The sequence below is a fragment of the Clupea harengus genome, chromosome 8 (assembly GCF_900700415.2).
Source record: "Clupea harengus chromosome 8, Ch_v2.0.2, whole genome shotgun sequence".
Classification (NCBI taxonomy): Eukaryota; Metazoa; Chordata; class Actinopteri; order Clupeiformes; family Clupeidae; genus Clupea; species Clupea harengus.
In genome coordinates this window covers 2,750,595-3,323,711 of record NC_045159.1, presented here as the reverse complement: position 1 = coordinate 3,323,711, position 573,117 = coordinate 2,750,595, and the positions used below count along the sequence as shown (strand labels likewise).

The 573,117-nt window shown below is 42.3% G+C and overlaps 30 protein-coding genes, 2 long non-coding RNA genes and 2 other non-coding genes across 53 annotated transcripts in view; 18 read left to right on the top strand and 16 right to left on the bottom strand.

The window, feature by feature from the left end:
* Positions 1-68,828, top strand: part of tmem132e (transmembrane protein 132E) — a 165,074-nt gene extending 96,246 nt beyond the window's left edge. The window contains exons 1-9 of one of the 2 annotated variants that reach the window (XM_012821931.3): positions 22,036-22,960; positions 23,651-24,593; positions 43,973-44,113; positions 48,687-48,879; positions 52,424-52,567; positions 56,016-56,221; positions 58,191-58,467; positions 61,604-61,798; positions 64,914-68,828. In XM_012821931.3, the coding sequence (XP_012677385.1) occupies positions 22,882-22,960; positions 23,651-24,593; positions 43,973-44,113; positions 48,687-48,879; positions 52,424-52,567; positions 56,016-56,221; positions 58,191-58,467; positions 61,604-61,798; positions 64,914-65,987 (3,252 nt within the window). In that variant the 5' untranslated portion in view covers positions 22,036-22,881 and the 3' untranslated portion in view covers positions 65,988-68,828. Of the gene's footprint in view, positions 1-22,035; positions 22,961-23,650; positions 24,594-43,972; positions 44,114-48,686; positions 48,880-52,423; positions 52,568-56,015; positions 56,222-58,190; positions 58,468-61,603; positions 61,799-64,913 lie in introns of those variants that run through there. The other variant, XM_031571523.2, reaches the window with a different exon arrangement.
* A 55,146-nt stretch (positions 68,829-123,974) lies between these two features.
* Positions 123,975-134,309, top strand: lig3 (ligase III, DNA, ATP-dependent). Its single transcript, XM_012822020.3, has 21 exons — positions 123,975-124,098; positions 124,749-125,319; positions 125,579-125,707; positions 125,945-126,154; positions 126,331-126,482; positions 126,691-126,857; positions 127,027-127,104; positions 127,557-127,725; positions 127,988-128,143; positions 128,340-128,471; positions 129,885-129,964; positions 130,590-130,677; positions 130,843-130,920; positions 131,154-131,277; positions 131,886-132,028; positions 132,135-132,209; positions 132,342-132,488; positions 132,611-132,764; positions 132,944-133,038; positions 133,168-133,287; positions 133,540-134,309. The coding sequence occupies exons 2-21, from the start codon at positions 124,779-124,781 to the stop codon at positions 133,771-133,773; spliced, it is 3,072 nt and encodes a 1,023-aa protein (XP_012677474.2). The 5' UTR covers positions 123,975-124,098; positions 124,749-124,778; the 3' UTR covers positions 133,774-134,309.
* A 1,896-nt stretch (positions 134,310-136,205) lies between these two features.
* rad51d (RAD51 paralog D) lies at positions 136,206-140,281 on the bottom strand. 2 transcript variants are annotated; one of them, XM_012821962.2, is made up of 11 exons: positions 140,202-140,281; positions 139,842-139,928; positions 139,676-139,737; positions 139,405-139,523; positions 139,049-139,130; positions 138,365-138,499; positions 138,141-138,236; positions 137,933-138,020; positions 137,034-137,104; positions 136,762-136,923; positions 136,206-136,556 (listed from the first exon to the last, which is right to left on the bottom strand). In XM_012821962.2, exons 2-11 carry the CDS (start codon positions 139,921-139,923, stop codon positions 136,443-136,445), a joined length of 1,011 nt encoding a protein of 336 aa, XP_012677416.1. In that variant the 5' UTR covers positions 139,924-139,928; positions 140,202-140,281; the 3' UTR covers positions 136,206-136,442. The 2 variants fall into 2 exon arrangements, with proteins under 2 accessions (XP_012677416.1, XP_031427382.1); XM_031571522.1 differs by having other exon boundaries at positions 139,842-139,946; positions 140,202-140,248.
* An 82-nt stretch (positions 140,282-140,363) lies between these two features.
* Positions 140,364-150,288, top strand: tmem248 (transmembrane protein 248). Of its 2 annotated transcripts, XM_012821947.3 has the most exons (8): positions 140,364-140,712; positions 143,125-143,283; positions 143,492-143,777; positions 145,515-145,665; positions 145,838-146,021; positions 147,694-147,837; positions 148,041-148,145; positions 150,240-150,288. In XM_012821947.3, exons 1-8 carry the CDS (start codon positions 140,710-140,712, stop codon positions 150,258-150,260), a joined length of 1,053 nt encoding a protein of 350 aa, XP_012677401.1. In that variant the 5' UTR covers positions 140,364-140,709; the 3' UTR covers positions 150,261-150,288. The 2 variants fall into 2 exon arrangements, with proteins under 2 accessions (XP_012677401.1, XP_012677402.1); XM_012821948.3 differs by lacking the exon at positions 148,041-148,145 and having other exon boundaries at positions 140,365-140,712.
* A 4,967-nt stretch (positions 150,289-155,255) lies between these two features.
* On the top strand, positions 155,256-305,331 carry doc2b (double C2-like domains, beta). 3 transcript variants are annotated; one of them, XM_031571520.2, is made up of 18 exons: positions 155,256-155,460; positions 161,525-161,624; positions 161,752-161,895; positions 164,864-164,993; positions 167,718-167,804; positions 187,617-187,782; positions 197,178-197,276; positions 197,665-197,820; positions 240,826-241,029; positions 267,599-267,678; positions 276,749-276,772; positions 282,870-282,944; positions 284,694-284,803; positions 295,813-295,939; positions 299,298-299,455; positions 300,981-301,062; positions 301,677-301,773; positions 302,651-305,331. In XM_031571520.2, the coding sequence occupies exons 1-18, from the start codon at positions 155,283-155,285 to the stop codon at positions 302,785-302,787; spliced, it is 2,154 nt and encodes a 717-aa protein (XP_031427380.1). In that variant the 5' UTR covers positions 155,256-155,282; the 3' UTR covers positions 302,788-305,331. The 3 variants fall into 3 exon arrangements, with proteins under 3 accessions (XP_031427380.1, XP_012677411.2, XP_031427381.1); XM_031571521.2 differs by lacking the exon at positions 155,256-155,460 and adding an exon at positions 157,129-157,255; XM_012821957.3 differs by lacking the exon at positions 276,749-276,772.
* On the top strand, positions 241,046-248,776 carry LOC122133074. The gene is made up of 2 exons (XR_006152524.1): positions 241,046-245,452; positions 245,685-248,776. It is a non-coding gene; the product is annotated as an uncharacterized LOC122133074 (long non-coding RNA).
* Positions 305,332-305,439: 108 nt separating the features above from the next.
* si:ch211-209a2.2 (L-asparaginase) lies at positions 305,440-308,145 on the bottom strand. Of its 2 annotated transcripts, XR_006152523.1 has the most exons (6): positions 307,824-308,145; positions 307,196-307,291; positions 306,756-306,919; positions 306,373-306,456; positions 305,928-306,183; positions 305,440-305,841 (listed from the first exon to the last, which is right to left on the bottom strand). XR_006152523.1 is itself a non-coding variant. In XM_042708419.1 (5 exons), exons 1-5 carry the CDS (start codon positions 307,941-307,943, stop codon positions 305,991-305,993), a joined length of 657 nt encoding a protein of 218 aa, XP_042564353.1. In that variant the 5' UTR covers positions 307,944-308,145; the 3' UTR covers positions 305,440-305,990. The 2 variants fall into 2 exon arrangements, 1 of the variants encoding a protein (XP_042564353.1); XM_042708419.1 differs by having other exon boundaries at positions 305,440-306,183.
* A 3,051-nt stretch (positions 308,146-311,196) lies between these two features.
* LOC105895336 lies at positions 311,197-315,652 on the top strand. Its single transcript, XR_001162173.3, has 9 exons — positions 311,197-311,304; positions 311,957-312,200; positions 312,444-312,501; positions 312,686-312,717; positions 313,067-313,090; positions 313,454-313,496; positions 313,765-313,812; positions 314,513-314,565; positions 314,811-315,652. It is a non-coding gene; the product is annotated as an uncharacterized LOC105895336 (long non-coding RNA).
* LOC116221642 lies at positions 312,814-312,947 on the top strand. The gene has a single exon (XR_004164238.1). It is a non-coding gene; the product is annotated as a small nucleolar RNA SNORA18 (small nucleolar RNA).
* LOC116221641 lies at positions 313,250-313,383 on the top strand. The gene has a single exon (XR_004164237.1). It is a non-coding gene; the product is annotated as a small nucleolar RNA SNORA18 (small nucleolar RNA).
* Positions 315,653-317,690: 2,038 nt separating the features above from the next.
* On the top strand, positions 317,691-326,714 carry castor2 (cytosolic arginine sensor for mTORC1 subunit 2). The gene is made up of 9 exons (XM_012821995.3): positions 317,691-318,113; positions 320,944-321,014; positions 322,218-322,411; positions 323,970-324,102; positions 325,062-325,185; positions 325,425-325,535; positions 325,704-325,786; positions 325,987-326,081; positions 326,365-326,714. The coding sequence occupies exons 1-9, from the start codon at positions 318,001-318,003 to the stop codon at positions 326,428-326,430; spliced, it is 990 nt and encodes a 329-aa protein (XP_012677449.1). The 5' UTR covers positions 317,691-318,000; the 3' UTR covers positions 326,431-326,714.
* Positions 326,715-328,385: 1,671 nt separating this feature from the next.
* Positions 328,386-333,114, bottom strand: rcc1l (RCC1 like). Of its 2 annotated transcripts, none has more exons than XM_012821994.3 (12): positions 332,858-333,114; positions 332,182-332,475; positions 331,937-332,066; positions 331,700-331,828; positions 331,455-331,521; positions 331,036-331,087; positions 330,821-330,905; positions 330,483-330,664; positions 330,298-330,385; positions 329,869-330,042; positions 329,680-329,765; positions 328,386-329,393 (listed from the first exon to the last, which is right to left on the bottom strand). In XM_012821994.3, exons 2-12 carry the CDS (start codon positions 332,461-332,463, stop codon positions 329,316-329,318), a joined length of 1,353 nt encoding a protein of 450 aa, XP_012677448.1. In that variant the 5' UTR covers positions 332,464-332,475; positions 332,858-333,114; the 3' UTR covers positions 328,386-329,315. The 2 variants fall into 2 exon arrangements, with proteins under 2 accessions (XP_012677448.1, XP_031427379.1); XM_031571519.2 differs by lacking the exon at positions 332,858-333,114 and adding an exon at positions 332,585-332,815.
* Positions 333,115-333,244: 130 nt separating this feature from the next.
* Positions 333,245-336,903, bottom strand: ncf1 (neutrophil cytosolic factor 1). Its single transcript, XM_012821997.3, has 11 exons — positions 336,784-336,903; positions 336,545-336,625; positions 336,314-336,389; positions 335,321-335,486; positions 335,152-335,210; positions 334,869-334,991; positions 334,590-334,697; positions 334,367-334,484; positions 334,140-334,253; positions 333,785-333,960; positions 333,245-333,687 (listed from the first exon to the last, which is right to left on the bottom strand). Exons 1-11 carry the CDS (start codon positions 336,853-336,855, stop codon positions 333,545-333,547), a joined length of 1,236 nt encoding a protein of 411 aa, XP_012677451.2. The 5' UTR covers positions 336,856-336,903; the 3' UTR covers positions 333,245-333,544.
* A 1,918-nt stretch (positions 336,904-338,821) lies between these two features.
* alkbh4 (alkB homolog 4, lysine demthylase) lies at positions 338,822-340,216 on the top strand. 2 transcript variants are annotated; one of them, XM_012821996.2, is made up of 3 exons: positions 338,822-339,023; positions 339,145-339,336; positions 339,484-340,216. In XM_012821996.2, exons 1-3 carry the CDS (start codon positions 338,907-338,909, stop codon positions 340,000-340,002), a joined length of 828 nt encoding a protein of 275 aa, XP_012677450.1. In that variant the 5' UTR covers positions 338,822-338,906; the 3' UTR covers positions 340,003-340,216. The 2 variants fall into 2 exon arrangements, with proteins under 2 accessions (XP_012677450.1, XP_031427378.1); XM_031571518.2 differs by having other exon boundaries at positions 338,883-339,023; positions 339,179-339,336.
* A 125-nt stretch (positions 340,217-340,341) lies between these two features.
* On the top strand, positions 340,342-348,338 carry lrwd1 (leucine-rich repeats and WD repeat domain containing 1). 5 transcript variants are annotated; one of them, XM_031571516.2, is made up of 17 exons: positions 340,953-341,003; positions 341,466-341,564; positions 341,699-341,795; positions 341,937-342,171; positions 342,289-342,408; positions 342,511-342,657; positions 342,779-342,874; positions 342,976-343,326; positions 343,547-343,664; positions 343,823-343,929; positions 344,059-344,266; positions 344,585-344,657; positions 344,799-344,939; positions 345,169-345,272; positions 345,550-345,705; positions 346,628-346,737; positions 346,953-348,338. In XM_031571516.2, exons 3-17 carry the CDS (start codon positions 341,716-341,718, stop codon positions 347,100-347,102), a joined length of 2,196 nt encoding a protein of 731 aa, XP_031427376.1. In that variant the 5' UTR covers positions 340,953-341,003; positions 341,466-341,564; positions 341,699-341,715; the 3' UTR covers positions 347,103-348,338. The 5 variants fall into 5 exon arrangements, with proteins under 5 accessions (XP_031427375.1, XP_031427374.1, XP_031427376.1 ...); XM_031571515.2 differs by lacking the exons at positions 340,953-341,003; positions 341,466-341,564 and adding an exon at positions 340,342-340,917; XM_031571514.2 differs by having other exon boundaries at positions 340,931-341,564.
* Positions 348,280-362,848, top strand: bckdk (branched chain ketoacid dehydrogenase kinase). The gene is made up of 11 exons (XM_012821972.3): positions 348,280-348,598; positions 349,291-349,359; positions 349,842-349,952; positions 353,316-353,363; positions 353,718-353,837; positions 353,941-354,039; positions 355,872-355,945; positions 357,662-357,790; positions 359,507-359,596; positions 360,812-360,967; positions 361,136-362,848. The coding sequence occupies exons 1-11, from the start codon at positions 348,344-348,346 to the stop codon at positions 361,278-361,280; spliced, it is 1,296 nt and encodes a 431-aa protein (XP_012677426.1). The 5' UTR covers positions 348,280-348,343; the 3' UTR covers positions 361,281-362,848.
* A 1,019-nt stretch (positions 362,849-363,867) lies between these two features.
* orai2 (ORAI calcium release-activated calcium modulator 2) lies at positions 363,868-368,000 on the top strand. Of its 3 annotated transcripts, none has more exons than XM_012821976.3 (4): positions 363,868-364,015; positions 364,768-364,811; positions 364,976-365,211; positions 365,445-368,000. In XM_012821976.3, the coding sequence occupies exons 2-4, from the start codon at positions 364,775-364,777 to the stop codon at positions 366,000-366,002; spliced, it is 831 nt and encodes a 276-aa protein (XP_012677430.1). In that variant the 5' UTR covers positions 363,868-364,015; positions 364,768-364,774; the 3' UTR covers positions 366,003-368,000. The 3 variants fall into 3 exon arrangements, with proteins under 3 accessions (XP_012677430.1, XP_031427372.1, XP_031427373.1); XM_031571512.2 differs by lacking the exon at positions 363,868-364,015 and adding an exon at positions 364,053-364,164; XM_031571513.2 differs by lacking the exon at positions 363,868-364,015 and adding an exon at positions 364,215-364,529.
* Positions 368,001-369,377: 1,377 nt separating this feature from the next.
* pex12 (peroxisomal biogenesis factor 12) lies at positions 369,378-371,512 on the bottom strand. The gene is made up of 3 exons (XM_012821973.3): positions 371,068-371,512; positions 370,308-370,843; positions 369,378-370,188 (listed from the first exon to the last, which is right to left on the bottom strand). Exons 1-3 carry the CDS (start codon positions 371,188-371,190, stop codon positions 369,798-369,800), a joined length of 1,050 nt encoding a protein of 349 aa, XP_012677427.1. The 5' UTR covers positions 371,191-371,512; the 3' UTR covers positions 369,378-369,797.
* Positions 371,513-398,963, top strand: ap2b1 (adaptor related protein complex 2 subunit beta 1). Its single transcript, XM_012821971.3, has 22 exons — positions 371,513-371,665; positions 372,608-372,662; positions 372,769-372,874; positions 373,306-373,441; positions 373,765-374,010; positions 374,335-374,525; positions 374,851-375,072; positions 375,451-375,571; positions 376,009-376,104; positions 376,351-376,466; positions 376,589-376,754; positions 377,372-377,470; positions 377,678-377,937; positions 378,430-378,628; positions 385,137-385,178; positions 386,476-386,622; positions 387,844-387,989; positions 388,187-388,316; positions 390,464-390,548; positions 390,672-390,758; positions 393,780-393,934; positions 396,938-398,963. The coding sequence occupies exons 2-22, from the start codon at positions 372,626-372,628 to the stop codon at positions 397,010-397,012; spliced, it is 2,862 nt and encodes a 953-aa protein (XP_012677425.1). The 5' UTR covers positions 371,513-371,665; positions 372,608-372,625; the 3' UTR covers positions 397,013-398,963.
* Positions 398,964-400,405: 1,442 nt separating this feature from the next.
* On the top strand, positions 400,406-407,021 carry LOC105895355 (ras-like protein family member 10B). The gene is made up of 4 exons (XM_012821977.2): positions 400,406-400,809; positions 401,702-402,088; positions 403,274-403,398; positions 405,145-407,021. The coding sequence occupies exons 2-4, from the start codon at positions 401,801-401,803 to the stop codon at positions 405,413-405,415; spliced, it is 684 nt and encodes a 227-aa protein (XP_012677431.2). The 5' UTR covers positions 400,406-400,809; positions 401,702-401,800; the 3' UTR covers positions 405,416-407,021.
* A 747-nt stretch (positions 407,022-407,768) lies between these two features.
* On the bottom strand, positions 407,769-416,056 carry LOC105895305 (GAS2-like protein 2A). The gene is made up of 6 exons (XM_031571280.2): positions 414,790-416,056; positions 414,231-414,469; positions 413,667-413,774; positions 413,168-413,306; positions 412,182-412,431; positions 407,769-410,226 (listed from the first exon to the last, which is right to left on the bottom strand). Exons 1-6 carry the CDS (start codon positions 415,142-415,144, stop codon positions 408,462-408,464), a joined length of 2,856 nt encoding a protein of 951 aa, XP_031427140.1. The 5' UTR covers positions 415,145-416,056; the 3' UTR covers positions 407,769-408,461.
* A 94-nt stretch (positions 416,057-416,150) lies between these two features.
* On the bottom strand, positions 416,151-419,126 carry im:7138535 (uncharacterized protein LOC797998 homolog). The gene is made up of 8 exons (XM_012821963.3): positions 418,825-419,126; positions 418,400-418,506; positions 418,175-418,297; positions 417,797-418,062; positions 417,248-417,328; positions 417,006-417,122; positions 416,657-416,803; positions 416,151-416,551 (listed from the first exon to the last, which is right to left on the bottom strand). The coding sequence occupies exons 1-8, from the start codon at positions 418,866-418,868 to the stop codon at positions 416,414-416,416; spliced, it is 1,023 nt and encodes a 340-aa protein (XP_012677417.2). The 5' UTR covers positions 418,869-419,126; the 3' UTR covers positions 416,151-416,413.
* A 3,336-nt stretch (positions 419,127-422,462) lies between these two features.
* On the top strand, positions 422,463-433,510 carry hnrnpul1l (heterogeneous nuclear ribonucleoprotein U-like 1 like). Its single transcript, XM_012821998.2, has 16 exons — positions 422,463-422,569; positions 423,037-423,301; positions 423,592-424,062; positions 424,199-424,466; positions 424,561-424,634; positions 426,399-426,538; positions 426,649-426,748; positions 426,948-427,060; positions 427,187-427,456; positions 427,875-427,997; positions 428,111-428,239; positions 429,542-429,710; positions 430,516-430,803; positions 431,819-431,997; positions 432,095-432,343; positions 432,464-433,510. Exons 2-16 carry the CDS (start codon positions 423,082-423,084, stop codon positions 432,593-432,595), a joined length of 2,925 nt encoding a protein of 974 aa, XP_012677452.2. The 5' UTR covers positions 422,463-422,569; positions 423,037-423,081; the 3' UTR covers positions 432,596-433,510.
* A 2,327-nt stretch (positions 433,511-435,837) lies between these two features.
* On the top strand, positions 435,838-437,959 carry tlcd5b (TLC domain containing 5b). Its single transcript, XM_012821970.2, has 3 exons — positions 435,838-436,145; positions 436,425-436,627; positions 437,070-437,959. Exons 2-3 carry the CDS (start codon positions 436,426-436,428, stop codon positions 437,597-437,599), a joined length of 732 nt encoding a protein of 243 aa, XP_012677424.1. The 5' UTR covers positions 435,838-436,145; position 436,425; the 3' UTR covers positions 437,600-437,959.
* A 716-nt stretch (positions 437,960-438,675) lies between these two features.
* arhgef12b (Rho guanine nucleotide exchange factor (GEF) 12b) lies at positions 438,676-483,684 on the top strand. 4 transcript variants are annotated; one of them, XM_031571510.2, is made up of 41 exons: positions 438,676-440,295; positions 458,814-458,834; positions 459,005-459,099; positions 460,511-460,594; positions 463,268-463,366; positions 463,477-463,526; positions 464,166-464,223; positions 464,318-464,505; positions 464,656-464,733; positions 465,082-465,201; positions 466,225-466,356; positions 466,478-466,612; positions 467,213-467,305; positions 467,490-467,600; positions 468,102-468,200; positions 468,302-468,344; positions 468,596-468,701; positions 468,901-469,038; positions 469,287-469,319; positions 470,145-470,259; positions 470,393-470,501; positions 471,310-471,552; positions 472,165-472,300; positions 473,019-473,054; positions 473,485-473,642; positions 473,937-474,083; positions 474,578-474,663; positions 474,870-474,995; positions 476,075-476,189; positions 476,351-476,451; positions 476,910-476,987; positions 477,097-477,172; positions 477,716-477,883; positions 478,228-478,315; positions 478,474-478,551; positions 478,849-478,946; positions 479,148-479,414; positions 479,897-480,121; positions 480,573-480,772; positions 480,920-480,992; positions 481,137-483,684. In XM_031571510.2, exons 1-41 carry the CDS (start codon positions 440,264-440,266, stop codon positions 481,145-481,147), a joined length of 4,449 nt encoding a protein of 1,482 aa, XP_031427370.1. In that variant the 5' UTR covers positions 438,676-440,263; the 3' UTR covers positions 481,148-483,684. The 4 variants fall into 4 exon arrangements, with proteins under 4 accessions (XP_031427370.1, XP_031427369.1, XP_031427368.1 ...); XM_031571509.2 differs by having other exon boundaries at positions 470,142-470,259; positions 480,576-480,772; XM_031571508.2 differs by having other exon boundaries at positions 470,142-470,259.
* cenatac (centrosomal AT-AC splicing factor) lies at positions 483,352-487,213 on the bottom strand. Its single transcript, XM_012822012.3, has 11 exons — positions 486,915-487,213; positions 486,470-486,636; positions 486,237-486,335; positions 486,069-486,135; positions 485,904-485,966; positions 485,609-485,670; positions 485,346-485,460; positions 485,222-485,252; positions 484,683-484,769; positions 484,415-484,547; positions 483,352-484,331 (listed from the first exon to the last, which is right to left on the bottom strand). Exons 1-11 carry the CDS (start codon positions 487,029-487,031, stop codon positions 484,217-484,219), a joined length of 1,056 nt encoding a protein of 351 aa, XP_012677466.2. The 5' UTR covers positions 487,032-487,213; the 3' UTR covers positions 483,352-484,216.
* A 629-nt stretch (positions 487,214-487,842) lies between these two features.
* On the bottom strand, positions 487,843-488,961 carry zgc:194948 (uncharacterized protein LOC796981 homolog). Its single transcript, XM_012821924.3, has 5 exons — positions 488,910-488,961; positions 488,480-488,620; positions 488,237-488,366; positions 488,091-488,149; positions 487,843-487,985 (listed from the first exon to the last, which is right to left on the bottom strand). Exons 1-5 carry the CDS (start codon positions 488,959-488,961, stop codon positions 487,843-487,845), a joined length of 525 nt encoding a protein of 174 aa, XP_012677378.2.
* Positions 488,962-489,422: 461 nt separating this feature from the next.
* pou2f3 (POU class 2 homeobox 3) lies at positions 489,423-497,179 on the bottom strand. Its single transcript, XM_031572795.2, has 13 exons — positions 496,948-497,179; positions 496,541-496,597; positions 494,706-494,740; positions 493,855-493,956; positions 493,605-493,710; positions 493,191-493,279; positions 492,402-492,578; positions 491,746-491,887; positions 491,369-491,502; positions 491,115-491,279; positions 490,982-491,018; positions 490,690-490,810; positions 489,423-490,563 (listed from the first exon to the last, which is right to left on the bottom strand). Exons 2-13 carry the CDS (start codon positions 496,587-496,589, stop codon positions 490,521-490,523), a joined length of 1,200 nt encoding a protein of 399 aa, XP_031428655.1. The 5' UTR covers positions 496,590-496,597; positions 496,948-497,179; the 3' UTR covers positions 489,423-490,520.
* A 6,231-nt stretch (positions 497,180-503,410) lies between these two features.
* On the bottom strand, positions 503,411-509,558 carry oafb (OAF homolog b (Drosophila)). Of its 2 annotated transcripts, none has more exons than XM_031571506.2 (4): positions 508,461-509,558; positions 506,145-506,279; positions 505,853-506,030; positions 503,411-505,336 (listed from the first exon to the last, which is right to left on the bottom strand). In XM_031571506.2, the coding sequence occupies exons 1-4, from the start codon at positions 508,716-508,718 to the stop codon at positions 505,074-505,076; spliced, it is 834 nt and encodes a 277-aa protein (XP_031427366.1). In that variant the 5' UTR covers positions 508,719-509,558; the 3' UTR covers positions 503,411-505,073. The 2 variants fall into 2 exon arrangements, with proteins under 2 accessions (XP_031427366.1, XP_031427367.1); XM_031571507.1 differs by lacking the exon at positions 508,461-509,558 and adding an exon at positions 507,521-508,360.
* A 2,022-nt stretch (positions 509,559-511,580) lies between these two features.
* On the bottom strand, positions 511,581-518,864 carry pde9ab (phosphodiesterase 9ab). 2 transcript variants are annotated; one of them, XM_031571504.1, is made up of 20 exons: positions 518,758-518,864; positions 518,272-518,401; positions 517,934-518,004; positions 516,446-516,523; positions 516,304-516,347; positions 516,074-516,128; positions 515,850-515,920; positions 515,652-515,739; positions 515,282-515,363; positions 515,117-515,191; positions 514,816-514,902; positions 514,498-514,602; positions 514,304-514,386; positions 513,972-514,128; positions 513,739-513,852; positions 513,528-513,632; positions 513,272-513,400; positions 513,075-513,173; positions 512,915-512,987; positions 511,581-512,227 (listed from the first exon to the last, which is right to left on the bottom strand). In XM_031571504.1, the coding sequence occupies exons 2-19, from the start codon at positions 518,338-518,340 to the stop codon at positions 512,937-512,939; spliced, it is 1,563 nt and encodes a 520-aa protein (XP_031427364.1). In that variant the 5' UTR covers positions 518,341-518,401; positions 518,758-518,864; the 3' UTR covers positions 511,581-512,227; positions 512,915-512,936. The 2 variants fall into 2 exon arrangements, with proteins under 2 accessions (XP_031427364.1, XP_031427365.1); XM_031571505.1 differs by having other exon boundaries at positions 515,850-515,911.
* A 1,526-nt stretch (positions 518,865-520,390) lies between these two features.
* On the bottom strand, positions 520,391-532,021 carry slc37a2 (solute carrier family 37 member 2). Its single transcript, XM_012822030.3, has 18 exons — positions 531,336-532,021; positions 530,709-530,790; positions 530,510-530,600; positions 530,279-530,357; positions 530,052-530,187; positions 529,065-529,141; positions 528,465-528,631; positions 528,172-528,209; positions 527,901-528,050; positions 527,525-527,615; positions 527,329-527,391; positions 526,958-527,043; positions 526,084-526,132; positions 525,794-525,867; positions 525,571-525,649; positions 523,336-523,433; positions 523,059-523,123; positions 520,391-520,879 (listed from the first exon to the last, which is right to left on the bottom strand). Exons 1-18 carry the CDS (start codon positions 531,392-531,394, stop codon positions 520,864-520,866), a joined length of 1,500 nt encoding a protein of 499 aa, XP_012677484.1. The 5' UTR covers positions 531,395-532,021; the 3' UTR covers positions 520,391-520,863.
* Positions 532,022-533,292: 1,271 nt separating this feature from the next.
* On the bottom strand, positions 533,293-538,353 carry ccdc15 (coiled-coil domain containing 15). The gene is made up of 10 exons (XM_012821960.3): positions 537,750-538,353; positions 537,368-537,517; positions 536,935-537,111; positions 536,710-536,826; positions 536,421-536,615; positions 536,152-536,271; positions 535,737-535,840; positions 535,381-535,575; positions 535,024-535,172; positions 533,293-534,508 (listed from the first exon to the last, which is right to left on the bottom strand). Exons 1-10 carry the CDS (start codon positions 537,942-537,944, stop codon positions 534,390-534,392), a joined length of 1,521 nt encoding a protein of 506 aa, XP_012677414.1. The 5' UTR covers positions 537,945-538,353; the 3' UTR covers positions 533,293-534,389.
* A 2,138-nt stretch (positions 538,354-540,491) lies between these two features.
* On the bottom strand, positions 540,492-545,873 carry hepacamb (hepatic and glial cell adhesion molecule b). Its single transcript, XM_012821919.3, has 7 exons — positions 545,617-545,873; positions 542,758-543,099; positions 542,176-542,460; positions 541,878-541,971; positions 541,700-541,785; positions 541,523-541,593; positions 540,492-540,827 (listed from the first exon to the last, which is right to left on the bottom strand). Exons 1-7 carry the CDS (start codon positions 545,702-545,704, stop codon positions 540,492-540,494), a joined length of 1,302 nt encoding a protein of 433 aa, XP_012677373.2. The 5' UTR covers positions 545,705-545,873.
* A 3,073-nt stretch (positions 545,874-548,946) lies between these two features.
* On the bottom strand, positions 548,947-554,942 carry nrgna (neurogranin (protein kinase C substrate, RC3) a). Its single transcript, XM_012821969.3, has 3 exons — positions 554,719-554,942; positions 551,242-551,388; positions 548,947-549,779 (listed from the first exon to the last, which is right to left on the bottom strand). Exons 1-3 carry the CDS (start codon positions 554,731-554,733, stop codon positions 549,759-549,761), a joined length of 183 nt encoding a protein of 60 aa, XP_012677423.1. The 5' UTR covers positions 554,734-554,942; the 3' UTR covers positions 548,947-549,758.
* Between the last annotated feature and the right edge of the window lie 18,175 nt (positions 554,943-573,117).

The following is a 573,117-nucleotide window of genomic DNA, read 5'->3' as shown; positions in this document are numbered from 1 at the left end:
TCTCCAAGTCAGCTCGTCTGAAATTGGACGCGCATGAGAGACCAGTGAATGAAAACCTTCCTGGGATTTAGCCGAGACTGCTGAATAAAACATGAAGTCAGATAAACGCCACAAACTTTTTAAGTTGCACAAATATCGGAAAATGAGTCGTTGTGAGAGACATTATTTGTAATGGGAGCCCACTGTTTTTTTTAATTGCTGACATCCATGGTACTACGTATTCGCTGTCATGTTCAATTGTGTCGTAATAACCCCCTTTTGTTGGGTTATGCAAGTAAAAGATATAAGAAAACTACAACATGATGTCCAAAAATGTGAAAGCTATTAGGCATACAGACACCAGGATTTAAAGCACTTCTCTTTTGAGGTATGTCACTCATCTTCTTGATTGATGACAGTGACCATTTGTAAGCCCCAAGGGTTGTCATGACAGAAGCTCTTACAGAAGCCTTTTCCTGACAGCTGTATAAGTGTCTCCCAAGCACATCACTATTGATCAGTCCTGTAGTCAAAAAGGGAGGGGTGCTCAGGAAATGGGATATTAATATTACTTAATAGGAAGTTCTCTTACTACAGTCTCCCATAAGTGATTAATAATACTATGTATGCATGTCTCATGTAAACACACCCAACACACATTACCAACTCTAAACCCAAACGTAACACCATTCCCTTGTGGTGACATGCTTTGTAGGAGGTATATTGTATCCATTAATTAAGTATCAAGAACACGGTACCAAGTATCAAGAACACGATAACAAGTATCAAGAACACGGTGCCATGTATCGAGAACACGATTACAAGTATCAAGAACACGATAACAAATATCAAGAACACGGTACCAAGTATCAAGAACACGGTACCAAGTATCAAGAGCACTTGATGTCATGTGGGGCCAGATGTTCTCCCTGTGCTCCGCTCACGAGGCTCCTCACGTCAAGAGCCGAGAGAAATCTCCATGGAGTGCGGCTGCTGAGCAGGGTGGCAATTAGACCTCAGACTGTGGCCCTGTGAGCTTTTAGAGAGGAAGGTGATGAAAAAGCTTTGTCTTCATAAAAGGGACTTTTATTCCAGCCTCGCAGGTTTTCGGTAGATTGAACAATGTAGAAAATGATGAGGGCTGCTGGGTGGAGAAAACCCTTCACTGGAATATCGGGGGGGGGGGGGGGGGGGGGGTTCTTCCCTTCTCTTGATGGTTGCAGCCATTAGTCTGAAAACATTTTAAGCCTTTGAACTGCAACCTGAATTTCAGATGGAGTTTTTGCATGTTTATATTTACTATTAAAAATGTTATTTTTGTTTGCAAAACATTTACTTAAAATGTCTCAATACAAATAAAAGACTTTGAATGGGTATAATTAATGAAATTAGGTTCTGACTAAGGTGGGTCTGATTAGGGTGTTTTGACTCCAAAGAAAATCTGCAATAATGAAAGGTAGACTTATATGCGTTTTATCTGGTTTGTTTTGTTGTTGTCTTTTTCCTTTGATCTTGAGTAGCCCCCTCTCTCGCCCTCTAAGGTGCAGGTGTTTTCATGGGCTGTAGACTCTTACCCAGACAGGTTGTGTTATTCTGTCTCCGGCCAGTCTGTGCTCCTGGTTCTCTCTGATGTTTCGAGGCCTGTGGGGGGGGGCGTGGCCATGTGTATGTGTTCACCCGGGTGTCACTTGTGTGTTGTTGTTTCGGAGGGGGACACTGGGGTGGCAGTGGCAGGTGACATGGCCTGACATTAAGCCAACGATTGTCCCCCCGCACTAATCCGTCCTTTGTGAGCGATTAGCAATATCCTGGTCACTCCACTCAGGGGAGCGGGGAGCGGAGCCACAGTGAGGGGAGAACAATGGCCTGCCACTAACCACGCTGTCTAATTTCATTACTTTCACATGCTTTGAGTGTGTGTGTGTGGGGGGCGGGGGGGAGGGTGACAGAGAGCGAGAGACAGCTGCAGCTCAGACAGTGATGTGCCATAAGGGGAGACTGCGGCAGGACTTTTTTTTTTTGCTGAACCAAAATAACGTGATTTAGGTGCTTTGATCTGATTTGCAACACTGTTGTTAGATAATATTATGCAATTCTGCACACAGTGTAGGCACATGTGTGTGTGGAGTTAGGGGGAGGGCAAGAGGTTGTTTTTGTTGGAGAACAAGCCTTGGTCTCCACTGTGGATGTTGATTTTGCAGGGAAATGTGATACGTATTGGTGGGGTAATTAGCGTGCGTTATCATCATAAACATTGACTTTCCCCCTCAGTACCTCCTTGTACTCTTTTGTGCAACTTGTAATTCTTCAGGTAAAGTGACTGTGTTGATTTGTTTTTAGTTTTGCGAGTGAGTTTTCTAGGCCAACTTTTTCCCCTTTGTTTGTCGCTTCAGGGCTAATGGCTGAAAGCTTCCGGGAGCTCTTACTAGTGTGCTTTGACTTGATGTGTTTTGTCCAGAGAGGACATTGCTGAATATGTAACAGTCAGTAATGCTTCACACCCCCTCTCCTCCCCTCTGTCAGCTCAAGATTTACATCCTGACAGTAAATAACATTCGTAGGTGCATATGAAGCATATGAATTATTCATCAAAACCACGTATAAATCATCCTGTTATATGCCTCTCTTCCCCCCTTATAATGAAATATTAATTGTTGATTTTTCTCTTCTTTTTTTGAGGAGGGGAGGGGGGTTTGGTGGGGCTTCGCTCTACTTTTCACTCACCTGGCAGGATTCCCATTACAATGGCCTCTGTGTAGAGTTTTTTGGTTCTTGTGTTCCATCAATATAAAATTTGCTTTGAAGGTTGAACTTCCTCTTTTCACTTCCTGTTCACTTACAGGTTTGTTTTTGATCTGCTGTTTATATCCTAAGGCTGTTTATCCAAGTAAAATATTTGTATGCCTTAGTTCATGATTTAATAAGAGGTATATGTTTTGCAGTGTCTCACACATTTCTCATTATATTTTTGTAGCTGGTGAGTGCCAACTTGGTACCCACTTTAATAAGGTATAGGTGTTCACACTCAGTTGTGGTTCAAATTAATGTAAGTGTATGTTTGTTGGGGTGAGGATTGGGATCTGTGTGTCTGTGTGTGTGTGTGTGTGTGGCAGTACATGGTTCTGTGTTGCAGTGCTTTAAGTCCTTGTACACTTTGCTGTCAGCATGCATGTGTAGTCCTCCGTGTGATTTGTTTGATCAGGGGGCCCGGTGGAGAGTAATAAGATTATGGAGCTCTGATTGATTTGCTTTAGGTTGAGGCAGGTGTCAGACAGAGGTTGATTGAGGCATGAATGATGACTGGACTGATCACATTTATGACTCGCACGGCTGCTCCCTGCGGCGTAATTAGCACATCTAATGGCGCGCCAATTAATGGAATCGTCAAAACACGTATAACCTCAACAGCCAGGACCAGCTTATTCAGAGACATTAAACGACTTTTTACAATCTTACCCCCGAGTTTCAGACCTGTAGGTCATACATATATACAGTATATCGTTCAAACGTGATGCCGTGTTCAGCAGATTTGAGTGCAGTGGTGTTACCGCTGTGCTTGGTGACTCCATAGTGCTGAGTCAGGGTTGGCAGGGTCCTACTGAAGCTAAGCATGACCGAGCAGAAAACAGACACCATTCCCTCACACTCGCCTTGAGAACCAGTCTTTTTAAGGAAGTGCTTTTATAAATAATACAACTGTTTGCAAACAGTGACCATCTGTTGGCTTGCGAGGAGAACGGCCATGTTTAACAGGTAATCGTGCCAGAAGGGTCTTATCTCTCCCCCGCTTACGAACGCTCAGTCACAGCTGCATGTCATCGCCAGCGTGTGATGGCACTGCTTTGAGACTCGGACCGCCGCATCCATGTCCAGGTGTCTGCGAGGAGAATGCGGATGTGTGCGAGTCCGTGCTGCATCAGAGATCAGCAGCAGACCACTCCCTAAGCTCCCTGGCCCAACAGGGGTCCAGGGCTCTGGCTTATCATGTGTCCCTCGCGTGTGTGTGTGTGTGTGTGTGTGTGTGTGTGTGTGTGTGTGTGTGTGTGTGTGTGTGTGTGTGTGTGTGTGTGCTTGTGAATCTGCCTTTAACAACACAGGGGTTATGTGTGGCCTCCCCAACCCAGGGAGATTAAATCTCCCCGGCTGCACTGGCCGTGTTTATGGACCACTTCCTGCTGAGGGGCCAAGGCCAAGGCTCACAGCACCCTGGACTCCCGCTGCACGATCAGGCAGTTTCGTGCCAGATGGGGCTGACTCGCCTGACGCCAGAGGCAGAGGCTTACTGGGGCTTGAGCCACGCTTTAGATTTACTCTCTATCCTCTTGTTCAAAGACCAAAATATCTAGGCTACCCACCACACAATTTTTTTTTTCTGGTAAATGTAAGAAACAGCAGCTGAAGTTGTCTCCATGAAACGAACAAAATGCAGCCTGGAGATTTTTCTTACCCTGGGAAAAAAGAGACTTTGATGACAGAGGTAGATGTTAGACTAATCTGGAATTCAGATCCCATGGACAGGCTCACTTTCTCTTTGAGTTTCCAATTTTTTTTATTCATTCTAGTACTTTATTACATGAGAAATCGATAAAAATGCAAATGTATTTTAATGGAAAATGTGCATAATGCCTTACCAAGGAGACTCCACAGGTGGATAAGATGACAAGCCATGTTCTTGTTTCACTACCAATGAAACGGGCATAATTTTCCTCGTGGCTTGGTGGGATGTGGATATATTCGGATCGTCTCCCATCTCAGCCAGATCTCTTGGCAGATATATCACGGGGACTTCATTACAGGCCTGCCACTCCGGGGACGATGGCATCAGCGCTCTGTCAGACAAAACCACCCCCCCCAACCCCCCACCCCCGTGGCCATTAACATGACGTCCTTGGCTTTTTGGAGGTATTAGCCATGTATCAGTCCGAGTGTTCGGCCACCATTACAGCCCTGACAGTGAGGACTGCAGCGCTCGAGCGACGGACACGTGCTGCACTCCAATCAGGAGCCGTCGTCCTTGGCGCCTCAGCCTCAGAAGTCTCACGTCAGGCAGGCTGAGAGGAGGGAGCGGATGAGGAGGAGGAGGAGTGAGAGGAGGAAGGGCAAGGAGGTTACTGTGTGCCATCTTACAGTGACTTGCAACGTAAACAGATTCCGACTGTAGGGCTTTAGTATTTTTGTGTTTGAGAGAGAGAGAGAGTGTGAATGAATGAATGCTCTGACACAATTCTAATTTCATGTCCTGTACCATTATGGCCATGTTTTTATCAGTGGGCCAGGAAGGAGCATTTAACAATATACACCACTGCAGGAACCAGCATTGGAAACCAATTCATAATTACTGAATTTGAGAACTTTCATTTCAAAACAATCATCAGACAAACATGGTTGGTTGTGGATATATGAAGAACTCAGCTGTTCAGACTTTGGTGTGCATATGGCTGTAAGCTCATCCTTGCCTAAAGCAGTTTTCAAACAAACACAGAGATAAAACATATGATCAAATGTACATGGTAGACTATTAATGAACCACCACCTCAACAACAGTATTCTTTTTAATAGTGTTTCATGATGTATCATATTCTGTTGAGGGTAAATTAAGGAAGTCATAAAGAATTGATTCAGTAGCAGTACTTCTACTTTAATGCCTAATAGACTATTATATAGAACTGAAAGATTGCTGATATTTGATCTCAAAACCAATACACCCCTCCCTTCAGTATTCCTGAAGACTGGCTGGGACAGTGTATTGCTCGCTCAGAGCCACTTTGTTTCCCATTTACAAAGCCAGGACTGCTTATGAGCAGCAGAGTTTTTCTCTCTTATTGATCACCATTGTTATCGTTAAAAGTGACCACTCAGCTGACTCTGACATGAATTACCACTAGGAGGCAAAGAAAACGGCACACAGCAGGCTTTGTTAATGCCGTATTACCCTTTACCTTTTCTTGTGATGTTTTGAATGTACTTTCTAAACATTTTCATTAAACAGCAGATGCCTGAATGTCCTTAAAGGATATCCGTAGTTTTGAACACACCCGTATGTGTTCTCAGCATGTTCACACATATTGACATAGCTGCAGTATTTTTTCACAGAATTGTCAATCATTTGGGTTGCGGTTGGAATAGCGGCGGCCCGGGGCTCAACATCACCCCCCTATCCCCAGAGAGGAACAGAGATCGTGTCAGTTCTGTTGGGCTTGCAGCCTACAAGCCTGACTAGAAAGAGCCAAAAAAAATGGAGGTCTGGAGGTGTCATCCCATCCCAGCAGCCACTGACTTGAGATTAGCCTGCGACCTGATCAGATCCACATCCAGAGTCAGTTGAGATTAGCCTGCGACCTGATCAGATCCACATCCAGAGTCAGTTGAGATTAGCCTCGGACCTGATCAGATCCACATCCAGAGTCAGTTGAGATTAGCCTCGGACCTGATCAGATCCACATCCAGAGTCAGTTGAGATTAGCCTCGGACCTGATCAGATCCACATCCAGAGTCAGTTGAGATTAGCCTCGGACCTGATCAGATCCACATCCAGAGTCAGTTGAGATTAGCCTCGGACCTGATCAGATCCACATCCAGAGTCAGTTGAGATTAGCCTCGGACCTGATCAGATCCACATCCAGAGTCAGTTGAGATTAGCCTCGGACCTGATCAGATCCACATCCAGAGTCAGTTGAGATTAGCCTCGGACCTGATCAGATCCACATCCAGAGTCAGTTGAGATTAGCCTGCGACCTGATCAGATCCACATCCAGAGTCAGTTGAGATTAGCCTGCGACCTGATCAGATCCACATCCAGAGTCAGTTGAGATTAGCCTGCGACCTGTTCAGATCCACATCCAGAGTCAGTTGAGATTAGCCTGCGACCTGATCAGATCCACATCCAGAGTCAGTTGAGATTAGCCTGCGACCTGATCAGATCCACATCCAGTGTCAGTTGCTCCTAATTGACATTTCTGTCTTTTTTTTATTATCTTATAATCGCCACTGGGTGAAATAAAAAAATATATGTTGTTTAGGATGCCGGAGTAGGCAGACGGTCCTGTATGTCTAGAAATGGGAATAATTGTACACACCAAGGTTATCTTAGCGTAAATAGCTCTGACACATGTCATGTTACATTTGGCATGAACCAGCAGAAAGCTGCTCCAATATTTCCCTCTGCATCTGTGCAGTAGTGTGCACTGCGCTCTCCGCGCAAACATCTTACACCTGGTCAGCCCAATGCCTTCCTCGGTGTGCCTGTGCGCCATCCTATCCCCATGGCTGTGGGCTCTCTGTCTGCCCGGGTGACCTGACAAACAGCAGCTGTGGCACGCCAGTGCCGGGGCTGTCAGAGCTGCTGACTGATGGCAGGACAGGAGAGGAGAGGAGAGGGGAGGGGGGGAGGAGAGGAGAGGAGAGGGGGGGGAAGGCATGGGGGTTGAGGAGTGCCGTCACCGAGAGGCAGTCAGACAGAGCAGAAGCTGGCGTCTCAGGCTCAGGCGGCAGACGCATCCTGTCTCGAAAGGCAAACTGTACGCATAATGAGATGATTCTGATCTCACCGAAGCGGTGCCAGTGTCACAGCGTGTAGCAGTGAATCACTCCAGGTCCCGGTCACACGCAGGCAGCACGCGGGGGGTGACGACTAAGTAGCGGGGTGTCTGCCCTGCTTCCAACTGAGGAACTGGATCTTGCCGCTTTGGTTGTTTATTTTTTTTTGCCTAATGGCCACATGCCAAACTAAATTGCAACACTGTCAAACAAGACTACCAACCTGAATTACTTTGTATAGCTAAGGGTGTAATGAAATATCTGCTTTGTAATTACTACAAGGACAGGCTTATTACATCCGTTTATAACATATCTCTTCACTCATGCTTCTCTCACTGCTGGGAGCAAACACAATGGTGGACATTTCAATGGGTGACTATAGTTTAAAAGGTTATCAAAAGAAATCCGTCCCTACACACTGACCTTCATCTTTTCCGCCAAAACAGCTGTTTAGGTCTGTCAGACACAGGCACACACACACACACACACACACACACACACACACACACACACACACACACCAGCAAGTGTAATAAAAAAAAAAAAAGTCACTACAATCAACCAGAGCACCTATCCTGAGACATCCATGCACTTGTAATTCATTAAACTGACAATGTACTTACATTCTGATCCACGGGTCCATCAATTTTGCATTAAATGCCTTTGCATTGTAATCACAGATGGCAGTGTTTCATCTTCCTCTTTTTTTTTTGTCTTTCTTTCTTTTTTTTGTGCCGTGTTCGGTGCTGAAGGGCCATTCCTCTGAGACCCATCCCGCACAGTTGCTTTTATTAGCTCTGGAGTAATCAAAAATGCATCTCCAGCTCCAGCCAGGCTTGAACAACAGCACATCCCTGAAAACATACCCAATTTGGGTTTATTTTATTTATTTAGCGCCTTTGCAAGCACTTCCTACCAAATGTATGGGCCCCGAGCTATAGGAAGGAAAAGAAAAGGGGGGAAAAGAAGGCCTGAAAAGAAATATTCCTTTTTCAAGCACTGGATGTTGGATCTCAGCCTTTCCTTTACAGGCAAAAGGGTTGTATTTATATGCATCACAGACACTAGGATAACGGTTAAAGGTTATAGGGTAGTTTTTATCATTTGTCTTTTATCATATTTCATGCTGAAGCTCAGAGAAAATGCCCATGTTTAAATATGGACTGCGGGCAGTCTGCTCTTTCATGCTAACCTTGCCATGCAGCAACTAGTCAGATGCCTATAAACTGCAGTGAGTCACCCACTAGCATTTGAAATTAGACTCTGTTTTCTCGTTATTCCTCAATTCAGAATTAAGGCGGATTACCAAAAAAGAAAAAAAAAAATAGGTCAAGTCCTCCTAAATTACTTGGGAACAGCTGCTGAGGTTAATGTAGTTCAAGGGTTTAATCCAATACATTTCTAGGTTGTCTGTTAAGGGCCAAATAATATCAGTGCAAGATGCCGTACGTGTTGAATAGCATTTTGCACATACCGTAAGCTATTTCTGTGTCTCAAATCAGTTTTCTGGACAAAATTACTCCCCGAGAGACCACGGAATGCAAATAATGAATTATAACATACATTGCCCTAGGTCATATTTGGAGTTGAGCTATATAGCACTTAATGCCATTAATGATTTCAGCAACTGAGCAGATGTTGCGTTCAGAAACCAGAGGGTCAGTCATTTTTATAATCTCTTGAAAACATTCAAAATCATCATCCCTGTATTCCTCTTTGCCAGATGTTCCCATATAAGTAAGAGAGGTGTTGGTGCAGTCACTGCTTAAGGGGAAGAAAAATCCGTAACAAGAAAAACTATCTCTCAACAGCAATGGATCAGGGAGTTGGCAAGTACACCCCCCACCCCACCTCTGCTGTACAGACTTCATTAAACAATAAACCGACGTATCGCGCTCAAGATCTTTCACTGCCGTACATATTTGACTCAGGTATGCCTGGAATCGGCTTCTCATCTGTCTTCTGTTTCAATGGGAGACGAGAGCCGCGATGACGGGCCTCAAAGCCCTTAGTGTGAAGGTGCCAAGAGGATGGCTGAAGGGATTTAGACGCAACAGAGCAGATTAATTAGCCCAGATCGCTGTGGCTTAGAGCATGTGCTAGACCTGCCACAGTCAGAGGAACAGTGATACAGCTGTCAGTAACTCTTAATGAGTGGAACGCGACGCGAAAGCTCAGCTCAGCATAGCAAAGTCAAAGTGAAGTCAAAGTCGAGCGGCCTTCATTAGAACTACCCCGCCAATCAAACCTACTGTGAGCCTGTGTGTGTGTGTGTGTGTGTGTGTGTGTGTCTGTCTGTCTGTCTGTTTGTGTGTCTGTGATTGTCTGTGCCCGCACCTGTTTCTTTGTGTCTTTTTATGTGGGTGTGTGACCTCAGAAAGGGCCATGTTTCCTCTCTGAAGGTTTCTCACTGTTCTCCATGAAACACACCTGCATCTGAGTCGTGCTTAATTCATTTCATCAGCTCCTCTCAGTCACTCATTCATTGTGGCTTCCCCATGCCCACCACACTAATCCACCCTTCTATCCATCCCAGATGGATGACTCATCCTCATAATAGTTCACACCTGTCGTGATTCCTAGTGCACATTCATTTTGATACTGAAACATAGACTAACTAACCATTACCAGTGCTGCGCATCCTGTTGGAGCAAACGATTGAGCTACATGAGACTACGACAAGCACCTGGAGTATTTCATTTGATTTAATTTGTTTGGGCTGAAGTTAGTTTCTGTCTCTATGGATATTGTTTATTTGTTTAAACAAGCAGCATCTGTGTGTGGGAGAGTTATTACTCTTCCACTTTTATTGTTATATTTTTTATTTTGGTGTGTGTGTGTGTGTGTGTGTGTGTGTGTGAGTGAATATTCTGAAAGATGCGCATTCATCAGATGCAAGACTCCTCTGATAACATTACCTTGAGCTCAGATGCTTTATTTCACCAGTAATGGCATTCCGCAGGGGTTTCTATGTCGGCAGGACCCAGCACAGCAGTAAGACCATGTTGTGGAAATACGTCTACTGAGGTGCATTTCAAGGCTATGGTAGATGGCTGCATCTGGACACATTTTTTGCAAAGTTGCCTGCATTTGGGCCTGCAAACTGTGTGTTCTTGTGTCAGAATGCTCCGACAGCAAAAGCTATGAGTTTGATTTCCTCACCTCTTGAACACTCCTTGTCAGTGTTCACCATCTCTGGGAGAGATTACAGCAGTTCCTGAGTGGGGGGTTGCTTGTCCATTTTGAAAAATCATTAGGTCTCTTAGTCATTCACTGGATATATGTTCACCTTGGTTTTCGATCTACGTTTATAAATGAATAACTTTATTGGCCATTATACGCTGTTTCCTTCCCCATATCTCAGGACCACACCATTTTATAGAGCTTTTCTGTATCTGGCTGCAAGGACATTATTGTGGTTCTTCCACTGTTGGTGGAAAGCAAATGAGTGTGCACTCATTTCTGGAGATTTTCATTGCATGTCATTCTGTATGTGCCTCTCTAATTCTAATTCATGGCAGTCTAGCTTGCTCATAACCACGTTATGAATCAATTCGCTTAGTTTTTTTGCAAACTCTCCATCAGAATACAGCCCGTGGAGTGGAGTCCTCAGATTATCATTTTATTTGTACATGCCGTGATGCCCTGTCAAGTTTCTGTAAGCAGCAACACATTGTCTTGTGTGTTTAAAACAATTCAATCTAGCATTGGGAATGGTAGTGACAGTCATGCAGTTCTATGCCATGCTTATCAAACACAGTAGGCTACTGTTTGTAATTTCACACTGCCAAGCTTCTTCAAAGAGATTCGATCAAGAAATACAGCACCATGAAATGTGGTCCCAGTCATCGCTACTACGCATCTTTCAGGTGCCTTCTCCAGTTAGGCACTGCTCACAAAGAAGGAAAAAAAAAGAACAGAAAAAAAAAGCTACACATGCATTTCAAATGTTCTTCAAACGCACTGCTGAAGAGTCAGGATGTGCAGGTACCTCAACCCTTTCGGAGTACAGAAAAAAAACTTTCCTGAGTCCTTTTGATGCGGTTCACATGAATAATTAAGGCACCCTCCTGCATCTTGGGACCTCATCAGTGGAACTTAACTGTAATTGCAACAAGCAGCCCTCCTTTTGTTCCAGGCTGTTGCAGGAGGCTTGAAATGTTAGGACCTTTATGCCGACAGTCTGTCATGCGGGGGAGAGTGGATCTGACACAAACAGATGTATATCAGCTTGTTCTGCCTGGTAAATCATGAGCACACCAGTCATCCACCATGTTAATATTAATTGAAGTCACTGGGTTGTGACAGGAAAACTTCCCTGTCAGTGTGATTCAGATGTCTGAGGCAGACAGGCAGTGGAGGAACACTGTCCTTTCACAGTGACATAGTACTGCGATGTGTACTGCTAAAGCTATTCGTTATTGTTGACAAACCATGCATCTGCAAGTCATGCATGTTTGGTAACCATGGTTTCAGTTATCCACAATTTAAGTGGAGAATTCCTAAACTAAACGGTTCATAAGTTTCAAATTCTGCGCCACTCTGAGTGGCCTTTCCGCACCGTCGTGCATAATACCTGACTCATGTCTTAAAGCACATCTCATCTCTCTATCTATGTCTGTGCTTGATTCCTCATTGCATTCCATCCTCATTTCCCTCACATTTTTATCAAGTCAGGGCCTAGGATGTAATGGAAGGAAGGAAGGAAGGAAGGGAAAAGGGAAAAATGTGTACAAGAGATTTTTCATCGGTCCATCGTCCGTCGAAGGTTGAGCAGAAACCTCAGAATCCCGTTCATTAGAGAGCGTGAGAATTGTTTTATTTAATTTTTATTGCTGTTTATGTCTTGTTGTGTGTAATTTATCAATTAAACTTTGTCATAGATATGTATGTACACAAAATAAGAAGTTATATATGGTGTGCACTACTATCCGCGGTTTCAACTATATGTCTTGGAACATATCCCCCGCAGATACAGGGCCACTGCTGTATTTGGAAATTATTCCAAAAGAGTCCTTCAGGCCTTTCGTCTGAAAGCCCCATTAGATAGGACTAAATGGGTGAAGTGTAAAGTGTTCATGCTGTCAATAAAATGCCTCGCTAGTGCAGATACTAGACTCGACTCTGCTGCAAGATAGCCCGTTGTGTTCCCTGGATTTCCTTGCGGGGATCTTGGTTGGGCTGTAGCATTGCACTCCCTGGAGTCACTCACTCGAGGGGATTTGTGGCAGTTGACAGTTGACGTGTTTCCCAAGGTTTTAGCCCTCCTTTCTTCTAAGCTTTCTGAAAAGGGCAGAGCCAAGGTAAAGCTGTCACAGCTCGCACCGTTAATCTCCCATTCACACCTCTTCACCATGACAGGGAAGGAGATGTGATAGACTGCCTCACAAACAAGCAGGGAAATCCTTTTGACAAAACTGCAAGCACTGTTTATCTAGCGCCTGGCTCTCCTCAATGAGACTATCTCTGAGCGAGGTTGGAACACGGAGCTGCACGATGGTAGACAGCTCTGGCAAACCCAGCAGTGTATGATTTAAGTAAACTAGTTGCTTTTGTGAGTAAAACATGCACATGTTTAGCTCATGCCTGCTGAGTTCATAAAGCAGCTTCTGCCTTTCTTTCTCTCCAGTCCCAGCAGTAGTGCTTGGACATGTGCTTTGATGTAATGACCTCACTGCTGTGACATTTCAGACAAACAGAAAACTGATCAGCGCAGTCAGACAGTGCAGTGTTGTTCAGTTTGGTAAATGACCATGTAAACAGCCCATGCATAGTCATTACCTAAGCCTGTGTCAAATGCCCGGTTACGGTTGGATGTGACACCGTGAAGCCCACTTTGTCAAAACACCCAGCACAGGATGGGTTGCTCAGTTTGCCATGGACACGGCCTGATCCACCGTTCCTGGCCTTTGTTTTAAAAATCCTGCCTGTAGCGCTTGCAGCCTGTTGTTGCTTTTGTCTCAGCTGTAGGTGCTCCTATGGGCTTGTCAAAGCGTAATGGACTAAAAAAAATAGTGTGTGGCTCCTTCCCTTCTGTGGGCCATTAAAGATCAAAGCTCAGCATAGCATAAAACACCCATTTTATAAAGCGCTCATGTCAGTGAGATCCTCAACATCAGGTATTCCCAGTTCACCTACTTCTTGATTCAGAAAACAAAGTGTGCTGTCTCAGCTTTTACCTCCGGTTTTTAACTCTCTCCATTTTCCCCCTTAAAATATCTCCTCCGCTATAATATCTCCCCTGATGGTCCATTGTAAGCGAACGCTGACCTAGACACGCATGTAAGTGGGGTTGCTCATGCACTCTATTAGCCCCAGGAGTAAACTGTTAACCTGAGGCTTCGTCGAGAAGAGAGGAAATAGCTTGAGTGATCTTCATGGCACTCATATGTCCGGCACGTAAAAGTTCCCCTCGCTCACTGGGGCTCTTAAAAAGTTGAAGCTCTGGCCTCTATTGTTCCCATTGGCCAATCAATAAAACATTTGCTTGGCTTGTAAGAGTTTCTTGAATATTTAATCCTCCCCCTCTTGTTTCCTTTTATCTACTGCCGCCATAAAGATAGATCAAGAAATCTTCCCCGACCATTGACTTTGAATAGCTCCCTCTTATCCAGTCCATTTGAAACTGAACCGCTAACCTGAAAGCACAGGGGAGTCAGGTTAACACATTCATGTTCAATATCCGAGCCAATGTTTTGCTTTTGAAACAAAGCCCACACGTGGGTTAGATACCTTCAGGTGAAAGTATTACCCATTCGCTTGTAGATTTTGTGAGACCAACAATAGTCTGACTGAGACTGGTTTGGATATTCATTTGAATTGCATAGCTGTGTAACAGGCAAAGTCGGTATTATACATTTGCAATGAAAAGCCGCCATCGTCAGTAACCTCCTACAGTTTCATCCGCACATGCATTTGCACTACTGCAGGACGTCTTGCCGTGTAAACAGACAGGCAGCCCACAGTAAGATAATCTCAAAGGGAAGCCCAGAGCGATATGAGATGGGTCTCTGCCGAGGGAAGGCAACAGGTAACGGATGGCTGGTTCTGGTCCCTACTGAGAGGGCTTCACGGGCTCCGAAATGTCCCTGTTTTATGTGTTGGTCTAAGGCAGGAACACTTTTTTTGCTCACATGGCGCTCTGAAATAGAAAAAGGAGCATGACCGATTATGTCCCGGGGAGACGGAGAAGCCAGGAAGCCTCACAGCCTGAGCTCCGCTCCCTGACACGAAGGGAAGGTTTCCATATCACCTGTGGCTCGGTCTCGTACTGTGTTCTCGCCTCTGCGGTATCACTGCTTCCCTCTCGTTTAAAGATGACAGGTGCTAATTCACTTACAGAAACACCTTTCAAAGGATTAAACATCACCTAAGGATCAGAGGCTGCCGATCTCCTTAGAGTCCATGTCCGTGACTATGGTCACACCATGCTTGGTCAGGTGTCGTTGTCGAATGTTTGAGTTTGGGTTCGTATGTGAAACGTGCTGTCAAAAAGCCTGAAATAGAAAATAGACAATTCAGTGCTTTCGAATCAGACAATTATTATGTTCACTGAAGTTTCAATTCCAACTGCAGTTTGGAATTTCATGGAGTTCATGTTTACCCAGTTATGCCAAAAACTCACTTCAAGATATTTAAGATATAAGAGAGGTTATATGCTGTAGCACTGATTACATTTGTCATGTTAAAAGGAAAGTTTCAGATTCTCCATTTTATGCATACAGGTTATGGCTTTAGAAAATCATGGAACGGCCATATAGCAGGGAAGTATGTATTTATGTATGTATGTGTGTGTTTTTTTTTGTTTTTTTTTTAAACCTAGAGAGAACACATCAGTAAAAAATGGGCAGATTGACATGTATTTTTAGACATTTTTCACAATAATAATGAAAAGAAGTAGATGGCATCTTATCCTTTGGAAATGGCTCCCCTATCAGTTTAATGTTGTGTTTGGGAATACACTTAAATGATCAAATATGGTGTCAACTGCAGAGTGGCTATTTAGATTCAAATTATTCGTAGATGTGTGGGGCAGTTTCACAATTCCCTATTTGACAAACCAGGGTAGAATCAAGGGGTGGCCTGTCTGAACAAAGAAATAAGCTCAGGGCGTGGTGGTAGCAAGGCTTGACCTGCAAATATAGCCATACCTTCCCTATATAGGCAACGGACGTGGTAACCATGACAATATGCAACAATGTCACAAAAGGATGGCGTTGAGTGTTAAGTCGGATTAGACTGCAGGCTTTTCCCACTGGCCTGGTTGATTTCAGTACTTAAGAGCAACATTGTCTTGCTTTATTTATCCCATAGGTTGCAGGGTTCTTGGAAAAGTGATTCTTGGAAAAGAATCTGACTGATTATTTTCTTTCTCTAGTAGTTGCACAAAGTTATGTGTGGTGTTGCCTTGAAGGTATAGTCAGCCATTTTCACAGAAGTAAGTGGTGATGAAACTGAGCACTGGCCATACCTTTAATTGGTACAAAGACTACTTCAGAACAGTGGCTTGATTACTGCTTTATTATTTGTTTACTTGTTTGGTTTGCATTATACATGGACCTCCAATTAAAGGGGAAGACAGGTGTAAAATGTATTTGCCAGTTTGATATGGCTTAATGGCTGCTAATTAATCCTGTTTTTTTTCAGCCTTACACATTAAGCTAAATATTAGTCACATAACCCCATCAGGAGCACATGTACACAGAAGTGTAAAGGATCTCTTTGCAGTCTTATTTAAATCTTAGTGGATAATGGGAGATAGGGCTGTTTATGCAGGTTCATTTTTACAATGGAGCTGATAAGAGATGCTGAGAAGGTGTTGCCATTTGGTTCATTATTCAGGCTGGCATCAGAAATCCCATGTCATTTTTCAGGAAGTCTACAAATGTTGTTTTGGTGATTTGGGTACTGTGGGTGTTGACTATATGGGGGGTATGTCACCAGAGTGTCTCTTTGTGCACTCTTGTACAGCGTTGCCTCAGCTTTTTGTTAGATCCCAAGAAACAGATCCCCAATTAAACATGATAACAGAAGCTTCATTGATATCACCCGATCAGTCTGACTAGATTTTTTTGGGTGCGTCTTTGATCAGAGCCACAGTAGATGTTCAAAAGACATGTCAGGAAGTTGTTCATGGTTTCATGGTAACAAGAATTCCCTTGACATCTGCAGATCTTAGTCAGATTTCGTCCTGTCAGCAAAAAGATAATGTGACTCAGAAGACAGTGGGGTAAATGTATTTGGACATTTCTATGGTGACGTCAACGTGAATGTGCAGCAAAGTGCTATTCTCCTCAGGTTTCAAAAATTAGGCTGTAGGGAGTATTTTGGTGATAAACACTAACTGACTGAATGTTGCCAACAATGTTTCAAGTTCCCTTGAATTGTCAGAAGTGGGTAACGGTGCACCTCTGCCAACTACACTGTCTTAATAGGCAACATCTGAAACAAATACCAAATGTTTGTGCGTGATCCAAAACTTTGAAACCCTTGTGCACGGTAGACCCAGGTGGTAGTCATAGACCTGTGCCCTCAGAGCTAGAATAGGGAATACACTCTTTTCTCTCAGCCCCGCTTGTTCTCTGGCAAGTACTGTGCTGTGCTGGTACTTCTTTTGAGCTGGTTGTTATGGTGATTTGGCGGAGAGTTTTAGGGCTGTCACCATGGGAACTGATGAAATAAAAGCAGTGTGTGAGACCCAAGTCATGTAAGACAAAGATACCTCTTTCCTTCATGCCACGATCTCCCGCTCCAACAATGTACATGACATAGTGATATACTGTGTGAGCATTCCTCACATTACAGTGGATCTTTGCATGGTATGTTTCCAGAGACTGCACTGCTTAAATTGAAAGAAAGAAAGAAAGTAAAATCGTGAAAGTGAGCTTGCGGTGGACGGAGGTCACAATTAGTCTCCAGCGTCGGTATATTGGAGATTCCACAGATTGTGTACCTTATGAAGGTGAAAGCAATAGGTTCTACTTGGAATCGTTTATCAAACGAAGCGGACACCTTTTCAGTCAATGGACTCATTACAGTTCCCAAGGGGTGGAGTCTATCCATATTGCTTTATTTTCCCATGGTCATTAATACATCTTCAAAGTGAAATCAATCCTGCTTTGTGTGCGAGGCTCTCTCTCTCTCTCTCGCTCCCTCTCTCTCTCTCCCCCTCTCTCTCTCCCCCCCCCCCCCCCTCCCTGAGTTTCTCTTTGTCTCTCAAATATTCAAAGATTTTATACAAAATATAAAGCAAAGCAATATGTGTCAAACAGTGATCCTACGTAAAATTATTCTCATGTTCTTCTTAACTGGAGCAATGAAGGGGTTGGTGTTGTTGCCAGTACATCTTCCGTCACGTATCACATTAAACATGCGAATGAACATTCGTATATTTTTAGTGTAAAGTCAGCTTGATCTATCCTTTGGTTCTGGCGTCTGTTTAGCATTTTCAGAGGGCATCATGTGCTCTCTCTTCTGTTTCCTTGCTACTGAATGTCTGCGTGACAACATAGGGATGATGCACTATTTTTATCACCCTCCCCAGCACTGCTTATCAGAAATAATTTGGGCAAAACACTGCTTTTTCTTTAATATTGCTTTTGCCATGTAATGCTGGCCATTTGATTTTTAGGTCTAAGTGTGCCTTTTACCCTCCAAATAATAGTGCTATGTTCAAGAGGGTCAGCTGTATAAAGGAACCCTCCCCAGATGGATCATTTTCTTTGAGACGGCTCAGACTGAAGTGTGTCTGCTAGCACTCTCCAATTATGTAGCCATCACTTTGATCCTGCAGAGCCACTGCCTTCATAAAATTTAACTACAGTATACCTTACTCTGTTTTTTTCTGTCAATAGAAACACATTGTACCTATCAGGTCAAAAGTGTACAAATTTGCTCACTATATCTATTTACAAACTACAATTAGTTTTTCTCTTGCCATAATAACTTATTTCCAATTTTAAGGTACCATGAAATAGTGTGTCGTATGACTTTCATTTGACCTTCACATAAACTTTTTTATGCCTGATTTTCCAAATCTGCGTATGCTCCTTGGTTTTGACTCTTCGGGGGAATCTATTTTTTGTCTTTTTGATGTTTTTTGCTCAAGATTGGTCTTCAGTACAAAGAGTTTCTTTGCACTTTCAAAAGAGAACATAAAAGAGCATTGGGGAAAACATTTGGTGTCTGAGAGAATAACTTGACAAATGAATGTTTTTCCTACTCAGGACTCTCAAAGCAAGATACTAGTCTACTACTACTGCACCCTAGTCACAACAGTCAGGCTGTAGTAAAGGGAGACAGACACCCAAAACTTCAATAAAAACTGTCACACTGTATAGTGCACTATTCCAGTTAGTATGTAATGGCCTACTAGCTAACCCTGTATTTCATTGGGTTTTATTTTTATTTTGTTTTGTTTTTCTATGCAAAAGTCAATGTACTTATACCTTTGTAAGTAGTTGTATTGACCGATTAACCTGTCTAAGCAGTTTGTCACAAACAAATGGGAGAATGGGTATGGGAGAAACGGATGTTATAAATAATATTAAGCCATTCTGTGAATAATATGCAGACAGAGTTTGATCTAAACAGTAAGCGTAATGTGATCACAATTGAAATGGTAGGCCAATGCATTAGATTGCATAACTTCTTCAAAGAGGAATGTTGGCCCAGTGTCACGTTATTGTCAGAATATTGCTGACACCCACATCAGGGACCCTGAGTAGCTGCAACCTTCTGCCCTGGTGATGTCAGCCCTTACTTCAGCGTGACTATTGCCAAAAGAGGGGCCTCCTTCTTATGGAGCAGGCTTCACCACAGACAGCTAATGCATAGTCAGTGCTTGCGCAGTACATGAATCATTTTACTGGAGAAATAACTGTGGACAAGGCTGATATTCTTATAGTGTACCCTTTCCAGCAACACTATGCAACAATTTGCCACTTTTTGAGTTGCTTTGTTTGTATAAGCAACTGCTTTTGATATCTTTGAAATCATCTAAATAGTATGTCATGTGAGGGAAAGATGAATATACTTGCCTTTCTCACTAGCCGTGCAGGCTGTGCCCTTCTACGGTCCGGGACGGAACACCCTGCCAACTTTTTGGCAACAAAATTGCCAAAAGGCTCCATTTGGTGTGTTGGCAGGCTATAATCAATGCCAACTGGGCTGTTGGTGGTGTTTGTACAGGTTTTACATACCTTTTATTTAGCTCGCTAGTTTTAGACCAAAACTCTTTTAAGAGGTGCAAAATTGAACACAATATGTCAGGACTAAAGGTGTCACTCTCACAGTTAATTGGTCAGATGAACTACAGGCATTGAAGTGAGCAAAACAAGTGTGCTATTCATACTACAGCACATTTTATATAATACGGTAGGCTAATTTCCTTCCGCCGAGAAGCCCTTCATTCCCTTTGATTAATCTCACTATGGTCCATATTTTATAATGAAGTTCTTGATGTATTCATTAGCCTTATTAGAATGTGTTAGTCCGTCTTTTTTAACTAGGGTTTGGGTTAGTTCCTTTAAAAGCTGCAATTCTTTCATTCTACCCATTTTATCTGTTGGGGTAGGTTTTCCTTTAGTCGTGAAATATATCTGTTTTTCAACTCCTCTATACTGTGTCTCTGCAGCCCGTTACTCATACTTATAGCGGCAGCATGAGAGGAGCCATTTGCATGAAAGGGAATCTGAAGGGCTGTTGTTAATGACAAGAGGCTAGTAGCCGAAAGGAGAGGTATAAAGGAGTGGAATGGATAAACAACAGGGCACCATGGTGATAAGCCAGCACCGAGATTGTTGGAGCACACTCTACAAACTCTACTCAACCCAACCCAGTACACAAGCCCCGGTGACAAATATTCCATTATCCCATTGCTTAAAAGCATCTCCCCCCTTTTCAGTCTACTCGGATGAATAACTGCTGCAGGCGAGAGGGATGTGAAGGAGTAGCTCATTCACTGTATCTCCACAGATCACTTTGCAGGCCGCTGGAGACGTTGCCAGTGTTTCCATTGTCATGCTACAGTCCTTGATTCAGACTTGCATTGTAAGGTTTTTTATTTCCCTAACTGGCAGGAAAGGTGCAGGGCCCTGACGTTCTTTCTGGGCTCTCGTGAGCCAAGGCTTGTTTCTCATGCTAATCACCTCATTTGCAACTGTTGTTTGTCATGCTAAACTCAAATCCAACTTATTCAGAGGAGTCTGAATCAGAGCACCTCAGATACTCGTTAGCATAGTGTGGGCAAAAGGTTTGTTCTCTTCTGTTAATCTGTCTAATTTCACAGATAGGCCTGAATCTCCCCTTCACATAGGATGAGATCATTATGAAACTATGGCCATAACTATAGCTTTTGGTCATTTGCTATTATACTAATGATAATTTCAGTGGTTTCATGCATTAATTGTAACACTTGAGAGGTCTGTAAATGCATTTCCAGATTTTATAAATATACTATATTTTTCGAAGTATGTAATTTCAGTTAGTCCATGTTGAAATAATTATGTTTTTAATAGTCTCTATCATGTTTGCTAGTTTTCTTTCTTTGCAGTGTGAAATGAGTAGCAGATTGATACAGGGGAGGAACCAAGTAGTTTACACGTAAACAGTGCGATTAGACCGGTTTGTCTGTTTATAAATAATCCAAATGGACCAAACCCAGGCACAATCCAACAACAAACTTTTGAAACCAAGTGAACTTTTTGGCGTGAGGCTTTTGTTTAACCCACCGCCGAAATTAAATGGCACAACCTCTGAGATGTTTTCATTATTTGACATAAGGCCATACGGCCAATAGATGGAAAAAGCCCTCAGGAGCTGCCAGAGTCCCATTCAAACCCCCAACAGATGTGTCTCATGTAACTGAGTGCAGAACAGACACTCCATTTCACCCAGAGGTCTAATAGGAAGCTGAACGAAGGCTAAGGTTTCGTGTCGTAATGCAATCCCATTTGCACCCCCACCTTTTGCAGCTGAACAATACTTCGGGGTGGGGGGGTGGGGTGTTAAATCAGGCCTCCGTTTCATAAGAATTGCCCAGAGGCTGGCATATGGGAGGTTATGCACAGGCAATTGAATGTGTACATTACCTTCGGTAGGCCGGGCATGTCAAATAGTGAAGGGAATGCTCAGCTCGCTTGTGTGTCTGTACTGTAACAGCGCTGAAAGGCACCCAAAGGTGTGTTGCCACTCCAAAGGGTCTGCTGTTTCTGCCTGCTTCCACTCTCCCCATACCGCCAAAAATGTCCCGAGCAAGGATTCAGAGCCTCCCGCATCACATTCAGCCTCGAGGAGATGAGATTCGGAAGAGTCTCCGGCAAGCCAAGTGAAGGGGTTTTGCCAAGAATTTAAAATGCGAAGATCATTATTGTTGTTTTTATTTATATAGAGGACAATACATTGGAGTATTAGTTCGATTCATTATGGAGCATAATGGGCTCTGTCGTTCATTGTGCTGCGCTCCCCGAGTGTTGTTGTTTGGAGGCACATCTGAAGGCTTCCCTTTTTTCCTGTAGAATTCCCTGTAAGCAGGGTGACTGGGGAGATCGTGAAGGGGGGGAAAAAACACCTTCCTTCCCCACCTCCACCCTCATTCAGATGTATTTCTCAGGGGCCCCTGGAAGAGGAAGGAGGAGAGGGAAGCTAATTCGTCAATGATCTTTCTCTAATCCCCCTCTCTCCCGCTCTCTTTGCCTGAAGGCACTCAAGTAATACATCCCTCCCCCATTCCACCTCTCACACACACACACACACACAAGCACACACACACTCACACACACCATATTCACGCTGAGTCTGCCTCAACACGTCCAGTGGGAGAAGATAAATGGAGAGGGATACTTCTTAGTGCCGAGGTGTTTGTGTCCTGCGAGGCCCGTGTTTCTCGGGCGCAGACTGGGCGGTAAAATGGTGACTATAGTCCTCGCGAGCTAGGTGTGGCGAGACAGGGGCGGTGTCGAGGCTTTGTCTGGAGCCGAGGAGGACCGAAGCAACAAGCGGAGGCTCTACAAGGAGGAGTCTGTTTGAATGGAAACCAAAGAGAGACAGGGATCGTAGCCCAGGGACCGGAGCCGTTGTGCTCAGAAAACAGATTACAAACATGTTTCAAAGGACTTCGGTACAACAGTGAACCTTTTGGGGGTTTTGAAACTCCAGTTCTGGATTTTAAGAGATTTTTTACATATGCTGGGAAAATAGAGGATATTTTGATATGCATGTCTCCAGTTTTGAGTGAACTGGAGTAAACTTTTTAAAGCAAACCAATGCTCATTTGGAGGGATTGTGATCTTTGAGTCAAATGGATACACTTTTGTACACGCTGGAAGTTTAGATCATTTGGGACTTAATGTGAAACATTTTGGGACTATGGGACTTCCTATCTCTGAGGTGGACTGGAGAGACAGACTATGGCACCTTTTCACTCCGTATTTAATAATCTTGATAAGTATGTTATATTTTAATATTACTAACAATGATCGAATTCTGTCTTGCTAAAATCTTCATGACCTGTTATAGGGGGCACAGTGTGCTTTTTTTTCTTCTGTTTGTTTTTGTATTTTTGTTTTTACCTTTTTATGTATTGATTTTTTCATATAACTCTTTGTCAGCTATTGCAAGTTTTTTTTATTTCCCTTTGGGTGGTGTCTTAATGTTTGGGTCAATTTTGTCAATTTGGAATCATCTCTTTCAAGTGCTGGGAAATAGTGATCATGGTGTTGGACATGCAGACCTATCGATTTAGCATGCAGTGTCAGGTAGTTTATCTTGCGAACTTGTTAGACGGAGATCAATGTGGTCTGTGTGCATAATAGGTTATTGGACACACAGCAGCCATGCAATTGACATTTTAATTGATTATGAACTGCCAAACAATAAGGATCTTTATGAGTTCTATCTATGGTGTGTGTGTGGACATTATTATTGTACTGGACATACTGTATGTGTATGTAGTATATATGGAGAGTACATTATGCTTCTTACATTATGCCTCTTGTAATGCAAGCCTCAGGTGAATATTTAGTATGGACATTTTAACCTCTGATTTATGCGAGGTTATGCATAATTAATTTAACAAGTAATTCATAATTTCTCTCCCTTCCTCCGTCCCTCTCTCCCTTTTCTCCTCTCTGCACAGTTGCGGGTAAAGTGTCCCCCACCAGCTCAGAGGCCCTCCCCAGTGTGCCCTCTGCCAGTGCCACCCTCAATCCCCCAGAGGTGTACCTCCCTGCCAACTTCAAGCTCTCCAATGCCCAGCTGGCCTTCTTCCTGCAGGAGGCCGGCTCCTCATCCTCGGGCAGGCAGGGCGGCCACCCACTGCAGAGGTCCGAGAGTTTCGTGGTCTTCCAGACCAAGGAGCTGCCGGCAGTCAACATCAGCCTGGGGCCGTTCGCACACGACCAGGTGCTGTCTAAAGAGCTGCTGCAGCCTTCCAGCTCACTGGACATCCCTGGCAAGCTGACGGTCAACTGGAAAGTGCGGGCATTCATCGTCCAGTCCCGAGTGTATGCCAGCAACCCTGTGGTCCAGGTGCTCTTCTACATCGCGGGGCGAGACTGGGATGACTTCAAGGTGCAGGACAGTCTGCCCTGTGTGCGGCTTCATGCCTTCAGGGATGTCCGAGAGATCAAGACATCCTGCCGGCTGCAAGGGAACCTGGCCCAGTGCTTGGCGCAGCTCGAGCTTCCCGTCACTTGGTTTAACGCCAACGTCGCTCCCATGGGGCGTCGGAAAGGGTCGACTGCGGACAGCCTGGAGCTAAGTGGCGAGTCCTTCCAGGTGGAGCTCTACTACACCTTACACGATTCGGACGGCACTGGGGAGTGTAGCGAGAGCTTCCCACGCCGGGGAGGAGGAGGCGGTGGCGGCGGCGGCAGAGGGGAGGCCTCGTCCCAGCAGCCCCTCCTCCGCATCGGAAGCATCAGCCTGTACCAGCCCAGCCAGGAAGTGCTGGTGGTGGACAAGCAGCTGGACAGGAACATCTTCCTTCGTCTGCCAGAGAAGCCCCTCAAGCCAGGCGAGACCCTGACCATCAGCCTCTTCCTGGTCCCCAACTCCACCGTCGAGCAGTTTTCTCTCAAGTGAGTGTATATTTGAAACAGTATAATGATCATGCTATTACCTAACCTTTGTATTTCTGAGTGACACTTCACAGTACACTGGAATGCCTAACACCAATGCAGGCGCATATTTTGTGACATCTTTTGAGTTTCTGTTGTATTACCCACCTTCAGAACTGGGGACGGGTACTTAGCCACTCGGAGTAAATCCATAATTGGTATTAATTGACATCTGTTCAAATTAAATCCCTCATGAGCTGACCCATTTCTTGTTGAATTATAGCTTTGAGAATATGAAGCATGGCTTCACTCACTTACCCTATGTATTTCGAATTTATTCCTCGTCGTCAACATAATGGGAGGGTTAGAGTTCCCGAGAAAGAAAATGATTATTTAAATCGTTGAAAGCCAGAAGAAAATTAGCTTTTCCCCAGATGAGAGCAGAGGAGGGGGGAGGGGGAGATATTAGCTGGGTTTTCAGGCATGTCAGCGCAACGCTTGGTAAACAGTCACCCAAAACGTAATGGAAATTCTCAAACTTCAATTTAGGAATTTACCGTGAATTAATTAAGCTTCGATAACTCATTAAGCATAGGGGTAGAAGCCACCACTATGATTTATTCAGGCAGGGATAGTTCATTAGTATTATCTGACGAAATGTGTCTGCATGCATATTAGTGTGCATCTTTATGTTTGTGTGTGTGTGGTGAGCGGGGGGGGGGGGGGGGGGAGTAAAATGTTTGCAATATCTCACCAAAATGCCAAAAGTATAAACATTAGCTGATGCGATTTTATCCATATTCAATGTTTTAACAAGTCCCATTTGCTAACATGGACACCTGCATAAGCAACTGCTGGTGCTGTTTGTAGACATGAAAATCAGTGGCCAAACACTTTGTCATACTGCAGAGAACTCTCTAAAGTCTGTAGGTGATGAAACAGAACTCCCCTGGTACCATTTCACCGGGGTTAAAGGTCAGTTAGTTTAAGGCGTGCCCTGTTTCTGAAGCACAGTTGAAAAATGCATTGGTTTCATTCTCTATAAGCCCTCATACTTCAGTCAATCTGGGTGTAGGGTCCAATATTGTGACTTCACTCCTCAGAGAAAAGCTCAGTAATAAACTCCCATCAGAACAGAAGGATAAAAAAAAAGACATCTCCGACTCGACAGACTTCACGGAATGGGAATTCACAATGCCAGCAGCCAACGTTTGAGGGTTACCCACAGAAAGTCTATTAAAGATGTAATAAAGAAAGTCTTTAAATATGAATTAAGCATTGCCAGAAGTCCTCTTCCTCCTTTCCATCCCACAATCCCCCTTTCTCTGTCTATTTCACTGCCTTTGGAGGGCTTGTCTTTTTTTATCCGTTTTTGCAGGGGATCACGTATAACTCTGTGAGGTAATACCCACGAAACTATTCACCACAGAGCAAGAGCTACACGAAACATATGAACAGAAGTGTGTGTGTGTGTGTGTGTGTGTCTGTGTGTGTGTGTGTGTGTATGACAGTGAGCTTGTGCATGTGGGTGTATTACATATATCGGGACGTATGCAGAATGTGCCTCTTGTTGCTGAGATTTCCGTTGCCATGGAAATGTGGTAATGTAGTATTAATCATTTGTTTCAGCTTGTCATTGTCATCCTTTACTTCAGCTTTAATAGAAACCATAAATTATATCCCGTCAGAATGTTGCATACATTTGTTCTGATTGAAATGTTTGCAGTCATTCAGAACATGATCACAAATCCTCAGAAACTGCGGTTGGCTTTGAAATAGTACAGAATTACCCTCATGCCTTGATCTCATCATTTGTGCATTTGACATAGAAATATCTTTTTCTGGCATCTTTGTAAATTAAGAGAGGGAGATGCAGCACACAGCCCTATAAAAGTCTCTGTTTGTGTCCTGAGGGCAGGAAAGGGATTATTTAGACTAAAGTGGAGGGTTCGTTAAAGGCGAAGGGTGCAGTCGTGACACACATTCTGTGCCCTGGAGGTGATTGCCATATCTAGGAACACACGCGGATTTCGGCCGACGGGGTCTATTTCTGGGCACCTAGTGGCCTGAGGTCGCGCGACGGTTCTGTGCCTTTGCTCGCCCTGGCCGGGGCCCCCTCTCCCTTCCGTCTTGGTGGGCTTTGATGTTGTGATTCAAGGCCGCTATCCTGTCAAACTCTACCTCTACCTCTCTATCTCTCTCTCTCTCTCCCTCTCCCCCCCTCTCTCCATCTCGAGATGTCGGAGCACCATCAACGCAGTGCTCCAGATTTCCACTTCATGTCTCCAGACGGGCCCTTGGCCTGTGGCTCCGATTGGACGGTTATCTGCTGCCTCCTCTCCTTCGTTGTGTATCAGTTGGGCTTCATTGAGCATGCCACCTGCAAAGTGTTCCTCTCGCTCTCACCAATGTGCTATTTATGAAGGAGAAAGTTGCCAGACGAGCCATTTAGCTTTCAGCAACAGGGTGTGAAGCTCTGCCAGCTCTGGAGGTCTTAAACATGTAGTGCTTGTCCAGGGAAGAGATGGGGAATGGAACCTTCTGTTTTCTCATAGGTTCTATTTGGCCATTACAAATTCTATTACTATAGTTAAATCAAATGGTTTTTTCCTCCATTTCAGGCTCATAACTGCTTCAGGCTAAAATGGTATGGATACGACTCCTCTGTGTTATATGATTTTATTATTCTTTTATTTATACATACATAGCTGAATGAATGAATTGCACATATATAACACATTTTCCCAGTATACTTCTGATTCTGATTCATTTTTCCAAAATGTTCCCGACTCAAAATGCTTTGTATACACCATTTGATGGATTCATCACAACACAAACAATGTGATGCGTCTGCCTGGATTAAGCAACAGAGGCTATTATGTGTCGGAAGGCTCACCACATCATTAGATTGGGATTCTCCCTACGCCACAGCTTCTCCTGTAGCAACCTGAAGTTTTCCAGGAAGTCTCTAATTCAGCCGCTGCCAGGCCCAAACTTGCTTAAGTGCATTCCCATTTTTTAGGTCTGTTATGGATAGTTGATAAACTGTAGTAAATACTTCACTTTCAGCATAGCTGATCATGATGACTGAGCACCTCTCAACAGGCCACTAACTCTTGCGCTAACCTGACCTTCACCCTAAACACAAACCTAAGGCTGTTTTTATGACTCATTATCAAAGTGCCTATTGGCGGTTTATGGTGGGACATCAAAAAAATAAATTGTGGTCAGAAGAAAAATGTTTGCCTAGTTTAATAATGATGCAAAATTGTGTCAGTATTTTATTATTGTAGGTTTTGAATTTGCACCAGTTTATGGGTAGTTTCAAATAATAGCTCTCATTTCTCTTTTACACCCCAGTGATCTAAGGCAGTATGTAACAATGAAGCTTTTTTAATGTAATATGAGACTGTAAATGCTTTGCAGTACTGTACCCTCAAATGTAACAATACTGGCCAGTGCACATATGCACTTAAGGATACTGAGGATACTGACAAGTAGACTCTCGATAAGGTCTATTAAAGAACAGCCACTACCAAGATAAAGTGCCGTCACTTGAGAAAGCCATATAATTGTATTTGTTACTGTAATATTGGCAGAACAATATGGTTACTTTAACAGGTCCATTTGTTCATAAAAGACAGGGCGAGACATCCTTCCCTGCAAGGGGAATATCATTACTCCAAATTAGTCTTGGAGTATAATTTAGTCTGTCCATCTCTGTCCTATTGTATTACATCTTCACCGGCTCTCCACAGGTTCTGTTAGAGGTGCCCAAGACTAGGGCCCAATCCGTGATCATTAGGATCACTCTTTGGATGCACACCCATCTGTCTTGCAAGGATTCTCTTCATGAAGTAATTCTGTTACCTGATACTGGATCAAAGCCACAGCCACAGGGCAGGAGTGCCTTCTCTGATACCTTTGATTGTAGTAATGTACCTGTACATAACATCTCTCTCCTCTCCTCTCCTCTCCTCTCCTCTCCTCTCCTCTCCTCTCCTCTCTCTCTCTTCTCTCCTCTCTCATTTACTCTTCTCTCCTCTCTTTCTCTCTCTCTCTCTACTCTCCTCTCTCTCTCCCCTCTCTCTTCTCTCTCTCTCTCCTTTACTCTTCTCTCTCTTCTCCTCTCTCTCTCTCTTCCTCTCTCTCTCTCCTCTTATCTCCTCTCTCTCTCTCCATCTTTCTCTCTTTTGCCCTCTCTCTCTCTCGCCCTCTCATATGCAAACACACATACATAGGACAGAAAGTGTCGATGTAACATTTCTTATGAAATGTTACGTGTGCAGATGTTAAGACAACTTATTAAAATACAAAATGTACATTTACAGCAAAACACAAATTACAAATTATAATCAATCGTCTCTTTTTCCTCTTAAGACAGACATCTTGTTCTGTCGACTATGATGGGAGTGATCTCATTGCATGTTTCATGAAGCTAAATTTAGTCAGTGTAATGGATATCAGCTCTTAAGGCTCATTGTAGTTGAAGCCTTGGGTCAATTTCTCACTGTTGAATGGCCATGGGTGAGCTGCATTAGTAGAGCCCTTATTTCTTGTCTGTACTGATTACATTTAATTTAATATCTTTGTAATTGTTTACACGCACTCCTGGCAGTCGCCAAACAACATGGCAGTTCATAGCGAGGCTTCACTGCCTGACACCAGTTTGTTGACATAAACAGTAGCATAGAATAGCTTGGTCAGGAGGCGAAGCTGCAGTCGTGTCGAGTATGCCATGCAGATCTGTGCCAGGGAGGATTGCCCATTGGCTGGGCCTCCACCGCACACTCAGGAGGCATGCAGAGAAACGAATTCCATAAATACACCAGCACATATGAATGGTAAATTGAATTGCATGGAAGAAACTGAGGCAATATCCGTAATTTGAGGAGCCGTGTGTGTTATTTGACTGTGCATATGTGTGTTTGTGTTTATGCTCGTGTGTGTGTATGTGTGTCTGTGTATGTGTTTATTCATATCTACTCCAGATGGCTGAAGGGGGTTTTCATAATGATTATAAATGCACAAATTGCATTTTTCACCCCATTCTAGCAGGAGAAACAAAAGCATGGAGCCCATCCCATCATTCTGTTACCTACAGGACATTGCTATTGCCCCCCTGCATATTGTCTGGTGGTGTATCAGAATATTTTGTGGTACTATTAAACGCATCAGAATGCCTCCCTTGTTGCATTCATCAAGGCCCCCGGCTATAGAGACCAGCGATTCATCTGTATTCCAGTGACACATTCCTGGTGAAGGACGGACAGCCTGCTGAATGAAAAGAATAATACTAATTGTGATTCCGTGACCTCAAGGCTGGCGCTTCTGGCGTGTGTGTTTTTTGGGTGCATGTCTGCGGCTTGGTTCAGTTTTGTGAGTGCAGTGTGTGCTTAAAGTTGTCTGAACTTTGGAGCACGCACAAGGCCAGCATAAAGAGTCATTGTTGCGCATTACAGTAATTACCTTGACAACAACGGAAAAACCGAAACACGAACCGGTTGGGCACTACCCTGCCAACCCCGCACCCCTTACACACACACACACACACACACACACACACACACACACACACACACACACACACACACACAACACCCCCCCCCCGCCAAACACACACACACACACACACACACACACAACTTCTGCGGTACACACAATCTCCCCAGGGGTGCCCGCCTGGGGCCCGCCGATAAGGCAGCCTCATCCCCAGCTGCACCAGCAGAGGACTGAGTCTGTATGCCCAGCTTTAGGACATTGCAGTTTATCCCTGCATACACGTCCAGTGCACGCACACACACACACACACACACACACACACTCTTGCGCTTACACACACACACTTTGGCTCGCACACACACACACGCGCGCACACGTGTGTGCACCTGCACTCATGTGCTCACACACACACTCATGCATGCACACACACTCATGTCGATGGCAGATGTGCACCCAGTGAAATTTAATTCACAGATGCATGCGCGTGTGAAGCTGCACATTAATCAGAGTCTTGTGAGTCCAAGGCCCACACAGGCTCCTAGACGGTCAGCACGTGCAGGCCTCAGAATGCGTGCTTTACACTCCGAGTGGAGCCGCCCCCATCCCCCAACCCCTCCTCTGTGTGTAATGGTCATATCTCTTTGGATGTGTTGGCACTGAAGCCCTGCGTGCTACCACCCCCCCCCACCCCCGCAGCAACGAGACTGCAGCTCACGCTTCAACATCACAGACACTTGTCAGATCACTCAACACTGCAAAATTCCCCCCTTTTTAAATATATATATATATATATATATATTTAAAAGAAAAGTTTTTTTTCTTCTTTTTTTGAGAGCAGCCAAAGGGCATTCAGCCAGTGACTTGTCAGTTGTGCTTCTGTCGCTTCAACCTAATTACTTTTTACAGCGGAGGGCCTGCTAAGACGCATTACGGCGATATCATTCTCCTCGCCGCTTTGGAAGAGTGATCAATGTATTTCGGGGGGCTGTTCCTGCAGAGGTATGATTCTTTTAAAGGAGCCCAACTTTGTATATTTTATCTCCTGGCCTCAAGACACAGAGAGTCACGCCATACTCAGCCCTGGACTGAGCCGCCCCTTCATTTTTCATCACTTGCTCATCAAAGCTCAGCTTTTTGCTCTCCACCGTTACACAACGTTGTAAGGAGCAACCGAGAACAAGGCTGACTCTCTTCAAAGACTGGTAATGTGAACGCGTGTTGAATGAGCCGTCTACATGATGTGCAGTATGGGCACATACATTCAATTTTCTTTTTCGCATTGAAAGACAGTCGGACCGCATTGAATCACTGCCACAGTAAGTGTGCACTCAGCCTATACTCAAATCAGTACCAGTACAAAGGTCACAAAAGTGGATAATGACTGTCTGGCATTCTCCATATATGTCTATTCAGAACTGTGTCTTGATTATAACGAGTTTTATTTCCATACATGGGAAGGCTATGTAAAAAATATTATTTTGTTCAAGTTTGGTTAAGTGCTGAGGCCAGTTGTTAGCTGTGAGCATCCTTGAAGCTGTCGTATACAATTCTGGCAGAAGGTAGCACAGGTTAGAAACAAATGGCCTCTAGCTCATCCTCTTATCCTCAACTTTTGTCCAAAGGTAGGCACTTATTATATACTTCTCAGTTCCTGCTGAAATGATCTGATTCAGTGTCTTATTACAGAGCCTTGAATGGTCACAGGGATTCTCCCGCCCCCCCCCTTAGAGCTTCTTATTGATTGACAGCTGCCAAAATATAAAGAGTTGTGTATTTTCAGATGGTCTAGAAATCAAAACGACTAAGGGATTATGTATAGTCTGGCGGTCATTATCGAAAAATAAATCCCGACGGCACGAACTGGACCCCAACGTGCATCGGAGGGGTCTTGTTTCTTCCTGAAGGAAGATAATGGCCGCCGGACTATACATTATCCCGCATATTATATGGTTATTTGCCAAAACGATAGAATGCATTCCTCCAAAAACCTCTTTTTAATGATTTTGTTGCCATTTCGTGATTTCCGCTAAGAAAAAATAGTTCTTCATACAAATTGAACTTTAAGTTTCAGGTGTTGCAGAGCAACCCATAACTTGCTGACTTCAACTTACAATTACTTTCCGTTACGTTAAATGACCGGACTACTTGCAGAATGATATGAAAGATGTGAATTAGAAGCACAAAACCCGTTGCCAATGACAGTGGTCATTATTTTTTCGCAGCGGTGAATGTAAAGAAATTACAGATCTGCGAACGTTGGGGTGGCCCGTTCAAATCAACGGAACTTTTTGGAACATTCTGAAGAGCCGTATAATAAAGCATGTTATCACTGAGCTTCTGCACTGAGCACAAGCAAGCAGAACGCTTTAAATAGACTTAATAGAATAGTGTGTCGTCACAGGCTCACAGGTTCTATAACACATGTGTTGTAATTGTAACCACATCAGTTTAACAGTTTACAGCATCACTATACTTACAGTGTTGTGGCACAATAATACAGTCTTGTACAACAATACATTTTTGTGTACTTGTATGTTTCACAGGGTATTATGATTTGACAAACCCCGAGTCCTATAAAGCCCCAAACTTTTCCATGAATGTGACGGCGCTTTCATAAATCTACACGGATGCGATCTCTTGTCGGAATACCAGCTGCGGTTATGCAAGAAAAGTTTTCCTCCTCCCCGGGCTCGCCTCAGCCACGCTCATGAGGGAAGAGTGTTAGGAGATGCAGCTGCAGTGGTTTGACGAGTGCCTCAGCTGACAAGGCCTCAGTGTTTTTCGCTCTCTCCCTTTTTTCCCCATTGTTTTGTTTGGTTTGGTTTTGTTCCTAATATTTTCCCTCCTCTGTCGGAGACGATTCAGCCAACCTCTCGGCAGAAAAAAAAAAAAAAAGAGAGAAGACCCGGAACAGCTCAGACTGCCACGCACGCGTGTGAAACATTTATGTCCCCGGAGCCGCAGGAGGCCATATCGTGAGGGTGATTTAAATGAGGGGGTAAATGTGAACACGTCCTTATTGGTGCCCCGCAGCTAACTGGGCCAGATTTGTGCTGGCGATTTCCATTGCCCTCTGCTGCTCTGTAATGGCTGCTTAGTCCAGCCGCCTCTTTGCACCCTGAGTGATTCGTGACCCCTTTTTCCTTTTTTTTTTAATGGGCATTATTAAAGTGCAGTAGACGAGCAGGAGACCTCAAGCGGAAACTGCAGTTCATTTCTCAGCTGCTTTCTAACCAAAAGTGAAAATGTGTCATTCGTCCTGTGGAAGTATTGTCTCTGGGTAAGGTAGTCATGCTGTGCTTTTGTGTGAGAGTGCGTCAGCTTATGCACCATATTAACCTACATTCCCCACGAAGGCGAAGGCTCGTTTAAATTTACATGGTTCCTGAAAATTCACCCCTGCACCCTCTTCAGGGATTTTGTGCTCAGGTGCTGCTTCGAGTGCACTGTCGACATCCGAGGGCATTTTTTCATTATTAGGTTATGTCCATACGCCGCCACCAGCAACCTCCAGAGAGGGTGAGAGCAGTACAATGCCACAACCTCTCAGTGGGAATAAAGCACAAACCGGGGGTGCCAGCATTTTGCGCGGGCCATTTGGAAGCCGAGGCTGTCCTTTCCTATCAGTCCCTGTGAGAGTAGGCTCCCGGTTTTATCACCTGACCCCGGACACCCACCTCATCCTCTCCTCCACCTCCTGCTCCTCTGCCGCCCCAGACCTACGCTGGGTGTGGAGCAGTCAGCTGATAGGAAGAGACAGCCCCTGCCCCAGCAGACTTGGCCCACCTCGGGCTCTCTGCTTATCGTCTGGACGGGTCCCTCCGGGCCCAAGCTCATGTGGTGTCGAGAGAGAGAGCCGTCGCGGGCTGAGCCGTGTGGAGACTCACGTGGGTCTGAGATGAGAAAAGTGCACAGCAGCAGAAGGTATTCAACAACAAAAAAGGAAAGAGAACAGAAACAGAAAAGAAGTGATGTATACTCTCTCTTTCTCGCTCCCTCTCTCTGCGTCTATGGTTTCCTTATCCACACACAGCAGCCAACTACTGCTTGTGACAAGCCTTGCTACTGGATGTGGATGTTACACATCTTGAGTGGTGACTTGTGCCTGTTTATTGATGTGGTGTCATCGACTGTCAAAGTAACCCCTCTTCTACGTTGCCTTCAAACATCGAAAGGCGTGCTGTCACAATTCTTCCAGCCTGAATGGGTGTTTGAGATGTGGAACATACACATACACCACAGTGCTTTCTAAATCTATTTCATTATACTGCAGTCGTAGAAAACACAGCGTTTGGCCAAAGATGCTTTATCATGTGTTCGGAGAAGGAACCTAAAATGTCCTCTAAATTAAGGCATTATGTACAAATAGAAACTTATACATAAAATAGAAATATCTTTGCTTGTAGTGATTACCATCTTTTGTGAATGCCAGAAAGCATGAAATATTTTCTATTTTGCAGTATTTATTCAAATTATTAATTCAGTTAGTCTGTATCAGTATGCAACAATTCCTCTGCAAGCCCCTGTAACTGCAAAAACAAATACACTGAAATAAATGAATTCTGTGTCTCTTGATACCCAGTGTAGATGCTTAAATAGTTTGGCTATCCATTAGAGTCATTTGTAAAACCTAAATTGTGTGTCAATAAAGCCAAAGGAACTCAAGCAAGTACACAGGCATCCCCTCGGCATTTAGCAGTTAGTCTGAGAATTTATAGTCTCTTAATACTTTTGCCATTGTATTAAGAGACATTGTAAAATACGTAAAAGAACTAATTTCCCTACAAAGTGGTACACATTATTAAATAATTTGCTGGGAGCATTGCATCATTTATCTCCATGGTTACCAGAGGTAGGCCCATTTCCCCTGGTGAAAATGAGTGATTTTATGCTCATTTATTATAATGTGGAATTGATTGAGCATCCAATTCACTCCGGTTCATTTTGAGTTATCCCCATTTGGTGGTTATGCTCCAAGAATAAGCACGCTTGGAAGAGAAATTGTTTCATCTGACAGTTTGCTCACATTCCTTGACATTTCGGTTCAGATCCCTTCCCATGCCAGAGACAGACATAGCACTGTTATTGTCTAGTAGTCAGACGTTGGGATTAAAATACAACTTTGTCTTTGATACAGCTCATGAGAAGACATTTAAGCAGTTGCTGCAAAGACGTCCACAAACCAAAATGGACTTTCAGTCTCCAGCATTTGAAAGTGCCCCTCTCGCCACTCTCCTACTCCAACTCCTCCTCTGAAAAGTAAAAATCCGCTCATTACACAACGGAAGAGTGCTTTGTTACGTTTGAGCAAACTTGGGAGTAGAGAGCAGACAGCTCCCGGAGCGTGTGAAAAGTAAATGTTGCCTCATCAGCCCGTGATGCGGCGTAATCTGGTCTGAGCCCTTGATGCAACATAGAATTCAGCCTGTCACGCCGGCAACGCCAGCTCAGGGGGCACTCTTCCGTCCCATTGGCCCGGCTCCTCTCCTGCTTTTTTATTATTGTCGTCGCCGTTGTCGTCCGTGTTGTTTTTGGCACAGCTCCGCGCACAAACACACATAATGAAAAGAGTCATAAAGCAGACGAACAGCACGGGTGAGTGGGGGAGCGTGGCTGGGTGCTAAAAAGGGCCTCGCGTCCTAGATGAATGGCCTTTATTAAAACACAGCCAAGGTCACCGTCCCTCGCTCTGACTGTAATAGGCAGAGGCCCTGACGTGATTCCGCTGACTTTCATAATCCACTTGCTTTTTTTTTTTTATTAGCTTTGGCGGGAAGTTGATATGTTACAGAGGATGGTCAGCAATCGTTATCTTCATCGAGGTCCATTGCAATTACAATCACCAACAACGCATGTGGGATCTTCCCCATTTACCATGGAATCTCCTACTCCTCACTCTGGCCATTTGCAGCTCATGTTCTAATGAGATGTCAAGTCTTTGAGTTATAACAGAATGGATCTCCGGTTGAAGTCTCGGCTCTACATGGACCATAAAGAACATAACTGTAGTTACCACTGTATTGGGTGTAACAGCACACACCACAGGAGACGGGTATAGATTGGTTTTGTGAAATGGCTTTTTAATGAGTGCCTTCTCCTCAGTCGGACAGACTTTGATCGCCACTACGTTTCTGTCTGGGTACAGGCACCTATAAGCCCTGTCTACCCACGCTAATAGGGACCACTGTGAGCTGGTCGAAAGCCATTGAAAGAGAGGGAAAAAAGTTCAAATGAATTGAAGAGAGAAAGACAGAGGGACGCTAAAAGAGAGAGTGACCGAGAGAGAGGGAGGGGAGGAGGGAGCGAAGGGAGCTGGAGCGGAGCGACTTAAAAGGAGCCTTGGGAAGTAGATTAGGGAAAGGTTGCCATGAGGACAAGTCTGAGTATATTAAACAGCGGCACACGGCCACATGAAGGTGAAGCCGAGGTCGCCACGAGTAATAGTTCCAGGTCTCCTCTGCGGGCATGGGTTAATTTACTCTCCTCGATAGCTTGGTTTTGGACAGAAATAGCCTGGTTCCTGCTTTTGGCTTTTCTTTCTTTTCTTTTTTTCCTCCTTTGGTCCAAAATTGTGCCTCCTCAACAAAACCCAACAAAAACATCCTTGAAGTGAAGACTAAAATCTCTTCTTCTTAAAACCTATTCACTTCAATCATGCCTAGAGATGACGAAGACCAGTTTTATTTTTTGGTCCTCGAGGATAAGTGTACTATGCTGAAGTTTTACACTGCAGTGCCAGCATGTTTTTGCAGAGACCTGGGTGTGGGGATGCCATAGCCAATATAAGCAGAGCTAATAGAGAGAGAGAGAGAGCATCCATCATCAGTGACAGGTTGGATATGGACTTCTGTGCTAGTGGGCCTCCTTGTGGTCTGCTCACATCATTACATACTTTGGAGTCTCCCATCTCATCTCCCACAATAGCCACTGAACGTGACAGCAGGCACCAGAAATTAGGTTAAAGTGAGACTACATGGCTGAGCATTTGAGCGATCACCATTGGCCTGGGGGCTAGTTTCCCTTCTGAGGGTGAGAGTGGGGAGGAAATGGGACATTTTGGAACAATGGGACAAGTGCAGCGTTCGTCATCAAGTACCTCTGATGCTGACCTATTTGTTAGTGAAAAGGCACCAGCAGATTGGCAAACAAGAATGCGGAATTCCTGCATTCAGCATGAAATCTGATTAGCCAAACAAGCCACCGGGCAAAGCCTGGTGAAAGTGCCATGCAGCAGCTGTGCTGTTGGAAGTGATTTATTTAAGAGGCTAGGCACCAGATCCGAGAGGAGGGAATGGAACTGAAGCAGAGTTGGGGTGTGTGCGTGCTAACAGGGCTTGACTGTAATAAGTGCTGGTGTTTGTTAATAATGGATGTAAACCTCGCTCTCAAGTGCATTTGTCCCTTGTGGTGGTGTGCTGCTTAATTGTTTTAGAAGATATAGGTTAACATTAGGAGGCACAGCCAACCTCCGTTTCTTTCTGCATTTACTTGTGCGGTGGTTTGATCAATTTGAGCAAGACTAAGCAGAATGAATGAGTGTGGGCTACACAAAAAACCGCCTCCACATCTGTGGATTACATTTCTCCTTTTTTTTTTACATTTCTTTTCTTTTCATTTTCTTTCCCTCCTCCACCTCCGCCCCCTACCCCTCTATCCTCTTGTTCTGTTGGTCATTATTATCTCCTTTGACATTCATTCGGCTCGGGAAAAGATTCTGATATTTGGTTGATCTTCAGAAGTGCTTGAGATGACATTTATCTTTCCATCAAATTAATGTATGGCGTCAGTCTTTCGGTGCTCCACCGAGACCATCTCTGGGTGCCAGAGTAAGAGTGCATGAACGCTGATGGAAAATCACTCTAAGCCCCCCTGTGCAATAATAGGAATCTCTCAAGCACCAAATCCCTTACTTCATCCTCGAGTGATTCCCTGTGCTGTGAAATTATTATACCTAAATATGCTAATTCCCGATAGGGCCTTGGGGCCCTTTTCACCAATCACGCCGTCCCTCAGCTCCATCAGTATTCAGGTTAAGTCTAGGTTCTCCTGTCTGTGCCGTTGCCACGACACACTCTCATCTTCCCCCAACAACGCATCTGTAGTTAGTTGGTAATCTGTATTAATGGTGTGGCCCTCATCTCTCCCTCTCCCTGACGAGATATACTCAGTCACCGATGCTCCTGGATGGCCCCCCCCCCCCCTCGCGCACTGAGCGGCTTTTCACTGGAGCCGGAATAAAAATATTATTCCAGCCCGGCATACACTGACGTGGCCAATGAAATGTCAGCGCCTCCGTTTGAGAGAGGGTGATTTCCTTGTTCTTCGCCGCTGCTGGCAGGCCTGAGCTCCGCTCGCCTTATCAAATAAATTGGAGAGCGGCTTTTTTCCCCCGATTGCCTGCGCAGAAAAGGTTTTGGCTCACCCGAGGGTCTTCCGCTCCTGGCTTCAGCTGATGGGAAAACTACTTAGAATAATTGTGTTGGGGGAGGGCGGATTGCAAGCCGCGGCGGTCCGCTCTGCGTGGCTCTGCGTTCAGGCGTCCCGCATCAGTACAATCTGGAGCCGGAGCCGGATGGAGAAACACATCACCTTACCAGCACTTAACCTCATAGACAGGAGTCTCCTTGCTTCCTCCTATTCTGGCTTTGCTGCTTGCCAGGCCTTGTTTACATCCCATAATTGCCTTTTTGCTGTAGGTTGGGAGCTATCTCCACAGCAGTGGCTCGAGCCATTGAAGGCAGCAGCAGTAATGCCTTGCACTGTTGCTGTTCATTTGGAAAACTTGATATTGGTTTGTTTGGGGGGGAGGATCAGAGAGGGCCACATTTATGCCCTTTATGCCTGCATGGGATTAAGCCGATTCAAAAGTTTGGGGGATTTAATTTGCAGAAAGGATTTCCATAATGGCGCAATTGAAAACTGAGCTTCAAGTCCTCGCATGCCCTTTTATTTCATGTTGTTTGTTTTTAGAGTTGTTCAAAGCGGAGTAGTCTCTCTCTGCCAACTGGATATCACAGTCAGAATATCTCACTGTCAAATTGAATTCCATCCTTTGAGAAAGAATAAATGGGATCATGCTGGTTTGTCATCATAACCAGTTTTGTTGTGATTTAAAGTAGATAATCTGTGTTGATAGATGAGCGGGCTTTGCAGCGGATGCCATGTTGCTTCTCTGCTATCTCCTCTGCTAATTTATCAGATTTGGGTAAATCCTATCTGTCTGGTCGCTCCCTACTGTTCTCTGCTGCTTTTGTCATTTTTTTCTCGTTCTTTATTTTTTGCTTACAGCTTATTTGTCGTGACAGGAGTTCTCTCTGTGTGTGTCCTGCCAGACTTGTGTGTGGCATCTCTTGAAGCAGCTGCATTTGTGGCCTTGTACCCAGTGCTGGGATGGGCATTGTTCACTTTGTACGTGTGTGTGTGTGTGTGTGTGTGTGTGTGTGTGTGTGTGTGTGTGTGTGTGTGTGTGTGTGTGTGTGTGTGTGTGTGTGCACGTTTTTTTTCTTCCTGTGGCTCGCAAGCATCTGTCTTCATAGCAGCGGCAATTATACCAAAGTCTACAAATTCCTACGAAGTGCGGCAGACTAGTAAGACACGGGTGCGTATCGATGTCTCTCTCATATTCCTGAGTAATGAGCAGACAGCTGCAGCACTACTCAATCTGCTCCGAGCCAAACGCACTCTGCTTAAATGGACCCTGTCGGAGAGAGGCAGCAACATACATCACCCGATCTGGTCTTGTTGCCATTGTTGCTGTTGTTCTTGTTATCATTTTTTTTTTTCGCAGAGAAGAAGGAAATTCTTCATTGGATCGCTGCTGTCCAAATAAAAGGGCAAATTGAAAAGTGAAGTGTGATGGCACGGGGAAACTCTCTGAGCCATACGCTAATGTTACATAATGGTTTGCCCAGGCTTGCATGAACACGCTCGCGTTTTCACACGTTAAAGATGCTTAAATATTAGAACAACGTACTCAATTTGGACGTCTTAGAAAACACACAACATCAAGTGCCATGGCACAAGAACAGATTGATGGCTAAATAATATATTGCTTCTTTTTATTTTTTGAATGGATGTGTTGTGACTGCAGGACTGGAACAGTGAAGTTGTCTGCAAAGTGCCCTTCCAAAGAAACTAATGGAACCTCTGCCTGCAGATGGGGTGGAAAAAGGCTTGGTTGGCCGGATTTAGATGTGGAGAGGAGGGACTGTTTTTGCAGCAATGCAAAAGGGAGTGCGGCTAATGCCTCTGAGACGCGCTACTGCTGACATTTCGCTTCTTGCTTGTTTACTGTGGTGTGTGTGTTTTTTTTTTTTCTTGCTTATATTTGTGCTGCTAGGTCTACTGAGGATGCAGACGTGCAGGCTGTAGTTATCCGTATCAGTGCTTTGCTTCCCGTCTGGGAACTATCTGTTGTTTTTCATCGCATCCGTGATTAGCTGAATGTTGATTTAAATCGGCACCCTAGTCTCGCAGGCTAGACCAAGCTAGGCAGGGCTGATGCAGCGGAGTTGTCTTGTCCTCTCCACATGAACACGTTGGGTTGGTACCGATCCATGCTGTCAGAATAATTTCATGCTGAAATAATAACAAAAAGAAATATCTAGGACGAGATATAAATATCTAAAAAAATGTTTAAAAGTGGATTTGAAGTTGGATCGTTGGTGGTGGTGGTCATGGTGAAAGAGGCCTGTTCATCATGCTCACATCATCGTTTGCAAATGTTTGGGCTCACGCGTTTGACGGCTCGTATACGTCTCATGGCTGATCAGATGCATAATTTAACTCCATGTGATTCCTTTCAGATGCAAATGTGTTAAATCTTCTGGCTAGTCATTTGCATGCCTCCACAATAATAAATAGGTTGATTTATTAAATTATTTCTTTATTTTTATCTTTAAAAAAAATGTGAAATGGTATTCATGGAGAAAAAAAAACCCTCATCCTAACATTCTGCCAAAAAAACTAAAGGGCATGTTCACAGAGACACAGAGATGGCACTCAGGGCGCACTCAACAGTGCCGGACACGAGACCCAGTAGTCAAAACCTTTTGTCTTTGCTTCGGGCCAAACAAAGCTTATTACATGCAAAACATAACATGGGGACATCTGGTTGGCCAAGAATCCCCCTTGAAGGAATTCATGCATTGAGGAGGGCTTGAGAGGGTTCTGGCCTCCCCATCTGATATTTGACACTTCCAGCCTCAGAGCATGGTCCACCATCAGTCATTGTTACCCTTCGATGCAGACACACTGAATGTATTATGAGTCCAAATAGGAACCTCTTTTCACCTGGGTGTGCAGTGGCTTGTGTTTGGTCATGGTCCACTCCTCAAAGCAGAGCTGCGTTTTTATCAGGTAAGTGCATTTGGACCAGCAGTTCAAAGGCAGAAGAGTCTGGCTTTTTTCTAAACCCTGTTGGAAGTTAATGCAGCAGAAAGATTCCCTTTCGCACTAAATCTTTCTTCACCCCATTTAGGGGTTCAGTCAGCCCTTCAGTTTGGTGACTCGTGGTGCGCAAGATGTGGCGTCGGTCTTGACTGCGTCTCCCCAGAGCTTTTCAGAGTCCTCCCTCTACTTTCCCTTATTCTAATATTTGTCCGAAAAACCCAGAGTTAGTATTAGGATGATCGCTTTTCAGTGACAGAAGCCCATAACAGCAGGCGATTATCATTTAACACTAATGAGTGAATATTACCTGAAATATTTCCACAGGCCAGGCCACATATCAGTCTGCTGATATTTTTCAGCTCTGACGTCTGTGCAGATGATGTTAACTAATTTGCCATCTGATGTCAGCGTCAGCAGCTGCAGTTTCATCTGCCCGATATCTCCTTGGCTTCCTTGTTCCTGATTTCCCTCTGTATCCTATTAAAGCCTTCCTGGCAGGTTTGCTCGCCTTCCGGCACTGCAGCTGCGTGGCACTTTGGTGCCATGGAATCTCAAAGCTGTTTACTTGCTTGATACACAAGATAGTCATCAAAGTGCAAAAAGGATGACGGTTCAGATCGCTGGCACTGATCCAAAGGCAAAGCATGCGCATCATTTAAAAATGCCATTCTAGTCACCGGCGGCATCGAATGCCATTCGGAGACAACTGTCTGCTGGGACTCCACAGTAAACTGATGCAGACCGGGAAAAAAACATGAATGCGACAGAACAGCCTGCTACAATCAAAAGAGGAGTTGTGTTCTTTGAAGGTGACGTGTCGTAGCCTAATCAAGCTCCGTAGTAAATTGAACTTGAAACCTGAAGTGCGTCGCTGTGTGCGTGTGTGTGTGTGTGTGTGTGTGTGTGTGTGTGTGTGTGTGTGTGTGTGTGCCCTTGCATTTGCATGGGAAATTCTGTTACACATCTGGACTCCCTATGTTTCCCTGTAATGAACTGCCGGCTGAAGGACTGGATGTTCTGTGTGAGTAACTATTGCAGCACAGTTGTCTGCCACTTAGGCACAATCCTTGAGAGAGCCTGACTCGACAGAAGGCATCTGTGACATGAATAAACTATTGTTGCATCCTTGTTCAGGATTTTTTGCTGTCCCTAGCTCTGGTGTTATCAGGGAAACAAGGAGTCAAACTGACTGACTTGTTTTTTTCTCTGCTCCTGTCGCTGCCCTTTAGTATGAAGTTCTCGTGATGTAATTTGTTCACTAAGGTCTTATGCAGAACAAATACAAATACTCCTCCTGTCCGAATGGTGCATATTGACTGAGCAATCCATACAATATACCGTAAATCCTCAAATAGTGGCCGGGGCTTTTATTTACTTAGGCTGCACAGGCTTGTATTAGGGGCAGGCCTTTATTTCTTACTTATTAGAGCTACGGCTCTTCAGAATGTTCCAAAAAGTTCTGTTGATTTGAATGGGGCACCCCAACGTTAGCAGGTCTGTAATTTCTTGATATTCACCACTACGAAAAGTTATTGACTGCTGTCATTGGCAACGGGTTTTGTGCTTCTAATTCACATCTTTCATATAATTTCGCAAGAAGTCCGGTCATTTAACGTAGCGGAAAGTCATTGTAACTTGAAGTCAGCAAATAATGGGTTGCTATGCAACACCTGGAACGGTAAAGTTATATTAGCCTGAAGAAAAAAAAAATCACGCAAAAATCACGAAACGGCAACAAAATCATTAAAAATAGGTATTTTGGAGGAATGTCTTCTATCGTTTAGGCAAGTAACTGTATAATAATATATTCGCCTTGTAGGCTGAAACATTTCTTTTTTTATTGCAAACAGCCATGAAATTAGCCAACAACATTAAACATGAGGCATGCATTCAATTCAATTGTGATGTCTGCTTTGTGCTGATGGACTGATGCTGGTAGGCTACAGTAAAATAGGCTACCGGTACCGTTTTTTTTATCCCCGGCTTGTATTCGGGGCCCGGCCTTTATTTGTCCGTATCGACCACGCCCTGAAGCCCGGCCTCTAATTGAATCCCGGTCTTTATTTGAGGATTTACGGTAGCTATTTATCTATCTATATATCGGTCTGTCTATCGGTCTTTCTATCGGTCTGTCTATCAGTCTGTCCGTCCGTCCATCCATCCATCCACCTCATTTGTAGATCTTACAATCTTTTTTTTGGGATGCACTATTTCTCAGTTTTGGGCAAACTGTGGATATCTGTGTGCCGGCCGATTTTGATTTATCTTTGTCTTTCCTTTGAGTGTGTAACTCCCCTTTCACTTATGATTAATTGAAATAGTAGCCAGCCAGCACTATACACCGCACCATGCGGCTCTGAGATGGTCAGTAGTAGCCAGCCAGCACTATACACCGCACCATGCGGCTCTGAGATGGTCAGTAGTAGCCAGCCAGCACTATACACCACACCATGGGGCTCTAAGATGGTCAGGATGTCTTATTAATGTTCTGCTGACTGTGTTTCTAGGGTCAAGGCAAAGAAGGGGGTGAACCTTCTGAGCACGGAGCCCAAGAGCCCTCTGTGGAGGGTGGACTGGGAGCGGCAATCTGGAGCCAAGCACTCCATCGCCACGGTGACTGTCAGCAAAAACAAAGATGAACAGCCTGGGTAAGTCTATTCTCATATATCCTCCTCATACATATGCACCTCTAGATGTGCCACTGGTCTTCAGACTTCAGCTTTCAGCTTGGTGGTCTTGGAATGAAAACCTTAAATAATTGAATAGTTGCCAACCCTAGACGTGTCGTGGGAACAAATTAAGGGTATATGCCATGTTGAGGAGAACTATATATTTTTTGTGAGAAATGCATATATACACGTGACATCTTATAGCATCAACATATCTCTCATAGCATTACTGTTTTTGTGGAAATGTTTCATTCAACCTATTCTGTTTAGAGGAAACATTACATTATTTCAAAACGAATAAAATAATATTTTTGATAAGCACATCTAAACAAACCCTTAACTTTTTTTAACACTTTTAAACATCAAAGATATAGCTCCATGTTATCAAACAAACGACAGCCTTTGAAGTAGTCAGATAAAAACTCAAAATGGTGACTGATCAGGACTGAATCAGGCTACACTCAAAGGGAAACAGATAGGTAAGAACTCCATAGTGACAATAAAAGCATTCAAATATCATTACAACAGACACTAAAGAAACTAAATAATGTTTGACTACCTCGTACAGTAGTGTTTCATACCAGTTTGCCAACTTGAAAGGTCGGTTCAGTTTTTTTATTCAAAAATCCCATCATTTACAGTAGTTCTCTCACACAACTATGTCAACAACTGTATTACTGGGAAAGATAAGGCGCCATGCCTCCTCAGTACAGTTGAGTTCTTTCCAGGGGCATGCCTGTCTACTGCGGCAGTTTCCTGCGTTTCAAAGAGTTTCTGGGACTGAGCTCACCCCACAGAGAAGCTAGCTTGATGCATCATCTTCCCCTGTGCTTAGCGCCATCAGCACAGTTCAAGTTCAAGTACAGTGGGAAATGTAGTCAATTTTTTATGGACAATGATACAAAATAAATACTGAAAAAAACAACATCCCTGGTTTGCGTGTTTAAAGTTAAATATGAGAACAGTTTCCCAACGCCAAATAGTGCAAATAGTTGGTGTCATATTGTTTCATCAGCACCCACAATCAGATCTCTCTCTCTCTCTCTCTCTCTCTCTCTCTCTCTCTCCCTTCAATATTTAGCCGACCCTGTCAAATTGTTTTTTCCATCCTGTCACCATGCTGAAAGCACCTTTCGGTGGGGTGCCAAGCATGATAGAAGACACTTTGTAACTTACCTGTACATAGGCTTTATTTATTCAACTGGAGGGTCAAGTCATTCAGGAATGTGCTCTTCAAGAACAATGGGCTATCCCCTCTTGAATTTTGAACAATTTCAAGTATTGAATATAACAACTCTCAAAAGCTTTGAATACCTCGAAGCACTGTAACCCAACTGAAGTAGGTATTGTAAAGGTATCTTTTTTTATCAGATTTTTTTGCTCAGGGTGTAACAAGGGGGACAAATAATTAGAATAGTGGTCATCCTGGAATACAGATCTGAAATAAATTTGAATTTGAATGCAATAGAAATGCAATAAAGGCAACCGAATCCGAATGCTGTTTTGAGCCGTTTGGCTTCATTCTGCTCATTGCAGTCCCAACAGTAAGACACCATTTGTGAAGGCACTCTGGGCACTGAAGTACTTTTTGATAGACATAGTGTATGTAGGATAATTTGCCAGAGTGGGCCAATTTGCCTGTAGAAGTGTTTCTCAGCTATGTAGAAGATGAAAAGGGCCGAATCCTTACATTATGTATAAAGACTGCTTGTGAAACAGGCCTTGGTTCTTCACGTATGATATCTGGTGTGATTCTGCTGGGTGTTGATAACTGTAGCTATGTGTATGGGACTGTCTAGACAATGAATGCAGATCAAAGCAGAGTTGGCTGCAGTTAGTTTCCCCCCAAGGCACAAGCAACAGACTGCTGTGCAGACAGATGTGAGCGCAAACATGGCTATCAGAGTTGTCATATACTTCTCTCAACTTCTGAAGATGAGCAGCGCTCTCCGGAAAAAAGCCACCGTAGCACAAGTAACAGCTACTGCATTTTGAGATGGCTAACAATTCATTATCGCTAGTTAACCTGATGGATGATGTCTACCAAGGATGCCAGTAGAAGCCTTGTTTAAAAGAAGAAGAAAACAACAACAAAAAATAAAAAGAAGTTGACTATTCCTATCATCGCACTTGAAACAGACTTGGCACTGTATCAGAAAGAACACAAAATAGAGCTATTGCCCTGGAGAGTAATACTAAGCTTGGACTGAGATTCAGTTTTTTAATTGAACTAAAGTTGATATCCCTTTCACTTTTACCCTTGGTCATCAGTTCCCAGTCTGTTAAAATGCAGCCCTTTACGTCTCATTATGGCATAATCCCTCCGGCGGTGAGATTATTTTAGAAGGGAAAGGAGGAAATAATAGCCCCAAACACACTAAAGCTTTAACAGGCAATGTTTTGGCACACCGGCTCAAATGCAGTGCTTAATGACTAACTGTTGACAAAACTCCCGACCCCCCCAACCCAATGTGCATTGTGGTGTGAGGCTATTGATTTTTGGCAATGGCTCACTAATTATGGCAGCATTAACTTTTTAAGTGTTACATCCTATAGAGAGACCACAGGAAGTTTTATAAAAATGGATTTGCTGTTGAAACGTTTTCCTTTCAAAACCTTTTTATTTTTTTTATTTCAATGTGGAAAGCAATGGGTGAAATAAAAAACACCCCATATCCCAGATCTTCAACGAGTTTTAACAGACACATTGAGGACCGGCAGTAGGTTAATGTGACCCTTTTGCAAATGCCAACAAGATCGGCTTTTCATATTAGCAATTTCAACAAAGCTTCCATTGATGTTTTTCTCCTTACTGATTGACTGTTTAGAAATGGTTTTAAATGTAGAGCTCCAAAATATTCTTCCCGTACAGCTTATACTCAGTGCACCTTCCTAGGGATCTTATGGAGAGCTATTGATTGACATGGCTTGTGCCCAAAGCAGACTCTGTCTTTGTCTTCTATCATTTCTCTTCATTAAATATACATGCTGGTTTAGATTGGACTGAAGTGGTCAACATACTTTTCTCTGCTGGTAGTGGAAGATGCACCGCAGCCCTCCAACAGGCAATCGTAAGAAATGAATCACGATAATCCCCCAAAATAATTAAAGCTTTTAATTAAGGACATTACAATCACGCTTCAGTTGAGCGCGATGGATAGCTGATTCATTTCCAATTCATTTTTAAGTGTGGCACTCGGCAGGAGTCCCCCTGCATCCCGACAGGCACTCAGTGCGGAGGCTCCGCCTGTGATCCTCCAGCCCTGTCGAGTGGACAGCCGTTGAAAAGGGCTTGCGTCATTTAGACAAGGACCTGTCGCACCTGTTGAAATCCTCTACGGGACTCGTAGTGTTTTGAGCTAAAAGATGAAAGCGAAACAGTGGGGCGACAAAAACACCCTGGCGATCATCACGTGCACATGTGAGAAGTCTCCTGGGCGTTGTCACGTGCACATGTGAGAAGTCTCCTGGGCGTTGTCACGTGCACATGTGAGAAGTCTCCTGGGCGTTGTCACGTGCACATGTGAGAAGTCTCTCCAGGCGTTGTCTCTTATCCACCAACATCTCGGTCATTTGGCATATCAAAGTCCTAGTCAATATTTGATGGGGACTTGATGTTCTTGTTTGTCCCAATTCCACATAAAAGAATAACATTGTGGGCCGCTGCTTTTTCGGCACAGTTGTCATCTATCATTTGCGAAGCTACCTGTGCAATGCGAGTCACGGCAAAGGCTATGATATTCCTTGAATGAGCATGAAGCAAACAGACAGGACTCATTTAGCCTGTCATATTACATTACTCTATGCTAGGAGAGGCCCTTGGAAAGATGTCTGAAAACAGTACCATCTTGCCCTACCTGTGCGTGTGTGTGTGTGTGTGTCTCTCTTGTCTGTATAAAATCCATTATTGATTCTGAAAGGAACAGAGACCGTTTCATCAGTTGTTTCGTTCCAGAATGCACATTTTGAGGTACACTTCTGTTTGCAGTCATAATTCATAGTTGCAGTCGTTTGACATTTTCCGCCTCCTTCCACTTCTAATATGACTGTTTAGCCGCTCTGCGGTCCATAGATGATAATTGTTGAGTGCCTGTTCTGGTAAAATGTGCGCACAGAAGCCCTGCTGAAACAGACTCGGTAATGCTTATTTTAACTTCTGTACACTTGCGGGTACACAGGTACACGTAAATAAACTTCACTGCCGTGCTCATGTTTGATTGCCTGCAAAATTCAAGCAAACAGTTGCACGCTACCATCAATAATCCATTCCAAAACAACAGATGGGGCCTGTGCGGCTCCCTAATTGTTTCATTTGCTGATTGTTTCGATATATAATGCCTAATACATGACAGAACAGCTGTTTGTGCTGATGGCCAGCACATTACGGCATTTAATGATCAAACACTTGCCTGACCCTAATTAGTTGCTTCTAAATGAACATAATGGTGGAATTTGGTCATGAGCCTCCCCATATTTTTTTGTTAAACAGCCATGGATGTAATGGATCATATTCTCACGCGCTGTTTTCCCCCAAAACGATTTTGTCCTCCAGGGAGATTATGGGTAACACTGAAATCATGCAGCTGGATTTCGAGATGGAAAACTTCACTAGCCAGTCCGTGACCAGAAGGATCAACTGGAACATCGACTATCAGGGCCAGAATCCGCCGCCTGACTCCGAGAAGGTGGTGACTGAGCTCACAGTCGTGCAGAGGGATATCCAAGCCATAATCCCTCTCTCTATGGTAAGTAGACATCAGGCTATAGTAATAACAATAAATACCAGAAGAAATGGAGAAAAGACTGAATGAGTGAAATAATGAAAGAAGACATGAAAGCGAAGGCTCCGTACTCCTGAGCCACGCGTTAAATCCTGTCACAATTTAGATATGGCTTCAACATGGAGCGCTCTTTAAAGACACACCACTTCTATGTTCCTTTGTTCCACAAGCTAATTGTACCACTCTCCCTTATCTCGTGAAAGGGGCTGTAAAGCGTGGAGCGTAATGAGAGACATTTATCAGCTAATAGGTCTGCAGTGGCGAGCCCTTAAAGGTCAGGGTGTCTGCCACACGGTCGGCCATCTGCCGTCCGCTGCAGGAGCAGCTCCTGAAGTGCGACGCTCCATTACAGCACCATTAAAATTCAACTGGTTGGTGGGATGGTCAAAACTGTTGCTCTGCTCTGCTCAAAGCCAGCCCTCTTGCCCCCCACTTCCATTTTCATATATATTTAAAAGCCCCTGTGTGGCTAGTACAAGACTACCCCAGGTGCTGGAGTCGCCGTGCAGCGGTATGGCAGCACGGCAATTAATGAGCGATCATGCCGTGACCTCTCTGTATTCATGACACCTGCCAGTGTGTTTCACCCCCCTGTACGCGAGACAGCCAGACAGGAGATCAGAGTCTCGGCGACTCGATCAACGCACGCAGGGACACTTGCATCCGAAAGATATTCAAATTACACAAGGGGTAGAAGCCAGTCTGAAGCCGTGAGAGCTGTGCTGCGGTTTTTAGACTCCAGAGCACACACACACATCAACAGCCACAGTCCATGATTTACAGGTACTGAATCACTGTAATGGACAGACACATTATCCCAGGTCCATTCATGGTAGAATTACAGTGATTGTATGGTGTTGTTGAGCAGAGATCTGCAGGGTTATTTTTTACTTCATGTCTTCCCTTCCTCAGAAGAAGGAGAAGTGCAAAATAAACCAAGGAATTGCCGCCACAATGCTTAGAAGCATAATAAAGATGGACTAAGTCATTACATTCCAAGGCCTCAAATTAATTCCTCTCTAATTCACTTGGTGAGCAGAGATGGGTTCATCACTTAAACACACACACACACATATACAGTTCCCCCTGCATACTCACCCCCTCAGATATATTCGCTCATATGCATACACACACCAAACTCACGTTCTCTGACACACACACACACACACACACACACACACAAACATACAAATTCTTTCATCTCTACAAACGCACACACAATTTTCTTCATCTATGTGCGCGCACACAAACACACACACACACAAACACACACACACACACACACACAGACTCAGTCCCAGGACAGAACAGCTTTGGTAAGCAGATTGTCCTGCAGCCGTGGGTGGAGAGGCTGGGCTGCTGTGGCTGTAGAGGCCGGGCTGCCACCTCCTAGAGGAGCGTTTCCCGTGTGGGGGAGCATCTTGCAGGAGGCCAGAGTTAGATCAGCAAGGGTTAGCATTTCACTCCCTCAACCGCTGCCAGGCTCCCCTGGCAGCCGCAGTCTGGGCACAATTAGCGCCCGCCATCCCCAACCATCTCCCAGGCTACTTATTAACGAGGGCAGTGGTGTGCAGGGCTGTGTGTCAGTGTGTGTGATTACCTCTCTGTGTGCGCGTTTGTATGTGTGTACGCCTAAATCCATATTTGTGTGTGTGTGAGAGAGTGCAGGGTTGGGGGGTTGGTGGAGGGAGGGAGGGAGGGAGGGGAGGGGTGGACAGGGCGGCTTCACTTCTTCCTCCCTCCTCAGCAGCAGCAGCAGCATCATAAATAAAACATGGCACACGCTCCTCACCAAGGGCCGGTGGCACGCCTCCCCTGGCTGGAGCATCGTCCCCTGTCTGGCGAAACACAGAGCTCAATCACCGTCAGCGCTGCTTGATGGGCTCGTTTCATAGCGCGTATATCCTACACAACCAATAAACCCTATGCACAACAATCCCAACTGCTCCTGACAACAACAACAACAACAACAACAACAGCAGCAGCAAAATTAGAACCATCAGTTATATGATTCTGAAAAGGCTTTATCAAAAGTATTCAGGGGTGGAGGATGCAGTCTCTCAGCTATCAACTTGTAAATCAAGCTGGGATGCGGATGGGGCGTCCACTGGCACAGCAGCATGTGCTTGATGGATGCATCCTTTCTGCACGCCTCAATATGGGTGGTAGAAATAGTTAACCTTGTCCAAACTTGATCTAGCGTGTTTAATGGCTTCCATGCTCGTGTTGATAGCCCCCCCTGCCCCTTTAATACATCCGGAGTCCTGGCTCATTATTAATCCGCGGCGAGCAGGTACCACTTACTGCCACAGTAAATTTCATCTGCTTATTTACGTTTCACATACTGAAGGGGAGCAGGACGTCGTCTGACATCTGCGTTATTCATGCACTCAACTCCATAAAAGGCTGGATAAGCCGAGGCGTTTTGCTTGTGCCGTTTTGTTTTATTATTTTAATTTTTTTAACAATGCTTTCGTGCTATGTTTGCGTCGCTTTTTACTTCGAGGGCGTGTTTTTTTGCTAGAGTAGGTATATGGTAATTATATAGAAATTTGCATATCTGTCAGACGATCTGCTGGCAGGTATGCATCCTATTGCTTTGTCACCACACGTTAAAGTGGAAGTGGAATTAAGAAAAAGGAAGTCTCCCCACTCGCTCCCCATGGAAACTTCATTATGTGCCTTTTATGTGTGTTGGTGAAAAGAAAGGCAGGAAGTAGTGAATGAATTCAGTGTTTTCCCATAGCTCTAGCCCCAAGATAAATAAAGAGTGGCCATACAGTTTCTTCAAATGTGCCATTTTGATTGAAACATAGGGGAAATTTGCATAATGTTTATGTAATGTTTCCCCCAGAGGGCCACGAGGGAAATAAATTACAGTCAAAAGAGTTATGTCTTTCCAGTATGGTTTCTTCCAAAGTAATGAATTCATTCAAACTGCAAACAATAAAAGTACCCTGTGTGCTTTTTAATTGGATGGACTTCATTTATTAAAATTTTCACCTTGTTTGCCAAGTGGTCAGTTAATAGTAAAGAGTAGTTATTTTAGCAGTTGCTAGGTAACCAACAGTTGGAAAAGGCTGTTGTCAGTTGGTTCATTTTCCCTTCATTTTCCCTCAGAGTGAAGTGGCCACCATATTGTTGTATAAGCATTTTGTGCATAGGTGCTGAGAAAAAGTAGATCACTTTTGAAAGACACCACAAATTGATAGCAAACGCTGCCTTATAAATAATTGATTCAAACAACTTGGCTGAAAGGTGAAACCAGTAATTTGTCAAAATCCATTCTCAGTTAGTTTTTTCTCAGTTAGTTTTTGTAGCAATATTTAAACTGGTAAAATAAGGGCCCTGGCAGCCTATGCCATCCTGTGTCATGTCCACTACCTAGCACACCTGATAAGGTTGCTGTTGTTAAATAGGGCTATGTTTTGGCATGTAATGGGTACCTGTGCCAACTGCTGGGCTGTGTGTGAATGTGTTTTAATGAGTTTCCTGTTCTTTCCTCTAGGACACTGAGATCATCAACACAGCTGTTCTGACCGGGCGAACTGTGGCTATTCCCGTGAAGGTGGTTTCCATAGAAATGAGCGGGACTGTCACGGATGTGTCGAACGCTGTCCAGTGCAAGTCCTCTAATGAAGATATAGTCAAGGTACGGCACAGAGGAGCCCTAAGGGAGCGCTCACCCTTCACTCACCTCGCTCATGGAAAGAATGGGATGATGCCGCACTTAAGTGGCCATCGAGTGGGCATCAAAACATCATTAAAGAGTCACATGTGTGCTCTTGGCTCGATGGCCTCGGATCTCCAGGGACAGTCATTGTGGGCTAGTTCTTTCTAAATCAGAAACCTACGCCATGGACTTAATATAGATTTTTAAGAGTCTGTAATTTCTGACTAGGGATGGCACAGTCCCCAGAAGATTGTCTCTTATTTATTACATCTAAAAGGCGCACACTGAGAAATATTTTGTCCTTAAAAATGATTTAATGTGTTATTTCTATTACTTTGTTATGTGTTGCATTTTCAAAGTGAAGGCAGGTATAAAGAATTAGAACGTCCTGGGATCCTCCCTAAACGTGGCCCGCAGGGAACACTGGACTTAAAATACTGCCTCCTCATCTCGTAGATAAAATAATCAGCCCAATGTAGCCTCTAAGCCCATTGTCTGTTCGTCTGTTGACTAATCCTTTGCTGCCAGTTCTTTTTTCCTCAAGCGGATATGGTTTGTAGTACCTAGAAAGAGAATTCCCTCGTCTATTTGTTTTCTTTGTTGTTCTTTTATAAAGTGTGAAGACTGTAGTGCAACTATAAACCTATTTTCAATTATACATTATTGCTTTATTTTATAACGTCCCCAATAATCTCTATATGGTAATTCAGTTTGTTTCAATGTAATAGCTTGGAATTGGTTCAAGGTAGTGCTCTGCGCAAACCTTAAATGCATGCAAAACAATTTCAGAATGAACAGCGCTAATTGGATTTTGACATAAACACACTGTGTTTGTTGAGAAGAAAAGGGCCATAAAGTCACACCCGTATGGGGGAAGAAAATTTTTCCTTTTAATCCTTTCAAGATTGAGAGTTCTCATTGAATCTTACCACGCCATGGTAGGTATCTGGTCTGTGTTATCTCATGGGCCCACTTGCCTGGTCATTGAACTGGAAGCTCTGAATGAGCCCCTCAATTTAAGATGTACATAAGTCCTGAGAGTCCAATAAAACACTCCCCAGAGTATAAAAAGGTTCACACAACAGACAGGAAAGGCTCTGGCCTAGTACATTTTCCCTGATAACATTCAGACTGTAGCCATGCATAGTATATTAGTAAATTCATGAATTTATGGGATTATATTACTTTCAGTTTATGTGGACTTGCAAATTGATGTGGTAATTGGTTGAGCCTATATAGGAGCACTATATGTGTTCATTTCATAAGCTGGCCTTTATGAACTATATCTTTGGTATGGTTTCCCTGTTTTATGAATAGTGCATGGCAAATGAATAGCCTGGCCCCATTTGAATATAAAGGATGGCGGATTTATCTGGGCAATATTTCTTAAGACATGCGTGCAGACTGTTGAGTTTAAGGAAAGTGTTGGTGAGAGTGAGTCTGGATGGATGATGTGTGTGTGTGTGTGTGTGTGTGTGGGGGGGGTGGGGGAGTGGGTATGTGAGGGGTTGGGGGGGGGGGGTACCCTGTGGGGCTTTGACACCGAGCAGGAAGCACTGAGTGCCACTCTCCCAGCTGATCCTTCCTCCCTGGGCGCTGTGAGTCACGCTGGCCGTGTGAGGACACGCAGCTCCACAATCCGCTGGTCATCCACCGCTCTCATGGGGCTCGCCACCGCCCCAATCATCACCCACCAACATGACACGTCTACTTCTCATCCCCGAACCTGACAGAAGGAGTCATGTTGGCAGGCTGGGTTGACCTTTGCTGATGGTAAAAGGGGATGTAATGTAAAAAGATGGCTGATCGCCCTAGTCCCTTTTTACTTGTTTCAGTTGCCATGGAAAGGTGGCGAAAGTATTGCTTCATCATACTGTGCACTTGTTTTTATACCAGTCACTTGATGAGTGCCTCCATGAGAGATGCTAGAGGAACGCAGCCCCCAGTGCGTGCTGAATGGTGGCACCAGTGTGCTTACCGTGCACTGTACATGCAGCGCCTGTCTCACCGATGTCGGCTTGCGAAGCGAGTTCTCCTCCCTCCCGCCTCTCACTTTGGGCCTAAGTGGGGTAGGGACGCTCGGGGGCACGCCAGTCCTCGTGCCACTTTGCCCTGACCCCTCCCCGGCACTTGATTGGCACCATGGAAGGTGCCACAACAGAGTAGTGGCCCCATGCCACGCTGCTGCTGGCCACGCGCATGATCGCACTGCCAACATGCCCTCCAGAGCCCCCAATGCCCGTAGTCCATGACAACTTTTGACTCGCAATTAGCCGATCGAGTTTATTGAGGGTCGCAGGAGCCGTTTCAGCACAGCCATGCGATGCTCCGCCAGGCCTAAACTGAGGGGTGATTTGCCTCTATATCAATATGCATATATTTTATCTTGGCACTGATGAAATGTATGATGGTGTAATTGTCCACCTAACCAGTGTGGTGAGAAGCTGACAGACCTGGATAATGGTTTTTAAATAGCTGTGTGATTGGCCTCTTTGATTTAAAAAAAAAAAAAGACATTTTTCGTTCGTTTTAACAGGGTTGTGCCATAAACAGCTACGTGTTGATAAATATGCTTTTGTTGTCTGTTAAGCGCAGCATAGTAAATTCTAGCAGAGGGCTGGGGAAAACAGCGAAAGACATGTGATTCCTGCTACCTGCTGGTGTCTGCAGTCTCTGCTGTGTGTGGGCACACTGTGTGGTTTTCAGCCACATGTTGAGAGACAGTGAGGAAAGACCTCCAGATCAATCCTCCCTATTGATAGGATGGATTATCGCACGGGGAGTCTGGGAAGGCGCAGTATTTTATTACACTGATATCCCACACTATGATGAATCCCTAGCCCTGAAAAGACGGCAGATCTCGACCTCCATTTGCAGGAGATTAGCTTCTCTGATTACAGTGTCAGCTGCCCGAGACCCTCCGATAAATCATAGATGGTATCCCAAAGCAAAGCCAGCTATCTATTACAGTAAATAATTTATTAATAAACGATGCTGAATTTATGAGAATCTGGTTGCTGACTTTTGAGATGGAGGCAAATACTTGTCTCACTGCCACGAGTTTTCTTACTCCATAATTGATCCAAGGAGTGCATATTATATGGTATCCGAGGTCTATTTAGAGCTTAAATTTAAATGCACCATGTGTGTAATTGCAAGTGTGTGTGTGTGTGAGTGTGTTGAAATGTGTATGCGTATGCTTAGAGAGCGTTTGACTGAATACAGTATTTATCTTTTCTCATTAATTTCCCCTTTAATAATTACCCACATACCTTCACAGCAATTTTCCAACGCAGCCTTTTCTGACAGATGGCTGTTGAACAGCAACAGGGTTCTGCTTCACATTATTTTAGCCTTGTAAAGGCATGACACTTTTCTTTCATCTTTGAATCTAAATTGACACTGTTTCAAAACGGTCATTGTCCAGGTCTCCATGAGCTGCGACTACGTGTACGTAAACGGAAAGGAGACGCGCGGCTCCATGAACGCCCGGGTGATGTTCACCTACGAGCACCTGAGCGCCCCGCTGGAGCTGACCGTCTGGGTGCCCAAGCTGCCCTTGAGCGTGCAGCTGTCTGACAGCCAGCTGAGCTTCATCAAGGGCTGGAGAGTCCCCATTCTACCAGACAGAAGGTAAGCAGCCTTAATTCATTCACCCCCCTTTATGTGTGTGTGTCACTGTGTGTCACAGTTTGTGTGTGTGTGTGTGTGTGTGTGTGTGTGTGTGTGTGTGTGTGTGTGTGTGTGTGTGTGTGTGTGTGTGTGTGTGTGTGTGTGTGTGTGTGTGTGTGTGTGTGTGTGTGTGTGTCACTGTGTGTCACTGTGTGTCACAGTTTGTGTGTGTGTGTGTGGGTGGGTGTGGGTGGGTGGGTGGGTGAGTGAGTGGGGGTGTGTGGATGGGAGTGTGTGGGTGGGTGGGTGGGTGAATGAGTGGGGGTGTGTGGATGGGTGTGTGGGGGGGGGGTGTGATTGTGTGGGTGGGTGTGTGTGTGTGTGGGTGGGTGTGTGTGTGTGTGTGTGTGTGTGTGTGGGTGGGTGTGTGTGTGGGGGTGGGTGGGTGAGTGAGTGGGGGTGTGTGGATGGGTGTGTGGGGGTGGCGGGGGGTGTGATTGTGTGGGTGGGTGTGTGTGTGTGGGTGGGTGGGTGGGTGTGTGTTCTCTCTCAGGTCTGTCTGGTTTTATTGGATTGAAGCCTAATCCTGGCATTCGAGTGTTAGCCCCGTTGGTTGTGATGAGATCAAATTCCTGTGTGTGGAAATCTCTTGAATCTCCATATTTTAAGGTGTACTGTGTAACACGATTAGCAGTGGTTTTGCTGTAATATCAGATTGTTTTTATGCAGATGTGTCGGTTTTCACTTTTGATAAAATGCCTCCTTTTAATTGAATGCCTTTTAAATGGACCATTAAGATGGAAATGCAATCTCGTTTTGCTGATTCTAATCCCATTCAGGCTTGAGGTAAATCCATATGAAGCTACCCAGATCCTTAGCACAGTTCCCTTCTTGAGTTAACTAGGGAAATACACTACTGTGCACGTAAACCTGTGTACACTCACAAAGCGTAGGAGGTTCCTGCGCTTTAATAATTAAAACTGTCATTACAGAGTCTCTTAGAAGAGTGAAAACTTGAACATGGTGTGTTTTCACCTTGCTTGTTGAACGACTGACACTCATAGGCTGAGCCGTTAATTATGCAGACGTCTCATTAATTTTAGCTTGCCCTCATTCGGATCATTTGCGCAAACCGTTCCCAGTCTCGGTCGACTCGAAAGCCGATGGAAGAATGGTTCACTGGCTCTTTCGTGGGTGGTTGTTTAAAGAAGAAGTGAAAATAAGTACCATTGCAAAGGGAGCCAACTGGGCATTGGCGCACCAGTTTGTGGAGGATCCTAATGAGAAGAGACAAAGTTCTGCTCAAGATTCCGCCCATGTCCAGGTATGTCCTCCCTTGAGGTAAACTCCCAGTGACCCAATGGAAAAGATAACAGCAGGAGAGCACCTCTCTCCCTTCCCTAAAGAAAGAGAGAGGACTTGTCTGTTAGCTTCACTGCCTCCTTAACTGACGAGGCTTGCCTCCCCCAAGGCCACTGTTTACCCCACGCTCAGGCAGACGAAGCCCAAACCAAATAAGCTCTCTCTCTCTCCGTCCCTCAGAGCTGCATGTCCAGCTCACAACACATGTTCTGCTGATGTTTATGCTCTCCGGCTGCCTGCATGGGACTGCTCTACATTCTCCACAGCTTTGGAAATCAATGTGATGGATATGCTTTGTCAGTCCATGACAGACAACCTGCACTTGTACCTCTCAAGGTGTCTGAGGATACGTCAAAGAGGAGATTAATTAGCTCGGCTGGCGCAGCTGGGGAGGGAGGGAGGGTTTGCCCTATTACGAGGTTTCACTGCACAGGAGACGGCCTCTTTAAAACACACAGCCTCCTGGCTAGCTACAGGCTCCTCCATTGCATTAGAATGCAAAAGCGCTTTGCAATGCAAAAGTCAGTTTCAACCTTGTATTATGGCAATATATTTTTGTGGCTGTGTAATCACAGCTGTCATTGATTCGTATTAAATTGTTTTAAACCCATCCACCATTTTCTCTCAGAACCGCCCGAGACAGCGATGATGACGACGACGACGACCGCAAGGTGAGCCGCGGCTGCGCCCTGCAGTACCAGCGCGCCCAGGTGAAGGTGCTGACCCAGTTCCACACCACCTCCACCGAGGGCACCAACCAGGTCATCACCATGCTGGGCCCCGACTGGCAGGTGGACGTCACCGACCTGGTGCAGGACTCACTCAAAGTGGCGGACGCACGGGTGGCGGAGCTGGTGGACCGCACGGTGCTGGTGGGCCTGGAGCTCGGCTCCTCCACGCTGAAGGTCAGTCAGCTCCGAACGCTATAACCACACAGAATATGAAGTACCATTTGTTTACAGATTCTGCCACTTCTAAAAGAGCCATTTTGAATGCAGACATACATTTAGCATCTCTTTCCTCGAATGCCAATAAACCTCTAAGCGGAATCCTAAAGAGTTACTGTCAGTGCTTACTGAAATTGAAGGACATAAATGCAATTTAGTCTAAACAGCCTGAACATTTGGCCACTTAAACAAGCAACTGTTATTTGAAGCGCAGATCAGCCCATCCCTTCAGATTCATGGTTCAGGTGCTGTAATGCCCATTGCAGAGGGTTTCAGACTATGATAGATGATCTCTCTCAGCTGCTTCAATCCTGCTCATCTGCCACAGCATCTGCTGTGAATACAGGGTCACTCCAAAGGGGTTATAATGTTGTTCCCACACGCAAGATGAGCCATTTATAACTGACAATAGAGGGATGCTGGAAAGTTCTCGAACCGATTAGAAGAATGCAACTTTCTCCCCTTGTCCTTCTGCTCCTATCTCTAAAATGAGTTTTTAGCAGGCTATTGAAGAGTTCAATATTGAAGGAGAAAATGAGGAATCTTTCCTTTGAGTTTGCAATGAAAGTGTTTTTTTTTTTTTCATGAGACTAAAGAAAATTGTGTAAGAAAATTACACAAAAGAAGTAATGGCATAGTCCAGACAATCAATTAGACTTGATAATTGGCAAAGTTTAATCCTACCATCTCCATTTCCAGCTGTTAATGGTTGGAATCTAAAATTTTGTCATCCTAAATGTTCTCATCAGTAAGGATGAAAACGGTTACTAGTAAACTTAATTTCCAAAGTCATTAGTAATTAAAGGACAGTGCAAGTACTTTTGCATATTCCCCAGTGCCAGTTGGAAATTGGAAGGAAGCTAAGTGAAGCCCCACAAAAATATAGCATTTCTTTTTACTAGTGCTGTCAATCGATTAATCGCTTTTTTTCTTCTTAACAGTGAAGCCTGTAAATGGCAATTTAAATGTGAAATCGCAGCATTCATGTAGAATTAACACAAAGGAAGTATGTTTAAATTCAAATACTATTGCTTAATCTTTTTAACTTTGAAGTCAGACTCTCTCCTGTGAACTACAGATCTCCAATAAAACCATCTAAATTGACTGAGAGCTTCAAGTCATATGTGTAGCATGTCAAGTGTGACAGGACTTTTATTTTAAAATGGGATTGAGACGACGTGGAGAAGCACAGAAGAAGAGAGACAGCCTTTTGGGGAGGGAGCTAGCAATTAGGTCAGCCGTGAATAGTTAGAACATGATTAGGTTAGTTGTAAATTGAAGTGCTTAATAAACTTGCAAGCTTCTGAATTCATCTAAGCTTCGTTTCAGGTTTACGTTAGATGCCCCCAGATATTTTAACCATTACATATGCACTATCAGACATAATAACAAAACCCAGGCAGCTGTGTTAATTGCATACATTTTTTAACGCTTCAAATATTTAAAATTAATCGCAAAAGGGTGTTAATGTTGACAGCATTACATTTTGCACAAAAGACATTGACATAAAAGTCCTCAGTCTCACACTCTTTCTCTCTCTGTTCTGCATGCAGTCACGTTCACACACTCTCTCCCCCAGATCATGATTTGGTTGCGATACCTCTTACTAAACAGTTCCACTGTTTTAGGAAAGTTTTTCTAAGAAGTGCAACAATGAGAATTGCCCGGGCAGGCTTCCTTCAGGGAAAATTAGTCTAATGGACCATATACTGAGAAAAACAGGGGACAACCAAGTCCAGCCGACTAGTGATTAGCCTGTGGTCATAATTACCTTTGCACTGTTGTTATAAATGGAAGGCACAGATGCACAAATTACTCCCATTAACTTTCAGAAAATGGCTGCGTGTGGGCCTTTTCCTGGAGGTTCACCTAGCCCTCCAAGTTCATTCCGAAAGGACCATTTCCACTGAAATTGCAACTCTTTCTGTCTATTCAAAGAGTCGATCGAAAGAGATTTTCATAGACTTTGTGGGTGGATCGACAGAAAATAGTTTGAAGCCACGTGCACGTATATATGACTGCAGCCCCCTCCACCCCCAAAACATACTAAACATGCGACAGTGGTACAGGAGGTAAAGAAGTCGTTTAGTAATCAGAAGGTTGATTTGATTCCCTGTCGAAGCGTCCTTGAGCAAGACACTGAACCCCTAATTGCTCCTGATGTGCAGTGTGCCATCAGTGTAAATGTAAAATTGGTATACATTGTAAGTCGCACATATGTAAGTCACTTTGGATAAAAGCGTCTGCTAAATGACTAAATGTAAATGTAAATGTGTAGGCGAGTGGGTATATATATAGCTGAATGGTCAATGAGTTATGAATTTTATTCCAGTACATTAGTCGGTCATTGACAATGAACATCTGCGACTTTGATAGAAGATAGAAGAGGCCATGTTAGCTAAAGTCATGTCTTTTGTACTGTGACTGTTAAAAGAGAAAGTCATGTACAAAGTAAAGATCAGTAGTTTAGATCATGTCTTTTGAATTTCGTCGACATCAGCGATGAATGTCTCCACCACAGGCATAGACTAATAGACTAAAAGCAACAGAACATCTAGCCATGACAGAGAAATTAAATAGAAATAGACAATTCAGTATTTTTCCAGCCCTGATACCATGAAATTTCCTTGAAAGTAATTTATTTGTTTATGGGTAATTGTTTCTCACTACTTCATTACTACCTTTGGAACCTCACCATTATATCTCACCATAACTACATTTAAAAGGTAATTCCATATTGACTACAAGATATTACCATTTTGTTACAGATTTGTTATGACAGTAAATGGGGTGGATTATTGTTATAAACAAGTTGAAAACAACGAAGAAACTTTTGTGGGAGTACAGCCAGTCTATTCTTGTAGAGGGGCTATCTTGAGAACAATATGACTTTTGTTTTCTCTAATCTATCATGAGTATCTGCATCCAGTATAAATTACACTTCAACGTTTAGAACTGGTGTAGCACAATATAAAACGTTGCAAAAATACATAAATAAATAAATCAATCTGACAGTCAGGTTCAGCTTCTTTGGTTTTTTTTTTTTTACTCCTGCCTACTTCATGTTATTTAAGGGCTGTCCATGTCTTCATAGGTGGAATCCCCTCTTACTGTGGAGGCAGTGCTGGGAGAGGCTGCTTTCTCTGTCACAGACGAGAAGGTCTCTATCCTGGAGCTGCGAGCTCATGCCATCTCTGGATTAACACTGTCACTGCAGCCGAGTCCTGGCAACAGCCATACAATGGTCGCTAAGGCAACTGGTCTGCAGACTCTCACCACCCCCAAGCAGGTATGTTGACTCTAGGTTATTCGTGATACTCATGATAATTACACTCCACAAAATAATTGTCAGACAGATCAGGAATGGGTCTGTAAGGCAGTTAATGACATGGCTTCCCAAACATTTGCCCCTTAATGCTCCTTGATGAACTGCTTCATGTGAGTCCAGTGTTCTGAATTTTCATGTTGGAGTGACTGCCTCTTGAGTGGATTTCAAACCCTTGCAAATACAGAGGTACTGCAAGTAAGCACTGGACATGATGTCATTTAGAGTTCTCTGCATGCTAGTAATTGGCTTATTCTACTCAGCAGTGTTTTCTGTGTGCTGGATTTCACTTGCAGGGTTCTGAATTTCACATCCAAGTGTCATGGCAACTATACCCTATGTGTGCAGTAAAAATAGTTGCTTCATTACCTCGATGACCTGCGAATATGTGAGGTAAAAACTTGCAGGCAACACAGGTGTGAGACTGCAGCTCTATTCACAGCACCAGGGAAAGTTACAAGCAAAGGGTCAAGCAACAAGTCCAAGGCTCTGTGGGGCAAGGCCACTTATTATTACAAACTTAACTCATGTCAAATGTCATATACAGTCCCATTATTTCAGTGAAAGACACGTGGATACAGGCATATGGCCAAACTAGTTTTGGCTGGTTTCTATCAAGACTAGGAAAAAGTGATGACTCGAGGGGGATTTTACAATACTCTATATCCATCCTACTGTCTTCCTATTGTTGTCATCAAATGCTCCATCCCATGGTGTCAATTATGCACGTCAGCAGCCCGTCCTGCTCATGTCTGCCCAAGGGAGGTCCCCATGGTCCTGCTAATATGTTCCACATGTTCCTCGTTAGAATAAGGAATTTGTGTATGCACCAAAATGCATGTTGCAGTCATAAGACCTCAGGGACAGAAAGGAAGAGTATATCTTTGAAACTTACACACAGTAAAAATATTTTATATCTCAACTAACCACTCATAAAGTGTATAACACAAAAATGAACCAACATATGCCAGATTCTGTGGTCTTTGAGCATTATAATTAACCTCACCACAAGAATCCTGTTGGATCATTTAGTTTGACTTGATAATAAGTGTGTTTGTTAAACATATTCAAATTGAACCAGACTTAAATACCAGGACAGAAAATGCACCTTGATATCCAAAAGCACAGTAACGTGGACCACAGTGGGCCTTGATTACTCTGCCATTCGCACCAAGCCAAATACATCTTGTCAGTCTGTTTGATATTCAGGTTTATTAAATCCTGCCAAGGAACTCGGCTCACAGTGTGAGAATGTCTTGTTTAATAAGAGGCCAAAAACATGCCGCCACCTCAGCTCCCCCCACTCTCAGCCAGTACCTGGGGGCTGTTGTTCCGTCGCTTTCTAATCCTCCCAAAGTCATAATTGGACATGCGAGCACACACACACACACACTCCCATTTTGATAGAGGCTTGGCCTCCTCCCCCCAAAGCAGAGGGAGCAGGGGCTTGCTCTCCGAGCCCCTGTGCCAGTGGCCAAATCCAACATCAGACAAGTAGGGTCTTCATCCGGCTCTGCATTAAAAGCCCATTTCTCTGGCCTCTCCCTTGCTTGAGCACCTTTATATTTAATTAGCGTAATGTCTTGTCCTAAGTGCTCTCTGAGGCCAGAACCATAAATGCAAGTGTTTTTCCTGCCCCGGGACCTGATCCTCAGAGGACTTCTCAGGGCTATTTCATGCAGCCACACAGCTAATCTGCTCTGCTGGCCGCTCCCCTCTGTGACGGACAACCTGCCACAAGGCCAAACACTGTGCTGCGGCTGTGTTTCTATTTCCGAATGCTCAGCTCGCACATTACACATTTTTCTGCCGAGGCCTGTCTTTGCTCCGCTGCCTCTGCATAGGCGGGCGCCGCTGACCCTCCTAATGATTAACATAATGTCCATCCACCGGAAAGACTTTGCCCAAAGTGGTGAATGGAAGTTCATAAAAACCTGTCGTTTTAGAGGCACATCTTCTCGCATGCGCTTCTCTAGCCAAATGTCTTCGGTCAGTTAAACTCTCCCCTGTTTGGCTTTGTGATGATGTATCCTCATAATAAAACGGGTTCAGGGGTGATGCACCAAGGCACATAATGCACGCCTGCGGCGAATAGTTGGGAGTGCAAATTTGATCCCATATTTAGGTCTGCACCTCTAATGTGGCAGAAATGTGCCAGGTTCACGAGGAGAGACGTCATGTTTGCTGTATTATTCAAATGATCCATTTCAAAGATCTCCTTCATCTTGACAAGTGCAGCTGACGGGAACAGGGCCCCCGAAAGGGAATGGCAGCAGAAACCTTGAAGTCACTGCGTGACAGAGGAGCTTGTCAGCACCCCGGCCCTCCTGTGTCCTGTTCACGACAAGTACATTTCAGTGGATTCTTGTCTTCTGATTTAAAAAGAACAAAGCTGCTGGTTGCTAAAAGGTCTCTGACGGAGAGAAGCTGTTGTTTTTCTCCGGTTACAGTACAGCAGAGAGTTCTTTCTTCAGAAACGAACTTGTATTGCCGGGGCGTGAGCTCAAGCAGAGCATTATTTCTATTGTTCCACTGGCCCATACACTGTCTGTCAGATAAGGCATGTGCAGTCAGGCAGATCTGTCTGTTGCAGCCCTCTGGACAATGGCCAGCATCTGTCCTGGGATGCTCCCTAGCACTCCCTCCTCTCTCACTGTGACAGAAAGCATCTGAACTGCCCCTGCCTCTCGGCTGCAGAGTCACCTTTGCTGCCCAGTGCTGCCATACAGAGAGCTCAACAGCTCAAAATGTATGACAGACACGCAGGCTAGCCTTGCCTTTCCAACAAGGTGAGGTATTGAAGTGCCCCTTTTGGTTAAAAAAGGAAGTTGTGAGAAAGTTATCTTTGACACATTGCCAATGTCACTGTATATGTTATGGCCTAAGTAAGAATCTATATGGTGGAAACGCGCGAGTTGAATTCAAAATGATCCTTTTGTTTTTGAAAGCGGTTTGGATGCATTCAGATGTATGTGAAAATGAAGATCCTGATGAAAGTCCCATCAGCTGTTGTAACTCACTCCATGTTTCTCTCTCTCTCTCTCTTGCTGTTTGTTTTGATGCCATCTGCCTCCTGTAGGAAGCCAGCTTGTCTGTGTGGATGTACTACAGCGACAACACAGCAACCCCCCTGAGTCTCTACGATCCCAAAGACTACAACCTGAACGCCTCCACCTTTGACGACAAGGTGGCCAGCGTGACTCAGCAGTTTCAGCGGTGGCCTGTCATCACGGCCGAGGGAGAGGGGTCCGGAGACGTCGTGCGCGTGGAGATGACCATATGTGAGGCTTGCCAGAAAACCAAACGCAAGAGCATCATTAGCTCTTCGTCGGTGTACGTCAAGGTTCGCTTCGGGCCGGAGGAAGACTCGGAGGAGGAGGTCGAGAGTGAGACTGAGACCAGGGAGTCCTTGAATACGAGGCGACCAGTTATCGACCCCAACGTTGGAGGTGCAGGCTATGTGCCATCCAATGAGCAGCCTGCCAGCGTTCCCATTGATTACACCAACTTCCCAACCACCAGTAACCAGGAACCTCCAACGGAGGAGGATGAGGAAGAGGATGACGATGATGATTATCCTCCCTTGCCTCGCAGCATGACCGATCTGGAAATTGGCATGTATGCCCTTCTCGGCGTCTTCTGTCTGGCCATCCTGGTGTTTCTCATCAACTGCATTGTCTTCGTCCTCAAGTACCGGCACAAGCGTATCCCTCCGGAGGGCCAGGCCAACATGGACCACTCGCATCACTGGGTGTTCCTGGGCAACGGGCAGCCCCTCCGCGCCCAGAGCGACCTGTCCCCCCAGCAGGTGGAGAGTCCAAGCAACCCGCTGGAGGGTGTGCAGACCTGCTGCCACGGGGACCACCACAGCAGCGGTAGCTCCCAGACCAGTGTGCAGAGCCAGGTCCACGGCCGGGGCGACGGAAGCTCCGGAGGCTCCACCAAGGAGCACGCCGAGAATGACAGCTCCCCCACATCCAAACGCAAGCGGGTCAAGTTCACCACCTTCACCACACTGCCCACCGAAGACATGCCCTACAACTCCATCCCCATCGCCGACGAGGAGGACATTCAGTGGGTCTGCCAAGACATGGGCTTTCAAGACCCCGAAGAGCTGCGTGACTACATGCGCAGGATAAAGGACATAGCTTAGTGTGTTGATGCCCTGTAGGGCTTTCTAGAGCTTTCTAAAGACTTTCCTTTATATTTTTTGCTTTTCTTCACTTTAATGGAGGTATTTTTTCAAACTTACAAAGGCCAACTACAATGGTTTTTTTTTTTTTGTTGGGTTTTTCTTTGCACAGTGCTGTTACCCGTACACATTCACACTTTAACTGGCAAAAGAAACAACAACAACAACAACAACAAATGGATCAATGGAAAGCCAAAGACAGGACTAGAGGTTCTCAATCACTAGCAAAATGGCTTCGTGTGTCAGATCTCTCCCCAGGGATAGCGGAGGAAAGTCTCAAAGGGAAACAAATGTTCCTGAGATGAGCTCGTTCAGCAGAATGGAACTTCTAAGTGCTCCGCCACTCCCAGCTCGGTTGAGCGCTCACTAACACGAGGACATGATCAATATAAGTGGAATGCATTAAGTCTTGGCTCAGTTTTCGTAAGTTTGTCAAAAACCCAACTATTTTCTCCAACTAAGAGGCCTTTGATGTGCAGAAGAGAGGGGCTTGAGGTGGACTGATTTGCGTCATCTCAACTGACTCTAAAGTAGAGTTGTTGTCATAGATATGTAATGGATCTTATTTTTATTTGATTTTATTTGTTTTTTCCAGTGTGGGAAATAACTGGATTTATAACTCTTCTTATTAATTCTTGTTACAACACATGCTTTGTTTGAAATTAGTTTCTTATGTTTGCTTTATTTCATGAATATCATAGCTGGTTTATTCACCCTCTTAGTTCAGTCAGATGCCTTATTAAACAGATTTCGCCAGTCACTAACAACTTAAGTGACACACTGTTTTTTTCCACATTGGTCACAGCCAATGCTGGAAGCAATTACCAATTACCAATTCAAACAAAATGCCATGAGTTGCAACATTTGGGGAAAGATAAGAGCTTGTACATTGTGACATTAAATAATTCTCTCCGACATTCTTTGCATGAAAGGAGGCACAATCAGCAATTTTTTCCAAATTTGTAAATGTTTGTATTGTAGTAATTATCTAACCATACATAAACAATATTAAAGGACATTCTGTATGTTATCATGCATTACATGCATGCAGTGCCGGGTCTGCCCTCCAGCCTTCCCCATGTGTAGATACCATGGCCAGCTGAAGAACCTACGCTGGAGCGGAACATTCAGTGATGCGGGGAGCCCCGACAGCATGGGACCGCAGCTGGGGAGCAGCGAGGATGTTCTGTCTCAACGCTTTAATATTTGGTATTTTTACAGTTTTATTTTTGCCACTCCCACTAATTGTACAGTTTAAAACCCAGTTTTAAAGAGCAAAAAAAAGTGACTACTTAGCGAAAGTGAACATCAAAGGGTCCGTGATCTAAACCTCCGTTTACTTAGCCCTCACTGATAAGGGATCATGCCACTCCCCGTTGGCGCTCGCCAAATCACGCATTGGTTTTGTGTTGCGTTATACACTCATCCCATTACCTCTGTCTGGCAAATGTTCAATGCAGTGTTATGTGACAGGCACGTAGATCCAGTAATGTTTTAGTGCACTGCTGTTGTTAGCCCCATTTTTCACACTAGTAAATGCCAGTGTGATTGGCTGGTGGCAGTGGCACGTTAACGCGTTAACTTACAAGTAGTCTCCGAGGACTCTAGCAGGACTAAGTTAGTTGTAGATCTTTCTAAACTTGTAGAACTAGGAGCTCACACTAAGATTGGTCCACTGAAGGACGCGATGACATTTACTGGTGTAGAAATGTTGAAGGTCACAATCTGAAAGCATTGAGTTAGTTATGTAGTGGCCATGGAGGAAATGCAGTTCCTTTCCTGAGCCCCAGACTTCTGTTAATGGGTGTCCATACTAATGAGGGTTGTTTTCCATTTTAACAGTAAGAGTAATATTTTGTCACACTTAATTTGTTTTGCAAAGTCACACGTAGAGTGTTTCTCCTTCATCACATATATAATCAGGAAGAGGTTCTGCCATTGCCTTGATGCACTGTCCTGAACCTCAAGCACGATTAAAGTACCTCTTGCACCTCAACCCTGTTGACATTTTGTCCCTTGGCACTCCTAACACCCAATACTGAGTCCTATGCCTTATTTAATTTCCAACACCTCTCCTGTGTGTGTCCAAGGGCTTGTCTGCATAGTGGCCCAGCTGTGGCCATGTGAACGTTTTTATCATCAGCTTATGTCGAGGTGTTTTCGTGATTGGATTCGCGACAAAAGGCAAGCCCTTTGTAATTTTTAGTTTGGATATGACAAAGTAAATTAAGAGTTGCTAAATAAAAAAAAAAGACATTTATTTTAGACCCAAAGTTCTCACATTTTCAGTGCTGGTGTCTCAGGATGAATGTATAACTCTCAACTGTACTTTGACCATCAGATGAATATTTTGATCATGTGTGTTTCTGTGGTAAGTTTCTACTAGCAGCTCTTCACCCTCCCCCACCCCCTTGATTTCCCCCAGAAAATATACTGTAACACATAATGTTACCACAATTTTTACATTTATGATTGTTTTATATTTTTCCTCCATGTATATATGTATATGCAAAACCATTTTGTAATGTGTGACTTTGGTGAAAATGTGCATCACATGCATTTAATATTTTATTTTTGTTTTAGTTATTCCGAGCTGCTACTAGGGACTTGACCTGGCCAGATTCTATGGTTGAATTCTTTGAGCTGTACCCTTCGGGGCCTGCGTCTGCGCGGTAGAAGCAGCTTCCTGCTGTCACATTGGTCATGTACAGAGCACTGTTAAACTTATTGTATTCTCCTCAAAAAATCAACCCTTGTATTTCCCCTTCTATGTAATTACTAAAGAAAAATACAATGCATAAACTTTGTATTTTGTCGCCTTTCATTGTACAGTGCACTATAATATACAGGTCACATCCCAAGAGGCTAATGCTACATTTAGCAGTAGCTAATCTGCAATAAATAATCACACACTCAGAATAGGCCTTGGTCATGGTGTCATGGGCATAGCAATCCATAAAAAGATTTCATCTACATCTTTCATAGTTCTTAGTTAATAAATAAATAACTTATTTATAATGTTCTCATCTTAGACATTGATTTGAAATTAAAATGTATGTTCATTAATTAATTAAATTAAAAGTCAAAATCATGTGAAACAATGTAAACATTCATAAAACATATGGACTGGGCTTATTGACCTCCAGTGACAAAACTACATATCAATATACCAAACGACGTGTTGCAGTTGACCGTTTTGTACGTTTTTGTTCAGCAAAACTCCTGGTGTGTGTCCGGGAAAAAGTGCTTTGCCACAAGAAAACGTAAAGTGAGATTGAGTGCCATTTCACGAGAAGCAGCAGTTTACAAGGTGGCCTGTTCTAAATGTGAAACCGTCTTCCAGCACCTGAATGACATAAACAGATGTGTCACTCCCAGCATGATAAATGAGAGGGAGCCAAATGTGCGAGCCAACTTCTTTACAATGCTTCCTGCTAGATGTGGACATCATCCAGGCCCAATGGAGTAAGAGCACCAAGCTGTTCAGCAAACACACACACACACACACACACACACACACACACACATACAAAAGAAAAAAAAAGCTGAATATGAAACAAGAAACCCACACTCAGGAATTGGTTGGTCTTCAAAGCATTGTGTTTTTTCGTTACAGATATTGTTTTTGGGACTTTCTTGAACTTAAGTCTTTATTCCCAATATAATATACATACTTAATTCCTTAATTAAGAGTTGTAACACAATATACTTTTCATGTAAGTACACATTATGATATCACTAACCCAAATTCTGATAACAAGTGCAGGTATACAAAGTATATAGTATTCATAAATGATTCAAATATAATACAGTATCTGTATTTACTTGTCAGTATTAGCAAGGAGTATTTCCTCATTAAAATGATGTGAACAATCATTAGCATCAGGTCTCACCCTGTCATACCCTTCCTGCCTACATGCCTGCGTTAGTGTCTGTGTTTTGCGTTATGGGTGCCATCTTCACCTCCACGCTGAACACTGAGCGCTAATTCCTCACTGTGCCACGTCTCCCAGGGAGCCCAGGAGAGTGCAGATGTTAAGTGAAGGCCCTGCCTACGCCGTGGCACACAGTGAGCCAGCCAGCCAGCCTCCCTCCCTCCCTCCCCGCACACGGACAGATTTAGCCATCTGTCATGGAGGCAGAAACATGGCCAGGTGTAAATCACGGCGTTCTTGTGGGTTTGGAGAAATGGAGCAGTTCAGACCCACTGCAGTGCCAGTCACACTCACATTCACACCTTCCTCCTCGGGTGAGCCTGTGAGTCAGCAGAGTTATTTGGACGTCAGTAACTTTAAAGGACAATGTCTGAAATAGCCTCGGGGTTGGCACACTGGAAATGTTATACTACTACTGCACATCCAGGAGCTCTGTAATAATGTTCTCATTTAATTTGTGGCCAACATGACCAAATCATTGACTACAGAGTTACCAAACAAGTTAAATACAGTGATGTTGATCATTTTTGTTAATGTTTAGTTCAAGTAATGACTTTGATAAATGGTTTTACTGGTTTAATGGTTTTTACACCCAACATTTACTGGTTGAGAGAGATTTGGTAGATTAAATTTAATGACGACCTATTATGCTCATTTTCAATGTTCACACTTCTAATTCTGTGGTCTACTAGAATAGATTAACATGCTTCAATTTTCCAAAAACATAATTTTTCTAATACTGTACATCTCTCTTCACCCTGTCTGAAACGCTCGGTTAGAGCTCCTGTCTGTAAGGCCCCACCCCCACCCCCATCCCAATCAGCTCAGTGTGATCTGATTGGTCAGCTAGGCGGGCAATAAGGAAAGTGTTAAGAGATTATGTCATGTTGTAACAAAGGAAAATGGCTGGAATTCCAATGAGGCATTTCAGGCAGCTGAGAAAAGTGTTTTTTTATGGTAGAGAGTTACTCCCTCTGGAGTGTACTTTGGGATTTCATAACTTTAGCAGACCGTTTACACAAAAAGCTATATAACGCACTAAAGGAAAGGGAAAAATCTGAAAAGTATAATAGGTCCTCTTAAAGATGGTAATAAGGTTCCCAAATCATAACCAAATGGATAACTGCCATCACCTGTATGTAGCCATTTTAAATGTATTCCTAATCTATGTGAAATGGTAATCTAACAGGAAGCATTCCAGACAGTGAATTCATAAAAGGAATGAAACCTGAGAAGGGACATTGGAAACTAATAGCCTGCAGAGACCTCCATCTGTCTGTTGAATTGTAATTATATTTGTAGTATTCTAAGGAAAGGGGGTCTATTACGGTCTAAATAGCTAACATTATGGACAGGCTCATTCTTCATCAGCAGTAATGACCTCTTTGACAACCCATCATCATTTCATTAAAAGGACCTTAGCACGAGGGGGGTTTCTGAGGAGAAATCAGTGAGAGATTCTTTACCAACCATACCAACAAGAGAGATTCTAGGCCATACCATAATGGTGTGTCTACAATACTGTAAGTCTGCTGGAACTATATTAAGAAGTTAAAGTTGTCAAGAAGACAAGTTTTGAGACACTAAAAGGTTCTTAAGATTACCTTGATATACCCTTTTTATTTTAGTCCTCCTATTGTCCCTGGGTCATAGTGGCCCGGAACTATTTTTCCAACATTGCAAAATGACTGTCCATCTAGTTTCCTAAAATGACCCCAAAAAATGATATTTATTAAAATAAAAAAGATCACTTTCAGTGTACCTATAAAAAAAAGGAGCATCACAACATTTGACACTTCCCCAGGTTCAAATTTGGTGCCATTTCCCTAAAATGGGTGTTTGTTATTTCCCCATAAATTCCCCCAATTGTGGATTATTCCTTACATAATCTACTTTTTCTGGTGTAAATGTGCATATAACTCCAAAATGCCCTAGTTGGTCAAGAACACCCCCCACCCCCTTTCTCAAATCCCTTGTACAAACTTTATTTCTGTATAATCCCAATCCTTCAATCAGCCATCACTCTACCCTGCTTATCCATATTTAAGTGGATGTTACAGAACCAGGACCATATGTTCATGGATGGATCAAATATGTTCATTAGTGTTCAAAAGAGGTTTTAACTTTTTATGCTGTAACCCATTTTAAACATAGAAATGTTAGAATTGGTTCAGTCAAAAGGTGGCACTGTAGATTGGATTTATGACAAGATGGTATCATTTCATAAATACAGTATCATCTGAACTGACTAAAATCAATATTATTTTGGGGTACTTAATCATAGTATCACCTATGTTCACAACATGTTCTACACATTTGCAATGGTTGCGGCCTTCTGGGGTTGATGGAGAGAGACAAAATCAGATGACTTTGCAAGCACCTCTTTGGTTGAATTCTACTCAAGTAATTGAAAAACTGTGCCAAATTGTAAAGCTGTACTTAAATATTAAAGTGGGTAATAAGATGAAATAAATCCCAGGTCATAATGACCCAAAAGTAACAGGTATTACATTTTCTAAGGACAATAGGAAGGTTCATTTACATAACCTACATTTTCACACATTATTCATGCAATCATAATTCAAATGAATGAACAAAGTGTCCAGATTATATCAAAGTGTCCAAGTTGCATATATCATTGTCTGTAAAACTGCCATTTGCCACTTTTGTTAGCAAAAGTTAAAATGCTTCCAGACCAATAATAAGGATGAACAGTAAAAAAGATAATGTTCCTCAGCATTGCTTTAGTTCCTTTGGGAGTTTTAGAGCATTTCTTTACATTTTCAGGGCCTGCAATATGAAGATAAATGCTATAAAAAGCCCAAGGCGAACCGACACAAGCATTGGTAAACTGTTGGCCATTTAATCTCCTCTTCAGAGTGTCTTCATTTTAGGTCTAAATGCTGAGGGGGTGGGGGCACACTTTTTTAGTGTTATACCGTAGACATTTAGTATTTGTGTTTTTCAGCTTTTGCATAGTTTGCTCAAGCACTTTCCAAACAATACAGTGTGCAGACCTTCATTAGCACTTCAGCCTCTTAGTCCTGGGTTGCACTGTAGCCAAGATCACACATTTACATGTCCAGTGGTGGAGTCGTGACTGCAGAGCCACTTTCATTAAGATTATGCAACGTCTCAAAAGATGCATTGTCACACTAACCCCTATCCTTGGGAAAAGACGTGATGGAGTTTTAGATTTGTGATTATAACACATTAAATGACGTCATGATGTGTCTCATGCAGGGAGAAATGTAATTATGGTGGAAAAGGAACCTAAAGATGCTGTAAAGAGACACACAGCACACCCCAGTGCGTCTGACAAGGAGAGTGAAGGGGTTGGTGGTAAGTTAGATCCAGACTGGTCCTGCATTTTAGTGTCAAATCCTTTTAAAGTTCTTGGGGATTTACTTCACATCTAATGTTCTTGGGGATTTACTTCACATCTAAACTTAAAAGTAACATTTAAAGAAAGAAAGCAGAACTTTTGTTGGACGTGAGCTCAGTTCTTCGACAATTCGTAAGCCACCAGTGTGGACTGGTATTACCAGTGTTAACAGTAGTTTCGGGTTTCGCACTCTGTCATTCACAGACATCTAAATGTAGTGTGTGGGCAAATTTCATGGTAAGGTTTCAACATGATGTGTGATTCACTTGTGATTTTTTTACTAGGTTAATGTTTCTATCCTCAGTGTGTTTTGTGTGTGTGTGTGTGTGTCTGCAAAAGGCTATTAGATACAACAATCGGTTTGATGAGCGGAATCGGCCATCTTTGATTCAGAGGGTGAGCAGGTTTGGCCTTCTTCCCTCCCAGCGGCTCACGAGGAGCACAGCCTGATAAAGACCCGAGAGGACAGCGGCGCGGTCCCCTCTGCTCCTCCTCCGCCGAGGCGCCATCATTAAACCGATTTCGGCTGACTCATGGGGCCCTGCAGGGCACAAACGTCCACACACCGCTACGCCGCTACACTGCTACACCACCACACCACACCACCACCACACCGCCAGAGCCAAAGTGTGGCCCAAGTCCCCCGTGCATTCCAATGATTCAGCATGTGCTTAGCAACCAAGAGAGATGTGTATCCGTATGCCAGTACTCCCCTGACAATAGCACCTGTTCTCACTCTTTCAGCCCCTAATTTCACTAATTCAGCTGCATTTCTGTGTTAGTACTTTGTTCAACATTTTGTGTGTAAACATAACAATATAGATAACAATAAAAATAACAATAACAGACATAATAATACAGACAAAATTATGCCTTAAATTGTAATTTTCTCGTGTGTAGTTCCTTCATAGCCCAACTGCTTCCATGTCCAATACACAGAGAATGTCTGTGTTGTGTATTTAATTTAAATACAAAGTACAAGTGTTTACCAGTATGACTATAACCAAACCACTAAGCATAGCACACCACACCAATTATCAAGGTGCAACAACGCTTTCATACTCTGTACTTTCATAACCCCAACCCTGGTATGTTTACAACCATAACAAGGCCAATGTCATATGAAGTGTTGCAGAATCTTCTGCTGCAATGCTTAGACTAGTACTCAACAGCAATGTTTGTATTCTTCAGACAATTTTCGGTCTATCTCTCGCCCCCTAACCCACACACACACACACTCTCTCTCTGTCTCTCTCTCTTATATCTTGTTGTTACACACTCTCTCTGTCTCTCTCTTTCCTTCTCTTATATCTTGTTGTTGCACACTCTCTCTCTCTCTTCTCTTCTGTCCATCTCCCGCCTACATCTTATCCTCACCTCCTTCTCTTTTCCTCCCCTTCCTTGGGGATCACTTCGCAACGCTTCTTTCCCCGCTAACTAAACCACTAATCCTAATGCTCCACCTCCGCAGCGCTCTGCGCTCTCTCTCATCCTCCAGCGGCCGGGAGAAAACTCCCCTCCACGCACAGCTGACTGACACCACAAAGGCAGAGAAACAGACTTTATGTGGTCCAGGGAGACGCCATTGCAAGATCTAAAAAAAAAAAAAAAAAGCATTTTTGTGGTCCGCTAATGACCATAACTCTGAAGCTAACTTCTAACATGATGCCGCTAGTGCAGTTCCATTCCAGGCAAGCCTTTCATCACTTTTCTCTGAACCGTTGTCTTTGCCCTTATTCTGGTGGCCGCTGACTTTGCCAGCCCCCGTCAAGGTGAAGCTAACAGGTTTTCCTGATAGCAATTCGCAATTCACTCAGTGAATTGATCCCATCAGATTATGTGTTTTTATACTACACACTAAGTGTAGCATATAACACCACACACCACACACCACTTGGCTTCTGCTATTGTGGTGTCTGTGGCTTTCAGTGGTGTCTGTGGCTTTCAGTGGTGTCTGTGGCTTTCAGTGGTGTCTGTGGCTTCAGCTTTCAGAAGTAATTTGCAACCCCTGATGCTTAGCTCTGAATAAGCAGAATTGTTTCAGTATTGTGAATAAAACCAGGTGGTAACAGACTAAAACACATCAGTAAATTACAGAGTGAAAATCAACCCACCTGGAACAGGGAAAAGCAAGAAAATGGAACTGTCTTAGTGTATCTCAAATTTGCTCTCCAGCTTGTGTTTGCACATTGTTAGACCAACCAAAGTGTCTGTATTCATACATGACAGTATGACAGCTGATTTATGGTGAAGTTTTCCTCTCCTGCCTCTGTATGCTAGTCAAGCCCTTCTCCTCCAAATAAAGCCTCCGACTTGACTTCCATCTGTCATCAGTGTTTCACTCAACGTGTGAACATTCAAATAGCCTAGTGTGACGTCTCACCTTAAAAACAAAGTACTGTTCTTCCATTTACACCAGTACATGCTGACCAATCCTCTCTCCTCTCTGCTATCTTTGCCTCCTTTCTGGCTTCTCTTGTTCTTACTTTCCTTTAGTCTCCACTGCAACACTTCATCATGCCGTACTTAGCCGATGATCTCTAGATCTCGCCCGGAACAATCTTCCCCACTTCAACCAGTCTGCCTTCAAGACGGGTCCCGGCTGCATTCAGATGGCTCCTGTTCCAGGGATGGATGGTTTCCAATCTGCGACAGCCACTCAAGTGTCATCAATCATAATTTTTTAGCAGACCGGTATGTAGCATTTAACAGAGAGCTGTCACATGCCATCGGCTCCCTCTCACATGCCTTGGCGGTGTGCTACCAGGGGGACTCCTTCCAGGTGTCACAGGGAGGTCAGGTGTCTGAAGTAGAGCGGATCTCAGCACAGGCATCTCCGGGGTGTTTGGCTAACACTGCTCTGGGTCTGTCATTAGCTCACATGGGTTTCCCTGTCACTTCTAGGCTGACAGCTGCACCTGATTTTAATTGAAGATAGCAATGTCTGCCTGGATGGCTGGCCAGTGTGTTGCCATCAGTCTGTCCAATGCTGAGAGCCTTGTCACTCACCTGTCTGGTGAAACCTCAGACCTACTCCATATCTTTCCCAAGCCTGAGATTTAGATTGTAAACAAAGGCTAACCCTGCATGCCCAGGCCATTCAGTCGCCATTTAGAAGTCTTTCACTTTTATCTTCTAGATTGCGTTTTCTCATGTCAATACATTTCTCACAAAGGCACTGTATATTCCACTTCATTATTACAGAGAGGGTATTGAAAAAAACTACATGAAATAAACAGAGCTTTATAATCGACCATCTTTAAGAGGTACAATTTTTATTAAGGGATTAAAGAAGAAGTACTTTTTTATTTTATAAGACGATCTCCCTCTCAGCAATGTGACAAACCATTGCATTTCTTTTTTTTCCTAGATTCTTTATGTCTGATCTCGCCAACGTGTCTGCCGTCTCACTGTACTGAAGAGTGACATCCATAAATAACTGCACAGAGCCCAAGGCATTCCTTGAAAATGAAAGAATCAAAGCAACATATGGAATATCACAAAACGTGCCCCTCTGACGCAAGTCTCGGGCACGTTGTCCCCCCTACCTTTAGTCCTGCTGAATTAGCCCTCTCATAAGTAAGGCTGAGGCAGCCATGCACGTTGCCTATTAAGAGGCTGACAATAGCTGCGGAATCTCATTGCGGGTCACTGAGTGGCAGCCTCTCCTCTTCAACCTTAATGCTGTATACGTATACACAGACATTCCTATTTTGATTATTGGGGCCTTGGGCGCTCAAAGCACATGAATATTGATGGGAACGGTACATAAAAGTCCCCCACCCCTCTCTCTCTCTCTTTCTGTCTTTCTCTGTCCTATATAAAAAGAGAAAAAGGTGCAGCACAGTTCAATGAACTGAATAGCCATGGGGTGAGGAATCTAATTGGTGGATGGAGTGGCAGAGACACTCTAGTGAGAAAAAGTTCTGGAAGGGTGACTTTCAATCGGAACCATTTCTCTACTCTCTCCGTGGCCTTAGATGTATATTCAACCCCTCATCTTAAGGTCAGGTCCGGCGTCTTCATTTGTATATGTGAATGCAAGCCCTCGAGCAAGCAAGGAGATGTTTGCGATGCTGTTCCACATGACTGTGGATGCATTTTTAAAGTGACGACACATATTGTTTCATCTCCAGTGCAGAAGGACTAAAGCTTACATCTCGTCACATTTGAGAATTTGTTCATCTGTGCATATTGGACGCGTGACTGTAAAAAAAGCAACATTACAGAGCGTCACTCTCAAATTCATCGCCATCAATTTTCAGGAGAGGGCAATGAACTCAACAATATTTTAAGATATGCACATCACACTCTGCACGTGGAAGAATATGTAGTGTACTTTCCTAACAATTCCTTGTTCAATTCGATCTTCTTTATTTATGTAGCGCCAATAACAACTGAAATTCTCTCAAGGCGCTTTACAGAGCCCAGAGCCTGAACCCTCTACGAGCAAGCACTAAGGCGACAGTAGCAAGGAAAAACTCCCTTTTAACTGAAAGAACCTTGAGCAGAGCTCAGCTCATAAGGGGGGACCCATCTGCTGGAGGCCGGGCGGGTATAAGATATAAAGGGGATAAAGGGGGGCGAGGCAGATCAAACCTATTAGCATATATGCCGCATATATGCACTCAAGGATACATAAACTGACAGTGGACAAAAATGGAGAGCGTATTGGTTGTAGAACAGCTTAATGGGTATACGCTATGCTCAGAAGGTTACATTATATGGAGAGCAGAACTATGAAGCAGAAAACTACGTCAATGATGACATTAGTTTATATTATGGGTAAATAGGCAGACATAGACCAGAAAAGATTCTCCAAATGCACTGTGCACTGCCTAATTATCTAAACATAAATCTCGTTATACTATAGCATGCCACAGGCTAACCTTGATGCATTATTCCTAACTATTGGATGCACTAAATAGGAATGTTTTTAGGAATTACAATAAGACCTGTGCTCTGGGAACGCAGGGGCCTTGGTGGGCAGTAGGGGACAATTAATTGAGTGAGAGAATTTGGAGCTAGGCCATTTAGAGCTTTCTATGTTATAAGGAGTACTTTAAAGTCAATTCTACTTTTACAGGGAGCCAAAGTAGATAGACAAGTACAGGTGAAATATGTTTGACATTTTTAGTTCTAATAAGTGTGTAAGCAGCAGTGTTTTGTGTCAGTGTCTCTTTAGTGAGTTGCTGGATGGAGAGCACTGCAGTAGTCCAGTTGCAAAGTAATACATGTGTGGATTTTTTTTCTGCATCTGGAAAGGGATAGGACTTTTCTGAATTTAGCAATATTGTGTAGATGAAAAAAAAAAGTTTTATGTATGAGCCGAATGAGAGGTCTTGGTCAGTAGTTATCTTTGACACTTGTGTTGGATTTAAGTAAGGTGCCATCAAGTGTGAGTAAATTGCTGGATAGTGTAATTCTCAAATGTTTAGGACCTACAATCATAACCTCAGTTTGATCTGTGTTAAGAAGCAGGAAATTGTTAGTCATCTATTCTTTGATATCTTAAAGACTCCGTCCATATTTCAAACAGCTTCCAGTAGAGGGAACAGACAGGTAGGTAGTTGCAGGGCTTTTGACGGGAAACAGAACAAAGTGACCTGGATTTGTTATCAAGGGTCTGGTAATATCTGACAATTCCCTCAGAGCCTCTTGTCCCGTTTCACCTACTGAAGTACAAATATGTTCTGAAGAGGGGAGGTTTCGGTCAAGTGTGAAATGGATTGAGTCACGTCACGTCACATTAGATCACACAGGGTCCGTCACATGCAGTCCATTCTCTCTCAGGCCAAAAGGTTGACATCACTGTATGTTTTTTTGAGCAACCTGTAATAATAATTATGAAGTTAATCATAAATTGATTGGACTGTACAATTTGTTTGAAAAAATACTTGTAATTCAACTGAATGATACAAATGAAAGTTTAATCCACTGTTAAAAAATGACCCCTTTTTCTCAGTTTATTTATTTTAGAATCCAGTTGTAGTCAAACTGGTGGAAACTCTGCTACTACAAAGAGCCAGGTACAGGGGTCTAAATGTCCAAGCAAACAGCACAGGGACAACACAGAACAAAGCGCCCAACTCTGAGCGCCCAAAAACATTAACAGCATGGTCAACAAATTATGTCTCTTATATTATGCTCAAGCTTGGGGTTTTCATCCCGTAGCACTCTTAGTCTTACACAGGTGCCTCTCTCTTGTGTGGTACAAACAGAGCCTGAGAGACTTTTTTTTCTTACTTCGTGGGTACTACTTTGTTTAGGATTAGGATATACTCATGGTGTTTAAAAACAGTTCAAGAGCTCAATTTAAGTGATTTTGTGCATGTTTCACTTTCTAAGACCATGCTTTATTACTTCGAGAGCACAATAAAGGAAACTGTACACACACATACATATATATATATTCAGTATATGAAATGAAATATATATAACAGCTACAAACTATTTCACTCACAGTGGCTCCTCCCAGGTTCCGAAGTAGAGTAAGCATTTTTTGCGTTACTATTTAAGCTGTTGCATTTGTTAAGCACTAGGTAGCAGGATAAGTGCCATCTAAGCTTAAAAAAGAAAGCAATACTTAAGCGAGAGAACAGAGCGAGATGAAATGTGTAATTCTATGCTGTTACGGAATAAACTAAGAAAGAAGATCAATACACTTGTTTAGGACATCATTTTATCAAAGTGTGCAACACCTGCTTCATAGCTCATAAAAGCATGAGTTACTCAAGTTGAAACAAGAATGTCAGTCATAAAAGCAAAGCAATTTGTATCCTACTGTGCGTGTGCTGAACTCCCTGTGAATTCAAATATAAAGATTGATAAATCCAATTTGAATCAGCTTACCCAATTTCAGAACTGTGGTATTTTATCCAAAGTTATTTCATTGTATGCCCCTTAATAACTGGATTTCATGAAAGGAAGCCATTTTCAGTCACACAAGAAAACCAGCAGTGATAAAATATGGATGGTTTGGTACTTTGCTTGCACTGAGATAACATCAGCACCAGGACAAAGAGAGAACATAAAATGTCTCAATCTTCCATCTCCAGTTACAAGAGGGTCCCATAAACAATTTCCTGTCTGGAGATCAGGCATGGACGGGGCGAAACCCTTAACTGCATTCACAAGGAAGTGCTGATTATATCACAGTCGCCTGTGGGCAGGGTCAGCCATGTGCCCATGACGGCGTTTCTATTTTAGCATACCTAATGGAATGGCCCTCACAAAGGAAGAGCTCTAATGGAGAGAGCGTCTCAGACAGGTCAAGTGCATTTATTCAGACCTTGGCCAGCACTCCGCCATTCCTGAGTGGCCTTATCAAGCCTTTTCTCTGAGGACCGAAGGGAATTAGCCTCGGCCTCTTGGGTGAAGGTGAGGTTCATTTTCAAGGCTACTAAAGCAAAAATCTAAATAAAATAATACAGAAAAAATGAGAAGAGTTACAACAGGGATGCAGCAAATATATCCTTTTTTTGTAATGCTTTTCCCCACCGACTTTTCCTCTGCTAGCAAATCACCTTGTTTCATCTGCAGCAATCCATAAAAAGAGAAAAAAGAGCATTGCTGAACCAAAATTATCCTGATGTGAAAATGAGTTGACAGAACACCACATCAGCATGGACTGTCATTTAGTTTCCACAATCAAATGTTTATGCTCTAAAATGTCGGACTCCACTGGGAGCATTGTTTTTGTAGGGAACAAGATTTACAGTATATTTTAGTAGGTCTAGCACATCCAACAAACTGTCACATCATCAGATGCAGTTAACAGTCCTGTCACCAGGCCATGGTCCCTTCCACACCCTATTTTATATCCTTCCTGGATGCTTGTCTGCCTAGAGACACAGAGATAATGAGGCGTCCAAGCAGCGAAGCTGTTGGATTCCCAGTGTATTGTTCTGATTCTTCTTTTTCCCTGCAAAAACCGTAGGTCTCTCACACACAAATCCTGGCCAAATTTTTGCATCTTCTCCCACAATACAATTACTGGGTTTTACCTGTAGGGGCGCTACACACCGGTCTTGGACCCCGATGATCGCCACTTGCAGCTTTATTTTAATAATATTGTTGATAAAACTGTTTCGTATATATAGAGAATTGTAGCATTCCATGGATCTTTGGTGGAAAACATTTTGTCATGTTACATTTGTACATTTTCATAATGATTTCTAATTCTTAAAAACCTCTTTAATTAGGATTTATCAACTATCATAGATTATTGGTCTTCTGATCGAACACAACCTCTGTTTACTTTACATCTTCTAAATGTACTAATGAGGTTTCCTGCCATTCCAAACAAATCTGCTCTTCTCAGTACATGTTTTATGCCCTCACAATGTTGTACATTTTTTTATCCAAATCTGGAGTCATGTGGTTGGAAGGTTTTACCATTTAGGTTTCTACCTTGCATGTGTTCAGACAAGTATTCATGAGACTGATACTTGAAAGAGCAAATGTCAATTGTATGCTCCTTGCATTTTTCTTTTGTTTTGCAGATCAATATTTGATTTCCATCCTCATCCACAGGGTTGTGCTTTATTCTAGCACAGCATTTTTGTTAACCTCTGGGACCTAACATTCAGAATCCTTTGTCATTTTTTGAAATAATCTTCTGCAGCAACTGGTTGAAAAGAGGACCGTTTTCTTATCGTGTAGCATGATAGCTGAATCACTGTGCCTTCCCAGATATCAATGACACTGGATCCATGCCTGCATACTGATTCATAAATAACTACTGGTTCAGGTAACTTTCTTTATGTTGTTGCATTCATGCCATAGTCAAATACAATTTTGCAGTGTCATGTGGAACGCTGTAGCCTAACAGAATGTTTTTTTCACATGTAGAGTTGTGTTGGAGTTGTCATTCCATGACAATTTAGCTTGCATGAGCAGTACTTGTTTCTCTGTTGCATAGCAACAAGTCAATACTGTTTACAGAAAGAGATTACCAAAATTAAAAACATATGTCATTCGTAAACATATCTATATTAGCTTCCCTTTTTGCACATTCCCTTTCTATTCCCTTACCAATAATCTTTGTGAAATACTTTTGCTTGTGTTTCACTCCAATAGAACTTTAAAATGTAGTCATAGATAAACTGACTAAAAGAGCTGAGGCACAAGGATGTTAATGGTAAAATGTCTTATCAGGACAGTCACAATGATGTCTAAATGTGGACTAATGAGCAAGTCATGAAAGCTTTATGGCCTGATTTTAGAAGAACAAGTGAAATTTATCGAACATAAAGACTGTAGCCTGCTGTTTTGCAGCAAAAGAACACTGGTGGGTATGAAAGCTCACTTAAATGCCAAATCAGAATAAAATAATTATCATGATGAAATAATAATTTACATTTTGTGCTCAAATCCCTAAGCAATCTCTGACTAAATCCAAACTGTGCTGATTAATCTAGTCAAACTGCAGCCTGTTCCTTTACTTGTTTTACAAATCTAAAATTCATCACATCAGTGTAAAATTGAGAACAAATGAAGTATACATTAAACATGCATTAAACTCATTTACCCTTATAGAGGCACACTCAGTTAGTTTTCCAACATGATATTATGTTCGTCTGTACTCGCGCGCCCCTGTATCACTCTGTGCGACTTCATGGTCATGTTTTGTTACGCTTTGCTAGAGAGGCAATTCCCTCGGGCCTCCTTAGCAGCCTTCAGACAAGGAAGAGTGTGAGCCACCCACAATGCTCTGCGCTCCGACACCAGCACACCTGCTGTTCTGCTGCCATGCATTACCATCATCTCCACTGCACAGCACTGCATCCAGCACCTGAGTCCGTCTCCACCTGACTGACACTCAGAGCAGCAGCTGAGTTAATGTAGTGTGGAAGGCTCAGCGTGAGAGAGAGAGAGAGAGAGAGAGAGAGAGAGAGAGAGAGAGAGAGAGAGAGATGAGAGTCATTTTTACAGCCTACATCAATGCCTTCTAGGCTCTGGCCTCGAGACACCCATTCATGTTTCAAAAGGGGAACGGTTCCCAGATCGATTTGATCTGCATGTGTGTTGTTCAACAGGAAATGATCTGCACCATTCACTCGAGACGGGTTTGATGAAGCAAACGTGTGCCTGAGCATGCCCATGAACTCATGTTGATGGGCCAGTGTCAATGACAGCCAGACTGCTCAACACTGTAGGGGCTTTGCTTGTTTTCACTGAGGTTAAATCATGTACACAGAGGCGTTTAAAGTCAGGAGCTCAGTGGAAATGTCCAGGTCATTCTGGGGGAACAAAGAGTCCATTGCTGTCAATAGAACAGCCTCGAAAATCCTTTTGTAGTGCCTTTTAAGTTTGCAAGAAGGAGAGAGCAGAGAAAAAAAAACGGGTCCCCTTCATCCAATGGCACAGCTGTAAGGAAAGGGTTTGGAATAGCTCTTACACACTTGGACAGCCCAAGTGTCTAGTGGCTATCTCTTTCACACACAGGATGACTTTTTGTTCCATTTGGAAGTAACGGTAGAAGGCACCGCCAGTCCCCTCCCAGCACTATCACACAAACTCACACAGACCATCACTGGGCTGTAGCCCGGTCCCCCCCCCCCGGTGCTTTGCAGTGGATAAAACACTGCATGGGTTCTCCAGCGCCTGCCTGAGATGCTCAGAACACAAGCAGGCAGAGCAGACTTGATGTCCATCTTTAAGGTTCATGATATACTGATCCTGATCCTGATTTTGTTCTTAACGAAGAACAAAACACACCGCGAGACCACCATAGCCAACTGGCCTGGGAAGTGATGCTAGGATGAGTGCATGAACCAGCACTATGACAAACCAATGACACAGGGCCACACTATGCCATGGCCTGGATGGACCAAAGCCTTTGGTGTATTTCACACTAATTACTAGGATGGGCTGGATACCCAATGGAAGCGTGATTGGTACTTCAAGTTGGCTAACAATCAGTGCTATCAAATTGCTGGGTCATGTTAATCCAAAACATCCTTGGATTAGCATATAATCATAGTAGGGAGCTGCTGACAGTACCCTCGTCCCTGTGGAGCCTCTCCAATCCTGTATTCAGAGTTCATCCCCTTGTCAAATCAGTTGAGAGAAGACAAAATAGACTGTCACAACAGATGCCACCATTGGTCTATGTATGCTGTAGTTCTGACATTGAAGGGCAGTTATGGGAAGACAACACAAAACACAATTGTAAGCTGTGCAAAGGTAATATAACTCCAATGTCACCATCAAAGACACATTGAAAAAGTTACCCTTTACAAACCCTTTGCTGTTAGCAGACATGTATTCAGTGAAACGTGCATGTCTCTGAAGGCTTCTAGGTTTGGTTTACTAAAGCCAGTTGGTATTCTTACACATACAAACAGAGGACCGTTAGATGTCTAGTGTTCATCCTCTAAAAGTGGACATGGACTGTTGGCATTCATGGTAGTAGGCCTTTTTTGGAAAGCAGTCAAATACCAGCATTGAATTGAAAGGCTCAGCCATTTATTGCTATTTTCAAAGTGGCCAATTTTCCAGGTGCAGAATGCAGCTTTTGTTGTAAAAAAATTGAAATGATTTCAGATCTGCAAAATGATATAATTTAAAAGGCATAATTTTTTTTCTTGATATTGCTGTATCAAAAAGCCATGAAATGACAAAGATGAAATGTGTTTTTTATGCTTTTTGCACTGTACCTTAAAAATTCTATCACTGCTGTAGTTGGAAAAGCATTTTTATACAAGCATGAAAAATACCAGGCATTTCGATGACAAGTACGATTAGCCACATGAAGTAACCCAAAACCATAATGGTGAAGCGGTCCCTGCTCTTCAGTCATGCCAAGACACTAGCCCCTGTGAAGTGCCCACTTCACTCAATATCAAGCCGGGCAGATAAGAAAAAGAAAGGTTTGTATGGGTTTGCAAAGGCCCCTTATCTCATCTAAAAAATCAGCGATGCCGCCCTCATAAGGAGCCTGGGCTGTTAGCAGCCTGCCCAGGACAGAATCTGATCAGTGGTGCTAGGCATGTACAGCACCCGCTTGAGGTCAGGGCCACAGCAGAGGTCACTTGTTTCTGTAGAAGCCAGGAGCCGGTGAGGTGAGCACAGGGAGAGGAGCTACTCCATCATTAGCACAGGGTGATTGGAGAGGGAGGTATTGTGATGGTGGAATAGCGAGAGGATTACTGAGCGAGGGATGTGGAGCGTGCACTTGTGTTTGTTGGGGAGAAGAGCTCATCCGTGTCACATGATAATTACTGAGGCTGTGACGAATGGGAAGATGTCTGGTCCAGCTCCATTTTCATGGGCCATCAGAGACAATCAACAAACCGTATGTTCACACAAACACACACAATCACTCACACACACACACACACACACACACACTGCTGGATGTAAAAGGAACACATACACATTGGCTGGTTAGGGTCAGGGTGAGTTGACAGTTAACATACAGTTGATGGTTACACTGAGAACACAAATATATTAAGTTACTGTGAAGTTTGTTGAACATTTGTTACACTGCTTCAAATAGTTTCATAATGGACTGTTAAGATCATTAAGCATGTACCTACATGTGACTGTTATAGTATCCAATATCATGAGCGCTGCCATGACGATCATTATGATGTGTGAAAGAACCAAGTAAGCCAATCAGTAAAACAGCACATTCATTAGCAATAGGGAATGGTGATAGAATTCAATTTCAGCCATATACCTGCTTATCAAAACCTACATACCCGTTTCATTACATTTCTTCCTAATTGCACTGACCATTAATCTCTCACCACCTTGTTGCATTTCGACTAAAAATACTGCTGGCTATGTGGGCACAACGTAATTTTCTCTTTAAAAGAGTGTCATCTCTTTCTTCACAAAATTGCTGCCTATTTATCCAAAGTGACAAACCCATTCCATCAAAGTAAAAAATATGCAACCAAGAGTAAACGAAATTGCTGGGCAATTACTGGGCGCAGGAACATTACAAAGTTAAACTTGACTTATTTGAAGAACCCTAAAAAAAAAACAAGTTAGTCATCGTCTTACACATGTGGCTTCCTTCCTCTCCGCTCTAATTCCTCAGCCCGGTTGGCAAGGCCTTCTGTTTCTGTTTGTAAACACGCTTGCTTCCAATTCCTGTCAGCGCGGGCTTCTCTTGTCCTCATTCCTTTGTTTTTCCTCCAGAGTAAACAGCACTTGATGGGGGTTTGTCCCTCAAGAAGCGAAGCCAGACTATTTACAAAACACAGGAATTCCTTTGAGTGCCGTGGTCTGGGACTGACACCCATCATAATGCTTCCGTCAAGTCGTAAACATCCTGAATTCTCGGAGGGATACATACGGTAGTTTCTTTATTGTTTTTTGTTTTTGTTTTTAAAGGGTACATCATGAATTTGCATATCTGAGTTTTTTTTTTCTCTGTAGCACATGCTTCCTTGAACCCCACTTGGAGTGTTTCTTTTTAAATTGAGTGGAAGAAATTGTTTCACAAATGTGTATTCTAAAATGTCTGCACAAAGGTTTGTCGTGAGACACAACATTTTCAGCAAGTTATTGAGTGTTTCCTCTTTAACAGAGGCATTCTCTGTAGGCTAAGGAAGATGATACAGGCCGAATGGGAGCAGTAATGACCTCCAAGTAACCCAGTAAATGGTTACTGCAACCATCATACAACACCATTTAAATGATGGCCGTAGAAGAGATAATGGAAGTTGGTCCATAAATCAAAAGAGATATTTTTCCGAGATAACGATAAGCGTATAAATTGTGATTTGTTTGGAGGGAATATGTGTTCCATTTGTTTGACACCACCTCTGACATTGCACTCAATGAAGGCTTATTGTTCATTACGAGCTCTCAATACATGATAAATTACTATCATAGATAGTACAGTCAAGGACAATTCCATAGGCAGTGGTTCTGATGTATCCTGGCAGCTTTACTCAATTTAGCTAAAGTGCCCTATTTCTTTATACGCAGACTGACATTATGAATTTGTAGGGAAAATAGGTCTTGCTTTGTATCCTTGATTTGTTTAAATTCATTGAGCTCCTGTTTCATACGGAATTATGTTGTAATTCCTGAAATAAAGAGATTTTAACACACACTGCGTTCATAAAAATATTCATACCCAGATATCTTGTTTATCACATGTTGGAAAGGCGCATGAATATGAATGGCGAACCAAATGGCCAAAGCAAGCAGCAAATCAACCAAAAAGGAAATTGTGCTCTTATCCAGTGCAATTTGTCATCTGGCATTAATAACAAAAGAACATAGTTGGAATAGCAGTGTGTGGCAGTGGTTATAAATGGCTATAAATGCACTGGGGTCAGAAAACCGCACAAAATCATCCTCGTCAGCAGCAGTGGGGGTTAGCAGCCTCGTCTTGTAACCATGGTGTCTTGATGGCCAGTTGAATAATGTCAAAATCATGAGTGGATCCAGGCTACCTTGCCACCATATTAGTCAGTAGCATTCCTGCATCACAGATAATTTGCACGTTAATGGTATGAGAATGCTTTCTATTAACAAAGTCAAATTCTAACTTCAGACGACATCTTTTTGTGTGTGCAGTAAATCACTCCGGTTACAATGGGGAAGACGCCTCTTGCTGCAACTTCCACTTTAATGCTAGTCTGGTCAATATCACATTGGAACTTTATACGCCTGGCTGACGCACAGATGATCCTGTTCCATCCTGACCAGTCTCCCAGTCCCCCCTGGAATGCCCCTGTTGTCAAGAGGCCCCATGTGGTAGGGACTTGTAAGGGAATGGGAAAATGTGGGACTCAACTCGCAAATTCGCACTCTAAAGCCGGACCCATTAATTTCACTCGTGATCATCCGACCATGAGCATGAAAGACAATCAACAAACCATATGTCCACACACACACACACACACACAAATGTTTTTGTGCGTACGCAACATTTGTACAAGAGGCTCCTGGTTCTCAGGAGATAACAGTCATAAAGAAAAGAGCCTGACTTTTCTCTGCTCAGATTACTGTTCCCATGGTCCAAGTGCACCTTTGAGAAAAAATGCTATTGAAAATCCAGAGTCAAATAACCACCATTCTATGAAATTTCATTTCATGTTATTTTATTTTATTTCATATTATTTTAATAACTGACACTCAAATTTGTGGACATGTCAAATAGTCATTCATCTGTGTCTCCATCATAACCGATTGATTTAAATACTGACTTTACTCCCCGCCTGGTATATATATGCTATGCCTTTTTGACTGTCAGGCAGTCACTTCTTGATCCTACTTCAAGAGGTGGCTCCCCTGCAGGCTTTAAGCTGAAATAAAACTTCACATCCTTGACTTCGTCTCCCTAGTCCTTCTTCAAGTGTTGGCATTTGCATCCGAATCCATCAACACCTACACACTCTGTACGCTTTTTTTGTGGACAGTAAAATTTGTAGTATAAGGTGATATGTCAAAGGAAGATGATATGTATCCTGAATCTTTCATTGAATACGTTTCCACAACACGCTGGGCTGTTGAGCAGTGGTTGTGGTGTGTGGGCTTTGAATACGCTTCCACAACACGCTGGGCTGTTGAGCAGTGGTTGTGGTGTGTGGGCTTTGAATACGCTTCCACAACACGCTGGGCTGTTGAGCAGTGGATGTGGTGTGGGGGCTTTGGTCATTTGTGAATGGCCAGAGGCAGGTGTATGAAGCAGCATCTACTAAGAGACAAGACAGCGGAGCTGGCCCACACAGCTCATGGTGGGGGCATTAAGGCGCAGTACACAAATGCCATCATTAAAACAAACACATTTTGGAGGATGGCCACATGATTCATTCCCTCTCTCCCTATATATATTTGACATATATATGGTCTCGTCTTAACATGAGAGTTTGCAGTCAGAAAAATGATAATGTTTCAGTAAAGTGGATCACAATTTAGTCTTTAGTTTAGGTATGTATTATTATGGCAGATGGAAATTATCTGCTGTTTGTGTATGTGTCTATATTTTCACAGAGTGCCTTGTCACTTTTTCCGCTTACAGAGGTCTGATATGCTGAGGTCAAATGACTGATTTGCAGTTTCATGTAACTGTAGCCTAAACTTTGTGTATGGGGATGCTGTTATATGACACTCAAACACACTGCTGTGTCCAGTTACCAGTTGACACGTGTTGGAGATTCTTTCCACTATTTTTAAAGTTTTTACATCTGTATGGAAGTTATTTAATAAATTCTTCTTTGCAATTATGTACAACCCTGATAGTTTATTTGTAAAACAAAGGGGAACACGACTAAATAATAAAAAACACATACACAGTTTAAACTGTAGGCCCAGTTTAATAGAGTGTTGAAATTTACAATTCAGGTGACCAAGAATTAAGAAACGAGCCGACAGCAACATACAGCCTACTCTGTCAAACAGGAAATTACGCAATATGCTCACAGCAGCCAAGTCCCAAGTTCAATGCAAACCAGATGACCAGAATATATGTGATGTATTCTGGGGCTGACAGTGCAGTTTGTTGTTACACCTACTTGGCATTGCTCTGGTGTGTTTCCACTCTTGGCTAGGAGCCAGCTGCAGGATCATCAGTCAGGAACCATACGTTTAATACTCTGCCCCTTAAGTCTCAGGACATCTGCTGGTGGTGTGCCAGTGGACAGGGATGTGTCTGTGCCACCACCTTCAGCTGGGCACAAGAAGTCAAAAACAACCATAAACCCTTAGCTCCATAGGTATGTGTAAAATCTTATCAGTTGCTTATTTCTTAATAGGTATGTGAAAGAGCTTATCAGTAATGATATAATAAGTAGTAAAGGAAGCATAACTCACTTCAGGGAAATGAATTAGGAGATAATCTATACATCTATAATGGAATTTATTATCCATGTTGTGCACTTGGGATTTTAACCTACCTGTCTGCGAAGGAGTTTCTGCCTAATCAGGATAGGACTGACTAAAAAACGTTAGGGTTCAAACCATTACTGTCTGTACTTTCTTTGCAATCTTTGAACCGCAGTAGTGAAATCATATTCTTGTAATATTCTTTTCACTTTTGTTTCAATTCATTTGTCACAGTCCATTGTAAGGTGCCACAGCCATTAACCATTTCCTGGGCCAACTGATCTGATCTCTGTTATCTGGCTAGGACAACAAAAACGTTAACTGTCTGATGTGTATCAAGACAGGCCATGTACTATGTACCGTGCGTCAAAGACAAAATGAACACTATACCGCCAAAAGATATTCAGTATGACAACTAATCTGCTTGTCTACAAATGTCAGAGATTACGGTTTCAATAAACATAGGGAAATCAAAGACTCGTTTGTAGCACCCCTTTCCCCCTTCTGCACAATGGGCTTTTGTCAGATAAAGAAGTAGGGCTTTGCTGCTATTAATGGAGTGGTTTGATGTGCAGTGAAATATGATTGACACATTTGCCAGTCCTTTAACAGTTGCCACAGATACCAGAGCATGAACATTGAGACTGTATGTTAACATCTTATGTGCACTGTGTTCTCATTTACGTCACTTACACTGATTCACCCTATTTGACTGAGAACAGTAGCATTATAAGAGGTTATCAGAGATCAGTTTTTTAAAACAATACAACAACAACTACTAGTATCATAGTACTATAATAGTAATAAGGAGAAGAAGAAGAATACATTGTGTATTCCTTTTTACAATAATAATAAATGGTTCTTAGTGCCATTACTTGCAACAGCTGTGTCACATCATGCCCCTAGCAACAGTGGTTGGTTCCTAAAGTATGTGACAACTTGTGGTCTTTAATTATTAAGGCCATTCTTAAATGAATAAAAAATAAATTGCCAACCTGCACAGCTGGTTGGCGAGATTTGAGATTTTCATTTTACTTCCATAAATTATGCAGCCAGGTCAGCACAAACCTGCATTTTGAATATTTCATATGAGACCCGTAAATTCCAACTGAAAATAAGCCAATTAACTGAGCCAAGATCGTTATCTCTCGCGCCCTCACACAGTGGCAGAGGACAAAGCCAGGCCACCAAGTCACATGCTTTATCTTCCGCCACTTCCTGCACACATTTGCAGTCATCTCACAAACCTTATAACAGTGTTTTTTTTTTACCTAATGGTGGTTCAAATTACACATGATGAAAAAATCTCTCCAACAATAGCTTTAATTGTGTGTTCCATCAACATTATTATTGTGAGACCAGCCATACGATTTCTTTGCCTTGATGATATGACATAATTTAACAGAGTTCTCCTGCCCTTGTGAGAGAACAGTGCACTTAAAATTTGGCACCTGCAGGCTCACATTATCTGTGACATCAATCTTGAAAGTTTCCCGTGTTATATAGAGGCTGCAGTACAGTGCGCCAGTACAGTAGCACGCCAGTAGCAACACAATGGTATGTGAGGCATTCAGAGTGTCTTACATTTTTATGCATTAGTATGCGTGTGTATTCTGTGTGCTAATATTCTTGTGGCTGCCGGTGTTCCTCTCTGCATTCCGTCTGTGTTTACACCCCAACACGAGACCCCGGAGAGGCCAGCAGCAGAGGAGGAGAGGTGCTGATGGGGCTTATTTTTGCTCCGATGTCCTGATGAATTATAAATGGCGGTGGTGAAGTCCTGAACGGCAACAGATGAGCTCTGGGCTGACCAGAGTAGCTCCGGTGGGAGAAATAATGATAACGGCACTAGACACTAGTTTCAAGCTGCTGAGCTCCGAGTGGATGGATGGATGAGAGTGAAACTGGTCACTGCACGGGCATTTGTGATTCACATGGAACAAAATGGCAGAAGCTCCTCTTTTGTTTGTTTGTGTTTCGGGTGGTTTTGTTTTGTTTGGCAATTTCTGAGGAACGAAAAAAAACCTCTCTGCCAATCTGCCAAGCCACTCACTCTTTTTTAAAGATACTCACTAATGAAGGAAACTGATTTAACGGCCCTTGCCAGAAAAAGGGCTCTGTTGACATCTCATTTGTCATTTTATGCACTAATAAGGACATCAAGTAAAAAAAGAAAATAGAAATTGGATCCTATATAGATGTTCAGTTTCTCAGTATGCTGTTTTTGTTCAACATTATACCCTATTGCTAATTATACCCTTTGCTAATTGAATTGAAAGCTAAACATGCAAGGTTTCTTAGGAAGCACTCTCACTCATTAGCGTCGTACAATATTACTTTCAAAGCCAACTGTGTTGTTAGAACTCTGGCAACATTACTAGCAAGTGCGTTAAGTCCTTAACATGGCAGGCCTACTCTCTTTGCATGATGTATACAGTACCAGCATAGCATGCTTAACAGCCTCCACATCCTTGTCATCTCTTTGTGTCTTTACTCGCCACTGTCAATGCAAGACAGCTGATACTAAAAAAAGAATTCCATCAGCAAGTTGGTCGCACTCAGGCTTTGACAACTTGTTGCTGGTGCCTCTTAAAGCTGCTTCTTCCTGTAAGCCACTGATCTCTCACTAATAGCAAATGACAGGGGCCTGGCCTGCACTACAGGCTGACACAAGTCAGAGGCCTGGATGGATCAGGCTGTTCTCATCCATCACCTTCGCAACACCAACATAATTGTATCATGACCTCAATTTGGAGTGGGAGTCTGGGTGAGTGGAGGATAGATAGGTGGAGATGAGAACATCTTTTCAGTCACATTCAATACAGAAGGAAAGGTAATAATAACAGTAATAATTCACTACCGGAGGATCCGAGTTTGTTTGGTTTGTTAGTTTATTATGCAAAGTGTACGCAGGTAAAAATGTACCTATCTTGTTAGGTATCTGTGTGTGTAGTTACATGTATGGCAGTCTTGGTGAGTATTAGCATATAATCAGTTATGGACATTGTTTTGAGCGTTCAGTGATCTTTCTACAGTATAGCACTTGTTGAGTTTTTTTAATGGAGAGCATGTCATTTCTGTCAGAAGACGACCAATCAGTCAAACCTTACTCGTTATCTTCATTAACCTTTTCTGCTAGTGCTCTGACTGCTGTGGCTTTCTATTTCAGAGCACATGTTTTTATCTGTAATTCTCCCCTTCTTCCATTCGCTTTGTCCTTCTCTCAGCTATGATAAATCCACAGGACTTGAGATTCTGAGTCTAAGCCAAAACTAATCTAGTTACATAACTGTACCTGTGACTGTTGCATCAAAAAACACCATATGACCGCCAGACAGTGGTTGAACCTTGAGACGTTCCACCACGTACGCCATGCTTTTGTTACGAACACATGCTCAGAAAGTTTCAACCGCGGCTTTGTCTGGGTACTCCTTCCACTCCCATAGAAACATTCATTGTTGCAGTCCTGGCTAATGCTGTTTGGTGCTTCCTGACTGTTGGTCCAGCCTAAACATGACTGGAGGTTGGGCCATGGAAGGGCATTTTCAGCGTATCGCCAACTAAGAAATAACAAGTGCACTTTTGAAAAAACTAAAAATGCGTTTGAACGTCCAGAACCAAATAACCACCATTCTGTGAAATTTGTTTACATATTATTTTATTTTATGTTCTTTTTGTAAATAATATAATATAGGCCGCAATGTGAAGCACGAAAAGTCCTTTAGAAAATGAATCCCGCTCCACAGGCGTGCATCTACACCATATTTAGTTCATAAAAAAGAAAGAGTCGTGCTTAGCTACCAAAAAAAAGTTTGTCGCTGACTTTCCAGTCAATTTTTGGTGCGTCTATGTTTTATGCCGAACTAGTTTCTTCAGAGCGTAATAGGATCTTGGTCGCGAGTGGTGGCACTTTTTGACACGTGATCATGCTACACCAATAAGGTAGCTGCTTTTTGTCAACAGAGTTGCAAGATGGCGTCCACCATGCCTTCATCGAGCAGTACGGAAGACGAAGAAAATACACCGGAATGTCTTAATAAATCAAAAAACAAACATTGTTTTATGCATATTACTTCAGTCAAGCACGAGGAGGTACATTATTTCACCACTACACGATGGAATACATACAGGACAAGCCTACAAACGTGGCTCGGGTTGGAGGGTGAGTCTAGGGACATGGCTGAGAACTTCAAACACTGTGTTGATGTGGCGTTTGAAAATATTCCCGAGCATGCTGGCTTCCATCACACATGCTACCGTAGATTTACGGACAAAAAATCCATTGCAAAGGTGGGAAGACGTCTCGCACGTGAGAGACAAGAAGCGACGGAAGACCACGAGGCCATTCCATCGCAGGCTCTGGCCCCGTTCTTCCTGCCCTGTACATAATTTGCCAAAAAAAGGAGAAGTTCATCAACCGAGCAGGCAAACGACAAAGGGATCCTCTGTCAAAGGCTGAAACATTAACAGCAGGTAAACACACACACACACACACTGTGGTTGAGTGACTGAAAGGTACAATTATGTGTGAGATATGTCAACAAACTCATTGAGTTATCCTTTTTGTTTTGTTAAGGCCAATTGCAGAAAGCTGCAGAGTTGAAGGATGACCAAAGTATTCTTTTGCATATAAAAGACAAAGACTGTGTGGCTCTGGAGGTGCAGTACCACAAAGGCTGTTATAATCAGTACACCAGGTTTTTGACGAGGCCTGAAAAACCAGAGAAAGAACAGTAAGTTATTTATTATATTGCATTTCAAGGAGCTACTAACTTAACATTATATAAGTAAACATTCAATCTGCATTCTGTTGTATGTGCACACAATCACAACACTTATTCATTTCTTTCCTTCTCTATTCTTTCTCCCTTCTCTATATGTGTTCTAGTAATGAGCCCACGTTTGATGTCAGCTATAAGATATTCTGTGAGAGGATCATTCGCCAAAGGCTGCTTGTCAACCAAGAGGTGCTGAGAATGGGCCAGCTGAGGAATGCCTTCATTGAACTGGTGAAAGCAAATGAAGGTCTTGATGCTTCAAACTACAGGTAACTAGAATGCATTTTTCTCTCAAGTCTTATTATTTGTCATGTGCAAGTCCAGCTTTACACAACATGTGTGTGACAGGCCTAAGAAACTGTTTTTAAGTCTTACTGTTTGCACAGACATGTACCAGTTGGCAACAAGGAGAACAGCTGATGTGTGTGTGTGTGTGTGTGTGTGTGTGTGTGTGTGCGCGTGTGGTGTGGTTTGTGATGTTGTGTGCCTTTCTTGGGCATCTTTGGTGTTAAATGTGCTGTATGGCAGATAGGTTCTAGCCTGTAATGTCTTGTACCACCTCCACCACTCTCTGCTTTTCATGATACTCCTGTGACTCCCCAACCCCAACCCAATGGAAAAAGTTTCTCTCAGAAGGAACAAATAAGGAAGCACTTGCCGAATTCCTGTATGTTGTATGCTCGCATGCCCCCCCCCCCCCCACAAAAAAATTTAAAACAAAAAAGTTTTTTTTTTTTTTTTCAATTTGAATTACATGGGATGCACACTATGTCCTTATTGTCTTGTCTGTGTTTCCAGAGTTGATATAGAAATAAAGAAAAATATATTTAATTGTGCTTTCTTCGTTAGGTAGCCTAGTGAAGTGACGACATAGGTCAGAAGGTCACAGACCGGCGCGCCCACCGCAAATAGGGAGCTTGAGTTTTAGATATCTTGCCTATATGTGGGGGGGGGGCTCTCGTGTTTCCGTTACGGTACTGGTTACTACCCCACTCGTTTTGAACGTGTTCTCCCTATGTGTATGTGATTTGTGTATGTTGTGTCTGGATGCTACTGGATGGCCTAAAATTTCCCTCAGGATTAATAAAGTATCCATCCATCCATCCAAGATCAAGTTACTGCTTACTGCTCATTAATCTTATGAGTTACTAACAGGTATAACTGGCAAAAGGGAGCCTTATTGCATGCGAGCCCCCCCCCCCATGCGAGGCCCCCCCCCCACGGTGCGGGGGTAATCTTTACGTGCTGGTAGTACTAGTATAGCCAGTTAAGGGATAGACAGTGGGTTGCCAAAATGGGGATCTTACCAAATAGTGAGCCGGCATCGATGTTTTAAGAACTGTGTTATAACTCATTTATAATGGCTTATTAATGACTTACAAAGGGTTTACAACCTAATTAATAACCTATTTATAAACCATTTATAAACCTTTATAAAGGGAACCTTATTGTAAAGTGGTACCGATTGTTTTTATGGTTCATCAGTGTTGTTTTCATTTGTGAATGAATGAATGAATGAATGAATGAACGAAAGAACAAATGGTCATTGGTATAAGTACAATTACTGCCTTTTATTGATACAAGGAAGGAGGTTTATTTGTCACATACATAGAAATACTTACGTAAAGCATGTAGTGAAATTTCGTTTGGTGTTAAGCTTTTTCTGTGCGAGTGTGAAGAAAGAAAGATCAAGAAATATTTTTCATAAATAGCAAGAGGGAGTATAAAGTGCAGTGTGTGTACAGTCCATGTGCAAGTGTGAAAAAAAGTGTAATTGCTGTTTATATAGTCATTGTGTGTGTTCAGGATACGGATACCTTGAGGAAAGAAGCTCCTTCTCAGTCTCTCTGTTCTGGTCTTGTAGCAGCAGAGACGTTTGCCTGACCTCAGTGTTTAGAAAAGTCCATGGTCAGGATGTTAGGAGTCTTTTACAATACTTTGGGCCCTGGTACGTAGTCTTCTCTTGTAGGTCTGTAGGGAGAGGTGCTCTGATGATGCGGTACTGCTGTCACAGGCTGTACAGTTCCCATACCAAGTGATGATGCTGTCAGGACACACAGCTGATGGGTGCTGATGCTCTGAACTTCCTCAGCTGACGTAGGAAGTACAGTCTTTGCCTTGATTTCTTCAGTGTGTGCTGGGTGTTCACAGTCCATGTTAGATCGTCAGTAAGGTGTATTCCCAGGTATGTCAAACTTGATGACTTAACATAAGCATAACATTATCGTATATTTGCCTCATTGTTCTTCTTGGACGCGGCTATGTATACAGCACTATTTAGAATCCATTTAGCCCACTTTTGAGGATGTTCGGGTGTTTTCCTCTTGATCGGTAACGTTGAATCTAACCACGGGAGCCGTCATCTTGCCATTCTGTTGACAAAAAGCAGCTACCTCATTGGTGTAGAACGATCACGTGTCGAACCGTGCCACCACTTGCGACTTGCTCTGGTGAAAGTAATTCTGCATAAAACATAGACGCATCAAGAATCAACTGGAAATTCAGCGACAAACTTTTTTTTGGTAGGTTAGCACAACTCGTTCTTTTTTATGAGCTAAAGATTGTGTAGATGCGCGACTGTGGAGCGGGTTGAAACGAAAACAGTGTTCACATTACGGCCTAATATTCACATATTATTTTGCAACAAATCATATCATTTTATATTATCTGGCGAAAAAAAAATCTAATTTGTGAACATAGATCAGATAGATAGAGTTCTCAGTTGACAATATTGCTGATCCACTCCTGGTAGAGCATCCAGTCTCATCAAAGGATGTGTGATCTAACTGGCAGTAGTCAGCTGATGTTTTAACAGAAGGGAGATAGAGTCAGAGGTCCAACCCAGTGCACTATATGCCAGTGCAATACAGGTACAGTTCCCTTATAATTATGAGAGAAATGTGGCACAACATACAGTGCAGTGTAGTGCACAATGATAAGCAGTTCCCAAAGAAGGACTGCACACAAGGAGAATCGCTACAATTTCTTAGTGTAACACATACAACAAAGAATTAGTTTATATGTCTTCTGATTACTGGAAAGCAGATTGATGGAGATAATTTCCAAACACTGTTAATGACTTAAGAATATAATAATCAAGTGCCTTGTATTATTAATGACCTTATATGAATCATGTACTTATGTAAGCAGGAACATGGCTTTTCTGTGTTTCTGCGTGTGTGTAACTTAGAATATTAGGTGCCACTTAGTCTGCATATGTACAAGAGCATGTTTAGACCAGAAGTGATAAGAAGGGACGAACTGTGCTTCTTCCAATCTTGTGCAAAACTTCCATCCTTGCCTCGAGCATCAGAAATCCACCACGTGGCTATCCGTGCTGAACGCTCAACTTCTGTCTATATAAACCTTGTGCGATGTGTTTATCATTGCTTCACTTTCAGCCTTGTGCTGGGAGTGAGCCCGATTGCAATTGTTTGTCTAATAAATATACTTATATGCAGCTCCGGAGTCCTGAGGTAACTAGGGTGAATTTTCACCTATCACAGATAATACGGGGTCTTCATCCACAATGGCATAATATACACGTAAAAAGGATACTTTTCATGTGCAGCTTTTAGCAATATACAAATGATGTGTGATTTGGGGAAAGGCGGCAGGAAACAAGTAAATAAAAGAGCTTTTATTTGGGGGTCACCAGGTTTTAAAGTGCAGTAGAGACAGTAAATGCTCTTTTTGTAAAAGCTTGCGGGAAGGTCACTTTTCCAGTAAAAAAAGAAAAGAAACATTGTGTTCTTCCTTGCTCAAGTTTGCTTGCATTGTATCAGCTCTCTCTCCCTCAGTCTCCTCAATGAGTCAATAGACTCGCACAGAAGGTCCAAACTCATCTTAAAAGATTTACTGCTCGGCACCCCAAGGTTTTTCATCATTGGCTGTGCAGCCTCCGTACGAGTAATTATCTCCATCTGTAAACAGCACTCCCCCGGGCCCCTCCGCCGCTCCTCCTATTGAACTCCTTCCAAAGCGGAGGAGTAAATACAGGCAAGCAGTGGGCTGTCCGGTCACTTCATTAAAAACGTCTGACCCCGAAATCTGGTCATTATTCCAAGAAACTGAAGTTTGTTCTCAGTATGGGTTGTTTCAGAGATTGTGGACACTTTCTGTTGCCACTAGTCAAGACAGCTGTTTTGTTGCTGTTGGTATTGTTTTTGGCTATTATGTCTGGGCTTGGGATAGAAGAGTAGTTTCTCGTCAGATATGGCAAAACTGGCTGAGTATGTACCTGACGGATTGTAAAATAATGGTTTTGCTTAGGTTTTGCTTTTTTTGGCGATACAGCAAGGCAGATCTCTGGACTCTCAGACTCTGTGGTACGACAGAGCTGTGAGTAACAAGCTGTGAAATTAAAAGTTTGGGTTTCACACGCTTGCATTGTTCTCTACATGCTGAGACATAATAAATGAATTGCCACTAATGTTAGTTACTCTGATTTGATTTAACCATGTTTGACTTTTATCTAATTAACCACCATGGTGTCATGAGCTCATGTCATTTTCATAAACTGTTCACGCCATGAAACTTCCCTTCCACAATTTAGTGCCCTGTCGCTGTGGTGCAGATAGTGTCTAGCTTCCTCTGAATGTGACAGTGTATTCAGATTAACATGTTTACATAACCTTGAATCTCTAATTAAGATTCCTTAGGAGGATAGATAAGGGGTTCGAGGGGTTCTTTTTTGTGTCAATAATGAAAGTTCTTTTACACATTGCTGAAACGGCCATATGGCACTTAGGCAATGTGTCTCTCACATGTAGATCACTTGATGTCACCATAACAACTGTGTTACATATTGTATGCTAAGCCTCATGGCACTGTCTGACATTAAAGCGCTCATAAGTGGGCTCCCCTTGCACAGAGGCAGATGGGAGATGTTGCAAATGCAGATGATAAAACACCATGTCATTTATCCCCAATGTTTCTAAGCACTGAAAACTGAGAACACATTAGCCGGTTCAGCAATACCTAAAATGTAGCCTAAACATGTCCCCCTATTGTATTGCAAATGGTTTGGTCTTAAGGGTAGCTGTCCCTCAACTCATCCAGGGGGGGGGGGGGGGTACACTCCTGTGAATGATGAGTCCTGATCAGCAAATAAAAATGAGACTCACACTAATGGGCGGGGGCTGGGGAGGGGGGATGCCCATTTCATGACTTAGATAAGTCCCAAACAGTTGACTCTCCATCAGCTTCAGGATGATTTTGAACATAGATGGCGTGTTGAGCCATTTTCAATCCATAAAATGCAGATTTTTTAATAAAAATGCAAATTGTGTCAATGCTATCAACAGCAATGATGTTTTCCATCACAGTACAGTCATATAATTTAGTTTACCACTCAAAAAGCACATTTCAGGGTGCTGTTACCCTTTACAGTAAGATGACACTAACGAGATCTACTATGTCTACTAAAACAGATTGTTTAGATGGTTTTACACTGCTTTCAATAGAGAGCTAGCTGACGCAGAATCTGGACTTTAAAGTAACACTATGCAACAATTTGACACTTTTTGAGATATATAGGCAACTAGTTAATATAAATAATATATAATATATTATAGGGAACTAGTTTTAGTACCATCCTCAAATTTATTTTGATGGCATACGGTCATGTGAAGGACCGAAACTAAACCCCACTAGCCATCAAGGATATGCCTAATGTAGTTCTGTGTAACGGGCTGGTACACCCTGAAAAAATGGAAGAAAAGCTTTCACATGCATGTCATTGCCAACTAAACTGCCAAAAGACACCAGTCAGTGTGTTGGCAAGCTTCTATCAGTATCAGCTGGGCTGTTGGTGGTGGTTGTAAGGTTTTTGCATGTCTTTTAGGAAGTTAGCTTAGTTGTTTTGGAACAGAACTCCGTATTGCTGCTTTAAGGACCTAAAACAGACTTTGCTACCAAAAGGATGCAGAGGATGGCAGCATAAGGGCTTAAATTCACAGTGATCTGAGGGGCTGATGATGTGTTTTACTTTTTACATTCACTCATTACATTCATTGTCAGCGGATCATGTCTTACATAACGCTACCTTTAGATTTGAAAGCTGATTGTCAACAACTCATCATGTTGACATGTGCCAACTTTAAGTTTGGAAGTGATTATTATCTTAATAGGAGTTAATGAGGCTACTCAGGCTAGGCAACTATTGTGATATGATTTCATACAAGCCTGTATTTTGAACTTTTTTGGGATAAGAGTCAAGCTGACGTAACATGGCGTATTCCAAGCCTGCTGTCAAGCGTATTTTCACTTTAATTGGAGCAGGGGCCTGTTGAAATAATATTGTCCCGGGCCCAGGCATCATGCACGGATTCATGTTTTGGGGTAATTTTACAGCGATATTCAGTGTTACACAGCCCCACTTTACTGTATTGTTGGAAACTTCCTCAGCATTAACAGCTGTGCTAAACTCTCCCAGGAAATGAACTAGTGCATTCTGACAACAACAAAGCTATTTACATCCCAACCCACGGGCTACATACAACAATCATGAAATACATCTTCTAACGGGATCCGCAAGGTCCTGATTAACTCACTATTCCACCTGACAGGGGATCCACCCTTATACCTATATTAGAATGTAAAACTGAATGAAGATGATTCAAAGAATAATAACTTAATTGGAAGAGAGTGTGTTATTTTACATGTTACACAAACCTGTTTTTCTGGATTCTGAAACACTAAATATGCCAAATGCAAGGCTGAATCTATTCATCCAAAATAACCCTTTTAAAATCAGGGTCTCTTTATCAAAATCCTTTCAACTTCCCGTAAGTATATGCACAACTATCTGAAAAACTAGGTTACCTTACCTTACCAGCTGTATTTTCTGCCTATGATCATCATCATCAGAGGGGAAGTATCAAACCCTACTGTGAGGGATCGTGTGATCGTTATTTGGGCTCCACTTGAGGTCGGCGATGGAAGGGTGGGGGGATGGCAAAGATGATCATCACCAAAACCCTTCACCGCACCACTGGCCCGAGAAAACAGCTAAGGCAACTCAGTGTTGCCTACGACGGGCCTCTCACAGCAGAGTCGGTCACAACACATCCATATCAACTCCTCCTCAATTAAAATTGCTTCATTTTAACAGGTTTTTGCAGCTTGTAACAAGAGTCATGCAGAGGCTTTGACCTCCGTGTGGCTTTTGCACGGTAATTCTGTAACATCTGCTCTTGTCAGCTCTGGACCCTCTCCCTGCTGTCACTACACCTCTAAGCTCACAGCACCAAATGATGTGTTGCAATGCATTAGAAACAGTTTGTTGACATTGGTAATCAGTATAAATCTCAGCAACGTACGTCAGTTATGACAACGCATTTAGTGCGCAAGATAAAGGATGTCTTACTTATCACGTAACGCACACAGATCTGCGGAGAGGCCTTCTTGGGCGCACAAGACAAATCTTCTGCTCCAAAGCCAGAGAGGGGAGACATAGCCACTGAAGCGGAGCCAAGATTCACCTGAGCCAATGAATCAATGAGAGCTGATTGGAGAGGAAGGTTAATGATTTCCTTTGTCTACTTGTGAAGCACAATATGTTAGAGAGCTAGGAGATGGATCTGTTGATTACGGGCTAGGTTACACCGCCAATGATGTTCGGCCATCCGAGGAAGAGGAATAATCTCATGAGTCAGATTTAAAGAGTTCACTACTTCATCTGCTTTAAATCAGCTCTCATGCTCATAAACACATGCAAATGATATTCACAATATCATTCTTGTGAATCATTTTGAATACTACATCATTACACATATTATTTATAATTCTATTCAATGCAAACAACTAAATATTTTTTCAAAAGAAGCTAACCATAGTGGGGATGCTATTTATCCTCCTTGCTAATGTGCAAATGAAATTCTCAACTGCATAAATTGCATTTGACAGGGAAAAGAAAGGCCAGATATTTCTTGCACCCAGGTATCCAAAGCTTCTGTTAAATTGCCTGTATCTCCCATGTATCTTTCATCAGCTTTGGATAAAGAGGGCTTCAAGATTGCTTTGTGTGCATGAGCCATAGAATTTCCACAGAGGCACATAAAACACAGGAGGTCGTCAAACATGACATCAGCCAATCGGTGTCAGACACAATAAACCCCCAAATCGCAAGGTCTATGCAAAGGGTAGTAACTGCGCCGTACCCTAGCAGCACAACATTAAAGTGTGAGGGAGGGGACGGCTGTAAGATAGCGCTCTCGCTCTCTCCCATCGTGAAGCACCATCCTGGGAATGTGAATCCTTGTCCCACACACTCAGGTCAGTCGGATAACAAGGAGAGTGTGTTTACGACAGCGCCCCCCCCCCCCCCCCCCCCCCCCCCCCCCCCCACTGCCCTCTCACTCAGAGATTTACAGCACGGCACACGTCCCTCAGGCGGGGCACGGACGAGTCGAGTGCTATCTTGTTTGTTGTTGACACGGAGGACATCAGTTCTCTTGGCAAGGCGGCTCCTCTCTGTTTGGGAAACACTATCACCTCCCACGTGTCATTCTCCCTGCACACCAATGCACAGAGGGCGGCGGGATTCGATTAAGCAAGGCAAATAAGTAAATACTTGGCCCCAAACTGGTTTCATTATACAAACCTTTGTTCCTTTGCTACCCAAATAAAAGCCTGCTATTGTGAATAAGGGCCATGTCTTGCTTGTTGTCTGAAGTCTCAGGCACTGCGTTCCAAGTCCAAGTCAAAAGTCCTGTCAAAGCCACTTCTGTTCATAGTCAGAGCAGGGCAGCTTGAAATACTCACCTTCAAATCTGCTCTTCCACCTCTGTGCATCCACCTCCGAGGCCTTGTCATATGCCGGAAGGGGGCAATTACACAATTATACGCTGACAACTATGACAACATCTTAACAATTCATCACTATTAGCCAGTGATACAGGTGCCTTCACAGTGCCATGTTTGGAGGAAGAGATTCCCATAACTCTCTTTACAGTACAATGATTGTACAGCATTATTAAGCATATTTTCTTTTTCCTCTTTACTTCCTGTATTTTTTATAGGAAGTAAATCAAAGATGACTAATGACTGTAACTGTACGACAGCATTTGTGATTAACCACTTGTCCATGAATGCATCTACAGCCAAGCTTTTAATACAGGGCAATGAGGTAAAATCCTCTGAAGGCATTCAGTAGGAGGTTTTAGAATTTATAAATGCAGGAGACTGTATGCCAATAAGCCCACGGATTTTGAATAAATGAATTACTGGGACCAACTGTTTCATGAGGGTATAAAAATATCTCAAGAGCATTTCTGAGAGCATATTCTATAGGAGCATAATGGCTCATCAGCACACAGACAAGCGTTCTGGGCAGGGTAAGTGAAGGTTAATTTATATTTATGTACTGAGAGCCGAAGCACTGTGTGTGTGTGTGTGTGTGTGTGTGTGTGTGTGTGTGTTTATGGGGGGGGGGGGGGTTGTTGGTGCTTGTCTGTTGGACTGTATGTGCAGAGGAGGGAGGGCGTGTCATATAATGTTTTCAACTGAATGTCAACCAATTGGCATTTCATCCGACCAATAACCTTCAAAATCACCTTTTCGGCAAACAAATTATCAACGGCGCACGCCCACTCATCGGCAATATTAATTTTAAACAGCTGGTGTAACAGTTGATGTGGCTGAAGGTCATAGGTCACATTGTGTACAGGAGGGGTGGTCGTCATCGAAAGGGGCTAAGCAGTTGTTTTGGTAGTCAGGCACGGAAGCTGCCTCAGCCTTCGTCAGCATTATCTCCGGGGAGGCACCCGTGAAAGAGGGAGTGCAGGAGCGTTGGGTGTTTGCTGGGTTCCAAGCTCCTCCTGCCCTGCTCAGAGTGATTTCATGGCAGCTGAAGTGAGTCTGGAGTGGCAGGCAGGTGCTCAGAATCCTGCGCTGCCAGACGCGCCTGTGTCTTCTCAGGAAGCCCCCTCCTCCATGCCTGCCTGCGTGCCCGGTGCCAGTTCCCTGTTATGGCATGAGGAGTCTGACAGGAAGTAATTGCTGTCCTTGACGCTTCGACTTCTGGACCGGAGGCTGCCTGCTGGGGAGCCAGAGACGGCGGCGGGGGTGAAGAGCCGGTGGTCCGAGCCTGTGAAAACATCATTACGAAACGAGGGGTTGTCACACAGAAAGGAAGGGGGGGAAAAAAACTTCAAAAGGGAGGTAAATAATGACGGTGCACTCTACCATTGAAACACAATTTTTGGAGCTCACGTGGCGCACTTTTCCCCCCTTTTATGCATGGTCGCTCTTCTGCCTGCGAACCGCGGCGCAGCGTTTGGGCAAGCGCACATTGCAGCATGGCACACTGCCTGTGTGACTAGTGTCTGCCAACCGTGCTCTCGCTCAGCACCATGGACACTAAGCTCATATTCCTCCCAAGCATTCAGTCATGAAATTTAAACCCTTGAAGCCCCAAATCTGCAAAGAATTTTTTCCATGCTAGAAATGCAAATGACAAATTACACAGTACATGCATGCTAATCTGTGCCTTTATTTCTAGTAATGAGCAATGCTTATCTCCAATGATATATATTTTGGCCTGATTTAGAGCAAATTACTTCAATTAACTCTCCAAGTTGAGAGTGATTCATGTAACACTATAATGACTGTATCCTTTCTGCAAGAGACAGAAACATGATAACAAAGGAAGTGAGCACAGAGAACAGCTTAAGAACACCAAGCAAACATTGGACTAGATGTAATTAAATGATAGTAGAGTGGTGTCCAAGGCCTTAAATTGCTGCTCTCTCACGTCTAAAACAGATTGCTATCACTGTCTGAAAAGAGGAACAGTGCTAAAGGAGATGTAGATTGATGGTATTATTTTTCGTCACCATTTTTGAACAGATTTCACTTTGAATAAAATCACGAAATTTTGAATATAAAATGACCCTAGCCCTATGCAAATCCCAGTCACGCCATACTTACGCTTTGGACCAAGCCACTGTTCATGCCTTGGTTCATTTACAGGACCAAATGACCCAAGACAAATTGGTCTGAGTCAAATCTTTGCATTGAACCATTGTTAATAGTCACATAGTGCTGCTTTATCTGCAAACTACATGCTCAGTCACTCACACAAATATGCATACATATCAAGCACAGAATACATTGTGATGGCATAACTCCACGCCATGTAGCATTGTGGCGCAGAAATGTCCCTGTTTTGAAGACAGGATCATATTGCCACCGATACAACTCGCCTGTGGCTTGTTTTCATCTGGGCGAGAAAATAAGGTTGCTCTATGGCTACCATGTACATTAAGAAGTCACATGGAGTCCACTGGCAGCGGTGACCCCGTTGAAATGATTGCGCCGCATTGCAATTTCCATTTTCTAAAATGCCTACGCTAATGCTGAAGCCTTAATTAAAACAACTAGATTTATCTTGTGTGGCGTTTAATGCTTGTGTGGTGGTGTACCCCCGCATGATTAGAATCGGGGAGCATGGGTAGTCAGGCCTGAGTCACTGATATACACACTCTAGTGGAATGCTATTTTATTGAACCTAACGACAGTGCCATATGGTAATGGTTCACTCATGACACCTACCTACCTACTGGTGCCATGGTGTCAGGTAGGTCACAAGACAAAAATACAAAACACATTTAGATCTCATAATAAAGAAAGAACATGTGTACAAGTAAACAAACATGGATCATTTGATATTTAGCCCACTTTTCTTGTGTCTTTTGTTTTGTCTTTTAACTAACAAAACAACATGTAGTATGTTTTATAAAATAGGTGCTGTAGTCATTATGCTTAAAACAGCTAGTATTAAACATAAACTCATGCATGACCTCACAAGAACATAAACTAGAGAGTAAGCAAAACACAGCAGTGGATTATACTATAGGGGGTGTGACTCAAACGAGTTTAGACAAGAATAAAGAAATTATAAAACAGAGCATTGGTGTTTTAGATCAGGTACCATTTGAAACAAATTCATGGTGAAAAGCCTTTTGTAAGTAGATGACTACAAACTTCAGAATCGCTTTGGTGTTTTGTTTCAATTCTAATAGAATGCTTACTTCTCTAATCTAACACAATTAACATCATTTAACAATAGATTGCTTAGAAACCAGTCCACACGGCACAATCAGCAGAACAAATAAAAGTTCAATGAATTTAAATGTGCACATTCATTGTGAGAATATGTAGAGTAGAATATTCCATCTAATATTCCATCCAAAAAAAAAGACAGTCAAGTAACCCGGGGCTCTACAGAAAAGGAATCATTCCTCTGACAAATAGCTGATATCAATATTACAGACTCCATGAAATACATTCAATTTCTTGAGAATGTTTACACACAAATGAATTCTGTGAAAGTATTTCTGTGACTCGTTGGCAAGCGTCATTCGAGACGTCTACAAGCCAAAAAGGATTTGGAAGGCCTCCATGGTTTGCTATGCAAATACTTGCATGCTACCGGCGTTGGCCACGTGCTGATTATAGTAATGGTTCACACTTGACACACTACAGCCAAAGTTTCAGGCACTCTGTGGTGGGACAAACTGCAGTTATAGTGTTGTGTTAGAAAGCCTGCAAGTCCACAGTATTTGACAACTGTCACCCATGAGTGTGGAAGAACCATGGCTTTTTTTGTTGCTGCCTCAGGCTTACAGAATAGCTAGACAAACACCACAGACATGAACTCTCCTGGATGGATGGATCCAAGATGGCGCAGCGCTAGTGGCAGCCTGTGGCAGCTACACCAAATTATATCTGGCATTTCTTTTTTTATGTCTTTCTTTTCTGTCGCATTTTTATCTGCCTAGCCCAGTGACTGTTTCTATGTACGTTATATGTGTTTTGTGTAAATTATGTTGGTTTTGTGATTTATGTGAATTGCTGCTGCAACACTGCAATTTCTATTTGGGGATCAATAAAGTAATACATCAATAATCTGTCTATCTATCAATCTATCTATCTATCTATCTATCTATCTATCTATCTATCTATATAATGTAGGTAAAACAAATGTAGGAGGAAATGATAGACTGGTTGCCGTCACGACCAACAGGATATGGGATCAAAGGCATGTTTATTTTTAACATAATTTGCAAAACTCCCTCAGACTTTTTGTGTCCTAATGTTTTTTTTTCTTTGCTGTACATTTTCCATAGAAAAAGCCAGAGGCTTCAGATAGAGATCAGATTCGTCCTAGTTGCACACTCCCTCATATCTTAACACATTATGATTCGTCCTAGTTGCACACGCCCTCATATCTTAACACATTATGCGCATAATTGAACCAGATTTGAAATTTTAAATATTTAAGAATCTAAAATACTGTACACTCAAAATTCATAGGTATATTTCATGCTAAAGGCAGATGATTTCTGTATTTACTATTGAGGAGTTGTATCACAACATACCCAATGGTACACAGGCATAGAATGGAACAAACAATGAGGTGCTCGATACACCAATGATCCTTATTTTAACACAGCCGTAAACGATTTCTAGAGATAAGCATTAATCATTAATGTTACCATATATTTACATTCAGTTTTACTGTACATTGATTTTACAGTATATAATAAACAAGATATAAACCAGTTGAATTGTCAAAGTGTTAGTTTGTTCTGTTCTGATGAGAGTAAATTCTAATACACAGTGGAAGAACTGTGTGGGTTAATTATTGGCTTTGAAAATAGAGGAAATATTTTCCTCAGCTATGATCCCCCTGAGGATGAAATAGCAGTCTAGGATAGAGGAAATATCACAGTTAGGTTTGCACTTGTTTAGTGCTCAGATAGTTCATGCACATTTGTCCATGGAGAATACTGTATGGAAACTCACTATTATAGAAATACCTATGTTGAGGGCTGCACAGTGATCTAAAAACATCACTTACGATGCCATTTACTCTCATTAACTCGTTTCTTTCTAACACGTTTTCCATGACCTTACTATCAGGGTCTGTACAACACGTTACCATTACCATACCATTACATTACACCACTTTACTGTGAATAAAGAAATGAAAGGTTTCATAAATCTTTTGATAAAACATGCACTTGATCTGAAAACGCCCCATTAGAGTGTGGCAGTGACTACTCAGTGTTAGCTGCCATTATCGTTGCAGCTGCTGCCAGAATGGATCATGCTTATAATATCCGGTCAAGATCAAGGCTAGCAGTGGCTCAAAACCACCCATCCAAGGTAGGTTCCCGTCAGTCGTCTAATTACTATTCACATTTTCCTCGTCTACCACTTAAACATCATCTCACCTCAGACCTAAACGAGCATACCACGTTTTTAATGAGATGGGGTAACTGAGAGAGACATAGCTACGGTAGTGGATGACTGAAAGGTCCATTTGCCATCTAATGAACCACAGTGGCTATGCAGAATGAGAAGGGAGGATTCCTGGACAATGTGGTGCTTGAACTTTGCATAAATCCAGCCACTGCAAATTCTAACTGCAAAGAAATGATAGGGCTGGGTGATATAAGCATACTTAGGAGATTTAGCAGTCTAGTTTGAAATACATATACTTGGGTCATGTGGTGCAACTATATTGTTTGAGTTATTCTGTGCATTCTTGAATTCATATCTTTGCTATTGTACATGGTCATTTGTGCATTTTTACAAATGAGTTGTCCCAACTGAAATCATGTATTACTGTATTATTTAAGATTTTGTATGTTTAACATGTTCAAAAAACTTACACATGCTTTACTTTCTTCTACTACTTCTCTCTCCCTCCCCCTCTCTCTTTCTCTCTCTCTCTCTCTCTTTCTCTCTCTCTCTCACACACACACACACACACACACACACACACACACACACACAAACACTGCTACTGCTGTGTGGCTTTCTCAAGGATTTGCGGTATGCGACTTGCAAGGTCTAGCTGTGTGGACTGTTAGGCCTCCCTCCCATCTTGCCTGCATCCTTGCTGTCTGTGGTCACGTGACGCTGTGCTTTCATTGTGCTGAGACCAAATCTCACGGGGGATGGTTTCCCAGAACAAGGGACTCAGGGCATAATACTTTTGAGACTGCACGACTGCACGACTGCACTCTTCACCATACCCACTAAATATACTTATCGGACTATTACGCCTTACAGTGCACTCTGTATTAGTTTTCATTCATCCACACTAAACATCTGTTTTGTGTTTCAGTTGCTGTGGCATCACTATGCTAAGACCATACCAAGAAAAGGACATAGGTACACCCGCTCTCTCATCTAAATAATGGCATTTCTGCTGTCATTCTCCTGGGAAAATGGACCCACTTGCTAACCAGTGATTATATGATGCATGCTTAGATTGAGAGACATTTTTATCACGCTAGAACACAGTTGTGAACAGTTGTTATGTGTCAGTGTTTTGGCATCCATCAGTAGACTATTGTTCTCAACAGCCTCTTGTGATTCTGGTGAGAAGCTTTTTTTCTTGTGTGTTTATGTATAAATACACCCCCAGCTTATGAAGTAGTCTGCTCACAAACCTTGAGAGGATTGCAGGTGGCACATCTAACCATCTCGGAATATATTACAAAGATTCCCTCGATCCTCACTGGCCATCTGTAGTGTACTATTCCGTTATTCAGAGACTCATAAAGTCTGAATATAAATACAAGATCTTTCATAATGAATTGCTCCTTTTAATCTTGTGCAGAACATATGATGAACCAATAATGATGCTTACAGTCTCTTTATGCAGGGAACTTTGGGAACCAGGGTTTCGGTACCACGCTGGGAGGCAGGAACTGAAAACACAGGCGTAGCTGCAGAAAGGAAAAAAAGGCCCAGATGACAAAATATGCTGCCAGGTGTAAAGGAAGTGAAAAGGAAGAAAGCTGAGGCAAAAATGAAACAAAAAGAAAAGACACACAAGTCACGTCCACCGCATAATCAAACGATACTGTGCTGAGAACCAATTTAATGGGTGGATGGTTTTCAGCTCCAGATATATATATATATATATATATATATATATATATATAAGGGGAGAGATGGAAATGGCTTCATGGGTGGTGGGGGGTGTCTCAATGATTCGTATGGGACTAAAACAGATAGCACTCAACTCAAAGATATACCTGCACTCCATTCTGTTGTTTATATGCAGCTTAGAGTGGAGCTCCGCTTGTCTACCCTTGCGGGATTGGTGAGGCAGGGCCAGAATGGCTCAGTTGGCTCATGTGCTGCTGAGGCTATTGAACTCCCACCAAAGACACGGCTGAAAAAAAAAGCACCCAAATCATCTTTGTGGAATTCACTTTTACTGTATTTCACTCCCCGCTCAAACTAGGCAACTGGTCGCCTCTTCACAACTTTTAACGGCTCAAGAAAAGAATCGCTTTGGGAAATGCCAACAAAATGGTTCTTTGAGGAACTGCAGAAAAGGCTCCTCACCTTCTGCCCTCACTGATGTGTTGGCTAATCATTCAGCGCTAGACTACAAGGACTAGAAGTAACGGTTCTGTTTTATGATTGATTCTTGCTTGGGCACACATTCTTTTTTCTCATTATGTTACACATTGTGTGCCCTGGTGATTAATGCGGGATAGTTAATTCAGGGTGTGGTGGTCGATGTGCCTGTCTCTAGGAAGAATTATTTGGATATGGCTGGTTGATATTAAAAAATGTAAATTAAATTCAAGACACCAAAACAAACAACACAGTCTTTGATTCACTGGAGTGTAAGACTTGGATTTGGAAACACCTAATGCATCCAAAGCATTCTTTCTTTTTCAGCATATTGGCTTTCAATACCTTTTCCAGGATATAATTATTCTTTCAAAGAGCCTCAGAAAAATGTATGTTAGCTATACCTTCCAGAAGGGAAAACAAACGTCAGAAATCTCCCCATTTATCATTTCATGGGAGAACAAACAAGGACCTCTCATTTGCATTCTGTGAGAGTTGAGTGCTCTCTTGTGGCAGAAAAAAGGACAAGGTGTCTACAACACATGAAGCATATCACAAGACTCAGGACTGTCTACTTTATTAACAAATAGTGAAAACAAACAAACAAACAAAAAAACAAGAATATCTCTGTCAAAAAGAAAAAAAAACAGCATGGATGCTGCATAAGTAAACAAAGAAGAACTATCAACAGGAATGAACAAAACCAATTCCACTGGATGCCAATCAATACTTCTCCCTCTTCTCTTTCAATTCTTCAGCTGTCCATCCTGCTCCCGGTACCTGGGGAGCTGGAGGCTTTTTCTATCACCGCTTCTCCCTTAGCCCCCAGCACAGCTATTCCACGACATAAACAATAATCACCTGCTCCTTTCTCTGTTGTGTGTTTTTAGTCCATGAGGCATTTTTCTTTGTTCCATCTGTCACACTGAAACACACCTTTCCTTTGGATTTCGCTCTCCTATCTTCACCTAGCTCTTATCTCTCTTACCCCCCCCCCCCCCCCCAATATCTACCCTTATCTCTTTTTCCCTATTACCTGTCTCTGTAGAACTCCCTAGAAGTCCTTTATTTGTTATCTTGCTGTTGATATAAGTGCGTCACACGTCTGGTTTTGTTATCACTGAGGGGGCATTCACCGTCTCCTTCAGTTTCTTTTCCTTCTCTTTAGCGCTCAATGCACAACATTCTCATTCAACTGAGTTCTTCTTGTCTCTCTGATCTTTATTACTAAATACAAGCATTTCATGTTTTCTTTCCCATTTTCATGAATCTTCCCATCATATAATGTTGTGCACTGTATTTTGGTCCAAATGAGAACATCCTTGGACATTGGAGCTGGACACTGAGCACACTGCATTGTATTTGTCCTGGGGATCATATAATGCAGGCTACAGATGGAGAGATATGCTTGTTTGAAATCTTCAGAAGGTTGAGAGTGCAGCAGCAGATGATCTGCTGCTCAAGGGATGGGCTGTATCACTCTGAGGACCATAGAAACACCATGTTCATTTGGCACAGTTAACATCATTTGCTCTTCTAAAGGCTGTTTGCGTTTCAGTGCTTCTGCAAAAGAGAAGTTTCCGGCCTCTGAAGTACTAGACCATTTCTAAATACACTGCCTACAGTACACTTTGAACACTTTACACACTTCAATAAATGGTTAAGTAATCAAGAATGATTTTGGTTATAATTTTATGCATTTTCCATGTACATTCTATGTCCATGTATTTAGCAGGTGCTTTCCTCTAAAGTAAACGCTGTAACAGTTACACGTAGCGACAGCTTTAATCTGAGCTACATATTTCATAATGTCTCCCCTTTCATGAGCACTGCTAGCCAATGATTAAAGAAACGGCCATTAACAATGACAGAATCATCTCAATCTTTCATTATTAATATGATGATCTCTCTAAGTAAGCACAACCATAATGTAATACTATAAACATAAAAAATGTACATTTCATTTATTTAGAGAAAGCTATTCAGTCTGCTTATTGGTAGAAGGCACACTTCACTCAAAAGGTCACACCCTGTTGAACATGTGGGGACAGTCGGAAGAGCGCCCTCTGCTGGTACTTGTGTACTTGTGTCCTGGCCATGTGTCCAGTGTGATGTTTCTTTCCCAATCACCCCTCTCCATCTCCTTGAGTTTTTTGGGATCATGAAAGTAAGGTCATTTTAGACTGATTACTGGTATAAAGCCCAAATAAGACAAAAAAAAGTCTTAATCCATTGAGAACTGCTTTTACTTTATCATTTATCATTTATCATCAGAGTACTTACATTTTACGTCATCATATTTCTCAAACAATCTTACTTTGTAAATTAATTTGTGCCATTACTAAGTCATGAAAAGTATGTAGGCCTAAGTTTAGTTCTCTTTAAAAACATTCTAAAAGATTTCCGCTGGGGTTGCGATCTCAGGCCGGAGGCAGAGCCAGTCTGTTCTGCTGTGCTCAACATCCCTGATGTCTTAAAAGTTTGGTGGAAGCGCATTCATTTCCCAGTAGGATAATAATCCTAAACATGCATCAAAGATTTTCCAGGTCAATTTGTAGTCTAAGCAAGAGCAGGGAGTGCAACGTGAAAGACTTCCCCTCTGTGGTTATCACCCGGGGATACGGCAGACCACACTGTGACATCCCCAGCCACCATATGAAAGACTCTGACAGAGTGCTGGGATAATGTGGATTCACTGCAGAAACGTGTGGAATCAATGCAAGGCAGAGTTCATGGCGTGGTTAAGGAAAATACAGGGCATACCAAAATCTCACTAAATGCTAAGAGGTCTTTTGTCTTATACCACTGACTAATGCTAACAAAAACATAGAAGAAATGTAATTCTGCTTGCTTTGTCATAAAACAGTGCTTGGGCTGGGCTCCAGGGTAACAGAATCTGGGCACAGCAGATGTAAAATTACCCATCTTCATCCTTCATCCAAGGCAAGCAGTCATCTTTTTTTGTTTAGAGAATTGCCTCAAGAGAAATCTTGCGTTCAAATGTGTTCCGAACTCCATACTTATTATTGTATTATATAATATGAAAAGAAAGTAAAATATCCAGTATGGGTTTTAAAGACTGTCTGAAACAAGACTGAACCTGACTGAACTGGCTAATTATTGCAGCGTGTATTTTCAAATATAGTTTTGACCGGACGGTTTGTAGATTCTAAATTGCAATCTGATTCAAGGATTCTGATTGGCTGGCTGAATCTTCAAGCTATCAGACGACCATAATCCAGAAAATCTCTTGTGTCTTTATCACTATTGATGTGAAGTTACCAGAAAATCTCCAATCCAATAGTTTATATCAATGTATGTATTACTAATCTTTATTAATAATTATTATTCATTTCACACATTGTTATTTATTTTACATCTTTCTTGTGGCAGAGACAAAGTATTTTAGAGCAAAATAGCAGAAGAAGAGCACAAGCAAGAGAAGCAGAGGCTAAGTGAAGCTATCAAACTTAGCATCTCTTGTCTCATTTATAGGACTAAGCGTGAACATTACCTCATTATGGCATGATCTCTTACTCTACCAGTCAGAATAACATACGGACATACAGCACATCATCTCACAGAAATAACTGCAGAAAAATCAACATGAACTGAACTCCTGACCAAACCTGAACTGTCTCCTGACATTACAGGGGCCAGACTGATGTTTGAGTTGAACTTAAATGACCTGTTACTGTGATAGAAGACAGTCATCACAACATACTGAAACACTGTCATTCAGGGGTCTAAAAGACTGTCTAATCAACAATCATCAGTACGAAATATTGTATTAACTTAATACATTTGGAAATAGACATGTTAAATAAATACACCATGAACTAAACATACTGGTTACACCACAAAAGACTGTTCATAGTTCACCACCATTCAGTCATAGCCATTTTGACCTAAACAAAGAACAGGTTTACTTGAGGACAGAAGCCTCAAAGGACATGTCCAATCATCTTAATCATTAACTCACATGTCTTTCTCATTTGAAATTGTAGCCTTAGTAAAGCCATATATTCACATCACTATCTGTCGTTTCGTCATAGGTTCTTGAAAGGCCTCGGAGTTAATTACTATAGCCTCTATGAATGATCAGGGGGATGGGGAAACCAGGTTTTGTCTGACGTCGGGAGCCTTACAGGGTTGGACGACATGTGTTTCACTAATGGGCCTAATCATACCAAGAAGTATAATATGCCGGATCAGACTATGTAATGACTGCTTTCCCCTTGTTGGTCACCTAGACCTTTGATGATGGGTTGCTTTGCCCGGCCACCATTGCAACTCCCTGACTATTTGTTCTATACGATTATGAAGGCCCTGTCTGTGATTCATATTAGTCTAAATGATTTACCTCATGCAGGTGTCATGTGCTCGTCTCCTTATCGCCTAACACGGACACAAACCTTGCTGACTTTCTTTGTGGTGTTACCCATTAGTCCCACTTGGCACCCTAACAAAGTTGGGAGCCATTTCATCCACCCAACACTACCTTGCTCAGCATCCACCATACTTTCAGACAATTGTTATTTCATACACTTTTACAATGCTACAAATTTATTTTATCTAATTTAATTCCTCTATTTTTTTTACTTTCACACACAAAGCATTTGCTGTATTTAATTTAAAGTTTGGAAAAGGTAAGCAATCCTTTTGCAAGGAATGAACTCTTTTAAAACAATGAATTGTGTTCCTCAATGCTTCAACAAAACTTTTTGCTTGCATGGGAGCATTGTATTTCCTTTGGGAAATATCTAGTTGGCACAGAAGGAATATGCAGAAAAAGTGATTGACTAAATTTCCACCTTCAGCTTTCCATATGTCTGCACTTCACCTGTTATGTAAGTGAACTCAGCAGTGCTCACAATGTTTTCTGCTGATGTCTAGCACTTGCGTCATTGGCAATTCATCTATTTCAGCACCTCCTGTTACTTTTCACCGTGGCTAAGTTATCTGGTTTAAAGCTGTGTTAATTATACTGCCCTTCGTCTGTCCACTGGTAGGCACTTGTATCCTTCTAATTTCCCTCTAAGGAAATTAACAGAAGGTTCCCATCTCATCCCCTGTGAAAAAAGGCAGGAACATTCATTAGGAAATACTTTTAGCTTTTTCTCTTACTCTGCATTTGTTTTAATCTTAGAGGAGATTTGAAATTTAACATAAAAATATACCTCTTTAAAATGGACACCTTAGGTCAGGGCTCTTCAATTAGTTTGGAGCTGGGGCCGGTTCTTTAAACTGAGGCAAAGTCAGGGGCCGGAGGATATGAGTAATCACTGTAACAAATAAAGAAATTACAACAACCTACTGAAGGAGTCTTTCCCTCTGTGTTGTTACCTTGCCGTGGTGGGGAGGCTTGTGTACTTCCATGACCCTGGAGGCTATACCGGCGGGGGTTATACCCCTGACAGGTCTTACCAAGCCGGGCAGGTTTTAGGGTAGAGGTCCGACTAAAGGCAACACCTGGTCCTCCAGGTTGGGGGTTGGGCGTGGGGCTAACAACCCCACCCCATAAAACAATACCTGTTACAGATACGCAAACAAGAGTAAACCAAGATATCCCGCCCCGGAGAGAAGATGGACCTTCGTCAGAAGGATTTATGACGCAGGGTGGTGAAAGCCAGAAGCACCTGGAAGCCCCTCTGCCGAAAATCATCCTTTCAACCGGTGTTACAACCACCATCGGTACATGGAACGTAAGGACCATGTTCGAAGCTGGAAAGACCGCACAAGTTGCCACCGAGATGAAGAAGTACAACCTTGCCATACTCGGAATTAGTGAATCAAGATGGACGGGTTCTGGACAGAAGAGGCTTGTCACAGGAGAGCTGCTGCTGTACTCAGGCCATGAGGAGGACAACGCACACCACACCCAGGGAGTCGCTTTGATGCTGTCCAAGGCTGCTCAGAGAGCACTCATGGGATGGGAGGCACATGGCTCGAGAGCAATAGCAGCAACATTCAAAACAAAGAAGGAAAGAATAAACATGAACATCATTCAGTGCTATGCCCCAACCAACGATAGTGACGAAGAGAGCAAGGATGAATTCTATAGCAGAATACAGACCATCATCCAGAGATACTCAGGAAGAGACATTACCATCTTAATGGGAGACATCAATGCAAAAATTGGAAGTAACAACAGAGGCTATGAGAGGATAATGGGGCAGCATGGTCTAGGAGAGATGAACGAAAATGGAGAGAGATTCGCAGAACTATGTGCAAATAACAACCTTGTCATCGGAGGAAGTGTCTTCCCTCACAGGCGAGTACACAAAGCCACATGGGTATCACCAGACCTCTCCACCGAGAACCAAATAGACCATATATGTGTCACAAAGAAGTTTAGGAGGTCCCTCCTAGATGTACGAGCCAGAAGAGGAGCTGACGTAGCATCAGACCACCATCTTCTCGTTGCCAAAGTCCAATTGAAGTTGAGGAGAAACTGGACAGGTGAGAAGAACCAGAGAAAGAAATTCAATACAGCACTATTAAGAGATCCAGCAGCAGCAGAGAAATTCAAGATCGAACTAAAGAACAAGTTCCATGCCCTGCAAGAGCTAGATGAAGAAGGTGAGGAAAGAAACATAGATGGGATGTGGAAGGTAGTAAAGGAAGCTGTAATCACAACCTGCAATGTAGCACTGGGACCACAGAAAGATAACCACAAGGCTTGGATATCAGCAGAGTCAATAAAGAAGGTGAAGGAGAGGAAAGAAAAGAAGGCAGCTCTAAACAGCAGTCGTACAAGAGCAGAGAAAGTGAAGGCACAAACAGAGTACAGGGAAGCAAATAAGAACGTGAAAAAAAGCTTGAAGACAGACAAGAGGAACTACATAGAGGCCCTTGCATTAGAAGCAGAAGAAGCAGCTAGACATGGGAATCTGAAAGACCTGTATGACACCACCAAAAAGCTGGCAGGAAAGACCAGTAAACCTCAAAGACCGGTAAAGGACAAAGAGGGAAAGCCAATAATTGGGGAGGAAGGACAGAAGAAAAGATGGATGGAACATTTCGAGGAACTACTTAACAGACCAGCCCCACAAGACCCACCACACATCCAACAAGCAGACAGGGACCTGCCAATAGACCTCAGTGCACCAAGAAGGGAGGAGATCAGGAAAGCAATTAAAAAGCTTAGAAACGGCAAGGCCACAGGACCAGATAGCATTCCAGCTGAGGCTCTGAAGACGGACGCAGAGACCATGGGAGAGATGCTCCACCCTCTCTTCAAGAAGATGTGGGAAGAGGAAAACATCCCATGCGAATGGAAGGAGGGCTATCTTGTTAAGATGCCAAAGAAAGGGGACCTGAGCAACTGTGGAAACTATAGGGGGATCATGCTACTCTCCATCCCAGGAAAGGTCTTCTACAGGATCTTACTGGACAGGATGAAGGATGTGATTGACCCCCAGCTTAGAGACCAGCAAGCTGGCTTCCGCAAAGACAGATCGTGTATAGACCAGATTGCTACGCTGCGCATCATCCTGGAACAGTCACTAGAGTGGAATTCACCGCTATTCATAAACTTCATCGACTACGAGAAGGCTTTCGATAGTGTGGACAGGGAGACCCTCTGGAAGCTTCTCAGGCACTACGGAGTGCCAGAGAAATTAACCAACATTATCAGAAACACCTATGAGGGAATGACCTGCAGAGTGATCCACGAGGGACAACCTACCGGTGCTTTCTGTGTACAAACAGGAGTGAGGCAGGGGTGCTTACTATCGCCATTCTTGTTCCTGCTAGCAATGGATTGGGTAACAAAGCAATCCACAGCAGAAAGAAAAAATGGCATACAGTGGACAATGTGGGCGCAGCTCGATGACCTGGACTTTGCAGATGACTTGGCCCTTCTCTCTCATACCCAGCAACAGATGCAGGAAAAGACCAGCACCATCGCAACCAACTCTGCTCGCCTCGGTCTTAACATCCACAGAGGGAAGAGCAAAGTCATGAGAGTCAACTCTGCCAACACTGCACCCATCATGCTGGAAGGCGAAGCTCTGGAGGAGGTTGAGGAGTTCACCTACCTTGGCAGCATTGTCAACAAGCAGGGTGGAACAGATGCAGATGTGAGAGTCAGGATTGGCAAGGCCAGAGTTGCATACCTCCAACTAAAAAACATCTGGAGCGCAAAAGACCTAGCCATCACAACAAAGATCAAGATCTTTAACAGCAATGTGAAGTCAGTCCTACTCTACGGAGCTGAGACATGGAGGACTACAGTGAATACGACAAACAAAATCCAGTCATTCATCAATACCTGTCTGCGACGAATCCTCCAGATCCACTGGCCTAACACCATCAGTAACAAAGAACTGTGGGAACGTACCAGCCAAAAGCCAGCAGACGAAGAGATCCTCCAACGACGTTGGAGATGGATAGGCCATACTCTCCGTAAATCAGCCACAAACACCACAAGACAGTCCCTCAAGTGGAATCCCCAAGGGAAAAGAAAGAGAGGTCGGCCGCGAAACACCTGGCGTAGAGACTGGGAGGCAGACGCCAAGAAAATGGGCTACACTTGGGGACAGCTTGAGATGTTAGCTCAGGACCGAGATGCTTGGAGAACTCTTGTTTGCGGCCTAAGCCCCAGAAGGGGTAGTAGGCGATGATGACTGAAGGAGTGAATATATCATATTTGGTAAGTGCTTAGCAACATATGCCCAAGAGGGCGTATAGGCCCAAGGATTCAAAAATCAAACCAGGTGAGCAATAACCAAGCCATATTAACAGACAATTGGAGAAATGCAATTAACTAACAAAAACATGCACTTCATTGTACATAGCTGTACCAACACAACTTTACTGGTCATTATCCTCAATATTTAAGATTAAACTGATTTGAGTAACAGGCAGAATCAAATGTATCTCCACCAACAAAGTGCATTGCATGGAACTGAATAGAATTGTAACAACTTAAAAATGCTTGGTATTCTATCAAGGAAATGGGTTTCAAATTTCATCACTCAGTTCAGGTGAACTGTATCAGCTGTTTAGAATTTCATTCATTTAACTGGCAAACAACTTCCAAGTGCACCAATTGTTTGTTTTACTATTCTGCTCCCGCTTCTGTGTGTGTGGCATGGTCACTCTAGCCTGCTACATTGGCTCGGCAGATAGATAACAGTTTCCCCAAGAAAAAGTCTGAAGCTTGAAGTTATTTTCAAACCTTCACTTAGGAAGCACTGTAAAACTGAGCAGACTTACAGAATACATCTTAGTCATCTCATCTCGTAACATTCGTTTATAAAAACAATCACTTAGCATTGCATGTTTAAACTATGTTAGCTTAATGCTAACTTATAGGGGACATTCCATAGAGACCGCGCTAGCAATTCGAACAAACTTCGGTTCATTACGTGGTTCATTAAGTGGTTTCCACATGAAGTAATGTTTCTAAGTAACAACTGATCAACTGTTTAAGAAAATACTTACAGGCAAACGTTTTCTGGCCATATATATCAGAGTAGGAAAAAATATACCGCCACATATACGGGTGCATACCGCCACATACTGCACGTGAGAGTGTACAATTAGCCATAGTCACAAACTGAATGATGCTACCGGAGCATACTCCGGGGGCCAGTCTAAAGCAGCTCGAAGGCCGGATCCGGCCCCAGGGCCGCCTATTGAAGAGCCCTGCCTTAGGTTATCATTGAAAATGGGCTGATATTGCTGCTGTTGCTATTATGATGTCATGCAAATCAAATGCACATGTGACTTGTTAGTGTATACAATCATAATTCAAGGATGCTTATGACACAAGAACATATTTTTGCCTTAAAAAAGAAAGACAAAAAGCATTTTCTGAGCATCAACTGAGCCAACACTTTTCATTTGGTCACCCATGTAATTATGTTCATATCCCACAGGTATACGCTAAGCATGCCTGTCAGGAGGTGTCATCAGGTGTGTCAGCTGAGTGAATGCACTACTGTTCAGGCCACAACCCACGCCATACAAACTCAGCAGAAATAGAACAACAACCACCCACAGTTGTGGAACAGGTCCAGTGTGGGAGAAAATCTTTATCAGACCCCACCTCAAGACTGACAACTGCCTATCAGTTATGACAAAACATTATGCCGCCTATAAGTCATAATTATTTTCAGTGAATCATGTAGGACTCTAAAGATAATTCTCAACACAGATTGATACCAATTTCAGCCAACATAAGATTGATTTGTTTTGATGTTTTGTCAAGTCTATTCAAATACATTCATTCACACAGACAAATATTAACTAGAATATGCATTTCCTGAAGGAAATACCAGTGCATGAAATGCAAAAGTTAAGAAAGGAAGAAGAAACGAAAGAAGAGTGAAGAAGAGTGAAAGAAGAAAGGAAAGAAGAGTGAACAAGAGTGGCTATGGATAGACAGTAAAGAAGGAATGAAGAGGGGAAATACTGAAAGAAGGAGAGAAAATGGAGTGAATCAGACAGATGGAGTGTGAGAAAGAGGAGTTGGAGAGGGATAGAAAAAAAACAAGTGGATGGAGGTTCTACAGAGAGAGGGAATGAGTGAAAATAGGAAAGAGAATGGACATAGGGGAGGAAGGAGATGTTATAATGATCGATGGACAGAGTGGAAGATATAGACATGGCATGGAGGAAGTAAAGGAAATGGAAGGGAGGATAGAGGACGGTAAAGTCAAAGAAGGCTTGAAAACGGGTTGAAAAAAGTAGGTATTGATGGACAGAGTAATTGAAAGAAGAAAAGAAAGAAGAGTGATTCGGAGTGGCTATGGATAATGAGATAAAGAGAGAGTGAAGAGGGAAAATATTGAAAGAAGGAGAGAAGCAGAGAGATGGAGTGTGAGAAAAAGTAGACTGAGAGGGATAGAGATGGAGAGATAGAATAGAATATATAGAATAGAGAGAAAAAATAGAATGTGCATTTCCTGAAGGAAATACCAGTGCATGAAATGCAAAAGTTAAGAAAAAAGAAAAAAGAGAGAACCAAGAGAGAGTGAAGAGGGAAAATAATGAAAGAAGGTGAGAAAATGGAGTGAAGCAGAGAGATGGAGTGTGAGGGAGGATAGAGGACTGTAAAGTCAAAAAGTTTAAAAAAAGAGAAGGAATTGATAGACAGAGTAATTGAAAGAAGAAAGGAAATAATAATAATAATTAAGACCTTTGTCAGGTTTTTAATGGCACACACACACACACTGGAACACACACGTGCATACAGTTTATGGAGGCGACACAGGACACACACACACACGCCTGTGGTCGCGGTGAATTTATTTTCTGCTTTTTCCCATCCTGGACCGTCCTTCCTCAAGGACCCCCCAGGAGCAGTGGGCAGCTTGTAGCGCCCGGGGACCAAGTGAAGTGAACTGTCCATCTTTGGTCAGGGATGGACATGTGTTCTGTTATTTTGCATGTTTTTTCTGTTGGGGTCCTTAGTGGAGGAAACCCCTTGTGAACACGGGGAGAACATGCAAACTCCACACAGAAAGGCCCGGGAGATAGCCCACCTGAGCATTGTGCACTCTGGGGAGGACCTACCCCCCAGAGCCAACAGCGCCCCATGCGGGAATCGAACCCATGACCTTCTTGCTGTGAGGCGGAAGTGCAAGCAGTGCAAGCAACTGAGCCACCGTGCGTGAAGTTTGAACAGGAGTAGCTATGGATAATGAGAGAGTGAAGAGGGAAAATATTAAATATGGCAATTGAAGTGGTTGCTATGCTGGTTGCTATGGTGGTTGCTAGGTTGTCATTTTAGTAGTGGTTGCTAGGTTGTTGCTAGGGTAATTGAGGTGGTTACTAGGGCGTTGCTAGGGTAGTCATGGTGGTTGCCATGGTAATTGAAGGGGTTGCTATGCTGGTTGCTAGGGAGGTCTTGTTGGTTGAAGGTAAGTCAAAGAAAGTTGAAAAAAGGGTGGGAAAGGACAGAGTGATCATAAGAAGAAAGGAAAGAAGAGTGAACAAGAGTGGCTATGGATAATGACATAAGGAGAGAGTGAAGAGGGAAAATATTGAAAGAAGGAGAGAAATTGGAATTAAGCAGAGAGATGGAGTGTGAGAGAAAGTAGACTGAGAGGGATAGATAGGAAAATGAGAGATGGAGAAAAAAATAGGATAGTATGGAAGGTGTGTCTTAATATCCCTAGTTATACAGTTAAATTGAGAGGGACAGAGAGAAGCGGTGCTTTGGAATTGGCGCAGGCGTCAGAAGCACATGTGCAAGCCAGTTTAATGCCCCTATTATGATGTCACAATAGCCCAATGTAAGTCAATGGGAGAAATTGTATTCGTTTTTCTTTAATATCTTAAAAAGTATAAAGTTTAGAAAAATGAAAAATACATAGCTGAAGTGTCCTTTACAAGACCTAAGCGACACAGTTTGAACGACGTTTAATAGGCTACGTTATGCGGTTGAGCTGAACTAATCGCAGAAATCGGTACAAAGAATAAGAAGCCACCGAATAACAATACAGGGCATTTCATGCACTGTAATACAAAAATCAAGGACAACTTTTAACTGTATGGATAAAATGATGACCATCACTAGACTGCCGTACCACTACTATGGGTGAAATTATATCTGTCGGCGTACAGTATCATTTTCGGTCCTGCACATGCGCAGAGCACAGGAAGCTCTTCTGAACAAAGAGGAAATGCGTGTGTTATTTAAAGGGAATTGGTCTGTGTGTACATTGTGCATACTGCGGACTACAGTGGAGCACATATTCTGTACAGCTAACATATAAAGCTGTAGGTTTCGAATAACTTACTTCGTGCATCAACTCACACTCAGGAGCCAGGTAAATAGACAAGTAACGCTACCAGTGATAAACCCATCACATTCCTTAGAAACCTTTAGTCTGAAACGTTTAGTCTTGAAAACAGCCAGCGTGTTAGCCTTAAAGAGCAAGGCTAGGACTGCTAGCCTAATGGCAAACCATTCAACAATGAGTTAGCTACTCCATACATCGACTAACCTTGCAGTTTTTAAAACAGTCGACATTACAATTGTCACCATCAAACTAGTGACTCGTTTCCAGATCTAATCACTTAGGTGTTGATATTGGTATTGCATTGCAGTAACTCGCCAGTGAATAGCCTCCTTTCCATGGTTTCCTCGGTGTAATGTCACCTATGATCTGTTTGATTTGTCATGTTGTTTTTGATTGTTCATCTAGACCTGATTATGAAGTCATTTCGACAATTTGCTACCTAGTCATCCTAGCTAGCTAACTTAGAAGTTTGCTGAAAGTGTTGGCCCTGAGAATTGCTCCACTTTGGCGAGCTTAGGTTACCATTTTGTATTTTGAACAATTCATTATGTAAATTGCACTAAGTCCATTAGATCTCAATCGATTGTTTTATTCAAGTTATTGTATTTATGTGGTATTTGTCTTTGTTTCTCTATGAATCCTTTCATAACATGTGTGCCTGTTATATCTCATTATAGGCATCAAGGCTTTAGGACTTTTTTGACTGGATGCAGAACATTTGCCTTCGCAAGGCATTACACACCGCCAGGAATCCGACTGTCACCTTGCTGAGAGCGCAAATTATCTGGCGATTTGGCAGCACACATTTCACTCAGTGCACCCAACCACTGACTCCTCATTGTGGCAGGCGTCCCACTCATTCTCACTGCTGCGATTTTACCCCGCTCTCTCGAAAGTTCGGTACAAGCTCTAGGTTTTATATTCATCTTTCGTGGCCCGAGAGCCTCTCAGAAAGGCCAACAATGGCAGAGCAGAGGTTCTGTGTAGAATATGCCAAACGTGGCACTGCGGGCTGCAAGAAGTGCAAGGACAAGATCATGAAGGGAATTGTCCGCATCGGCAAGATCGTGCCCAACCCCTTCAGCGAGTCTGCTGGAGAGATGAAAGAATGGTACCACGGGAAGTGCATCTTCGAGAAACTGGAGCGTGCCAGGGCCACCACCAAGAAAATCGAGGACATCACTGACCTGGAGGGCTGGGAGGAACTTGAGGATGACGACAAAGAACTCATTAATAAACTTGTCTCAGGTATAGCAAGCATTTCAAGTTTGCCTTCTGCTTTTTCTGAGGATAAGCATGTAGGCCTACTACTCAGAATATGCGGAGGTAATTTAAACATTGCAGGACAGCTTGCAGTGTTGTGATTAGCCAGCTCTAGAGCCATTGTGGCGTTATCTGACTCCCAAAGTGAGATGGTGAAATGATGATGGTTTTTGTGAACTTTTGTAACGATTTTCGTTAAAGGTAGTCTATTTTCTCCTTTGTACCTTTCTTTGCCTTACCACAGATCTTGCTGCCAAAACCAATGCGACCCCAAAGAAAAAAGTACAGGCAAAGTTAAACACCAGCGGACCGCTGTCTGCACCACCTGCTGATCCGTCACTTAATGCCCCTCGAAAGTTCTCTGGCTTCACAGGTAAGAGCAGTATTTTGCTTTTTTTATGCCAAAGGTTGTAGGTTTCTTGCAGTACACATTTCATCAGTCTTCATCAGCTTTTTAAACTGACAAATTCTTCATTACCTTTTTGTCCATTCATCATTCTCATAAAGAATGTACAGCATTTTATTTCCCTCTGCAGGTAAATGTTGCCTACTGATTTGTTAAAAAAAAAAAATATGCATAATAGTATGTTTTGATTTTTTACCTAAATAGCTACCAAGGCTGGTACCTCTGCCAGTCCAGGGCAGTCTGCACTGAAAGCAGGCCAGGGCAGTGCCCTCTCCGCTCAGCTGTGTGACCCCAACCACAAGGACTGCCTGTTGCGCGAGTTCCGCAAGCTCTGTGCCATGGTGGCAGAGATCTCCAGCTACAACTCTAAGACTCAGATCATTCAGGACTTCTTGAAGAAAGGGAGTGGTGGAGGTACTTACAAAAAAAACCCTCATTAACCTTTATGGTTTGTTTGTCAGAACTGTGTGAAAACTGCCACACCTGGTGTCGAATGTGACATCTGGTGTTTTTGGCATGAGTGTGACAGTTGGCAGTTGTTTGTTTTTGTTGTTTACTGTTTTTGGTCTGCTCTTTGCTGTCCTAATCAGATAAGTTCAGAGGAGACTTGTTCCTCACTGTGAAGCTGCTTCTACCAGGAGTGGTGAAGAATGTCTACAATCTGAATGACAAACAGATTGTGAAGTTATTCAGTCGTATATTGAACTGCAACCAAGATGGGATGCTGCGCGACCTAGAACAGGTCAGTCTCCTGTCTTAATTTTCATACTTGGATGGCAAAACTTGTGCGGTCCAAGGTTCCAAGTCCTTTCTAAAACAGCAGTGGTTGTAGTGGAACTGAAAAAGTACGGTGGAGCATTCAGCACTCATCCAGGCATTGCCTATGTTATTTAAAACTAATTCTGGAATCAGCTGTGTCGACTAAAATGAGTTTGTGTTCTCTACTCAAGGGGGATGTGTCAGAAACCGTGCGGCTATATTTTGATGACAGTAAGTCCTTCCCACCAGCAACCAAGAGTCTCCTCACCCTGCAAGAGGTCGAAGCCTCACTGAACCGTCTGGCTCAACTCACCAAGGAAGACGACCAGCAGAAAGAGCTCCAGGACATTGCCAAAAAGTGAGCCAACCCCACTCGGCATGTTTCTCTTTCTCTTTTTTTTTTTTTTTTTGAAACACAAGCTTTAGTTCAAAATGCTTTCTCAGTGAATACAGATCTCTTCTACAGTTGATGTATGCCTCTGTGTAGCTTATGTAGACCGACACTGTTCTCTTTTGCCCCTTTCCAGATGCACAGGAAATGACCTCAAGTGCATCATCAGACTTGTGAAGCATGATTTGAAAATAAACTCAGGAGCTAAGCATGTGTAAGTGACCTCAAAACCACTAATCTCACACCAGCCACAACATTTAAAGAGATTGTGTGGTTTTGACCCAAGCTAATTATTACAGATTAATTTGACAAATGCCACGTTACTGCACCTGTATTTTAGGGTCATTGATTTAGCATTTTGAGACAGACGTGTAGTTATACCCATTCAAACTACTCTGTTTTACACCATTAAAACCAATGAAATAATAGTAATAATACAAATGATAATTATAACAAGTGTTCTTGTTGTTAGTTCAGGACAAAACAGTACAGCTAGATATATACAGTATGTATAATGGAGATCAGAATTTTACCACTGGAATCGGTGTCATTTCAGTTATTATGTAAGGTTTTATATGTTGGAGCATGATGGATATTTTTGTATTTCCATTTATCTCATTTTTGATGATGTTGGTTAATGAGTTCTTGGCTTGTGTCCTGTCGTAGGCTGGACGCCGTGGACCCCAATGCTTACGACGCCTTTAAAGCCTCGCGGAACTTGGGCGATGTCATTGAGCGAGTGCTGCGGAACCAGCAGGATGCGTCCAATGGCAGTGGGCCCCGCAAGAGCCTGAAAATAGAGGCCTCCCTCATGACCCCTGTGCAGCCCATGCTGGTGAGAGCTACGTGGGCTTTTCATCATCAAGTGAATGGTGTAGTCAAATTCTTGAGGAGGTGCTCTCTGGCAGTAGTTATATTCACGGTGGTGTGTGAAGTGTTTTAAACATGTTGTAGAATGCCACTGTTATGTGTCCTTCACTGTTGTAGGACCCTCTAAAACTACCTAGCATACCTCCCTACCAGACTACTTAATAACTAAAATGTTTAGGGCGGAGGGTTTCTCTTTAAAGTAACAGAGGCTGTTTGTGCTTGCTCAGGCAGAGGCCTGTAAATCTGTGGAGTACGCCATGAAGAAGTGCCCCAACGGGATGTACTCCGAGATCAAATATGATGGCGAGCGTGTGCAGGTCCACAAAAATGGAGATCACTTCAGCTATTTCAGCCGCAGTCTCAAGCCAGTGCTCCCACACAAGGTCGGTGAAGAGTTCTTGCCATGCTAAAATAATGTAGCTCAGGACAGGCATTTGCAGACTTTGAATGCTTCTGCTTACTATTGATAAAAAAGTTTACCTTTCACTTTAGCTCTATAACTATATAGATAAAATATGAAGGGCTAAATGTTTTTGAAGTATGCAGGGACTTATTACAGGGATCATTGTTCTTTTTCAGGTGGCACATTTCAAAGAATACATACCTCAAGCTTTTGTTGGTGGCGACAGTATGATTTTGGATGCTGAGGTCCTTCTCATCGACACCAACACCAGCAAACCCCTCCCCTTTGGAACACTGGGAGTGCACAAGGTAGCACAATTGAGAACTACAGCAATGCTATACAGTGGCTTGCAAAAGTATTCAACCCCTCTGAAAGTTTTACAAAACATATCTATTTACACATATTTTCACAATTAGTATTGTCATTGTAAACATTTATACTGTAATCTACTTCTAAATGCTAATTTAGTTATTTGTCTACTAAAACAAAAAATAAATATATATATAAAAACTAAAATATTGTATTCAACCCCCATACATTAGTACTTAGTATAGAACTCTTATTCTGCAATAACAGCCTAAGTCTTCTGCAGTGAAGACAGTCAGTACCAGCTTTGCACATTGCTCTAATGTGTGTTCCCTCATTCTTTTTGGTAGAATTTATGTAGAACACAGATAATGTGGTGCCATAGATTCTCAGAAGGATTTTGATCAGGGCTTTGACAGAGCCATTCTAGAACGTTCACTTTGTTGTTTTTGAGCCACTCCAGTGATGCTTTAACCTTGTGCCATGGTACTACTGGTAGGTAATCCCTCTCCCAAGCCTTAGCTTTACAACAGACTGCAACAGGTTTTCCTGTGTGTGTTAGATTTTTATGCCACAAATAGCACTTTGAGGATTTGCCAAAAAGCTCTGTTTTGGTCTCATCTGACCATAAAAACATTTCCCCATATCTTAGGCAACCTCCAAAAATGCTTTAATATGGATCTTTTGAAACAATGTTTTTTGCCACCTTACAATAGAGTCTTTGTACAATATAGCTCTTAAGATCGTGTACTCCTACACCTGCACCCCAGTTCGAGCCACTGAACATTGTAGATTGTTCAGGGTGTAGATTGACAGTGGTGGCACCAGGTAATATCTTCCTCGGGTGCTTGGTTTGGGGGACTTTTGTACAAAGCATCTGGGTGGTGTGATGCAACTTCTGCTTTATTCATACAGATTCAGTGGCGCTCAATTAGATATCAAAACATTAGAGTCTTTTCTTCACTTTAGAACTAAAAGTCAACTTGTCTTTTTAGTTTTCATTTCCTTTGTTCTTTCACAACTTGCCTGATGACCCTTGACAAATATTTATATCCAGAAGGAGGTCGCTACTTTTAGCAGTCATTAGTGCCTAATTATAAGTCATATGATCAAATAAGTGGCACCTCTGCATTATTTGTAAACGGTTTGTCATCTGCCTTTATCTGGAACTCAAAATCACAAGTTTTTCATTTTTTTTTTTTAACGTTAGCAGACAAATCACTAATTTTGCCTTAAAAAATATAATACAGTATAAATGTTTACAATACAAATACTGATTAGGAAATGATGTGTAAGTATCTTTTGTAATTGTGGAAATGGTGATTTTTCAGGGGGGGTCAAACACCTTTGCAAGCCACTGTACTTCTAACTGTCCAGTGCACAGAAAAGCATTAATTGTCCATATTCTGTTGCAGAAAGCTGCCTTCCAAGATGCCAAAGTGTGTCTGTTCGTCTTCGACTGCATTTACTTCAATGGTGTAAGCCTGATGGATAAGTAAGTAGGCAGTTATTCGATTTGAAGTTACTCTGCATGCTGTGTTACTCTGCTTGCTACTGAAATTGCATTAGGCCATTTATGCTGTAGGAAAACTCAGTTAAGATGTGCGGGTGAGCTGGAATCTCACTGAGTGAAGTCTTCAGTGGGTTCGCTGTTGCCAACAAATCGTTTTTCGCCTGTTTCTATAAATTGGTATCCTCAGTGTAGTCTATTATACTATTTATAGCGGATATCCTTCTCTTACTTCCAGCAAAAAGAGCTTTTAGTCCCCCTGTCTAGTGTGAAGTGTATAGTATTCTCATAATTTTTGCCTGACTGTAAAAGGGGAAGGTGTGTCTCCCCCTTTTGTGGAGGGGGTCATTTATTCCATTGTTTGTGTGTTGGATTGTTCATGTATCTGATTACTGGAAAGCTTATAAATATTAGGGGGGGGGGGGGGGGGGGGGGAGAGAGAATCACATAATAACATCTCCAACACATGTAGACAATAGGGTGCACATCAACCCAGGAAGGACATTTGACCTTGGTATTGATGATCACAGTGAGTCATATGTGTGCATTCCTTTTTTGGGTCACAGTGCGATGAGATGACATACTCTTTCCTACTCTCATTTCTTTTAAGGGCTCTTTATGAACGAAGGAAGTTTCTCAATGACAACATGGTTGAAGTTCCAAACAGGATATTGTTTTCAGAAATGAAACATGTCACTGTAAGTGTTCTACACACCTGCAACCTCTTCCCCTCATTCCTGCTTGCAGACTGATACTGTCACCCTAATTGTGAATTGGCTTGCCTGATGGTGGTGTTGTGAATTGGCTTGCCTGATGGTGGTGTTGTGAATTGGCTTGCCTGACGGTGGTGTTGTTTCTCACAGAGAGCATCTGATCTGGCAGAGATGATCACCCGCGTCATTCGAGAGGGGCTGGAGGGCCTGGTGCTGAAGGACGTCAAGGTCAGTCACACTGTTCTGCACTATGACCCTTAGTTTGTATACTTACCCTCTAAGTTATGAGTCACACTGATCTGGAGTTGTAAATAACTTTCTTCATGAAGAAGGTCTCCATCATTTGAAATAATGAAATACATTGGCCAAGGAATGAACAGGACTATGATGTGCAGTCACCACGAACACTTGCTACTGTAAACATAATTCTGTACAAGATCTAAAAATGATGCCTGTCACAGGGCCTATACGAGCCTGGGAAGCGTCACTGGTTGAAGGTGAAGAAGGACTACCTGAATGAGGGCGCCATGGCAGACACGGCTGACCTGGTGGTGTTAGGAGCTTTCTACGGCAAAGGCTCAAATGGTTTGTTTTTTGTCTTTTTTGATCACTTTGTGGACCATGGACTGGTAAAGCACCATTCCATTTGTGTGAAATCATTTAATCAACTTACATTTTGAACGTCACCTGATCTTCACACGGCCATATAATAACTAGTTTGTGTTTTGTACCATTCTAGAGGTGCGTATTACCTACAGCACTTCTTTGGACAGAATCGGTCACTGTAAATTACTTCACAAGCTGTATACTTCACAAGCTTCATATCCTTTGGCATGTAGGCATTGATGACAGCTGCAGATTAATTCATTTGTTCTGCTTCTTGCAAAGGAGATCTTTTTTTCTGTCAGAATGTGTTGTATTAGTTCAACCTTTTTGTGACCCAAGGGTTTTTTTTCTTTTTTTCCCTCGTTTATTTTGGCCGATTGTAATGGATTACCTTTTTTTATCATGATTGCATTACCTCTTGACATGACGTTATGAAACTATGCCGTTTCATTAAATCCGTATGAAATATTATTATATTATTATAAAATAGTGCCCTGTGGAGCAATGAATGGTGAATTACTCTCAGTTTGGATTTCCAGACCAGGTGTGTGTTGTCTGTTCTCACTCCAGAACGTGTCTCTCCACAGGAGGAATAATGTCCAGCTTCTTGATGGGCTGCTATGACCCCGCATCTAAGAAGTGGTGCACAGTGACCAAGTGCTCTGGAGGCTATGATGACGCCACTCTGGCCAGACTGCAGAAGGAGCTGGATGTGATTAAAATCAGCAAGGTAGAGGAACCAAGAATCTAGAGCTGCTCTGTGCATTACCCTTCATTATTACAGCCTACAAAAACATGAGCAATGAACATTTACTGCATCATTTTCTTGTTGTCAGGAACCAAGCAAAATCCCTGGCTGGTTAAAGATTGTTAAAAACTATTACCCAGATTTCCTTATCCGCGATCCGGAGGTGAGCATCAAATTAACTCAGCAAGAAGAAGTCTGAAAGATAATAATTTGGTGTGCTTCCAAGATGCTTTGATATTTCAACATTTCTTAAGGTAATTATCACTCATGACATTTTTGAATATTTCATAAACAGCAAGCACCAGTGTGGGAGATCACAGGAGCGGAGTTTTCCAAGTCAGAGATGCACACAGCCGATGGAATCTCCATCCGTTTCCCGCGCATGACGCGTATCCGTGACGACAAGGACTGGAAGACTGCCACCAACCTGCCTCGGCTGAAGGTGCAGTTTGAGACGCCTACACCAACACCATCACTCCAGACATGTAGCTGAAAGCAGTGCATACATTGATGGGATGGAGGGGTCTGTAAAGGGGTTTAATCAGTACGTCTCTTCTTGTGCAGGAACTCTATCGCATATCGAAGGAGCGCTCTGACTTTGAGTTGACCACGGGCCAGTCCAAAGATGATAAGGATGATGAGAACTCCTCTGGTGGAGCCAGTGGAGGCAGCTCTCCACCCTCCACATCACACAAGACCCCTACCACCAGCAAAGCCCGTGAGTAGCATCCTAGCATGTCATGGTGAAAAGTGCAAGCAGGAATACTTCTTTGTATGACATTAGGTAACATTGTTCATTTTGCAATTGAAATTTAGGACTGAAACTGATGATATGTAGTCATTAAGCAATGCTTTGGATTATTTCAATTTTCATCCGTTTTTTACAATGCTACCCAGGGAACAGTGCTGCTCCACGGCTGAAGCAGGTGAAATCAGAACCCATTTCCCCAGCCAAGAGGAAGATGCCTGCGGAGAACCACAGCAGCAAGAAGGTACAGCTCTCCCATAAAAACTCATCCAGCTCCAGTTACACTGGAGATTTCACAGTCCAAATGCCTCAAATGTCTTCTTTCAAAGCTGATTTGTACCTAAATATTGGTTTATTTGTGCTTATGTTTCAGATTAAGACTGAAGTTCAGATTAAAACTGAAGCTCAGATTAAGACTGAAGTTGCCCATAGCAATGGGAAAAGCAAAGTGAAGAGCGCCTCCACCAAGGTGATAGAAGCAGGTCCTGAGAAGGCAAGTTAACATTCAGTTGAACTTCAACTTTGCCTTACAGACATTGTCATCTATGCTTCTCTTGTTCTGTGGCTGTACACTATAGCAGAGATATAGTTTAGGTAACAAACATATGTATTCTTTGCCATGCTTGTTTTCACTTAAAGTAACTTTAAAGTAATGTAAGTTTTAAACATGTGTCAACGTGTCCTTTCGGAGAATTGTTGGATTTTTCTTTAATGTACTTTTTCCTTTTTTCATTGTGTGCTCCAGACCCTTTTGGACATTTTCAGTGGCGTGAAGCTCTACCTGCCGCAGGGTGTGCAGGACTACGACAAACTCCAGCGTTATTTTGTGGCCTACGACGGAGATCTGGTGCCGGAGTACGACGCTGCCACAGCCACGCACACGCTTACAGATCCCGAGGAAGACAGCAAAGCTCAGAGGGTCACCTCCAACTGGATCTGGGCGTGCATTCGCAAAAGAAGAATGGTTCCTCCCTGCTGATGAGGCCGGGCCAATGGAGACTTGAGCTGCTTTCGGCTGAATAAAAGTGCCCTTCAACAACAGTGGTTGCTTCAACTGCTTCCGCCATACGAACAATACCTTATCTTCCAGTACATTCTGGATTGTTTCATGATCATGTACAAACGTTTGTCAGTATTTTAAGCTGCCCCAAATTGGTGGGATTTTTTTTTAAACACATTAACATGCCCTGTGATTTGGGGTCTGATACCACGAGGACGCAAGAAGGAGTAGAACTGCCTCTCCTATGATCTTTATATTTATTTTGTTTTTAGGAATCATGTGTTGTCTGCTGTAACAGCTACAGCAAGGGCATCTTCAAGTAGATTAGGACATATTTTCTACTACTAGTTAGTTCATTTTGAGTTATAAAACATTAAGTGATAGCAATGGGTAGTTTGTCATGTAAACACGTCTAGTAGTTTATCTTTGTTATTCCTTATGGGTGAAATTACATGATGAATGGAAAATGAATTCAGCATTTAATAAACCATTTTGCAAATGGCTTTGAACCTGAAGATAAAATGTGGTGTGCTCTTGTCCTTTGATACTGTTGAAAAATTATTTTGAGGCCAGAAGTGACATACTGCTGATGCTCAACCACCTGTCACCAACTGGTCGTGAAGTCCTCAAATAACAGTGCAATCCTCAGAATATGAAAACACCAATGGGAATCCTTAGGTGAGTAAACAAATGCAAAATTGAGGTTGAGTGAAAGCTTACCAAGAAAAAGTATAAAGTGATGCTTAAACAGCAATGATATAAAAGTGGCATTCTTTGGGTTGTGACCCTTTGGACTTGATATTACGACCGCACAAGCAAATTAATGACTGGTAGGATAGATAGCTTACTTAAACTTTACAAATGTAGACAGACGTCCATAGATACAGTGGGTACGGAAAGTATTCAGACCCCTTTACATTTTTCACTCTTTGTTTCATTGCAGCCATTTGCTAAAATCGAACAAGTTCATTTTTTTTTTCGCATTAATGTACACTCAGCAACCCATCTTGACAGAAAAAAACAGAAATGTAGAATTTTTTGCAAATTTATAAAAAAATAAAATGATATCACATGGTCATAAGTATTCAGACCCTTTGCTGTGACACTCATATTTATCGGACATGCTGTCCATTTCTTCTGATCCTCCTTGAGATGTTTCTACTCCTTCACTGGAGTCCAGATTAACTGATTGGACTTGATTAGGAAAGGCACACACCTGTCTATATAAGACCTTACAGCTCACAGTACATGTCAGAACAAATGAGAATCATGAGGTCGAGGGAACTGCCCAAGGAGCTCAGAGACAGAATTGTGGCAAGGCACAGATCTGGCCAAGGTTACAAAATAATTTCTGCAGCACTCAAGGTTCCTAAGAGCAGAGTGGCCTCCATAATCCTTAAATGGAAGAAGTATGGGATGACCAGAACTCTTCCTAGACCTGGCCGTCCAGCCAAACTGAGCAATCGTGGGAGAAACTGAGCTCCAGAGATGCAGTAGGGGACTCCCAAACTATGAGAAATAAGATTCTCTGGTCTGATGAGACCAAGATTGAACTTTTTGGCGTTAATTCTAAGCGGTATGTGTGGAGAAAACCAGGCACTGCTCATCACCTGCCCAATACAATTGAAGGAAAGATGAATGCGGCCAAGTACAGAGATATCCTGGAAGAAAACCTCCTCCAGAGTGCTCAGGACCTCAGACTGGGCCGAAGGTTCACCTTCCAACAAGACAATGACCCGAAGCACACAGCTAAAATAACAAAGGAGTGGTTTCGGAACAAGTCTGTGACCATTCTTGACTGGCCCAGCCAGAGCCCTGACCTAAACCCAATTGAGCATCTCTGGAGAGACCTGAAAATGGCTGTCCACCATTCAACCTGACAGAACTGGAGAGGATCTGCAAGGAAGAATGGCAGAGGATCCCCAAATCCAGGTGTGAGAAACGTGTTGCATCATTCCCAAGAAGACTCATGGCTGTACTAGCTCTTTAGGGTTTGTTTTAAAGGGTGCTTCTACTCAATACTGAGCAAAGGGTCTGAATACTTATGACCATGTGATATTTCAGTTTTTATTTTTTAATAAATTTGCAAAAGTTTCTACATTTCCTCTCAAGATGGATTGCTGAGTGTACATTAATGCGGAAAAAAAATTAACTTTTTCGATTTTAGTAAATGGCTGCAATGAAACAAAGAGTGAAAAATGTTAAGGGGTCTGAATACTTTCCGTACCCACTGTATATCTAATGTTGTACTGCTTTACAGATTTATTGTTACGTCAAGTAGTCTTCTTTTAAAAACAGATATAGTTTTCATAAATGACCTTTAACTTGTAACACCACTCTGATGGCCTGTGGCATATTAAACTGATCTTTGATAGACAATTTTTTACATTTCAGGTAATTCAATGAAGGAATACCGTTTCTGAATAATTTAATCATTAGCTGTTTGAATGCTAAGATTTAAAAAAAAAAAAAAAAAAAAAAAATGTTCCACTGACATACTGAAACCACCATTTAAATATTCCAATATTTTACAAAAACACAGAAAATCATATCAAAGTATGTTGGACAATATGATACATTTTTTGATCATAAGCAATTCATAAAGTCATATTGAATGTACGACGAAAGATACATTCTTAAATAAACATTCAGCCAACCCCAGGGTTGTCACACTCCAGTTTTCTCTTGCCCGAGTACCCAGCCTTCGTATCTTCAGGCCCTCTCCATCCACTTAAATCAAATTCTTCTTCCACTTGACATGACTAAAACATGATAGAAAAAAGTCTTGGGTTTTGTTCACTCAAACATGACTACATAAATCTAAACAGAACTCCCAATTCTTCTAATCTTTTTTCTGTTTCCTTTCAATGTATATCATAGTCCACAAAAAAAACACATTTACGTAAAGTTGTAAAACTAACTGATTCTGACATCTGTCATGAGTTTTAAGACTCTAAAATACTCCACCTGTCGAGATGATTTGGTCAGAGTTGCTAAGCGCAGGCCAGATGAGGCGCCTGGCCTCTTCACTCTGTGCAGGAGAACGCGGGTCCTCGGGACGTGACTCCAAGACTGACCCAGACCTGCTCTCAGCTGCCCACTGCCATCTCGGGTCGCATGGTTCGTCACCTGATCAGGTAATCACACCTCTCAATATCATGACATAACCACGAGCACAGCTATAAATGAGACCGCATTAACCACAACACACAGTAGAAGTTCAGAGTGGGCCTGCCTACCAGAACAGCAACACTGAGGTCCTTTGAAATTGTTTTTAGTTCTCCAGCAACCTGCATCATCAAGGACATGCCTGCATTTAAACAAAAATATGGAAAATCATGCAACCTGCCATAACCCAAACAAATGTAATGTTAGCTAATGATATTATTTGCTTCAGAATCAGTCACAATGTTACACTCTGCTTTTTACACCTGCCATTAAAATGTATCCAGATTGTATCCAGATATATGATTTTAACCAGATTTACACCACATATTCAATTCAATTCAATTCAATTTTATATAGCGCCATAACAATACAATTGTCTCTAGGCGCTTTACAGAGCCCAGAGCCTGAACCCCCCTAGTGCAAGCACAATGGCAACACGGGCAAGAAATAACTCCCCCACATATGTGGACACTGTGTCTCCAGTGTCCACATTGAAATCCGATTGCTGTGTCCAGCTCCTTTCACACCTTCCTCTCATTTGCGTGGGTCCGAAAAAACAACAAACAACAAAAAAAAGATAAGAAGATGGTAGCCATCCATGAAGCTGCGTTATTGTGTTTGTGCGCATTTCAAAACCTTGCTGGCTTGGAACAGTCGCACATGATGACGTACTTCTGCCCACGTAGTTATTGTATGTGGATTGACAATGCAATTGCATTTACACTTGGATCACAATCTGTCCTTGATGCGTCCTGAGTGCATTTACACCTGTACTTTCATGTGGTCAAGCACTATCTGATCGCAAACCGATTCACCCAAAGCGCATTTAATGCCAGGTGTAAAAAGCCCCAGAGTGTACCAGATGCATTGGGATGTACAGTTGTTCAAGCAACCTGGTTCAGTTAGTGTATAAAACAATGAATAAATATTCATATGCTTTATACACTGTACATTGATGCTGTCAACCGACCTTCAGTCTGTTTGCCTCCTAGCATATTCGAGAGTACAGCTGAGACAGAATCCAGAATAAGAGCTTTTACTGAAGTTCCAACACATGCCTAAGGTGAAGAATACAGAGAAGAGAATATAGAGATGATTTATGACTCTTTGTTCCATCACCCTTAGCTGTCCACTCTACACAAAACCCAATTTAGCATTTTGATCAAACTTTTTCTTACCATCTCAACTTCACCGGCGCTTATATTCTGTAGACATTTAAGCAAGGAGAAGACATCAAACACTCTGAACACTTGAATTCGCTGAAGAGCAGCCATCTACAAGTAGGGATGAATAAACATATATCTGGTTTGAATACTGGCAAAATGTTTGCTGTAAGAATACTGATATGTGTTGTACAATTATGAATATAAATCATAAACATGAACTTTATGTTTTATGCAACCTGCTCTTCCATAGTGCTGGTCTTTGCTTGCAGCATCTGAAGCATACGATTTGCAGACATTCCTCCATTGGTGTCGATATAGACAACACTCTGCTTGAGTTGGCATGAGATATGAACAGCAGTACTAAAGCACACCTAGTGGAAAAGGTGATAGGGGGAAAAACAAAACAAACTACATGTCATTTCCCATTGCTAATATCATCCAATGGATAAACCTGGTTTAAAGGTAGGGTCTGCAATTCTGGGGGAAGTCTGTTGATATTTGAGCTCAACTGCTAATTAAATTACACTCCTCTTTCATACTGGAGCTGTTGATATTTGAGCGCAACTGCTAATTAAATTACACTCCTCTTTCATACTGGAGTTGTTTATAGCTCGGTCCAAGCCACTATGTTTGTTTCCCATTTACTGAGCCAGGACTGCGAACACCGGAGCGCCCTCATTGGACAGCTAGCAGACGGTGAGGAGCAAATCACTGAATTTTACAAAAATGGGTATTGGATTCGAATCACAGACTCTCATTAAATCATCTCCATGACTACAAAAAAGCCCAAATCAAAAACTTAACTAACTAACTTTAAAGACAATAGTAGCAAGCAACCATCCAATTACTAATAAGGATGAACAGGTGTGTTTGTGTGTTTTAGGTATTACACTATTACTGAAGGGCTGAGAAAGACGCACCTGTGTTTTGCCACTTCCTGGTCCTCCTATTAGCTCAGTTACCTCCCCAGTGTACAGACCTGAGTCTAACAGTTTATCCAGACTGGGAAAGAGACGAGAAAACAGTCATTAAGGGGGAGCAAGTTTTTATTTTGTTAAGACAACAGCCTGATTTTAAAGTCCAACTTCAGCCTTCAAGCAGTGTGCACTGTGTGATTTAAGTTAATTGAACATTATGTACAATGTGTCTTCTGGTGTGGTTGTGTGGTAAAATAATATTTTTTTGTCTTGTGTAGGCTACAATAAATCAAAGTATCAGACAATCAATTTGAATCTGTCAATCCATCACTGAAAAGCTTTATGCTCATGATACTGACCAGTGGTTGCCTGTAGAGAGAATGGCAGTTGAGCTCAGGAGCTCTTCATACAGGTCAGCACATGAGACAGGAAAAGCTGCATGTTGAGCCAGTAGAACCCGACGCACAGCAATCAAAGCCTAGTCACATTTTTAGTAGTTAGACGTTCAACTTCAAATATTTGATGAAAAATCTGAGCAGATACAAAAACCATAGCACGATCAGAACAAATAAGGTAGTTACATTCACTACCCAAAACACCAATAAGTATTTGTATGCCCCATCTACAAACCTTGTAGGATACGGAGCATTTTTGGGCCAGTTCCTCAAGGTTGGCCGAGACCAGATCCTCCACTAAAGGGAATATGTTGCATATAAATGACTGGATATACTTTGATATACTACATAATGCGATTATGGTTGTTCGTGTCCTCTGAGTCCCACTGAGTGTAACATACCTGTTCTGATGTCCACATTTCGGAGGGCTTGAACAAGGTCCTGATTTAGCCCAGGACATATACCCTCTCTCAAGACCACCATGTCATCTATGTGAGAAAGAGAAACTGTAAATTGGAAACGTTTAAAAATGTCAGTGGGACACGCCACTTTGGTTTATGTCTTCACAGCCCAAAGCTTCATTGCTTAGCGCTAGCAAGAATTATTGCAATAATGCTACTATGCGCAACATAAACCTTTCCCCTGACAAATACAGACAGCTTTGCACCGTAACTGCCATTGATATAAGAAATAGCTATGTTACACTTATTCAACCTTCCGAAAATGTCTCTAGGTAGAAACGTAACGTTAGCTAGAGTTACCTTTCTCATGTTCAATCCAGCCCGCGCTGCTGACATCGAACGTCAGCCTGACGTCACCTCTATGGGAACATTTTTGTACACACTGGTTGGTCATGAACATGCCCTGTCATCTCTTACGTTGTTTACGTAAGTGAACTAAGTGTATACCCCTGGTGTATACTCATAATAGCTAGGGTTTTTGCGTTAATCTGACAAGTAGTTAGAGGAGTGCGTTGTTGCAGTGCGAGACGGTAGCAGTAAACACTGATCCAAGCCAGCAGAGCTGACGCTACCATAACGAACGTCAACTGAAGATAGTTCAGTTCACGAAGAAACACCAGGGGTTTGCGGGTACGGGAAAATAATGGGAAGGAGTACTAACGGCTCTTTCAACACCGCAAGCCCTTTTTGTCCCCAAACCCCTGTCTCCTCTCCTTCACTGCCAGTAGCCTAGCCAACACAAGCTAGCTAGGATAGCTGGTTAGCTCACGACCCACCTGCAGTCGTCGTGCGCACACAGGGAGTGAAAATGGTGAGTGAAAGCTCAGTGGTTGTCCTCTTTATTTATGTATTGTTGAAACTGTTTTTGCGTTGGCAATACGTTTTATCATTATATGTTTGGTTAGTGAAAGTATTAACGTATGCCTGTCATAGGAACTGTTAAACTGACTGACTTAGGTTTGCAACTTAACTAGCTAGCTATATGGCTTGCGAGCTAGATTGGTAGCTATCTAGCTAATTTACAGACGCACAATGCTTGGCTAAATGCTAGCTCTAAAGCTAGCAAATGTTGGAGCGTTATCCTCAGGTGTTCAGGGTTTAGTTTAGTATAAAGCGACAGCGTATATCTTAATTCGAAAAGCAATCTACTACAAATGGTGGATACATTCTTGTTACGTAATCTGGGTGATTGAAACAGTTGCATTTTATCCATGGCGGACAGAGCCTCCATTGCTTTATAGCTGGGTGACTAGCACAGTTAGCCTTGAAGCCTACGGTAGTTTGAGAGATTCTTACCTACCCTGAGTCACATCTCCAGTAATGGGTATTTCGCTAATTTAGACGTTGAAGATATGAGAACTAATGCCCAGCACGTATTGCGTATGAACAGGCGCCCGCTTCTGTGACTTGCAATGTTTTTGAGCAGTTTTGGCGTGTTAATAACCTACCCTCTGATATTCCGTGATACAGTGTAATACAAGGTTGATGAATTAACTTGACACATCCTGAAATAAATAATAAATGCACACTACATGCTTACTTACATTGACTATAGGAATGCTTGTGCGAGGTTGACATTCGAAGGTTGAGGGTTGCATTTTTAGGATAATGTTACACGTATTAGATGTTCCCTATCTAATCATTTATACCCTATCAAACAAGGTTATATATATACAGTGGTGGTGACAAGGCCCTGCTCGGTTAAAACACAAGTTGCACGGTCCTGAAGATGTAATGCATATAAGTTAATCATTAGAGGGAGAATTGTAGTGGAAATATTCAGCAAACCTTTTAAAACGTATAAGAAAGTGGCCTCAAAAACACAACAAAGTAAAAATGAAACAGAAGGCTTTAATGCATAGGGCATAGAGGTTTAGATGACTTGACGTTTTATTGTGAGTATATTTGAGTATATATCCTAGTGTTCACGTAACTTGGCCTGGGTGCTATTATGCATGAAAAGTTACGTAGCAATAATGATGAGCATAAGTGATCGTGTTAGATGTTACACCATTCATTGAATACTGAATCCACTGACATGTCATTGCGAAGTAGGGATTATGTTGTATAGCTTCAGTGTTCCTCATGCAAATGGGAAAAAGAAATCGCCTGAAAAGGCTAGTGTATTTGTGACTCATTTGTGCAAGTAGGCAAATGTTTGTTATAAATAAAAGGATTACCTCACAACAAACTGGAACAAAAGTAAATCAGAGTTTATGGGCCCCAACAAACTTTTTCTCATAAAAAACAATATGCTGAGTATGCTGTGAAGTTGATGAACAAATGTTTCCTTTGTCCTAGTGTAACCAACCAACAGCAGTGATGCGACTGGATGTTGCTTTGGATGGATTGTACTATCATTACTGAGCTTTTTGCATGCCCTGGTAAACGCTGCTATGGAGATGGCATGGAGTCTTTCCAGTTTTTCAACAAAGAGTTTGGGAGTTGTTAGACCTGTTGCAGTGTGCATTAATTTGAATAACATCAACTGTGCTAAATTCCGAGGCCTAACCTGTGGGTTATGCAGCTGAGCTTTGTTCACAGTCTGTAGTTTTCCAATTCAAGGCAGTGTATTTAAAGGGATACTCAGATCAACTTTATTTTTCAGTTGTTTGTTTAAGCAAATTTATTTACAAATTAGTTTATGGTTTTGCTTACTTGTAAGCATCTAGTATGAATGGATGTATATAGAAAAGTCTCCTGCCGTGCATTATGGATCAGTTTGGACTTTGGTTTGTTTCAACTGTGCTTTGTGGCTTGTTTTACAATGACCTTGTGGCTTGTAATTCATTTATCATAAACACATAACATTCGGCCTTCACATCCATGTTATGCCCTCATTTGGAAAAGCAGCCTCATTCTCCTCACCAGTAGTGGTTATAGTAAAACCACAAGGGCTTTGCTCAAACTGTAAAAAGTCTAGAACAGTCAGCAGGTTCCAGTCCTACCATCTGTTAGGCTTCAATTGATATGTTCACCATTCATCAGTATATTAACAGTCAATGTAATAGATTGCTGTAAGGTAGCTTTTAGAGATGTTTACTTCCATAGAAATACTTTGGAGTGCGTGTGAAAGTATTTTTGAGTACAGTCACTGGATTTGTTTTGGTTTGAATGAGAATCATTTTTACTGCAATATCGTGGTGATGGAACAAGGTGTAATAGCTCTTTCGCTTTTAGTGTTGTGGTAGATTTTAGTGTGTTTTTTTTTTTCTGTGTCCAGGTGTACCTGTTAAATCCTCTGGAGAATCTGAAGACCTACATAAGCAACCGTCCTCCCCTGGTCATTTTTATGGTCAGTGTGAGTGCTGTGGCTATCACCTTCCTCACCATAGGATATTTCTTCAAGATCAAAGAAATCAAATCCCCTGAGATGACTGAGGTAAGAGGCCAATTTAATGGAAATAATTACAAAAACAAGTTACTGATATAGACTATTGTTATAAAGAAAACCAAAGTCATGTCAGAAACATAGAGTAGCCCATGGTATTGTAAATATTTGTAAAAATAAAAAACCTAATATTACTCTTCTGACATTTAACTTTTAAGTAAGTGCCTGACTGCCTAGTAAGAAATTACTTTCCTTGTAGGATTGGAACACCTTTCTTCTCCGCTTTAACGAGCTTGACTTCTGCATCTCGGAGAATGAGACCCTGAAGCACGGCCTGAACGAGTCCATCACGCCAGACAGCACGGTCCCCAGCGGCCAGGGACGCTCCAGCACCCAGGCCCCCCTCGTGCTGGAGGACCCAGGGCCCATCAACATCTCTGTGCCCATCACCCTCACTCTGGATCCCCAGCGGCCATTTGGGGGCTACTCCCGTAACATCACCCACCTGTACGCCACCATACTGGGCCAGCAGGTTGGCCTCTCTGGTAGGTGCTGAGTGCCAGTGGTTAACTTCACGTTGACCTACCTATTTAGGTACTTTATTCATTTATTTATTGGCCTGGCATGAAGTTCTGATACACATAGGTGATTGTATGTATTGTTTGATAATTCAGTGTTTCCCCTACCGTTATATTAGGGGGGCGCCCCGCCCCCCAAACGGCACCCCCCGCCCTCCCTGGAAGGTCAAGTTACATTTGTTCAATTTTATTTTCTATAAAGCGCCAGATCACAACGGAAGTCATGTAAGGTTACCTTTCCTATAGAACAGGTCTATAGCTTGTTATTTTATTATACAAAATAAATAGCCTTATGTTATTTATCTTATTTACACGACGGCATGTAATTTCTGTCTCTACATGGTCGCGCGTTTACAATTCTCTGCTCTATGTATCACGCATGGCGGAGTTCCGCCAAGATGCGCACACACACACACGTGCACGCACACACATGTGAGCACGCTCCCACCAGCGGATAGAATTGGGCTTAAGAATCAGTGCACAGCTACGGACACTTTTAAGCTTTAAAAAACACATTTCCAGGCGTTCATGAATCCAGCGAAGATCTTTTCATAGGGTCGAGAATGGCTACAACAGACGTGGAAACAGAACGTACGCCCATATCTGCACCGAAAATTCAGAAATAGATCTGGCTTCCATTTGTTATCATTTTCCGCGAGTTGTGCGTGGCCCTTTTTACATAGAGTCTGGTAATAAATCTATGACATGTAATGAAAATTATTTATTTTGCTGTGAATAATGAAGGAAGCAATAAATCTGATTATTTCCCAAACCCTCACGAGCTGTTGCCATGGAGATTTAACGTTACTTTCTGTTTGAAGATAAGGTAGCAGCTAGTGTTGAAGAATGGATGACTTGAAATTGGACGACTTTAAATAAATATATGAAATTGAACATCAACACCTATACGGATAAAATAAATAAACAAGGATAGCAAAACAGATTGATAAGCATAGAATGAGAACGGCAGAAACACAGGCAGGACGTTAGATGACGAGACCGATCATAGTGACACAGGCTGTTTTTTTTTTTTTGTCATATGAAGGCTGAGACATTCATAACATTTTATTCAGTCTTACTGATGGTCCTTTTCTAATGCCAACATGTGCACTTCGTTGTGGAGAAATAAAGCCTATTTTGCTACATTTTTGTAGTCCTGGTAATCTTTTGTTTGGCATATTGGTGAGGTTATTAAGAGAACCATTTCTCAATCGTTTTGTTCTTGATGAATTAATGTTTGTTTATTAATCATTTATTATTTATTATTATTATTTTCCAACAAATAACTCAATTATTATTACAAAGAGGACAATTCGCAACTTTTTATCGCAACTTTCACTTGTTTTCGGCAATTTCATTGCAAAAAACACCTAAATATAAAAACTTTCATAGCAACTTTTTGGAAAAGCTCCTGCGAAATCAGGAATTTTAGGCCGCAAATATCTCAAAACATTTTCTTCCAGAAGCCCAAAAAGGTACACTGCAGTGACAAAAGCTGCACACTTTGTGGATAATTGTAATAAAATTACAAAGCTGTAAACCTAGGGGAAACACTGTAATTGATTATTTTTCATTTTTCTTGTATTATTGTTTTTAATCCAGTATTTGAATCCTAACTGAATGTAGTCCATTCTAATTGAAAGGATTTCTGAGGGGGCCGGAGTGAAGTGTAATCTTCTTTGTGACATTGTGTCCGTCTCGTAGGAAGGGAAGCCCATGAGGAGATGAACATAACTTTCACTCTGCCGGCCTCCTGGAACTCGGATGACTGTGTCCTGCATGGCCACTGTGAACAGGTGGTGTTCAGCACGTGCATGACCATCACTGCGGCCAGCAATGTCTTTCCTGTCACAGTGTGAGTTACCGGTCAACAAAGAAACACCCTACAGCATGCTCCATCTCTAAAGTTGAATAAATGGCTGAAATAGTTGATGGTTATTCTAGAATGATAGGGCTGATAGAATGATTCAGATTGATATCCTGTGTTAGTCTGATGGTGGTGGTGTGGAAATTGTATAACATTGCAGGCAGCCTCCCCACTGTATCCCAGAGACGTACACCAATGCCACATCGTGGTACAAGCTCTTCACGACAGCGCGGGACTCGGACACCAAATACACACAGGATTACAACCCGTTCTGGTGTTACAAAGGAGCCATCGGAAAGGTCTATCATGCACTGAACCCCAAGCTCACCGTCATTGTCCCGGATGTGAGTCAATTTAATTGTTTTGTGCAAATGATCTGCAAAACTGCACAGTACATCATCAAAAATCATACTTAAAAAACATGCAATACAGTTTTCCACTAAGTCAAATAATAATAATAAGCCTTTATGGTCTGGCTGCAAATGATTAACATTGACAAAGTAGTGTTACTATAACAATCCTGGGTAAAAAAAAAAGCTATTGGGAAAAAACTTATGGCTACTGCAGTTATGTTTTTGTTAAATGTGAAGTTGTTGCATATGGGTAGTCATATTAGAATAGCTACCTATTTGCAAAAAAATGATTACAATTGGTTTGTAGAGTCGACATTATTATGTGTCACTGTGTATTCATTTATATTTGTGAGGCTTTAGTTGTTGATGAGGTTACTGGGTGTGTGTTTGAGACCACACTAATGCCATTGGTAGCGGGGACGCTGCTAACCGTATAATAGTGTTTACCCTTTAGTTAATTTAATAATGTTTTTCACACTTGGTTTGCTTGCTGGAGTCTGAATTCAGTTCCTCCTCCTCCCCCAATGACCAGTGTGCTTGGTTCTCACCGTGTTTGGTGTCGATGAACCACAGTGCATTTGAGTTCATGCTTTTCCCATCAATGTATCTCCAATGCTAGTCAGGCAGGCAGGCATGCGGGATAGTGTGTATCTAAATCTAATCTAAATGAATGCTCTTCTGTGAGTGATGGTGAGATAGACATGTTAAATGATGATCTTGTTAGGCCTGTATTTTTCACAAACATTAGCTGGTTGTGTTCTAAGGGTGGGTCCCTTTCCCTCTCAGACAGTGTGCACATCTAGATGGTGTTTGTCTTTGATTCAATACAGAAACAATACATGTAAAACAGTAATTACATGACACCATGTTGTTTTGTACCCAGCAAATGGCATGTTTCTGTTTTCTCTGTGTTTATTTAGCTCTGCCAAGTGACTTTCCAGAAAAGGAAAAGTAGTACGGGATGTTTTCCAAATGAATACCATGTTAATCTCTTGTTTGGGTTAGTTTGTGCTGACACAGGGATTTGTATAGAATTTCCCCGTAATGAGAATCTGTCACCTCTCAAAAGTATATGACTGTGTGTATAGATTGTGATTACATGGTAATACATGGGTACAGTGGGGCATTGGGCCTTGGTGGATTTTAGCCTTTTTCCTTCAAATTATTTTTTGCGTTAGAGGTAGCCTCACTGGAGACCAAGTTCTTTTTTACTACACTACTAATTTAGTACTGAGTGTCCATGTTGGTGAGAAACTGGCTTGAACTGTTTCAGAAGTTTAATTAAGTGTGTCTAGAGTAAAAGGGGCCTGAAACCATGGCATTTTTTATGAGGCAATCCACTCACTGGAACAGTCCAATTAATTAAACATGGAACACTGCAGGTTTTTCTTCAGTAGTGCATTCCCTTGTCGCAAATTATAGCAGAACAAAAATACTACAGGGCCTGATGTGTGCCTTTGTCTTGCTTATCTACCCCCTCCACTGGTAGTGTGCTCCAGGTGCACTTGGATATCTATTAAGTCTCTTAAGTCTGTAGGTATATGTTTGTGATTTCAAAACTTGCTTACGGAGATAATGGGAAGGATGTCCGTTATTCTAATGGTCAAGATGGACTAAGATGGTAATGGCTAACAGGTAATGTAATAATTTCCCCCTTTGCCAGGATGACCGCTCCCTGATAAATCTTCACCTAATGCACACCAGCTACTTCCTGTTTGTGATGGTGATCACAATGTTCTGCTATGCAGTCATTAAGGGCCGGCCCGGGAAAGTAAGACAGAACAACTCAGACTTCTGCCCTGAGAAGGTAGGAGACATTTAAATCTCTCCTTTTTATATTGTTGGGTGACTTCTGTATAAATCACTGTTTGGGCAGAGATTTTGCAGGTACCAGTTGCCTCGATTGATCAGTCAAAATTGAGTATTCCACTGAGTCATGAAATAAATGAAATGAAAATGATGTGAAAATGAACGTAAATGTGTGGTAACTTTATTCCTGTGCATGCTCAGATGATTCACATTTTCCCAGAGGTAACTGCCAAAACACTTGCCACATGTTTCACTCCAAGACAGCCCAGAAAGTTTGCAACCAAGGACCTCAACCATCACACAAAAGTGAGAGGTTTCATGTCATCCATATCTAACATTGTTAGCTGCAAGAAAGCTATGGTTTTGCTTAAATGTATATCATATCAGCGACATTGATTGGAATCTCAGTACGTACGTGTCTAACCCAAATAAACTGTCACAGTGTCCATACTGCATACAGATGAAACGATGAATGACATGGATTATTTTCAGGTTTGGTCTTGCTCCAATGTTGTTGGAGTTACCCCAAAGATAACATCTGCATTATGTTGTGCCTGTTGGTCCTTAGGGTCAGGGACATCAGAAAAAAAATACCCTTTAGCAAGTCCTGTTTTCTTCCCGTATCACATTTTATCCGTTTTCACCACATCCTCTCTGTACAAACAGCAGCTAGTTATCGCTTCGAGTAACGTCTTCCTGAGCAGAACCTGTGTTTTCTAGATCGTCATGTGAATTATGTTTACATGGATAAGATAAGTCCCACAACACTTGCTCTTAACCCTGTTATTAAAGTTAAAGGAAAGAGGAAATATAGAACAAGAATTTTTGTAAGAATAAGTCTGAACTGTTGCCGCCTGAAACATAGATGCGAGTTGCGCAAGCGCACTTCTGGTTTCACTACGGTGTGAAACGGTAACAATAGACACGGTAACAATAGACACTTCTAATAGGTTTGTAAAGAGAACTATAGACAGAGGAGTGCTGTGCCCAGCGTCGATTCCTCGGGAATGTGTGTCTGTGTGTGTTAGTTGTCTAGCTTTATAAAAAGTTACCAACATTAATTGACTCTTGGAACGACATTGGGTAAAATATTGATTTTGTTTTGTTTTTTGTTTTTTTATTAATGACTAATTTTCTTTACAACTTGGATAACAACACATTGGCATTTTATCTGTAATAAAGAGAAGACACTCCTTGATCTCCTCTGTCTTCTCCTCCGAACATGTAGTGTGGTAGTGTAGCATACTGTCGTAATGATATAAAATGGGGCAGGCGTGACTCACATCTACATTTGACTCGCATCGTGCAACGACAGGGACACTTTAAAAAGAGCTGAAGAACAGGACTGGGAAAAATAGGACGCCTGGTCACTTCTAAATGGAATACAGATTTACAAACTGGAAACAAATTGTGAAAAAAAAACTAAAGAAAAGGCCAAATGTTTATTTGAGGCACATATGGGTATAGTTGTTTTCACAGTGAAAAAATTGATGCAACAACAGGTTTTCCTTGATGCGCTTTGCACAAATTGAACGAGAGAACGACATCTAATGTGCCGGACTGGTAATGACTGGATTTTCTTTAAAATGATCGTTAGGCTATGTTTAACTAGCCTGGCTCCGCCCACCTACTGCTCACTGCTCTGTTTTCCCTGAGATTATAGTCTAGAAATCCTCTGTGGTGGTCCATTCTATAGGGCCTACCAATCAGCGACCGGGGTGGGTGGCAATTGTGCAATGACATTGAAGTGAAACGTTTGTTTTAAATGTAGTTACACTAATGGCGGGAGTGCTAGAGCTAGACGATCGATACAGATGCTAGCAAGCATCAAAGAATTGAAGCCAGTGCAAGAAAAATTTGTAAATGTATTCATCAAGGACAAAGACATTGTTTTCCTGCTGCCAATGGGGTTTGGGAAAAGGCTAATAGATCAGTTTGCACAGTTAGTGGCGAAGTAGGAAGTATAGCAATCACATAGTGGTCAATGCAGATTAGTTAAAGGCTGGTCTGATGGTTTCAAAATGAACCCGAAGTCTATAGGTTAGGGGTGGAACAACTGGAAACAATCCCCAATGGAGCATGGCCCGACCCTGTTTTTGGTCTGGTCTGATTATAGCAGGCTAATGTTTAACTAGGTTCTTTTGAGAAAATCAACCTAGAAAACCAGAGGAAAAAAAGCACGTCAGTTTACTGCAGTGGTGTAACTATAAAGTAGTCACTTTTTTGCTAACCTATTCATCAGCTTTTTTTGGTGGAAGTCAATGGGAGATTTCTTCAACCATAAAACAGAATATTACCTTGCTGGTGCAGTTTTGTATTGGGTAAAGCCTTGAGTGGCATAGTGGCAGTAGTAGACAAATGAGCCTGGCATTAATAAGCATTTCTCTCCCTTCTCAACAGGTGGCCTTCTCGGAGGGATAAAAGTGACGCCTGAACAGAAGCATATCTGGTGAGAAAATATGGAGAAGAAACTTGCCTACTGAACCCATGGGAAGGGTGCAAAACTCTGTGAATGCATTTCTCTGCAATGTTGGGTCCCTCCAACCAAAGACAAATAAGTGCCTGTATCTACTGTGTATATATTTGTAGAACTCTTATTCAGTACAGAAGCAGTTTGTCTGAGCCGCCCCCCCCCCCCCCCCCCCCCCCACCCCACCCACACACCTCCCTTGTGCCATCCACATTCAAGTCTGTGAGGACAAGATCAGAGGCGCCCCATGACAGCGGATGGAGGAATGGGACTCTAGCGCTTCATACTGTTGTATTATACTTCTGTCGTGTTCTTTAACCTTCTGACAGTCTTCTTCACCCAGAAGCAGACGCATCTCCCATTTGTGTTCTCAACAGCTTCATCTGTACTTGAGGGTGACTGGTTGGGATCTGAGAGAACTTTCTTTTTGCCTTTTTCTTGTCCATTTGTGTCCTTGTTGTTATTTTTTTATCCTGAATCACTTCCTTCCTGAGTTTGGTCAGGGTTTGACATTGAGGTGCAATTTGTCTTGAAACTGAGTGGATAGAAGCCGAGCATGGTTCCCTGTTTGATAACGAGTGTCAAAGCTGATTTGGGTGTTTCCCCGGCTTACTGCCTGAAGTAGTAGTGATGAGACGTTAGGTGGCAAATTACGTTGGCGTTTTCTGCCACCTCACTCTTGGGCTTTTAGGTTCCAAATTTCCCCTGATTTAATTTAAGTCACTGAACATCCATCCTAATTTTGCATTACTCGAAAACTGTGTCGTTGTCCTGCATAAGCGAAAGCAGCATTCAGCTCTTGCCGAGTGGAACTCAAGACAGAGGTTGTTGGCATATCTCAATGTACTCAAGGTGGTTTTGGAGTCTGAAAGCACTTTAAGTGTATGGGTGTATTTTATGCATATTCTGTTGGTTTTTACACATTCATTGCTTGTAGGACTCTATGTACTTGCCTTTTTTCGGTGTATTCAATGCTTCTCTGGCACTGGTTCAGTCATGATGGCCTCCGTTCTTGTTTTATGAATTCACTGTAGGATTGAATGTACTTTACTACAGCAAAGCTAACACCGACAGTGCAGCACTCTAACTTTGATAATCACTTGCATCATTTCCGATCCATTCAAATTTTTTCTTGTGTCTTTTTCTTTTTTAATAGCTGTTGACATCAATCAATTATTTTGGCAGTGTAGCCCTTTAAACCTGTTTTGTAAAACACTGTTTTCTCTGCAACCTTTTCATATGAAACATATATTTTTATGATTTTGTGGATAAGTCAGTATGGGTTTCATAAACCTACTGTCATAGTCTAGCCTGAGACGATGGCTGCCTACACATACATTAGGACCCTGTGACCCAGTATGGTGGTTAGTTCACCCCCAGCATTTGGTTCGTTTTCCCATCCCTTGAAACTCCGCTTCTTCTCACGTCCTGATGGTCTTCACCAGTCTTCCCATAACCAGGCAAACGATATGGCATATGTTGGAAAGATGTCTGACCCATGGCACTTATGGAGGTTTTGGAATGTGTGTACCAGAGCTCTGGTTGGCTACATATGAAGGCATGAGAAAATGTTAGGTCAAACAAATGTATTTAAACAGGCGATCTTTCAATCCTTTGTCAAACTGTGAGGGCATGCGTGCGTGCGTGCGTGCGTGCGTGTGCGTGTGTGTTTGTGTGGACTTGATGCACTGGCCCATACTGCAAAATGCCTTAATGCCATTCTTCATTACTGTAAACATCATGCCACTCTGCTTTTCTCCTTAGTCCTGTCATGAATTGCATTCAAGGGGCCCTAGTTTGACAGTGAAAACGGCCTATTCCACTAGGGCGGGTTGTCTTTTACTCCTGCAATAAATAAAAAATTCTGCTGAGGCTTGGCGACATGTTCTTTGACAGGAAAAATTTGCATTTGCCAATCACAAGCCGTCACTGCCCAAATCAGTTTTATCTATCTGGCAAATAAAGTTCATGTTCCCTTTATTGGAGGAGTGGTGCATTATGACCATAGTTCTGCTACCTGAGACACACCATTCTTTGGCATCACTGCACCAAACATAGGCCTATCCTATTAGAGAATAGAGTGAAAGTACTAAGAAACCTCATCTCTCCATCTCAAAACTTTTACTTTGCAGAAAACAGCTGAACTCTTCTCCACAAGTCGCATACATCAGAATGGCTGCTGAAACGTTTCACATTTTAGCAAAGATGTAAGCTAAACATTTTCCTTTTCAGTACCTAGCTCTGAAGTTGCAATTATGTTCCATTCAATGAATTTAAATGATTAAATGTGTATCACATGTTATGAATGCTAAACGTTTTACATGCTAGGCCCAAATAAATTCTCCAAAATAGGTGCGTTTAAATCAGCAGTGCTGTTGGTCGGCTTTAACCAAACCCTTCACTAATTGACTTTGGTCTGCCTCTGCCCCCCATAGTGCATTTGACCACACCTCCACCTCTCTCGCTAAAGCATGTTTTTTGTGCACGTGCACTGCCGTTTCCGTCAGACGTTTTCGCTTTCAAACTAGGGCCCAAGGTGTTTGTAGCAAAGCATTTTGGTCTGCCTTCTTAGCAAGTTGTTTCAGCTTGAGCACTGATTATATACCACATGCATTATTGCATATCATGGTGAATATTAACTTCTAGCTCAATAGACAGTAACGGGATCTTTTTGTAATGAACTAATGAACAAATTTAATATCAACCATTTGTGATGATTGGCCAAATATGTCAGTGAAATAAAATAAAAATCTGAATTAGTGCACATCATTTGAAACTGTACTCACAATGGAGTGAAGCATGTTGTGAATATAATATTTCAGGAAGTAATTCACCAAATCTTCTGTTCTTTTTTCCCACCATGCTTTGGCCTGTGATGACTTTCTTGTTCCCTTTTATGTTTGTCCATCTCTTTGTCTTGCTACTTTTCTGCCAGAAATACATTTGCGCAACAGATAAGCACGCACCAGCCACGTATGTGCCTTTGCACTGGCCACCTCTGACACCTTTTGTAAATAGCTTTTTTTTCTGTTCCATAATGTAATGACGAAGGCCATTGTTACAATGACCAAAAGGTTAATTAAACTCCTGTAAATGATACAGGTTTGAGGACACCTGTCTGATGTTCATACGTGTTATGTGTTCAAATAGGCATTTTCCATGTTATTGTTTCCTTAAAACATAGCAGTTCGGCCAGTACTGGTTTGGATCAAATCTTCTTTGCTTTGCCAGCTCAAATAATAGATGTCCAGTCCATGTGAATGAATCTTAAGATTTTCTTTATGTAGCAACAAGACTAGAGTGATTTCAATATTTGATTGTTTGTGATTTAAGATGATTTGAACTGAAATCACATGGACGTGCACTGAATTTTTTTTTTTCTTTGAATATTTGAATGCTTATAGAGGAGCAATACTATTAGTATTTAATATGTTCTGCCATGTGTCCCAATATACATATTTTATTTCCCATTTTGTAGTTTCTTAACTATCAAATTTGATGGTATAATTTTGTGTGTGAGTGTTCACCCAAAGGAGAGTGCAGTTTATCAAACTGCTGTTGATCTTTTAATGAGTTGGCAGATACATTTGCACAGTGTCAGTGTTTTTTAACAATAAGCCTGTGAAAATCATTTTGAATTTATTGAAAATGACACAATGCACCTGGCCCATCAGCGATTACATCCATTGAGTGTGTTAAGTGATGAGGAAAATAGGCTCCAGAGATAGATTTGTCTCTTGCTTAGAGGGATCCTCTATACTTTTTTGCCTGACGAAGATCCATTGGATCGATACACTGCATACAGTTTTCTTTGAGAGCATTAATACATTGTATGGATTTCACTTTTCGCTTTGATCCTCTACATTGTCCCTAGAAAAAGACCAGAAGAGACCACAAAATCCTGAGACGCCAGAGACTCTGATCAAACGGTCTCTCTTTTGGACTTGACATTTTGATAGATGCTTGGTCGTTGTCCCTTTTAAGTGACATGAAGAGAACATGCGGCACCACACTTCTTTCACCTGTCTTGTTGCATGACTGTAAATGTTACAACTGCTGTTATGTTTGTATGAAGACAATCCCTGTTTCTGTGCTGCCTGTAAAATACTGTAGGCACATGCTTTGCTGAATAAAATCAAATATAACAAAGATTCCATCTCTGGGAAAGGAAAATATATTGTGGTTTCTTGTGTTTTCCCTGAAAATAGTCCTCAAATTTGCATCATGCCAATGTGAATTGTTCAGTGGACATCACAGTTTTGTATTTAGGATGCACTTTAAACACCAATAGTAGCAGGAGCCTGATTCCTCATGGCTGAATGTATGCAACCCATTGGCATGGTTGGAATGGGGGAAGGATGACGGATGCCCTTTGTTCCTGGCCATCTGTTCATGACTCATTCTATTTTCCTCCAATAATGAATGCTGTGGCTCCCTAAGCCCGTTTACCTGAGTATCAGGCAACCTGACCTTTCCAGTGAGTTCTGCATTAAACATCTGGAAATTCAACCTTTTGAGGCTCTACTATGTATTCCCATGTGGTCGCCTTCAACAGGTGTTCACAACATACATATGGACGGCCTACATGAAAGTCACATTAAAGATACAATTGGTGTTGTGTAAAATGACCTACCTCCAAACTACCTTTAGCCTTACAATAATAACATATCTAAAAGATAATAGGTGCCAATTGCTCCTGTGTGCATGTTCATACTATGAGGGTTCTTTAATGTGCTTGTTGACAATTTCGAGGGCCCAGGCATGTAAACAAATACACTTAAAGAGCTGTAAAGTGCACTATAATACTATGAAACACTGTTTATTTAACCTGCCTTCAGAGTGACATCATTTTCACTTGTTACTAAAAAATATTTGCTGCACTTTTAAATTCTTGCTTTCGTTTCTTGGGCTGTTCATGTCCCTGTGAGGTGTGACAAAAGTGGTCTGCATATGAAAAGGATATAAGCGAGTGCATGCGTGAGAGAGGGCGACAGCGGTTACGTAGTTCAAACAGTGACTCGAGATTGGTTGAAATCCCAGATGAACACTCCTTAGCCATCCATGGAAGAGGTGTGCATTTACCCCAAACTGCCCCAACGGTAGTTCAACCACCCTTAACTGGCGAGAAGTTATACAGATTCAGCACCCTTGGTAAGCACACCTTTTAATAACCTTATTGCACTGAAGTGTCACTATAATAGAAGCCATTATTTTGTCAGGAAACGTTTTAGATGTGACGTTGATGGAACAGCTAGCTGGTTAAAACTGCAAGACAGCGTGCAATTATTCGTAACAGTTGGCTAGCAGAAGTTGTTAAATAAAAGTGGGTATGTATTTCTGACATTTGCCAAAACGATCTGAAGAGTAAACTTATGTTTGATATTGACGTTTCAGCTGTCATGCATCACGCGTGGTAACGTGCTGAAATAGTTTTTTCTAAATTGACATATGTGCTCTCTGTCCAGTTTATCGAGCGTCATCCCACCGGTTTAGAGGGGAATATTTCTCTCCTTCGTCGGCTGCCAACACAAAATATCATATTATTAGTCTGACTGTCTGATCACAGGTTAAGCAAGCACATACGCCTCCTCAAGTGCACGGATTTCTACTGAGTTTCTTATACACCACTCATGTCGGGATAGTAGCTAGCGACAAACAAATGTTCCATTTTTTAAGGCTTCTCCTGACATTCAGTACACATAACACAAGAAGAAACGGCGTTTGTCACAATTGTCATATACGGTTTAAATAAAAAGACAAAGCCTCTTCGACAGGCTACCTGTTCCTGCTTATTTCAGCATGAGCATCAGTCCACATCTGACTTTCCTCAAGTTCTCTACCGCGTCAGTGTTCATGTAGTCTTTCAGTTTCTTGGGCAGTTGCTATCTGCAGAATATTCACTGAAATATTGCAATGCATGTTGCTTTTTCAGGTGTTCAGATGTTGTAGACTGGAAAAAACTTGGACAAACTGGAACATACAGCAAAGCATGGTACAGCCTCTGAAAATAGTGAAATAGTTTAGGGAACATGCTCTTGCTGACCGATTAAAAAAACTAAACATTAGGCTAGATTCAGATATTCCAAAAACGAATGTATTTGTAAAGGGCACAGAAGGAGATGATCGTTGACCCCTCTGCCACTGACTCAGTTGTTTTAGGGTTGGAGGGCGGATGCCTCAGTGAAAATGAGCAGTTGCTAATGGAGATGGGATGTGTAAAGGTCACAGAGGGAAATAAAATGTCAACAAACATCCATCAGTGGTAATCTAGTTCAAACTCTAATATAATCACTATAGTGTTTCTGGGGATGTCTAAAGGGGTTCCCCTGAGATTTCAATACATTTTTAAAGATTAACCCATTTATATCCCCGCACAACATTCATGTCCAGATTCATACACCCATACTTCTGCTAACATAAGATCAAGTTAGATGTCAGAATTAAATGAATAGGAGGCCATTGCTGCATGACAACAATTTGTTGTTTTTAACCTGACTGTTTTGATCTTCTATTTCATTTGTCGGCTTGTCACACTGGGTTTGTTTTGATCAACATATGTGCATGTGCAGTATGATTTAAAGGATGCCTTCTGTTCTATCAGAGACTTGGGGCATGCCCAATAGCCCAGCAAATAAAATGAGTGTGTTTGTGTCTGGTTGAAAAGGCCAAGTCAGTCAATAGTAACTCTCTTAGACTAAGTGCCGAGTGAAGCCTTGCATTTTGCTGGCCTATTGGTCTCTCTTGCGTTGCTCCTCTCGTAAGGCAGACTGTGGAAGAACAGGATGTTTCAGTGGGAATTGTTCTCTTGTCACGTGACCGGTGTAGCAGCCTACCAGGAAAGCCGGCACCACTTCCCTGCTCTTCATTTCCTTGCTTCTCTTCTCTTAGTTAATTTTCAGGTGTTCTTGCCACCCTAGCAACAGAATTCCGCTGTTTCTCGCAGAAGGTAAACACTCGTTCTACTGTCACTCTGTTTGCTAACAGCTATTGAGAGATTTTGACCCATACTGTGGCCTGAACAAACACCAAGATGTGAGGAGCTTGGGGGAAAAAGCTGTGTGCATTGGCAAGAGCATTTGTGTAACAGATTTCTCTTCTCTTTCTCTTGGTGTTTGATAATCGGGTGTCAGTGAAGTATTTCTTACCAGACTGCCAGATGGCAACTCATGATTTACTTCAAGAGAAAGTAGAATCAACAGAAGTACTTTGTTGACATTTAAATAGTAACATCAAATAGTACATTGTAGAGGGATTATGTGTTTTGGGCTTAGGAAAATCACACCAAGCTTAACATGTATTTTCAACTGTTGGGATCTCTATCAAGAAAGGTTTACAGTATATAATAATTTGATACTATAACAAATCCTACAGTAATTTTACTTTAAACTTGAAAGTTCTTATTTTGCATATTTTATGGCCATGCAGTTTGTCTTTTCATCAGGTGTAGATGTTCCAGTTAAGCTCAATTGTTTTGACACTGTGCTGTGTTTAGCTTAGTGCTATTTAAAACTGGCAGTGGAGCCTGAGGCCAGAACGTTAGCTCTACACAAAGGCCATTAGCCTGCATGGAAATGTAAATAGAGCTAATCGCTTAGCCATAAATGAGTGGCTGGTGTGTGTGTGTGTGCAGGTGTGTGTGTGTGTGTGTGTGTGTGTGTGTGTGTGTGTGTGTGCACCTGTTCTAGTGAATTAAAGGGGAAATTCACTGGGAAGGAAGGGGGGAAGAAAAGTAGAGTGTTTGAAAAGAGTAAAAGGAGAGAGCTTTCTATAATAGGAGGAAGGAAAGAAAGAGGGAGACAGACAAGGGGTAAACATAAAAAAGCCAAATTTAAAAACAATTTTGTATTAGTCTTATGCTTCTCAAAGCAGACATACTAATAATGTTTTGATGTTTTATGGTTTTATATAACGAATATTGTAAACAGTGTCACTGATTTGATTCCTTAAGGGCTTCTTTTTTTTAGTGTTTATGAAACCATTTTTGCCCCACCAAGAGTAAATGAACGGTCATGTTATTAATTAATGTAGCTATTGGTGACTCGTTGCTCAGTGTCTTGGTTACCGAGAGAGAAGACAGCTGTTGAGCGGGACATGGTTGTGCTGCTTCCCTGTATACAGTGATGCCTATTGACAGGGTTGGGAGGATTACTTTAAAAATGTATTCTGATACAATTACTGATTACCTGTTAAAAATTGTATTCAGTAACCTAATCCAAGTATCACAATATTAAAGTAATGTAACTTGATTACTTTCCATTACTTTTGGATTTTTTCTCAATGCCAAATATGCAAATGAAGACAACAGAAAAGAGACATCAATAGCCTTATCCACTGTATATTGGTGGTTTTCTCCATTTTTGATATCTGTGATGGATATAAATGCTGAAAAACATTGGTCCAACCTTGAAGACAAAGACATGTACTGCTAGAGTCATAAACTGTGCAACTCAATGGTCACATGCATTTCATGCTATCCACAAACCCCTCCTAAAAGGGCACACACCAGCTTTTTCAGATGACACTTTTTCGCATTTGTGCAGTATTAGTGCTATATAAATAACATCAGGTGTGGTTGTCCTACTTATTACTGAGCAAATGAACTTAGTATGCTACAAATATCAAAATGTACTATATTGTCATAGCTATGTGTTAGACAACAAACGGAACTCAATACTAAATATGTAAACCTCTTTTTATGTGCCACTGTATTGATTGGAATGTCAGGATATCCTTTTTGGGCCCAAATGCAGCATTTCTCCAAGATATTTTACTAGTGAATCACACATAATTTGCGACAACACAGAAGAAAGTATAAACCATTGAAAATAAAAATAAGCCGGTCATCCCCCACTCTTCTTACCCGTAGTTGAACACTCTCTCACTGTCAACAGTTTTTACAAACAAATACCTTGCATAATTTTACACTTTTTGCCCAATCCCCTCTGACATTTAGCATGGGCCTGATTGGCGGAAATGTGAACTAGTTCAGTTTGTTGCCCTGAAGAAAAATGAGCATGAGGGCCGTGTGGTTATGGTTTGATGTGTGCATATACAGCGGTTAAAATAAGTATTGAACACGTCACCATTTTTCTCAGTAAATATATTTCCAAAGGTGCTATTGACATGACATTTTCACAAGATGTTGATAACAACCAAAGTAATCCATACACACAAAGGAACCAAAACAAAAAAGTTTAAAAAATTAAGTTATGTGTAATAAATCCCTGAAATGACACAGGGAAAAAGTATTGAACACAATCCGGCCCCTTGTCAGTGCAAATGAATATCAGCTGGTTCAGTCCCAACTGATGGCCTATAAAAAGGTGTCTCATTACCAAGGTGTCACACAAGAAACATCTCATGATGGGTAAAAGTAAAGAGCTTGCTCAAGACCTTTGCAACCTTATTGTTGCAAAACATACTGATGGCATTGGTTATGGACGCATTTCTAAACTTGTGAATGTTACAGTTAGCACTGTTGGGGCCATAATCCGGAAGTGGAAAAAACATCATTTCACCATAAACTGGCCACGACCCGGTCCTCCGAGCAAGATTTCTGACATATACAGCGGGTCATATAAGTATTGAAAATGGCACAATTTTTCTCAGTAAATATATTTCCAAAGGTGCTATTGACATGAAATGTTCACAACATGTTGGTAACAACCCTAGTAATCCATACATACAAAGAAACCAAAACAAATACGTTCAGAAATTAAGTTATGTGTAATAATGAGAAATGACACAGGGAAAAAGTATTGAACACATGAAGAAAGAGAGGTGCAAAACGGCACGGAAAGCCAAGACAACACCTGAAATCTATCAGTAATTAGAAAGCAATCCGACCCCTTGTCAGTGCAAATGAATATCAGCTGGTTCAGTCCCAACTGATGGCCTATAAAAAGGTGTCTCATTACCAAGGTGTCACACAAGAAACATATCATGATGGGTAAAAGCAAAGAGCGCTCTCAAGACCTTTGCAACCTTATTGTTGCAAAACATACTGATGGCTTTGGTTATGGAAGCATTTCTAAACTTCTGAATGTTCCAGTTAGCACTGTTGGGGCCATAATCCGGAAGTGGAAAGAACATCATTTCACCATAAACTTCTCATCTCATCTCAGCCCCATGCACAGACTATACCACTTACATATTCTGCACTATCACATTGCTCTTTGCACTTTCATAACACACACACACACACACACAAGCACAAGATCACTATCTTGCACTACCCATCCTCACAAGCACAAGAACATTATATATATATTTTTTTGCACTATCCACACCAGCTGCACAAGATCACTTTCCTCCTGGACACCGACACTGTCAAAATCATTGCACTCTGTACAATAGGGCCAGACCCTTTCCTGTATCTGGAAACACTCTGTGTGAAAATGTTCTCCCTATGTGTATGTATATATGTTCTCCCTATGTGTATGTATATGTGATTTATGTATGTATGTCGGTGAGGTGTATATGTGTATAAGCTACTGGATGACCTAAATTTCCTTCGGGATTAATAAAGTATCCATTTATCTATCTATCTATAAACTGGCCACGACCCGGTCCTCCTCGCAAGATTTCTGACAGAGGAGTGAAAATAATTATCAGAAGAGTTGTCCAAGAGCCAAGGACCAGCTTCAGAAAGACCTGGAATTAGCATGTACAATTGTTTCAAAGAAGTGTTTTAAAAAAAAAAAAAATTTAACTGTACCGGAATAGTTACCCATTTTTGTATCCTAATTACGTAACGCCGTTCCATGTATTCCGTTACTCCCCAAGTCTGCCTATTGATTTGAACTTAACTAAAACTATCCTCTTCCTCAAAGATTATTTGACTTTGACTAATGGTACAAGACTCGTGTGTGTGCTCTAATGGCCTTCCCTTTGTGGAAGTAACACTCACTCAAACACAACGAACCCAGAGAGTGCTACCATTTCTGCCTTTGCCTCAAGTGATGAGTGTGGGGCATCTGTTTTTCATTGGGGGTTGAGCGGGCTGCGGAAAGGCTAAACTCATTGCAAACGCCCTTATCTCAAGGCTGCAGATTTCTTTCATACCGTCATTTTATGTTTGCAATTTTATGAGATATACCCATTTTGACATTATATTTCACGTTTAATGAACTGATGCGAGCCTCTTAATAATTTGATGTGAAGAATGTGCACCTCCTTTCAAAGCATCGATGAAAGATAGCACTATGTTTTGCAGAACTCCCAGACCTCCCAGTAGCGATGACCGACACCATGTTTGGCAGTGGCAATGACCAGTGGATCTGCCCCAATGACAGACAGCTGGCTCTGAGGGCAAAGTAAGTTTGAACGGATTAGCCTAATATTTGCATTTTAATCCATGGTATTTGTAAAGTTACAAATGTGCTGTTTCTGTGTGTGATTTTTTCGTATTTGTTTGCCTGCTTATCTGTCTTACTCTGTCAGGCTTCAGACTGGCTGGTCTGTGCACACATACCAAACAGAGCGGCAGAGGAAGAGTCAGAGTCTTCAGAAGCAAGAACTGGACATCATTCTGAGTGTGATCCGCAGAGCTGAACAACTTGATCAGGTGGAGCAGCACAGGATCGGGTATGACAGGTCCTAAAGCACTCCACGCACATTGTGTCGGCCATTTGTTCCATGCCGTGAAAACCGCTGAAGCCTGGCTGGATTAACGTACACTTCTCCCTCGGGTACCGTTGAAAAAAGAATTTGTCCATTTACAGCAACAAAAGATGAAGGGAAAGTGGTGGTAAAGTCGTACTTGAAACTGGTTATAGTATGAATTGGTGAGGAGGAGCATGGTCAAAATAGTGTTTTTAACCAAGTTATCCATTTTCCATAGGCTAACCAAAAATTCAACTGCTTCTTTCGTCCTATAGCCTTTGCTCTCTCACGGCACCTCAAATGTGACATCAAACACAACATTAGGCTCATGAAACATAAATATAATTCGAAACCATTAATCATTATGATCCAAGGCCATACCTCAAAACCTTAATCTAAAAAAAAACTTTAGTATGTTGACTAAAAATGGCTTCAACATTCCACCCCCTAATTTTTATATATGAAATAACTACCATAATTATACATCAATAGCCTTAAGTTAATAATTCCTTCGTCATCATACATCAACCAAGGTATAAGCACAAAACATCCAAGCATTGTACATCATCATCAATCACTACATGACCAAGGATAAGATGGTTTGTATGAAAGCCCATGATAGGTGGCCATTTAAATAGGGAGTTGAGAAAGATCAAAAAGATTCTGTCAAAGTCCACAATACCAAAAACTTTTCCCACCAATAAGTCCATTAGAGAATACATTATTATTATACGTCTACTGTACATCATTTCATTTACATACAGCATGCATTCATGTGTGCTTCAAGATCAACTTCCATTTCAATATTCAGTAATGTCAAACATTCAACCTCAAGGTACGTACACATCGACTAAGGCTTGTCAAACGTACTCTGGTTCAATCAAAAGCACTCTGCCAGCCTTAGTATGGCGACCACTTGCCAAAGACACAACTGCATCGGAATCAGCCGATTCTTTGATGTGATTCTGAGGCTTTCTTTGATTCTCCTGAGTTTGTATGTGCAAGATTGTTGGATGACACTCATTACAAGACATGCACTTCTGACCACTTCTGCTCATGTGTCGTCTCTCTAAGCACCCAAAGCACATTCATTTAGCTTTCAAGAATTATTCTTATAGTTATCTCCAAGTTATTCGGTTTGGTTTGAAGTATTTCACATATTTCCAGGATTTTTGTTGCAGAATATGCAGGGCTTTGTGAATGCACTTAAACTACTGATTGCAGCTGGGGTTTGTTTGTTATTAAGTGATTGCAACTTTGTTTGCTCAGACATTGACACTGGTGAAAGAGCCGTAGCAAACGTGCTCCCCCTGCTATTCGATTCTGAGTAAGCTTTGTCTTGGCTTTTTGATCCTGAGGTTTTATTCCATGGACTTCGAATGTCCTTAAAGATTGGATCCAGCATTGTTCAAGATATGTAGAGTAAATCTCTACATATGGCACTCTGTGTTTGTCATAAATGTTGTTTTTCGCAAAGCTTGAATGGTTGCTTTGACACAACGATCTTTAAATTGGAGGGTGTTTCGAGACATGTAGGGTGATTCATGATATAATCCACCTCCCGCATCTATTAAAAAAAATTGCATAAAATATGAGATCAGATGCTTCCTATGCTTTGATAGCAGGTCACCTCAAGGCTTTATCCATAAAAGCAGATATAATTTTTTCCAAAATGCCATTCAAGTTGGTCCTTATTGTCCTTATATCCTCTATCCGAAGGCATATGAAAACAACTGCGCGCAAGATTCCTTGGTTCTCCAGATGTGTATTGTTCCAAGTAGTATAACCTTTGTTGCAAACTGTCAGTTTGGTTTCAATGGTTTGCTCAAAAGATTTAATAATCTGAACTGAAGTAGATCACCATGAAAGACCAGCAGTTCTATAATTGTATTTATCTTTTTCATGACATCAGCAAGAGAATCATTAGTGTCCAAAAAAGGGATGTGTTTTGGAGTTTCCTTTTCGATTGCTCTTTGAAAAGGCCATTTGGTTTGAATTGAGAAAAAGCTTTGCGTCTCTGATTTAACTGGAGATGGTGTGGCTTTGGGCTTATCTGAATTGAGTCTCTGATTTAACCGGAGATGGTGTGGCTTTAGGTTTATTTGAGCTGTTTTGGTCAGAGTGTATTCTTTGCTTTGTTTGAACCTTTTTTCTTTACATATACATATCCGGTGGACGTTCTAGACGAAGTTGTGAGATAACTCATAACTCAAACTGGGACTCTGTAAGGACTAGCTTTAGCTTCACTTTCTGCTATTTTAGTCTGCAGTTCAAGATTTTCTTTCTTTACTTTTATTCGCACTTCTTCCATGTTTAACTCAATGTTGCTCGTCCAGTGATCCTGATTGCACAACCAGTATAGCATGTTGTACTCAAGCTTCGGACAGAGTGCTAAGACACTTTGCTGCCCCAACTGAGGGCCTTAATTGGAGTCTTTTTTGCGGCTTTTGAAACGCAGTTTTTAGTCATTCAAACACCATATTACTCACAGTTCACCATGGAGGGTCCTCTTTTCCAGTACTCTCCAAACTCCAAAATCCGCCAACTATTTTGATTTTTACGTGCCGATCATTTGTCCCATGCCGTGAAAAACTGCGTCTTACATCGTACAGCCTTCCCTCTCACGTCGCCTCAAATGTGGCGTCAAACACAACATTAGGAACATGAAACATAAATATAATTAAAAACCATTGATCATGATCATCCAAGGCCATACCTCAAAACCTAAAACTCAATTCAGTATGTTAAATGAAAATGGCTATAACACATCATCTCATCATCTCAGCAAAATCAGTCAGCTTTACTGTCCTCAAGCTGGCAGATTAGTTAACCATTTTAAATAGTAGACACAGCCATTCATTTTGACATAGTTTTGCACTGGGAAGGCAGCTGAAATTTGAGCTGGTGGAATGACTGAGTGAGGTGTTGACTGCTGGGTTGTGTCTTACAGACGTCTAGTGGAGCGGCTGGAGAACATGTGCCGAAGCGCGGTGGGGAACGGCCTATCCCAGTGCCTGCTGTGCGGGGAAGTGCTGGGGCTGCTGGGGGCTCCATCCGTGCTGTGCCAGGATTGCTCTAAGGTACGGGGCCACTCTGTGCCAGGATTGCTCTAAGCTACGGGGCCACTCTGTGCCAAGATTGCTCTAAGCTACGGGGCCACTCCACCTGCCAGCCTGCTTAGGGGGCGCCACACCTCAAACCCTCATCTGATATTATGAGACAAGTGCACCGGTGTCACAAAAACCATCACGGCCACGCAGTTAATTAAAATCACATTTTAGGTCAGGGCTGCTTGTTTCTCTGGCTATGTGCTGGGCAGTACATCTCGCTCAGCCAATTAATCCCTTGAGGGACATCTGAAGTACTACAGTAACTCAATCTGAAGGAGGATTTTGGGCCCCTGTTGTTTGCCTGCTATTCGAGGTTCGTGGAATACTACAAACACAAACCGTTTTTATGGTCTCTGATCTCTGGTATACAGTAAGTCAACAATGTCAGATCATCAAGGACCTTTAAAGTTCACTAAATAATTAAAGAAAACTTAGCTATGCCCTTTGGTTGTCACTAGTTGGTTTCCTCTTTGTTTATTTGAGCGCTTATTCACTGACTTTAGTAAAAGTAACTGTATGACTAAAGATGAATAACATTGAAAAATTACATTACATCCACCAGAGGGCAGTATGCACCCACTTACCAAGAAATGTCCGCAGCGCTCATGCCCTAGTCAGACATCCAGGTGTTGATTTCTCCTAGATGGTTTGGCCACTGACCTGCCTCAGTTCCAGGGGTCAGTGAGTCCAGAGGGTCTCGGTGAATCACGACTCCTCCTTGAAGCGCCACATGGGTCGAGAGAGATGTGAGAGACGCCCAGTGCTCGGGGCGTGAGAGGACCGGGCAGTGGGCAGACATAGTGCCAGCCTAGGCAGCTGGACATGTGTTGTGGTAGCCATAGGGCTCAGCAGGTGGCAGGGAGGAGGAAGCATCTGTTTTACACTGTAGAGTTGTGAGGGTGTTGTTACTTAGCACTTTGTTTTGCTTCGCGTACATACGTGTCAAACTAAAGTTCTCACAGCAACTGTTAAGAACACTGAACTGAAGTTATTATATGTAAGGAAGTTAAAGGAAAACTGTGGGATCTTTTTAACCTGGGCCCTATTTTTAGATCTTTATGGGTCAAAAATTATACTAATTATACTCAAAATCGGTTTAGTATTGAGTTAGTGCGCTAAAACCAGCAACTGCAAAAGGGCTACATGGAATCCTAAGAGGCAAGCATCTGTATTAAAATAAAGCACTTTTTTTGCCAATAACAGACTCATAAATGTTATTGAAAGCATTTATAAGTAACATGGAAAGGATCCCTACAGAGATACACCTGCGTCTGTTTACCTCAATAACTATAAAGAAAGTGGCTTACCTTTCTCTAGTTCTGGTCTCTGACGTAGCACCTCATTCAGTGCCTGTAGTCGATTATCACGGTCGGGGGCTGTTTTCTAATGTTTACAAAAAGAGAATTTATCGACTACAGGCACTAAATGATTCGCGACGTCAGAACCCGGAAAACACTGATGGGGGGAAAAGCAGTCTTTTTCTACAGTTTCTTTACAGTTATTGAGGTAAACAGCAGGTGTATCTCTGTAGGGATCCTTTCCATGTTGTCAGACACTTATAATAACATTCATGATTCATGATGGTTTACTTAGACGCAGGTGCTTGCCTCATAGGATTCTGTTGTATAGCCGTTTTGTGGTTGCTGGTTTTAGCGCTCTAACTCATTACTGGACCGATTTCGATCATTAAGTGTCCCTAGTAAAAGTTTGGACCCAAAAAGATCTAAAAAGAGGATCCAGGTTTAAAAATCCTGAACGTTCTCATTGAAGTTTTATGGAATGATCCATATTCTATCTAGGATTTAATACGTTTGTATTATAGCATTACAGACTTCCAAAACAATGCAACATAACCAGGATTCACTAGCGTTTGGAAGGACCTGTCCATATAGCAGTAATTAAAGTTAAAGTGAACCTTCAGCCCATTTTAAGGCAGCTCTTAATGTTTAATATAGCACTAAGTGAGAATTTTTCCCATGTGGTAGTGAAAAATGGGTGGCATTGAAGAGTTCGTAAAGTGCTCTAAAAATACAAAGCTCCTTCAGCTAGGATGTAATTATGAGCACTTCTCCCTGGCTTTTGTTTTCCCTTTCATGAGGCTTGATTAATGGATCCCTCCTTTGTATTTATTATAATGCCATATTCAGCGTTGCGTTCAAATTGATTCTTGAAGTTGAATCCCCGGAATCCAATATAGTATTTCCAGTCTTAATTAAATTTCTTTTTAGAAGTGAGTATTGTTTCTCTCAGTCATCGGCTTTGCTAAATGGGACATCATGTGTTCTTTTCCTCAGGTTTATAGATTAATACGGGAAGTTGCGCTGTGAAAAACAATTCAATTGAACAATTCAAAGCACTGGCATTCTAATAGCACACTTAGAGGAAGAGATAGTGCAAGAAAATGAATGTAATTTTCTTTATGCAGTGCCATCATAACATTTCTGCTCAAATTCAAACAGCTTGTGGGTTATTTGCTTTGGTGACATTTTTGTAAATCTGCCATTAACATGCATGATACCAGGGAGATTTGACTTTTGGAGGTGATGGTGATGAAGAAAGCTCTTGAAGCAGTTTGCAAAATGTTCAAATCAGTTGTCCCGTGTATCATAGGTTCACATTGAGGCGTTTGAATGAGCATCACTCCGTTAAATGTGCATGTATGTAACCACTTTCGTCCTTGTTTGTGTTTCACAGAAAGTGTGCACTAAGTGTGGCGTGGAGACCGTGTCCAGTCAGAGGAGACTCCAGTGGCTGTGCAAAATCTGCAGTGAACGACGAGAGGTACCTTGCTATGGTCATTTAACGCGTATTCCTTGTGCAGTTGGACAAACAAGTTTCAGAACTACAGTGTTGTGAGAAATGACTAATGGGACCAGTAATCAGATTGGTTACTGTGTGGGACGAATTTCCTTGGGAACAAACAGAAGATTTGTGGCTGTGGTACAGGATTAACTACTAAGGTCACTAAGGTCACTCCCTTACTCCATTATCGATAGTCCTCACCCAGTCTCCGTGGTTACAACCCCATGTCCTCCCAATAAGAATCAACTGAGTATTGATGTTTTTTGTTGTTGTTGTTGTTGTTTATCTGATGGGAGATGCCGATTGTAACACTTAAAGATAAGTTTAGCAGATGGAGCTCCAGGCCAGCTGTGTGCCACACGTTGTCGTTAGAGGCAAACATGGCCAGGTGCTGGTGTCCCTCATTATGAATGCATTTGGCCTGTGTTGACACTGCAGAAAGGAATCCTGTGTTCTCATGACACTGAAGACACGGGCAGTGTACAGTGCTGGCGGGCAAAATTACAATAATGAATTATTCACATTACTTTTGTCTGCCAGGATTCAGTGGACGCTTGCAGTTGAAATTGGTTGTGTTAAAAAAGAAATGTTTAATTTTGAATGCCCCAACGGTGTGTTGCATGCTTTGCATAAAGAAGGTCTCATCTTGGTCCCTGTTGCTGTGAGCCAGCCTGAGAGGACAGAGCCAGGCTGTGAGAAATGGCGAATGACAGGGCACCTTATCATATTCCCTCAGATAATAGAGGCGCTCTGTCAGAAAGGCTGTTTCCTGCTGGATTTTGGGCACAGGGTGATGCTTCCCAGCGCTCTCTCTCACTTATTTTCTCTCCCTCGGTCTCTCTCTTTCTCTCTCTCTCTCTCTCTCTCTCTCTCTGTCTGTGAAAGCCAGAGTGAAAGATTTGGTTTTGTCAAGTTCTGTCAGGGTTATCCTCCAGAATAAATCATGCCTTTTACTGATATGGAGTGGTCGCTGTGTTTACATGTCAGGAGTTGTCTTTGGACATTTCTTCAAAGCTCGAAGGAGAGGTCTGGGGTTCATGGTTTGTTTTCTAACACTATAGGATGAGGAAATTGTTTTGTTTTCACACTGAACATAAAATATATTCATTCAGTTTTCCATCTGGCGAAAGAGGATGACTTTTTACCCAAGGCGCATTGTGCCCCAAACTTGCCACTGTCTAGTCTTGAAAAGGTCAAGAAAGGATCTGTGAAGATCAATGAAATACGTGTTGTGAGTTTGATGCGCTTCTTGTCCATCCAGGGTGTTGTGGGTCACACCAGGTTATTAGATCAGTATTGGTCTGTCGAATTTTACATGGAAATGTGCAGTTTGCATTACAACACTGCTTTATTTAAATGTATATTTATGTAATACAATAAGGAATATTCATGAATTAAAATTACAAAAATCTGATACCCTGGGTTTTTAAGTATTGGACACCAGGAATCCATATTCACTTAAAACGTTCTGAAAACCATTGAAACCATCTGTCATAAATAATGATATCTCCCCTTATTATCAGTCCAGTTTAAGCATTGACACTGGACACACTAACACACTGACACGCTAATGACCAGCCTCGGTTGCAGGTTATCACTTTGACTTCCGGATGTTTCTGCCATCCCTGTCACTGTGTCTATCTCCCCATCTGCTGTAATGCTTTCATTAAAGAAACCGAATGAAGATCCATATGACAGCACTGAGGAATATCTAATTGGACTGATGCTATCAGAACATCCTGTGCAATGAGTGCTGGGGGGAACAGAACCGGGGTGTCTTTTCATGATCTCCGTGTAAAATCCCTGCTCGAGTACATGCTTAAACGATGGCTGTGGCTCCCATTACAAGTAATGCCTACCTGTTGTGGCAGATGCTTGTATGCATGGAGTTCCCATTAAAGCTGATGTAAGCAGTACCTCTCTGGAGTAGGTAAGCGAGCTGGCTTTATATTCTGATAGCCATCGCGGAAATTGATGCTCTCGGAAGAAAAACGTCTCTGGGGCTCCCCTGGGCACTGTAATCAGCCACTCAACTTTTTGTCTTGCTGTAGCAACCAATCCGGAAATGTCATGAGAGATGGGTCAGCCCTGCCTGCCAGTTATTTTATATGTGCGCTGCATATTGAAGAGGGGAGATTGACTGGTATGGGGGCTAGTGTGATTGACTAGTGTGATTGACTAGTTTCTAAAGTTGCATAGAAATGGCGATATCGCTTGTAGAATCAATAAGCCATCGGTTCCGTTTACCAGCTCCATCTTGGTCAACATGACAAACTTCTATGAATGAGAGAATCATTTATCCATCCACATTTATCTATCCACAGTACTCAATGACTCCCTAGGACATACTGCATTGGCTTAATCTCATCCTGCATACCATGCGAGTGGTATTGATCTATAGATCTTTATGTCTTTACATCTTTTCAGTGTCTCACGTTGTGATATAACAGTGTTATGTATTATGTAGAAAAGTAGAAGAAAGAAACTTCCATTCTTGACTTTTAAGATCTAGAGAAAGGATCAGCTCATTGGAGGTCAATACTGTCTCTCTGTGAAGAATAAAAGAAACGTTTTTGGGGTTAAAGGGTAAAAAAGTCATGAATGAGAGAATGTCATGTCTGTAAGCAAAGCAAGCTCTGTTCATGAAGACAAACATTTTGGTCCTGCAATATTCAACCACACGTTACAATAGTCTGCCTGTCAATCATTTGCTGTAGTCATGGCAGCAGGTATGTAGAGTACTAAGGACAGGGAAACTGTGGGGAAGAGAGGGAGTGTTTGGTTGCTGGGTTTCAAAATGGCTAACTTGTGGGGAAAACGCTGGAAAATCCTGTGAGCTGCAGTAAGTCATGGCCACAGCCTGGCTCTCATGCGGATTTAGTTGACACTTTCCAATATGGTTGCATAGAGGCTAGGATACTGAATGAAAGAGGAGTTTTGATTAATCAGTGTTTCAGTTAATCAATTTTTTCCCACTTCTGCTTAATTGCATGATACTCTGTTCTTGTCACCATGCCAGTAAATTAAGGATTTGAAAAAGTACCTCATTAGGTAAATGTCTGGTTTGATATTTTGAGCTCAGAATTTGCTCCACATTATCTAATAATTCTTGCTATTGATTTCGGCATAGTGGACCTGTCTCTGTTCCACAATTACTGAGGCTCTGAGCCGAGCAGCTGTCTCTGGATGTCTTATCTCTGTTCTGTGAGGCTTACAGACAGAGTCCAGGGAGTCTCTCCATTATGTGCCCACCCATTTGGCTTGTGTGGCCATGCAGCCAATGCTAACAAAGTGTCTTCTATCAGATGGCCCCATGCACCCTCGCAGGACATCCTGCTTTTATCACTGCCATTCAGGGTTGATCAGCCACACGGCCCTCAATTCAGACCTCCCTCACGCAGCTCTCTCTCTCTCTCTCTCTCTCTCTCTCTGTGTGCCTTGCCAAGTCTGGAAGGTTGGCTGTACATTTACAATGAGTCAGTCCAGCAGATATGTTTCCTGTGTCTTCAGGGTGGGGGAATATTAATGTTTTTGAAGGGGCAACCAAAGTTAAAGGAGGGATTAAATCAACATTTACTTTGTGGGTTTCTCCATGCTATACTATTGATTTGTAGCCTTCAGACTTTTTAGTGTCAGCATATCTTACTTTGGCGAGCATTTGGTCAGTTTCAGTAGATGGTTTCTAAAATGGATCATAGAATTTTGTATTCACACAGCAGGACACTGTACCTTTTTTATTTTCAACACTTCAAACCGTTAGTGACTCTGAAGTGACTTCTCAAAGCTGAAAAGTTAGAAGATATTTCTGTAGCACCATTTCTACTCTTTATTCTCAGCTCAGGAGATAAAGGATCCAGATCTTTCCGTTCCTTTCCTTACCTATGTGTTGTAGAGCTTGCTACAGTCAATATTTTTATCCTACAGAGAAAAACACCCTTCATCATGCCATACTTACCTAGCAGAAAATAATAAGCGGAGACTGTATTTAAACTGAAACACTGAAGGGCATCAGAATTCTGGCCATGAAGTGGGCATGTGATGGCTTTTGGGTGCAGTAAAGGCTTATCACTCTTTCACAGTAGGCTCAGGACATTAAATCTATTGTGAAAAGCATCTGCTATGCTTCCTTGGAGAGTGCCTTTGATGTAGCTAATTAAAAAGAGCAAAATTCCATGATTTTCAAGTATAGTAACCGGCTATTTTTCTCTCCAAATCAGCTGTTCTTGTTAGAAATGTAATGTGTCTCATTCATTGTGGCCTGTCTTCAGTTGCATCTGGCATGTGAATCGATCCACACAGTGTGGCTCAATTTTTTAGAAGCGTAGCCTTTCGAGAACAAATGAATGAAAGCTTCATTAAAACGAGCCAAGAATTACACTCGTCATAACTTGGCGTGAGAGGAATGCAGCTGAGATCGGTGTGATGCAGAGCTATTGACGTGACCAGCCAGGCTGTCCTTCTGGTGAGCGGCTCTGTTTCAGGCAGAGTTATTGCACTGCAGAGTGGCGCCGCATTCATGCAGATTTAGTCGCACTCTGTGTAAAGGATGGGACTGATCTGAAATCTGTCCAGGGGTAAATCTATACGACAATGTCTCCAAAGGGGAAATGGACCTCGGGTTCAATCTCTCACATCGATCGTTCGTGCCAGTCGATTCATCTTTAGTTTTATTGCAGTGTGAATGGGACAAGCAAATAATGCAGGACTTGCTGTTTTAGATGTTTCTATTTCCTCCCTTTTTTCTGAAATGTTTCATCCACTGACAATGAATCAATATGTTTCAAGCAATATGTGTTTAATCATTATGTGAATCTCAGTCGTCTTAATTCTCTCTTCTTGGGTTTTATTAGTGTGACTGTGTCAGCATGAGTCAGCAGGCAAGTTTTCTTTTCTTTTCTTGGTTTGTTCTATTCTCTACTGCATCTCTAAGCAGTGAGATGCTTCTTTGTTTTTTGACTTGTTCCGGGACTTGATTTCCCCTAGATTATCTGCCCTGTTTTGTCCATGAAATATCTTTTGTTTTTCCGGATCTTCTGTGCTTTTGGAATTTTCCTTACCTTCTGGTTCCATCTGGATCTTCTGTGTTTTTGGAAATAAAGACACTTTAAGGCCTTTTCCCACTAAAATCCCACTAAACTAGGCCTTTTCCCACTAAAATCTGCACTTGGGTCCTACATTTTCTCAGCATGATACACACTGGTTTAACAATCCAGCGGCCTGGGTTCAATCCCTGACTCAATCTGCCCTGTGCCTTGTTTGATGATTACCTCTCACCTAACAGGTAGGGGCGCTGTGTTAGTATTCGTGTAATTGCAGCCACAGTATACTGCGTCACAATCACACTTCTCTAATTTATTATGTGATCCCACAAGTGGAACTACTACTATCTAAGCAGGAACTGAATGAGTTAAAGTTAAAATGTTTGTAACCACCACTAGAAGATTTGCGTGTTGTATAAGCAAACGTTTTTTAGCGTAACATATTTGCTAGTGGTGTTATGACAAATGATAATATGCCACACATGAACGGCAGAACCGGTAGGCAAACAAATTTGAATCTATTGGTAGGCGCACTATGTCACACACTGTTTCCTTTTGTCATAGCATGAAAGTCAGCGCTCACACCCAGACTTCTCAACCTGGACTGTTTGTATTCACCGCAATTGGGTGCTATCAGGCAACCCCAGAGCTTGGTCACAGTTAACTAATTGCCACATCCTACATTTCTTTAGTATCTGGTTGATTGCTTCAGCCATCCCCACACAAGTATGTGCAAATGTATATATGAATGCAACATATTAATGTTTGGTCTTGAATTGAGCAGTCTGATCGTAGTTGCATTGCATCCTGAAGTAGGCTACCTGCCATAGCTGTATAATTTGACTAGCCCCTTATAACCTATGCCTGAGCATCCCCAGATGAGTAGGGCTGGTGGGGGGGAGAATGCCATCATAGGGCATCAGGGGCAGAATGTGGGCTGAAGGGATTAGCTGGTGGTAAACACATAGCAGTGTGTCTTGAGGCACAGTGTGTCTTGGGGGGGCCCTCTGTTTCCCTGCTCTCCTAGTTGATCATTCTCTCTGTTTGTCTCTCCTTCACGGTTTCTCTCTCTCATTCATCTCATGTTTGGTTATTCATCTCAGGTTATGCTATTTTTATCCCGTGCATTCAGGTTTATTTGGTTATTTAAGTGTATTTGGCATCCAACTAATTAGCATCCAACCAGTCGTGTCACTTGCTATTAATTGCAGCTGTACTTATTCATTTGGGTTTTCAGTTTAACTGATACTTGTAAACTTTAAGCTTACCGTTTATGGTATTAATAAACCATTCATTCATTAACCACTCATACAACTCCTTGTGTGCCATGCCATTCAATTAATTAAGATATAACTATTGGCTTACATGCTGTTTGGTAGAGGTAGGGATGCTGATGGCCTGCCAATTTTGAAATGCGTTCAGCGGTCCGTGATGCCACATATTCATAAACAATGAACAAACCTTGTGTTTCTGTGTGCAACAGGTAGTGTTACATGGCCAGTCATGAGTATTTTTCTTAGTTTACTGTGTGTGGTAATGTGAGCTCTTAGGCTATTTACTGTAGTCCAAACATTGCCCTGGTTGTAACTTCTCATCAGATGAAAGTGTGAGGATGGCAAGGAAGAACGTTGCCTTTTTGAACTTGATGTTATGATGAATAGTAGTTGGAGCCTGTACTGGCTGTACAACTGTATTACCCATGGGGCAGAGGTCAATGGCAAAGGTGGATGAGGATGTAGTGTTACGCTCTGTCCGTGATTGCATTTAGCAGCTGCGTGTCTTCTCAACGTTTTTTACCTGCCTACTCGCTGCAATCAGAATCAGAATCATCTTTATTTACATTTCCACATACAAGGAATTTTTCCTGGGTTTAATTGCTCTCAATGTACTTAAACTGAAAAATATGCATGCAACAGTTTAGGATAATAAATAAATATAATATATAATATAATAATACAAATATAATAATCTGTCAACTGTTCACTAGAGTGACGGCAAGGGGGAAAAAACTGTTCCTGTGTCTGGTGGTTTTTGTGTACATAGTTCTGTAGCGCCTGCCAGAGGGCAGGAGCTGGAACAGATTATGTCCAGGGTGTGAGGGGTCTGCAATGATTTTCCCTGCCCGTTTCCTGGCTCTGGATGTGTACAGGTCCTGGATGGTGGGCAGGTCGGCACCAATAATCCTTTCTGCAGACCTGACTGTCCGTTGTAATCTGTTCCTATGCTCTGCATTTCAACTATTTGGACTGTTATCTTATCGTATGACCTATGAACTTTTGTTATGATCTGAACTACCCTGACCCTAACAAACGTTTATCTCTATATTATCATTATAACAAATCACATGCTATGGATATGCATTTCTACCTTCGGGCCAATAGCCCTGCAGTATTGCCCTAAATCACCCAGCCTGCCCATTTGACAAGTGAGTGGGAAGTTCAACTTGATAAACCTAACAAATCATTTTGCGTAGTTTTCAAGCAGTAATTTACAAATCATCATTACAGGAGCTCTGACAGAGCGTTTCAGACAAAGGGTGAATAGAGATGTACAGTATGAGAGAAATAGTGTGTTTTTGGAAAATTTGAAGCATGTAAATCTATTCTAGTAGACCCCAAAAATTTAATTTATGAACATTGAAAATGAGCATATTAGGTCCTCTATAAACCATGTTATTAATACCTATAAGTCTATATTTCAGCTAATTAAAAATGATAAGGTACGTTAATGTCTACGAGAACAATGTTAATGTCTACGTTAATGTCGATGATATTGTGGTCTCATGCCCGCACTCGTCCCCCGTTAAAATAAACCCCATTAGATCCGTAACAGGATTTCAGAAACCATCAGACTCCTTCTCAAAGACGTGGGTTTCTTGGGTTTGGATAAATCTGCTACATCTAATAAAATATTCAGAACAGTGAGACCTGTCTGCACCTTCATCTATACTTATTGCTCCAGCAGAGTCAATCACATTGACATTGAAGTCATCATCGACATTCTTTACTCTCAATTAGTTGGGGTCAATTAGTTGGGGTCCTCTCAATGTACTGTTTTGGTCTATTTATTTTTGGCCCCCAAAAATTGTTCCATTTGCCAAGCAACGAATACTGTCACTCCACAGCCAAGTTCAGTCAGAAAGGCTATTTGTACACTCACCTGTCTTCACATTTCATGTTAAATTGTACATTCTCCCTACTCCATTTGCTCCCTTTCCTCACTCAAAAAACTGTCAAATGTAATGTTTTAAAATCTCTGCCTGCCACTCTGCTCTTTTGCTTTGAAAGACTGGAGTGGTGGTGACAGTACAATTCAACAGTTAAAGTCAAACACGGAGTGATTACTAGCGGTGAAGAGTCGAGTGAGGTTGTTCCAGGATATCCTCAATCATGGAATGCCTCTTGTCCAATCAGAAATTAATAAATAGTCCGACCGGATCTAACTGTTGTATAAAATTATAATAAATCAGCGTTAGGGCTGGATAATTTGTCATTTGCTAGGCAAGTGTTTAGTGATCCTCTTCTGCTATTGTCACACTTTTTATTTTCTTGCAGAAATGCATCTCTAGTTGTGATATGCTAAAGAAGGAAAAGATCAATTGGTGTTATTATCATAAAAAAGGCTTTCACCCCAGTCTTGGTCCCTGCTGTATCCCATAAATGCATTTTAATGGACTCGAGGCAACCTCTGCTGCATTCAGACTCCACATTCAACGATCATTCACCACTTCCTATTCTTTTCATTCTCTGCTTTTCATTTGGTTGCATCCTGTAGCAAAGTGACTGTTAGGCTTTATTATGTGATGCAGCTCCACTAGATTTATTAATTCTGCTTTGCCCATAACAGCAGAGTAGCAGACATTGAAACAGATATATTTGGGTTTGATTAAAGTTATGCTTTATTGAAGTGTGATTTACTTTTTTTCAACTTTTAACAACTCATCTTGTGAAAAGGGAATTACTACTACCATTGATGATGCTGAATGTTACTGTGCTTTGCTGTAATGATGTGGGAGGGTAGAATTAATGCTGTAATTACCCCTGTGTGCTTCACATGGGAGTCATGTGGCCCTCTATTTCTCTGCCTTGAAAACTAAATTACTGAAATGAAAGAATCATTTTGAGTGAATTCCTGGTAGACTTGGTAAAATAACAGAGCTCACTGAAAATGGGAAGACCTGACACTACTGGATGTAAAGGGGTGCTGCGAAAGGCCACCTCACTCTTACATCGACAAGCCTCTTCCCAAGACCTCTTGGAAATAGCGCTAGTTCATGTACTAGCTGATCAATCTTCACCTATTATCCTCCTGCAATTATCTTTTGTCTAGCCCTCAGTGGCCCTTAGCCTCAGCCCGAGCTTTACGTTTGTCCAGACACCTTTTTCTAGAACAGAGGCTGCTAATGGAGTCCTTCCTGCTTGCTCTCTGAGTGCGTAGAGCACAATGCTGGATCTGGTGGCCTGTGGTGGTGCATGCCATCCACAAAACTCATTTCACGAAACACTGGCTCTGCCATGCAAATTAGGGGATGTTATCATTGTGCTAATTAAAATGCCGAGAGGAAATTGTGGGCTGTGATTTGCCTTTCAGTGAGCACCTCCCAGATCTGTTAAGAAGTGAAAGGGAAATAGACACTTAGCTTCAGATGACAGAGTGAAGGAAGGCTGTGTGAATTCACAATTGTAATGAGTCTCTCCACCACTGATGTATTGACAATGTTATAGTTGACATTATCAAGGGTTTGAGCAATGGCAATTGTTTACATGAAGATAATAGCCCCTGATGAATGAGGGGCAAAACATTGTACAGAGTTAACGAGTTTACAGAGATCACTTGTGGCATTGGAAGGCAGACCTATCTTGGTAAGCTCTGTCTTGATTGAACAGGATATTTATGTCAATATTGTTTATTGCCACATGAAATGGTCCTCCAAACACCCAACAGGGTTGTTATAGTCATTGAAATCTAAGACTTACACTAAAACTAGCAGTGAAAAAATAATTTTGTGAACTGACATAAAGATAAAAATGTCAGTTTCCAAAAATGTAATATCAGCTCCGTTTTCCTTCCCCCCCTTGATTTGCACTGTGGTTGCTATACCTCTTTGCCCTGTTCTGTTTGACTTCATGAGAGACTAATAAAAAGGACCTAGAATGAATGAATGAAATAAATCATATTTGATGTCATTCTTTCTTGCTGCCTTTTTCAGCTTCTAGAAATCAAGGCTTTCCTCATAATACCTGAAAAACTAAAACTGAATCAAAACTAAAAGTAGGCAATTCCTCAAAATGAAGATAAAACTACTTATGCACTCGTAAAAATAACTAAAACTAAAATCAAAATCCAAACTGAAAGGCTAAATAAAAATACAAACAAATACAAATTTCAAAACTATAATAACTCTTTCCAACACACACACACACACACTCAAACACTTTGTTGAGAGCATTTCCTTGTTTACACCTAAAGGTCAAGGCGTTGACAGTGAAGCTTTTACAGAACAGTACATCACACAGTCATGGCACCATATCAAATGTTAATGAAAATGTCTGACCATCCTGCAAAGTTGCAGACATTGCCCCATTCATTTAAAGATGGTACAAGCAATAATCTCATTTTTACAAACTTCCGCTAGCATTAGCCAGCGTAAGATTCCAGTCACAGCTTTAACAACATGAGACATTTTTGACACAGAGCAACGAAAAGTCATCCACTCAGGTTCCTGATGATTCACGGTCTCAAAATAACTGTGGACATAGAAGACTGTTTGAGCATGATGATAACAAACACATATATCCACACACATATCTTGTTATTGTGTTTGAGATGTGTCTTACCAAAGCTATGTATTATGCAGTGACTATGCAGCTGAGTGCCACTCGCATGTTGACAGTAGCATTGAGGAGAGAGAGAGAGAGAGAGAACAACATGACCTAATGGCATGTGTGTTCCTCTGCTAAAAACCTCAAACAGGACCAAGGACATGAATCTGAGCAGAAGGCTGAAGAATGAGTCTAAGAGAGGCTTGTTTGGGGAAGACGTCTGGTTTTGGATGAGCATGAGGACCAAGTGGTGTTTTTTTACCTGTGTGCTGTAATATGTGGGCCATGGTGCTGTGCCGAGCAGATCTACATGAGCCTGCAGCAACACTAAGGCACATTTGTAGACTGCAGTAACTCAGCTCCTGCATGTCAGCTGGGCATCATCAGTCATCACCAGACTTGGACGGGGTGATTAATTACATAGCATCTTCAGCGTCAGCTTGGATGACAAAAAAATCTCTTATCTTTGGACAGGCGTGTTGGGGCGTAAGAGTGGTGCTCCTAGATGGGATGAGAAGGAATCTTATGATATTTTGATGGGACTACCAGGATCTTCAGATCAAAGAAGCATATGTTTTCCCTACATCAATGATTGTAAATCATATAAGGAAATTTGATGGTTGAACTTGTCTGTTGCTTATGTGGTTTAAAGCAGGTCAGTCTTTGGTAAAAAAAACTTTTAGGCAACACAGGTGTGAGACTGTAGCTTTATTCATGGCACCAGAAGGGTCAAGAAACAAATCCAAAGTTCTGTGGGGCAAGGCCCCTTCTTATTACAAACTAAACTCATGTCAGATGTGACATATAGTCCCATTATTTCAGTGAAAGACACGTGGTTAATAGACATTTGACCAAACTAGTTTTGGCTGGTTTCTATCAAGACTAGGACAGAGTGATGACTCAAGGGTAGGGTTGTCACAATACCAAAATTATGACTTCGATACTATACCTGCCAAAATATCACGATACCCGATACTTACGATACTATACCACAAATACGATACAATACTACAAATACGATACGATACCACAAATACGATAAGATACTGGTGTATTTATCTATGCTAGTAATGAATAAAACATCTGTAAGGTTCTCTTTTTACCAGCTTGTTCCTGCCCAGCTTTTTGAACACTTTACAAATGGCATTCATTCATTCAAGTATTAGCCCACAGCAAATAATTAATGAAAATTACATGGTGACAGCATAGCATTGATTATACATGGCTATGTAGACCTTTAGTCTGTATCTTGACTATATGACTACATAGTTATTTCCATAAGTATGAATAATAATATAATAATAATATAATGTGTGTTTGAGGTGGGAAAAAACCTAAAGCTATGTGGGTTGGGTACATTAAAGATACACATAATTAAAGGGCAATTTCTCCCCTTTATTGAAAAACATGCCACCACATACCTTTGCACCAATACACACCATGCCATTACACTATGGCGAACAATGAGGCAGCCTGTCTGTCTGGTAGAATTTTGAATTCTGAATATTCACACAACTTGCAACTATTGCACTTGTTTATGCACTTATTACAACTGAACTATTTACACACTTTACAAACTATTTACACACGAACAGAAACAATAACTCAAAAAATTGTGTTGCACTTGCTTGATGTTTGACTGTTGGGAAAGTTGTTGACTTGCTAGTTTGTCATAAACTAAGTAAGCACATTTTGACAGGTTTCACTAAGTTTAGCCGCTAGCAAGACATTTCGTTAGCAATGTTAGCAAGCTTGTTATAACACGCTTGGACATTGATGCTAGTATTAAGTGATCTCGCGTCGGCCTCTTTGTAATGTTATTGTGATAGCCTATGGTGGCTAGCTTGACAACTGTGTTAGGAAACCTAGCCAACATAGCTATCACAATAACATTACAAAGAAGCCGGCGCGAGAGCACTTAATACTAGCATCAGAGAGAAAAGAAAAAAAATCTTAATACTAGCATCAATGTCCAAGCGTGTTATAACAAGCTATAACTTGCTAACATCGCTAACGAGATGTCTTGCTAGCGGCTAAACTTCGCCAAACCTGTTGAAATCGGCTTACTTTGTTTATGACAAACTAGCAAGTCAACAACTTTCATTACACAGTCAAACATCAAGCAAGTACAAGACAAAGCAGATGTCCTCTTTTACCCGGACATGTCCTCTTTTCGAGACCTAAATGTGTCTGGGTAAAAGAGGACGTCTGGTCAACCTAGAAGGCTACTCGTGTTAGGCTGTATATGGGTGAGCTTGGGGGTGTTCATGGTTATAATCACATTTACTTTGAACTCTCTGAAAAGTTCGGGGTGTCTGTATGATAGGTGCTTAGCCATATTCGACGTGTTTTCTCCCTTTGCCTGATTGGATTTGAAGCAGGTTTTACAGACGGGTCTGTGTATGTCAATGGGTTTTCCTTCGGTGTCTGCTTCGTACCCGAAGTATTTCCAGATCTCACTTCTGGCATATTTTCTTTCTACAAGCCGAGGACGGTCGGCGACAGCTCCTGTACATGAGGCCATGTCTCCCCTGAGATCACTTGCTGTGAGTGAGTTGCCTGTTGCATGTGTGAGAGATGGGCAGCCCTGCCCTTGCAGTCAATGCGTGCAGGCAGCCTGTCAGGGAGCGGAACAGTGAGTGCTCTCTGATTGCGTGCTTTTTTAACGAAGTATCGGTACTAAACATATGCAAAATCGTATCGCTTTTAACGTAATGGTACCGCGGTACCTTTCTAGTACCGGTACACCGTGCAACATTACTCAAGGGGGATTTCACAATTAACTATATACATCCTACTGTCTTCTTATGGTAAGGTATGTTACATTGTCACTTATGTCTGCCTAAGGGAGGTCCCCATGGTCCTGCTAATATGTTCCTCATGTTCCTCATTGGAATAAGGAATTGGTGTATGCACCAAAATGCATGTTGCAGTCATAAGACCTCAGGAAAGAGTATATCTTTTAAACTTACACACAGTAAAAATATTTTTTTATCTCAACTAACCACTCATAAGGTGTAAAACACAAAAAATAACCTACAAGCCCTCAGTAAAACCTTGTATGACCCTCTGTATAGAGTGAAATAGGAACTACTGTTGTGCAGGGCCAGGGCTAATACTGTGGACATTTTGGAGTTTTTCCACTCTTGGGGAAAACCTCAATTATCACACATGGGAACCCACAAGAAGGGCATTACAAGGCACCATCTTCCATGACTTACTTTCCACTTGTAGGTTAAGGGTTCTTGGTGCACCCCAGACCGGACAAGCTGGAGCATATCCAATACGTTCTGGCATCAGTGAGAAGAAGAGTATCGCCTCACTGCAGGGCCTGCCTAAGTGGACGACCAATATTCCACCGGAAGGCCACGGAAGGATAATTAAACCCAGCAGAGAGCAGAGGGTTGCTCACTCAGCCTTCATCAGTAGCAGTGATGTGAGAGTCTGAACACAAGGTCAATGTTAAGGATCCAACTGAATTCTACAAGCTTTGTCCCTTGGCATTCAGCCAGGTTAGCTGGAGGTCCTGGTGTGTTTCTGTTCACGTTGTTTGTCGTCAATCCTTAGCTCAAGGTTTCTGACATGCCTACGTGAATATCACCGGAGCTGGATTGTGAGGTGGTGCTTGGTGGAGTAATGAACATGTCCTTCTTGCAAAGGTTGAGTGGAGTACAGCGAAGTATCTGGTTGTAATAGTATACTGTGGCAATGAACAATGAACATGAGGAAAAGATAAAGAGAGGACAGTGAGATTTGCCATACAGGCTAAGAATTTCATGGGTAGAATTTGACAAATTGATCAGGCCTTATGTAGCAAAGCATTTCTTCTTCTATTCTCAAAAACTTGCCATGTATTAGTCAATCGGTTGCTTTGTTAGGAGTGTTTTTCTTATGCAAATTTCACAGACACTTTTTCCCATATACTGAAGGTATTCATTTGTTTGCAAGTCCCTTGACATTACCGCCCTGCACTGCTCCCTGTGGCTACTAGAATTAAATGTAAACTTCTCACTCTCACCTATAGGATAGCCAATGGATCAGCACCAGCCTATTTCCCCTTCCATACACTTCGCTCCTTCAGTGAGTTTCTTTTGTATGTGCCTTACTTTCTCTCAGCAGCAAAAGCTCACAGTCAAGACTCTTTTCGTTCGTGGTACCACGGAGATGGAATGACCTAACTAGTGCTGTCTGTTCCAGCAGCTGCCTTGGTAAACTCACCTTTTTAAACAGCGTTTGACTAATTAGTTAATTTGTTTGAGGAAAACTTGACTTCAACTAAAGATGCATTTCCACAAGAAGTGTGAACAGCAGCAGAGGATCGCTTACCCTTGCCTGGCAAAGGACCCATTATATAGCCCTTACACTGATTATTATAGTTATGTCATCTGGAACACCTGGCCATACAGCACACAGAAGGCTTTATGAGTAATAAAACGAGTTGACAGTCTCAAATGATTGTGTACAATACGCTACATGACTTACCCAGATCAAAGCAAATTAAGTTCAAGATCTAAAGTGTTAAAAGACTTGCGTGTTACAAAAATCTATCGATCCTCCCTGCTCTATGCTTACATTATTTTGAAATCCTCAAAGTCACTGAGCCTGCTGGTACAATACATGTAAATGAAGGTATGGAGAAATAGTCTCCTTGTTGAAAAATCAGAACATTTTATTGGATGTAGCAGATTTATCCAATAATACACTGAGTGACTAAAGAAACCCATGTCTTTGAGAATGAGTATGATGGTTTATGGTGTATGCTGAGTATACTTGGTTGTTTTGTGTTTGACGTTAATTTTCCTCCAAGAAGTACGTATCAAAAGCAAAGTTTAACCGTTTTTGAAAATGATCTATCTCTGAGGGAGTACAAAACTTCACAATATTTCTTATATTAAAACTTTAAACTTTATTTATTTTCTACAGTTTATTTATAGTTAATGAGGTAAACAGACGCAGGTGTATCTCTATAGGGATCCTTTCCATGTTGTCAAAACTAGTGGTTTACTTTGACGCAGATGCTGGCCTTCTATGATTCCATTGTATAGCGGTTTTGCAGTTGCTGGTTTTAGCGCTCTAACTTAATACTGGACCGAATTCGATCGTTAAGTGTGCCTAGTAAAATCTCCAGCCTTTGGCTTCAACTTAATTGTGCGAAGCAGGCTTTTGCTTTGAGTGCCCACTCCAGCACCACACGGTAGGCAGATCGATTACAGGCACTGAATAATGCTATGATTATTATTATTGTTGTTGTTATTATCATTATCAGTAGTAGTTGTTGTAGTAGTAGTAGTAGTAGTAGTAGTAGTAGTAGTATTATAATAGTACTAATTGATGGTTTTACTTTCAAATTATGCTTAGTATATTTTTATAAATTGAATTATGCTTATTGCTTAATTTTCTTGTTTTTACAGTTTTTTACCTAATTTTTTTGTAAGTCTGCTAAAGACCTTATCGATAACTCTCGATAATTCTTATTAGAATGTGGGATGTTATCATTTTCAATTTGTTTATTGGGTGGCTTTTGACAGGCTTGTTGTCAGGTTGTCGGGATTCTGAGTGATCATCTCTGGTCCTTACCTTCCGTTTCACTTTTTTGGTTGAGCGAGTGGCAGAGGTGCTCTGTCAGCCTCGACGACAATGATCATGTCCGCCTTGGAAATATGATCATTTAGTTGTACGACAAACATGATGACAATGTTATTTGTTTCCCTCGACCTTCTCAGTCACCAGATTTGAGGCATTTACTGGAAGTCCGAGGGTGCCTCGACCAGAGTTTAACACTCCCATAAACTAGACATGACATGATTGAGTGGCCTTCCGTGGGGGATATGTTCCTCAGCGCTGACAGAATGCAAGTTGCTGGTGGAGGGAAAGGTCCCCTCAGTTTGTATTCCCTCCATGGCCTGCTGTTTCATGTCTTTAAATGTGCATGAATAATTACAGTGCATAGGAAATGTTTTGGCAAAGAGGATTCCTACGCTTGACTGTTCAATATCTGTGTCCCTAAGCATTTAAAAAAGAATCGCTTTCCTGTGTCAGAACATGTGAATATATAGTCTGATTTAGAGAAGGGATTTTGGCTAATGTCAGGAGAATGTTTGATTTAATAATGGACATTGTGCTGTAGAATTGCAAAATACGTGGGTCAAGATCTGCACCTATGTCGTGATTATTGGGGGTTTTCTGAATATTGGAATTCCACAGTGTGTTCCATTTCCCAGGTTGTTTATGCGCTTTTCCCCCCGGCATTGAGATTTCCTGTGCAGCACCATGTGTGTCCTATTGAAACACACCAGTAATCCATCTGAATCTAGTCTCTGGCTATATGATTCATTTATTAGCATGAGCTATTTACACGGTATGTGGTTTTACACATTAAGTGGTTATGTCTCTGTCCAGGTGGAGAGGTAGCATTCTTGACAAGGTCTCTGAATAATCACTTAAAGAACAAAGGGATGACAAATTCAATTCACTGGTAGCCCATTTTTGTATCAGATCTTCTGCGCGCGTGCGTGCGTGCGTGCGTGCGTGCGTGCGTGCGTGTGTGTGTGTGTGTGTGTGTGTGTGTGTGTTTGGGCGGGGTCGTGGTGTTAAACATGCTGCTCATTTCCTACTCTTCTAATGTCCTTCAGGTGACACTCCAATGAGTCCCCCAGTCCCCCTGTGATAATCATTTATAGTCCACACTTGTGAAAAGCAGTGTCAGCAGTGACAGCTCCCAAACTCCAAAAGGCAGGACATGAATAATACTGAGCCCACTGCATGACAGCTTTCCACACGTCCAAGTTCCTCGTGATAAATAAATGCATGGAAAGCTGCCCTTGCGGTCTTCAGCACCTGATTTTTTTTTTTAATAATAAAGAAAGTTAAAGCAACAGTATGCAGAAAAAAATCACCACTTTTTGAAATATGTTTTTACAGCCATTTAGTTTTGTCTTCAAATTAATTTTGATGGTATATGGTCAGTTTAAAAAAGCTCTGTGTAAGCTCTCTCTCTTTCTCCACAGTGTATTACAAATTAAATTACTGCTACCTCAGTTTGGCCCAGTTTCTTTCTAGTCTGGGAAGCCTTTACGTTTCCACACCATTATACCCCATCCTGTATGGTAATTCCATAATGGGAATCCAAATGGTTCTGCACTGGAATGGCATTATCATTTTTAAAAGGGCACAGTGACTGAGATAGTAATGTGCGAGTGATATTCAGTGAGCGGCTCTGTCAGGTAAGGGTTATCCCATCCCTTCATCTTATATTGCATCTTCATTTAAGGTCTCGGCAAGAGTGAGTGAGTGGGCGGGAGGGCGGGGGGTGTCATGATCAATATTCAGTGGGGCATATTGTAGCGTTCTGTGTGTCATCAGTTCAGTGGGCTAGGTCCTGACATCTTCTATTATGGAGACTGAGTAGCAGAGAGAAATGTATATGTTTCTGATTTAAGCATGGGTGTTCTGTGGGTCCTCTGTCGAGTTCCATATGAGTCATTAATGTGGATGGCATAGTTGTCAGACTGCTCAGTTTGGATCTGTCTGTATATCTGTAGGTATCCTGTCATGATTCATTAAGCTAAGACATTGAACGATGTTGTTGTTGTTGATGTCTGGTAATCTGAGGTGAGGTTTATAGAAGAGCAATATTTGTAATGTTGTATGTAAACCAGTATAATATATGAAAGAAGCAAGAAGACTAAACAGTGGCACTGTTGTTATTCCTTTCTGATTGTGAAAACAGCATGATGTAGCATTGGTCATTTTGGTCTGCTTTTTGGTCTGCTTTTAATCAAGATTTTTATCAGCCGTTATATTTATGGTCTGTCCATTTATGCCTGACACATAACAAATATAAATGTAATTGACTAATGACTAAGCATAATTAGAACAATTTTTCAATAGTCAATCACTTTATATAAATTAAACTTTTTAAATAATGCAATATTGTTTATTGCCCCAAATTATTAATTATTGTTCTAATCACGATTACAGTATTGACTCTAGAATAATACTTGAAGTGAGCTTCAGCAGTCGTAGAGCTCCTTGAGACTGTGGCCATGAGGCATGGGCAGCTGCGATGGCTGACAGCTGGAAGGTGTCCCCTGCCAACTGCGGAACAGCTGCTATCAGATCTGACATTTTGGTCTGCTGTCCATCAGTACCCATTGGAGAGCCCAGGGTAATTCCTGGTGGCACCCTCCTAGTCTGGCATGATGGCCAAGTTCTTACACCCAGGGATGACCAGGCCTCACTGTCTTGTACGGCTTTGCCTTTACATGTTGAGTTTGTTTGTTTAATAGAGCCTTCTCTGCAAAGTACTTCACAGGGTGGGTTGGTATGTATATTTTATTAGTAAGTATATGTTCTTGGAATCGAACCCATGACCTAGGTGTTGTTAGCACCCTGCTCTACCAGTTACCTACAGGAATGCTTTTCCGAGACGTAATGAATATGAAATGAAGATTTGATTTATGAAAATGGCTGCAGATTGTTGTATACAGCACATTAACCTGGCTAAGCAGCATGAGATGTTATCTGTGGAAAACGAGTTCCCAAGCACACAGTTATACCCCCCGCTCACAACAGCAACATTATGTTGGTCATTTAAGCTGCGGTTGTTTTCCTCAGGAGTGCAATGTTGTTAGGCTGGCTAGCGAGATGGAAATCAAAACACATCACAGGAAAACATCATAAAAATCCACATGGTCAAGGCCATGTAGGCCAGCCATCCTAAATGGCTGCAGGGACATCAGTCAAGGCCATAATACACAAAGTCCTCTGATATTCTCTATTTCTTATATGAAGTGAACGCCTTTCATGAAAAAAAAAAAAAAATCCACCCAGACTTATCATAATATCATCATATACTCCCGGTTATTATGGAGAAGTGATGAATCATTACTTCCACGCAGTCTCATCGTGTGTTCCTGTGTTTCTCTGAGGTGTGGAAACGCTCGGGGGCCTGGTTCTACAAAGCCCTGCCGAAGCATGTGCGGCCCATGAAGGAGCGAGCCATCGAGAGCAGGATGTCAACGGAGGAGAGGAGCGACCCCAAGATAGCCAGGAGTTTGCCAGTCAACTTTACCTACAAATGGGCACAAAGCAAAGGTGAGCTGAGAAACTACAATTGTTGAACGTTTCAAGATTTGTGTGTACAGTGTGTGTGTGTGAGTTTTTTTTTTTTTTTTTAAAGTTGTAACCTGTGTTTTTTGACAGATATTTATATTATAAACGAACACAAACTTAGGAACCTTAATGGTAAAACAATGATGCTCGTCCTGGCACAAGGCGCACAGACACTGAGTACAATTATTGTGCGCCATTAGTGAACCATTTTCTCACTTTCAGCACCTTTTATGTAATCATGTAATCATGTGTATGCTGATATATGATATGTGTCTGTGATATATACGTGAACTTAATGCTTTCAGTTATATCACTCCCCTTTTATTGTTGCTTTGCTTCTGATACTGTAGCCGAAAGGATCTCTTGAAATAACACAAAGTTCACATATCCACTTAACTTTTTTGAAAAAAAGCAATGCGTAATACACAATGTTTGGACTTGACGTCAGAGCGTAATCCTACAGCGAGAATGACACAGTTGAAAACCCTCTGCTTGAAGCCTCTTCATGCCACAGTACATTTTATTGGCGTGGAAAGGAACATTCTGATGCTGCCGAGCAGCTCTAATAAGGTACACGCAGTAGTAGCGTTATAAAATCAAAAATGGAAACCGTTTCCTGGGATACTGATACCGTGTAATAAACACGAAAGATATTATTCAGCAGCAGCAGCCTCAGTCTTAAGGCTGTAATGAAGAACAGCCTTTGGATTTCACTCTGGGTAGATAATTAAAAATAAAGAGCCGAAGCGTGAGTCTGATTAGCGTGTCACTAGCGACATCGTTTTGGCCTCCCTGTCTTCTATATATGAAAGCACATAACAAGGGCGTAGGACCGGAGTTAGAACCTGAAATTACCAGGCTCTGCCGGTTAGCTATAAATATTGCCAATCGGGCACTTTAGGCGCTTCATGTTTTCTTGTTTTAAGATCAATTATTTTAGGCCTTCAGGAAAGATAATAGCATTTCAATGGTGTTTGTTTTTTATCTGTGAGATGTTGTGAATGTTGTCATCATTATAAAAACACACCATAAGTCAGCACATATCCGTCACTAATGTTCAATGCTTGTTATTTGTTTCTAGTAAAGCCCTTTTGGCACAAAAAGTTGAATAAGGTTTACCTTGTGGTATTGTTTCTCTTGACTGGGATGTCTCCAGCAAACTCAACGCATTTGTATTTGGGAACTGTTATCAACTGGTTAGTCACAAGCAGGAAACCAAATCAGCCATTATGGCAATTATCCAGGCGTGCATTTGGAACTCAGTAAATAGATACTTCATAGCCGTCGATAAATAACGTCAATGCGAACCAGTGCAACCACACAAGGAAGTGCAACACATGACACTGGATACCTTTAACTGTTGCAGCAGTACTTCTCAGAATTACTTTATATTTGACTTTAAAACAGGCATTTGAACCATACTCTTCTGTGTCGAAAGCCCTAATTTGTACCATCACACAAACCCACAAAGATTTGAACTGCTGTTCAGAAACCTAGCAATTAACTTAACAGTTCATTTTACACTATTCAGAGTGCAAGAAACACTTCCTTGTCCTTGTGTTGCAACATTTTGCATTACTGACTTATTTGCCTTTAGCGGCAGGGCAGTAGCTGCGGTAGAGCAGAAGGTCCCTTGCATTGGAACTGAAGAGGGTAGAAATCCTTGAAAAACCGAGAGATGTTAATCAAAAGTTACAACTTGCAGTTTCATGAGAGACCTTTTTCCATATTCCTAGATTTAAGAGATCACTCCACGCACCAGCCACGTCCTGACCCCTTGCCGGGACACAGATTTGAATTCTGTTTTCTTTTCCTTGTTTCTTTTATGCTTAATGGTGATATGTCTTGAAAGGCTATTCCCCTGTGTGTGCACAGACTGCATATCTGAAAACAAACATATGGAAAGCAAATCGCTTCCTTGTGCCCTGTGTCGTGTACTTATGTCCATCTAAATGATCTAAACAGTCGTAAACATCTTGTGATTATGGACAGTATTTTCCTCAGTCGCCCTGGTTTATGATCTTTCCCGGCTGTCCATTTAAGTCATAACTTTGAATATTTAATGAAAGGACCTGATATTGTTGCATGCGACTCAAATTGGATGTTAAGTACAGTATATCTTCAGTCTAAGGTACATAGTTGTGTTCTGCTATTTCTTGTAGTACTCTGTCTCTATAAATTTGCATTAGGCCACAGGCCACAGATTATTTGCTTGATATACCTTGCTAGTGACTTGATAGCCTATATTTCCTTGTTTTTTCTTTTTGTTTGATAACCAAACAACCAACAGTGGTTGTTTGATAACCACTTGTTTGATAACCAAAGAATGCAAACATAAAATATTTGTCGCCAATATATTTAATCTGGTAGTGTGAGCTACAAAAGAAGAAAACCTTCTGAAAATCTTCCAGTCTTCATGGAAATGTCCTAATTTTTTTATGAAATAAATTAAATTGAAGTACTCTTGAAGTACCACATGCGTAAATGCTTAATCAAGGAAAGTTAAGATCTACCTTTGCTGAACAAGAGGTCATCATACGCCGAGAGCCTCTCCAGCTCCTTCAGTTCTGTCTCAGAATTGATCACTTTGAACACACTAGAGGAAAGAACTGAAAACATCTAAACTCGATAAGGTGCCAATGAAAACACAGCTGTCATGCTTTTACCTCAGGCCTCACCTCTGCTGATGCTTCATTTCCACACAAACCAGAAGTGTGAGTGCTTCATTTTAAAACACCCAGTAACAAGCAGCTTTTTTTTTTACCAGCTCAGCAGAGCTTTGATGTAAACAGGCTTTCACACCTGACAGAACATGAGATTCAAGCATTCCTCCAGATCATGGGATAAGCCAGTCTAACCCAGTCCTTGTCAAAATGGGCTGGTTTACCAGAAGCTTTGTGAGTGTTATGAGAATTATAGAATGGATCATTTTCAATGCTCTGTGATGATCGTGGCACTGCTAAGCCTGTGGGGAGCATGCCTTTGAAGGTATTGTTGATTACACGAACAACCACCTCACGGTTAATATCTGCATATATATGCTCTGTAGGAATAAACCTTTTTTTCTTTCTCCTCTTCTCTTTATTTCTTGGGAAATGACATGGATATACAACAAGACATGCAGGCCACAGGCCTGCCGGGAACCATTCGTTTCACTGAGTTTCAAAGCACGAGCATGTTTGCTCTTTATACCTTAGTATGACTGGGAGACCATGCAGCCGTAGATGCTGTCCGGTAAGCATTCTCGCTGCTTAGCCAGAACCTCTCATAGTAGTTTGCATCCACAGTGAGAACATTTAGTTTACAACATGTCTCTGTGGGACCTGAGGAATACTCCATGACTTTCAAATTCACGGAGGTGTAATGCCTTATGTTACTGCACGTGTGTTGGCACTCCTTATATATGTGCTTACAGTTGCAGTGTGGAGCACACCGCCGATGCTGTACTCCAAAGCAGTGTTCTTGTCCAGTGTTCTCATTGAGCATGTGTATCTAAAGAGAGGGACTATGGTACAGTGTGTAGTGCCAGTGGCGGATATTTCATCCACCCCCTAACCATGGGATAACCCGCGGTCGTCCATCCGTTCACGTCAGCCCCTCGAGGTGTGTATTATTGTTTGAAGGATGGAGTTGTCACGTTACAGTGTGCTCCACATGTATCCTCAAGGAAGCTGGCCAACTCGATCGGATACCAGTGTGATCCTGGCATGACTGTGGGGAAATCAGATGGGTTTGTCAGCTGGGTCTGTGACCTGCGTGAACCACGCGGCTGCCGTGACACGAGGCAGCGGATGCACGCCTCGCAGTAGGGTTGTGGAGCCGCAATCTGGACCTTGGAGGATAGGGACAGAGGGAAGGCAGCTAATGACTAATGTCTAAACCTAATGTCTAAAATTAAAAGTCTGCACACGCTTCATGGCTTTTATCCAGCTGTTTGTAAATAACATTCTGATATTTAGTGCTGGCATATTAGGCCAGTATTTTTTTTAATATATTTTCATTTAGCAATCTTCTGGAACATTTATCAATGACGAGTTACTTTCAATTAAATTTTACCTTGGCCTGTCTGAGTCATGTTTAGTTGAATACCTCAGGGGAATGGGTGCACAACTTCTAATAAGAAAATATGATGTGCTGATGAATTCATACAATCATCAATGTCTTACTCTGTGAAAATGTTGCACAACTTCTAATAAGAAAATATGATGTGCTGATGAATTCATACAATCATCAATGTCTTACTCTGTGAAAATGTTTTAATAAGATGATTGTGCCCAATGGAAAGTCATTTGGTTCCTTTCTTATTTTTGTACTTTGTACTTTTGATGCCTTTTTCAACAGCAGCAGCAACGGTAAACAGTATGCTACTCTTTCCCTGCAGTCTTCCATCCATTCAGCATTTTCACCATCTACTGGTACACTGATATGCCTCTAACTGTCAGGGATAACACAGGAGAGAGAAACCAAATGCACCACACAAGAGGCAGGTTCTAACTGTCAGGGATAACACAGGAGAGAGAAACCAAATGCACCACACAAGAGGCAGGTTCTAACTGTCAGGGATAACACAGGAGAGAGAAACCAAATGCACCACACAAGAGGCAGGTGTAAAGCCAAGTGAGATTTACTTACAAAATGAAGATCCAAAGTAACAAAAAAAACAGGGAGGCAAACGAAACACAGAGAGCAGGCAGGGTACAAAACATACAAAAACACGATCAGGAACAAAAACACAATCGGGAACAAAAACACTATCAAGAACAAAAACAAGAAGGCAAAAACAAACCACAAGAAAACCACAAACAAGTCAGGCAAACAGGGAAACAAGAAAACAGGCCAAGCTAGCACGGAACAGGTGAAAACACAGGACTCAAACACACGGAACAATTGACCACACAGACAGGCGATAACAAGAAACGGGTGGAGGTGGAGGTGCAACACTCAGCTGGAAGTCCTGACACTTAAAAGCCAATTCAGCTTTCAATGCTATCTATCTATCTATCTATCCATCCATCCATCCATCCATCTATTCATCCATCCACCCATTTATCCATCCATCTATTCATCCATCACTTCTTATGGTCATTGGATTTATTTGTCCATCCAAACTTATTATTATCCGACTTATTTTGTTTATTTTATAAATTCTTCAAACATCCAATGCCAAACATCCTATTGAATTCAGATTCATGGACTCCCTAATAGGGGGTGAGTATTTGAACATTTCCCTGCAGTTTGTAACAAGGTCGAAAACTGAAACATTCTAAATGTGTTAGTCCCATGATTGAGGAAGAGTGTTTCTTACTTTTCTTTGTAATGTAGATACTGAATAAATATGATTAAAATAAAATATTATTGCAGTAGCAAGACATGAGGAATGGAGGTCACTATCCTCTATTTCTTTTTCTCAAATACAGTTTCCTATTCTATCTGTTTCTGAAAGAGCTGATTTAACCCCCACAAATAAGCCTTGGGGCTTATTACACTTTTTGAAAAGGATTTGACACGGGTATGATTTCACTTTTGAAGCTCTGTGGGGAGAGCGTGATGATATTGTATTGTACAGTTGCCTTTAACTATACACAGGGGGTTTAAAACTGGTCTTCCAAACAATATTGACCTTAGATTTAGAAGCAATGATCTGTTTTCCATGAAAAAATAAATATGCTCTTGGACTAGGTTTAGTCTTGGCCAAAGAAAACCGCTCACAGTTGGTTATTATATTCTCTTCATTTCCCAAAAGTATTATTTTGTCGAATGCTTTCTTTCATGCGCAGCACGATCTCGGAGATTATGTCAATCTCAAATAAATACTAGATTAACTTTGACTTAATTCTAACCAACCCATTTGATATTTCCCTGAATTAATTTGCCCAGGTTAATCTGAGTAACTGTATGTACATTTTCAAATGGCATTCATTTGAATTGCATAAAATTACGGTAACAGATCATAACAAATCATCATCTGTGAGGATGATGCACCAGTCTGATGGCCTTTCAGAGCAAAATGGATGCTTATTACGAGATGGGAAAAAAACCAGTGCACAGACGCTTTTTTTTGTTTTGTTTGTTTCTTTTTTCAGTTGAGTGTACACTCCATGTGCAGGTAATCGATCAAGGATATTATTGATCTCCAACAATTGTTGTTACTTGGAGATCAAAACCTGGACCTGGACTCACTGTTTTCTTTATGTAGTATCAGTATAAGTATGTGTGTTAGTCCGTGTGTGCAGAAGCCATAGTGTATTTGTAAATAACAGGAACTGAGAGAGATCGCAAAATGTGTTATCTCTAAAATGTGTTATCTCTATGCACAGAATATTCCTCACATCTTAAGCTTTTCAATCCATCTATTTAACTTCCCTCACAGTATATGAACAACAGTTTTTCCAATCAGTCTTTTGCATGCTTGGAATTTGAAATGTTGTTGTTAGTCAGCATCTATCTGAGTAAGTTCATTTTGAATGCTCTTTTCTGTGGGGAAGATAATGAAATCTGATGTCTTGAATAACCAGTGGTACTCCCTTCCCTCTAGTTCTCTACTCTGTACTGAAGTTCTACGCCTAAAGGTGCATATTAGTGGGGCTCCATTTGTGAACTCATGGAAGAACTCAATGGCTGGGGCACAAATGATCTCCCTGTCCCCTGCCCCCTATTCAGAGGTAAATAGCTGGTGCACTCCTGCATATGGGGACAACTCAGAGTGAGGCCCCAGAGGCCGCCCAAATGGACTCTCCGACACACGCGCGGTGAAATATGGCACATTTAATGCAAACACAATCTGTGGACTCGGCAGCAGAAAATTACCCGTAAATGTTTATTTGGCCCCATCTCTCCAGAGGTTCCTTTGATGACAGTGGAACGAGTGGAGAACTCCGCTACCGGAACCGCTGTGCAGACCTCTGTGCCCACTGACTGAGCCTCCAATGTGCATAAAGGGCTGTTTTAGGAGTGGGGAATTAGCTGAAAGAACCAGTGAGTCACATTGTGCCACATCAGGCGTTTCTTCCCCCCTTTTTTCTAATTTCTTCTTGTCATTATAAATGGACTTGCTATAACGCACAGTGCATTAGACATTATGATGGATCTAAAAGAGAGGGGAGGAATTCGTGGGAGCCGGCTGCAGGTTTTAGCTTGACATTGATTTAGCAGGCACCTAGGCCTGGCTGATGTACAAGAAGCACACTCCTCTTCTTAGGTGACTCATGCCGTGTATTGACTTGGACGGAATGTAGGTGTTAACATCTTAGGATACAGTGACGGCAGGGTGAGTTCTTTCATTGGCCAGGGGTGTGTGGGTGTGATGAGTATGTGTCCTTTACCTAGATGACCACAGAACTTTGAAGGCACACACTGTAAAAAAAAAAAAAAGTACAGCGATTTTTTTTTTTTGTCGAATATGCTGCAGGGACCCATGTTACCATATTTTATATATTTACTCCATATTGAATCACACATTTCTGTGGCATGTTGATATAGTGTGAGATAATGGACATAATGGTTGTGCTTTGCTCGGTGTCAGGTTGCAATTCTGTTTTGACTGTCTAGTTACAACAATATCTGGACGTGGCAGGCTCTACTATCTTGTGTTGACAGAACAGAGCTAACTTACCATATATATACACAGTAAATCCTCCCCATCTGTCGGTAGAGGATTTCACTGCCTTAATGTCCTGGCTTTCTGTGGAATATCACATAACTGCTCAAATTTTTTTAAATGCCTTTGAACTTCAAATGAATAATAATTTTTTGAATAACTGTTTGAAAATACTTTTTAGTACTTGCTGTATGTGGCAGTGTTAACTTTATCTATTTGTAGTCCTCAGACAAGAGCATCTTTTGGCTGTGTTATAAAACATCCCTTCAAACATGCCGGAAGTGTGCAGAAACACAGCACCATCACAAGCAAATGTTCTGTTCTTTTCTGTCACTGTGTGGTTTTTCTGTGTATAATCTCAGTTTCATAGCCATAACAACCTTGGTTGGTCATCCATTGGTGTTGTCCAGGCAATGACTTGACCAAAGTTCCCTGTGTCTGCGAGTTGTTCTTGATGTATGATGTTAATGGCTCTCTCTGTGCCAATGAGCACTTACCTCCGCACACGCTTATTTCCAGAGGAAATTTGCCCGGCGGTAAGGCTCTCTGCCTGGGTTAAGCACTCAAATCGTGCCTGGTGCAAAAGGGGAACAGGGAATTGCTCTGACTCACTGTGCCAAAAGCCAAGCACAGAGCAGGGTCATATATATATATTTTTTTAAAGTGTGGTGGGTTTGAGGAGAAGGAGAGATGGATGGGCAAGAGAAATGAGAGAGAGGGAGAGAGAGAGAGAGATGGGGGGCGGGGGGGGGGGGTGAAAGAGTAAGGTAGAGGAGTGACTGAGAGCGATGGAGAGCACGACAGTGAGTGAAAGAGATTGTGGATTTCTACGGATGGAGGAGGGAGATTAGGGTGGCGCTTTAAGTTCCACACGGCTCCCTTCCCCTCTCAGCCCTCTGACTGAAGCGGCAGCAGATGGGGTGTGGCAAATTGGAAGCAGGACTTGCGCTCTCCCTCCCCTCACCCCCCTCGCCCGTCCCCTCCTTCTTTCTTCGGCAGCGTTATTAATTTTCAGCTTGGCCTGGGGCCACTGGTGTGGGCGCTCATATGGTGATGAGGGCACAAACGCCCTGGCACTTCTCCAGGCTGAAAGGGCCGCCGCTGCCCTCCTCATGCCCAGCCTGAGGGAGGAAGATGAAGATGAAGAGGGTGCAGATTTTGGTCAACCAGACACATTGAGTGTATAGTGCAGAACTCTGAAGTAAATGCAATTTCTTCCTAGCGTTTTATCAAACATTTACAGCAAGCCTGGGGATTAAAACAGCGTTTGAGTCGTTCTCATTCAGAGCAGACCGTGACCAGACCAATTCCAGTGTTTCGTGCAGCAGAACACCTGAGACTTGATTGGAAATGGGAAAAACATAAGCATGTTTTTTTGTTTGTTTGTTTGTTTTAAACAACGGCAGTTTCACAAATTATTTCTGTGATACAAAATACTGCTAGACTCTTCAAGTATAAATCCAGCCTGTTGGTTATTCATTATACACCAAGTCATGCCCAAGGAATCTCTGTGTAAAAATAAAATAAAATTTAAACATTGTAAGATACCAGCTAACGTTACCGTGCTTAACAGTGTAATAGCATCATAGCTGAAGCTGGCCTAGCGTGGATGTCAGGACTGGTCTGCACAGTGGTTTGTGTACCTTGAAGCTGGATACTATGTCTGAATTGACATTCACAATAGGATAATTATTCATTTGTATACATTCATTGTTATTAATAGAGGTATTGTATGGAACATGTTGACTGATGACCTGGGATCCTGTGTCTCTCCCTGCAGTGGTGTCCAGTGAGAGTGAGGACAGCGACTCAGAGGTCAGCGTTTGTAGTGGGGAGCCCAAGGCCTTCACTTCTGACTTCCAGCCACGGAGAGGATCAGGTGCGCCCCCCCCCCCCCGCCCCCACATACACACACAAAAAAGAAACCTCCTCACAGCTCTGACAGCCAACAAGGTTGTTGTGTGACCTCCCGGCCATTCCTCACTGTCCGTGATTCATTCAACAGGGTGACAGGGCAGCCCTCCTGGAAAGTTCAGCAGACCTCCTTTTTAACGATGTTTAAATATTGTGCTCTGATAAAAGTTTCATTCTTTCACTACTGTCTTCTCCCCTCCTGTATCCTGCATTTGAACATTTAACATTGTGGCCCTAGCTGGTCGTTACAGCTTCCATTTGTACTGTAGTTAACAGCAGAGTTACAGTTCCTTCCTCCTGTTATGTGACCCATGTCTTCCTCATATCTCTCATGTCCTGTGACTCGAACACAGAGTCCAGCGGCGGCTCCAGCCTGGCTCCGGTCCAGCCTTCCATCAGCCTCAGCCTTGCCGTCCTGTCCGAGAGCCACTCCAGCCTGGCTAGCGAGCACAGCAGCCTCCCACCGGCCCCCGAGGACGAGGACACCGACCACAGCCGCCTCTCCCACAGTAAGTCAAGTCTCCGTCAGTTAGGAACAGTGGCACCTTATAAAACTTTTTTTTTTTTAAACAATGTATTTATTGTTTTTCAGTTTGCAAGTCATATCAAATTGAATAACAACAGAACAATACACAGCAAACATTTTCACCCTGTTCCCCCACCCATAATAATAGAGTAACTAAATAATAGTTAAATTAAAAACAGAAAATAAAAAGAAAATAAAAAGAAACATAAAAGCATACTTTACACACTGAATAATGGGTGTTTTTTGTTGTTGTTTTTCCTACTAGTCAATGTACATAATCAGATAGTTGTCCTACTCCCCCAGAGCCTGTTCTTGCTGGAGCAAGTTACCAACATTAGTATTATGCCTTAAGAAGTACCTAAAAGGTCCCCAGGTATTATCAAAAACATTTTGTTTACGTCTAACAATATACGTTATATTTTCCATTGACATGTTTGAGGCCATTTCTTTAACCCACATACCAATTCTTGGGCCATCAACACTTTTCCAATTAAGAGCAATTATACGTTTAGCTTGTAATATACACATATCTATGAATCTGAACTCTTTGCTTTGTAGAAGTGGTATGGTAGGATATAAACCAAGAATAAAAAGCTTGGGATTCAATGGTAATTTCTTTGATAAAATTTGATCAATCATATTAACAACATCTTGCCAGAAGGTTTTCACTTTCCCACATTCCCATATACAGTACAGTGAAACAGTGTCCCCCTTGCCTCATCACACTTAATACAGGTATCAGGAATATTATCATTAAACTTATGCAATTTCACAGGAGTTATATATGTACGCATCAGCCATTTATACTGTAGGAGTTTTAGGTTGCTGCTGACTGACTGCCTCTGTGCCTCTTTACAAGCCTCTCTCCAGTCTTCTAAAGCTATTTCCTCCTCTATATCATCATTCCATAATCTCAGTTTTGATTCTGATGATTCAATAGATCCAGACACAAACAAGTCATACAGAGTTGAAATTAAACCTTTGCCATAACAGTGTCTAGTGACTGCTACTTCTAATGCAGAAATGGTCGGTATATCTAATGAATGGTTTTGAGATGAAGATATAAAACTCCTAAGCTGAAGATATCTGAAAAAGTTATTATTTGGAATGTCATATTTGATAGATATTTCCGCAAAAGACATAAACACTTCATCCTCCTCCCTGTACATTTAAATCCTCTATCCTTTAGCCCTGGTTCAAAGTTGGCATTACCCCAAATAGGACTGAAGCGTGAATGGGACAAATTTATATTCAAATATTTGCAAGTGTCGAACCAAACATCAATCATATTCAATATAATAGGGTTGTCTGTATTTTTTTTCAGATATTTACGGCCTGCTGAGTACAAGTACAGGTGCAATGGTAAACTCGGTTTAACAGAGCAGGATTCCAAATCAATCCAAGCAGGGGGATTTCCGGAAGAGAAGTAAAACATGATCGACCGCAATTGAGCTGCCCAGTAATACCATTGGATATTTGGGCATTTAAGGCCTCCTCGATCATATGGTAGATAAAGTAAAGATAGACGTAATCTGGGACGTTTATTTTGCCAAATAAAGTTGGTAAACAGTTTCTTGATTCTTGTGAACAAGGATGAGGGAGGGGGTAGGGGGATATTCTGGAACAAATAAAGAAATTTGGGGAGTATATTCATTTTTAGAATATTAATCCTGCCAATCATTGAGATAGGTAAGGATGTCCAACGCTCTATTGAGGAAATACTAGCTTCCAGAATTGGGTCATAGTTTATCTGAGCAATCTTATTCACCTCAGGGACAATTTGTATTCCCAAATATGTAAAATGATCTGTTGACTTGAAAGTAGAAGCATATACAGGACTATTTTTCCTCTCTGTTTCATTAAGTAGCATTATAGATGATTTTGAGTAATTAACTTTATAACCGGATATTTTTCCAAATGTTTCAATAAGACTTAAGAGCGCTGGGATAGATCTATGTAGATTTTTAATCATTAATATTACATCATCGGCAAAGAGCGCTATCCTATGTTCTAAATGACCCTCTCGAATTCCATAAATATCGCTATGTGACCTCACCGCTATAGCAAATGGTTCCATCGCAAGGATAAAAAGCAATGGCGATAAAGGGCTCCCTTGCGGGCAACTTCGACAGATGTTAAAAGGTTTAGAAACCTTACTATTAGTCAAAACTTCTGCAGTAAGCCCTGTACAAAGCAATCTAACCCATTTAATGAATGTACCTCCAAAGCCAAATTGTTTTAACACCTCAAACAGATAGGGCCATTCAACACGATCGAAGGCCTTCTCTGCATCAAGTGAAAGTAAGACCGTGTCTGTGGCCTCTCTCTGACTGTATAAAATATTGAGCACTTGTCTGACGTTATGAAAACCCTGTCTCCCTTGAATAAACCCATTTTGGTCTTCCCCCACCACCCTAAGTAGAAGATCCTCCAATCTTCTTGCTAAAATTTTACAAAGTATTTTTGTGTCTGAATTTAGAAGGCTAATTGGACGCATATTTTCACAATTTGTATTTGTTTTCCCTGGCTTTGGAAGTAAAGTGATTAAGGCGCCCCTCATAGATGTGGGGAGAAGACCATTCTCAAAGGATTCCTGAAACATCTCCAAAAGGGGTGATATTAATTTGGTTTGAAATTTTTTATAGATATCTATCGAAATGCCATCTGGGCCGGCCGATGTAGCAGCCTTCATACAGCCAATCGCTTCTGCAATTTCCAATACAGTTACATTTTGATCTAATGCTCTACTTTCTTCTTCCGAAATTTTGGGAATATCAAGGTTGTCTAAGAATTGTGTCTGCGTGTCCAGATTAGGAGAACACTCAGAGCTGTATAATTTCTCATAGAAGACTCTGAAGGTCTCATTAATCTCTGTCGGGTCCACTATAGTTCTACCACTTGGGGCTTCAATACAATTAATAGATCTTTCTGTTTGTTGTTGTTTAATGCGCCATGCTAGAAGTTTTCCGGGCTTTTCCCCCTGATCATAGTAGGACTGTTTGAGTCTCATTAAATCAGCAGCTGCTTTGTTAGCTGCCAATTCATTGTACTGAGATCTAAGCAGTAGCAGTTTTGAATGTACATCCGTAGCTATATGTCTGTTATAGTAGATTTCTGTTTCCAGCTTTTTTAATTTCCTCATCTAATGTCTTCATTTCAAGTCGTGTAGCCTTTTTCTTTGAGCTAGTGAAAGAAATGATCTGGCCCCTAATAAAGGTCTTGAAAGCCTCCCATCTTGTACTAGCAGAGGTCTGGGACTTGTTACATTCAAAATACAGGTCTATTTGTTTATCTAAGAAATCTACGAATGTGGGATCCGTAAGCCATCCCGGTCGAAAACGCCATTTTGGGGGATCACTCACTAATTTAGTATCTTCATAGGTCAAGGATACAGCTGCGTGGTCAGAAAGGACTATACTACGATAATGACATTCATCAATTTTGGAGACAAGTAGTGCTGAAACTAAAAAGTAGTCTATGCGTGAGTGAGTTTTATAAGTGCTAGAATAGCAGGAATACTCTACTGCATTTGGTTTACCATGTCTCCAGATATCCAACAGATTTAATTCCTTCATAAAATGGTGTAACGTCTTTCTCGACTTATTGTGAGTATCATCTAAACCAGTCGACCTGTCTCTTGAAGAGTCTAACGTGCAATTAAAGTCACCAGCTATTATGTATTGTCCGGGGAGATTTGATGCAGTCAAAAATAAACTATCATAGAATTTAGGGTCATCTTCATTGGGACCATAGACATTTATCAGAGTTATGGTTTCAGATAATAACCTGCCCTGGACCATAATATATCTACCTGCAGAGTCCTTAACTACATTTTGTACCCGTAATGGGACAGATTTATGAATTAGTATCATAACCCCTCTAGCATGAGTGGTGTAGGGAGCAGACAACACTTGACCCTGCCATCTTCTTGCTATTTTGGAAACATCCTCACTCAACAGATGTGTTTCTTGTAAAAAATACTACTTTTGATTTCAAGGATTTTATCCTGCTCATTACTTGTTTCACCTTTGTAAGTTTGTTCAGACCCCTACAATTCCAAGAAGTAAATTTTATCTTACAACTATCCGACATTAAATCCAATATGTATTAATGTATCCTTAGGAACCATTTTGGTAAAGTACATTGACAAACCACACCCGAAAATAAGAGAAGAAATAATAACGTAAAACAAAAAGCCCCCACCCCCATACGAACCTGAAGTCCATGCGCTCTGAACCTCCCCTCCCATCCCACACTTTAAGCTAACGATAAAGCGAGTTACTAACTTTTTCTTCCTTCTCTTAAGCTCTAACTAGCTTTCTCATTTTTCCTGAATACTAATCACACATAACATAAGTAATGTAACATTGAACTATGCAACATTTGCAACCTGTAGCCTGGTCACTAGACATATTATAAAGTAAAACCGCCTGAACACATTTAACACAAACCTGAAACCCGCACATGCAGGCTGGAAGACGGAGAAAAGGGCAAAAAGTTCTTAGCCTAGCCACATAAAATCCACGATGCGTTGTAGCCTATGTCCAATAGGGCTAAACCAATGTCAACTCTGTCCAATGTGTGCTCCCAAGTTGACGATAAATGTCACTTCACCTTACCAGTGTTTGGGTGCTTAAACAGTGTCTCTCATCCAAGTTTAAATCCATTGTCCACAACAGTAACGTTACAATTTTAACGTATGTTAGCCATAACAGCCTAAAGAAGTGATGCTCAGTCCTGTCCGTGTCAAAGGGATAGGCTAAACAAAAACGGAACAATAATAATTTCGTGGAAATGGCTATAAAATAAAGTAAATTTAGTAAGGCTACTGTGTTACTTTCCTGTCGGAACCTTTCAACGGCGAGCCCGACTCAGTCCTTAGTTCAAAGGGATTGAATAAAACGGTCCACCTCTGCCGGAGTTTGAAAGGCGTGGGATCTCTCTTTGTGTGTTACCAGAAGCCGGGCTGGAAAGATGATTCGGTGTTTGTGGATCCCCCTGTCTCGTAGCTTCTTTCGCACCTCATCGTAGTCGCGCTGCATCCTGTGCACACCAGCAGAGAGGTCCACATAAAAACGAACCGGCTTATTCTGGTACAAGACCTGTCCCTTGGTTCTAGCTGCCTTCAGTACCCGCTCCCTGTCCTTAAAGTTCAAGAACTTCATGATTAAAGTCCTTGGATGAGCCGTGCGAGAGTCATTGCTTGGCAGAGCGCCTATTCTATGAGCCCGCTCCACCACCAACCCCTCTCGTGGTTCCATGTTCAGAGCCTCCGGTATCCATTTCTCCAAAAATGCAGTTGCATCCTGACCCTCAGTCTTCTCTGGTAGCCCCACCAATCTCACGTTGTTTCGCCGACTTCTGCATTCCAAATCATCAACTTTGTCAGCAAGGCTTTTGACTGTGCTTTCCAGTGTGCTAACTTTGGATGTTAGCTTGTTAACGTCATCCTCCACATCAGAGATCCGTTGTTCGGCATGCTCTATGCGGCCTGTGCAGTCCTGTATCTGTTTTTTTACATCCGCAATTGTTGCTTGCACTCCATCCACTTTTCAAGGACAATATGGCTTTCATGATATCTTGATTGCTATTCTTGTCTGGATCTAATATTTCGTCGTCTGCTTCGTCAAGGTCATCCTCGTTAGCCATACTGTCAACCTGAATGTTGCTAGCCTCCTCGACCTCCAAATGTTCGCCGTCTTGTCGTGCTTTCTTTTTCTCTTTCTTTGCCTTGTCTTTAACATTTTTTAATTAATTAATTAATTAATTAATTAATTATGGATACTCTTATACACGTGTTGCGTGACTTTTGACAATATTTTGATTAGTATTGTAGGATTAAATTACATTCCAGCAGTAGAGCTTAAAATGTGCGACCTCCTAGCACCTCGCCATACCCGGAAGTCCCTTATAAAACTTTTAGTTCAATATTTTAATATATTCACTGATATTTTGATGTCAGATGCTGTGAATTGTTGCTCTTTTCTGTCAAATATGGCTACTGGATGCAACATGCTGTTTGTGCACTGCACTGAAGTACACTGCATTGTGTCTGTGTAGAAAGTGTTATTTTTTGCGTGTTGTGTTTATGCGACTTTAATGATCTTACCTGTCATCTACTTCGTGGCCTGTGCAATGTTAATGAGCCTTCATTTGCACAACAATGGCTTGTGAGAATGGGTCAACTCTTTCTGTAGAGTTCTCAGGAAGATAACAAATCTTCACAGGAGTTCTTGCGACGGAGCTGTTTTGAAGTGAGACCTATTATGCCCCTTGACTTAAGTTGGGTAGTGAGTCCTTTATTAAGTTGATAGACCCTTTGGAATGTCTTACTGTTCTCACGCTATTGCCAGTTTTCTTTCTCTCTCCAGAGTAATCCACTTCTACCGGCACACTATCTAACCTTATCTTTTATGCACCCTCTTCCCATAAGCAATTTTTTATTCAAAGAGCAATTATGTCACTACAAGGAAGCACACGCCGATTACGGTAGCTTATTTCTTTTTCACATAATGACTTCATTAGCATTCCAGGCACACAGTCGTTTGGCCACGAAAGCCAAAAGGTAGCCTGGGAAAAGTACAAACTCAAATTCATCACCCTGGAAAGGTGCCATGGGGCGTTTTGACAGAACACTTGCAAGTGGAAAGGGTCAAGGATACACTGCGTGAACGTGGCGAGAGAAATTCCCCAAAGGCGTGAGGAACAGCCGTCGTTTATTTAGAGCGTGCTGCTATGGTTTGCCGTTAATCTCCATGTAATGGGCTTGACGCTGACAGGAGTTCACCTTGATATTTATTTGTTTCTACTTAACGTTTTTTCTTTTTTTTGCGATCGCTAAGGGATTAGTCTGACTGTTAAACATTCATTCTAATGTTTTGTCATTTATCTGTGACATCTGTGCATGAGTCAATATGGCTGTGCCAGGTAGATATAATGGCCATGCCTGTGAGTCATTTGATCAACAATGCTGGATATCATTTAACGGACCTGTTTATTTTTAATTAGGCATAAACTAAAAACACTTTGTTTTTAGTTTATGCCTAAAACAGGCAGACATTATCTCCCTGCAGTTTTCTTTGCAACACACTTTCTTATAGTCTTATAGTCATATTTCGCAAATGATTCATGTTACATGGAGATTGTATTACACCGTGTTTGTACACTGTACACGTAACATTGGAAGACACATGATCTGTGTTTATGTATTTAATGGCTTGGTCAAAATATTGGTGCTCGGTTGTCTCTGCTGTCCGTTTGAAAGACTCGACCTGACCCTGGACAGACCTTGACATTTATCTGTAGTTGTTTCTCTACCCAGTTTTTCTCTCTTTACATTAAACCAATGGAGGCACTTTCCTATTGATTTCTGTGATAGCCAGAGGAACATTATCGCCAAAGGACCTCTCTGGTCTTGCATCTACTGTAGAAAGCTGTTCAACACCCTGTCAGTGTAGTTATTCAAGCTACCTTGACATTTAAAATGCCTTTCACTGTAAAGGAATGCTTATATAATCATGGCTCATCGTCCTTGGCTCAATTGCAAACCACCAGTGTTGTTATTCCGATGCTGACGTTAAATGTATGATGTTGAAAGTGGGTGTAAGGATGATTAATGACATGTATGGCCACTACTCAGTGCTAGACATTCATTCTCATGGCTCATTGTAAAAGTTGGGAGTTTTTCTGTGCACTGTTTAAAGTATTAGGGTCACTTTTTGCCACTTGTGCTAGCCGTGGAACAGCACATACTTGGGGAAATGAATGGTTTAACACTGAATGATGGACTGCAGCTGGGAGGACCATCAACTGCACAGTGGTCACCGGCCAGTGATTGCCTTGTGTGGGTTTGCTCACCAAATACTGCCTACATGTAGAGAACATTTTAAACCCTGAATCAGTCATCCATGAATGGATAAGCCTTGTGTTAACAACGTCTTCTGAAAGGCATATTAAAAGTCTGTTTTTATTTACCCTGTCTGTGCATGTGACAGTAACAGTCCCTGTAGTCTCTTTCAGTGTCAAATCTAATTCAATAGTCAGATTTAATTAATGATGTCCACACAAGTGATGTTTTTTTCATCAGATGCTTGCTGAAGCAGAAAAATTTATGCCCAAAGGCTTCCATCTGAAGGAATCAACCTATGTTTAACTTGCCCAAAGGCTTGTATTTCTCAAAAGCTGAATATAAAAACAATGTATTCTCTACTTTTTTTCTCTGCTCTGACAAATATGTACTTTGTAGTCTTCACAAGTCACAGTCAGCATTTTACTTAATGGACTACAAGATCTCTTTAATCCCTTCGTGTCTGAAAGGGAAGTCATACCTAATTTCTTGAGGCATTTTTAAGACATGCAATGTTAAATGCTTATTAATAGGTTAGTTGGTAAGCGCCTGTGGAAAAATGTGTTGAATTTCATTCATATTTTGGTTGAGAAAAATGTAGAGAAGCTGTAGTTTTACTACGGCAGTACAACCCACTGCTGCATGCTTCCTGCTGCATGTGGTCTCCGATCCAGTGGCCAAGGGCGTGTGTCGGCCTATGTGGTCCTGGATGTAGCCCTGTGTGTGGACTAGAAGGACTATTTAGCACTAGTCAGGACACTGTTTCAGCAAGTAAGTACTTTGGCTGCAAGTGTTTAGGTCAGGAGTCATTTTCGTGAGGAAAGCCATTAGACTGTAAAAGTTGTCTATAAAAATTCAGACTATTTATAAGATTGTGGCCCTGTGGTTTCTGAGTGTGCTTGTACCAGGAAATGAACTGGAGCTTCCTTTACAAGACTCCTTTTTACTCTGAAATGATGCCATTAATTGCCGCTAATTGCCAAACAGCCACTCAGGAAATTACTGACATCAACACAATCAAATTAAAGGCTTGGGTTCCGAACGGCACAACAGAGGGACATGTAAGCCTTTTTCTGTACGTCCACAACACATTAAGCCTTTACATTGGAACCACAATTCACTGTACTTTGAACAGGTTGGTATTTTCCTCATAAAGAAGCACTGAGGTTAGTCCAAGCCCCGTGTTTGTAATCATATCGCTCACAGTATAAGTGTTTTCAGGGTGCAGATATTATCTTGTCGTGATAGACTAATGACTCGGAGGTGTCCGTCATATCCTAGCCAATGCATAAAAGCTAACAACCCTACTAGAATACTAATGTGCTATCAGAGAGAGAGAGAGAGAGAGAGAGAGAGAGAGAGACAACAGCAACTGTAAATGTTTGACTAACCACTGCCATTTTCTAATAATGGCTGTGGAAGGCAGGGTTGGGGAGGGGCTTGCTGGAGCCTAGGATGGGGGGGCGTCATCTGCAGCCATAATTAATAACACTCCAGTCTCCTCTGATTAGCTCCAGACAAGGCTTGCATACAGGATTAGTTGTTCCAGCAGGCATCCTGGGGACAATCTTCCTTGCCAGCAGATCATTTGTTACTCAATCTAATGATATATTTGTGAGCTGTTATGAAATAAACAGTAGCGAGATGCCACTGCTTTTAGTGCGGCGGGGGGGGGGTTATTAAATTAAATAAAAACCTAAATGAGCCGTGAACATATCCAGTGTACTCCTCAGTCCAACAGAGAGCCTCTTGGCTGGATTTGTGGGTAGCTTTACCCAGGATGTGTTTATTTTTATGGCAGTCGGGAAGAGACGTAACAAATATTAGGTAAATGCAATAATCTCATTCTCTGCTGTGGTCCATTATTCCGTGAGATTATGTCTGCCGTAAAGGCACGCACGTATGCATCCTGCGTCATACATACCAGGGTCATGTAATCATTAGGCAGCACGCAGCCAGAGTCGGGAGCGTGGGGAGGCAGAATGGATTGGTGGCCATGTGCAAATGGGCCTCCTTAATGAACGGGGTGGATGAAATGCTAATGAGGAACGGAGTGCTTAACCTTTGACCTGCAGCTTTTCATGTGTTCTCTCTCCACTGATCTGCAGATGGATGAGGGCCTTTGACGTGCAGCTTATTATCCCTTCAGGGAAAATAGCTCTTTTTGTGGTATTGTCATTCAAAGGTATTGGTATGCTAAATGAAATCACAGCATCTCTCTGGGAGGCCTGTGCTTTTTATTTTATTACTGCTGTAGGTATCCAGATTAAGGTCGTGATGTGTGCTGGTTTCAACTTGGTATTTGTAAGGCGTACTCTCTGCTTTTCACTCTAATCTTTATCCACTCAACTATGATATTGACATGCCTCCCTGCACTTAACAGAACAGGAAATCTAATGAGTGTAAACGCACTTATGATGGAAGCTGTTTGGCAAGCAGGCAGAACATTGAATAAAACTTCAGAGTTTCTTTATGTTAATGGAATTAGGCGTTTCTTCACTGTACGACATTCCTGCCAGTTAGCCTCCATTGTTGTAACCCATCAAAACGCATCACAATTATTGTCTGTCATAACAAAATGTTCATTAGTAATGCAACCAATAGAAAACAACACTATTCCTCTAACAGGACCTTTGGGATGCTTCCACCATGCTAACACTTTCCCAAGTTTCCCAAAATTCCTTAAAAGAAAGATTGGATTGGATGTTATAATACTAAATGTTGAAAAGGTTTGAGATGGCTTGTTATTGTAACTGTACACTGTTCAGTAACCATATATAAGGTTTTGCATGATTACAGTACAAATGTAGAGGCTGGGCACATTTCCAGTGAGAGATGGTGGATGATGATAAGCTGTTTCTCCCCCTCTGAGCTTTTAGAAACAGCACAATCTTTGTCCACTAGCTGCATTTACCGACAGTGCTGTACCACAAAAAGCACCAATTACCGTCACAATTTAGGGCTTATTGTGTTCTTAGGCGCTGTTCTGTCTAATCATTTTGATTATAATATAATTTCTGTAAAAAACATTTTGGACACAAGAGCCATGTTTCCACTCTCAGGCCAGTATGAGCTATAGCTCTCTTCGAGCCAACTGGGGCTAATGACCTGGGGTCTCAAGCCGCAGGAACAAAAAACATTTGTTCACTTTTTTGTTAATGTCTAACAATAAGTTGCAATTGATTGTCAATAACAATTCATTGATCAAGAAAAAATAGAAATGAAAAATGTTAGACCTCATAACACGAGGTTCATAACATGGCTGGGACAGTAGTGACTTGCTTTTGGAACAAAAAAAGTGATGGGCCTAAAGCATACATTACGTAAACAGACCATCATACTTCTATTGCAAAAAATGTACATGTACTGGAATTTAAGTTGATTTAGCAATCCATACCACAATAGCCTTAAGATGAGGCTTTAACATAAGCCAGCTAACAGCATAGGCATAGTTGGCTGTTAGATATAATGGCAAGCTAATGTTACAGCCTCAGTTATTTAAATAAGAAGCCTATGTTTAAAGCACACCATGAGATAGCGTAACATGCAAATCGTTCTTTGCAATAAATTAAATTAGCTTTAATGATCTCCCAATCTGAAGTTGATGGTAGTTGAGCATCCATTTGAGCCAGTGGTGTTTTGTGTTGAAGTATGTTGAGATTTGTTGTGGATCAAGTTATTTTATAGTGACTAGTTATCTTGTTTTGGCGTTGAACCTCTCTTACCTGACTCTGCTAACCCCGCCTTTCACTTAGACTCCGCCTGAAGCAGCCGTTAAGGCCGATATATGCTTCTGCGACTGCGTTACTGTGTGGCTAAGCAGTTGCATCGACGGACCTGTGAACCTTTATGGTTCTCTGACGGTTGTGCAATGTAAAAACCACGTTATTGTAACTGAAAAATAAGTCTGAGAGGATTTGCGAGGTGTCTGAGCCAGCTATCTAATGTTAGCATGCTACTGCCCACAAGGTCAACACCGATGGGTTGGACCCATCACAGCCCTTGCGGCTTGCGTCGCCTTGTCGGATAGTTAAAAAATTTGGGAGACGCACGCAAGAGGTGCTCGGAGGGGGTTCGCAACGACGCAAGGGGCTCTTGCGTGTCTTGCCTGTCTTGCGTGTCTGCGTAAAAGGCAGACCATAAATTAAGCTTTAGCCCTGTTTGGCTCAAGGGTAATCAGTGGGCCGAAAGACCCCTGGCCGCTACCCCTTTGGAAGCCTCGGAAGGGACAATGGAAACACAACTGGCCTTGGCATCCACTAATTCGCCTGCATTTGGCCCAATAGTGAAAACGTGGCTAATGGCTAAAGATCTGATTTGTAGATTTTTTTAAATGAAAAATGTATGAATTAATTCTGTGCATATATGATTATTTATCCTATATTTATTCATTTATATCATCTCTATATATTCATATCCATATACTCTATAAAAGTCAGATTAAAGGTATATATAGTTGGTATTCGCACTATACTACCCATAAGCACTGTGAAGATTTGGAAACCTCTCCTCATATGTTACCATTAAATGACACAAAAACTATAACTCGAGGTACTCATGATCCTTGATGTTTCTCCATTCCAAGAATAATATATAAATCCACAATGGCCAGTCTTGTTTTTTGGCAAGTCTTGGAGCTTTGGGAAGGTTTGTGAGTAGAGAAATGGACACCTAAATATCTCATTAGTTTTCAGCTGTAGTACTATCAAAATGTCTGTGGGTCTCAAAATCCCATATGTTGTGAGGCCAAGGCTATAAATCTTTTAAGGTCCATATCTTTCACGATTCAACTCCCATACTGATCTCTGTGTAGGCTATAAATCTTAGAATCACATATCACTCTGAGGAAGTCCTATCCATCTTTGAGAGTTTCCTATGCTACGGACTAGCTAAAAATGGAGGTCTTATTTCGGTGCATGTTCTTGTGACTTTTGTCTCATTATTTTGCAGATGTTCATCTCTTTGAGAATTGAAATACTTTTGGGGATGCAAATCTTTATGTCGAATTCAAATGTAACTTCTTTACAACCTCCACAGTTAAGACAACGTCTTTCAAACAGTGCCTGTTATTTTGATGTACAATGCCATTGTGGTGTGAAAAGTCTGATTTACAAAAGAGATGCTTGCAGGGAGAATGGGGCAGCTGTCTTGCACAGGGAGCAGGAGATGATTTACCGGCACTGATGAATATGATAGATGCACCCCAGAGATCTGCGGTAGCAGCTCCACAGTGCCTGTGTCTGAGTCGGCCTGTGTACATGCAGTACTCTCAGCCTGAGCTATCATATACATCTTCTTCATTCATATTAGCTTGGAACATAGAGGTTAAAAGGAAGAACGCTCATTCTGAGCCTGTTGTTTGTTGCGCTTTAAATGACCACATTCCTTTCCCCTCCATCTACATCATTGCTTTGACAGTTCCTGCAACAGCGTTTCGTTTTTTCTTGAGTCATCGCTGACCGGTAACTCTGAAATTTCATGGTTTTGGTTGCTTGGAGACACAAAGTCGAGGCTTACCTCTAGCTCCATGTGTGGCTAGGTTCATTTTATGAAAATGACATTATGACACATGAAACTATTCATTTTGTTGAATGATTCACCTACCCTCCCTGGAGGTATGGTTTTCATCTGTTGTTTAAGAATTGAATGGAAAACAGGTAGTCTTGTAATAGATCATGCTACATGCTGCAAGGACCATTTGACATGTTTTTTAAGTAATTAAAATTAAAAGCTTCAATATGGTCCTTCAGGAAGCATTTGTGGGAGCGTGTTCTGAAAGGGCAATTTGGTAGAGTAATCAAATAAATTAAAAGAAACAGAAAATTAGATGAGACCTGAAGCCTTGTTCAAGTCACAATGTCAACATGACAAGCAAAGCAGAATAGAGCAGACAACATATTTTAATATATTAGAGAACATGTCATGTGATAAAAATACTATGCCAGGATCATGGTAAAGATCCTGGTAGAGATACCCAGGAGAGATCAGGTAGAAATCTCTAAGTTCTTGCTTAAATCTCATTTCCTGCTGTTGGAGACAAGTCAAAAATGCTTTTTTCATAACGGACCAATGAGTTTGAACCTTATTTAATGATTTTTTAATTATTTCATTTCTTCCCCCCGATGAGTCATTGGATAATTACATTCAGGTCGGTTAGGAGCAGTAGCTCTACTGTGGGCTGGTGCCTGTGCCTGGTGTTACCACCGGCAGGCCTGCTGAGGCCTCCTCCAGTGCCGCGCCCAGCAGAGGCCTCTGTCTGCACAGCTGAGGCACTGTGAGCCCTGACCCCCACTGTGGCTGGAGTATCACAGTGATCTGATTCTAACACCAGCAGTGGCTTTCTGTATCCATTAGAGCTTCTTGGTAAATGCTACAGGTATTTATACTTAATGGCATTCTTTTTGGATCCACAATTAGCGTTCCTGCGTGTGTAATGGCTGTGGTCCTGCTAATATGATGTACTAATAGGATGGTGCTGATATAACAGGGTGTTCTCTTAAGAGACCTGGATGTAATTCACTTCTTAAATAAAAAAAGCAGAGGCTCAAGAACAGACCCTTGTGGACATGCAGATGAATTGTTTGTATGCACAAACCTGGATTAGATGAGGCAAGTATGGTCAAAGCCAACACTAACCAGGTGTTCAAGTGTCGAGGAAAATGGTGGGGGCGATGGTACTTATAGATATAGATCTAGGTCTAAGAGGGCGTGTACAGAGACACGTCACTCATGTTACAATCATTTTCCAGTTTATCCAACAAACCCCAGTGAAAAATGCTTATGTAGATTCATTGCCATTTCCTTACATACGTTTCTGTGTGTGTGTTTGTGCTTTTGTGTACACATAGGCCCACATTTTGTCAGAGCATGCGTATGTGTATTGGTCATGATGGTTGGTGTTTGTAAAATGAGCAGTCACTGTGGGTGAAGTACTGGAAATGTATAATTCCAGGGTAGAATCATGCTAAATACCTGTAAATACATACATACAGTTTATGTATAAAAACTGTGAAAGAAATTGCTATTATATCTATCATGTCATGTTCTAAACATCTACTAAACATTATGCTTAACTCAAGGCAAGACCTTCTATTTCTTTTATAGTTACAGTAGTTATTCTTGTATCTAAAAATGTAAGACAAAATATTACAGTATAAGGCAGCACTCATGGTGTGGCTTATCTGTGCAAGTTGAATTATAGCTGAAATATTGCAATCCTCCTTTTGAGGTTATTACTCATTTTAAGTTGCAGTGTCACTGCAAATGAGTTTCTGCACAATCTGATATCCAGTTGGAGCTTTTATAATAAGCCATCTGCATCATATCAGTACATGCCATCTAGAAAACAACTGCCAGGGATGGACACTGAGCACAAACCACCCTCCTCTCTCTCTCTCTCACTCACTCACTCACTCACTCACACACACACTCTCTCTTTCTCTCTCTCTCTCACTCACTCACTCTCACTCACACACACACACACACTCTCTCTTTCTCTCTCTCTCTCTCACTCACTCACTCACTCACACACACTCTCTCTCTCACTCACTCACTCACTCACACACTCACTCTCTCTCACTCTCGCTCTCTCTCTCACTCACTCACACACACACACTTTCTCTCTCTCTCACTCTCTCTCACTCACTCACACTCACACACTCTCTCTCTCTCACTCTCGCTCTCTCTCTCACTCTCTCTCACTCACTCACACACACACACTTTCTCTCTCTCCCTCTCTCTCTCCCTCTCTCTCACCCTCCGCTGCAGCAAGAGCATTAGATTGAAAAACTGACAGAAAGTGGATAATGGCAGCTTTTGATGTCATTAAAAGACAAGTACTTTCCAGGGCTCTTGATTGTTGCCAGGCACCTGGTTCCGCACACATTTGCCCTCTGTGCTGCATGCAAAAGGTCTTTCAGATGAGCTTCTCACCCCAAAAACCTCCCTCGCCTCGCCTCCCTTCACCTCCCCTCGCCTCCCCTCCTCCACCCCTAACACAGCCTCTCCAGCACAGCCGACCGCGGTCGTGACCCCACTGTCCCAATCACCACCCCATGTTCTGGCCACAGGGTGAAGAGCGCCTGTGATAGCTCTCTGACTCCACCTCTCCTCCATGTGTGTACATGCAGAGAGAGAGAGAGAGAGAGAGAGAGACAAAGAGAGAGAGAGAGACAAAGAGAGAGAGAGAGAGAGAGAGAGAAAGAGAGAGAGGAGCAATCAGTTCAAACATTCACTCATCAGTGTGATGCACTTGAGACCTGGCTCTTGCTCTGCCCCTGAAACCCAAATTAAATGAAAAAAACATTGACTCACTGTAATACCAAATCACAAAGGCACTGTTGTTGACTGGTGCTCATGAGTGCTGGGTGTTGAGGGGGGTGGGGTTGGGGGAAGGGTGGAGGATGCACAGTCTAGGAACAGGAAATGTATTTCTTTTTTGTCAGTGAGCATTTTGAATTGCTTGGCTGGGTTTGAAATTTTGCATGGTCTGATGTTGTGACAGATTTGTTGACAGTCCCCTGTCAGTTGTTCTTAACACCGGCACAGTCTGTTTTTAAGCTGTAGTATGTGGCAGCCCGATAAAACCCAATACGTGTGCAACGTCACACAGACCTCTATGTTCAAATCTTAGTAGGATAAAAAAAAACATCTTGTTGTTTTTGCTTTTGTCATCATAATTGTTGTCATTGTTGTTGTTATTGTTATTTTTGTTTTCGTTGTTCTTTTTGTTCCTTATAATTGTTCCATTCTGCATCTGTTTCATTTGAGTAAACCTGAACATTGGCTTGTAAGAGTGGAAAGGACTCTCAAAGGAAAGTTTCACATCGTGAAGGCAATACATCTGCATGGTTGTTAGCACACAGGTGAACTGGTTCAAACGTTCAACTTAAGTGACGCTGAAAGCTCTACTTTAAAAGGCAAGTTTTGATTCTGCTGCTTTACTTCTCTTTTCTGAAAGTTTTCATCACCTTAATACCAACCCTGCGTTGCATTCAGCTCATTTCCCAAGGTTGGCCGTGACGCCTACTGAAATTATGAGAAAGCATTTTCTTTGTCGCTCTTGAGTAGCTTTTCAGCATGTCTCGCTCAAAGAACCCCACACAGAGCACAACTAATCAGCCAGCTAGTATACGAAATCAGCGTCATTCGGGGAAGAAAACACCTACACCTTTCTTTCAATGCTTATTCCATTGAAGTGGGGGGCATTGATGTGAGCCTTTGCCGGGAACACATTGGGCCGTGTGGGTAGAGGTGTGTTCAGCACAAAAAGAGACGGAGCTGTGACAGAGGTGCTGTGTGTGGTAGCATTCAGCTTGGCCTTGTGCTCTCGGTGCAGACAATAACACGCATTGGCTGCTATTGCTCAGGCAATACTCGCCGCCTGCCCCCATAGTCCACGGCTTCTTGGGGACATGACGTTCACGCTGTTCAGCGGCTCTTTACAAACGGCAAGGCAAGGTCGCCCACCAACAGTTCTGCAAGGTTTGCCGTGTATTTAACTGAAAGAGACTGAAAGTTAAGGAGCAACAGGAGCTTAATTGATTACCTAGCAGACTAGCACTGTAGTATCAGACCAAGTCAGAATTTACAGCAGTTCGCCTTACAATTATAGCGAATGCAGAAAATGTACTGGTAACTTTACCACATGGTGTTTGTTGTATTATATATTGTTGTAAATATGGAGACTTAAAGATGCTTTGTAGGCTACTCTGACTGCTCCCAGCCACATAAACTGGTTGAAGTGTTTCCAGCCTGCTGATTTGTTGGGTCATATAGTAGGCTGTAGTTGATGTATTCTGCTGACTATCTAACAGCTTTGGTCTGTTTGTCTCACATAGAAACAACACCTTCAGCTTATCTCTGTGACCACACGGCCATGATGTTATTTTGTGATAGTACAGTGTCTTATTGGCTGATTGGCTAATGCCTAGTCATGCCAGCCGCGTATTTCCCTCCTCACCGGTCAATACGGATCCGTATTGCCCTCTGACGTCATTTTCAAAATGAGTGAGTTTTACTATCCAGATGAAAATGAAAACATCAACTGCCAGGAGGAAATTCAGAAGGAGTGAAGATTTGTTATTGAAAGTGATGATGAAGACTAGAAACGATAGTTTGAATCACTTGTGTTGTTACTTTAAATGAAAGCCATTTTAGCTAAACCGTCTTGTCCGTTTTCTAGTGATCATTGTAACTTGAAGTTAGCAAGTAATTGGTTGCTACGCAACACCTGAAACACATTGTGTCGCTAGAAGACTTGAGAGCTCAACAAAATGACATGTTTTCTATTTACAATTACCATTTCTTTTAATTTACAAAATGATAGGAGAGGAAAATGCCATATAATAAACAACTTACTAACCTCGACCGTTCAGTCATGCCGGGAAATATCAAACTTCGGATACGTTTAAGCCTCGGTTTGATATTTCCCGGCATTACCTCACTCTCGGTTAGTAAGTAGTAAATATTGCCTACGTATACAAAACTGTTTTTCAGAACACTTGCTGTTTTTTTATTTTAATTTTTTATTTAAGAACACAGCTACTTTGGTAAGAACACAGCTACGTTTACTCGGAATTACCATCACAGCAATAGATGATCTGACAAAAAAAAGATTCTCCTCTCTAATCCTATAACGAGCAACTGAAAAATGGCTTGAAGCATTTTCTAGAGAAGCATTGAGGAAATATGGGAACCTGAAAAGTATTCTTACTCAATATATACATTAAGATACTTGTAGATATTCAAGTTTACAATGGAAACTGTTTAAGGCATCTGTTTGAAGTGAAGTTTCTGAATGAATTGTTCTTCCGTGGGCTGCGGGTTATTTTAGGGTTGTTTATCAGGTAGAAGTGCCTCAGTGCTGCACTAAATGGATTATGGAACCGTGGTGTTTTCCTCTCAGCTATACTATGTTATTAACTGAGGCAGAACAGCTTTGAAGGGTCTAACTGCCACAATTGACATGTAGTCAGTCTGAAGCCAGCCTTCCCCAACAATGTTGGAGGCTAGCAATTAGAACAAGCTATTTAAAAACTCTTCAGGTCCTAGATGCTCAGGTATTTCATATCCAACACCACTGGCTAGTGCTGCTGCAGTCCGACGCATTGTCATGGATGACTCACTAGCTTAAAGAGCCCGCAGTGAGTTCAGCATCTTTTGGGATGAGATTTCACACATTGAAAGTGCAGAGCTTGTGTAGGGGGATGAAGCATAATAATGCCAAAAATGGACTTTGTCTCCAGTGTAGTGTTAGAGAGTAGCAGAGCAGTAGACAAGAGCAGAGTTTGACGTAGGGTGTCATGGCTGTGTTCTAGATGCTCTCCTTTCCCAGCAGAAGGTTCAGTTGTACAACCTGCTGTCATGACTGCTTTAATTTTTTGTTTAAAATAGAATAGACTTTAACTTGTAAGAAGGGTTGGATACCTTAAGGCGATGCACAGCTGTGGTCTCTTGTTTTAGCCTTGAGTAAGGCTCTGTACCTTCCTGTTCTGCGGTTACAGGATGAGCACTTCCGCCAGGTTGCCACAATGGGTTGTAATATGAAGTGCAAATTACCAACATGTCGTCGAGTATTTAGCCTTTTCTTGACACCGCGGTTAATCGCTTTAAACGATTAGCTGTTTAATTTGATGGAACAATAGTATCAGCAGAAGTGCATAAGCCATTATATTCCTTCAAATTCCAGAATGGCTCATGCTTATTGGCTCCCCTAAGGGAATAATATACCACACTTTGTCCCATTTCATTTTTCTAAATGTCTTCATTTGTTCAGAACCCAGCCGTTTTCGACATTTTTCTGAACAATGGGGAAAGGACTCCTTTTCTTGTCTGAGGGTAAATGACATAAATAAGACCCCCACTGCCTCACAGCAGACCTCAGGGCTATAATGCCCTCTGCCAGAGACCCTCTGTTTCTCTGCAGTTCCACCACCTTCTTTATTCCCATTCCCCTTCCTTTCTTTCTTCTGATTTCTGTAGTGCTCTGGCACCAGCAAAGCTTTTCTCTCATTCTGTTTCTGTCTGACAGCTGTTCGTAGTGTTCATTCTGCTTGTAATGCTATGGCATCTAGCTCCCCCTATTCTCTTTTGATAGTGGAATTGATTTGTAGCCCTTTATTTGAAGACTTATTTTTCAGGCATGTTGAACATTCGGGAGTCATTTTTCTTTAAATTCTGGGATAAGGCTTAGTCAACTGTCACTTAATTTGATTTAAAAGTCAATGTGATTTTCTGAGCAGATTTGGGCTAGGTAGTTCTCTTTTTTTCATCAGCCATGTCTTTGAGGTGCAACCATGGAAAGCAGTGATTAGATAAAGCATATTGATAAAGGGACTGATAGAAGTAATCCTTTCGTCTGTGGCATGTATCACTGTGATAGGGGGTTTCTCCCTGACCGTAGTTGCAGGCTTACGGTGTATCACCATGGTAACGCCCGGGCGGGAGAAAGACCGAGACCGCAGGGATCCTGTTTGATAAAGCGTTTACTTCCCTTCCACCATTTCACACACATTACCTCCACTGCTGCCTGACCTACAGTGGATAGAAAATGAATACACCCCCCTTCAAAGTTTTTATGTGTCTTGTGTCGGGGTCTGTACATTTCATGGATTACAATAGGACTTGTTTTTCCCCTGACCAAAAGTACACAGCATATACCATATGAATGCAGTGAAATCATTTTAATTAAAACTGAAATGTTCTCGGTTTTTTTAAGTACACACCCACCCTCAGTCAATACTTGGTGGAGGCACCTTAGGCAGCAACTACTGCCACCAGTCTTTTTGGGTAGCTCTGCACAAGGTTGCCACACCTGGATCTTACTTCTTGGGTAGCTGTGCACAAGGTTGCCACACCTAGATCTTACTTCCTGGGTAGCTCTGCACAAGGTTGCCACACCTAGATCTTACTACTTATTGCATTTTAACTACAGGCTAGGTCAACTACGTCTTAAACTGTTCATGTTCTATCCACTGTATATAGTGGAACCTTTTTCACTGTTGTATTTTCCTTTCGTATGCCTGGTGTTTATGTTATACAGTATATGCAATGTCATTGACACCTGTCGGATTGCAGAGAACCCATATACATTTCCCAATGCAGGGAAACATGGAGGGAAATGATTTCGTACTGAGTAAGTCACATCAAACCGTGGGTTAAAAGGTGTTTTTCGTTGTCTTTATTGAAGGCTACAGGTTAAACATATTTTATACATTCCTACTAATCTGGGTTACATATTTTATAAAGGAAAGAATATCAGGACAAGGGGTGCGGCTTCCCCGGGCCCATGGTTCTTCCGGTTACAAAGGGGCCCAGCTAAGGCCCAATCTGCCTGACTGAACATGCATGTTTGTTGTTTAATATTTTGAATAAAGACTACATCTGTGTCTTCTTCTGAGACGAGCTCCTACCACTGCCAAGGTGCTCTCATCTACAGCACCATCGGGGCTGTGGCCTGTTTGTTTTGTCGTTGATTCCAGCTCCTTAGTACCCCCTTAATAGGGTCCCCACCACTCTGAGTCAATTTGGCTGCTGGCGCCATGCCTGCCTGTCTGCTCTTCTTCTGTTTCCTTATTGTAATATTGGCTAGGGGTGGGACAAAATATCTATACTGTGATATATCGCAATACTTCTGCTGGCGATGTATGTTATCGATACACTGGCACAAAATCTTTTTCAGACTTAGGACTTATTAACTCATTTATTCACCTAACCATTCTGGTTTTCCAGAGCATCACTTCCCTCCATCCTCATCTCCAGGGTTGTTGATAGAGTTATGTGATGGTCATGAAACACTATTATAACTGGCAGTAAAAAAGACATTCCATCCAAATAGGTCTTTAACAGTTACTGGCTGGGATTAGACTAAAGACTCTATGCACTTTGTTGTACATTGTTTCATCTCAGTGGTCAAATTCTGTGAAACTGAACCCACAACGCAATGAATAAATAATAATTCCTGCTTTTAGACTTTCAGGGGAATTGTTTCAGCAGGTCGATGATAAATCCATGGTACTGTCCATGGTGCTGAAATAGCCCACCTCTCCATTCCGCCATGAAGGTGTGAAGCCCATTTTTTCTCTCAATATTGAGTATTGAGTTTTTTACAACAGTAAATAAAAAAAAATACATTAATTTATTGACATTTGGTTATTGGAATTCTGTCTCATCAGTGTATTGATTTTGAACTGCTTCACAGTCTCTTTGGGCGTCACCATGACAGTGTTTGCCAAAACAATTTCCGCTCGCCTTTCAGCCTCTGAAATGGTGCAGAGTGGTAATTCAGGTTTGGCCCGGTCTTCAGAGACGCACAATAAAATGCCTTTATGATGAAGCCACAGTCTGGTCTCCATTAGCCTCTCATTAAGCATTAAGTCTTTTTTTCACTTTAACATGAAATGGAGGTTCTTTTGGAGGTTCCAAAGTGCTTTCTAAAATGAAGGCTGCATCTTTATCACATCATCACATATTTATGAATCTATTTCAGCTAATGGTTTTTTTTTTGCTCCCCAGCCTCAAGGTCTTGTTTACTTTAAGACATGACTTTGAAGATTAAGAGATAAATGTGTGTGATACTCAGGTGTGTGTGTGTGTGTGTGTGTGTGTGTGTGTGTGTGTGTGTGTGTATCGAAGGGCAATGACCCAGCGTCATACAAAAACGGCTCATATAACTTTTCTCAAATGACTTTCACTGGTGGCCATGGGCATGTTACCTACAGTGGGGAAAATAAGTACTTGAACCCCTGCCGATTTCGCAAGTTTGACCACTTGCAAAGAAATGTGTGATCTATAATTGTAATAGTAGGTGTATTTTAACAGTGAGAAACAGAATATCAATAAAAAAATCCAGAAAACTGCATTTTATAACATTTATGACTTAATTTGCATTTGATGCAGAAAATAAGTATTTGAACCCCTAGAAAAACATGACTTAGTACTTGGTGGAATAACTCTTGTTGGCAAGCACAGACATCAGACTTTTCTTGTAGTTGGTCACCAGGTTTACACACATCTCAGGAGGGATTTTGGTCCACTCCTCTTTGCAGATCCTCTCCAAATCCTTAAAATCCTTGCGTTTTCAATGGGAGGGAATGAGGGAATGGGGTTCAAGCCCAATATTCCACGTTACATGGCCCCATCCATAGTCCCCTCGATGCAGTGGAGTCATCCTGTACCCTTGGCAGAGAAACAGCCCCAAAGCATAATGTTTCCACCTCCATGCTTGACGGTGGGGATGGTGTCATATTCAGCATTCTTCCCCCTCCAAACGCGGCAAGTCGAGTTGATGCCAAAGAGCTTGATTTTGGTCTCATCTGACCACATCCTGTCTCCCAATCCTCCTTAGAATCATTCAAGTGTTCATTGGCAAACTTCAGACGGCCCTGTACATGTGCTTCCTTGAGCAGGGGGACCTTGCGAGTGCTGCAGTACTTCAAACCATTACGGCGTAGTGTGTTGCCAATGGTTTTCTTGGTGACTGTGGTCCCAGCTGCCTTGAGATCATTCACAAGCTCCCCCTGTGTAGTTCTGGGGTTATTCTGCACCTTTCGGATGATCACCGATACCGCACGAGGGGATATCTTGCATGGAGCCCCAGACCTAGAGCGATTGACAGTTGTTTGGTGTTGCTTCCATTAACGAATAATCGCACCAATAGTTGTCTGCTTCTCACCAAGCTGCTTGCCGATGGTTTTGTAACCCATTCCAGCCTTGTGCAGGTCTACAATCTTATCTCTGACCTCCTTGGTCAACTCTTTGGTCTTGCCCATGGTGGTGAGGTTGAAGGTGTGAAGTATGATTCTTTGGACAGGTTTCTTTTATACACGTCACCAGTTGAGATCAGGTGTACCTTGTTAGGCCTAATGAGGACTAATCTGTGTGCTTCTTGGGCACATAACTGGTCATTGGGAGCCAGAATTCTTGCTGTTTGCTTGGGGGTTCAAATACTTATTTTCTGCATCAAATACAAATAAAGTCATAAATGTTATAAAATGCAGTTTTCTGGATTTGTTTGTTGATATTCTATTTCTCACTGTTAAAATACACCTACCATTACAATTATAGATCACACATTTCTTTGCAAGTGGCCAAACTCGGCAGGGGTTCAAATACTTATTTTCCCCACTGTATATAGGGGATGATAGCCGACACAGGACTTCAGGTAGCAGAAAATAATGCACATTCAAGGTGATAATGTTCAAGTCCATTATCCCGCTTATACCACGGTTGCCACACTTATGTTTTGATCGTTAAAACTGACTTGTCTGTATAACTATTTCTTTCTGTCACGCATTCGGTCTTTTCATCACTTACAGGCCAAACTGCCATTACTAGTTCAGGCCCACTTATTTGTTACTGCCACAAAGCGACAGTTCATTTAAACTTTACAATGAACTTGGCGAATTGATATGCAAGTGAAATACTGGGAATGCTTAATAGGTGTGCAAATATGAAAAGTGAATTGATGTCCTAAAGAATGCGTCACAATAGGGAATTCAATCAAGTCGTGGTATTAAACTAAATGAATTTGTCTAACAGTATGTACAGCAGAATATTCCTTTGGCTGGCCGTACTGTATGCTTGATTGAGTGAACGAGCAAAGACTCAATGAACCAACAGATTTAGCCAGTATTGTTCCGTGCTTTGGCCTATGTCCAGCTCCTTCTCGTAATGAGATAATGTGCCGGCAGTTTGACGGGAGACACTATTGCCAGACCCAGTCAAGCGAGAGAAGTTATCTTTTGTTTTCTGTCTGACAGCTGGGCAATGGCAACAAAACCCCTGAGCCCGTCTCAGGTATAATTAATGCCTTCACAACCACGCTACATGAGGAGCGGCACAACCGAGGAAGTTTAGCGGAGCCACCTGCAGACAAGTCGCAGGCGGGATCCAAATGATCAGCCTGACCTTTTCAGCTGGCTGCAGCCATCAAGGGAGAGACGACATCGGGCATACACGGGATTCCGCTCCCCCTCGTCTCAGTCAGACCCGCGGGCTTCGGCGCGACTTAGTATGACTCACTGCAACCAACTCACTTAGCCAACGAGCCTGCAGGCCTGCAGACGGCAAAAACTTCTTGGATTTTTGTCTCGGCTAAATATGTGACTCAGCCGGCCGTGCGTAGAACACCATTTGAGAGCTGTTCTGAATGCCTCATGTAAAGAGGAGTGAGTGTGAGTCAGTTTGCCAGCATTGTGCCCCTGCGGGCTAAGAGCTCTGCCATCGGTGGGAAATGTGGAACAAATGCTGGTCGGCGCAGATGTCAGCTGGTCAGCCTCTCTCACCCTCGTCTCTCGGTTGTTTACAGTTTATGACACCAAAGTCTCCCAACTTGGCTCCCCCAGAGCGCTGTGGAGGGGCGGTGGGAGGCTCTCCTACCACGGACCCTCATGCTCCCCCCATTCTAGCGTCTGTGCTCTGAGGCAGACTGGCAGTGCTGGAGATGGAGCCTGGAGACACTCGCTCACAGTCCCCCTTGTGGGCCGGATTCTTGAGCTTGAGGACCCCAGGACCCATCCACCCCTCTCTCTATCTCTATCTCTATCTCTATCTTTCTTTCTTTCTCTCTCTCTCTCTCTCTCTCTCTCTCTCTCTCTCCTGCACCCGCCACCGGAAGCTCCAAGGTGGCGTACTCTGATTCATCTGTGACTCAGTCACAGCGCCAGGGTTCCTCCACATGAACACCACAGGTCCAAGGCAAGCTGATCCTTCACTTTTCCCACCCATGGTGGGAGTAAGTCAATTATTTTGGATTCATTAGACATGTGCAGTGTGTGTGTTGTGTGTGTTTGTGTGTGTGTGTGTGTGTGTTGTGTCTGGATGAGAGAGAAAACTTCTCTTGACACCGCACAGCAACAAGGCTATTCGCTTTGTACTCTGATAAGGGCCATGTCTGATGACTTGTTAAACATTTGTTATTATCAGCCATAACATGGACACGCAGGCTTTTCATCACCCTGTCTGGTGAAAGCCTTCAGCTGAATACTGATGTGGGCAGGTATTTTCTCTGTTCGCTTCAGGAGAGAATCTCCAATATCAGTCAACATATAATCATAGCACACAAAAATAATCACACAAAGCAAAAACCACATCATCCTGAACACCATCCACAAAATTATATTCTGTTATGCGGAAAAAAAGTCACTAAATTCAAATGTAATCCAGTATCTCCCTGTGGCCTTTCGGCCAACATCAGAATCACTAACCAGTAGACCCTGTTGCACTGTCGTGTTTTGCATTGCATAAATTCAGTGTCACTGACGCTCGCTTAACCATTCTGCGGACACCTAACTTGCGATCAAAGGTCCTATTTAGAATCATCAATGTGTCTAATGATAAGTGGGCTTGTGCAGGCGCTGTGACAGCCAATGATCACCCCCCCACCCCACCACTGGATCTGATCTCCAGTCAGCTGCTATCGGGATCTAATCGCAGCCAAGTGGCCTTTCACACGAGCTGCCTCGCTAGATCAAAAACAAAAACACGGCTGTTGTCAGGATACGACCCTGATCACTGCAGCGATGGCTTCAGAGTCATCACTTGAATAGCGCCACCGTCCAATAACTCAGTCGATGATGGTTTACTGTGTGCGTGGTGAGTCGGAGAAAGAAAGGAAATTCTCTCTTTTCTTAGGCAAAGTAAATTAATGTAATGTAAATTAGCGTCTCTATGTAATGTTAGAATACTACATGAGAAAGACGATTTATCACTAAAATATTTTTGTTCTGTTACTTTGGAAGACATTGACACATCATTCTGTAATTATGGAGTCAGTGTTTTTTTAGTAGATAGTAAATTACTAGTAATTCATATTTAGTATTTAGTGTTGTTTTTAGTATGTCATCAGTATTTCTTAATTTTTTCGCTCCCTCTACTCCTACTACAAAGTACCCAAATTAAGACTTCCTCTGTGGTCTTGTCTTGCCTTTTTTTGGACTCTCTGTAGTATCCCAGAGCCCGGCGTGTTTTATACATCTGAGCCACTGGGGAATCTGGCCTAAGAAGAGTGGGTGGACATGATTAGATGATTAACTGAGTGTGAAATATCTGAGCCAATACCGTGTGTTATGAAAGCAGAGCTGGAAGTATGGTCGCGGTGCTCTGGTCAAGCTGTGGGTGGGATTCAGAGAGAAAGTCTAGTGTAGCCTTATCATCATCAGCTCTGGTGATACCTCATCAAGTTGTCTCCAGATATGTATTTCTGTATCTGCAGTGGTCTGCAGTGACACATCTGCCAGCAGGATTTAACAAGCAAGACTTAGCAATGTGCTACACAGTATTTTCAGCTGGTCCTACATTACCTTAGGACTAGTACGCTACATACTTCTGTTGTTTTGGGAAGATGTTCTCTGAATGTTTCTGTGGACAGTCTTTTTTGATCCTCTGGCTAGAGGTATTCATCACTGGAGGAGCATCTCCCTCCTTAATTTATGTATGTTTAAGTGTGTGTGTGTGTCTGTGTGTGTGTCTGTGTGTCTGTGTGTGTGTGTGTGCGCAACGTCTGTATGTGTGCACGTCTGTGTGTGCATGTGTACCATGGTACGCTCTGCTGCATGCCAGTTGTGCCCAAGTGACTCACTACCTCAGTGACCAGTCACCTGCTTGTTTTGTCTGTTGTTGTTCGCGAGCTCACACACCAACAGTCACCCGGCGGCCATTAGGGATAAGAGGTCAGTATGAGACTAGGGCCAGGGCCCGGTAATTGTATTAGCGTCCCCAAGACCCTTTGAGTTGTTGACCCTAGTTTGTGTTGCCGAACTCGCTGTCATTCGCTAAAAATGTGACAAATATGAGCTGGTTTTCTAAATGTGTTTCCTAGAAGTGCAGGAGACTCACTGGTTTGTGTTTGTTCTATGAAGCAGCAAGGGAGGAATTAACTCCTGGAACTTTGGGGAAAGCGTTATTTCGCACGATGCACTCTTTCATAGACAAACTTCTTATAGCAGACGCAGAATGTCCCACTCAACAGGTCACCTGGGTGGAACTATGTTTAATTATTGCATGATGTGATATTTCACTGGTTGAAGTTATTTTCTAACTCAAAGAACATCTAACCATCTTCATTGACTAGAAATTGAGATTAAGTTGAGATTGTCATAATGGTTTTAGTTGAGAACCTGTCTTAGAGAGGCTGTTTAACTCAGCTCACATGTTCACTACCTCTTATTCTGGCAGACTCCTTTTGATTCAATCTGACTTTTCACCCCTTTGACTGACAGCACCCCGTGGAGGTACCTTCTCCCTGTATTTGCCTTTTAGAAGGTAAGGGACTAACGGTACCCCACAAAGTATACCCTAAAGCCATTTTACACAGAGATATAAATTTGCTTATACTTTCCAGCCCTCCCTGCACCAGTGTAGAACATGACTAAACCGAGTGACTACGGCTGTGTGATGTTACAGCGTACTGCATCACTCTCGTCCATGTAGTCTTGCATCACTGCTCATGATATGAATTTCTTTGTTTGTGGCTTTGTTCAGTGCACATTTTCCTTCAACAAAGAAACATTCCCCGAGAGCTAGAGCAGACCTGAAGTTTGTTTATTTCGGCTTTGCAAACTCAGCGTTGTATTTTAATCAAGTTACTCTTCCTCCCAGCTATTTGTGACTGCTGTTACCTATCATATGCACCGCACAAAAGTCCCTTTCATTCGCTGTCAGGCGTCATGGAAAACTGAGTTTTTCGTATATCTTACTTGCCTAAAAAAGCAGGAGTGTTTGTCAGTCCTATTCATCTGCATATCTTAACCATGCACAAGGCTGTCCTTATGAACTGGACCATCCTTAACCCTCACAAACCATAAAAGAACAGTCTGTCCCTCAGTTAAGCACACAATTAGTCATGCTTCAAAGACTTAAAGTTGTCATGTCACCTACAAAGACTGTTCAGTGGATTTTTAGCATCAGTGCTCCATGACTGTTCTTTCACTGCTACTTTTTGCATCGGGTCGGGTCAGTGTGGTTCTCCCAAGCTTATCTTCAGCTTGGCAGCTCTGATTTATTGAAATCTTTGTGAAAGTGCCATGCTGAATTTCTTTTTTTTTTAATCTTTATGAAAGTGCCATGCTGAATGCTTCTCCACTGTCTGTCAGCTCAACTATAATTATTTTTCCACTGTGAAATGCAGCTGGATGCAGCTGAATTGCTGTTCCTGTTGTCAAAAAAGGCATTAGGAATGAACGTTGCTTTTTTGTGGGCGCAATATTGACAAACATTGTGCCGAGAGTGAATCTTCCTACATTGTGATGTCTGTCTCTGTGTTCCTCACCATATGATGAGAGCAAATGCATCATTAAGGTAAAACTGCCATATAGCAGTGATTGTGATTGTACCTTCAAGCTCTAAAACCAGAGCCCTAAGGCAAGAACGTGTATTTTCCACACGATGCGTACAAATAGACAAGGCTGATACCTCAGGTCAACAACGCGATTCATTGTGATATATTTTTCCTCCACAGCCCACTGCATGCTATAGAGACTCTTGGTACCTTCCTGATTTCCAAAGCAGTAGAATGGCCAGAAAATAAAGTTTAATCCTCACCTGAGGGCTGTGGAATGAAACTAAATGTGCCTAAAAATGCACACACAAAAAATCAATTCACAATTTGTTCAGTTCTTCCTAAGATATGCTCCTGGCAAATAATATTTTTTTTTCTGTTGCTTTTTCAAATATTAATGTTTTAACGATGGAGCAACTTGAAGGCTTGACTCTGCCATCTTGCCATTTATTTGTTTGACACACACAGCATTGGGCAGGATGGCGGGGAGCTTGCACTCAGACAGGGCAGGCACAGGGCAGGCACAGGGCAGGGAGACGGCTAGTCAAAGACGCTAATACTCCAGGGCATTGCACATAGCACACAGACTAAACACAAACACGGGCCCATTCTAAATTCAAACATTAATCACAGAAGGACCACGGACATGGAACGCGCTGAATCGCAGGAAGCACATTACATCACGCACACTCACGGACGCACAACAACACTCTGGGCCACTCCAATATTGTATGCCTTGGAGTAGGGAAGGGAGCTTTAGTTTTGTTGTGCAGTAATGTTCAATGACTGTGATTTGGGTCAATGTACCTGGGAAAAATGTGGTTAAGCATTTTTTTAAGGAATATTTCACTATAGTCTGGTATTCTTTGTCGGACCATAGCCTTGATCTGGTCTTGATATACTTTTTGCTGTATTAAACCTGAATGACAACATCTGGTTTGTGCAAAAGTTTTGGCTCTTGTCCTGTTTTAACCTAGACAATTCCACGTTTGAAGAAGATTTAATCACATTTCTGTTCCTGTCCTTGGCATCTCAAAGTCCTCCCTTTTCTATCCACACACATCAACAAGTCCCTTACCTTGTCTTCCTATTGGGTAGCATGTCAGTCACGCAACCATCTATTCTGGCCCATAGCTGAGGTCATGTGCAGTAATGCAACCTCTTGGACTGAATCAATAACCAATGCTTACTTCTAGCCTTGTTTTGGTCTGCTACCTGCTGATGGACAGGGAGCACGTTTTCCCATCAATCCGCTCTACGCTTCATTCCTGTCCCCAGCAGTTGCCACGACAACGGTGCGAGTGACTGACTGCGATGGTGACCTGAGATATCAGCCTCATCTATTTGTACGCATCGTGTGGAAAATACACGTTCTAGCCTTAGGGCTCTGGTTTTCTAGTGCTTTCGTTACCTTTGCAGGGCATGCGAACCACAGACTCTGCTCTTGTTTCGTTGATTTCACTGGCAATATCATTACAGAACAACAAATATTTCAATTTTTGTGCATTCCGTGAGTGAAATAACAAATACCACCGACAGGTGGTTTATGTGTAGGTATGCTATCATGCAATATGCCTCAGATGGGGTTTTCAATCAATCTGATCACACAAACTACTTAGTTAAAAATGTGTTTAGGAGGGCATGGTGCTTGGGAGGCTCCTACATAGTGGCAGAGGGAATATCTGTATATATCAATATCAATAATAATATATAAAAAATTCCAGTATTGTATGTTCAATAAAGCACCAATAGCAGCAGTTGCGGTTTCAGCTTGTAGCTTTTAGATATATGAACTCTGATGCACTCAGCATAGCAAGGGTCAGCATAATCCAAGACAAAGACAAAAAATAAAAATCAGAGACTCTCTCGGGCCCTTGCAATCTGCAGCTAAAATTCCATCATGGCTCTTATTTATTAAATACAAGTGGAGTAGAGGTTTTCAAGAAATGCTTGCTCTGGATTTTTAGATCCTTAATCAAGGGAGCAGTTGACTCTAAAATTACAGAGTCTGGTCCAGGGGTGTTTTTCCCGAAAGTGTCCTTGAACAACTAGCGTTGTTAAATGACAGCGAGACCATCATTTGGAATACTCTCTGTCTCTTCGTTAGCAGGGTGGCTGATCAGTGACACTTCTGGGATATGGAGTCCAGATCAGGGCTCAAATCATGTATTATATGGCAACAGTTTTGCAAGTCTGGGTCTTCCTTGGCTTGCTTGAACTTATACTTAGATAACATTTACCCTCAGCCCACCTGAGTTAGTCAAGCACAATAAATGGCTACAATAACCTGCCATAAAATATATAAAGGAAAAAGTGTGGCTTTATTGGTATGCTGCGTCGTGCAGTCCCACTATCTTCTCCCCACACAATCTCCCCACAATCTTCTAAAAGCCCCTTTTGATTGAACCGACACTGCGCTGTAGAGGAAGGAAATATTTACTCAGTCCATACTGACCGTGGTTCATATACGGACGTTTCAAAAGCATTGGCTTTATCAGCTCTGTGTTCTTCATCTGGAGGTGCTTCCTCTCCTCCAAACAGTTGTTTGTAGCTATGCGCAGCACGGACGTCTGGGGCCGCAGCTCAGGCATGGTTCGTTGTTTTTACCTCCCGCTGCCTACGCTTTTGTTTGGGGGGGGGGGGGGGCTGAAACGCCGCTGGTCATGGAGACTCGGGATGTGGAAAGCGAAAAGTACTGCAACAGTGACCTTTCAAGCCGGCCCTTGCCTGACAAGGAGCTGTGTCCCGATGCTGAGGGTTTCTCTCAGGTCACCTCTCAATGACAGCAGATGTGCAGGAGACATTGTGTTCAAGGCCGCAGCGTTCACGCACCATTATTCTGAAGCACAGGGAGGTTTTTTTTATGGCTGGGCACCTGAATTACAAATGGATGCATTGATGGTCTCGGCCTCCCTATAGAGTTTTTACATTAAGGCTTGTATGCTCTATAAAGATGCTGTTTAAACATTGCCAAACATATAGCATATTTGTCACCTAGTGAAAAAGTAAGAATATAATATAATAATATGTTCCCATTTCAGGCTGTGCATGGCTGTTCCCTTTGTGGTCACGCAACAGGTTGGGTCTTGTCAACAGTTACAGTGCAAACACTGTTTGTAGAGGTGTGGTCACCCCTGAGCACATCACACAATATCCTTTCATGTTTTTTCATTTTAGGAAGTTATTTAATGAAATACATACATTCACATTTGAATGCAGGTTTGTTGCAGGGGTTGTATTTATTCTTTTCACTTAGAAAAGCAAAATGTCATGATATCATTGCCCAGTGGTGCCCCGAATGTTTGCTTACAACTGTATTTAACTTCCCCCTGGCAAAAACGTATATTGTGTGCATGGCATCAGTATTGTCAGATTAACACACACGTGGGATATTGAAGGGAACCGTATGCTGTGGTGCTTAAGTTGCCGTGGGGCTTCTGTGTCGTGCTTTGGGCCTTATTGTTCAGTCCTGTCTGAATTCACAGCAGATTTGGATGGGCAGCAGAATTCTTGATTACAATCTGGGTTTGACCTGAAAATCAGTTGGCATAACTCTGGTTGGCAGAGGATCATAGGCAGGAGTGATTGATATGACTAACGGACCCATTCCATTTAAGGAATTCACTTTAGACGATGTCAATGCTCCCGAAAGAGCATTACATTTAATTGATGATGTGAGACTGCATAACTTACGTCTGGTGTAATGCAGACATTGGAATGTCGCTCCTGTGTGTATACTACCAATATATGATGGTTTCATTATTTAGCTACAATCATTTTCCATGCTTATGTATCCATCAGAGGTTGAGTCAGTGTCAGAGTCAGTACCTTTCTAACTGACAGTCAATTTTGATGGCCTTGATGGGTTTTATTGGAAATCTGTAGTTCACAGGAGAAAATCTATGTTTAAAAGTTTAAAAGATGCTATTAGATAACAGTATTGAATAATACTTGAATTTTAATATACTTCCTTTGTGTTGATTCTACATTAATTCTGTGATTTTACACTTAACTATCCATTATTACAAGCTTCAGTCTTCATTTATCTTCATTAATCACAGCAAATTGTGCGATTAATTCATTATTTTTCTTTTTTAAATCGATTGACACCAATAATACTCATACATTAATGCAGACTTATACTTATTCAACATGAAATGTGTGGCAGGTATGAGTAAGGTTAATGCGCTGTTCAGCAGAATGTATGTGCCTGTTGAGCCAGATCATTATCTACTAATGTGGCGTAGCGTGCCGGTCGTGGTTCTTTATAATGCATCATGTTCTCTCACAGCTGGAGTGTTATTTCAGAATTATTGAAACCCCAGGGTGTATTGTGCCACAGGCCTATGAAGTGAGGGTTTTTATAATACATGCCATACATATAATTCATAGGCCGTCATTTTTTTTGTGGGATTAATTGATGTATAAACATAGAAATGTCCAAACTTTTCTGTAAACATATTGGCTTTTCACATTTTTTTTAGAAACCACTGCTGTCCGTGTTTGAGATTTTTAAAGTGCAGTATTTACTTTTTTAACGCAAATACAATTATTTAATTTTTTAATCTATTACACTTACCACTTATTTCCAACATTGCAACACTGAACATTAGAGAATGCTAATTATTTAGTGGCTTTAATACTGTAGAATAAGTTCCCTGATTATTAAGAGTTAGCCCATTTCCACTGAAAAAAAAGCAGACCTGGCAACACTGATTGTGGGAAACATAGCATGCATTTACTTATCAATCATCCCAAAAATCAAACTGAAAACAATCAACAACTGTTTGTTGATGGCATACGTGACTCACACAGACTGCACAGACAAGGGAGGCCTTGTTGAGTCAGTCTGGAGTTTAATCACTTAGACTAAATGTCAGACTTGCAGGGGTCCGTGCAACACATCTCTCATTATTAGATCACAAAAACAGTGTGTACACAGACCTGCACAGTATCAAATATAGCAAATTGAGACCAAGGTGCACTGACGGTAATCCAAGGTGTTTTGTGACGCTTGAGGTTCAGCACAATAGATTTGGCAACGCGTAGCATGCATTCACAGCACGTAATGAATGTCAGCTGTCTTTGTTTGTGCACTTCAAAATAAATGTTGAGTTCCTCAGGCTTTGTTTAATTAACTACATACAGTATGTGTAGTTAGTCTCCTTATATGATCTTTTCAAAATGAAATCCACTTGAATTGAGTGGAATTATTCCCCATATGAAATTACTCAAACTGAAATCTCAAAATATAACAGTGTTAAATTGATTGGGACAAAACCTCTGTGGTCATCAATAGTTATACCATACCATAACATACATACACTGTTGACTTGGTCACTAACCGTCAAACCAAATTCATTCCGGGTGAAACTGTATCCCCTGTGGATCTCTGAAGACATTGTTTACCACTCAGCCCTTCAAGTAGCTGAGGGGAAATCTACAGAAATACATGGAATAGTTTTTTAAATCCCTCACATCTTCATGTAATGAGGCTAATAGCATGCAAATGTCTAATGTAAGCCTGAGAAATTCCAGTGTCCCTAATTAACTTGTATTGATTCATACAGAATTGAGCAATTAAAGAGGAACCTCCCGATATAATGCCCCTCTCATCTAACTCCCTATGTATGATTCCAAGCCATGCATTGCATTCCTCACTGTTTCTCAGCAGGGCTTCACTGCCGTATTCGCATAGAGACAGTGCCCCATGGTACTGGAGAATTAGAATGTATTTACAGTGTTTACATGTTTGCCTGTCTAGAGGGATTTCAGGTGTGACTTGTGTAGCTCAAAACCTAAAAGCTGTTTTCTCCATTGTGCTCCCCTGGCTCTATGCTTGGCTAATGATCAAATCTAAATGAATATGGGTGGTTAAAGCCCAGCGGTGGGACTCAAAGGCATTTTTTTGGGCAAAGAACTGCTGTTCTCAGCAAGATGGATTTGGGCTTGCATTCTACAGCCACCACAAGTGGTTTATAATATCCTCGTACTGGAAACAAGTGCGGTCTGATTTGGTGCTTGGAACTCCTCATTTCAGTGTTTGTTTTCATAGAGTGATGTTTATGCTGTGATGTGCCAGCAGCGGCTTGTCTAGTAGTGCTCTTAATTTGTGTATTTCAGGGTGAGAGCACAATGCTGTTCCATTACAGCTGGGCCATAGTGTATCCATTTCAACCCGTCGGCTGTTTCTCTCGTTGGGTATAGAATTTTTGTAATTTGCCCATGTGATAATACAAGTGTAATCATTGGTTACATCTTGACCTCCAAGCAGCACCCAAATGAGACTTGTCATTGGTTATATCTTGACCTCCAAGCAGCACCCAAATGAGACTTGTCATTGGTTATATCTTGACATCCAAGCAGTACCCATATGAAACTTGTCATTGCAGCACAGGCCCTAACTCCACATCTTTCCCAGTTTTAATGATTTCACACCAGACACAGGCTTAGCCAGTTTCACTGTTGAGTGATAATAATCCCATTTGATTCAGGATGTTTGGTAAGGGCATAGCCAACACCATCACAGCAGCTGTCTGACACACCATCAGATGGAATACCTCCCCCCCCCCTGCCATCCCAGCATGTGCAAGTCCAAACCTGCCATGAACTCATTTGAACCCGCTAACCCTCCTAACAGGACCGTCTTACGTGATCCCTGCAGAAGACCTCTGTGTACTCGACTCGAACCAAATCAGTGCCAGAGCCAGAGGAGCTAATGTCCGCTGAGGCAACACTCTCCGGCGCTAACCAGTGCAGCCTGCTCTGCACACATCTTGGGCCCTAATGTCATTGACGGGCAAGGAGCAAAGCAACAAGCTAAGTCTGTCACGCATGAACTAAAACTAGTGTGGCGTGTGGGAGCACTGCGCTGACCCACCAACAGTATGTTTGCGCTTAGGATCTTGCTCATGGCATTAAATTAGCAAAGTTATTTTTGCCAAGTTATTAAATTAGCTTTAGTTCATGCACAGCGGACTTTACTTGTTGCCAGTTGCCCGTTGCCCATCACTGAAGTTAGGGTCACTAGTGTTTAATCAGTCACAGTGGGAAGGTTGTCTGCCCATGCCTTCCCTCCCCTTCTAGCCTCCATCAGAAGAGAATGGACTGGAGTGGTGAGCCCAGCAGAAATGACCAGTAAATGGACTGTTTGCTCATATAATGAGTGCTGCTGTCTCTCGACACTTCCCCATATGTGTGGGTGTGCTGTTATGTCAGACATTCATAGCGCAATCACACACTCAACTTCATGCTTATTTTAAAGGCCTTTCCATTCTTGAGCATCCTTGCGCAATAGGGTATTTTCTGGCTTGAATCTACACTTCTTCATCCAAACACACAAGCTGTTTGAACCTTGTTAGGTGTGAGTGCTGCTTGCTCGCTTTGCATCAAACAGCAAGAGAGAGGAGCAGAGCAGGAGCAGAGGACTCCTGCTTGTGTGGGCTTTGTACTCCCCACTGTCTCCTCCATTGTCTAGTAATTCCTAATGTACATTTTTACAGCATACCTTCAGCATACCTTCTTTAAGAGATTGGTCTGGACCACTTTTAGCTATACCTTAAAGTAGCATAACGGAACAACTGCTAATCGCTAACGATATGCTAGCGACTAAAACTAACGAAATCTCTTGAAATGTGCTGACTTTGACATTATGACAAACTAGTTAGTCAACAACTGTCCTAACACAGTCAAACATCAAGCAAGTGCAAATAAGCTACTTACTAGTTCGGCAGACAGTAGAAACCGGGCGGCTTCAGGCAAACCTACATTTAGCAGTAATATGCCTACAGACCCTGGTATGGCAATGGCACGGAGGCGATTCTCCATATTAAAAGTCATTGTAGCGCCCCAATTTTTTTAAAGCTGTTATTTTAAGGTAAAACTGCTCATCCTAACCCTAATCCTGATGTACAATTACTGCATAATGCCACTTTAACACAGTTTTCAGATAAAACTAATATTTTAGAGCTTAAGAATGTTGTGTTAGTACCTTGATGTACGCACTGACTAGCATTACATTTTCTTCTTCATTAAATAAAAAGGAAAAAACATTGCTATAAATTAATTAGCTGTTCATTTTTAATCCCTTGCGAATACAAATCTGTGAGTAACATCTAACATCACCTACATATGTCCTTATTTGGGAAGTTTTTTTTATTTTGATTTCAGACATAGCCATAGTATTTCTTGTTGATGTTTTTCCTAAAAAGGATCACCTGCGCTCTGAGTCATACCCATCTCACACGTGCCTTAAACCTACGTGAAGGACCACAATCAGTGCTTAAACCTATGAAAAGGACCACAATCAGTGCCAGAAACATGGATTCAGCCTCTTAAGGTATACGTAGGAAGGTTTCTCTCTGCATATGCACATACATATTACATTACAACCTTCATATGAATCATTTCACTGTGTGTATTGGTCATAACATAGGCACACTGGGCATCATGAGATTCACATACAGTGTTGCATGTCTTGGCAATTGGCCTTCTGTATTCTGAAATCTCAAAAGTCCGGATCACTTTTGGAATTTTGTTTTCTAAACGTCCACAATGGGGCTCATTCACCAAGTCGTCTAGGTAGATGATTGTTTTGTTTTCGAAGAAAAACCCACCCCCCAAAATGGACTAAAAGCAGGAAGATCTCTTTTTATGGTCATACCCATTTGATGAACTCTAAATCCAGCAGCATATGTCAACTGGTATCAGTTAGTAGAATACATGTCTTCATATCTCCATATTAGACTATATAAATAACCTGGCATTACAGAGGACATACTGTGTTTGTGCAACAACTACATTCTTACAGATACTGATGCCCAGTTTCAAAATGAGATAAAATCTAAGAGATAAGAGGTAACTAGAGGTCATTGTGCTTTATGTGTGAACATTCTGGAACATTGTGTAAATGTAGTAGATTAGGGAAGTGATTTTCTGAGTCACTTCACCATTTTCTGCTGCAGGTTTTTCCTGTTGATCCCCTGAATTTGAATCAGACAAAGCATTCCTCACTTTCCCTAGTGCTGTTTGAGTGCAGCGTGAAACACAGTTCGACCCCTGACTCAACCCAATATCTGGATGTGAACCCGACATCCAATAGATCATGGGTTTCCGGGGGGCATTTGTTGACATGTGGGCTCATTTCACCACTATTGTGTAGTTCTGAACAACCCTGACCACAGAGCCAGAGGTCAGATGTCAGAACTGGAATATTGCAGAAGCATGCTGTCTTCTGGAGGTCTGTGATCACATGAAGAAAATGCTGAATGAAGAGCGCAGGTACTGATGCTCTTAAATTATTTACAGAGAAACCAGAGGTAGAGGTTGTTTGCACAATAGAACAGTGCCATGTCAAAGTTATTAGAAATATGCCTACTGATAGCAGTAGGTCTGGTTCATTTGACAGTTGTTTTTGAGCATGCTTGCGAGATGTTTTGTTGCATTTAAGTGCCATCAAGCAACAAATTAGAAAATTTGCAAGTATGGTTTCAACCCTGCCCATTTGCCCTGGTCTGTCTAAATCTGCGAACTGTGAAACTAAATCCAACTTAACTAGAAGGGCACTCGGAGAGCACACACCTGCCCTATCTCGGAATATAAAAAATAAAAGTGAAAAAAAATAATCCACCCCTGGATCCACCCCTTAATCAACCAGTTTCATGACAGTCAGCCTGGTATTTTTTGTGGAACCCTGCTGACAGACAAACCAAGAAATGGCAGTGACTGGAATAAAAAGTCTAAAATCAGTGCGCTGTGTGGTAACGTTCCTTTGTGTTTGAGCTGGAGAGACCCAGCTACACAAGCATGACATTTCACTCCAGCCCTGGGTCTTAACATTCCGTATCCAAGGACCAGCTACCCTGATCACTCTGCAGAGATTTCATTAAGAACAGTAGCTCTGAAAGGCCATTGTGGATTGAATGACGTGTGCTTATGAAGTGAAGTTCTCTGTGTGTAGTTGTGGGGATTGGTGCAAACGGTTTCTGGCTTTCACAAAGTGCATCACAAATGTTGAAATACACATTTTTTTCAACGCTTAATTTGCTTGATTTATTTTTCAATGCTTATTAAACACAAGTGGGGTTATTATTGGATTCTGTACCCTGAGTGTCAAGGGTTCACAAAATAACAATATTTACCATCAGAGGTGAATGTTTTTTTTTTTTTTATCTTTGTCATGACATTTTTCGGTAAATGTGTTAGTTTGTTGGTTACTCAGCACCCCTTGCAGCATGTCTCCCCACATTTCCAGAACACTGGATAGCTCCCCTATTTGTTATTCTATTCATATTCCAATATTACAGAATTTTGCACCGTGTCAAACAGAATGTTTGTAGAATGCTGTTCCACTCTCTACTCGGTGTGTGTGTGTGTGTGTGTGTGTGTGTGTGTGTGTGTGTGTGTGTGTGTGTGTGTGTGTGTGTGTGTGTGTGTGTGTGTGTGTGTGTGCGCGTGCTTGCTTGCGTGCGTGTGTGTGTGTGTGTGTGTGATTTAATGTGAGCGCTGATTTACTGTTGGCTTCAGTAATATGAATGTAAATCTTCGTCTTCACTCAGGTCTATTGTAACAACCGGGCTCATGGGTCGCCATATAAAATGGAAATGGAGAGTTCAATAAAAAGCCAATGTTTTTTCCGATAAATAAATGCATTGCCCAAATCTAGGGGTAAATGCAGGAGGGGTACACCGACACACCAACCCAAAAGCCAGAAAGGAAGATATTGGAAAGGGTTTGGTGAGATTACCAGGGCAGCCAGCCTGTCAAATGATACACGGTGTTTCTGTCTTTAATCCACACTTTGTCATGTGTAGATAATTAGATGATTATGCCTAGGCTTCACCTAAACACTGTTGCACTGCCACTGCAAGGCCAGTGAGGGTGCAGAGGAGCAACATGTGACGTGAGTCCTTACACTTTAGGACAATGACGGTGTCTAGAAAAGAACAAATAAGATGTACGATTTGGACCCATGGGCGACTGGGCAGAAGAGAGTATTATTATACATCCGTAGTGCACCAGCAGGAGTTGCTATTTTAGATTTTTCGATGTCGCCATGACCAGGACAGAATACCTTCTTTGTGAAAGCATAATGCATAGCAACAAACACAGCTAGACCTGGGAGGTGTGGTGATGTAAAAAGACTCATTTGGGGCTCAAAGGCAAATGATTACACACAGCAGGTCTCTCAGCATAAAAATGATCCACCTCTAAAAGAGTACTGCTGCAGGACGGTGTCAAATCTTAAGTGTTACGTGTACACTCTGCTGTGGAAATCATAATTTATGTCCAGTTACTGGCTACATCTTTGCTAATTTTATGAACGTTATATGTTAATCCACAGAGCAGATATGTAAGTGTACAGATGACTCTTAGAGATGAGAAGTGTAGGAGTACTGAATGTTGTCCTGTGAATAAGCTGAAGCAGAAAACACCTTTGCCATCTCAACAATCCATTTATTCTGAAAACAAAAAAATGTTCTGCTCAATCATTGACTGTGGTCTCGGGCAAGGCCACATGTTCCACTTTCAAACGAGGCTCAGAGGAGCCCAATAGAGCACCCTGCAAATGATGCCCATTACATTTGTAATGGTTATTGTGTTGACTGCAACAGCAGTATTGAAGCAGGAGGGAGAGGAAAGCCTGGTAGACTACATTTCGAACAGATTGTGAATCGCACATAATATTAATTAAAAAAAAAAGGAAAATATTCTATTATACATTTTTAATGTACATTTGCTAACTTTCAAGTACAAGTTTTGAACCATATTCCATAACTGATAAATAACTGTTAAATTATATTTTTACCCTGTTTTCCATCCACTTTGTTTGAGGATAATAGCAGACAATAAAATCTGCGTAAACACGTTTTACACAATTTAACCGTTTTATCCTGCACCAGATGTCACTTTATTCATTCATAATTACCATTCTTGAGCATTTGCCAAGACAATGACAGCCATGTTGTCACTGCTCACTCTGAGCTTCCTGTTGGACTTCAGCTCATTTAGAGATTCAGTGAGGGTTGTGTCACTCCTTTTACTTTGGCTTGAAGAGCGCAGGTGAACCCCTGCAGTCAACTACATTGACTTCACATACCTCTAGAGATGACCATGTTGGAATTTGGCTCAAACGTGAGTGGGAACACCAATCTGACCAACCAACCAATCGAAACCAACCAATCGAAACCAATCCAATCTAAACCAACCAATCTAAACCAATCCAATCCATCATATTGGTGTGGCTCAACATGGAAGATTAGTCATGAACCAATGAGGGCAGACTTGTCTTTGGCAGTCTTTGTCATCACCCTTTACCATCTTGTGATAACTTGTGATCACATCTGGCCGTGTGAGACTACTAACCTGTTTTGAGTGACTTGTTTGTAAATTTGTCTTTTTCTTGTTTGTGTCTTTGTATTGTTTTGTTATTGAACTCTGTTAGAGAATATTTAGACTTGTTATCAAAGATTGCTGTGTTTATTTCCTAAACTAGTCATAACTACCTCATGAATGAATTGAAAGACTGAATATTCTTCACTGCCTTTATAAGCTATATAAGCCTGTTGATCAGTGAGATTACAACATCTTGCATGGTCAGATTCACCGCATTTAGCTCATAAGCAGTGAAAGTAGGATGACAGAATTGTAGTTCCCGGAATAGAACCCTAACCAGACTACACACACACACACGCACACACACATGCACTGCATTTATTTGATCAAATTTCTTCTTTAACTTTGTTTCATATTTATTTTTACCTTTTATTGGTCCTGTGTCAGTTTTTTTATTTGTTTGTTTCATTTTCCTGAGCAGAGGGTGGTTGAGCTGTTGCGCACCTGTTGTTCCTGCTGAGCAGTGAAGCGCGCTGGTCTCTCTGGGTTCAGACATGAGGGCATTCACCAGCGTCTTTGAGCGAGAGCTCTGGCGTCTGTCTCCTTCTCCCCCAGCACCTCCCCGATCCCCTGCACTGACAGATGGAAGGGGACTAATAGCATAATTAAGTACCCGCACCGATGGTTCCTGTTTACCACACGGTTGCTAAGCAGTGACATCAGCCGATCCCTCCTCTTTCCCTCTTTAATCCTCTCCCTCCCTCTCTCTCTCCCTCCCTCCCTCCCTCCTCCCTTCCTCCCTCTCTCCCTCCCTCCTTCCCTTTTCCCTCTCTCCCTCTTTCCACTCCCTCTCACTCGCTCACGTCGGTGTATCCTGGCGGCTGGCTGGAGTGTTAGAGTGGCAGAAGAGCGCTTGCAGGCAGGCAGACGGCATGGTTACGGTGCGCCGGAGTGGCCAGCAGTCTCCCTTCATGTAGTCAGCTTGCAGCGGCACTCTCTCTCACTCTCACACACACGCATGCATGCGCACACAAACACACGTACACACACACATATCTACACTCTCTCACTCTGGCATTCACTCACACACACTCACCGCACCACTCTCAGGGGTGGGGGGGTGGGACTTGCGCTTTTTCTTGCCTTTCTTCTGGGGGGGACCAGACCGGCACGGAAGAGACAGAAGAGTTTGTCCTGGAATTTTGAGTTTTCTTGTTTTTTTTTTCTTTCTTTTCTTGTTTTCTTTTCTTTTCGATTTTTTTCGATTTAAATTTTTTTACTCAGATTTTTTTGTGTTGTTTTGTTTTTTTTGTTTGTTGTTGTTGTCACCCACCCACCCACCCCCTCCCTTGACTGGGTCAGGGTGGTGTGCGTCTCCTAAAGGGCTGCATGCATGACACAACGCAAAGGCGAGAAGACGACCATCAGCATCCAGGAGCACATGGCTATTGACGTGTGTCCTGGCCCCATTCAGCCCATCAAGCAGATCTCTGATTACTTCCCCCGCTACCCGCGGGGTCTGCCCCCCACAGCACCCCCGGCCCTCAGCCGCACCGGCTCTCTGCGCTCCTCTGCCGCCAGCCAGCAGTCTGACGGGCCCGCCGCCGCCGCCGCCGGTGACCAGCCGCCAGGCGATGAGGACCTGGACCGAGCCTTCGCCGGGGGTGCCACCGCGCCACCCGCCAGCAAGAGGGACGAGGAGCCGGATGTAGAGGGCTACGACTCGGACGACTCCAGTGAGTACGCTTCCTCCTGCCTTTCACTCAATGCCTCCTCTATCTCTCTCTGTATCTCTCTCGCTCTCTCTCTCTGTCTGTCTCTCTCTCTCTCGCTCTCTCTCTCACACTCTCTCTCTCTGTCTTCTGCTGTACATCTGTGTTGCTTCTTGCGTCTTTTCCTCTCTCTTTCTCTGTCTCTCTCTCTCTACCCCCCCTCTCTCGCTTCTCTCTCCCTCTCTTTTCTCTCTCTTTCTCTCTATCTCTTTGCTGAGCACTTTGGAGCTTAACTCTGCAAAGCCAACTGTTGCTGTACAGACTGCCATCCGTCAGACACACAGGAATGAAACTCTGCTGTTTTTAAGTGCTCAAAAAGGTCAACACTACAATACATTGTGCTTCTATGCACCCTTACCATGATGCATTCCCCAAAACAACATGCATACCATGGCCAGAATACAAGGAAATGTGGGAATCCTTCTTTCAAGCACATGGAGTGAATCATATCTCCCAGTTGCTCTATTTCAGTAGCCGATATTTAATTATTTATTTTGCTGGCAGGAAATACACGCAGTCTGTGGACATTTGCGGGGGGGATTTGGAGAGAGAGAGAGAGCTGTTTACATGGCCAGCCCAAATGGCAGTCAGACGCACAATTCAAACGCTACGTGTGAGCTCACCCAAACGTGGGTCTGTTTGGCTCATTACAGCCACAGCCCGTCACAGGATTATTAAGCCAGCCAGCTCACGGCTGAGAGAGGGTGCAAGGGTGCACTCATAAATTCATACACGCAGATAGGAACCGTATCAGCAGTATGGTGCAAGACGCAGAGTTTTGGCATCCTCGTGAATATGTCACTACCCAGACAATAACCGTATGATTATTTTATTGACTTGTTGTCGTGGCAGCTCTTGTGCAGGTTGCCTTGTAAATACAAGCAATGAAATTTGCGTGACCATAACATCAGGGTTATTTTATACGTACTCTGTCTACGATGGACTTAATCTATACTGAAGAGAGTGCTTACAGTGGAGTGCTTGTGGAGGACGAGGGGCTTAGAGCAGCGCTGTGTGTTTCCTAATCCAGCACGGCTTTGGGCTGGCATGGAGTGATCTGCTGTTGACAGATGTTGACCTGTGACCTTGTCAGTAGGCGTAGCGCACTGGGTGACGGGGATCACCAAATCTAGCCTGATTTGGTGAGGAGATGAACCCCCTCTCTCCAGGAATCCCAGTGGAGGATGTGAACTGCTGACATTTTTACAAATGGACTCCCAGTGTAGGGATCCCCTGCATCCTGTGGCATTGCAGTGATATGTCTGATTGAAAGACTGAATGTGAGTTCTGAATGCAGAGCGATCTGTCTGTCAGTGTGTTCTGCAGTGTGTCTGTTTGTGTGTGTTTATGTGTGTGTGTGTGTGTGTGTGTGTGTGTGTGTGTGTGTGTGTGTGTGTGTGTGTGTTTATGTGGATATAATGAATATCAATAGCAATCAATTTATGTATTGCCTGAATCTATTCAGATGTGCCCATTTTATGCATCCATTTCTTGTGATGTTAAATTTGCACGCTGTTAGAATACTCTACTGTCTATCAGCCGGTCAGATGTTTGCACTCTTAATCACTGTCCGCCCGGGCACCTCCCCTCCCACCGCCTGCATGGTGCCCAAGTGGAATGACAATCAACACATTAGCACCGCCAAGAACCAAATTAGCATCTAATGTGAGTCTTTGTTATGTGAGACGGGAAATACGAATGCGGTCGTTTCCACTGGATTCCAGGTATTGTGAGAGCATTTGACCAATCCCTAACCAGCATTAGGTGGGCAGACAGATTCTTCGTCCTCAAGAGCAATTGCAGGAGGCTGTTCAAATGCAACAGATGGCTTTCATACAAACCACAGATAGTCTTGAACTGGTGTGTTTATGAAGCATATATTTGTATCCTTATATGTATTTTTGGAAAGGAGGTATTTGTGAAAATCAGTACTTGTTTTTGTTCACCAATTTACAACAAACCAAAAATAAATATATATAATATTTATGAAATGCATGTTCGGCGGCTCATCATTTCAGTTTACTCTGCATAATGGCCGACGAGAGTCTTTGCCTGCTTTTTGCACGCGCTGGAATGGGATGCGAAGAGATGAAAAACAGCCCACTTAGCACTGACTGATGCAACCTCCCAATCATTTGTGAGTGTTTATGCGCCCTGCACCAGGGGACTTCTGGGTCTCAGTAGGTAGCAGGGAGCACTCTGAGGACCAGGCTCAGCCCCGTCGTGCTGGTTGGGTTTGACTGCACCACAGCCTATTATGCTCCTCCTGCTGTACCTATGTACAGTAGCTCACTCAGACAGTCTCATGTGGATTCATTTGGTTGTACATTTCCTTTGAATTTCAACGTAATTACTACACCAAGTGTGAACCTACATGGTCTAAATTCTTTCATTTTTTATCATCTCTATGGACTAGATGCATATGATATTTGCTTAGTTTAGTGCTCATCCTCATAATATTAGGAGAAAAATATGGTGGAGGTCTGTCTGTTGCATGAGTATACTTTAAATGACTCAAGGAGTTAATGTATGAGTATACTTTAATTGACTCAAGGAGTTTTTGCATGAGTATACTTTAAATGACTCAAGCAGTTTTTGCATGAGTATACTTTAAATCACTCAAGGAGTTTTGGCATGAGTTTACTTTAAATGACTCAAGCCCAGTTCTACTTTTTATGCACGCTGAAATAGGCTTCCAGTCATAGATGGTTTCTTATTTGAATAGGAAAGTTTGTCTGGGTAGCTTTCACATTAAAGACAAAATGAGAAACATAATGTAGCTTTTCAATGTAGACTTTCCATTGCACTCGTTCATTCACTTCAGCTGAAAAAGAATTCCACTGTGCTCAGTGTAATTATTGGCCAGACTTTACACAAATAAACCCATATCAGGGTTTTAGGTCATGCTCCTCGAGGCTCTACATTTTGGATGATGAAGCACTTGCTTTCCCATGCTTGACCATAAGAGTTTCTATCTAAACATCCCCCCTGGAAAGCAGTACCCCCTCTGCCAGCATCCTGCAGAGAGATTTCACTTTGACATTAATATTTCTGACAAATTTGCATGAGGCAGAGCAAGCCACCATGGCGTCAACGGAGATTTTAATTGAAAAGGAAAAGTTCATTACCCACTGAGTCCTCCTGCACCCACCCACCCACGTACACACACAAACACACACACGCACACACACACACATATGTACGTACACACACACACACACACACACACATGTACGTGCACACACACACACACGGAGCAATCAAGTCAGATGTGGTCATGAGCTTGTTAATTAGGTCCTCCTCATGAGATGCCGGGAACACAGGCCTGATCCTACTGCTCCCATCCATGATTAGATCAGTCTCGCTTCCATCTCGCTCTCCTCAGACGGGGAAGAGCCGGGCATGTCGTCCATGAAAGGCGGCTGCATCGAGCCAGCGCCGGAGGAGATGTGGCAGCCCCACTTCTTTTATGCACGGGGGCCAGACGGTGGGAGAGATTGCCTCGTTCCTCAGCTCTTAATTATGGTATTAAACCGTCAAAGAAAAAAGGACAAAACCGAAAGGCCGACTTCTAACTCTTATCTCATTACTCGGGTCTACGCCAGTGAAAGAGCATCTAGAACGCAGATTGCGCAGTGAAATAGTTATCTTAACCTAAACATTTGTCAACACTAACCTTTTGGGTGACACGCCAGCCATTTCGCTACAGACCCATGTCTCAGGCTGCCGTGGCAGTGTTGTACTACGTTGTATATCACCGTGTTGTGTGTGTACAGAGTATATGCTCCACGCAGCATGCAGAGCCCTGAGTGGATTACGCAACGTTTATCAGGCACTGCAGCTGCGTGACCCAGAGACACACTCAGGTATAAGCAGGGATTCCCTGAAGCAGGCCAGGCTGCAGAATCCTATTAAGGGTCTATCTGCAAGCTGTCGTCAGATAATGACAGGGAACGGGGACGGGCTGGGTGCTGGTTGGGTGCTGGATGGGCGCGCGTAGCATCAGCGTCCGTGGAGCGGCCCAGAGCCACACGCCGATTCTGATCAGCCGACAGCCCTGGCGCTGTTGTGTTTCATCTGTGGCCTCCACGGGGGCTTTCTGCCCCGAACGGCCCCTGGTCTTCGGTGTAAAAAAAAACAAAAACAGAGAGCACACCCACAGCAGCCGTCATGGCTCTGCCCCCGGACACACGGCAGAGCCATCAGCCATCTGTGATTGTCATCAACAGGGGCGCTGCCTCGTCTTGTTTGGTTTCGGCGTGCTTCGCTGACACGTCTCCCCCCGTTGCACTTGGCAGAACTTTGTGACCAAGCTGTTTGTGAAGGTGGCCGCAGTTCTACTCGTGGGCTGGCGATGTCATGACTGTGGAGCTGCTTGTTTGTCTGGGTATTGTTTGTTCGTTTGCTTGTTCTGAACTGTTCAGCCATGATGTTCTGGTTTCCTAATGTTCTTGTAATGTTGATTTAAAGAATGCAGAAGCTTACAGAACTAATGGTTCCTTAAATATGTGTAATATTGATTTAAAGAATTCATGTAATAAGCCTATAGAACTTATTAGCTCCCACTCAGACTAAAAGTGTATAGCGCGTTGGTTATGTAACCTATCCTGTGCATGTAGGTTTCTTTTCTCCAAAAGGAAGCAGAAGGTGCCTGTTCATGAACGTGCAGATAACACCTCCAACTCTTTATGGTGTCAGAGGTACTTCAAAGCCTCTTTGCCAGGCCTTTATTTATGACTATCATTTTGGACTATAGTTTAAAAAGAAATTTGCCATGGCCTTCATTAATATATGTTACACTTAGGCTCAGCACGGTCTTTTATTGTCTTTTGTAGCAGAGTTATGAGGTTTGGGTGTATCGTTTTAAACAAGTGTGGTGTGAGCACTGCTTTATTTCTGGGGGGGGGGGGGACTCGGTGCGCTCAGCAGTAACATTCTCCTCACCCAGTGTGAGTGTGATCAGGAGAACTCTTCTGCCTCACTGCATGGGAAACAACAGTGTTTGCGTAACAATATAATCTGTGTTGATGAAGCTGATAGCTTGAAAAGGTGGACAAAACATTGGAACTGGCACCATGCCGGGATGGATTATCAGCCGCTCGGAACTCTGCTCGGAAGTGCTGATCTGAGAGACAGTCAAACATGGCACCTAAGGTGTCTGTTTTTCCTGTGAAGACTGAAGAGTGAAGTCTACCGCTCCACACCAGGAAATCAGGACACATGCTTGCCATGCTCTGTCCATCCTCCCTGGCCCTACGTCCAGCAGGGGCCTAGGATGTTCGAGCGCTGTGGAATTGATCTTTGTCCTCTTGCACCTCTAAGCCCCTTAGCCAGCAGCCAATCCCAGTGGAGTTCCGGGCATTCCCAGTGGTCCGCAGAGGACCCTGCAATCCCATCTGCCCTCTCCACTCTCCAATCTCTCAGCTCAGGGCTCTCATGCTTGTAATCCCTCTAATAGTGGAGATGTGATGGCAGAGGGGACGGGTGGGTGATACGCTGCATGTGGCGTGTCAGGGCGCTCAGCGGGATCATTTTGGTGTTGGGGTGGGGGGGGGGGAGGGGGGCTTTCCCTTACACTGGCTTCCCGTTTTTAAACTCGGAGGCGGCACTGGAAAACACCTTGGAATCCTCCAGTTCCTCCAGTGAAATCATTATTTTTGTTAATCTCAGATGAGCTGCAGTACCATCTTGTTTGTCAGAAGAGCCAATCCTGATATTGATCCCGCTCCCTATTGTATCAGATCCTCTAGATCTGTCTACGTCTACGTCTCCACTGTTCACCCTCTACACTTTGCCACACAGATGGAATGAATAAATAGGAAACTTTTTTAAGAGCTTTCTTTATTAAAAGAAACTGCAGACATACCCTCTCCATCCATAACTTCAAAAGGAAAGAAAATAGTTCAAGTGAATACTTGACAGGGCCCAAGGCTTGTCTCAGTGTATCAAGTAATAGAGTCCAGAACACCAGATGGGACATTGTTGTTTGCCTTGTTCTAGCAAATAATACTAATATGTTACAGGAAATTGCCACATGACCTCTTATTCCTCGCAAAATGTTTTTTTTTTTATCGAATAGGCCTATAATACTGGAGACAATACAGGAACAATGCTAGTGTGTTGTTTTATTTATGCAATGTATTCATGTATTCTATAGTTTGATTATTTTTGTTTTGGTGTCTGGGATCAGATATCCTTATCTGTAGTACACGCAGTGCTAGCTGCTAGCGCGGGGTACATGAGGATGAACCCATGCTGCTCTAATCTGGTGGCGGCTGCTGCGTCACTTCTCTCCAGACACCAGCTGCTGCCCCGGGGGTCGTCATGGGTAGAAATGGCAGGCAGGAAATGGGCAGACGTCGTCTCGCTGTGCATTCGACTCTTAACAAGCAGCTCCACAGACATAGAGCGGGCACAGTATCAGTGAAATCACACATTTACGGGACAAGGGGTGGAACCAGCTGACCAGCAGACGAGTGTTCTGTCTCCTCACTGCTGTTGAAGTGCCAGTGTCCGTATCCTGCCCAGCATCTTACGCAACTCTCTTACCCAAAGAGCACTGTGTAGGATTAAGGACTTGTATAACATGCCATATGTAAGTCTTCTTTCAGGGACTGAATTTCAGTCCCTCTCTCTATTGCAGGACATGTTTTTTTTTCAGTCATCGGACTGGTCATTTCCAGTTATAGTGTATATCAGAGGGTGACTCCTGTTAATTGAGATCCCCGTATATCTCCGCGCACACTACATATAAAGTTACACACTTTGAACTCCCTCACGTCAGCCATTAAATGTCATACACTTTAAATCTTGTGGTATGAAAGGCCTTATTTCATTATGGAGGTCTGCTGCAGTACATACCCAGTTTTGCGGAGCGCTTAGCTTCGTGATTAAGCATGCAAGGGCGGGAGGTTCTCATCTTTCATTTCCTAATGCAACACCCTCCCAGTGACATACTGCCGTTGAAGTCATTCATCTCAATATATATTTCTCTCGTCCCTGCCCACACTCCTGCACGTAAAGGACGTCCGGTACAGTGAAAGACTGATCGGAGAGCAGAGGCATGCCCTTTCTGTGTGCCTCATACTAAGCAGGCCTGTCCTCCATGGGCCGTGCTGTTTGCGGCACTCGACTCCCTTACCAGTGCGGTGCTAATAGCAGTCTAGTGCCGGTTTACTTTCATCCACAAGCACAATTGAGTGCCTTAATGTCCAACCAGGTTTCAAAGCATCCAGCAAATGCATTTTAGGAAAATGTTGATGATTTTTGAGGTTGTATTCATGAGAGGCTTCTAGTTGTGGTTGTGGAGACTCGTGCCATTTAATCTGGCTGTCTTCTCTCCAGTAGTGATTAATCTGGTATGCAGTAGGCATGGCATGAGTTTTTCGTGCAAAGTTAGCCTCTCACAAAGTAATGCCTCCCCTCAGACATAGACCTTTCCTCTCTGTTCTGGTTTTGTTTTTGGCTGTGTTCTCTGTTCTTTTGTTCGCTTCCACTTGTTTTGTTCTCGTTTTTTTTTTTGCCAATTCAGCCTTGGGATTTAGGTCCTTGTTGCTTGTTTTGTTTTCATTGACAGTGTAATTGCGAAGTTTTGTACTGTGATGAAAAAAAAAAAAAAAAAGCTGCTCAGTGAAGCCCTCCAATGCCCTTAGAAACTGTTTAATAAGTTACTGGGCAAAACAAACTGGGAGCATTTTCATGATTAGACCCATACTCCTGATGCTAGCGAGGAGGTTGTAAAGAGAAGCGTGCTGAAACTCTCTGTGCTGCACGGAAGGGTCATTTTTCTCCAGCAAGCCGATACACAGCCCTAAGCTCTTTAATCCCCTCAGTTGCGCATTAATACCAAACACTGGATAGACACCAATATTGAGGCTGCCTGGCTGTTTTGCTAAATTTAGCTGTGTAGCTCAGTGATTAAGAGGCTTCTGGCCTTTAAGTTGTTAGACGAGGGTCCTTGAAGACATTAAGGTTCATGCTTGCATTCCTCAACGTCAATAGCGAGACAACACCAAGACAAAGGGTTACGCTGCAGGTTTTGTAAGATAACAACCATAGTTGCTCCTCTATGTTTCCTCTGTGTTTATTCATTTCTTCAGATCTTTTTTTCAGCACTTGATTTCCTATACACTGATTGAGTTGGACAGGCAGTGACATATAACTGCAGAATTTTCAGTCACTTTATCAATCATGTGGCACTAGCCTTCTGTTGGCCCCTTTACACTTAAGACTGAGGCCACCCCAAGGCTTTTCCTCGGGCTGAAGTACCTGTGGAAAACCCCAGCCCTCTATTACTGTTAAGGGCAATGATTACAAGTCACTCCAATGGCCAGTGGCAGATTTTCTCCCACAGTGAGTGCTACCAGTGATAGAACTACACGAGTGCTACCAGTGTTAGAACTACACACACACACACACACACACACACACACTCGCTACGGGAGAATATCTGCCACTGGCCATCGGAGTGACTTGTAATCAGTGCCTAGCAACAGTTGCAGGTAAATCTCGGAGCTGATCACCCCTGAAATGAAAACTTAACATTGAGAAATGTACCTGAGCTACTGGTGGCCGTGATGTTTTTTTGTAAATGTGTTTTTATGTAGTAGTATACAGATTCATGTTCATTGATTTATGCAGGTGGCTTGCATGCCACAGGCTACACTGAGAATTTTATCGTAAAGGTTTCCTGTTTTACCTTTGGGCCATAATCCATTGCCAGGGCCCTGTCTAATTCAGTCTTGCCTAACCGATGCCTTGGTCCAGCCACAGTGATGGAATGACAACATAAGCCTGAGGCCCCCCCCCCCCCCCCCACTTGGTCCAAGTTGAAAATGTAGACTTTTCCTCCAAGTGCCATTGCATTCTGATGGCATTTTGCCTTGGAGTTAATGTGCCTCATTTCATTTCAGGAGATGCCGGAAGAGTAATAGCAGTCCCATCTATGCATTGCATCAGTCTCCTCCACCCCCCCCCCCAAGAATCTCCTCTTAGGGCATCATTAAACAGCCCTCTCTCTCTCTCTCCTCCATCCCCCGGCGGTGTCTGATATTAAGCTTTGATTCCTCCGCCGTGTGGCCCACTCACCTGCCCAGCTGCTCTCGGCTCCCTTGCAGCGGTCTGCGGAAGGCCACCCGCCTGGGCTTTTTATGAAGCGCAGAGCGGAGCTCTACAGCGTAGTGATGAGTCACGGCTCACATCTGAGGTGAAAAGGGTGAGACCTGGGCTCCACAGGTGGTTAACGGGCACTGGCTAGAGCCTTTTTCAGACAGTGAAGCTCAATGGTATACATTGCTTGTAAGAGGCTGGACGAACTCACATAGCGTTTTGAATTGTGTGTGCGACAGATGTTTTGGTTTCTATGTTAGGTTTGTATTAGGTTGCCATCATATGTGCCCTGGGTTTATATATTTGTGTCTGCGTATTCTCATTGGATTGCCAGGATGAGGAGATGTGTTGCAGCTCATACCCAGTGGTGTGTTGGCCCCTCAGGCTTAATTAGCCAACGACTCACAAACTTAAGGGATGATTTTAAACTGAGTGTTACTGATTTTTTTTAAGCTAAAACAATGCTAGAGACTACCTCCGGCCTCTGGAGTAATATTGATCCGCTAATTAAGCCCTTACCTAAAAAAGCAGTCTTCAAATTTCAAACCAAAACAGCTTTCAGACATCCTGTGGTGTGCAGTGTTTTTGGAGAATAGGTATACCAACAAGGCCTCTTAGATATTTACAGTGTTATAGAAATACTGTGCAGCTACAGTTCCTGATAAAAAATATGTCATATATATCATAATCTATCATGAGTTATCATGTTTTGCTTACCATGGATGAAATGTTTTTGGTGTGCTGGTTAAAGACTCAGAGAGGCGTGCAGACATATTGGCTCAATTCACTGGGCCATTCAGTGAAGATAGGGGTATGGTCATATTTTCCCCAAATACATACTGCTGTATTCATAAACTACATTTTTATTTAGTTCTATTCATTTTTATAAGGTGTGTTTTTATTGACCTGACCTTGCTGCCGACCATTTCATCAGTGTAATATCCTGCCGGCCTATTTACTTAATGTCGCAACTGACATTTCTGTCCTGGCTGATCTATGCTTAATTAGTGTCAATTGATTTTGTCCCTGTAGATAACGGTAATAATCGAATGCTATAATTACACATCATCTAAGAGGCTTACTAACTCTCTTTTGCCAGGGTAAGTCTAAAGGGTGGATGTGGGGAAAGAGCCTAATCATAACACACATTAGGCCCTAACAAGCCACGCGTGTGACAAAATGGCGCAACATCATAGCGATGAGTCAAGAAGAATTGTTATTTGCATGTATCCAGTCATAGGATGCTAAGGTAGTGGGAAACCTCTGTGGCACAGATGAAATGGTATATTCATTTGTGGGTGTGTGGGTGTACAAGCCACTTATCATTTGTTTGGTTCAAGTCCAACAGATATCAGTGCATGTTATAAAATATTGAAGCTGTGTAAAATGATTAAGTATGTCGTGTTGAATCGATAAAAGCCCAGCACAGTTCAAAGTGTAATCAGTTCACAGTTCAAGTGTGATGATTGCCATGGTCTTCATATTATTTAACATATAGGCATATGGGCCTAATAAACATGAAAGCAAACTACATAACATATTAGGGAAATTATTTATGTAGAATATTGTGGAAAGGGTAGTGAAGATGTTAATAGGGAAGGGTAGCCTAATTTCTTAAGTGGTTACCGCATATAGAGATAGAGAAAATAATGCACTGTATATGCGCTTATCAATCGATAAACCAAAAACACCAAGGTCGTCTTCAAAGTATTTTTCAGCAAAAAAACGAAATACTCACAGTGAAATTCGCAAAACAGTCACAGCCACACTCACAGAAGAATGAGATCAAATTGTTGATCACACAATGATCAATCACAATCCTCTTCAGGAAACAAGACGTCCATGAAACGCAGGTAATATTTCATATCCAGAGCAAAGTGAATAATCCCAAATGGCATATAAACCAAGCAAAGGTTCAAATAATATTAAGAAACTTTGGACTTAGGAACTTAGGAAACTTGCTCACTTGCTCGCCTCCAAGTTCACCACAAACCAGGTGACTAGCAATCAAGAGAGAGAAAGGAGGTGTGTGACGGTTAAAAGTGAATGACAGCGAAATAAATTAATGGTCTGCCACAGTTCATCTCTCTTTAAAAATTAGGTTGCATTTTAAATTTGCAATTAAGTTTCATACATAACATATAGGCTAATAAGATAGATTTGATTATGAGACGACTTACAGGAAATGTATACTGAGCATCTCACCACGCTTTCTATATTTCTTTAGGGTTAGGGTTAGGGACACACCCAAATGAGGTGTCGGTCCGCCTTCGAAGGTGCTTAGGTCTGTGTACATGTTATAGAATTACCAAATGAAAATAGCTTCACGCGATGCCCTTCATTGCTGCGCCTAAGAACCCGTGGTGTGCATCTATCAAATTAGGGCCCATTGTCTCCAAGGGCCTGTGTTGCCAAGCTTTTCACTGGATTTCCAAACAAGGCACACAAGTCCAGGTGGAAAGCTAATTAAGTGTTGAGCTTCAAAGAAACTCCCTATCTGCCGCTGGTCTGCCACACATTGTTATATCGTTTGTGCTTCTCAATTGAAAAAGTGGTACTGATGCGGATTACTGCTTCCGTTGTTCAGCTACTGCAGGATGATATCACCTACACAGAGTGAGGAGCTAGAGATCGCACAGTGAGCCGCCCGGTGTTCAAACTCAACACTCTGCTGTAAGTTGTTGATTGGGTAGAGTCTACTTTCCCCAGTCTCCCCACTCCACCTAAAGTCCTGGGCCTAGGAGGCGGAGTGGGAGGTAGACTTTCAGTGGAACAACAAATATTTCAGCAGCAGCTTTGGAAGTCGTTCTAGTTTTAAAGTACAATGACTGCTGCTATATTTGTAAACTGTTTGAAGAGTCACTTTTAGTGTTTTTACAGGCTAAAGAACTGGATGAAGTACCTCACGTTACAGTGTATATGGTGTATATCTAAAAGAGATGGGAAGTGAAGCAGATAGATATTACTAAAAAGGCACACAAAACATATTTTAAAAGAAATCTGTATTAATGACTTACACGCACAGAATCATTAGTATTTAATCCCTCTAATGTGGATAGCCTCTCTGATGAACAGATAATGGCAAAGGCCCAAGTAAAACTGTCTCCTCAAGCCCAGTCTTTGTGTGCCTAATTAATCCTAATGAAACACCCCCCCCCCCCACACACACATACACACACACACACACACACACACACACACACACACACACACACATACACACACACACATACACGCCACTCTATCCCCATCCCCCCTTCAGGGAAATCTGCATTCTCCTTCGTACCTGCGACCAGCCGGTGCATTGATCATGGCGGCACAGCCTCCGCAGAGCTGAGGCTACTGGGGCAGGGAGCTGTCAGCGTGATCGCTGTGTTTGACGGCGCGTGCTGCCGCCTCTCTCCCTGCAGAGAGGAGATAAAGGAGGCACAGGCAGCAGCGGCGGCACCGATCGTACCGGAGCAGAGGAGGATTCCGTGGCAACCCAGCTCTCCCCGGGCTCCCTCTTCTCTTCTCCCCCCTCACACACACACACACACAGACACACAGACACACAGACACACAGACACACAGACACACACACCCTTCCCCACTTACTCGTAGTGTGTTATCTAGCTACCCTACTATGGGCAAGTACCCTGGATGTATGCAAACATCGTATGCTGGTCTGCAGCTTTGGGAGTGACTCATCTCTCTCAGGAGTGCAGTACACTCATCCCAGGGGTGGACCAAGCAGGTAAATGGAGAGAGTGGGAAAAAAAGTCTCCTCTTTGCCTAGGCACATTTATAGACATGTGCACGGCTGAGCCACGCGAGAAACAGCTCATGTGGTTTGGAGTTCTAGACGCCCCAAACTATGAACAACCGTTTTTCTGAATACTTGGATATTCGTGTGAGACTCAGGCAGATTTTTCCTCTTGGTAAAACCTCACAGGGCAGGTGCTTTTAATCTTATGGGATGTCCAGTGCATCCACAGCAAGTATACTGAGGTGTGTTTCCTCCAAAACTATCCGATCTATGGGTGTGTACAAAACAGAGGGGGTTGCTGCCTTGTTGCCTCGCTGCCGTAATAGACAGGTGTCTCATAAGGCATAACTATCGAATAAAGGCTTCTTCTAAGAACGTTGGTCTTGAGTGTTGGTCTTTTAAGATAACGTTTACGGTAACATATGACACCATCGATGCTTAGCAGACAGGAAAGAGGGTTATATCAGTTTATAGTTATATCAGTTAACAGTTCTTCATGCCTCTCTGTCTTATTAGACACCCTGCTGAGATTGGAACAGACCCTATGTCTCATGATCACTCGTGTCCTTGATAACTGATGATAAACAGACTGGCACAAATCTCAAAGCATGTAAGGAGCTCTGGGATTAGACTTTACAACAGGGAGCTCCTGACTAATATTGTACAGCTCATCATTGAACTGGAACTAAACATGTCACTTAACCATAAAGGAACATGGTGTGATATTACGTGCTGTAATTAATGCCTAAAGATCAGTTAATGAGCGTTAGACGAGGGTTACACCCCCCCCCCCATTTCAGCAGATGAGTGATAAGGTTATTGGCAGACTTTCCTTACCAAAAGAATGGCGTCATTATTTTGCTGGGTCATGGCACTCATTGCTGCACGTCTGTAAACTCAGACAGAAGTGCATCTCTCTCTCTGAAGTGTGTGTACTTGGGCAGCTCCAGACGACAGATGAAGGGGTGGATTGTTTCTGTTGGCAGGAGGCTTCTGTGTCTGATCTGTGTCTGACTTTTTGACTTTCACAGTTATTTGAAATAGGGGGGAAAAAACTGTTTCACTGTGGGAAATATCTATCTAGGAAAAAAGTTCTCTGACATGAAAGAAGGTTGACTATATCTACCACAAACGGCAGTATACCTAAATACCTGAAGAAAAGGAGTCTGGCTGGCTCCTTGTTTGTGCTGATAAAACTTCCCTCCACAATTTTGGGGGGACTGTGCCCGTAAATATACAAATATATTCAGAAGAGAAGTGTTGTTGCCGACGGCCTCTGTTTTCTCCCCAGAAAAAAAGATGCATTTTTTCGTTTCTCAGAAAGGAGGGGCTGTTACCTGCCACGAAGCCTCCCACCCCCACCTCCAGCTTAATGTAGCTCATGAAAAAAATAAAATGACCCTTGGGTGCAACTTTTCAAATCATCGCCAGCCTCTATTGTTTCTCCCTCTGGGCTATAAGCACCTTTATGGCTAGCAGGAGTGCACCCTTTATTCTTTTGCTTTTGAATACTGCATATTAAGGAAATCACTTAGAATTCCCAGACTCTTTTATTTCCTTGGCTTTCATATGGCATCGGGGCAGAGCCGAGCCGGTGTGCTGTGGCTGACACTGATTTGGTTTTATCCCGAGCCACACTTGCTGCTCTGTCGTGACCACAGGTGATGGCCTGGGGGGCTCCGCTCCGGTCCTTACGTGACGTCAAAGTTTTCCGAGGGCGTCTGACACGTCGCCAGGCCCCCGGGGCCATTTCCGCCACTGGCCCTGCTAGCTCGACCGCACCACCCCCCCTGCCTCCCCCCACTGTGAAATCCAGGATTTGCTTTGCTTGGACTCTGATAATCTCCCGGCCCTCGCTGGCAAGCCCACTGAGTCACAGATGCTCCCGGGTTGAGAAAACAAAAGCAGTTAATTTCACAGAAGTCATGTCGGGTGGTCATCATGGCCCTGGCTTTACACCTTTGTGGGCATACAGTTATCTGTGTGTGTGTGTGTGTGTGTGTGTGTGTGTGTGTGGTGTGTGTGTGTGTGTGTGTGTGTGTGTGTGTGTGTGTGTGTGTGTGATGAGTACGTTTTCAGTACGGAGCCTTTAGTCATGCAAATCTTCATCGTCGTTGAAGTAGTTATTGAAAACACATCCATCAGGAAGTCATAATTTGTTCACAATCTTCAGGCCACTACATGCTTTTTATACCCTTGACTTGTACCATAATTCATAAAACTCCAGCATTTTGTAAGCATTTCAGCGGGTCGCAATTATAGACTCTTATATGTAAGTGCTGCTACTGCTTCCAAGTGATCTCTGGGATCACTGTCTTTGTGATCCATGTGGCTCCCTCCTCATTTTCCAGACTAATTCACATTCTCACAGTCTCGGGAGAGAGCTGGAATGGATCGCCTGCTGATTGCCTGCCTTATTTAAGGCTTCCGGCAAACGCCTTGGCACACATTACTGCCTCAAGGAAAGCTTATGGTTGATCCCCCTGCCTGTTCTGTGGGCACCTATCCCGTTTTTCCACATTTAGCTTTTTAGACTGTGTGAGAGTCAGGAGCCAGCGCCTTTAACGTTTGAGCCGTCACTATTGCCTTTTCCATGGAAATGGTGCTCTTCAGCGTGTGACTCTGTCGTGTCACTCCCCCCACACTTCAACACGACCCGGTGATCAGAGACACTCCCGTCTGTCAGACAGGTACCAATAAAAGTGACTTCTACCATGCAACACACCGACTATCTAGTGCACAATTTTTTTTCCCTTGACAGTGTTCTCTTTTAGAGCAGGTAAATACCATGACAGATAGTGATCAGAGTTTGACCTCTACATGGCTCTCCTAGACAGCACAAGGCAACCTGTGCGCTGGTAAACAATGCCAATGAGGCATCGGGGAGGTGTCTGCCCGTGCATCAGGACAGACGTTGACACCAAATGCACTTTACTGACCTGCCAATTAGCTCTGCTATTTGCCAACCTGCAGTGCCGGTGACAGACTCTAGCCCATGGTGTCTGACTCGGGGACATAACTGCCACCCCCTCCAGGCATGGTCTAATGTTTGATGTTTAATGCGCATTGCACCGTATCATCGTGCCAAACCAATTAGCCTGAAAAGCTATTGTAGTGGAGCCATGGCTTGTCACAGTAGTCAAAGTTGTTTGTTTATGTGCGCAACACACAACACAGCGATCATGTTGGAGTTGCTGCTTGACTGCCTGACATTCTTGGCTCTGTGCAGTATCAGGCTGACCACTAAGTACTTTGTAGGCCTCTGACATATACGGTGTGTGTGTGTGTGGTGAATGTAAAGAGCACCCTCACACTCACCCCCAAGCGCGCAAACTCTGTGGGTGTTTACCTAATGAAAGCCATGGACTGGCCACTTGGCTCGCAGTGACACTTACACTTTAAGGTCGCGTGTTGTACCTTTCCGAGAGCTCTAATTAATGGATTGCTCTGAAGCCGCGGTCTCGTCCGTGGTGTCGACTGAGACATCCAGACAAGCTCCATGCCAAATGTTGACAGGAAATGAAGTCAGATGAAATCCCCCTGAACAACCACTGCCAATATTTGAAAACAGAGATTTCTCTGTGAGATATTAGGCTGGCGTAATGTAGACAGATGGAGGTGGGCACACCTTCTTTGATGTGTTTATTGGTACTGTAGGGGTTTTTTCATCATTTCCATAGTCTGTTGCTGACTTGCTAGTTGACATTCTGTCTTGTTTGTGTCTCTACATTTTGTTTGTTTGATCGCACAAATGAGATGTTGTGTGTGTTTTTGACCTCAGCTCTAAGTTGCTGCTTGCTTTGAGCTGAATTCCACGATTCGTCTGACCCTTTCGGAGGTCAATGTTTTATTTTGTTTTTGTATCTGTGCCGTGTTGTGAGAGAAGACTGGTAATTTGCCCCAGGTGAAACCTGCTATTCATGTTTTTTGTGTATTTGTTTTAGTTTGTTTAGTTTTTTGGGAGCAGATAAACTGTCAGTACTTCATTCCTTAGATCATCTGCAGATGATTACTGAAGGAAGGAAATTAGTGAAAAGAGAAATACCAAAATGTATATCATATATAAAATATTTTAATATAGTATACAATCAGTCATAATCCACTATGACACTGTACATTTTCATTACCAAAGACAGCACATTCTCACTCAGTGTCATGTTCAAATTCCCTTGAAAAGAAAGCAATATGGAAAAAGGAATTAAGCATGATAACCTACCAAATGAAGTCCATTTGAGTAGAAGAGTATGTACTACCAACTACTACCTATCTTTCCCAAATAGCAAAAAAATATGTTCAAATAATTATGTAGGGCTTTATTTATAGATATCCCCTGAAAATGATTTGTAGCATAAATGCAACTGCACTCTGGACTCTAGTGAATGTTTTGGAATTGAGTGAGATGTCTATGGTCCGCCTCATCCCTATGCATGCAGTGTTTCTGTGGTAGCTTCCACAGGCTTTCAAAATTGCTTTTCGTTGAAGGCAATGTCACTGACCTGGGAGAGAGCTAGAGGAGTTTGAGGTTAGATATTATCCTGCTCCTGTACATGCCAGCTGCTAAATCCAAACATGGTCTTTTTCTTTAAGCTTTGATGGCTTTGACATTTCAGATTGGTTCTTGCCATAAAGCCGACTGGTATTGCGTGTCCATCTGGACAGCTCTCAGCACAGCGACAAATACTAAAGCGTTGCCTTTCAGTCGCCAAGAGCTAAAATGATTTATTTTTTTGTTGGTGGTGGTGTTTTGTTTTGTTTGGCATTTGATTTGACTTTGAGGCATTTCTTGTTACGATATAATAACCGATAATATAACGATAATTATGTTCTGTGCTTTGGTAATTCAAGGCTCATCCATTCTCCATTATCCATCTTCTCTTGCAGAATGAATGTGATCTACAGTGTTAATTGAATTTATATATGCTTTAACTAGAGGAGACACATGGAGCATTGTGTAACCTCCAGTTCCTCCCATCCTGGCTGTATGAAGCAGCCTTGGCTCGGGTTTGATAGGAGCTTTTGTCTGCCTGATGTTTATAACCATCAGCGGGGTCTCCATTTGGCAGTTTTGTTTTTGTCTGTCCGAGGCAGACATTTGTGTGTAACCTTTGAAACCTGTCGGCTCCTGGAGGCGAATGCGTGCTAACTGAAATTAATCATGGGAGCTTTTTAATGAAGCAGGGGGCCCATTGGCTCGGTGTAATGCTGGTCCGGTGTGATGCTGGTTTGGTGTGATGCTGGTCCTCTGTAATGCTGGTCCGGTGTAATGCTGGCCCATCTCCCTGGCCAACCCTGCAGTCACTGCTCAGTTGAGAGGCTTCATTTGCAGAAAAGAATGGGAGCCGTTTGAATGCATTAACACATGAGGAGTTTTTTTCTCCCCCTCATGGGATAGATTAAAACAGCAAGTCTGTGTGAAGTCATCCTGTGGCAGGGACCATGGCGACATGGTCTATATGCAATTAGATGAGGATCAAATGGAAGAAAACACACATCAAGATTGAAGGCTTTTGGGCTAAGCTTGGCAGTCTTCACAGATGAATTTTGTCCGGTTCCATTTCAGTAGCTCCTGTGGTCTGCAAGTGTTACCAAAGGGGCTGCACTTTATTTCTGACACTAAATCACCAACCAGTAGCTATCTCTGAATGCTAATTGGCACAGCTGAAATCATTTCCTGCCTCCATTCAAGTTTTGCCTTTGTTGTGTTTCTTCTTTGAGGAAGTCATCTGCTGAGAGCACTCCTCCTAGCTTTAGCAGTCTTAAGGTAGAGTATAATTTAAAAGCAAGTATAATTTAAACTTTTAAACTTTATGAATAGACTTCAACTCTAATAATAACTAACTGAACTTTTTAAAGGTGCTATAGGTAAGGGTTTTAGTTTAAAACATTAAAAAGTTACAAATAGCAACAGAATGTGAAGAAATAACCCTTTTGACGTAATGTCAGGAATGGTGTTTTAATCACTAAAATCGTATTTCCTCTTTCGGAGGCTAAAAATAATGACAGTTAAAGTGTTTAATGATTTATGGAGAAATGAAACACTCAATATCGTATGAACAGACCCAAGTAGGCATGTCTATCCTGTAGTTAGTATCAACAAGTAGCTCAGCAGCAAGCAGTTAACATTAATAGTTAGACTATCAGCTAGCTCAAAAACTTGAGTGCTCAAATGGAGAGCTGTTTGCCTAGACTAAGTTAATGTAACATATACAATATCAATTGATGTTGATGGAGACACTATTTGTAGCCTAGATATCTTTCAACCATATAAAAGTTTTCATTCTACACGTAGCCTTCACCCTTTCCCATCTTTGTTTACTTCTGCGAGGGGAGAGGAGGTAGGGATGTTCACACTTAGTAGTACACTGGCCCAAATCTGCTTAGGGTGGGGAGTATGAAATAATTAAACTTGCAGCTAGTGACAGCTAGTCAGACTTACATATAGCCCCTTTAAAAATATTGAGAAGTGATGAGTATCTATGAGAAGCTCATCTGAAGATCTGCCTATGCAGTAGGTTCCTTTTCGCAGTTCACTGCGATATAACAGTATGGTACATGACGTCAGTCATGGGGTACAATTTGAAGCATTTATCTATTCACGCCTGAAAGGCCGCGAGATCTGTCAGCGCGCGCTCCTGAGCCCGCCCCTCAGGAGTCCTTATCTTATTACGCGCCCTCAGATCTGCCTCTTTTGAAACTTCGCAAGACGGAGTGAACATCTCCGAGCATATCTCAAACGCTCTACCACAGTCAAAAGAGTTTTGTGTGCTTTTCGCTCTCTACGGGTTGGTGAGTTATCTGGGTTCCTTAACCCTCACTAGCTCAGGGCGCTACAAAATTAGTTGGCTCAACTTAATTTTGAAAGTAGTGGCTGCTATCCTGGCTGCCTGGCTGGCTAAGTTTCTGACTAGCCTGCTAGCTTGCTAACAACGTGTTTGTTGCAGATAGTGTGCTTGTGTTTTAACATTCTTCTCTACTTTCAGATTGAAAAAAGATGGCCAGACACTACCCCGACTGCGGTCACGTCCGTCCCAAGGGCGACCGCCACCGTCGGTGCGTGACCTGCCTCGGCAGGGACCACGCAGAGGGCGCGCTTTCGGGCAAAGCCCCTGTCTGTTCCATCTGTGCTAGCCTCCCGCTAGCTAAGGCTACCAGGCGCCTTGCGTTCTGGAAGCGCAAGGACGCCGAGGAGACTGCACTGGTTCCATCCGGGGCTAACGCCCCCGTAGGAATGAGTGCGTCTTCTGCCTTAGACTTGGTGAGTGTGAGCAGTCGCCTTGCAGCTGCAGCTCCGCTCCCGGGTCTCTCCCCGTTTCCGCCGCCTGTCAGCCCTGGGGCTGCGGGCAGCGAGACTGAGGAGCTTCAGCCAAGCGGTGTCCAGCCTGAACTCGAGCTGGACATCAGCCTGGATGATGATAGTCTGCTAGACTTCTCCGATGAGCACAGCTCAATCGTGGAGGTAATGCAGACGAGCCGAGACGTTAGGATGCGGGTGGATACCTCGTCTCGGATCCTGGGCCAGCAACTCCACGAGGTTGCGCTGAGAGCAGCCAGCTGCCTCGGGCTCCCTCTCCCTCCCCTCCCAGCGTGCGGTCCTCGCTGCTGGACGGGGAGTTTTATGCTGGCTCCGCCGTGTCAGTTCCCAGCTGCATCCCCTTTTTCGAGGAGGTGCACGAGGAACTGCAGGCGACATGGGCGATACCCTACTCGGGCCGAGCCCCGGTGCCGGGGTTCGCGCCCTACATGCAGCTCCACATGGCTAAGGAGAGGGGCTACCTCTCCTTTCGTCAGGTGGAGGATGCAGTAGCGGGCTACCTCTCGCCCGCCTCCCCCACGATGTGTCTCGGCCAGAAGCCTCTCCTGCCCACGCGGGTGGGCAGACATCAGGCTCAGCTGGCAGAGAAGTCCTACTTGGCTGCAGGGCAGGCTGCCTGCACAACCAATACGGCTGCGTTGCTACAGCGCTACCAGGCAAAGCTCCTGACTGAGCTTGCCTTGTCGCTGGGGGAAGATCACCCATCTGTGGCAGAACTCCGTCGCGCGACGGATCTGTCGCTCAGACTAACTCGGTGCACGTCACAGACACTGGGGAGGGTGATGGGTGCCGCGGTGGCTACCCAGAGGTCTCTGTGGCTATCACTGGCTAAGCTGTCAGACAGAGAAAAAGCACCACTCCTCGACGCCCCGGTCTCTGTCCAGGGCGCCTTCGGGGAGGCAGTGGTCACAATGGCTGCCAAGTTCGAAGAACAGCAGAAGAGCAGAGAGGTATTCCAGGCTTGGATGCCTCGCTCTAGTGGCACGGTTGAGACGTCCTCCTCAGGACACACCACACCCGCACCGGGCCAGAAGAGAATCGGGTTCCGCTCACCAGCGCCTTCAGCAAAGGTGTCCACCGGGCGAGGCTGGCAGCACTCCGCTCGCCGCAGGCGAGGCAGAGGGAGACCTCAGGCTTCCTGATCGTGACAGAGTGGGTGTAGATCTAGGCTTAGACTCATTGACCATGAGCGGGTTATTTCCCGACAAATTCAACTCAAAGCACAACCTCCCTGGTTGTGTGGCGAGTTGGCGCGCATGCGCAGTGTCACCATGGGTGCTAAAGATGATCACAAGGGGTTACGTGCTGCAATTCGCCTGTTCCCCTGGAGTGATACAATCTGTGGTGCAGCGAGAACAGTCTCACTTCCTACGGGAAGAGATAATCTCCCTGCTCAGAAAAGAGGCAATAAGCAGAGTTCCTCCCGAGGAGGAAACTGCAGGCTTCTACAGCCGTTACTTCCTCGTTCCCAAAAAGGACGGGAATTATCGGCCAATATTAGATCTACGTGTGTTAAACAAAGCACTCATGCCGCGACGGCTCAGAATGTTGACCCCACGCAGGCTTGTGCAGTTTATAAGGCCAAACGATTGGTTTATCACGATAGACTTAAAAGACGCATATTTCCACGTTCCGATCCACCACAGACATCGGAGATATCTGAGATTTGCGTTCGGAGGAATAGCGTACCAATTCAAAGCACTCCCATTCGGCCTATCTTTAGCGCCGAGGGTATTCACAGAGTGCGTAGAAGCTTACGCGTATACAATTGTTTGGGCGACTGGTTAGTTGCTTCTCATTCAGAGGATGCAGCAGTGCAGGACGGCCATCTAGTGGTGGCGCACCTGTATCGACTGGGCTTTGTGATAAACAGAGAAAAAATCGTTTTGTGCCCGAGGCAAATTACGCATTTTTTAGGCATGATTCTAGACTCCTCCTCCATGGAGGTCAGGCTGTCTCAAGAACGAATAAATGCCATCAAAACATGCGTGCGCCAGTTCCGATTGGGACAGCCAGTCTCGTCGCTTTGCTGCCAACGCCAGGTGGACCTGTTCGCAATCAGGCAGAACACCTGCTGCCCGCTCTGGTTCTCGCTAAGGGGCGACGATCCCCCACTAGGCATAGACGCGCTGGGCCACCAGTGGCCAGCTCTATGCCTATATGCTTTTCCCCCGATCCCGCTCCTCCAGCAGGTGCTGTGCAGGATAGCGGACGAGGGCAGGGAATTGATATTGATAGCCCCCCACTGGCCCAATCAGCCGTGGGCGGCAGATCTAGTCAGTATGTCAGTGCAGCAGCCTTGGGAGCTGCCTCTGCGGAGAGACCTCCTAACGCAGGCGCACAGGACAGTGTGGCATCCCCATCCAGAGTGGTGGCGTCTCAGAGCCTGGCACCTGAGAGGTGCAGGCTCATAGCGTCAGGCTTGTCAGATGCGGTGGTGGCTACAATACAGAGCGCCCGAGCTGTATCGACACGGGCTCTGTATACGCTGAAGTGGCGCAGTTTTGAGCGGTGGTGGGCTGCGCGTCAGCACGACCCCATTAACTGCGCACTGGGCGTTATTCTAGAATTCCTACAGCAGTTGTTGATGAGGGGAAGGCGGCTTCTACTCTCAAAGTGTACATGGCTGCCATTTCAGCCTGCCACGCAGGCATTAATGGCAGCTCTCCTGGCAGTCACCCGCTAGCGTCACGCTTTATGGCGGGGGTGAGGCGGCTCAGGGTACCAGAGAGACACCTCATACCCTCTTGGGATCTGCTAGTGGTGTTACGTGCTCTCACAGGGCCTCCGTTCGAGCCCCTGGAGACAGTGGACATAAAGTTTGTCTCTTTAAAGACCGCGCTGCTGCTGGCGTTAACGTCAGCAAAACGCGTTGGTGACATGCAAGCCCTGTCAGTCAGTCCATCGTGCCTTCAGTTCTCGATCGCTGGTCACAGAGTGGTTATGCGACCTAATGCTGCTTACACACCTAACGTGGTGGTAACCCCATTCCGCAATCAGGTGATTGAATTAGCAGTTTTCTCGCCTCCTCCTTTTGCGTCAGCAGAGGAGGAACGTTTGAATAAGCTCTGTCCAGTGCACGCTCTCCGCTGATACGCAGAGCGCACTAGAGCTTTCAGACAGTCAGATCAGCTATTCGTGTGCTTCGGTGCACGCGCAAAAGGCAGACCTCTATCAAAACCGAGCCTCTCCCGTTGGATAGTAGAGGCTATCGTGTTGTCTTATAAGAGCTTGTCTTTAGATCCCCCGGAGAAGTTGCATGCGCACTCTACGCGGGCGGTCTTGTCTTCCTGGGCCTTACTAAAGGGCGTCTCATTGGAAGATATTTGCAAAGCTGCAAGCTGGAGTTCATGCCACACTTTCATTAGATTCTATATGTTAGATGTGGCTGAACCTAGTTTTCTTCATAGCGTTCTGCGGGCAAGCGATCTCTGAATCCCCTGGCCTGAGAACGATATATATGATAAGTGTGTTCATTAGTGTCTACATGTTATGTTGCACATGAAACATCCCAGGGTTTTCCTACGGGCGCGGGATCACGGATCCCTGTCGCCTATGATAAAGGTGGCCCTGTTAATTTCATGGTGTTCTGCAGGCAAGCGATCTCTGAATCCCCTGACCTGAGAACGATGTATATGATAAGTGTGTTCATCGGTGTCTACATGTTTGTTGCACATGAAACACTCCAGGGTGGTTTCCTACAGGCGCAGGATCGCGATCCTTGCCGCCTATGATAAAGGTTGCCCTGTTAATATGTTCACCGCCAGCGGCCGTATGAACCTCTATGAGGGCAAAGGCTTCAATAAGCTGGTGTGTGTAATTGGCTGCCACTGTATTATCACGCGGGAATGTATAGGGTCCCATACTGTTATATCGCAGTGAGCTGCGATAAAGAAGCTTAAGCAGGAACCAGCTATAACAAAGTTGGCGTGTACAGTGTTACCTTGGATTGATTGTCTTGCTCAGTTTCTTTCCGAGGCAGATCTGAGGGCGCGTAATAAGATAAGGACTCCTGAGGGGCGGGCTCAGGAGCGCGCGCTGACAGATCTCGCGGCCTTTCAGGCGTGAATAGATAAATGCTTCGATTTGTACCCCATGACTGACGTCATGTACCATACTGTTATATCTGGTTCCTGCTTAAGGAATCGAGGCTACGTAAGTAACCGAGACGGTTATACAGCTCTATGATATGTAATGGATAATCTATACTATAGATTCTATAGTCTGCCGGTCAGTATGGGAAAATAAATCCCGACAGGAAGGACGGTCTTGTTTCGTCCTGAAAGGATTTATTTTCCCTATACGTTATCCAGCTTAATATACGGTTACTTGCAAAATGATATAGACATTCCTCCATCATATCTCTTTTTAAGTGATTTTTTGTGACTTCCGCTAAGAAAAAATTGTTCTTCACGCCAATAGAACTTTAAAGTTGCAGGTGTTGCTTAGCAACCCATTACTTGCTGACTTCAAGTTACAATGACTTTCCGTTATGTTAAATGACCGGACTACTTGCGGAATGATATGAAAGATGTGAATTAGAAGCACAATACCCGTTGCCAATGACAGTGGTCGTTAATTTTTCGCAGCAATCAATATAAAGAAATATCAGACCTCCGAACGTTGGGGTGGCCCATTCAAATCAGTGGAACTTTTTGGAAAATTCTGAGGAGCTGTATAATAATGCCATTATAAAACATTTAACATCTTGGATATTGTAGTGATTAAAGTACCTCTATCCATACATATCCTGCCAGCCAAAATACATGATTGCCATGACTATCTGTTCTGGTGTTAAAGCTGATGCAGATACTTCATCCTGGTAGAGACATTTTATTTTCATTTTCTTTCTTCAAGTCTCCCAGACCATACCATGGCTGCGATTCCTGAGCACGATTTCCTGCACCATTGTTTGAGAATACTTTTCTTCTCAGTGTATAAAAATAAAACTGCAACATGAAGTAATACATTTCATTCAATGGCTAGCAGCAGTACCACTGAAGTGTGGACAAAGATGAGAGAGAGAGAGAGATGAAAGAGAGAGGGGGGGAGAGAGAGAAACATTTGGCCAAGGCAATCTCTGGGAGGGGTGCACAAACCTCTCCTGATTGCCATGGCCAGCGTCTCGTGAATGCATTTGAGATTGAGGTCGCGGCTGGTGTGCCAATCTAGGTAATTGAAATCAAACCTAGTTTAATCCCTGAGGTGTGCTTGCCCGACTCTCCATCGTAAACCCTACCCACACAACCCGACAGCCACCCACCCTGCACAACCCCAAAGCCACCAGCCCACACAACCCCACAGCCACCAGCCCCCACCCCACCCACTTCCATGCCACCAGCACCTACCTACACAACCCCGCAGCCCCCACCCTACACAACCCCCCAGCACCTACCCACACAACCCCACAGCCCCCACCCTACACAACCCCCCAGCACCTACCCACACAACCCCACAGCCCCCACCCTACACAACCCCCCAGCACCTACCCACACAACCCCACAGCCCCCACCCTACACAACCCCGCAGCACCTACCCACACAACCACAGAGCCCCCACTGCCTCCACCCCCTACCCACCCCACCCCACCAGTCACCGTAAAGCATTCAGTGGTCCTTATTGAATTAACATTACCTTGTTGCCAGGCTAGAAAGCTACTGTATCTAGGGACTACACTATACAACCTGAGCTGTACAGTACATGTACTCCAGCCACGCTTTATTAAGCCTGGAGTGAATTTCTGACTACGCTGCGCTGTATTTGTCCAGCAAGACCCGGCCAGCCTTTTACTTGATTTTCTTCTCTTTTTTTTCCACTTCACTTCAACTGGTATTATTAGTCACAAATACATTTAATGAGACGTGATTAAGTGAACCCCCAAGAAGACTGTGTGGAGCCCTGGTTGATGATGTTCATCCGTAATGGTCATGTTTGAGTCACATTCGACACTTGCTTTCAGATGAAATGCTGGGGGAGGGGAAAAAGCCCAGTGCAGCCAGGCAGACCAGAATCCATCACGGTACAGGGGAACTGGAGAGATGATGTGTATTGATGTGAGGACCAGTATTGTAATGGTGCTTCTGGGCTGCTCATGTAGGAAGAAAAGCCTTTGGGAAAGCTCTGATGGAAATGGCAGGGTGTTTAACATGACAATATTCTTTTACATATTCTGACCTTCAAGACCACAGCTGAACTGACTTGATTGCCTCGACGTGACAATAATGTGACATGTAACTCACTCACTCACTTTTCCTCAGTCTGCATACATGCTGTGTTGTGCAGTATAGTTTAACTCTTGCATTTCTACTGTATTTATTATGGTAAAAAAGTAATTTTATTTTTTTATTTTAATTTCTTCTCTGCAGCTACTCTGGGTACACTGGACTTCAGTCTACTGTATGACCAAGAGAACAACGCTCTCCACTGCACCATCAACAAAGCCAAGGTGAGCCGCTGACAGGGGTCTGAAAGCACTGCCTGTGATTCCACTGCACTCACTCTCTCTACAAATTTGGGCTTTCAATTAAAGATTGAATTGTTCTGTGATGAAGTCACACTTTCATGTTTGTACTTCAGAATTCCCAGGCCTTTCCGTTTCCATTTAGATGTATTAACTCGGCAGACGCTTTCATCTAAACCATTTTAGCTCGGCTTTAAGTGAATTTAGCAGAGCAAAGTTAGACGAGTGGGTAGCTCGTCCAATGGTTAGCTTCCCTGGTGGTTCTTTTTCCAGACTGTGCCTAATCAAATCTCCTTAAAGTGATATGAACCAGAGGCAAGCTAGTCACAGTTGTGTCGTCTAATCCTCCCTCCCAAACCCTCAAAAGGAGGACAGGCAATAGCCACCAGCCATGGCTCTTGCAGTAGCTTCCTTGGCAGCACACTCGACTCCTATCCTCGTCATTATGTTTTGGAGCCGTTAGAGGGACAATCTGCATTGTTATGAGTGCAAGGATTAGGGCTGCTCAATTATGGCGAAAATCATAATCATGATTATTTTGGTCAGTACTGAGATCAAGATTATTTAACACGATTACTCATTCAGTGTTTCCCCCAGGTTTCTTTTTTCAGCAGCGGTGCTGTTGTATGAGCAGACATGAGCCTGCGATGCAGGACCCTCAGTGCTTTTATTTAATCGAATTTTATTATTATTATTATTATTATTATTATTATTATTATTAGGGGCATTATCAACAATGCATATTATGTTTATATAATATAATAATATATTAACCTATATTTCGTCTCCTTTACTTTTTAGAAATGAATATTAAGATTAATACATACAGTATTTTTATTTGAAAGAGTTTTATTTGAAATTATCTTTAGTTATTAGTTTGAGTACTATGCGCTGAGTTTTTGTTATGTTCAGTTGAGGTAGGTTCTACACTGATTAACGGTTCACAGCTACTTAGAAAGAATCTGCTTAGTGTTTAGGTGACGTGAGCGTGGTACTGGAAAGTCCATTGTTTTTGCGTCAACCCCAAATCGAGCTGTTCAAGTGTTTATCTCAGCACTGCAACACGTGATAAATTAACTTGAAACATTTTATACTAAAATGCATGCATTACTCTATAAGTATTAGTGAGAGTATTAAACTGGAACCTGTAAGGAACAGGGAGCCAGTAAAGAGACAGGAGCAAAGGGGTGGCGTGAGACCGGCTGTTTGTCCTAGTGACTAGTCTACCAGCAGCTGAGGAAGTCATGGAAGCCAAAATCATAATTGAAAATAAAATGTGATTAATCGCCCAGCCTTAACATGGATGCACAAATACAGGAAGTACAGAAGCTCTTCACCACATGAGCCCGGTTCAGTATGGCATAATGTTGTTTGCCTTTGAGTGGGGTGGGGGGGTGTGTGATACAGCCGGGCAGCTATACTGGGCGCTGTAGGAAGTCCGAGAGATCATGCTCCTCTGGGGCTTTTATCTGCAGACTAGGGTGGTTTCTGCTGAGTTCTTTGCCACTGTACGGTATATCTGAGGGGAATTTCACCCGACAACAGACCGCCGGCAGCATCTGCTGCTGTCCATTTCGCTTAGATCCCAGCCCCTTCCGCTACGCAGGGGAGCCACAGCAAACACACACACACACACACACACACACACACACACACACACACACACACACACAGTCCATTGAGCCTCACAGCACTGTGGTTACATGTACAAGCTCTGTCCATATGCCGCAGTACACATCCATAGGCTCCTTCCAAGTTCATGCCATTCCTCAAATAGAACACAAAATGCTGTGGGTTTTTTCCCATTTAGGATGATTGATTGATATTTTCAAGTTTTAAAGGCTGAAAACTCCACTTTTCAACTTCATCATATGGACTGGTGCTGTCATTATTCTAAATAAGACATGCTGTTTGCTGTTGACACACACCCCCACTCCCACCCTTGCCATGCACTTAAGTGTTTCTGGCGAGCAACCTCACTGATTGGCGTAGACAGGGTAACTGGAACACTCTAATAATGCCTGTGACAAGAAAGCTTTTTTTCTTTAAATGCCTCAGTGTCGCACAGGGGCCTCCCAGCCCAGAGAATGGCCATGAGTCAAAGTAGTAATTTGTCATAGTCTGGTAATCAATGGCCTGTAATTGTTGTCATCCGTCAGCAGATGGAAAGTTCTGGAGAGGTGGGGGTAAGCCTCTCTTTGCCTTCAAACAATACCTGGATATAATTGTGTACGTAGCATCTAATGCCTTCCATTAGTCCCAATTGATGTCCATGCAAAGCTTACAGAACCTTGACATGGCTGAGCCCTTAATTTACCTAGGCCATGCCGTTTCAAGGTTGATTACTTCATCCTCACAACATCCAACTCAAATTCTCTGTGCTTCGATGAGGCAGTGGTACATCTTTAGTTTTGAAATCGGCATGTTTGAGTGAGATGATCAGGAAGATCCCATCCCGTCAGGAAGATATGCTTTGTTTCCCATCTGTTCTGCATTTTTCCAATGGATTATTAGTTCATAAACGGATTTATCCTCAAACTAGCCAGTGCCTGAGCAGCGGCCTCAGGCTGAGACCCCCTGAGGATGAAGAGATAATCGGAAGGCTGGATGTGTGTGATTTTCTCCATTTGTTGACGCGGCCTTCATTCATTCAGTGTCTCTCTCTCTCTCTCTCTCTCTCTCTTCGATGAAGCCTCTAAACGGCGTAAACAAAAAGCCCAGCCGCCAGCGAGGCTGACAAAGGTTGTCCTCTGGAGACCGACCAGCGCGCCTCGTTCATTTTGCCTCTCGTGATTGATGCCATTGTTTAAACACTCACACAATGCTGAGGTGGGAGATGTCCTTCACCAGCAGACTGGTTGTGCCTCTTCTCCCATCAGCAATCTGTCAAAGTATTCTTTTTGTCGTTAGGGGTAGTGTTATCTAAAATCTTTCCTGGCTTGCGTGTTCACCCTGTTGCCTTTTTGACTGCCTGCCTGTGACGGTCAGTAATTCAGCAGCTCCTGCTAAAGGCTTGGCAGCCTGACTCCCACTACCTTCAGTGTTCTGAAGGAGGCGGCGGAAAGCCTCTTTGGCAGCCACCAAAGGCCCTGAATCCAGTACAGCTGGACTGGATTTCGCAATTTTTATTTGTTTGAATGTTTAAAATGACAGATTCTGTGGTGGTGATCTGTTTTTCTTTAAGCCCCACTATACTATAAACAAATGAATAAGCGATAACAATCACATACATCACACAGTGCAGAAGGCCAGAGGAAGCGGAAATAATTTGCAATTTAAGACCAAGGCTTATTTTCTGCAATTGTATGCGCAATCTATGTGGTAAATAAGAAAATATGCAGCTTTCTGAAAAAATGCGGTAAATTGCTGATTTTGCGTTGAATTCTATGATCGCGAAAAACTGATCCGTCATCAGACCCAAACATCCACAGTTGGATAGGACTACTACTACGTGAGGTTTGCATGGGTAGGGGGACAACGCCTACCATGGCCTCTTCTGCAACGGGGCTCCTCCTGGAGGGGAGATCCTGTGGAGTGTCTTAGCTCGTCCAGGCTGGGATCGGAGTGAACTGTGGAGGTTTCCGGGATCGTGGAGCAAACAGAGGTCCAGGGTGGAAGACCACATACTATAATGACACACATGTTTCTTAGACCACCCTGCCATGTGTTTCTGTCTACACGTGTTTGTGTGTGTGCCTTTGTGGTTTTGTGGATTATGTGCGTGGCTGGGTTCCTGTGACCATGAGATTACTTGTCTCTATTTTAAAGGTACATTGTTTTTGTAGCAGTTGCTTTCAGAATTAATGACTAATATTCACTGTAAACATGCAGTGCCAGGAGCTCAATGAATGATGCTGTGAGTGCTTGTCAAATGCTTGCATTTAACAGGGTGACTAATGAGTCATGTCAGTGTAAAGAAGAAAATCCAAAGGGAGTCTTTAAAAAGACATCTAAGTCCTCTGAATACACTAGTCATCAAATGTAAAGGATTCAAATGTTTGCATTTCTTCCAGAAAGGAATACAATTTTTGAAAGAGAAACGGTTTCGGTTTCTTAGTTTCCAGTCACAGAAGCCCTCTCAGTAGCTGTCTCATCGTCATGGTACACAGTTCTTATGGGTAAGAGAGTTCCCTCTGGGCTAGTTCTGAAGTCTAGTTCTTTAGTCTTTTGGGGACTAAAGTGTCTACCAATACAGTGAAACTAGAGCACTGGTTTTCATAACAGATACAAAGAGAAAAAGGAGTTCAGAATAGATAGGAAGCCCACATAATCGGAGCTCACATGCACCCCCAGTCAATAATAGGTGGAGGCGCATCTTGCAGTGAAGGATGTTTTGCGCAGGTGGGTGATTGGAAGGCAGGTGGAAGGAGGTGGAGGGAGGTGCAAAGTTTGTGATCAAAGCGTGCCCCCTCCGTACCCTTTTGCCAGGCTTCCCATCAGGCTTTCATCTCCCTGCTGTTGCCAGTCCGCGTGACCTCCACCTCTTTGCTGGAGCAGATGAGACTTGTGGGCATCGCGGCCTGCACGCTGAATAGAAAACACTGGCAGGATTGCCCTTGGGTATTCCAGCACGTTAATATTTCATACAGCTGCCTAATAATGCAGGGCACTGCATTGACAGCAGGTGAATAGGGTCAGTGTGTGAGTTAAGAAGCTGCCACCTATCATGAATCCTGTTCCGACTAATTGATTGCTTTTTTTGCCTGCATTTTTCTCAGGAAATTCCAAGGAACAAAGGACATTTTTGCTTTTCCTCGTAGGTCATCATTGTTAAAGGATTACAAACATCCTTTAGTCGTGTTAAAGTGTTGAGGAACACTAACATTTTGGATTTCATAGGAGTGAAATTGATTGGAGAGGTCAAACCTGACAGTCTGACTATATTGTCTGACAGTCAAAAGAAATTGGCTATCAAAAGTGTATGCATACCCTGACTACAGTGTTGAGGCGTATCCAACTCAATAAACATTGCAGGCCTCATTGGGTCCTGCAGCAAAGTAGGTACTGCACTGCTTTTGATAGTATTGTACTGTTTAACAGCAGCAGATTCTGCGTTATTTCCCTGGCACATGTATGCACATACATCTACATTAATATTCCTGAGTGTCACACCTCATGGAGGACACAGCTATAAATGCTTCACAAATGGATGTGGTCCAGGCAACTCCTACGTACACGCATAGTACACACAGCCCTTCAGCATGGGACATGCTCTAACATGCTTCACAGAGGCCAAGAGGGGCGAAATTATGTCAGAAAATTATACAACTACATCCTGTGGCAAAATTTGAAAGCTTTTAGCTAAGGCAACGCAGACAGTGTTTATGGTAAGTGGCGACCTTTGCCTTAATGGAAGGCATGATATTCACGGTGACCTTCATACAGGGAGCCCACTGTCTGTTAAAAGACTGAGGCTCGATCCCGTGATATTACATTATGTCCCCTAATGCTGTCTAGACCTATTGCCATCCATATGTGAGGGAAATGGACATGGGCATGTACCACATGTTGATCAATGCGGGGGTCTTTCGTTATGTGGTGAATCAGGGTTCTGCCTGACTTCAAAATAGGGGTGGGAATCTCTTGGCACCTCACGATTCGATTTGATTCCGATTCAGAGGTCAACGATTCGATTCTAAACCGATTCTCGATTCTAAACCGATTATCGATTATCAATTCTAAACCGATAAAACGATTATCGATGCATCTCAATTTTTAAAACATTTGAGTTTTCTACTCAGAGTCTGCAATAATCGATGCCGCTTGCATTTCAACACAAAATGAATGTGTACAAAAAAAAAAAAAAAATTATAATTTTTTTTTTTTTTTTTATTATTAAAAAAATCGATTATGAACTTTTATGAATCGAGACAGAATCGTTCTAGAGAGAATCGAGAGGAATCGAAAAATCGATTTTTCCCCCCACCCCTACTTCAAAACCATCCCCATCATTTCACAACACACATCAATCAGTTTAACCTCAAACAGAAACACTGACTTTTTTGTTGTTGTGTAAGAGCGGAATCGAGGGGGATTATTACAGCCATCCATTACATAAATGCTGGGATCTAGCGGGCGGCCCTAAAAGGATGAGTTTACACACCGTAAACCTGCCCATTACTAGCTAATGTCAGTGCATTTGGCGTGCCCATCCTCCGAAGGGGCTTTGCCCCAGTTATTTAATTGCGCAACAGAAAATAGCACCGGCAACTAAAATTAGTCAATTTAGGCCTGAAGAATTGTGGCTAATTGATTTATGTGGGCACATGTGCCGACCCGGTGTCTGCCACCAGATGTCTGGGATGAAAATAGTCTGCCGCGGCGCAAGCAGGGGGCCTCCACCGACCACAGCCGAGCCTCCGGGGGAGGCCTAACCCGCCACCCCGCCAGCCCAGGCTCTTTGGCTGATGGCTTAAGAAACCTTTTATTTCCCCCAGTCCATTTCATTTCCACTGGTCCACTGACTTCAAGTGGCTATTCCCAGTGCTGTCAGAGTGCACCCCATGTAAATGATTGCAATGGACGAGGTCCTCCCGCAGATCGAGCTCTCTATTATTTACTTTCAATAATGACTTCGCCATAGTTCATGTGAATCATTTTAAGGTGACCTTAGATGTGCGATGATGGGGTTATGCATGATGATGGAGAGCACGGTCAAAAACTCAACCCTAATTTGAGGAAGTCCTTTGTTGAGGGCTACAGGTGAGAGTCAGTTTGAGAAGAAAAAGCACAAAAAAAAGACATTGAATAATGTACCGTGTTTAGTGTTTAAATAACAGATAAGTGGCGCCAGCCTTCCTTGCTATAGATAGATAGACTGTAAAAATCATTGAAATTAGAAGTGTGAATGTTGCTTCTTTTTATCGCAGCCTATCTGGCAACGTCGTAGGTGTAGGTGTTACAGAAGAACAGGTTTGAAAGCACTCAGCAATGTATCAGCCAAGAGAGCATCTGGGACATATGGTAGTTTCTCCAGAGCTCTAAAAATATGTCTAGTATATCATCCCATCTCTTCAGATGTCCATATGTTTTATCGTTGACTCACCAGCACTCGAGCTGGTCCACCAAAGAATCAAAGGGGGTTGGGGGTCATCCCTTTATCATGAATAGGGAATGGAATAGAGTGCATCTGTCATCACTAGAAAACATGGATGATTTCTAATGCCGTATTAGTGTCAGTGCTTGAAGGTAGTGTTTGTACACAAAGGAGATGGCTGTGGGGCTTGTGAGGGGGATTAGAGTTGTCATAGCAAGAACACTGCAGGCACTGTTTAATCTGTGGAGTACCGTTAAGCTGGAGCATGATGGTGATTGTATACTATACTATACTGGACTATACCGACACTGGCAATGATTTACTATTTTAACATTCTGCATTTACAAAAACTACAAAAACATTCATTTCAAGTACAGTTAGCATGGGGTCGTAATGATTTATAGATGGTTGTGATTAGATCAGCTAGTTTGGTTGGGAGTATGTTTGAACGCATCATTGAAAACTATAACATAGTAATATAAAATTGAATGAATATCATCTTTGAATGGCATTCTGAGAATGCCTTATTCTTCATATAAACAGCACAGCTGCTCAAGCACAGTGAACTTCATTAAAATAAACCCCATCCGCTCCGGTGACCCCAATGCAATTCCACAAGTCTTGCGTCCGTCTCCCTCTCTCCATCCCTCCCCTTCAACTCGATTAAAGTCACCTGTCTGTGATCTCGCCCCTCTCTTCCGCTGAAAGGTGACGACTCAGAAAAGGCTATGGTTATTAGCGGCATGCACAGGAGCCTCTCCAACATATAACATAATCCGCCTCAATGTTGCCACCAGAGGACAATGTGATTTAAAAAGTATGTCGATGCTTCATCCACTATATTGACATTTCACCAAATAGAGGGAGCCTTACATTATAAGAGCGGCCATCCAAAGATCTTATCATTTAAAATACTAAATATCTATGTAATGGTTGTGTGTGTGTGCGTGTGTGTGTGTGTGTGTGTGTGTGTGTGTGTGTTCTTTTTACAGTATGTCATGTCCATATCTGGTCTTATGCAATGGAAAGGAAATAAGCAAGGAATGTACGCAAATAGCAATAAGCAAATTAGCAATGTAAGTTTGTTATAAATCAGTCATTGAATCACTTTAATGTTCGACACATATTGTGATGATCTAAGGGTTGTCAGTTCTACATTATGCATCTCCCATCCACTGTTCTGCATCCGGGGCAAAGTAACCAGGTCACTCATATCTCAGCAGTCAGGCGAGCAGCCTTCAGCAGATCCTTAGACACACACAGACACAATAATCTGGCCCTCTGATATATCTGTGTCTGTGAGCCACGGTGGGTTTGAGTCGGGGGTGAGAGCTGGCGTCTGAGGGTGGTGCCTCACACACACTCGCTCTGTGAGACACACTCGCGATCTGGAGCACTTGTCTTAAACAGCTCATTAATGAAGCATTACATTTGGCTAAATGGGTGCTTAATTGGACCTCCAGGCAGCATATTAATATGGTAATTTTTTAATGAAATGATACTCATTCTCATGATTTGTTTTGCCTTTGGTGGAGAAGCGTTATGTTTTAGTACATATTAAATTGTGTCACCGCAAGTTATGGGATTGACACACTACATGCCAAACTCTAACGGAGAGGAAATCTGGGTAGCGATTATCAACAGGGTGGATTTTCCCCTCATTAAAACAAATGAACTAAGGACCCTCTGCCAGTCCATTCATGTGTCATACAGCATTGTCATAAATCAACATGGTTCTCTCTTAACTGCTCGTCTATCTGTGATTTCTTAGCACTTCTCCTTGGGCTTTTAGTCTTCCTGTTAATGTCATTGTTGGCCTTTCTTTTGTTTCTGTCAGCTTCTCTTTAGTTCTTTAATTCTTTAATTTATGTGTGTCTATCTGTGTGTTGCACTATGCTTTCCTGGTTTTGTTTCGTTTGTTTCAACTCTTTTGTTTTTCTTTCCCCACGCCCTGCGTTTTCTTGTGTTGCATGCTTTAACATCTGTGCATGGCTGCGTGTCGTGTTTGGTGGAGGGCAGCTTCCTATCCCCCGGTACAGAAAGGTAAGGCTTCCAGGATGACCCCCCTGACCCCAGCAGAGCCCTCCCCCTCCCATGACCCTCTGTCTGCCCCTGTAGCCACTCAGCTGGAGGAACATTCGTTCCCTGCACCAAAACACAAACGTGTGGTGTTTTAATAGCAGAGCACAGATCTCTACTGTTTACAAACACTGTTTTTGTTTTGATGAAGGTAAGTGTATCGTATGAAAGACTGTCTTCAGTCTTTAGCCAAGATAGCAAGTCTTTACACTTCTCATCAGCAGAATCCATAACATTACTGTGTCTACCAGTGCATCAAACTGTCCAGTAAATCCTGTAATGGACCCGTGACCTATGACCCCTGTGGCTCCGCCCTTGTGTTTAGTTCTTTTTCCCTACTGACCACACCTTCCTCTTCCACCTCTACCACCACACACACACACACACACACACACACACACACACACACACACAGACAGACACAGTACCACCACATGCACGCATACTACTACGTAGTTGCCACCATACACACAAACACACACTAATACATGCACAGTGGCACAGTATTGTATCACTATATTGCTGTGTGGTAGATTTGTGAAATGATTTTCACAATTTATTTTGACAGTCCAGTGAAGCTTCTTATTTGTAATCTTTTAATGAGTTTATATGTTCAGCCACAGAGCATAGCAACCTCGGGTAATCTAATTGATTTGTGTTTTGTTTACGCTTCAGTAATATTAGGTACACAGAACGTGATTCCCTCCATTCTTTTCATCTTATCTCTATCTTTGTAAACACAATATCGTAGTTTTCTAATATAAACGGATAAAGAAATAGATCACTATGTTCGTCTGTGTCGAGGTTGTCTCTTTAATATTTAGATTTAGAATTAATACTCTTAATGTAATCTTGTCTGTAATACATGTAGGAGACTGAATTCATCTTGAAGTCTGTAACCACCAAAAACTTGAGCACACATGAGTTAAAAAAGAAACCCACACTAGCCCTTTGCTGTATGCCTAATGACTGTGTGGGAGAGAAGCAAATCTGACTGTAATACGATTTATGAGAAGGTCATGAGTTAATGTTTATTCTGAATGTTACTCAAGGATGCATTTGTATGCCTGCCTCTGCATCTGCAGTCTTTTGATTGCATCTCAGACTGCTAGACCTCAGCTACATCGACTCCGACCAGCACCTCTGGCAAGTTCTCACTGTAAGTGCTGTTGTGAGTCAGTGACCTGACAGGGCCGTGAGATTGACACTGTGTCAGTGTCAGGCATTTCTCCCTCCCGCACTCGCACTCCAGGGAGGGTGAGGTTTCATGCGGCCGCGTCGAAGACACACGCCAGCCAGGGGTTGAGCTGGCATGGTTTCTACTCCTCTTCCTTGTGGTAGTGCACGCAGTCGTTGCTAAAGAGATCGAACCATCCCAGGTGCCCGTCCCAACCCACGCTCATTAATTTATCATTCACTCCCATCACGATGGTGGCAGGAAGCCTCCACATAAAGACCCCCATCAATCACCGGGGCCATGTGCTCCTGTGCTCCGCCACTCCTCCACCCCAGTGCCCAGTGCCTTTAAGCAGCTCCCACCCTTCCACCTCCCTCCACGTCTGCTCCAGCTCTCTCTCTCTCCCTCTCTCTCTCTCTCCCTCTCTCCCCCCCTCCTCTCTCTCGCTCTCTCTCTCTCTGTGTCCTCTTTCCTTCATTCGCTCCACTCAATCAGTCCTCCACCGGCGTCAGTCCCGAAACAGTGAGACTGGTCCTCAGGTTGAAGTAAAGCCCGTGCTGAGCCACTTGCATTGTGCACCTGTGTTAATCAGCGGCGCTTTCTTTTCTGCCCCAGCGCCGTGCATCAAGTGGCTGCATGGCGCAGTGTGTGACTTTTGGGCTTCGAGAGCACTTTCCCCACATGCTGCAAGTGGCGTGCCAATAGTTCCTTTGTTAAAACTAGTCCCGCTCTCCTCCATGACTTGTTTAGAATCGCAGTGGCATGAAAAACACAGACATTTCTGTTTGCCTACTGTGCTAGTTCTGGCTAAAGGGAGCCTAAGACTGCTACCGTGCAGCACCACCCAACCCTAACAGCTCCTACGGGAGAGCCTGGATCCGCTTGTCAGACGTAGGAGCCAGTTGGCCACAGCTGTTTAGCTTCCTATGCAGAATGCTGCAAGCACATACTGACAGAGCCACGCCCTCTCTGATGTAGCACAGCACTGCTGCAGTGTTGCTTTGTCATAAAGTCATATGCGAAATGAGGTATCCCTTAAATCTCTTTTTGTATTCATCAAAGGCTTGTTTTACTCTTTCCTTCATTCTTATTTACCAAGTCATTAGGTGGAGTTAATTTTAACTTAAGGTCCAGACAGTGTGGGCTGCAAAGTCCTCATTAGGAGAAAATCTACCTCATTCGCTACAACCTATCCAGGCATTAGGTAACGTCACTCTTTTTCCACTGCTTACCTTACGTCTTTGTCATCAGATGTGGCTTATTTTAGAGATAAAGACTTCAGAGTGTTTTTCCCTGGGAGATGAGGACACACAGGGCTCGTGAGTGAGAGCAAGAGTGGAATCCAGCCCAGAACAAAGAGACAGCAGACAGTGAATTGGTATGAATGAGTAGGTGTGTGACGCTGGCGTGTGGATATACTGATGCATGGCGCCCATCTGCCTTTTCCACAACCCCCCCCCCCCCCCCCCTCTCTCCCGAACCCCCCACCATAATTATGATCAACTGCCTATTCACTAGCAACATGGCAATCACAGGCACCGTGAGGTATCCCATTCATTCAAAGCACATCCACAGTGAAAGAAAAAAAAAATCAGAGCTGCCCTCTTCCTCAGGAGGTCAGCAGATATGTCTGACTCGTTTTGGGCGCACCTGACCCCATTGCAATCATCGGACGACAAAGACCTCTTTCTGGGAAAGAAACGCCCCGCGCAATCCTAAAAAGGTGAAGCTCGCAGCCTCCCACTTAGAAAAATCTCCTTCCATTTTGTGCCACTGATTATGTAGTGTATTTGTCAAAAATATCATGCAATCAAAATGACAGAGGTGCTCAGAAACTAGATGTCTGTCAGTGGTGGCGTTTCAGAAACTAGATGTCTGTCAGTGGTTGCGTTTCAGAAACTAGATGTCTGTCAGTGGTGGCGTTTCAGAAACTAGATGTCTGTCAGTGGTGGCGTTTCAGAAACTAGATGTCTGTCAGTGGTGGCGTTTCAGAAACTAGATGTCTGTCAGTGGTGGCGTTTCAGAAAAAGCGCCTCTTCTCTGTCTGCATTCTGTATTGTAGAGAAAAAAAACACCAGGTGCTGCTTTTAGATCTTTCTTCTTTTTAGAGCTCTTCTCCTCCAGCTTTGCTGGTCAGATGTCCCTTACAGGGGCTGGTGAGGTCGGGGTTTTCTGATTGCTGGGAGAGCTTTGATAAAGCTTTGGTTCGGCCCGTGCTTAAGTCCTCCATCTAAAACAGCAGCAGAATCTCAGTACCAGGGCTCCAAATCACCCGGCCAGCTCTTTTCATCTATTGATCTTACACTACAGACGGCCGGCACAGAAACACCGCTGCAGGCTCGTATGTCACCGTGGGCGGCCCGAACCTTCAGTAAAGTGCTTCTCGCAGAAAAGCCTTTGCAAACACTTCTCGATATGTCACACTTGCCTACCTTCAAAAGCTCAGTGTTTATGGTGCTCGTTCAACGCGTCCCGGCAAAGGATTTGTAACATATTGGAATTTGTGGCGACTTGACGCTGTGTGAGTGTGCCAACGTAATGAGCCAGCACAGAAGTGTGTGTTTTTCAGATGTATGTGTTTCTTCCATGGATGGCTCAATCAATCAGTGGGTGGCCATGGAGGAACTAACCTCTGAGAGGGGTAAACCTATACCTGTCAAGAGGACATCTATCGGCACTCTCTCAAAAACACACACACACACACACACACACACACACACACAGAAGAGAGCTCACCCAGCTGACTGAATCTGTAGATGTTTGAAAGCAGCTTTGTAGAGGAGATGAGAGGAGCCTGTTTGTTGTTTGGTGAAAGGCATCAGCACGCTGGCACAGGAGGGAGAGAGAGAGAGAGAAAGAGATCTCTCTGTGTTTCCGCCGTAATGGAGAGCCAAGCGGGACAAATGACTGGCTCGAGCAGGTGGACTTAAAAGAGACAGACCCAGCATGTGTCTCCTCCCCTTGTCACTCATTTGCTTTCTGTTTTTTTTTTCTACCTGCTCCGCATACGCCTCTGTTCCATTTCTGCACACCACACAAGGTGTGTTTTCCTTATTAACTCTAATCTGTACAGAGGAGGCGATTTGAGTGACACCTCCTGAGACTGCGTTTATGCTCGGCTCTTGTGATGGAAACCCAGAAAAGCAGAAACTCTTTCATTGCGATTATGTTGACAGTGGGATATGTTTGTCCCACACGTGGCCAAGTAACACATTACATTTACATTTACATTTAGTCATTTAGCAGACGCTTTTGGTCCAAAGCGACGTACAAAGTGTCAACACCGTGCGGGACGTGAGTCGACATATTCCCAGTGACCGAACTCATGACCGAAACCCTGGGACAGACTGCAGAAGTTGAGCCAGGCTGCATTTAACTAGAGTCACCCCACCGCTGGTTGAATTATTACACTCGTACCTTACTACACATCGAGCCTGTGTTGGATAAACTCACCAGATGTTCGGTACCAGTGGTTATACTAGTTTACTTCGAAGGCACACTTAATGGAATCCACTATGCATGTATTCAGATAGTTACATTGTTTGCATCTCAAGTCTATAGAGATCAGAATAGTGTCATATTGGGTGTTATGTAGTGTGTATATATTTTTGTATATTTATTATTTAATTATATTTAATTATTTATTAAGTGTTATATAGCACACAGAGTCTAGATGTGGAATGAGTAGGAGTAAAAGGCAGCAGCTCGTAAAGTAGGTCCAAATCATTTTTTAATTTTTTATTTAAGCAAGCCTTTTTCTAACCTCAGTTTGAAATTGTTGAGTCATACCTGGATTTGAAATCTACTGTGCAGTCAAAACACTTTCCCCCGCTGTTATTGATCACTGCTACCAGGGCGTTCCTTCAAAATAGGATGGATAAGGCCATTTTTTCAAATCTTTTTGACATCCATCCACAGAGACAGAACAGTATCTGTTGTAGCACTGCAATCGATTACATAAATGTATTTAAATAGATGTAAATCCTCCTTTTGTACTTTAAATTGTACATTAAATTACAATGCTTTTCCTCAGAATTCTTTGTTAAGAAAAGATTGATCTCACATAAATGTACACTAAAAGCAAAGCAGTGTTATGATACTAGGAACTACTTATACTGCTGTAAAAGAAACTATTAATGGAACAACAGCGCATGACTCAGATCCAGTTAAAAATCACCTACACACATCATGCATTTCATTCTGGAAAACTGAGTTTCTGGCCTTTAAATAGATTCAGAGTAGATTCAGATTCAGTCGGTTATTATCATGTTATCATGCAGGTACACTGAGGGCACTTCTCATTACTTTTTACATACTCTTCCTGTCCGTTAACTGTAATCCACACTACACATTCCTCAGATAGTCTGTTTGATATTTCACATGTCACCAGAGGAAAGTACTGCACCGTGTCAATATTTCCAACTTTTGGCACACACTTTTTTTCAACCACTTCATTTAAGAAAACAAGTTTAGAAAAAAAAATTCACATATCCACATATATATCCACATATCCCTATTTTGTGTTTTTTTCCCCTTGTTTATTGTTTGTTTTTTATATGAAAAGTAATTATTTGCGTGTACCTTCTGAAATGTAGTGAATTACAATTACAATTACATACAGAAGCCTTGTCCACCAAAGATTCACCTTGTCTCAAACATTTTGCTGGATGAGTAAACGTATTCAGAGGACGGCCCTCTGGCAGTGAATCTGCCAGAAGAGAAAGTGGACAACTTAAATTGGATCGCAACCACCTCGAAGTGGCTGTTGGCTAACATGAGAGTCCTACAATGTAATTCATTAGGGGGTCTGGATGCTTTGAAATTCAGGCAGTTATTCTGAACTTCCTCCATTAAGACAAAGTCTCTTTCTTCTCTCCTTCACAGGGACTCAAACCAATGGATCACAATGGGCTCTCGGATCCCTATGTAAAACTGCACCTGCTGCCTGGGGCTAGTAAGGTACGTACGGCCTGTGCAGGCTCACATCTCGCTACATGACAAATGAAACAGCACCTCAGTATAATGTTCTGTGTGTAGGAGAGGCAACCAACAGTAGTTAGAAAAACAGAGTGGAGTTGCAAAAAAACAGAAAAAAGATAGTGGCTGAGATGAAATCTGTTATCTTCCTGGTTTGAGTGCCCTTTTCCGAACCCTGAGATTCACGGTTCACACCCCAAGGTGAGGAAAGCCCAGCCCTGTAACACGGGAACACTACAGCCGACTACAGTTGCAGTTGCAGACTACGAATGCCATTTGAGGAGATATATCAGAGTGCTTTTCTGATATTTATTGCGTACGCCATTTGCACTCAACCCAGTCTGAACTGATGTATGAGCTCATATGCCCTCATGCTCCTTTTGCTTCTGAATGAGAAACAGGGCACCTTGTTTAAAAAACAAAACAAGACTCGCCTTTCAGGCTCACGACTGCTGTCAACTCAAGGGTTCAGGAAGCTTTAAATCAAAGCCATGACCCATGTGCACCCATCCAGACAGTTGTCTTCCTTGTCACTGATCATATTCCGCCCCTCAAATTAATGTCCTTTCCCTTTTCATAATTAACCTTATGTGTGTGTGTGTGTGTGTGTGTGTGTGTGTGTGTGTGTGTGTGTGTGTGTGTGTGTGTGTGTGCGTGTGTCTGAGGCGGTAGCCCCAGTTCTCATCCTGCCAACAATCCACTTAGCAGCCGACAAAACACAAGCCTTCTAGTACAGCCCGTTTCAAACTGTACAAACTAGATGACCTACAGTAAGAGTGGATTCTCCTTCAGACAGTTATTAGGTAATTGATGGGGTGTGGATGTGGGCATGTGGAGGCGTTGCGTGAGGATGTGTCCGAGCGCTCCGTGCAGACGTGGCACCAACGACAGGCCACAGATCCGGTGCATCCCTGCTTTAATTAATGAATTTCTTACTCTTTTTTTAATGAATTTTTTTTATTGAAAAGTATAGATTGCAGTCAGTTATTTATCCATATATACATGAGGTTTTTTTTTTGTTTACATAGAAGAAACCCCCACCCTGACTGGACCTAGAGAAATCACCATAACAGAAAACAACAACATGGACAATTTAGGTGTCTACTTGAGTGTTTTTATTGGAGGGGATCGATTGCTGTGGCACACAGCCCAGTGAAGCCCAGTTCTGTTTTAGGGACTCAATGTGTGTATTTTAGTATTACTTTGTGTCAATAAAGAACATGCATGTATAGCTGATTGCGTTTCAAGTCAAAGGTGTATTCATGATATTTTGTCTGGCTTGTACTTAATTGCCTGTACTTGTAGTTTAATTAAATTATGGATATTACAGGTCTATAGACCAGTTACGCCGGTTGGTTTTGCTCGTTGATCACCGTATTTAATCCCCAGCGCTTGTCTCATTTTATGCCCAGCATGACTTAATGGGCCCATTGTTTGACATAATTGCAATCTGGGGTTCAAATTGTAATTATGTGAAAACATAAACAACCACATGTTTACCCTGTTTTACGACCCATTCTGAGCTGATGCCTGGTAGGTGAGAGACAGAGTTTGAAAACCAGGCTGACAGACAGGTTAACTGACTCAGCCCTTAGCATCACCGACAGCCCCCTTCCCTAAGTTGACTCTAAGTGCACTGACTGATGGCTGCTCTGTCAATGTGCTGGAATCCCCAGTGGATAAAGCCAACAGTCAGTGCTGTGTCTCACCTCCCCTTTCTCATCTCCTCAGGCCAACAAGCTCCGGACCAAGACCCTTCGCAACACCCTCAACCCTGTTTGGAGTGAGACCTTGACCTACTACGGCATTACTGATGAGGACATGGTCCGCAAAACACTCAGGTGCGTCCTCTGGTCATAATGTCCTGTCCTTCTGGACATGGGTAGTGTTTCATGCGAAGAGAGTTTACATTTAGAGTTCAGTGACCATCTGACAGGGGCTTGTTAGCGCTGAAACGGGGTCACGTCACGTCATGTGCTATCGTGTGATCCAGTAACCACACACCTGTACTATCGTGTGATTCAGTAACCACACACCTGTGCTATTGTTTGATTCAGTAACCACACACCTGTGCTATTGTTTGATTCAGTAACCACACACATGTGCTATTGTTTGATCCAGTAACCACACACCTGTACTATCGTGTGATCCAGTAACCACACACCTGTACTATCGTGTGATTCAGTAACCACACACCTGTGCTATTGTTTGATTCAGTAACCACACACATGTGCTATTGTTTGATTCAGTAACCACACACATGTGCTATTGTTTGATCCAGTAACCACACACATGGTCTTTGTACTGACGTTCTAAAAGCCCACCACACAAATCACTGGTCACCGTACTCTCAGACGGACAAAAACAGAAAAGAAATCAATCCTGTCACCTTTCTATTCTGGGTTTCATGCATTTCCTCATTAATCTGCTCTGAATGTGTTCAGTGGGAGATTGTGTGTGCGCTGTCAGTCCCTGGTCACTGACACATGCGTACGGAGGCTAATGCCCTCGTCTCTCCTCTAATCTTTATTGCCACTCCCCGGCCTGTTTATCCTTTCTCTGGGTTTTTTAATCACCTTGCCATGTATCGCAATGTTTAACCAGTCGGGGATTTAGTCCATGTGACTCACCAGGCACATTGCTGGGGGCCGGAGGCCTCTGCTGCACAGGTTTGTGAGGAATAATTCTGCTCACATCCTCCTTATGTAACCGATAACAGCATGAGGACGTGTGTTTATTGGACATGCAACAAGCATTACTCTGATCACGGGAGATATTGAGGCCAAAGGCACCAGCACACACACAAGCCGCTATCTGCTATTTTCTTTCTGTAAACATGCTGCAGTTGCCGCGGTATTAGACAGGGCACAAACTGATATTGCTTCCGGTAGTAATTCTTCAGTAATGAAAGATGCAGCCGTTGTTCTTGTATTTTATAATGATTTATACTTGCGTTTAGTAAAGGGTCAATAATTGCCCTCAGGAAATCTGTCTTCCTCCTTCGCTGCCGTTATTGATTACAGTTTCCTTTGCCCCCGCCAGGATGCACCCTCCACAACTTCTAAATGAATAACATTCAATGTGGTTAGATGGCATTTGACTTTTTCATGTTTTTCATTCATTGATGTTCCGGATTCAGAATGGATGCCATTTGTCTCTCATACGGGCACGCATACGGTTCATCACTGTTTCCTTTCCCCCGGTGTGCCCACGCCGTGCCTTAAGGTGCCAGTATGGTACTCAGACTCCGTTACGGATGGGCGTGCCGCCGGATAGGACGGATTAATTAGCATTTCTGTTGCCTTTATGGTTCTCCAAAGGCTGGGGGTGCTGAAAACAATTCACCGCCAGAACAGTAGGTGGAGAAGCGGTTTTTTGTCGAAAACACATTGTTTTGTTGCGTCTTTGTAAGTTAGAAATCGTCATTGTTTATCTCCCACCTCTCATCACACGTGTGCCCTCCCTACCAGCTGTCACTAGTCAGACGATAAGTGCAGCAGGTATAGTCACATGATAATAGATTTTAGAGTGTGTCTAATGCTATATAAACACCTGAAAGGGCAAACTTATCTCTATCATGGTAGGTATTATTTGTGGGGAAAATAGTAGCACTCTATAACAAAATTATATGCTTTTCTTATATACAATATTAAAACTATTAAAAAACGATTCCCTGAAATGAATACGTTCTTATTTTCTTTGGTATTTTTGTCATATTCAGATTTGCAATGATGATTGCTGGGTAATATGTATGTTGTGGTCCAATGTCAAGTCTCTATTTTATCATGTGACGAGACGATGGTAGGCTATAGCTAGTTTAGGCACAGCATCTGAACGTCAAGACCGACAAGCTGACAGTGTTGTACAAGTTCACACCTCTCATGAACCAGTTCAAAGTTCAGTTCAAACAAGTAAACATGAATAGTTCACGTTCATAGTTCACCATTTAAATTCTGAACCAGTTCATAGTTCAGTTCAGTTCATAGTTTTAGAGTGGAAAGTGAGAATGAAAGACTTCACTTGTTTTTTATAGAACACTTTATCCATCACTACCCTTTGCCTTAAACTAAACTTCATGTGTATCAATTACTAAAATAATAATATTTTTTTTATTATTATTGCAACCACCCTGTCAATTTCCCCCTACCACAGCGTTTCTCGAAGTGTGGGGAGAGCCCAACTGGTGGGTCGCAGAGACGTGACAGGTGGGGGCAAATGGAGATGAGCAGGAGATTTTCCTGTTGCAATGTCTTCCTTTATAGACAGTAACGATAATATACCCCCATCGCACTAAACAACCACACTCAAACAAAGAAATATTGTATTGTTAGAAACAATAGCAGGGCAGAGCACACGGATAATCCATAATCAGCATCTTGGCAAATTTGGCGGCCTGCGCGATAAAGCATTCCATATTTAAAACATCTTAATAAGTAGTAAAGTCAACTTGTCTGCTTCACATGATGGAGAAGTTCGTTTATTGACACATATTTTAAGGACGGCCACAGCGCTTTAAAACGAAGTGTTTATAAGTTACATTATTCAAAGGTGGAAGGTTGGTCAGTAATCAGTCTAGAGAGATAACTGAACAAAACTCTACTCCCTTGCCTCACGGGTGCAATACCATATGCCGTTTAATCATATTTGATAGAATGAAGGACAAATGAGTTGTGAATAATATCACCGAGTTTGAAAGGTATTGGTCCGGTAATAGCCGCGTGACAGCTGTGTGTTTTAAGCAAGTACAATGTGTGTGCGCCGAGTTGCGTAGAGGCCGAGAGCGGTATTGCAGAAAAATTATAACTCGCAGCATATTGAAAAAAAGAACTCCATTTTTTGGAGCTGTGAACTTAGTTCTAAATTTTGAATTATAAACTATGAACTGAACTAGTTCATTCTAAAATTTGTGAACTATGAACTGAACTAGTTCATGTAGAAAGTGAACTTTCCCAACACTGGAACATGTTTGCTTCATATAATGCAGAAGTTCGTTTTTGAGAGTAAATTAAATCACTTTGTGCACTTAACGTTTTTTTTTTTTTAAAAGAAACTGTCATCTGGAGAGTTTAAAACAACACTTAATGAGGGGAAATGTACTGCATGGAGATATTTCTGTCGGAAGACTTCATAGTCGATGTGGATTCTAATGAGGCTGTTTGATATGTCCAATGTAAGAAGTGTGAAGCTTTAATGAAATATGATTGATGCCATCTTCTTTCTCCACAACAACATGGATTAAACCTCGATGGTTGGACTATGTAGATAGTTTTATAACGAATGTGGCCATGTACTTAGCCTACATTTTTCAAGAAAAAAACGAATCTTCAATGGTAAGACTTGTTTTATTCGTGCCTCTTCTGGTGTAGCATATAACGTGAGTTTTATTTAGGCATATACAGATGCCTAGCGTGTGTAATGTGTAGGCCATTTCATTCCGATCTTGCAATGTGAATAATTTTATTTCAATATGCTTATCTCCCTCTTGTGCGCGCTTGTGAGTTTAACGGGGCTTGTTTGTGTGAGCGACTAAATATTTTACTTGCTGTCGGGCGTTTTTTGAGAATAAAATAACTTCACATTTAGGATAACAGCCTTCTTCCTGTTGCGGGAATTTGTTTGTATCCTAGCTGTCACAACGTGATTACAGGCGGCAAATGCATCATAAAGCAAGTTTAAAAGAAATGAACTGTATGGAGATAGGCTATTTCTGTCAGATGGCATCATTGTCGATGCAGATTCTAATGAGGCTGTTGGATATGTCTCATGATATGATATGAATGAATATGTCCAAAGGTTGTTTGGAGAAAATATTTTAATTGCTGTCTGCTCCTGCCGGGCTCTGGCACCTACTCTGTCAGATGCTGGCGCTCATGTGGGTTTTAAATATGGCGGTATTGTGATATATAGGGAATGAAACAGGAAACAGTCGCAGTCTTTAGTGTCCAGCTCTACCGCTGCAGAATTGGCAGTCATTCGCGCATCTTTGTAATCTTTTAGCGATGTGTTATAGAGGTGAGGATATTTCCGGACCTCTTCCGCAATGCGCTCTTCGATGTTCGTGATCATAGACATATATATGTCTATGTTCGTGATCTCCATCTTCTTAAGTTTTTTTGTGGATTTTAAACATGGCGGTATTGTGATATATAGGGAATGAAACAGGAAATGCGAGGTCCAGAAATGTGAGATTCCGGAAATGATGTCGTTTGGAAATTATGTCGTAGCGGACCAATCACGGCCAAGGGGTATCCGTCGCTGTACAGCACGGCATGACGGACCGACAGGAATTTCAACGGTGCACGGGAGAGCTCTCCGAGGGCCCCGGAGACGACGGAGAGGGCGTTCCAGGGCGTTCCATCTATGTGTTGGCCCTTCCCATGTGTCCGAAATCGTGAAGTACGGAGTACCATATAACGGCCCTTAGTATCCCGTTGAATCGACCCAACTCATCCATTCCGGGGCCTCATTGTTGAGACTATTTATTGCAGTGGCAGAGAATGGAGCAGCCCTGAGTGTTCCCTAGTTTCCCCTCAGTAATCATAACTGACGAAAGCAGTGATGGCGTGCTGACTGACTCGTTGACTGACAGCAGGAAAGAGCCCATCCAGGGGGAGTGCACGCTGTATTGTGCCTCTACACTTTTTCATGCTGCTCAGTGGCAGTCACTTTGTTACCTGTTGATGCTGAGCCACATGCTCACAGGCATTGTTGATGCTTAGCCACATGCTCACAGACACTGTCATTTGTGTATTTTGTCAGCGAACGCTTCTGTTGTGTTGTTGCGTTAAGTTGTTATATTTGGTTGTTATATTTGGATCATGTTGCACGTGCATTTCGTGTGGTTTTGCACTGGCTTCCTGGTATTCCTTGTCTCATAATTTACTGGTAGTTGGTAATGGCAGGTTGTTATAACTGGTTGGGAATAGTATTGTAGCATTGCACATCAGTTGAATTCTGCTTGTACACATTCTGCAGCATAGCAGATATTTAGGTATGCACTAAAGATGACAGACATGGAAGATAGTGAACATTATGGTTAATAGATAAGCAGGCTGAGGCAGTTTTACTGAGAAATGTAGCTGTAAATAGTCAGCGCTACTCAAAATGTCATATATTAGATATTATGCTGTACTGTTCATTGCAAGTGATAATAATATGACAGCATAATGGTATTACTTTCATATGAGAAAATATCATTTCATGACATACCATCAAATGAGGCACAAATAACTGAGCATAGGCCACTAAATTGTAGAGGATGGAGTGAATGGAATTAATATTGCCTGAGTGGAGTTGGTAATAAAATGCCATTTCAGTAGCCTATTATTACCAAGTTATTGTGAAACATGAACCACTCAAGTTTGGCTATTTGTGTCTATAACCTCGCTCGCACCAATACAGGACTACAGGAAGCAAACAGAAGTGCAGCTGCTCCTACTTACCTTCTTGAAGATTTAAAGAGGACACCAAACTGCAAATGTCTGATAGTAGAGCATGAGATCATTCATATAATTTACACACATTCTACAGTTTGTCAAGGCATCATGTTATATTCATTCACAGCTCATGATTGTAACATTGTTGCTTAACCTCGTTACTTTTGTTACAAATATTCCTAACAGCACAAAAGAATACTTTAACCATAAACATCTGTAGATATCAACAAAATCTGTAGATATCTCAAAATCTCTGGATCACTGAATCACAGAGAAGTCAAAATGAAACATGTTGGAAGTTTCATGTTTTTCAGTATTCCGATTCATGGAACTAGTCTATGCCTGGAAGAGATTTTGCCTATTCTATTTCAATTTTTTGGCTATTGATAGTTGTATCATAGAAATTCTTTAGATCTCAGAGATGTTGTGTCCACGTGTCTGGTGTATCAGTGTATCCAGCCAGAAGAGGAGTACAGGTGACACCAGAAGAGGAGAAAAAGGTGTATCTTTCTTGTGTATTTTCATTTCTACCGCTCAAAGTGATGAAAGCTGTGTTGCTTGTGTTAAAGGTCTCAGTGCCTCAGGTGAAATATAATTGAAACTCTAAATCACCATTACAGGATTGTTGGAAGTGTTGTGACAGCCAGACAAAGGTGTGTGTGTGTATGTGTGTGTGTGTGTGTGTGTGTGTGTGTGTGTGTGTGTGTGTGTGTGTGTGTGTGTGTGTGTGTTTGAATGCAGTGTTCCGATTGTTAGGGCCCACCTGATGATTCATGTGGAATTTGCACCAGAGCCTTTCTTCAGGCTGCCAGTTTCCATGGAAACAAAACTCTCCCTTATAGGCCTCGCCTTCAGGAGCCATTCTTGTCCTTCATGTAAATAAAAACATAGCAAGAAAAAAAATATGTTCTGAAAGAAATTCTAACCGTGGAAAACTGCGTTTCAGTCTGAGAAAAGACCTTGTTATTGATTTACTTCATTTATAATAGACTCCTGGAAGCGAGACAAACAGCCTCTGACAATTTTGGTTTGCTTCTAAAAAGAAAATGGTCTGGCAATCATAGTCTGGTCTGTTCATTTTGAATTGTTCCACCTCTCAATCCAAAGGTGAGAATAAAGGATCCTTTCAAAAGAAAACTTTTTTCTGTAGAATAAATGGCCTAATATACATCACATGTTGTATTTTATAACTTAGAAAAACAATACAAGCCAGTATTTATATAAGTCATACTTTGTTGGGTCTGTCTGACAGTTTCAGTTACATCACAGAGACAAACCTAAAGGCGGAGACAGTGGGTGAGCTCCTACCCAGCATAACATTTTGGGACAGCGTGGTGGATCGATTTTCGGTGGCCATTTTTGCCACAGGATGATGTTGCCCCATTTATGAACTTATCTTTACTGTCAACACTGAAGAAAGCTGTAGCCTTCGGTATCGATCGAGGTATCGATTCTTCCGACGTTAGCCAGTGGATGCACCTCTAGCACAACTGACACCAGGCTGAGCAACAGGTCTCTGTTACAAGACAGGTGTGAAGGCGTGATAGTGTGGGGAAAAGAAGACTGAAGTGATCTCAAAGGTTCCGAGACTTCTGTTTTTCTATGCCTTGTCAAGATCTGAAAGAGAGAGAGAGAGAGAGAGAGAGAGAGAGAAGGCCCCTATGCATTATTAAAGGAAAGTTTCAGCCTAAAACAAGCAGAGTGAGGCCAGTCCTTACACATCCAGGTATGAAAAGAGAACTAAAAGAACCTTTCAATCATATGGCACATGTCAGAATCCATGGTGCGCTCTGCAAGTGCAATGAATGCCAAGGCATTTTATTGTCAAGGTGAGCTTGCATTCATTTGTAGTCCTCTCCGGCTCATCTACTTTCAGTGCAGAATGTATTGTATGAGTTGGTGAAGTGCATGTACACTGTATTTTCTAGAGCATAATTTGTCACATTTGTTCGAGAGAGGCCACAGGCGAGGCCCGGTAAGTATGCCTAGGAGACAGGCCTCTCAAGACCAATTAGATGAGGGTGGCTCTTTATTTGCTAATTAGCATGCTCTCTGCATGTTTGCCTAAGGTTCAGAGTGTTCCCCTTGACCTACAGCTCAACATCTTTTTTATTTATTTTTTATTTCAGGATCTAACTTAATTTTTTTTTTCATTATTTGAATTATTTAAATAAACCACCTCTACTGAATTTTACGAGTTAGATGTTTTAGAATGAGGAAAAATCTTTCTTCGCCCTCAGTGCAAATTAACTCCAAACATGTAGCAGTAAGCAGGTAAAGAAGAGGAACTCCAATCAGTCTTCAGCAAAGTGCTCCGTTCCTCGTTGGAATTTGTTTTCCAGCCAAGTGGTCAGTTCTGTTTCTGTGAGTGACTTGTCCAACCCATCACACTCGCCTGCCTTAGACGGGCCAGCTAGAAGCTCAGAACACGTCTGATTCATTTTTCTGATGGGAACATAAATCAACGGTTGCCCTCATTCAGACTTTTTTCACCATCTCAGCAAATACTGAGGTGGGCTCAGTACTGATGTGTAAGCAGTGTGTAACACTTAGTTCAACATTTTCTTTAAAACCAGCAACAGAAGGTATGCAGTCTAAAGCACACACACACACACACACACACACACACACACACACACACACACACACACACACACACACACACACACACACACACACACACACACACTCACTCACATACATATGCCGTGGGCAAAAATCCCTTCCTCATGAAATGTTGCTGTACAAAGCAATTCATCACCACCCATTCAGTCCTCTTTAGTGGTCTTGCTTGGGAAGGCTTGCACTGCAGCCTCAGTTTCACAGAAAACCTTTGTCAGACTGCAAGCGCACCAGATTGTTGTTTCCAGGGATCAGATACCCTGTTTGATATATTACAAAAAGCCACCTCCGTCCCAATCTTTCTTGCATTTGCTCTCTCTCTCTTTCTCTCTCTCTCGCTCTCTCTCACACACACACACACACACACACACACACACACACACATGGGACCATATGTATCAATCTTTGTGTACAACCTGCCGTAGAACCATGTGTATGTGTATGTGAAACACAATGTACGTCCATTCTCTTCATAAATCTGAAAGTGACTCAAAGCAGCATAAAATCATGTGTACATGAAGGCGCCTAACGTACACCCGCACAATTGTCCTTATATGGGTCGAGACACACCTTAAATTGGTCGGATTACCATGTACATCCTCCAGGTAAACCTCCCCACTGAAGGCACACCTACGGATGAACTTGAAATTCTCTTGTTATGTGGCCTGCAGGTTTATTACAATCAGCTGCCATGTGAGGTTAAATGAACACTAGTATGCTAAATAAAACAAAGGATAAATCAATATACTGACAATGTATTCCTACTGAGATCAGGCACACCATTCACTGCTTTAACAAAGAATTAATGAATCACCCAGGCCACTGCGCTAAAACGTGTGTCCAAGTGTCATGGTGGAATCTCAAATAGTTTGCCTATTGCTTTCATTTAATTGCTTTTTTTGGTTATCAAACTGATCATTCTCTCTTGGTGTCTGTATTTCAGCATGAGTATACAATCAATTAAATTAGCTCGATTACACACTGAAAACCTTACAGGCCTCCGTACTGTTAAATGTACCTTGAAGTCAACCAGGTGATCCCCTCCCATATAATTGGCATGATAGCTACGTCAACAGCTACGGCAATGATAGGCCCTACCCCTTAAACACAAACGCATGAGAACACAGCGGTTGATACACAGACTGTTTAGCCTAGCGTTAGTCTGTAACGTTGGTGTCGCCCGTCTACCAATTACAAATATTATGCATACGCCATCTCAAGACCATGTGCAAAGGTACACATGTATAAAGAGGGGCGGAAATGGAGTGTGGGAGACCACCCTAGGCCTTGGTGACGAGGTGACCTGCCCCTTCAGTCTGGGATACCTTGATGATGGATCAATAGGGGGGGCTGACGGTACATCCCCCTTTCCCCTTTTTTATATAGGTGAGGCCAGAAAGATTAGTTAGGTCACAAAGCTAACAGGTTCCATGATGAACACTTTGTGATCGTGTAGTATGGACGTATATGCACGGATGGATGACCTCTATAAGAGATTTGTGAACTGTTTGGCCCCCTAATGAAATTCAAAACATGAAGGAATTTACTGCAGTTGGTGGGGTTCAGGTATTTGGTCACTATACACTAGACTCTTGTTATTAAATGTGACAGACCTCCAAACCAGGCATTCAGAGAATTATCTCCCTGACGTGGCGTGAAAATGCTAGAGCTCCATATCTAAGTGTGAGCCGTGTATGTCTGTTGACAACATAAAAATGTCTTTCAGAGATAAGAAAGTAAGTAAGACATGAAAGCATTCTGGCGTGGGATTAAATTCTATTCTTGATATATTTTGCATAACATGTTTTTTTTTTTAAACAAGCATTTTTTTGGAAACATACCAAACAACCATTGCATGGTGTACCCATCTAGAATACAATTAACCTGTCACCATGTGTATATGCATGCATCACAATGACTAGCAGGATCCCCAAAAGACTGTCTCTGTTGCCATGTCTCATCTTCCACAATATGAGACAAATTCCTCTCAGTAAAATGAGGGAAAGGGATTCAGTCCTCTTTTTCACAGCAGATATTGGTAATGCTCCCGGACGAGGATTAGGCTGTTTTTCGCGAGTGGAACTGACTGGATTGGAGATGAGGCGATCTGGTTTTACTGCCAAGATCAGACGGACCCGTGGCAGGGGAATTGCTCTCATCTCTTGTCTCGTCCCTGATTTTCATTGCACAGATATCACCATGTGCTCACTCTTTAATTTCAATCCACACACATTATTTGACTTCACCTGTTTTTTTTTTTTTTCGATACATGTTTAATCTCGAACTGAGAAATCACTCACAGAGTTAATTGCTAGTTGCAGGAAAGGAAACAGGTGCCATGCGCACATTTAACACAATTTGTTCTGGTGGATATGCCAAATAGCTCAGAAAACTCATTTTACACTGAGCAGGCTTGCAAATGTAAGTTTATTCAAAGATAATAACCGTGAAGGACTACATCATCTCTAGCTTTCACCGTGCCATATAATTGCTCAGTGCCCGGTATATATTTAAATTGATTTGTGAATTTTGTGTCTGTACTTTCTGTGGTACTTCTATTGGTTGTCCTCATTCAAATGTATGCATGCCGAAGTGACAAGAATGATGACTGTTTTTACCATGCCTAGATCTGGTGGCCTCATATTAATATGGAAGATGTTCAATAACATGTGCGTCAGCCATCTCACTCAGCAGAGCATGTCAATCCTCTGCTCCGGTTTTGTGCATTTTTACCACCCTCCTGGCCTTCATGTGACACCTCTCTGGCAATGTTTCATCTCTTATGTTCGCAGGATTTCAGTGTGTGACGAGGACAAGTTCCGCCACAATGAATTCATCGGAGAGACTCGGATTCCCTTGAAGAAGCTGAAGCCCAACCAGACAAAGAACTTCTACAACTGCTTAGAGAAACAGCTGCCTGTAAGTGTACATGTAACAATATCCACACAGTCATTTTCAAATGTCAATATCCTCAATACCTTTAATAATGACATATTTTCAGTAAGCCTGTACAAACAACTACAAAAAAGACCAGAGCATAAAAGAAATCCTCTTAAGCCCCAGTGTTCATTGAGCTCTTTCATTTGTCAGAGCAGAATCCTAGTGCAAATTCTGTTCATGAGAACGTAGGGTAATGGCATGTTTTTTGGAGGAAAGGTAGGATAAGCAATTACCAGTCCCCTTTCCAAATGTCATATTTTTAAAAGAATAAACTGATAGATACATGGTGGATACATAGCTGAATGCTGCCGGCCTGTATGTTAACCAGTCTCTAGCTATAGGGTTTGCATGATAACTTGATTCTCAACAACATATCAATGTTGATATAGCCTGGATACCAGACCGAACCTAGCCCCGCCCACAACATTTGAAGTCGGGAAGTTCGGTCTGGCATTACTCCATTGGGGAGAAACTATCTCCGGACAGAAATAGTCGGACCAATCAAATTGTCATGGCGGGCTTTATACGATGATGGACAGATGATCAACAGTAACGTAATCAACCACGTCACCAACACACGGGTTCAATTCGTTTTCAACAAACATGGCTGCCGCAATGTATAGATTCGAGTCCATTTAGACATTGACAGTGCATTCATTTTGAAAGAGGAACAGAGAAACGCGATCAAGGCATTTTTCAATCGAAAAGATGTTTTTGCCTTCCTTCCTACGGGATCCGGTAAAAGTTTAATTTATCAGCTGGCCCTGGTCACATACTACGTTGTTCTGATTGGTTGTAGGTAACCAATTGAGCGGAGAGGCATTTTTTCTCCTGGTTCGGTTGAAACACACCCCATAATCACAGCCCAATGGAGCGGTATCAGACTCATATTCTGACTAGAATTATGAGTATGACATCGTCAGACTAATGTCGATATGCAATGGTAATGATGAAATAGCAATGCTATTAACTATCTATATAATGCATATCTGTCATGTAATAGACCTCTGTTTAACAAAGTTATATCTCAAGTATCACTGTAGACATTTTGTGCCAGTGTGTGAGAACTCTTACTTGAGGAAATTTGAACATGAATTTAATTGCAACACTATTGTTGTAAAGTTAAGAGGACAGTGAAATCTGAGACCAAAAGTTGTTGGTCTGTGCTTACAAAAGCATTTTTATCTAAACCCAGTGACTAATGGAACTTCTCTTATCACCTTGTGTAATTCCCTGAAACAAATCCTTTCATTTAATCTAGTTTAACCACACTCATCCCATCAATAGCACATGGGGTGGCAAAGTTAACAAACACACCATCAAACTAACCATCTTAACACAATTTCTGACCAAACACACTTTCTCCTATCTGTGATCTTCTGCACTGTAGGTTTTCACCCTCACATACAACCCCCCCCCCCCCCCCCCCCACACACACACACACATACACACACACACACACACACAGAGAGAGACATATACAAATGTGTGTGTGAGTGTGTGTGTGTGCCAGTGATCATTTCTCCTGATATCCCCTAACCCCTAACAGGGCAGTTAATTGCTTTTCATTGATTGGTGCTGGTGTCCTGTCTCATTTCTCAGCAGCAGTACTGTTGTATTTACTTGTTTTAAAACCTTTAATGCCGCTGTCCCAGGGAATATATTTAAGTCATACTCAATCATGTAATGGATGGTTCCCTAACCTGAAGGTTTTTAAGCCCATTGTCTTTGACATAATGAAAGCACAGGAAGGCATGGCTGTCAATAAAAAGCAGTGAGTCTTCAGAATCAATGTGACTGGCCAGATTACCCCCCACCACTCTTTGTTCTTGATATATCTTCAGTCACCGTGGCTTCAGACAACAGGTGACAACAGGCTAGTTTCTGGAAGGGAAAATAAAAAAAACTGTTGTCAGTCACTGCTGTCTATCACAAGGTTTCTGTTTGATACCATCAAACGTTGAAATGTTGATTGGTTAGCAAGGTCAGAGTGGCAGTGTGATCAGAGACTCGAGACGGAGACATCATGGAACTGCCATGTCTTTTGTGTGTTCCACACATCTCATGTTGTCAAGGGCTGAACACACAGATCGACGTGGAGATCTAACACAACGTGAATCTCCTCAGCAACCGCCTGGCAGCTGGCTCAGTGATGGGTCCACACCAGACTGCCCCAGTAGATGGTGTCTGACTTTTTATGCCGTACCATATGTGCATACATGCATTGTCAACAAAACCAACAGAGGCAGAAGTAAAAGATCGTCATTTTAAGCCATTACCCTTAAAGATATAGCCGATAGATATCAACCAAGACCTCTGCCTCATTTCACTTTGAATAATTGGATAATCTAAAATGCGCCAGGGCAGTAGTAAGGAATATATGCCCTTTCTTAAATTGATAATACCAAGTTACATACCAAGTCAAGTTAGAAGTCATACACCAAGCCTTTCAGCTTTACAGTGTTGAAATTGTATACTAGCAATTTATAACATGGTTGATTAGAACTCCCAACATTTAGTCATTTAGCAGACGCTTTTATCCAAAGCGACGTACAAGGAAATTGCATTTATACATCAGGAGCAGTTAGGGGTTCAGTGTCTTGCTCAAGGACACTTACATACTTGGTAAGGAGGAGTGGGGAATCAAACTAGCAACCCTCCGATTACTAAACGACTCCTCTACCTCCTGGAACACTGTCTCCCACATCCAGTTTAATCATTATATACTTACTGTACTCCACTTAATGCAGAATAAGTGTTCTCCTTACAGCACCCTACTGTGGTTGCTCTGCTGCTCTGTGGAAACCTCCCCTTTGTAGTTTCTGGGAAAAGCACAGTCTCCCATCATGTGCTTCTGTGACTTCTAGCTCCTCTTGGTTGTCGACAGCCATACGATGCTGACGGAGTAAGGAGTTGGTGGAGAGTGAATGTACAGCTACAGAAATACCTCCATCCCTACCCTGATGTGCCCTCTTTATTCAGTTGACTAGAGCGTGGTAGTAGAGTGGCGAGGTAGCGCCTTAGGAGTTTCCAGAGTTGGCGCTGTGAACTCTGAAGAGTAGCGGAAATGAGGCAGCATCGCTATGGGAATCGTCTGTGACGCCTCCTCCACAGCTAATTAACTTCATGCTTCATAGACCAGCTAGTTTCCGCCAAATATATATATATATCTGGAAGATACAAATGCCACAGCTGTATTCACTTAAAAAGACAAGTAAAATCACTTTCACAAAATAGTTTCATGTGTGTGGGGAGAGGGGTCGGGTGTTTTTATTCCTCAAGTTATTTTTTTTTCTCTTGTTGAAATTGGAATTGTGTGCTCTATGTTTCCAAACAGATTGATAAAACAGATGATAAGTCCCTGGAGGAGAGAGGAAGGATCATGATCTCGCTGAAGTACAGCTCTCAGAAGTCTGCCTTAGTGGTGGGGATTGTGCGCTGTGCCCATCTTGCTGCAATGGATGCTAATGGCTTCTCAGACCCCTACGTTAAAACGTGAGTTGACTCATTTAGTCATTTAGCAGACGCTTTTTTCCAAAGACTCACTGTGACAGTTAAAGAACACATGCTCAAGAAGTTATTAATTTTTATATTCATACCAACTATTAATTAGTAATATAACGAGATGAAGAATCAATTTAGCAAATATAAGATGCGACTTCTTTTAATGTCTATGGATGCCACAGAGGCTGCCTCTACAGTATACAGAGAATATTGACCATCTCTCTCCACATGACAGACTTACAGAAGTATCTTCATATTTTTCATGATTTTGCTGGAGCTTGATGTGCTCTGTTCAGTTCATACATAGTGTTGGTGCTGGTGATTTGACTGAAAAAAGAAGTTTTAGATTTAAATACATTTAAAACGTTACAAATCTTTCTTTATCGATGGTCAAGGTTGACTTTCCAAAGCAGCTGAGAGACATGGTATTTCATTTCAGCTGGACCCCGTCGGCTTTAATTACACTTCCTCTGGAGGCACTACAGTACTGCCATTTGAAGAAACTGCTTTGGTCATTTTTAAAGTGAAGGGTGTGCAGTGGGTTTGCCCCAGCTGCCCTTTACACAAGGCAGACATATCAACAGAGATGGAGGAAAATACATTACAAAACTGTCACCATGCTAACTGCAGACGTGTCAAATAAAGTAGAAAAATATTGGTGTCGCAAGTGCAAGTCATTTCTATTTCAGTTACAACAAAACAAATTGACATTATGTGTATTGTTGTATAGGGGACTGCTAAATGACATGCCACAAATCAAGTCAGCTGCCAGTGGACCACTGATTTTGAACTGCTGTAAAACATATTTTTGGCATATTACTGTTAGAAAGGATGTGGATTCTAAGGCAATAGGATGTGAATGTACAAGTCATACCATCTCAATGGAAATAATTCCACAAAGTCACATGCCTGGCGTCATTTGTGATCAATGATGAACTTGATGCCAGTCAGAGGATGCCTTGGGTGCAGGTCCCTCAAAATGATCATTGCATTATAGCAAATTATCACTGTGTTTTTATATTCACAACCATCTCAAATGGATATGTCAGAAGTGGCTCGTGTCGAGTCAGTTGTAAGAGTTGGTTGTCAACGGTTCCTCCACCTCCACCTGCCCGCCCCAATTAAAAAAGAATAGAAGACTGCAGTGTAGTGAGAAAAAACATAGTTATTTGGTACATTTGGTTCAATGTATATAGTACATTTAGTTATTGTTGGTGTATATATGATGTTGTAGTGCCCTCTTGTGGCTAATGCAATCCTCTCCTTCTTATCGTCAGATCCGAGTTGACACTAATTAACCTATAATTATTTGTGATCATCATGTAAACAAGTTGTTAAATAATAACGTTATTTTCTAAATTAAAAGACAAAATGTCAATTGGAGACCAGTTTGTAATCAGGCACTGTAGCATAATATCTTTAACATTGCCTTACAATATACTATGTCTAGTGCACTGAATATGTGATCAGCTGTAATGAGACCTTCAGGTGCATTTCTTATGCTTTGCATTTACAGGTACTTGAAACCAGATGAGAACAAAAAGTCAAAGCACAAGACTGCTGTCAAGAAGAAAACCCTTAATCCCGAGTTCAATGAGGTGCAGTCTCTCTCTCTCTCTCTCTCTCTCTCTCTCTCTCTCTTTCTCTTTCTCTTTCTCTTTCTCTGTCTCCCTCCATTTGCCTAGCAAGCCCAACCACCAGCCTTTCATTAGATTTTGCAGCCTATTTGGCCTAATTATTTCATTCACAATACTCTGTGACTCACTGATCTCTGCCATTGTTGGTCTCTTAGCCTGGTAATCCTGGTACTTTACAGTACCTTTACTTTCAAGTACTTTACCCTTCACGGTCCACTAAGGCGTACAGGACAGAGGTATTCCCTTCCTGTTTGTGAAAATTCCCTGAACATTTAAGAATATATCTTATTACTTTAAAAGAGGCAAACTAAATCTGTGTCTCTTTTATATTACACGTTGGGTAGCATCAGTGGTACACATATCTGTTTAAATCACATATTTCCTAAGAGAATAAGAGTCAATAAGAAGCATTGTTTTGCAGCCTCTTTTTACAGATCAGATAGGATAGGAACAGATGGGCTATTCTGCAATCTCTAATCAGTGAAATAGCACGATTTCTCCCACTGCAGTATCGTGGGAATGTTTGTCTAATCATATTGGATATGTTTTAGTTTTCTGCTTCTTTACCATTGCAGGAGTTCTTCTATGACATCAAATATGCTGACCTCACCAAAAAGACACTGGAAGTCACTGTCTGGGATTATGATATTGGGAAGTCAAATGATTTCATAGGTAAGATGGCATTGGAAGATTTGGACAGCAAATAGTTGATCTTGAAATAGAAATAGAGCATCTGTGGATAGTATTAAAATCAATCAATAAACAAGCACAAATGTCTTGCTTTGGATAACATTGGAACCGGGCTTCTTAGTTGAAGCTAGCTCTAGAGATCGAGCATTTATGGTTTAATATTAAAAAGGAAATGAAATGAAATGAAATACAATTATTGGTGAGCAGGTGGTATATTAATAAGCCTGTGGTTCACAGTTTATTTTAAGTTTTACTGTCAGGAATAAGCAGTTAGTGGCCTTAAAACAGCGGATTGAACGAAACATTTGAACGAACAGCGGATTGATTGGAACGAAACAGCTGTTTTACAGTAGGCCCTGTTAGTCTTTGATAATCTGTCAGAATATGCCATCATAACTTGTCACCTGTCATAAAAATACTGAAGTTACCTGATGACATGTTTCGCCTCTATGCTCTACATGAATGATGTCATATTTAAGTTCAGTTAAGTTTAAGGTATTTGGCAGATGCTTAAGTCCAAAGCAATTTTCAAAGCATATTTGAAAAATTATAATTGTATACAAAAATGGTATGGCTAGTAATAAATAAATGAGCATGACAAAGAAAAGTGGAATAGTATTGTAGAGTGAAGAAATGACTATTGTCCAGTGAAATGAGTATTGTCCAGTGAAGAAATGACTAGGCCCTACACAAGGAGTTCCGAACCTCTGAGTCTTACAGTTCTCCTTCTTTGCTAGGTGTAGTATCGCTGGGTCTCAATGCAAACCTCTGAGTCTTACAGTTCTCCTTCATTGCTAGGTGTAGTATCGCTGGGTCTCAATGCAAACCTCTGAGTCTTACAGTTCTCCTTCTTTGCTAGGTGGAGTGTCGCTGGGTATCAATGCAAATGGGGAGAGGCTGAAGCACTGGTTCGACTGTCTTAAAAACAAGGACAAGAAAATTGAGCGCTGGCACACTCTAACCAATGAACTTCCTGGTTCTGGAATGAACGATTGAAGACTCCTCAAACATTGGCATTCATGGAGCAAATGTCCCTCGTTGTGTTGATGTGAGCCCAGTCTTGACAGACATGATTACTGGTTCAGAGGCTCCCAAATTCATCATCTTGCTCTCTTCACATTGTTTCTGTATAGTCTGATGTCAGGGCTCAGCATAGGTCCACACAACCATCATGTCATCAGAAATACATAGAGTACACCTTTTAACAGACAAGGCATGATGTCAGCAGCCCCCCAGCCCCAGCCCTCCCCTTCCCCCGCTCTCAACTGATCAACTATTAGAATGGTTTACCTAACTTCAGAACTCTGCTCCAGTTCCATCTGTTGTTTACACACGATGTACAGTAGGCTACAGTTCAACACTCCTCCGTTGCTTGTTAGAAGTACGTTGGATGTGGACTTGAGAAAGCTCTGTGATTTTTGTATGCCTCCGTGGTTTTGCACTGGTCATGTTCCTTTCAGTCAGTCAGTTGTCAAAAAAATTAAGTGATCAAGATTTATTGGGTTCCGTTTGTTTTATATCTTTGAAAAAAAAAATTGTGAAGTATCTTGTTGCTTTAATGTTTTTGGTTGTTTTTAAGGTAGAGTAGAATGTAAGAACCCTGTCAATATACAAAATATATTAAATGAATGTAAATTATTCACCACTTTTTCTATGGTATCTGAGTGTGCACCCAAGTGCTGTATGTAACAGGGAACAGAGCACACAGACATTCTATGTGAAAAGCAGTGTCAGTGAAGGTATACGTATTACAGGTGAAGGTATACACAGGTATATACATTACAATTTCTAAATCACAAAATTAAATATATACCACAACATAGCTATGAGCTTGTCATTAAAAATGTTAGACACAAAGCCATGCCCAGTGTATGTAAAGGAAAGTGCACATGATCCATATGCCATATTTTACACGGCATTGGCTTGGCATGACCACCATAACGTACACAATCTTAATGTGCCAAGGTCCCAATGGAGAGCTCCTACTGGGTTTAAAATTATTTGTAGTTTGTTCAAATTTGAACTGTTTAAGAAACAATAAATAGAGGAGAAGTGGACAGCCATGACTGACATACATATTCATCATGTAAGTATTATTTCTTCTGTTCTTTTGGTTTATGTGAGTGTAGGCACTGTGTTTGTTGATAGTAACAAATATCATGTATTAACTGTTCATTTATTCGTCAGCTTCTCTGTCACTATTGTTATATTCCTAGAGTTTAGACTGCTTAGCCATTTTAGCGTCCACAGTAGATATACAGTAGCTACACAATACATACATGCTCTTGGGTTTTGGTTTCTCTTTTTTTGTAGTTGTTGTTCTAGTTATATTTTTACCTTATCTGGTCAGGCTCCTATCTCTTACACTATCAAACAGCATGGATACTGAATAGAATGGTTAGGTATGAGCTGCATGGGCTGCTAAGCCAGAATGGCAGCACCACATTATCGCCAGCCTTCATTTTAATTGCTTCGAGCACTGCAAAGCCCAAGCTGAGCTCCAGTCTGCAGGATGTCTGTGAGCCTGCTCCATACTACAGACCTTTCTGTCTCAATGCATATTCAGTACAACAGCCACACCTGTGACACTTTTGTAATCTATTTGCCTTTGTACTCAATCTCCAAATTACAAAATGCATGCAATGTTCATGGTTTGTCATAAAATGGCTTAATGTTTGATACTGCTGGTTTTTCTGTGAAAAAAAATCTGGATGCTACAAAGAATGTCAGTGTCTTTTCTTGGACAACGTTTTTGTACCTTTAAACGCTACTGCATTGCCCGCCAGGCTGCTGTATTAACCGGAGATGTGACTGCATGTGAAAAGTCTGTCTCCGTTTTGTTCCTTTTTTAACACTCAGGCAATTGTTTGCATATTCTAGTGGTTCTCTGATGAAAACAAAACAAACAAATGTACTCTCAACTCACCTTACTCTTGCACCAATTCTGGCTGAATTATTGTGCCTTTTCTTATGTAAGTGTGATTTTGCACCACTCACTTTACAATAATTCCTAGGACTATACTAGCTTTTAATATGGAAATTATACGTTTGACATATTTCTATTCCTGTCTCAATATTTGCCATTCAGTGACACATTACCATTGTGTCACTGCACTGTGTGTTGGCGGCATTGATGGTATAGGTGCAAGGCTGAAGTGAGGAGAAGACAGATCCTGGTTTCTGGTAGATGATGGGAAGCAGTAAGTTGTCAGATAAATATATCAAGTCCTCTTGTAGCCTATTTCAGCATAGCATAGACATATAAGCTACGTCAATTTGAGTAATGAACATGTCTATGGGCATATGGATATTCTCCAAGTACACAAAACTTGACAAAATCTCACTATCACATAGGTAATACACAATATGGCTGAACAATCAGACATGAATCACAACAAAAGTGCTCTGTCAGAAAGCTGAATCTGATATTTTCATTATAATGACCTGTTCAGAGTATTATATTTCTTTTTTGTGAATGGTGTGCTATTTGTTTCACAACAGAAACCTGTGTCTAATAAAGTAGAGAACCAATATAAGGAGGATCATGTTTGTTGTTGTGTTATTGTATGAATGCCAGTATTTCAGATGCTCAGATAAAACAAGTCAGAATTTCAGATTTTGTCAACATGCATCTAATTCACCCATATGCTTCATTACATTATCCATTTCAAGTCTTATTCATTTGTACTGGATTTCACATGGTTCTTTTTACTTGTTTCATTGATTTCGGTATCTGAGCAAAAAAAGCAGCTAAAATAGTTATGAAGTCCTTTTTCACTTAACATTGATAGAACACACATGTGATAGGTCATGTCTTTTTTTTTATTTCACTCGATTCAAAACACAAACAACACATTTAGTTACAAAAGTCAAAGTAAAAAATCAAGAATTTTCTTTTTCAGATTTAGAAATCCAGTTGGTTTCACTCTGAGTATCTTCCTGAGAGCCTCCATTCTTCTGAAGCTTGTATTATTTGAGAAGCTGAACAAGGTGCTTCAATCCCAAACGCTCTGCATCATCCACAGGCCGGTTGTTGAATCGGTCTCGAAGCTGTTCCAAGAAATAATTTAATGCATACATCTGAATTAACACATCAACTCTTATTTCATTAAGATGTTACTCAACTGTCTCTGTACCTCAAGATTTGACCCGTTCTTTATACAATACATCACCACCTCCTCCTGGTTTGTGCACACGGCCTACGGAAGAGAAAGTGAGACACAACTGCAGAGTAGAGGAGAGAATGAATCCCCCACTGACACATCAGCAATCAAAAAGGTATTTAAATGTACCACGTGTAAGGGGGTTCTGCCATCAATATCTGCTAAATTGAAGCTGACTCCAGCTGATTTCCATGCTTCCATCTGCTCAGTATCTCCCAGGTATGCGAGACTATTAAAAAATGAAAGTATATGTTGCTGAAGTACAGACATCTAAAAAAAAAAAAAAACTACACTGATAAAAGGAATGAAATGATGAAGTGATAATGCAAATTAAAAACCGAGAAATGCTGAGAAGATAAGTTTAAACCATGAAGAAAATTGGGTTGTAGTAGTTCAGTGACAAATACACCCTCCTCACCAACACATATCGGCCCCCAGGTCCGACTCGGACCTCTCTAACACAGCTCCTTCCTGATACAAAAACTTCACAACTTCCAAATTCCTGTGAAAACCACATCATGACATGCACATTTTAAACATTCGTCATTGAATCTCTACTTAACTTTCATTAAAATTTAAATATATGGCTGAATACATCTATTGTATTGCTGTAAGAATATGAATTGAATGGGCAAATGGGATTTCTCCACACAAATCCAATAATGACAAAGGACAGTACAACAGACAGTTGCATTCTCTTATGACTGAGTGATGCAATTTTGATGTCAGAAATGTTTAATTATATTAACCTAGTTTTGACAAAAGCTATGTCAGACAGGAAAACCTTGGTATCTTGCTCACTTGCAACGAACTGCATCAAAAATAGCAGTTTCTCCCGCATTATCTCTGGCATTGATTTCTGATCCTTTACTGATAAGATATCTGACCGTCTGGCAATCACTCTCGGCAGCTGCAAGATGAAGGGGAGTCCTCCCACGGTTATCCGGAATAGTCACATCTGCACCCTTAGACACACAGCTAATTATGTTAATTTGAATTATGACAAGACAAACCCCAAACTCATTCATGTTTATGATTGCAACTTGTATAAATAACTGGTAATATTTTTTTATATATTTCCAATGTTTATGTCAAATTGGTATTTTATACTTTTACCTCTATATAACTTGAAACATTTTACCTTGTCACGGATTGAACATGTGGCCAGAGAGATCAATATCAACAAAGCTGTTATTTATACCTTTTTACAAATTAATGTTTACAATTTTTAAAAACATTACCTGTTCTATATGTGTTCGTAATGTAACAATGTCTCCTTGTAGAGCTGCGGTGTTCAGAAGCATTGGAAAGAGTGCAAGCTGGCACACCTTCACCTCCTAGGAGTTGATGTCAAATATTAATGAAGGTAAGGCTAGGGGGTTTTGGGACCAACATTAACTATTCATCTAGACACATAGGCTATCCTAACTAACGTCAAATGTTGTTAAAAAAAAATAATGATAAACTTGTAGAGCGGTTGCCATCATGTTAACTTTTAACATATTTAGAAACATTGATGGAACTTCAATTAACGTTAATCATAAGAGTTGAGGTTAGTTGAGCAGTCATAGATTGCTACATTAACGATAACTGTTAATGTAAGTGAAGTTATATTTAAAAAAAAAAAAAAAAAATAGCATATTAGCTTTAGCTAACTGTTAGAAAACCAGCCAGCTTAAATCAATATAAATATGCTCAGCAAGCTATGGACCTTGGTGAATAACTAGATCGAATTAGGTCTATGTTGTTGAACTATTTTATGTCATATTTTAAGGTATCCAGACTATCTGAATGTGTTGCTAACAAGTCACTTTAGCCTTCCTAATTTAGCTAGCTTAGTTGGTATCGCTATTTTGGTTGGTAACTTACCCTAGCCTTTTCATGGGTCCCTAACCAGCCAAGGCTTAAGGACGACGCTATAGCAGACAAAAACATGTACTGATCATCATGTAGATTTCTATTTGAAAACCTTTCTGAAATGTTGCCCATTATTAATAACTTCAGAGTAAAAAATATGCTAATATGATATGGCCAGAGATGATGAGATTGTTTTTCCCAATGTTTCTTTGACCTTGAGACTGTAAATGTAAATGTAAGGTTATAGGCTAGCTGACTGAACGAACGTTATCGCTCGCGGGGTGCAGGTTCTTGGAACTTACTTGTCTCTGAAAGCGAGTACATTCAGTTATTGGGAGGTAGAGCGAGTCTAATGAGATTCTTAGTGACGAGTGCATACATCTCATATTCCTAGTTAGTATGATACTTGTCCACACAACCACCTTTACACGTTTCAAAATATATATTTTATACTATTAACATGTTGTCATTTACCCTTCACTACATCATTTATATATGTTTTTTTTAAGAAACTAACAAACCATCACTAACATTGACTTTTGCCTTGATTCATTGTAGTAGCCTAGGTCACATTGTGCATTTTTAGCTGTTTGCACTTTTATGTGTGCTTGGACTAATAATAATAATAATAATAATAATAATAATAATAATAAATGATAATAAAATAATAATAATAATAATCAGCAGCAGCATCATGGGGAATAACAGATCTGTATTTGGATGACTGAAGTTATCCAAAGTGCTTCTGTATCTGTGGGTTATGTTCTTCCTAAAACAGTGTGTAAGGGAGACTTTGGCCTATAACATAACACTTGTAACATAATGAAGTGGTCACACTACAGCCATGGCCAAACGTTTTGGTAGTGACACAAATGTTGTGTTTTGCAAACTTTACCACTTCAGTATTTTTAGATTATTTCATCATATATTTCTATGGTATACTGAAGAACAATTATAAACATTTCATAAATTTCGATTTTTAGTGGCAAATGCGTCAAATGTATGCAGAGTCAATATTTTCAGTGTTGACTCTTCTTCATAACCTCTGCAATTCACTCTGGCATGCTGGATATCAGCTTCTGGGACAAATCCTGACTGATGGCAATCCATTCTTGCCTTATTAGTGCTCGGAGTTGATCACAGTTTGTGGGCTACTGCTTGTCCACCCGCTCTTTAAGGATTGAACGGAGGTTTCTCGATTGGATTAAGATCTGAGAAATGTCCTTGCCACGGATCCAAAATGTCAATGTAAAGATCTCCAAGCCACTTCATTATCACTTTCGCCTTGTGACATGGTGCTCCATCATGCTGGAACATGCACAGATCACCATCAAATTGCTCCTGGACTGTTGGGAGAAGTTTTGATACCTTTATTCATCGCAATGTTTTTGAACAGAATTGTGAGTAAGCTTACTCCCCTGGATGAGAAGCAACCCCACACATGGATGGTCTGAGGATGCTTCACTGTTGGTACGACATAGGACTCATGGACAATACATTTTTCAGATGTCCCAAACAGTCAGAAGGGGGCATCATCAGAAAAAAATACCTTACGTCTTCTGCTGTCCAATCCTTGTACTTCCTGCAGAATTTCAGTCTGTCCTTGATGTTTTTCATGGAGAGAATCAGAATCAGGTTTTATTGGCCAAGTAAGTTTGCACAAACAAGGAATTTGACTTGGTAAAGTGGCTCTCAGTGTGCTTACACAGAATATACATCACAACACAATACAACACAAACAGTGCAACGGTCTAAGAAGTCTTAGAAAGTATATACAAGGAGGAATGGCTATATACAGGAGCTGTGAATTGTAACACAACAAATAGTGCAAAGAAGTGGAGAGTGCAAGAAGTGCAGGGATAAATACGGTAAGAGTATGACGGTTATACAGTAAGGGTGGGATGTATATTGTATTTGAGGATAAGAGAAATAAATATGATTGCGGGAGTAATTGTACAGTGGTTATTATATTGATCCAGGGTTATTGCACAGTGCCACAGTGGGTTAGCTGTTCAGTAGTGAGACAGCGAGGGGGAAGAAACTGTTTTGTGTCTGGAGGTTTTGGCAAACAGTAATCGGTAGCGCCTACCAGAGGGGACTAGTTTGAATAGATTGTGTCCAGAGTGTGAGGGGTCTGCAGTTATTTTTCCTGCCCGTTTCCTGACTCTGGAGGTGTACAGGTCTTGGATGGAGAGCAGGTTGGCACCGATGATCTTTCCTGCAGACCTGACTGTCCTTTGGAGTCTAAACCTGACAGTTCACATTCAACACAGTGCTGTTGAGTATGGTGAGGGGGGGGCAGTGCTGGGGGGCTCCTCCTGAAGTCCACTGTCATCTCCACGGTTTTAAGCGTGTTTAGCTGTGGATTGTTGTGACCGTACCACAGGGCCAGCTGTTCAACTTGCCGCCTATATGCAGACTCATCAGCATCACGGATTCTTTGCTGCCCTTCTTGTGCAGATGGACTCACACCCACCTGCTGCCAATATTGAGCAAGATCTGCATTGGTGGCGACATGATTCCGTAGCTGACTCCTCAGGAGGAGACGTCCTGGGGCTTTCTGGACACTCTTGGACGTCCTGAAGCCTTCTTCACCGCAGTTGAACCTCTCTCCTTGAAGTTCCTGATGAGCCAGTAAATGATTATTTCTGTGTAATATTCTTAGCAGAAATTCTGTTGCACGTGAGGCCATTTTGATGCAAAGAGAGGATGGTTGCACGTGTTTCTTTGGAGGTAACCATTGCTAACACAAGAAAACAATGATTTCAAGCACTTCTTTCCTCCTTTTATAGCAATCAGTCTTACAATCCAATCACAATTATATTGATTTCACCTGACTTGTACTTGTTCACACTTTCCCCTGTGCTGATAATATGATTACTGAAATTATGTTAGCAGGTCATTTTGTGCCAGGGCCAAAATACAGTGAAAATTGGGTTTTTGTGATAACGTAATTTTTTTATGCCGATGAAGCTCTTTGCAATTAATTAAAATGCACCTGATCACTCTGCACAATATCGTAGAAACTATGAATCGCCACCACGAAAACTGAAGCAGCAACGTTTGCAAAACAAAGAATCTGGGTCACTGCCAAAACTTTTGGCCATGACTGTACATTTTCCTGACCCCTCCCAGACTTCATATGAATTCCACTGCACAAGTGAGACAAAACTGACCAATTCTAACTATTAGCAACTTCCTCCATGTAGGCAGCTCTACCTTTTCTTCTGATGGTCAAGTGATCAATGACCACAAGTATTCTGTTGTACTGGAATAATTGTCCGAATCTGCATTTATTTGTCTGTTGCACACCAGTTGCAACTGTGCAATGATTGTGTCGTCGTAAAGTCTTTCCTGCTAGGACTGTGATTGGTGGAAGGCCTAGTGCCGTAAACTGCCGAAAGGCGTCGCAGTATAAAATCTGGACGTAAACCTTTGCCTGGTCTCAGTGGCATTTACAAGAGTGGCGAGGTTGTCAAAGGAACTGAAAAAGGTGAATGATTGAACTTTGCTCTAAATTAATGATTTTTAACACCATACATTTAGTTACATTGACTTTTTTTTTTATCATATGTTGTGTAGAACCATTGCAGTTTTCACTTTTGTCCGCTCATAAGTTGGTCTTCTGCGAAGGCCACGTGGTTGCTAACTGCTGCACGGAAGCTAACGACTAGCTTAGCGCACAAAAACCATTCGAAAGAATTGCGAAGTTTTAAATATACCTTGGAGTATCGTATTGCCTTCGAAACTGTAAGGGTCTAGATAGTACTAAGTTGGTAATAACGATACTGTGTCTGGTTACGCGAGAAAAACTCGATGGAAGGTGCCATGCTCTTAATCAGCTGAATCGTGGCATTTTGTGGTAAATTCCACGTCTGTCGCATGGCTAAATTATTCTCAGGTTTGCTTTCATTGCTACATTTCCATTGTAGTGGTGACAATGAGGCCTGAAACATGTGGTTTTAATGTTGAGCGATGCTAAATTAGCCCGTGAAGCTTTGCCGCAATGGTAGTTAGCTTGTTCTAGTTAATCATATACCGCCCTCGAGTTCTGCATGGCGTGGGTCTTGGGTTAGCTTTCCGAACTTCTGATTTACTACAAATGTTTTTATTAACCATGTATCGCTTGCTGTTATCTTTTTCAGGAAAGTGTGTTTCCCAAACTGCTGTAAGGTCGGAAATGGACTCTCATGGCCCCTACCACGCTGTACTCATGCTGTCCAGAGTGCAGTTTCCTGAACCTCCTGACAAGTGTCCCTTGGGCCTCTTAAGATGCGAACAAGTTCCAACGTGTGTGGTCAAGTGATTAGACATGACCTCAAAAAAATGGCTGCATTACCAATAAGAAGCATGTCTGCGAACAGAACTAAGCTGCCTGCATTCACAATGGTAGGTATAGATTTCATGTCCCGCTGATGTTGGCAGAGCACAGCACCAGTCAGGGTCTTGTCTGTAGGCCTTGAGGCTGGCGCAGTGCTAATAAAAAACGAATGTTCCCTTGCAACCCACTGCTGTGATCAACCCATGTCAGTGTTACTTATGGGAACCTACACCGCCTCACCTGTTCTACAATTTTTGATAGCAGTTATATTGGATAGTTCAAGCAGGTGTAATGACATGAATGTCTTTCAGGTCTGTGGACATGACCATCTGGTGGACCAAATCAAGAAGTTGGCACCTAGTTACCAATGTGAGTACATTTGTGTGATGACATTTCTTGCGTTGCCAGTGGGATATATGATGATTTTTTAATGTTCAACTGCTCTGACTAGTGTGACAGACAAGTGTTAACTCTGACCATTCTCCAACTGGTTTGGAATTTCAGCTGTTGCTGATAGGATCCATATTCAATGTTTTTATGTTTTTCCCCTCAGGCTCAGCCATGTCATAGATGTTTCTTTAAAAGGTGAGTAAATGCATTCACTGCTGTTTTGGGGGAAGGGTGGTGTAGCAATAGCACTATTAAATTGGCCCGTACCGTTTAATATGGTGTGTGCTACGTACCGAGGTCTATCCCGATAGACCCCTCTCTGTAGGGTCATATCGTTGGAAACGCCTCGCACATAAAATCTGTGGTTACCCATGCCCTCAAAGTTGTCACAATCAACATTGTGGGCAAAAAACTGCGGGACAAAGTTCTTATTTGACTAGTGTGACAGACAAAATGTTGACTGAACATTCTCCAACTGGTTTGGAATTTCAGCTGTCATTGATTGAATCCATATTCAATGTATTGTTTTTTTTCCCCCTCTCAGGCTCAAGCATGTTGTCTTTAAAACGTGAGTAAATGCATTCACTACTGTTTTGGGGAAGGGTGGTGTAGCAATGGCATTATTAAATTGGCCCGTATAGTCTTAATTTGGCATTTTACATATTTGAATCACAGTAGATTCACAATATTGATGGTTTAAAGTGACCGTAATTGTCATGTCCATGAAGCCGAGGTCTATCCCGATAGACCCCTCTCTGTAGGGTCATATCGTTGGAAACGCCTCGCACATAAAATCTGTAGTATCCCATGCCCTCAAAGTTGTCACAATCAACATTGTGGGCAAAATACTGCAGGACAAAGCTCTTAAATGTGCCATATGATGTCCATACATTGCCCATTGAGTCCTGACCTGAGTTCTGTGATGTCACAGGTTTGAGCTTCAGTGACCACCAGGGGATGCTGCTTACTTCCTGGTAAGTTTGGCTGTGACCATTTCCTGCTAGAGGCAATGCATTTTTGTTATCCTGTTAAGCACTGTAGTATCTGCATCCAGTTGTATGTCTGACTGGATTGTTCATTATACAGTGCGAGAACATTTGACATGTGCTGTAATGGTTTCTGAGTTTGCCTTACTTAGGGACCCATGTTTACATGCCAACATTTTTAAACATAAAATGACATCCATTTTGCTTGTCTGCTATATGTTAGAACTGTGAACCTAACTCGATTTCCTCTTTGTAGAAGCCACTGGTGTCCATGCAGAGAATCTGGAGGCTTGCGTAAGTTGATGTAAGCCTTGCTTAGCCTTTTTATATTTTATACCCTCCCCTTCAAAAGCCCACCCACCCAGTTCCTGAGGGCTGTGATTTAAAAAAATATTTATTATTATTTATTTATTTTTGTGCCATAGTATACCTTTTGTAGACTGGGTAGTTCACAGAAGTCCTTTGCACTCTACCTCTGACTAGAACTTTAGTATTTGTGCTGAGACTCAGTTTTCATCCCCTCCCTCTGATCTTCCATGAGTGACCCTGCTTGGTGTAGTGGCATGTGTGGTATGTGAGGCCACCAGCAGAGCCGTGTCAGTATTTTGCTGCATATTCAGCTCCGCCGCCACCGCAGCCAAGGACATCACAGTTCAATGCCATGTTCCCTATTTACTGAACTGAAGATGTGAATTTTATCCTCATGTGTGCTGTGTATTTGATTTTTTGGCAAGTGTTGCCAGTTGTATACCATTTTCTGTTCACATTTAGCTCCTTTAGCTATACTGTTTCATTGTTGTCTGCTCACATTGGTCATATACCAAGGCATCTAGGAAATGCTGTTCCTAATTTGCTGTGGACTTGACCATAAAGGAAATTCCAGTGGGCCATTCCAGTCTGTTGCTTGAATGATCTGCTGGAGACACTGATTGTAAGTGCAGTTGAGCCATCATGCCAGGACTACACCTCTTAACGAGCCCTCATTTTTCACTTTAACCCTTTAGGTTTTGCTGAGTTTTACTTCATTGCCTCTGGGTGTCCCAAAATGTACAAAAAGGTGAGCATATGACCCTTTGCACAATGGATCACATTCAAAGGGGGTCAGCCATGGTTTTCTACAGGCGATCCTTAACGCGTTGGTCCTATATTGATGCCACTGGAGACTTGTGCAGGTTTAGTGTTGCATACTAAACCTGCTGTCTCAAGGGCAACATTTTATTTTCCTGTTTCATTGGTGTCAAGAGCTTGCTGCTGCACATGCCTTTTTTATATATATATATATACTTTTCCCCTTAATTTCAGATCTACATCCAGAGTCTCTAGAGCAGAACTTCAACGTGTAACCTGGAGGGACCAGACACGATACAAAAGCATGCTGCTTCCAAGGCGACCATTTTACCTCCCAAGCCGTGTCCACTCAGTTTCTTATCTCAATTCTGACATAGCCAGTCGTGGTATGTTAGCTACACCTCAACACGGTACCCTCTCAGTTGAGGAGTATTGCATAAGTGCTGTAACTAATGAAGCAGGCCCATGCAGATGGGGTATAGCCTCGTAATGCTCCTGGCATATAAGGAGCTCCAAATATGTATTCCTAATAAGTAGCCTATTGCAAGGTTAAATGGATGATTAATAATCGGTTACAAATAGGGGTGTACGTGTATTTCTACTGAACCGTTCAGTACAGGATGATCGGTCAGGTATGCATCTTCCTCAGTTTGGTACACCATGTGACCCAAGAATTACTGTCATAGTTGTTTGCAACATTACTTGCTGATTTTAGAGTATAATTTAGTGTAAACTGCAGTTCAGGAGTTGTTAATTGGTTTTTCATTTCAAATATGCCAGTATTTGAGGACCAATGTTTACAGTAAGAATTATGGCCAGAGAGCCACTGTTGAATGTTAACATTCCAAATGATATGAACAAATGTAGAATACATTTCCTGCATTGTGTCTGTTCCCTGTACGGAAAACTGTCTGAACCCTCAGTTTTATGTGCTGCTTCAGCCCTAGTAATAAGTGAACTATTCATTGTGATGGACGTTTTGAAAGTGGTTTCAAGTGTTCTTAATTCTGTATTGTAATGTTCAAAACGCTCATGGGTGGGCTGTTTGTCATTTGTAATTAAACTCTGCTCATTCAGCTGTGTGGTATGACTCTTTGAATTGCCTTCTAGGATGAGCCAAGTTACTTTCAGATCAAAGGCACTGAAATGACTGCTTGCATAAGGCCCTCTATTGGACCAGTATTCAATGTATGAACTAATCCAGCTTGTACACGTGAAGGGGCCCAGTCTAGTTGGCTACATAATGGGAGTTTGGTCTTTGCGTGGTTTCTCTTAAGTGAAATCTGCCAAATTTTGAGTGGTTCTCAGGATTTCTTATGGGTCATAGGAAAGGGATTAAAGGATCCCCCTCAGTGAGCACAGCATTCACTTAGGATCCTCATTTCAACTGGTTTGTCAAAGCCTTTACTTGTTGGTAGCTAAATGTCATGGTAACAGCCCCTAGAATGATTAACCTCAATAATTTGCCCTGGGTTATTAATGAATTTAGTTCAAGAGGGTTATGTAGGTTTAGTGTGGTAGAGTTAATCAAGAACGCTATTTGATTCTTTTTTTTTAGGGCCGTTTCCCTTTTTAAGGTTCGCAGAGCTATACCATCAGCCAGTCAATGTGTCCCGTCAGTATTTATGCTAGGAGCAAAGATACGTTTGTTAAACTGCCTCCAATTCCCATACATCGCTGGTGTTCTTGATCCTAATCTGAAGTGAGCAGACTTGGGCTTTACAGTCTGGCGCTTTCCCCCCTCTGGGGCATTATGTCTTATGTTTCAGGAAATGTGACAAAAGTTAGGGCATACAAAGGTGGAGGTCTGTTTGTAGTCAGTCTGCAGATTGAACATTGTGATCTGTATTTCTGCTTAGACCAAGGTCTGTTTGGACTTGTGTGTTAAATGCATCGTGTCATGTCTGTCTCGGTGGCCTTAATCATACTAAAATCCAGCTGCTAGTCACTGTACTGTACTAGTACTGTATGTCAACTACATGTCAAACATAGCTGCACATGTAGGCACCTTTCCTTAACCACAGATACCAATATGAATCCAGATATTGGTATCTGAAGGTACCGCATGCCAGTGTTTCTCAGTGGACTGGGACATGGTTTAGGAGTTCCCCTGTTCCAAACACTTATTTAAGGTCAGAAAACTACACAGGTGTCAAATCAAGAACAGAAGTAAAATGTCTTAAGCTGAAACAGTCTTTGGAAGTGGAGTCAAATCTGATGCCTGTCTAAGCAATGTACGAAGTACATGATGTTGCCCAATTGGGTAAGCTGATTTGAGTGAATGAAAATGATCCATTCAAGACTTTTCATTTCACCAAACTTTGATCTTAATCAGAGTTGCAGGCAAAAGGCTTTTTTTAAGGCCTTCTGCGCTTGGGTTATTGCTTGCTTTTCTTTGTGAATAATTAACCCAAACGCACAGTATACACACATTGTGAAGAATCGCTAAAGAAAGAAATGAGAATATTCAGTTTTCTCGTGTTTCTTTTTCATGGTGTGTTATGAAGTAATGTGCTTTCGAAAAGTTTATCCAACAATGGCATTTTGTATTTCGCAGAATACATTTTGATGTTTTTTATCTGGATATTAAAGTAATTTGACATGTATTTCAAAGAATATATCTTCAGACAGCCAACATAATTGTTTTGTTTAGAGGGGCGCACCCAACTGTTATATTTCCCTTCACCAAATTTGACTTTACTGAATTTGACTGACTTACTGATTTTACTTTGAAATTTCATTTTGTTGATTGGGCCCTCACTATTAGTTGTGGCTTTGATTTAATTGCACGTCCAAAAGGACAACTCTGTGTCTCCACGGAGTTTCTTATCAGGTTTATTATCTTTCCTGGGCCTAGCTGTCATTGTGTGTACCAACTACAATTGTGTGATTAAATCAGACGAATGGTAGGTTATTTGTTATACAGATAAGCGTGAAACACAATCAGCGTGACCTGGTAAATTAGCTATCTTGAATGTACAAAATAAGTAAGGGCAAGTTTTTTGTTTGGAAAGGGTATTTTAGTCAGCTTGAATGACATCATAACTCAATTAAACTACAAGTCCCAACAAACACGAAGGTCCGCCCACTAGTATGAGTGGCAAGTTGTTTGTTTCACTGTTACCAGCTGCTGGACCGTTCCAATCTCTGTCGGAGTGGAAACACGGGGGCCGACAGAACTCTCTTTTCTCCCTTCCCGTTTACCTCATTGTGCTTTTTCATTTCACCCTGCTTTTCTCCGTCTCCCTTTCCTTTAGTGGGTAACTTTTCCTTTGCACTGCCTTTCTATCTACGTTTCAGGGTTTTCCTAGCTTCGCTTATTCGAGCACCATTATTTATTTATTTATTTATTTATTCATTCATTTTAAAATAGGACAATACATTTATATATTGTACATGTTCCACAAATGAGAAGACGCAAAAGATGGAGTTGCACATTTTAGAACATAGCTTGAAAGTAGCCAGTATAGCTAAAGAGGGCATCCAGATTTGCACCCACGGATTAATCAAACTCGCCTTCCTGCCCTCTAAAACAAGGTAAGTAGCGTTATCTGTGTTAACAATGCAAAATGCAAGTATATAGGAAAATATAATGTATTCTAAATTGTGTATTTGATGACATGATTATGAACTACTGAAGGGTCGTGTTGGAACTATGCTTTCTTGCTACGTAACGCCTTAAGCAATGTAGTTTTTATTTGGAATGTAATTGTTTTTATCTCATTTAGGCCTACTTAAAGCAAGATCTTCGTGACATCTAAACTCTAAGAGTAGGCTGAAACTGCACATTTGTGTGTCTGTAGTTCGTACAATGTCTGACTCGTTTGGCATTTCTTTCGACGAGAAAGGGGTGTGTGTGTTTTTATGCCTGTCGGGTTGTTTTTCTCATAGCTGTAAAATTACATGGTGGTGGTTGCTTTAAATTGAAGTTGAACCGGCTGCGTGAGACGTTACGCAGTCCGTGATGTCGACTCTCAAACTCGATGTTGCAGCGATAAACGAAATAGCTTCTGCCTTACAAATGCATGTTTAGCGTATGATTTACCGTTGTAGTACAAAGATTAACGAGTCCTTTTGCTTATTCTAGGTGGTTGACTTTGTTAATCGTTTGAAGACTACATACGTAAAGGCATTAGTCCCGCGAGATATGCACTGTCAAAGTTATCCATAAAGCAGCCTAGCTCAGGCCTACTGACTGTGTTTTGATAATTCTTTAGTTTTTGTTAACTCATCTGTCAGACGTGCAGTCTACAATGAAAACCCTTTCTTGTCTTATTCGATTAAAACCAGCGTTTATAACAAAAATAGCCTACATTTTTCCCTTCATCATTAATGATTGTACTTTGTTGCCTGTGCTACTTTGTGTAGGCCATGATTACAGTTTGCAGCTAGTGGCTACATGTCAAGAAGGCAACCATCATTTACATAGCAAAACCTTTGCAGTTTGCAGTAAAACCTTTGCAGTTTTTAGGGTGTCCATGAGGTCGCCCCCCCCGTTCTGTTATTATTGACATGTAAGGTGGCCACAGAATTTACTAGAAGAAGCTTTGTCACTACTTATGAAAGAAACAGGCACACTGATGAGCAGTATTTTCTGTAATGAGGATCTGTTTTTTTATGGTCAGAAACCACGTTCAACTGTCATATTGAGTCCAGTGAAATAAGCTGTGTCAGTTTAAACTATACTACGCCCAACTGACCCATGTTGCTTATTGTAATGCATGGTGATGGTGCTATTCTGTTGACTGTAGCGGTTGATGTAAGTAACAAAGAGATTTAGCTGTGTGCAAACCCATCATCAGTATTCGGTGGCTGTTCATTGATTAAGCTTGATAAGTCACTTGGAATCACAAACTGTTAATTGTAGATTGCATATTTACTGTAAGGTTGTAGATTGGCTATAAATGATGCCGCTGATTGTATGTTTAAATGTGAAAATCCTCACATTACAGAAGGGTTGTTGATGTGCGTTGTTAGATCCCACTGACTTTGTGTCCAGAAGCCAGCTTTTATTTATTTCCGTAGAAATATGCTTGAATAAACAACAGTTTTGTTATGTTTGATCACACCACAGTAGCTTTTGCCGTCACCCCCATACAATTAACTTCCTCTCTGTTCAGATCACATTGCCTCACATTAACTTATTTAGTGTTTCTGTGTGAAGGGTCTCATATTCCTGTAGAATGTGAACAACGGCTGTAAACAGAACAGAGGGGGAGGTGTCATGAACATTGCTTGCTGTTCAAAATGTTGATGGCCACTTTAGTTTTTTTTTTTACAGTGGCTCGCAGTCAATCTGCCTGTGTGGTGCTTCACGGTCAGCTAAGCAGAAGACCATACGATAATAATTGAGCGGGGTGTTTGTGAAATTTCATAACTTTTCATGAAATTCTGTTGAAAGTAAAATCAGCTGGCTACAAGTTGGCTCTAGGCCATCATCAACATCATTTCAGTAAAAAATGATTAGGAGCCGATTTAAAATGGGTGACGAGGATGAAAGCATCGAGTGAGTCACAGCAAGTGCAATATTCACAAAGAGGAGCCTTTGTAGTCTCAGCCCTCTGCTGAGGTACTCTATTTTTACTACAGTCTCATACGAAAAATCCCCAAAACATTTCAAACCCTTGGAAGAAGTAAAACCTTGATTGCCAAGTTGTTTTTTTTCCTCGGTCTCCTGTGCAGCACCGATCATTCATCATTAAATGGAAACATGCGGCTGTACAGATACAGATACTGGTCCAGTAACTTAAGGACAGTTCAGCTTTTACGATCAGCATGAGAGTCGGCAGCAGCTGCTGGGCATCTCTGCTGGGATGCATTCAGGCGTGTTTGTATAGGTGGACCCAGAGGGAGTGTTTGCAAAAACATCTCCACTTCTGCCATGTCAACATTTACATGCTGATCAGATGACCTAGACCAGTGTAGAGAGATCTAGCTGAGATATGGAGGAGTCTAGGTCAGTCTTATTGTTTTAAGGATATGTAGGCATACTCAAATGATTTCAGATGAAGAATGCCTTAAATGACAATGCTGTATTGTGTTTTTGTGTGCTCTCCTTTAATGACATCGGCGTATTCACAAAACGGCTTGTGTTGATTGCCCTGTCAGTGCATCATTGGTGGAAGGGGATACGATTGAGCTATCTGACCTCCTCTGTTGTGTCTGCCACAAGGCGAGGGCATCAAAGCCTTCTGTGCTGTGTGTCTCCCGATCATGATCCAATATTCTGTTAGCCGCGTTTTTGGCAGAAAGGTCTCAGCTCTGATCTATAATAAAATACTGTAATTATAGATGACTGGGTGGCACCCTTTCAAGTGTTGAATTAATGTATGTCATACTCATTTGAATTCCTCTCTTCCTTCTACAGGTGTAAATTTTTTAGTCTTACAGAAACTCCAGAGGATTATACCATAATTGTTGATGAAGAGGGCTTCAAAGGTGGGTTTTCTGACAAAACATTGCACACACACACACACACACACACACACACACAAAGAGAAACAATATCCAAATCAGTTGAAAGGGACACATTTACATAAAAAACAATCAATTCTAATTCCAAATACCAAAATTATGATTATATTTATAAAGTATGCCTAAAAACAAAATAACTAATTAGACAGGTGATGATTATTGAAACGGAGTAAAAGAGAGTAAAGGAAGTAAATTGTATACAATTCCTTACAGTTTTTTTGCATCTTGATTTGACCATATATTGCCACATCAGGTCTCCCTTTTCCATTATAGGTTAACGGAGGGCAAGCTATCAGTGGTTTAGTTTTGTGGTTCAGTGAGTGAATCCATGTCATTACACACAGGTTGCCAGGGTGACCCTAATTGGTCACCATGGTTACACGAAACCTGGTGTTGTGAAATAGATGCAGGTCTAGAATGGTTGGTTGAAAGTTTGAATCAGATTTTTTTTTTTTGGATTGATGACCACCTTTCCACAGTAATGGAATCTGTTTAAGTGTAACTTCACCCACAGCTCTAACTCCATCCACTGCACACAAAAAATGATTTGTGTGATGTTTCAATCAGCAAATGAAAATGAGACTCACACTCACGGGCCGGGGCTGGGGGAGCTGGGCCACCCATTTCAGTACATACAGAAGTCCAAAACGGTCAACTCTACGTCAGCATCAGCCTTTAAAAATTCAGAATGATTTTAAACAGTAGATGGTGTGTTGACCAATTTCCAACCCATTTTGATGTGTTTCATCTCAGTACAGTCATTTAATTTACAGCTCAAAAAAATGTTTAAGTGTGCAGTACCTCTTTAATGCATTTTCCTTGTTATCTTAAGATGTCTACCTTGATGTCATATTTTCTGACAACATTCTGGAAGTGAAACAGCTTTTATGTACTGACAGCATTGGTCATGCCAAACATTTAAACCAAAGCATTTAACTAGTATCCAATCAACGTATTATATTAATGTAATATTTACTCTGTAATTATAAGAATGTTAATATAACATATTGAATAGACAGTATATATTTAGCTTCATCTTGATATAATGGGGATATTTGCAAGATAATTAGACTGTAGATATGTTAAACAATTACCTTGTTTACCATGAGTTATAAGGATGTAAAAGATGCGATATGCAACTCCACTGACATCTTCTCATTTTTTCAGAGCTACCACAGTCGGAGTACCTTAGTGTTGCAGAGGCTACATGGTTGGCTCTCAATGTGGTATCTGGAGGTGGCAGTGCCACTAGCTCTCAGCCAATTGGAGTGACTAAAATTGCCAAGTCAGTGATTGCCCCTTTGGCGGACCACAACATCTCTGTGTTCATGTTGTCTACCTATCAGACGGACTTCATACTGGTAAGTCTCACCCAGAACTTTTCTTTTGTTGTCATATATACTTGGTAAATGTATGATATATGTATGTTGGCTATGCTTATATATAAATATATCGGAGATCCTTACTGTAGAAATGTAAAAGTGCTAACGTCCAATTGTGCATCACATATTGTTTTAATTACAGGTTTTATATTAGTTTGGTAGATTTTAGTAGTCACTCTGGCAGTGAGTTGGAGTTTAAATGCAGATTAGATTATAAACCAAACTGTTTGGGAGGATAAATCTGTTATATTACTGGCCTGTTTGAAGGTATTTAAACTCATATGATTTATGTGGAAAGTGCTGATGAAGCTAGAGGCTAACTTCTGTTAGTGCCTGATGTTGCTGCTTCTGTGGATGGCTCCTGTTTGCAGTGTTCGTCACCCCAGCCATCATTTCTGCTAGAGGGTAGTCACTCTGCTGTTTTGTCTTTGAAAGGCACAAGTCGTTCAGAGTACCAGGGCCTGTTTATTAAAATAAAATGTCCAGCCGATGGTAATCTGGGGGATGGGGGTTGGGGTTAGTTATGTAAAGAGGATCAGCTCTGGATCAACTTCTTGCTGGAATTCGTGGTAACATTCATGACACTGTTCATGTTCCAGGCCAGCTGCTCCCAGCCAGGGAATAATCATAGGGCTTTAGAGAAGGAGAGGAAATGACCTGCCTCTCAGCACATCGGCCGGGCCGGCCCGGGCTGCAGGAGGCACACACACACACACACTCTGAGGCACTTTTATTCTCATCGTCATAGCGCTTATATAAATAGCGGGGTCTGGCCCGAATGCTGAGCACAAACATTAGGAATGGCCCTGAAAATAACTCCTCTTCAGCTGACTCAACCAGCCCAAAGGATCTTTTTCTTCATTTTTTTCCCACTCTGATTTGCTCCTTTTGCACACGTTGTCAAGGCAACAAAAAAATGAAAATTTTGTAGAGAGCAGTGAAGAGTCTACTGTCACATGTTCAAGTGTTGCCGCATCTGGGTATCATATGTGCACAGAGCTAGCTGTGTTCTCAAGTAAGCAGTAGTTGTCTAGATATGCGTTTATTTTACATTAATCTGGAATAAAAAAGCAGTTGTAATTGCTTTGGATCGTCTGCACTTAAATAAAGTATCACACACACACAAATGACGCACTAGGCATTTGACTGTGGCTGTAGTGTAGTAGTGTGTAATATGTTTCAGGAGGTTAGCTTTTACCTCACATTTTAATGTTCTTTTGAACCGGACAAGTTGCACCACAGGCTTTTACAGATAAAACAGTTTGAGCTGAAAGCACCATTTTTGTTGAAAATGTTCTGTCTTAGTGAAATAAGTTTCCCACTTAGCTTATCTGCACTTAGAGTTATACATTTATATCCAGTTAGAGTTAGTTTCCTGTGAGAGTAAGAAGGCAATGACCTACTATGAACCACTAATGTTACTTTTCTCCATCCTTAACAGACTAGCTAGCACTAAGGTTTTAATTGGATGCATGTAAATAAATTAACGCCTCTGCAGCTGTTGGTGCTAATTGTTGCTTTTGTGTTTTGTTCTTAGGTGCGGGAGAGAGATTTACCCATGGTCATGCACACTTTATCCTCTGAGTTCACCCTCCTACGGGTTGTGAATGGAGAGACGGTAGCCGCCAACAGCACAGGGGTCACAAATGGTTTTGTCAAGCCAAAACTTGGTGGGTGTCTCTGCATCGGAAAAAGCTAACTGGGCTAGCTAAGTTATGTCTTTATGTACAGCTTGTGTTTACAGGATTCATCTAATCTATCTCCACGACCTGAAATATTTAAGTAATTGAGCCCAGTATACTGTTGTAAAGCAGTATTTTGAACTTTGAACTTTGAATCTTTGTTGAGCATTCAGTCTTGAGCCGTTGAGTGTAGAACTTCTAAATACTACACCTGACCTTATGGTTGTCACCAGGGGTTAAACTGGTATTTGGATGGTTGTGGAACTCTTGACTGGGAAGGAGGTTGGGGGATGGGTAGTTTGAATATGCAGCTTAGCCGGGTACAGCTCCCAGAGTGGTGTGAAGGAAAACCTTTGACCAGACTAATTCCTTACACTACGTCTCAAATTATGAAGGCCTCATTTTATTTCCAGCAATTTCTTAACATTCTGTATCAAATGCTACTGGTTGTGGCCAGTTGAGAGATGCATTTGGGCAGACAGGCAGTGATAAAGGTGAAAAAAAATCCAGGCAACATGTAAATCCTTCCAGATGAATAGTGGTCAATCGGTTTTTTTCCCCAAGTGGCTGGCTGTCTGGTCCACTTTAACCCCTGGTTGTGCCACTAAACCTCTTTCCCACACATTCAGTCCAGGCTTCCTCTCTAAACCAAATAAAAAGCGTAGAATCTGCAACCAATCCAAATGTGACCGCTTAGTCAATTATATCAACATGTTCCTCTGTCTCAAAGCAGACTTGCAGTATGAGCTATTAGGGGCTCCAGGGAATATGCTCAGAGAGCGATGATCTGGATTTTAGTCAGGGCAAAACAAATTATTCAGATAACAGCCTAAGCATATTTGCAGAGATTACATTGTGCAGGAAAAACATTTTAAGTGCAGTGCATTGCATTTGCATTGCTGGGTTGATGCTGATTGACTAACTGTCAGTTTCACCTTTCTTTGCAGTCCCCCGGCCCATCATTCACCCCCTATCCAGCCCTAGTAACATGTTTTGCGTGACGAGCCTGGACCCTGACACACTGCCCTCTGTGGCCACCCTCCTCATGGACGTCATGTTTTACTCTAGCGGGTAAGGACCCTTGCGCCACCTCTTCTACTGTTTCACATAGGACAGCCACCAAAAATCCATCTGCTGGTTACATCAGCAGAGACTGGTGCTCTGACTGAGAGCCGTGGAAAGGGGAGGTTGAGAAAAATGTATCGGATGTTAATCTAACTTGAGTGCTTCCTTTGTGATGAGCCATCCAATAATTGGCCATGAGGGTGGTCTCTAATATAATGGGGGTTTTTTTTACTTGAAATTTCCAGAGTGAAAGAGTCAGGAGCATCTGGTGACGATTCTGGACACATCCGGTTCTTCTCGTTCTCGCTTATAGAGGGCTATATTTCTCTCGTCATGGATGAGCAGACTACTCGAAGGTGAATGAACTGGAAATGACCATTAGAGAGCCTGAGGTTATATGTAAAGATTGCATGTGACATGGTTATATTGTACCTCTTCACATTTACACATTGTGGTAATGAATTGTCTTTGTCAGACCTATGCTGAATCTATTACATGAATTGAACTTCCCTTTCTTCCCTCAGGTTTCCCAATAATGTCCTTTTTACCAGTGCTTCGGGAGAGCTTTGGAAAATGGTCCGCATCGGAGGTCAACCATTAGGATTTGGTGAGTAGGAATTCATTACTTGGAGGAAATATGATGGTTCTAAGAATGACCTTCAATTCTCATTGTGCAGTTGTTCTTTAGTTGAAGAATAAAAAAGCAAAATGGTAGTTACTTTGGCTTGGATTTTATAGAAATTGTATCACATAATATTTCCAATGGTTTCAAGTACATTCCCATGTCTTTCTGTGGCCATGTTTCAGATGAATGTGGTATAGTTGCGCAGATATCTGAACCTTTGGCTACCGCTGACATTCCAGCCTACTACATTAGTACCTTCAAGTTTGACCATGCCCTTGTAAGTAATACATCAGCCCTTCTACCTTTACATAGAACAAAGTTTTACCCAATGTTTTTCTAATGCTCTCTACACTTAAGTTTAAAGATTGTATGTCATAATGAATGTACTTGAGAGCTCTATAATTTTGGCACATATTATACGACATTATTAAAAAACATTTCATACAGTACCACCTAGTGTCACTCCATTATAAGCAAACAGATTAACAACTACAGTAATTCTTACTGGCTCTGCATGAGAATAGTACTTTCCCAACCTTCAACCACCTGATGTTTTACAGGTCCCAGAAGAGAACATCCAGAGTGTGATTGGAGCCTTGAGGACCAATGAGAGAGCGGGACACTGAAGGTCATGCAAATGGATGACAGTGTCTTGTCCTTTCTGTCATATTGATTTCTTATTATCTCAAACTCTTAAAAGTGCCAAGAGCTTACCAGTGGTCTGCTGTGGGTGGGGTAGGGTGGGGAGAGGGATCAGAGCAAATAAACCTTGGAAGGGTTTTTTTTTTTTTTTTTTTTGTTCTGGGAGGGTAATGGTGGGCGTAGCGTGTTTGGCTGTAGTTCCGCAATCAGCAGTGAGCCCTCCCTGTTCTGCTTACAGTTACTGTGCCAATATCCACTCCACTCGGCCATCCCACTGCCTGCCTAAACAGTATCCACTCCTGTATGGACCCGAGGTAGGGTGACTGCAGTGTGCTCCGTGCGCTCCCTCATTTGATCCACTCCTGCTCCTCTCATGCCACTTTACCATGGTAACCAGTCCTGCTGAGATGCAGACCTGTGTATTTTTTTCTTTGACACACCAACTCGCGAGACACTGCAAAGAGACCTCCCTTACTCCCCCCTTCTCCAACTCTTATGCAGGGCGCTGTGGGCCCTTGACTGCCTTTGCCGATTGGTGTTCCTTTTAGTCTGGGTCATTTCTATTCCACCATCACTGTATTTTCACCGCTGCTCTTCCCTCTATAACCGCGATGTATTAGTAATTGGTCCTCCACAGGGATGGATGGGCACAGAATGTACACCACAATTACTGAGATTCCATTTTGTTTTTCCTTTTGATTTCTCTCTCTCAGTGCCAAGACACTTTAGACTTAAACAGACACCTTGTCTAAAGCTCAACATTTCTGAGTGCAATTGAAGGCAGTGCTTCTGAGGTGCTGGCAGTGACATGAGGATTTGAGTAGCTCAGAAACATGGTATTTGTGTTGTCACCATGTGTAGAATAAGCTTCTGTTGTTCTGTTCACGAGACATGATCATTTGCGTGGGAAGGGGAGGGTCTGAAAGGGGAGGGGGGAGGGGGCAAGGCAGCAAGCCTGAAGTTCACATTTCCTTGCCAATTAGCAATGTTGAGATTTAACTTTGTGTTTTTGTATTCAGGTACAATCAGTTTCTGTCTGCATTGCTTCTGGTAAAAAAAAAATTTGAGTGAGAATTATTTTAACATGGCTTACTTTTAGTGCTTTTTTTAACTGCTGTTAGAATGATGATGCTTTTTATTTCACTAATCTTCTGTTCCATTTATGACTTACATAAAGAGTGCAATGTACTGTACAAACTGGTTTACTCACCTTCTTAGCTTTAGGAAAAATGTGCCACACCATGTTTCGCCTCTTGCCAGTCCTTACCACAACTGTTGAACTTTTGAAAGCTAGTGATACTAGCAAAGAAGAGCGGAGGTGGTGACTGATTGTTTGTTGAATGTTAGTTTCAGTCAAGTGTCATTGACACTGGCGTTAGTTTAGGCCTTCAAGCCCCACTGGTCTGCACTTTATTGAAAGGTCTGTCTGAGAGACCTTACTGTTCTGATGTGAAAAATGGGGGAAATTGCCCTTGAAGGAATCCCAAGAAGGTGTTATGTCTGTTGGTCTTAAGCATAGCGGGGTTTTGTTTTTACACAGGCTTTCCTCTTCTGTTAGCTTGGATTAGCAGAAACCATGTATTTGTTAGTATTTATCAATGTTAACTTTAAAAGGGTGACATTTCTGACAATTAAAATTCTGAAAAAAAAAAATCTTTCAGCCTGTAGTGTGTTTGGCTTAGAAGGCCTATTGTTTTGTGTACTAGTTTTCTTTTGGTTGTAATCTGATGCTATTTCCTGCTTAAGTGGAATTTCTAATACTGATCCTGGGGACTCAGCAAATATACAAGACTACCTACTGGCTCAGAATGTGTCCGCCTCAGATCTAGATATACCTTAGTTAGTGTTCTACCGTTTCAACTAGAACTAGTGATTCTGTTACCTGTCTTTTGACTTTCATATAAACTCTGGATAAAGCCCCATTGGTCTAGGGGGTTCATTTAATCTTTCAGAATTTATTTCAAAATGTTCACAATGATCACTCAGTTTCAGTAGCCTAACATTTTCATTTGTGTTCTGTTTTTCAAAAGACTGCATCTTGCTTTATGGACATAAAACAATCTGACTTTGGTCTGCAGAAAGACTTTGGTACAAATAAAGCATGTACTCTTTTCTGAAGGACTTTGCCATTTACATGTTTGATGCAACAGAAAGATATTTAATGTCCCAAAGATGATAGAGAACATATCCAACTCCCATCTATCATTAAGATCCATAGATTTAGGATAAAAAAACAAGCCATCACCATAGACATCTATCTAGACCAGAGGGAACCATACTCTACAACTCAGTCAAGTAGTGACACTTATGGCTTTTGAGTAGAGACAGACATGATTACAAACATGGTTATGCATTATCTTAATTGTAACATTTAAATCTCATCACAGAGCTAACAAACCCAAATTGGCACAGACAAACCAACATTTGGTATTCATCACTTTCAATTGATCACTAAACACCGTGTGAACTATTTTAAGGTGACAAATTCTAAAACAGACATGTTTTCCACATTATTTAATTGTACATACTATATGCAGATGGCGGTCATGGGAGCATTTGTTGAACTGCCCAAACAATGTTGGGAAAATAGTCATTGTCTGTGCAAAAGAAACCTTATTGTAGGATAAGATGGTCCTCTTTGAAACATTTGTAGACTTTCTGGTAGTAGATCCACGATCACATCACAGAACAAGGTCTAACCAACATGCTGCTGACTTGTGCTGTACACGCTCCTGAAGGACGGATATCAGAATGGAAGCCACGTTGAGTGGGATGGTGTCCCTCTCAGTCAGATTCCAGGCAGGCATGGTGAACAGAAGCTGACAAGAAAGCAAGATGGATCTCTGCAGAAGTCTCCATGTTTTCTCCCTCAGATCAGAGACTTTACCATGGCCACCATGTGGTCGACACCGCATGCCACATCCACCACATGCCCTGGTACCGTCACCTGAAAGGCAACAGTTTCTACTTAATTTAATAAAACCTTCATTGTTAGATGTTGTTAGTTAATTTGAAACCAGATTTAGTTTTTCAGAACATTCTCTCAAACAGCAATAATTCACTTGGTAAAAAACAGTAAGAAAACAATGTTCCCCAACATTGCTATGAATTAATTTACATTTCTCAGGGGCTACTTTTAAGCGCACCTTCAGAAATTGGATCAATATTGTAAAGGCAGTGTAATGTCTTTCACACCACAGAGCCACACCTTTGACTGAAAGCCCAATACTTACATGCCATGGGAAATACTGATCGTCTGGCCTTCCAATACCCAAACATCCTCTGACATTCTTTCCCCATACATAAAGTTCGCCAAGGCCTGCAGAAAAACAACAAAACATACACGTAACTCTGCATATGAAGATAAAGCCATCATAAATCATCAACACCATTCACAAAAGTAATTGAGTGCCGACACATACTTGTGATCGCAGCGAAATAATTCAGTCCGCAATGGATGCGTGTGACCTTCACATCAGGTTTAAACTCTGATCGGCCAAAGAGAGTTGGTGGAAGCTTCTCGGGGGTTGAGGATTCTGACAGATTGGGACCCTTTCCAAGTATACCGAAACCCCATACAAACACCTCGCCTTGGTCTGCAATGACAAAACCCCTATTTTAGGCACTTGACAGCAAGTTGCAAATCACAACAAAGGTGCTGAAAGCTAGTCTCTGAGCGGGTCTATAAGGTCAGCAAGATAATAACAATGTCTTTGAAAGAGCACACAGCACTGTTTAAATACACATAAGTATGTGCACGTACCCCCTCTACCACTTGGTTTGTCATGTAAACACTGAGTGAAGAAAGCCTTTTGTGCACCATTACAAAAGAGAGCAAACAGACCCCTTACCATTTAGTATGGCCACCTGTGTTCCGCCACATGCTGCCTGTTGCACTTTGCCTACACCCTCCAGAGGAAGCTGCCTTGGGGAGCTTAGCTGTGAGTAAAAAACCACCAGCACACATATGCTGCTAAGAACAGGGTTGTTGTTTACCAATAATATCTTCACAAAAAGTCCTGTAATGAAGCTTCACCTGTGTGCCCTCCGTGACAGAGGCCAGCTGCAGGTATTCAGAGTTACCCCAACCAAAGACCTGTCCGTCTGCAGACACGGCCAGGCTGCAGTCTCCATAAGAGGTCACCTGCTGGACCTTCACCCCTGCCAGGTCTCCCATGACCATAACAGGACAAGAAACTTTGTTGTAGTGGCCAAGTCCTGTTGACAAGAATCTCTATTTAGTGAAGGAAGCATGTAATGAAACCCTGCCAAGGATGTGTGCGCGTGTGTGTGTGTGTGTGTGTGTGTGTGTGTGCGCGTGTGTGTGTGTGCGCGTGTGTGTGTGTGTGTATAAAGAGGTTCATCTGTAGCTACCTGTCTGTCCATCAGCTCCCCACCCACATGCATATACTGTTCCCATCTCTGACAGGAAAAGGCTGTGGTCCTGCCCACAGGCCACCTACAGCAGAAACATGGCAGGAACCACTTTAGTGATGCAAAAGAGGTCCACATGCAAGTACAGGAGAGAAGCAACAATACAGAAAGTCATGAAATAAAAAACACTTATAAGCAGCCACGGCAGCACTGACCTGGATGATTTTGCTGTCAAAGCCCTCAATCTGGTGCACAGTGTGACTGCCACTGTAAGAAAGAGGGACTGAGTGTCAGTTAAAGCTGTGGGCCATGCAAGACCAGAAATGAGTGGATAAACAACTGTATGTACAGTACCAGTCAAAAGTTTGGACACACCTTTCAAGTGTTTTCTTTACTTTTATTATTTTCTGCATCGTAGATTTATACTGAAGACATTTAAACTACGAAAGAACACATACGGAATGATGTACTAAACAAAAAAAGTGTTATCTACCATCTAGAAAATAAAAAAAGTAAAGAAAAAACGTCTCAAAAAATGAGAAGGTGTGTCCAAACTTTTGACTGGTACTGTATTTCTAAATTTCAATCTCAGTTTATTAATGTAACAACATCAGGTAAAATGGTAAGATTATACCTGTAGACTTCATCTTCAACTGTCTTCCTGCCACACTGTCCATATGCATTATTTCCCATGCTGAATACTACAGTGGTAAAAAGAATCAATGAGGAAGGAAAGGTCAATTAGAAAAGGATCCTACTGACCATGTTGATGACTGATGAGCAGGACTGTTACCCCACTGTCAACACTTCAAACCATAAATGTGTGTTCATTGGATAATCTTGTCTGAAGATATTGCTTGCATGCATGTCATTCCTCACCTCCCTCTGAATCGGTGAGCACTAAAGAGTGAGCGCGGCCACACGATACTTGGACCACTCGTGTCTGTTGGGGCTTAGCAAGCGGTAAAGCCACAGGTGAAGGCTCCAGCACGTAGTCATAGCTTTTATCTGTGAAGTAATGAAACACCAATGACAATAGATGGATTCACCTCTTAATCATCTCTTAGAACTACTGCATATGGTATGTGTGTTGCTGCATAAGAGTTCTGTTCTTACGTTTGTCATGTTGAGTACGCTGATACCCTAGCTGAGAGTCTTTGTTCAGCCCCATACCCCACAGCTTTATGACATCTGATGTGGAGGATGCAAGTAAAGTGAAGCCATACCCACAAGCTGCTGAGGAAATCTGCCCAAACCAAGGACACATTTGTTTACATTACAATATGAGTCAAGCCCTTTAAAACACATTTCTAGCTAAAACGATGCAATTAAGAGGAAGTTAATGGAGGAAGGTGGCCTACCTTCTCTGTTGTATCTAAACGGTAAGGTGTCAGTTGATACTTTCGGGGCTTTTTCCTGCCACTGTCAGGGACGACAAAACTGGGGATACCCAAAGCTCCCGTGTAGCTAAATCCCCAGACAAAAACTTTGTCATTGGGTTTTTTGTTTTGGCTAACGTACTGGAAAATAGGATTGTCGTTCTTCGTCTCCCTTCTCTTTGGTACACTGCTAGGTGTGGCGTAACCTCGGCAGTTCAGAGGAAACCTCTGCCGAACAGACAGACGAATGCACACCAGTGCCATCGCCTCAATGTCCTGCGGAGTGGAGAATATGAATAACTAGAGACTTTATAATAAGAGGAGTTATGTTACAGGGCATACATATACATAGTTATTATTTCTGCATTAATAGAATACAACATACGTCAACGGGATCAGCGTCTTTCAGGTTGCCCCTTCTAAATTATGTAACCAGCAATGTCGTTAATTTATTTATCAGTGTCATTGAGACGCATTATTACGGCGTTTAAGGCAAGCATGACCCCTAGTCAGTTGTATTAGCCACAAGGCTTAACTGAAATACGTATGCAAATGACATTTAAAGATAATCGCTGCATGTCCAATGCCAATATGGAAGTTGGGCAGCTAATGTCTCTGAACAAACTAACGGTAACCCTAGTAATGTAAGACTACTCACAAGTTGTGCTGAGAAATATGCTCTCAAAGAAAGTGTGGAACACAGAAGTGGTGTCTACTTAAATACAACTATATTTGACTGAATATTCCAGCAAACGTCTGTGAATTTGGCGATTTTAATATCACTAGATGTAAACATCTCTGTGCCATGTTCATCAAGGAGGCAGCCATGACAGTGTCCTCGTGATACAATTTAAACTATGACCTTTCTAAAACGATGCCAATTGGAACCTCTAGGAGGCATCACAGATATCAGACGTGTGTATAGAGTGAGACAAAGGCCAAAGAGACGAAAACAAGTCAGTGTGCATGTCTGTGCGAATTACATTTGTATGAGATATTTTTGTCATATTTAAAGTAGCAACAAGTACCAGCCATTAACAACATGTTGTGATGTCAACATCAAAGTGAGCATTTATTTCAAGTAATGTCTGAAGTTGAAGTGAACAAAGGTTTGTAAATAGCTTATCAAGACACACAAAACCAAGCAGCGCAATACACTTTTTTGTGAGGCAGAAAACAAGCTTTCACAAAGCTAGACAAATATCGGAACACCTATGTGTAGGCTAGGCTACCAATATTATCTCCTTTTGTATGCAAGTTTAATACATTGTTATACAGTGAAGATAGTTGTATGTTGGGTATACAAAAGTGACACAGAATGTGCAGTGAGAGTGCCAAATCCAGTTCAGCTTGGCGTGCGGATGCTCATCTTCTTGCGAGTGTTCTCAGTGCAGCGCTCCATGATGAGTTGTGCACTGGGCCGTGGTGGGATGACGGGAGTCTTCTTCTGCTCATCATCGCCTGATGGTCTCAGCGTGGGGATGTTATCTACAAGTATACCCACAATCCTAATTATAATATTACCTTACTGAAAAGTAATGTGTTATTTCTAGAAAACTGTTTTTGGAACTGCTATAAACTATACCTCTGTGAGCCTCTCGCTCGAGCAGAAGGGACTTTGTCGAGCTCCTGCGCGTGCGGAGCTGAGGTGAGTTGTTCCCCCGCGGTTTTATGTACCGACGACTATTCTTGCGGTAAGTGTCTTGGCTGATCTTTTGGCGTCCGTTTGTATGAATGCTGTTAATGTTGCGAATAGTTGATCTGCACACATAGTTATATAGCTTATCTGGATGACAACGTGTTATATGTATCGGTATTGTGCATGTGTGTTGAAGAGTAGGCCTACAAATAATATCAAGAAACTGCCAGGCACAATGGAACAGAATCTGCCAGGCACAATGGAACAAAATGTATGAAATGGAAGTTTGACCAATAGCTACCTCCTGGGTGGTGGTGTCTTCCTCTGAACCACACTTTTTTCAGCTTCAGTTTCCTTCTCCCCCTCGATTTTATGTAAGAACATAGATGGGTAATATCCTGTCTCCCTCCCTTTCCTGCCCAAGTAAAATTGAATGGGTTAAACAAACATTACACAAACAGCAGAGAAATGACAAAATGTTCTCTGTGAAACACTTCCCTGAAAATGCAAAGATATATAAATTATTACCTGACCACCCACCACCCATCCAGAAGTTTGTGGATCACATCAATTATCTCCCCAGACTCAAGAGTGAGCTCATCTTCCTCTGCACCCTTGTATGCTTTGGTAGTTATGTAGAGCTCACCTGTAGGACAGAAGCATTTATAATCACTGTCACTGTGAGTTAATTAATAAAACATAATTTCCATGTATTCAGTCCTAATTCAGTTTTGTTTTAATGCAAACACACCTGCATAGTTAGGGGCTTGCTCCTCAGACTCATCTGGACCATCGAGGGGCTCCAGATAGGAGGCTGGTACCCAGCCACGGGTGGCCTCGCAGTTACAGAACCACCAACCTACAGATGGAAAATGTTATGAGATGAGACAAGCTTCTTGTTTCATGCTTCATGTCATAAACATTCTTATTGTATGCATAACTTGGTTAATCCCAAAGACATCTAACTCTAATCCTAGGGCATGAAGTGTTCTGACAGAGCTGAAAGTTTTACAGAAAAAAAAACACGTACCATTAGGACATTTCTCTACTATGTCCACCAAGTCTCCTGCCTTCAGGTTGAGTTCATATTTGGAACTTTTGTTGAAGTCTGCAGTCACCCGGTAGCTGTCAAGCATAATTGGGCCAGTAATTTCTAAAGAGAGGATAAGTAACATTTAGATGACACCATAGCAGTGAGGGCTGGGAATTGTTTAAAAGCTGTTTATATACTAAAAATAGTATATCATAGTATATACAGTGTATAAAAGTTGTATATAATAACTGTTGGCTAAAATTACATAAAAAGACTATACCAGAGGTGTTGCTTCTTTGCCGACCCTTGGACAATACATAGGTTTCGTTTCTTTTGAACCTGAAAAAAGTAATGAACAGTTTGGGATCCATGGAGGAGAATCTGACTGCAGTCTCAATGGATAACTCAGTTTTTATTTCTGTGTCAATTGAACTGAAAGATATACACACGGGTGAGGTGCAGGGGGAGTCTCATCTTCTGGTCTGACTTCGAAGAAATCTCGCACTAGCTGACACTGCGACATTTTTCTTGGAAGGTTGATGAGAGCAGTGCAGTATTCGGCCAGGGTGCCCTGTCTTGTTTCGGTTGCCTTCAGGTTGTCCAACCACTTTGGTGCTGTATATTGTGAATAAATGAACATTAAACATAACTAGTCAATGTCTTAACAGTGTATGAGCACATGGAAGTGTTCTTTGAATGTGATGCCCTGTTATGTGGTTAAAGCGAAACGTGTGGTCTGTGTTTTCAAGGTAGGTACCACTTCTCTTTTTGTCACAGTTGAGTACACATTTTCGTAATGGTCTTGCGCAAAACAGAAAGTCCAACAAAAAGTACCCTTTTCCTTTTCTGATAATCTCAATACATCATTTGAGTTTGAATGCTTTAAGGGAACTGAAAGTGCCAGATGTGGGAAAAATCCCAGGTTTGCACCCCAATAGTTCTGTTCAATATCAACATTTGGTGAGCAATTGTAGGAAACCACTCAACAGAAAGTTCATATTTTGGTGAACGCATTAACTGTATATTTTTTAGTAAACTATGTTATCTGAAATGTTGTGTTATTTCACTTTCATTTGTCAAAGATATGATTAGATACTAGCCAGACAACAGGTGCTTCCTGTATGATAGAAAAAAACAGAACTACAGAATTCTTCACTTGATTCCTGTTCTTGTTCAATGTATTCAGTCAATACAATATACAATAATACAATTGTGAAGTTGTGGTCATGAGCAGATAAATAGTGTGGTCATGAGCGGATTAATAGTGATAATGGATGCACAGAAAAATTAAATAAAAAACAACTACAAATAAAATGACAGGCCATAACATTTTAACCACATTCACCTTGATGGACTTAAGAAAGAAAGTCAAAAGAACATTTGTGTGCAGCATATAATACTCTTCAGATTATTTCATTACTGATTTACTTCAAAATTATTACCTGGTAATGATGGTATTATCCTATCCTTTGCATCAATATCACCTGCTTCAATAGGAAACATCTCTTTAAGAGCTTTCTGAAACCAAAGAAAAGGACATTGGTAAGCATTTACTTCCTTCTAATTGTTTTGTGTGTAAAATTGTTTATTGATGTTATATCACTATTAAGTTATACACTATTGTTCTGTTTTTTAAGAATGATATATTGTAAAATGTATTTTACTGCGCTTACATGGAATTCGTGCATCTCTGGATACCTTCTATAGATCAGTTTTTCAGACTGATCACTCCACTTTACTAAGAGCATGTAAACCTGTATAACATGCATAAAAATGAACACAATACATGATATAGTGTTAAAAAAATTCAACGAGAAACATGCTAAACATGTACATTACATTACATATTGTCCAAATAGATAAGTCATGTATGTAATAAAATAATTAGTTAAACAACAAGTTAACAACTTACATAGTGCTGACTGGGAAAAAATCTTTTCTCAAAACCCAGAACTTCCACATGGCGTATGTAGAATTGCTCCATGCTGTTGCCTACTACAAAAGTGATGTGCCTCAAGAAATAAAAATGCACAGGAATTCAACGGACAAAGGTTTTATAATATGAGGGCGTGACCTTAAAATGTCATGCCTTCCACAAGTGAAGCTTGCTCATTTATATCCACCTCCACTACTTCCTCAAACATTAACAAACAATCACTTTCAGCTGAAAGTGGGAGCAGACAGAGAGCAGTTCACGTATGACGATAGGTTGACAGGTCTTATGCTGTGTCTTATGCAACTATCTGAGAATTTCTTCAGTTGCTGTACTGTTTACATGTTGTAACGAATCATTATTTTTACATAGATGCTGCTCACAACATTCCACATTAATATCAAACATGTGCAAGTAATTGGGTTGCCGCCTAAGTCCCTGTGTATACACAAATCTGATGTTTGAAGTTACATTTTATTTAATTAATAAGTATATGCACAATTCCAAAACAAATGTCTAGTTGATCATCAGGGAACTGCCTGTGAAAAACTCTCCAGTAAGGTTTGTATGTCACTCTGTTTAACACAAATTCGCTTAAAGAGGCGTTCATAAGGCACAAAAGACCATGACATGTCTAGACAACACCATGAACTACCCTTCACAGAGGCACAGACATATGTTTCACATTTGTGTATTTTCCCAGGGGTAACGTAACATGAACAGAAATGTAAACCATGTCATGCTCCATATTTTCGATGGATTGTGATATGTACTGTATGCACACGTGATCATTTATGAGCACACAATAAGATTCACTACGCTCAAGGCAGGTCCTCGTGAATCAAAATAGTGTTATATTTGGGACTTTGGAGGCTCTTTAAATTCCTTAATAACTAATAAAAGGCTATGGATATGTAACTAGAAGTTAGGAGTCTCATCTCAGATTTGTACACTTTGATGATTTTGTAGCACCATCGTAATCAAATATGGATAAAACACCACTCACAGATTTAATGTCAAATTAGTCATTCACTTCAGCAACCCTATTTAGAGGAAAGTCTGTCTATGCTCCGACAGAACTTCCTCTATTCTTACTTGACCCCAGAGTTCTGTCTTGGGGTTTATCAGGGTTTCCCCATAACATATTGAAATTTGCAAAGAGGAACTCATAGACACACAGACAAACCAACATTCACCTCCCACGACCTCCAACCAGGAAGTATAGTTTTATAACTATATTTGACCAGGCCTGCCTTGTTTATTATATTATTGGCAAGTAACCGTATAATAAGCGGGATAATGTATTGTCCGTCGGTCAAATCCCTTCAGGACGAAATAACACCCCTCCGCTGCGCGTCGGGGTGTTGTTCGCCCCGTCGGGATTTATTTTTGGATAATGACCTCCGGACAATACATTATCCCTTACTTATTATTCTACAGTCAGTGTGTTTTGTTTGATTCTTGCTTGGGTGCAACTAGCATGTGGAAGGGTTGACCTAGGCCTATTTGTCCATCTATTGTTTTAATTGTGATGTATTGCAAGATTGTATTGGGACATCCCATTTTTCCCCCTCTGATGTTCTCATGTATGGTGCCATGGTAACTTGACAAATATGCCTGTCAGTGTCTTATGAAAAGCATGTGATGCCAGGGAAAAGCGTGACTCCGATATTATTACTGTTGTGATCTGATCTGATTGGTTCAGTTTTCATATTTTAATGGGGCAGGATAAAGGAGACACATGGCCACTTATTTGTCTGTGTTCTTCTATAATGCATTTAATCTCCTATTTTAGTAAAGTAATTTCAATTACCAATGTGTATGAATTGTGCTATCCTATATAAATAAACTTGTCTTGCCTCGCCTTGCCTTATTTATTTATACTACTCCCTCTGTTGATCTTGCATTAAAAGGTTGATAATCATGTTGAAGAAAAACTGTATTTGATAGCGTCAATAAGTACCTTACACGCGCTCACTGAATTGTCAGAGCGGCTTCTCTCGTGACATTTTCATAAACGGAACTAATGGTAACGTTCAGTTGTTCCTGCCAGGAAGATTGTAGCGTTGCTGAACGGCTACTCTTCAAACATCAAATGGCAAATGGCTTCACTGGGATTCAGGGGTGCCTCTGTATGTGGTTGCAAAGGCATAAGGACATGTCTAACCTGTGAGAAGGCAGTTGGTAAACTTGGTTTGACTGCGAATGAAATTGCAAAGGTACATTTGTTTTACGTGGCACACATCATGACAGTGATAACTAGCTAGCAAACTTAGATATCGTTAGCCAGCAGCGTTCTTGTAAAATTACCGTAACCTTTATTTCCATGTCTTTATTCAGGGTTCACAAGAATTTACATATAATCCCTTATCAGGACAGGCCATTAGATGTGTGAATGGGGTTCAAGAATCATTTCCCTTCCCTGGAGTGTTTTTACGGGAAAACTTCGTTACTGAGGAGGAGGAGAGGGATCTGGTGTCTAAAATGGATGAAGACATTTGGAGAGAATCACAGTCAGGAAGGACGAAACAGGTTGGTGGTTTGATTATGCTTACTGAAATATCTATAGCATTCAACACTTTTTCATGACCGGTTTTAGGAGCACATACCAACTTGCTATCATAGCCATTTTTGTTTGCTATGTGTTCTTAACTCTGTTTCAACGTTTTAATTCCTCAGGATTTTGGTCCCAAAGTGAACTTCAAAAAGAGGCGTGTACGTGTTGGAGGCTTTTGTGGCCTTCCTTCGATAAGTCAAAAACTGGTGGTCCGAATGAATCAAGAACCCCTGCTTAATGCATTTCAACCAGTGGAGCAATGTAATCTGGACTATAATCCTCAGAGAGGGTCATCTATTGATCCTCACCTTGATGACAGCTGGCTATGGGGAGAACGACTAGTTACCATCAACTTACTCTCAGATACCATTCTGACAATGAGCCTGGATGAAGGATGCGGACAGTTTGATCAAAGGGATGTGAGTGTTTATGTTCATCTCTCCCGTAGGTCCTTGGTTGTGCTCTATGGTGAAGCAAGACATCAATGGAAACATGCAATCCACAGAAGGGACATTCACAATCGCAGAGTGTGTAGCACATTTAGGGAGCTTTCTGCGGAGTTCCTACCAGGCGGAGAACAGGCGGACACAGGCTCACAACTTTTGGACATTGCCTCAACCTTCCATGGTGTTCCCCTGTGATGATTTATTTAATCATTATACTCTGGATGCGATTCTAGTGTAGGCTTAATATCAAGGTAGTCAACGGGTACTCTGCTGCTTTTTTAATCACAATTGATGGGAAACTTTACTGAAGGCCTTGTTGCCCTGTAGATTGTTATAATAATCACCAAAGATCACATCAATTATACATCTGCCTTATAATTGTTGTATAATAAAAAAATATTCTAAAGTGTAGTATTGTTGGTGTGTACTGGTATTAAACTACTTTGTGTTTTTTGTGCACTGGAGTGTGGTATCCGACAATGGGTTCCTGCAGGTAAATGTTATGATGCACAGTTTGTGGCAAGATTTAACCAGCTACGTAACTATAAATAGCTTACTTGTCAGTCAAACGGAGGAAGAAACATTGCTGAATGACTGTTTTCCTGGTAGTCAGATATAAACAATATAGTTTTAAAAATCCCTTGCAGATGTTCATCTGGTCAGCAATGATAGCCTTCAGTAACCCTCAAAGGCCCTCATAAATGACTGTAATCCATGACTGTAAACCAAGCTGTGTTTATACCAGAGTGTAACAGTCCATGTGGGACATGGGTGCAACCGTATACTATAGTTTCATTTTATTTTATCTTTCCCAATTAAGGGTGATTTAGAATTGTATACATTATTTATGAATGGAAATATGGTCTTTGGTTAGGATCAGAGTTTATATGTTTCAAATAGGCTACTTCCGTTGATGATTTCCTGCAAAATCTCTATTTTCTCAGAAGTGGTGGTGGCAGGAAGAGTCATAGACATATTTACATATATGGGAAGAGTTCTGTTTGGCCACATTCAAGATGGCGGAATATGGGTGTCTTGTGTTTCCGGGGTCAAGGGTTACATCGTTTTCCCGGGAAAATCGTGCATTCGCTGTGTGCTGGTAACAACGTTGTAAGTACATATTTTACGTTCACAATGATCAAATGCTACGACTTCACCGAATCGTTAGTTATATGGGAGTTATCATTTTGGATGACGTGGGTATCCGTTTTGGCCGATGTTAATAATATAATTAAATGGGGATTTGAAGTAAACTTCTTAAGTAACGTTAACGTCTGGTAAACTTGGTAGACACCTATCGTTAGTAGATAATACCAGAAACTGCTGGCATAGCAGGACATGCATGATACTGAACAGTCGTTTGAAGAGTCGTTTTATGTACCCAGAGATTCTTTGATACCAGTTAATTCAGCAGTTATTTTGGGTAGTTTAACTATACAGAAAATTAGGTAGTTGCTTGCCATTTCTATGTTCTATGGGTATTTTAGCTGATATAGTTTATGCCAGTAAATTATGTCAGATGCTCCTGAGAAGTTATTTTGTGTCATCAGTGTCATCTTGGTGTTAGTCAATACGTTATGAGTGTAACTGATGTGGGTGCATCTCACTTTGTCCACTCGACTTATTTCTGCACATGTTCCGTTTCCCATATTGACAAGTGACAAGTTTGCTTGTGCTAACCTTGGGTAGACGAAAGATTATTCACGCGTACAGGAAGGAAACGGGCAAGGCTGAAACTCTCCCAGCAAGACATTTAAGTGTGTTAATTGCACAGTTATCACTTTTTAAAGCAATTCACACATGTTCCTGCTATTCCAAGTGGACAATCGAGTGCCACACCCCTTTCCCATTCACTATATAGCAAGTAACAACCTACTTCTCCCCTGTATAGTCACTCAGCTGCCAGCCATGGCCAAAATAACAGAAGAAGTTATCATTGAGAAAGGGACTCCTAAAGTAAAAGACCTTGAGCAGATAAAAAGCCTGAAGTAAGTATTTTTTTTTGCTGTCCACTGTTCTATATTATCCAAATAATTAATGTATTACCGTTATCTCATTTTTTTTAACTTGAATTTATTTGTGCCATAGTTAATATGTATCAGAAATATAACTGATGGTTTCTCTTTCAGTCTGTCACGACTTGGTTTAAAGACCAAAGATTTGCCAGTGCATCTTCTGTCGAGATGCACCAATTTGGAGAAGCTGGATCTCTCTGGAAACATGCTGCAAGAGATGCCTGTGGGCCTCTGTCTTCCCTCCTTGCGAGTTCTGGACTGCTCAAACAATGACATGGAGGACATCACCTCCCTTCAGTCCCTAACAATATTGGAAGAACTTAATCTTGAGAACAACATTTACCTCACTGTAAGAATCATATTTGAATCTAAGCTATAATAATTTTCATGGGAGTCAATAATGTACAATGATTGTTCACAGTTGTGTTTTGATGATTCACTCTTTCTTGAAATGTTCACATTTTAGATCAATGATCAGCATAAGGCCATATTCCTCCTGCCCAAACTGAGAATTTTCAGTGGAAAAGGCATTGGCCCATTGGCTAATCATATCCGCCATGTCACAAGTGGGATCCTAAAGAAAAGGGTAAGGCTTTCTGTGTATATTCAGTATTTGATATATGTGTTGAAAGTGTCCATTTGTACATCTTCAGCAATCTTTCATTTATGATTAATTACATTTAATTAGGTTGTTGAAATCTGGGAGGGAAGTTATGGACTTCCTAATCCACCAACCACTGAGAGCCTGGCCAAAGTTGAGAAGAATTTTATCAGTGATGCTTGTTTTCGAGTCAAATATGGCCCAAGCTCCCTGAGCCTTTATACAAAATGGAGGGTAGGTGTTTTCAAATGGATCTTTGCAGCAAACATATTTTGGTTAAATAAATGTGTGAAAAACAAATAAATAAATGCTTATCAGGTTTTAATTGTGTATTTATGGATTTTATGCTCTCCAGGTTGAGATGATTGCAAAGGAACATTTCCACTCACTCATTCAGACAAAGGAAAAGGACAATACTCAAAACATACCCACTGGCATCAAAGACAATGGGGTACATTTTGGACCAAAATGAAATTACTTTTCTTGGGCTGTCCAGATGTGTTAATTGGCACTATAACTTAACAGTAACTACATATTTTTTGTCTTCATTAGGTTTGTTTGCAGATTACTCTGACTCCAATTAAGAGAATGTCTACAGATGTTGAAGCTGACAGTCAAACAGGATGTACTCCGAAAAGAGCTAGATTGTCTGCTACAACTCCCACAAAGGCCAGTCCCCGAAAATCCAGCCGCCTTCAGAACACCCCACAGAAGGCTGATAATCCTGTGACCAGTCCCGTCCGAAATGCTGTAAGGAATTTGGCCACTCCAACAAAACAACAGAGGACCAGCCTGAGGGAGAGTGCGAAGACCACACCACAAAAGAGGCCGACGAGAACGCATTCCAAGACAGAGACCAACACCCCTGAAAGAACCATCAAAACTCAGAAAACCATCTCAGCGGTGTGAATCTCTTCTGTTTTACTCTTCTGAATTACTTCCTGCATTTCAAATGTGACCGTGATGCCAGTGGACTGCAAATGTTAATGATGTGGTTGGGATCTCTTGAGTGTAACATGATAGTCTTCTTTGTTATGTTCACACATCCCCTTGTTTTCTTTATTTGCATAGTAATGGATGTTGACTGGTCTTTAATGGGGCTCTTTACCTACTGCTGTTTCAGGAACCGGTGTGTCTGCAGCCTCTCCACGTCCTGCAGTGCCACAGCAAACAGGACGACCCCAATGACTTCGAAACCCAGATCTGGGCCTGTGCCTTTGAGCCTGCAGCAGATATAAGTGGTCAGTGCAACAAGACTCATAAAGCCAATGATCATACAATTTGATGTAGAAATTATTTCATTTTCACCCCAAGTCCCTTAGTACTTTGAATGTTTTGGCTAGTGGGGGTGGGCACAGTGAACGATTAACAGTCTAACGTATGGTTGTTGTGTTTCTAGATTGCGGTAACTGGGACAGTACGGTAGCCACCTGTGGAGGCGAGACTGTTTGCTTCATTGACTGTGAGACGGGCAATGTGCTGAAGAAATACAAAGTCCCTGGCGAGGTTTGCCCACCGATTTCCCTTTGCATTTCCTTTGTTTCAGCCACTAGGTGGCGTCTGCATCCTCTCTTGAACAGACACCCCACGACATCTGTAATGAAATGTCCTAATTGTATTTAATGTATCTTCCAGGAGTTCTTCTCTCTGGCCTGGTCATCACTGCTGATGTCTGTGAAGGGCGGTGTGGCACGGAGCTGCAGCATTTTGGCTGCAGCAGGGAAAAGGGGTGTGGTGAAACTCATCCACTCAAGAGCCAACTTGGCATTTGGAGAGTTCCGGGCAAGCCGGCGAGCCACTTCCATCCTCCGCTTCAGCCCCCGTCAGAGTAGCTACCTTTTCAGTAAGTGTGTAGGAAAGTCCCCTGTTCTAAATATATATATATATATTTTAGGCTTAAATGTGTGTGATAAAGCACATTTTCTCTGTGACTTCTTATTCATAGTTGCGAAAAGTAGTCGCTTTGCTTAATGATAGCTTTTTATAATAAACTTTACTTATTTTAGTAATAGAGTAGTGAGTTCTTTAATTGAACACCCACAGTAAAGCAGGCACTATATGGTATAGGTTCTTCATTATATCATTATAATGGATATATCTAAATAAGCACTTGCTTCATGTCTAAATAAACATGTTGTTTGAACCCTGAAATGTTATTCAGCTGGGGGATATGACAAGAAAATCTCCTTGTGGGACATCGGTGATATAGACCAAGACTACAACTTCAAAGTCAGGTGAGTTGGCAGTGATTGTTGTTCATTTTAAATTCATCGCCATAATTTCAGCTGTCTGTCATACCTTCTGATTTGACCATATCATGGATGATTTTCTGGGAATTAAGCATTTGAGGCTTAATCATGTGTGTGTGTCATCAGTCAGCTCCTGGTCCTGGAGACCTCCTCCACCCCACTGCACCTCGCCCTGCCTCCATCCTCCGCTGATAAACATCTCATCACAGCCTGTGATGATGGTTTGCTGTGCTTCAACATTCAGCTCAATACAAACACAAAAAAAAGGTGAGGGGTTTTAGTCATTCGTCAGAACTAAGCACTGGGAATATATTAAGACTTTTTAAATACCAGTGCTCATTCTTAAGATGTGTTAAAGCTGAGGGAGATAAAGTAATGGAAGAATTATACAACGTGTTGAAAGCTGCAGTACCTCATGCTTTGAATCAAATAGCCTGCTTGAAGATTGAAACGTTCACATTGAGCAGTGCTAACTGGCTTGTTGTCATTTTCTTAGGACAATGCAGATGGAAGTCACATTTCCTGCTTATGGCAAGAAGGACAAAACAAACAATTATCGCACAATCGATGGCCTCTGTTTCCTGTCAGATGATGTTGTAGGTAAGTTTACTGCCGCTTGTCTCTGAAGCATGCCACGATGAATGCTCATTTCCATATGCCATTCTGAACGCGTCAGAAAAATACTGCAAGTCATTTGTAGACATTAAATGTAAATGTCATTATTCTTCTACAATGACAATACGCAGCATCAGTGTGTACATTTGTGTCTTTGCTTGGGCTGCCTGAGAGTTATTGGCCATTAGCTGTACAGTCAGTGCTCGGCCACATCAGAGCATTGCCATTGCCTTTTTAACACACTCTTTGTATGCTCAACCAGCTTCCAAAAGCCACATGCAAGGCTCCATCTATCTCTGGAGCTGGAGCCGAACACTGGCTTCATCCTCTGGTAAGAAGAAAGTGTCAGCAGAGATTCTCGCAGAACTACAGTGGTCCAACACAGATATCCCCTACCTGTCACTCAACACCTGTCCCAGTAAGTCTCATCATTTAGCGTACATCTTAAAAGGGACAATGTTTAAAGGGACAATGCTTTTTGTGTCCCCACATTTTCATAATGGAAGAAGAGTATGTAGGCCACAACCATTACATCTATAGCTATGGTTTTGCTTTGAAAGAACAAATAATACATTTGAATACTTAAAATTGAATTGCATTTCTTAGAGCATTCATGGGGTGATTTTCCACCCCGTTTTCTCTTAAGGCTGATTTATGCTTCTATCAGAACTGGTGTCAGAGTGTCCGTCTGGACATTTAAAACAATTCGTTGTCTGTGGTTGGACAAGCCACTTTCTTAAGTACAACTGACCAAAATGCAGACCATCTTGGCAACAACAGGCTGCATTTTTGTAGATTTACAGTGCTCATATTCCCATTGGCTTCTATGAATTTCCTCAGGTTTGGAATGATCTCAACTCCTTAAACTGTAACTGATAAGACTGGCAGTGACACATTCAAATCCTGTTCAAATGTACACAGAAGTTTAACCAGCCTTAGATGGCGATGTTTCATTCTGAAACAGCAGAGGTACTGAGCAAACTGAAAAGAAAAACAGGGGCCTGTCTGTTTCAGTAGCTCTTACTGTATTTTTTCAATAGCTCTTACTGTACTGTTTCAAGATTTAAGGTATGGATATTTTATAATTAACTTAACGTTTACTTTACTTTACGTTCAGACAAGCCATTGGTGAAGTGCAAGACATGGGTGAGAAAAAAAGGCGGGCATATTTGAACTACACAACTAGTTTTATAGTAGAAAAGCGAGGTGTCTTTTTGTAGTTGAATTTGTTAATATGTTTGTGACAATTTCTGTCAGAAGTACGCCCCAATAATGCTGAAGCAAGGCTTTGCATTTTTTTTCTATGTTTAGCATGTTCTTAATTTAATTTCTACCTTCAGGTCATGGTTATTTAGTTTGTGGAGACGAAAAGGGAAGACTGTGGACGTACCACGTGACAGACCATATGAAGGCCAACTTTAAAAGTGGAAAAACTATTCCAACAACAGAGGTATGGTCAATCAATTAATGAGATCGCCTACATTAGAGATGTTAACTACAACGTAATTTCTGATATTGAAGAAATCAAGTCACACCAGTAGCAATGCAGTAGTCAACCACACATACCACGCAAGGCACTTGAAATAGATTGATATATTTGAGAGGGCCCCTAAATGGAATAACCCTCCACATGTCTGACTCACAGTTATTGGTTCCTTGTTGCAGGTTCTTGAGTGGCCATCACCTGTCAGAGCTGGATTCGGGCCAGTGGAGGGCCACTCTATTAATTCCGTAGCGATGAACCAGAACCTGCGCTACCTGGTTGCCCTCAGTGACAACAACATGGTTGTGGTGTGGAAAAATGTTGCGTCCTGACAGTTGAAGACTGGATACTGCCGAGGATTCCCTCCTACATCCCATTTGCACACACACACACACACACACACACACACACACACACACACACACACACACACACTCCAGAGGAAGATTTGCTGTTCTTGGGCAATAAATACAATTCGACAACAGACGTACATTCAGTAACAGAGAGCAAAGAGTTTGTATCCATGGGGTTTCTGTTAATGTAGTTTTTCATAAGTTGTAAAGCAATTCTTCACTGTAAAGTGTACAAGAATACACAAAACTCAAGTGCACTTCACACTGTACTCTATATTAAAAGTAATTGCACGCGTACAACAGTAAAAATGTCAAACACTATCTGTACTTCTTGTGAGTTGTATTGCTATATTGCTGCTGTAAATGAAATGTGTTATACATTACTTATTCTTTATATCCATCCCGGTGAAGGTAACAACTCATCATTTTTTTGTAAAATACAGTTGATTACTGACTGAGTACAGTATGCCACCTAGGTAAACATTCATAAAATAGTTTTGCACGCGGATCCACATGAATATTAAATACCAACTCAGACATGGATTTGAGTTAACTGTGGGATTCAGATTGTACATTGTACATCTGGAAAGGCTAACGTGTACAGTGTACAACCAAGTCCTACTTGCACCCATTATTACCGGTGACACAGTTACTCGGTAATCAGGTATAATTGCAATAGCTGAATACAATTTGATTCTATTACTTAACCTATGACAGCAAGTACTTTTTCAACTAACAATGATACCAATCTCCTCAGTTTAAAAATCACAAGAAATTAAGGTAAAGTTATTCACGTGATAGAGAGCATTCATGTTAAATAGTTTTAGTGTATTTGAAAATAATTCTAGCTCCCTATAACAAAAAGTCTCGACAGTGGATCTACTGCAAGTGGTACACGGTGCAAAATGTATTCTGGGGAGGGGCAACCTTTTTTTTCTCCTCCTCCTCGAACATTGATTGGAGGGCTTCACGCACAGATTCTCTGACAAACAACGTTCTGGCCGAGTTTATCGAGATGCTCATTCGAGTCTGTATCATTCGGTTAGCTTGCTAGTTATGTGAATTGAGTCTGATACGTGCCTCTGTGCACGGACATAGCTCAGAGTTACGATGACATTGTAAATGGCCAGCTGATACATTTCGGAAAGGGACTGCAACCGTTGTCGGAGGCACAGCTCATAAGAAGTAGCTAACGTCAGTTAGCCTAATCAACAACAAAAATGCGACGACGAGCTACAGTAAGAGCTCTAGAGATGCTGGGTTGTGGTACAATCACCAGCCCAGGAATGTCCAGACTCTTACTTGTGTATACACCGAGAACAATTCACGTGAATCCATTTGCTGTGGGGAACGGAACAAACGAAAGATTCCGGTCCACGTCCTCAATGCAAGGATATACGGAGTTGGCCAGGGAAAGGTCCAAAACCGTTACTTCATTTTATAACCAGTCAGCCATCGACATATCAGCCGAAAAGGTAAGTTTTCGATGATATCCTTTACAGGCTAGTAATGCTAGATACGTATCTAGGTAGCTAGTTACTCAACATAGCTAGCAATAATGTAACAGAATAGCATCTCAACATCTACGATGATGATACGTAAACGTAGGATATTATTAATCTGAAATGAAACTGCATATTGACCGAATATACGGGTAGCTTGCTAGCTAGGTCCCTAACCAGCTAACGTTAGTTCCAGTCCCTTGCCGAGAAGAGTGGCTTTAGCTAGCCAGCTAAGTTCACCCTTTTTGTTTAAACCCCTTAGCTTTCATTTGAAATATAGCATAGTGCGCCTACCAGCTAACAGAACGTCATGCTCTCAAGTGACTGCTTTTGTCGGAACATTAACCAGTCATAAGTCGATTAACAGCCCATGTTTCCTAACAACCTGTAGTCGTCAATAACGTTAGACGAATATAAATGGCAAGCTGTCTGTATTTGTGAGACAGACACCAGAGTTCATACGCGGTCTACAAACATTTGGGTCATAGCAAGGTCAAAAACCTTGGGACACCTTAAGTTGTACTCGATTGAAATGCAGTCAGTGGGGTTTTCTGTGGTACCATTTTTTTTGACAGTCTGTATATGTTAGCCAGGGTTCTTTATGGGGCTGTTAAACAATCAAAGTAATATCTAAACTGTGATAAATGTATTTGCTTGTATTGCAGGCTTCTGTCAGACTTACACCAACTACCCTGCTGTATGCTGGAAAATCTCCAGATGGACACCACGTCCTGGTAATTACACATACTTGCTTCTTCTTGCTCTTCATTTAAATATTCAACACTTACAGTAACATAATATGTCTCTGCCTTGGTAAGATTGTGGTTAAGCAAAAATGAGATTATTGGTCAGTCAAATATATGGTAACTTGGATTGTTATTGTGCCTTTATTTGACCAATAGACAAAAAAAACTCTGTCCTCCTAATGAGCTCACAAAATATGGAAGATGTCTGAAATGTGTCTAAAACATCCATCATTTGAAATGACAAAAAGAGAAATACAGCACTGCAATCTTAAGAACTCCCCAATAACATGTATGGGAACGACTAGAACCCTTCAATGCAATGGTTAACTTTAAGATACTTGTCCATAGCACGGTAGCCGTTTCCTTACATGTCTAGTCTCTGAATATGACCTTGAGTAGGACTTGTGGCGTGATGTGTGTGACGTTTTAATGATTCTGAAAATACCCTCTCTGGTTTTGTTTATGTCCAGAGTAGTGCCAAGTACCTGCACAAAGAATTGCCTGTACGCATTGCACACCGCATCAAGGGCTTCCGTAGCCTACCGTTCATTATTGGCTGCAATCCCACCATCTTGCAAGTGGTAAGTGTCACAGCTAAACGGCTGGTCTGGTTCCGTTTAGTATTGTCCTGTCCTAATATTTTTTATATTACGAAGTAGTGACAAGAAGCAATGAGAGAAGGTCAAACCCAGATGAACTGTGGGAGATACACCTTTGATACTGATGAACAATACTGATTAAGATGAGGATGATATATTTATAGAAGTTTGAAACTAAAATAATGTAAATGTTGTGAAAGATGGTGCATTCTAGAATCCTAAAATGTGTGATTACATGGAGAACGAACACAATGTAAAATACAAGGGTATTGAAATTGCCCTTAAGCAGTCACATGGTATTCGCTGCCAGAGCAAAACAATGTTGATTTATGAAGGGTGTGTTTTTAGTATCTCTCATCACCAGCCACATGTCTCATTACTATTGGTATTGCGACCCATAGTCTATAACTGATGATATTGCCACACAGACTTGCCATGTAAGTGAATATCATGTAAACACTAAAAAAATATGCAGACTACAGTTGAGTGCATTAGTGTGTTGGGAAGGTTATCGCAACTTTTTTTTTGTTTTGGTTTGTTTGTTTGTTTGTTTTTAAGACGTGTATGAGCCTGTGTGTAGGAGGTGTTGCAATGTAGGAGAAAGCCCTGCCCCTCCTAGTAGCCTCTTTTGAAAGGCCTGCCTCTCTGTGAACTTTTACCCATATCTGAACTAAATTACACCTCAGGGAGTAGGGGATGGTAGGCAGGGTCGGTATTCAGGTTTCCAGTGTCACAGAAAAGGACGAAAGCATTTAATCAGAAATATAAGAAACTAAAGGTAATTTCCTTAATAAGGTGAAAGATCATTATTTATTATATTCCTGAATGTCTCTAGTCACTGTTTAAGAAAAAAATTCAATGTAGCAATGAATTCTTTTTTTTCTAAGAATCCACAAAATGGAAGCAACTAGAAAGAAATGCAAACGTAATTGTGCCACAGCAGCAGTCGGACGTTGCTTTGCAACCTGGGGAATTACGTGGATACTTACACTTTACTAAGACTCTTATTACCAGTTGGATGAGCAATAGGTGCAGGGTAACGATTCTCTAAAATAATTGACCTACTGACATTCTGGCACGCATAGGCAGACAACACGCACTGTGCTATTAAAATATCAGTCAGTCAGTGTTCAGAAAGTGTTGGTGGCTTCTATTTATTGTGTACAGTGCACCTTATCGAGATCCAGGAAGAACTCACCCACTTTGTCCCACTGAAGAGCATCTGTTGTCTTTGCCTTATCTCAACAGCAAGAGATGGCAATCAAGACCCTTTTCATAAGTAGTACCTTGGTGGTGGAAGGACCTACATAGTTCTATCCAATCAAGTGACAGCCATGGTAGCCTACATTTAAAAAGTGCACACAAAGCATTTAACCCTATAGAATCTGAGGCCTTTCAGGCACCTTTTGAGGTAGTTTGACATGGCTTGATATTTTTATATGATCCCAAATATATTTTTTTTGCGCAGCCTCGGCAACAATAATATAAAGTGAACAATAAAGGTTGACAGTCTATAGAATGGGATTTATTAAAATGATAAGAGATCAAAGTTTTAAAAAGAAGTTAGCTCACATTCACAAAATGAACTGCTTTGGTAGAGTAGCATCTCGTGCAGTTTTATGGTGCAAGCAAAGCAGAACTAAAAGCAGACTACTGTGTGTACTAAATGTGTGTACTAAATGTGCAGCCTGTGCATCACTTTAGAGAGAAAAAGTTTGTCTTACTTTATATTAGATAGGTAAGATATTTGACATATTGTATTAGCCTATAAATGGGCTATTGCATCATACACATCATTCACTACAAAAGTTAGGCACCAGATCATTTGTTTGAAACACTCGTTGAAAGCATCATACTCAATTGGATTGAATGTATGTTTAGCTGACTACTTTACTATATCATATTGATAGCCTACTGATGTTTACTGCGCTGAAAGAAATGTCGATAAAGCCTAAAATAATTTCTTAAGATAATAGGCTAACGCCCAATATACTCACTGTGTCAATGTTGAGAGCAAATACATCATTTGATGATTTAATTAAACAAGAACAAAACAGATTATTGTGTCTGGCAACCAAAAGAAGAGAATAAGTATTAGTAAATATTGGACATCTCCAATGACTGAATTCCATGTGGTTTTGCAAACTCTGGTGGGCAAACGACAATACTTAAAACTTGTTACTAGAGACATGGCACTTCCGTCCACTCATTTGGGAAAATAAGTGATTAAGAACAGCAATGAAAAGCAAAGTACACTACATTAGAATGCACCTGTGAATTCTAGAATGGTATTGACATTGTGACAACTGTGGATGGAGGGGACCAAAAACTGGTATAATAATAATAATAATAATAATAATAATAATAATAATGAAAAAGAAGAAAAACATGTGATTGCTTGTGCAATTATGATATAGAGGTGACTATTCCTTCCAGCTTCAATTGACTGTATATTGCTGAAGCCTTTTTTCCTGGAACTCCCCAAGTATGTCACAACCATAGCCACATGGTGAAAAATAATGGTGAGGCTGGGAACACGGGACCATCCATAGCAGGTGGCTGAGTTCCAGCTATCTTGAGGCCCTGTTATTGGAATGTGTAGACTCCTCACGGTTACTTTGTTTTTTTGTTTTTGAAGGGGCTATATATAAGCTTGGCTGGCTGTCAGCTAATGGTTTCATACTCCCCAACCCAATCAGATTGGGGGCGGGGTATTTCTACGTTTGTACACCCCTATTTCCTGTCCCTTCTCAGAAGTAGACAAAAAGTGTGGACAAGGTGGGAGAGGCTACATGTAGCATGAAAACATTAATATGACTGAAAGATATCTATCTAGGCTACCATGAGTGTCTCCATCAACATCAATTGATATTTATATGTTACATTACATCGAGGCAAACAGAAACCTGTAGGTCTTTATTTAAGCCTTCAAGCTTTTGAGTTAGCTGATAGTACGACCAATAATGTTAACCGAGTGGTTTGCTACTGAGCTGGTTGTTGATACTAACAAGAGGATAGCCATGCTTACTTCATAAGCGTCCGTTCATAAATTCAGTCCGGCACTCTGAAAATGGATTGAGGCTCTGAAGTTAGAAAATAGAGCATTCCATTTCTCCCTGAATTAACAAACACCTTAACTGTCATTATTTAAGCCTCTGAGATTGGATTTTAGTAGTTAAACACACTGACAGTGTGGGCTTATGCCCGTGACTGCACCCCTCATATACTTTGCTGTTTTTGCTTTGATTTCTGCTATTATTTCTTCACATTCTGTTGCTATTTCTAGTTAATTTCTTTATGTTTTCAAATACATTTTTTACATGTAGCACCTTTTAATTCCTACAGCATGAACTATACATCCGGGCCTACCACGTGCTGAGTGACTTTCCAACGGTGAGTGTGAAAATGCACCTCTCTGAAAAACGAGATAATTGATGCAGGCTTCCACATTTAAACATTATTTCAGTCCCTTTGTAACAAGAGATGATGTTTTTCCATGAGAGAAAGAATGCCAGTTATTATGCACACACATCAGGGCATGGACAATTCTAGCTCAGGTACTGCATGTAGGAAAGAGACCCATGTCTAATATTGGCATGCTACAAAAATTGTAATGAAAACAAAAGTATTTTAGACAATCTATTTGTGAGTATGGCTAGAAGTATGTTTGAGTATTGTTGTGGATATTTGGTTGCACAATTTTTTCCACCTAACTCGGTATTCTTTCTGTTCCTTCCTCCGGGTTAGATCAAGGACCAAGAGACAGAGGCTCGCTTCAGTAAGCTGGTGCAGCAGCTGCTCGATGACCACAAAGATGTGGTCACCATGCTGGCCGAGGGCTTCAGGGAGTGTCGTAAGCACATTCAGGTGAGCCCTTGGCTCTTGTGTTCTTCCATGCTTTGAGTTTACTGGCTTCTTGTGCAAGTCTGAAATCTGTTTTTTTTTTGTTTATTGTTTTGGTTTTTACTAGGATGAGAACCTGGTTCGTAATTTCTTAGACACCACTCTGACTTCTCGTCTGGGGATCCGTATGTTGGCCACACACCACCTTTCCCTGCATGAGGATAATGTAAGTTGTGTATGAACATGTGATGTTGTGTTCCCTGCTTCATGCCAGCACGTTCTCTCACAGCTTTTCCTTTACCTTTACTTGTGAGACTGTTGAAGGGTTGCATATCACACGATCTCTTGCTCTTGTAAGCAAACCGGTTTTGAATGCCCGGTGTTTCACCCCAGAAATGAACAGCTGATTTAGCCCTGATATGTAGTAGGGATGCACGATATTGAATTTTAGCCGATATCCGATATGCCGATATTTACAAGCTCATTTTGGCTGATTGCTGATGCCGATACCGATATATACACCTCTGCTTTTCAATTATTGAAAAGTCTCTCCTGTACTAGAATTAATCTGTTATTATGATAGGGTATTGCTGTAGATACAGGACATTTAAAAACTTGATTTGTATCATTTTAGAAATAGACATTCACTCGTGAAACTATTGAAATTATTTCAAATATGGCAGATTTATTTATATTTTCACGTCACAATTTTCATACTTGAACAGTACCAACTTGAACAACTACACTCTGGAAATGCAACTTGGCAAGCTAACGTTGGTTAACTGACTTACAGTTTAATAACAACCCTTTTAGGATTTCTAGACTAATCTATGTAAGGTTATTGCCAAGTAATTCCATATATGCAAAAGTAAGCCATGTACAGATAGCGTGGGCTCGTGACATAACGTTTCACATCCCGTCAAATGAGATCATCAACTTCGCTGGTGTCACGTAGCATGCAAGCTAACTAGCTAGTGTTGTCTAGCTAACTAGCAACTTATTAACTTCTATTAGCGCGCGACAGGTAATGTTGCAAAGCGTTGCAGGTGGTCTGCATCTATGCATGTAACCTACGTTACGGCCAAGCTGTCGTCTCCTCTTCCATCTCCTGAAAAGTTTCCTAACAAATAGCATGTCAACATCCTCTGATACTGTGAAGTACTGCCACACAACCGACGTGTTGAATTACGTTGTTGGCGCTCATAGTAACCAAAACATTTGCTTCGCGTGAGCATAATTTGAACGTCACTTTATCGGCCAGGTACATCGGCAGAAATTTTCATATCTGCAGATGCCGATAATTAAGTTTTGAAGCTTTTATCTGCAGATACCGATGTCGTGCCGATATTATCGTGCATCCCTAATATGTAGCCCTTGCTGCCTTAGTGTAAGTGCGTGGTAACACTGGCCAAGTAGGCCACCAATATTTTTATGACCCAATTATCCAGTCTATATATAAACATCAGAGTAGGGTTCCAGGTACTATTGCATGACCGCACTCATGTCAAATCATGGCTAGAGTGTCTCTTGCCAACAGAGTTCATGGCAGCCGGGTCAGATGTAATGTTAAAACGGGGGATGATTACCTTTGGCACTCCTCGACTCCTCAAGATAACTCAGACTATTCATTTCCAGACCGTCTATAGTTTCTGGCAAGAACTAACTGGCTTTTTTAATGCCATTGTCACAGTTAACATGCTGCCTGCAGCGGTTGCTCGGAGTGCAGCTGCACGCCAACGTTTATTTTTTCCAACAGGTTGTACATGTTAAACTCCTAACTTGTTGAACATGTTAAACTCCTAACTTGTTTCTCACAAGAATTTGGGAATATGATGTTTTGGTGTTTCATTATTCTGTCCTGTGTTGTGTCCATGTTCTACAGTGTTAGCCTGTTTCATTCTTCTGTCCTGTGTTGTGTCCACGTTCTACAGTGTTAGCCTGTTTCATTCTTCTGTCCTGTGTTGTGTCCATGTTCTACAGTGTTAGCCATGTGTTGTGTCCATGCTCTACAGTGTTAGCCAGTGGCTGTGTGGCACTCAGTTCTTGTTTCTATTTCAGGCGGATTTTGTGGGGATCATCTGTCGACGACTGTCCCCAAAGAAGATAATTGAGAAGTGGGTGGATTTTGCCAGGTGAGTGCCCCCTCCCCCACACCGCCTCTCATGCTGTAGATCAAACCTGTCTTCCTCCTCAGTGACTGTTTGCTTATCCAGCCAGTAGCCAGTGATAAACTTCTGCTCTGGGCTTAGTCTGGCTCTGTTGCTATGGCGCCACTTCTGAACCATTGTTCTGTCTTATCACCACTTATCAAGTTTATCAAAGGTAAACTACTTAACTCTGCTAGACAGGGAAAGGAGTCACTTGACCACAATATTTTTGAGATGCTGATATGCAGTGATTGTGGAATTGTAGGCAGTAGGTCAGTTGTGCAAATTGATTTAATGAAACTGAAGTTTTCAGTCTTAATCAGAATTGTAATCAAAACGAAGAAAGAATTACCTGAAAAACCTGAACAATTCCTTTCACCTGGTTTTTAACTCAGCAGAGGAAAGAACAAAAGATGGGAATGTTTGTTTTGGTCCCATTAGGCCAAGGTTGATATTGACATCTCCATCCAGCCATATCACAGCTATGTCATGCGTCATGTAGCTGTTATGGATAATATGCGAATATTTTGTACATTTTATGTTTATGGTTAGATACAGATTACTCAAACTCTGTTGAACATAAATGAGCGGGTCGCACAAACATGTTGAAACAGCAGTTACTCTAAATGTTTAGACCTGGTATGTTATGAGAAGGACACACAGAAAGTTCCACAAGGGCTCCACAGCTAGGGTTTGTAAACAGATATTTGTTCCGCTTGCAGCTGAGCAAGTGCACAAACCTACATGCTGTCCCTAATAAGACTCTTCAGGAATGTGCAGCTGACAAGCGCGGCCCTTTTTCTGTGCTGCTCGCTGCCCACTAGCCGTGTTGCACTCCCTCCAAACAGGCCCTCTGAAAGGCTGGCCGCACTAGATCAGTGCCGGTGAATGCAACCCCCCCCGTCATGGGGTCTCTGCCTCAGCCAGCCAACTGTTCTCACATCCCCTTTATGGGGAATAGGATCAAACTGAGCAGTCAGTTCCCACTGAATTCTTTAACAAGTTGGTAAATGATTCACTAATTTACTCTGTTATGTTACATAGTCCCTCCGACAGTGTAACTACACTTTTAAGTGTTAAAGTGACAGAGTAATGAGCTAAGTAACACACTGACTGTCTGTCATAAACTAGGGTTGGGATCAGGGCAAGAGTTATGTAAGAACAGACGGTAAATGTGCTACTGCTGTACATGTGCTCTGCTCTTCCCTAAGTCATCTGTGTGTTTGCACACTGGTTCATTTATTTGTTACTCATTTGTGTGCCTATAAAAATGGCTATGTTACCTATAATAATGGCTTTGTTACTGAGTGTTACCTTATTTTTTACGTTGGTTCTGAAATGTTAGCAAATAATGCTGTTGATAGTGATGGTGATAATAGTGCTCTACTTACTACATAGGTTATGTTTAAGTGTGCAGCTCCGTTTACATTTGAATGTAACATACTGGGACACTGTTTTTGCTCTTGTAAGACCTACCACCCCTTAGACCCCTCTGAAGTGAGGACAATAATGAACTTGAACTTGAGCAAGAATTTCATGTCACGGTCTGTTGATCTGGTTACACATTCCTGGCGCTTACATAACACTAGCCGAGTTAGACCAGTTGCATGGAAATGCCTCTCTGTTTTTATGTAAGGGGTCTTGACCCTGGGGCCTCTCGAACCATCCCTGTTCTTGAACATGCCTTCCCTCCCCCTGCAGACGCCTCTGTGAGCACCAGTATGGCAACTCCCCACGTGTTCGTATCAATGGCCACGTGGCAGCCCGCTTCCCATTCATCCCCATGCCTCTGGACTACATCTTGCCTGAGCTCCTGAAGAACTCCATGAGGTACTGACACTAACCATTACAGAAACCCTTCAGCAAACGCCTCTTTCTCTGCTACTACTACTGTCTGTGTCAACTTGCAGCTCCACCATAAGCATATTTGTCCAATAAAAGCCAATGATTTTTTATTTTTTTTAATTGACTGACTTAAAAAGAGAATCTTATGCAGACATATTCAAATGTTTTATGTAAGCTGTGTGTATCTGTGCTTGCATTTAAAACCTGGGAACCAGTCAGGTTGCATAATGCAGGGCTCATCTTGGATACACTCAAAAAGGCGATGGAAGTAATTGATTGGCAAGACATTGTGCTTGAACTCAGTGTGTTGGAAGTGGACATAATGCATTGTGTGACCTGAATACCCATGTGCCACCTGTGGCCCATCAATCTTTCCTATTCTGTGAGATTGGGATCAGTGTTGTCAAAGTGCTGACACTCAGCTCCCGGCTAAAATGAGATGTGTCGGTAATATTCCGTTAATGGGCACATTACACAAGGCCTGGAATCATTTGGTGGCTGCCAATCGGGCGCCCTTTAGTTTAGTTGGCCAGAACTCGCATTGCAGCCATAAGCGAGGAAAAATTCCATTGTCACTGCTAAATGTGGCGTTATGGGGAAAGGGCACGAGCTGACGGCACAAGCTTCTTACTTCGCTGACAGGGACTTGTCGTCGTCTTGTAATCACTTCTCACTTGTTGTTCTTGTTCAGTCAATGCACCTCTTTCTGCTTCTCCCAGTCGGTTTTATAAATATGCCTGCAGAGTAATCGATGCACAATCTGCCATGTACACTGATGCTTAGCCCTTTATCATTCCATCAGCTGCTATTACTGGTAAAGTAACCAGAGATAAAAAATGTGTCTTGGCATGGATGGCTTGGCCTACTTTGGGAGTGGTGTCCCAGTGACCTCAAAGCATTTCATTCTTCATTCCTCATGCCCTCTGTATACTTTACAACAGCGGACCTTGGCCACCCGCATGTTGTTATTTGATTTTCCATGGCAAGCATCCAAAGCAGAATTGTAATCTGATGCCCATCGACTCTCTGAATGTTTGTTTTGATTTTTATCATTTAACGTCAGTTTTCACAAAGCAGAACAAACAGTATCAGAAGGAGTCATAAGTCAGAGGTTTTCTTTTTCAGTCTTAGTTACTCCTTGCACCCCATGACCTATTTCTGTGTTTTAAGCGCAGCGCGGAGCAGGATTAGGTTTCTGTCAAAGAGCCGCTCCTCCGCCTCTCGGGGGAAGAAGCTGTTGTTTTGGGAACTCCTGGCTGTGTTCAAAGTCATCCGGCCCCATCGGGCCTGACCCAGCCCTGGCAGGGCGGAGCTGTGGGTGCCTTGTTCTGTCTTTATTCTGTGTGCAACAGAACGCGGTGTTCTTGGCAGGAGGTCTCGGCCTTAGAAGCTGCTGGCACCGGCCCATCTGTGCTCCTTCGTGAACAGCAACCTCACAGTGACCCGAGACTCGCTGCTATGCCGGGCTCAACTTTTGCACCATTGCTCTGGGGTCGCATCGGGCGCAAAGAAAGAATTTCCAGTTTGGAAATTTTGGATTGTTGGCTCATGTGATGTCTGCAGTAATTTATTAAAACTATTTTTTTTATTTAGTTTCATTACGACACAGTAGACAGACACACCAGTGTCTTGTGCCAAAGCCGAAAGAGGGAGCGTCTGAACTTGATCCATTTCTTTTCTCCCTTTATTTGTGATTCTCAGAGCCACCATGGAGAGCCACCTGGACACACCATACAATGTGCCTGATGTTGTGATCACGATTGCTAATAATGAGACCGACTTTGTGATCAGGTGAGTAGCTGGGCATCCTCATGCACACGTAATGTAAGCACCGAAACCCAACAGCACTGTTCCCAGGGAAGGAGCAGACATGGAGCAAACAGGAACCGCCTCCTGTGGATGGTGTTTTTCCAGCTGGAAAAGCGTTCTCCGGTGGCCATGGAAACCACTGTTCGTTACTGCATTCGGAGCACTATCAGCTCGTGGCTCTAATGCCCGGTATAGGAAGTATAGATCCTCTGTTTGCACTGTGTAAATTTACAGACACTAAAGTGTTTGTCCTTTTACTGACCTCGTCTGTTTACTATTGGGGACCCTGGCTGGAAGCATGTTTTCGCTTTCAGGAAAGAGTTGAGGTTTGGGTTTTTTCCATAAATCAGTAGTGTCATACTCTTAATGTGTGAGGGATGAGTTTATGATCCTTCTACCTTGGAGTAGTGAACTTTGTAACAAACTGGACTGTAACCTATAAAAGGTGCACAGGCTCCACCTGCCTAACATTACAAAGTAAGGTCCATTTGAAATGGTCTAAGAGGCCGATAAAAGAAATATTACACTGCAATGTCTTCATAAGTAGTAATTCCACCGCTAACTAGTCTGTTTGCCCAAAACCTGAAACTTACAATTTTGATTGTTATATTTAAGCACTTAGAGTGCAAGAGTTTTCATATTAAAATGATACCTCTGCTTTTGTTGGTACTGCATGTAGTGGTATGTATTTGATATGTCCCTTGCCCTGAGACTATTGTTGCTTTTATACCATGGTCACCAATAGTTAATGTGATTAACCTGCAACTTCAACCAAAAATACTGTGATTTTGAATTTTCATTTGGTCAATGGTTGAAACAGAAACATGTCATGTGATTAGTTCCATTTTAACTCATGCCACCCTGTTGTTATTTCATTGTCATTTTACCAGCTGGCCATTCTAGACATTTTCAGGGAAAAGGGAAGTCAGGGAAAACAAGTGAGTGGTACAACTGGAGGAATTTGTACAATAACATTGGCATGCAGCCCGTGAGTTCTGGATATTAGACCACTATAAAATGCATTGTGTTACAATTGTGAGATCCAGTCAACAGTGTTATAACGATATTTTTCTCCTACATGCAAGGGGAGGAGATGAAAGACATACTTCAGTCATAAATGCTGAAATTACCTTGACAAAGGTAATAATTTTACAGCTGACCTTCCACTGTAAAGAGAATACGAAATGTGATCCACAGGATATCTGACCGTGGTGGAGGCGTCCCTCACAGTATTCTGGAGAAAGTGATGGACTACCACTTCAGCACAGCTGAGGAGAGCGCCCAGAACCCCCGTATGAGCAACCTGTTCGACAACATCACCAACAGTGGTCCTCAGTCGGGTCCCATGCATGGGTAAGAGGATGCTTTAGTCCGTCTTGTGTTTGTGTGCGTTTTATTGAGGAAGCTGTTTTAGTCTGTCTGGTATCTTGTAAAAAAAGTTTGTTCGTAGCTTGTGTCTATCTTCTCTTAATGCACATCTGAATGTAAACATGCTTTATGCTGCTCTGTGCTGCCCTACAGCTTTGGCTTTGGTCTCCCCACCTCCCGAGCCTACGCCGAGTACCTGGGCGGCTCCCTCTCCATCCAGTCCATGCAGGGCATCGGCACTGACGTCTACCTGCGCCTGCGCCACATCGACGGCAAGGGAGAGAGCTTCAGAGTCTGAAGGGGGGCACCTGCCCTAATGGGGCTGGTTACAGCGTTGGCTTAAGGGTTGAGCTCGGGCCGCCTCAAGCTCGTGTCTGAACAGCCACCCCCACCACAACCCCAAGCTGTTTCAGTGTGGCCCAAAGTCTTTACCTCCTTCTGGGTCACCTTTCTCTTTATCTGTTCTTTTTTTGTTGTGTTTTGTTTGTTTGTTTGATTTCAGTATCTCAATAACATGTCTCTACCACAGCATGCAAAGCATTTTCTTGAGGGGGAAAGAAAAAAATCTCACAAAAGTGTTGTTTAATACTCTTTTTCACTGTGTTATTAAAAAAAAAAAATAGCCTTCAGCCTTAAAAAGGGTAAATGAAACCATCAGTGTCAAACAACCCAAACGGAGTATTCCAGCAAAACCTCGGAGGACCGTTTCAAGGAGCCTCTGTACCTCACACTCCAGTGGCTGGGGGGGAGATGCCGCTTGCCTGGACTGCAGCAAGCGATGAGTTGCCTTAGGATTACGACTGATCGAATGAACTGTTTAATCACCTGGGCTGCTGTGTAACCTCTCTTCATGTCCGAACAGTGACCTCCCTCCCCCATATAAATGTGTGTACCTTTGTGAGAACAGTTGGCAAAGCTTTCAGTTGTCACTTTGGATTCTCCATTTCAGCATTACCTACCGTGTTACACTAGTCCTTTTAGATTTCATGTTATTAGACACAAGAGTAGCCACATTAACTTTATGCTTTTGCGTGACCATAGGAAAGCCTCATGCACTGTAACTAATGCTCGACTCGATGCCTAACCTGCCTGGGATTGTCATGAAAAGGTTCTGTGTAGTATTGGGTTTTTTTTCTTTTTTTTTTTTTTTTTTTTATGTAGTGAAGTTTTTATGTTTTGTGTCAGTTTCTCCAGACAAAGAGTGTCAATATTTAAATTATGATTTTCTAAGTTGTCAGTTAGCTTGAGTTTTGTGGGTATGAAAAGGTCACATTCCAGAAAGGTCAATTTAATGTTAAAGTTAGGAAATGGAGCTTCATTGAATCATCAGAGGTGCATGTAGCTCTCCTATAGCTAGGTATTTTCCATTTCTTTTCTCACCCTGATCTCAATGTCCTTGTAGTTGCATCAACACGCTGACAGGGACATTAAGTTTGTGTCAATAAGCTTTTATGTGCCTCAGATTTTGTTCATTTTTAAGAACGGCCATGCGTTAATGTAATGGTGATTGCACATGATATTTTTGTTCTTTCGGTTGATTGCATGGACAGCATGTAGTCAACCAATGGTGGTTTGTAACTCAAGTTTGCCCCCTGCTGGTGAAACATGCGGCAAATAATGCCCAGATTGATTATTCTTTTGACAGGCATGGGCTGTAGGCCTATGCAGTAGTTTAAGTATCAGTTTTGGTGGTCATCATGGCAAATTAATTTAATCCTGTAAGCATAACTTTCTCCTTGTAATACATGGCCAAGTAAGTGGCCTGTGTTTGGTAACCAATGTAGCAGGGAACATTGGATTTTGTTGAGTGCTTTTCTATAGCTGCCGTGTCCATTGTTCTGGGCATTATTAAACTCCTGAATGAGAGAACCTGACTTTCTTGATATTATTTACTAATCCATATTTAGGCTACATACTGAGAACCAGAGACATAAGAACCAGACAAAATAAACCACCATGTATATTTAAAAGGGTTGTTCTTAAAAAAATTGATAAGCAGCCTTAATGATGAGGGTCCATTCTGGCCTCTGTAATTAAGAGTTTGATCAACCTGCCCAGCTCACACCAGTTCATTGAAAGAGCAAAGTTGATTATGGAATGAAGTCACATAACCAGAACCCCCCCCCCCCCCCCCCCCCCCCCGAGGAGACTACCGAGAGTAAACCTCCCCCAAAAGCTGCTTGTCACGTTTTAATTGCACGACAGCCTGGTACAGCAGCTGCACCAAAGCTGACAAAAAAGCCCTCCAGCGTTTTGTGAAAACAGCCGAAGACATTGTTGGTAAAGAGCATCACTAGAACATCCACTGTGTGGGGAGGGCTAGGAACATCATAAAACATTACACACCTTGCACACCATCTGTTTAAGCTGCTCCCATCAGGCATGCACACACAAACAGACTGAAAAACGGTTTCTTCCCAAAGGCTGTACTACTGGCACATCTTAGTCTGACAAGACTGATGTGCTGCTATTAAGGAGTGCGTGCAATATTTTACTTGCATGTCTTTTCAGCCACTGGTTATTGTGCAGCATTTCTACACCAACCACACGTCATTCAACATCCCAAAACACCATCACTCAAATATGTTACACTGCGCCTTTACTGCACTTTTTCTTCTGACGCTTTTGTTAGTTATATTTTATTGTCATTATGTATATTGTTTATATTTAATGGAGCCCCAGAGTCTCGTAATGTGATATTTTTTTTTATCAAAAATAAATCACCTTGTGGGAAGTCCTGTCTTATTTATTTGTAAGTAAGTGTGAAGGTTTGAGGTTGACGCAACTGCAATTTCGTTGTGTTTGCAATGACAATAAAGTTCTTGAATCTTGCAGTCGGTATAGGAAAGTGAACTTGATAAAATGATGCGTGTCACACCCGTGTCACGTGACACTGAGGATGTAAGGAGGAGGGGGTAAATTAAGGAAACGTACCTCACTCGTCCTGGCATCCGAGGTTTCTTTTCAGAATTCTCTGTTTTTGACTGGTATCAGCTACTTAATGTTGATGTAAACACCTCCTTTTTTTTCAAGGTGAGTTGAGTTGAAGGGACTGTATACAGTTAACTACATTATTTGAGATGCTAACATAAATGCTAGGCAGCACAAATATGTGATGCAGACAGCAGGACTCTTGTCGTCTTACAAACTGAAGCTAACTTGCTTCACGGCAGCAGTTTTGAGTAAGTTATTACCTAGTGTTACCCACAATAACACGCTGCTCATTTCGAGGAAGATACTAACTAATTAGCTAGGTTGCAGTACTATGCCGATTTGGGTCATGACCTGAAATGTGGTATGTAGCCAGTGGTCCACTTGGTGTGCAATAGAATGCATCACAGCTAACGAGTATCTGCAAAGTAGCTATCCTATTTATAAAGATAAATCGTATTCAGATCGAGTAATGTTAGCATAAGGTTTTGCTTTGTGAATCTGACGTGGCACTGCGATAGCGCCGACTCTGCTGACGTCTTGGTATTTAAAACGCTCGCTGAAATTACTTATCTACTACTATTGATGTACAACATGAAAACGAATTGTTCTTTAGGTGTGTAAACTGGAGTGAATGCTGAAGGCGTTTTCAGCCTCAGCCATATCGATGGGTACCGTTGTTTTGATAATAACATTATGTGTCAGTATGAATTTCATTTGAGAACTTGCAACGCAGCAGAGACCCTCCGCCTAGTATTCGTTGCTTTAAAATGTGAATTTAAATGTCTGATCTTGGGTGGACAACGTGTATTTTGTATGTTATTGTAACTCCTTTTTCTCGCTCCTTGCTCTAGATATGTAATGCAAAGTACACATAAAACAGGGGAAGCCCAGCCAAGTAAGTATAACTTCAGGCTGAGTTCAGTAAAACCTTCCGTGGCGTTGTCATTTTTATTGCCACTGTTGAATTGTGTACTGCGTAATGGCGATTGTCCGTGACGTGATCATTTTTATTTCTGCGAATTTTTTTTGTTAACTAATGGCGCTTAATGTCTCCCCTAGTTGCTATGAGCAGTGAGCTGAATGTACCAATGGGTTCCCCAGCACCAGGTGGTTCAGAAAGACTTCAGGATGGTGGAGGAATGGACTATCGAGACTGGGTCCGCCGTAGCTATCTTGAGCTAGTAACATCCAATCACCACTCAGTCCAGGCATTGTCTTGGAGGAAACTCTATCTCAGCAGGGCCAAGCTGAAAGCCTCAAGTCGCACATCTGCATTGCTCTCTGGTTTTGCCATGGTCAGTCTTACAGTTTTATCAAACCTAGCAACATCTGTAAAAGCAAGTATTTTATTCTTAACAACATGGGGTAAACCAGAGTTTGTAACATAGTATGACCAGAACTCTTTCTTCATTCCACTTACTGTAAATAGGGTTGCTTGCTTATTGCTTTAATTTGAGTTTAGCAGAAGCATTTGTGGGAATTTCTTTGACACCTTTTGTTTTTCATGGTCTCCTGACCTACTTTGCAGGTGGCCATGGTTGAAGTGCAGCTCGAGATGGAGTACCAGTACCCACGTTTCCTGTTGATTGCCTTCAGCGTGTGCACCACAGTGCTGGTCGCGGTGCACCTCTTCGCCTTGCTTATCAGTACCTGCATCTTGCCGAACGTGGAGGCCGTCAGCAACATTCACAACCTTAATTCGGTGAGTGAGTCGCCACACGAGCGCATGCACTACTACATTGAGATGGCATGGGGCTTTTCCACTGCCCTGGGCATCCTGCTCTTCCTGGCTGAGGTGGTGCTGCTCTGCTGGATCAAGTTCCTCCCTGTGGACGCGGGGGCTCCGCGCAAGGCAAACTGCACCACCACGGCCACCCCCCTTCCTGCGGGGCACAGCGGCAGGGAAGCAGCGCTGGCCTCCACCATCATCATGGTGCCCGTGGGCATCATCTTTGTCATCTTCACCATCCACTTCTACCGGACCCTAGTGCGCCACAAGACGGAGCGCCACTGCCAGGAGATCGAGGAACTGCACAAGATCAAGGTGCAGCTGGATGGCCACGAGAGAGGCCTGCAGGTGGTGTGAGGTCCACCTCCATCTGATTGGCTTCTCCACGACCCTGCTGTTGTTTTCAGTTTATTTTTCCTCTCCAGCTCTCAGTCTGCCTCCACCTTTCTGGACCAGTTCAAGCAATCCGTTCCCTGCGTGCAGTACATCTTCTTCGAATGCAATCTGTTACATGTGTGGAACCGTGCTGTCTGTCCACATGAGTTTACCCATGTTACTGTGTGTGGTCTTGGAGAACAAAAATATTCATTAACTTAATTTGATGGAACGTTTACATCAAGGGCTATCTGAGCTTTATTTCAGGTTCTTTATATTTTCTGCAGTTTTCTGAGTTGTGTGCCACCACTCTTTGCATTCTTTTTTTTCAAAGCCTTCAGATGCGGATCTTCCTAATGATTTTCCCTATTTGAACCCAAAGTCAGGGTATGTGCTTTGGTAGATTGTGCATTATACTGTAGTCATGCCATGTTTCATTCACTGGCAAGGTACCTGTTGCATTTTGACATCCAGGAAGTGGTCTGGCAAAAAAAAAAAAAAAAAAAAAAAAGAATATGGAAATTGTGGTCATGTGATGACCGAGGCTGTGTTTGAGAACACTGCCAATGCAATATGCAAATTAAACCTGTTGTTCAAGCAGGGATATAAGCTAAGTTAACTTTGTTAAAAGGTCAAAACTGATTGCTCATTCACTTGTTCAATCTCGAGTCCCATTCTTTGGAATTCCACTGTGTTTGTCTCTGCACCACAGTTTGAATGTCAGATTTACTAATCATTTATATCAAAATATTTATCTATGTACTCATTTTATTATTATATTTTTCCAAGATACTCTGTTCCCTAATATGGAATGCCATAACGCCCCTCTGCACACCACTTTAGATGGCAGCAAAAACGAATGAATAATTCTTGGATGGGCCTATCCGGTGTTTAATGTTTAAATCTTTTCAAATCGATGTTATATAGTCTCAAAGCCTTACATTAGATGTTATTTTTCAAATGTTTTTGCTTTATGCGTCATCAAGCACAAACTTTCAGAATGTTTCCGCAAAAGTTTATTTATAGAGTTTTCTCTTGCTCAGTGAATGTTGGGGAGTATGAATAGTTGCATTTGAACTGCTATTCTGATGACAGAAGCTTAGAATAACCAGGGTCAAATATCATTTGCGCCATGACTTTTTATGGAAGTATTTGTTGTGGCTGATAGTGAGATGATCAAATACTCTAGAAATGCAAATTAATCGTGATTAGATGTTGTAAAAAAAAAAACACGGTCAGTTTGTTGTATTTACATTTAAATGACATTATGTTTGGGTATGGTTGAAAATGAGTCACCTCTGCCAGGTTATTTAAGGAAGCTAACTGCTAAATCATATCAATGAAGCAGAGTGAAAGGATTTGAATAGGAAGATATGGGGAAGACATTCCAAATTTATTTGACAAGCCATTTGCCTACCTTTTATAAGCCTAAGGTGAGAAAATGTACAAGTGCACTTGTAGAGCAGTTGGAAATAAGCAGTGTCCAATGTGTCGTTCCATGCTATGCTCACGCTCCATAATAGGAATGATACAATAACCAAAATTAGTTAATCGAAAATGTTCTTAGCAACTTCTGTAGTGGGTTATCTATCTATGCCTTTGTGAAACGATTTCAGCTCTATAATAATGTCAACACCACTTGGTGCACTTGTGCCCTCAAAGTGCCAAAAAGGTAACTGACCAAATGAAAGGTGTATATACTGTGCTCATGGAGGAATTAACTTGCACTTTTCTTTGTGGAGGAAAAATACTCGTCAGTTTGTGTCAAAGTTTTACTATGCTGTAATGTTCTGCCTTTTGTTTTTGAATACTGAATGCAACACAAGAAAGCAGTACTTTGCTGTGTGTAGGCTTAGTGTTTTCTGAGCAGTGTATCTGTCAACTTAATAAGGAATTGTGATACAGCATGCCTTTTCCTGTATTGTCTGCCACTGTCTGTTAAGTTATGTTCAATAAACACTGTATTTTCTTTACTTTCAACTGAGCTGTTTCTAGTAATGGTGTTCTAAGCAGAAATGCATGAAATGGTGAATTGGGTGAATTTCAGTGCTTCCCCCCTCATCGGTCAGGTAAGTTCATAATTTGAACTTTTGTGTTGTTGGAAAAACATACACACAGAACCTCTGCAGCCATGATTAGCGACTGCTTCTTCCTGTTTCCTGACCTTACTATAACCCCATAATCTGACCACCCCCACGAACTCCCAGGGCCCCAAACAGGAATATTCTAGTTCCTATCTTCAAGAGCTCTAATGTTTAATCTTCCTCGAATGACTAGCTGTCAGCATTTGTGAATACTTTCATTTCAGACAGAACACATATTACATCATTTTAGGATGTCAGATGTCACGGTGGGCTGGTTAAATGTGCTTTCGCAAGTGCTGTCCAGAGCCCTTGTGGGCCAGTGCCAGAAGACGGACGAAACACTCTCCTAGCTGCGTCACTGAAATGTCCCATGGTTAAAGAGGAGCACTTGTTGGCATTAGAAGATCTAATTTGTATAAAATGAGGAAGGGATGCTGGCACAACTATACACCGCGTGAATCATCATTACAATCGTTGTGGTCTGGACATGAAGTATGTATGAATCAGGCACCATATGCTATGAATGTGAATTGGTTTTAATAGACTTTAATTGGTACATTTGATTCGATCTTGTGAAAGATCATCTTTAATCTAAAATGAAGGCCGCTGGAGTACCTACTGTTCCGAAAAGGGTTGTGGAAGCAAAAAGTCTGAAAGTGTATTCTGACATTGTATTTACCTGTGATCTGCCTTCTGTGGAAGTAGAATATAAAATATGGTTATTTTATAATATTCAGTTATGCTTTTCCCAAGCATATCAATTTATACTTGCTGAAAGCCTACTCGTAAACAAACAGGTTTTGCCAGCTGCCAAAACATGTTTTCACAGTGTTTATCTGGTACATTCAAACTATTTAACTCTCCCAGAAGACTGCCCAGGCCAAAAATAGTTTGTGACATTCAGCCAAGAAGAAGGGGGGTGGGGGGTGGTATGGGAAGTTCACTGACCATATCCATCAAATTAAGCAGACAGAAACATGTTCCAGTAGATGTTTAAATGTTTAAATGTAACACTCTGCTCCACTTTGTGATGTACTTTCTCTGTAACTGATTTATGTAACTTCCACATTACCTTAGATGTTCTTAGCAAATCCATAGGGGCTGTTACTCAAACATTTTCACAGCATTCACACAACTACTTACATGGCAGTCTGTCTCTCATGCACTCATACTGTACATGATACTTGTAAGACTGTCATTCAGTGTTGTCTAGATGGAGGTAAAGATACTATGATTTTAAACTGCTACTCCAAAAACACAGTGGCAGTCGTAGTAGTTAAACACAAAATAAAGTTCTTTATTTACAAACATTTTCCTGTATGTACATTGTTGTCTTTAGTATGGATAATAACATTCCCATTTATAATGGAAATGAATCTCAAAACTGTCATTTTGTGTCAATGATGGGTAGAAACTGAGCCGGCATGTTAACCTGTAAAGAGTGAAAACTGGTGATCCTTTTTCTTGGAAAAGAAAATCCATTCTCCATAGGAGCGGTGTTACGGCACAAACACAGAGCTGAACTCCGAGGAAACGTGATGAGTTGTACTACTGATGTCAATCAAAACAGTTAAAATGTCAATTTTGAAAATTCTAAATTCTCTAGTCAGTTAATCTAGGGTTTCAATTGGTTTTGAATCAGTACCTTAATTTGAAAAATACCATCCATATGAATTGAATTGTAGGCATGAGTCTAGCCTTCAGGAGAATATATCTTGATGAGGTGCTGAACTCCAGAAGGATAGCCAGTTAGGGGGCACCTGTGGTTAGTCTTGACATACATGAATATGCACCGATAGCAGAACACAAAACCAGAAGTGGAGAGAGCGGTATCGTTGGCACGGACTTTTCGGCAGAGGGGGCACAGTTTGCTGTGAACTGCCACCGCTGCTTGGTCGTCAAGGTGCACAGGGGGGGGTGGGGTGGGCAGAGTTGTCAGGGATTTCACGGTGCTCTGGTTCTCTGAGGAGTACCACCACTCCAAGAACTGTAGAAAGAAAACCCCCAGGGACAGACTGGTGGAAAGTGACACTGCCACACCACCGACCACCGAGGACAATATCCGCTGCGTTTTTTCAGCAACACTGGAAAAGAGAAGGCAAAGAAATATTCTGAATAAAATACATGATCATTTAAATGTAACACTCTGCTCCACTTTGTGATGTACTTTCTCTGTAACTGATTTATGTAACTTCCACATTACCTTAGACTTATGCCTGTAGGGCTGCTTGGTTTAAGATCCATGCTTCGGATGTCATGTGCTGTGAGGTGTGCCAGTTTGACCCCTGCCATCCACAGTAAGGGTGAATGTGTGCGTGTACGTCCGAACACATAAAGCAACTGCTGACAGAACACCCAACCATCCCAGGCCATGCTCACGAAAGGATAGGCGACCATGAAGGCCCTGTACATCTTTTGAGCGAGGGACTGGGGTAAGCGTATGGAAAAGTCATCCTCATCCCTATGACGAGCTAACACCTTCTCCATTTTGGCTCGCAGGTAAGGCAGGAGGGCCAGGAGCAATAGAGATCGCAAGTGCTGCTTCCGCCTGAGGCCAAGGTGAGCAGGCCGGGCGGGATCAGAGGCCAACACTCGTTTCAGACCATAAAAGTTCTCAGAGAAGGAGGCACTGGAGCGAGAGAGAAAATGATGCTGCAGCAGCAAATCCAAGAGGGCATATATCTCATCAAACCTCCTCCACAGGACTCCATAACGAGAGGGGTTGGAATCCGCGAGAATCTGCATTAATGACATGTACATTTTATTACAACAAATATAGCTTGGGCTTCAGGTCCTGAGCAAGGCATTCACTATGACATTATGCGAGTTCATTATCTAGACAAATACAATAACAGTACGTGCATGTTTGCACTACCAACGCCTGAATTATGCACCGTTACAAAGCTTGGATTTAGTTTGGGTGGGATATGCATGGGTTGGAAAGTCCCTTTTTGTAAAGTTACCTTAACTGCGTGTTGCAAAGCAGGTTTAACTGCACTCATCAAGGAATCCTGCGCTAAAACTTCAAATATCGAAGGTCTTTCATCTGATGATGCTGTCGTTAAATGTGCTCCGTGTTCCGCCATGACAGGTGAATTTACTTGTTTGCGAACTTGCGTAAGAGGTTAAAACAAAACGGTGCCGTTTAACTCCAATATATTAACTAAAATAAAACACATTCGATTTGCATATGCAGAGTTTAACGTTAAAGATGCAACTGAAGACGTACGTTATAATCATATTTCTGCGCATGTTTGTTGGTATTCTCAGAGTCCTTTTACAAATGTTCTGATTCTCTCCAGCATACTTGGTGCGTGTCCCTTAGAAAACCATCCGTGTTGCTATTTTCCTGTTTGTATTTCACATTTCCGTTGTTACGTTTTATGCACTCCGTCACTACTATTCACCATTTTCCTCTTCTGTTTTTTCCGAGTGCATTCCATCTTCCACGGCTAACCTCGCAGCTGCAGTCAAAGGAGGCAAAAGCATCCTCTGTCAAACTGCTGTGACCAGTATAGGTTACGCTACTCGAGATTTTCAACCAACGTCTCAACAAAGCATGTAAGAATGTTGTCTTGTTGTGTGGTGCGCTTAATCGACTGTATTGTGAAAGGCCTTGGTCAAGGTAGTTGACTAGCCAAATGGCTAACTTTCGTCAGTCATAATGCTAGCTTGGGATAGCTCATATTCATAGCGAACCTAGCCAGTCGGCTACGATCGGATACGATACACCATCAGCTGTTGAAGGGTCACACCCAAACCTGGTTTCGATGGTCATGATGAATGTTGTCCTTTCAGATTTACACATTTTAATTTCTTAACTACAGTTATCTCAATGGAAATATTTCCATTAACGTTACCTATATGGTATAATTTGCTATGCCAACTTACTACATCAGTTAGCGATATCATGATACTCGGGACAGCCTAGCCAGACGAATGCTAAATCAGGCTAACTATATTAGCTAGATGATGTTAGCTCTTCTGAGGTCAATTCGTGTTTATGGCAACACGCGATGTAGGATAGACAAAGATGGATAGAGTTGACAGAAGGATCTGCTATCAGGTTTATGCTCCCTTGATTAGCTCAATAAGTATAATATTTTATTTACAGGTTGCAAAGCTTCTCTGGTAGGGGTATGAATGTGGATAACATCTGGATGACAGTTTTCATCATGATCAACAATGTCTTTCGGACGTCGTTTCAAGTTAACTAACTTAGTTCAGCTATAAGTATTTTGTAGTTAAAGGAGAAGTAAGCATTTACTTTTTTCAGCAAAAAACACTGACAGCCCCTTAATGATTATGATCAAGAGTCAGTGAAAACACCAGCCCTTGTTTGATGCAGGTGAAAGCCCTGATTTCATATTCTATTGCCATGTGTATCTCTATGTATTTAGTATGGTAGGTATAATGAAGGATGTTGCAATTAATTTGGTCAATCATTCAGACAAAATAATTTGTGTGTGATGTTGACATTTTTTTTTTTTTTTTTAAATACAGATTTGAAGAACCACCAAGATGACTGACTCAAAGTATTTTACAACTAACAAAAAAGGTGAGTGCAAATACTAAAGAATTCTATCTTCTGACTTTTTGTTGTGTTTGTCTTGACACATTTCAAACATACTGTATGTGTATGTTATTGTATTTTTGTGTTTCAGGTGAAATCTTTGAATTGAAGGCAGAACTGAACAATGAGAAGAAAGAGAAGAGGAAAGAGGCTGTGAAGAAGGTTATTGCGGCAATGACTGTAGGAAAAGATGTCAGGTATGAAGGTTTACTGCACTCCAGCAGTCAGATGTTCATTTAGATATTATTACATATTTGTATATCATTAATAGAGTGTAATTTATCCACATGGTAAAAAAGCCTAGCTGATAATCTTTTTGCCATTACCTGCAAATACGAATTGGAGCCATGTCGCAGTAGCTGCTCTACAAGAGTCACTCATGCGCATATTTTCATTTGCATGGTTCTGTAAAGGAATTCGGACGGTACCACATTTTATGATGCCCAGAGAATTAAGCATCTGATTTATCAGAATGGTTTTATTAATGTTTTTTGAGTCAGTGGATTCACTTAATGAATCACTGCTGTTCCTTTATGCGTTAAACCGTAATTCTGACTCCACATTCATTGCTCCAACTGAAGTTATGGTCACCTTGACTCATAGCTATTTGCATCCTTCTGTTTGTCAGCTCTCTTTTCCCAGATGTGGTGAACTGCATGCAGACTGATAACCTGGAGTTGAAAAAGCTTGTGTACCTGTACCTGATGAACTATGCCAAGAGTCAGCCAGATATGGCCATCATGGCTGTCAACAGCTTTGTGAAGGCAAGACCTCTTTATATCTTTTACCTAATGTCCTATTCTTCTTTCAGAAAGTCTTCACAGTTAATGGCAGTAGCAAACCTTGGCTGTTGACTTTACATATTAACATGTAACCAGGTTCTCAGCAAAGGACCTTTATTATTCAGTCTGGATGAATCGATGTTGGAAAAGTTACTTTAATCATGCCATGTCTGTATTCTTTACTTGCATGTAAGAATATTTACTGCTCACAGTGAATATATGATGATGAAAAGCCTGTGGTATTAAGTTCTTAAAGCACTTGAACTGGACCCCCTTCCGCATTCATAAATGGTATTCAATGCTAGGACTGTGAGGACCCCAACCCTCTGATCCGGGCTCTAGCTGTGCGCACCATGGGCTGCATCCGCGTGGACAAGATCACCGAGTACCTGTGCGAGCCCCTCAGGAAGTGTCTGAAGGACGAGGACCCGTACGTGAGGAAGACTGCCGCCGTGTGCGTGGCCAAGCTCCACGACATCAACGCACAGATGGTGGAGGACCAGGGCTTCCTGGACTCCCTGAGGGACCTCATCGCTGATTCCAACCCCATGGTAAACGTGCTGGCTCTCCTGTCTCAGTTTCTCTATGGACATTTTTGACTGCACCTTTGATCACTTGAGTGTGCTGACAGGGGCTCATTTTCTGATGGTGCGCAATGCTGTGTTATCTTTTAGAGCATTACATGTTGTACAGGTTTTTTGTTTTTTTGTTTTTTTTTAAAGCATCACTTCAAAATGGCTCAGGGCTCTTTTATAAGAAGCCGTGTTCTCTTACACTCTTTCACCCTCCCCCCTCTCTCTCATGTTCTCATGCTCTCTGCCCCTCTCTCTGTACACACACACACACACACACACAATCACTCACCATCCACTCAGGTGGTGGCCAATGCCGTGGCAGCTCTGTCGGAGATCAGCGAGTCCCACCCCAACAGCAACCTGCTGGACCTGAACCCTCAGAACATCAACAAGCTCCTCACCGCTCTGAACGAGTGCACTGAGTGGGGCCAGATCTTCATCCTGGACTGCCTGTCCAACTACAACCCAAAAGATGAGCGGGAGGCCCAGAGGTGAGTGGGCAACCACAAGATCCATGGCTCACCACCAGAGGGCAGATTGACACTGTGCTCGTCAAAAAAGGAAAGGAAATGCTTGTCTCCTTTGACAGTGTAGCTATGCAATTCGATGAAAGCTAGCTATGCAATTAGGTGCGACAGTTTTGCACAAATTGAACTCTGTTTATGTTTTTTTATTTATTATTTATTGTCCTATCACAAATAAGGCAATTCTAAATAGAAGAGGTCGGAATAGCAGTTGTAGAACATCGTAGAACATGGTAGAATATTGAAAGCACTCCCCACAACACTCAAACTCTTCTCTGCTCTCCTTCCTCAGCATCTGTGAGCGTGTCACCCCACGGCTCTCTCATGCCAACTCGGCCGTGGTGCTGTCTGCCGTCAAGGTGCTCATGAAGTTCCTGGAGCTCCTGCCCAAAGACTCGGACTACTACAACACCCTCCTGAAGAAGCTGTCCCCACCGCTGGTCACACTCCTCTCAGGGGAGCCCGAGGTGCAGTATGTGGCCCTCAGGAACATCAACCTCATCGTGCAGAAGAGGTCAGTTAAACAACCTCATGGGACATAATCAATCAATCAATCAATCAATCAATCAATCAATCAATATGAATGTGCAGTGGGTGATAAAGTCCTTGAATGATGTAGTCATTCACTGTTGTACAAGGCTTTCCACCATTCCCTGTAGTATATTGCACTATGTAGGTTATGAAAGTCATTCTCATTTTAGCAGAGACAGTGGGGTACGAAGTTCAGTTAGACTGATGTGGGCCAGTGTAGTGTAGTGTTATAGTGTCATATAGTGTTGTCCTTGTCATGTCTTTTACTTAAGTTTAGACCTCATGCAATATGAGCGCTTACAGACTAGAAATTAGGTATTAAACTGCTCCACTTTTAACCACACTCCCTCTCAATATCCAGGCCTGAGATCTTGAAGCAGGAAATCAAGGTGTTCTTTGTCAAATACAACGATCCCATCTATGTCAAGCTGGAGAAGTTGGATATCATGATTCGACTGGCCTCCCAGGCCAACATTGCCCAGGTACTGCAAGAAACTATTGAAACAGAAACCCATATTCACTGCAGTGTTCTGTCGGCTACCTGACATAACTGTTTTTTTTACAAACATGGATGTTGTGCATTCTCTGTTCTAGTCACTTGCATTATTCTGTCAGTTTAGCTTGTCTAATAAGTTTCTTGTAGTTATTAGGGATCATATGAGACACCAGTGTGGTGAAATGGTTAAAGACCGTTGTTGCTAATGCTGAAGACATGCTCAGACAGGCCTTGGGTTCCAAGGGCAGGCTGTCCTCCATAGTAACTTGGACACAACGTCTGGGCAGGCACTTAACCATCCCTGCCCATCCTCTTTATGTGTTCAGCTCCTCTAGAGACAGTAGGCCAGGAGTGCCCCCTTAGCAAACACTCAATCTGTTGTAACTCACCCATGTGCTTCTTGTCCTACCCACCCACCCACAGGTCCTGGCTGAGCTGAAGGAGTACGCCACTGAGGTGGACGTGGACTTTGTCCGCAAGGCTGTGAGGGCCATCGGGCGCTGTGCCATCAAAGTGGAGGTGAGACACGTGGTCATCATCTGTCCATCCTTCACAGTGCTCTACTTTCCACAGTCACATCTGTCAGTATGCTCGTCCTCGGCAGTTGGTGCAGTAGTGCAGAATTACAACTGTGCGCAAATGGACAGAACAGCTAAAGGATAAAAGCATTGGCAATTACTCATGTTTCTAATCGCTTGATGTTATTGTCGGTTACATTTCTCTTCCTGTTTCGTCTCCTGTCCTAATTCCTGTGTCTGGCCGTAGCAATCTGCTGAGCGATGTGTGAGCACCCTTCTGGACCTCATTCAGACCAAAGTCAACTACGTCGTCCAGGAGGCCATTGTTGTCATCAGGGACATCTTCCGCAAGTATCCCAACAAGTCAGTAACCATTTCCCAGATTTAATCTGTAGTCATATTTATTGCTAAATATTGACTGTGACTCCTGCAGTAATTACATTTTGAACAAAGGTCACTGACCATTAGGGCATCTTGTTTTGCAGGTATGAGAGCATTATTGCCACTCTCTGCGAGAACCTTGACTCCCTGGACGAGCCGGATGCCCGCGCCGCCATGATCTGGATTGTGGGCGAGTACGCCGAGAGGATCGACAACGCAGATGAGCTCCTAGAGAGCTTCCTGGAGGGTTTCCATGACGAGAGCACACAGGTCAGTCATGGTGCATTCAAGACGTTGAGAATACACCGATCAGTCATGCTGCTTTCAAGACGACGGTAAATTCGGAAAACATTCAAAGCAACATCTGTTGATGTTCATATCAAACAAGCTGGATTAGACTAGTAGACTAGTAATATCAATTATTGCAAATGTTTTTTGAAAAGACTGTAACCCTGACATATTCAGTAATACATTAAGAATGCAATACAATAGTAAATGACTTGTTAAAAGTAATTAAATTGAGTTTGTAATATTACTATTACGACGGAGGACATGATTTTAGTTGTTGAGAAATCAAGGTAAATCGGATCACTGAATTTCCGCAAAAATCAGAACCGACCGTGCGTTGGAATCATTTAGTCTGAGTCAGAGCTTGTATTTTCCCAATTTCCGACGTGTCATGAACACAGCATCAGCGCCACCTCAACAGTAACTTTCCTTTGCCCTGAGTGCTGAAAGGAACAGCGTTTCCCCCGGCGGCTGCTGCGTAGACCGTAGCTCCTGCTAAAGCACCTTGACACGAGGCTAAGTGGTAACGGCACAGCGTGAATGGAAGTTGAACGGTTAGGCTTGAATGTCTCACGCGTGGATGTGCTGCTGCTCCTCAGGTGCAGCTGACTCTCCTGACAGCCATAGTGAAGCTGTTCCTGAAGAAGCCCTCAGAGACCCAGGAGCTGGTGCAGCAGGTGCTCAGTTTGGCCACTCAGGTACAGGCTCAAACATACCCACTTACTCTCCGCATTATTGTAGTACATTATCTTATATGTGTCAACGTGTAGATTCAATAATAATAAGTGATTACATGTATTCTATGAATGTATTATGCACATCAGTAATTCTGCAGATGCATGTATCAACTTACTGTACAGGGCCTGAGTTCTAGCTGTGGTTATATGTTTTTGACTTTCCTGCAGGACTCCGACAACCCTGACCTGCGTGACCGTGGTTACATCTACTGGCGTCTGCTCTCCACGGACCCTGTGACGGCCAAAGAGGTGGTCCTGTCCGAGAAGCCCCTCATCTCCGAGGAGACAGACCTGATCGAGCCCACCCTGCTGGACGAGCTTATCTGCCACATCGGCTCGCTGGCCTCAGTCTACCACAAGCCCCCCAACGCCTTCGTGGAGGGCAGCCACGGCATCCACCGCAAACACCTGCCCATCCAGCATGGCAGGTAAGGCACTCTTCCCGGGTTGTGTTATTTTACATTTACTTTTTTCTTCTTTTGTTTCTCTTTTTAAGTGAATACTATCACTGGCATTGAAAAGCCAAACAATAGTTTTTAGCGAACAGAACATAGCGAATAGAACAAATTTTGCCTCTAACAATGTCTCCCGGGTGTTTTAACCTCACGTCCACCTCATGCAAACTGTGCCGACACCATTGTTCTGAGACGTTTTTTTTGGTGGTTGTGGTGCCTTCCCCTGCAGCATCACAATCATGACTGATTGAAAAGCCAAAGAATACTTTATAGCAGGAGATGGCAAAAAATATTCAAATTTAGCATCTGTAGTGTCTCTTTGCCCTGCCAAGAAGTAACAGAAGCCCATGTTGGCTAAATGCAAATCAGCCCAAACCATTGTTTCATGAGGATGTTGTTGTTGTTATTGTTGTTGTTGTGCTCGTGGTGCTCATTTACCCATGTGCCCCCCCCCCCCGCGCGCAGCATCGACACCGGGGAGAGCCCTGTGAGTGCAGGCCCCGCCGAACCCAACAACCAGCCCATCAACCAGGTCATCCCCTCGCAAGGCGACCTCCTGGGTGACCTGCTCAACCTGGACCTGGGGCCCCCTGTCAACGTGCCGCAGGTGTCCTCCATGCAGATGGGGGCGGTGGACCTGCTCGGCGGAGGACTGGACAGCCTGGTGAGTGACCCTCGAGGCGGATACCTCATTGCCCTGTTAACCTCGTCGTACAGTCAGTCAAAGTCCATGGAGACAAGCGCTTATTTAAATGAGGAGGCTAGAGAGAGGGGGGGGGGGGGCTGGGAGTCGGGCTGCCTGGAGTGCTGCATCTTTGCTGCAGTGATGCTTTCCTTTGAGGACTTTATTAAGAGATTTATCCAAACAGAAGGGCAGAATATCTCCTGAGGGTAAACTTTAAACCTTACAATCTTGGAGAGCATGCCCCATTATTTTTAAAAGATGGCACTTGCAATGTTTCTACTATATTAGGTGGTCTGTTTTGTTTGTGCTTTTGGCCATGAAAAAGCAGTTTCTCTGAGGTTGCCATGGGCAGCCATTTAAATGTATTCTTACTGACATTTGAAGGACAAATCTGTGTGCATCTCTGCAGTCTGGAAGAAGCCAAAACCAAATGTGAACAGTCAAGGAGCTGTGACTGTTCTACAGATAATATCAGGTTGTGTAATCATTGACTTGACTGTCTTCCAGGCAAATAGAGCTTAGATCTAAGGGAACAAAGTTGGATTTTTACCCTTTCCCATCCTGAAGTGAGCAGAAATACCAGAAGGTTCCATTAGATGTCAGTATTCATAAGTATGCACTCAGTATGAATGCCATCAGAATGCAACTACTGTTCAAAGAGAAACTAGATTGCGCTGCCTACATTTATATTTAATGTTAGTGTAGTTGGCATAATTTGTTTGTTTTTCTTAATGTAATTTATTTGATCAGAACGGTAACTCCAAAACAGTGTACAGTGATGGAAATGCGGAAACTAATACTGCTACCTTGAACCACATTTATCTTGTTAACGTTTCTTGAACTAACCACATATTGCTGAAATAAACTTTGAGCATTTTCCGTGGTCAGATTTTATGTCTTGACCCTGCCAGTGTAAGAAGAGGAGAATTGGACGCCAAAGCTTTTACCAGTCCTCAATTCCTCAATGTGTACCCTTGGGGGAACTTCAAATTAGATTATTTTCCTCAAAACAAGGTTAGCGTTGCCCCTGACTTGCAGGTCTACATACATCACCCCCCCTCCACACACACACACACACCCCTCAGGCAATCCTCCCTCTGGCTTAGTGTAGGTCATTGCCAGCATGTAGAGGAATGTTATCTTTTGGATTAAACATGGGCATATTATTTTCTGCCATTTCCTAGTGCGTTTGTTGTTGTGCTTTAAGGGGCGCTTGTCCCTTGTTACCCAGGCCATTCAGCTTGCTATCAGCAGCTCTGCAGAGTCCCTGTTACTGTCTGTCACAGCCCGGAGGCTCTCTCACGGTGTGAACCAGCCTGCCTTCACCAGGGGCATAGCATGTGCACTCACACACACACACACACACACACAAACAGATATGGACTTTTATGCACTGGTGGGAGACTGTTTCAGAGTTATCTCAATTTCGAAACGTGGGCTTTTAACCGCTGTTCTTCAACAACTGGTCCGAGATCCACTGCGGGTTGATGGAACACTTGACAGCAGAGCCTCAGAGTTGCATTCAGGCCTTTGTTGACATGGTGTTAGCACAAGAGCTGTGTTTCTAATCATGGCGCCTGCCAACTGTTACTGTCTTAAACATGTGTTGGCTGGCTGGCACAGTTCCAGGTTCATGGCCTAGCTGTTGCCTAGGTGATATGCATAAGCAGGCCACTGAAATCATTCAGAGAGTTGAGTTTATTGCTAGAGGTAATTGTATGACTTGAGAAAGCCCTAGTGTGTGGATGGCAAACACATCTCTGTGAAAGCCACTTTGCAGGAAATCTGCATATTTGAAGCGCTGTTTTTAACAGTGATTGTATACTTTAGAGGTTTATATTAAAATATTTCGTCTTGACCTTGCTAACACAATGACGACCCTCTTCGTGTGAAAAGGCCTCCATAATTGGTCTCTATTGGTATTCACAGAAACGGGAGGTGGGGAAAAGAACATTTAGCTGCTTGCCCCTTAAGACAAAAACGTTGAGAACCCCCGCGTTTGACCATCTGCTGAATTGCCATAGTTAGATAGGGCTGAAAAATGTTGGATTGTGCATTATGTTTTATTTTTTTATTTTATATCTTTTTTTTCTTTTCAAAAATGTTGTGTAAGTAGCTTTGGACTAAAGCGTCTACCAAATACCCCAGCTATACGATACTGTACACCGGGGTGGATTGCCGCACTCTCCTGGATTAGAGACTTGAGGTGATACGTGGGGAGTGAGTGTGCAGTCAGTGACGCGGTGGGGAGTTTGGGAGTGTGCCGCCGGTGGTGTTCTTGTCAGGCAAGGTCAGACGGTGATGCATTAGGCGGGGCAGTCAGTCGAGTCAGCGGTCTCTGCCTGCTTTAAACAGCCATCTTCCCCAGACAGAAAGCAGCCAGTGACATGCCCGCAGCTGTGGGTGCACGTTCAGTCAGTTGTCTGTTACTGTTCCATTAGAAGCCTTATGTGACGTTAAGGCACAGTTGAAGAGCCTGTGATGTATAGATTCAACTATGTTTCCTATTTGTTTTAATTAGTTGGTATGCGTTGTTCTTTAGTTGTTGAAATATATCTGTGAAGGCATGCACAGCTCAGTCTCCATAGCCCCTAATTGCCTCATATGTAGGTTACAAGTTAGTAAGGTCACAGTTACAGTAATGACACCACTGAATGGAAATGAATGGGGGGGGTCACAGACTCTGGTCACATTTGCCTTACTGACCGTGGTTACATGGATTCGAATAACTGCCTTAGTCGGACTGAAATCGCGTTATCTGTTTCATGTAAGCACCTTAGTCGGATCGTAGTCGGACCGCACATAGTCGGACTAACACCCCTGGATAACTCGATCCGATCCAGTTGATAGTTCGACTATTGCGGCATGTAACGGTGAATTGGATAAGGAACTGGACTTTGCGTCTTTGCGCATGCTCCCTCTCTCCCTGCCAGGTCGTGACCCGGAAGACGAAAGAGGGATAAGTTGTCTCAACTGTTCATACTAATGACACGGTTTTTTATGAATATCCTGCAGACTGTCTCACAAGCTTATTCTTGTTGATTATGAACAAACATAACAGAAGAGGTCCGAAGATATGAGCACCTTTACAACCCCTCCTTAAACACGTATAAGGACGTTCCACATTTTATTTGCTCAAAACAACAGCAGTACTGTCAAATCAGCTGTCACTCGGCTATTACCTGACCAAGGTTCCATGGCAATGTCCCGAAAGCCCATTTTTCCGACAGCCCGCTGTTCCGAAATTGTGAGTACAGCAACGTGAACCACTATTGCCCACATGCACATCCCAATGAATCACACAATCATAAACATATAAATGCCTTTATTTCACAAGCATTAACTTGAATTCAGAATATTATTATACACACATGCATTTGCATCACGATGATACAAAAATATTTGTATGATTGCCAACGCATGCATGCTTTGTCAGTGCTTGACAAGATCTGCGTAATGTCCTGCGACAATCTGCCGGTGATTTCCTTCGCATGAGTGGTAGCCTACCCCATATTCAAAACCAGAGTAGGCTAAGTTAACAAATATTGCCTAGGAAAAGTTATATGCGTTATATGCGAGGCACGCGTGAGTTTAGTTGTGTTCAGTTATCTGGCGCTGAAAAAAACCACGAATAAGTACTGTTAAATCAGAAAGCAAATCAGCTGTCACTCGGCTATTACCTGACCAATACCTATCAAACTCGGTGATACTATTCACAACTAATATGTCCTTCATTCTATCAAATATGATGAAATTTGGTATTGTGCCCGCGAGGCACGCGTGACTTTAGTTGTGTTCAGTTATCTGGCGCTGAAAAAAACCACGAATTAGTACTGTCAAATCAGAAAGCAAATCAGCTGTCACTCGGCTATTACCTGACCAATACCTATCAAACTCGGTGATACTATTCACAACTAATATGTCCTTCATTCTATCAAATATGATGAAATTTGGTATTGTGCCCGCGAGGCACGCGTGACTTTAGTTGTGTTCAGTTATCTGGCGCTGAAAAAAACCACGAATTAGTACTGTCAAATCAGAAAGCAAATCAGCTGTCACTCGGCTATTACCTGACCAATACCTATCAAACTCGGTGATACTATTCACAACTAATATGTCCTTCATTCTATCAAATATGATGAAATTTGGTATTGTGGCCGCGAGGCACACGTGAGTTTAGTTGTGTTCAGTTATTTGGCGCTGCCCTCTAAAGACAGAGACGTGACAGGTGGATCGAGATATTTTCCCGTAAATACCTTTACCTAAATACCTTTATAGACAACATCGATCATACACTCCCATTGCACTCAAACAACCACACTCAAACGAGGAGATATTGTATCAATTAGCCTATTATGTATTGTATTAATTGCACAGAGTTCCAGTGGCGCATGCAGCCGTACGCACTGTGCGTACCTTCTGCTACGCGAGAAGAAGAAAAATATATCATGAACGCATATTTATTAAAATGGGGAAACTATAAAATCGGAGTACAGACAACTAATGCCCAGCGTTGACGATGCAGATACAGAGCTGGAAACAGCTAAATGAGTTACGCAGTGAACTTTATCAAGCCCTGGAAAGTTCGGCAAATTTCTAGCCAAACATTCATTGCGTCCTGAAGGTTTGTATCTATCTACGAAAAGACTGACTGGACTTGCTCTCATGAATATTCACACAGATTTGGAAATCGACAGCGAAGAAGTACTAAAACAATTTGATGCAACTGGCAGAAGGGCAATGCGTTTAGGCTGTAACCCATTATTTGCGCGCGTGTGTGAATGTGCGTGCGTTTCTCTCGCCTTTTATCTTTCACCTTTGAATTATGTAACTTATAAACACATCGGCCTGGCAGAAACAAACAAACAAACAAACAAACAAACAACCCAAGAGGCAACACGCATTTCTGGACCGATGAACAGACGCGATTCATGCTCAATCAACTGTTGTTGTTATTGGTAGTGGTGAAGAGGTCAAGCGGAAAGGGCTGTATCACCACTAGTTGTAATAAAAACAGCGCCACCTATCGTATCGGATATGACATGCTTTCGGCCAATGATTCGATTTATTCACTGCCATGTATATTGGGATAATAGCACCTACCCTCGAAAGAAAGCATAGTCCGACTAAGCAAAGATTCGAATTATACCATCATGTAAACACACTGACTGTTGGTCTGGACCCCATGTAATCTCTGTTCCTGTTTGGGGAGGCTTGTTAGACAACAACACAGACCTTGAAGCCAGGAGGCTTGGTGCTCTGCCAAGCTTGACGCAGAGGTCGGCCTGCAGAGGCAAGAACAGCACTTTCACCTCGTCCTCATCTTGCGTCGTCAAGCGCTTGTTTAGTTGTGGTACACAGTGAATCATCCAGTCCCCACAAACGTAAAAAAAAAGAGAGAGAGAGAAAGAAATGTGCAGTTCAGGTGAGTTTTACAAGCGTGGGGGGGGGGGGGGGGGCATGACGACAAGACTGAACTGGGAAGACTGAAGACTGAGACACAGTGAAAAGAGCCTGTGTTATCTCATCAGTAAACAACAGGTTCTTCTAACCAAACGCTCCGTTAAATATTTCATGCACAGCGTTGTTGTTGAAACGTCCTCCTGACCCATACCAAAGCTGAACAGTCAATCATTTCCCCAGCTAACCTACACAGCTCACTGCCCTTCAGGGAAACTATTGAAATATCGATTCATTAGCTCTCTCTTTGTTTAGGCTGGCGATAATGTCTCTGTCTTAACTAACCATGAACGGTGGTTGGGATTTGGAGGGCTGTTTTATTTCGGGCTGCCCGGGTGCCTTAGTGCAGGTCGTCTCAGTTGGCTTTCTGATGCTGTAGCCTTCTACAGTTCCACGACAGACAGTCACAGACAGGCTTAAAAGCCCCGGTGAGATTTTGACGCCATCGATGAGCTGACACTGAGCTGTTTTGGCTGATTTGGCTCAAACTGTTTATAGTGTTGTGTGTTTGCAGTCGGTGTGAAGAATTCACAGTTTACAGAGTGAAGAGATGGCCTGTGAGGTATGAATCACAAGTGGGATTTAGTTTTCAGCCCTCAATACACAATGTGCTGCCACATGATCATCACTTGGACGGAAATATGGACACAACATTTTCAAAAGGGTTTGTCCTCACTATGACTGGGACGTCCAAATGTTGCCCAGTTATGTTTGTTCATTCATTCATTTAACTGATGGAATGAAATGAGAGCGATAATCTGCTGAATGGTTAGAATGGAGGTGGAATGTTCTTATTGGGGGCCTAGGACACCCAATGTGTCCTTCCCTCTTTTTGTCTCTTTGTCTCTCCCCCTCTGCCTCCCTCTTCCTTTCTATGACTCTCTTCTGTCTCTCATACCATCTATCTTCTCTCAACGCTCTCCTCTCTCTCTCTCTCTCTCTCTCTCCTCTCTCTCTCTCTGTCGATCCTGTGTTTGCTGTATGTGTGTGCAGGTCTGGATATGGGTTTTTTTCTTCTCTTTTGCAGCTCGGGGGAGACCTGGGCGGCGGTGTTGGGGGAAGTCCTGCAGTAAGTGAGCCATTGGTGTCTGCCTGCCTGCCTGCCTGCCTGCCTGCCTGTCTGTCTGTCTGTCTGCACACTGCATGCTCTTAAAGGGTCACAGAGCCACCTTAGCATTGATGTCTACTTAGTGTCTGTGTGTGTGTGTGTGTGTGTGTGTGTGTGTGTGTGTGTGTGTGTGTGTGTGTCTGTGTCTGTGTGTGTGTGTGTGTGTGTGTGTGTGTCACGCTCCAATAATCTGCTCATACTCTACAGCCTTGCTATAGGGTAGTGACCGCTATTATTACCATTAGTGCTTGTGCCTGGTTTTGAAATGAACCTGTTGGGGGAGGGGGTGTTGGATTGGCTGCGGCATGAGTTCTGTGCGGTCATTGTCTGTTTTCTCTTTCTCTAATCACAAATGCATGAGCAACTTGAGCCACCACTTAGATTTAGCCCATTTTCTTCTCTGATTGCCACTGTGTTCTGTGTATCTCAATCGTTTCGGTGCTCCTAGAGAAGAGAAGGACCCGGGGACACTCCTGCTTGATGATGTTGACACAGTCTGATGAAACCCTGTGATCCAGAACCTCAGCATGGTGCCACCGGCCTTATAAGGCGCTTTTCCACTGGAACTCACGTTTTAGGGGGGCGCCACCTTTTAGGCCGTTTTCAGGGGCGAAATAAGTGCCTAATCCGGGGCAGGTACTTCTGTATGACCCTGAAACTGCTGAGTGGTGATTGCAGTAATGGTTGATGTGTATTGGTTAAACTGCGACGTGAATGGAAGACCATTTTTTAAAGCAGCAAGATTTACCAGATGTTACGCAATTAAAACCGCAAAATAAATGACAGCTTACATTCCGTTATAGTCACAGTACAGTACTAGCTGAAATATATAGGCTTTAATTAATCATAGTTACTGGTGAAGTAATTTCAGCTGCCATGAAGCCATTTAATCGAGTGTTAGCAACTTTATACCCAAATTCAACAGTTGACTCGACCTTAAAGTAATCCTAACGTTCTCTAGAAACACTATTGGTGCTGCCACTGGAGAAATATAGGCTCATCATGATTTTGTCGAACTCGGAACTTGACTTTGCAATCAAAGAGAAAAATATAAGGCTACGTCACTTAGGTCCGCAGTTCCTGCACCACAATGGAAACAGAAAGGGCCGATTAAGGTCGCGTTCCCGTAAACGTTTGGCACCTGGGAAGTGCCCCGAGTTCCTGCAGTGGAAATGCGCCTATAGGGACTCCTAGCCTACACTCTCACTTTCCTCTTTGTGTGTGTGTGTGTGTGTGTGTGTGTTTGTGCGTGACACAGGTGGGCCAGAACTTCATCCCCTCGTCCGTGCCGAACACGTTCGCCCCGTCGCCCACCCCGGCGCCCATAAGCAGCGGGCTGAATGACCTGTTTGAGCTCTCGACCAGCATGGCCACCACCGCGGGCGGACACGTGGCCCCCAAAGCTGTAAGTAACCGCCGCTCAGCCAGGCGTGCCGGCGCCCCGCAGACCGACAATCACACGCCTCTCACCTCACCACTCAATCCAGAGCTGCACCTGCTGCCCCAACATGAGCACAGAAACCTGACCCACCAATGTCCATCTACAGTGCCTGTATTTACACAGTGTGTAAACACAGCCATGCTATACACAGCCATGCTTTTATAACACACAACAGTTCATGTGTTACGTATGACATAGTTAGGGTGTCTTTCTTGTGTATAAACCACATTCTTCCTTAGTGTGAACTGATGATCAAGGCTGTCTTTTCTAAAAGGGAGCTCACGTTGTCAGCCCTTTTCAGAGCTACTGAATGAGCCGAGTGCTCTACAGGGCTCATCCGTATGAACAGTGTGTGTTCACACTCTGCGGACGGAGGTGTGTATAAACTCTGGATTAGTTCCAAATGGAAAAATGAGACGGCTATTCATTTGTTCCCTGTCAAATAACCCTTCTGCTCATTATGTCCATGTTTGTATTCAGGCGGAGTTAGACGAGTTCAATAATGGTGCTGTAGCTGTATTCACAAGCCGTCACAGTCCCGGTTTGTTTTCAGTCATATTCGACCCGTTAATGGTCTTCCATTGAGTGCTGTCCGCGAGCATAAAATGTGTAACCACTTTCAATTTGCCTCATAGAAAAATGGCTGTTTGGGTGTCTCTTCTGATTCATTGAGCCTCCCGCTGCGTTGATGCAGTCTCATTCTGAGCGTGTGCGGCCGTGCCGCGGCACACCGCGGACGGGGAATTAAGCCGTCGACAGCACCATTAATAACAGTTCCACTGGTCTCCCCCAGTCCCCTGTAGAAAGTGGGTCACGGGAAGCTCTGCTGAGTGTCGGAACTTTTAGCTCATGTCAGGAGCCCGACGGTGCCATTGTGAGGACAGCCGTTTATTTCAGCTCCTATCTTTGGCCTGTACCGGTGGTGTAAAAACCTTTCTCAGCATGACGAATCCTTGTGTAGTACAGTAGACCTGATATCAGCATGCTGCACTAGTCTATTTTTCACAGGCAGCAGCGTGTTTAAAAATGTCTCCTTGGTCTACTTTTGTGTGCAGCGCTGTTATTATTTATCGTGGCTGAATGGAGCTCATGTCCGTGTGGAGTATTTCACTGGATTTTTGTTGCGCCTGTGTGTGTGTGTGTTTGCGTGTTATCCAGTTATGAGCGCGCTGATCTGTGTTGCAGGTTTGGCTCCCGGCAGTGAAAGCCAAGGGACTGGAGATTTCCGGCACATTCTCTCGCCGGCAGGGGCACATGTACATGGACATGTCGTTCACCAACAAAGCCCTGCAGCACATGACCGACTTTGCCGTCCAGTTCAACAAAAACAGGTGAGCCAAGTTCCTCAAGCTAAGACTGGGTGCCTTAATAAGTAGGTCGTTCTTTTTCATGTCATGACTTGTTTTTTAATGTCCTTGTTTGGCCATTGATGGGACAATGTGGGTAATATATTCTGATGGCCAATTAAGAAGTAATTTGTGTGATTACACTTTTTGTGTGTGTGTGTGTGTGTGTGTGTGTGTTTTAGTTTTGGCGTCATCCCCACCACGCCTCTGCCCATTCACACCCCCCTGATGCCCAGCCAGAGTATCGACATCTCTCTGCCCCTCAACACCATCGGTCCCGTCATGAAGATGGACCCTCTCAACAACCTGCAGGTACGGCCTCAGCGCAATTAGCGCACGCCGGTGCAATTAATCCGCACAAATTAGCCCCTTGCAAAGTTGTTCAGTCCTTCAGGAGCTTCCTTGTTCTGTCTGGTCTGGCCGGTCGGAGACGGTGCCAGTTCTCAATCGGAGCTGATGGGTGCCAGGTGGGCTGGCAGAATGTGGTCTGGCTGGGATGGGGGAGAGGAGGCCTTGTCCACGGGCTCCCCCTGAGGCTGCATCCAGTGGTGGCCGTCAGCTTCAGTTTCGGTGCCAAAGTCACAGGCACCCCATAATGATCCATCATGCTCTTACCTGCTGTCCTCCTATTTACCTTTAGTCTCTCCCCCTCTCTTTTTCTCTCTCTCTTTCTCTCTCTCTCTCACTCACTCACTCACTCTCTCTCTCTCTCTCTCTCTCTCTCTCTCTCTGTCCCTCTTTATCTCCCTGTGCATGAGCGAGGACAGGTGTAGGCCTGGCATCTGGCTGTCCTACAGTAAACAGCTCCAGCCGTGTGTGTTTATGAGTCCTGAGCTCACGCAGAGAACACATCGTCTCACAGCACAAGAGCCGCCAGTACAGAACGCCCTCAATGTCTGAGTGCCTCGCCACAATACGCCGCCTTTATTGACAGATGCTTATTGTGCAAACAGGAATAACGCGCTAGTCAATGCAGACTTGGCACCAAACACTTGACAAATGAGAGCTATTTATTTATGAGGTACAGCTACGGCAACGGCTGGTGGTGAAGCCACAGATACCTTTTTGTTGTTGTTTTTTTTTCATTTCCACTTATGTTCCCCACTTATCTCTCAATACTCATTATGCCAGCAGAGCTCTCAGCCAAGCCCAACAATGGGAGTATTAAGGGGACCATCAGTTTAAATCAGTCTCAATGCGGAGAGGAGGACTAATTAGGAAAAAACGAAAGGTTTTAGTTGAAGGTCTGGCGGTTAGAGATATTGCTATTAAGAGCTTTCTGTAATTAACAGCGCTGGAAGTGTTTTTCATTTTTTTCATTGAAAGCATTTGGATGAGTTAAAGAAAAGAATGCAGGATGCTGAGGTGCTAGATTGGCAGTCACACATTGAATATGGAAGAAGTCGTGACATGACGCAACTACTGACAGGCATGGGATAAAAGCAGTTGTTCTTAGTGGTGGCATGTCTGCTTTGCCTCGCAGTGTATTTGCAAGAAAATATACAATTTAAAATCACATTTTTTGTTAGCAAAACATAAAACAGACCTAAATGAAAGGTGTTACTCTGAAAGCACGATTAAAGATCAGGTCCATCAGCTTGGTGTGCTTCCTGATTGTTTTGATTCTGATGTTTGTGTTTTCAGTGCCTGAAATGCAAATGCCAACACTTTCAATAAGATGTCTGAACTAGACAAAGAGTATGCTTAGAATGCACAGAAATGTATTCAGCAGGGGGAAAAAATACTATCTTCAATCATGCCTTCAGATTTGCTTTATCATTGTTTGCCTGGAGGTATGTTTATTTTGTTTTGTACTGCTCCACTAAAACCTGCTTTTCTTAGCGCCGCGTTCCTGCACTTCATCTCCCTCAGGAAATGAAGGAGTGGAGTTGAGGCGTGTGGCTGGCCCTTGCCATGTAGGTCTCACCCCCACTGAGGTGGTTGAGGCGCAGGTGACATGTCGCCTCTGGTCAGGGCCTGTGCTGCCTTTTGTCGGAAGCGGCCGGAGCCCCCTGGCTGCCTCTCTCTCCGACAGGTCTGCCGGAGCTTGCTGGCTCTCAGGACATGGACAGGAGATGCAGACAGCGACTGCATCAGTAATGCCCCCACCCCACCCTCAAAGTCAGAGATCCAGACCTGCTCCGACCTGCTCATGCTTTTAGTCTTTGTTTTATTCATTCTTTCCCTCCCTCCCTCCCTCTCTTTATTTATTTACTGAAAGTTAATGGTTTTCAAAGCGTATGCTGCGATATGGGGAGCTGTGGTGCTGTTTGGAGTGGATAGGGGTGTAATGTTTCAGTGTTTAGTTGTTTTGGTTGAGTTTTTTTGAGGTCGAGTTATTTTCACTGGGTTTTTAACTGTCTGGTATTTATTTATTTTGTATTCATTTTGGGTGTGTTAGCTAGAGTACTCATGCTGTAGAGATATATTGATCTGTGGATCCCTGTCTTTTGTGATAGGTGGCTGTGAAGAACAGCATTGATGTCTTTTACTTCAGCGGCCTCATCCCCCTCAACGTTTTCTTTGTGGAGGACGGCAAGATGGGTATGATAATGTCCTCCAGCTTTCATCGCATGGCATGAGTCCCCGTCTTCCTTTCATGTATTTCTTTGTTCCTCTCTTCCTCTCTCATGGTGTTGAAATGGCTTTGTTTCTGGTCCTCCGCAGAGAGGCAGGTGTTCCTTGCCACATGGAAAGACATCCCCAATGAGAATGAGCTGCAGTACCAAATCAAAGAATGCCACTTAAATGCAGGTAAGCCTCACGGTCATGACCATTGTTCTGTTTTATGTGAGAGGGTAATTGCCTGTATTTCTGTTTTAGAAAAAGGGAGTGTCATGCTTTGCATGCAAAATAACGTTGACACGCTACAAAAGTTTTAAATACGATTACACGATAATACGATACAAGTCATGAATTTTGATGCTTTTAAATACCTAGAGACTAATTATATACATCATGATCTAGGAACAGATTAGGCTGTCATGTCATATTTCTCGCTTATGTTGCAAAAAAATAATAATAATTCTGATGCTGCCTTTACACAGTTTGTATGAAACATTAAATGGGCAATGGTCAAATCAAATTACATTTGGGACTTTGGGACTAGAGATGCACATTCATTCATTTCTGTTGTGGGTACAGGGGATGTTGTGATGACTTGTTTCCATGTTTGGGGCATAAGCCTCTCTGCAGTTACGTGACAGCCTCTCCGACACGGTTTTTTGCATACGTCACTAGCCCCTGTCACCTTTCACAAAATCCGATAAAAACACTGAATAGATATCACATTTTCATCCCTACTCCGTCTTCCATAACGGTAATGGGTGTGTATTCCCACCTGACTGTTACACACGGAGGTTTGCGCTCCGCAGTATTCCATCAGTTAAACTTGCAATTTCTCAAAGTCTCATTTGCTGTGCCCTTCTGTAATATGTAGTGTTTTCTTATATTGCCTGTGTTTTTTTCCGTTTGCATGTGTTTTTTTAAGTTGCAGTGGGCTGAGCTCTCAGGGCCACCGTACTTCTTGCTTACTGTGGCTCATATCACGAACTAAGTCAGTGTTGTTTCCCACATCACGTAATGTCTGCGTGTTCAGCGTTGTGCTTAAAGAGACAGATTCCTGCCAGATCAAACAGCCATTCGCATAATAAAGGTATCGATTTAAAAAAAATAAAAAAATAAAAGATGTTGGCATCGTACCATTTTCAAAACTCTAGTACCGCGGTACTTTTTCCAGTATCAGTGTAGCGTGTAACACTAATGCTAACACAGCATAGTTCATCCATCATATAGGCTCCCTGCGGCAGCTGCAGTGGTGTGAGCTCCAGGTGAGGTTTCCCTCTCTGCGCACTGTAGAGCACTCCAGCGCTCTGATCCATTTAGATGAGCGCTCTAAACTAGGCACTGCACGCTCAAGAGGGAGGTAGCCATAGCACCGGGGGAATCAAAGCCACTCTTTTCCTCACTGGATCAAATTACTTCTCTCGGCCCTGGGTTTTTGTGGGCTGACTTTGTCCTCTCAGGGCTACTGCAGACATTGTTAAGATGCCTGCAAGAATGGAAGACTCTCTGTCTGCATGTCTGCACATTGAAAGGAAGGGAGCCCACTGTAGATGCGCCAGATTTGGGGTCAGGGGTCAGGGTATTTGGAATCAAACCACGTTGTAATGCTTTCACGCAGTGCTTTTCCTTGAGAGTTTGAAAACAATGTAACGTTTCAAGCACACATACAGTATATGCATCGAATGTTTTCCTTTTTCTTGATTTTCTTTCTTGACACTCTCAGACACAGGCGCGCATGCACACACACAAACACACACACACACACACACACACACACACACACACACACACACACATAATATTGATTTTTCCTATGACTTACTTGGTTACCAGGGTCGTTATTATGTTTGCTTTTTGGGGGAGTTTGTAAACGCTTGATTTCACCGGTTGACTCCTGTTTCTGTTGGTGAGGCTGTTGGTTTATTTGTATACAGTGCGTCTCTCAAGAGATGTGCCTTGGCCAGGAACTAAGGAGTCATTTCTGATATGAGTTATTGTTTTTCTAAAGAGATGGGGGCGGAAAACTCTGTGCTGTCCTCTGTGCACTGTTCCATCATGGCAGACATTTGTGTGTGTCTGAGATAATCCCTTTATCTCCAGTTTGGTCCAGTAACAATCAGGGAAACAATCAATATGTATGCAGAAGGAGGAGATAACAGACCCAGAGGATTCAGACTGGCTTGCTGTAAGTGCAGCCAGGTATTTTCTGCATGAACTCAAAACTTTTTGAGTCCTTTTTCTTCTTTTTTCTTTTGCTTTTTTTCAAGAATGATTCATTCTTGTACTCCAGCCCACTCTCTTCCCCTTTGCCGGTTTAGAAGGGATGGGGAGTCTGCTCTGCAGTAAGAGTATTGCGTGATTTGGTGCTCTTGTGCGCCCCAGATTGCTGTGTGCCGTGTGCTCAGTGCCTAGGGCTGGGCTCGTATCGAGCAGACTGCGCTAAGATAAAGACTCGATTGCCAGTGCTCCAGAGGAGGCGCCCGCCAAACACCCTCGCTGTCCAGTCATGCGTGGCGAAGGGGGCATATTTGGATGACGGCTGTCGCCGTGGGTTTTTCCGCAGCCTCGCCGACCCACATCCGCAGTTTTCCCACCCCCACCCCCACCCACCCATTTCCTGTCATCTGTGTGGCCATCCTGTGTGTTTGACTGTCTTGTTTTCTTCATGCTTTCTTCATGTTTTCTTCCTGCTTTTCACACGCATCCAGCCCCATTGTTTCCTCTTTCCCCTGTTGCTCTGTGAGGATTGCATTATGATGTCACAACAACAGATTGCCGCAAAGGACTGTGGGACTGCCTCTCACACCTCAGGACAGGAGCAGTTGGGTCAGCGGGTGTGCAGCTGTAGATCTGGCTAGTTCTGTGCTGCGTTAGATAGGTAGCAGGCTGTGAATAAGTAGAAATACTAGCCCATAGTTACCACATTATCTCCGCAAATATTTCCTCAGAATCCCTCGACAGTTACCATAGCTCATCTGCTGAAAAGCCTCTTTCCTGTATTTTACCCTTCAGTCGTGATTTCTGTGTTTAGAGTTTCAGCATGATTAAGTATTTCAACTGCCCCTTAATAACATCTATGCTGTAATCTATTGTCAAAGGCTTTATCCATTATCCATTTTAGTTGAAATCTACACCACTGGTAGACACTATTTACTATTCATGAAAGGTGGTCTGAAAATGTGATTTTCTGCTATCCATGCTCCCTTTCAGATACTGTTACAGGGAAACTGCAGAACAATAACATCTTCACCATTGCCAAGAGGAACGTGGAGGGCCAAGACATGCTCTACCAGTCCCTCAAACTCACCAATGGCATCTGGATCCTGGCTGAGCTCCGCATCCAGCCTGGCAACCCCAACTACACAGTGAGTGTCATCATCACCTCTCCTCTTATCCCGGTGTAGAAGACCGGAAGGGGTCTTATATGGGGGTCCATTTACTCACAGAAGTGCAATTTAGTGGCAGTTAGAAAATGTTCAGGCAATTGCGTTAAACAGTTGTGCTTTGGAAGTACCGCTGTCTGTTCAAAACAAATGGCCAGCGTCTCTAGCAGCTCTCCTCACTCGATGATACAAAGATTTGACATAACAGCTGAACATAGGGAAAAACCTGGCCAGGGTTCATTGGTAGAAAAGGGTGAACATTAGTTTGTGTTCGGTTTTATGATTCATCCGTCAAAAAATCTAAAATGCTTTGGGTGAAACATCTCAAAAAATAATTATGAATAGTTGAAAAGCTCTCTTGTTTGGAATTCAGTCTCTCTCTTTCTCTCTTTCTCTCTCTCCTGTCGATGCTCCCTTGAACAACATCAGTCATTTCAGTCAGGACTAAACTGAATTAAATGTGCCTCTCACATTCACTAATTAAAACACAGTACTGAGAGGAGCCTCACCTCTGCCACTGCCGATAAATGACATTTGACAATTCATCATGTTTTAATTTAAGGTGCTGTTCTTGACACGCCTATTTAACAACAAGTCAGTCTCTGGAGGATTTCACAATTTTTCATGGGATTTTTGCGATCAAAATGACAGATTTTGCGATGGTAATCTGCATCTCTGTACAAGGTGAATGGTGGAATAAACACTTTTTGCAATTTCACAACTGAATATAAAGCAATCGCATAATGTGCAATTAGTTCAGTTAACTTTCAATGAGAGACCAGTTTTGGATCCTATTCTATAGAATTATAGAAGTGGAATTAAGTTGCAATTTAATATCAGGGCTTATTTTCTGCAATTTATGCTGTAAATTAACAAAATATGCATCATTGTGAAAAATGAAGTCAATTGATAATTTAGCGTCGAATCATGATCTGGGGCTTTTATTTGAATAATTACAAAAGCTGCACACTCTCGCACAGCTCCTTTTGAGAAATTGACTCAAATTGGGAGGCTGGACTTCAAGGTTGTACTCATTGTGTGACACTTGAATGGCAAAATGACATAAGAGTCACACTAGAAGAGACTGCCTCACGACAGAGACCTTCATTATGCTCGTTTGCCTTTGCCAGGGAGTCTTGTGCCGTGTTCCTGCAAGACCTTCAAAAATGACCAAGACCTTTTTGAGGACGCGACCTATCTCTGCCTTGCAACTAAGGATCACATTTTTTGGAGGACGCTACCTATCTGTCTTTTGAAGCTGAGGATCAAACATAGAGTTCCAGGCCTTTCTTTCATGTTTTTGGCTCTCTCTCAAGCAGGCCATGAGTAATCTAAATGAGCCGCTGTGGTGTGAGAGAGACCTTTTAAGCAGCTCCGAAGCGCCGCTCTGGGCTGTCTCGTGCGTCCTCTCCGTCAGCCGCATACAGCTCCGTCCTGTCGTGCTCAACGAGCTCATCTCTGCAGTTATGCGGCGAGGGGACCTCCGTTCTGCATTGAGTTTGACCTCTCCCCTGTCTCTCCAGCCTCCCTCCATCCCCAGGCTCTTTAAACCCCCACCCCCACACTCAGTCATCTTCAACCCAAGGACAGCACTGCTGTAATTATGTCAGTGAATCACCACACAATCATTATTATGCAGTGGGGCAGTGTGGCCCTGGGAACTGAGTTTTCTTTGTCTCTCTTTCTTTATCTGTCTATCGCTCTCTCTCTCTCTCTCTCTCTCTCTCTCTCTCTCTCTCTCTCTCTCTCTCTCTCCATCTGTCTCTCTCTCGGTCACTTTTGAGCTTTACCATTGGTTCAGCATCAGTTCCCTTCAAGGCACAGGTATAGGCACAGGCTAGGCAGCCAAACAACCAATGGCCCGGTGCCATGACGTGTGAGAAGGCCGCTGGCTGACGTAGGGTCGGAGGAAGGCGGGCAAGCGAGGTGTGAGGGTGGCGCTGGGATTGACATCTATTAATCTCCTGAATAGTCTGGCCCCCTCCAGGTTCCTCCACAGGCACCTGCTCCCGGCACTGCTCCCAGTCTTGATTACCAGACGAGCCCCTGGGCGGCCTCTTCAATTTGGCTGACCTAAATTTCCCTTGGGATTAATAAAGTATCCATCTATCTATCTATCTATCTATCTATCTTCATTATTTATTATTTGGCTAGTCTGACCGTGCCATTTGATTTACTTTTAATTCATCTTTATTGGGAATTGACCTCACCCTGTTTGTGGTGTAATGGTCAATGGCGTTGGCAAATGATCTGAGAAGCAGCAGGCCAGCTGCACAGCACCCAGGGACTGGTATCAAAAAACCTTCACATTTTTCTCCAATATTGCAGTGGGATTGCTCTTTTGATTTATTTGAAGCTGAATACTTGCGGAATAACTCAGGCTAGTTTGTGCCACAGACTGGATAAACGGTTTGTATCCTCTGTGACTTGTCATAGGAATATTTGGCCCACTGAAGTAGAAGACATTCTCAAAAGGTCAGTTGGGAATGCAGAGAAGGTGCTTAAAATTAAAATCTTAAAATTTTCAAAAGGTGCTGTTTAAGCCAGTGAAATTTGAACTGCGTCACGTTCTTAAGACCCGAAAGTGTCTGTCTGACCATTGCGTGACTGTTAAGAATGCTTGTAGTGTTGATGGCTAGAGGTGGAGTGAGAGGAGAGGAGACCTGATATCAGCACAGGGGGATTGTTTCCTGAACCAGAACCAGCCCAAGCTCCCTGCCGGTTTTGAACGAGTGAACGGATGGTGTCAGCTCTTCAAAATAGTTTTTTAGCGGGAGTGAAAAAGAACACCGTCTCTCTTTTTTTTATGAGGGGAAAGCAATCTCCTTTGCCCTTGTCATTTTTTAAATTGAATTGAGAGCAAATGTTAAAATTTCATACATGTCATACTTTCTCTGCCTTTGTCTCCCTCTCTCCCTCTCTCTCTCTCCCTCCCTCTCTCTCTCTCTCTCTCTCTCTCTCACTCTCCCTCTGTCTATCTCTCAGCTCTCCTTGAAGTGCCGGGCTCCTGAGGTCTCCCAGTATGTGTACCAGATGTACGACTCCATCCTGAAGAACTAAAGCTGTCCGCCTCTCCCCTCCACATTCCTCATATGGTGGATCAGACCGCAGCTGTCAGTTTCCCTTCTGCGTTGTATTACATGTTACGTTTCGGAAGCTAAGACATTCACCGCCTCCATCCAGGCCATGCATTCTAATGTTGGTCGGTGAAACATGGTTGGTAGATAGGGAATTTTCCCCCCCACACATACTCCCACGCACAACAAAAAGAGTACTGCATGCTTCCACATCCCTTTCCCCTCAGCCATTTAAAAAAAAAAAAAAACATACTTTATGTTGACGATTGGTTCTGCTCCGGCACTGAATCTACTTACCGTACTTGACCATTCCAGTGAAAAAGAAGGAAGTGTGTCGTTGTGTTGTTTCAGGGTTGTTGTTTTTTTCTTTATCTTTGACGCAATGGGGCAGGGTGCAGAGCATAGGTCAAATGTTTCTTACCTGAGTCAGGAAACAGACAGAAAGGGGGGGACCCAGGAGAGAAAAGCAGCAGAAGTCTACGTAGGCCAAATCACTCAAGTCCATACTCCAGCTCTGGTTTTATCGCCATAAACCACAGCAGCAACCACTATTTACGGTAGCTATTCCAGTATATCTGCTTGATCCATTAGCCAGGGTGAGTTCTGTTTGCCTGATGCCCTCTCACCCCTCCCCCTTTGCTAATGGTGTGTTTGCTGCCATTACCTGATTTTGATGGTGTCTTAATGTGGTCCCCCGTGGGGTGGTAACTGTGGTGCAGTATTGACATGCCCGCCGCGTGCAGTAAGCTGTGCATAGTGAAGCCTATTACTCACACACTCCACTAATGAATTATGTTATGATATATGCGTACTTGTAGTGCTTCGTCCCATTTACAATGCAATATTTTTCCATATGCATATGTAGATTTAAAAAAGAAAAAAGCAGCTGCCTCGGAGGTTATAAAAAGAGTGTGGCTGTCTCAAAATAATGCCAAGCCAATGCCAATATGTGGTTTTGTGTGTTTTTTGTTTACTCCGAGTCTTAAAATGGTGTTTTATGCGATTTTCTTGTCAAGCCTGCAGTCTTGTGCTCATGACAGTTGCGAGGCCAGCCCCTTGCTCGCGGTCCCTGGCCTCAACGGCTCTCAGCAGCGTAAAGTCAGGCACTGTAGATGGTAGATTGGGATCTCCGCAGCACTCCAAGCTCTCTGAGGTTACCATTTATCTCCAAACTTAAAAGACAGCTTAATATCTCAGTCCTGTTTTTTTTTACCTGTGATGTGGAGGTAATTTGGAATTATAATTATATTATAATATTATAAAAAAAATGTTAAAAAAAAAACTTCACAGAAGTACGTGTAGAAATTAAACAACTACTTAGCAAATCACTTACTATAAATGTGATGGAAAAGGTGTGAAAGGTACCAATAATAATATTTGTGACTGTACTGTTCTTGTTGCCATACAAGCTGACGTGCCTGTGAAGCTGCATGGAAGCAGTCTCTCTTGCTCACATTGGAACCCTTCCCTTCGTGCCCGTCTTTGCCCGCAATTTATGCGTACAGCTTGATAGTGAGAGACAACTGTAATCCTCGCACACACACTTCACGCTGTCTAGTTCTGGTTAGAAACTGTAGGTGTGACGCGCTTTTTAAAGTTGAAATAAATCTGATCTAGCAGCCTATCTGGTGGGATAATTACATGCAACCGATCAGCACGGCAGCCCCAGAGGTCCAAGCTTTCTGTTGGTGATAATGGTGTTAGTGTGACAGCTACTTATCGGTCAAGCCGCACTCCCGAGTCTCATCCTCTGAAATATCTCGAGATGAGATGAGACCTTTATAGTAGTTTTTGAAACTGTACCAGGGCGATAAAGCCTCTTGTCATGACTGATTTGATGCTCTCGCCAGCATTCCTTATTGATTACTGTCACTCTGTGTTGCCAATGTTTTATCATGTTTTTTTTGTTTTTCAATAAAACTGTCCTCTCTGTACACTCTGTGATTTTTCTGTCTATTAATAGAGGCAACCTTGTAGCGTGCTGTAAGATTAATTGATAAGGACCAGATTATCTACACTTAAGGCAGATGGTCAAAGCAGTTTGGAAGCTTAAAAAGTCCACAGAGAATACAGAGTGGTGCCTAGAGACACAAACACAAGGTTGTTTAGGACTGATCGCTTTTAAAAACACACACACTTGCTCGTAATAGACATATAATTCCTCTTTAATGATTTGAAAGAGAAAAGGAAATATGATATTATATATTGAAGATGTAATGTCCTAACTGCCATCTCCTAGCCTCTTTCTGATATTGGGAGGAGCGTATCCATCTTTACATTAAATCTATAGATTAATAATGACAAAAGTGAAGATTTCATTGAGTGACCGTGTTGTTTATGGTGGGGAAAATTCTACATACTGTATAGTCTTCTATGTACTATATTCTATATACAATACAATGTACCTTTGTTGTTACAAAACAGTTAATATCAAACCAAATCTCCTTTTATCACACTCAATGCGGATCAATAGCCACTCCATGTACCTACAGAATGTAAATGAATCTCTGAGCTTCAAATCTCTCGATTTTCCAAGCTATTAATAAAACTTAATTTAAGTAAATTTCATGCATAAGACAGAGATGGCAGATGGCAAGAGTGGACAATTGCACTGAGTTGCCCAACAGTCTCCTCGGTGTCTTGTATCAGATGGCTGTATAGTAGCAGTTGAGCATAGGGAAGAAGACCAAACCTAATGTTAATGTAGTTGACCAGTTTTATGACCTTAGATGAGATGTTTCAGTCTCTGTTACAGATCAGTGAATCTGAGCCTATTGCACCTGGTTGCATCTGGTAATGGAATGCCAGTGACGTGAAGTGAACAGGTATCAAGCACGTGGTTACTAAGCAACAGAGGAAAAAGATATGGTTGCTAAGAGACAAGCACGCATTGGTGGGTGCATTCTGTGTGTACATGTTTAGGGCACTTGAGATGAAGTAATACAGTCATACATTTACCAGCTACAAGCAGTATACGCAGCTCTTGGTAGGAGTCAGGGGAGCGCTCTCTATTTTGTAATTGCTCAAAATTGCAAATAAGCCATTTAGGGGAAACAACAGTTTTGCTTCTTGTGAGGCTTACCGTTGTCCCCATAAATGTGAAGACTAAAAGCATTGTAATCCTCATCAGATGGATGAGGTGTTTAAGTATTTTGACACTGCAATGCTTAAGTACAGCTCAAACAAAGAAATATATGGCAGCAAACATATAGCATTCTAAATAAAACCTCACAGATCAGAGGATAATTCTGTCTAATTCTGGATAATAATAAGTCATTTTTGAAACGGCATAACTGCTAATTCAATTTCAGTGGCAGCAGTGCCATTATCGTTTCGTTTGCAACAGCAATTACATGTTCATGCTGTTTTTCAACATGCTGGTGGATGATGTGTGGCTGTTTCCTGCATGCATTTTTGAACCCAGAGATGTGGAAATGTTTCATAAATACTTCAAGAACCTAAACGCAAGATTGACCTCTTGGTCAAGGTTGCAGCAAATGTGACGAAGATGCAAAAGGCATGCATTGATTTTCTTTCGGCGTTATCCGACGGGCGCTTTGACCGTGAGATGTCTGAGGGCTTCCTCGCGCTGGAAAAGAGGATGATCCTTCAGGACACTACGCTGCAGCCACCTGGGTATCACGTAGTCTACTCGAGAGGAACTAGATAGCCGAAAACTCGTGAAACTCGGGTTCTCTGTCGCGGCAAGAACGCAGGTGTATTCGCAATGGTCAGCTTCCCACACATTCCATCGAATCTAACGTCCTACCTGCGCGTAAGGTAAGAGCATGGAGAAGGCGCCTGCACTGATGTCCAAAGCGTCTTGTTTTTTGTCTTGTTAATCATTTACAGTGCTTATGGTGGTGTTGCATCAGTAGTGACATGCATTTGGCCAGTATGAAGATTATATCTCTTAAAGCCAATTTAGTATTTAGTTTTTGCTAAATACCAGTATCTTTGAAGATTGCATGGCTAGTGAGTTGTTTGTATTTTTGTTGGTAACGCAGAATGAAGCCCCAGTTCCCATTTTCTTTGATCCATGGGAAACGCATGGCTTCTTTTACTCCTTTTCTGAAGAACGTGCTATCCTGAGCTGAGGAGCATGAACTAAATCATATTTTAAAGCGTACTATACGAGGGAAAGTATAGATCTGGCACAGTCTAAGAATATCCCGGCTCCACTTGAGTTTGTTGACCCTATTTAAAAATACCTTCCAGACCTTTATCTCAAGTAAGTATGAGATGGTTTTGTATGCCAAGATCACACAGATATGTTGTCATCTCATCATGGTCACTTCAAACACCAGCATGACCAAACCTTTTTCACAATGTTACTTTTGGCCATGTGTATATTATGTCCAGTGAGAATTGTATTACTCGTGCCAAATTGGCATTATCAATTATTAATTGTTTCACAGCTGAGCTGATATATGGAATGGAACTGATGTGAGTTTTAGTAAGTAAATGAGTAGGACATTGCCTTGTGCTAAATGTATCTCAAATCTGTGCATACTGACAACTCTTCTGTTTATAGCCATATAAATGATAAAACCCCTTTCATTAGCGAAAGCCTTATTTGCACATCTTTAGTGCAGTGAAGCAAATGCTTACGTTGTCATGGTAATTCTGATGAACTTACAGTAGCCTGCATCTCTCTTCCTCTGCTTCCTAGGGTCCCCAGGGCTGCTGGCTTGTGAATGGGACAACGCCGTCCTGCGCTCAGCTCTCTCTGCCTACAGCGAGACTATGCGGTACCTAGGTGCCCTACTAAATGCACTGGCCAGCAGTTTGCGAGAACAGGGAGGGTGGGACAGGAAACCGAGGGAGAGGTGGAAGTGGAGTGATGCCCCCTCCGTTCCGGATTGCGGTGTTGGGCGCACAGGGGGTGGGCAAGACATCCATCGTGCAGCGCTTCCTCCGCGATGACTATAGCGAGGCACCGACGCCAGGCCAGAGCCGCAAGGTGCACCTGTCAGCAGCGGTGCTCAATGGACACGTGCATGACCTGCAGATCACAGACTACCCCGCCATCCCCAGCTTTCCAGGCAGCTCTCTACAGGTATGGCCCCACACCTATTGGTATCCTTTTACACTCACTCTCACACACACACACTGTCTCTCTCTCACGTGCGCAGGCACTCTCTCATACACTCACACACACACACACACACACACACACACACACACACGTGTGCTCTCTCTCTCTCTCGTTACCTTACTCTCGCTCACACACAGACACACTCTCTTTCTCTCATGTGCGCAGGCCCTTTCTCACACACACACAAACACACACACACACACACACACACACACACTCACACACACTCTCACTCTCTGTCTCTCTCTGTCTCTCTCTTTCTCTCTCTCACACACACACATACACACATCAGATGAATTTGCACACACTGTAGCACCCCAGGACAGTCTACCACACACTTTGCTATAATTTAGCAGCCCCAGATATATATATATATATCTCTAATGATGACTAGAGTGAAGGCTCAGAGGTCTGTGCAGATACCAGCCAAATTAGATCATGTTTGGGTATTTTTTTCTACATCTGCTGAATTTCACCATGTCTGTTCTGGGCAGTATGAGACTTAATTCGCTTGAATTAGCCTTAAAAAATTGAACAAACAACTGTTTTTTTTTTTTTTTTTTTTTTGTTTAGTTTATATAACTCTAGATTTCAGGATTATTCCAGCTTGGTTTAGGGATGTGCTCAGCTCTGGAAGGTATGTGAGTGCTTTAGTGCCCTCTATCTGTCTTCACCCAGTCAATTTACAAATAGATCTTATGATGGGAGTCGCAAAATTAGGTTGCTTGCTCAGCGCCATCACCAATGGGGGAAAAATGAGGACAGTTCTAAATCCGAGCAAATGTGTGACAGTGAAACCCGGCTTTGATGTCTGTGTTGCATTTTTTATTCATATTCTTCCATAGCATGTTTGCTGTGTATGGCAAAGATGGTTTGTATAGGCGTATTTGTTTAAAGATTAACACAACAATTACGTTTGTAATTGTTTCCTTTTTATTGTATTTGTTGCTTGTTTGACTCCTGTATGTCAAGAATATTTGAAGTTGTTGATGATGTTCTGTTAGAATCTAAAAACAGTATTTCCCGGTCATGTAAAACTGATAACTACTCTAACAAACACTTTTGCTTTGATGTATGGATAACTACTATGTTATTGTTTCCATATCCTCATCATGAAAATGTACCTCTCCTCTGCCATTTCTGTAGGAGTGGACTGACTCCTGCTGTCGAGGTATTCGCAGCGCTCACGTCTACATCTTGGTTTATGACATCTGCTGCTTTGACAGCTTTGAATACGTCAAGACTATGCGCCAACAGATCTTAGAGACCAGGTACAAGTCTGGAATACAAAAAACACCCCTCTCTCTCTTGCTTCTTTCAGTCAACATCTCTCTCTTTCTCTCTCTCTCACACACACACATACTTAGCTCCTGTCTGTCTGCCCTTAGAACTTGCCACTGATTACTGCTGCTCATGTAATCATTATTGAAATCAAACCAACAGAGGCCAACTTCATACTGCTGACTGCCAGGGTCATGTTTTGTAATCACAGCCTCTCTAGAAAACCAAATGCTAATAGTTATAATGGAGATTATACTTGCGTATTACTTTCATATTATACATTCAATGGCATATACCTTTGGGTTTTTGACAACTTGTTAGTGTTAATTACTTACCAATGTCGGGAAAAAACATTTGTCATGTATGAACGACCAATTTCCTTTGCCTTATTTGCTGAACCAAAAAGGGAGCTGTAAATGAGCTGGACCAGAATTTGTCTGCCAATCGCAAAGCCTCATTTGGGCCACAAGAAGTTCAGACCATTTGCGACAATGATGCCTCAGGGGACAAGAGGCGTCATCAGCCGCCAGTACAGGCCTCAGTCTGATTGCAAATAGGCGCTCTTGAGTTTATTTTGGCGGATGGTCATGGTCACGAGCCCCCGGGCACTTGATTTGTCTAGAGGGGGTGGGGGGGCAGAGATGTTCTTGTCAGCGGCTCCAAGATTGATTGTTAGAGATGGTGTCACCCGTCAGCCTGCGATTGCAGCAGTTCTGGTGACAGATACTCATGTTTTAGCGATCCGCTGCCAACGTGGTTCTGTCCACCTGATTCGTCATAGATGAATGCGCAATTCCGTTTACTGTGTGGAGAAACCCATCACTGCCAATTCGCGGCATTTTCTTCTGAATTAACAGACCAGTTGTGCTCGTGTGATGGGAAACGATTCCTCGCCAACAACTCATTCTTTTGTGTTTCCCCGAAAACCTCTTGTGCCTCAGTGCGATGCACCTCCGCGCTATAGGCACAGAAGAGTGTTATTTCATGGCTGGGTGGGATGTTGTAGCTTCACAGGTGGTAATCTGGGCGCCACGTCGGGGGGGGGGGGTCAAGGGATGCGGGACCCGAGGCAGGCAGTGATGGATGGGTGATGAACGCCCCCGCGACCTCTGTCACACGCTCCACTCCCCAAGATCCCGACTCTGCACTCAAACGAGGAAACGTCGAAGACCACAACAGCGCTCTGATCAAATTAAAACATGTATGAGCCAGTCAATCACTTTCCTGTTTAACCTAACCTGTTTTAACTAACTGCAAGTTAATAGAGGCCTTTATGTCACCAAAGTCTAATTAAATAGCAACATCATTATACATCTAACCAGCAGGCATTTTTATTGGACATATGTACTAAAGCAGTGGCCCCTTATAATAAACAAGTAGAGCACCACTGGGGAAATAACAGTTAACTTGTTTAGTGTATCCTACTCTGATGTATCGACACGTACGTTGGCTAATATTTTTCGGTAAATGTCCAGGGAGAAATGATGAACAAGGCAATGCGTTCGGGGAGTTAATATTCCAGTCACATAATCCATGAATAACAATGCAGAATGGGCGTGCATGTTTCTCCAGTCTAAATTGGAAGGTGTGTGAGGTCATCACAAGTGATATGTTTGAGTGGGTGCAGAGGGCTGTCTTTCACCGCGTAAGATATGCATACAGAATGAAAAGCAAGACGTTTCATGTGGTTTCACATTCATTGCCTATTTGTGTGTGTGTGCTGTGTGCTTATGCAGGGTGATTGGCACAGCTGAGGTGCCCATTCTGATCGTGGGGAACAAGCGGGACCTGCAGCGCGGTCGGGTCATCCCGCGCCACAACGTGTCCGACCTGGTGCGCAAGACCTGGAAGTGCGGCTACGTGGAGTGCTCAGCTAAATTCAACTGGCACGTGCTGCTCCTGTTCGGTGAGGCGCTGCGCAGCGTTGGCTGTGCCCGATGCAAACACGTCAACGCCACCATTCGCTTCCAGCATGCACTCCGGAGGGAGCGCTGCGCTCTCATGTGACTAGCGACTCGCCTTGCCTCCCACCTTCTCCCCTACGCCATGCTCCGGTTCAGACCTACTTTTGCGGAGCAGTGGATTCTTACCAGAGCAAAACGGTCTGCCAAGCCAAGAAGAAAACACCTAAACCTTCTTATCCAAGTCCCATCCTGTATGTTTGTTTTAAAAAACAGACCACTGGCCAGTTATGTGGCGCAAGCCTAAAACAATAATGAGTCATCACGCCACAACGGTGATAATGCAGCGCAGCCCTCTGAATTATTCATCTGACCAGGGTTAAGGAGCTGTCTTCTGTTGATTGCTTGGCCAGCTAAACAGATCTTCCAGCTCTAATGAGCACAGTACTTTCTTCCTCTCCTGACTGTAGGAATATGTGAACGATTTCGATGGCATTCATTTCGCATGTGTCCGCTTTTGCAGATAATCTAAGTTGTCTGATAAATGATGTAATTCGATCTTTGAAGCATTTTACAAGGGATTCATTACCAAAGGTTATTCATTGTATGCAGAGGTATCGGAGAAAATCTTAATTGCTTCCAGGAGCAACACCAACGTCAGAGAACAGAGAGAACTGTAACCTAGCCAGTTCAACTACATGTGAATGGTCAAACCATCCATACATCGTTCTGATTTCAACATGGAAAAAATGCTTCCTTTTAGTAACCATATGCACAATATCCACAGACCCACCAGGTCAAATCTGGATCCCATTTGAGTTCGTATCCAAATATGCATCAACACCAAATCTACCCATGGGTATGGTATGATTTACATTTTTTGCCGTGTAGATGCAATGGTTTGAAATTTAATTTAAGATGAGTAAATGTATGGCCTTCCGTCTTTTCAGTCCTTTGATACTGCTGCCAGCCGGGGCTATGGCTACTGAAATGCACTACCTGTGTAATGAGTAAATGCTAGTGGACCGTCCGTCCCCTTTTAACTCCAAATAGCCTACTGAGATTGTTTCCAGTTGCCAGTTTCTAATCTTCTCAGTTCATTATAAGAGGTTCTGCTGGAGACTTAAAAAGACCCTTGAGATGACAGGGCATTTGCTCTTTAGTGGTAATAGTGGTGTGTTTTCAGTGAGAGGTGTGGTGTTACTCAGTGAAGTTTTTGCATGCGTGTCAAGGCAGGTTAATACAACTAAACAAAATTGGAAAGACAGTGACTTTTAAGACTTAAACTTAAATATAGTATTTTGATTTGACTGCCCTGTAAAAGTATACATGTTTCACTTAATGGCACGAAAAATGACTGTGTGAGGAAACAACCTCAGCCCCAAAATGTAATGAATGGGAATTTCTTATTCCACTCTATCCTGTCCTGTCCAGAAGTGATGCATCCACTTCACACAGTACTTTGCAATAAGGGTAATGGTGTTAGTGTAGAAATTAGAATAGGATTGTATGGTTAAGATTGAAATGTTATCATCCATGTTCAATTCTTAGGGTCAAGTTTGTTGTGATTTTTATAATGACCTTGAGTAATGTTTAAGAATTGAAGAGTGACCTTTTAATTTTAATAGAATCATCCAGAAATGGCAAAGAGACCACAAAATTGCTCCAACACAATCTATTCCATGAATAAAGTGCATTCTTGAAATGTGAAATGATTCACAACTGATTTTTGAAATGTGGGTACAAATGATTTGATGAAAAAAAATACCCTTTTTATCTATCGGTGTGTATTATGTAAGTTATGACAAAATGTTATTATGTTATTATGTATGTATTATGACCAAAATCTGCAGGAAAGTTTGCATTCCATTTTCAGTGCTTATTAGGTCTAGACCATGCCCCTGATCTCAAGGTTAAGATGTGTGGGCAAAATCTACTGATTGCCTGACCTTAACAGAAATGAGTTGAGTTGAGTATTGACGATCAGCATCAGGGAGGTGGTGAGGTGTGTGTCTATGTGTGTCGATGTTAGCGGAGGAGGAGGAAGGGGCGGGGAGCAAAGAGATGCAGGAGTGATCAGAACAAGCACAGCTGGTGTAGTGTGCGGCTGCTCTGATGCTGCTATTTATAGCGCCCCTGACTTCTGCCAGCGGTTATTTATAAATCTGCAAGCTGCAAGTGCTAAACGCAAACTCACAAGGTGACTTGGAAGTACTTGGGAAAACAGGGAAGACAGTGGCTGGGTGCTTGAGACATGGCGGTTTTTAATCCAGGGGAATCAAACCAAGCACAAGCCTTACTGCACAAGACATCTGTAATGATCATTGCAACGATGAATTTGATCATCAGAAAGAAATGCATGTGGTAACAAAGACATATGATGTACATTTTCTGAGTAATCCCCACCCACCCCTGACATATTTCCCTTTTTCAGAAATAGAACTGGCCCTATGATTATGTTGACAAGTGACTGCGCATGGGGAGAATCCAGTGAACGCTTAGATAAACGGGCAGAGCAGAGTGACATGTTCTGCTTCTATAAAGCTGATTCCTCCCCTCGCCTTGGCACCGAGAGCCACATGACGCTCGGCTGTGACCGGTAATAAGGTTTCACATCCTCCATTTCCTTCTCTTTTCTCCCCTTCTGCTTTGATGCTGTTTGACCAGGTAAAAGGCTGGCTTGATGAAAGCACAGGCACTCCCCAGCATAGCAATGCTGTCACCACATGGGGGGGGGGGAGGGGTTGTTCCAGACAGCTTGTTTATGGTTTCAGAATCACTGAAAAAACTCCCTCGTGCTTTTTGAGGAGCTTTTCTTTTGGCTGTTGACTGGGTTTTTTTCCGACAAGAAGACAGAAAGTAATTATCATAATGTGCAAAAAAAAACCTGTATCAAGCAATGATACTGAGAGGTGGCTTTTCTAAAATTTAAAAATGTAACCTGTGTAAATTGGAAGATAACCAATTACCTTTTTTAATTTACCTTTTTGGTTACATTGTTAATGTGTTATGGCTTGTTCTGGCTGTGGTTCTTGGCTTGTGTCTTTCAGGTTCAATGACTTCAGCAGCAGTTGACAGGCTCCCACCTGAGGCACATGTGAATCTGATCTCAGTAGGAATTGACGTGTTCTGGATACAAAAGATGGGAGTGCTCAGACCCAGGTTTCCAGCTCCTCAGTTGAACACTTTACAGCCACTCTACCACCCTGGACACCTTCATATGGAGAGGTCTGTGTGATGCTCCTGGAGTTCAGGTCCATCGGTCTGTTAGTGAGGGGTCTCTCCTCTCCTCTATTACTGTGTAGCCTGTTGTTTTTCTCTGATGATGTCCCACTCTCTGTAGAGTCCTTGCCTAATCCTGACTCTTCATTTTCTCTGGTCCGCCGGCAGGATATTGGCTTGGGAATCTTGGAGGGTTTGCGATCGGGTCGGTGGTCTTGCCTGGGACGTATGTGGGGCTTCAGTTTGAGCTTGTAAATGGAGGGCACCCTCTCTGGTTTCCTCAGGGACCTCCTTTGCCTGAATGACGACGACCTGGGTCTTCTCTGTTTGTCGGAGTCCTTGGCGATCTCACCGCCATCCACAACCTGACTCAAGATCAGTGCGGTCACAGCCTCCATCCTCTCCTTTGATTCCAAACTGGAGCCTGTAGAGGTCCAGGAGCTGGCTGTGCAGGGCTGGGTGGGCCTGAGATGGGACGAGTCTACCACCGCGGCAGCCTCTCGCCGGCTCCTCCGGGAGCTGAAAGGGAGCGTGTTTACCCAGCGCTCCACCGACACTTTCTCCAGGGTCCGCCGGCTGTGCCGGAGCTCGTCAATCACACATTCAAAACCAAGATCTTTAGAGTTGCCAGGCGTGGAGGAGACGCAAGCAGTCTGCTTCTGCCGTACACAAGATGAATCAGCGGGTAGCGTTGAGCCTGGGGACTGGTGGTGGGAAAGCGCTCGAGTCGACTGAGGACACTGCGGGGAGTGCTGACTGATGTTCTCCTCTACCGTGCTGCTGCCGTCATCAGAATCCAGGTTAAGTTCCTGCAGATTAGAGAGGATCTCGTGCTCCAGGCTCTGATAAAGGATGGCCTCCTGGGCTGGAGTGATAGGCGGTGGAGTAAAGAGGCAGGCTCTTTCCGTCACTCTCTGGCCACAAGGCAACTCCTCACCAGGGCTGACCGGAGGATTTGAGACGCCGGGTACATTTGAGCTCTGCTGGGGGCTTTGGTCATCAAGTAAGTCCTGCCCCGTAGCTGCAGGAGTAAATACATTCCGTTTGGCCATACTTTGTCTACGCTGTCCGTTTCCATGTAAGGCACTGCCTGCCGTCTGCTCATCAGGAGCAAGTTTCTTTTCAAAAGTGTTACCTCCTAAAAGACTAAACAGGCTCTTTTTGATATGCCTGAAGGGTCTGGCAGGCGATCCATGTGAAGTGACGCCCTGCCTTTTAGGTGAACTATACCTCCTGTGTGAGTTATGACTGTTCTCAGTGACAGAGTGTTTGACGGCAGAAGGAATGTTCTGTGGGGTCGGCTCTTGGACAGGTGTATATGGCCTCACTGGCCCAGGTCCTCTTTGTCTGTCCGAGATGCTCTGGCCATCGCCACACTTATGGTCACTGCCAGCTGCACTCTGTCGAAGCTTCATGGCAAATTGAGATTTGGTGAAGGTTTGGTTCAGCCTGGTGTCTGGGTCGCACTGTGACTGGAGACCTGGGTTCTTCTGGATGGCGTGTGGGGTGGGCGTCCGTGGAGGCTCACGGTGGGGCACGGGGGACATCGCTGTGCGGGGTAAGCTGGTTGTGTGTCTATGCGCTGGAGACACGCGTACAGCTTCTCGGCCCATCCTTGAGCTTGTGTTAAGACTTGAGTCATCTTGGCTTTCAGAGTTCTGTCTGCGTGCAGGTGTGGATGCCCTTTCACGAAACCTAGAGGAGCACACAGAGAGACACTGTTAAAGCCCTGACAGTCTGTTTTCACTGAAGCAAGGTTACTGCAGTTGTTCTGATAGCAGGGACTCACTTAACTACATGTGCTTTACCAGTGAAGGCCTGTCAGACAGCAGCAGCCATAAAAACCCTGATATATGAATGTTTATTCACTCGCCAATCCCTATATATGCTCTCTGTAATTTATGATCACCGGGCAGCTGCTCTTCGAAGGTCAAAGGTTCAACTCCCAGAGAAAACACAAGCACTGATAAAAATGCATGGCTTCATTCCACTGCACTTTGCTCTGGACAGTTCACATCTAGCAAATATGAGCAAAATGAGAGACATAATGTTTTTATGAAACCTTATGAAATATCTGTACTACAGCCAATTCTCAATAACTTGTTAAGATGATACTGAACATGTGTGGCTGTTATGCGTTATTTTGTTATACTGTAATTTTGTGGAAACTTACAATTCTCTAAAAGATGAAATATCTGCATTTATCTAGACAACATGAGTGGCATACATATATCGTAATGTAGAATTTTGTCTATACAGGATGGGTTCTAGACCAACTGGAACCTCTGCTGAGTAAGGGGAAAACTCCCCCTTGGGGAAGTCTTTCCTCCCCAATAACAGTGCAGTTGGCCAGTTTTAAGGACATAGGAAATAAAACATTTAAAAAATAGCATTTCCAAAAGCTACATGCATGTAATTTTCTTGTTTTCATGTAATCTGCTAAACTTGGAATGCTACAGTAGTACACAATCAGAAATTATGAAAGGACATATTTGGGTCCTTTAGGACACATTTGGATTTTAATTAAAATTTTGTTCCATAAAAATCTCAACATTGAAGTTCGAGCAATGGAAAAGTGAAAGAAACAATGGTTTAGGTGACTAGCCTCAAATTCTTAAATGTAATGCTGTTATTATAAGGTTAAAAAATAATGTTTAAAAATATTGCTGCTTCAAAATACTATTAGGTGTTCTTGACAGTGCTGTTTCATGCAAACACTTGAAGTGAAATTAAATCCCAAACACAATACAAGGGGTTCAGTACGCAAATATAACCGCTATGCATTAGATTGTCTTGCCTCACTTCAAATGATCATATGCAATCATCATCCTTGTAATTACTACTATATGACTGTTTCTGAAGTGATTGTCTATAATCACACATCATCATGAAGTGCCATAAGGTTGACTGACTTCAGTACCGTAACACATGGTATATGATGAATAATAAATGTGAACTTTAAATAATACAAAAAAGTATATTAACTGAATCATCTGCATTCTGATTGGCAAAGAATGGTCTGCATTGTCCTAGCAAAAAAGCAGGAAGCCGACAGGGACATGTAAAGGGCAGATTTAACAAACATGACGGCAGAATAAGGCCTGTTTCATTGTTTGGGAGGCTAGATGGCATGCCTTCTATACTAAAGCATGTAGGCTGTGATGAGCTCTAGTCTATACCTCTCAGTGTCATTCCGTTCGGGTGTACTTGCATTCTAGTGCAGCGGAACTTTGACATGGACATGCCGTCAACATTTTTTATATGTAAATGAGCCAAGTAATTTTGTCGATGTTGACCCGATGGACAATGTTATTTAATTATACCACTAATTATACACACAAAAAAAGGTTCTGCAGGTCTGGCTGCCTTATTAATAGGTTCAATGAACTCAAACAGGGCTTAATGGCTCTGTGGTATTCAATGACATTTAGTGATTGATTATTTCTGCAGTTTTCTCACAGATGCCAAATAGACACACACACACACACACCATATGACATCCATGCCTTCTCTTTAGAAAATTAAGATTTAACACCCCCATAACAGGTTTTCACACATGTGACATTTCCTTTCTATTCTTGCCAGGTAGTTTTGTCATGTCAGCAAAGGTAATGAGCCTGACGACAGCTCTTTTGTCACCTTCCGCTAACCTTCTGGGGGAGGGGCTGCGCAGGTGGCGTAGCCCAGGGTCGGGGGAGCGGGAGGGGCAGGGAGCAGGGCCGGGCCCCAGGCCTCGAGCGGAGCCGGGGGAGCTCCAGGCGACGGGCTGCAGCGGGGACTGGGCACGGGTGAGCAGCAGCGTAGTGGGGGTGCCGACTCCAGCCTGGCCGTCCTGCCGCGGGCCCAGCCTGGCTTTGATTTCGTGCATCGGGGTGGCTGGGCGCTGGGCCACCTTGTGGCCTTGTGTGGAGGCAAAGAAGAAGCTTAGGTTAACAACTGGATCAGGCATCATCTGATTTATCTGACTGACTATGTCTGATGTGATGGAGGTCACATATCATTTTAGTGCTATTTGTCGTATTTCATAATAAACCATCATATCAGGGTATTGTTGACAAGCTACACAATAAATATGAATAAACCTGGCATGGTTCATGTATTAATCATTTTGACCTATGTATTATATATTGCGTAGTTTTGCTCGATATGATTTAATCCGTCTTTAATCTAACAATACAATGACATTCCCTGCCTCTTGCTGAAATTCAATTTTCTGCATCAATAGCATCACATCCAGTTTCGGACACCAGGCATAAACCTCATTGATGATTTATTGTGTTAGCTTGCATCCTTGAATAAATCATGCTTGCAATGCTTGACCCAGAGCTAAGCAGCCAATGGGGATCAGGGACAACAGTGACATCGATGGAGTTGTTTGGACTGTGATGTCACTCTGTGTGAATCAGCCAAGGAGGAGGTTGGATGCCATTGTGGCTCTTGTGATCTTTTTTTCTCAAACAACAAACATTTTGCTGACATACTGGGTTTAGGCAAAGTGCAATCATTCGTCTAGTCTCTGCCGGTGTGCGCCTCCGATGGGAATACTCTGAGATAATTGCATTAAGTTAAAGCATTACAAGCAGTCCATTTAGGAAAAACAGTCTTTGGATGATTTAACATTACTGCTTATGTTTACAGCATACAAAGTATATTGGACATCTTGAAGAGATAGACTCACTGAGGGAGGTGCAGCGGCAAGGGTCGTGTTTGTCCAGATAGTGCTCCAGGGTGTCCCATCCTCCACCCACGCGCACCATCACATGTTTGCGCAAGATCTAAAAACACACACACACACACACACATACACACACATGCACGGACACACATCCAGATACACACACACACACGCACACACACACACACACATGCACAGACACACGTGGAGATACACACAAATGCACGCACACACACACAAACAAGTACATATACACATACACATGTAATCAGGGTGGTCCATTTAATTCATTTGTTGTAAGTAGACAATACTGAAGTGGAGGTAGAAATAGACCAGTGATATTCTGAAGCATTGAAAATCACTGGTATACAATTAATTAAAGTGGGGGTCACTCCGTTTGTTTTTATGACTGTTTAAATGGTGCAATTGATTAAAGTTGAAGTTGTCACATGTGACATACCCGCACAAATATGAGGGTGCTGGAGTCTCCTACTCTATATTTGCCCTCTGAGACCTTGACCATGGGAAACTGGGTAGGACATGTACATCTGCTTATTAGGCCTCGGACCTGTATGTTTAAAAAGAAAATAAACAAACAAACAAACAAACAAACAAACATATGAGAAAACATATTGAACTTGAATCTGTCAGTGTATTACTGGGCTAACACTGGACAAAACCCTGAAAGTCACAACTCTTAGTCATCCAAACCACCCCTGCAGAATCTTATTCTATAGTCATATAAGAAAGTGTGAATAGAATAAAAATTTGACCCTTTTGAGGCATTACAAGGCAGAGCTTTCTATCTAAGTGTAATAACCTACTTTTCCAATACCCTCGTTACAAAAAGTGTTCTTATGCTTGTTCCAACTGAAGAACCCTTTATGGTTCAGCCTATAAACCTCACATGAAGATTGTTTTGGGGTATTTTCTGTCAACAAAGTCAGGCCTGTTTGTACAGGTTGAAACTTCGCGCTAAAAAGATGTCATGAAAAGTTCACAATGGTTATAAATTTCAAGTCACCATTTCATCAAGATTCTGAGTGTTGGATAAACGCCTCTGGGGTTTGGTCAGAGGAGTCTGCTCCATGGGCAAGTCCATTTCCTCCCTAATCTCTTCCTCAATCTCCTGCTCCAGTTGGATAAGGACAGGGGCTGCCATGCCAAAGCGAGATGCCCGCCGTGCCACTTCAAGCAGGCAAAGAACAAAGTTCTTTTCATTCTTTCGCAAGACCAGATCATCTGTCTCGAACATCAGGACATCTGTGCAATGTATAAAGGTGTCAAAAATAAGGCAGAAAAGTAGTCTACTATCTGGAGCAGTTTACTTTTTACAAACACCTTAACCACATTAGAATGATATGTTAACATAACTCCACCACAGGCCTGAAGAATACAGATTTAATCTAATGTCAGACATTTTTCAGATGAAAATTTGTTGAATTGCGCCATCTGGTGTCAACTCACTTAACTTCACACAGCATAGGTTGACATTACTGCGCTTCACATCGTAAAAGCAGCCTCCGGCAAATAAGGTCATATTCTTTTATTTTGTGTGGTTCATCCGAGAAATTCATTCTTACCTTGAATATCCATCTGTTTGCGACACCAATTTATGAAATTGGATATGTTGTCCCGTGCGAGAAAAGTAGATGGTTGAGCTGAGCTAATACATGTAACTCCAGATGATGGCAATTGAATCCCGGCTACATGTCCATATGTGCAAAGAAAGTCTTCTGCCACCTTAGTCACATTATTTGCATGATTACATAGGATAGCCCCTGTCTCCAAAACTTCAAGGATGTTGCTCACGTCAATGTCGATGTTGTACAAGTCCTTCAACCATTCTGCCAAATCTTCTTTCATTGCATACAGATACTCTTCACTTGATTTAAAAGCCTTGATGCTCTGATTGGTGGCATGCTGAATCCCAGACATATTAATACGTGTCAAAAGTTTTCGAAAACTGTCCAAGTAATGTTAGGCTTGTTTCAAGTTTTAGTCCGCCTATGGTTCCGATGAGCTCTCTAGTCACCTCTAAAGATAAAATGAAATTGGTTAAGACCCAAACATTTCGGGAAAATGCGAGCGTAATTAGAACACCTACCAACAAGTCAGTGCTTCGTAAAAGACGATGACCGTCACTCCGTTTCTGTCAGTGGGTTAGGACATGGGCAGAACTAGCAAGCGTCATTTGAATCATTTGACCGAATCTTGACAGATCCGTTAGCACCGTTTCAATGGGCCTACCGAATCATAGGCTACTTAGTAAAACTAATGTGAACTATGTGTACACCCAATTCTTTCTTATAGTGTATAATCGTAAAAATAGCTATTTTTGATAACTTAATCATAACGAAATATTAAGTGTCCATGTACGATCCCGTGGCTACCGCCCTAACCATCGTGGAAATCCCCCTTAAGTTTTGGAGTTAGCGAGACGACTTCTGTGTTGTATGCAATGTTCTTGCTCCTCTCCTTGGTTACAAGATAGCCGCCTCATTCCAAACAATCATGTTAACTATTTCATCACCGCGATAAAAGGGAGGTACCGTAAATCAAAGCAATCCAGAGACAAAAGATTACTTATATTCCACTTCTGTGGTTCATTGAGCACTATGCCATTTCTATTGATTTCTATATATGCCCTTAAACGAATCCTATGACTAATCCTATCTTACTCATTTGGACAAGAGCGTCCAACTTCAAAAGTGATATATCCACTCATGGCTGACCTTTGATGCCATGTGCGATTATTTTATTTCAAACGACCATAATTTGTGGGCTATCTTAACAATGAATCAGTGTTGTCTAGAACCATGTAATGAATAGTAAAGCCTGCTGGTTCCCTAAAAGAATGCATATGCATGGCATCACTTCATCAGGCTTCATCTATTAAGATGTAATAAGTAGTTTTTTTAGAAGGATTTCTCTCACACTTATATACAATCAATATATTTAATTGAAATGTACAATAAAGAAATGTATATAAAATGGTAGTCAATTCAAAGAAAATTTTAAGAAAAAAAATGCTTCACGTCCCCTGACATGTCAAACAAAAAGAGAGATTTTAGCTACCATTAAGTACATGGCACAATCCTTAATTTTAAACATAACTATATTGTCAAAAATATCTCATTATTATTATCATAAACATAAATTGGAATGTTTCTCCTTTCAAACATAATGGCCTTTCCTTCCTTTTTGTTATTTCCGACTCTTCTTACTGGGTCTGAATCTTCTTTGTGAATTATCCCCATGTGCCCTCTCTCTCTTCCAATCTGGCATAGGGGGCTCCAGGTCTCCAGGTCTCCCACCTCTATCGGGTACGCCTCCCATCAAGACCTTCAAACACACACATCATTATCAGGTACATGGATTTTGACAAATATTCATGAATTCATAAACATCCATAAATGAATATCGCAAGTCTGGATGGTGTGACAGTACCTTATGGACTGCTGTGGAGGGTCCTGCCCTGACCGGCAGTATTCGTGACTGATCCTCTCTAGCTGCCAGCAGTAGGGAGAGGGACACGCAGGTGTCACCAGATGACAGTAAGAGGGGAGGCATAGACGACACCACTTGTGCTCGTTCCTGAGGTGTTCAGTTAAACTGTGTTAAACCAAGACACCACATGCCTTTCTAGGGCTACAATGCTAAGCACAGTTGTCAATTTCAGGTCATTGCTCAACTCTAATGATTACAAATACCTTTTGATCAACTTTTCATGTCTTTACAGCTAATGATTATAGATGTGTGCTAAGGATTGACCAAAGTAACGCACTTCACACTGTACCTTTCCCCTCTCCCCCCAGGTAAATGACTGAAGAGTGACTTCAAATCGTTTGATCATCATTTGTCGCCGACATCTGTAGTCTTTAGCAAGAGCTTCAGTCATTTTTTTTAACTGTTTCTGAGCAGGTGAATAAAAAGAATAAAGAGTAAGTCATTAGAAGTAGTTAAATAACAAGTAAGTGCAGTCAGTACAATATCCTTGTAATTTAACATCAAGTTCCAATATGTAGTTATATAGCATACCCACTGATCAGAATTCAGTTCAGCATTCAGCAATGGCTTTGGAATATCACCCCCTGGCAACTGAGTTAAAGATGATTTCACCTAATATGGTGAAAGAATATTGAAAGAATGTGCTACAAGTCAGTATGGAGAAGACCGCAATGCATTAGAGGTACTAATGTGGTCAGTAAGTATCTTAAAAAAGAATAAGTTCTGTTGGTCAAGCTAAATTCTTTAATAATAACTGCAGATTAAAGGTTCAGTCCACGATTCTGGTGAAAGCTGGTTGATATTTAATCTAAACAGCCAATCAAATACACCCCATCCTTCAGTGCTCTTCCTGCAATGTTGTTGATTAGAAATAGGATTGGAATAGTGTTCTGTTTGGTCTGAGCCACTTTGTTTGCTTCCCATTTACAGAGCTAGGACTGTATACAAACACCTGGCTTTTCTGAGCGCACACACACAATGCACAGCTAGAGGACTATGTGGGGAAATGACCAAAAGTATATTGGATTAGAATCGCGGCCTGAACCTTTCGCAAAGTCTACTGTGGACTGTTTCTCCCACCTGATCCTGAACATCAATAAGGTTGGAAGATGCATCCATATGTAGGGCCTCAAGGAGTAGAGACAACTCCCTCTTGGTTTTGTCTGTCTCCTCATCCAGTCTCTCATCTTGTTCTACAAATGATTCAATCTGTCCCACAATCTCTGCTTCATCTTGTATTTCCTCTCTTCTGTCTTTCCCAGATTCACTACATACTTCTATATCCTCTGGGTGGTTTTCTTTGTACATAATCATGTAAGCAGCTTGTAGCTCTGACACCAGGAATTCTGAAATGAATGGATTACATAGCATCACCACAAGGGACAAAGGTCTTTACCTCTTCCATTTTAAGCCTTTAACGGATGTTCAAACTTTCCACCTGCTTCCAAGCTTCCTCACCAGTGATACGGTTGACATTGGCTGGAGTCAGTGTCTCTGAAATTAATGCAGTGTATGGACAGGACATCTCTTTAAGAAATGCCCTCAGGTCCCCTGCAAGAACAGTTCCAGTGATTGTCTTCCCTGGGATAAAGAGGCAAGAGATTATCAATTGCACTGCACAGTTGAGCTGACATATGTTTGACATGCCAAAATGATAAGTATATTGGGGTTTAAAAAGTTTACTTTCAGCATCAGGGGAAGATGATTTCAGTTCTGACACCAGCCATGTGATTAGTGGACACGGAAGCTCATCACACGTACATTTGCTAATACACGCCCTCCCATGATACCTGTGTGAGGCATTTCAGATAAGATTATAGGCCTTCCTCCAAAGCAACGTGAAAAATACTTTTACAACAACAAAGTTGTCATTCTATGCCCGTAAGACAGCTCACGAGGTCAACGTTTGAAGATTAGGTCAGAAAAAACAACGATCTATGTTGTAAACATAGTGCAGATTATCTGAAATCCTATGGTAAATTCTAATGTTAAAAGCTAAACTCGCTGTCCTACAAATCGAGTATTCATTATGATACCCCCGTTCGGTTTTTGCATTTCTAGCTATCTACCCAACTAGATACTACCCTATCCAGTTCTTCCCAACTCACCCAAGAGTATGTATGGCATACACAGTCGAGGTATTCCTCTCCATATTGCAGGCCCAGAACTATATATGCTGCTTGAGAAACGTCTCACTTGTAAAACGAAATCTTTCCACTGTTGTTTATGGTCTATGTGTTCTAGGTCTGACTAATCGATCCCAGAACAGTCTCAACGTGGGTGTGGTAATACCAGAGACGTAATAAGGTAATTTGGTTATGCCAGATAATTTCTAAAGAGTTTAGAATCGGCTCTATCACTTGTTTGATGGTCACCTACCATAGATATAGAGAGGTAGATACCTTATTGGTCGCTGTTATATGTAGCCGCATTGCGTCTGCGCGCCTGTCACATCGAAGCAGTCAAGCTCTGCTACAAGCTCTGCTACAATGGATGTTGAAAGATGCAGACTTCTCTACAAAATCGTCTCTCTAATCTTCATGAAAGTATTTTTTTTATAAACGTGGGAAATTGAACATGGTACCGGTTACTTACTTGCAATTAAATGCAGTTATTGGGGGCGGTTCTAATCATACCAAAACATTATCGTTCTGAATAGCCACAGCTCTCCCTGGGACAATTAGGTTTCGATCTATGAATAGGCAACATCAAGTGTAAATGATGTAGAATTTCAGGTTTTGTGAGTTTCTCCTGTGTTGTTTGCAATGACTAACTCAAAGTTCAGCCTTTTTCTGCTTGCCGTGAGCATATAAATAGGCTATTATTAGTGTAGGCAACACAACTCACCTATACTCAGCATTAATGAGAACTACTAATGTGACTTGAGAGGAGAGTGCGTCTAAAAATGATCTGCATACGGTTTATTTTCTGTAAATACATTCCTTAATTTATAATAATAATAATATATCCATCTAAAAAATACTACACTGTAAGACAACCAATAAATATGACTTTGTAGGACCTATAAATGTGCCAGTGTTAAAGTTTTGTCTAGGAAATGATTGGATTTTCGGTCAGATACCTGCTTTGTCAGAGCAAAAGTTTTCCTGGGTCTGATGACATCATGTTTGGTATAGCCATGTACCTCTTCAAGAGCTCCTCACTAATTTATTCAGAATGTGAATATAATAAGATTTCAGCCAATGGCAGAGCTTTTTTAGAGGCTTACAAATTGTAAACAATACTGTTGTCACGAAAAAGCTCACTTTTCCCGGAAATTGGATCTTTTTTATTTTATCAGATGGTAAAAATCGAGCTCCTTCATTGTCCAAATAGTTCACATTTCAGGAGATCAATGTTGTGTACAATGCGAAAAGTATTGATAGTCTCAAAGTTCTTTTCAATGTCTCAACCACCTGTTATCTGTAGCTTACTCTGGTTGCATATCTATCATGTCTATGGAGCAGAATCCTCCTTATGAAGAAGCCACTGAAGTAGCATGGAGCAGAGCTGACTTCTTTGGACTAAAAGCAGTGAAGACAAGGCAGCTATATCTTTCATAACTGATTTCTTTTGACAGCGTAGAGGATAACTCCTCACATATTTCAGTTCACAACATTCAGTATCCATATAAAGAACAATTTAATAAAAATGCAAAAATCGCTGTCACTGGAGTCTGGAAGCTGCTGCCACTGCTCGCTGCCACTGGAAGCTGGAAGCTGCTGCCACTGCTCGCTGTCACTGGAGTCAGGAGGCTGGAGGCTGCTGTCACTGCTTTCCACCACTGGGGTCTGGAGACTGCTGCTGCTGAAACCGCTGAAACCGAGTCTTTACGAGTGACTTTATTGAGGCAGCGACACAGAAATGCCAGGAACCATCTTTCTTCTTGACTAGAATGGAGGGCGCGGCCCAAAGGGCTGGTTGGCGCGCATGCAGTCTTCATCTCTGGCTACAAAGATGTCGATGAAGTGCTCCAGTAGTGCATGCAGCGTCCATCTCTGGTTCACCTCCAGGCCCTCATAACTTCGCTGCTACAGATCATCGGCATGGGCGTGGCGGACCACAGCAGCAGCCATGGTGTGGTGTGGAAGACCCCTGTGCTGTTGGCGGCACGGCGATGGGTGGGTGGGGGTAGGGATGTTCGTGGGCAACAGTCCTCTGGCTGTCGCATCACTCGCAGTTTGACAGTGGCTGAGGTGAGGTGCTGGGTTGCGGGGCTCTGATACTATGCAATGGTTGTGCGACATGCCCTTGTTTCCATAACACCAGCACCCTTCAGATTGCCCAGATCGCTTCTCCTTTTTCCTTGCTCTACTCCAGGTTGGCCTGCCAGACTTAGTGCTTCATGCCAGGGGACCGCAAAATGTGTTTCACTTGCTCTGCTTTGGATAGGGCTGCCGCCAGGGACCCGGGTGCACTTTGGCTGGCCTGCTCTGGGGTTTTGACTGATAGATTCGTTCACGCCGCCCATTATTATTGATCACGTGACAGTGGTGCACTTAGCTGCACGCTAGTTTTCCTCTGTGCAGGAAGTGTTATACTGGGTGTTGTACTGAAAGCGGTGTAGCCCCATTTAAATAAAAGTCGTGCAACACTTTGGCCCAGTGCAGCACAAAAACAACCTGTCGAATGCGTTAATTGACCATAGGGAAACAAGAGCAATAACGAATAGCAAAGACGGACTAAAATGATAACAGTAATGCACACTAACATGAGACACAAAAAGAAAACATGATCTACATTTTAAATTCGATCACTTGTACGTCCACACAGCATTCTGGGAGCTACATTACATATCATACAGAAGCGTGTTACTCCCTTGCACACTACAATATTAAAGTTGAACTGGTTGATGAAATGAAAAGTTTGGGAACCACTGTTACATCATAATAACAAATATGTACAAGACGGACAAAATAGGCTAGAGAAAATAGCTTATTCATCGACAAGAAAACTGCACAACTTACGTACTCTTATGGCAATCTGCACCTACTAACTTACTCTAATGGCAATGCACTGCCAAGACGCCTCCCTGCCTCCCAAGCCGCCACGGTGTTAAAGTGAATATAAACATAAGTCACGAATGCCCATAGTGCATGCGTGAAAACAAAAACACGGCGCGTAAACCATTGGTAAAAACAACGCGCCCCTTTTCAGCAAACACGCACACACTCCACCTGATATGGCCACACCAGAGTATCGGTAGGGTATTTAGCGCAAACACCGAATGACCAGCTAAAGGACTATGAGGAGCAATTCGCTGAATCGCGGACTGTATTTAAAGGCCACACTTATTTTGTATCTTTTTGAAAGCAAAAAATAGACTTCCTACTGCACATTTAAATATATGATTATTTTGCACTTTTGAACCCCATCAAACAAACAAGTCAGACATGCTTATGTGGCATATTTAAACATATACAATGCATGCTATATTGTGTACGTTCAGTGTTTTACTAACCACTAAATTCAGATGTTTGCATTCGTGGTCTGTGACTACTGTTTGACTGGGAAATTATGGTTTTGCCCCTATAGCTATCTAACACTTAATTTAACCGGATGCAATCAAACGTTTGTTATTTGCTGTGAAAATCGAGGACGACATTGGCCTGCTGTACTTTATTGAAGGCTACCAATCAAATTTAAAAAAAAACTGAAGCGTCCAGGCAAGTACAATTGGATACACTGTAACCGTAGTTTATAGACGGACAGTAAGGCTAACCAATCACAAGCTCGCATGAAGAATGCTGATGCTGGCTCTGGGTCGCGGAAATAGCAAGCTAGCTCAGTCACCGTCCATTTTGCACAGAAGGACACCAAAACATTTGCTAGTGGAAGGGGAATAACGTAAAGGTATGTGCTACTATTGTGAAGTGTTGGCTTTTTAATACAAGTATTAATGTGATTTAACGGCTTTTGGACTATTGCCTCGTATCACTATTGAAGCTATGGACTAAGGTTGGTTAGAGTAAACTGCAGACTACGGTCGTTACCAGCTAGCGTTATATCGCTAGCTAGCTAGCTAGCTACCTAGCTAACGTAAATAGCCAGCCATCGTTACGGATTAACCGCCAGAAAGCATTGCCAGTCAACAGGCCACTTACGTGCTTTTTATTTTTGCAAGCTCAAAAAGACAGACAACTAGCTATTTGTAAAACCTAGTGCCGGTTGGAATAAGGTATTTCAATTATAGGCTATCCTTGGCTATTTTGCTAAATTAGCTATCGCTAGCTAGCTAGCCACCTTGTTAGCAGGGCCATTCATATCTCATACGATTTCTCCATCCTAGATTTCTAACATCATTTTAATTCTTGTTGAAGGTTGTGACCCCGGAGAATACAGTGCAACATTTAATTTCGTGCAACATGAGTGGAGTTAACGTGAAGAAGCTCAAAGTGAACGAGCTGAAAGAGGAGCTTCAGCGTCGTGGCCTCGAAACTCGAGGCTTAAAGGCGGATCTCGTCGATCGCTTACAAGCGGCAATACAGGCCGAGGCTGCTGGTTTAGGGGGCGGGCCACCGGCCGACAAGGGAGATTATGATGTCGGAGACGAGGCGGGAGCAGCCGAGTCTTATCAAGATGAAGGTAAACGCATGTTATTTTTATGCATATGTTGTGTAACTGTGTACGTTTGGGATGCAAATCTAAAAAGTCGGTGCATCCTAGTTTGTGTAATGTAGAGCAAATAATGGTAGGATTAGAGATTATGACATCGAGCTGGTCTCGTGTATTGCAACGTGACCCAGCTAACTCACTGGTGCTAACAGTTTACCTGCGATATGAGGATCTGTTAGTATTTCCAACGTGTTTGGCACGGAGCTGGTGATGCTAGTTTGTCGAATTGAAATGTAGTTAACTGTTTCGCCGGTTTGCAGAGTTTGAAGGGGAGGAGCCAGATGACGATCCAGACCAACAGTCCGACGAGGATGAGAACGGAGGACAGATGGTCGGGCAAGGAGACGGAGAAGCCGATGCCGATGATGGCGACAGTAACTCCGAGGAGAATGCAGACGATGCAGCTGGGGATGGATATGGGATTGGCGACTTCGCCTCGGATACCCTGGAGCCACCCATGAGTGGGCAACACCAGATGGGGCAGATGTACGGCAAGCCGGCGTACGAGGAACCTCAGACCAAGCAGCAGTACGACGAGCCAGAGGTGAAGCAGGAGTATGAGGAGCCCCCTGGGAAGAAGGCCTATGAGGAGCCAGTGGTGCAGCAGAGCAATGAGAAGCCCGACTTGAAGGAGGACTATCAAGAGGCAGAAATAGCAGAGCCCATGGCACAGAAGTCCGAGACTCCAGCAGAGGAACCTGAGCTCGAGGAACAAGCTGAAACTGCCCCTGGTGAGTTTAGCCTAAATATTTGGCCTATTAAGGGCTTCTTGTGTAAAAAAAAAAAAAAAAAAAATTTTGTAGTCACATTTGTCAATGAAAGTGGTACAGAATATCTAACAGCACTGTCTTCTTGATTGTTCAAAAGAAATTGAAATGAAAGATGCTCTCAAGAAAGAAGATGATGAGGAGGCGGAAGAAGAACAGAAGCAGGAGGAGGAGGAAAAGCAGGAGCAGGAGAAAGAGAAAGAGCAAGAACAACCAGCAGCAGAGCCTGGTAATGAATGGGAAGCTATGCAGGATGACCAAGGATCCCAAGCTAAAGGAGAGGATGACCGATATGGATCTTACAACCGCAAAAGGCCATACGAGGAAAGCCGTGGTTATGGCTATTATGAGCATCGTGAGGACAAGAGGTATGTGTTCATACCCTTGATTCTACCACAGATATTGTGTTCCACAGTTATGTTCTCCATCGCTGATTGTACTTAATCATCACTGACTCCCCAGAGCACGCTCCCCTCAGCCACCAGCGGAGGAAGAGGAGGAAGACTTTGATGATACCCTTGCAGCTGTCGATACCTGTAAGTTTAAACTATTTGGCCGATGCATGGGATGTTGGCTTTGATGTTTTGGTTGCATGATTCATAATTTGATTCCTGGAGAAGGTAAAGACTCATTTGGATGCACAATCTGCAGCACTAGTCACTGAAGTCTATAGGTCACAGCCAAGGTCAAACACATTCGGGGTAAAGACCTGATGTCCTAATATGTAGGGATGGGCGATTAATCACATTTCAATTACGGCATCCAACAATTATGATCAAGATTTTGATTGAGATAAAACAATTATTTTGCTGCATTATGTTTTGCATGTGTTTGCAGTGGCAGTGCCCCATTAATCATCGTAGGCCTACGTCATCGTACAGTACTCATCTTTTCAACTGAGTATGAAAAAAAACCTCTCAGTAGATACTACTTGGTACACAAATGAACTAAAGATGATTTTAAATAACATTTGTCTGTACACATTAGTCTATTTACTCCATCCAGAGCATGTCTGCCAGGGATGGTCCAAAACAGAGAAGCACTATATGGTTGTCAAATGACCAAGTGTTGTGCTGGAGTACAGTTTAAAGATGGGTAGGGTTGACCTGTTGGATAGGATGATGAGCTGCTAGCCTATGAGTGTCAGAACCAAGAAGTGGACAGTACGAATGCTGATGCACTTCACAGATCTTGCTTTAGCCAATAGTTGGTTGGAGTTTCCACGACTGCTGCAAATCATCTTCCAGAGATGGTTGGCCTGAAAAACCCAATGCGCTGCAGATGAAAGGGCTGCTCAGGGAAGCCCAGAGTGCAGTGTATCATCGGCAATGTCTTCTTGTGCAAACAGATCGCAAAGGCTTTGCAGAAAAACATTTGCATTGTTTTTGCATCGATTACACACACACTCACTCGCCTTAACACGCATGCACATAAACGCCCGTCCACACTGTTGGCACTTTTGTTCTGTTGAAACAGTTTATACTTTTCTACACACTGGTGACTTTATTGTGTCATACCTTTATTGTGTCATACCAGGACTTCATACCAAAACTTCCTCCTGTTCAAAGATAATGCTTGTATGCTTTATACTTATGCAGGTCTTACTGATCCCAAATAGCTAGGAGTGTTTAAAAATGCATGCAAAATCTAATCTTGGGTCTGAGGTTCTAGATAAGAGAACATATTACTGCTTGTCCTGTCAGTGACTAATATATCTGCTTGTCAAACAAAAGAACTTAACCTTTGAGCGCCTGTAATTAATAGGCTGTGTCGGCCATTGATAAGAATGTTTCTGAGGCAAAACGGTCTATTAGGGTCATCTCTGAAGTCTCATTTGCAACTTAAAGGGTTTAGCGGTAAAAGGGATTGGAATATTTGAAGTTCCAAATAGGGTTAGGGTGCTTTGGCTTAGATTTGGGGGTATTTGTTTGGTTTTCAAAAATGATATGCTTTTGGTACTGATGCTGTTTTATTTGGCGGGTCTCCATGTCTCAAATAGTCTGTAATTGGGTTTATATTTCACTAATGATTACATAATCTTGAAGGTAATGAGCAGAAAGATGTTGAAATCTCAAGTCTAGTAGTCCTGAAGTAACCTTCTCTTCATACTTAATGTTAACATCCTAATTTAAAGCCTCATGCCCTCATATACAGCATTTGTGTCCTTTAGGGAATGTATGCCATGCTGTGTGTGTGCGCTAGTTGGATATTTATGGTAGTTGGGTGTATTACTTTTTCCCCCAAGTGTGAGTTCAATGAAGGACATACTTATGGACAATTCCAATATTTTTCCCCAACAGACAACTGCGACCTGCACTTTAAGGTGTCTCGTGACCGATACAGTGGATACCCTCTCACCATTGAAGGCTTTGCTTACCTTTGGGCTGGGGCACGGACATCCTACGGGGTCAGCAAGGGCCGTGTCTGCTATGAGATGAAGGTAACGCCGCCTTTTCTGTCTAACCTAACATGACCAGAGTGCATACAGTGCCTGTGAAAGATGCGTGAAAATGCTGGAGTCCAGGTAGAGATGTTGTTTTCTCTGTGTAGATCAATGAGGAGATCTCTGTGAAGCACCTGCCGTCGAGTGAGCCTGACCCTCACGTGGTGCGAGTGGGATGGTCCCTGGACTCCTGCAGTACCCAGCTCGGTGAGGGAGCTACCATTCACTGCTAAATTATGCTGTACACTAGAGGATAAACAAGATAGTGTTAAATAAATACGAGGAGCCATAGCGTTGCATGCATTGAATTAGGAATCGCTAACATTCATTATCTCCGCTGTTATGGAAAAAGTGAGTGTCAACTGGACCTCCAACCTTCCCTCATCAGTTCTGTTTTGATTTTCAGGTGAAGAGCCATTCTCATATGGATATGGTGGCACTGGAAAGAAATCTTCAAATTGCAAGTTTGATGATTTCGGAGAGAAGTTTGGTGAAAATGATGTTATCGGCTGCTTCATAGTAAGCACATTATTATTATTATTATTATTATTATTTTGTGCAGTTTTCATGCTTGTATATGAAACGTCTCACTGGATATGGGTTAACATCTAAGCCTGTCTTCCTGTCTCTACCTCACATCTGCAGGACTTTGAGACTGATGGTGGTGATGTGGAGATGTCCTACTCTAAGAATGGTAAGTTGCTGGGCGTCTGCTTCACGGCGACCAAGGAGGAGCTGGCGGACCGGCCGCTCTTTCCCCACGTGCTGGTGAAGAACTGCGCTGTGGAGTTCAACTTTGGCCAGAAGGCAGAGCCATTCTTCCCTCCGCCAGAGGGCTACACTTTCATCCAGCAGGTACCTTTGGAGGACCGGGTCCGGGGAACCATTGGACCTGCATCCAAGGCTGAGTGTGAGGTCAGTTCAAGCTGTCCGTAACTATGCCTGTGTCTTAATGTATCTGTTTCGTGTCTTCTGATGGGAAGGTAGAGAATTCTTCTCACTAATTCCAGAAAAAGTCCCTTTGTAAAGCCAGGCAGATGTTGGTAAATAGAATGTACTGCCTCTCCCTAACAGTTGCTCTTTGATTAGTTTGTTGCTGTCTATTTATCTGATAGAGCTTCACTCATCAGCATGCAGATCACATGGTTAGGTCATCAAAGTGTAACTTTACAACACAAACTGATGCAAACTTTTCCTTTCAATGCTAAAACTGCAGTTGCAATTGCAAACACCTTGTGATGACAGTAATTTCATAAAATGTTAACTGTATTGTTATTACAGTGCTTATCAGGCATTGTGATCTTTTTCATTGCGTCTGCATTACCATCCTCAGATCCTGATGATGGTGGGCCTGCCAGGTGCTGGGAAGACCACTTGGGCCACGAAGTACGCGCAGGAGCATCCTGAGAAGAAGTTCAACGTTTTGGGCACCAATGCAATCATGGAAAAGATGAAGGTGACCTTGAGCTCGTAGAACATGCAACCCACGTGGTTAATTCGCTCTTACTGGAATATTGGAATTATAATGATGCCATGTTTGATAAAATTCCGGGTGGTTTCCCCTCTCAGGTGATGGGACTGCGCCGTCAGAGGAACTACGCCGGCCGTTGGGACGTGCTGATCCAACAGGCCACACAGTGCCTCAACAGGCTCATCCAGATCGCCGCCCGCAAGAAGCGCAACTACATCCTGGACCAGGTACTGCCCTCCCCGAAGGCTCTTCCCCCAGCACAGCTGTCCCCCTCTCCGCCCCCCTCCCCACTCCCTGAGTCCCAGCCACTGCTGTCCACTGTTGCACACGTCCATTAATGCACTCTCTGCTACTGTCTCTCTAGTTCAGGAGAAAGGCACTGTTCAGCATCTGTTTCCCTGGAGACTTTGTCCTACCTTTTCTTTGTCCTGAACATGTTGCTGAAAAGTCATTCATTTTGTTTTTTGCTTAAATGAAATGAGGATATTTGCTAATTTCGTATGTTTTTTTTTTATACACATCAGTATTTTGGATTTATTTTTGTATGTCTTGTTGAAAAAGTTCTTTCCGCACTGTACTTTATAGTCCAATAGTAAGATGTTGAAAAACAAGTAAACACTGCCTGGTGAGTAAGAAATATACCTTCTGTTACTATGGTAACCGTAAGAAACGAACATCTCCTTTGATGTTTTTGAATATAGCTTTATATGTAGCATATGGAACATTTGAATGTTGTGTTTTAAATGCAAACTTGAAGGTAAGTACGAAACTAACCTGCTTCAACTTTCCAGAGCCTTTTGGTCAAGTTGAAAGGTAGGTAGGGTCAAAAGGACATGCTTTTGGTTTCCAAGGATACTGTAAGTACCCACAGGTAGGTTATGAGTGTTTGTCTATGTCTTGGGGTCTGATGAGCCTGTGAGGAACAGGTAAGTAAAGGTAAGTAAGGGGACCCTGCTCAGGATGTCATAGCAGTAAGGCATAGGGTGGTGTTGGTGCTTCAGACAGTTTTAATCTTTTGGATTGCTACTCCATTAACTTCGTTCAGTCAGTGAAACAATGTGGCAGTGAAGTTTACTCAGTGAGTTTTTGTTAGGTGTTGTTTGAATGTGTGGTGAACTTAAATGTTACTTTAGCTGCAGGCACCATAGAGATCTGGTTTTCAGTAAATTGCCAAGTAAGGTTCGCCGGTGTTGCAGATAGCCTTGTAGTGAAAAAAAGAGTATTTTTTGGGGGAAGTTGACTACATTAGAGCTATTCCCATAACTTGTCTTAGAGGGTCCCCTCATGTCAGTCTCAAAACCTGTGGATGCAGTGGGTTGAGGCCGTGCCTCGTATCCAACTCAAAAGGTAGGTCTGTGGGGTTGTGAGAGACGACATGTAGTGAATCCAGAACAGTAAATATAGCCATGAAAAAAACTCTCTCACTTTCATCGTTGCAGGAATCCAATTTCCCTCCTATGGAACGCAAAGCCGTAACAAAAGCAAACAATAATGAACAGCTTCTACTTCTTTCTTGTCACCATTGCTAGACAAATGTATATGGATCAGCCCAGAGACGAAAAATGCGTCCTTTTGAAGGTTTTCAACGCAAGGCTATTGTAATTTGTCCCACGGACGACGATTTAAAAGAGCGAACGTTAAAGCGAACTGATGAGGAAGGGAAGGATGTGCCCGATCATGCTGTGTTAGAAATGAAAGGTAGGAATTCCATGGATAACCAAAAAACCACACAAGATCTGCTTTGCTATGAATGTTTGTTTTGTTTTTGTTTATTTGTTTGTTTTATTCGAACTTGGAAGACCCCCCCCCCCCCCACACACACCAGTTCTGCCCCTTAAGTTCTAGCCTTTTTGCCAGATAAAAGAGCTCTTCCTACTTTTTCCTCCTTTCATCATTCCCTCTTGATTAATTCCATTTCCTGCAACTCCTCTCATCTATATGTCTAATGTTGCTATCTGAAACACGGCTTTGTGGAGACAGCTTTCAATTCAGTATTCAACACACAGCTAACGTAAAGGCATTACGATAAAGCAATTAGAAAGAGGCATAACCGCCAGTCTTACAACTCTGCCAGGATGGATTTGCAGTGACATACTACCCCTATCTCTCATAACTGTTCTCTTAGTCTGGCACTTTTATTTTCCTTTCCATACCCCTCCACCTTTCAATCCCCTACTCTATTTTTAAATAAACTGGTGCAAATCTTCCCTTATTCCCTCCAAGGTAATGTTTGCTCCAGCTCTCACACTGCATTCTGTCCTCTAGCCATTCCTTCTTTCTTGTGCTACTATTTATTCCCCCCCTCCCCCTTCCTTTTTCTCTGTCTGTTTCTCTTTCTCTTTTTCCGTCCCTCTCTCCTTTCTCTTTCACTTTCACGCCTCCCTCAGTCACTCAGGTTTTTTCAGTTGACTTTTTTTAACTGTTTGTAATCACGTTCTTCTCTTTGTCTCGCCGGCACGGCCGTACCCCCTACCTCACTGCGTCCCTGCCTCTGCTCCCGTAGCCAACTATGTGCTCCCGGATGCGGGCGAGTTTCTGGATGAAGTGAGATTCGCCGAGCAGCAGCGCGAAGAGGCTGATGTCACCATCAAGCAGTACAACGAGGAGGGCCGCAAGGCAGGCCCACCTCCCGACAAGCGATTTGACAACCGCCCCGGAGGCTTCCGTGGCCGTGGCGGGGGCTTCCAGCGCTATGACAACCGTGGCGGTCCCCAGGGAGGTAGGGGCAGTTACCAGAGCAGGGGTGGACCTGGTGGCGGTGGCGGCGGCGGCGGTGGTGGCTTCCGTGGAGGTAAGGGCTGTGTGGACAGATTTCAAATGTATTCGCTACATTAGTTGGCACTACTACTTCGGGGTAGGTGACCTGCCCAAAAAAATCATCTCACACTCTTTTTCATCCACAATCTGTCTAACAACCTAAGTGTGTATCAGTGTCTTAAATCCCACGTTGTCTACAGCTTTGAACGGCACCGTATTCTTAAGTGGTCACATTCTGTCACCTCTTTCAATCGTCTGCGGCTTTTATTGTATTTTTTCGAGTGCTCTAACTCGTCGGTCAATGATAACAGTTTACGTTTCGGGACCTCGTGCGATACGGGTGGGTGTGGATGTTGTACCAACCTAAGTGAAACACGATCTGCATGTTCCTTCGGATGCTTCCTTTTAAAGTGCTTGAATAGTTTTATCGTATTACTTCCGGAAGTGTCGACCATTGCCCGAAAAAGTTGACAGATAACTTGGCTTTGAGAAATATCTGACTGCATATCCGACCCACTGCCACACCCCTGACGCCCGGTCCCTATTGGCACCAGCTCCTTATTAGCATGGCTGCTCGTTCACGTTGAATTGCTGTACACATACATCATAGTGATGGAGCCCCTTTGAAAGAGACATATCATTTGGCCAGCATAGCCATCTAGTAGGAGATCAGTCTGTTGGTATTCATCGTAGCCTAAATCCACTGGCCATCAAAGTTTTATGTGAGGTTTAGATACATTAGTATCGTAGAGGACATAAAATGTCATGATCGCTATGATTTGCCTGAAAAGTAGATTGTGGACATCTTCGAAATAGATCCCTGGGCTTTGTAAAGCGCCTTGAGACAATGTTATTGTTTGGCGCTATATAATTAAAATTGAATATGAAATATATGAAATCATCATATTGCCCACCCTTACTAGTGCTAGTGAGTAGTGAAGGAGGAGTGAAATATTGTAATAGTAGAAGATGAATCACAAGATGCTGTTATAGTAGAGGTTTTGTAAAATGTGTGTGATTTTGACTGATTTTGGTAATCATTCCAACAGGATACAACCGTGGAGGCTACAATCAGAATCGCTGGGGCAACAACTACAGGGAGGGAGGCTCTGGGGGACGTGGTAACTACAACCGCAACCAGCAGTCTGGCGGAGGCTACAACCACAATCGCACGGTACCCTACAACAAGGGAAGCACTGGAAGCAGCGGAGGATATAGCCAGTCCCAGGTAATACACCTATATAGGTTTATAGTTAATCCTTACATATTGGATGGCTATCAATTGCCTCGAGGTAAAATATGCTATTCTCTTTTTCCTCTCATAGCCACAGTCCTACAATCAAGGCTACAACCAAGGCAGCTACAACCAAGGCGGCTACAACCAAGGTTATAACTATGGCAGCTATAGTCAGTACCCTGGATATGGGCAAAGCTATAGCCAAACTCCTGCAGTAGCAGGAGCTGGAGCAGGAGCAGGAGCTGGAGCAGCTGGAGCAGGGGCAGGAGCAGGAGCAGGAGCAGCCGCTGGACAGACATACAACCAGCAGCAGAACTACAACCAGCAGTATCAGCAGGTAAGCAGGATCTCTCGTCGCAACATCTTTGCTCCTTGAAATGCTTTGAATCAAACATTCACAAATGAATTCCTACATTGAATGACAATGCTTTCCTCTTCCCCCCCCCACCCATGCCAGTATGCACAGCAATGGCAGCAGTATTACCAGAACCAGAGCCAGTGGAACCAGTACTACAACCAATATGGCAACTATGGCAACCAGCAGAGCACCCAAGGAGCGCAGGGCTCACAGCAGGGCACGCAGCAGTAGGCCAGTGAGGCTGCCCACCCGCATGGCAGATGGAGCACATTCCTCCCGTGGCATTCCACCTTGCACCTCTGCCTACAACCACTTCGTTCCTGTTTGCTTGTCCGTCTTCCCACATGTCTCTGCCCTTGATTTAAAAAAAGAAAAAAAGAAAAAAAAAATCAAAGAAATAAAATCTGTTGTTATAAGGTAAAGGCGATTTAATCCATGCTGCTGTCCTATGTTTTTTTTTTTTTTGTTTCGTTTGTTTATTTGGCGACAGCAGGGTTCTGGTTGGTAGCGTAATATTAAGTACACCTTAATCATCATGCTTGTTCTAGCCCATGCCAGATCATATAAAAATAGAACTCAGTAATATGTGGTAGTTTTTTGTTTCAATAGTACACACTTCTAGAACACAGTTTAACATGGATTTTCACACATACATTTTTGGTGTGTATGTGTGTTTTAAAAGATGGCTTATTTTACTATTTTAATATTTCACTGTCTCCTTGTTTTATGTGATCTGTCCTTAGATCAAAGATCCACGCATTTCAAATGGGTGGAATTGGGGTTTTTGTCAGACCATTATTTTCTTTATGAATGCAGAGTCATGTAAGACCTTTGTCAAAATGTAGATACATTTAACAAATCCTATATTGTTTTAACTTTCAACTAAAATTTAAAGCTACAAATCTTACCACAATTTACTTTTGTACCATTTTTAAAGGTGTTAATAATTGTTTGACTTCAATCCTTTGTTGCTCCAGATTTTTTTGTTTGTTTTTTTGGTTCCTTTTTCTGGTGTAGTGGTTTTTGTGGTTGTAAACCTTTTTATACCTTACAACATGTCTGTCAAACAGTATCTGCATGTGATTTTGTGCTCATTCAGAATTTGATGTTTTTGTATTACAGAATATACCATAATCTGACAAACAATTTGGTCTTAGTGTTTTTTTTGTTTTTTTTACAGTATTGTTTCTGTATGTCATCACAAAAATACATTGCATTGACGGAAAATCAACTTAATCATACAGGGTTGAGCCCATTTACAATGGTCAGAATGACATATATTTATGTCTCTGATCATTTTAAAAGTGCTAAAAAGTATATTTCTGTTACTAGCCATATCCACATTCTTATTTCATTCCATAATCATATTGTACCTGTAAACAAAAGGACTGATCACATTAGCAGGGTGACTGCTTTTGACCGATATATTTACGTAATTTTAAAAGTACAAATGCCAAAAAGTAAATTTCCGGTTACTAACCAAATATTTAGTCTCATCTCCTTCTAAAGTCAAAAAGCAGCGTAGGCCACTGGCCAAAGTCCCATTGCCCACAGTCCTCAGTCAGTCACCACTGGTTCACTTGTCCCCAATACGTAGACCTACATATTATCAGGACCATTTGAGAGCTCTTTCCTTGGAAACTGTAGAAAGGGGTTGTGTACGTGTAGAAATGCGTACCACACAGACCACAGACGCTGTCGTTGTTGAACCACGTAGGCCAAGTTCTCTGAAACTGCCTACGGAGGGCACCTCTGTTTTGTAAAATGTGCCCACGGGAATGGGTTTTCCTAGCCCCTGTTTGTTGCTGAGACGGATCCCCAGGTGAGGTAAAGTGCGAGTTGTAGACAGAAAAGAAAAGTAATCAATCAACGTGACTCACTGAATGAAGAGATTCTGATGGATATCAGTACTGAACTCTGAGCAGAGAGATGGCCCATTCATTTTGACCAGGTAAATGGTAAGTCAATCATACACCCACTGACTGGCATTGACCAGAATGCTCAGAAATGCCTAACTTTATAGAATGTCGTCTCATATATAGGCTACGTCTTGTTGCTCTCACCCATAACTGCTATAAGGGTTTTGTCTACCTGTAGGCGACAGCATGCAAGTGAGTCTTCAATCTTCAGTGTCTCCATTCACATACACTAGACCTAATATGTTAGTATGCTGCATATTAGGCTAGTAAACCGCAGATCAGTTTAGTTTCGCACAGGGATCCAATCTTATCACAACATGAACATTTGTGATTTGTGACTTCTGATTGCTTTGCATCACTCCCATCACCTATCCCACGCATTGCTGTGTCTTATTGTGTGAAAGCAGGCTACACTCAAGAATGTAACTTTGAAGGGTTTTGCTAATATCAGTTCCATTGATTACAGACAATCTGGCAGGTGGGTAAACCTGGACCTGCCTCTGGTATTTTACCACAGCTCGGATCATCAGATACCTTGGGTTAGGAGACCATACAATCAGTGGAATGCACAAGCTTTCTGGAGAGGCAATCTAACAGCAGGGAAGGCATATGGGCTGCATAGGTTTCAGCCTCAGGACAGTTGGTTTGTGATTTAGGTGATGTGATTCATGTGCCTGAAATCATCAGTTTTTGTGTAGTAAGGTCTTTGATACATTATTTGGATGAAACAATAAGTAAGATCATACCTCAAGTCTTACTTGTCAGGCACAGTATTTCTATGCTGAATGCGGAAAGGTCATTTCCAAACTGTTCAGACCAGTGGTTCCCAAACATTTGATGGCAGGCCCCCTTTTGACCTAGAGAAAATGTGTGTTCCCCCCACCACAGTGCAAAGGCACTTGTGACGCTCATATATTACCTGCAGTACAACATTTCATTTAAAGAAGTGCCCATCAGCTGTTGCATAGCTTTTCTTATTTGTTTTATTTTGTATTTCTTAAATAAGCTTTTCTTATTTGTACGTTTGAACAGTTACACATTTTCTTGTTTATGTCATCAATTAGTTAAGATTAAATATTTTATCAGTTTAACATTTTGTGTTTGATCAGAGTTCTTGTTTAAAACATGTAAAAACTTCACACTGGGTGATCAATCCATACAATGTCCATGTTAGGCGCCTGTCCATCTTTGTATTCATAATTAGGCTAGCTTTACTTCTAACATATAGGCTGTAGGCCCGGACCACATTTTTTAAGTACAAAGAAGGCTATAAACTCATCACCAAATAAGTTAGTTATAGGCTACTATGCTGTCGGAGCACTGCCATATAAAATGTGACCTGTAGTTGGATGTTTTGTTAGGTTTCACATTTTGTTTTTTCACCCTCAACCCGCATTCCCCTTGCTGTCACTGCACGCCCCCCCTGGGGGGCCTGCCTCACAGTATGGGAACCATTGTTTTAGACACTTGACAATGAGACAACATGCTTGTTAGAGGCTTGCAATAACTGTCTGTATGATCCACAGTCAAGCTGTCAAGCCAATGGAGGTGGTGCTATGTTACTTCAACCCTAGTCCAAGTATATTGGGAGTAAAGAGACTTTAATCTGATAAGAGGCTAAAGCTGCTTGAGACCAGGGGAAGGGATGTAGGTGACTAGTGGATTGCACTGTCGGTTGTAATGGAAAAAATTAGAACAGGCTCTCGTACGATGCATCAGACCACCTTCAGAGAGATATTATAAGGATATACTTGCTATGAAACAAGATTAATTTAGGCCTATCGACTATGACATTAGGACTGTGAGACGTTAGACTTGAAATGCAAAGTCTGGATGCCAGTGTTCACAGCATGAGATACAAGGTAAAAACCCATTTGGATTCATTATCTTATTGATGCAGCATTCATTCTTGACAAATGGACATTTACATATCAAATTAAGGTGTGTGTGTAATTGTATGTAATGTGGTTTAGAAAGGAGAACACATTTCAGCATGAACATTTTCTTGGGATTTAACCACAAATCATGCATGTGTATTTATGTGCATGCTACATGTAAATACAAATAATTACTGTATATTTGTGATTGCAATATGTAATATATAATAATATTTTATTGACTTCTTTTTTTTGTCTCAACAGCATGGCAGTTACACTATTGGTTGTGGGGTTTAGCTGTAGCCTTATTGGATGGATCTTTGTGTATGCCGTCATTTGCTACATTAACGCTCCACGGGGATTCGAATGGAACTGCAGGCTTGTGACACTCCTCCATGGCATTCTAATAGTTTTACTGACTGCTTACATTGCCTTCATTGATGGACCATGGCCCTTCACACATGCAGGTGAGATTCCAAAAGCACTCAATATTCTAACTCTCCATGTTTTATTGCATACACAAAAGAATGCACATGTAAACAAGACAATAAAAGATAAAGATGCATGTGTAGAATATATTTACAATACGGAAATTCAGTGCATTGTTATATACAGGCACATATATTGTTCAGAGTACAATGTCTGTTGGGTACTGATATTTGAAGTGTTTGGTCATATTTAAGAGTTTGTACAGAAAAGTGAATGTGCCCCATAAGGTATATTGGTCTAGGTCCCACAATATTTACCATTTTGCACATAAACAATGTATGCATTTGATAGAACCATGCATTTATACATTTTCACTCTTACATACATGAGTTAACATATGTTTTTTTTTTTTGGTGTTGTACTTCTGTAGCAAAGTTCTGATCGACACTGGTTTTTTTCTACTACATTTAATTTCCACAGGCACAGAGAGTACGCCACTGCAGGTCTTGACCCTGCTGGTCAGTCTGGGTTACTTCATGTTTGACATGGGCTGGTGCATATTCTTCCGAACAGAGGGCCCTCTGATGCTCGCCCATCATACTCTGAGTATCCTGGGCATGCTTATGACACTGGGACTTGGGGAATCTGGTAGTGAGACCTGTGCTGTGCTCTTTGGGAGCGAGATTACCAATCCTCTGCTGCAGGCGAGGTGGTTTCTGAAGCGTGCAGGCCAGTATGACAGCCTGGCAGGGGACGCCGTCGACCTCCTGTTCATTTTGCTCTTTGGGATTGTGCGCATTGGCGTCGGCAGCGCCATGCTTGAAGCAGTGCTCACGTCCACCCGTACTCGACCGATCGTAAAGGCGGAAGGAGTGGCCTTCTACACACTGTCTTGGATCTTCATGGTGGACATCGCTCGCTTTGCCTGCCGCAAAAGTTGCAAGAAATACAGAGGCTGGCAGGAACGACGTAAACAGGAGAGTGTAAATGGGAAGGCTCATCAGCATTAACACTGACCCTAAAATGGACATCCAATCACACCTAAGTGGCTCCCTAATCCAATGAATGACAGGGTGCTGTCATTCATTGGAATCAAACAAGAAGACTGGTCTGTCCTCCCGGCTAACACAGAGATCCTCTCTGGTTTCACAGGCAATTGTTATATAGTTTATGACAGATCTCTGAAGCTTTATTTATCTATTATTGTTATGATTTGAACAATAACTGTCAAGTGGTTGGGTACACACCAGAGGCGGGCTGTAGGTTTTACTGTAGTGAATCAATATGGATGACCAAGTGTAAATTGATTTTTTTCTGAGACCATTATTGTTAAACCGCTTACCTGCTTGAATAAACATGCATACCTCTGATCAAGACTGAATGCTTTAGTTTTTTAAATGCATGAAATTGTACTATATTAATACAATGTAACTGTACCATATAACAACAATATAACAGTACGGCACAATCCACATTCAACATACAAACTTTCCATCCATAATATTATTATTATCATTACCATTATTATCATTATTATTATAATTATTATTATTAACTAAGCCAGTGTTCGTCTTGTGGAACTAAAAGCCAGAGCTAATGCGCTCAGCTTACAGGTAGGCTTATAGGAAAACAATTATCTTATTTCATAACAGTTACAGATAATTCAGTGATAGTTAAGTGTTTTGATATCTGCTTTACTTTTCATGATATCCAGCTGTTTATCTGTTAGCAAGAGTATGCAAAGAAAAGATGATGTCTCTGTGAACGGATAAAAAATGTAACTCATGGAGTAGTGTAATATGACTGTTTGTTTTCTGGCCAATGTAGGCTTAGTGCATTTGATGAAGTCTTTTAGGCTTCACTTTCGTAATGCATGTAGTAGAATGATGTGTAATTAAATGTAACTGTTTTGGAATGATAGCCGGTGTTGTAATGGCTGAAAAAACAATTTTAGGGACGTTTTTTATTTGTTTAAAAGTTTTTCATAATTAGCCTACTTTATATGTTGTTCATCAGTATAATCAAGGTTATCTTTAAGAAACATATGTTAGGGTGTCTAATGAGAATTTAAGGCAAAACAGATCGCGGTGTCCCTCCAATTGCATCTTGTGGCCCTAGAGTCCAGGGCTATGTGATTCTTTTACGGCGGAGGGATACCTCTGTAGAGAGAAATGTCGGCAATGCGTAGGAATCTCGGGATGCAATTTACTCAAAGTCAGGAATTATTTGGATTTTAAATCTTTTCCCAGCGTTATCTTAGTGAGAAATTTGGCAATAGTGTCAAAGTCACCTTTTACTCTCAATGATTTTTATTTTCACTATTTCAAATAGGTGTATTTTCCAGAGAAAGACAATACGACAAAACTGCTGGATTTGGGGAAAAACATGGAGACAAGGAGGGGAAGGACACGACTAAATGACTAAGCTTGAAGTTTTCAGCCATCAATGCATTCAGGAATCTCTTGGAGTTAACATGTATTGGACATTTAAGATATATCGATTATTTCCTGTTCTGTGGGAACAAAACTGCCGGGAAAATATTCATTGAATCTGGACATCAAGTTAGCGTTCGAACAAACTCTGCTCAGTTTACATCAAAGGATTCGGAAGTTTTCTCCCGAAAATCTATGAGAAGATTAGCCAGTTTGGAATTCTGGTCGATGGAATTGTACTGGGGAATCACAAATGGGTAATTCTACCCCAACAGTGTTTACCCCACAAATCTTACCCCAAGGAACATCTTAAACATTATCACTCCGAATAGCACCGCGGCAAAGCGGTGTTTTGTTAAGTATTTTCCATCCAGTGTTCACCTCAACAGGCCTGTATAGGCTTAATGAAAAGACCACGTATAGATAGTGACGGAAGATGTGCAATTTACGTGTTGTTAGAATGTTAATATTGAAGGAGTAGAACTTTTACAGACTTCCGTAGTTGTACAAAACTTTTCGGAAATCTCATAGACACGACTATACAAACGTGTCTGGGAAATGCTGTAACTGGAAACTCAGTGAGCGATGGGAACATATCTGAAGAGAAATGTGGTCATTGACACGGAGTAATACCGAGTGACATTTGGACAGCAAAATATTTTTGGTCTTTTTATATGACTGAAGGGTGAGAGTTGCGAGACCACAGAAAAGTTGAAAGCGTCTATTAGGCTACATTGTAGCTGAAAACAAATTAACAATAGGAGCGGTTACCTCGCATATATATTTCCACAACTTAGGCAAAGAAGGCTCGATGTAGACCGTGTGAAAGGTTGTCGTGTAATGAGCCTACCTTATTTTCACTTGAAGACTTTTAGATTGCAGCCTTTTTGAAAGTATTTGACAGTCTTTGAAATATTAACTATGGTTGCATGAACTTATCAGTTATCCATGTTCAAAACTATCCGGAGTATTTTTCTGTACAGGACTACAGTATGTGGTAACATATACCATCGTTTTGTTCAACCAACAATTTCCTGTCTTGTGAGAAGCCTAATAACATAGATATCTGGAACTGGCCGAAGACGAGCATACAGTGGAATAAGCTATCGTAGACTATTGTCAAGATCATCATTAATTTCGAAACACATTGGTTGGACGTTACCAATTTTCCAACGTACGAGGGAGATTGTACACATTAAAATGATAGTTGGATAAAGGCTGAAGAAATTAAACGAAAGCCCAATGAGCGGCACACAGTCCACGATAACTGACAGGTAAATGCTTTCTCATGTTTTCAACACGGGTTTCAAAATGTGTTTGTATGCATACACATGTATTACCTTGTTTTTCTTCTGGATTCATCTACATAAATCACTGTTAAGTATACGCCAGCATGGGTATAGCGGCTATTGCTAGCAAGACCAACGTAGGCTGTGCCAAAATCTCAGCTGCATTGGTGTAGTCTACATATCCGTAATACATGTAACTGTTAATGATGGGTCACCCATGAGTACTGCCAAGATGGGTTTCTAGCTTGATCCTTAGAGCAGTGTTCTGCCAGATAACCTTCATATATCCCAGTGTAATATATATATTCGGGTCGCAGTGTAGTGGGTAATGTAATTTCTGAGGACAGATTTGGTAATTTCTCACCAAAACAGATGGTTCTGTACCCTCCTGCATGGATACCATCCGTTGGCAATAGAAGCCAAAAAAAAATTCCACAGCAAGAGTTCAATAGGGCTCAACTTCAACTAGAATTTTAAACTAAACCTTGTCATCTTTGTATGCTTACATTTATCTTTATAAGTTTGAGACATCCTTTGATTTAGGACGTTTTGATAATAGCAGAGGGAGAGTATTGGTGTAAATGTTGATGTGCCTGGTTAGACAGGTAGACATGAACACTGATCAGATATTCATGGTAACGGAGTTGGCAGAGTGGCAGCATAGCATGTGAAGAACATAAAGAAATGCCACCATAGAAACTGAATAGTGACTTAAGTAAAATTATCTCACTATTATTATTAATCTCCTAAGGCATTTTATACCAGAGACACTTACTCCCTGGATTGTTAGTGTATTTGCAAAATGGGCTGCTTATGTAGTACCTTTTGACATGTTTGAGTGAAATTTGTATTGCAGAATGCAATGGCTTGGAGAGTGAAACATTGAATGAAGGGAATTTACTGATTTGTTGCTCAAACCTAGTGTTCAAAATTGCCAACGGAGGATGCTCATTTAATTATTTTCACTTTCCGCTATGGATTTTGAGAGAATTATGTAACAAGGATTATCCCAAAGTGATGTGACATTTTAATCAGAAGAATTTGCTGCTTGCCTTGATGTTTATGTAGCGTAGCCAGTAAACTCCTGTAGAAGCATGTATGGGTTCAACAGTCCTGACACATAGCTGTGTATACTGTGGACAGTGGCATTGTTCACTTTATAGAGACAGATACAAGCTGAAAACATTTACATTTAGTCATTTAGCAGACGCTTTTGTCCAAAGCGACGTACAAGGGAGAGAACAGTCAAGCTACAAGCAATAGAGACCTAGTGTAACAATAAATACTACTTTACATAAGAAATAGAAAAAATAAATGGATAAAAAGAAGTGCAGGAATGTAACTGCTTTGAAAACACCCAAATGTTCCATTTGCCCGGTAGTTTTTAAAATTGCAGAACTAAAGTTAAACAGTGTGTTGCTCACTGTTATCTGTTGTGAATGCTGCGTCTCTCTGTTTCGTGGTTTTTACCATTCCTTTGTATACAATCGGTGTCTTATGTATGTTTATTTATGAGGTGTTTATGGCCCAAAATTGTTTTGGCACAAGTGTTCTTATTCCCAATGCCACCATGAGCAATGGGTTAAAGGCAAGCGCCCAGTCTAAACTCACCCACTCTCGGTGGAGAGGCAAGCCACAGTGGAACACGTGAGCTGATCATCCATGACAGGCGAGTGGTTGGCCGGGGTTCTGTGCTCTCACTGCAGGCACAGGCCTGTTAGGGTTTACTGCTGAAAATGTCCAACAGTTACCAGTCTGCCCATTATCTGCTGATATTATGGCACATACAGTGGGGAAAATAAGTATTTGAACCCCTGCCGATTTCGCAAGTTTGGCCACTTGCAAAGAAATGTGTGATCTAAAATCGTATAAATACTTATTTTCTGCATCAAATACAAATAAAGTCATAAATGTTAAAAAATGCAGTTTTCTGGATTTGTTTGTTGATATTCTATTTCTCACTGTTAAAATAAACCTACCATTACAATTATAGATCACACATTTCTTTGCAAGTGGCCAAACTTGCGAAATCGGCAGGGGTTCAAATACTTATTTTCCCCACTGTATATGCCTGTGAGCATTAGTTTCATGTTGTTAGAGGTTAAGACACAATTACAGGCACACTTTCTTAAAAAATGGGTGGTGATGTGATGGTTTATTCAACTTAAAATAGTGGTTTGTTGTGCACGTACAATGTGGTTACATGACCTGTTTTCAGTATGTCAAAGGATCGCACAAGACATTGAACTTGATATAAAAGTCCTAAAGTCATTAAGCCACAACAATGACATAGAAATTCAATAGAAGGTGTTACTAATAAGTATTATTAATGTAACCAGTAATGTTGGAGGATGCAAAGCAGTTTTGCACGTTTTGCATTCTGTATTGATATTGCGGGTAATTATTCAAATATACATAGCTCTGGTAGGTTTATGCTCTTCCATTGAGATCCCACTTGTGATGTGATGATAATCAAGACATACTGTCAAATTATTTCCTGTAGAATTGTACCTGTGGGCAAGGAGCATGCAATAGGAACCAGTGCGATAAGAATAAATGCAAACAGCTAAGATCCCCTGAATGAAAGGCAGGGTTGCTTAATAAGACACCACAATGGTGTAATACTTTTTTATACGCAGTTTAAGGATCAATTGAATTGGGCTCTTGTTCCTGAGGTTATTCTACCACTTTGTTGTTGAGTGCCCTTCAGTGCACACCTCATGTTGTCCTTTGAGAACTTCACTAGAATCTCAACAATGGCTAGACCTCACGGTATAAAGAGATGGCCTCAAAATCACACTACTCAAGAATATTGGCCAGTTGTGTAACTCCACATTTCTGTCCAGAGATGCCACAAGACCACATTACTTTGAAATAAGGATCCTTATGTCATATTAATGCATTTTGAGAGGGCCACAGTGAATCCACACTTGGAAGGCTTCTTGCAGAGACCAAGTTCTATATTTCTATTATTCCTATTGTTGCTGTGAGTTAGTGGTCTTTTATAAGATTGATGGGTTTTATGATCTAAACATGCTTCATGAGAAGGTAACAGCACTCTAATCGCTGTTCGAAATGTACCACACTGTTAGTTGATCTGTAGACCACCGTTTCCCACAATTCAGTTTCATGATCTATTCATAGGTGACAGGTGTACGGAAATGACACAGGAAAGATAATAGAGGACGCCAGACTAATCGGCATCAGAGCCATTGTGGGCAATTCTCAAACTAAATGTAGGCTTAGTTAGTAGACATATGGTGGATGGAGGCGATTGAGTGCTACACCTCATTAACATTTCCACACCATGAGACCGTTCTCTCCACCACTTTGTGTCTAGAGATGGAGGAAAGTATTGCAAAGTATTGAAAGTATAGCATGGGTTGTGGAGGTGGGGGCTCGTGGCTTTGCTCTTTGCTCTTTGTCACAGTGTTTCGCTGATCTGTGTGTTTTTTTTTACCCCCGAGGCCCGCTCGGGAAGTGGTGACATCACTGATAAACAATGTCTGTCAGCCTGGCCAGGCCACCAGCCTTCCCTGACAGGCTGCAGGCCGTGAGTAATGCATGATGGGAATGTGAAGAGCCTGGCTGGTGGACTGACCTCAGGACCAGTTATTGGCCTTTGCTTAGTGCATAACTGATACAAATGATCTTGAATTAAGAGTGTTGTCAAGTTTGTTTTATCTAAACTAAGAAGCTAACTAGCGAAAAGCCAACAGACATGCCTTGCAATCACCACCAACAGCATTCCTGGTACTGATGAAAGGTCGTTAGCTTGCTAACAGATGAATTTTGACAACATCATGATGTAACTGTCCTTACGGGACCCAGATCACAAAACCGCATAGTGAACAGGCTGGTTAGCTAGTTGGAATGACGGGTGTGTTTATCTGTCCTTCACATGACCACATCCCTCGGGATTAATAAAGTATCTATCTATCTATCTATCTATCTATCTATCTATATGCTATGAATGTAATGATGATGCAAACACTAGCTGGTCTACAAAAACAAACCTTGAAAAAACCTGCATAATTTGCCTTTAAAGTGGTGTGTGTGAGACTGCGGTTCAGAATGCAAATGTAATGACTGGAAGTGTTTTTTTTTTTTTTTTTACATGAAGTAAGTGTTTAGATTCCTGCCTGTTTACTGGTGCTGTTGTACCTTATGATCCCCTAACTCTACCTGCTAATCAGACTCTGAGCCACTGGCCCCATGTTTAAGCAGCTGAGAAAGATTTATTAGCTCATCCTTACATTGTACAAGATACAAGCACAATATCATCGCATCCCTGCTGGACTGGTTTATCACTGATGTCTGGTCATGGTGTATGTCTGATAGCCTATTTGTTGGTGCCTCAGTTCTCAAGCCACTTTTTTATTGTTGTTTATTTTACCCAGAAGAAGTGCTGTCATTGAAATCAAGTTTGTTAGATGGCAGGTAACAGTTGAAGTTCTTGAATTGTGTCCTGGTGTCTTTGTCATGCCCTTGCTGAGACTCATAGATAAGTCAGGATTTTGTCTGTTTGGTCAGCTGATGAGCAGCAGTCTAAGTCAGCCTTTCCCCCTTCTGTGACTATGAGATGTGTGTGCATAGAATGTTGTTGTAGTGTTCGTTTGCATGTGCACAGAATTATAATCTCTATTCAAAGTATTCACTGTTGTGAAAATGCCAGTGAACTTAAACTAGAGCCACCATACGGTTTCAGTGCTCTTCACTCGTTCCACTGTGTTTCCGCTCTCCCCACCGTCTGCCTGCTGCATGCCTTGGCTTGCTCTGCAGACAGAAGCGCTAACTAGCGGAGGACCACGCCCCGACAAAACAGCCTAGTGAAAAAATGACCATCCGCACGCTTGATAAATGAATGCTGCTGTGTATAAATGGCAATGCAGCAGAGTCTGTGGTGGAGTGTGACTGTAATTGATTTGTCAGAGATTTAACAGATGCCCTGTGCTCCAAATGGCAGAGTCACTCAGAGAGGATTGGCTCTCTGCACTCTAGAGTTGGAAACTAGGAGCGAGGGGGAGGGGTGAGGCTACAGCAGAACAGGAAGTGACAGGATGTCACCATTCTGCCAGCAGTGACAATTAAGGCCAGTTAAGGCTCCTGCTGGTAATGTAATCTATTTGAAAAGTTCCTCTCTATCGTGCTCTGTGGCTGGATGTCATTAGTCATTTGATCACTCTTGTTTGTCACACTCCGTGTAAACACAAATCATATCTGAATCAGCACATTAGTGTTCACAAATGAATGTTTGTGTATGCATTTCTTAGACCTGTTTGTATGTGTTCACTATCTTTTGGTTAAGTCTTATAAGTAGGAACCTTTCAGTTTTTTAGCTAGCATAGTAGGGTGTCAGTAGTGATCTTAGATGGATATAATCTTGGGTAGATACAAATAAACTGAAGTAAATAAACAGAAGCCCTTTCTGGGTTACCTTGGTCCTGGTACTGGCCATGTGATGGCATTTTTCTATGCTCTGATGAATGTGATGGCATATATTCTGTTTGCTCTAATGTTAATTTAATTTAATTTCACATAAATCCACATAGGCAGTGGCTAAATTGCTCTGTACCACAGTTTGTCAGCAGTGAAGGAATACAAATACTGGTATTCCCCCAAGGATATATAAAAAAGAAAACACTGAGGAGACCCTGGACACACTTTAGAGTGAGAGAAAAAGAAAGCAAATGAAGCTTCCAGAACATACTTTAAGATGATGAAGCTTCCAGAACATACTTTAAGATGATGAAGCTTCCAGAACATACTTTAAGAGGATGAAGCTTCCAGAACATACTTTAAGATGATGTACATGGAACAGTGCTCTGTGGTGCCCAGCCATCCCATAGGAAGTGGCACTTCAGGGAGAGACTGAGAGAAAGAGACCTCTCATGAAGAAAGAGGAAATGGGCTCCTGGCCGGCGTGGTTTGGAGCCTTGAGTGCTTGTGGGCCCAGACCAGCACAGAGCCTCATGCGCCCCACACGTGACCAGCCCTCTGACTTTCCCAGCTGCATCTCCATGGCAACTACCAGTTATGTGCCGCAGCTTTCCCATCGTGCCTTGCCAGCAGTTGGTGGTGAAGGGAAAGAAAAAGACTTCCTCAGGACGGCCTGACCATCGTCTCCACTGACCCACTCTTATCTCTGTGTGTGCCGCCGTGAGGTTCCTTCACACCAACACCAAAACACACTAGAGGAGTGCCTCCCTGTGCGTGTGTGTGTGTGTGTGTGTGTGTGTGTGTGTGTGTGTGTCTCAGTTCATAGCCTGCGGGACAAGTGCTGGTGCCCTCTTGGCTTTCTTTAGTATTGCAATTCAGATTTGAACCGTATACGAGACAGATGACTCAGTCTTTCCTTCCCTCTGCATTTTCAGTGCTTCCTGACGAATGTGGTGGAAACATAAAGAATGTGGAAAAAACAGCTGTTCAAATGTGGAGCTCAAAATGGCCATTTAGGTCAGTACCGTTAAGCCCAGCTGTAGGGGGTTGAGGGGGTTGTGTGGGGTCAGGCAGGCCGAGGGTGCCAAGGTAAACATACCAGCGCAACATTGTTGCCACTGAATTCTCCATTATCCCGGCTGATGAAATCTTCTGTCAAACGGTAGCTGGTGAATTCTCTGGTGTCATAACTGACACATTCTTTTGTACCATAGCTGCTGGACTCTGGTGTAACAGCTGTTAAGTTCTTGAGAATAGTTGACGCAGGGTTATCCTAACACATTATGGCTATTGAATTACACGTTCCTGTCATTGCTCCTTGGTGGATTCTTTAGTGAAATGGTGTTGGTAGTATTCAGTGGAGTTATATTGAATATGACGGCCTGTCTGTGATGGAGAGAGATTTTTTTTTTGCCATTTTTTTTATTTCTTTTTCAGATGTGTTTTAGGTAATGGTACTTTAATATACTAAATACATACAGAAAATGTATATCTGTGCAGTACTGCAAGTCTGCTAAATGACCACATATGAATGTAAAATATTAACATTACCAAAAGAAGTGAGCATTTAGTATGAAAGGTGTGAAGTGTAATTAGGCTCATTTATGAGATGTGGGGGTGGATAAAAGATCTCGGTGTGACGGCGAAGCCCGCCAGTGTGATGAGTCACCAGACAGCACTGTGCACCTGGACCTGCAGACACGCTCTTTCCTCCCACCTCCGTCACAGCCTCGGCCTGTTCAGCCCAGTGGAGCGAGTCTCAACAGGACGCTCGGCCCGATTGCTATCGCCCTGCTGCACAACTGGTAACATCTGGCTGCAGGCAAGATAAGATGGGCTGGGCTGCTCCACCCTAGTGTGCCTGCAGCAGAACTTCCTGCGGCAGCAGACCATTACCAAATCACCACGCTGCTTTGGATGCTTAAAATGCCGTTGCCTGCTACGTGATAATCACAGTTGGCTGGATGTCATCACCTAGGAAGCTCAACCCATTTTATTCTGGAGAGATGGTTTAGTGAGAGTATCCTAATGTTTCTACATTTACAGTTTTTTTTTTTAAATACATTAGGTTGGTAGTCGAATAAGTTGGGTTGTACTTGTTTTCTATTTGCTGTTAAAGGAGTGAACAAATGGTAACATTTGTAATCATACTGAAATGCTCCCACTCACTTACACTATCGAATTCTTATTTGGACGACATGATATTCTCATGCCAAAGGGGAATGTTTTATTGGTCCAAAACCCATTGTAAAAAGTAGCTGTGCAGTTCTAGCAGGGTTATTCTGCATTCCAGCACGTTATCCAGCACATTAACATTTACAAGTTGCATAGTAATGATGATTGGCAAATTTTATACCCACCTACATAATTTCAACCTGTCTAATCCATTTGGCTGTTTATGTTGTTTTTAGTGAGACAGATACAGGTTGCTTTCAGAAGTGGGAGATTTTTGCTCCAGCCATGTTTTCATTGTCATTAGATGTGTGGAATTGCCCAAGGTCTGTCTAGGTATTTTTATTGAGGAAACAAAACTATATCCCAACAGTTAACGTGCACTGTAGGGGCAAATCAAACATTTTACTAGTTCTTTGATGTGTACTGACTGTACTTTGTGTGTGTGTGTGTGTGTGTTGTGTGTATTGTGGGTGTTGTGTGTGTTGTGTGTCTGTGTGCTGTTTTTCCACACCTGAATAGGCCCCAGCTGTTTAGACGACCATTGAAATTTCTGCCATAGGCTCAGTCTAAGTGAGTGAGGACAAAGGCAACTGCTGAGCCAAGGCTTTTGGGTTTTGTTCTGTGGACAAAGTGCACAAATGTACCTCCACAAGAGCAATCAGGCCAGAGGGGCGATTGTTCAATGATAGAATCGATCAGCCACTGCAGTCAGTAGGGACACCAAACGCTAACCCCTGATATTTGGGTCTGAAGATATCGCAGTCGCAATACCTGATTATTGATTATTGGAAACAGTAACAAGCCGGGCAAACATTTGTCTGTCTATTTCTGTGTTTGTTATAGATAAGAAACTCAAGAAAAACGACTCGGGTGTTTGGGTGGTATGAGAAGGAGATGTGGAGATATTCTCGATGTAGATGTCTCTTGCGTGTGTTCAGTGACTGGTGTTCTGGTGGTTTGAGAAGGAGATGTGGAGATATCAACGATGAAGGAGATGTGCTGAGATTAAAGATGTAGGAGATGTTCCTTTCGTGTGTTCAGTGACTGGCTGTTAAGGCCTGGCTGTGCGAGGCTTCTGCATGAATCATCCCTGAGGAATCGTCTGGTATTTTTGGCATTTGAGACATGAGCGTATTGTGCTTTTTTTCCCCTTTTTGTAATCAAGAGTCTATAAATAGACCCCTAAACTGGGCACTCCTTAAAGCACGAGGTTGTAGGAGCACTTCTCAAGTGTTGGGATAATCCTGAACCTGAAATTGTATATGAGCTCTTTTGTATTTTAGATGTTGTTTGTACCTCAACCTACACATGTTTTCAGTTTGTAATTAACCCATTCACATCTTCACTCCATTGCCTGATTTTTGACAGTTGAAATGTGCAAAGTGGCCTGTAGGCCCTGAACACGGTTTTCCTCTACACCAGTTTTCTCTTTCAGAGTCGTTGCATACCTCTCCACATTCCCCTTTCCCTCACTCATTGGGACACAATGTTTCATTGACTGTTTTTGTGCTTTGTCTTATTAATTCAACCTACAAATAAATCAGGTACTTAACCACGTTTTTTAAATGATGATGGGTAGGGCCTGAGGATTTCACACGGAATATTAAATCCGTTCTGTGGTTGGGTTTGGGTTGGTTTGTTTAGCTTGGGTTGGTTGGTTTGGGTTGGTTTGTTTACCCATGAGTATAACTGAGGTTATTAAACCCCATGCAGGTGAGGTCACATCTGTGCAGTTTGACCAGCCTTTTGTGAAACAATGCAGTTTAGTTAACCGTTTGAACGTCTGGAGATTAGGTTGCTTTGTTGATAATGTGTTTTACTGGCTCCATTAGGGATTCTCTTCAGGCCAGGTTTAGCCACTGCAGCCAACAGCTCACTCGTTTCTGTTGGCAGAATCAGCTACAATACTCACTCTTAATGAGATTATACAGGTTTTAAACAAGTGAGTCAAATTTCTGGTTGGAGTCTTCATCATACTATGGTTGCTATTTACAGCTTGCCTAAGCCAGTGTAAAGCTGCTCCAGGGGAGAAGTGTAGCAGCAGCTCCCTCTTGTAGGACTAAAAGACAGCCATTTCTTGTTTTGCATTTGGCAAGGACACAGCCTGGTGACTGGGGATTGTGTGGCCTTGCAGTGTTTACAATAAATCTGCAATTAGCTGACTTTAAGTGGTGCAGAGTGCAATTACTGTTGAAAGAGTTATACAAGCTGTGAGCATGGTTACTTCACCCTCAAGTTAAGATGATATCCTTGTGTGCAGCACTGAATTAATTATTTTAGCACAATATTTGTTTCCAGATATCTCCCACAGACTCCTCTATGTAAGCCATCATTGCACAGTGCCCTGTACATGCTATTTAAAGCACTTTTAAGCACTGTTCATCGTTTTCTGTTAAGGCAGCTAAATACATTCTGGAAGAACACTTTGGTACTCAAACAGTACTTTGGAGTATTTATGGCTAATTTTGGTTGGTGTTCTTAATCTGTTTTGTTTAAGAGGCTTTGTGAAATTGAGGCTATTGTTTTAAAGATTGATTGACTTGCATATTGTAGTCAGAAGTCTCTGGACTGACAATTTCATGTAGTTGAAGCTACAATAGCTGACAGAGCAACAGATATTGCCTTATCTAGCTACTTTACCTTCAATTCAATTTAGATAGGAAATGGCACTAATTTTCTCAGTAGTTACTTGGTAAATTCCCTTGCAGAGATGAACACCTCAACATATAAGTTATAGTCATGATATACCCATGGGGTCATTTCAGTATAAACTCAAGGTCCTGCTTTATCATGGGATACTGGTATTGCTGTGTTAATTTGAAGCACTTGTCCTTCAGCCTCATGCAGACTACTGCAGTAATGTTACCCCATTGCCTAAATCTTTTAACATAACAACTATATGGTGAAGTGACTGTATGGTGTGTTTGTGTTTATGGAAAGTGTCCATACACTGTATATGAAAACACTTTTGCAAAGGTCTTTTGTCAGTGACTATATGCAGCAGACTCCAGTGCTTTGGCCTTAACGTGGATTGTTTTTATTACTGATGGGAATCGTGTCTAGACCTTTTGAAGTACCTCAAATGTCTTGTTTGCTTTCCATGCACAGTGAATGGAAGGCTTTTCAGTGTAGCTGAACAAAGCCAGTTGGTTAAGTCATTGGGACAGAAGTATAAGTGAGTGTAATTGGAGCATGTTCGCAGTATTGATTTGTGAAGCGATGTGAAGAATTGCATGCTATGCTGCCAAGCTACTGATACTGACACCACTGACATGCTCACAATGGGCCAGTGTTGAGATTTGGCTTTGAAGGATTTGGACTGGAGCTCTGAAATTGATTTCCCCATTATCAGTGAACATAATTGTTTGCTTTCTGTGAAAAACTCAATAATTAAGCACACATCTCTATGTTTTGTAAGGGACTGATGGTTATAAACTGTGTAGTTGTAGCTGCATCGGATGTAAGATTTGTGTTGTGTTGTGTCATAATGCTGACCGGTAATTTACAGTGTGGATGTACACTGTGAAATATGATTCAGTAGAAGGATTGTTTTGAAGAGATGATGATCACCACAGTTCCATCTGGTCTTAACTCAAAAGCTGTGCCGCTGCACACAGCTCATCAGAACTAAGTACATTTGCTGTTAAGCTGCTTAAATACATTAAAAATATATAATCTCCCTTTCATGAGAGGAAACAACTAGAAACTTCTAGAAAGAAAGGACATTTAGAAGACTGAACAAAGTCATTTTTGTGTTTATTTTACTAAACAAAATCCCCCTACCCCACTGTATTGAGCTACTTCATAAAGCTGCTGTACTTAAAGGCAGAGTCCGAAATTCTAATCTCATACACTTTTTGTCAAATTTGGTGAAATACGCTTCACGGTCCTCTAGCTGACTGTTCAGTGTTTGCGCTAAAAACACACAGTTCACACACAGTCCTGGCTCTGTAAATAGGAAACAAACATAGTTGCATTACATTATGAGCCTCTCAGTGGCGGAGAAAGCACTTTACCTTGACACGGACGTATGCCCCATGGGATTACATCGTATGTCGCCGGTTATAGCGTGATTTTGGATCGTTTCTGTCCTTAGCTAAATATTTGGACCCAAAAAGGTGAGAAAATAGGGCCCAGGTAAAATATAAGAAAAAAACTTTAATAATATAACAGAGATTCAACAGAGCATTTCATCAGAGGTTGGAAGGCTCTGGTGACATAACTGACCACATGTTCTTTGGACGAGTGTTGTCATCTTCTCCCTGTGCAGTTGTAGAATGTTTTCATGTATCAAGAAGGATAACCACATCTGTGGGCTAGTTGGCAGTTCCAGCCTTAGAAAAAATGGGAGTGAGCCACATCATAAGCTGCCAGCATAATGTTAGAGATCATTTTCATATGTGATTATCCAGTGGTGTAAACACAAGCCCAAGCTTTTTTTTTTTTTTACACACAGCTGATAAGACTGGAAAATTGAAATGTAGTTCAGAATTAAACACTTAAAAAAAATGATACTGTGGTCACACTGACAGACTCTTGTCCAGTTGGTATTGTTTGCCATATTGTTCATATTGATTGAAGATTAAATCTGTCGGGTGACAGTAGTCCTAGTTCAGACACAGATGTAGTGGTAATGCCTCTGGCCTATTAATGGCAAGAGTGGTTTTGACTTGCCTCACAAACAGCTGATATCCTCCTTGGTTTTAGGACCCTCTTACCACCAACTCAACCCCCTAGTATTTGGGGGGTTACATACAGAAGTCTTGCCTCTACTTAACCATGCGTTTTTACCCTTGTACGCTACAATGACCATATTTAGAACACTTAGCAGTGATTTTTAATTGTATTTGTTTAAGCAGTCCGCTAGATTTTGATATTTTCTCTGTGTATACCCGCTACGTATACGTAGCCTCCTAAGACTGATTCTCTCTGCATGTTCTGGGTTTTTAAAGAGTTCTTCTTGTAGTGTTTCAGTGAGCCTGGCCTTTGTAGTGGGGAGGCATATTCAACCTGACATTCACTCCCGGGGAGGAGAGAGGCTGGGAGCACTGAGATGGCTGCAGAGCCCCGGGGCAGAAGGAGAGGTCAGGAATCCTGATCTCTAACTGTGATCCACACTGACACCGAAGTGACCACTGCATGGCTGTGTGTCGACCGGGGGTGTGACTACTACATCCAGTCTCCTGATTTAAGAGCTGTAAACAGGAGAAGTGTGCTTATTATGCTTGGGCACTTATTTTTAGTGCATTAACGGACTGTCATGGTAAACATGCACTGCAGATAAGTGCAGATACTCATCCACCACACAGTACAGGCAACATCACAGTACAGGCAACATTACAGTACAGGCAACATCACAGTACAGGCAACATCACAGTACAGGTAACATTACAGTACAGGCAACATCACAGTACAGGCAACATCACAGTACAGGCAACATTACAGTACAGGCAACATCACAGTACAGGCAACATCACAGTACAGGTAACATTACAGTACAGGCAACATCACAGTACAGGCAACATCACAGTACAGGCAACATCACAGTACAGGCAACATCACAGTACATGTAACATTACAGTACATGTAACATTACAGTACAGGCAACATTACAGTACAGGCAACATTACAGTACAGGCAACATCACAGTACAGGCAACATCACAGTACAGGCAACATTACAGTACATGCAACATTACAGTACAGGCAACATTACAGTACAGGCAACATCACAGTACAGGCAACATCACAGTACAGGCAACATTACAGTACAGGCAACATTACAGTACAGGCAACATCACAGTACAGGCAACATCACAGTACAGGCAACATCACAGTACAGGCAACATTACAGTACAGGCAACATTACAGTACAGGCAACATCACAGTACAGGCAACATCACAGTACAGGCAACATCACAGTACAGGCATTTTCTATCTTCTATATATGCTCCCCGTGGGCCAAACCCTTCGCCTTGACTCTAGTGGAATGGTGTAGTGCTTGTCACTTAGACTAGCATCTGTGGCTATGGGGAACACAAGAATACATTCACAAAACCTAATATTTATATGCATTACAGGAACACAGATTTACTTTGAGATACATTTAGTGGTTTGTTGTGTATGGTAAAGCCCTCCTCCCCAAGAGAACGCTGCATGTTTACACGTGTGTTTGTCTCTTTGGAGGCCAGTGTGTCTTTCACCTGCGCAGTTAGACTGACCCATGCTCACTATCGCGGTCTCCATATCTTGCTCGTGCTGTATTAGTCAATAGCTCTAAGGTGCTTGTGTTGTGGGTCAAGGGGGATTTGATGGTTAAGAATCAGAGTCTCTGAGCCAATGCCAACACTGGAGTTCTCTGTCATCTGATGAATGGCTGTCGTGGCATCCAGGAATGACCATGAAGTGCCTCTGCGCTCTAGCGGAATGCTACATAGTTCATCCATGCTAATGGTATTACCACCCCCGACCCACCAATCCCGTAGGTGTTTGGGGGAGCGGGTGGCGCAGTGCTGGATCCCCCAGGGCTGTCTGAGCCGGTTGGTGGAGCTGTGTGGAGCTGTGTGGAGCCTCCTCTCTGATCCTGCCCTGCAGCGTCCGCCGTCGCCGCAGCAGCTCCAGTAGTGGTGCCTGTGCTTTGGTCTCCCTTTTTTTTCTTTTTGGGTTAAGCTTCTTTTTTTTTCCTCTCTTCGCTCATTTTCTCTCCCTCCTCTATCTCCCCCCCACCACCCCGCCCCTTGCAATCATAATAAAATGTGAACGGACAGTCTAGCGTGAAGAAATGTACGTCCCCGAGCCGTGTGGAGATGCTGCCCGCTCGGCTCACATGCTTATCGGGGTTACTGGGGCAGAAGGAGAGCTGGGCTTGCTCCCTACAGGCCCTGGAGACCAGACCAGCCCAGAGCCAATCCTGGAAGCACTAAAGAGGAGGAGGAGGAGGTGGAGGAGGTGGAGGAGGTGGAGGAGGAGGAGGAGGAGGAGGAGGAGGAGGGGGGTTAGAGGCAGAGGCTGAGGCCGGACGTAGAGTAAGGTGTGGCAGCCACACCTTTCCTTAATGAACCTGTTGGTCTCATCAGGTGCACACTCTGTACAGCGACTTTACTTTAACCACTGCACTGGAGATTTGTTGCACTGCTATTACCTCAGAGAACATATTTGACAATGTAATAAGCTATACATTTTGCTAAAGCTCAATAAATGTCAGAATGGTGATCTATCTGTGATGCAGCAGATGGAGGTTAGGGTAAAAAAGCACAGAATATGACTTACAAATTCTTCATTGTCTTACTCAGTCTGTTTATGTTCCTTATCAGCATTTTAACTGCTTCTGAGCAACTACTTGAAAAGTCATTTTTTTTTTATGGGATTCCTGTGGGTGAAAAGTCAAGTTGCGAAGGCCTTGCATTGCATAATGTTGTTTTCCCACTTTGTTGAAAGATGTTTGAGTGGTACACTGAGCATTTGCATTTTGGGCAGTGGCCACTGCAAGACTACCAAGCTTACGAGCTTAACTTGACAAACAAATGCAAATAATCTGAAATAATAACAAAAGCCAAAAAATTGATAGAGGCCAAGCCACAGTAATCCACAAACCAAGAATTACCCCGATGCGAGCCGCTCAGTAAAGTGTTGGCTTCCCTGGCAGCTTCCCCCGTCCCAGCCTTCCCCGTTCCTCCCCGGCCATCTTTGTAAATAATTAGCCGTTTCCAGGGCCCTGTGCCAGGCACAAATGCATCTTTTTGTTTTTCCTTCTGGTCACAGCCTCCAAACGCAGGATCGCCTTTGACATGCCTTTCCTCCGGCTCCGAAGCGAAAGGCCCTGGAGTTTGTGTGCAGCCGCGCTGCGATCTCTGCTCACGCATGATTCATGAGGGGTGTTTCCATGCCACCCCGCTTCTTTTGGGGCCAATGGAAACCAGAGCTGTCACACTGAGCCGTGTCTGCACTAATGTTCTCGCTGCGTAGAGAGGGCCACGCTTTCTCTCCCCTCTCTCACTGTTTTGTGTAAATCTCCAGCAGCCTGTCTGTTCTCTCTCTCTCTCTCTCTCTCTCTCTCTCTCTCTCTCTCTCTCTCTCTCTCTCTCTCTCTCTCTCTCTCTCTCTCTGTTTGCCTTGGTACCTCAGCAAACCACACACTGCAGTTGACATTGAAACAAGAATGAAAGTGTGCATCCAGAACAGCAGTGTGACCACCTGCAACCCAACCTCTCATAGGCCTTAAACAGACATCGTTTTTCATTGAAATGAATCCCTGTTTTCCACGGGTTCTCTCTAAACCTAAATCTGTCATGATGGTCCTATTTACATCACAATACATTCACTTGTTATTAAATCTAAAAGTTATGAAAAACAATGGCCCTGTCATTAAGTTAAAGGAATATTTAGGAAAAACATTTGTAATGATTTCTTAATAAACCTCACATTACACAAAGGCTTGCTGCAATTTGCGACAAGTGTGTGATTACTATGGTAAGCAGATTGTGTGCTAAGCAGTTTGCCAAACTGAAATGTGTTTCTTTATTATTCCTTTTAATCAAGTGTGTCATTTTTCTAAATTGTTCCCCTATTAAATCGGAGTGTCTCCTGCAATCAATCTACCCATTCATTATTATTGTGTGCATGTTAATTTTGTCTCACAAAGTATTGGTGGAAATCTAAACATACTGTGGCCTGCACTTACATGGTAAGACTGTGATTGACAGATCCACCTTTTGGATTTTTAAATAGACCCTTCTGTCTTGTCTTCTCTTCTGAAAAAAAGGAATGCCCTTTGAGATCTTTGTGTCTGTATGCTTTGCTGAGCCGTCATTGTCATTTTCTGGACCAAAGCAGCTATATTTAAACTGCCAAGTTTCAGCCATTCCCTACCTAACCCCTCAGCCCCTTTCCAAGTGAATGCATTTCAAGGACTAAATATCAGATGAGATTCTTTGCACCCAGACTGAGCCAGACGTTGCCTTCCTTGACAAGGCAGACTATTCTGGCTGGACTCTTCTTTGGCTAGAGAGATGAAACCTGTTCTGTTTGTGTATGGCTGATCTATGGATCTAAAGCAAAATCACTCTCATGCTTCACAGAGATAAAGCTTGAAGAACTGAACAGCTCTTTCATTAAACACATTTGGTTGCAGTATTACACTGAAAATATATATATATATATTATTTATGACTTAAGCCGCTTAAGTGATATATTTTTGGTAATGTTTTTTTTTATAGCAGAAATAGGATGAGATGCATCCTTCTGATTTTAATATGAGCCTGCATGAGTCAGAAGGCTTGTTCTCTATGCCCAGGCTGGAAAGCTTGGCATTCTCTGACGGCGTTTTCTAATGTTTAGGCTCAGGGATTGTTGACCACGGAAAGCTGAAATAGAAGTTCCCAGTCTTGGAGAGATCTTGAGACTGGCCAAATCCTGCCCCCTGTATTTCCTTAGGAACCGCGCCCCCCCCCCCCCCCCCCCCTCCCCTCCCCTAGCACCTCACCCCACCCCACCCCCTTCACCCTTGGCCCCCTCCCCATTCACACATTCAGGAAATGGGAGCCTTGCCAGAAGCCCTCTCTGTTTCCGGGAATCAGTCCCACAATGCCGCTGTGTAGTTGTCGGCTCTGACGTGAGCGCCATTGTTCCCAGCGCAGGGCTCATTGTTGAAGGGAAGGAACAGCAGCAAAAACAAAAACCACCCGCGGAAGAAGCAGGGGAGGGAGGACAGAGAGTCTGTGCTATTTCTGTAGAGAGGCTCTCCAACCCCCCCACTCCCACTTAAGGCTGTAGTGCAGCATGTAGGGCTCTAGAGATAGGGCCGCTTGCAGAGAATGCCTGTGCATGTAGACTGGAGATTATACGTTTGTTCAATATATGAGGAATATAGATAGCTGTAGATAGCTGCCTGTGGTGATCAGGGTAAAGGAGAATTGCCTAATAGTAATTGACTCACTGATAATGTGACCACTGAAGCTGGCGTTACTCTACTTCAAATAACCGACAAGATAGTGCATTTCAGGCTATCTGCAAATCATCTGACTTCAACAAATAAAGTTGACATTGTAGCAGTGGCTCCTAGTTCTTATGTGATGAGTACTCGTCGATGGAGGAGCTTACAACAAGAGATTGTTGATCAGTGCGGTGAAACCCCTGTGGTTCCGGTTCAGTTTCTTAACAAAACGAATTCGCTTGAATACGGAGTATTGAGAGGGCGCAAACGATGAAGAGAGAGGTCCTTGCGTTCTTTAACAACTGCTTCATCTCTTGTGTGGCCTATGAGTCAATCTTCCCTGTTAATCCTGGGCTATTGAGGAAGCTGATGGCAGAAGTTCCTTTGATTTGTGTCATGAGATCCTGGGAAAAGTCATCTCACAGGTGGGCTCAGCTCCAGGAGGATGAATACCCTAGTAGTGTTGACCACTGCTGATCATGCGTACTCTAGTAGTTCATACAAGAACCAATCGAAAATGACACTCAAAATTTGAGCACATACTGCCAAATTAAAGGAGCCTGTCTAGATGGCAAAAAGATGCGAAGCATCAGTATGAATGTTGTAGTCTGCATATAAGCTTCAAAGCCTTTTTCCTGAAAAGAATACATTTTAATTAATTTTTTGACAAGGAACTGTAATTTAATTCCATATATTTTTTTTCTCGGTAACTGTAACTGATTACAATGACAATGTATTTTGTAATTGAATTGCATAACTCTATTACATGTAACTAGTTACTACCCAACCCTGTACTTGATGATGTGTGGTTGTGCCATGTGACAAAAGGAACTGAAAATGACAAAGTTTCCCAGAGCTTGTTCTACGAACTGAAAGGACTTTTTGACCTGTTCTTTTTGAAGTGTTGAATGATTGTCACTGGATTTGGCCTCATCCTCTCTCATTTCCTTTTTTTTCAGGTTTCCCAAAAAAGCTACCAGGTGAGAAGGGCCCTCCACACTTCCTGCCTTACTCATTGCTTGGTGAAGGAATTCCCCCAGCGTGTTCACTCCCCAGGAAAAATGAGATCACAGCTGTGTGCCAAAGGTCACTCACTCGGGAATAATGTTAATAAAGGTGTGTTTGTTTGTGTCTGTGTGTGCGTGAGTAGGACAGGAAGCATTCTCAGCAAGGACCATCCCCCAGACAAGAAACCCAAGAGTGACAAGTCAGCTGTCCCCTCCTCCAATGAGTTTGATCCCACAGGTAATGAGCCCTAACGCATTCACATATACACCGGTACATTCACATTAGTCAAACCCACTCTAGATTACTCATGTGACTGTTTTAGCCCAAAGGCTCATATCTCTTACTTTGCGATAGTAGTGTAACGTAGCCAAGTGTGATTTAAAAAAAAAAATGTTTTTTATTCAATCACATCCCTCTTTTCCTCATACTTCTTTCTGAAGGATTTTGTGTAACGTAAGCTAATTGTCGGGCTGGAGGAAAATACCCCTTTAGCCGCCCACAGTGACCCCTGCTTTCAAAATGACATGATGACATGTAATCTTACCACCCATAGTTTCCTGTACAGATGCCAGCATTGTGATTTCATAACTACTGCGTGGCCCTCATCATAACAGTGTCACCACAGTTGGCCGGCCTCGTTGTTGCACATAGGCTAGTGAGGCAGATGGTGAGATCGGCAGGGCCTAAGTGCTGTGTACGCGAGTGCCCTCTTTACCGTGATTGGCATGGCGTGCTATGGGTAAAGGATGCTAGCAGAGCTCATCACTCTGACAGACTTGCCAGTGCTTGTGCAACTGGATATGGGCAAAGCCAGTGCAATGTCTGTTCTCTTTGAGCTCCCGTGCGAGGATCGGTGGATGGGTTCCGTGTATTTGATTTAAGGACGGGTGCTACGGCAGCATCTTTAGCTCCTTCCCACGGGAGGGTCTTTGAACTGACATCCCAGGGGGACTGATGCGTAATCATTTTGAAGAGTAAATCTTTCTTTGACTCCCTGAAGTAGGTCTGTTGATGCCTTACCTTTATGTGCACAGGGCTGAGTCATAACCAGCATGGCTCCCTGTCAGTCTGTCTGTTAGATCAGGAATGTGAATTCTAATCTCTCGAAGATGAAAGAAATGTTTCCCTTTCCCTCCACTGTGTAGGCAGCAATCTCTGCTTGTATCCTGTAGGCTTCAGTGCTTTAAACTGGTTTGTCAGTGTACTTGCCTTTTTTCATGCGTTTCTTTTATTTACCCCTGGAGGTTTTTTTTTTTTTAACAAATGTTTTGCATTATAAAACCACGGCCACTCATTTATGCTTGCAACTGATTGGACAGTCACCACTCCAAAATTGCTATGTCATTCTTTCCCAAGATGAGCGATTTTGTGGTCAGAAATGCCAAGTCGGTATGATAATAGCAGCCAGACACAACCTTGGGTGTGAAAGCCATCACCAGATACCACCACACAACACAGACGGGATCAGTTCCAATCCAGTTGACGAAATTTAAAACACAAAATTTTACATTTGTACTGAAGTGTACTTTAATGTTTAAAAAGTCTCCATAGATGTTTCTTTTCTTTTTTTTTTCCTTCTGTTTTTGCTCTTGTTCATTTGTTCCCTGTGCCTGTTGGCTGCTGTGTCCGGGGTGTGTTCTGCTGGCAGAGCTGCTCGTGCAGAGCAGCAGCCTCAGCAGCAGTAGCAGTAGCAGCAGCTGCGTTGTAGCCGATGGAAAGCCAGAGTCCTGTGGTAAGCTGACGCTGGTGTTGGTGCTGCTGTGGCTTCCTCCTCTGCCTGCCCGTGTGTGTGAGTGTGTGTGTGTGTGTGTGTGTGTGTGTGTGTGTGTGTGTGTGTGTGTGTGTGTGTGTGTACGCACTCTCTCTCTCTCCCACTTCCTAACACGCCGTTCCATTCCTGAACCTCTTTCTCTCTAACTCTCCTTGTGCCTTTCTCTCTCCCTCTCTGTCTATCTTGTGGCCTGGGATTAACTCTTTACCTTCACTGTGTGTGGTTTCCTCTGGTTGTAGGGTGCTTGCTCAGCATAACCTGTGTGTGTGTGTGTGTGCCTGTTCTTTCCCTGGACTGAGAACCTCACCTCTGCACGAGAGCCACCATTTCCTGAGGGACCATTATTGATCCATTTACCTCACTGTGTGTTGATGGCAGATAGTGCTATTCAGAACAGAGGTGTTTAGATGCACCTCACAAGACACTGGTGAGAGAACATGTCCAGACAGACTTGCTTTACCAGAGTTGCCAACTTTTCAAGGCTGACTTGGCGTGAGTGTCGGTGAGATTGACCAAGACAGGTGTATTTTTTGGCATGAGACGCATTGAAGTCAGTGGAATTTGTTTTGTTCATGCTGGCGTGAGACAGGACATAAAAGGACATGAAAGCACATCTCACGCCAAATGCGTGAGAGTTGGCAACCCTGGCTCTACATAGGGCTGGTCTGACATTTGAAAAGCGGTGAGGGCATTCAAAAACTGAAGGGACTTGCCAATGTGGGTTAAGTTTTGAATTATTGTGTGAAGGAGGAAAAGGGAAGTGAAATTCTAGTGGAACTCTTCGGTAAATGACTTGTGTAGAACCATCTTAATACTAAGTCCCACTAATGCCGACCATCAAGCCCAATTTTCCTGAAATTCAAGTTTAAAGACAATGTAATGAAATCAAATACGAACAATGAATGAAATGCTTTTCAAAATAATGAGACATGAGGGCACACTGGGCAGTATACTGTATAGTATGCAGTTGACGGTCTGAGCCTAATAACCTATCTTATAGTAGTCATAAACTTCTATGTTAAATTTAAATTGGTTGTGGTATGTACATTTTGTACTACAAGGGTGCTGTGGTTGCTCCTGTTTTGCATGTGACCACACTGATGGAATCACTGAGATGCGCAGCTCAAAGCCAGCAGGCCTGTCATGTCCGCCTGCACATCATGTTTCAATGTTCATCTGCAGTTGAGCAGTCGAGAGACGTACCAGCAGTGACACTTCTGCCTTGAGTGCAACACACTGTGTTTCTTCAAGTATGTACACTCTCGTCACAAAGATGAACTCTGTTTTGAATCTCTCACAAACAGACTCCTCATCAGTCAGTCAGAGTCACTAGCATTCTGTACTAGAAAATCTGTATTCAAAGTCCTCCGCCTTGGAAGTCACTGTGTCTGGTGCCCTTCCGTCGACCCTCGCACACACACCACAACCACAAGCACATTTGCTCTGAGATGGTGACGTGTGTGCCAAGCTCATCCTTTTATCCAGCTCCTGATCAAATGTAATCACACCACTCTGCCATTGTTCCTCCCTCTGGAGCCGTTTAGGTACATTAGCTCTGTCCTCACACGGACGGCACAAAAGTAATCTAAGGACAATGGCTCTGGACGGGCGCCAAATAAATGTGGGTGAAATTGTGCATGTTATTACTTTCGTCACGAGGGCCACCAAGATAATGTTGGTACTATCCTGACCACAGCAGCAATAACATGTTGGTGATCTCCCCCGATTAGATAGGCATCAACTATTCAACACAACAGCAGATCAATTAAGTTGAACACATGGAGACGCCACACAAAGTTTGGTGTCTACAGCAGTGGTCTAAATAAAAGATCAGTCCCAAATCAGTCTCATAAATCCCATAAAATATACTAAACTATCAATTTGGAACTCTGATTAACTTAATAACTACAACCAATAATACCATATCAATAGCTAGTAAAGGTCAAAGGTCTTTGGAATTCCGAGCATGCGAGCATGTCGGGTGCGTGCTAGAAAGAATGTGTGTACGTGTCTTTGTTCTGCTTTCGTATAATCCACGTGCACGGCCATGAATACATGCATGTGTTAGGTCCGAAACAAGTGAGTAAAGCGGCAGCTTTGAGTTTTGAGGTTCCAAGGTTGGTTGCAGTCGGTACCGTGCTGTGTTCCGAAGGTACAGGTTGGAGGAACCTGGTCGGTCCTTTGTTCTCCTTGCAAGTGGCCCCTGACTTGCTTCATTGCTCCCGACATGTGTGAGGTAGCAGAGTTCGGCTTCTCGTGCTTAGTTTGTAAACATACTCGATTAGTGATGCTCAGCACTTAGCTAACGAGGAATCATAGGCAGCCTCTCGCATCGCTGCCGTAAGAGAAGAGTTTGGTGTGTCTGGTGACATCAGGTTACAGTTACAGGAAGCGTTTGGAGTAGAGGTGTCACTGTTTGAGTTCTGCGTAAATCACAAAATGAATGGATTCATCTGTGGAATTCCGGTTGTAGCTATATCCCCTCACTCTCTTCCTCGTCATGCTCTCATTCCACCCCCACAACACCTGTTGCCTACCACCCCCTCCTTTTCTTGCATTCTTTCTTTCTCTTTCTTTCTTTCTCTCTCTCACTCTGTTTCTCTCTCTCTCTCTCTTGCTCTCATCCCTACGCAGGGCTTGTTCAGCGGTGTGTCATCATTCAGAGAAACGACAATGGCTTCGGCCTGACTGTCAGCGGAGACAACCCTGTGTTTGTGCAGCTCGTCAAAGAAGGTGAGGCTGCGTCACCTTCAATTCCCCCTCTGTCGCCGTCACGGTCTGGTCCTCACGCCCTCCCCATCTTCTCCCTTGATCTTTTTTCCTCTTCCTCTCCTGTGCCTCAGATGGAGCTGCCATGCGGGCTGGTGTGCAGACAGGAGACAGGATCATAAAAGTGAGTCTGTTTGACTGTAAATAGATGGTGTAATATGAGCAACATCTTTCACAGTTTCAAGGGTACAAATGGTTAAAAGTATACATTGAGACAAGGTGGTATCAAATACACCAACTCGCCACCTAAGGATGCAGTGTATGACAAATAAATATTAGTCCGAACAAGAAAGGGTAAGAGAAGCAATCGTGAGGAAGAGTGACTTGTAAACATATGACAAATCCTGTTTCAGCATGTTCGTATGCATTCACTAACACGCTGGAGTGCATAATGGACACTACACATTGCTAACCAGAACTACATGTTCCAAGAAGCATACTGAAATATCAGCAGTTAATGTTCCTGTGTCCATCGTTCATAAGCCTGATCTGATGTCAGTCATCTCTGTCCATACCCCTTAGGATTGTTAACTGTTGGACATTTTCAGGGTGCAGCACAGGTTAGAAACTATCAGAAAAGGGGATGTCTGCCGCTGTGGTCGTCTGTCTATATGTCACTATGTCATCTACTGGCAAGAAGCAGAATTGCAGTTTGGAATTTTAAATTACACTGTGCCTCCTGGATATTAAGTGTCATAACAATTCTGTTCCTTATATACTTGTAACTTATAATCTAATATATCTTTTTTTTCTCCTTTTCTAGGTCAATGGAACATTAGTAACACACTCAAATCATGTAGAAGTTGTAAAGTTGATCAAATGTGAGTAAAATACCAAACCGTTCATTACACCGGTGGAATAAATCTCTTCAGTGGAGTTAACATTTCTCCTCTCTCTCTCTCTCTCCCTCTGTAGCCGGCTCCTATGTGGCCCTCACGGTGCTCGGCCGGCCCCCGGGGCTGCCTCAGATCCCACTGTCTGAGGGCGAGGGAGACCCGGGGTCCCTATCCCTGTCCTCCCCGCACTCCACTGGTCCCACCACAGGAGAGCGCTCCTCCTCCTCCAGCCCCTCTGACCGCGTCACCTCCCCACTGCCTGCCTGGGTAAGAGATCAGTCTTTACAAGGCAAGTCTGCTGGTTGTTAGCCGTTAGCTTGCTAGTTTCCTGCTATGAAGACCAGCTGAAGAAAGAAAGAACCCCCCCGCCCCTCTTGAAATGTTTCCTGGCACTGAAAAGAAATCCTTGAATTACAGGAGGAGAACAGCACAGTGCTCAACCAGAAGGTGGATATCTTGCAGAGGATGCTGATAAAAGTTCAGCAAGATCTCCAGGCAAGTGCTGTTCCTGTAGTGGATGCATGAAATGATGGGAGATTTACAGGGGGACTCCCAGGAGGGGAACTTCAGAAGGGTTTCCACGCTGTATGCGATGACAGACATTACAAGGAGATTGGTGTTGTCTCTATGGCGCTGTATTACAAGTATCCACACTTGTACACACACACACACACACACACACACACACTGGTGTTTGCCACTTCTCCTTTTTGGAGGATGCGATGACATCCACACACACAGCCGTCTTAGTAAGTCTCACGGTAGGGTATCATTGGGTATTACAGCAGTAGCATGTTTGCAGCTCGGTCACCTGTGCGCCTCTTGGCCCCTCATCTGATTCAGGCCATGAATGAGGAGTACCGCAGGAACCCCAACCCCAAACTACTGAAGGAGATCCAGGAAGCCAAGAAGCACATTCCACAGCTACAGGGACAGCTAAGCAAGGCTACAGGAGCTGGACAGGTGCTCACACACACTTTTTTCTTTGACACACACACACACACACACACACACACACACACACACACACACCATACTCTCATGAAACAGTGGTGGTCAGTGTGCACAGATGTTAGAGCTTGATGTAGAAATGTCAAAACCTCGTCTTAACCCAGTGGTATGCTTCTGTTGAATAACATGCAAAAAAAAGCATGACCAACCTCAGTACAGCTGTGGAGTGCTCTGGTATGTTAGAATCAGATTGACATCTAATGTTGTATATTTTGATATACCAACTTGAATCACATTAAGTGTCTGAGTGTAAAACAGGTCTGAGGACTAAAGTGTTGACATGGGACGCAGCATTAGATATTAGTGTTGAATATAGAAGTCTGTCTACCTTGTGTAACTGCATTATGTTTGATCTAACTAGAGTGTTACAGTTTTTGATAATTGGTTTGACACGTCTCTGTCTGAGTTCACTTTATCAGAATATGCCATGTGTGTGATCTTAACTGTGGAGAACTTCTCATTTCTAGTTCTAGTTCTCTTTAAGGTGATTCCAGCCACATGTAATTGATAATGTTAGAAATCATGGTATATCAATGATTGGTATATCCAGGAGCAACCTAAACATGCAACCAAATTTGTGATGCTCAACAACAGACTAAAAGAAGTCACTTCTTGAAGTAACGATGATGATGTTTTCGATGATTTAGTAGGCGGTGTTAAAAATGGATCGCCAAATACAGTACGGGATGGATTAGCATGTAGCGTACAGTAGGCCTCTAGCTGGAATTTGTGTTACTGTGCTGTGAAAAGATGTATTGGTCTTATGACATTTTGCTCTGTAAAGAGGTATCATGCCTGCTTTAATGGTAAAAAAAAGATGCTATTGAAAAAAATATGCTTTTTTTTTTAATGGTTCCTGTGGTTTTAGAGCGTTGAGACCACAGTAGCAAATGTTCTCACACTAAGGCCAAAATAGTGGTGGCTGGGTATGTGTGTGTGTGTGTGTTTATTGAAGTCTTGTGCCTGTTCTCTCAGGATGGTGCCGTATCATCTCAGCTGCAGGAGGCTGAGCTGGAGGACGTGGGCGGTGGGGAGAGCGAGCAGCCCCTGTCCTGGCCCAATGACTCAGCCACAGATGGGTCCTGGCCCAACAGCACAGCGCCTCCTGTAAGGGCATCTTTGCTCAGCTCGACTGAACTGAACACACCAGCGCCTCCAACACTGACCTGCAGAGCAGCTATACGCTTTCTGTCCATAACGCCGTGTGTGCATCGTTTTTTTTCTGCAGGCCTCTCCGTGCCCGAACGCTGCCCTCCCAGATAGTCCGTGCCAAAGAGGGACCCCCTGCCACAGTCCAAAGACCACTCCACGAGGCAGCATGAACTCCTGCCCCTCGCCAGACACCGAGGACCTGCCAGAGCTGGTGAGTTGGACCAACATGAGACTCGACTTAAACCATACGAACAGGATTATTTTATGTTGCTTTTCAAATTGTCTGATTACCTGTAGTTTTCAGACTCAGACCTGCCTGTATGGTTCTGTTGTTTAATCTAATTGATTGGGAGTTCTGAGTGACTTGAGGTGTTGGAAATGCTCTGTAAGTGAATTATAGGAACGACTTTTCTTCATTTAAAACAATTTTAGTTGTTTTAAAAATGACATTGTCAAAATATATTGTAACATCTAGTCATAATACTTACAGAAAAAAGTACCAATCTCATACTGGTAATAGTTCCTGAACATTATTTGATCTACCTTGTTTGCAGATGGTGCATTGATTACTTGTAGTTTTCAGACCCATATAGTACTGTTGTCTAAAATTTCCCTCTATGACACTGAGGCTACCATGCTTGTTGTGTCGTTTTTGGTGTTCTTCTGGCTAGTTAGATAGCAGCATATGTACACTGCTAGTGATGTCTTCTGTTGACAGTTTGTGCAGCTCACTACTGATGAGATGAAAGCCCATGGCTGAGGCTCGGAGTGAGTTTTGCTGTGTGTAATACAGGTTGTGTTTCACTCTCAGGACTCCCAGTCCAGTGTGGGCAGCCCCATGTCACGCTTACCCACTCAGATCATTGGTGCTGAGGATGACTACTTTGACACCGAGCAGGACCAGGTGAGTTCTGGGTCAGGCTCTCTGTCTATCCAACTTCTACCCATCATCCCCCTGTATACACTGGCCAGATCTGTAGGTCAAATCTCATAGCATTTTCCTCTCTCTCTCTCTTTCTTCCTCTCTCTCTCTCTTCCTCTCTCTCTCTCTCTCTCTCTCTCTCTCCCCTCTCTGTTGGGTTGGGTAGATGAATGGTCAGTGCAGCTGTTTTCAGAGTATGGAGCTCCTGAAGTCTCGGCCTGCTCACCTGGCAGCCTTCCTCCATCACGTGGTCTCTCAATTCGACCCTGCGCCCCTGGTGAGTCGGACCGGAAGAAAACACTGACTCAGCTACAAATCCTGATTCCTGACACAAGCACTTTATAATAGTCAAATTGATAAAAAAAAAAAAATTGATTCCCAAATATGAAGAAAGCTTACTAATTCAATAATATTTAGTGATGAGTAGGCCTTTTTGAGTTCCCAGAGGTGAACTTATCTTAATTACTTCTGATCTCTGGACTGGAACTGTAAGTGCCTTAAGGGCTGTCATTATAAGAGAAGTCTTAAACTCTGCTGATATTTGAACAGTCCATTCAGACTGTAGAAGCTTTAAGAGTTCCTTTCTAGAAACCAGGGTCTTACGCAAAGCCCTTGATGGTTTCAAACACAAATGTTAACGGTTCCCCCAGTGGAAGACACCAGAACCCTCTAAGAAATAGACTTTTTTCTTTCCCCTGTTTGAACTATGCCGTTAATGCTGCAAACACACTGTTTGAATCCTCTGGGGCCATGGTGTCATCACTGCTGTCCTGTTTAGCTGTGCTACCTCTATGCTGACCTGTACAAGCAGACCAACCCCAAAGAGACGCGACGGATTTTCATGGACCTGCACACATTCTTCATGGACAGAACAGCGGTGAGTTCCACTTCACTGTAGTAGTGTTGATGGTGCTTTGCCAGTCACATGCATAGGTGCGACTTAATGTTTTTGTTTCTCTCGTGTGTTTGAATACACAGAACCTAAAGGTAGCAGTGCCTGAGTCCATCTCAGCTGACCTTGGTAGGTGTTTAGAATGTTGCCCCTACAAATACAAGTTGTAGTTGCACTGAATGATCCATCTGAGATTATTTGTAATTAATTGTTGTAGTTAATTGGTGCACTGTATGATCCATGTGAAATGATTTGCTGTGTGTAAATGTGTTAATGAATTGACAGTGCACAGCCCTTACTATTAAGAGGAGTGTTCATAATAATCACTATAGATGGCACAGCTTGTAAAGGTGTGTGTGTGTGTGTGTGTGTGTGTTCAGAACGGAAGAGACCAGAACTGATTCCAGAGGACACGCACAGACAGTACGTGCAGCAGCTTCAGGAAGCACTCCTGACGGACGTGCAGAAGAACCTGGAGGACTTCAGGTAAAACACACCCACAGACTCAGAGACTCCTTAAAGAATAGCATGCACATGTATGGTATTAGTCTATAGTGCTACGGACAGAATGAACACAGTGAAGCCTGCTTGCTTACAGTGAGGCCTGGCATGCTTGATTGAGCAGACTTTCAGTGGATGTGTGTGTGTGTTTAATGTGTGTGTGTTGACTGTTTTCGACCCGCAGGCAGAAGCGCAGTATGGGACTGACTCTGGCCGAGGCAGAGCTCACGCGGCTGGACACGGAGACGGTGAGGAACCGCGTGGGACTGGAGAGGGAGCGCTCCTGTGCTGAACACATAATCTCCAAGATCGAGGAAGTGCTGTGAGTAACCCCCATCGCCAGCCCCAGGCACGCACACTCAGAACCACACAGTCGTCCCCCCCCCCCCGCCGGATCTGAGCCTGCACAGTACTGCACTCCTACGCCATTTAAAAAAAGATTTGGGGTTTTGATATTAAGGTTTGATATCAAGAATACCCATCGCTTGACTATTTCAAGGACAAAGACTGGTTTACTGCCACGGAACTAAAATACCTCTGACTTGTTGGTGTGTTTGTTTTGTGTTTCAGTTTGACGTCCCAGCCCACAGAGGAGGAGAAGTGGTGAGGGACTTGTTTCACCTCTACACATGCCCTATGAAACCATTTCAATTTCATTTCTACTCTGATAAACCCAAACGTTTACACATAAGTATAGTGTTGATTTGCTAATTACTAGATCCAGTTTTGGGAAATAGGTCGTCGTAGGTGTGCAGTAATTATTGTGCTTCCTTGAAGCAGTGAAACAGACAGTGAAGCAGTCATCTATAATAACATTAGGCTATCTTTAGAAACAGACTTGTTTTTAGTTTCACTGTTCATAATCTAGTCAGTGTACCATAAGCATGACATATGCCCTGCCTCACCCACAGAAGTTAATCTGGTAGAGTTGCACAGTAGGCACAGATGGTAGATCAGAAGGCCTGCAAAAAGCTTAGGCAGAAGGTTACACGTCTTGCGTCTTATCCCCATATACATATACAACAGGAATAGGTTTAGTGGTTAGGTTGGACATTTTTATGAATGTTTGTCTTTTGTGTAGCTTTTTTTCATATTGGATTGGATTGATTAGGCTGTACAGGTGCATCTCGCTCCTTCTGCTGGTTGTCTTTCATAGTACATACATCTCTGTATTGATCTAGAGGTTAAAGTAAAGCAAAGGACCAAACACAGTCTGATGTAATATTCATTACCATGAATGCTGTTATTTACCTGTTGTAGAGCTGGTTTTGGAGCCCTTGCTTCTTATTAAATCACTACAAAACTACAGCTGTGTACTTTTAATGTATTCCACAGGATTATGTTTATTTGTGTTTTAAGTGTCCATCTGTTACACCTGCTGATCATAATGGGGGTGGGTGATCACTGTCGTGTTTTGACCCCCAGCAGCACTATGCAGTTCGTGATCCTCACCTACATGAAGCATCTGGGGGTGAAGGTGAAGGAGCCGCGAGGCCTGGACCCCAAACCCAAACGCATCAACTTCAACCTGCCCAAGATCAAAGTAGGTCGATCTCAGCGCTGTCAATATGGACCTCTCACTTTAGTGCAGTAAGAACGCGACATCTTGTGTCAGAACTGACTGTGTTGTCGTTATGTCATTATGTCGTAACTGTCCCTGTTTTGCTCGTTTTGAGGTGAAGGGCATAAAGCCAGAAAAAGAAGGAGAAGAAAAAGTGAAGAAAGGCAGATTCCCCCCCTTTCTGGGTCCTCCCAGACGGCCCAGTCGCATTGATCCACCATCAAGTAAGCACTTGGTCTAAACCTTTAACTGATTAACTGGCATGTCAAGCTACTGAATGGCTCTTGGAATTTCAAAACCTCTGACGTTGACCTTTTGAGTAGAGGGTGAAGGTGCTTGGGAATTGGCAGGGTTTTGAGTTGTGTAGAGGAAGTGGCCGTCTGGAATACTGTACAGTCACTTCCTGTTCTTTCAGCATGGTTTCAGAAAGGTGCGCCACTCAAAATTCAGCTCCTGTCATTTAACCGCCAGTGAAATGTTTATCTTCCTATGTGCGGTTAACATGCCCAAGTGTTTGCCATGTATTGGGTTTTTCTTTTTTTTTTTAAAGATTTATTTTTGGGCTTTTTGCCTTTAATCAGATAGGATAGTGAATGTTTTTGACGGGAAATGAGCTGGAGAGAAGAGGTGGGGAATAGGATCGGGAAATGACCGCGGGTCGGATTCGAACCCGGGTCCCCGTGGGCATTCAAGCCCTTACATGGTCGGGGCCCGCTGCTTGCACCACAGCTTCCCCATATTGAGTTTTCTTTCTGCATATACATGGCAGCCCAGTCAAGTGTATCCAAACATGTTGAGCGTGTCAGGCAGGGGCCACCCCTCAACTCCTCCCCTGGCTTCCTTTCAAATCCAGATTGCCGTGCAGAGAGTAGAGCTCTTAGCTTCCTACTTGAGCCAATGACCACAGACCTGCTTTGCTTCTTTTGATTTTCTTCTCTGTGCGTCCGTGTGTGTGTGTGTGTGTGTGTGTGTGTGTGTGTGTGTGTGTGTGTGTGTGTGTGTGTGTGTGTGTGTGTGTGTTAACGCGCTCAGTTGGCAAGGCCTTGGAGATGAGTAAGCAGCGTCCGCAGAAGCAGCTCTCGCAGCCGGCCCTCAGTGTCGCTGAGCAGTCCGACTCGTCGCCAGGGGCAGGGTCGGGGCTGGGTGGACGGCCCCGCGGCAGCCAGTCCAGCGACAGCTCAGACACCACGCACGTCGGCGCAGCCACCACGTCCCCGCCGCACAGCGCCCCTGCAGCACAGAGCTCGGATGGCTCCGGCCGTGACACTGATTCTGGTGAGCAGCAGTCCCCCATTCAACCTCCACCTACGGTCACTCTCTCTATCCCTTTCTCTCCCTCTCTCTCTGTATCCCTTTCCCGCTCTCTCTCTCTTTCCGTTTCTCTCCCTTTCTCTCTCTCTCTCTCTCTCTCTCACTATCCCTGTTTCCTCCTATTCAGTTTTCCCCTAAGATGTTGTTGTCCCCTGGTTTTGTTTTCTTTGTCCTGAGCCTGACTGCCCCCCCCCCCCCCTCAGACCTGACCACATGCCATTTGTGACGTGCTCCTGCTGCTGTGTTGTTATTCAGACTGTTATGGGATTGGTTTGCCTTCAACAAAAATAATTGGCCTGTTTTTCCTTACAATGATTCAGCATAAGTGCCTTTGAAGAAGGAGTTCAGTACTGGCATCTATTTATTTTTGTTACTGTAAGCCCTGTTTAATCCCTGCACCCATCCCTTACCTAAAGGACTGAGAACAGAGGTTGTGCAGCTTATTGCGCGTGCAGTGAGCCTTTGTCACACAAGGTGTCCATTATATCCACCTGTGCTCTCGGGGCTCTTCTGTCATAACACAGCCTTTTGTCCCTCCTCTGTCCTAATGAGACTCTCTGTGTGATTTTTGTCCAGGATCCACCCCGTCCTCTGCCCTGCCCAGACTAGGGGACGGCGTGCACCAGGGTGACCCCCTGGACGGATCAGCGCAGGGCTCAGGCACCCACTTCGACTTCAACCTGCTGCAGGAGGAGGAGCCTGAGGGTGACAGGTACAGTACATGCATGCTCCCCAGAGCCATAGAAGATGACCACAGAAGATGCTAGACACAGTCACGGTCCTGTCTTTAGACTTTCTGCTCAACAAGTTCTGCATCGCATGAACCACTTGTCTGTGTTTTCTGTTGGACTTAAGCGCCAGAGATGTTGATCCTCCTTTATGCTAGAATGGCCGTAATAGTAGAGCTCAGGTTGGATCCTGAAGGTGTGGTTTTTAGCTGGCAAAACAACTTTGCTGACACTGAACACCAGCGCTTGTTGTAACGTAAAATACCAGATTCTCCTTCGCACCGAAGACACCAGAGTTTCCACACAGTTAGTCCTAAGATTGGGAAATCTCTGCTATTATTGTTTTGAGAGCTTTGGGCTAAATATGTTCCCCGTGTCACTGTGGTTAGCACACACACACACACACACACACACACACACACACACACACACACACACAGACACACAGACACACAGACACACACACAGACAGACAGACACTCACACAAACACTTTATCCGGAGTCCTTGCTCTGTTTTCCACTCGTATACTCTCTGAATGGCCTCATTTGGAGAGGGACGGTTCTCCGCGGATCAGTAGTTAAGGGCGCTGGAGCTCTCTGTTGGCTGACTGCATGACCACCACTCTGCTGAAGCCCTCAGTCAGGATGGCTCATTATACCGATCTGGCAGGAGACTCTAACCAAACTGTGATCCCACACAGGACCCAGGAGGGAGGCACGCCGAAGCCAGCCAGGAGGTAAGGCTCTGCCTCGACTCTCCCTCGAGTCTCGGCCATTTTCAACCTCACGCTGTGGTTTTTACCATAACTCATCACCCTTTCAGCCTTAAGACGCAGTTTGACAACATGAATAAATATTTTGTGAACTGCAAAAACTTAGTTAGTAGACTTTACAGCATTGTTAAAAAAAAAAAAAAAAAAAAAACACTTGTTGAAAACTATGTTGCATTTGCATTGCTCTCTTCATTTCAGTAAATAGAGTAACTGTCTCAGCTTTCAGGCAGCTTTCAATGTGATAGAACCGCTTATTGTATTCTATTGGTCGTTTCTAGTCTAATCATCTCTGTGTTTGCTAGATTTGAACTTGGATGAGTGGATAAGTAAATAGTGTATTTAATCTAATATGTGTCATATTGTGTGAGCGTTGCTAATGCTGTGTGGTCCTCAGGATGGAGCCGCTGGGCTCCTGTGAGGTGCAGAGCGAGGACGACCAGGGCACCGAGGTGGAGCTGGATCAGGACCCCTCTAACTGGCAGATGTCAGTCCCCCGAGAGATCCTGCAAGGACTCCCATCTCAGGAAATCAAACGTCAAGAAGTCATTTATGGTGTGTGTCTGTGTCTGTGTGTGTGTGTGTGTGTGTCTGTGTGTGTGTGTCTGTGTGTCCCTTTATTCACCGAGATGCACTGAGATAGAAATCAAAGTGATGTTTGGGATCTAAATATAAATGTCCTATTCATTCAGATAACCTCCCTTGTTTATGCATCTATTATTTATTAGCGTTAGTTGAACCAGTGACTTCTGACGAATACTGTTTGGACTGTACATAGTGACCCCATAGAACCAGAGCATCTTCTGTTTGATCTCACGTGATTTGCTGTGTCTGACTGACTGCCTGCAGAGCTGTTCTATACGGAGCGGACTCACCTGCGAATGCTGCGCGTCTTGGATAACGTCTTCTATCAGAAGCTGAACAGAGACAGCATCCTTCCTGCGGGCGACATCAAGCACATCTTCACCAACTTAGAGGAGATTGTCCATCTACACGGTACAGAATCTCTCCTCTGCCCTGTGGGATTTTATTTTTGCCATTTCATTTCCTGTAAAGATGACCAAGGTGTATGTAATGTCTTCTGGAAATAGGATAGAATAAACATGATGGTATGATGAGCAGCTACATCTATAAATGATGGCGCACAACACAAGAGTTTGATGCTGACATCATTTTATTTATTTTTTTACTTTTTAGTTCCTTGGTTGGTAGCACAGAAAAAAATCATCATCAAAAAGGGATATATGCATATATAAAACTAAAGCTTTATGCTGTAGTAAAAATATATTTGTTGTGCTTTGAAATCAGTTGGAGACCATACACACACACACACACACACACACACACACACACACACACACACACACACACACGGAACCAGTGAGACGGCTCTATAGTGCAGTCTGTTACACAGTACTAGAAAGACCCCAAGTGAGGATGTACTACATCCAACATCAGTGTCTGAAAAGCTATTTTTCCATCTCTCCCAGCCTCCATTGAAGGACACATGATGGCTATCCGGAAAAAGAATGAAGGTTCAGTCATTGGACTGATAGGAGATGATCTGCTGACCTGGGTAAGAGAGACTATGCAGATAAGACAACTAACATGACCAGACATAGACGGCTTTCTTGTGTCTAGTTAACCATTAAGGCATAACATACCTCCGAGAAATGAGAGGTGCTCATTTTGTATTCTGTACATTTAATTACTTAATGGAGCAGATTTCACTAAATATTTATTAACCATTTATGTGCTTGTGGTCATGTTGCTGGCATACAGTTCAGTGGAACAGAGGAGCAGAAGATTAAACAGGCGGTCGGAACCTTTTGCAGTAACCAGCCCTTCGCACTGGAGCTCATCAAGAGCAGGCAGAAGAAAGATCAGCGCTTTATTTCCTTCATGCAGGTGAGTGGGGCATTCATAAACAAGGAGGACAGCAGAGTGTAGAAACTTGGGAGTTGTAGTCTTTAAAGTCAGAGGGAGAATCAAAAGCAGAATCAGAATCCAGTGGCTCTTATTCAGAACATGTTGCAAACAAGGACCTGTATGAGGCGTATCTGCCGAGAGCATTCGTTTTATTCTGATGCTGCAACCAAGTATATGTCTCATTAAATGCATCTCAGTCTTTAGTGAAGGGCCATCAGAATGGCCACAGATGATAATGAATGTGGAACCAGGAGAATGAAGGACATGTTGTACTCATCACTGGCGCGTGCTCTAGGGAAGTAGACCTGAATCATTGGCAGACGGTGTTTCTGGGTTGCTGGAGTATGGTGTGATGCAGGTGACCTTGGTTACTGGAGTATGGTGTGATGCCGGTGACCTTGGTTACTGGAGTATGGTGTGATGCAGGTGACCTTGGTTGCTGGAGTATGGTGTGATGCCGGTGACCTTGGTTACTGGAGTATGGTGTGATGCCGGTGACCTTGGTTACTGGAGTATGGTGTGATGCAGGTGACCTTGGTTACTGGAGTATGGTGTGATGCCGGTGACCTTGGTTACTGGAGTATGGTGTGATGCCGGTGACCTTGGTTACTGGAGTATGGTGTGATGTAGGTGACCTTGGTTACTGGAGTATGGTGTGATGCAGGTGACCTTGGTTACTGGAGTATGGTGTGATGCAGGTGACCTTGGTTACTGGAGTATGGTGTGATGCAGGTGACCTTGGTTACTGGAGTATGGTGTGATGCAGGTGACCTTGGTTACTGGAGTATGGTGTGATGCAGGTGACCTTGGTTACTGGAGTATGGTGTGATGCAGGTGACCTTGGTTACTGGAGTATGGTGTGATGCAGGTGACCTTGGTTACTGGAGTATGGTGTGATGCCGGTGACCTTGGTTACTGGAGTATGGTGTGATGCAGGTGACCTTGGTTACTGGAGTATGGTGTGATGCCGGTGACCTTGGTTGCTGGAGTATGGTGTGATGCCGGTGACCTTGGTTGCTGGAGTATGGTGTGATGCCGGTGGTGGTCTGCTTTCACAGGAGGCTGAGAGTAATCAGCTGTGCCGCCGGCTCCAGCTCAAAGACATCATTCCCATGGAGATGCAGCGACTCACCAAGTACCCCCTGCTGCTGGAGAACATTGCCAAAAACACCGGTACCGCCGCCACACGCTTCCAACACACCCCACAGCCAGGATTCCCATCCCCAGTTATATTTGTATCAGTTCATATTTGCATGTCAGTGTAACGCATGAAAGTAACGTTTTTATCCTAAGCTGGTTGTTGCTTACGTTGGTGCTGCCTGTGTGGTAAACAGATGATCTGGAGGAGAGGGACAAAGTGAAGAGAGCTGGAGAATGCTGCAGGAACATCCTGAACCATGTCAACCAGGCTGTGAAGGAGGCTGAGAATAAACAGGTAACCCAGTGGGCGCCGTCAGCCCTGCAGACCTGCACACAGCTGTGTAGCCGTCTGTGTCAGATCATTTACCTGCATATTTACCCCATCACCACATGGCTCATCAATACATGGAAATTAAATAAATCTTCAAAAAATAAAAAATCTAATTGAGTGTAGATTGATAAGGGACAATTTATCTGAAATGATTTTGGCATAAGGCTGCAACATAACAAATGTGAAAAAGTGTAGGGGTCCAACCCTAGATCGGAATGCTTTCCAAATGCACAGTATATAAATAAAATATTTCTAGTTTCTTGTAAAAAAAATTCTAGTTCCTGTGGGAACATCTGTCCTGTTATTGTCTTTGTTGCTTTGAAACTAGTTTCCAGGCATGGAATCAGTGAAATCTTACTGTAACTGCATGGAATCAGTGAAATCTTACTGTAACTGCATGGCTGTTGCCTTTGTCATCCCAGAGGCTGGAGGACTACCAGAGACGGCTGGATTTGTCCTCACTGAAGCAGAGCGAGAACCCCATGATCTCAGAGTTCAAGGTGAGGAAATAAAGATGACGCAAGATAACACCATGCTATTTCTAGAGTGCCATTTCATTGTGTGCTTGGTTAACATCTGGTGTGCTTTGACGGTTGTTTTTTGGGGCAGAATTTGGACTTGACCAAGAGGATATTGGTGCATGAAGGACCACTTTCATGGAAAGTCAACAAAGACAAGACAATAGGTATGGCCCAAACAACCGGCAGTGGTGAATAACAAAATTGCTTTCATTGATTGTTCTGTCATGCCATTAGATCGGCTGTCTCTTGAATGGAGAATTTCCTTCCGCATGTTTCAAATTCCTTGCTTGTGTGTCCTAGCTGAATAACCTCAGGTACTTGATTACTTGCTGTGTGTTAGCCATGTACAGTACATAGCCATATTGAAGTGTGTGTAGTATTTCAGTAGGGTCAGTCCTTTATTTACATACGCCGTAGGAGCAGAAGAAGAGTAGGTCATTTATTTTCATCACATATTTCTTATATATTAAATATATATTAAAAAACAACAGGAACTGACAGAAATATGTATGGTATCTGTACTAAAACAGTGTGATACAATCTACCCAAAACAAAGCATGAGGCAGTGAGCACTGAGGTGGGCCACTGTAACTATGGCTGGGGGCCACTGTAACTATGGCTGGGGGCCACTGTAACTATAGCCGGGGGCCACTGTATCTATAGCTGAGTGTTGAGGCCTCTCTGCACCCCGTCCCCTTCTCTCTCAGAGCTGTACACGCTGCTGCTGGAGGACATCCTGGTGCTGCTGCAGAGGCAAGACGAGCGCCTCATCCTCAAGTGCCACAGCAAGAACCTGGCTGGCACAGCTGACACCAAACACATCTTCAGCCCCATCATCAAGCTCAACACCGTGATGGTGCGCTCTGTCGCCACAGGTGAGAACAGTTAACTGGCCGATCAGACATGTCTACAATCACAATGCTTTATTGACTATTACATTAAGTAAATAACATAAAACATTGGCTGGAAGCTTGGCTTTGGTACATGCATATGTGCATAATACATATCATTTTGACTTTGTTCATTGCAAAGTAGGACTCTGCCACACAGTACATAACAATACATAATAATGAACAGTAAGGTACAGTGAAACATGGAAATGATAAAGTAACAAGGTGGATCACTTCTTTTTGTTGTTGTTGTTTATCAAAGTTCTATATTTGAGCTTGAGTCAAGTAATAATGGAACTGAAATATTTTCTTTTTTTTTCACTTGACAGACAACAAGTCCTTCTTTGTGCTGTCCATGTCAGACAGCGGTGCTCAGATCTATGAGTTGATGGCACAGGCTGTTTCTGAGCAGAGAACGTGAGTGTCAGTGGTGCCTGGAGCATATTGAGTGTTTACCCTGCTGTGAACTACCACTGCCCTTTTGAATTCTCTTCAGCCATACAGCCTCAGGGACTGGTACATGATCCTTCACCCCGTGAGCGCTCATCCTGTGGTGAACTGTTCTCTTTCTCCAGGTGGCAGCGTCTCATCACCCAGAGGGCAGACTCCATGAAGAAGAAGCAGCACAACATCATACCTCTACCCCAGCCGGAGTGAGTGCTTTCGCTAGCTGCTCTCTGTGGCCTTCCTCTCTTACCACAGCCAGGGTTCTTCTCTGACACAGAAGGGCTCCACCATGGTGATGCACTAATGTGGAGCAGGCCTTTAGTCCGTTTTCTGTGTAGACTTCTTTGCAGGACTCAGTGCCTGGCATAATGTACTCCTTGTACCTAGTAACCAATAGGTTTATGTTATCTATTGTGATATATGTATTGATTACATACAGAAAATATAAATAACAAACCAGGAGTGTAAAACCTTTGACATATGATGTGTGATTGGCTCACCAGCGGTGAGCGAGAGACTGTGGAGATAATGAACTCCGCTGGCGTTCAGAAACTCAACAAAGATTCGGACCGCATCTCTACCGGAAGCATCCAGTCCCCTGGTAAATACCTCCGTCTGCCGGACTTTGCCTCTCTTGTTTCTTTTTGTTTTTCATTTGCTTCTCATGAGGATGGGTTTAGTCTGCACTATGCTGACAAAGATGTAATGGGTGGAGATGATGGGTCCTCTATGTCTGCCTGTCCGTCTTTGGCATTGTTCAGATTCTTAATGTTTAATGCCTGTCCACCGTTACTCCTCACAGACAAAGACTTAGCTTCCTCCCAAGGGATTCTTCACACCCCTCCTCCTGGGTCCAACCCGTTTGAGAGCAGTAAATCGGAGGATGAGGAGGAGGAAGAGGAGTCACCACCAGTGCGGGAAGAAGAAGAGGGGCCCTTCCTAGAAACGGACTTGGCTGACAAAGATGCCTTCATCCAGCCTGGGGCGTGTCCGGCTGTTGTCATGGACGATGAGGAGTCTGATGCCTTTGGCTTTTCCTCCTCCAGAGCTGATGAAGCCATACGGACTTGTGAGTATGCCCCCTGCTGGTCGAGTTGGATATCACAGCAAGCCCAACAAGTCAAGTTAATGATTTATTTAAGAGAAATAATAAATAATGGATCAACGATGACCAGTATGGTTAGTACGTCATTGCCTGTTTATTTATCTCTGGAAAATCTGTGTGTTTTTTTTACAAGTGTTTGTAACCCCCCCCCCCCCCTTTCTCTCCTACTGTGAGGCGCATTGTGTTACCTCCTTGTATGAAATGCGTCGTACAAATAAAGTTTGATTTGATTTGATTTGATTTAAGCAAGTTGGTGTTAATTGGTTTATTTTTCTTTTGTCCTCAAAAGGTTTAATTTTGTATATAATGTAATTTTACCAAAGTTTCTATCATATTTTATTAGAACAACCTGTCATAATCTGAAGTTGTGGAATCTAGCTTTAGGAAATAGATTGCTATTGACACTGGTTGTTGGTACCCCTGTGCCCCGTTTTGTGCCCCTGCAGTGGCAGCGCTGCGGCAGCTTCTCATCACCCACATGATGAGTCCGGAGGAGGGAGAGCGTGCCGAGGGGGGAGAGCGTGCGGACACGTCGGTGCCGGCGCGGGCCCCCGAGGACACTGGGGGCCCAGGGCCTCCTGCGGTGAACAACTCTGAGAAGACAGGGCACGCACAGGCCCTCCCTGAGCTGCCGTCTACCGACACGGCCCTCTGCGAGACACCCGAGTGCAGTGAGTCTTATCTGAATTTCTGTGTACATGTATTTGTTTGAATAATGCTTTGAAAAGAAGTGACCGAATAGGAAGGTTACTAAGATCATCAGGGTGGGCCGATCCGAACTGAACTTGATGACTTGGGTATTGATGAGCCTGATCTTACCAATTGAGCTTTGAGAAAAGCAGGCATTTTCTTTTCAAGCTCTTTAAGTGAAAGAATTAAGGCCCTAGTGAGTTGCCCTGCCATTGCATGTAATTGCATGTTACCAGTCAATGAAGTGGAAAACGACTGCCCTGTGTGTGTATGTCATAAAGGCTGACAATAGTGGCGCATGAATAAATAAAACAAAAACACTCAACTAACTTCGATATAACCCAAAAGCCTGAGTGTGCAGTGCTGGTCATCAGGCAGATCCCTGGTTGAACTGGATTAGAAGAACATGTTCTGACTGATGTCCCTGTCCAGCAGCAGGCAGTTACATGGTCCTGGAGGGTTACGGGGGTTTCGAGGAAAGCTGCACTGACGACGATGTCCAGGCGGGCGACTCGGTGATCGACGTGACGAAGCTCCTCTCCTCGTCCTCGCAGACCACGAGCGGACCAAACCTCAGCCGGCAGGTCATGACCCACATCCGCCTCCTTCAGGCCAACCTGCAACACCTCAAGGTTTGGGCCATCACCCCTTTCTAGATTGGAGTTTCTAAGGCAATAATTGATTATTTATTCATCCGTTAATCAGTTCATGAATCAATTGTAGTTAACGATACAGTGCCATATCTTGCCTTTGCTCAACATGCTGAAATGGTTTTGCAGGATGTGGAGATTAAGTATAACCAACTTCGCCAAAGGCTCGCCGAAGCATCTACCGACACAGTGGAGAACAAAGGTGTTTGTAAACCCTCAGACAGATTAAGTTTTATATAAAAGGGAGATTTTCTCTATGCCGTTTCTATAGATGAGTTGTATGTTGAATTCTTTTCTCTCTTTTTTTTTTTTACTCAAACTCGCTTTGTTCTTGTCTCATCTCTAGACAATAGTTAGTGATTCAGGGAGATGCTCCTCTGCTCCAACCTGGAACGACCCCCACGGGAGACAGGGGTGTGTGTGGTGGACACATAGACAGCCCACTCCAGCATGCCCCCTCTCTCCTGTGCTAACGCTCTGAAATGGACACAGACCGCTTGGAGCGGGCGGCCGAGGAAGACGGGAGTGCTTCACACGTCCTCTCCAGCTGCCCCCTTGCTCTTCCCAAATCCTCCACTCAAACGGAGGACCGCATCTTAAGAGCATCTATGCGCACATCTATACCAATTCAGAACGAAGTTGCTCGGCATAGCCTGCTTTCTCAGAGATCTTGGGGTTATATTTATTGGAATTTATGTGAATGTTAAGTTTTCCCTGATGCCTCCACTCACTGGTCATTTCAGGAGACTTCTCCCACTTTATTTTGAAGCAGCTGTATCGCCACATAGGGAGAAGACTGTTGCACTCCATGCTCTCTGTCTAGTCCGCCATTCCTTAAGCCTGCTTGAGTCGCTGGTCCCTTGCTCTAAAGGTGTAGAGAATTACAACAGATCCTCTGTTGTCATCAAAGGGAACTCTTCATAAATGTATGAATTCATCGCTGACATGGAGGCTTGTTACGAGGCCAAATCAGAAACAAATGCTGAATGATGCTGTCCCATATTTCATATTGGACTGAAAAAATTAGGTCAAGGTTGTGTTTTTTTTTTTTTTTACAACCTCAGTTGTGTCGATTTCACGTCTCGGTAGAATTGGGTAACTCCTTCAGTAGTCTGTCCTTTATAAGGATTACGTAACAACTTAATAAGCACAGCATAACACATTCATGAGCATTATGTTAACAATCTTTACATATTCTCATGCATGCTGCACTGTATGTATGATGACCTAATTTGCCATTATCAACATGAAATATCTTGAATGTTAATGTTTTGTTAATGAGCACAATATCAAGCCTAGGAAGAAATGTTTCGGCGATAGGGCTGCTGTAATAAATTGCCTCTTTCCACCACAAAAAGGCCTTCTATAGACACGTTCATATCTCCACGGCCTCAGTATCATGACCTGAAGACACACTGCAACATACACTGTGTCCATTCGTTGGAGTAATAGACTGAAGCTATTGGGACTTCTACAGCAGAAATGGTTGTCCAGGTAACTCGTTTACAGCAGTGGTTCTCAATCTCGTCTTTGCATGTTTTCAGTCCTTCCTTGCATGCCCACTTTACTCATCGGTGGCCCTTTTTGATTAGCTGAACAAACTTGGATTGGTTAAAGGTAGGGTCTGTGATTCTGAGCCCATACAAATTAAGCAAATCGCTCCCCTAGCTGTCTGTTCAGTCCTAGCGCTGTACACGGGTAGCAAACATGGTGGCTCAGATCAAGTCATCAACAGTTCCGGCCAATTCAACATGTTGCCCCAGGTGCAAGGAAAAGAGAGGGCTGATTTGATTGGCTGTTGAGCTAAAACATCAACATTTCGCCAGAATCGCAGATAAAGATAATAAAGAGCATTTGAACGACATTGATTTTAGTCAGATGTGTTCCGCTCCAGTATAGATGGAGGTTATGCAGGGCAAAGGGGCAGAAGCAGGATCAGAAGTGAAAAACCTGATTTAAGTGATTTAACAGCGTTTTGAATTATTGGGTTTTCTGAAGGTACACCGTGTCGCTGAATACCTGAATAGTAGAGGATACTGATGCTTGATTACATAACAGTCTTTGACCGAGGAAAGCTCTCTATACTCCAGCACCTCCACAGAAAGAGAGGTTGGTTCCTGGTTCCCAATCATCCTTTAAAAGGATATCTAAAACAGAAGGCTATCAGCACTGAGTAGTGAGATTGGAGTAAGACTGACGCCATTACAACATTTATCATCAGGTACGTTGAAGTAACGTTGTCAGTGTAGACAGAGACCGACTCTGCTGGTAGCATGGTGTGAGGCAATGCCTTTTTCTCTCTCCATCACAAATGTAACTGTGGCTTGGTGGTTGTGTAACTGTAGGAGTTAAGGAGGCAACTTTTCCTTTGTATCCTTTGGAAATGAAGCTACTGAAGATCTCTTCACCTTAGAGGGGAGGACACAAATTTCTGTAAAATACATGTGTAACAGAACTACATTGAAACAGAGTTTGCCGAAAACGCAACGGTCCCCACATTTGCAGGACTCTCGCGACAAGATGAATTATTGGAGTTCAGATATATGAAGAAACACCAGAGCTTATGAAATGACCTGTATGGTTTATTTTAAATGTAAAATTGTAATTATGAACACTGCATCTCTCACCAGAGGAGTCCTTGAACGTGCTCTTCTGCTTTCTACACCTTATGTACTGTTTTAACATAAACTACTAAGACGAAAAAAATAAAAGACTGCAAGGTATTCCCTAAATATTAATGTTATCTGTATTTTTATTATTTTGTCTAGATGTTCATGAGGTATTATATTTTATGAAGAACACTATTATGATCTTTGGCTTTCTGTTGAAATCATGAATAACTTTAGTTGAGAGATTCTATTAAATTTGAAACTGATACAATGTCAAACATAAAACAAACTTGTGTCTTCATTTTCTTCACTCCATCTCAAGAATGATCTGAAACAGTCTATAGATGTAAAAACACACTGCCACTGCAAAATGACACTACATTCTTCATACAAATAAATATTAATCAGACTGCTCCTCAAGACATTTTTCCAAATATTGCGACAAAACCTCTTGCATCCTCCCATCATTATGAATGAAAAACATTGCAGGTACAATACACTATATACATGAAGTTGCATTTCTGGACACTTGGGTAATGCCCAATGCACTGAGTAGTTTAAAACCAAAACAACAATTAATTAAATATACACATGTGTACAACTGATATAGTTGAAATAAAAAACAAAACGAAGCCTAATAATGCAGATTCTACAAGCAACAATGTTTGTGCCATAGCGTGTCAGCTGACGACTATTAGTGTTACACTGTCCGGTGTGATGCAGCATCTTGACCCTTTATGCTTGGATCACTATGACCCCTATCACAGTAAACTTAACTGTTTTAAGCCATTGACAAATACATACATTTACCAAGCAACTACGTGTCACTGACAGTGTGGTTCAACTTCCTTGCCCTCTTTCCACCTTTCCCCCTAAGGCCACTCTTCCTCTTCCGTCGCCCAGTCTTTCCTTCCTCCTCATGGAACTGATGCCTGCGAGAGAAGATATGCAGATCATTGGCGCTATCGCCATCTTACTCAATAAAACACAGGAGGAACAGTAACGATTTCCCAACCTGGACTGCCATCGTCTGCCATTGTTCCACACCCGGCCAAAGGATGGTAGCCAGTTCGGATCCGTGTGTGAACTGTGGTCAAAATTGGCTCCAACCCGATCAGGTGGGAGTTTCTTCAGCTTCTCTTGCTCTTCTGGATTTGGTGAAAAAGGTTGTTGGTGTGAAGTATGAAAGTACAAAAAAATTAAGATGACAGATCAATACGAGGACATCACTGTATCATATTAAAAAAAAAAAAACAATAAAATAAATTCAGTAAAAGGGTTACTTTGCTTCAAGAAGTCTTGCAGTGATGGCCCAATGTCCTGTACTGTTGTCTCCTGAGGGTCCTCTTGCATCCATGGAGGAATGGCTCCTACAAAGAGAGTCAAGGTTTTATCAAATGATTTTACACAGATCATAGTCTCCAAAGCCTTCACAAGGTCATCCTTTTTTTATAGATATACACATAAATTTATTAAGAATTTTGTTAATTTAACAGACAAACAATACAAGACAACACAACAAGGCACATTTAATGCAATTTGCCCTCACATATAGCACATACAATAGATGTTCGTGTCACAGTAGACAGTGTGTTACAGTCATTAGTATTACATCAGCTAACTTACATTGTTTAAATGTTAAGTAAGAAGTAATTCCCCTCAACCATTGTGATGTGGCACAGGGTGTATCCGATTTCCATCAGCAAGTTATACATCTTTTGGCTTCCAGAAAACAAATATTCAGTAGACCTAACTTTTTTAGAGGTAATGAAGTCCTCTAGATAGAGATTCAATAGACACAATTTCACAAGGTCATCCTTACCGGTGTGGACATTCCCACTGCTCGAGGAATCCTGAGGGGGAAATTTTTTTAAAAGAAAGCCATTTATTGATCTAGCAGCACATACACACCAAAGTTAACACAAAACCACTGGAATGAGATCTACCTGATAGCCGATGAAGGTCAAGCCATTCTCAGTGCCTGACCACCGCCTCTTCACCACTGGATCAACCCAGCTGGGCCCTGGTTGGTCTTCTTGCCCTTGGGACCTTAAATGAGAGCTTCATGCCCAATCAAAACCCATGTTATTCAGATGGTGTGCTTGTTTTTGTGAATATGTGCTTTGGAATGTCACTCCTCAAATTACATTTTCATAAGACTTAGCCTACAGAAGTGATAGACAGAATAACCCAAGACTGGTGTCCTTACCCGCCCAAGATCTCAGAATCCTGTTGAGCTTGTTCAGCAGATTGTTCCAATTCTGGGTCACACTATGTTTTATTCAGGAAAAGTCAACAATGGTTTGCAAGGTCCTTCCATACCACAACCTAGAAAAGGCCCTTCCAGCCTTTTTGTTTCTCTTATGACTTATGGAAAAATGACAGATTGAACATTTGCCTCACAATCACAGGGTTTAAATTATACAGATCTGATTAAATCAGGAATACGAATACAGAACACCCTTATGATGTGGATACTGTTGTTGAATCCTGGAAAAACAAACCTCAATGACCGAATGAAGAACATCAAAGCGATGTTGCTCCTGGGCTCTTATGACGGCAGCTTGCTGGAAAACAACAGCACAAATATAATGAATGTAAGCATCTCCAAGAATGTCTCGAAAGGAGCATGGCTGCCTCATGAGCCCATGTAAATATGCTCTGTTTACCTCTTTGATGTGTACATCCTCTTTCTCTTCGAAGTTTTCCAGAGCTTTGGCTACCTCTTCTTTAAACCTGAGAGAAACATTCATTTAAATCTTAGACCAACACGTCCGAGACGGTCATGTTTAATTAGTGAGATAACGGCGCAGATGGCGAGCAGGTAGTGGGCATACCTATCGACCTCTTCTGAGGGTATGATACATTTGTCCCTGAGCTTCGGGTCAGCTTTATTCTCCCACCAAAACTTGTGTGTACTTGTTCTGTGCTCTCGACTGAAGAAAAAAAGAAAGAAAGAGAGAGAGAGAGAGGGAGAGAGATGCAGCGTTACACCATAAACACTTTTATATCAACTTATCACGACACGATTTGCATACATAACTTATATCAGATAAACAGAGGAGCTTACGTGCTCATGTGCTCCAGCAAACCACCGAACAACACGGTGAGATTTCCATTTGTGACATGCTTTGGCACCTCGAGCGCACAGCAGTAACACCAAAAGTTGCATTGGTGTTCAGTACTCGAGTACTTCTCCACTTGTGGGATTTTAATGGTTCGCCGGGCTTCTTTCACCTTGGGTTAGAAAACGAGGTGTACAGAGAAAACGTTCCCATAATTACACAATTACGAATACAGACAATCCATCTTCAAAATGTACTGTGCAGGAGATGACTGGTAACTGCTAACGTTAGCTTAATCACAATGTTAACGTTAGCCATGATGTATGTGTCAAGCTAATTTACTGCTACAAAACATGGAAGCCAAAAACGGGAGGGTGAGGTGGATTATTTTACCTACCGAGCACCCTAGGTTGTGTGAATGGTGTTTGAATTTGGCTAAGTCAACGTTACCTTCTCCAAGAACTTCACGAGAACCACTTTTAGTTTAGCTTGATGACTTTTCCCAAAGATATGTCCTTTCCCACTGAAATCGGATTGTCTGCATACTGCACAATAAAACGCAACCATCTTGTCTGTTAGCTCAGTCCATTAGTAATTGCATTTTAATTCAATCGGATAGCAAGGATAACCTCGAGCTTGAAAACAACACTTCGAGTTCTGTTTACAACGTGCAACACTAGCTGTTTTGTGACGTTACGCGAATGAGAGATGAGCTGAAATCTTTACTATCGCCCTCGTCTGGCTGGGAAGTACTAACGTTGTTTTTATCAGCCAAGCCAAGCGAAAACATTTTAAGGATAAGAGTCGTTCAGACATTTCCATATTAAAAACAAAAGCTCTTTACAGTGATTGACCAGAACTATGCCATAACTGAAGTGAAACTCACAACTCCTCTCAATATTTCGCTGCGGTGGAAGTTTGACATTCTAAAACTGATTGTTCCAATCCTTGATTGTGATTGGCTAAATCGCGTTCCACGCCATTGTAAAATTTTACAATATGTTTACAAAATGCTAAAGGTAGGCTTATATCACAGGTGAAATTACACTGTGTATCAAAAAGGGCACTGCTTGAAGACATGATACGCTCATTCTCGAAAACGAAAGTATAAGATTATTGGGTGGCAAACACTTGTTTTGTTTTAAATTTCATTCCCTAAACTTTGTCTCGGGATGTTCTGGTGTTTGCTTTCTGGTGTTATTTGTGAGCCAAAATTGAGACTGACACTTGAACTGTAACCATTTTTATTCATCATAATATTCAACCTCAGACACCTGAATTCTAACTTGCATAGGCACATGCGTAGATATGCATGGATAGGAAAAATGTCAATATTATAATAAGGCTATTTATTTTCGTGTAAATTAATAGCGTTGCTTCAGTCCTCATCATTTGATAAGACAATGGTGATAGTAAGGGCCACCAGCAGAAATGCCATGGCAACAGACAATATCACAGTAATGACGATCATGGATCCACTCCGTGCTGGAAGAACAGTGTCTATTCCACTATAGTCCTGTGCTGTAAATAAGAGATCACACTGTTTTAAAATTATGCCAAGACCATTACACCTCTTATCCAGTACAATACAAATGATTGGAGTAAAACTGTATTGAAATTAATCACCTGATCTTGTAGAAGCTGTCACAACATTGCTCTTCTCTAAATCAGTGTGGTACTGGAAACTGGCAAAGGGAAAACATTTTACCAAATCACTTTTAAAGCAGTATGAAATACTTTGTTTCCCTGGAATACTCTAGAAGAAATATTACCTATAGTTAGTTCCACTAGCCAGATCAGACACTTTGTATAATCCGATGTTGCTTGTGACCAAGTGTCCTTCTCTCCCAGTACCTGTCATGTTCCCACATGAGGGCACTATAAATATGTGTTCCAAGATCCCTGTGGGACGAAAAAAGGAATGCCACATATAATAAATACTTAAATATGAACTTTAAGTAATGTACAAATATGTACAGTTTGCGTAGGTTTTACAAGGTGATGTTTGTACTTACAGCTCTTGTTGTTGCTATCATTGTATGCCAGACTCACATTCTGTCCTTCCAGGGAACATGGCGGCAGACTCAACAGCAGAGAGTCTGTGAATATTCCTGTTACAACTCCGTCCTCTTCCTTCAGGACCCTCACAGTGAATTCTAAGTATGATGTAATCATCAATCATCAATCATCAATTATCAATCATCAATCATCACTCTAAGTAAATGTTAGTGATTCAAACAGATACCAGTTTTAAGATCAGAAGAAAAGGGTCATGCCATTCTCAATCGAAGCTACAGATATGTGACAACACTGACTTGTGGGAAGTCATTGGAACTCTTATGTTGCAGTAGTTTAAATGGATACTTAATGGTATCTCATAAAAAAAAACATTGGGGGATAATGTTAAACCCATTAAATCCAATTTAATGATGAAATCTTACAAACCTGCATTGGTGAGCGTGAAAAGTGCCCCAACGAAGAGGAGTGTGGTCAGCATAGTCGCTCAAGGAGAGTCAAACTAAGTGTCTTTGGAACATAACGGTGTAAAATGATATTAGAGAACAAATGAAACTGGAACAACAGGAACAAGGTCATAAGCACAGTGAACAGGCACTGTCAATAGAGGTAGACACAAAACAGGTTTGGCAAGGTGGCCTGAGTTTTCACCATTTTCTTTACACACCCGTCGTTGTTTGTTCAGTTGAACTGAATTTAAGAGACTTGGTTGTTTGAGAATGTGTCCTGTTTGAGAATGTGTGACTGGAATTTTCTTGATACTTCTATTCATGATGCATGACTTAAATGTAAATATTTGCGCTGTTATCCTGTTGACCAATGAACTGTTAAGTACACATTACAGAAATATAACAACAACAACAATTATAATTTTATTTAGTTTAAATAAAGAATAAAGGCAGTAACAAGCATTTTCACACATTTCACTCAACATGAATGGCGTAGTATACAGCATTTTTTATTTATTTTTTACAAATGGTGTAAAGGTGTAGCACAAATTTGTGTCCCTTGCAGATATAAAAGTATTCAATCAATAGTGACCTCTCTTGAGGCCTGATTTAGGTCCCTAATTCTTCATTTTGGATTTAAAAACACATTAGGTACACATTAAGTGTAAACCTGCCTTCAGGACAATCTCTTTTATTTTAACTTGTGCAGCTACCGTACTTTTTTCTGCACTTTTTGTTGGCCATACACTGTTCTACCATATCAGTTCTTATCCATCAGTCTAAACGTTCTGCCAACTACATCTTGTTTTCTTACGAAAAACACTGCCAAATGTACCTTTAAATCCTTCATCTGTTGTAAATACATTAAATCCAAACATGTTGCTCTTGTATTAGCATTGAACATTTGAGATGGCTATCATACTAACATCAAATGAAAATCCAATAGACATTACGATACAACCACAAACATTTATTTTAGCTTGCACTCCATATGAATTCTCTTATGAGCGCACATTTTAAGTTCAGGAAATATTATTTCAAATTCTTTTGAAAGATAGAAAGGCACATACTTCCATAAATTAGCAGGTCCACATCTACTTTTGCCATAAATATGTACAAAAAATATATCTGCAAAATATGGGGTGTGTTTGCATGTTCCTACTGACATAATAAAGTACAAGAACAAAAGAAAAAGTAAAACATATAATGTAAACACACTGGTGTTATTGGATCTCTCCTTCTTTGAGGGGTTATTCACTCTTCTGTCCTCCTCTTCTCTGTAGCGAGGACACTTGAATGTCCTTGAGCAACCAGTTCAATTAAATCACACATACTGTCACATAACTTAAACCCGTTTACATGGCACATTTCACCACATAGCAGAGGAGGAGAAGAGGAAACAGGAGACTTTCCAGTGAACAGGTTGCTCAGGGTGGTCCCTGCAAACTTCAGTCATTTCGAACAAAGGCCTTCATAAGTGAGATTTACAATGCATCTCCAAAATCCATTTGACATCAGTGAAAAAAGGGCCTTCATGTTTGAGCGCAGGAGCTGATCCAGTGGTTCTGGATGGCCCAGCTGGCTTTATCTTCTAGTGATGATAAGACGGATGACTCCATGTACGATACCAGGGCCTGAAAAGATATCAGGCGTGTCACAAAAAGGCTGTTTGGAGTCACAACACGGCTTGATGTGGCCGGATGTAAATTTGATGAAAATGGCATTGTGACTGCTAACGTTAAAAAGGCGATTGACTGTACCCTGCAGACTGTACCCCGAAGGACTGGTTGACTCCCTGTGAGGTCAGCAGGTTGGAAGTGGAGGAGAGCCCGCTAGGAGAGGACCCTCTGCCCGGGCTGCCGGGGGAGGAACTGGAAGAAACTGAATTGACAGAACAAACAAACCCATAATATTAACCCATTCATGAAAGGCACAGGTCTGTTCTGTGGTACACCTGTATAGTGTGCCCTGTGACGTGATAAACCGTTCTATCTTTTTGTTTGACAGGCATTAGTTGGCCTTATTTGGTCTGAAATGAACGACCAGACTTACCTCCCCCTGTTGGACTGTAGGGCCTAGAGGTGGCAGCCTGAACCAGGAAGAAAATAAAATAAATATGGGTGATCTCATGGGACAGAGTAGGGCATAATTGCAGCACTGACATTTGAAGTTCAAAGAGACTCACTATTCTAGAGTTGAAGTTGTGTGGCTTTATGGGCGAAGAGGACACGGGCAAGAAGATTCTCTTCTCCTTCTGCCGGCGGTTGCAGAACCAGACACGCACCACCTCCTTCTCCATGGCCAGCTGTTCTGAGATCAGCGCAATCTCCTCTGAGTTAGGCTTGGGGTTCTGCAATGTCATGTTAGTTCACATTTATAGGGACAGTGGCAACCTCTTATAGAGCAAACAAACAAATCATTCAAAATAATTCCACGCACATCACCGAAACGTTTCTCCAGGGTGAGTTTAATGTTGGTCTCAATACTTGTCCTCTTTTTTCTCTTCCTCCCGTAGCCCTCCATTAGCTGGGGTAGTGTAGGCTGGTTGGACATGGTGTCAGCGGGGGAGTTCTCTGAGAAAACACAAATTACAAATTTGAAGGAGTATCATTTCAGACACAGAGGTGACTATAAAGCTGCTGTAAAGAGTGGCATTAAACAAACATTGTATGGCTTATCAGATTAGAGAAAAAAATACCCAAAATGGCAAGTGCCCTACAATCTTGATCCTCTTGCATTTATTGTAGAATCCCTTTAGAAAATGGTTGGTTGCCAATGTAAGGACTTTATCTGTGGTACACAGTAGACAGATGTACCTGCGTCACTCAGCCACTTCTCCAGCAGGGGCTTCAGCTTGCACATGTTCTTGAAGCTCAGGTTCAGAGCCTCAAAGCGTGAAATTGTGGTCTGGCTGAAGTCATTCCCGTATAGTTTCCCCATGGCCAGTCCCACATCACCCTACAGAATGAGAAAAAGAAAAACCCCACAAGTCAGCTCTCGGTGAGAAAATCATAGGCATCTCCATGTTTACAGCTTCTACCTGGAACTGACTAATGGCCATAAACAATGGTCCGAACAATTGCATCCTCACATGTTGAGAAAAGAGTCGGACTGAAACACTCGAGTGCAATGCAAATCCATACACCGAATCATGACAGGGTCATAAAGGTCAGACTATCAAAGGGTGATTGGAAAACATTATGTAAAGTAGTCTTCTTCCTATGTTTTACATATTTCATTCCAGTAAAATACGTGTACATTTCAGTATCTGTGATTTAAATGCGGATTTGAGAGTAGCTATTTATCTTGTTTCACCTCGTTTGAAATTATAAGGGATTGACCCCTACTATATTATTCAGACAGAACATATTAAGCACCAGAATGACTAGAAACCAGAAACACCATTAAGTGTAATGTATCTGTCCTAAAGTGTTTTGTTTTCAAGCGACCCTGAAACCAAGTGGCCCTTCACCTGCGTGAAGCCCAGTTTGATCCTCCTCTGCTTGAAGGACTTGGCAAACTGCTCCAGCTCCTCCAGGTCATTGGGTTCATCCTGCGGCGAGGTGCCAACGTGTTTGGGGACCTGCAGGTGGGACATATCCAGATGCCCGTCCACTGTGGGTCCCGCCAGGCCTGTGCGACTCATCCCCTGTGGGGGGTAAGGAACATTTACTTAGAGGGAGTTAAAATAGGCCTGAGATGGCTTAGCTCAAGGCAAAATCCTAGATGTCCGTTTAGATCCTGCATCAACATTTAATGTTGCTGGTGAGTTAACAACTGTTCTCGGATGCAAATTCCAGAACGTGAATGTAGGTTTTTTATGTCTTTTTCACGAACAAACACTTAAAGCAGCCGTAATGAGTTTCGGTGTAAAACTCACGAGCTAACTAAAAGGCATGCAGAAACTCTGCACCAAAAACAGTGAGTGATACCGTGCTATAAAATCTTTTCTTACATTTTTGCATTGTGGTCTGTCCTGGACAACAGAACTACATACACAGTGCATAGCCTGGGCAGCTATTGGAAAAGAGTTTACCTGTCCTTCACATGACCATATGCCATCAAAATGAATTTGAAGATAAATCCAAAACTAGTTGCCTATACAAACATACCTCAAAAAGTGGTACATTCCTGCATATTGTTGCAGGAAGTATAAATGTTTTAGTCATTATTGACACCATTGTTTAGTTCAGTTACAATATTGCATTTCTTTATTAACACCTTTCATGTGTTCTGGAGAGCAGGAGTATGTGAAGTGTACCTGTGGAGTAAGGGCCAGGCCAGGCTGGTGCTGCATTAGGCCAGTCTGGGATTGGGAGGGTAACGAGAGGAGGTTCGGCTGTAGTAAAGCTGTTGAGACAATCGTAGCTTTAGTGTGCAACTCAGAAAGACTGAAATAAGGGTGAGGAATTCTACGATCAATCTACAAATGCCCTCATCCACACAGAGTGGCATGTCTTCTTGCACATAGATGCTCTTAGAGCAATTTACAAATGCCCTCATCCACACAGAGTGGCATGTCTTCCTGCACATAGATGCTCTTAGAGCAATTTACAAATGCCCTCATCCACACAGAGTGGCATGTCTTCCTGCACATAGATGCTCTTAGAGCAATTTACAAATGCCCTCATCCACACAGAGTGGCATGTCTTCCTGCACATAGATGCTCATTTACCTTGGTGTGAAGATTGTGCCTGAGACAGGAGAAAGGAGGAAGATGATGACAGATGGGAACCGGACATCAAAAGCAGCTGCGGGAGAGGAGGTAGGGGGGGGAGGTCCTGCATAGTGACAAACACAAGAAAATGTTCAGTATTCTAATCACGGAGGCAGACTTGAGTTTGTCTGACATCTCATTTGTAATTGTGTCAAGGGATTGCATATGCTGGATTGCCATGAAATGTTGTAAAGTTGTAGTTCCTTACTCCTGTAAGTGACCCCCCTGACATGTAGGAGCCTTGAGGCAGGTGGCATGTCTTGTGTGAGGCAGCTGAATGGGGAGAGTCATGCAGATCTTCTGTTTTGATCTGGGCATGAGAGGTTGGTTCAGGTTAATGATTGATGTGAGATCGTGAGATCATGTTAGGCACACTAACAACATGGGCACACACTGAAAAATAATCGTGATGGACCATCGAATTCGAAAAGTGTATTACATATCAGCAGGACGCACTGATCGGAAGTCAATATTAGGTGGACAGAGTGGTGTGTGATGGCCCTCAGGTGTGTGTGCTCCGCCTGATCAGTTGGCTGCTAGACTCGTTAAACAAGATGGAAGCTTTGACAAACATACACACACCTTCCCCCTCCTCAGGCGGCAGGGTATGCAAATGTTTCCTAAGGCCTGGGGCCAGTTCCTGCACACTACACTACACCCTCCTAAGCCCTTTTCAAAGTTACGAGCATACTACATACAAGCACGCTACAACTCACATACTGGAAAAAAAGTGCTGTAAATGTTTTACAATCTGTGGATATAAGTTAAGTTTAGCATTAACTAACCACATGGTCAATTTATTCTTTTTTTGTTTGTGTTTTAAATGGGATAGCTATTATCTATACCTTACTGGGAAACATTATCTTAGAATCTGGAGGGGAATATGACAGCCCTAAGGCGAACTCAGCTAAGTTAAAAGGCAACACACTTATAGAGACAGTTAAAAATGTTCAGCTGAAGGGGAATATGACAGCCCTAAGGCTAACTCAGCTAAGTTAAAAGGAAACATATGTATAATATAGAGACAGTTAAAAATGTTCAGCTGAAGGCTCTACTTACTTGTCTGGTGAAGTCAATACCATTTTGTTCAATGTCTGAAATGTTAAAAAAAAAATATTTCTTGACGGACACCACGACAAATCATGTCCAAATCATTTTTCAATCATATGGAGTAAGGAAATATTGACAGGAAGACACAATGAAGTCACACAGACAGATCAAAAAAGTTTAACAAATTATGCAATGATGAAATATATCACGGAGGAATGCAGAGGCCGGCCATGCCAGGTAATCTTTCCTCATTTGGAATTCAAATGAATACACTGTGAGTTTGTGGTGAGCACTGTGCTTGTTCATCCCACAGTATGGAAATATTTCTTCTCCCGAGTCTAACTTCCAGTATGGAAATTAGGACTGGATGCAAATAAGCACGTATCCTTGGCAACCCTTGAAGGGCTGTGGATTTGAATGCTTGTAGACCCCCCCCCCACCACTCCCTCTGTCATCCACTACTCTGTATTATGACCTATATTTGTCATGACTTAATTTGTTTGACATGATGTTAATTTATGTAATACTGTCAATTTAAATAGCTAAGAATAGTGTGTCTCACCCTACTTCATATCCTCGAAAAGTTTTTGTATTCCTTTTTGTTGGGTAAAAAACAGAATGGGAAACTCTATACTTAAGTTTCTGTGAATTACTTTCAAAGAAAATGTCTATGGTAATGTCAACAAAGAAGTATCATCACATAGAACAACTTTAAATCAAGTGATCATTAAAAGCTTGTGGATCTTACAAAGATTTGTTTGCTTGGATAGGAGTTAATGAACATAAATTCTGTAAAAAAAATCCAAACAAACTTTATCAGAACTAGATTTGTAAACAAAAAAATATCTTCTCTAGAACATAAAGAAAATCTGGATTTTTTTTTCCACTACCCTTATGAGACTTATAGATGCTTTCGGGCAGGTCAGTGGTGGCTGGGGATCTTAAATTCTTTGCTTAGTTAATTTGAAAAGTCACAAGCATACTAAATTCACTCTAAAATCATCAAACTACAAGTGAACATAGTTTCAGACACAAGGCTCTCTTCAAATACCTAATTATAATAAAACTGTTTCATGTGAAAGTGGCAAGACTATTTCAAGTTTCAGTATTGCTGGAGGCTACGGTTGGCTCAGTAAAAACACAAAGAGGGACATCCTGTTAGACTGAGCGGGTAGAAAAGACAATAAAACTGAGCAACTGAGGTTCTCTGTGCTTCATCCGTATCTTCCCTTTTCCTGCCATGCCCATGGCTGGTGTAATAGAACATCGGATCTATTCTGTTGTGACACTTGTCAAACGGTTTGCCTTTTGATCTCTGACAGAGGTAGGATCATCTAGAAACAAGCCTGGACTCGGCTTTTGCCAAAACTATACAAAGAAAAAGTCCAGGTTCAGAAACACACACAAATCCTCCTTCCTTAGCCAATGTTCCAGAAATCATTAACAGAAATAATATAGAATATATAAGATATAATAATAAAAATGATATTACTATTTTTTCTTTCACAATATCTGTCATGATGTGAGGATTCACATTAAACACCACTATGTCAAACTGCCTTGTGAAAAATACGTAATTTATAGAAGTTTTCATTTAAGTTCTTCCTGTTGTTCAATTCAATTCAATTAATACATACATCTCATGAACACATACTTATACATAGATTATATCCAAAAATTAAAATTTGACTGAAGCAAACTTACTCCAGAAGCAGAGCATATCCCTAAGTGGGATAAGAACACCTTGCAGGTGATAAAAGCTGTGTACAAAAACTGACTGATATACACATGAAATGAAAGGATTCTCAGGTGTAAAGTACAACAAAGGGTTGTGTCTGCCTTACCAGCTTGTTCATTCTGAGTTTCTGACTGCTCCACATGCTCTGTGCTCATCTTAATATCTGTAATGATAAATGCAGCTGATTTTCCTACAGGATCACAACTTTATGTGGACACAAGGCAGTTCAGACAGAGCTCACAGTAAAATGATCATGAGGTTATTCTAATGAGTCAAACTTTCAAATCAACTCCCGCAAGTAATCACTGTTGTAATATTCATAAGTTTGAAGGGTGTCCCCCACTCAGCAAGCATCACAATCTCTTGCCTGTCTGATCGCTCTCAGACTCCAAGTTTGGACTTATGATAAACCAGCTACTTAATAAGCGCTATCACTTCTAACATTGTATGCAAGAGAAAAGGGTATAAATGTAATATATGTTTTAGAAGGCGCTCAGAAAGGATGCCACTTACCTGGACAGTGCCGTAACAACACAGAGATTATTGAACTAACGAATGGTTGTTTCCAGGCTTTCCTTGATCCTTTCCTTGATAATGAACGTGTATTCCACTTTATCTCTTACATCTACAGAGAAACGTTGACATTTCCCAAACTAGGTTAGTGGAAGAACGTTCATCTTTTGAGTATACTGCACCTGCAGATAGATAGGCAATTTGCATAAGTCCCCCGGTCTGTCCTATCCAGACTCTGATGTTTTGCATAAGACAACAATAGGCACTGTGGGCAGCAAACTTCGAAAAGCTTCACTGAAGTGTGTGTGGCAACGGGTCTATGAGCTTGTCTGTGCGGGTCTTGACCCTATCTGTCCGAATCTTGGAAATGTCCATAGATAGATGTCGGTGGTCAGATAATGACAGGAAATGTAAGACTGTGGAGAGTGGGGAGAGAGGAGCCATTCTACCTACATGTGTGTTACAACCCTACTGTGACTCTCTTCTACACAGGGAGTGATCCTGTTGCCGTGTGGTAGATCCAAGGCCAGCCAACGTGTCAGTCAACCCTCATGGTTTATATTTGCATCATCAGAAAGATTATTGTGTCTACAGATACTTTTATCATTTTTCAGGTTTGTTTGCAGTCGGATTAAGTATGCAGTTTTTTTCTTGAAATGGATTTGGCTGATATCACCTAGAACATTTTTTAACATTACTGAAAACGGGGTGCTTTTCATAACAGCTTGTACAGTATAGCACGCTATAGATCACCATGCTGTTAAAACACACTCAAATCATGGAATTGATGTTTAAAAGGAATCCATTTTGTCTATGAATAGGTCAGTGCCACCAAAATGAAAAGTCCATGAATCATTATTCAAAACCAAGGCAATGTAAATTTCAGAGACAAAGTCAAAACAACATTGTAGCCTGTTTTTCCTCACCTCCAATTTTCCAAATTGTGGTCTTTACTGTCTTCCTGACTGACGCTGATTGCTTAATGTACCAGCCTGTCATTTTTTGTGGTTACCTAAATACCATTTAGCTGGGATGTAGATAGCACACCTGAGGGTGTGGGTTCTTTATCTCCAAAAGTGGTCCTTGTTATATCAAATATGAACGGAGGGCTGTGAAACTGTTCCAGGTTGGTGGGACATTTCCCCTTTGGGGGACATTCAACAACTTTCTTGACACCCCTATTTGTGCCCCTTAATGCCACCACAACACCTTCACTACTGCAAGGCGCCATATACCAAAGCGCCTTGAGACAATTTTATCGTTTTTTGGCACTATATAAATAAAATGTAATTGAATACCAGAATACCATTTACCAAACACCTTGAGACGATTGTATTTATTTTGGCGCTATATAAATAAAATTGAATACCAGTGTCACATGGAAAGCACTCACATCTTCAGTTTTAGGAAGATCTCGGTCATTACGGTCTTACATGACACTACAATACAATTGATAGAAAAAACTAAATGTGAAAAAGATGCACAGTACTGAATAGTACAGTGCATCCGGAAAGTATTCACAGCGTTTCACTTTTTCCACATTTTGTTATGTTACAGCATTACGCTAAAATCGTTTATATTCATTTCTTCCCCTCATCAAGCTACACTCACTACCCCATAATGACAAAGCAAAAACAGGATTATAATTTTTGGCAAATTTATTAAAAATAAAGAACAAAAATATAACACGTACATAAGTATTCACAGCCTTTGCCTCAATACTTTGTTGAAGCACCGTTGGCAGCATTACAGCCTAAAGGCTTTTTGAGTATGATGCTACAAGCTTGGTACACCTATTTTTGGGCAGTTTCTCCCATTCTTCTTTGCAGGACCTCTCAAGCTCCATCAGGTTGGATGGGGAGCGTTGGTGCACAGCCATTTTCAGATCTCTCCAGAGATGTTCAATCGGGTTCAAGTCTGGGCTCTGACTGGGCCACTCAAGGACATTCACAGAGTTGTCCTGAAGCCACTCCGTTGTTATCTTGGCTGTGTGCTTAGGGTCGTTGTCCTGTTGGAAGATGAACCCTTGCCCCAGTCTGAGGTCCAGAGCGCTCTGGAGCAGGTTATCAAGGATGTCTCCGTACATTGCTGCATTCATCTTTCCCTTGATCCTGACTAGTCTCCCAGTTCCTGCCGCTGAAAAAACCTCCTCACGGCATGATGCTGCCACCACCATGCTTCACTGTGGGGATGGTATTGGCCAGGTGATGAGCGGTGCCTGGTTTCCTCAAGACATGACGCTTGGCATTCAGGCCAAAGAGTTAAATCTTTGTTTAATCAGACCAGATCATTTTGTTTCTCATGGTCTGAGAGTCCTTCAGGTGCCTTTTGGCAAACTCCAGGCGGGCTGTCATGTACCTTTTACTGAGGAGTGGCTCCCGTCTGGCCACTCTACCATACATGCCTGCTTGGTGGAGTGCTGCCGAGATGGTTGTCCTTCTGGAAGGTTCTCCTCTCTTCACAGTGCAACGCTGGAGCTGTCAGAGTGACCATCGGGTTCTTGGCCACCTCCTAAGGCCCTTCTCCCCCGATCGCTCAGTTTGGCCGCGCGGCCAACTCTAAGAAGAGTCTTGGTGGTTCCAAACTTCTTCCATTTACGGGTGATGGAGGCCACTGTGGTCATTGTGACCTTTAATGCTGCATAATTTTTTCTGTACCCTTCCACCAGATCTATGCCTTGATACAATCCTGTCTCGGAGGTCTACAGACAATTCCTTGGACTTCATGGCTTGGTTTGTGCTCTGACATGCACTGTCAACTGTGGGACCTTATATAGACAGGTGTGTGCCTTTCCAAATCATGTCCAATCAACTGAATTTACCACAGGTTGCTTCCAATCAAGTTGTAGAAACATCTCAAGGATGATCAGTGGAAACAGGATGCACCTGAGCTCAGTTTTTGAGCTGTGAATACTTACACTACTTTGGGGTCACCCAGATAATTTTGTGTTTTCCATGAAAACTCACACTTTTATTTATCAGATGAGTTGCAAAATGAATAGAAAATATAGTCAAGACATTGACAAGGTTAGAAATAATGATTTTTATTTGAAATATTAATTTTGTTCTTCAAACTTTGCTTTCGTCAAAGAATGCGATATTTGCAGCAATTACAGCATTGCAGACCTTTGGCATTCTAGCTGTTAATTTGTTGAGGTAATCTGTAGAAATTTCACCCCACGCTTCCTGAAGCACCTCCCACAAGTTGGATTGGCTTGATGGGCACTTCTTGCGTACCATACGGTCAAGCTGCTCCCACAACAGCTCAATGGGGTTGAGATCTGGTGACTGCGCTGGCCACTCTATTACAGACAGCATACCAGCTGCCTGCTTCTTCCCTAAATATTTCTTGCATAATTTGGAGGTGTGCTTTGAGTCATTGTCCTGTTGTAGGAGGAAATTGGCTCCAATCAAGCGCTGTACACAGGGTATGGCATGGCGTTGCAAAATGGAGTGATAGCCTTCCTTATTTAAAATCCCTTTTACCTTTTACAAATCTCCCACTTCACCAGCACCAAAGCAGCCCCAGACCATCACATTACCTCCACCATGCTTGACAGATGGCGTCAGGCACTCTTCCAGCATCTTTTCACCTGTTCTGCGTCTCACAAATGTTCTTCTGTGTGATCCAAACACCTCAAACTTTGATTCGTCTGTCCATAACACTTTTTTCCAATCTTCCTCTGTCCAATGTCTGTGTTCTTTTGCCCATATCAATCTTTTCTTTTTATTGGCCAGTCTCAGATATGGCTTTTTCTTTGCCACTCATCAGGCCAGCATCCCAGAGTCGCCTCTTCACTGTAGACGTTGACACTGGCGTTTTGCAGGTACCATTTAAAGAAGCTGCCAGTTGAGGACCTGTGAGGCGTCTATTTCTCAAACTAGAGACTCTAGTATACTTGTCTTCTTGCTGAGTTGTGCACCGGGGCCTCCCACTTCTCTTTCTACTCTGGTTAGAGCCAGTTTGTGCTGTTCTCTGAAGGGAGTAGTACACACCATTGTAGGAAATGTTTAGTTTCTTCGCCATTTTTCGCATGGAATAGCCTTCATTTCTAAGAACAAGAATAGACTGGCGAGTTTCACATGAAAGTTCTCTTTTTCTGGCCATTTTGAGAGTATAATCGAACCCACAAATGTGATGCTCCAGATACTCAACTAGCTCAAAGGAAGGCCAGTTTTATAGCTTCTCTCACCAGCAAAACAGTTTTCAGCTGTGCTAACATAATTGCACAAGGGTTTTCAAGGGTTTTCTAATCATCCAGTAGTCTTCTAAGGCGATTAGCAAACACAATGTACCATTAGAACACTGGAGTGACAGTTGCTGGAAATGGGCCTCTATATACCCATGTAGATATTTCAAATCCATTTACCACATTAACAATGTATAGAGTGTATTTCCGATTAATTTAATGTTATCTTCATTGAAAAAAAACAGTGCTTTTCTTTGAAAAATAAGGACATTTCTAAGTGACTCCAAACTTTTGAACGGTAGTGTATGTACATGTGATTTTGGTTTTTATTTTTAACAGATTTGCAAAAATTTCTAAAAAGCTTTTTTCACGTTATCATTATGGGGTATTGTGTGTAGAATTTTGTGGAAAAAAAATAATTTAATCCATTTTGGAATAAGGCTGTAACATAACAAAATGTGGAAAAAGTGAAGCGCTGTGAATACTTTCCGGATGCACTGTATATGAATGTATAATAAAGTGCTATATATAGTGCAGGTAGTCATCATCACCGGAGATCCTATCACTTCTATTATCCACAGACTTTCATGCATGTCTCTCCTTGAACAATGCCTTAACACTATACTTTATGAATTTTTTGCCTTACAGATTGTGACATCTGAAGGGACTATTTTGTGTGTAATTTGCACAATAAATCAACATATACATGTATTTGAGAGTAAAACTATTTAGCAGAGAAACAACGACCCGTTCTGATGAACACATCATCAATTTTAGACAACTGTAATTTATCATTTGCATAAACGTGTTTTGCAATTAATTTCCAATTTTCTGTGAAACAATTGCAAATGGCTGTTCGGTTGATGCAGAGAAATTGTTCTGTATTGGTGTGCATGCATTACTACATTGTTTGAGAATAGTGCCAAGTTGATAGTGAAAAACTGCTGAAAAAATTAAGCCTTTCTAAAATAACACTTCCACTTACAATATTTATGAATCAGTTTTGTGATTAAGTGTTTATGCATGTGGTTGACATGGTATGTTTTCAGTATAGCTGCTCTCTGTTCTTGGTACATGCCATATAGCTTAGTGCTTTTGGGATTGTAGCAGAAGGATTTAAAAAAAAGAACTTGTTGACTATGGATCTGCCTTACACCACTGAGACAGTTGTCATGCTTACTGGAATGAATACAAGTTTGTACTTTAATTCTTGTTACACTAGCTAGATAACTGTAGAGTGTGTTTTACAAGGAATATATAACATAGAAAAAAATGAACTGCTATGAAAGCCATATCTGCCATCTTTGGTAGTCAGAAACACGGAAATGTCAGACGTGTGCATATGCAACCTTCAAGCAGCAATAAGGAGTTTTGGTCTAAAGCTAGCGAGATGGCTACCTAAAAGGCATGCAAGAAACCAACCACCAATAATAGCATAATTGGCACTGATACAAGTTTGCAAGCATACAGATTGGTGTCTCAAGACCATATAGTTGGTGATGTGGTGTGAAAGCTTTTCTTACATTTTCGTAGGGGGTTCTGTCCTGGACCACATAACTACATAGTGCACACCCTGGGCAGCAAATGGGAACGATAGGTTTGTTTATCTGTGTTTCACATAGCCATATACCATCACAATGAATCTGAAGATGATTCCAAAACTAGTAGCCAATAAAAATATACCTACAAAACGGTAAATTCCTGCAGGCTGTTGCTTTAAAGCAGCAATAAGGAGTTATGTTCCAAAACTAGCAAGTTAACTACCTAAAAGGCATGCAAAAACCTTACAAACACTACCAACAGCCCAGTTGATACTGATAAAAGCTTGCCAACACACTAAATTGTGTTTTTTGGCAGTATAGCTTTTCTTCCATTTTTGCACGGTGTTTCAGCCAGGAAAAACACAGATCTACATAGTGCATATCCTGGATGGCTAGTGGGAAAGACACAGGTGTTTATTTGTCCTTCACATGACCAAATGCTATCAAAATCTATTTGAGGATGGTACCAAAACTAGTTGCCTACAAAAGCATACCTCAAAAGTGTCAAATTGTTGCATAGTGTTAATGTGCTTTGTCTATTATTGTCTCAAATATAAATTACAGCATTGGGCCACAAGAGGACAGCATTCAGTTATATACCAGAAATGCACGATACAGACCATGGCCCTCACTGCAACATATGGGAGCAATGCAGTGTGTGTAGGACATCACTTGTGTGGGCGAGAGGCATGCGCTCTGAGCAATAGAACATTTCTCACATAAACCAGAGAAATTCTTGTAAGAACAGCATTTTATTTCACCATCACAAATGCAAGTATTACCCTTAGATTCAGCTGTACAAAAATAGTTAAAGATTTATATCACAATACTCTACATATGTTGCAACTTGGACCATATTTGGCTTGTGTCAGTTCACAGTTATATTAGCATCAGTTTCATGTAATTAATGGAGAATTCTGTCACCAGTAATAATGACAACAGGGCATTCAAACATTAATGCAGAGAGAACCCTCAATCTCTGTAAAAAAATCCCAAATACCATAGCAGAAAAGTGAAATTCTGTCTGTGAGTGTTGACACAACAGTCCAATGTGTGCTGTATATGGTGCAATACAAAAACACCCCATTGAGGGATGGTTTCCTGAACATAGACACCTAGGTCTAGAACCTAAGTCTGGAGTATGTAGCATTTTTAACTGGCATGAATAATCTCAATCAATAATCTTTGCAAAGGAAAACATTTTATCAAAATAACACTTAATTAACATTTAACGAGAGAGACACGCCTAACTCAGCCTTCCAACTCCGTAATACCCAGCATAATAAGATCAGCTGAAGGAAAAACACAATTCAATAAATGAGGGGAACGTGACACCTGGGAGGAAGGCACTGAGAGTATCCTTAATACACTGAGAGGCTTAAAGGTGCGGTATGTAGGATTAAAGGTAATCTACTAGGAGAAACTGAATAAAGTATTCACAATTATGTTTTCATTAGTGTTCATAATCACCTGTAACTATGAATTGTTGTGTTTTGGTTATCTTAGAATGAGCCTTTCATATCTACGAGCGGGTTCTTGTCCAAGGAGTCCTGCATGTTGCCGCCATGTTTCTACAGTAGCCCAGGGTGGACAAACCAACACACTGGCACTAGAGAGGGCCTTTCGCGTCTTTATGGCACCTGACGGCCACCGTAGCTTCTCCTACATGCTTGGAGAAGTATTCAGTTGGTTGGTTGGTTGGTTGGTTGGTCTCTAAATCTTACATACTGTACCTTTAAAGCCTACCATGTCATACTGATCGCCCACCACATTAAATGTACAAGTGGAAGACAAGACTGAACAATAGCTGGTGTGGTGGTGACTAAACCCAATGCAAAATATGATCATTAGAAAACTGAAAAGCAGAAATTTGTACTCCATTGTACTTTCAAAATATGAGGTACAGGTTGGCGGTGAGTGTAGCTACTAATGATGCTTCCAGTCAGATATTCTAAGCCCGTTTTTTAGTGCTACAGTATAAAGATATATATTTTTAGGGTCACGGATTCCTAACCAGTTACTGTTTTTTATAAATAATACAATAACAATAAAAAACTGCATATGTAGGAAGTCAAACTAAGAGACCAGCACATAATACTCTTCTCCTCTGGGGTCAAGGCATCCAGCATGTTACTTTAGGACCATTGTGGTCACTTGATCATTGTTCACTGAACACTAATTATCACTTAACACGGATGTGATGTGGCCACATGAAACTGTCTTCCAGTTCCTCTGGTTTGGTTTGCTCACATGGTATCAGAAAGGCACGCCTTTGATGTTCAGAGATGCAAAAAATATCTCACCGGCTCGCGAGGAGGAGAACACCTCAGCTTAAAAACTTGGCATGTAAACACATGTGCATGTGACTACGCACTGCGCTCCGTGGCGGGGCGCTTCTACTCTTCCTCGTCCCAAAGGCACAGCTGTCTGTGTGGCGTGTAGAAGCTGAAGCGGTAGCTTTTGCTGCAGCTCTTGATGCCGCACTTGTAAGGGCTGGGGCCTCTGCCGCGGCAGTACTTCAGCAGGCAGGGGTACCACTCCAGACGCAGGTGATAGGTGCACAGGCAGGGCTGCCACAGGCCCGTGGCCGCCGAGCACGCCGAAGGAGCGGGGACGTCTGGGCTCTTTGGCTGAACCTCAAACATGGACCTCTCTAGTCCTGCAGGGGAATAGCAAAACACAATTACTTAAAGGCGAAATCTGTGACTCTAATCTAATGTACAAATGAATTGCTCCTCACGGTCCTCTACCTGTCCATTGTGTGTGTGCGCTTTAAAAAAAACTGGTGTCCATACACAGTCCTGACTTTGTAAATGGGAAACAAACTAAATGGCTCAGGGCTTAACTATACTCCAAAACGCCTGTGTTCATCCAACACGGACGTTGACATGCGCATGAGTGTCTCCAACGTATACCAGGTTGCTCCTCTACTTAGTCCTTAGGCTGTAAGACTGGGCCACACAGTATTCCAGCCAATAAAAATGTTGCTCAAGATGAGCACGGAAGGAAGAGGTGTAATTTGAGCTCTACATTTAAAAGGAGGGGTTCGACATCTAGAGGGCAAACTCACTGCGCAGCAGCACAAACCACTAGACACTGTGTGTGTATGTGTGTGTGTGTGTGTGTGTGTGTGTGTGTGAGAGACATTCAAACGTGTGCTCCTAGGACTGCCCACCTCTACTGGACCAGTGGGTCACATCAGCCTGGCTGGCGTAGGCCTGCTGGGCCTCTCCGCAGACATTACGGATGTGGGCGCTCAGGTGCCAGGCCTGCGTCAGGTTGATGGCCACGTCCATGCTGAGCTGCTCCAGGCCCCGGCTCTCGTCGGCCGAGCGCACCACGTGGGGATTTTTCTAGAAAATGTCAACACGAGAACATTTTACAAGTGTTGATTGTAAGGGTGCGGAACAAGGTTTGCGTTACGCGCTCCATTCGTGTCGAGCGCGATCACTCCCAAGATGACTCACCTGTCGGAGCCTCGCCATGGACTCGATGGGGATGAACTCTCGGGCATCCAGGTGTGTGATGAAGCACAGGGCCTGGTACTGTGTCTGGCCACGCTCCGGCTCCCCGAGAACTAGTGCACGGAAGATCTTCACATGCTATGAAGGGCACATAATGATGTTAGAGTTTATTTAAACATATCAAATCGCACTGTCGTCACAATAAGGGGTGAGAAGGAAAACTTCTAACTTCTGATGAGGATATCTCTTCTCTCTTCTCACATCTCTGAACAAAGTAAACATTATATCATGGATAACATACAGACAGTAGGTCATTGTTGCCAAATAAACCCTTACAGTGTAGTCAGGAAGTAATAAATCCTCTAGGGATTTATTTTGTAATAATGACCAGCTTGAAGGACTTATTCCAATTTGTTACATGGATACCAACTAAAACAAACCAATAATATGACAATGGCTATTCATTCAGAATATTTTTTCACTATTTGGCTGTTAGATTCTGAATAGTCTAATACAACTCCACAGCTGGCTAAGTAATAGACACCAGTTGCCTCTGGTGGCAGGAAATACCCTCCAAACTTTCTCAAAGAACTTGATCAGAGTAGATTATTCTACAGAGACATGCAATAATACTCAGGACAATGTCTGGTTATTCAAATTCTAGAATTAGGTGAATTACTGTGAAAATGTTAAAAGCGGTCACATTCTAAGAACCAAATGGCAAGGCATTCAAGTTTCATAATAACAGTGCAATTTGAAACACTGAAACGCTAAAACACGTTGTTTGTGAGGAAAGAGCAGATTCCCTAAATGTGAACCTGGAGCCTGGAGCGCTCCACCCCAGCAGAGACTATCATCAATCAGCTGATCCCCTAACTAACTCACTGACCCATACACATACCAGGCATATGCAAGCCCAAGTGCCTGGAAAAGGAACAGACGCTTAAATGTTCAGCAGAGCTTCTTTATTCAGCCTTCTCATTCCACTCCCTTTCCTAATGGCCACCACTATAACAACATGCATAATGTGTGCCATTAGTAGCAGTCATCGAGGAGTGACCAAGAGTCTGTTCTGAAGGGGAAGATATTCGCCTGACATGAACACATAAATACATGGACCTGTGACGCGATAGCCTAAATAAAGCACAGAAGCTTTGGAAGTGCGTGTAACCACTGGGAAAGTAGGAAATGCAATGCTTGCGTATTCATGGGGAAATGTGAGTAGGGGGTCAATCTGACCTGACCTGCAAGGCACCAGACCCCTAGTGTTTCACAGTGGGCTGACTTAGCTTAATAAATCACACTTGCTGACAGATAATGTTGTAAAAAGTCATACAAGGCTCGACAGGTTCAGAGAGAAAGGGTCCAAGTTGACTTACCTGGATATGATACCGGTCAGATAAGAGGAAACTGGGCATAGCAGCAAACATGTTGATGGACTGTACGAAAGATAGTTATCAAGTTGTTCAACAAGTGGATAGCCAACTTCCTCTGCAATTTCACACAACGTCTATGCTATTTTATTAGGTACTTCGTAGCCTACTCTGGTTTATTTTTCCAGGGAAATAGTGGGAAGCAGAGATTGGAAGCACATGCAGAGAGGCAGGCCTCTATGTTGAGTTGACCCTGGCAAAAGACAAAATGCTCTGTGTTTCCGGGCTGTATAGGGCTACAGATGTATTCCATGCTTCAGTATACTACATTTTAACTGGGCCTGTGAGAGAATTTGAAAAACTGGGTATTTGAGAGACATTAGTGCGACACTCTTCGCCCCAATGGAGACGACCAAATTCTACATATTCTCTGATCATGTTCTCTCAAACATTAGGTTGTTTTAGCTGATGGATAACTAGGTAACTGTTAAGTTCGTCTTTTACCGATACGGATGACACCCATTTCTTTGTCAAGTGTGCATTTGATTTACGAAAGATATCACAAGCCCATATCCTAGGCTGTATCACGAGATAGTCGAGTACTAGAGGTGTTACGCAGCTCAATTTGAAGGCTTTCGGAGTAAAACAAACTTTTGTGCCAATAACATTTGATTTGCTATGGCTGTACCAACAGCCCTTGCAGCTGTCCACCATGTAAGATAATTCAGAATGAAGACAATGCAAAAGATACGCTACGCTGAAATGCCCTATGCAATAATTCCATACAAAGTAGCCTATTTAACACGAAACTGCGATTCAGTGGCAGCCAGATATCATAACAATGCTGTTATTGTGAAATACAAGTGTTTACAGAATACACAGCAATATATCAAATGTAGGCGTTTTTAAAAGAAGACTTATAGAAGACTATAGATCAAAAACTCACCCGCTTAAAGTCAGCCAACACTGTTATAAGAGTACCATCTCCTTGCTTGAATTCCACAGTGATAACATCCCTCTCACTGTCCGCCTCCAGAGTTTCCTCTGTAATTTGTCCATCACTCAAACGAACTAATACTTTAAGGTCTGAACAAATACCTACGGCTAAAAATAATGTAAAAATAAGGACCAAAATCTTCAGTAGGGCTGACAAACTCTGTCGCGCGTACATTCCAAAACCTCTGGGGAATTCCAGCAAACTCATTTAACACAGCTACAAAACATATCTTCGGAATGCGTGTTCTCTTTAACAAGAAAACACAAAGGTATAATGGAAATCTTAAAGAAGTCTGCCACAGCCGTTCCCGATCGTTTTAAAGTGTTGAATAGCACCCTTTTGTGTAGAGTTCTGACAAAATCCAAACATAAAAATCCAAGTGTTCCCAAATTTAAGACGCGAGAAGCCTTTACAAATGTTTCGACACGACACAACATGTAATAATAAGAAACTTGTTTTATCAAGTCAACTTTCCCCCCATTGTCCCTTTCATGAAGTCCCATTACTTCCTCGGAAGTTCAAACCGACTATCCTGACTGCCGAGACACACTCAAGTGCTTGAGTGGGGGGCTATTTCTTAAAGAAACATCGCCCCAACAAACATCCCCCCCTCCAAAACACCAAAGCGTGTAAGCTAATACCACAAAGTATACATGAGTGAAAAACACTTTAAAAGTAGGGCAAAGTGGGGTTACGAATAAATAAACTCTTTAACGTCTGATGCCCCAGTCTACGGCTTTTTTTTTTTTTTTACAGCTAAACAAGCAACAAGGTTACATGATGTTGTAGGATCTAAGTTTAAGTGTCTGTGTGTCCACGTAATCGCCTGGGGCAGTTGAGTGTTTTTAAGTGTTTCTCGTGATTACCTTACTTACCTAACTTATTTCCTTACCAAAATGTTTTTTTTTCTTGGTAAAAGCTAAATCATACACACATGGTCACATTTTGACACATAAAGTCTACGACGCATGAAATATGTAGGACAAATAGGCATACAATGAAACATTCCCAGTCATGTCTCGCTAAATCCTTACCGTAAATAATGTTTGAAAAACAGATTAGTAATACACCATTCACTATGTTTCGCTAAATCCAGCATTTACTCTTAATAAAGTTGTTGAAAACACAAACTTACATTCCCTAGATGAATATGTAGGCCACACAAGCAATTTTAATTATTGTTGTCACTAATTCATGAAATTGAAATTAAAGGCTGTTTGAAATGATGCTCCGTCTTTCACAGCTAGAGGGCTGCCTTTCCTTAATATGTCGATACTACTAACAGGTTCATTCCTCTCACTGACTGATGTGAATTGAAAAAGGAGGCTTATTGGGCATTGTACCTCTGAGAGTTAACACACTTCACATGAATTCTGAATAAACTTTTTGAATGTGCATGTGTAAACATATGTGATATTTGTGTTTTGTCAAAGACACCGACAGCTCGTGTTGAAGAAAACCATCCAGAAATCTTATATGTTGGTCAAAGATAGCTATCTGGAGACTTTGACAAGGACTGCACTAAAAAACAATGAAATCAGACCTCCTATCATGCTGGAAATGTTGTCATGATTGAGAGTTTGCGTGGGATTTGCCACATGACTGTTGCCCACTGAAAGCTTCTTTCATTTGGGCAAGAGAGGAGAGAGGGGCCCCCTCAGCTACTCTTTGTGTCATTAATTTACAGTGACTGTGGTTTGGAGTGACAGACAACCCCCAAACCAGCCCCTTTTACAAGGCAACACATGCAGAAGCCAAAGGTCTTGAAATCACTATTATGTATCAGATACGTTTTCTCCAAGACTTGCAGATATATCCTTCATGTTTCAGAAATTCAAAGACAAACACAGTCCTCCTTATTTACTGAAACTCAGCAGTTCCTTTGAATGCAGTCTGTATGCTTTACAATGTTACTTTGCCTTCAAAATAAAAAGCCTAAACCAGTCATGCACTTGAAATAAAGCCATGGTATACTTGCCAATGCTTAACCAGCTCTTTGAGAGGGGGCGTTAGTAAGTGTGCTCAGAGTGAGGCACTTGTATCTGACCCCAGTGGGTTGCTGTGGGTGATCTGGAGGATACCCTTACGTATGAGGTGGTGTCATGTGTTTATTTCAAGCCCCAGACTCTCTGGAGTTTCTGAAAATGAGCTACAGCAGAGACTGGACAAGCAGTCTAGCCCTGAGCAGAAGTAAGCAACACACATACTTCCCCCAGGTAAACAGAACGAAACACAACAACAACACACATACTTCCAGAGGTAAACAGAACAAAACGTACACACTGCCTGGTTCTTGCATTCCTCCCTCCCTCATGCTAAATTCTATACACTGAGTAAAACCATTGACCAAACAAAAGAAAATGAACACGCGTGGTTACATAAATGTCACATTCTTGGGTTGAACATCTTAAATACATTATAAATACATACATTGTCCTTCAGCCAGTGTGCAGTTTCCTGTATGTAATTTATCATCTTCATTATCACAGTATAGACACATTCAGTGAGTTTCTAATACATAACTGAATCTGAAATATGAAAATATGTCAACAGAACTAGACCAAAGGAGATCGTAATACAATTCTCTATTGAATACGAATTTTTGATGATGACCATTCTTGCTCCTGTGCACATATGTCACAATAAACAGCAGAAAGAAATACGCCTTTAGTGTCAAAGCTTTGTCAGTTTTGTCCCCCGGGACGCTGGGGGGGGGGATTAAAATCCTCTGCCAATGACAGGCACTCTCAAGGGGCCGTGTCACTCTCACCTGTGACTAAGAGGAACACTTCCAGTGCACACACAGCTCAACAGGTGCCCCTGACACACTGCGTTGCCAACCTGACAGGAAGGGATGTGAGGAGCTTTGCTTGTACTCAGATTTGAGTGCCTCCTCTGAGAGATTACGCTGCAACCACAAAGGCCTTAGTTACATTTGTTATCAGTGCTTGTATGCACTTTGAAAGGAAATAGGTTTGCTGATATGCTTTCTTAAAAAAGCAAGTGTCGATAACCTTAGATATGGTGAAAGGAAATGTCAGTCAGCTGATATTTAATGAATTCTCCTAATTCAGAGTTTAAAATGTCTTTATTGACATTCAGGCATTAATGCCATGATTTTTAGCAGAAGACAATCGTGTATCTACACCATACTATGACAATATGTAAGTATATATATAAAATTGACATGGTACAAGGATCTCAAAGATTTCATCAGGTATTACAGAGTATGTATAGATGTATGTTGATGTAGGTGTTTAACTGAGCAATAGTTTATGTAAAATCTCCTCTGAAACTCCATCTGTTGTCCAATGAATGTGTAAATTACAAATATTTAAAACGCAGCTAAACAAAATCAACATCACAGTCACACAGTCTAACATCTATACAAGATTCAATAAAATACAATATCACTTCCATAAAATCCCTCAAAATCATGCATGTGATTTCTCTCTCAACAACCACTGAATGCTTTCTGCACAAAGAAGTTTTAAGGTGGTGAGGAAAACAAAGAAAGACGTTACTACATTAAATGAAGGTGTAACTGCTACAATTGAGCCTTTAGACAACTGAAAGGCCACTACTGAATAGAATAGGGTTGTGTGAACAATTCATAGGACACTTGTCCATTTTGCAAGGGAGGTCTCAGTGGCCAAGGCCGACGTGGACAGGCCAGTCACTGCTGTAGTCTGGATCCTCAGCGAAGCGCAGCGTCCCTACAGAGCAGGGAAATCAAACGGTTGAGGGTTATGTGAGGTGCCAAAGTGTTCAAAGGTAGCGTCATGCAAAGTACAGGGCCAGCAGGAACTATGATAATATTGTGGTGGGGAGGGAGAGGAACCACAGGAATGTTTCATTCTGACCTAAATTGTTCCGAATGCGAGCATGTGACCTGAAAAGAATCTTATCTAGCATGCAAGGGTCAGAGGAGAGGAGAGGAGGTACTGTTGGGCAAAAGGTTGTAGTGTTAGAGGTCTTTTTGAGACCAAAAGGTTGTAGTGGTAGAGGTCTTTTTGAGACCAAAAGGCTGTAGTGGTAGAGGTCTTTTTGAGACCAAAAGGTTGTAGTGGTAGAGGTCTTTTTGAGACCAAAAGGCTGTAGTGGTAGAGGTCTTTTTGAGACCACATTTATTAGAAGAATTGTCGTACTAGGTAATCTAGGTAACACAACACTGGGCATTCCTAGAACAAATAACATATAACATCAACACATCACATAAATAAACACATATCATGAGAAAGAGCGGCTGCATTGATACTGTAGAACATTCTCATGGGTGGGGGAGTAAACACAGGATTTGAGAGGGTGTCGATGTGTTACTCCGTGTTGCGGTGAAAATACTTAGGATTTACAATGGGTATACACCAGCACATTCACTACATATTTTCTCTCAACTTACTTACACACAAGCAAAATGAAGTTGGTTTATTTCTTCTTTCCTCCCAAGGGCATGCTGTCTGTCTTTTTCACTTGTGCCTGGAGACGAAACTAACTGTTAGTTGTTGTGCTAAGCAAACTGTCTCTGAAATCAGCTGAGATGTGGGGGGGGGGAAAATGTGCTACCTCAGTCATGGCATCATCGTTCTGTTGTTTCAGTTCTTCATAGTGGTCACGGGAGTCCCGTAGAGGCTGCACCATCATTTCCTCAATCTGAGGAAAGAGCTGAGAAGAAAAAGAAAAGGGGGGGAGAGTTGGGTGTGACCACGAAACACCCGCCAACATCTGAAATCTACCTCGTCAGAGACGCTGGACCTCCATACCTTCATGACTGTCTCGAACATGGGTATCAACACAAACTTGATGAAACCAATCTGTGCTGTGGGTTTGGTCACTTTGTCACGATCCATGAAGGGAGCGACGGGAAGCCCTTCAGATTTTTCCCTGTCACTCTGATGAAAAAAACCAAATACCAGACTGAGCACCGACTATCTGTGTTTCCTACACCCTGGTCAAATGAACATAAGTGGTACATAAAAAGTAACTAAACTAAACTAAACTAAAACTAACTCTAGTTACCTGCATAAAGTATTCTTCCAGCAAATAGTCCACCCATGGTTCGGCTACTTCAGTTGGCCTTACTTCATTGGAGATGTCACAGCACTTTATCAAAACCATCTTTAGCTGCAGAAGAAAGCAGACAATCTCAACCCTGTTTGAAATTGCTGTGAGGAGTGAAAAATGTGTAGTGGACAATATGTAGTGAACATATGTCTACGTGAATACATACACATTTAATATGCTCCTCATTGGTGAAATCAAAGTTATCCACTTTGTTTTTAAACAAATCCAGTATTTCCCCATGCCTCGCCATATCAGTAGCCAGTATGAGTGTAATTATAGCCTGTAAAAACATGATCACAGCTCTATTGGGTTAGAATAATTACATCCAAATATTTGAAAAAGATCAGAAAAGGCAATATACTGTTGATCACTTGGTTAAGGACTTATATGGGCACAGACCTGTCGAATCTGTTTGAAAACCTCTGGCTCGATGTTGGCAAAGATGTTGCACTCAGGCTGTGAGAGTATCTGGAAGGCCACGGCGCAATGGTGATTCTCCAGGGGAGAGATGTCGTTGTATCGCACCGCCAGCTCAGTGCGTGCATTAATCTGATATCTGATTAACGAAATCATTTGAGTTTGAGCATCCTCAAACTAAGCAAAATAAATACATATTAACTCACAATCAATTCCCCCCTGTGCAACTACAAAGCTGGTTGTTCCTATACAACTGCTGGTCATCTTCTGACATACACAAAGACCTGGTGTTGGTGTATACATTGGTGACATACGTGTTGTTGTATCCGGGGTGGTCCAGGTCATGGCAGACTGCTGCTGTCATGAGGATGCTAATGTCTGTCATGCTGAGTTTTTCCTAAATAACACATAACACATGAACTCATGAGTTCATACATTTGAAACAGGTCAGTCAAACAATTAGCTGTATGTCATGAACGCATCGAAACATGTTTAGCGTGTAGCTCACCTGAAGGTTACAGAGATTAATCATTCCATACATTATCTGGCTAACACAGAAACAATGGCGGAAGTTATGGAAGGGATTTTCACGATAATTCTCCTGAATATTCAACTGTAAAAAGAAAAGACACAAAAGTAAGATTAGGTTTAAAACCAAGCAATGGGTTAACTGAGCGCATTAAGATTGTTTTAACGGTAAACTTAATGTAACCACAGCAACAATCTAATACTGACTAGTACTTCTGTATGATGGAGGTGTAGAATAAAGACATTAAATAAACAGTGAGGGGAATTTTTCACAATTAAATAATACTACATATTTTACCAGCCATCTTTTCAGTGTGATTGGATTGATGCTAAACTCCTTCACCAGTCCCAGGTCATGGTACATGTATTCTAGGCAGCTTAGCATCTATGAACAACAACAACAACAACAACAACAACAACAACATATAAATGAACAGAACGTTCAATGTAATAAGTCTCTTGCTGTCCCTGTGAGGTACATATTTAAATATTTTTTGATAAAAGAAAAATGCATTCATCACCCAACCCCAAACCTGTCTCACAACAACCCCAAAGCTGTCTCACAACAACACAGAGACAGTTCAAGCTGAGTAAAAGACCTCATTATGCTCCCAATGCCAGACATCAAATGTGGGTTTCTTCAGAGCCTCAATTGTCTCTTGGGATAGAGTGTACTGTAAGCAAAAATAGAAAATGACACTATGAGATCAGGTCTCCTAATTACAAAGCTCACTTCCAAGTTGACTTGCCATGTTCTCATTTACCTTCGGATAGCTTGGAACATCACGCCTGGGAGACAGTTTTTTGCCGTCATCAGAGAAGTTGTATTTACAGGCACAATTCATTCTGAGGAGAGAGATCAACATATGAGACACAACAGAGCGTCATAGTGAGCCATTTTGGGGAATGGAGTTCATTGAGAAATGCTCATGACATTCACCGTACTTCAATACACCATTTGCCATTGGGTGGAGTCAGGCTTAGATTTAATTAAAATGATCTGATGCAACCCTGCATCGGAATCTTTGAAAGCTGAGATTTTGCAATCATGTTGCGGGATAAGCACTTTGCACTAGATTATACCTGTCAATCAAGTGTACGGAAACAGGTTTTTTTTTGACAATCAAGGTTTACCTTCCTCCTCCCCTTGAGGTCATTTCATCTCGTAGCCTCCTGAGGTCATTCTTGCATTTCTCAATCTCAAGCACCTTTAGACCCTCCACTGAAAGACACCGCAAATACATATCTCTGCTCGGTTTTTCGTTGCACATCTTATCAATTAGCTGCAATGTGCCGGTGAGCATAGGTAACACCAAACAGGTAGAAACTCACACTCAACTCGCTTCTCGAGCATGGCCATTCTGTTTGTGACCTCTGTTTTCAGTTCATTGATCCTAAAGGCCCTGACATATTTCAAAGAGGAGAAAGAACATATATATCAGAATATTTATTAGCAGCTCTGCACTAATACGGGCCTATAGTGAAGTGTATCTATCCATGGGATATTATGGGATGCATTCTGCATTATCAATGAATGGTTCCTCTGAAGACTTCACCTGCTGAACTGATCTGCCACCTGAGTCAGAACATTCTGAAACATATCTTCTTTGTCTGGGAAAAAAAAAGTACAGGACATTGGCCATGTTGATGGAATAACAGCAAACATGTTGAACTTAATCTGGAAAAATATGATTATTTTGAATACAAATATAATACAAATATATTGAATATATAGTAATACATTGAGATGAATGGAGCAGACAGTAAATTAAAAGTCTAATCTTACCTCCCGCTTGGCCCGCTGACTGAGGCACTACTTTATATAAACAACTAAGAAAGGAAAAGCATTCACAGCACATTGTAAGCAGACAATTCTATTATGTTTAGCTTTCATGTATGAAAAAGAAAAGAAACAATGAGGTGCTCACTTGGGAGTGTTAGTAGGCATGGCGGGGTATATAGGAACCATGGCTCCTTCTGAATCAACTAGTGATATAGCCGTGTTCCTAAATGGACATAAGACAGGTTGCCATAGGAATTACTTTAATAAAGATTCAGTCTTTAATTAAAGTAATTAATACTCTCTTACACAGAAATAAAGAGACCACGTTGAACCAGATTGTTTGTATGTGAACATTTGAGTATGCCTACAATTTGTGAGTTCTATTTTGTGACTATATTCAGAAAATGGTAAATATTTAGGGCAGAACTAAACAATGTTTACTCTTGATTATATTTTGGCCTTTAGTTTTCCATTTTCTCCCTGAACATGTTGAGCATTATCTCCCATCTCTGCCTATAGAGGGCACTTGTCCAGATCTGTTGATTGTTGGCTGGAGGTAAAATACATTAGTCATTGTTCCCTAAGTATATATCCTACTACACTAATCAATCCTTGAAGACTTTTATGAACTTTACAGGCTACAGAATAAAACATAAATACATGAAGAACTGAAAGGTATCAAACTGAAGAAAACAAGTTCAGCTTTTAAATGCATGTTTCTCAAACATTCTGAGACGAAAATGACAGAAATGCATTGTTTACTGTTGCTAGCTAGGTTGTGGTAAACCCATATGTCTTGCATGTTATGCTGCAAGCTATAGGCTAGTTTACAACCACACAAGATTATTATCTAAGCGATGACACTATGAGATGAGATAAATCCCATCAGCAAAACGCGATTTGGGCAAATAATGAGCAAACTGACCCAGTGACGTGAATGAGCCTAGCCAAGTCTGGGGACTATATCCCTGTGGAGGGATATTTAGTTTTTTGTTCTTGTTGTCAATAGGCTTTTAAAGCTCCGTGAGTTTTTGTCCTAGAGTAATAAAAAGAACACCCCCAGAAATCTTTAATCTTCTACATATATGCCACTTGTGCATCAGAGGGTTTAAGATTGCTGGCCTTTACAGTCACATTATAGGCAATCCAACAAACCCAAAGAGCTGCTGACATTTCAGATAGATTACACCATTCTCATTGAAATAGAACAATTTGATAAAATAGTCCCCATGATGACACTGCAGAAATGACGAAGGCTGTAGACTAGAGGACGGAGCTCAGGCTGAAGCTTCACAGAGAATGAAACGTGATTAGATAAAATCCGTATTCTCTCCACGTAGATGGAGAGAGTAGGAAGCGTTGCGACTAATCAGTAAAATAATATAATAACAATAAGATGTAGTTCCGTTATGGATTCATCTGCTTTGGTTTTAAACACAATTGTACTGTTTAAGGATACATGTTATGTTCTGTATGGAAGTTTTTTTTATTTATCTTTTTTTTTTTTTATCAATTTTACCAGGCAAAAACCGGTAATTACCGGCTAACGGAAACCCTGTTTATGTCTTTATATATGGTCATATCATGTGTGAAAATATAGAGAGTGCATCATTTTGAGAGAGTTTGTAGTTACCTTGGAATGTTTGATGAAGAACACAGGAGTTCTCTGATGTCATACTGGCTGCAGTGTTGACTAAAAATCACCTAGAAGCACAGTGAAAGGCAATATCACAACCTGCAACCTGCATCTACAGGAAACTGGTACAGGAACAATAGCGAACACATCGTTCATTTAGTCTCTTTTACTAAGATTCTTCTAAAGTCTTTTATCATTGTAGGACTGGGGAAATTCCAAGTTGTGAGTCAACAATTTCTACTACTATTATTATTGTTGTTGTTGTAGCAGTAGAGAATGTGTCATTCTTGAATAAGTAGAACTAAGATGTATGCCATTTATCCAGTTGAACTTGCCTTCTGCATTTTCCCATCTACACTGAGGTAGAGAGTTCGTGGATGATAGGATGAAGAAGCTGCTCCCATGGTGGTGTTTTTCAGTGACAGTTATTCACCAGCTAAAGTGTGTGTCAGCGCACTAGCAACTCTGAAAAGTAGTCATTGAGAGGTGGGAGCAAGTGATCAGGCACACACCTTCTTCAAAATACATTCCATTCCATACATTACATTGTTAGTTTTCAGTGTGAAATGTGTATGATTTATCTTAAACATAAGGTAAGTTGTGAATGGTTACTTATTATACTTTGTAATAGTAACATACATTGTAACTTGCATTTAGCCCAACACATATTAAAAGTAACAATACACAAATAATAATGCAACAAAAACACAAAACCTCAACAGTACTGTTCCTCAGCAGGTGATTTCATGGATTATAGTAAGATAACTGAATTTTTTTAAATTGTCATGACTTGCATGGAATTAGTAAAAATAAAAACTTACCACAGCAATGTCCCTGCATACATCTTTAGCATTGATGGGAAATTATGTGCAGCAAGTGACTAAGTAAAGGTGAGTTACACATCACTGCAAGATCCTTAAATATGAGCCCACTCCTTGATGTTGCCAAGGAGCTGTTTCTATAGTGACAGGTTGTGGCTTGGGTTGGAGGTGAGAAAACATGGGACGGCACTAATTGATCCAACTCTGCCATGTTCATGTCCTTCTCAGTAAATAAAGGGAGAAGAGAAACTTAATTCAGATTTGTTATAGTAAAGAATATTTACTGTGCATGGAGATACCAAAGGTCCATAAAGTAATTCCAGCAACCCTTTTATCATGTAGCCCTTTTTCAAACTCATAATATGCAGTTTCCTAATTAATAATAATATGAACCTTAGTTTTGTTGGGTCTGTTCTTCATGCGGATCCACTTGAGTTCACAGATGGATGAGTGAGCTTTGGACCTCTCACTCCCCTCTCTTCCTGGATCTCCTAAAAGCTTTTGTGCTGATGGCATGATGGGTTTACCTTAGTTAAACTTATTCTAATGCAGCAAGAAATAGATCTGTTTAGTAAAGTGAATTTAATGTCACTGAGCGTGCATAAGTTTTGAAATCAAAACAATTTTCTTTCTCCAGACTGGAAATTTGTTTGGGGAAATACATTAAACCAGCCATCATTAATGATATTTTAGTACACTGTCTGCGTCAACAAAAAAGGGCAGTTGGACGTGTTAATTTAGTTTTCTTCATGGAAAATAATGACAGGAGCGACGACAAACATTTTCCACTGCAGTCACATTCACCTACAATACTTTATCACATGACTAGCCATTCAGTGTCCACATGCATGGACACATTTAGACATAAACACTTCGCTATGACTATATTGTCATGAGGGGCTACTTTAAATCATTTTGTGGAAAGCAGTAGTAAATAGCTCTAAATGAATTAATTTGTTCAGTTACAAACTACATTCCAACTGAGAAATAAAAAATAAATTAATTGTTAAAATGATTTAGTAAGCAACTATGGTTTTCAGTTCTTTACTTTCCCTCCTAATCAGGTTTGTTGGTGTAATTGCTGTTAATTAGTTCACCACCCTCCATGAGCCGTCCAACACTACATGTTTTGTATGAAAGCTAGAGTTCTGTTTAGATGTTGCATGGTTTCAAAACATGTCGCTTCTGAAGTTTAACAGACTTCATTTTTAGATTTGTTGAAGCTATGTGTGTGAGTACAGTTCAGATCCAAAAACGGAATCTGCTTTTGGTGGTGTTGACAAAAAAAAACAAAAAAAAAACAATTCTTCCACGCAGAAAAAAAGGCAATTGGTCATATAAGAACTCTTTCAGCATTTAGTTTTAAGAAGTGGTGCACCATTTGTGTTCCCTAGGTCTGATTTAGAAATGTATTCCTATAAAAACTCTACACGGAAGGCATTCTTGTGTTGAATAGCCCAAATGTCTAATAGCTAAGAGTGCTGTCGATTTTGATCCATAAATATTACAGGTAGTTCCAGGTGTGGTGGCATGGACAGTGAGGAGGAATAAACTTCATGTTTTGTGTGTGATCTCTACAGAAAAATAGAGAATTGATAGAATAAATGAGAATACAAGGAGAGACCAGAGGAAATGCACTAAAAAGGCGGATTTTAATGGTAAAAGTACAGCTGGATTTGAATCAGGCAGAGAGAGGGAGGCACATGAAGAGATAATTTAGTTTGTAAAAACACTCGTTAATAAAAATATTAATAAAAAAATCTTCTCTCCTCCTAAAGAAATGGAGGTAATTGGGGGCTTTACACTCTTATTTTTTGAGTCCTCCCTCATCTCACTGTAGCGCGTAATTTGTTCCAACACCAGTATGAAAGTCTCTTAACACATTGCTAACAAGGGACTGCAGTGTTATAGATATGAAGCACCGTGGTTCTGCCAGTGTCAATCTCCACAGTTTAGCTCAAGGGCCTGGATAAGGGAATAAAATGAGGTATTTGGTATTCACAATAGTCCTGCTGGTGTTGCTTCATAATTTGGTCCCTTCTTTTGTTATGCTGGTGATATATAGTCCTGTGCAGGAGTGAAGTCCTCTGTTGGTTGACCTGCGCCTCAGATTTCTTTAAACCTGTAACAGAGGGAGAGGAATGTCATCTTCAGGTTACAGATAATGACAGATCTTCTGAGCTGTGAATCATGTGGCAGGAAAAAAAAGCCTTGTGCCCCTTTAACCCCGTCAATCCTTCAGTCTAGGAAGGTTTATGACCGTTTTTCACCCACAATCCAAAATTAATCCTGTCATCTTAACACAATTCTTCTTTTACTTTGAAAATAATTCAAACAAATGCAGGCAGCTAAACAAACATAGTTGAATTCACAGCAGTGAGAATTCTGCATCCTTCTACTTGACTTTGGTAGCTTACCAATGCTAACTTGCAACCCAGGTGGAAATTCTTCACTTTTTAATTGTCTGTTCAAAGTGGTCAGCAGCGCTTCCCGTCAGTGGCTTAATTCATGCAGATTTTGCAGCATAATTGACAGTTTGGTACGAGATAATTGACAGTGGATGGGGCTGGGGAGATGGGATGCAACTGCTAATTCTATATATTTACTGTTGGGCTTTGTCTCCCTGGCTGGCTACACTGTGTTCTGATGAGCTCTCTCATATGTCCATAGTGGTCTGCAAAGAGACATATAGAGGCTGTATGTGGTGTAATCAGAAAGAAGAGATTTTTGTTTGTTTTGAACATGACAGAGCCCCTCCAATAACATGAAAACAGGCAAGTATGAAGTCCCACCCACCATACTTCCACCAGCTGCCAACTGAATGGCACCACCATTAACTTACATTTGACTGAATTAGCTTTTTCATTATGACTAGAACCAACTCCTCCATCACGACCCACATTCTGCTCAAACAATAGTCCACCCCTGCATTGGTCACTGTCTGAAATGCAGCTTGCTGAAAATCAGACTCGTACACCAATGGTTATGGTCCAACGGTTCATAATGCGCAGCGATGGGAGACGATGTGCTGTAATAGCTCCGCATGTGTTCTTTTACCTGCTCATTCTTGGCAATAATGACACCTCATTACCCTCCAGCAACTGTGACAACTGACATTTTATGATTTTTTATGAAAATTGACAGCTCTATAATTTGTAGAAAGTTTCATGTGCAGTGGCAGTACTTGGGAATTGTCTTTTGATGGTCAGCAATATAACTGTATGACATATGAATGAATGAATACTGCTTGTTCAAAAAGGGCAGGCTACTTCCAATAATGAATGAATCAGGCATTTATCAGCGCAGCCTCAACAAGCCTAGTCCTTGGGATAATGGGCCAATTACTCTGCACATCATAATGGAAACGCTCATCGTAATAGAGGAACAAGGCTATTTTCACGAGGATGAGGACATTATTCCAATATTCACTCACACCGAGTCACCTATGCTGTTGCTTGAGATAGACTTCTAATGGGGTGGTTCTCTACCCATGTACTCTCTGGTCAAAATTAGTGAAGTAACTGGTACCCTGAAATGCATCTCCTGCAAATGTGTTTTGATGTCTGAAAAGTCTGATTAAATTGGATTGTATAACATTAGATATTGGAGGGTGTGTGGTGTGGTATGTGCCAGTGGCTAAAGCTGCGTGTGTGTGAGTTGGCTTATAGTGAGAATGGCCAGTCCATCCACAAGCCATTACCAATTCTGGTGTCCTACAGAATGGCTATTTATACATTTCTAACAAATTAATGTATGTGAATGTAATGAACGCGTTCTTTTCAAATGGAAAGTACTGTCAGTGAAAACTGTCTGATGACTGTCAGATGACCCGTTGTGACATAAGTTGAACTGACTGTTCAAAGGCCCCTAGTCCCTCACTGAACTATTTAGTAAAGATGAACTTTACACATAGGCTAGCCTGTAGTTAAAAATAGCAATGCTTTGGAAATGTAAGGGACCACACAAGACAATCACAGGGCATTCATGTGTGTGCCTCGTGTGGACTATTGACTACATCTTTCCATTGCAGTTAAAATGGGTCTATTCATTCAGGTGTTGATCAACCAACCATTTCTATCAACCTCTAGTGGGTTTTGGACAGACTTCCACTGTTTTCACTATTCAGCTTTAGAGATAAAGACACGGAATGCAACAAAGTATAAAGTGTCAAGGCCTGAGTGAACTGTTCAGTCGTTTGCAGATCACTGTAGAGTGGAGATAATGATGTGACCTCTAAAGGAGTAACTTTAGATATCCTTCGAGCTAATCAAACGTCTGCTTAAGGAGGTGGAAGTGCTCACCCTCTCATCCTTGTGTGATAACCACACCATCCTCTTATCTCCTTGTAGACCAGTCTGGAGAGCAGCTGGATGGACAGACAGAGCCAGAGTTACACATTTCAGCAGTTACACACACACACACACACACACACACACACACACACACACACACACACACACACACACACACACACACACACACACACACACACACACACACACACACACACACACACACACACACACACACACACACGACCTTACAGATGGAGAGAGAACATTTGGAAATCTTCCTCACCAAACAGGCCAAAAGATCTGAGGTGATGAGCATGTAGAAAACGTTGTTCCACCCCGTTGGTGAGATCACCCCAGCCAACAGAGGGCCTATGGCAGCACCTGGTGGACATTCAAGCAACCAGGTGAACCGGTTAAGATATTGCACAAGGGGAAAAGTCTTGACAAATGAGAATCAATGAACCAAGTGTGGTGGCAAAATACAATAATGCATAATATCTAACCACAGTTCCTGTAGAGAATTATACCTATATCAAAGCACAAACAGAATTTGTGCAGAAAGCCAGAAATCTACTATCTGCTAGTTAACGGATCTTCAAGAAATGGGTAGAACCAAGGTTTACAGAAATGAGTTTGTGACAATGCTTTAGGACATGTGAGCATGAACATTTCAATGGGCAAAAACATGACGTTACTTCACTATCCAAATATGATTGTGGTTAAACACAATGCAATAAACAATAGCAAGCCTGTGTTCTTGTACCTATACAAAACTTTAATAGTAGCAGTTGCAGAAAGCACAAACATGCGTCATAAAAAGAAAAATGCTGTATCCAACGTGTGGTGTCACCATACCGCTCTAAAGACCTCAAACAAGTGCATTTGTGGAGTTTGCTTTCTAGGATTGGCAACCAATAAATCAGTTAAGAATATATTTTATTCAAAATATGTGCTTTAAGATTAGCTGTAGGGTAGGCAGTGGCAGTTGTAGCACGTGGCCTGCTTGAAGACATACATAGTTGAGTGTGAGCATACGTAACATGCTTAAACCACTGTTAAAAAAATTAAGGCCACACTAGATTTTGGGCAACAATCACAAAATATGACACTGACTACTGAAACACTATCAGATATAATGCGAGTGTTCTTGGTCCTAATGTGAACAAGGTTACCAGAGCTCCACTGAGGTCTAATCAGTCTAATGTGACTAAACCAAGAGTGGCCTTCTTTGACATTGGTGCATGTGAAATGTGCAGCTGTATCCATGGGTTGAGGCCCGACCTGGGCTAATTACTGTGGCCTCTTCAGCGGCTCATATTTCACTGCCCTATGTCAAGTTTGCCTTTTGCTCTAATGCTACTTCCAAGTCGATACCATTATCAAAACATGGCCCTTGGACCCCCCCCCCCCCCCCCCTTCTTTGAGATCTGATTTAAGCTGCATCTATGTGAACTGTAGACCCCATGGCTGTGAAAATGTAATTACATTTGTGTAATATATATAGAGAGAAAATGAGTGTCGTACATTTCAAGATCAAGACTAGATCAGGAGATCGATCAGGAACCAACCATTTCTATCAACCTCTGGTGGGTTTTGGACAGACTTCTACTGTTTTCACTACTCAACTCATGATGTAGACATTTGCTGTGGCAGCTTTAGAGATAAAGACACGGAATGCAACAAAGTATAAAGTGTCAAGGCCTGAGTGAACTGTTTAGTCGCTTGCAGATCACTACTGATGGAACCGCATATTGATGTTTTCCTGGCCTGATTTGTTGTTGCATGGTGGTTCTTTTGTGAGCATATAAATGCTCATATATGGGACTGATGGAACTGCAAAATAGATATTCTACTGTTATTCTGAATAATTTGTATCTGTAACATATATTGATGTTTCCTGCTCTGATTGGCTGTTGCATGGTGGTTATTGTGTGAGCATACAAATGCTCATATAGGGGACTGATGGAACTGGAAATATTGCTATTCTGTTGTTGTAAGACATTAACTCCTTATTTTGTATCTGCAACTCATTTTAAATCATTTTTCATCATTTGAACAAGTGGCATGTGAACCCCTCCCCCCCCCCCAGATAGCCTCCGCCCTGCTCAAATCCTTTGTACCCTGGTTTACCCCCCTCCCCCCATAGGTGAACCACTCACCCCACTGTCTCCCCCTTCCTCTCACTTATAGGTGTGGCCATCCCCTCCCCTATTGTATCCTAACTGACTGAAATATATAAATGCCAACACATTCTGCTATCAGGTAGGCCTTTCTCTAAGCACCAGCTGAGAGGGGGTCTCCACGCCGAAATAAACTCCAGAAACCTGACTTCGTCTTCCAGTCCCGTCTTCAACTTTAGCGTGCTTATTTAGATTCTGTCACTACAGAGTGTAGATAATAATGTGACCTCTAAAGGAGTAACTTTAGACATCCTTCGAGCTAATTGAATGCGTGTCGTACATTTCAAGATCAAGACTAGATCAGGAGATCGATCAGCAAAACCCCTCTGCCCTCTTACCTATTGATCCCGTCCCGTCAATAATGGCCGTCACCGTTGACAAAGCTCTGGAGTTTCCTCTCAGACACTCGTGGGTTCCCTGCCGACGAGAGAAAAACAAAATTAAGCCTCTTAATCTGACCGTAGTTCAAACTGCACTCAACTGGACACAAACATCTGACTTGAGTTAACCTCTCTGGCCCTGCTCTGGGCGTTCACGTGCTCCAAGCATGAGGGGGCTTACCAGGTCAGCTGAGACGGCCGTGGTGATGAGAGCGTATGGCCCGTTGACCAGCGCTCCACACACAAGCAGCATACCTGTCAAAGAGCAGTCACATTAGAATAGACACCACCTGGGGCTCCCACACAGACCATCCATCCATGCAGTGGGGTCAATCAATAACACACCATGTGGGAGAACTTTACTTAAGTAAACATAAATCTTGAGACTGGTGCCACAAATGTGTCAGAACATAGTTGACTAAACTGTTGAAGGAATGAAAACATATGAACACAAAAAAAAGGAGAATTTACCGACTGTGGTGGGCACACCATTCGCGCCAACGTGGTTGTAGAGAAACAGCTTTGGGGGAGAGGAAGACCAGAGGTTAGAGAACTCTCCACAGTTGTTTGCACAGAATGGCTGGTAAACTGAGGCACACTTTCAGATTTGCGTATAGATTTTTCACCCTTGTTCTAATCCAAAGGCAAACTTGAAGCAGAGGTGCAAAATGACTGCTGTGCTCTCGCTCGAGCGCTAACACCTGCTCTTGAAACTGCGGTTGGTGCTACTGGACAGAAGAAATGCGGCCAATTTTTCCTTTCACTTCTCATTTTTCATCCCTCACGTTCACCATTAGAGCAGAAAAGGGGCTGCTCTGAGAAAAGTCTGAAACAAACACTTACACACTAAACGTTTTCTCGTCATAGCCCACGATATTTTAAATATAAATAATATATTTTAAAGTAAATAGCTTTCAGGGTGCTAGACCACAATGGTCCAAGACCTCACATGCTCCTTCATAATGTCCCTTTACTACTAACAGCACTGGATTTGCCATTTGAAATCAATATGGACACGCCACTAACGTATGTTCTAATTGCAGAAGTTTTCAGGAGAGCAAGCTCCACTTCCTCATCCTAGTTAGCGCCCCATGCCTATCTCTGTGTAACATGTAAGACCATTACACAAAGTAAACATCCTAACAATGAACAATGAATCCTAACAATGAAAGAAACAGGGACATTGAAAAGTGCACTACCTACAGAGCACTGCAGTCTGTTGTGTGGCAAAAGGAAATGGAAAAAGAAGAAGAGGAAATTAATTGAATCTTTACTACTGCCATGTTAGAAATAGTCTAAAGGTATGAGATGAACCTGTTGGACGACTTCAGCTGTGCAGACTCACCATTGGGGCAGCAAAGATCAGCATCACGCAGCAGGTAGAGGCTCTTCCTCCAGTGTAGTCTGACACCACTCCAGCAAGGATCCCCCCTTAACACGCGTATGACGCAACACATTAAGCATTCAGTAAGTATTGCCTCTCTTGTAACATAGCGCATTTTAATAAACTTTGTACAGAATAGGGTCTTTTAACTAGTAGCTATTTCCGCAAAAAATTACAGTAGCTACATCTGATGAAGAAAAATAGGGGGTTCTCACTTGTCACAAAGCAACAACTAAAACCTAACCTAACATAACAATAACGTGTGTGCACCCTGGGTATGAAATGAACTGTAAATTTCGATCAAAAGTGAAGGGACAAACTTGTTGACTTACCCACTATTCCTCCAACATCAAATAAGGTTGACATGTCTCCTGCTCCCTTGGGGTCAAAGTGAGCTACAAGAACATCAAACACACATGTTACCCGCATGCTGAGTGGCATATGGCTTCAGGGATGTGTAGGACACTAAAGATATGGGGATCTAAGGACATTAAAGAAAAGAAGACGAAAGTGAGAAGCTATTCTTACCAACATTTGCTATATACAGAGGAAGCCAGTAGAGGAAGGTATAGCTGACCAGCTTGGCAAACAGCAGACAGAGGGAGAACTCCATGACACCCTGTGGTAAGACAGAACACAGTGTCATTTATTTTGGGGTTGCTTAAAGTTTTATATATATATATATATACACACATTTAAAGTAGAGTTAATTTCCCATGCCTGGTCAACTGGATGATGGGCTGCATCTGGGGTTAATGGAAAAATCCTGTTTAAATATGATCTTTCCCCAGTGTTTATCTAGCGTCGCCCCTTCTCTAGTTACAGTGAAACCATACTGGCGCAGAACGACGCCACAAACGGTGTGCTTTTTGTCATCGGCAATAACAAGTTCACCAAAACTCACAGGGATTTTCAGGGCCCCACAAAAGCTGATGGCCTCGGCGGGGTCTTCTGAGCGCTCCACTACGCTGGTCTCCGTGCCAGGCGGAGGGCTGCTGAAGATCTCCTCGTTACTGGAGGAGTTTCTCAGCAGAGGCTCCTGCTCCGTGCTCTCCTGCACAGAGCCCACAAACACAGTCAGGACTCAATCATGCTGATGGTCGTTTTGGGTGAAAAGTCATATCAAAGAACTTGTGCGGCCTGAGAGATTCTGGGGCGGTGTACTTAATACTTACATGATGCTGTGGGGGTACACAGTTGACATCATCAGGGTCTATGTGAAGAAAAAACAACATTGAGTGTGTGGATATGACATTTCAACTTAGTTCACAGATGGAGAATGAGATGGAGATATGTCTGATGGGGGTTCTAACTACATTGATTAAAAGCACTCTGTAAGTATAATAAACGTTCATACTATTACCACAACGGCTCTACGAAAGTTAGTGCCTCGTCACTTTCTCAAGGTCAGATCACTTGAATTCAGAGACACTTCATCAACTCAGTGAATAACCTATAGCCCACTCACGTTCAACCAGGAAGAAGAAGCACAAGACTCCTGTGGAGGCGATGATGATGCCAGGCACGATGAAGGACAACCCCCAGGCAGACGACACAAACACACCAGCAATCAGAGAGCCCAAGATGTTCCCCACTGACGTGTGGGAGTTCCATACGCCCATGATGAACCCACGCCTGGAACATCAACGACACCCGAGATCCACATTTATATTCATTTATCACACAGTAGCTCATAGTACAGCAAAACATACATCTGTATGCATGACTCTTGACAACTGGACCACATGACCTTTGTGGAGCTGCTGGCTCGCTCATCTGTGCTAGATCTAGGCTACTGGGGCAACAGTAACAACAGCTCCTACTAAAGTCCTTATTTGAAAGGAGTTCAATTGTTACCTTTATTACTTGGCCACAAATGCCCTATAGCAGAACAATTCCAAGTCACAAGATGCGGTCACAGGCATGTGGTACGACTAACCTCAGCTGTGCTTGTGGAAAATGCAGGCAATGATAGTGCAAGGTCAGCAAGACTGATGTCAAGAGAGAGGGGGGAGGAGAGAGAGAGAGAGAGATGGAGAAAGAGAGAGCGAAAGAAAGACTCACTCACTTCCCCTTTCCAAACCAGTTTCCAACGCAGGCCACCACTGCAGGCCAGCCTGTCGTCTGCACCAGTCCATTCATAGCCTAAGACAGAGAAGAAAGACAAGAAGAAGAAATCACAAGAAGTGGTGCCTACTCTCCCAAGGCCTTGAAATCCTCCCCTGCCCACCTGACCATGCTCAGTCATACGCCCAACCTAGAACTTTGCAGCCATGGGCATGTAGCACCTTAAGCTCATCATGCCCAAGGAAGCTCGCCAGAATCATCGCATTACCCTTTTATTCAACTGCATTTTTTTTAAATGAATCATATAGTCTGCAATGGTGTTCGTTTTCAAGAAATATATAACCTACAAATCTGAGCTTGCAGATAACAACAGACAGCAGATGATGTGATTAGGCCAAAATGCAGAAGTGGCTGAAATAATGCCAGTCCTGCTTCCATCTCCAAGTCCCAAATGTCTTCAAATAGAGGTAGGCCACGTTTTCAGTTGTTAAAGATCATTACTTGCAATATGGTGCACATTAATAGGCCCATTAGGAATAGACCTGCTAACTATAGGGCTGAAGGTTTATAGAAACACTAGAAACATCTACCATCATGTGAAAATACCTGGCAAATGTCAGACCAACGCAAAATACTATTTACATAAAAAATACTATAAATTAGCTTGTCAATTATATATTTTTTAAACCATATAAAACACTGATAATGATGGCCTGATCTGATTCTTCTCTGGCGTGAAGGTGGAGTTTCCCCTGTGCAGACACAACCAATGGTAGCACATCTTACCGACTGCTAACAGGATGTGGTGGCATATGTGAAGTATGTCAAGCATAAAAATCTTGCCGCACTGAGTCACATTGATGCAATGTTTCATAATCAGCACTCAAATCAAAGACCCCTTGAGCATAACATGGTGATGGTTTCAGTTTGAGCTGACAGGCCAGAACTGGCGTTTCAAATGCAGAGAAAAGCGAGAAGCAGGGCTGACCTGAACAAAAGCGTAGTACCAGATAGAGTGGATGTTCCAGTAGTAGCCCAAGCCAAAGAGCGAGGTGAAAATCCCACTGAGCACCATTCCCGTGCTGAGGTAGTAGCGCAGGGGCAAGCGCTCTCCGAATATGCCACTGTTGGGATAAAGCACATCTATCTCAGGGCCACTGCATACATGCATGCTAAGGCACTAATGTCAAGTGCAATGTCTGATTGCAGCCTTACCTGAAAAACATGCCAATGGCATAGGCGACAAGGAAGGAGTTGTCAACTGCTCCAAAAAGTGTTTTATAATTGTCCTGGTCTTGGGGAAAGAAAACATAAAACACAAAAGGTCACACTGACTCAGTAATACCCACTGGCTGTGTGTAAGTATTACTGGCACCTGGCAGAAGGAAGACAAGTGTTTTATGTATTGTAGGATGTGTTTCTGTGGGGAAGACACTAGAAACTCACCAAATGGAGCCCAGTCGCACCAGGTTTCATTGTTGGTGACATTCAAGTCAGCCGGCCGAACGACATTGGAACAGTTTCTGTGTAGTTGACTCTAACATACAAGAGAAAATGTGATCAATCTTGTGACATGAAATGTTTACAAGACTCCATAACTTTAATCTGCTAACTAACTAGGAATAGCGTGCTACATCTCTCTTACCTTAACCACACTGATAGGTTTACGAGACAGATGATAGCTGGTGTAGAACAGGAATGTGAGGAAGAGAATGAAGCCTCTGTACCTAAACAAAAATGCATGCGAAGGAGATTAAAATAAATCCAATAATTATTTGAGACGCATTAGGTAGTAGGCTTATTGGAGACAAGGTAACCAAAGTAGATCTAGAAGGCTGGACAGTTATGAAAAACATGGCAAGGGAAGCAATTACTGGGGACATAATGCAGGCTCTGTAGGCTACTACCTATTTACATTTGCTAATGCAGTGCAGCTACGGGAGGCCTATAGAAAGGAAACCTATACAACTACTAATAGGGCTGAAACTAAGTAGTGGGCTGATATAAAAACAACCATATTTTGAAGCATTTAAAACTATATAAAAACACCTCAATGCACTATGGACATATCAGCCTATTCACTTCAGGAACAAAGACAATCTCAACAATCTCAGCCGGCAAATTCACTCTAGGAGCGCTACTGCCATGACATGATAGTTGTAATGAAACTCATACGCCTGACCCCTTACAATATAAAATGGAAATCAGCCCGTATTCAGCTACTTTTGGTGTGATCACCTTTCGATTTGGTCTGACAGTTTACGTTACTTACCAGCTGTCTCTGGAGAAAGAGGTAATGAGTTTAATGCCTGGAGCCAACGAAGACCTCATTTTCAGTGGAGTTCGCTAGATTCGTTGTCTTGATTATTTAAAATAGCTTTAAACCGCCTTGTTTTAACCTTACAAAATCATAGTTGCAATGTGCGCGCCTAAAATACACCGATCAAACTAGACCTATTGACCATTATAAAATGTTCACACCGCCATGCCTGAAAATAGCCTATCTAGCTAAAATCGATACCCGAGACTGAAAACTCAACCTAACTGCAGGCCGGGTGACAAGTTTGTTTGTTTTTTAAACTAAACTAAAATTACAATCCCTAATAAACTGTCTGTTCAACAAACAGTGTGTTGTCTAGAATCTTTAAAATCGTTTAAAAGCTGTTCTTAGAGCTGTCCCGGTTTGCTGTCACCTCCTAATTTACTTGAGCAAAGATCTTCCGAATACACCGAATTTCCAAGGACTTCCATGTTTACAAGCAGTGGTCTGGTGACAGAATATAAAGCCGGTGCCTATGAATATTCACAGTCTGATCTTACTCATCATGTGACTATCAAATGTTCCTTCATTTACGGAATATAGCCATAATTGTTTCAAAGTAGCCATTCCGGTTTTCGAAATCCTGGTCCCACACCAAAGGTAATCTGGCAATTTGACCATGTGATCCCAGCGTGACGTCACTTTTTAAAGGAACGAGGAAGTTAACACTTTGGGAACTGGACTAAAGGCGGAAACTCATGGTGATGTATCCTGCTAGGTCAGTCATATCATATTGCTCAATTCAGCAGCGGATTGTATTTCATAGAAATTCTGGGTAGGTGACGTTAATGTGAAAATCCAAATGAGATACTGTAATAGGCCTGTAACGTTAGTTTTGTTGTAGTGGTTGGAATAAGGCAATTGCATTTTTTTTTAAAGGCTAAAACGGTAAGTGGCAAAATTCCAGATTTTAATTTCTGGCTAGACTCAGATAAACCTATAAAATGCATCTGTAACATCTTGCACAGTTGGACATATTAACTCATTCTTACATATTTGCTCAACAGTACTCTACCAGAGACTGTAGCCTTTGCATAATTTACATTCAAACATTCATACGTTCCTCATGAATGTCCTTGTAGAACCTATTAATTACCAGCAAAGACTGTGAAAAATTGAACGGATTGAGGTGTGACTGATTGAACAACTTGTTTAAAGTTACTTTAAAGTCCACAGACATGAGCTGAACTCAGTTTCTTCACCAATTGTAGAAACGACCTTGGTGCTGAAATTATTGGTTATTCGTCTTTTAAATACTCCCAGCACTTGACACATCTACAGTACGTTACCTATCTCAGCATAAAGAAAATTACTGGATTTTATTTGGTATGTATGGCTCTGTAGACTACATATGTAAAAACGGAGATAATTCAGTGAATAACTATATGGTCACCAGATGGGGAAAAAAACATAGTCTAATTCACCCTCATACTTGCCTGAGTAATCACTGTGTAAACATTCATCAATTGAAAATAGCCTCTGGATTATGGAAAGGAGACCGTCACCATGGTCTGGGTTAAAAGGTAACTTCCTCATTCCCCTGGACACTCAACATCTCCTTTAGACATCTAGGGCAATGGACTTTTCCCCCGAAGGAAGTATTGACGTAGACGGCCATACTAAGAGCTCAGGATCACAATGTAGGTGCATTGATTTGGATAAGAGTCGAGCAAAGGTTATCAGTCTGAGCCTGATGGGACATCTTTTTCTGGCATTAATTTGCAGATTCATAAGCCTTTTAGATCATAAGGTGTGCACTGGCATAATCAGTTGATGTCAACTGCTCTAGCTATGTACAGCATGAAAACGCTATTGTTGAATCATTTGCACAACCGCGCCATCAAAATAACTAGTCCACCATGAGGTGTGTACAGTTTGTATGTCAACAAACTGATTCGGAAACCAAACACACAGGCAAAGGGAAACATTTATTTTCACAGTAATGACAAATTGCACTTCACAAACAGGAAATATACCAGAAAAGGAAGACCATGAGCCCCTGAGCACAGAGCAAAAGTGATCCCTGAATGGAACGATGCTTTCATGCCAAACTGGAAACAATCCACCCTTTAAAACATTACAAGAAATGATTTAGGTAATAAGTGTCATGTTCAGTAGGCCTTAGTGCCACACTATTGCTTCTGGTGATAAGATTTCAATTTGTTTGTGTCAGACTGTGTGCCAAGTACATCTGTTTGTCACTTCACATAAACCTAAAGTTTGGATTTGAATTTTCATGTAGCTGATCAAAGTATACATCAAAACTTTATTACATAATGGCACCATATACAGAATGAAAACAGGAATGCCCAAATTGGAAGATTCATTATTATATGCTGTAGTTCAACAACTGAATAGATCGGACAATCTTGGCTATATGTCAAATTTGCTTGAGAAACTAAACATGTCCCAGGGAAGGCGCTCATGGTGACCAACTCTTCCCATATTCCCTCTGAGACCTTGTGTCTTCTGCCAATACCAATCATACATTCTCCTCTCAATTTTATTATGAAGCAGCACATGTATCTACAATTTAGTGTTTGTAAGATTGTAAATCCCTGAAGGAATGGGAATATGTGAAGAAGTTTATTTTACCCCTACCTACCTACCTAAAATGTGTTGCTGGGTCCAAATATAATGGCACCCTACAACAAAATAATGTACAGAAACAAATGGGAATGCATACATACAGGAAACAATATGGGATAGTATGCTGTGATGCAAACTCAACCTATGCAATAAAAGCATTTCATACTTTAAATATTTACAGTAAAGGTGCCCTGATACATTATACACAGACACTACAAAAGCGAACAGGAATGACCAAGAGGTCTCTTTCAAGTAAAAACAAAAGTCCAGTGTGTAAAACATGGATGACATAAGCCTTCCTCATAGTGTAAAACTTTAACATTTACTTCATCAAAACTCATGTGAAATGGCACAGGGCCTCATTTGGTTTATTCATAAATAGATATCAAGTAAGAAAAGGATCAGGTAGAAATCTCCTCACTTCTGCGGGGACAGGGCGTACAAGGAGGCTACCCTGCGGGTGGATGCGCGGTGGCCGGCGCTGCCCTCCCTCTGGTCACAGCTCTGCAGCACAGACTGCAGGGCCTGAGCATAGGCTGGAGCGGGCCGGAGAGAACTACAGTTAGGTCCAAAACGGCAGAGCGCAAACATACTGTGCATGTAGTTCACTTGGCAATAGACAACCATGACCATGGGGGTAAGAGATACTGCATGCAAATGTCTCATCTGCATGCAATGAGAAATATGGCATCTTATCAGCACTTGGAAGAGGAGCAGTGAAATTAGGCAAATTAGACAGGGTGCTATGACAAGAATGCTATACCCTTACAATGCACCGGAATGTTAACAACTAATGGTTATGTCTTTGCTGATTAAATTACTCATTTCACGGCATGAATACTGGGTCTAATTCTTTTCAAATAGAATTTATAGATATTATTTATAACAGCATATAGCATTTATAGCTCATGGAAACACTCAATAATAGACCAGCCAGTATTCTATGAGTGATCATCATATTGTTTGCTAGATGTAAATCATTCCTTTTGTTTTTTTTGTATCTGCGACATATTCTACTTGATTCCCTGACCTTCTTTGTGAGAAACGCTACCTTTGGGGTTTTTGTAGAAAACACAGTTGTTGGCGCAGGTGTCCGGGTGGGAGTCCCAGAAGCTGTCTCCACAGCAGCACAGGGCAGGCAGGTCGACTTTCTCCTGCGTTATTCTCTCCCTCATCTGAGCCCTCAGGGCCTCAATGTACCTGCCAGATGGATGCATACCCTGTGTCATGGCATTGGCTGGTACATTTATCATAATTTATTTTGCACAAGAATCTGTACATATTGGACTGTACCCACACAATACTAGGCATTAGCATTAAAATGCTCATTTGAATTCATTAGACTCTCAGTTTCTCTGAGAGTGCTGAGGGAGAGTCAGACAGATATGAAATTCCCACTTGGTTTCACCTTGTGGCCTCTTTGCATTTCTGGACCTTCTCTTTCTCCTTCACACTGTCTGCCCTGTCCTCCTCCTCCAGCCTTAGACGCTCCAGAATGAGGTACTCCCTCTCAGCCATCGCAGCGTTCTGTTCCTCTTGCAGCTTTAGTCTTTCCAGCTTCTGCTCTTCCTCTTGTCTCAGCCGTTCTTTATCAGCTTTTATTCTACAAGCGACAGTTTGAGGAGGAGAAGAACAATTGGAACAAAACACTCTGGATAATCAAAAAAGATAAACTGCAGATGAACTGAAACAATCCCAAATGACTAAGCCATAAACTATAATATCTGAGCTGTGAATTAATGTTGTGCCGTGGAATTGAGTCACCTTGCGATTCTTCTTAAATGATTCTGGTGGCGCTGGTGCTCCTTCACTTGTTCCCTCTCTATGTCCATGAAGAGGCGGCGATACATTAGGAACTGAGACTGCTTCTACAAATGAAAACAGGGGTGTTGGAGATGTGTGGCACAGCAGTGTGGTTGAATTCAACAGGGCTCCCATTCAAGAGACAAGATAACATGCTTTCTGCTGCTGTGTCAGTAACAACTCAATCTTATGTTTGTATGCTTTGATTTATTCTTCCAGAAAATTTAAGTGAAATACCATTAAACTGAATTAAATCATAAGTGGGGTTTTTTCTTTCTTTTTTTTTAAAGATGTTGAAGCAAAAGCTGTTGCTTTTGCTTCAAATGCATTAAAAGTTCAACATTAGACAACTAATCAGGCTGACAGAAGACCCTACCTGTTTTTTAAGTTCCTCCTGGTCTCCATAAGGCCATAGCACTTTGGAGGCTTGGTAGTCTGGCCTAAAGCTAGTACGTGGACCAGTAGGGTAGGGTTCTCTCTGCAATCTCTCGCATGCCTGGGACAATGAAAGGAGAATACCTTCAGATCTTATGCACAACCTAAAATGTTTTCAGAGATATCAAGTGAATTATGACTCATGAATTGATCGTGCTTCACTAGCAAGTCTGGCTTGCATTGGCTAGAAACACACTGAAGCTTGCTAACCTCTGTATTGTGGAAACTGACAGTCTTGCCCTTGTCTTCCTTGGATGTGGCAAGATTTTGAAAACAAAGCGGGTGATCATGTTGTCCAAACAGTGAGATCTCGTCCTCCTTTGAATCCTTATCGTTATCCTCATCTTCCTCCTCTTCATTTTCCTCCTCCTCTCTTGAAGCATGTGCTCTATATGCTCCCTGCTTCTATATTGTTTGTGAAACAATGACACAGAAAGTTACCATACAACTCACAAACAGCACATAAATGCCCACGGTGAACAAAGCCTGACGGACTCACATCTCTTGTAGGGGACACTTTCCACAAACCCCCAGGTAGTTCAGACACTTCATCGCCCTCTCTGACTGTTTTACAGGCTGCTAGTCTGTGCCGGACCAGCTTCACCACTTTGCTGAGCTACGAAACAAACAATAACAAATAAATATAAGGCAATTAGTACTGCACAGTCTCTCACAAACTATTTCTGATAAAGAATTTCAGACACAAATGCTGGCTCATTCTTACTTGCTGACTTTGCTGGTCTGTGTGAGCATCACCGTTTGGCTCCACTTCCTGTGCCTTTACCAAGTGGGCTCTGGGAGAGCAGATGGCCAACTCCCCAGGTGGCCAAGGTGGGTGTGGGCTTCTCCTTGGGCTGAGATGCTGTGCGGTGTTGCTGGTCTGCTGCAGCACTTGCCCTTCCTGCTCGGCCCGAAAGCTCAAGGTCAGATCACTCACCACCATCACTATGTGAATGAAATTTGGTGACCTAGTGTCACATTCTATTTACTGGTGATAATGATGAAAATGATATTGCACAAATCACTGTCATCTCTTCATCAGCATTAGACCACACAGGATGACAAACACTTTCCCACAAAAAGGGAAACATTTAGGGGATATATAAGCACTTTGTGAGTGATGTTTTTTATTTTAAGACCGCTTTTTAACCCCTCACCGTTTCACAAAACCTCTGCATTTGTTGTTTGTGACGGATTTGGGCTTGCTGGGACACACGTCGGCGCACAGCATCTTGAAATCTGAGCAAATCAACTTCCTTCTTTCGAAGAATCCTCGCCTGCAGCTCTTCCGTGTGCACAGCAAGAACCTACAAATATAAAGACTAATTTGAATCGCGCAGGCTATACATTTAAAGTCATAGGTACATTCGCACTTTCTTTGCAGTGTACGTATCATGAGATTATGCAATGAACACCCACTCAAGTATTTCAGCAGCTGTAGAAGTCATCTCCTTGGATTTTTTTAACAGCAATCATTTGTTTATTTGTCCGATACAAAACATAACAGATATTACAAAACATTTAATTTCCAGTACTTACATTTGGATGTTCTTGCCATTCATGTACACTTTCCACCCATGCTCCTACTGCCATTACTGATGGATTCCTCTCAGCAAGGATTTTGTAGTCAATCATACTGTGCTTCTTCCTTCGGACACTATGACTTGTTTGTTTGGCATCCTTAGAGGCATGGCGTTTATTTGATGCCACCTTTTTCTTTACTGATAGACTCATTTTATTCTGTTGAAGTTGTCACAACATTTAAACGAATACTAACTTAGCTGCCAACCTTCAAAGGTTTTAGTGCTAAGTAGCTAGCCAGCTCCCGTTGCTGGTTGGCTAAATTTGGGTTTACGTTAGAGCTATCGAATGAGTACTATCCGATTAGTCTGGAAAACACTTTCCCAGTTTAATTGCGATGGGCTACTGGTTTGGAAAGTAAAACACCAGTTAACAAGATAGCTAACTGTCTGGTGAAATGTCAGTTGAACAATCTGCTGTTGATAGCGACGGAGGACAGCGATACAAACATTACAACCATTTTGACTCAGCCCGCCAGACGCTCATTGGTTGGCTAACTAGACTAGCGAAAACAAACCGCGCCTACGGTGCATTCATTAAATTGTGTCCTCGGAAAAGATAAACCTCCAAACAATGGTTCCTCCTGAAAAGGTTACGTAGCAATATATCATAATACAATTCGTTAGGTTTTTTTTTTGTCTTCACCTCCTACCAGTTGAATTATAGGCTGCCATTCACGTCCATACCTTTCAGATCCTCCACATGGTTGATCCAAATCGTTGATGAATGTAGTTCCAGCTTGTGAAGAACCTGAAGATTACCTCAACTCAGGTGATGTGGCTAGGAGTGGAGTCTTGGGGAACCATCCAAGTTACCAAAGGGCCTAGCAGCCTTTTGGAAGTAATGGAATTTTGATTGTAACCTTTACTCTATTTCCTATTTTCAGAAGTGACTCATATCAACACCGATAATAACATACATTATCTTCTGTTCACCAGGAACATAAGGTAGTGATGGAAGTGACATAATGTAGGAATAAAAATAAGAGGCAAGATTAATACCTGTAGCTTACAGACTACAGCAGTTGCCTTGGCCTATATACCAGCAGTCCTCTGCCCACTGTGTCTCTGTTCAAAGCACATTTGAAATGATATAGAGCCAGTACACAGTTTAACATTATTTGTTTTGTGAAGGCACAGCACAGCAAATAAGGCAGAGTTGATTATGAGGATTATCCCTTTACCAGAGTATGACCATAGCACAGGACGGTACAGTTGAAGTTACAATCACTTAAAAACAACAGAAAGTGCACATATTTCTGACAACTGTTAATCACACACAGCGTGAAGTAGCAACTGTATGTGTAGCCTATACAAGGCAATTTATTTTAGTGGGAAAAAGGATGACTTCAGTCACCCAGTTATTTGCTGGCCCGACCTCTGACAATGCTGATCCTGCAAAACTATCTTAAAGTTTGCTGTTAGTATATATAAATGCAAATATATGATATATCTAATATTTTACCCTAAGTTTTACCATGTCACATAGTCCAATGTCTGTCTTGTGCAAACATGAAATGTACGAGTGCTTCTGATGCCTAAGAGGGTTTCTCCTTGTATTTGTACACAGTGTACATGCATGTATCAGTATGTATGTACACTGCCTACAGGCCCTTGTTCAGGCATGTTGTTCCAGTGTGGTAGTCCAGCACTATTCCGCAGTGTCTCTGTCCTGTACATTAATGTATATGCATGAATTGAGAGAAGAATTGCAGGCTTTCTTGACAATGCCTGCTCTCAAAATCTGTGTCCACCCAGAACAAAGAGCCTACTTACTCTTTTGTGTGAATCAGCAAACACATTCTCTCTGTCTGAGAACAGTATGCACTGTAATGAATAGAATGAGACACAATTATGTAATTGTAGGAGTTATGTCAGAAAATTGTGTGTGGTACAAAACCACATCATATGTTGTGAGAATAACATCAATATCCTTTCTGTGTTTATCTAGTAGGAGTTATGTAGGAAAATTGTGTGGTACAAAACCACATCATATGTGGTGAGAATAACATCAATATCCTTTCTGTGTATCTAGTCTGTAGCCAGCAAACAATCAAAGCAGCAGATCTGTGCATAAGAGGCATAATATGCATAAGAAGAATGCTATTCATTTAGTAAAATAACTTAACAAACCAGTATTAATGAAGAAGAAAAAACACAAGGAAATCAAATAAGACTATATGAGTTTTATGACGATATAATATTTTACATATGGTTCAACAACACGGGCTTACAGAGAATGAAAATATAATACTGTCTTCTGTGTATTTTCACTCTGTATATTCACTGTTGAAAATGACATTTTTACCCACATGTGGACAACATAAGCTGATTCTGGAGGGGACCCGAAGAGAGTTTCTGCTTTCTTCTATGTTTTCATGTTTTCCTACGCTGTCATATGCCATTTAATAGAAAATGCAAAAAATTAGACTACCTTCAGTTCTTATGATTACCTCCTTAGTCATAATCACTTCAGATTGATTAATAATTTGCCAATGAACCTTTTTATTATGCAAGTAACAGCCACAAAGATTTTGACAGTAGCCTAACCTTTGTATGTCTGATTAGGCCCAGAACCTAAATCAAACCACTCTCACAGCAAAACACCTACTATATATACATAGATAAAACATTTTGTACAGCTTCCTGTTGAGATGTGTTGAAGTTCCTCAGCAGTGTGATGTGGAAAGACTCCGGACATTCAGGTTGTTGTGGAGGTGTTGGGCTCTGATGCAGGCTCAGCTTTGTCCTTGGGCTGGTGAGATGCGAGAGGTGATCCCCTCGGGGTCCTCTGGGAGCGGCTGGAGCTGCGGCTCCGTGCAGGGGAGGGCACGGCGGGGGGGCTCTGTCCCTGCCTCTTGCGGTGTTGTGCAGGGGGCGAGTTGGTCGGGGTGCGGGGGTACCTGCGAGAGGAGCGAGCCGGTGGTTCCGGAGAATGTGAGGACGGGGGCACGGAGCCGTTATAGCTGGAGGTGTTGCTTCCATTGGAGGTGATGCAAACTGTGCATGTAGATCCTGGATCACTGGTAACAGATTCCTAGAGAGACATATCAGCATTTTTAAAGGTGCATGTAAACTTTGTTGTGGAAAATATTCGTGTATTCATATTCGTATAATTTCATATTGATGTGGAAATCATATAACTCTAAATCAATATTTCTGGTAGAACCCTCTATGTACCAAGCCTAGGGTGTGCAAGTCTGACTTGACCTAGTCAGGCCAGAAATGAAGATACAGGCTAACACCATTCCTCCTCACCCTCGTTCACTCTTTTCACATGGTAACACACAAACCCATGTGTTGTAGAAAGAACACACTCTCCAATGATGGCACATGACTGAACTTGCCGGTTTGGGTGCTGGTAATTGCTCTATTATATGAATGTATTCCTTAGCGTCGCACATGTGAAGGTGTCAAGAGTAGAGGTGGGAAAACAATTGGTGCAGTGTAGGATCACGATCAACTATCGCACTATTTTTGTATTTAATATTATGATTTTATTTTCTACTATGATAACATTGCTTCTGAAGTCCACAAGACCTTGTTCTTCTCTTGCGTCACAACAGAAATTGGAAACAAATTGACCACGCCAAGATGGCAGCTGAGGCTGCTGAGACTCCCAGGATATGCATATGCAGTTTATGTCTCAGTAATCATGTTATCACTGTATTTTTCTGAAGCCCTCTGATAATAACTGCCATTCCATATGCACTGCAAAAGTCTGAGAGTTACCTTCTCTTTCAGGATGTAGAGTGAGACTTGGTTCCTACGCTCATGATCAGTCATTTTAGGAATGACCTCATCTGCAGGAAAGAGATGCAAAGGTCAGACAGGTTTATTTCTAATTAAACAGTGCAGGCCTCAGTTGAGGAGTATTGAACACATTGGTTTTAAGGGACAATCAATTACTTTCAATCTTGTCTTCATCATGATCAATCAGATGTTTCTGAAGATTCTGTGCTCTTTTCTTCAAATTTTTTCTTTGTCGTTCAGATCTGAAATGATTGAGAGAAAAAAATTAAAATTTGAACGTGTATGAATAGCCTAAACATTAAAAAATACATAAGATATATGAAATCAAACCTACTTTTTGGTGGGTTTCCAGCAGGCACACACAGTCACAAGGGTTATGAGGAGAAAAATCCCCCCTGTGGACAGAATTATGTAGAGAGAACTCCTTTCTGGAACAAAGAGAATGATTAGTTTGCCACTGATTTCATTTTATGCCCATAATGTGTTTAGTTATATGATATTGAACTACCTCAGACTATTTTACCAAATACCAAACTAGTGTATCCATTTTTCAAAAGTAAGGACACCATTCATATCATGTAATGTATAGTAACGTAAGGCATCAGTGGTTTTGTTGTGCATCCTGCCCCTACTGTAGACTGTGAGTTTGATTGGCATGCTCTTCATGGTGCCAATGGGGTTCTCGACATGGCAGCTGTAGATGTCATCGTCCACCATCAAAACCCGGACGATGGTCAAGACCTTCTGGTCAGGTGACAGCACCAGTCGTGACTCATTGGAAAAAAGTAGTTTATCCCCCTTGAACCAGCTGTACACAGTTTTGGTCCCTGTATCATGGCTGCAGTTGAGGGTGAAGTGTTCTGTCAACTCAAGAACTGTGGAGGATTCCACCTGTACATAAGGCCTGGAGATAGGCTCTGCCATAGAACAAACACAGGAAGTGCAGAGTAAGTTTCAGTTCATTTCCGCAACCAATAGTCATATCCTGAAATAGCCTTATTAATATCAAACTCCTCTGAAGGTCTATGTGTAAATGTACGCATTTCATTTAAAATACAATCCAGAGACTATAGAATCATGTCCCAGTTCTAAAACAATTCCATGAATTGTTTTCCAACGTGCCTATTTTATGCCTTTTACTTGTTTGTTTTGTTGTGGTCTACAACAACTTTTTTTTTGTTACAGTAATCACATGACCACATCTCCCAGCTCACCGTCCACTGTGAGGTCGATGCTTCCCTCCCCTGTGAAAGTGTCGTCTGTGATGGAGATCTCCACCTCATAGGTGCCCTCGTCTGACAGCCTCAGGTTGTGAAGGAGGAGGGTGCCGTTCTCAAACACCAGGATGCGGTCCCGGTACTCGGGCCGCAGGTTGCCAATGATCTCCGTGCCGATGGACTGCACCACCGTGATGGGCTTGTCCTTCTTCAGTTGCCACTTGATGACAGGAGGGTCTAGGCTGACGCTGGCATAGCGGACTGACAGCAGGGCCTCTCCTCCCGTTATGCCCCGTATGAGGGAGCCCAGAGTGGTGATGTTCACTGCCTGAACTTCCCCTGTGCCAACAGCATAAGATAAACTGTAGTGAAGGCTGTTCCACATGAAATATATGTGTATTCAGTCCAAGCACTCATTGTCTTACTTAGCAGCAGCCTTTGCCAACGGCATGTTTCAATTTCAGATTTTATTACTAGGCAAAAGAGTACCCCCTGCAAACTCTATGGATTGATACTATCTGAAGGGTGAAAACAGCAATTGTAGACAGCTGATTGATGATTCACAGCAATTTCAAAACAGCAATTGTAGATAGCTGATTGATGGCATTTTTACCTGAGCTGCCTAAGTGTTGTAGGACATACATAAACTACTATATTTATGTTCAGTAGAAAATGTTAAGTAATTAATAAGCGAGTAGTTGGGGCCTCTGAATATGGGATAATTTCAATCCATTCTAGCTGCAATGTTCGTGTCCATCAAATGATGCATTAACATACAACCCTGAAAAATATTTTGGTGGCAAATGTCTTCCAGTAAATTCTTTATCAATAAAAAAAAAACAGAAATGCATATGTATGCTATATATCCCCCTCTTGTAGCTGAGAGAAGGTTTGAACTGAGCATAGCACAAGTGTACCACTCTAAGGCTTGCTCATTCTCCAGTGGTTTACCTCCCACACTGTACCTAGGGACTCAGTCATTTTATCTCCTCTGAAATAATGAGCATCAGGATGGCTTTCACTCAATATGTCTGTTTCTTCTGATGCTCCTAGATTATTACATGTGTTATGTTAGCATTAGCATTCAGTTGATGTGAAGAGTTTGGTTTAGTTAAGAAAAACTAAACTGAAGTAAGCTCTTGAAAATGAACACCAAACACAATTTGGGTAATGTGAAGGTCCCTTGGCCTGGAACAATTATGACTTGGGTGTGAGACAGCATAAATATTGAGTGGATTTGCATTGTAAAGTTATGTTTTAATTGGATAGTCTTACTATGTTCTGTGGAAATATATTAAATAGGTTTTATTAACATGCTATCGTTCGAAGGGTTAGTGCTTTTTTATATATTTGTACACAGTCTACACATGTCAAAATCTGATCTTTACATTGTTTATGCAATGCAATTAACCATTTAATCAAAAACAAATAGCCAGTATGCCGATTTATTATGTAAATTATGCAAACTAATGTCATCATTCTCTCTGTGTATTTGTGTAGGAGACCTGATAAAGGCAGCTCCTCCATTCTCAAAAGACTGAATTGACAGCCATAACACATTTTCAGAGGAATGGGGCCAATGCCCACTCTGTCAAATGTGCCCCCTCCCTTGGCTATCAAGGCTATGGGCAGCCAGGCCAGTCTGCATGGTAGCTCTTCATCGCCCTAGCAACCATTCTCAGTCCCATGGGATGGTCAGGATGAGAAGACAAAGGCTGCGATTGTTTGGACCAATTTCCTCCCTGGCAGCCCATGAAAAGTACCCTCAGTGGCACACAGTCGATGTGATTGGATAGACAGGGACGCACAGAGGCCCAAGTGATTCCACTGATGACAGCACAGACCAGCAATACAACACAACACACGCGGGATCTGTCACGGCACATAATCTAACACAAGACCCTCAAAATCTGCCATGGTGCAGTGGCAGACACTGGTCAGATAACCACAGCCCTTTTCTTCTGCCACTGACATACAGACGGACAATGACAGTTGCTTGGGCTTTCCTCTTTTAACGACTCTGTTCCTCATCATCTCATAGCTCCATCCTTTGTATCAATCCCTGCCTGCTCCCCCCCCCCCCCATCCCACAAATAACTCTGTTGTGCTTTGCTGAACTTCTCAGTTAACACTATAAGTCCCTTAAACTCTGTTCAAATTTTTGAAACATCATTATCTAACAAATTACCAAAAATTAGAACTGTGAAATGTATTATTGTTTTTTTTTGTTCTGCCAGGACAAGACATAGTCATAACCATGACCATCAGTCAACATTAAATGATAAATTAATGTTAAAACTGAGCACTTCCTGTGCTTTCCAATTTCATATTGGAATCTCTGTTACAATATATAATTCATGAAAACCTTATTTGTCTCTGTGTGTGTACTATATAGAACCATAAAACTAGTTCTTAAAGTGAATGACAGTAGAAGACATTGTGTGTTCACACACTGATTTACCAGACAGGCAGTCACAGGAATGGATTACAAACAGTCACGCATACTTGTATAATTGGTTGGAATATTAATTCTGTTCTCAATCTTCATCATGGATTTTGAATATAAAGTAATGATTCAAAGAGTATTTGGTGAAAAGAGTATATGGACAAATGGAATAAAAAAAAAATTAAAAACTTTAAATAAAATGTTAAGTCATGGAAAACCTCTTCAAAAGCAACAAAAACCCACAAAAGCAAGTAAACAAACATGTAATCAAACATGTCACTTTAAACAACAAACCTGCAAACATCTCAATAAATTCCCTGCCACTCCCACTAGACTGTCTCTGTGAATTCCTACCGTGCAGCAATGCACTGATGTCTTCAACTGCAAAAAGTTGGCCAGGTTTCACTTACCTGATTGGAAAGTGACAACCAGACACCAGATGAGCAGAAGCGAAGGAACAGCTAATGCTCTGGAGAACGCCTCTCTCTCTGTCTTCATCTTGGGTGTAAAACTCGGTCTCTCTCCAAAACAATTAGCATGATTTGACCACTCTGAGCACGTCCCCTGAATGAGCGCACTGCCATTCCTTTAAGGCAGGGCTGTGTCAAGGCTGGCCACAAACAAATCAATGCACGAGACAGAGGGGTGTGTGTGTGTGTGTGTGTGTGTGCGTGTGTATGCACACGCATTAGTGTGGTGGGGGTTGGTTGATGGTGGGACAGACAGATCAACACAAAGAAAACTTCACGAGACCATGAAGCATGAAGACATGATTTATTTTTAGCCGATAATAAAACAAAAGTAAGCCATTGTTCAGTGCATTGAATTGCACTGAACATGAAAAATATCATTTCATAGAAGAGGGAACAATAGGACCAGTGCGTATGCGAAACACACCTGCCATGGTGAATGCATGGACCAAGGACCTGCTCTATTCCCACACCTCAAAAGGGACTGAAGCATCATGAATGTCAAGAACATTACAACAATAGATGAGTGTCTCTCTGCACTGTGATTGGAGCTCAGTCAGATATACTTTTATGGTAATGGTCTGAATTAGCAGATGATGCTAAGTGAAGACTTAGAACAGTGAAGTAGCACTCAGCCTATGTGCTAATCAGTGTCTGCTTCATGATGACCTCATCTACAAGTCTAGGGAACAGGCAGTTTTGGACATATTGGTGGGTGTTCCTCAGTAACTGTTGTGGGTAGCGACTAAACTGAAGGAACTTTGTAAGTGTTTGATGGACGTATTAAACACAGCATGATAACTGCAGCCTGAAATATTTCAGAGCTCAAAAGTGTGCAATGAATGTTTTGTCAGTTTTACAGAAAACACTCTCTTGACACATAAATGTTGAGGTTTGTTTTGATATACTTATACCATAGCGTAGCCTATAATATCCCATTTTTTTTGTAGAATGTGTAGTTATTGACAAGTGCCCTTTATTCTTTTTGAATCTGAGTTAGTTTGAAGGAAAGACACACAAAGACTTAAGTCGTGAGAAATAATTTACTCATATGCAATGTCTGAAAAAAAATATTTTTCGAATTCTTGTCAAACTCTGCAAACATGGAGGCCTTTGATTTTGTGATGACATGTCGCCCTCTTCTGGTAATTATGGAACGTGTTTGCATGGCAATTACGCACACCCTCAACAGCAGTTAGGCACAAACTGAATATATGTGTGTGAGACTGTTATCTATTTGAAATAGGCCTTCTTCTCCAGTAGCCTAACTGGGAAAATGCAAAGTTAATAATAGTTACGTAAGGGATAATGTATTGTCCGGAGGTCATTATCCAAAAATAAATCCCGACGGGGCGAACAACACCCCGACGCGCAGCGGAGGGGTGTTATTTCGTCCTGAAGGGATTTATTTTTGGATAATGACCGACGGACAATACATTATCCCGCTTATTATACGGTTACTTGCCAAAAACTATAGAAGACATTCCTCCAAAATACCTCTTTTTAATGATTTAGTTGCCGTTTCGTGATTTCCGCTAAGAAATAAATAGTTCTTCAAGCAAATAGAACTTTTAAGTTTCAGGTGTTGCGTAGCAACCCATTACTTGCTGACTTCAAATTACAATGAGTCTGTTACGTTAAATGACCGGACTACTTGCGGAATGATATGAAAGATGTGAATTAGAAGCAAAAAAACCCGTTGCCAATGACAGCGGTCAATATCTTTTCGCAGCGGTGAATATCAGGAAATATTCACCGGCGAACGTTGGGATGGCCCATTCAAATCAACGGAACTTTTTGGAACATTCTGAAGAGCCGTATAATAAAGCTACATAAGGTATGTTCGACATTTTGACGTAACAAACCTTGCTGCGTAATCAAACGTCTATCTAAATGTAGAGGTGAGTAAATCGCTGCTAATCCACACCCTTGTTCTTTTTTTAAAGTTGTGGGGGTGTAATAGCGTTTGCATCTCTGAACCTCAGTGCTACCATGTAGGCCCACAGTGTTCGCGTAAACATGAGCCATATTTATTTGTGATATGACAGATGAAAGCTGAGCACTAAAACGTCGAGAAGCGGGACAGTTAGCCATGTTTTGTTGCCATTGGAAACCTCTGAGAAATTCATATTTCATAACTCCCACCCCCGGCTGATTCCCTGGACGTGTCAGAGTGAGTGGGTGTGGGCGTAGGTGGCAAGTAGGCTCAGATGCTCCAACTTGAGGCCCCGTTTCCACAGCAAGGGTAAGCACAACTTGAGGGTGAAAAACAGACGCGGTTCTTAGCCACCTCACGTGGATTTGAAGGCTATTTTCAGGCATTGTTAAAGCTTTCTGTGAATAACGTTTACCTTGGAGCTGCAGTCATTTGCTCCTTTTGGTTTTCATATCCAGTGGAAAGCATGTAGGCCTATTCTTGGTTTATTCAGCACTATGACTTTGTTTTGAGAATAAATTCATTCTTTTTAAAACATAAATAAATAAATAAATGAATTAATTTTAAAACAGTCGAATCACTCCACCTTAATTGCACCCATCACAAATTCCACTTTGCCTGTCTCACGCATTTCCTGTTTTGCCCTGCTCACTGCATCCTGCTTTTAAATGGTTAAGTATGCATGTCTCCCCCATAGCGTGCTTCAGCCTCTAACCTTTCCAAATGAAGTAAAATATATCTGAGGGGGAATCAAGTGGATGTGATAAGTTACTACCAAGGGAGAGGCAGAACGAGATAATTACCACATGCTCTACTTTCTCCTGCCCATTGTGATTTGAACATTGTAATTAATACATGAGCTAAAGGGTAGAGAAGAGTTCCTCTGGTGCTCCATGTAAACAGAGTCTAAACAGAGCCTGTAAGATGGAGGGATGCAACTTTAAGTGTTCCTAGTGAAGATGAATCTGAAGACAAATCCACACGAAGGGACTTATTATGGTTGACTCTACCCAGAACCTATGGACAGAACTGCGAACTTTACCCCAAGAACAGAAAGCTCCCTTCTCGTTCTGAATGGTGTGGGTGCATGTGAGTGTTTCATATACCCCTAAGTGACTTGCCATGTTGCACCACAATCAGACATGATCTGAGATGATGGATAGAGACACTCACATGCAGCAGAACAATATTTGAGCTTGCTCCACTACACGCAGCAACTGCATTTTACTAAATCCATTTTTAATGACCATCTGTGCTATTTGGGAATGTGAGTCTCACAGTTTGAAAGATTAATCACCTATGTCCCAGAGAAGAAAAAATACACACAGCCAATGTGAATATCTTCCATATTATTAACAGTATTTTGTAATGATGGTGACATGATTGTAACAGAAACAACTCCTAATCTAGTGTTGTCAGTACCCAGTCAACCCTGTTGGTCTCCTTACAGTGAAGCAACAGAAGTTAAAACAGTTTTACGGACCTTGTGGCTGCTTCGACACTTGATTCACTGAACAATAAAAGATAAAATGGCAAACAAATAGCTTGGTAGTGTTATGATTACAACATATAAGCAAACAACACAGGCCAGGGTAATAGCAGCCATATAATACAAGCACTTGACTGGAGATTTATTAAACAGGCAAAAGAAAATCACTTTAGAAAAAGAACTGCCGTGTAATAAAATGCCTTTTGTGTTTTGTCTATTTAGACTGACTAGCCAAGAAGTGAAGAGCTAGAATATAAACAACCTCACAATCTTCACGGAATGTACTCCATTTATCCTACGTGAAGCATATAATGTAGTAGGCTATATGTTGCAAACCTGCAGCCAAAAAGAAACATTCCACTTACAAACAGTACATTTCCAAACTGAATGGAGCTTTCACTGTTATGATAAATATTCATGCTGTGTGTGAGGCTCATTTGTGTCATAGAACAGCCATCTTGACTATGTGAAGCAAAGGAGTAAGAGAGTTCACGGGTCTGTGGACAAACTCCAAATGTAGAGCTATAGTAACTTTTGCATGGGGGGGGGGGGGGGTCCCTTTGAGAGAAGAGCTCTGATTATTGCAGTGATGTGTGTGTGTTCCCCCTGTCTCAGGATCACTATGTAGTCCTTGCGGGGCCGGCTTGTCTTTTTCTTTTACTTGCGTTCCCGTTGTTTCTGAAAGAGAGGATGTTTATGTAGAGGTCAACACAACAGATTCACTACTATGTCAAGGATACGCAACAGAAAGCGAAACCGCATCATCACATATCACAAAGTGTGTAAATTCTTCCTAGGAAATCACATGCTATGAATGCCACGTCAGACATGTTTCTGAAATCACAACATCCCACCAAGTTTCAATCTAGAAAGATTTCATGTACACATATCATCAGATTTACAGTGATTTGAGTGTTTGATTTGACCAATTACAATTCACTGCAATCTCCTTTGTTAACACAAACTTATACAGTCCAGTCAGTCACTATGGAATTTATGTGCTCTAACATATCAGTTACAATTCCATCAACAAGTAATTTTAGTTGAATATATAAATATTTGGTTATGTGCAAGCTATTTCCCTATGCACAAAAATCTGATTCATACTGAGAATCACTTCTGGGGGCCCCCACCCCAAAGTTGAAATGAAACCCACGCAGTTGCTACAGCCATTTGGATATGACTCATAGCTACTGCTTTCTGATGTTGTGATGGTATATTTTATAAACTGAGAGATGTCTGATTACAACAGGCACGGTTCACTTCTGGCAGTATGATGTTGAGGCAGTCTACTAGGATCCCATTAATTACCATTTCTGACAAGACCAACTGTGATAAAAGCACTCAAAGCCAGTCTAAAGGAAATGGACTTGCAGGAAGACACCCCCTAACATGGATAGCATGAATGATACCCTCTCTCACATCCAGTGGTGCAGACTTGTTTACCACAAGGAACCAGATTCATGTACTGTAAATCTGATCATAATCTGCTGTACAAGACAGGAAAAAAACATCAAAGTCTCCTCCAGACTTAGGTGGCTTGAATAAAATGAACACCTCTATTTACTGCGCCATGCATAACCAATGCAGTTGAGAGGGTGCTCCCATGACATTCACTGGGCACCATCTGTATTATTGCCTAGCAACCAGTAATTAAGGCTTCATTGCTAGGATACCATTTTAACCATTCTGAAGTTGGTGGAGACAACACTGATTCCTAAAGGAGAGGGCAACATTTTTTTTTTTTTGGCCCAAAGAGATTTTATGGTTTTCAAATTTAGTTGCAATTCTATGTTCTATGTTCTATTTGGAATATTTGTTGTCTTGTTTTAGAAGAGGTATAATTTGTTTCTTTCTCCTACTCATAATGCAAAATTCTGTGTCATGCTGAATGGAGAATTACCTGTAGGCTCCTATGTATTTGTTCTATGTATTTCTGTACTGTAAGAAAACATTATGGTGCATGTCATACAAAATGCATGCAATACAACATGCAATATTTCATTTATTTAATTTTTCAGGACCAACATCAGAGGTAAGCGTGTTCATTCCAACAATTCTCCCTACCAGTCTTGTACACCACAGTTCTACAGTGTTTAATTTTGGAAGATGCTCTACGTGTGCCATCACTCCGGCTCACCTCTTCTCTGGGCTTTTCATCCTTCATTTTCTTTCTGGTCATATGACCACGAAAGCCTGCTTGGATCTTGGCGGCTGCTTTATTTGCAGCCGGGTCATCCAGTGGGATGTCCATGATGTCCTCATCTGGCGGCTGGGTGCACCCTTGCTAATAGGAACAAATAATAAGACAAGACCAGCTATGTGAAAGGAAGAACCTCTGAACGATGCAAATATCAACCTCTTCTCACAGTTATATGTCCTGCTCCCTGTCTGATAATGAACAATGTAGAGGAAAAACACTCACTCTAGCCACATGAGTAATTTATACTAAGTGTTCGATTTTATCACTTGAAAGGTGACTCACAGCCATTTGCAGTTGCCATGGAAATATAGTTGCAAAACACCTCCCCTGGCCATCACCCGGAGATCAGTGGTAATGTTGCAATTGGATCGTTTGATGTGGTTGGAACAATGCTGTTTTATCAGCAGAGTGATCAAAAATCTTTTCTGCTTGGTTTCCGAGCTCGGAACTCTCTCTCTACCTCTGCCTTTGGGTAGAAGGTGGCAACTGTTCCTCCTGAGGCCCGTGTTTCCGATAGCTCATCTAATTTGCCTTGCCCGCTGGGGGAGTGACGTTAACAGGGGATTGAGGCACAGGGAGGACTGTGCATCTCTGGCTGCCAGTGAGAGGCACCAGCTGAGTGAAAAGGAAACATGTTCCTAAGGGGTTTCCACTGCCTAACTCAGGGATAAACAATGGTCTATTATACAACAAACATGACATCTAGAGTGCATTTCAACTCTTCATTGTAGATTGTTGGTAAAGCAGAGTTATCTCATCTTAGTTATTTACTAATACCATCATGATTCTTGTCACTCTTTTTCTGCATTTCCCTTTTAGGTCAGAAGATTCTATTGTTTTTATTGCACTGAAAACTCCAAAGGTTATTGCCATGGCCTTTTACTCCTCAAAGTGGAAATAACTGTGGTCTTTGGCTGTCAGGAACATGCAAATTGCCATCTGTTGAACGAGTCACAAGTCATGTCCTCAAATTATACAGAGATAATTGCTCTCTCCTGTCCCCAACAAGTTTGGAGCCTTCTGACAGAAAGTCCATATGGTTGAAGCCGTGAAGCACCAGCATTTATGCCAGTGATTTATGTAAGAAAAATGCTCAAGAGCTCTTAAACCTAGTTCTTGAAGTCGATACGGTAGGACAGAGGTCCAGAACTATGCTAGCACTTATACAGGTGACTTATGCCTGAAAATATGCAACACGTCTTTAACCATCAGTTACGGTTTTGATTTTTCAGGTGGTGAGTTAATGATTTATTTGCAGGCTCCTTGGGCTCCTTGTATTGTTCCGTGCTAGAGGTGCTACATCATGGCTATAGAGAGCCATTAGACACCATTTACATGTATTTACATATCTGAAACTTACATCCGAAGTGACTTACAGCATCATACAGCTACACATTGTAATCAGTACACTGGTTCCTTGTTCTACTAGTTGAACATAAAAAAATAATTAATACATTTCAGTGATTTGGACTAAATTCATAATTTTTCTAGCATTTTAAATAGGCACTTATACCCTGCCATTTGCAGAGAATAGGGCACTTGTCATGAAAGGTCAGAAATTTTATTTGTGGAGGAGAATATAATTAATGCTAGTTCAATTAGCTTCACAAGCTTTGCTGTACTGACTGTTACTTGTCTGTGTGAATAATCTGACTCTCATGCTGATGCTGCTAACAATGCTTTTACTGTTTTGCATGTGTTCCCTGTCACTCTTGGTCATTGGAATCAGGATCAGATTCATTTTTAATGGCCACACAACCAATGTTGGTGCAATTTGCTTTCGGTACTGCATGGTAAGCTCGGTTCAGTGTCAGTGAAAACAGACCTATGCAACACATAAGGCATTAGACATTCAACATCTCATTAGACATTAGAAACAATGATTACCACAGCAGACAATACATACACACCGGGGTCAAAAGACAAAATTCCCAGACAGTGTTGTATTTACAAGAGATTGACACAGGAAATGTAAGTGTAGGTTCCTTTGTCGGGGTTGGAGTGAAGTGTTCAGAGTCCTTGTAGTGGGGAAAAACTGGTTTGGGTGGGCATGGACCTATAGCTATGTAGCGCCTCCTAGAGGCATCAGATGGAATGGGTGGTGAGCAGGGTGAGAGTGGTCGGAGATAATTATTTTTCCTCTTTTGATTGTGCCTTTGTGATAAAGTGAATCAACTGTTGGAAGGGGGGAGCCAATAATCTTACAGAATGTATTGACTATGCGCTGTTCAAAATGTCCTAAATGTTCTGGTCAGTACCAATTTTTTTTTTTTTATCTTTTCACAACATAAACTTTAAAACAGTTATAGTTATGTATGCTTTCCTAACATGTACACAAAGACAACATCAGCTATTGGAAAAAGTTGCCAGTACACAAGCAGTATGGAAATATACCAAAGATAACAACAAAGGCAACCAGTTGGAGACCACTGGGTGGTTGTGGTTACATAACATTTGACCAGCTACATCGATAACAATAACATTCCATAGCAATCTGTGTCCAGCAATGGGAACAATATAAGCAAAAATATATATTCTGTAACTTCAGTGTATTAGTCTCCAGTTTCAATTTTTTTTTTTATCTGTACAAAACATCATTCTGTTTCTGGATATGTGTTGTTTATCATTATCACCAAGATCCTTTTTGATGCACCTTATCAGTGTTCCTGTGATCGATATGAAACCTTTTGGATTATATTTTTTTGGGAGTGTCATAGCTTAACTGCACAATGTAATGAAAACAATGGACAAATGTTTGCTAAATACCCACAGTTTTCCTCCACTCTACTCTTACAGTAATATAAACAATAAGTGCCACTCTTTTCTCAGATAGAAGGTTTCTTTTTCTTATTCATGGACTCTCAGTGGGAACTTAAAAACAGTCAATTTTCCAGATGAACCTGAACCAAGATTTATATTCACACATCTCAAACTAGTTTCTCAAAAATTAAAACGTTCTTGTAAATGAATGTACATGTGCATACATTTGAATGTGGATTTAAAAAAATATATCAGTGGTAGAATGCATGCAACCTCAAGTGGCACATCCGAATAAATTCATTTGCAGTCTAGACCGTTTTTGTTTTGACGTAGTCAACAGGCTATAGCCGGGTTTCAATCACACGTATGGATTCAAAACCGTTAAGGGTCTTTAGTTGTAATAGTTTTGCGATTAAGTTCAGTTGCACAATTTAACGATGTGATAGCTGAGAGACGTCAAATCACTTCAGCCCTAAAGAAATGTAAGATCACTATTTAATTCGACTGCCCTATACTGTTGGATTGATATTACGATGTGTCAGTCGCTCACATAAAAGTTAAACTAGCCACAAACTTAAATCAATTTCGCATACTGATTTGAACAAATCAATGGAAAAAAATATTATCTAAATAGATGTTCAAAGCTCTACTCACGTTCCGACAATCCATTGCAATGGGATGATAGGTACAGCTGTGATCCGAATGTAAGCCTGTCTGTTTTGACAACGTTACTCTACAATTCTCTCTCTCTCTTTTCCTCTCACGCTCTATCTCTATCTCTCCCTTCCTCTGTTTCGCTCTTTCCCCTCATCCGTGAGGACAACCTGACGCACCAATCACAACGACAGGCAGTCATTTCATCATTCCCCATTTGCAGGCAAATTAATCTTGGAGATCGAAACACTGCAAACACCTTTCAGGTGGCAAATACATGTCTTAACCGATGAAGTGTTTAAAGTCACAAAACACAATCTTTTGAATATTTTGATTTATTGATATCATGCTTCACATACTGCTGTAAATGTTTACATTGCATTCTGCTGCTTTGTAGCCAACAAGTTTGGTCTATATAAAAAAAGCCAAAAAAGACTATGGTTAGTAATTACGGAATGTATAGAAACCTAACTCGTATGCTTGGATACAAATACTGCTCTTTACTGCCAAAATGATGTACGTGTCTACAACAGTCCCATGATCCAACAACAACATCAGACAGGAGTTTTAACATCCACTACTTTCTCACAGGTATGCCTTTTCCCTGGTTAATGCATAACTGAGTTCAACAAACCTAGTGTAAACACACAGGCTTTTTAGAATTAATTTGAGGTCATTAGATGATGGAACCCTTTGTTGAGAAAAGAAGGGAGATTTTGGATTACAGTGAATGTTTTGAGGCCATGCAAAGGGAAAACACGGTGTTTATTTCATGCAAACACCACCACACGTTCCTCTACTCTCACATTTGGGGGAATTTCAGCCAACAGCTGTTTGGTAATGTTGTGATCTTGACCTGATCTTGAGTTGCAGTGAAAAATGTCCCCCAAACCTCCTGGAGTAGTCCTTGTGTACCAAAATGTATACCACCACCCCCAAAATGGGGGTTGTTCTTACAACTGAAACTGGACAGTTTCCTTCATCTCAAAATTAATTTCAGCTAGTAATTGAGTTGATGTATGTGGCGCATAGCCTACATGTCAGACTAAAGATGCCCACAGTGCATGTTTCACTCTGTTGATGGTGAAACCCAATCCAGCATATGCAGAAATGTGTTTAGAGCCACCTAGTGGTGATCTGAGGCAAGGCCTGGTGTAGCCTATTCTGGTGAAATTTAAATGAGAAACAATAAACATCAACAATACACTCCATACATATGATTACTTACATAATCATAATAATCTATAACAGGAATGTTTTTCTTTACACAATTTAAAAATGAACACAGGCATACAAGTAACAGAACACAAATTCTTCTGGAAGTCAAAATACAAAATCCATCCAGGGCAACAACATGAAAGCTGTGTGAATGATAGCTCAGCTTCTTGAGAAAAGTATTGTTGAACATAAAATAGCGACAACAGCAATAACAGCCATTAAATACAATATGAATGTCCCAGTGTTTATGGCCTATGACATCTGCACTCCCAGACAATCACAAACAAACAGACAAAAAAAGAGAAGGGATTTGCATGACCTAAGGGGAAGGAGAACAATGGTGGTCAGTTATATCAGTTTATTTTATATTACCGTTAATTTCTCTGGGTTCATCTGTCTATATCAAACAGCCATCAATATTCTAGTCTCAAACATTAACAATTTATTTCACTAATGTGATCAAGCGAATCATGATGATTTGTGTTTATAAGGTACAAATAGAAAATCATTTGTGAAAAATCTGATACTGAAAGCAGTACTGACAAAGTGTGTGATTATACTACATTTTATACTATTACACTACATACATATTCTATTACATTTACCATGCTGAAGGGATAGCGGCCATAGTATGACATTCAAAATTCACACTTATTATAATCTAATATGAAGGAGATAAGAAGATAAAGGATGCTTGGACTTGGCAGACATATTCATCGTAAAAGTAGGGCCTACACATTACCTGAATGGCATCCACTGCCCACTGAAGAATTTGAAGATGATTCTGAACAGACAAGAAGATATTAATCCATTATGCTTTTTAACGGGCAGTAAAAGTGCAAACACACAAGAGGTGCGCACAAGAAGATGATCCTAAACGGACAAGAAGATATTGAGCTCATTTTGCTTTGTAACGGGCAGTAAAAGTGCCGTGTGTTCCAATAAAGACAAAGTTTAAAAAAGAAGAAGAAGAAAAGTGCCGTGTGCAGAGTTAGTAACCACACTCACCTGACTTCAAGATGACCTCTATCCTGAAGTCGGAAAACTCGTGCCTCTTGCTCACGGAACACACATGGGTCCCGAAGTCTGTCCATTTCACTGTCATAATGCTGAGAGTGATGTTGTTGGGTGTGTAGACCAGAGAGTAACCTGGGGTGCAGTTCTGATAGGCCTTGTGCTTGATGAAGTGGCAAAAGAGCTCGTTGCTGGGGCCCTTCCACTGAAGGGATAGCTGCTTGATGTCCTCCAGGGATTCGAATCCATAATAACAGGGGAGCCCGGCCGTTAGTCCAAGAGGAGAGAAGACCCTTACCGCTGTGACTAGAGGTTGAAATGAATATTGATACTGACATGTGAAGCCAAGGTTGAAGAGCAGCTGTGATATTTTGTACATGCATCAAATCTTCAGTGACATAACATGGTGTTTTACATGTCTGTGATTTCTATATGTTAAGGTTTTAGACATCATGAGACAAATTTAATATGGACAGCATTTAGGTCTTACCTTCGACAGCCAAGAAAAACAGCAGAAATCTTGGATTTGCCATTTTCAGCACTTCTTGTGTGTTTGCTGCCTGGGCCTCATAGCTGAGATGCGGATGGACAGAAAACCAGCTGACTGCTCTGAGCACTTTCAGTTTTTGAGACTCGTGCGGACATGACTTTTGCTTATTCATTCACTTTTGAATTAGCCTTGCTGGAAGGTACCGACTGTTAGGTTTCACTGTATGTATTTTGTAGGAAGAGGATGTGATTAATGCTGCCAATAAAAGCCATTACCTCCCACATCTGCACTAGAATAACCCTATTCCACTCTCTCATGTCTGTCTCTCGTGGGCACACACACATATACATACAGATACAGTAAGTAGGCTACATACACATAAAAAGAGCCACACACACACTCTCTCTATCTCCCTCCCTTTCTCTCTCTCTTTCTCTCTCTCACATACACACACACATTTCAGGCATTTCAGTGAAAAGGTCCTGGCATTCTGTTTCATTTTGGTTTGGGCTTAACGGGGTCTTACTGTTGGAATCACTTATTTCACTTTCTCAAAGTCTGAGAGGGCTTGTGGGGTCAGAGCATATTTATAAAACACATCATAGAAAATGCTTTTGGAGTAGGCACAGGATGCGATGAGTCACTCTCTGTTTCTATGCTAAATAGCATCACAGAAATACAATAATCAATTTCAAACTCCCTCACCACATCATCAGCACAATATGAGAAGTTATCTGTGAGGCCCAAAAGTCATTTGTATTATCTTTGCAACGAGGCACTACTAGGTACAACAGCCTGGAAGACTGCCTCCAACACTGGCAATATTAGACTATTGTCAATATGTAAAATATAAAACCCACGTTATACACTGGTAGGGTTAGGCTACAGCTGTGAAACACTGCCAATGAGAAAAATGCTGTGTAAGAGCACTGCTTTCATGTCATGTATAGAGGCCTGAGCATCTGGTAAGATTAATGATACAGATTTGAACACAACCTCTGAGGCCATGATCATAAATATCCGGAGCCTTTGAAAATATATATTCATACAATTTCAATCACATTTACAATCAATACTTCACAATAATCACACTGGAATGTGTGGTTAAATGTGAACAAAATGATTGATGCCTTTATTATTTACTTGATATTCAACACAAGCGATTCAATCATTGACTTGACATTACAGGAATTAAGCCCACTCCACATGAAGTACCCCTCCAGCATCAAGGGAAAGCCCTCTGTTTTGAATCATCCGATGCCAAACTCCACTGAATTTATCCTTTGTGTCTTTATGTCGCCATGCCAAGACCCATTACTCCTGACCTTTCCCAGCTCCCCTGCCTCTGTGGGGATCTCATGACCACAGAGCGTCCCCTAAGCAATTAGCCGCAGCAGCTCTTCATCACTTTCTGGACTGCATAACCTCTCCTGAAAGCACGCCTCATCCTCACTCGGATCGTGGCGTGATAAGATGTCTCCGTGGAAGGGCTGGCACAGTAAAGCGAAGCACAACAAAGACGCCATTATCATAAACAGAAGTAGTCTCTCTTTGGGCAGCGACGTTCACGCGACACTGCAATACAACCTCGCTTCCACTGGGGGGCGAAATACACCCACCAATATGTGCAGCAGTCATTTCATTTACAAGCCTCAGTCTGGGTCTCTGAATTGTGTCTTGTGTCATACAGTGGCAGGCCTTTCGTATCTATGCATGCTTTCCTCACGTTGTTTTAATATTTAGCAGCAGGTTTCAGGATGACTTCACACAACACTGTTATGGCCACAATGGAGCTAATGAGGCAAAGAATGACCAGAGTTACTGGGCTCTGACGTCCAGCTTTCAATAGTATAGACTGAACTGCTCAGTATTAGCATTTAGTCAGTAGGTGTTCCAGTGACATTCAAGGAAACAACAATCTAGACATCCTCTATCAGTGGAAAGACTGTCAACATAATCAATGCTGTATGTTACGTGCCCTGCAACAATGCCAATGGAGACATCTCTTCTTGTATAATGATAATGATATAAGCAACAATTGCAGGGAAGAGAGTATAAGATCATAAGATAAACAGTTATGAGGAGAAATGCACGCACTCATTGTGAAGCTCACAGAAGCAAATGGGTTCAGTTTGGTCCAGTGAAGGCTACTATGGGTTACACATGGACCGTCGAATGATCCGATCGGCACAGTTCATTTAATCGTGCTTTTCTAACTTTCCTTGACTGTTCTTAACATAGAGTAGACAGCAATAATGGTCACGCCTCCATGAGAACACAAGTTTAATAGTGTTGTATTCACCTCACAAAACATTGTTCCCTGTGCCATCTGAAAGCTGTCATCAGCAAAGAGTGGTTAGTCGAGGATGCTTAGATGCATTTGAATGATTGTGCTGCGACATGACATGACAACAGGCACCACACAGCTGTATGAGTGGCTTGGTCTTTCAATTAGCATGCTCAAAAAACAAAACAGTGCTATGTTGAGTGGGTGGACAGTGTCACGAGTCAGGCTCATACTTCGGCACATGTATTAATTTGAGGCTGTCAAAGTTATAGTTCAGACGGTTAAAGTTAGCCATGCTCTTTTTGTTCTTTGTAATATGACAGAATGAATTTGAAGCGGTTACAAGACACTAGCTTCATAAAAAACATACCCAAAAATGTTTAAACAACCTATACAATATTACTTCTATTGTATTTAGTGTTTTCGTTTTAGCATACAAGCCAAGGGCCCATGGGTGGTAGATGAGTCAATATGATGTAGAGATCATAAAATGTTAGAGCCATGGGGGAATTATTTATTAACTTTACTCTTACAGAGGGGAAGGAGGTCATTTACAATTTTCGTCAATATTACAGAGGAAGTTTAAGTGTTTAATAAAGCTTCTAAAAAATGTTGTATATCATTTTTCTTATGGGGACAGTACTTGTGGTAGTGCTGACTCCTTCTGGCTCAAGCACTATTGTGGTCGGGTCAGATTTTTCATTTTTGTGATGAAAAATGCGATCATTTTGTCATCAATCCAGATGAGAATGTCAGTGTTTTTAGGACTGAACGAGACAGGGTGTGATCCCCACATCTGTCTTCACACACTCACACTCCATTTCACCCCATCCAATTACACACTCTTCTCTCATTTAATTTCCTCTCCTCTCCTCTCCTCTCCTCACCTCTCCTCTCCTCTCCTCTCCTCTCCTCTCCTTTCCTCTCCTCTCCTCTCCTCTCCTCTCCTCTCCTCTCCTCTCCTTTCCTCTCCTCTCCTCTCCTCTCCTCTCCTCTCCTCTCCTTTCCTCTCCTCTCCTCTCCTCTCCTCTCCTCTCCTCTCCTCTCCTCTCCTCTCCTTTCCTCTCCTCTCCTTTCCTCTCCTCTCCTCTCCTTTCCTCTCCTCTCCTCTCCTCTCCTCTTCTCTCCTCTCAACTCCTCTCCTCTCTCCTTTCCTTTCCTCTCCTCTCCTCTCCTCTCCTCTCTTCTCTCACTGGTGCTGAGGATGTTATGCCTGCTTTGTGTGAAACACCTGAAAAAAGGTTATAAGAAAAGATATAACAAGATTTGCCTTATTGTTCTGAAAGGTCATGGGGAATAACAAGGGAAATAGGAACAGATGTTTAAATTCTAAAAACTAAAATTCAGGAAAGACAAAGCATCTAGATATTCAACCTATGTCATATCCTCTCTGTTAACAAACTGACCTGTTTACAGGTTTAGTGGACAGTCCTGTAATAGAGATCTTAACTGAGCATGGGTCAATTCACAAAATGGGTCAAATTGCACTTGTGGGACCCACGCATAATGAGCACATTTTAATTAAAAGAGTTGACATGAGGACATGAGGATTCATCTGATGTACCTGGGACTGTTCCGTTTACAATAAACAAGTAGTTTGGAGTGAATAAACAATGATCTTTATGGCAGGCGCACTTCTACTGTGCACTGCCACGACTTTAGAAATGCCCTGATTTCCCTACAATGTGAAGGGCTTGAGAAACAGACCTTTTTCTCATCATTGTGTAGTCATGAAAGAAATGACTAAGGAAATGGTGCACCTCAAACATGTTCACAAATTGATCAAGCTTTTCCCTACACATATTCATTAGCTAGCTACCTGAAAGAAGGAGAAAGAGAAGGGACATCCATTTTGTGGGCCTTTGGTCATTTTTCATAACTGGGTGACAAGCCCATCCATCAAACCCACAATTGCCTCAAAATATCTCCTTTCTCTGATGATGGAAAGTCCCATTTCTAAAAATCTTTAAAACATATAAATGATAAAATGAGTATTGGGTATTGCAAAAGAAAATACAGTAGAGCAGGAAGAGAATAAATGAACAGGCACTACAGACATATAAAAACAAGCATCCTAGGTTCTCACATAAATCCATACATCTTTTCGCACAAACAGTACCTGGTGTTTAGGATCTGTGTGGTATCTAATGGTTATGTCATGACTAAGCAGTTTCTGGACATAAATAAAGGTGCTAGCCAATGCAATGTTTAAAAAGGGATCAATACAATCTTCAAATCAATTTTAACTGACTAGAATGGCAGGGGCAATGTGGGAAGGGTCTTTCACCTTTTCCAGATTAGACTGACTGACCCAAGGCTAAAAATGAGAAGTTAGAGGAGAGACAAAGGCCAATCAAATAAAAAGCATCTAAAACGCAAAATAAAAGCATCTGTAAAACTGTCCATATCAGAAAGACACAGAGTAGACCTTGCCTTAGCAATTTTCCTACCCAGAAAAGTCTGACATAACTAGTTTATTAATATGTAGACAAAAACTTGGGTTGCAATATCTATATGGGATGCTAAAGGAGTACAGCAGCCAGTAGGTTGTGGTCTGAAGGTCACAGTTAAGGGGTCACTAGGGCTTCTCTGTTCCGTTGGATTCTTGACAGAGGAAAGGGGATGTGATTTTGCAGTAAGGGCTTCTGATGGAATTGCCTTTTTGATACCATGCACTTTGTATGTGTTTCAGAGAGAAAAATACTTACGCCTGTCTTCATCTTTCTCTCTCCTTGTGGCCAATCTGTATTTACTGATTATTATTCATTGTGAAACTATTGCACCACTTTGTTGAGTCTATTTATGTAACTGATGTTCGGTGAGTTCAAATTAATTTATGATGTACAGTATATGACACCATATTGTTCAGTTTACAAGCAACTTATCTCATTTCCAAAAATATCTCAATTGAAAAGCTGTCTCATAGATGCATATGCTTAAACTAAAGCACTATACAAATACTGACATTTTCCCATTCTCCATAGCCTTATCTGATTGTCTTGAGCAGTGGACTGAATTCTCAGTCATTTGTAGGAATAACAATATCAATCAATTTTATCTTTTATTTCATTGCAACAGGGTTTATGATTGATTTGAGCAGCCTGGACTGTGTTTTTAAACAACACTTTATGTCCCCTCAGACAGGGGCGTTATCTTTAATGAGATCATCCTCTGTGAACCTCAGTCAATTTAATCCCTCACATTGATTTCAAAGGCTAAGAGTGTGAAAAACTACTGTAGTGTCTACATATCTCTCTTTGCTCACAAAACCAAAGATAGTAGACATGTGATATCATCTCTGTTAGAAAAGAAACCCCCAGTGAGGAGGACCTCTGATGCCCCCCCCCCAATAGATCTTCAATAGACACAGAATGGTAAGTCCTCATATACAAGAGGAGTTCAAAACAATTCTTCCTAATCATGTGGGTCATTTCACTTGGACGTACAGTGCGTCTTGCTTCACAAACATTTTTACACAATATTGTGTTCTGGAAAACATTCCAATTAACATGAATACCATCTTGCATGTATTAGAAATCACGTTATCACATACATTTAATCTTTCGATTACCTGCATAGCTGATATCGTACATTATATTATTTAATCGTTTCTTACTTTATATTACCTGCGACACAGTACCATAACTGTTTGGTGCCACTGACAAGCGCAGCAAATTCCATGTATGCAAAGAAAACATAAAACAATAAGCTCTGAGCTCTGCGCTCAGAATGAGACTATATAGCTCTCTTCAGAGCAGCCTTGCCCACAGTGTAAAAGGACACTGAACCGTAAATAGCCATTTCAGTCAATGTCACAATGCACCTACTGCACGAGTAGCCACCACTCCTCCCCAACCTTGCCATTGGCAAAATTGACAGAAGTCATTTGTGAATGTAAAAGAGTGTTTTCCATGACCAAACAATGAGAGGAACACAGAGGGACAAGGTCAGAGCTAAAAATGTCGAAAACCATTACCCTTCACATGCAAGAACTTATTGTCATTGTACATGCAGCCAGTAAACTGCAGTTTGTCATGACGCCTCTGAAGGAGCAAGGAGACATAATCATATGGCCAGATGGACTATGTAGATTTCCACGTGACTTGAAAATAATCTGATAAAATTGCACTGTTTGCAATCCTGTCTTCCTTATCTCTGGTTGGGTTTTTGACTTTTATGTTAATGTGGTGAAACAAATCATAGTATGCAAAGTATTATTGTGAATACATTTCATTTTCATTGGACATTTCCATTCCCATCAGTGTTGTCGCACTAGAGGCAGGTGTATTTTCTGACAGCACAACCTACCGTGCCTTTAACGATCACTGAGTAGTGTAAAAAGGTCATCAGTGAACTCATGTCAGATAGAACCCTGTCACTCAATGGATGCTGTGTTTTTCCCATGTTCCACTGAACGCATGCGCCTCCAGGTCAGTCTCTGGCTTGATGCGTAGGACTTCAAGTGCTGCCGGCGGCGAGGCCAGCGCATGCAGAGTGAACCCTTAAACAAAAAGAGCATTGATGAGTCCCCCCAGAGGCCTATGAAACACTGCGACTCTAATTATGCATGTGGAGAAAGCCAAATGGTTTTGAGGGCCTTGTGACGCAAGGGCTATTGTTAAATAAATGAACACCTGGATATCTCCACTGTGATAATCCCACAGCACAGGGAAAAAAAGAAGAAAAAAAAAACCACAACAGCTCAAGTGGCAGGGGATGGCGATTCCGTTTAATCATACCTCCAACCTCACAGCATGTGGAGTGTGTGCCATCGACAATGACACAGAGGGAATTAGGATGTAGAAATGGTTTCTGAATCAACAATTTATGTTATAATTATCGTTTATTCCATTTATCGTTATTAACATCATTTACACCCTATGCTTGGAACCAAATGATCCCTTCTGAATTGTTTTCAAATAGATCCAATAAAACGGTAAATAATAATTAAGACCTTTGTCAGATTTTTAATGGCACACACGACACACTGGAACACACACGTGCATATATGGAGGCGACACAGGACACACACACACAGGTAAGCCTGAGATCGCGGTGAATTTAGTTTCTGCTTTTTCCCATCCTGGACTGTCCTTCCTCAAGGACCCCCCAGGAGCAGTGGGCAGCTTGTAGCGCCCGGGGACCAAGTGAAGTGAACTGTCCATCTTTGGTCAGGGGTGGACATGTGTTCTGTTATTTAGCATGTTTTTTCTGTTGGGGTTCTTACTGGAGGAAACCCCTTGTGAACACGGGGAGAACATGCAAACTCCACACAGAAAGGCCCGGGAGATAGCCAACTTGAGCACTGTGCACTCTGGGGAGGACCTGCCCCCCAGAGCCAACAGCGCCCCATGTGGGAATCGAACCCATGACCTTCTTGCTGTGAGGCGGCAGTGCAAGCAGTGCAAGCAACTGAGCCACCGTGCCACTAAAGCCCATGTGACCAACATCCAGTAGTAATAAGAAGATATCAACCTCTCCTAAATAGCTTGTTGCCTTTGCCTCATTCAGTCATGGAATATTATTTGCGGTTTGCGGTAAATAACAACTTATATTGCATTGACTTCCACCCTCCACCGGTAATATCCATTTTCAAGTATCCTGTGTGACCTTTGCAATTACAGTCATGATGGTCAAACATGTGGACAACAGCAAAACCTATTAAAACAGGTTTAGTAATGATGATCAAAGCTGGGTTTCTTGCATATATTACTGAAATAACACATGAAAGTATGCTTACATCAACTAACCCTTTTCAGGCTGAGACTTTGTACCAACATCTACACATACACATAATCTACAGTTTGTACAAATGGCCTGCATTTTTTCAGTGCTATCATAATCTGTTGATGAGTTTAGACTGAAGATACATGGGTAGGTTTCATAGTGCCAGGAGTGAGCATTGTATGAGTGATGTTGCAACATCTTATTGAGGTTATTGACAGAATCAGATTGGCTGGTTTTTTTTCGCCCCTCTCCCTGTATGCACACTGTCATGGCCAGGACACAAGATTGACAGGCAGATCGTTTTCTTGATTGGTTGGATTTTAGGGGCCACTTTATTCCCAATTACAGATCCTAGGGTGATTATAGAGACCAGAGACTTTTCCTCAGGGCATAGACTGTATCTAATTTTGCCTACAGACAACCTTCTGATGTACCATCTCCGGTGTCAGAAGTCAGATGTATTGGCTCTGTTAAATACAAACACACAAAATAGCATACATGATCTGTGTCTAAAAAGACACAGGGGGGTGAGAGTGTCGGAAACACCATTGAAACATTTCAAAGTTTAATCAGAAACAAAACCATTTCTCTCAATGAACTTCTTCACATTTTCCCATGTAGGCTCAATATCTTTGTATGAAATTATGTCATCCTGCGACACTTCTAAAGACATTTGGCTCTCTACAGAAGGCTAGGTGTCTAATTTAGGCACCAGTGCTCTTAATAATTCATACGGAAAAGGTCCATGTGAAGAATGTCGAGGCATACTATTAAGCTGTCTCAAGGCCCAAAGTCGTGGTTTTGTATTAAAAAATCAGATGCGACTGAAACTGTAGATAGACATATGAAATGAATGGTATTAATTTGACCGCACGAATGCATGTGCAAGAAAATATCCCACCCCACCCCCAGGTTTCACCTTTCCAGGCACAGCATTGATATTCCTACTTCTACTGAGAAGTCCTCCGTATTTTTGCATAATGTGGTTTGGCATTAGCATTGATAAATTAGGAGCAGCACTTTGATGTGAGCTGAGCAGAGCTTTCTTTGCTAGTGATGTGCCCACATTTGTTTACTGTTTAATTCAATTTGCGCTCATACCTCCAACACTTTGTGCTCATTTTAGTGATGATCCAGCCACATTGGCTATGCAAGGAAAAGCCTTTAGATGAAAGAGCCCTGTTATGCCATTCTTCCCTTCTGCCATTGTTCTGAAAGCTTGACTGGCTTATAAGCCTCTGGTTACAAGGCTCTCGGAAAAGAGATCTCGGAAACCCCCTGCTGTCAAACTGGATTAAAAGATTTCTCGATCAAGGAAAATTTCAATGAGTGCTTTGTGCATATAAATAAGATCCATTTCCAGATGGTTCACATTGCCACAATATTTAAATGCATTACAAACTGCAATCAACACGTCTTTTCGCTTTGTTGTCAACAAAAATGTATTACTTCATGTAAAAATAAATTGAAGGAGTTAGAAGATTGTATCACCGTATTTGTGTTTAATGACTGCTGTGTTTGATTTGGTCTAACATGAAGAGAGGGTGATGGTTTGAAAATTCCAATATGAGGCTTTGGTTATAGACAGTTTGGTATACCCACAAGGGCTTACTCTCAAATAAACAAACTTATCTCCATACCCAATATCGTGAAAAATATGGGCATCTCTATGATATTCCCCTCTAATATGAACTCCATTGCAGCACCCGTTTCACAGTGGCAAGAGATCATTTTGATGTCTCTCTTAAAGAGAGTGCAGATGGTCAGACTGCAAGACTTGATAAAGTCATCTTCCGTTGACTGGCTACGCCCGTCATCCTCACTCGAGGGGTATGCTTACCTTAATCTGTGGCCTTACTTCTTTGATAACAAAAGCCAAAATGCATTTGTGCCTCATATCTTGTTCCCCGGTATCAAAACTCATTTTAGAGCTAGAGCTGAGGAATTGCACCTTAAAAATGTCCACTTTGATGCTACATTCTTACATGAATAGATCAAACAAAATGCATGCTGGAACCCTATGGGAGGTTAAAGATCAGAAAAAGAGACAAATTGCCCTCATATGTTTAGATTGAGCAGGACTTTGATGTGTTTTAGCTCAGCTGTTTCTCTTCATCTCATTCTACACTGCCTTCCAAATGGCTACAGAGCTGAATTAGGTCTCATGGTGCACAAACACATCTGCCCCTATCACCATGTAATGAACTCTGTGACCCACAGACCCTGTCCGTTAAAAAGCACTTTACAAATTCATGGTGCAACCCAAAACAAACAAACAGAGCTTAATGCACCGTTCTGAATCAATATTCATTGTACAGTGCTATCGTAAACTCTATGGGTTTGTAACAGGTTCATAGATACGATGTGTCCACAGTGGGCTGGCATTACTGATCTTCTTCCTAAGCGCACTCAGGCACATAAATGCCCCATTCACATCAAACTGTGCTGATGGCAACGTTGCCTGATGGCATGTTACCTTGTTGCCTTGGGGTTATGGGTGCTTTTCAATTATATCAAAGTAAGGAGAAACTGTTTTTCATCAAGCCAGATTAAGTGTCAAAGACATAAAGTAGTAAAGAGAAAACAAATATGTTTGTTTTTTTACCAACAAATAAAAATGTACTTAATTGAATAAACACTGCTTGCTGTAAGGGCTGACAGGACAATTTTCAAGATAATTTACCAACCCACACAACAGTATGTCTTTTCTGATGTATACAATTAAATGATCTAATCTCAAACTGGATTGATCTCATCAGTAGCCAAATCCTCTGTTCCAATATGATCAAACTGCTCGAAGACCAGTCTAGTCCCTTCAGAGTGAGCTGTTTGCATGCAGATTAGAGTTAAGACGAACACCGCAAGTACCACTATTACTGTTTGTCTGATTTTGGTCTTATCTTGTCTTTACGTGTAGAGCAATACCTTATCAGACATCAATAGGGCAAAATATCATTCATCTTAAAAAGGAAATCAGTTGTAGTTATTCATTTTCTTGTGTAGAGAAAAAAAGCCTAGGCTCTTATGAGTTATATTTATCACCAACGAGACCTCACTTCAATCAAACATGATTTATGTGAAAGCACAAAATGCTCACTCGACAGATTAGAAGGAAATTAAAATGGGAGGGTGTCACTACTGGCAACACTACTTCAGCTTACGTTATCATCATGCTAAACGCATCTCAGTAATGACAAGTAAGTTGTTTTTTTAATTCTGTTGTAGTATGGTTTAATTGTACCATCTATAGATTTTTTTCCAAGAGCTGTAGTTATGTTCACATTGTACACCGTAAAAAGAGGATTAGTGTGTTCCTAGCTGAAATTGGTGTACCAGGCTTTGGTTTCAGTGTATTTCCAGTTGGACCAAGTCCCTTTGAACTTCCTGTGAACTGCTCCCCTGAATAAAACATTACCAAGAACCAGGGCAAACATAGTCAATACTTCGTAGTCAGCACAGTAATCCACAACACAAAGCCCTACAGAGCACCTATAACATGTTCTCGTCTCTGTGGTGAATACCATACATTTGCAAACACTGGATGTTACTATGCTGTGCTACGTTAACTATGCTATGCTCTGCTAAATATACGGAATATAGAGGATAGAGGGTCTACATAAATATGTTGTGAACGTAGCCATGTACGCTGTGTACGTGTATGCATTGATGTGATCTCTGTATTTGCTTGGTGCCAAGCTGTGGGTCTGTCCATGTTTATGGTTTGTTTGGCTGTGTGAGAGGAGACTGTCTGGGGAGAATACAGTGCAGTACTTCAACATGTCAGGTCCCTTTATGTTCCTTAGCTCACATACAGGCCACAATAGCAGGGACATTCATCAAAGTGACAGAGAAGAACGCAACACATGTGGAACAGGAAACTGCCTCTGTATGTACCATTCATTAGCATAGAAATGGAATGAAATGTATAAACAAGTTGTTGAAATAGGCCTTGGAGGCACACAGCTTTATAGGTGTTGTGTAGCTGTGGGCATCCTCATGTTTCTGTAAAAAGAGATGCGCAGTATTGAGTGTTAAAAAAATACCAAAATACCACATTTGAAAATACATTTGGCGAATCACTTTTGTTCCCCCTTTCCCCTTTTCTCTCTCTTTCTACCTTATACAGGTTATGAATACTGATCATAGTTCAAAGATCAACAATCCTAATTTTTTTTGTCTAATTACAATGGTTACTGGTGATTGTGATACTGATTATGACCCTGGTGTTACTGGTGATTATCATACTGATTATGACATGGATTATTATGATACTGCTATGATTATTTTCAATTCAATTCAATTCAATTCAATTCAACTTTATTTCGCCATGTATACAGATACTAAGAATTTTTTTTTGGTTTTCTCCATGCAGGCTATAGTATCACAAATAGAACAACAAGACAACACAGAACAACAATACAAGGACAGATAGTACCAGACAGTATGAGCAAAATAATAAATAAGAATGGAGGTAGTGCAGCAATAATAATGTTAAATAAAGTTAAATAAAGTGCGATAAAGTTCGTGTGTGAGAGCTATTTAGGAGGGCTATTGCTTGGGGGAAAAAACTGTTGAGGTGACGTGATGTTTTGGTCATGATGGCCCTGTATCGCTGTCCAGAGGGGAGACGGTTAAAGAGACTGTTAGCAGGATGTGAGGGGTCTGCCGTGATCTTCATTACTTTCCTGAGGGATCTGGAGCTGTGAAGGTCCTTTATGGAGGGAAGGGGGCAGCCGATGATGCGCTCTGCTGCCCGTACGACTCTTTGGAGCCTGGCCTTAGAGCGGGCAGAGGCAGAGTCATACCAGACCGAGTGAGAGGATGTAAGCACACTCTCAATGATAGCCCTGTAAAACTGCACCATGATGGGGGGGCTGACCTGTAGTCCTCTCAGCTGCCGGAGGAAGAACAGGCACTGCTGACCTTTCTTCACTAATTGAGTGATGTTATTGTCCCATTTTAGTGTGTTGGTGATGGTTGTGCCTAGGAACTTGAAATGCTCTACTACAGTGACAGATGAGTTGTTGATGACAAGTGGAAGATGTGTCGGAACCTTTTTTCGGAAGTCCACAATCACCTCCACTGTCTTGTTGACGTTAAGCTCTAGGTTGCTGACTGCACACCAGGACTCTAGATGGCCGACCTCCCTCCGGTAGGCAGACTCGTTGTTGTTGCTGATGAGACCTATCATGGTGGTGTCGTCTGCATACTTGATGGTCTTGACAGACGGGTCACCAGAGGAGCAGCCGTTGGTGTACAGGGAGAAGAGCAGGGGGGACAGCACACAACCCTGGGGGGCACCGGTGTTAACTGTGCGGGGCTGTGACAGATGCGGGCCCAGCCTGACATACTGTCTCCTGTTGGTGAGAAAATCTGTAATCCATAAGCAGGTAAGGGGGTGGATGTTCAGATGGGTCAGTTTGCTATGGAGGAGGTCGGGAATGATGGTGTTAAAGGCAGAACTATAATCCACAAACAGGACCCTTGCATAGGTGTTCCGATTGTCCAGGTGTTGTAGAATATAGTGAAGGGCTATGTTGATTGCATCGTCTACTGAGCGGTTGGGTCTGTATGCAAATTGGAGGGGGTCCATGAGGTGGTCAGTGGATGCTTTGAGATAGGAGAGGACCAAGCGTTCAAATACTTTCATGACTACAGAGGTGAGGGCGACCGGTCTGTAATAGTCCAGACCTGGTTCACAGCCATTAGGGTCGTAAATGGGAAGAGTATGAACAGTCCTTATGCAATTTTCATTTTGCCTGTGGTCAGTTCAGACTGGGGTTTTCCGTCAGAGTTTGCTCTGACCTCGCTGATAGCCTCTGGAAACCTCCGTACACAGTCAGCAACAAAAAGCAATCAAGAGGAATACAAACGAGTTCTCTGCTTTAATTTTCAAGAGCTAATCATGTTTAATTAATACTAAGTATAACCCACTGACAAAATTACACACAGAAAATGAATTAATGCGCCCAAGGCCCAGTTTTTCATTCACCACATAGCCAGCTGAGACTGGAAAATAGGATGGTGTGATGCACCACTTTCCAAGTATTGATGTCTCATTATTTATCCTAGGACAAACATGGTATTCTGAATGGCCTGAATTGCTTGTTTTAGAACAGAAATGTAGGGGTCTATTTGATTGATAAATTGACAGGATATCTGTTTTTCGACAACAGATATCTCATATTTACACTGATAATGGTTTTTAGCAGTGTAAGATGAAGACAAGGGAGTTAGCTACCACCACACAGGCAATGAGTTATGGCGAAACCTTAACCCACTGGGTCAAATTCAATTCCTGAAACACTGGTACCCATATGGAGTTTAAGCACCCTGATCACAAGGTTATACATGTGGATCGCTCCTTCAGGAATTATGTTGCTATTGTTGAATGTGCTTGTGATATTGTTGAACGGCATGCCGTTCTGGCGATTTTGAGATGTGTTATTGTGCTGTGTTGACAGCTGACCTCACTGACCTTGTGACTGAAATGGAAAAGATGGAGAAGAAATTAGTGTGGTTTTGGAAATGCCTGGAGGAGCAACATTCAAAACTGCTGAATGAGGCATTCTATGCTTGGTGTAGCTGTTTTTCCATCAAGCCATTCAATGTGAATATTGAGCAAATCCTGAGGAGTGGAAATGTTTCACATAAAATCTTATAAATTGAATAAGAATTTTTTTTCGCTGGAAGTGGGTGGATTAACTTTCAATTCGCATTGGATAAAATGTGACTATGTTGATGGAAACGGGTTTAATCGTACCAATGTAAGGTTTGTTGTGACTTTATTGCAAGTGTCCATCAAAGTTGCTCTAGTCTAAACCACCTCAGGTTTTGAACAAGCAGCTGTTAATAACTGCTCTGGGGATGAGGAGAGAGTCCTTTTTTAATTGGCATAACGGATGGAAAATTACACAAACACAAACTCGCTTTTCCTTTAGCAAAACGTGCTTAAAATATGCGAATGAGTTGGATGGAAACCCACCTTCTAGTGTTAGGAAGGCAGACATTGGTTGAAGACAGACCCCTTACCTGTGGCTAATGAAATGGCACACCTGCTCGTGGAGGTCTGGCTCATATAACTGGGTAAACCTCAGTAGGTTCAATTGTTGTGGTGTGAAGCTGCTAATCCCGCTCTCATTTTACCATTTGTGAGTCCTCAACGCCTTGCTGGCTCCATGGTTCTTAGTTGGATTATGTGTGACAGATTATCTATGTATTTATTTAAAGACAACACCAGCAATAAAAAGACCACACCCTGAGGCTACTGAAGAAGCTACTGACTGAGTGGATTAGAATTGGTCTCAATAGAAAGGCAAATGCTGTAATACATGCTTGTCATGATTGTTTATGCTAGCCACTTTAAGATCATGGTCATGGATATTTGACAAGTCTAAATATCAAAATGTCATCTCTCCATGCAGATTGCATGGTTTGTTCAAAAATAGATAGGATTCGTTCAAAGGCAAGGGCAAATTGACTTCAGAGATAAAAAAAAAAAAGACAGCATCTTTCCAGGGTCAGACTTTTACAGAATATGAAGTCAGTCTGTTCATCACACAGTCTTCCACTGAATGTACCCTTTGGTTTGCTTCCATTTAAGAATGTGACAGGATTGTGATTAAAGGATCAAAGGCCCTTTACAGCTCAGACACAATAGGCC

Excerpts from the sequence above, each read along its gene's own strand:
- LOC105895305 (XM_031571280.2), bottom strand. The coding sequence starts at position 415,144 with ATGTCTGGGATTCAGCATGCCACCAATCAGAGCATCAAGGCTTTTAAA. Across the intron at positions 414,470-414,789 it reads CAAACAGATGGATATTCAAG|ATGTCCTGATGTTCGAGACA; the intron begins GTAAGAATGAAT and ends TACATTGCACAG. Across the intron at positions 410,227-412,181 it reads CGCAGCCCCTCCCCCAGAAG|GTTTCGTGAAAGGGCATCCA; the intron begins GTTAGCGGAAGG and ends GTGCTCCTCTAG.
- lig3 (XM_012822020.3), top strand. The coding sequence starts at position 124,779 with ATGCAGAACATTTGCCTTCGCAAGGCATTACACACCGCCAGGAATCCG. Across the intron at positions 126,858-127,026 it reads CTCCAGGACATTGCCAAAAA|ATGCACAGGAAATGACCTCA; the intron begins GTGAGCCAACCC and ends GCCCCTTTCCAG. Across the intron at positions 131,278-131,885 it reads CTACGGCAAAGGCTCAAATG|GAGGAATAATGTCCAGCTTC; the intron begins GTTTGTTTTTTG and ends GTCTCTCCACAG.
- lrwd1 (XM_012821927.3), top strand. The coding sequence starts at position 341,608 with ATGTTCCTGCTATTCCAAGTGGACAATCGAGTGCCACACCCCTTTCCC. Across the intron at positions 342,875-342,975 it reads CTGGCATCAAAGACAATGGG|GTTTGTTTGCAGATTACTCT; the intron begins GTACATTTTGGA and ends TGTCTTCATTAG. Across the intron at positions 343,930-344,058 it reads AATACAAAGTCCCTGGCGAG|GAGTTCTTCTCTCTGGCCTG; the intron begins GTTTGCCCACCG and ends TGTATCTTCCAG.
- hepacamb (XM_012821919.3), bottom strand. The coding sequence starts at position 545,704 with ATGAAGACAGAGAGAGAGGCGTTCTCCAGAGCATTAGCTGTTCCTTCG. Across the intron at positions 541,786-541,877 it reads TGCTGGAAACCCACCAAAAA|ATCTGAACGACAAAGAAAAA; the intron begins GTAGGTTTGATT and ends CAATCATTTCAG. Across the intron at positions 541,594-541,699 it reads TGATGAAGACAAGATTGAAA|ATGAGGTCATTCCTAAAATG; the intron begins GTAATTGATTGT and ends TCTTTCCTGCAG.
- ccdc15 (XM_012821960.3), bottom strand. The coding sequence starts at position 537,944 with ATGAGTCTATCAGTAAAGAAAAAGGTGGCATCAAATAAACGCCATGCC. Across the intron at positions 537,518-537,749 it reads AATGGCAAGAACATCCAAAT|GTTCTTGCTGTGCACACGGA; the intron begins GTAAGTACTGGA and ends TTATATTTGTAG. Across the intron at positions 535,173-535,380 it reads AAATGCAAAGAGGCCACAAG|GTACATTGAGGCCCTGAGGG; the intron begins GTGAAACCAAGT and ends TCCATCTGGCAG.
- doc2b (XM_031571520.2), top strand. The coding sequence starts at position 155,283 with ATGCGTGAGAGAGGGCGACAGCGGTTACGTAGTTCAAACAGTGACTCG. Across the intron at positions 161,625-161,751 it reads CAGCTGGCTCTGAGGGCAAA|GCTTCAGACTGGCTGGTCTG; the intron begins GTAAGTTTGAAC and ends TTACTCTGTCAG. Across the intron at positions 241,030-267,598 it reads CTACGACTCGGACGACTCCA|CTACTCTGGGTACACTGGAC; the intron begins GTGAGTACGCTT and ends TCTTCTCTGCAG.
- ncf1 (XM_012821997.3), bottom strand. The coding sequence starts at position 336,855 with ATGGAGCAATTCTACATACGCCATGTGGAAGTTCTGGGTTTTGAGAAA. Across the intron at positions 336,390-336,544 it reads CAGAGATGCACGAATTCCAT|AAAGCTCTTAAAGAGATGTT; the intron begins GTAAGCGCAGTA and ends CTTTGGTTTCAG. Across the intron at positions 335,487-336,313 it reads GATAATACCATCATTACCAG|CACCAAAGTGGTTGGACAAC; the intron begins GTAATAATTTTG and ends CACAATATACAG.
- rad51d (XM_012821962.2), bottom strand. The coding sequence starts at position 139,923 with ATGGTGGTCTTGAGAGAGGGTATATGTCCTGGGCTAAATCAGGACCTT. Across the intron at positions 138,021-138,140 it reads GCGCCGGTGAAGTTGAGATG|GCATGTGTTGGAACTTCAGT; the intron begins GTAAGAAAAAGT and ends TCTTCACCTTAG. Across the intron at positions 136,557-136,761 it reads TGACCAAATCATCTCGACAG|TCATGTCAAGTGGAAGAAGA; the intron begins GTGGAGTATTTT and ends ATCATGTTTTAG.
- LOC105895355 (XM_012821977.2), top strand. The coding sequence starts at position 401,801 with ATGCACTGGCCAGCAGTTTGCGAGAACAGGGAGGGTGGGACAGGAAAC. Across the intron at positions 402,089-403,273 it reads TTCCAGGCAGCTCTCTACAG|GAGTGGACTGACTCCTGCTG; the intron begins GTATGGCCCCAC and ends CCATTTCTGTAG. Across the intron at positions 403,399-405,144 it reads CAACAGATCTTAGAGACCAG|GGTGATTGGCACAGCTGAGG; the intron begins GTACAAGTCTGG and ends GTGCTTATGCAG.
- castor2 (XM_012821995.3), top strand. The coding sequence starts at position 318,001 with ATGGAGTTGCACATTTTAGAACATAGCTTGAAAGTAGCCAGTATAGCT. Across the intron at positions 324,103-325,061 it reads TTTTGTCAAGCCAAAACTTG|TCCCCCGGCCCATCATTCAC; the intron begins GTGGGTGTCTCT and ends CTTTCTTTGCAG. Across the intron at positions 326,082-326,364 it reads TCAAGTTTGACCATGCCCTT|GTCCCAGAAGAGAACATCCA; the intron begins GTAAGTAATACA and ends GATGTTTTACAG.
- hnrnpul1l (XM_012821998.2), top strand. The coding sequence starts at position 423,082 with ATGAGTGGAGTTAACGTGAAGAAGCTCAAAGTGAACGAGCTGAAAGAG. Across the intron at positions 427,998-428,110 it reads CAATCATGGAAAAGATGAAG|GTGATGGGACTGCGCCGTCA; the intron begins GTGACCTTGAGC and ends TTCCCCTCTCAG. Across the intron at positions 430,804-431,818 it reads CGGTGGTGGCTTCCGTGGAG|GATACAACCGTGGAGGCTAC; the intron begins GTAAGGGCTGTG and ends TCATTCCAACAG.
- zgc:194948 (XM_012821924.3), bottom strand. The coding sequence starts at position 488,961 with ATGCTGACCACACTCCTCTTCGTTGGGGCACTTTTCACGCTCACCAAT. Across the intron at positions 488,367-488,479 it reads TGATAGCAACAACAAGAGCT|GGATCTTGGAACACATATTT; the intron begins GTAAGTACAAAC and ends TTCGTCCCACAG. Across the intron at positions 488,150-488,236 it reads GCTAGTGGAACTAACTATAG|TTTCCAGTACCACACTGATT; the intron begins GTAATATTTCTT and ends TCCCTTTGCCAG.
- nrgna (XM_012821969.3), bottom strand. Across the intron at positions 549,780-551,241 it reads ATGAAAAGCCCAGAGAAGAG|AAACAACGGGAACGCAAGTA; the intron begins GTGAGCCGGAGT and ends CCTCTCTTTCAG.
- cenatac (XM_012822012.3), bottom strand. The coding sequence starts at position 487,031 with ATGGTTGCGTTTTATTGTGCAGTATGCAGACAATCCGATTTCAGTGGG. Across the intron at positions 485,461-485,608 it reads GATTCTGAGATCTTGGGCGG|CTCTCATTTAAGGTCCCAAG; the intron begins GTAAGGACACCA and ends TTGGGCATGAAG. Across the intron at positions 484,770-485,221 it reads CAGTGGGAATGTCCACACCG|GAGCCATTCCTCCATGGATG; the intron begins GTAAGGATGACC and ends CTCTCTTTGTAG.
- pde9ab (XM_031571504.1), bottom strand. The coding sequence starts at position 518,340 with ATGGGAGCAGCTTCTTCATCCTATCATCCACGAACTCTCTACCTCAGT. Across the intron at positions 516,348-516,445 it reads ATGCCTACTAACACTCCCAA|TTGTTTATATAAAGTAGTGC; the intron begins GTGAGCACCTCA and ends TTCCTTTCTTAG. Across the intron at positions 516,129-516,303 it reads GTCAGCGGGCCAAGCGGGAG|ACAAAGAAGATATGTTTCAG; the intron begins GTAAGATTAGAC and ends TTTTTTTCCCAG.
- slc37a2 (XM_012822030.3), bottom strand. The coding sequence starts at position 531,394 with ATGAGGTCTTCGTTGGCTCCAGGCATTAAACTCATTACCTCTTTCTCC. Across the intron at positions 525,868-526,083 it reads TGGTGTGCCCACCACAGTCG|GTATGCTGCTTGTGTGTGGA; the intron begins GTAAATTCTCCT and ends GCTCTTTGACAG. Across the intron at positions 525,650-525,793 it reads CGGCCGTCTCAGCTGACCTG|GGAACCCACGAGTGTCTGAG; the intron begins GTAAGCCCCCTC and ends TCTCGTCGGCAG.
- orai2 (XM_012821976.3), top strand. The coding sequence starts at position 364,775 with ATGCAAAGTACACATAAAACAGGGGAAGCCCAGCCAA. Across the intron at positions 364,812-364,975 it reads AACAGGGGAAGCCCAGCCAA|TTGCTATGAGCAGTGAGCTG; the intron begins GTAAGTATAACT and ends TGTCTCCCCTAG. Across the intron at positions 365,212-365,444 it reads TGCTCTCTGGTTTTGCCATG|GTGGCCATGGTTGAAGTGCA; the intron begins GTCAGTCTTACA and ends CCTACTTTGCAG.
- bckdk (XM_012821972.3), top strand. The coding sequence starts at position 348,344 with ATGCGACGACGAGCTACAGTAAGAGCTCTAGAGATGCTGGGTTGTGGT. Across the intron at positions 353,364-353,717 it reads TGCTGAGTGACTTTCCAACG|ATCAAGGACCAAGAGACAGA; the intron begins GTGAGTGTGAAA and ends CCTCCGGGTTAG. Across the intron at positions 353,838-353,940 it reads AGTGTCGTAAGCACATTCAG|GATGAGAACCTGGTTCGTAA; the intron begins GTGAGCCCTTGG and ends GGTTTTTACTAG.
- arhgef12b (XM_031571508.2), top strand. The coding sequence starts at position 440,264 with ATGAGCGGCACACAGTCCACGATAACTGACAG. Across the intron at positions 464,734-465,081 it reads AAGTTCAGCAAGATCTCCAG|GCCATGAATGAGGAGTACCG; the intron begins GCAAGTGCTGTT and ends CATCTGATTCAG. Across the intron at positions 469,320-470,141 it reads CCCACAGAGGAGGAGAAGTG|CAGCACTATGCAGTTCGTGA; the intron begins GTGAGGGACTTG and ends TTTGACCCCCAG.
- oafb (XM_031571506.2), bottom strand. The coding sequence starts at position 508,718 with ATGAGTTTGCTGGAATTCCCCAGAGGTTTTGGAATGTACGCGCGACAG. Across the intron at positions 506,280-508,460 it reads TGTTGGCTGACTTTAAGCGG|CATGTGAAGATCTTCCGTGC; the intron begins GTGAGTTTTTGA and ends TGCCCTTCATAG. Across the intron at positions 506,031-506,144 it reads CCATGGCGAGGCTCCGACAG|AAAAATCCCCACGTGGTGCG; the intron begins GTGAGTCATCTT and ends GACATTTTCTAG.
- tmem248 (XM_012821947.3), top strand. Across the intron at positions 143,778-145,514 it reads CCAGCAGGTTGGCCTCTCTG|GAAGGGAAGCCCATGAGGAG; the intron begins GTAGGTGCTGAG and ends TCCGTCTCGTAG. Across the intron at positions 148,146-150,239 it reads ACCTCAACCATCACACAAAA|GTGGCCTTCTCGGAGGGATA; the intron begins GTGAGAGGTTTC and ends CCTTCTCAACAG.
- alkbh4 (XM_012821996.2), top strand. The coding sequence starts at position 338,907 with ATGGCTTCACTGGGATTCAGGGGTGCCTCTGTATGTGGTTGCAAAGGC. Across the intron at positions 339,024-339,144 it reads CTGCGAATGAAATTGCAAAG|GGTTCACAAGAATTTACATA; the intron begins GTACATTTGTTT and ends GTCTTTATTCAG. Across the intron at positions 339,337-339,483 it reads AGTCAGGAAGGACGAAACAG|GATTTTGGTCCCAAAGTGAA; the intron begins GTTGGTGGTTTG and ends TTAATTCCTCAG.
- tlcd5b (XM_012821970.2), top strand. The coding sequence starts at position 436,426 with ATGGCAGTTACACTATTGGTTGTGGGGTTTAGCTGTAGCCTTATTGGA. Across the intron at positions 436,628-437,069 it reads ATGGCCCTTCACACATGCAG|GCACAGAGAGTACGCCACTG; the intron begins GTGAGATTCCAA and ends TAATTTCCACAG.
- pex12 (XM_012821973.3), bottom strand. The coding sequence starts at position 371,190 with ATGGCGGAACACGGAGCACATTTAACGACAGCATCATCAGATGAAAGA. Across the intron at positions 370,844-371,067 it reads CTTTGCAACACGCAGTTAAG|ATTCTCGCGGATTCCAACCC; the intron begins GTAACTTTACAA and ends TCATTAATGCAG. Across the intron at positions 370,189-370,307 it reads CCTACAGGCATAAGTCTAAG|TGTTGCTGAAAAAACGCAGC; the intron begins GTAATGTGGAAG and ends TCTCTTTTCCAG.
- si:ch211-209a2.2 (XM_042708419.1), bottom strand. The coding sequence starts at position 307,943 with ATGGGCAACATTTCAGAAAGGTTTTCAAATAGAAATCTACATGATGAT. Across the intron at positions 307,292-307,823 it reads GGACCCATGAAAAGGCTAGG|GAGGTGAAGGTGTGCCAGCT; the intron begins GTAAGTTACCAA and ends ATCAACTCCTAG. Across the intron at positions 306,184-306,372 it reads CTGGGGGCCGATATGTGTTG|TCTCGCATACCTGGGAGATA; the intron begins GTGAGGAGGGTG and ends ATTTTTTAATAG.
- pou2f3 (XM_031572795.2), bottom strand. The coding sequence starts at position 496,589 with ATGAGCACAGAGCATGTGGAGCAGTCAGAAACTCAGAATGAACAAGCT. Across the intron at positions 491,888-492,401 it reads TCAAACTGGGCTTCACGCAG|GGTGATGTGGGACTGGCCAT; the intron begins GTGAAGGGCCAC and ends CTCATTCTGTAG. Across the intron at positions 491,019-491,114 it reads ACAACTTCAACTCTAGAATA|GCTGCCACCTCTAGGCCCTA; the intron begins GTGAGTCTCTTT and ends TTCCTGGTTCAG.
- ap2b1 (XM_012821971.3), top strand. The coding sequence starts at position 372,626 with ATGACTGACTCAAAGTATTTTACAACTAACAAAAAAG. Across the intron at positions 386,623-387,843 it reads GACACGTGGCCCCCAAAGCT|GTTTGGCTCCCGGCAGTGAA; the intron begins GTAAGTAACCGC and ends TCTGTGTTGCAG. Across the intron at positions 393,935-396,937 it reads CTGGCAACCCCAACTACACA|CTCTCCTTGAAGTGCCGGGC; the intron begins GTGAGTGTCATC and ends TCTATCTCTCAG.
- rcc1l (XM_012821994.3), bottom strand. The coding sequence starts at position 332,463 with ATGGCACTGGTGTGCATTCGTCTGTCTGTTCGGCAGAGGTTTCCTCTG. Across the intron at positions 331,522-331,699 it reads GCTCACCGATTCAGAGGGAG|TATTCAGCATGGGAAATAAT; the intron begins GTGAGGAATGAC and ends TTACCACTGTAG. Across the intron at positions 329,766-329,868 it reads TTATTTCGCTGCGATCACAA|GCCTTGGCGAACTTTATGTA; the intron begins GTATGTGTCGGC and ends GTTTTTCTGCAG.
- im:7138535 (XM_012821963.3), bottom strand. The coding sequence starts at position 418,868 with ATGGAGAGGAATACCTCGACTGTGTATGCCATACATACTCTTGG. Across the intron at positions 418,298-418,399 it reads ATCTTCCCCTGATGCTGAAA|GGAAGACAATCACTGGAACT; the intron begins GTAAACTTTTTA and ends TCTTTATCCCAG. Across the intron at positions 416,804-417,005 it reads CCTGGGGGGAGAGGGGAAAG|GAACGAGCACAAGTGGTGTC; the intron begins GTACAGTGTGAA and ends TGAACACCTCAG.